The sequence below is a fragment of the Aythya ferina genome (assembly GCF_964211825.1).
Source record: "Aythya ferina genome assembly, chromosome: 1".
In the NCBI taxonomy this organism is placed as follows: Eukaryota; Metazoa; Chordata; class Aves; order Anseriformes; family Anatidae; genus Aythya; species Aythya ferina.
Window position 1 is genome coordinate 78,967,691 of NC_140296.1, and position 576,716 is coordinate 79,544,406.

The window sequence follows — 576,716 nt, forward strand, 5'->3', positions numbered from 1 at the left end:
AAGAGGGATAAGCCGATAAAGCCTTTCTGATAATGTTGTGTGATGTACATCACAGACTGTGAACTGGTTGTCTAACGGCCATCTTGAAGGTCTGTAAAGCAAATAGCATATACAGATCAGTCAGATATGGGACTTTGGAGTATTACAATGTCCATGTCTATGCAGTTAAATAGAAGTAGTTGAAAGGGTGACCCTGAGCACTGGATCTCTATCTGACTGTTACCTTGCTCTGTTTTGGAGCACTCCAACTGACTGAGAAATTCTGTACGTGTTGGCAGCATGGCTATGAGCTAGCCACTGCCACTTAGTGTTGTTGTCAGGGATTGCTCCTCAACTTTTTTGTTTGGCAGTAGGAACATGGCCAGCGGGGCTTAATTGCAACCCAGGCTTACTGACTCTTTCTTAGATATATCATGTTCTAGCTGCACTGTCATAGCAGTGTCAGTAAGGGGCTTGTCTCAGCAGCAAGGACTTTGTGAATAAAGAACTTTTGGGCTAGGCGTATAGACTGTTTAAGGAGACCAGCTCAGTCACTACTGGGAACTCTCTGACCTTTCTGGTTTCTTTTACTTAAAGTTTGTTTTCCTCAGTGAGTTCACTGAAATAATATACATTAGTGAAATTCATGTTACAAGCTGTCTGTAATGACTCAAGTCATCTTCTTTAGGCAAACAATCAATCATGCCTCAAATGACTGATGTGCAGGAGAAATCCAATCTCTTTTTGCTGTGATATATGCTAGTAATTTTTCCATCATTTATTTTTACATGTGTAAAGTAGCATCTCTTGTCTGGCTATCCGCTTTAGGCCTTATATGTGGCTTTATGGGTCCCTAGTGGTTTTACACATTTTGTCAAGTCTTTTCCATTCAGTTCAGCTGCAAAAATCCCAAGCAAACTTCTAATAAAAACAATAGTTTTTATTAGAACATCTTCAGAAGCATGTTCAGTCACTGGTTTGAATACAAATCCTTCACACTCTTTTGTGAAGACACTACAGCCAGGATTAGATGGGTCATGTGATCATTGTTTCAATGGACATGAAAGAACTTTCCCGTTTCACAGTTTTTACACCAATAGTGACAAACAGTAGCCTACTGAAGCCTCCTTATTATTAATGTAAGGTCTATGAACTTATGTGCTTGACAGCAATGTCAGATACAAAATAGGCTGGGCAGGTGTTCTGCTCTTCATTTGTTGAAATGTGAGATCCAGTTAGGTTACTTTCACAACAGTCTTCTGGGAAATCAGTGCATCTTAAAACCAGATAGTTAATATCATTTGTCAGATACCTTGAGTTTCTGCCTAAATAAATGCAACTGCCCCCCCCCCCCCCAAAACAAACAAACAAACAAATAAACAAATACCAAACACAACAAACCAAGCCAACAACAAACAAATAAGGGAACAAAAAACCCTGCACAAAACAGAGCCTAGCATGCAGAACACATAGGCTGCGGTTTCTACAGTAAAACAGATAGTTATATAGTAATGGATGCTATGGTTATCATGCCAGTGCAACAGTATGGGTTAACTCCTGGTGTAATTACTGAAGGTGTTTGGTAACCAAAGGCTGTTTCCTATCTGAAGTACTAGCAAGGAAATTGTCTCACTCTTTGCATGACTGAAGAACTCACATGGAAATTGGATAAAAAAACAACTACAATTAGTTGCAAAAGAAAAGGAACAATTAGCTTAAAATGGCCTGAAAGAGAATGCTGGTAATCTACTTAGTAATACAATGAAACATATGAATGGTACAATAACTGAAAACCAAGAAAAGTCTCTTCTACAATTGCTGTTCTAATGCTGGCAAACACATCCAGGAAGCCTTCTTCATTTCTTGTGAAGTACAAAAGATGCTATATTTATCCTTAGGAAAGAAGAGTGTAGGTAGTTTGAAATTTTTGACTTCATCATGACATTTTCCTGTTTACCATCAGCCTGACAATGAGTTAACTCAAGAAAGTAGCGTTAGTATCAAAGAGTATTTCATTTCACATTTAATGTTCACACTAAGTTCCTTCTGGGACTTCAAGGCTTAAAAAAATAGCCCCGTATGAAAGTATTTTAAGAGTTCAGGACCTATTTATTAACACAATAAAATGTCTTTATTGCTACTTCAGAAACTGAATACTACCATACAGTTCACTCTGTGGCCGTATATTGTTATTTTGCTGTGATTTAAATAGCAACTCCTCTTAGGACTTCATAGGGGTGTTAAACATGTAGAAAAATACAAATCATCTTGAATTAAGTGCCATGTAGTCATCTCATTTGCATAAGAAGACTTTGAACATTCCTTTCTCATTGCTTAATAGCTGCTTGGTGCCCTGTATATGAAAGCAAGAAATGTGCAGTGTACAACATGTAAAATGAACGTTGTGGAGGCCAAAGCTGGAAACAACATAGATGGGCATGGAACAGGATAAAAATAAAGAACAGATCTTGCATTGAGTTCACTTCTTACCTTCTGAACAATGAGAAGTGCAGTGTGCATAGGCATCAGGTCCTCAAGAACTACACAAGTCATTTCAGACTGCAGAGGTCCTTGGCCTTACCCCAACAAGCTGCATTGGTCATTATTAACTCACAGGAAGGGTGGTTTTAGGGTCCTTTTACCTCCCAGTTATCTTTCCAGGAAGTGGTGTGGGTTGACTAGAAATGAGGTTTATAACTGATTTCTAAATAATAAACTAATTCTCTTTATTCAAACATTGATACCAGCCAACTGCTAAATTATGAGAAGAATGTTGACAAAAGCACTTGAACATTATTTGTTCTTCATATTTACATAGAACAGAACAACAGGAAAAGAGATTAATAAAATCATAAGGAAACTATTTCAGCTTAGATTATGATCAAAGAGGTTATAAACTTCTTGTTAATTCTCTTATGGCTGTGTGATGCTTGAGACGAACTTGTGCCAGTGGCCAGGTAACATGCCAGTGTCAAGCCATTCCATTAATCTATTCTGGGAGTTGCTAACATTTACACTACCTTTCTAGCACCTTTATGAACTTTATTCCTCTGTTATCTGGCAGCATTAGCATTCACTGCATTAAAAAAAATAATCATTTTGCCTTTATGTAAACAACAATAGACATAAATGTAACTTTCATTACTGCCAGCTGAAAATCTGCAAAAGCCCTAAAGCCACTTACACCACTTTTGACTTTCAACGTTCTATTCAAGTACTGTGTTTTCTTTTTTATTCTCACCCTAAAGAAAACAATACTCCATCAAATGGTGGTTTTCAAAAACCAAAAATTACATTTCTATACATTTTAATTTCTACATTTTTAGTCTAGGGGGTTGACGTTGGCTTTTGGCAGAAGCCGAGTTCTCATTTAGGCAACTACACTTTGAATCAGTCTTTTTCCTGGGACAAGGTTTGTGCTATTGTGTTTTGTGTCATTGTTTCAGGTTCAGCTAGTTCTGGAATCTCCATTTTATGGTAACCCAGAAATTTCTTAACAAGCTCTGTCTATTATTCTCTGAGAGGGTAGTTGTTCATGACCAAATTGTAAACAAGGTTGTTAAAGCATTCAAAATGCCTACTCTGAAACCTAGCTCAGTTAGGTTAGTATTACTGATCTTTTTGACTATTACAACACAAGATGAATTTCCTGAAAAAATGAGGTCAAAACTAAGACAGTTTTTCCAGGCAGCATTTAGCAGCTCATAGGCTGGTTTTGCTACTGTACACTCAGAATTTTTACTTAATAAATAACGGTAATCTCCAGCTTTTAATTAACTGCATAAATTGACCATAATTTTTATTTGACTTATGAAGATGGAACAGGTGGTACCCAAAATTCTCAAGTGGATCATCTAAGCCAAGTCTTCTATGTGATTTGTTTTTTATTTTACCAGATATACATGTACATTATGTCATTTTTGTGTTGTCTTTAAAGGTATGTTGACTTTTTTTTTTTTTTTCCTAAACATGATGCCGACTCCATCTGGACAGAAGTTAATTACATTTTTGATAAACAGATCTAGCAAAATACACATTCAGACAAGCATGGAATTAACATTCTGAACATGTTTCACATGCCTTTATAGTCAGGAAAGTCCTTGCTGGCTTAGCTGCAGATGGGATCTAACACCATGAATAAATGACCAGAGTGATGTCTTTGGGCGTTTGTTGGGACTGTGTCAGTCATGGTACCTACTTTTGAGTCTCTTCTAACTTTGCATGGGAAAATGTGAAGTTTTAACAAGAACTGTTTAGAAATGCCAGTCACTGAAATTCACCAGTGGAGGTAGATAGGTACTGACACGAGTTCCATTTTTTGCAACTTGAATGGCATGTCAGTGTCAGACATAAGTCTCTCTCATGTTCCTAGACTGTACATGAGATTGCATAGATAAGTAAAGGAACAATAATTTCACAGTTTATGACATCAGTTGCAGAAGGCAGCACTTTTCTAGGCTCTTCAAAATCCTGATTTTTTTTTTTTTTGTTTGATGCATGCTGCCAACAATAAGTGAATACTCTTTTCAGTTTTTCTTTCAGCAATTGCCTCTTGTGCCTCTTCAGAATTTGTACATGGAGGAATACACTTTTTAAGTCATGCAGTCAATAGACAAGTGAGCATGTCCATCCTTTTTAATTCTCCATGGTCACCTAGAAGAGGGCAAGCTTTAGAAACCAATCTTCTGTGTTTTATTGTCAGCCAGTCATGCTGCTATAAAAAAAATGTATATACACTGTTTTTCAGACCAACAAGTTGGGAGTTAACGCAGTTTAAAGTATTGATTATAACGACATCTTCATTAACTAACCCTATACTTGGCCAAGTTAGGTCTTGATTTGTGCTTTGGTTTCTGCCTCCCTTTATTTTCTTGGCTTTATTTAAGCAGGATGAAGGTCAAGTGTATTAGGTCATAATGATTAATACAGATTTTATGTTTTTAATAGTTAAAACTATGCAAGAAACAGTCTTACTTGAGGCTTTTGGTAATCCCAGTGGGTTCTGTCTATGAACATTTTTATGTATGCTCAGAGGCATGGATTTAGAGGGAGACCTTCTAGCATTATGTACATGAGGGCCTAGACCTGTTTTCCTATGCTAATACTTGGCAGGCCCATGAGATAACAGGATAGCTATAACGTGCAGTTCTTGTGAATGGCAAGTCTTAAGGTAGGTGTCATTTTCTGACCACTGCACATCTCTGCTGGCCTCTCTGACATTGGGAAGGAATTTGGTTATGCAGATGCACTTGCACATGTAGAACAGAGGTGTCTGATGCTGGGTTTGCGTGGGAAAATGACAGTGCAGGCAGAGGTGCATCTCTAACAAAGGATGAAACTTGCTGGAGGTAGTTTTAGGAACCAGGAGTGTTCCTAGTATTTCTCTGGAGGGGGTGGGATTACTTCCAGCTCATCTGTGACTACAGCTAAGGAGGTTATGGAGGCTACCTGTATCTCTCCTTTCTGAGGAGTTAGTCCTGATAATTTGGTTGGATGTTTACACTGCTACTGTTTCAACGTTACTTTGTATCTGGGGAAAGTTTCCATAAGCACTCTGGGTCTAACACATGAAGTGCAGGACCTCTCCAGATGGCAACATGCTCTGGGGACAGGGAAAGTAGCTCAGTGCCTCTATTTATGCTGATAAATAAAGCAGACAGGGACCAATCCCTGATCCCAACACCATGTGGCATGAATTGCCTTACATTCTTGTAGCTTAGTTTGTCCCTCGTAGAACAAAGTGGCTGTAAATGTGCCTATCTTGGGATTCCTTTGGGACACATGGAGTGCCTCTGAGATATAATTAATCCTTTGTGTTTGGGGAAGTGGGTTTCAGTTGAAAATGTCTGAAATAGTCCGAAGTCTGTGTAGCAGTCTGCTAGAATGGTTGGTTTTCAGCATGAAACCGAAGGTGGCATGATTTGAGGTATGCCATCAGCTGGGGTGAGGGTATTTGAAGGTGTAGATTATGTTGAAAAAGTATTTGAGGAGTTTGGAGGAACCCACACACAGAAGGACTGGAAAAATGCTCAGGAACAGCAGAGATAAATGACCCCTATTGTCCTCCTGCCCTCCTGCTGATTTCCCAGACCATACCACCCTCCTTGTTATGTCCCTTCTCATTCTCACTGCTAGAGATTTTTCTCAGTCCTTCCCAGTACACATTCACAAGTATTATTAAATATCTTCTTTAGAAGAATTTGAGCTCCTTCTGAACTTTCAGCTATGCTCTGCTTTTTTTTTTTTTTTTGCCTTTTTTTTTTTTTTTTCCATACAGCTTAAAACCTTTTCCCCAAAGCCCTTGCTAGAGAAGATTGCATCAAAACATTTGTCTTCCTTCCTTCAGCTTTCAAAGGCTGGGTGTGAATTGATGATAGCAGGATAAGAGGCAGTTGCATTGAATGCTGATCTGACTCACATACTAACCAGCTCTTATTAAAGGCCTCAAAGTCAAAAGTTTGAATGACCTTTCATCTTCTCAGTGTGCTTATAAAGTGTGATCACTTCCATTAGTGAGCACTGATGAAAATTGTGCTTTCTCTTTTCCCTCTGGGCGTGCACCCACTACCTTGCTGACATAAATGCCAAAAAGTCGGAATAGCTTTGGAGATAATGTGAGTCATGAGTTAATTTCAGGTTCAAGCAAAATAAATGGGTGAATTTTTCCAATTTTAAGAAAAGCTTTTTGGTTTTCCTTGACTTTTTGTTATGAGTTTTTGTACTCCAGAATGCTGTTTGTCAAGTTTGACGTGTTCAGATACTCACAAATCTGAAATGCCGATCTTAATCACATGTCCTTGTAAATTTTAAAGCACTTACATGAGATGATGAGGACGAGCGAGTGTACTTTTAATTCCAGCACAAGTGGCATTAAGCTGTAATATTAAGCAGAAAAGAGAATTATTGGAGACATACCTTTCTTTTACTACAACCATACTAATTGCTTCTCAGTCTGGGACAGCTCTAAACACTATTTTAGCAGCATTTCTTATCAAAATCATGACAACATTTTAATTAAGCAGCATTTGTTTAATCTCTGGGTCTTTTAAACTGATAAAACCCTCCTTAACATTTTTTTTTTTTTTTTTGTGTGTATGTGTTCTGTTGTTGCTGTTTTATTTTGTTTTCTGGCTCAGAAGATCCTTGCTGGATTGTTTCAAGGAGGCAGACATGACCAGCACTAAGATAGGAGGCTTGGTCTCCCAGCACCTGTGGAGCTGCAGCACCTTCCAGCAGAGGCAGGCCCTGACCCTGCTGCAGGGAGCTGCCCTTCACAGCCATGCCTGCTGCTTCTGCCTTCCTCTCTGCTAAGGTAAATGATCTCCATATATTTATGTGTTCAGCGTTCCCTCACCTTGAATTTCTGGCCAGTGTAAACAAAGCCCAGGGAATTTGCTAGCACCTGTGGCAGCATTAAAACTCAGACTTAACGTTGTGGCAAAGCACCTGGTTTTATACTGTTCAGAGAGGTATCTGGTGACTCTAAGAACTAATTTCTAAACAGAAGAAATACTGCCTTGCTATTCCTTCAGCGTACAGCCACAAGTAAAAGAAATGGTCCAGTTTATAACCAGTTAAGCCAGCTACTTTTCCAGTAATGTAAAACAGTGGTGGTGTTGGAATATGTATTCCAGGTTGCATTCTGTTCTCTTTACTTTTCTCATTTACCTGGAAACAAACAAACAAACAAATACATTTGTTTATAATATGTCAATACACTTTGCTTGAAATATCTTGGTTAGTGATCAGTCATCCTACTGAAGAAGGGCTGCACGCATTACATTCCTCTAGGGACCTTGCTACCCTCTACACATGATTAAGGGCTGCGATGCCAGGCCTTTGGGAGGAAAGTCTGGAGACAAGAGAGGAATATATTTGATAAATAAGACAAGCTATCAGAAATTGTTTTTTCATCCTGAATAGTACATGAGATTTGTTCTAGCATGGGCAGTGAAGGACACCATCTCATAGCCTCCCTAGTATTTTTCCTGTGTGTTGCTTTATATTACATTGTAATAGATTGCATTACTTCACATTCCTTTAGGAAATGACACGTTGGATTTCATTTGGCATGGTCCACTGAAAACTGTATCTGATGGGTGGCAGATCTCACATTCACAAATGGCCTCTAGGTTTTAGAAGATGACTTGTTATATTCAGGTTCAGAAGACTGATTACTCTTAGTATAATTCTGAAGACTTCAGGGTGAGTCACTTGTTTCCCTTAAAATCCTTGTTTATACTGTACCTTCCTGCTGTCATGCTGATGTTTATACTTCTGCCACATTTTGGAGGGGCATTCAGGAGGTACATTACCATGTTGAACAGCCTAAGACCTCAGCTATCTGGCTTTATCCTTCAAAAGCTGATTTCTGGACATCATATAACTGGGTTATTGAAACATAGTTTCTGCAGCTGCCTGTGTATTTCTTCACAACTAAATCTATGTTGTTGCATAGAAAAAGGATTTTTTTTTGGCTTTCCTTATGTTTTCCCAGAAAACTTTATACAGAATCAGATGTAGATGCTATTAAGTTCTGAAGGAGGAGAAACACCACAGAACTAGCTAACACTCAAACATTTATTGTCAATGCAACAAAATGCACTACAGAAAGCATGGGAATGCTTTCTAAGTCACTTTATATACAAAGAAACATAATAGAGACACTATTTTGAGAATCCTTACCACAAAGATAGTTTGGATGTATTGTGTGGAACAAACATCACCTGTGACATCACCTGTATTCCTAGTGTGGTTTTCAGAGGAGTATTTCAGTTCTTTTGTTTCCCCTCTGATTTCTGTGGTGATCATTCCATAGGCTGTGATGTGACCTAATGGATAATGTAAATCCCATGATTCTTCAAAAGTTGGAATGTGATTCCTTGCAGCCTGTAACAAATTTTGCTATATAAATATTCAAAACACCATATCTGTCTGCACACAGTAGAGTGACTCCTGTTAACCAGATGATCTGAATCTGCCTGCTCTTCAGGGCTCAACTCTTGGTTATGATATGAACAGCATGAATATGGTCTCCTTCTCCATCCATTCCCTCTTGTTTTTTTTTGTGTTGCATATGTAAAATACTTTTTCAAGTATCTAAACAGATGCTTGTTATTGGCTCTTAATTTTACTGATCTTCATAGCTTTTTTATTTTTTCAGATGAGGTTGAAGGGAATTCTTTGTTACCCTCTGCGAATTGCCTTCTTCTAAGATGTCGACCACTTCTTCTGCTCAGAAGAAGCAGAAGCTCTCCTCATTTAACAAACAAGAAGGAAGGTGACATTTTTGAAAATGGTAGCTATCCATGTAGTTCTGGAAATGTCCGCATTATTTTTTGATCTCCATCAAAAAACATACTTTGTGCTATAAGGGATAATGGGCAAAAACATATGCAGCCATACAGCCAAGTGACCTCAGAAAGCTTGGTGCCCTTAGAGAAGGGCAAAAAACCAAGGTGGTTGGAGTCTGCCTTGCTGCTTATGCTCGGGACCAATAAAGTCTGTAGCAACCAGGATAGAAATACTTGGGAAATAATTCCTCCGTGAAAATCAAATGAATTTGTGGATTGTTATAATTAAATCCTACTTCTGTTACATTAAAAAGATGAAAGCCTTGAGAGAGTGTAAAAAAAAATTACTAAAAGAAGACTGAGAAAACCTGCTCTACACCCAAACAGAAGGGAAGTGACTTTTCTTCTAGTATTTTTTTTTTATTTTCTCTCTCTGATTTGATTAGTGATTTTTTATTTTTTATTTTTATTTTTTTCTTAGATTGAATAATGACGAAAGCAGCCATCTATCCTAGGGACAGACAGCTGACAGTAGCACTCCCAATGTTCATGCAAAACCAGAACAAATTAGGCAACTCTATTGAATTCTGTGCCTTTGAGTTAACTTTGCTTGGACTTTAATTCTACTCCCACTTAGCATATTCAGATATGGCTCCCTCTCCCTCAGTCTCCCATTTCTAAAATGGGAGAACATCTGCCCCTGGATGCAGGCAATCCCACTGGCTTCAATAAGAACTGCCTGTGTACAATTCTGGGAAGCATTTGGCCCCTAATGAGAATGCAGGAACATAGTAAAACAGATTGTTCTCGTTCTCCTCTCTGACTCAGTGGCCAAAATGAACAGAGTCTTCCAATTTGCTAAATACCTTCCCAAGCCGTTTTCTGAGAATATGAACCAAAATCTCTCAAAAATAATCTTGTCTGTTTCTGTGAGTTGTTGCAATGAATGAATGAAAGTATTTCAGTTATCTTGAGTGGAAAAGCACTTCCCATTATTTCCAGATTTGATTAGATGGAAAATCCAGACAGCAAATTGACATACATTTTATTTTAACATATGAGTTTATCAGTGAAGAAGCAGTCTGTATGTGTTGGAAGAATGCAAAAGACCATTTGCCATGTCTGACTATTCGTATAATCACAGCCAGTTTAACTACTGTCTATGCTCAAGCAGTACCATCTGTCAGAGCACTGATGAGGCATGTGTTTATATCACAATAAAGATCTGATGATAGCTTCTCTTTTGTCTTAAACAAAATTGGGAGATAAAACAGTGCTTTGGCTTATCATTTATGTCTACCTATCATTTGGCCTGTCATTTATCATTTATGTTGCTTCACAGGTGCCAGACCTCGGTTTGGAGACTGTGTTCTGGGGCATCACCATTTCTATCTATTCCCACAGAAATTAGGGAAACCAAAGAATCCTTTACCTCCCAGGACAAGTAGGCATTCCATACAGTCTCCATTTTAAGTAACAGCTTCTGAGCTCTCCTTTCATTTGTGTGGTGAGAGCTAGGATCTGATGGGGGCAATGGGACCAGCCTTCCAGGTAGTTTCTGCCACTGCTTGGGATGTGGTGGGTGATCAACCTCATATATATATCACTGAGCTTTCAAAGCCATAACTGAATTATGTCCTGCATCTTCTGCACCCCTGATTTTCAGACCTGAGATTATTTGTCCACGTGAATTCCATAGTTTGAGTTTAATTTAATTTGTAACCAAATATGTATTTACTAAAGCTGTCAAGATATTTTCCTTTTCTTCCCCCTTTGCCTCCTGGAGAAAGACCATTTATGTCATAAGAAGCTGAAAAATTTTCTTCCTAGGGGTTTTTCCTAGCAGAGGAAGAGTTCTAAATTAGAGCTGGACTAAAACAATTTGCTAAAATCATCACTAGGATCACACTCTGTAAATAAAGAACAGAACTTTATGCTGAAATAACTCATGCCTGCTGAAACATCTTGTTAGTGCCATAAGCTTATACAAGCCTTTTATTCCTTAGGTTTCAGGGCCCCTTCCTTGTCTGCTTTAGAACTGCAAAGGGTGGGTTGCTGCAAAGAACAAAGGCATAGCTGCATCTACTCATACAGAGAGAAATGGCTCCAGGGTGGCTGGAAGGATAGGGCATGCATCAGGGCATTACCACATGAAATAGGTAAGATCCTACACAGATTTCTGTATTTAGGATTGTGAGGTTTTCTGATCCTCAGTTTGATGTATTTGTGACTGAGGTAAGAACACTTCCATGCCTTATCAGTCAGTAAAATATTACAAGGTATTTTGGAGAATAGTGAAGCACAAATGTTTTCTGCAAGGATATGATCTTAAATAAATCATCAAATCTTTTAGTAAATACTCTTGCCTACATTGACAGTGTTCATTTAAAATGTCTTTCGGTTTAAAATGTATGACATGCAAAGATAGTTTGGGGCATGCAAGACAACCACATGGTGTTCCAGGCAGACCATCCTCTTTTCCCTTGCCATTTGCTCCCTTCTGGTCTTTGCCTTGGGGCAGTCCTCTGGCTGGTATAGATGCAGATAGCATGCCCTTCTCCCTGAAAGCCATGATATCCCACCTCTCACCTCCCCATAGTAACACTGTGCAACAAGCCTTCAGTGCTCCCAGGAGAGTCATCAGTAACTTCCATGCTGGTGCTTACTCTCTCTCACGGGACTGTGAAATGGCACCAGTCAGCAGCCTTTTCCATGATAATGTTGAACACAGAGGCTAATTGCCCCCTCAAGACTCCCTGTTTCTACAGCTGCATCTGTTTCCCAGTAAGTAACATGGTATCTGCATACTTTAGGAGACAACTTCCTTCTCAAGACATTTGAAAACGTTCTATGTTTCAGCTGAAATGCTTTTTACAAAGCTTTTTGGAACAAGCTAACCTTTAACAGAAGTTTGTTGACCTGTGTTAAGTTCTTTAATAATTAAATCTGGCACACTCCAGCTACAGATTCAGAGTCACCTCTTAACGTTATAGTAAGGAGCTACTGAGACCTACAGCCCTTTAAAATTGCAAAAACATTTTGCAAGACCATTTTCTGTGTTGATTGAGTTGTAGCTACCTTGGGAAAAATCTCTGAAACCTTGAAAAGAAACAATTTCTTGTCAGCTCAACGTGACACTATAAAAAGACTGAGTATTAGGAAATGATTTCATTAAAAAGGAAAAGAAGTCTCACTGAAACTTTGAGATGTACCAAATCCCTATTGACAAGACCTTTCACTTCGCGCAAATGAGATAAATGAAAACATCAATGTCATATTAGGTAAGCAACTAAACTGAGAGTGAGTTTGAAGAGTCAAAGGACCCACTGGGAAAAGCAGAGCATCTCTTCAATGGGCTGGAGAAATGGAGACCGTTCTTCAAATGGCTGTTTTATCAGAATGTTAAAAGGCCAAGCCTTTATGCTGCTATAATTTATGGATATCTCCTGTTTGTAGGACAAAATGAAACAGAAAAACTTAATCATATTTCTGCTGGAGGAAGAAAAGATTCAGCCTCTCTTATGTGCAAAAACTCAAATTAATTTTACCTTGATTGCCTGCTGTAATGTTACCAAATATGAATAAGTAGAGACAGTTGCACAGTGTAACTTTGGAACCATGCTTGCCAAAGACAATAGCAGCAGGAGCTCAAAAAGCACTTCTAAAATTAGGGCATGGCACTGTATTTCTTAGCTTCCTGTAAAGTGGAAAGCATAAAGCCCAAATTCTCAAGCTCTTCCCTCCTGTGAGGAGTCTGGAGTAATTGCAATCTGGTCTCTTCAGCTTTTTTTTTTTTTTTTTTTTTTTTTTTACTCCTTTTTGGCTATCATATGTGTAGTATCATCATGATTAATGAAGACATCATCATGCACTAAAAATGTTACATTTGACAAGTGATTCAATTAATGCATCAAATGCTGTGCTCAGTTCAAATTCCCTGAACCTATGAAGTTCACTTGAAAGCAATGCTTCCAACTTTCATAGGACTTTTGTGGTTTCTTTAATGGTGTGGAGAAATAATCACCCCACAGCTGATATTTCTGGGGCTTTATCATTAAACCACTTTTAGAATCAAAAAAAAAAAAAAACATATTTGGGATTTATTTCTGTGCAATAGTGATGACTTTTGGTGGATGCCTAATCTAGACTCATTTCCCTGACTGATAACCCAAAGAATGAATGACTACTGAACTGTCTACAGACCACATTAAAAATTACCTTGGAGAACCAAGTTGCTGTTGGGATGCAGTATGAGTTCAGGCTTTTTTCCTCTTGGTACTGAGTTTTAAATTATGACTTTATGTGGTGGTAATAGAAACTGTGACCAATTACTACTGCAAAGCAGTGATGGAAAATTTAAACCACATAATCTTGTTATTACCATTTAATACCTTTTAAAATATGTAGAAGAATGAACGATGAAAAGGTGGCAATGTTAGTGCTTAGCTAGTATTTTTACAATATTATTATTATTTTTTCTTCTGTATTATATTATAAACATGTGGTGGGTTTGTCATTGTCTTGCTGCCAGTCATCCACACGGCCGCTCTCTCACTATCGCCCTCAACAGGACATAGGGAGAAAATAATATGAAAAAGCTTGGGGGCCAAGATAAGGACAGGGAGATTGCTTACCAATTACCACCTCAGGCAAAAGAGACTTGACTTGGGGAAGATTAATTTAGTCTGCTGCCAGTCAAAAAACAGAGTGGAATGGTGAGAAACAAAGACAAAATTAAAAATACCTTCCCCTTACCTGCTTTCAAAGATCAACTTCACTTCTGAACTCCCTGCTCTTCTACCTCTCCTTTGTTGAGTGTCTCAGGGGGATGGGGAATGGTGGCTGTGGTCAGCTCATAACATTTTGTCTCTGATGTTCCTGCTTCACACTTTCCCTGCTCCAGTAGAGTTGCTCCAGTGACCTACAGTTCTTCATGAGCAGCTCTGATATGGGTCCTTTGCATGGGCTGCAGTTCTTCTAGAGTGAATCCTCTCCACAGAGCACAGTTCTTCAGAAGCACACTGCTCCAGCATGGGTACCCCACGGGATGCATGCAGTTCCTGCCAGAAATCCTTCTCTGCTGTGGGTTTTCCACAGGCTGCAGCCTCCTCCAGGCCATATCCACCTGCTCCACGGGGGGCTCCTCCACCCATGGGGGAGCTGCAGCGTGGAGATCTGCTCTGTGTGGGACCCATGGGCTGCAGGGGGACAGCCTGCTCCACCTGGGGCCTCTCCCTGCACAGGCTGCAGGGGAACTGCTGCTGCCTGCCTGGAGCACCTCCTGCCCTCCTGCTGCACTCACCTTGGGGACTGCAGGGCTGATTCTCTCACATTTTTTCTCACTCTTTTCTCTCCTTCCCATCTACTGCACAACACTTTTTACCCTTTATTAGCAGTTTTCCCAGTGGTACCACCAGCACTGCCGATGGGCTCAGTTGCGTCCTGTTGTGGGTCCCTTTGGAGCCAGCTGGAACTGGCTCTGTCCAACATGAGGGCAAACCCTGGCCTCATCTCATAGAGGCCACCCCTGCAGCCTTCCCCTCACTGTTACCACAATCTTGCCAATATGCTATGTCAAATGCAATACAAGGTCTGTAAATCTTAGTGGATATTTAAGATATGCTGTACTCAAAAGGTGATGCTGTCAATACAAGCTTCTCCTTAATGTTAGTAGGACACATTGCTCATTTTCTCTTTGCTTATTTGACATCCTTTATTTATGTAGCATTTTGTTGTTCAGAACCATATTATCATTTGTGTACTCATAGTGCATGAAGTCACTTGTGGTTTGGAAGGGAGCTAAATCCACGCTCCGTTATGTTCACATAAGAGCTAACAGTGGGGAGCTGGTATATACCTCCTACTGAAGGATACCTACAGATACTGGTGATAAGTATAAGCAAAGTAGATGGTGATTTATGGCCTTTTTTTTTTTTTTTTTTTTTTTTTTTTCCTGCAGATGCTGCCAATTAGATGGACTTTGCTCAGTTGTATCTGGCTGTAGCTCAGAGAAATGTATTTTGGTTCTGATGGGCATTGAAAGTATTTAATTCTGGGGGGTTCATAAATGTTGTGGAACTCTTCAAGTCTGTGCTGGCTATCAGCTGCCAAAAGGGATTTCTTTTGACAGCATGACTGTCAGCATTCCCAGCTCCAAATAGGCCTTTGTAAAGGAGTGTGAAATGTGTGCCCCAATTTTCTAGGCTTTCTCAGTGTTTGCTGAATGAAAAACCCTCTGTGAATTTGCCTATTCAACTTCTGTTCAACTCACTGCTCAGAATAATGGGGGACCTTTTTGCTTGTCACCTCATTCAGAGTTGGCTTTTTCAATAGATGACACTTAGGGATAAAAGAAATCTGTTTGCTTTACTCCATCAAAGAGAAAATAAGGTTTTACATTTTTGAAAACAAAGTACAGGACAATGAAATGAATTATTGACAGTGCCCTTGTATTTTGACCCATAATCTTTCCACTCCAGTCAGGTTTCCTTTTAGAGACATAATTTTTCAGCTGGACCTTGGGAAAACTTCCTTTCATCCTTTCCATCTGTGCAAGCCTTTGAAAATCATTTGCTTTAGTCTTTGACCTTTATTTATTTCCCTCATTCCTTCCTTGGGTTCTCTCACCTGTCCCTACTCCCTCATCTCCATTTTTAATCAATAGGAATACATTTTATTGTTGTTGTTGTTGTTTTTGTTTGTTTTATAAAAAGAAACTGGGAGGTGGGGAATACATTTCTTGCTACTCTCAGCTGCCCTGCCTGTCTCATTCTGAACATATATGTTAAACCAGGTGACTTTTCACATGAGTTTCACAGATCTAGTTTTCCCATTGTCATTTCAAGCTAATGCATTTGCCCATTCCACCTACCAGCCACAATATAAGCTAGTGCAACAGGTTTTCATTCACCCAGTATGTCAAACTCACTTCTGTTCAGTGCAGATAGCATGCTAAGACATGTGCTAATGCAGTAAAGCTTCCCTTTGTCTAGCTGCACTAATATTATGCTCTACAATCCTTTATGAATAGTATAAATAAGAAACAAACAACTATACAGAGACATCCACACACTAAGCCTGAGAGTTCTCCCCCTACCCCCATATTTTCACTTATCATATAACACAACACAGGATAATTTGTCAAAGAGGTTGATTTCAATGTTTTCTTTTTCTGTTCTAGAAATAACAGGATAGTGTTTGTTCCTCATATGCTCAAAGTCCAGCATTTTCTTGATCTTAATTTACATCCACTGTGCAGAACATATCTGGCTAGCACTAACAGTTATTTATATTCCAGTTACGATCAAAGAGGCACAGCAGAGTTTCTTTCCTTACTGCTTCTAACATAGCTGTATAGATTGTCACTAGAAACAACACTTCAGCAGCTATCAGACAAGCTGCTTCATATTCTTATGAGTTTCCTGTTACAAGTAAAAATCCTGTGGAAAAAGAACTGCATATGCAAAGGACAGCACTAGACACAACGATTTTAGTATTTACTGCTCTGTCTGAAGGGAAACTGGATTCAGGTCTATATTTTGGGTATTTTCAGCAGCTGTGAATTAGTGACCAAGGGTGGAGGTCAAGATGTTGCTATTGTTTCTGATACAGGCCTCGGATGTCCTGCTTATGTCTATAGTAGCATGTATAATTGGCCTGGCCTTTCTCTGACCCTGGGACCAACGGGAGGTCTTGTGCTCATGTGAGAAACTCTCCTCTCCTCTGAAATGCAGTGGTCTCATACATGTGGTGTGCTGGCTATGATGTGGGTATGAGCTCTGCTGGGTCCTTGCTCTCCTCTGAAGGATGCTCGGGGTGCTTGCTCTGGGTGGCAGCTAAGAGCAATGAATGCGTTACCATAGTCCTCCCTTGAATACAGACTGAAGATTATTGAAAAGGTTTCCTTCCACCCTAGTTCACTTTGAATATTCTCTTACTGGAGAGAACAGTATGAAATACAAAGCCTGCAGGAAACCTCAACAGCTCGTGCGTATCTTGGTGAAGCCAGGACATGGCAGTGTGGCCCCCCCATGGTGCAAAGGGTGGTGAATGAGCTGGCCACAAGAAGACAGGTTACACTTGACCACTTAATCAGCCTTTCTCCTTCCTGCTGCCCTGAGTGGCAGTGGGCTGATCCTGGTTTGTTTGCCATTGGGAGATAGCTCATTTAATGCAGAGAGATCTGCAGAGCCTTTTCTCTAGCAGGGTTGTGTAAGTAAATGTTTAATTTTCTTTGTTTGGAAATATGAATTTGTATTCCCAGCCACCTTGGTGGTTAGCTTCCTCTATAATTAACAAGTGTTTATGCTTTCCCCATGGGGTACAAGTACAAGTCAATCTTGACTGCCTTTCCAGTACATGCAGTATATTTTTGCCAAGGCTCAAATGCTTTCTAATGTAGCACACTCCATCTCTTTCCTAAAATCAATGTTTCAAAACACAATTAGCAGTGCTGTAATAGATCACAAAATATCTTGAAAGAGCTGTGAGCTAGAGGGCTCCAAGATACCACTAATAGCCTAGATAAGAATATGTCAGCTCTACTGTTGAAGAAAGAAGCTGAATTTTGAGCTTTCCCTCGTTCAGTCAGATTCATTCATTCAGGGTTTCAAATATTATATGTTATATAAATCATTTACATAATTACTACTGCCATTAACCTAAACTGATTTTCCGCATTGTTGAAAGAAAATATGTTGACCTCAAAGACATAAAATAGCTTTTCTTTACCTTCTAAAAGGAGTATTTGTCAGTTTTACTTGAATGCAACTAACTTGTTTCAGAATTTTTAACTCTATCTTCTAAACTTTTATGACCTTTAGAAAGTAATAAGACATTCAAAAATAGGTACTGCTGATTGCAGAAAAGGTTTCTGTCACCTGTCAAAAAGATGTGCTAGTACATTTAATCTGATGACATTATAGGCTATTTGCTTTCCAGTCTCTTCCATAAGCCCTACATCACAGGTCTGGCAGTAAGTCTAATAAAAATGCTAGTATGATAGAGATGGCAAGCGAACTGCAAACCTCCTTCTAGGCCATGTGGAAACACCTATCATCTGCCACTTCTTTCTTTCAGAAAGGGATGTAGGGCATCTTAGGAGTTGCATAGTGAAGGATCTGTCCACGTTTACTCATGGGGTGCTGAAAGAGGGACTGGAACTGTACAGTTCTAGATAGAAGAAGTATGTGTACTTTGCTAATGCAACCAGTCTTCCTTTTTCTGCTGCTCTTTGTTAGCTCCTAAATCCATATGTAGGCATTCTTGGTACCAGTATGCCTTGACTTAAAATAATAAAGAACCCCAACATTTTGTACCTCCCTTTTTGTTTTGCAGAAGCTGCAGGTTAGGCAGACCTCTCATTAGCAAAGTAATGCATCAGAATATAATTATAACAGCACAGAACTGGCATCTGTTTGAAAAAAAAACAAATTGTAGTGAGAAAGCTCTGTGCATATTTTGCTAGATTTGCTAAGCACTCCTGCCAATGTAATAAGCCTCCAAAATAATCCTGACAATTCACTGAAGAGGCCAAGAGTCTAAGTCATTACTGATTTCCTCCTTTAAATAACATTCATAATATTTCAAATTTGCTGTGAGCAATGAAATGCAATCACCATGTTGCAAAAGCAGAAAGCTCCCACTGTTTTAGCTAGCATATTTCTAAAAGCAAAACAATTGCAACAATCCATTGATTTTGCTGGAGCTTAGAAAAACTTGTGATCGTAGTTAGGTAAATTAATGCCAGGCAGTTCATAAATTTTCTCAACTTCATGGCATCAACATTTCAAACATAAGCCTCTAGCACAGTTCTGAAAAAAAACAGGAAGTCGACTAATTCAGGAACTTGTGCATGCGAATATTTGCAAGTGCAATTTAGAAACACTGATTTGTACATATGGGAAGGAAAGACTGCATTTATTAGTAGCTTGCTGTTCTAAAGCTGATCATTCATTAATTTATCTATGGAACTAAATATATAGCTTTTTCATTGTGTAAGGAATGTTTCAGCAATTCGTGTCAATAGAGGGCTTGAAGGGTAAACCTTGAGTCTCTGATATCTGGGGATAAGAGAACAAAGGGGTTCAGAATAACTGCTAACTATTGTGACTATTGCATGGGACACTACGCAAGTCTCTGATATCCACCCAAGAGATTAAGGAGAAGAAGAAAGCTGAAGGATGATTAAAAGACAAAGCTTGCATGGGATGCTGCGCAAGTCTCTGATATCTGGCCAAGATGGACAAAGGAGAAGGACAAGGATTAAGCCTGGGAGGAAGACTACAAGCCTTCAGCACAAGAGACCCCTAGAGGGACCACTGGAGACTGATACACATGTGCTAGTGGGAGGGTTCAGATTCTGGGAACTAGTTATAATAACCCTGCCTTTTCTAGAAGTAGTAATGAGTATGTATTAGCCTAGGAGCATAAAAAACAGCTGCCTGATGTAACTTGTGTGTGTGTTGGAGGAGCCCAGTCTCCCCGCGCACCCAGTGCTCTTTACTTGCCTTTTATTGACCCCATAAATAAATCTTATAAAGCTAAATTGACTCAGAATTTATAACAATTGTGTCTGTGTTTGAAAAGGTTCTATCTTTTAGTTATGTTGGTTATGTATGATAAGTAGCTCTTCTGACCCTGCTAAGGAACCTCCATGTGCCCCTGCAATTCAAATGGATCACTGTATCTTGGTATGCATCTTGCTTGCATCAGTGCTAGATGAAAACTTTTGCTTTGAATTTCAGTCAGCCATAAGAAAAACCAGTGAGTAGTTCACATGTCACATCAAGTAGTGATGCGAATAACGTATATTCACTTTCAACAAATGTCCCTGTAAGGTCCCCCAGATACTGCTGTAGACTTCTAAAATATGTGTATCATTTTGAACCTTAGGCCTTTTTTTTTTTTTTTTCTTTTCTTTCTCCTGAGTGTTTTAAACTGTTGTAGAGTTTCTCAAGTCCCTGAACCTTTGCAGTGCTCAGGTGCTTCCCTCTGCGACTCTACAGCCCTTCTCCTGTAATATTGCTGTCTGCCTTTCACTTGTAGCTGTGCGAGACGTCACATGGGCAAGCTGAAACTACTGTGGCAGTTCTTTTCTAGCTCTGCTCTTTGCTCATGTCCATCATCTTGGACCTGCAGATTCTGAGGTGTTGTTACTGATTGTCACTGGGATGAGAATTTTTCTGTTCTTCCCTGAAAACAACTTCAACCGCTGGAGTCTATGCACACCATCAACTATGGACCTTGCAAATAAATCTTTATGCACTTAAGTTTCTCTCAACATTTTTTTAAGAAAAACAAACTAAATCAAAGTAGATATTGTTCTTTCACAAGTCATAACTAACTGGTAGAGTTTTTGGATAAACTATTGTTTAGATCAAGTTTTGAAGGTCTGTATAGAAGACATATAAAATAATGCTGTCAATTAGGTACCCACTTTTGAAACAAGATTAACATAAAATCATAGTTGTCAATGTAGGTTTAGGCAGGGCTTTCCTCTGTGATTTTTTTCTTTCTTTTTCTATTACTACTCATTTTGAAGTTTCTCTGAATGCTTTGTTCTTGGCTAGTACAAGAGACATAACACCAAAACATTCATTTTGTATGGAGTGTTGCTATAGAAAACAATGACGAAACTGAATTGCAAAGTTCAGAATGGGATTCAAACTTACAGAGCATGGGTGTTTACGTGGACTTCACTAAACAGCAATTGCAGGAGTGAATGTTCTAATAAGCAGATGAAATTGGCATGGTCTCTTGGGTCCAGAGAGCCTTGAATTACACTTTGAAGGAGGGTTAACATTGCCAGATTGTACTGGGTTTACGTGCCAAGATTTTGGTAGTGGGGGGCTGCAAGGGTGGCCTCTGTGAGAAGAATCCAGAAGCTGCCCCATGTTAGAAAAGGGCCAGTTGCAGCCGCCTCCAAAAGGACCTACTGCTGCCCAGAGCCGAGCCAAAACACGATGTTGTTTGTGCCTCTGTGAGTGCAGATTTAAGAAAGGGGAAAAAAAAAAAAGCTGGGAAATGGCAGCTGGGAGAGCGAGGAGTGAGAAACAACCCTGCAGACACAAAGGTGAATGCAGCAGTAGGGCAGGAGGTGCTCCAGGCAGGCAGCAGCAGTTCCCCTGCAGCCTGTGGAGAGGCCCCTGGTGGAGCAGGCTGTCCCCCTGCAGCCCATGGGTCCCACACAGAGCAGATCTCCATGCTGCAGCTCCCCCATGGGTGGAGGAGCCCCCCGTGGAGCAGGTGGATGTGGCCTGGAGGAGGCTGCGGCCCATGGAGAGCCCCCGCAGGAGCAGGCCCCAGGCTGGAGCTGCAGCCCGTGGAGAGGAGCCCACGCAGGAGCAGGGGGTCTGGGGGGAGCTGCCGCCCACCCGTGGGGGACCCATGCTGGAGCAGTTTGCTCCTGGGGGATGGACCCCGTGGTACGGAGCCGTGTGGGAGCAATGCTTGAAGAGCTGCTGCCTGTGGGTAGCCCCCACAGGCTCATTTCGGGAAGGATGGCATCCCATGGGAGGGACCCCACGGGGAGTAGGGGCAGGGAGTGACCATGAAGGAGTGGCGGAGACAAAGCATCATGGACTGACTGCAGTCCTCATTACCTGTTCCCCTGTGCTGCTTGGGGGGAGGAGGTGGACGATGGTGAATGGGGAGAAGGTGTCTTTAGTTCTTTTTGTTGTTGTTGTTTCTCACTGCTCTAGCTTGTTAGTAATAGGTAATAAATTTCTCTAATCTCCCTACACTGAGTCTGTTTTGCCCATGATGATAATTTCTGAGTGATCTCCCTGTCCTTATCTTAGCCCTTGAGCCCTTTCCATTGTATATTCTCCTACTTTTCCTTTGAGAAGGGGGAGCAAGAGAGCAGTTATGGTGGAGCTTAGCTGTCCAGCTGTGTAACACCACCACACATGTCAAGAGAGACCCACTTCACAACAGCAATTAAAAGCATACCTTTGTAAGTAATGTAAGACCGTTCTTAAAATCTTTGTTCTAACGTACAGGAGGGCTTTCAACCTAGATATCACACTACCAGTAGAAATGTTGATAACATGAGGAGAATTATAAAGCTATAGTTAGATATTAAAGCAGTGGGGAAGGAGAGATACATCCCATTGCTTCTCACCTGTTTTTTTTTTTTTTTTTTTTTTTTTTTTTTTTTTTTTTTCTGGACTGGGTCCTACAATGCTGAAACTTCTAGTTATAGATTCCTGCTGCAAAGTAGCTCAGCTTACTTATGACATGGGCGCCGATCTCCTTTTTCAAGTGATTAAGTCTTCCATGTGAATGTGGTCCTGAAATCTTCCTGAGAAGTACAGAGTGCTTTCAATTACCCGTAACTTCAGCAGGGTTTGGTGATACCGAATGCCTCACAGGAGCTGTTTCTACTACTGCATCAGTTCTCAGAGTTACAGAGCACAGGAAGCTGTGACAGAGTGCTGTGAAGTTCCTACAGCTCGGTCAATTATATACTAACATTTGAGTGTGCAAGAGATGAGGCCTATTTGTTTTTACTAAATAACAAGAAAGAAATGGATGAAAAGCACTGCCTCTACAAAGTGACCCATTTATGTTACAAGGGAGAATTGCTTAGCTTTGGGGTTATATATATTTATGTACAGTTTTGCATATCAACAAAAATAAAATAGTTGTTAGAGTGATGTTCTGTAAAGCCTGTGGGAATGCAGGAGAGGAGGTATTAACAAACAACAATCTATTACTTGTTGAAATATAAAAGCTAATAGATGAGCAAAATGCAAACCAAGATTGAATCATTTTAACTTCTCTTTAAGTTAGAATTTTACAAATTACTAGAGTGAAGATAGCATAGCCAATTATTTCTGAAGAAGCTAGATCTTTAGTGGTTATAATAGTAATAAAAGGTAATTTGGCACCATCACATTATGAAGCTTTAACAGTAATGTGGGCTTTCCAGTAATAAAGCACAGATGATAATAAGCATTGGTGTTACAGCTGCTGTCTTCCATTTCTATCCAATTCATCTGCCTCAGTGCCTGAAGCTGTTCAGCAAGACCAAGAGAAACAACATTAGCCTCTTTATTATTTATAACTTTTTTTTTTTCACCCCCAATAACACTGCAATACCATAAACACTGTTTCCATGGAAACTCAAACAAGAGACAATTACCATGGATTTTTGTGGTTTATACCTCTAGGAATACAGGTATCTAAAATTTCAGCCTGTCCCTGCATAACAAGAAAACACAGAAGTGACTGTTATTTTAAATTTCTGGATAACACTGCATAAGTTGGGGAATTTCTTGAATTGTGTAGTGTGCCACAATCATGCTATGCAATCACATGTCATGATTTTCACTAAATTTATTTACTCTGAAATCTGTTCTTTTACAAATACAATTAAAAGGAGTTCCTTGTTTCTATAGACTTTGGTGATGCTAAATTTTGCATTACATTTATGTGTTAAAGAGTAATAGACTTTAAGGACTGAAAAACCAAAAATGTCTGAGGATTTTGTAATGCAGATGGATAAACCTGAGGCTATGTGAGAAATACAACAAATTAAGTCGTGTGAACTGTGAAGGTCATCCACAGGTTACCTAAGGCATAAATGAAAAGGAAAATATTTCCTTTGAGTTAATAGCTGGATGGGATGGTGAAGAACTTCGTAGTAAAGTCAATAACCCTTTACCTGCTGTTGAATTACTTGATAAAACCATAGGTTCTATAATTTTATATTAGAATATAGAAATATAAAAAAGAGCCAAAAGAACAGTTTTAGCAATACCATAATGTAGCAGGTAAGTAAGTACTTATGCTTTTATTTCACGCAGAATATCACACAACTCCAGCATTACCCTTCTCCAGTCATGCAAAAATAATTTCTGTAGAACTGGATGATCCACTCAGATCACTCATATGATAGAAAGGGGTGCTTTTTACTTTTTTTTCTATTAAAAATGACCTTGGTGCAGGTTAATAGGTAAAACAAACAAGCTGTTCTTCAAAAAGCAGAACACAAAGAACAGGAATGTGTCAATGCCTGTTGCACTCAACCTTTAACTATTTATGCAAGGTAGAAGATTATTAGAAAGGCAGGCTCAGAGCAAGTTCCCTCTCCTGTCAGTATCAAGCCTGGTGTTCTGAGCCCTGCTCAGTGAAATGAAGTCAAAAGTACTCCTGGAGAGGGGAACCAAAGGAAAGATCCTTGGTAAAGAGGTGAATCAAAACTGATGCATTTTGGAGAAAGGTCCGAGACAAAGATAAGAAAGATTGAGACAGCAGCAGCTTTGTGAATTTAGTCCTTTCTTTCCTTAATTTATTAACAAGTGATTAAAACCAAAGCATTTTATTTTGGAGTTTAATAGAACATGTCATTAGATGTGAGAGAATTTTTTACACTGTCTGCTTTGGCAAGAATCTGAATTAGTTTGTTTTCACCTGAACTAAACCTGTCTTGTAATCATTTGCTTCACTTGCAGATCATTTATTGACAAATCCTAACTGCAGAGTAATATAATAAATATCTTAGCTTCTCAGCCAGAATGGCCACTGCTTCCTGCTCAAGGAAACTGGAATAGCTCTTCCCTCCTTGGGACAGCAAAACCTTTAAAGGAAGGTACTTCTTAAGTTTAAAAGTTTATTTTGTGGGACAGCACAGGAGAACTTTGCTAGGTTAGTATGTTGGCTAATAAAACATTTTTCTGTCTAGAATAAGAAGACTCAATAAAGGTATTGCTCTGTTCTAATGGGATGTTATGGTATCACAACATCAATATTTTTTTTCTACCATCAAAGAACTGAGATATATTCTTTGTTCTTCATAGCTGTAGAGCCAAAGAGAGGTATATCCATCTGAGTAGTTCTTCATACAGTTTCATTTTAGATTACCTTATGTTTTACACAACATGTTTCCCATTCTGCTCTGTCTTTTGGAACCAAATTTCTCTAAGTAAGATGGGGATCCAGTTGCTTAAACAGGGCAGTCTAGCATCATTTCGGTTACTCTAGGATATCTGAGGTATCCTCATAAAGTTGGCAGATGTACTGCAGGGCTTATAGGTGGCCTGTGCCCTTCTTAAATAGGAACTGAGTCTGTAATGCTTGCATGATGCTAGTCTGAAGTGTGATGTGTGCCAGCTTTTCTGAGCCTCTCACTAAACAAGAGGCACAGGGTGTTTACTCAGAGAAGAAAAGAGGCAATGTATCTATGGTCTGTGACATCCTGTGAGAAGCTACAGAAAAATATCTGTATTGTAGATAAAGACTGCAGTACCACTTATAAGTTTTGGGAATGACTCATATTAATATCTGTATAATACCCACACTGGAATTGCTCTATTATTACTAAACAAATGTGCCTAGGACTCTCCTCTGGCCCTTAGGCCAGATGGGGTGTGAAAACTCCTGTTCAAGCTACTGAAGCCTTTCATCTGCTACCAAAAGGTGCAACAGTTTGCAAAATATGCAAACTGTTCACTGACAGTGTGTGCAGGTATGTGCTATCTCCCCAGATGTGCCTATGAATGATTTGGCAGACTGCTGGCTGGAACAGTCCAAAACTATTCCAAGGACTGTTCTAATAACTGACATGACTTAAGCTCTCCAGAAATATTCCTTGCAATTGTATTGCTTAATAGTGTAGATGTAGCCTTGAACTTCACCAGCCCATTTCTATGTTCAAGGTAATTAGAAAGTAATTCAGAAGGAAAGGGATCTCTGAAGTCCACATGGTCCAACGCCCCCTGCTCAGAGTCACGTCCAACATTGGAGCAGTGTGCTTTGGACATTCTTCATCCAACTTCTGAAAATCTCTGAGGGTGGAGATTTCACAGTCTGTCTGGGTAACCTGTTCCAGGAACTGACAGCTCACCAAGAACATTTTTGTTCTTGCATCCAAATAGATATGTGCCACTTCTGACTGTTATTCATTGTACTGATCCTTTGGGATATCCCTCTTTAGGCAACTTATTCTTGCAAATTATTGATGGATTTTGCAGTGTGCAGGCACAGGTATGATTTACTGCAGATTCATGTTATCCTTCATTAAATTATACAGATGATACAGAGGAATGGGCTGTGTGTTCATTCTCAGCCCTGCTCAGCAACAAGGCGAGACCCAACAGGCATAGCCACCACTGATGGGGAATAGCACAGTAATGAAGCAAAGCAAAGAGCTGGGGACTCCCCCAAACCCTTCTGCTTCCTTCCTGTGTTATAAAGCGCGTGTGTGTATATATATATATATATATAATTTATCTTATAACACTTTGCATTACATACCTTTGGCGTTTTTTCATGGCTTCTCAGGCACAAGGAAAGACATTTGCTAAGGTCTGGGAGAAAGCAGTCATTCTGAAACAAATAACCTGACAAAGTAATGAAGCAGAGTGGATGTGGGTCCCCTTTCTTCATGCTACAGCAGTGCCAAGGAGAACAGCCTCTGTACCTATCATTTTGTGTTCAGCTGACGAGTTGTGGCAGGTTATTCCAGCAAGCCTTGAATTCTGTTTTTTTTTTTTTTTTTTTTTTTTTTTTTCCTTTCTTTTCTTCCTATTCTCACTTTTAATTGTGTGTGCTTTAATGTCATCTAGCTACCAAATCAGGAGCCGAATACCTCACAGAGGGTGTCTTCCATTACTCTTGGTGAAAACATGTTATTTCTAGTTGTTATTTTCTTATCAAATGTTAGCGTGGCTTCAGTTATTATTTCCTTTAGAGGAAGTAGTTTCATAAACATCAGGCTGTGTAATAAACTGGATTGCATTGTTCTGAGCAAGCATGGACAGAGGATTTTAATCACTTATCCCTTTAATTATGTTGGAAAATAGACTAACAAAGGAAATCTCAGCCCAGCCTCGTCACTTCAGCTCCTCTTATTCCTTCCACTTCATACTTGCCTTCCATCCCTGAGTTAGCAGCCCCACCAAGGCTCCATGAGCGGCAGGGGTAGGCCATGTTGAGGTGGATCCAGGTGTTGGGTAAAGGGTCATGTCTGCTGGATGTTGGCAGGGCCCAGGCTTGGGCTGGTGCTGATTTTATGGCTCCTGGTGGTGGCAGAGGGACCCTGAGGTGTGGTTTGGAGTACTGCTTGCTGTCTGTCTGCTGTGTTCTTTGATGTTCTCCATCCTCTGCCCTAGATCACCTCACAAGCACACATAGCGCTGAGTCTCTTCCAAAGAAACAGCTGCATCCAGGAAAACAAAAAGAAATCAAAAGAAAAATTCCTACACACAAAAAAAAACGTGTTTGTGAAGTGCCCGCTTTCCTTGGCTGTCTTCATGATACATCACGTTTTCATTCCCTAAGTTTATCAGTTTATCTTATAACATAAGCAGGTTTTTTTAATATTTTTTTTTTTTTTTGTTAGTATGATTTAAAATATCTCTGTGGAAATTATTTAAGTGATTTTTTATCTATAGAGAAGGTTGAAGACTAGCTTTGTTTTCACTATGCAGCAAAGCTTTATGTTACAAGATTAAATCATAGCGGAGATTATGATACCTCATTGCATTAGCCTTCATTATTCAGATTAAATAAAATATGTGACTAGGGATTGCTTTGTTTTCCACAAATTGATTTTCATTTATGTTGTGTACCCTCCAAATTGTCATATTTCAATACTTTGCTATTTAGATACAGTGAATAGTGTGATACTTCCTATGGGAGAATGAAGATGGAGGTGGGAAAGTAAAAGTCATTTCAGAATATTTTGAGTTATTCAATGAAGTTATAATCACAGAGAAAACAAAATGTAAGTTCTTTCCCATAATATTGCTTAATCCTCAAAATTTTATGAAATTCTGGGACAATCATGACAAATTAAGATATGAATATTATAATTTTCTTATTGCCGTCATGGTACCATATCACAGACAAAGCAAAACATGGTTTTCAATGAAGAGGCACCTGATCAGTTTAATATATGTGTTTTAAAACCTGTCAAAATGTCATAATTTCTTTTAAGTCACTAACCATTTTTTTCATAGCTTTCAGAATCATTATTGTAACTATAAATGTTCCTGAATAGATAGCATAGCAATTCCAAAAAGATATAATACAACTGGAAAAGATTTAGAGAAGAGACATAGATCTGTTCAAAATAAAGGAATGTCTTCCACCTAAAGAATGCCTTAGAAAACAAGGTCTTCCCAGCAAGCAAAATAGAAAACTGTTATATGATTTTCAGTGCCAAACATAGGAGCCCTCAAAACAAGGTAGGAGGAGCATTGTTCAAAATAAATCAGATGAGGTGTCTCTTTAGGCAACAGATAGTCATCTTGGAGAACAACTTGTCAAGGGATACTACCATTTTGAACAGTTTGCATGGGTCCAAAGGAAAATGATGATTAATAAATGAATAGCTATCATACACAACTGAGGAAATGCCTGGTCTGAATGAAGTTGGAGGCTGGTGGATTAGGAGAAATTATGATATGTTCTTGACCTGTTCCTACTCTCCTACAGGCACTTGTTACAACTACTGTAGAAGACGTTATATATGGTTAGGTAAGTCTTGGGTCTGTTCATTACAGGCATTCTTCCCAGTTCTGCCTCTTGTGAATTGTTCATCCTCTATCTTCTCAGATGTCATTGTATGGCAGTATGAATCAACGGGGCTACTTTGGACATAGTATCTCAAGATTATTGAATACATGGTTCCATTGTTTTCTGAGCATGATTGAAAATGACTGACTTTATTTTACCCCTGACTAAATTTTGTCTCACATGACTATTGCCTCTGCTACTGATACATTTCTGAGACCTGAAATGAACTTTTGGGATGCTTTCTCCATGACAATGAAAGGAGCTTTATATTTAGGGCAGCATTATGGTCAGAGGAAAGCTGTCCTGACATTATTTTTCCATAATTTCCTCTCCTTGTTGTTTTTAAAAATATTTTTCTCCCAGCTCTCCCCTTATTTAGGCTCCTTGAGGTGGCTAAAGGTCTTTTAAATTATGTGTGAGAAGTCACCCCTCTTTATCCCATTCCACCCTGGTGTGTATTCCTTGACTTTATGAGGCTCTTCCCAGCTGCTTTGCAATACATTGCATACACTGTCACTGTACACCTATGTGTTTGGTGTGAGATGAGTCAAAGATGCTGGGCAGTGCTGCCACTAACTATTGTATAGGCTTTAGATGGTATGAGTGATAAATGGTAAGCCTTTTTTCAGTGACCCCTAACACACCCAGGAGAGCAACAGGTCTAATATGAGCTCTGTAAATGGCGGTGATTTTTCCACCTGTGGTCTGTGTATCCCTAGAGGTGAATGAAAAATTGCAGAAGAAGGTGTAAATTCACAGCATGGGAAATAATGTCACTTTTAGGAAAAAAAAAAAAAAAAAAAAAAGTATAGGGCTACACAGCTTCCAGACAGGTTGAAAATCTTTGAAATGGTCTGTCTGGAAGAGAGTTCCTTCAGCCCTGCCAAGCAGGCGTTCTTCTAGGATTCTTTCACAGCAGTCCATCACCCTGTCATAACTTCTGAGCACTGCTTTGGGAGGAAATGTGAAAAGGACCAGAAAATACTGAAGGAAATGAGTGTAAAGAATTAGTGGAAGTGGAGATCTTTGTTAAAAATGGAAATGTACATCTTGTTGATCTATGCTCCTTCAGGATATCTTTAACGATGTCTGGTTATTCAAAATTCAGTTGAGTAGAATTTGGAATAAAATGTGTTTTATATTCATTATCATGACATCTCTCCTCCCCTCTCTGCTTCCCCTTTGAGGCTGTATGCACTTTGTTTAATAATAGAAATTCTGATAGGTTTTCTAGGAGAACAAAGCCACAGAGAGCACAGTTCATTCATAGCTATAACTGCTCTCTACGTGCAGTGCTTTTTATTAATTCTTTGAAGCAGCAATCAATTATTGAGTCCTCAGATGTCTTTCCTCCTTGTTGAAGGGCCACTGGAAGGAAGTATATTAAGCATCCCCTCTAACAATAAAGATATCTCAGCCACTCTGTCAGAAGGGTTCTGTATCCAATTACTTGCAACCTTCTTGAAGATATGATTCTGTGGAGTAAACGGAAAACATACTTCAGTCTTTCTCTGCACTGATAGTAATTTAATAAAAATAAAAAGCTATTGATTTTTTTTTTTTTTTGTTAACTGTAATCTTGGCTTCACTCTGCAGTTGGCAGAACATTCACCAAAATGTAGATTTTTTACTTTTCCCAGGGCACCATTTATTAAATGCTGTCTTAATGTGTACAGATGATTAGTTCAGCTGAAGTGAGGGAAGATTTATAATACCTTCTTTTTATTTAACTTCTCTTGGTCAATTCAGATATTAGCAGCATTTGCAGAGATTCATCTCCTGTACTTTACAATTTTGTTTCTTCCATTTCTTAAGCCAAATACTTCCCTGAGCTTCCTGAGCCAAGACTTTGTGGGCATTACTACTTTTGACAGATTTAGCAAACAGGATGCTATTTTCTATCTGTTACTGCAGTAACCACTCTGTGATGGTAACACCTGTTCTATGAATGGATCCTAAGAATGTCACTTAGGCTACATTTTAAAACTCAACTTTCATAAGGGGTTAAATCAGTAAAGGTGGATGCATGTTACCTGCTTTTATCTGTCTGAAAGTGTGGATCTACTACAAACTACCTGTTTAGAGATATGCCTGCTTGAATATCATTTGTATCATCCATTCCCTTTGGACATTCCTATTTGTCTACATGAGTCTGAACAATTCTTTAAATTAATGACGAATTTCAGTTTATGAAAAACAGGTTATAGGCATTCATTCAGTTTTAGGTACAGTTTCCTCTATTTTGTTCTGATGGTGAATCATCAGAATTTGAAATCCATTTGTAGAGTATAATTAATGCTGATACAGTCCAAGGATCTAACTACTAACTTATATGCAGAGGCATATCTTCTCATATAATTCCTTCAAAGATTTGGTATTGTTAGTCAGGATCAGAGAGTCCGTCTCTATTTCCGTCCAAGGCATATTTTTTAAAGCTAAAATTAGAGAGGAAGTCAGCCTGCAGATTAAGATATCTAACCTTAAATGTTCACACATGGGTGATCTGGGTGTTTAGACTCCCATTATAGTCAACGAAAGTTTAGCTGCTACCATCAATGAAGAACAAACCAATAACTGTTTATGTCAGAGTGGGTTAAATTCTTCTCCAGACTCCACTGACCAGATCTGCATGACTATAATGGGAACCTAGACACCTAACTGTCTTGTAAATATATACAGTGTGATTCAGTTCTGTATGTAGCAACATTTTACACATCTGTCACATCCACATGGAGCTGGCAGATAACACAGGACGTGTATCATTTTGTAAATGCAGTAGGAGAACAGATGGATGTCCCAGGGTACCATAAATAGCAACAGCTATGTATGGTTAGGCTGATGAGTTATACCTACATTGCAACTCTTTAAATTTAACATTTTGCAGGCTGAGGTTGAATCCAACCCCTGCTTACATTGGAGGAGAAGAAGTTTTCAATGGGTATATGATTAAGTTGCATAAATACATCTGTGCACTGGTATGTGAGATTGATGTCTTATCCAAAGGACATCCTTCTTGGTTTTCACCTGTAGAAGGTGCAGGTGTGCCAGCTCCACGAAAGTGTCTTGTGTGACTTCAAACTTCTTAAATGTCATGACAGTGCTCATGCTCAATTGAATTAACTCCTGGATTGAGACTAATTTCAGTGGGGAAAAAAAAAATCATGTCAGAAAAAGACCTTGCTTGTGTACTTTGAGAATCACTAATCTTTACATTTTTCCTGGCAATGATCTAAGGTTTTCTGAACCATCACTGTAGCACTAAGAACATTTGTTACCAAAGCAACACAGTAATAATCTGTTACAGTTTGCCGGTCCTTGGCAGATGGATTTTGGCTGTGCAGCTCTGGTGGCAGAGGTGGAGACATTTGGAGTAAACCCTTGGCCTCCAAATTCCCATCAATTTCAGTAGGGCCAGAATTTCACCTTCTTCTCCAGAAGCAGATGACTTTTTGGTGTTTGTGTCTCAGTGAGATCCTGTCTGGGGGTGTGGTAAAGTAATACAGGTATGATAAAGCTACAAGAGCAATAGTAATGCTAGACCCCACCTCATGATTAAGAGGATAACAGCCCTACTGTAAATGAAGAAGAAAGAAAGATGCCGAGAGTATGTAGCTGTATTTCTCAATACATAATGTTAAAACTGGGAGTAGTGACAAGTCTTAGCATTGCTCTGCACAACTCCTGCAGAGACAGGCTACGTAGTCCCTTTTACTGTTCAGAAAGTGAAGAAATAGGTCTAGTTATAATAGCTGATTCACAGTTGACATTTCTATCTGTCTTCTTGCACATGTGTAAGGAAGTGTATATACTTGTTGGGGAACTGCATTGTTCACTGAGGCAGAAAGAAGTCTCTCAACTGTAACTAAAAATGTGCCAGTAAATCCTACATAGTAGCTATAAAATTATTTTGTGTTGATACTGAAGCCAGCAGCAAATGGCAAAAGTCACCTATACAGTGTTGTGTGAGAGGTCTGAAGCCAGACCTTCCAAACTGGGAGTACCTCAGTGCAGCCAGTGCCCTCACAGGGCTGTCTGACACATCCCACCTTTCAACTGTCCAGGGAGTTTCAAGCAAAGGGGGAGGTACATTAGCAAGATTGATGCAAGGTACTCAGTTCATCTGAAGGGCAATACTCTCCTGAGAAGCATCACTCATAGTTTGTGTACATCTAAATACACATACATCAGAGAAATCACTTGATTACATCAGCCTTGTGTTCAGACCAACTGCATATTGATGATATTTTTTTTTTTTATAAATCCTGGCCAGTTGATGATAGGACCATACAGTCCTCCAAATGCGAATGACTTGCAGTAGGCTAATAATGTATGAGTACAGATGATGACCTTCCTGACCATACACTAGGAAGTGGTACAGGTGCTTAAGGAGTGGGACATGCAGTCATCCTATTGTAGTCAGGAAGCAGCTACATGGAAGCTGCTCCACTATCTTGCTGTCCAGCTCTAGCATAGCAGTTTTGGTACAAAAAGCTTGTTGTGACAATCACTTTGATGAGTTATGCAGACTTCTGTATGTGTGGTCAGTCTTGAACTGGCACCACCAATGAAGCCCTTCATATATACTTCAGTCTAGAAGTGGGGTATGCCCAATAACATATAGGCATTAAAAATCCCATTCGGTATTCTCTGAAAGAAGCCAAGATTATTGTAATCATAAAGAGTACCTTCCTGTCTGTGTTTGGGACATCAGTGATCCTGCTATGCAATTTATACATGCAGACACAGGACACATTTACCACATATATTATGTCTGTGCATTTCAGAAGCTGGGCATTTTCCTTCAGAAACTTATGAGCACCCTTTTTTAGCCATGTTATTCATGTCAGTGGAGCAAAGGCATGTATTTCTATCAGGATGTACATATCCTATGCTGACTGCATCCCCAGTGAAAAAAAAAAATCAGGTACAGCCCAGTTCCAGGCAGTTATCCATTAATAAACCTCACAACTTCACTTTTCTTATACCAGTGGAACTACTGGTATGACACACTGAAGGCAGTCCAAGGGCTAATTGCTGTGGCTGTTGCTAGAGAGGAACCAGTAAGATCAGATAAATATAGTCAAAAAAAGTCCAAAGAGATGAGTATCGTTTGATCTGAAAGTAAAATGATATGAGTGTAAAGAGCTCTCCTGTATTCATCCCCAAAAGAACATTATAAAGTAGTGGTTAGAAACTTTCCTACAACATTTTAAATAGAAAGTGAAACTTTCTTTTAATTCACCTGTGTCTGCTGGCTATTTACTTCATCGAGGCAGGGAATAATTTTTATTAATGGTGGCATATAAACCAGTTTTCTAGGAATACTTTGGATTCACCATATAACATCAGTGTCCCTAGATAACTAATACAAAGCAATGGTATGAGATATTTTTTTTTTCTTCTTACTGTGGGAGAAGCTGTTAGACCCATCACATCGATATTGTGACATTCTTTCCATCAGCCTCTAACTGTGAAAATAGGACCTTTCCAATTACTGTTCAAATTCACTGCCTTCCTCTACTTTAACCTAATTTTCTTACTACTCTGATTTTTTTTTTTTTTTTTTTTTTTGTAATGCAATGTATTTTTATAGCACATTCTCAGCTAAGAGAGAGTACTTGTGGCTTACCCTGGCCTTCTTTCTTGTTCAGTGTTTTTCTCCATGATTTGACTTTGAATGTAGCCAATAATAAGCCAGCAGCACCTTGCTTCAGTCCATTCTAGTGATTTCATTGTGTACACCTATTATGTAGCCAAAGGACTTTAAAATAATAATAATAAAAGTTATGATGTTGTTCAGACTTCTTTCAAGTTCTAAATAGTAGCTTGAGCTGCATCTAGGATAGATTGCTACTGCAGCACTTCTGACTCAAAAGTAAATGCTGTAGCTTGATAACCAGTCACCAAAAGCAAGTTGTAATGCTTTAGAGAACAAAATAAAAATGTTTGCTTTGTCTAGAGGATATCTTTTTTTATTTATATATATATATATTCTCTGGTGAACATTGTTTTTCCACTGTTAATGAAACAATTTTTACTACTTTTACACCTTTCTACTCATTCTGAGTAGGCAGTAGTATTAGACACTTCTGATGAGATTCAGCTCACCTGAATTTAGACCTCAAAAATATAGTTAACTAAATCAAAGGTAGCCCTCCACAGCTCCCATCAAAGTCTGTGGTGAGAAATAGGCATTTCTGGGGCATGACTCACCTGACTTATTTTAGACTTTTCCTTTGGGATGAGGTGAATCACACTGAAGTGGCTCTTTCTCTGTGTTGATTACAAAAGACGCTTAAGGTGACTGACTCAGTCAAATCTCATCTTCCCTGTCCACATTGAGCTTCATGGCTGATTGGCATGGTTGCAATTCAGCATTAACTTGACAACTGAACTTGGCATTTGACTGCCAGTGTCCGAAATTGAAGATTGGAGGAAAGTTTTGATTTTGTTTTTGTTCCTAAATTCACTGAGAAGACAATTAGCTCCAATGTGGGTAATTATATTTTTAAACATAAATTATATGCTCTTGTAGATGCATTGGGCTGCTATATGTCCCTCAGGAATCACCGGGAAGTACAAATGTTCATTACCTTTGATGATCAAGTCAACATTTGTAGGTATAAATGTTAGAATTGTAAATGTACTAAATACTGTCCCTTGAAAAGGATAGGAGAAGCTTGCAATGAAACAAATCAACAAACTGTTTTGAGGCTGCTTGATAGGGATGATAGGAAAAAGTATATTTCCTTTCAGGAACAGTTCCAAAGTATGCTGGTTTGCATGTAGGAAGACATTAGTGGAAAGTTTTTGATAGTCAAAGTTCTGATATATTTTTTTCCCCAGTGAAATTTAGTGGTTGTTTGAGCTTCAAGAAAGTATGTGGACAGAAAATGCCTGTAGTTTAGTACTGCTGCTTATAAGTAGCAAAATATGCAAGAGTGAATTATATTTTCTTTAGTATGGGCAACTTTAGCAACCTTTTACCTGCCTGAGCTGAAAGAAAACATATAATATGCATTTCTGTGGAGTTAAATGTGTGTATGCAATTATGGAGTCTGTCTTTCTTTCTCCCCCCCCCCCCCTTTTTTTAAGGATGAATCATAAATGGAGGGAGCATCTCCCAAATCATATGTAATTACCATTAGTTCAGAGATTATTGTGATATTGTGATAGTCTCCTTGAAAGACAAAGAACATAACCCCGAACTTTACAGTCCAGAGGATATATCGGTGCTCAGTATATTCCATAAATATTTCTCAAAATGCATGAAGAATCTTTGAGCAGAGCAGTAACAAATCTGAAGGGTTTATTATGCAATCCTCCAGCCTCAGGCACTGACATACTGGCCAATTTACTTAGAAAAGCATTTCTACACAAAGACAGGTTATAGATGTGACAAATTCATTTGGAAAAGGATTTGCGTTGGTTAAAGTACCTGCAGTTGTCCCATACAGACATAAATCTTTTCTGTTGTTGCCATATTCAGTCTTTATGCCATTCTATGAAACAGCGACACTTCATATGAACCTAAGTCTGCCTTCAACTGGTCAAGTACGCTTCTTGTGGATATTTCCACTGTGTAAATTGAGATACCAAAGACTCAGCTCTTCAAGACTATTGCTCTCCTGCCTCCACATTGTTTCTCCTGCCTCCACCCAGGTTTTCACAGATTTCTATGAAGAGAAGACAGACAAAACCATTACAGATACTCATAGCTTTGATTTCTCTCTCTTCCTATTACTCCTCCTTCTTTCCTTCTGTCACAAATATGAACTTCTCATTTGGGTTTCTTCATTCAGCTTCCAAGTTATCTTCCAGTACCTTTGGTTGCCTTTCTTGCACTCTGTTTGTTTAGTGTATTTCCCCATTTTCCACACTTAAAAAGCCCACCCATGATACTTCTACCTTTCTAACTCCTGCCCAGGCCTTCCTTTCTTTCCATTCCTAAACTCATTGGTATTCTAAACTCTCCTCTAACTTCATCACATCTCTAATCCATCCTCCATCCCCGACATATCTCTAAAACTTCTCTCACTAAAGCTCTGATGACTGCAGCTGAATCTCAGATCCAGATCAGTAGGCTTATCTTTTTTAAATTATCAGGCACCTGCAGTACATTTAACCAAGTTTTTATTACTGAATTCTTGCCCTTCATCAGGAACTTTGTTCTCTGTGGCTTTCTCTCCTGGCTCTAATATATTGTTTTTTCTTTTTTTCTTTTTTTCTTTTTCTTTTTTTTTTTTTTTTAATTTTTTTTTATTTTCAGATTTTTGAGGGGACGAGAGAATTCCTTTAACTTCATCTAGGTTTTGGGTAGATGTTTTATGTCTCTATCTTTATGCATTGTCTTTGAGTAATTTTGTCAGAAAACAAACTCAGCCCCAGTCTCTAAGAAGACATAAACAGAGAAGCAGATCTTTCTGTTCTCCAAATTAAAATCTTGCTTTCTCTCTTTGGTGCTCCTTTCCAAATGCTTAATGATCCACTCTACTTGTCTGTGACTAAAGGCAAATTCATTTTCTCTGGGCCACTTGGCAGTTTTGTATCCTGTTTGCTCAGTCCTTGGTGACTGGGGTCATGGCCCATGACTAGAGGGTTGAAGCAGTGTGGCAATTCAAGTAGCAAATAACCACAGAGTTGAACTAGATGGAAATGAGACAGCATTGGAATGAATGTCATGTTATCAGAGAGAACATTTACATGAAGAATATTTATTGGCATTAAAAACCAAATGTTTTGACTAAGTTGTTTGGCACTTCCCTGCTGCAAAGTCTAAATTCAGTGCTGTGTAAGAGCCTCTGTTTTTTGGTATAGAAGAGGGTCTTGGTTCTGTTCCTTGCTACCCTGGTACACCTCTAATGCCTAGAGCTGGCTGTTCATCTAGCTGAGTCAACATTTTTAACACTTAAAAAGAACAACAACAAACACACACACACACACAAACAAACAAACAACAACAAAAAACAAGCTTAAAGAAAATAGATCTAGGTGATATGTTATGAAGATAAATTATACAAATATAGACCAAAAAACAGGAAAACATGCATACTAGGTGTTAAAGATAATTTGGAAACAAATCCATTGATTTTTTTTGTTTTGTTTTGTTTGTTTTTTTGTTTGCTAATCTCCTGGAGGATGATATAGTCTCTAGTTGTAAAATAGAGATACATTCTAGAGATTTTGAATCAAGATGATGCAAGATAGAACTGATGATTTTTTGATAATCACAGTAATTAATTGATATTGAAGTGGCAATTACTCCCTTCCTAGTTCAATGTTATCAATGAATTTGAAAATGGCATACTAATAAATAGTGAGGGCTTGTAAAGGAGGTTTGTTGGTCAAACTGTGCCTCTATTGATTTGTTTTTCACTACAAGATCAGTAAATTCAAAACATTTGCATGTGATCAAGTAAGTAATTGTGAGGCAATAAAACAACATATGTGCTTGCAATGATCATGCTAGGTAAAACCAGGTGTTATCAGTCTCAATTGTTCCTTTTTTTCCCAATAACTTGATAGTCTAGGAAAACTTTTACAGTGGAGCCACCATGTTTTCTTCACAAGTTAGAAATGAGATTGGCATATTTATGTCCATACTCACCCATGCAGGAAAGTACAGGAAGAAGAATAGCATTATTTCATTGTACTCTTCTGAGTCTCTATTATTCACCATCTAAGAAGAGCTTCTCTGTAATGTCTCCTCTGTAGAAAAATGACATATTCATCTTCATTGCCAACCTTTGATTTCCAATGTATGTTGAAAATACTTGATGGGTGAAGGAATGCTGGCTGGTTTTATGTCAAGAAAAAAAGCCTCTATTCTTTCACATTTAGTGAAGTACTTTTTTTTTTTTTTTTTTGTAAGTGGTCTGTTGGTTTCTTAAGTCTTGTTATGTAACATAGGGGAACACTTTGTTGCTGAAATTTGCATAACTGCTTAGCTTTTGTGTTCAAAGGGATAGATTCCCTTACATCTGGGGCATTTTTAACTGGATAACGTAACTCAGCATAGTAACTAATAAAGACAAACTTACATGTTGGTGGTTTAAAATTAAAATGTTTATTCATTAGAAATGCAATAAGCTTATTTGGTATTCAGTCCTTCATCTGAAAATTAAATACTGAGTAGAAAAGAAACTAGCACTTATGCTTAATTGCATGTTTAAAACCAATTTTAATAATATAAACTACTTTTAATATCACTCAACAGTGCATACTTTTCTTATCCTTAAAGCCACTGGATGTTCTTGTTTCTCTGATTCAAAAAAATGTGAAAAAAAACCCCACAACTTTATCTCCAAGAACACAATGACTAAGTTTCTTTATTTTTTTTTTATTTGTATACAGTGATGCATTAATAAATTATATCACCTTTAATTAACTTAATGTCAGAATTCACTGATGAATTAAAAAAAAATAACAACAACAAAAAAAACCAACAAACAAAACAAAACAGCAACACACTCAGGTCTTTATATAAAGATTGCTGAGGCGATGCTTTCATGGCTGAAGTTTCAAATAGAGTAAGTTGTGTTGCTTGAAGAAATTATTGCAGATACTTACTTTTGAGGGTCTAGCTTTTGGCTTCCTTCTTACAAAGTCATTGCTTTCTGTGGGCTTCCTGACAGTAACTTTAATCAAGAGCTGGTGAGGAATGAAAGTACTTGGCTGATCTTATGTCTGTGCTTATATGGCTTTCTGCAGTACAGTTTCATATCTGTAGTAAATATAATCTGTAGCCTAATGTTATCAAAAAATTAGTTTAATACATATTGATATAAAGATGCAAAATCATGTCAACTCCTACATATTTTTTGCCCAGAGAAGCTGTGGATGCCCCATTCCTGGAAATGTTCAAGGCCAGGCTGGATGGGGCTTTGGGCAGCCTGGTTTGGTGGGAGGTGTCCCTGCCCATGGAAGGGGGGTTGGAACTGGGTGGGCTTTAAGGTCCTTTCTGACCCAAATCATTCTGTAATTCTGTGACCTGTGGCAAAACATTTAGGTAATGTAGTTCACATTGTCCCCACTAATGTTAACCAAATGTATGCCATCTGAAGATTTGGATGCTAATATTACACATGTAAAAATTAATTTGCTACAAATAACAATTTTGAGCATCATGTTTCTCTGAAGTTGCTTTACTTTTCAGTGTTTTTATGTTCCCCCCAGTTTGTTTGTGAGATTAATGTAACAATATGAAGCTGCAAAGCACAGAGGACATATTCTTTCAGCAGTCTGCTGTTGACTTACACCACCCTTTATCTCTCAGGGTCCTAAATCTAGAACTATTTTCTTGTGACATCAGGCAAAATCATGGTATGATCATCAGACCTCGAATGCTTTTTTTTTTTTTTTCTTTTTCTTTTTTTTTTAAATCTGGTAGTGATATTTTGAAGAGCTGGTAGCCATAGCAACCAAGTAGGTTTTAAAGGCTGCAAACAGTTCAACCGTCTGTTGAACTGACAAAATGGCACGCTGCAGACAGCGGCAAAATGAATTGTATGCCTTTTGGGACTGCTACAGGAAAGGATAGACTAGTTTGAGCTACTTTTGAGATTGAATACAGAAATATTTTTCCTTCCAGATGTGGGTATAATATGAAGTGTCTTTAAACAGTAAATAAAAATGAAAATACATGACTGCTGCTGTGAATGGCATTGTAGTCAGTATTGTGAGTCCTGGTTGTATATTGCTGCAATCTTTGCCACGGATATGTTTGAGCAGGCAGGGTGCTGTGGGGTGGTTGGGGGCCACCCAGAGGACAGCTTGTTCTCCCACTCTGCAGTAGCACTATAAGCAGGGTGTGAGGGGTTGTGCTGATGAGCTGTCCACGCCATCACACCCTGAGCCCCAGCACAGTCTTGCTAGGATGAGGCAGCTCAGTGGCTGCCACAGGGCCAGGGCAGCGTGGCAGCCTCCAGGCCCTGGGGGACTGGGCATCCAAAATGGTGCTGCTGCCGTGGCTCCTGAAAGGCTCAGTTACGGACATCCAACGCTTCTTGTATTCTTTATCCGGTACCGGAGGAGCTGAGTACAATTTTTGTTTTTCTTCCACTTTCCCTGTAGTATATTCAGATGTGTTATGAGTGCAGGTGGTCATTTAAAAACAAGCTTTTTGGGTGACCATGGTCCTAGGATTCTCTGGTCTGCAAATCTCTGTGATTGCTTTTTTTTTTTTTTTTTTTTTTTACTTGAATGTGAGTATTTCAGATAGGGTCGTAAGTCTAACTATTTTTTTATTAATTTTATTATTTTCTAATTCTTTTTCATGCCTAATATACATACATTTCTTCACATCTGGTAACTAAAATCCAGTATTTCCACCATTTTTCTCCCTTACCTTATGTAGGATTAACTCCTTTCTAATCCTAGTTCATCAGTGAAGGCTGTCCTGGGAGCACAGAGGAGGGTTTAATTGCTGGGCTGCTGAGCCTGCTTAGTTTCCAGAGAAGTAGCCTGTGGTAAATGCAGTGATGCAATCAGAAGATTTTTAATAAAAAAATAAATAAATAAAAAAATCTGTTGGGTTGATTGCTTTCATCCCCATAGGGAATTTCATTCTCTTTCTTTTACTTTATATCTCATGCTAAAGATCAGATCCTCTTCTTGCCTGCAGAAACAGAAATGGAAGTAGAGGTGCAAGGAAATTAATATTATACCTACATTGCCAGTTAATCCCCTTGAGCCTTTTCTCAAGTCCACTCTTGCCCTGTACACATTTTTCCTTGGAGGTAACTTGTTCTCAAGGGTGGTAGGCTGAGTGTCCCACCAGATCTGTGTTCATACGTGATGGGTAGATGAGACCTGGATGAGCTGAACGTGCAACAGTCTAGGTTCCCAGCAGATGTTTGGAGGTCAGCCCTTCTCCAGCCTGTTAGGGATGCAACGGACCCGAGGTCAGGTTGGACTAAACCCAACATCCCGGCTAGAAAGTGCCCAGGCAATGGAAACAGCATGCTTACCTGTACTTCTAAAGCTGTTTGCTTTTCATGATACATATATCTAAGATTTTCTAATAGATGTTTTCTATAGTTGGGAAATAACTGAGACAAGATAAAAGCCTTTAACATTTTGGAATAAAGAGAAGTCCTGCACTAGAATAACCAGAACAGAGACATCTAAGCAAAGAACTGACCAATAAATGGTACTTTTCTATCATTTACTTTCTTGAAAGCAAGAAGGAAAAGCTGGAGAAGAGAAGTAAGGGTGAATGTCTTTCAAACATCACTAAGAAATGCTGACCTAAGGTGGTAAGCTAGAGAAGGTGTCTGTAAGTACTTAAAGTGGAGGAATATGGAGTTCTGTTCCAATTATTTCCTCTTGAGTTCTTAGATTCAACAGTTTATTTAAATAGGAGATTGACATAATCTGTATGTTTATCTTTCCGTGTACACAGCAGTATATTTGGAGGTGCTCAGATAGAAAATGGTGGATAGGTAACTCAGTCTTCTCTTAGAGGAAGAAAGTATTTAAAACACCCCTATAGTATTACAGAAATAGCTGCTATTCAAAAAATAGAATTTTCTTTTGTCCCCAGGCCTACCATATATTCATTTAAATGTCTGTATACGTATATATACAAATATATAGTTGCAGGTACATTTGTCTAAATTTAGAATCAAGGTCTTACAGACAAGTGACTCTGTCTGTAAAGTCTCAAAAAATTAATTATAGCACGCACCAGGACCCTTCCTTGTCTCCTCTGTTATGCTTCTGCCTGTGCCTCCCCAGGGATGCAGCTCCATTTCACCCTCTGGACGTGAGTGTACATTCACAGACTTGGTGCTCAACTGAAAAAGTTATGCTGGAGCATAAACTTGAGACCCACGCTAACATAACACAAGAGGAACAGCAAGTACAATCTATGCAAATACATTCCTGTTGTATTCTCAGCAGTGCTATTCCTTCATTCTTGTCTGCTCATTTTGCTTCAGCCGTGTCTGCAATTGCTGTATACCAGCTATTTCCCATGCAGCTCGCTCCTTGCAAAATACCCTAGTGTCCTGATTGTACTGATGAAATTAAGGCCATTCTCAGAAGACAGATCAATTACCTGTCACCTATTCATAATTAGTTCTTGAGACCACAACAACTGCCTGCATGCACACTGAGAGTGCTAGCTGGCATAAACAAGTGATGGGTTGTAACAGCCACAGACAGAGCAATACATTTCTCTGGTCTGGTGTCAGCAGATGGATCATTCATTACAACCTGAAGAAAGTCTTGCAAAAATCTGTAGTGTGAGCTGAGGGTACAGCAAAGTGAATGGATGAGGCAGTACCAGAGGGACGTATGTATTTCTCAGAATACCCTTCTTTTTATATAACAAAATAGATGGTTATGCTTATCTTGTCTTTAGTGCATTTCAAATACTTTGCTTCCAAACTGTTCTGACTTCCCTGTCAGTGCCAACTGGGAGTACAAATCACCTCACTTGACTTTAAAGCCATAACAGCTAGGTATGAAGTTTAAGCTGGCTGAAGATCAGGCTTGGCTCCTATGGATACTTTAAATGCATCTATAGAGGAAGCTTAATTTTGCCTTTCCCAGGTAACTGTCTTAAAAAGGGATGGATTACTATCCTGAATCACTCCTCTCTCTCTTTGCTGAATCTATAGGGAGCCTAAATATTGATTTAAGAAAGTATATCTAATTTTTAGATGGCTGATTTTAGAGAAGAATTTCTGTCTTAAAGAGGCACATGAAACCTTCCATTCAGTACTGTTCTCATAAATAGCTTGTAGTTAACAAAGGCAGAGCTTAACTGTCCTGGGTCTCTGGGATGTAGGTATCTTATGTATTTTGGGGAACATAGCAATTTAACATCTCTGTCTTGTACTCCAGGTGGATCTGTTATGTGTTGGGAGGTGATGGTTCTTTATGATCCCAGTATGAAAGGTACTCAAACTCTGTAAGGTGTCACGTAAAATGTTATTTATTAGAACTAACGCTTCAGAGTGAGAGTAATATAGAAAACCTAATGTAACTTTAAACTCTGGGAACACCAAGTTGTGTAGCACTGAAGAGGCCTCTAATCCGTGTACAACATACTGTGCAGACCCTGTCCATAGAAGAAGTTCTGTTTTGATCATTTGATCTGCTACAGGATTTTCTTACAAGAAAACAACTCAATTCACCAGCTCAACTGTCAAGCTTGGGAACTTTTTGCTGTACTTTTAGTTAAAAGCAAGGTAACACAGGTGGCACAATCCCAGGTACCAAATTGAAACTGCCTTCAGGCTCTTCTGGTACAACGAGAAGGCTGAGTTTATCCTATGTCTAAGGGATTTGTGCAGAGCAACACAGACTGAAGGCTGGGCTGGATGTGCAGCATAGTTCAGCACAGCACAGGCAAGTGCTTGCACAAGGTAACTGTTGTGTGGATCACTAACTTCTCAATGTATCTTCAAAGCATTTTCTGAAGAGGTAGCTCCATCTGCTTTTTGTGGAAGCCTTGTAAGGTTAATTAGGTATACACACACTGTATTTAAGGACATTTCAGCTAAAATTCCTTGTTCCTCTGTTGTTATGTCCTAGGCTCTTTACTGAACAGCTGCCTTTCTGCAATGTTAGTGCACACTACTCTTCTGAAGCATTACACAAACCTCACACATGGCACCTTTGTGAAGGAAACTTAAACCACTACAGTATCAAATCAACAGGTGAGACATGCATAGAGCAGAGGTCCAGGCTGGCATAAGAGCCTGGCATTTTCACACATAACCTTTGTCAGGACATGAGTACTGCGCTAAGCAACATATGCTCTGTTTTTCTGGGATTCTTATTGTGACTTATTGAGCCAAACTGACATCTTTCTGGGAGGCAGGATCCATTTAGGGTGTTTTTGTGGCTTACACACTCTAAATTACAGACACGCACACTTAAAGGTTGTGGATGAATGGCTCTGGGACTTTTGAAATGCTTCTTTCCTGCCTAACGACTTCAACAAGTAAATAGTTTTGCTTCCAGTGAAAGATCAGATTGTATTATTGTACATGATAGTATTTGTACCTTGGAGACAATCATTGTGGCAGATAGTCTTCTCTGAAGAGTACTGCTACGTCATTTAGCTAGAAAAAAGAAATTTTACTGAACAGACAAGCCTCTTCTCTTACAGAGGCAATTTGAAGATGTGCTTTTTTGGAAGAGCAACTTGAAGGAAAGCATCCTAAAGGCCTCAGGATATTTCTAACTGTAGACAGAGCTGTGGGGATTTGTTTCTGCTCATCACAGTGCAAACAAGGTCACATCTGTGCCTCTGAAGGGGTCTCATGACACTGATGATGGGGCAAGGCTAGGAGGTGCTGCAGCTAGGGGCCTTCACTTGTTGCCCAGCCTCTTAGGAGAAGAGGAAAAGAGTTCCTACCTGTGTCTTCAAGAAGAGGTGGTGTCCCGCAGCAAAGTGCAGACCAAAGTTGGTCTTAGGGCCAACCTGTCCCTAAGTAAAAGTGAAGAAAAAATCATCTGGGTATAAATATTGCCTTGAGGACTTGCAATTCCCTTATTGCATCTGTTTGCAGAGGGACTGGTCTTTTTGTTGTTGGCTTCTAAACTTAGGAAGAGGATTCAGTGTGGATCAAATGATTAAATTGGAGATGAAAGGTCTCAGCAGCAGTGGGAAGGGCCTGGACGGTGTCATCTTATGAACTCAGAAGGCACGGGGTACTGCATGGTCATGCAAACATGTGCAGAGGACTGTAAACCTTTTTTTTTTTTTTTTTTTTTAAAGCTTGGAAGAGAATCTTGGTGCACACCACAGCAAAATACACCTGAATTAAAGGATGTTCATTCTTATTATTGGCTTAAGGTTGTTCTCTTCTCTGAGGATCTCCCCTGCTAAGGCTTGTGAGTTATTGGAGGGCTGAGGTGAACACAGGTGTAGCTTGCCTATGCTCCTTAGGTGCTGGAGTGCAGGAGCCCATGCAAGGCAGTAGCATGTGTAGCTACTGTTTAATAGTTCTGTAGCTGAAGACTATGGCCTTTGTCTCAAAGCCCTGGGCATCTCCTGCCTTTATAACTTGTTTCTGGTTTCTCATCTGGTATTTTTGCCCTTGGCTTTAGATTCTTGATTGCACCTTGGTAATCGGTTTTGGCTTGAAACATTATACTGGCTTATGTGTACTTTGATCTCTAGGCTAACAAGAAAGAAAGCATGATTTTAGGGTTTCTCAGAGAGAGCTTCACAGTGATTTTGCAGGGAAACATTAGAACCCTAATTTTTATTTTCAGTTATGATTCTTTTCTCTGTATCTTCAGACACCCCTTTCTTGACTTTTCATGGCATAATTAACCTCATCTCCCCAGAGTCACCTATTCATTTATAATTGTATTGTTTGGCTGAATCTCAGCTCTATTCACTCCTTTCTATGCTTTATCCTCAGGCTTGATCATTTCCTCCTCCTTTTCTCTGAGTATTTATTAAATTGCAGTCTCTTCTATGTAGTACTCCTTTTTCCTAGCCTTAGTGTCCAGAGAGTACTACCTCCTCCTCATACTGAGTTGATGAGCTTTCTTTGCCACGTTGATTCTATCTGATCAGGCATTCAAGATTTTTTTTTTTTTTTGTCTGTTCTGGAAATTCTAACTTTTTCCCAAGTCTGCTTTTCAAGTGTTTTCTTTCTCTCAAGCTTTCTTTCACAAGGTCCTGCAGTTTTGTTTCTGGCCATTTTCCATGGAAGTTGCCTTAACAGATGGGCTTGCTTAAGTAAAGCAGTCTTTGTTATTCTATGGAGAACGCCTTTCAGAATTGAGGGAGGGTCTGTGAAAAGGAAACATGTAAAATTTGGGGTTTCTTTAGCTATAGGATAGTGAGAACAACTTACCAATTATAGTTTGCATGTAAGTAATGTGAAACAAGATGAATTTTGTTTTTGAATCTCAAGTTTCCAAAACCTCAAAAAAGTGATATAGATTTTATACAGATTAATTATAGTGATTACAGATGACATGCCTTTTTAGCCATATAAATAAGCAGGAAAAAAAAAAAAAAAAAAAAAAGCTGTTTTGTATTTGGAATATTTCAAATGGAATGAGGAAAAATGTTTTATATAACCAAGAATGAATTTACTATTACAAGCATTAACATTTATTATAGAAAATCCTTAGACCTCATGAATCATACAAATTTACTAGGGTACTTACAAATACGTACACTCAGGTACGAGACAGAAGAATAATATTTGCAAACTAATGAAGATCAACGTAGATCAGACACTGAAAATTAGGAAAAGCTATTTAATAAAACTTAAGTAAAAAACTTAATAAAATAAAAATAAAAACAAAACACTATTATAATCCATGTTAGGATTCTAATAAAATCAACATAGGATTTTATAACAAATCTTTAGCTTGGATACTAAAAATATCTTTGGACAAGGTAGAGCAGAGATTATCTGATAGATTTTGTGACACAGTCAAAATGTGCTATGAAAAATGTGCATGAGGATCTTCCTCATGTATGACCAGGTGCATTGAAGTCCAAGCTGCACCTCATTTCAGCTGTATTGATAAGCTTGTGAATGGCAATTTCTGGGACAGCTTTTCATTATTGGAAACCATTCATTAATGATATAAAGTGCCCTCACAAGAATTTGTTATCATTTTCAAATACCTGCATATTGAGCAAACTTAATTATGTAAATATTTCAGATTTTCTTTAGTTCTTAGAAAGAATTTGTTAGGAAAATTCTGGAGTTAGCTAAAATGACATTCCAATGCCATAGTGTGGTTTTCTCCATTCACATTTCTTCCACATGTCTTAGATACTCACAAACTTCTGGAAATTACATGGTTTTTTTTTTTGTTTGTTTGTTTTAAAGATATTTGGGAAAAGACAGCTACCACATCATTTCTCCAGCTAGCTCAAGTTGCATAGAATACCTACCTGTCTTTCAAACATTGTCTATGCCTCTGCTGAAAATACTTTCATATCTTCAAGAGTAACTTTCCATTGGGTACAGTAATACCATTGTTTTCATATTGCTTTACCTCAGTCTATGCAAATCTGATCACTGCATTGGGTCCTTCCTTGTGTAGGTTTGATTTCATACATCTGTATCTAGCTGTATTAATATTAAACAAAACATTTTGCTTAGAGAGTAATAAATAACTTTATGTCAGTGTGGTGAAGGAACAGAAATTTTCCTCCACTCCTTCCCTTCCTTACTGCTGTGGTTGATGTGGAAACCCCAAACTAACAGAGATCTTATTTAAAATGTTTCCAACCTTTTCTAGAATACTTGTTAATTTATGTTATTTCTTTTTTGTCCACATTCTATTTATTATAAAAGGCTGACCTCAGCATGAACCTTAAAAGATTGCCATTCAGGGACATTAAAGAGATTTAAATCCCTTAATGTTCAATGCTTTAAAAACTATTTTATGACATAGCAATTAAAGGTGACATGCTGCAAATTTTTAATCCTGAGTGGCTACCTAGAGTAACACTATCCCACTGAGTACATTACACGTATGGCTCAGCAGAAAATGGGCAGTATGTTCTAATTCTCCCCTTGTGTACCCCTCATCCAACAATAAATGTAACTTTCAAAAGGTAAAGGGTGCGATACAGATTGCTACTGGGTTGAAGGATGCTATTTTATTACAGGAGGGAAAGTTACAAGTTATTAGAAAACAAAGGTCATTCAAAGTGGGCAATTCCTGGTACAGGAAATTTAATTCCTGGGATTGGTGTGTGTGTAGTTCTTATATACAGACATTTTCCAGAGAAAAGAATTGGAAATCACAAACTCAGGCAGGAGTTGTAGAACTGCCATGATTAGTTCCAAAAGTTTGGGTGTCCTTTCTGGCCTGTTTTTATAGTCTGCTTGAAATGTTTGAAGCCATGGTCATGGCATATTTAGTCTGGGAGAGAGGATGGCAACTGCAGCATTTGGAGGACAAGAGAAAATGAAAACAGCTTCTGCATACTTGCTACCTTGTGCTCGACCCCTTTGAAAATTGCTTGATGCTTCTTCTATACTATTCAGCCTACAACTCTGATTAAATGGAATGAAATTATGAAGGAAAATGTAGAAGCTGATGTACTCTGCGCAAACCTGCATAACAAATCTACCTCTAGTGGAAAGAGATGCAATTTCTCAGAAGTCAGGAGAGCTGTACACTATTACAGGCATACTTGATGAGCTTGCATTCCCCTTCTGTTTAATCAAATGGGTGGATTAAGAGGAGACTTTATATGTAGGGAAAGGAAGAAGACAGAACTGGTTCCTGTTACTGCTCACCTGGGAAATCCGAGTTCCTCTAAGGGCACCATTCAGCCAAGGCCCTTCTTGGCCAAAAAAAGCACAAAAAAATTCCACTGCAGAACTGAATATTCTCCATATGTTAATTCATATCCGTTGTCTGAACTAAAATATAGCAATTGTCTTTAAGACCACCTCATCTATATACACTTAAGAAGTGAGCAGCTGACTGCTGTTAACAGACTGAAGGAGATACAAATGAATCTTCCTATTTTGAAATATGCTGCTTGCATTACCTCTAATTTATCACTATAAATTCCTTCTCTCTTTAATCATCATCAGGGAATACTATAGCTATTGCAAACTGGCCTCCTTAACCCTAAACTAACAGCTCTTTCAGAGATGCTCTTTGTAGGCAGATCGTATTTTTTCCATGGCTGTTTTTTGTTTGTTTGTTTGTTTTAAACTGAACTGCATATTATGCTTTCATTTTATATATCTCTTATTTTTGCTTTGCTTCATGCTGGAAGGCTTTTTAACAAAACAGTATAAAAAACCCTCTATATCTGTATATAGTATGAACTTGCACCTCACTGTGAATTGTGGTGTATATATGTATCTTTGATTCATCTCTTGTGTGGCATAACACGACAGTATGGCTTTGCTATTTTCAAACACAGTATATCCTTTCAGAAAGCTCTTCATTGACAAGCAAAGTTTTTCCTATTTTCTGAAATATAAGGGAGCTAAAAAAATGTTACCTGGAAGAAACAGCTGTGCTGATTACAGCTCCTCTGTTGTCTGGGGGAACTGATAATCAGCATGCCCATCTTGCACCTTATCTGTGGCTCCAGTGGAATGTGTAGTAAGGCAAAAGCAAAAGTCTTGAATTTTGCAGTTGGGAAAAAACAAGACAATAACTCACAGACTGAGATAAAAGTGGCAGATGTGAATAATACAAAAGTCCACATAATATTGAACTTTTTTCCTCAAGCCAGAGATTCCCTGTCAGACATGCTGCTTCAGACACTGATCTCATAGCATCTCACAACTGAAACAAAGACTGCATTTGGAGACTGCTTAAAGGGAGACCTTTGGGGTAAATACCCACACAGGTATAGAAGCAGTGTCAGCAGGTGTCACTTTTCTTCACGAATTGGAACTCTTCTTCTGAATCTGTAGAGAGAAAATAAAATTCAGCTCCGAATAGCCCCAGATCTGAGAAAGGGCCATCTACCCCAGGCAGATTTCACTGAGGTGCCACTCAGCATAGAGTTGTCTCATGGTCACCAGTGAGAAAATATCAACAGGAGCAAAGCTGTGAAGCTTCACGGTCAGGGACTTTCCCTGGAAAGAAGATAAATGTGACTCCAATTCTTAGTCTAAAATTTTTTTCATCATTTTTTTTTTTTCATTGATTATTTATAGTAAAAGTAACTACACAGGCATACAACCTGTACAGTCTCCAGGAAAGCTCTAAAAAATGGTGTCAGTTTTTTATATGCACATATTCTTTTTCTTGATCTTTGAATGTGTACTTCATTTGTTCACATAAAAAAAAAAAAAAGAAAGCTGTAGTAATAAGGGGTGAATGGAGTACTTGTATGTACTTGTACATCCCTTTCCTGCCTTTCTCAAAGACCTTTGCTTAGCGTGCTCTACAGAAAAGTAGGTGACTTGTATGTAAACACTCTAAGGCTGCTGGGGAAGCACAACCAAGTCCCTACTCCCCGGGCAATTACTCCATCGGTAGATTTCGCAGTAAGAATAACAAATAATAAACATTGTCTTTAGGGGTAATATTTCAAACATCTCTTGATATTGCCATGGCTTTTGGTTGTAGCTGAAATCAGGGGAAAAAAATATTATTGGTAGAACATAAATGCAATGAATTGAATGAAATCAAATGAAAGAGTTTTCTGCTAGGGAACTGAACACTAAAAATCTTCTTGCAGAGGACTGCTTCAAATATCTTGAGCTGGCAGTATTCTCATATCTGCTTAGTTTTATAGTAATTAATTTTTCTAAGTTCCCAAATATCATTAGATTCTGACCAAGGATGCTACTAAAATTCAGTGTAGGTGACAGCTGTACATTGCAGTAGGACCTACTTGAAAATAAATCTAGATTTTTCTCTTAAAAGAATAGAAGAGACAAATGCATTTAATAGAAAATAATTCAGAAAATTTTAAACTGTATATATAATGAATGTGAAGCCAGAGTGCACTTTAACATCCAATTCTCCAAATTTTACTGTTTACACAATTAGTCCCTAGGCTAACGTTACTAGAATGCTAACCATACTAATTACAGTTCTGTACTACAGGTGAGGCAACTAGGTGTATTGATTCATCTACCAGAAGGTTCTCTTATACCAGAGGTTGGCTACGTTCTACCTTTAAGAAAAGAAGAGATATTAAGTTTGCTATTTTAATCAGCCTAACAGAGGTTAAAAAGATGTTTTTAAGATTTCCTTGAACATATCTGTGATTGGGATATATATTTATACCATTTTTTTTTTTTTTTCGTTGAGAATAGAAGTGATCCACCTGTTACCACTAAAATGGAATGTCTATTTTCTCTTGTTGTCATGTTGGGACAAACTAAAACTAAACTTCAACATTTCACTGCAAACTGTAATGTCAGAACCTTGAGAAATACGTAAGGACTCAACAAATCAATCAACAGAATTATGTTCTCCTTTTAACATAGCTCTCCCTCCTCCTTGATGATAGCACAGAAGGGACAGTTTAGATTAGTGTTTAATCAGCAGATTTTTGGACTTGGTCTTGAAATGTCACTTCTTAATCTTCCTTACCATGAAAAATGAAGATATTGGAATTTTATATAATAGTTTTGTCTGAGAGGTATAGTCTTTCTGTCAATATTCACAGAGAGGCTTACTCATAACCCATAGTGAACTGCATTTCCATTGTCCTGGCAGCACACTCCATTTCTTGGGACTCAATGGTGAATTCAAAAGTTTTGTCTGTGTATCTTCTTCAGCTTTAAACACATTAATTTTCAGTCATTTAATTTAAACCTGGATTTAAAGAAAAGGTTAGCAATAAAAGCCTAGTTGGACAGGGGGTATATTTAGTAACAGTGCATGAAGAAATTATTCATATGTCTCTTCTGAAAGTTATTAAATCATAAATGTGAATTAAAACCCATATTTTTAATTTTCTATTAATAATATCCAAGCAGTTTCCTCCCTGCCCCAGTATATCTTAACTTAGAGGTGGCAATTAAGCACTTGATTTCGTGGAGAAGGAGGTCACTTAAGAACTAAAGATCTTTCAATTTCTAATGACTTTTCTGTAAGCTTTTCTGTAAGCTTTGTGGTGAAAGCGGTAAAGCCAGATAAAAAGTGAGTAGGTTGGCATATTAAGTGATTATTTTTCACATCAAGTAGCAGTTTCATGCATTTTGAATCCAAATATTAGTGCCTCTGGCTGTTTAATAGCTTGGTCATATCACAATAATTCCTAAACTAATTTCTTAAAGGCTCTTCTGTAGTCTCAGCTGATTGTCCTGTCACAGTGAATCTTTCTGTTTGGAAAATGGCAGCAAATATAGATCACTGGGTTTTGGTTTCACTCCTTGGATCAGTGCTGGTGTTGCTGCAACTGCCTTTCTAAGGAGGTCTTTACAACTAACCCTGTTTTCCGTGAGTTCAAGCTAGAGTAAACCTTTGCCCCCTAGCTGTACTAAATGTAATTATCTGAAAGGTTTTTAAGTGTATCAGTAGTTAAAAGAGTGAGTGCTCTATTCAAAGTCAAGTCACAGAAGGCAAGGAAAGATTCATAGATTACATCCAGAGTGCAAGACAGGTGGCTTTATGGGCATGTAGCATCCCTCAGGCATCCATGCTGGTGGACTGCCAAAGTTCCCTGCGGCTCCCTTCCATCCTCTCCGCTTTGCTTTCCTTCTCAGAGCATCAGAGTTAGGGATGAAAGGTGGAGACTAGATGCAAGGTATTTTGTTTGCTTAGATCTTCTGGGTGGGAAATACCTTCATATCTCTTAGCATGAATCTGTCCCTAATGATTTCAGTAGATTTTGTATGTGTCTGTAGACCAGCACTGAAGGCTAAGTTTGAACATGCAACATAAGGTTAGTATAGGTAACACAACTGAGATTATTTTCATAACAATCCTCACATACTGGCTTCAACACCTAAAAATGTAGTTAATCTGGAAATCATTAAGGCTAAATAAAAATATGAAATAGTTAAAAAGCACATCCCTACTTTCTTTATGTTCCTGCATTTACCCCAGGTAACAGAAGCAACCTTATTTTCTGCAGAACAATTCTATACTCAATTTCTTCAAAACAACCAACTTTTTTTAAATTATTTTTTTTTCTTTCAATTTCTGTTAAGAACCAAGCAAGCTTTGTGTATCAATGAGATAGTAGTGATAGGAGAACATGTGGACTCAGCAATGTGCCCTAATGTTGCCAGCAGAGCCCAAGGTGATTTCAAAAGTAGCACAGAGGACAACTCCTGGAGAATGGAGCATAGGGCACAGTGGAAACAACTGATCCTGCCAAAGGGCCAGGAGCATGAGCTGTCCTAAACCATAGGTAACAGGTAAAGGAGTTTATGCTAGACAATGGGAGTTTATTTGAGCATGAACTCAGTAAGAGTTATGCGGAATACCTCATCATGGCAACCTAGCTTCACCTCATCTCTCTTCCTAGCATTGTATGCACTTGCTGTTTGCTGGTGGGACTCAACAGCAAACAGCTGTTTGTCAGGAACTGGAGGGGATGGACCATATCCTCTCAGCCCACCTGGAGGGCATGATCTGGGAGTGTCTGGGGGTGATGCAAGTGAAAAAAATAAGGACTAATTTTTTTGTCCTGGAATTTCAATTAGTGTGCAGGTGTGGCTTTTGAACTCCCAGGAGTAGATTAGATGGTGTTCAGGAAAAGCAGCATTACCTTTAGAGTGAGTCTTGAACCACTGATGTAATGTGGTTCTGAAGAATGGACTAACTTCTAAAATTAAGCTCCAAATTGAAGAAATGTAGCCACTCATAACACAAGCAAGCAAAACACACACACATATCAATTAATTGCTTAATTGCTTACTACATGACAACCTTGAAAAATAAAGCTCTCTTGAAGTTAGTTTCTATTAGGGGGAGAAATTGTGTGATTAGTAATGATTTGATGTTGGAACATCCATTATTTTTTTTCTTGGCAAGGTATGAAAAGAGGAATTTTAGACATTTTCAGTTGGAATTATAGAATCATTGAGGTTGGAAGGGCAACCTAGAAGGTTATTGACCTTCTGTGCTGTGAAAACACATTGCTGACTTGTTGTGAACTTTTTGTCTTCTAGAACCCGTAGATTTTTTTTTCTGCAGTGCTGCTTCCCAACTTGCTGTCACCAGCATGTACAGGTGCCTGGGGTTATTTCCTGTCAGATGCAGGACTTTATATTTCTCCTTGCTGAATTTCACAAAATTGCTTTCAGCCCAGTTCCCCAGCCAGTCCAGGTTCCTTTGAATGGCAGCACCCCCAGCTGGTGTATCAGCCACTCATCCCAGTTTAGTGTCATCTGAAAATGTGCTGAAAGTGCACTCTGTCCAAGCATCCAGGTCATTAATGAAGATAGACAATATTAGCCCTAGTATTGATGCCTGGCATATTCTATCTAAATAAGTATGTAAAAGGCACTAAGTGCACTGAGTAGGACCATACACCATACATTTCACCATACATTTTCCTCAAGTCTGTAATAATTATACAATTCTATGATTCTAATATAGTGCAGCGCATACTGAAATAAAACTCAATCATAACTTTCCTAAAATCAGAAGTCTGTTGCTACAATGCTGTAATGTCACAGTGCCCAAGGATGTTCATTATATATTTCCCATAAATTTGTATCTAATCTAATGATCTAGTGTTACTGAATCCTAACTGATTTTTTCTATATATATATATATATATATTTTCTTTTTCTTTCTTTAAAAATGGTTGAGTGAGAAAATGGGAAATTAATTGTACCCTTGTAATTTTTTTTTTCTGGACTGATGGAAAAAAATATAGAGAAGACAGACAAGGTCCTTGCAGATCTGAAATGGAAGTAGTGGGGTAGAATAGTTAGTATTGACCTTCAAAGGTAAATACAAACTAAGAACAATTGCTCTGACTGTAACTGCACAAAGTTAGACAGTTAGGAAAAGTTAGATGTGATGTAGAGGAGCAAGTGGGAAAGAAATGAAGTGTTTAGCATTCAGATCTCATATACTGAGCCAATAATTTCCGTACATCACGTGTAAGATGCTTCTGCCAAGTGAGAAAGTACCATTGATTTTACCCACACAGACTAATGGCAGAAGTGAGAGGAAGCACCATAAATCTCTGCCAGACACTGTAAGTGAGGTCTGTTCATCTACTTTTTCTCCATGACAAGTGGGGCAAGAGTCAAAAACGAAAAAAGTGGGGCAAAAGTACTAAAAGAAACAATGCGAGGAAATAGCGAAAAGAAGTTGTGTAGTGTGCCTACTAGAGTGGATATGATGATGCCCTGTGTAACTGGAAACAAGTTGCAGGTGTTAACACAAGTAAATGGTGGACTTCATGTTGGATGCTGGCAGCAATGTTTTCTTTGTGTCACACTCCCTGCTCCAAGGTACCTTGGTGTAAGGGGGACTCAGAAAGGCCACCTGGTGGCCTGCTCAGTGGGAATCACATTGGTCATCTATATCAATGGAGAAAAAGTTGGGCAATATTTGCTGAGGGCTGATAGCCAGTTTGGGCATGTAGTTTTGTGGACAAAGAGTGATGGGACTGATGAGACAACTAGTCTTTGGTTAACCTGGCCTAGTTGTTCCTGAAAAGGAGCTTCCCCTATAGCAAGTCCATCACTCAAATATCTGTGATAAAACACTCTGGAAATGTAGAATCTTGCATATTTGCTTTTCCGACTTTCATTGACCTTATGCTGGTCAGAGCTCCGGGGAATATTTATTCATCACGTACTCCCCTCCTCCTCCTTCTCCTCCTTCTTCTCTTCCTCCCCCCTCCCCAAACATGCTCTGATGTGATCTTGTTGTATTATAAAATTAAGCTTCTGCTTCCTGTTTTGATTCCTTAGAACTGTAGCTGGACACTCATTGAAATGTCACTGCAATTTATATTACACATATCTACTCAACGCTTAAAGATCAAAGGCAGCCCTTTCATGCAGTCAAGTGGTCTCATGGGGGGAAGAGGTAACAACATCATGCAGGGGAGGGAGGAGGAGTACAAGGACAGAAATAATTTCAGTGCCTAGGACAGGAACCCTAGAGTTAGACATCTCAAAGGTGGGGCAGATGTCCTTATGAAGATTGGAAGAAAATGGACAGAAGGAGAAAATACTGACAGGTACACAGAATGGGTATAGTAACAGTAGCAGTGGCTGTCAGGAGGCAAAGGAGAGAAAAAGAGAGACAAACACCTGAGAAAATACGGCATAGAGAACTCTAAAAAAGTTGAGAGATTATTATTATTATTTTTTTTTTTTCTTGTCAGTATGTTTCTGGCAGGATGTACTGCTTCAGTGGTCACTTATATCTTTTAATGTCAATCTCAGGAAAGCAGCAGCAGAACACCAAGCTATGCTGACATTGAAGCTCCTGTGAGAAGGAGAGTCATCCTGCTATATTTTCACAGCAGTTCTTCATAAGGGAGGCCTAGAGCAGGTGGGAAAGTGGTGCTATGTAGGGTGTACAATAGCAAAAAAATTCACTGGCAATGTGAGGACATTGGATGAGGTCTCAATGCTTGTGCTAGAGAGAAGACCCAAAATTGCATATCCTGTCAGAGGTTAGCTGCATGTGGTGCAAGCTCTGAAGCACCAACAGAGGCTCTCAAGGACAGATATGGAATTCCCTGAGCACCTTTCACACTCAAACCATGTGCAACTGGCCTGAGCAATGTCTCTGTATAGATGCCAGGGCACCACTCTTTCAAACACAAGACCAAGAACATCCTGACATACAGAAGGATATCAAAGGCACTCACCAAGACTCTGGCAGGCAGGTGGTGATGACTGCACCCCAGGAGACCCTTCCTGGTGGCTCTGGACATTCTTGGTAGGGACCACCTCACTCAGCTCAGCAGCTCTTCTGCTACTCTCAGACAGAACATTAAAAGTGTGGGCAAATGATAATACAGCACATCAGCTGATGTTAGTACTGCTGCTAAAACTGATAGAGCTAAATGACTGGATGAAAGAAAAAGATGAGGGATTAGAGGGCCTAGAGTAAATACTCCTAAAATATTTGCTAACAAGGGGTTTTAATTACATAAGTGTTCCTATGTATTAAAATGAGATTATTCACATGAATACATCTTTGAAGCAGATGCATCTTAAATAAAGTCTTTTTTTTTCTTTTTTTTTTCCGTTTATAAGATTTAAGGTGATTATTGTCTTTTCTTAAAAAGATAGAAGATTTTTACTGTAGTATTCATTACTTTTACATCTTTCTAGTTGTTTTACATATACTGCTTCGCACATATATTTTTTGATAACTTGTTTGCCTCTATTACTCCATCATTGTCAATTTCTGTATTTGTTCAAATTAAAGATTCAACAAAAACATTAATACATTGTATTGATTATATTGGAATGAGTCACAAATGTGTTTCATGCTCAATTTCCTCTTGCATCAGTAAGTTTTTATTCCTTTTGGTCACTCTGTATGATAGATTTCTCAGTGCTGGTGTAATTTCTTTAAAGTTTTTGTCTTTTTCTATTGTAGATATTGCTGACCTTCACACAACCCTGCATCGATACTCTGTTCTCATAAACATTAATACAACCACAAGTTTTAAGCTTCTTCTCAGCTTTACCCTTTCTCACCTCTCACGGATGAGCTCTATTTAGGCTATAGCCAACAGCATCTCCTTCCAGATTCATTCACTGGAGATAATAGTGGGTCTTTCTGTGCCTAAGGTAAGTGAGATACAAGTGAAGGAAGAAGCTGAAAGAAAAAGTGCAATAAGAGAACCTGGCAAACTTTTTTTTTTTTTTTTTTTTCTCCCCACAGGTCAATGATTTATCCATTTGCTCTCTTCTATTTATGAATGATCTGACAATGAGCTTTGCCACAGTGTTTGCTAAGACTTTCAGTTGCTTTGGAATTAATTTCTGTGACTATCAGCCTTACTATTAATGTGTACTGTGTATAGTGTAATAATCCAAATTACCTGCATTGCATCTATTTATTGGTTTAAGGACTCTTTAAATCCACAAAGGGCTTTCAAGATAAATGTGAATACATGCTTATATCATAGAATCATAATATAGAAAAATAGAATGGCTGGGGTTGGAAAGGACCTTAAGTATCCTCTAGTTCCAACCCCCCCCCCCCGCAATAGGTAGGGATGCCACCCACTAGATGAGGTTGCCCAATGCCCCATCCAGCCTTGTCTTGAACACCTTCAGGGATGGGGCATCCACAGCTTCTCTGGGCAACCTGTGCCAGGGCCTCACCACCCTCTGAAGAGTTTCCTCCAAACTTTTAATCTAAATTTCCCCTCTTTTAGTTTAAAACAATTTCCCCTTGTCCTGTTATTATCTGATTGAGCAAAAAGTTGCTCTTTATCCTTTTCATAAGCCCCCTTTAAGTACTGAAAAGCTGCAATGAGGTCATCCCAGAACCTTCTTTCCTTCAGGCTGAATATCCCCAGCTGTCTCAGCCTTTCTTCACCGGTGAGGTGCTCCAGCCTTCTGATCAGCTTTGTAGCCCTCCTCTGGACCTGTTTTCACACATTTTTCTTGTACTGGGTGCCCCAGACCTGGACACAGTACTCTAAGTAGGGCAACACAAGGGCAGAGCATGTGGGGACAATCACCTCCCTTGACCTCCTGGCCACTCCTCTGGTGATGCAGACCAGGATGCAGTTGGCCTTTGGAGCTGCAAGCACACACTGCTGGCTCATGTCGAGCTTTTGATCCACCAGGACCCCCAAGTCCTTCTTCACAGAGCTGCTGTCTGTGAGTTCTCTGAGTCTGTACTCATGTCTGGGATTGCCCCAAACCAGGTGCAGCACCTTACACTTAGAACTATTGAACCTTATTGGGTTCACATGGGCCCACTTCTCCAACTTTTCCAGGTCCCTTTGGATGGCATCCCTTCCTTCTGTTGTATCAACTGCATTACTCAGCTTGGTGTCATCTGCAAACTTGCTAAGGGTGCACTAGATCCAGTTGTCCGTGTTGCTAATAAAAATATTAAACAGCACTGGTCCCAAGACAGACCCTGGAGGAACACCTCTTGTCACCGGCCTCCTCTTGGACACAGAGCCATTGACCACCACTCTCTGTGTGTGACCTTCAAGCCAACTCCTTATCCACTAAATGGTTCACCCATCAAATCTATATTTCTCCAATTTGGAGATCAGGATGTCATGTGGGAATGTGTCAAAGGTCTTACAGAAATCCAGATAGATTACATCACTCTGTCTTTCCTTGTCAACTGATGCAGTCACTTCATCTCAGAAGACCACCAGATTGGTCAGGCATGATTTACCCTTTTTGAAGCTGTGCTGGCTGTCTCAGATCACCTCTTGTCTTGCATGTACCTTGATATTGCCTACAGGAGGATCTGTTACATGATCTTGCTAGGCAGAGAGGTGAGGCTCACTGGTCTGTAATTCTCCATGTCCTTCTTCCTACCTTTTTTTAAAATGGATGTGATGTTTCCCTTTCTCCAGTCACCAGGGACTTCACCTGGCTGCCAGGTCTTTTCAGATATGATAGAGAGAAGCTTGGCAACTACATCAGCCAAATGTAGCTCATATAATTCTCTCTTTGCAAACACATGTTCAGAGAATGTACATAGCCCTATCTTCAAATTATTTTATTTATTTATTGTTTTCTCACTACCTGCCATGGAATGCACTTTCAAATTTATATGAAAACAAAGTGAACAATTTATTGAATCACCATTTACAGATATACAGATATTGTTCTGCAATATTTGCCCATGTTTAAGGTGTTTATAGAAGTATCATATGTGGGAAGAAGGAATCAGAAACACATGAACAGAATTTTATGTACAAATAATGTAAACATTGCCTAACAAAGACTCCAGACAGCACAGCATAATATGATTAATGTATCTGACTCAGCTGAATCACGGTGTTTAAGTCATTATGACTAAGTAATGGATGGGTTTTGGGAAATGAATTGAGAGTCTCAGACTTGCTCCTGCTGGACAGCTATCACCATCATACAAATGAAATTATTATCCTATTGTTTTATAAGCTCAGGAGAGAGATAATGAACAGAATAGATAAAGTAGCTGAACTATGCCTTGTCCTTAAAACAAGGTGGCAACTAATTAACAAGATGCTATGGTGGAAACTTTTATTCCCATTGCCCTTGCATGACTTCTTCAGCCTGATAAATAAAACTCCTAAGGTCTCTACAAGTTCATTTTGCATCTGAGATATCAGTGATATCTCAGATGCAAAAGCTCCACACAGGTACCTGTAATTCCTACATGAAGTTGCTGGTTTTACTAAATGTCAGAATTTTATACAGAATATTTTCTAAGGACTTGACTAATTGATTGGGGAATGAGTCCTCACTTAAAAATAACCTGTCCCTTGAAAAATAAAAGATGGCTAAAGAAAAACAAAATAATGATTTGTAACAATGCAGCATTAATTAAATAACTTCTCAGGGGGAAAGATTTCATAAGATACTTTTCATCAGCTCACAGATGTTTAAGAAAAGTTCATTCTGCTAAAAAGAGCTCCAATACATTCAGTACCTAAAAATGAAGATGTACATCATACAGCTGAAAGGCCAGGAGATGCCTGAAGACATCATTTACTCCATCAGTGCCTAGCAAGACAGGATCAACCATAGATATATCTTTCTTGACTATAATCCTTTTACTTTTTTTTTTTTCTTTTTTTTTTTTTTTTTCTTCCAGGGCAAGAGATCAACTTTCTGCTTTCTCCTCTTTAAAGTATAAACTATTTGTGAAGATTCTTATTAAATCACAATGATTATTTTTTATATCCTTAGTCCTTATTTTTATGGCAATCTTCAAGGAACTGAGAAAATGAGAACATGGCATATGAAAAGGAGTTTAAACTGCCTTCAAAGAGCTATCAATAAACCAGTCGACTCAAGTGTACAGTGTAAATCAACCTGTAAGAATTCCTAAAGATTGATCTTTCTCTCCTGCTCTTGTCTTAGAAGAGATGGTGGTTGTACCAAGAGACACAAAGGACTCTGAGCACCTGTGTCAAGCATAGGGGAAACAAAACTCACTCCCAGATGGGCCCTATGAATTCTGCAAGGCAAAAAACTATTGCTATCCCAAAGGCCCTTTGTTGGGCACACCATCGATGACACATCAAATGTTCAGTGTGGAAACATGCAAACAGATATTGATAAGGCATGCCAAGTAATAGAATAACAAAGTAATTTTTTCTTATTCATAATAACCTATTAATTACCTCTTAATACAAGACAGGAATCATCCAAGCATCCTAATCATCTGAGTTTTATATAGTAGTTTCCCCTCTAAAGATTTTCTTCCTAATGGGTCTGTCCTCATGGGTTGTTATAAAACTACATCTACTGCCTTTCATAGCCCTTCAGCTTCCACTCGTTTTTATAGCCTTGTCCCCAGATGTCTCTTCTGAGAATGTAAGTAGACAAAATGAAGCTACAATAAAGCCAACAAGACTTTTTGCTTCCTATGAAAAACAAAGAATAACAACAGATGTAGAGGATCCCTCTTGGTTCTCTGCAGAATAAAACTAACAGACATGAAGTTGGATGAGGGACTGCTCTCCTCAGTTCCTCTTAAGAAAATGAAATACACAGGACATTAGTAGTAGAGTCTTGCTTTGCCATTTAGTGCATTCTCAAAAACATGCTATTGTTGCTAAGAATTGTATAGAATAAAAGATGGATGGCAATAAGCAAGCCCTTATGGGTTTTGGCACGACTTCATCCTTTAGAAGACTCCTCCAGGAGGGTCCCAAGCAGACATTCTTGCAAAGAATAGGAGTGCTTGAGATGGACTATCACATGCACTGCAGAGTTTACACACTGCGTAGCTCTACAGGCTAAGAGGCACAAAGAAGGAGATATGCAGAACAGAAGTGGAAACTTCATGTAGGATTTTTTTCCCCCAACAGGATAGGGGAATTCAGATGTCATTTTGGGCCTCCCTGTGGATGCATATTGTCTGGCAATCATGTATTCCTGCAGAGCAAAAATGTCAGGCTCTTATATTTGCCTATGCATGTAAAAGCCTGTCTTGATACAGAAACAAGGATCTTGCTGCAGAGGTGATATAAGGCCACTGTAATCCTCATCTTCCCTTCCACCAGACCACCCTAGATTAATTCTGATGTCTTTTGCTGACAGGTTTACAAATTACCTCATTAGTTCCTGTGAGCCCACATTCCTCCACTCAGTGTGTGAGAACAAATAAGCAAAGACAAAAGCAAAGACAAAAATCACAGCAGGCTGGAATTCGCACACTAAGTACTTGTCAGGCAGCACAACAGCATGATATAAGGAATTCATGCAACAAAACCAAACTAAAACAAAAAAAAGCCTTGGTCAAAACAATTATGTTTTATTCTGTGCCAGGCACAGAAAGGAGTATCTGGTTCAACAGGTTATTGGAATAATATATTGACAAGTCTTATCTCATTTTCCTGGAGTTCATTCACTCACTTTACCTACAGGCATTGTATGCATACTGTGCTACTGCTAGTTACCATTAATATATATATATATACATATATATTTGTAATTTTCTTACAGCATTATGTTTGTACTAACAAAGTCCAGTCTTATATAAATACTGTCATAAGTAACATATATTCCAGAAATGTATATCATAATGCAAAACAATAGCTACAACTATGCATATGTTTTCAAAATGATAAAATGGAACTTTTTCCTTTATTGGAATGTTTAAATACTATCTATTTATTGTCTACCTACTAATCTTCTCACTTCTAGATGAGCAAAACTATTTTGGGAAGGTGATGTTTCACATCTCTATTTTAAATCTGGAAACTACATAATGCTTCATAAAGTCTTACAACCCAGACTTATGGTATCTAGTTTTGAGTCCTATGGTTTATAAAGCCCATCTCCTTATACTCTGTGGGATGCCAAGTTTACAGCTTAGCTTCAAGAGTGGGACACTGCAATGTGCACAAAAACTCCATTTGTTCATTATTTTTATTTTTTTTTGATAATTTTCTTTGTTCTGCCAAATATCAGAATTTATTTTCAATAGAACAATCAGCTGCTCACATGGATGTCAATGAGCTATTTTGACATTTGTGAAATACACAGACTACATTTTAGAGCTTATTTGTTATTATTATTTTATTTATTTTTATTTTTATTTTTTTACTTTAAGGTTACAGACTGGAAGTCTAAAAGCTAAAATGAGTGGAGTAGGATTCCTGGATTAGAAAAGATTCTGTAGGCATGTTAGAAAGTAGGTGGAAGGCAGATTTTCAGAAGAACGCTACTAACAGTAGCATACAAAAGACTGAGTAAATATTTCTACTGGAAAAGAGCCTGAATAAATTACAGAAAGTATCAGATATTATAACTGAATTAAGATTCCTATGAGTGGAAATTCCACACTTATAGAGGTAGAGCAGAGCATGGAGGAGACTTATAACCCCTGTATCTAAGCGTAGAGCCAGTGCCCATGAAATGCTACCTATGTATGCTAACCCAGATGGAAAGGGGTATCAGGGAGTCCCACACAGGCCAGCCCAGATTGCTCAGGGCAACCTGCTCCATTTCAGTCTTTAAAACTGCAAATGCTGTCATTTGCAGATGGCAATGCCTGTCAGGGCAACACTGTCCACCATTCCAAGATAAATGAGTGGCCTTGCAATGACCTTTTAATTGCAGTGACCTTGCAGCTACTCCCTTAGCTGGGTGTATCCCATCAAGTCCCATGGACTCATGTAAGTCCAGTTTGTTCAAAGGCACCCTAACCTGATCAACCTCTACTAAGGGTAAGTCTGCTTCAGACCTCCCCCCTGGTCTCAGGGGCCTGGGACTCCTAAAAACAAGTCTTACCAGAAAACAGTGAGGGGAAGAATGCACTGAGTACCTTGGTCTTTTATGTTTTCATTGACAGCATCCCTGTGCCATTCAGCAGTGGGCTCATATTTTCTCTAGTTTTCCATTTAATGCTTGGTACCTGTAGAAATGCTTATTGTTGTCTTTCATATTCCTCACCAGATTTACCTCCAGATGGGTTTTGGCTTTCCTAATCCCATCCTTGCACACTTGGACAGTGACTTCATGTTTCTTCTGGGTTACCTGCCACTGTCTCCACTTCCTGTTTATGCTTGCATTCAGTCAGGAGCTCCTTATTTATCCATTCAGGGTGTCTTCACTTGACTACTTGATCACCTGTGTTGGGATGTTATCATCAATGCACTCCAGAAATCTGTGCCATACTATATTGTCCCTTCAGCAGATATCGGGGTCTGTAAACATGAGATTTCTTCCAGTTATCTGGAGGACTCTAGTTGTATGAGCTATCCCGTCACATCTTGATGAGGTTGTAGACATGTAACTGCATGCAGATCTTCATTTCCTTCTTTTGTTCCCATGCTGTAAGCATTAGTGTTCACTTCAGAGAGTCATCCGGGCGTGCTGCTTTCCCAGAAAGGCTGTGAGAGCTTTCTCTATATGCTAAGGAATCCTTGTCTGTAGACTGGGGCAAAGAAGGAAACAGATGAATAATATCAGATGCTGTAGCTTCCCCAGTCCATTTAAGATTCAGAGGAGTTACATTACTATGATACAGTGGTTATATATTCAAACACTATTGCCTCCAATCCTTAGAGCACATAGGCAGGCAGAAAAACAGCTCATTATTTAGTTTTGACCAACGTATAGACTGGTTCGAGACATAATTATCAGCCATCTATAGCAGTGTAGTCAGATTCAATATCCTAGTAAGAGAAAAAAAAAAAAAAAAAAGCAAAAAATGGCATGATAGCAAAGCTACCCTAAGTGAGAAAACTAACTAGAAACAGTTGCTAAAAGCATAAAAACATTGGAGACAGCATGGAGGCTGTTGATGGCTCAGACTAATTTTTTCTGTGTCAGAGTTAATATGCACTGCAAATCAATGTTTTAGGTTCAAAGTAAGTGTATCATAAATCAGAAAGGACTTGAAGTGGATCTTCAAAAAGAAAAAAGACTATGTTGAAAGAACAGAAAGGAGGGTCTTGAAAGTGAGAATGCATCTTTAAAATTCTGCTTAAAAGAGGAAAGTGGAATTAGACATGAACTCTGGGAAGTTAAAAGTTAATTCATAGCAAGGAAAGCCAAAAAGATTTTGATGAGAAAATTGCTAAAAGCATATAAACTAGTCATAAAAATAGATTTGAAGAACACATCAGAAGCAGAAAACCTGCCAGAAAGCCCATGGTGCTGATACCTGGCTGAAGCTTTGAAAGATAACTCAAGGACAGTAAGGCCAGGGGAAGAAATAAATAAATAAATAAATAAATAAATAAATAAAGTAATGAATACTCAGCATAAGTGTTTGTTATAGGAAAAATCAGCTGACAAATCTAAGCTATTTATATTCTTTATTGGGAAAGGAGTTTAAAGAACTAATATCAGTAGCATATGCCTTAGCAAAAAAAATAAAAAGTATTAAGATGTTTCTTGGACAACAGGATATTTACTCAGGGTTTTGAAAGGATTTCAAAGATAGAATGGCTGGATTTCAATGGATAGCAGTATTATTTCTTGTCAAAACAGCATCTGTATCAGACAAATAGGAGGGAACAAAAATAGTACTAATATGCTTAAAAAGCGTCTAAGGATGTTCTAGAGAACTATTTATTAGAAAGGATTTAAATCTGTCAGTTTTATAAAAATAACAGGAAAAGAATGAAATGAATAAGCACACAGAAAAATATTAATGCAATGGCAAGGATTTTGTTAGAATATTGTAGAAGAAAGTAATACATTTCAAAATTTATACAGTTTAGAAACACTCAAAATGTGCAACAAAAAAGATCTACTGTAGGTGAATTTTGAAAAAGCTTTGGCAAGGTCTGTCTGTAAAATCTCCTAAAGAAATGGAACAGAAAATGAACAAGGAAGGTGCTCTCATGAATTAATAACTGCTTAAAAGTCAGAAAACAATGAAAAGAAATAAATGGATAGCTTTCAGAGCAGAAAGAAAGGTGAAGCATGAGGTCCCACTCTGATCTGTGCCACTTAACAATTTTATAAATGAAAAGGCCATGAATGAAGAGGTGACAAAATCTGATGACAGTATAAAACTTTTCAACATAATGAAAATTATTGCTGCTGAAGGATCTTGCAATACTGAGATTTGCAAAAGCACAATGGCAGATGTTTTGACGGTGTGAAGAGGCTGATATGAATGGCAGTCCTATTAGTGGTTTCTTTATGCTACTTTTTCACCTAGTTAATTTAACTTGATCTAAAACGAAAGATGAATCAAACTGAAGACATATAGGGTCCTTTGGGACTAAAAGCCTGGCAGAATATTGAAAATCTTTTCTGAGTTCCCTTCCTGTCTTGTGATAGCACTTTTACTCAGTGTAGCTGTGTGGAAACCAACCAAGAAAAGTATATTTTCCTGCTTTCCAGTATTTGCAATTAAAAGTCCAATCAATTTGTTCTAATCTTAAAAAATGCTCTTGGGAGATCAGTTCCCGAAGTTGGTGAAGGAGCTCTGCATTTTATTGTTACCTGAGCTGGGCTTTGCTGTCTTATTATTATTATTTTTATTTTATTTTATTTTACTTTATTTTACTTTATTTTATTTTATTTTATTTTATTTTATTTTATTTTATTTTATTTTATTTTATTTTATTTTATTTATTTTATTTTATTTTATTTTATTTTATTTTATTTTATTTTATTTTATTTTATTTTATTTTATTTTATTTTTCCCTGAAAGCATTAGTTTGCAAACTCTTCAATAGCTCTTCTGTGTGATTTTTCCCTGTTTGTAGCAAGCTGAGAAGAATTTCCTTTCCTTTCTCAAAACTCAGTGGCCTTGCAGTGTAATACTTGTAGGCTGGAGTATCAGCTGATGCATACTACTTTAATGAGCATAAATTCTAACATCTTTGATTAAACAAGAAGGCATCTGCCTGGAGGCACTGACTAATACAAATAGGACAACATTTCACTCTTACAAAACCTTTGGCATTTTTGATATCCTGAAAATGTCTTTGATTTCCAGATGAAAGAAACGTATCAGCAAAATGTAGACTTGATTTTAATGGAAAATTAATAGAAAAAAAAATCAGGTACAGGTCTTTTTCATAATGCCCAGGGAAATGTGTGTCATTTGCTCTAAAAACAACAAAATTAGTTTAGCATATCCACATCAACAGTGAGTTTGACTGGCTAAGTTTAATAATGTTTAATTATGTTATGGCATCAACCAGACATAAACTGTATTTAGTGAAGCAGAACCCTTCAATCAAAATAAAAGGTAAATCTATTTTTTGTAAGTGTAATAACCAGTAACATGGTTAATGATTACTCTTCCTATATGAAGGGAGACATATCTGTGAAGTGGGTGGTTATCTTCAGATCATAGAATCATAGAATCATAGAATATCCTGAGTTGGAAGGGACCCTTAAGGATCATCAAGTCCAGCTCTTGACACCGCACAGGTCTACCCAAAAGTTCAGACCATGTGCCTAAGTTCACAGTCCAATCTCTTCTTAAATTCAGACAGGCTCGGTGCAGTGACCACTTCCCTGGGGAGCCTGTTCCAGTGTGCAACCACCCTCTCTGTGAAGAACCCCCTCCTGACGTCCAGCCTAAATTTCCCCTGCCTCAGCTTAACCCCGTTCCCGCGGGTCCTGTCACTAGTGTTAATGGAGAAAAGGTCTCCTGCCTCTTGACAACCCCTTACGAGGAAGTTGTAGACTGTGATGAGGTCTCCCCTCAGCCTCCTCTTCTCCAGGCTGAACAGGCCCAGTGACCTCAGCCGTTCCTTGTACGTCTTCCCCTCAAGGCCTTTCACCATCTTCGTAGCCCTCCTCTGGACACTTTCCAACAGTTTCATGTCCTTTTTATACTGTGGTGCCCAGAACTGCACACAGTACTCGAGGTGAGGCCGCACCAGCGCAGAGTAGAGCGGGACAATCACCTCCCTTGACCTACTAGCGATGCCGTGCTTGATGCACCCCAGGATACGATTGGCCCTCCTGGCTGCCAGGTCACATTGCTGGCTCATATTCAACTTGCTGTCTACCACGACCCCCAGATCCCTCTCTTCTAGGCTGCTCTCCAGCGTCTCATCGCCCAGTCTGTACATGCAGCCAGGGTTTCCCCGTCCCAGGTGCATGACCCGGCACTTGCTCTTATTGAACTTCATGCGGTTGGTGATCGTCCAGCTCTCCAACCTGTCCAGATCCCTCTGCAAGGCCTTTACGCCCTCATTTGAGTCCACAACTCCTCCAAGTTTGGTGTCATCAGCAAACTTGCTCAAAATACCCTCTATTCCTACATCCAGATCGTTTATAAAAATATTGAAAAGTACCGGCCCTAAAATGGAGCCTTGAGGGACCCCACTGGTGACCGCCCGCCAGCCTGACACAGCCCCATTTACCATAACCCTTTGGGCCCTGCCCGTTAGCCAATTGCTCACCCATCGTATGATGTTTTTATTTAGCTGTATGGTGGACATTTTGTCCAGTAGGATCCTATGGGAAACCATGTCAAAAGCCTTGCTGAAGTCCAAAAAAATCACATCAGCTGGTTTCCCTTGGTCCACCATATGGGTGATCTTATCATAAAAGGAAATCAGGTTAGTTAGTAGATGCTTTTAAGCAGTTAGTGACATAGGGATATTGTGGCATTCAACTACTAGTATTTTGGTACAAAAAAAACATGGCCGTTCAAAGTTCCTTTAGAATGAATCTATACCTGTGCTGCAAAGTAGAGTACTGGAGTTCTCAAAACAACTATACGCTTTTAATTTGACAAGGCTGTTCCACAGCAGTTGATAAAGTTGAAGGTTCATACTATTCTTTTGCCTCTGTCTGAATTGTACTTGCCATGTTTATATCCAAAACATTTCTGAGTCTTATAGACATAGTTTATCTTATGCAGAGTATGAGGATTTTGGGGAGCCAGATTTACAGTGTGTTGGCCTCACAGATGGAAACAATTATGCCTATTTATTTAATCAGTGGACATAATTCATTGCATATCTATCACAGGAAACCAAACTGTGGGTGATACTAAGCTTTCAGTTGCACTGAAATTGCATTTCAACCAATGTTGGTGTTACCAGTTGTGTAGACTCCTCATTTATTGTCTCTTTTGACATAGGATCTATGAGGCTTCAGACTGGTGCCAAGATAAAAACAAATGGAAAGAGTAAGGCTATACTGGTATGAATTCTGAGAATGCAACTTGATTTTTTCAGGTCAGTAAGCTAGAATGATATCTTCAGAAAGGTGAAAATTAATTTGTTTGTCTGGATTTGTCCTTTTAAAACTGTAACTAAATCAGTTCAGTTACTTTATCCAACATTCAAGCAGATCTGTGTCAACCTTGGCCAAACAGAGACCACAGGATTGTGAATTTTTACTTGATTTTGCCTTATAAGGTAGATACATTTATCCATTTGCTTCAGTAAGAAGAATGTATAAACATTTATCTCCACAGTGTATCTGGGAATTTGAGGCATGTAATAGTGTGCAAATCAGCTTTTCTAACAAAAGTCATATCAAGAAACTCGTGTCTTCAGCGAATATGTGCAAATGTTGTTAATGTTTAAATTAGTCACTTTGGAAAACTAGATTGGTGCTTTCATCACAAGGAAACTCTTCAACCTTCTTTCACAATCACTGTTTCTATTATATATTCTTCTGATCAGATATTCCTCTGATTCATGTGGCCCAGTAAGAAACATATACAGAGAGAAGGAAAAACCCTTTTATTTAGATCTGTGGGCTATTGTCTCATATATTCAGATGTTAAAGTGGGTATTTTAGACTTTGGACATATGTGGAGGTTTAGTTTCTGTTTTGTGTTTTTTCAAAAGTATGACAGTAACAGAGGAATTAATGATGCCTCATTTGTAGAAATCTGTGAGCACTCAACAACTCTGTAAATAACTACACAACACACTTAAATTTTATTATTATTATTATTATTATTATTATTATTTAGATCTCCATAACACTGTGCTTGCAGCTTAAGCAGTGTTAGAATCATGTAGTTTTCTTGTTGGGCTGATGTTGCAGAAGCCTTTCCATCTGTCTGAAGGTCAGGAACAATCACAAACCTCTGCACTTATGTATTAGCCCTGGCAATATCATAAAAGATCATTTTGCAACTTTCATTATTAACTCTGCTTACAAACAGCCATGGAGACACTGACTGTCTATGGAACTAGTGCAAAAACATGGTCTTCATGCCCCAGAAAAGCATGGTGTGAGGACCCTGACTGTCAGAAAGGGTTCCTTTCTGCTGAACCATGAAATGTCTTTGAAAAACAGGCTATTACTCCAGAAAGTTAGATAAAAATAAAACAAAAAACAAAACGCAATATTTTAAGTAATGTAGTTTTAAATGTCAATAACATTTTTATTTGGTGCTCTGTGAAGCTGACTGAAAAACTGGCTAACTTATACTATCTTGACTTGTGGTAAGGTGTCAGTTCTGGTATGTGATGGCAGGAGCTGAACTGTGTTCAGCAGTAGTTTCTGGGCTAGTATTATTAGCAACTTTGGAACATCCTAAATTGTTACCTGACAGATCTTATATTTAAAATAATCTCTTGTGAAGTGAGAAGTTCTTTGAAGGTGCAGGTTCATACTACAGATAGCCTATATTTTGTGGTCATTTGGTGCTGAGCAATTTGAGCTTCAGTAAGTGGTGTGCCTTTGCATTTCCATTACTGGAAGGGGGTCAGTCTTTATCCCTAGGCTGTCCTAGACTTTGAACTGTCTCTGCTTGATTTGTGTATACAGGATTCAGTCCATGTATGAGTGCTTTGTAACAGGCAAAACAATTAAAAGTAACAGAAAAGTGCTAATTTCCACTCTTTATCATACAGAATACATATAATCTGAAGATTCAATGGCTTTTATAAGTGTTGTCTGCTGAGTGTTTCTTGAGCACTGGTCTGAGATCTTTGCTTTACTTGTAACATTTTCCCTACTTCTTATATCTCAATATTGTGATTTGGGGGACATAGGAATGTTATTTAGTCATGCAACACCAGTCTAAACTCACTTCATCACCAAGTGACCCTATCCAGATCCATGGAGAGGCATCTAAATTTGTCGTTTAATAACAGATACCTAACCATGGTAGGAGTAGTAAGGGTATCTTTGACAATCTGTGCAATTTGGGCAGGATTTCCTCACACAGAGTGACCTCTCTTCCTCCTATCTTGTTGTATTTTCTCAGGGAATGAGCTCTGCATGCACCTACATAGAGTCAGTTTAGTTCCAAGGGGGAATTAGATTTTTTTGGCATTTTGTACAGTCTAATCCTAGATATTTGGAAGAATACAGGAAGAATTTGTAAGTATCCCACACATCTGTGAAGAAAAAGAGGCAATCCAGATTTATAGGCTGTTAGAATGTCAGAAAATAAAGGAGAGACTCAACACCTACATTTTCCTACCTCTGACTCTAATCTATTGAAAAATGTAATGATATAACCTGAAGCATCATCTTCAAAAAAAGTCCTAGCTGGAGATTACAAGTGGGATATTATTATGATGAAACAGAGTAACAGCAAGAAATCTAAAAATAAACTCTTGTAGAAAACAATTTTAAAGATTAGTTGGTAAAAAGATAGTATCATTTCCGAAGCTCCCACCAAGAAAACACACACACACACAGCACCTCCAGAAGATGCTAAAATAGAATTATATGAGTTTTGAGATTAATATTTCCAGCTGAGGGAATACCTGAGGAGAAAAATATGAAAGTTGTTGCCTGAAATGTTTGCAGTTATTTGTGCAGATAAGGAATTGAAAGGAAATTTGAAAGGAATTGAAAGGAAATTTGAAAGGAATTGAAATTCTCTGTGAGGCCACAGGCTGCTCTGACCAGAGAGCTTGTTTGTAATGAAACTTCTGAATGCTCTGTTTGCAGTGCTGTGGAAACTATCCTCTGTATGAAAACAGGATATTCAGGACATAGCAGGATATTTTTCAGAGCTAGTGAATAAGACTAGGAAGCTGGTTGGGAGGAAGGCATACCTTAATTTTAAAGTCCATTTTTCTCCAGACTTAGAACTAGTCAGAGCTTGAAAAAAATTTCTTTTTCTGTAAATGAGATTTAAAAATGGTGTGTCAGAGGTTATTGTTTCACTCACAAAGTCAAACTGGACATGCAGGAGTTGAAATGATCTTTTGAATAGTACTATGTCTTACTACAAATTTCAAGGAGGTATACCAATAATTTTGCATGTGTCAAGTATTATGATAGGTTACAATCAAGACCTTGTGTTCACACACTGGTACTTCTGAATTTCTATATCACGTGTCTAGGTGTCCAGTGTGATCACAATTGTCATGTGAAAAAGAAAGTATTAAGCAGGATTTACATTTATGCTGAATTTATTCTTCCACGCCCATTCACACTGTGGTATACTTTGCTAGGCATGTGTTTTAGTGAAGTCCCCGTCACTTGTAAGAAACATCAAATCTCTGTTTTTAGCTGACTTGAATGAAGAGCTCGTGGGACATGGTGTAATTTAGTAGGAGTAAGTGTGGAAGAATCTGTCCCTCAAATGTTTAAGGACACCATGTCTTCCTTCCCTTCCCTTCCCTTCCCTTCCCTTCCCTTCCCTTCCCTTCCCTTCCCTTCCCTTCCCTTCCCTTCCCTTCCCTTCCCTTCCCTTCCCTTCCCTTCCCTTCCCTTCCCTTCCCTTCCCTTCCCTTCCCTTCCCTTCCCTTCCCTTCCCTTCCCTTCCCTTCCCTTCCCTTCCCTTCCCTTCCCTTCCCTTCCCTTCCCTTCCCTTCCCTTCCCTTTCCCACAGTAGAATAACATGGGAAATTAATGAATCTGATAACAATTAGCCTAGTGAGTGATTAAGACATCATCTTGCTAATTAGAACTCCTTACACTTGTTTGTGTTTTGTTCCTGTGCTCACAGTTCTGTGAAGTTTTTGATATATGCTATAGAATGGAAGAATGAAATGGCACATAGTGACTATGATTACCATTATGGGTAATTGAATAACACTCTGAGACCTCTAGCAGTAATTATCTCTTCAAAAGTCATCTTTTCCTGATAATTAAAGGCCCATTGGAGTCAGTGTCATTACTCCTAGTGATTTATGTAGGAACAGAGCAGGCCCTTTGTTTTCTTCTTTATTAACTGCAGGTTCCCTTTCCCACCCTGTCCTAGCTGTACCCAGAAGCAGCAAAGTGTAGAGAGCAGTGAAGGGAAAAAATAAGGCTTAGAAACTGTTCTTGCATCTCTGATTCAGAAATGACAATTAACCTGGCAAAGTGGCCTACAGACAGCCCTGTTTATAACAACGGGAAAGTAATCTTGTGAAATTTACATCATGAGTAGCAGAAGCAAAACTAAGTTCCCCTTTCTTTCATCCATGTACTGCCTACAGGATTTCCAGGGCTTTTCACTGGTGGAAAGAGATAAAACACCATCTTACAGGTTCCTGCTGATGCAGTATTTTTTTGTGCAGAAACCTGCATTAAAGTTCCCTGGCTGCTCTGAGCCCTCATCGCATCAAATATATGTACAAGATGTAGAGAAACATCAGCAGATTTATAAATCCAGAAAATGAAGACTTTTACTACAACCTTTTTTTTCAAGGCTTAATCTTATTCTTTGTTTGTTAACATGTGGATATTTGATAGATTTTTAAAATACTAATTTTAATGGACAGTGGTAAGAGTGTCCAGATATTACCCTAGTTATGAACAGTTATGAGTGGTGGTGAGTACTTCATGTTACTCTAACAAATCCAGGATTTTTCTCCTCCATTCTTGTGCTTTTGCTTAGTGCTGCTTTAGTTTCTTCCATTTGAACTTCTCAGAGTGGTCAGCAGATAGTTGCTTAAATAGAAATCCTTGAGGTCTGATGCACTGAGCCATCACCAACAGCTAGCATCAAAACATGATTTTTCTTTGTGGTGGACACCTCAAGCTTGATCTTTTGTCAGTTCCCCAGCCTCTCTGACTCCATGCCTCCCTCCAATGCAGCAGTCTTTCTCTTCTAGCAAGGAACTTCACCTCGTACTGCTGTATTGCTTCCTAAACTTGCTACCTTTCTGGTCTCATGCACTTTGCACCCTCCTTCCTCTTCAGCTCTTGGTTGCCTCTGCTGCTTCTGCAGCTTGCTCTGAGGTGTTGTCATGTGGAAAGAAAGAAAGAAAGAGGTCTTTCTGCTGTGTCTCCCACTTGCCCCTGGTTGGCACAGTGTTGTTACATGGGGTATCTGTGGCTGTTGAGATGGTTGCCCTGGGACGTGTGGGCATTCTGTGCCATGTCAGAAGGCATGGCATGAAGTGTCTGACTCTAGCTCCCAGCTGCCAACATCTCAAATATCCAGGGCTCTCCAGCAGCAGAAAAGTGACATCAAAGCTTCCTCTTCCTTTACTGTGATCATAAGCTATTGTTACCCATGCCCAGGGTTTCCAAACCGATCTCCTGCACTTGTGAGACTGCAAGGTGGGGTATAGCAGGGAACCACAGCAAAATCCCTGTCTGTATACCTGCTGTAATGGGAATATATCTGTTATAGCTGCATGAGATAAAAAAGGAACAAACCCAAAACTCTTACTGTGCCAGAAATAACTCTTACTGTGCACAAAGATCACTTTCTTTACTGCTTTAAGACCATACTATCCCTGTAGTTCAGTTCCAGCATAACACAAACACCCCTCTGGGCCTGTGAATCAACCTTGCCCTTATTTTAAAATAGGCGTTTGTATTTATATATGTGAGTGGAATAACTTGTCCTCGAATGTGGTGGCTAAAGGAGCTGTGATCTTTGTTAAATACATTTTTGTGTGGAACACTTGCTGCTATTTTAATGCATTTATTTGTCTGCAAATTTCTTTTTAACATTGTGCTGAATTCAAATTGATATGAGGGAAAGCCCTAGGCAGGAGACATTAATTTTATGATTATATGTTAGACTTACGACACACGAGTAAAATTTATTACTGCTAGTGACATATACTGCTTCAAATGAACAAAAATACCTTAGATGTGTATTGTGAGGTCTTATTGATATGACTGTATTGCATCTTAACCCCTACAAGCCAAAAGATAATCACTGGGAGGAAGTATGAGAAAGGGATATTGTTAAGTAAGCTCTACAAGGTTATAGGAAGTCCTCACTCAGAAAACAGACCATACCTTTGCCAAAGAAACTGTTTTTTTTGTTTTGTTTTGTTTTGTTTTGTTTTGTTTATTCCCTATGTTAAACAGCTCTTAATAAAATAAACAAAATAAGCCTGAAGACAAACAGCAAGAAGAGTATTCTTTCCCAGTGGAGATAGTTCAGCTTTTGATTATCACCTTTCAAATACTATTACTGTGGCCATGGCCAAATGACAGAACACTACACTGCATACATTAGTGAAAAAGCTGTGGGAAAGGTAGAGTCTGGTAATCAAGAGTAGTAATTAATGTAGCTGCCTGAAGAACTGGTGCCGTGTCTGCTCCCAGATATGTCAGCTATTTTTATCTCGTGGACACTGTTGGCTTATGAAGGGTAATAGGTGTGGGGGTTTCTCCTCCAGATACTTGCTAGAACCATAGAATTATTTAGGATAAATGGGAAATCTGGAGGTCTTCTAATGCTCTGTTTAAAGCAGTGCCTATGTTGAAGTCAGGTACAGGTTAGATGATATTGCTCAAGGTCTTCACCAGTCAAGTTCTGAATATCTTCAAGAACAGAGGTCTCACAGCCTTTATAGAAGAACCTGTTGTATAGTTTGACTAAATTTTCAGTTAAAAGAAGATTTTTTTTCTACCTCCAATTAGAATTCTCTGTGTTGCAGCTGGTGTCTTTTATCCCTCATCTTTTTCACTATGCGTCTTCAGGAAGTCTGACTCCCTTTTCCCTTTATCCTCCCACTAGCTGGCTGAAGATAAGATCCATAACCTGCCCCTTCCACTCCTTAGTCTTCCATCTCAAGAGTGAACAAACACAGTTCTGTCAACCTCTCCTACATGTTTCTACAGAAAAATGGCATTAAAAAAAAAAAAAAAAAAGTTGCGTGTGTTTGGAAAGATGGTGGAAGGGAGAAAGGTCATAGATAGTCTGTCCAATATTAGATAGAATATATATTTCAGAAATATTTGCTCAGGAACTAAAATTGACAATATCGGTAGAGTAGAGGTTAAATTTTTCATTTATCAAAAGTCTGTGAAAAATAGAAGTGTTCTTCAACCACACCTAGCTCTGTAGCCCTAACTGGACTGCAAATTTTCATGTCTCCTAGTGTGTGTTCATGTCTTCCAGTTATAAAGATAAGGCAAGGTTAATAAGCACATTAATAGTGTTAATTATCAACAACTTTCCACCTAACTGAACCATCAAATCACCTCCTTTCTCTTCTCAAAAATACTTTATAGACATCTTTCTTTTGCAGAAGTGCATAGATAAGTATGCAGTGTAGTATCTGATGTTTGTCATCTTGATATACAGAACATTTTAACTCCTTGATGTGTGATGAGACTATCACTCCCCACAATCACAGTGTTTTATATAGCAATGTTGCACTGCAAACAGATATCTATTTTGATCTTCAGGCACAAGTTAGAATATTTTTAACCCTACGTATTTTAAACTATTCCATACAAGTGAATATTTATGTTTTGAATTACTTCCCCCACAGACATCAATCTACATATTTACAAGGTGACCTCATTTTTCCATTTCTCATCTGTCTAGATTCCATCTCCCTCCATTTCATTAGACATTGCAGTGTTTTCTATTCTAAATACAACTTTTAGCATGTTATTGATTCTTTCATCTAGTTATAGAAGATGTCAAACAATTGAACAGCATTTCTGGTACCCTCTGCCTTATGCTGATCTATAATGACACCCTGACAATATTGCTATTCTCTGTGTATAATCCATTACTGAGTTCATTGTTGCTCTAACCTGCCATTCCATGCAAAATAAAAAATAACATTCACTCTTCAGAACAATTATTAACTTGTATTCTTAGAGATAGAAGCATTTTAAATTGCATGACTACAGTAACTAATATAGATTAAGAATTGTGTATCAGTAGAAATGAGCTCATAAATGTATAAGGAAATATTACCAGGTAATTAGAAATTAGTGTTAAAGCATTAAATTTCCTATTCAGATTAATGCAGCTATATCACACTTGAAATGTCACTGCAGCAGCTGTAGACATCTTCAAAGAACTTGCTAATATTTACACATATAATTATGTTAATGAGTTCAGCTATTTGCCCCTTTACCCTGCATACTTTTGAGAATGTATGTGTGATTTTCAATACTATGATGAATACATTGAAAGTCTGTGATGAAAGTAGCTTCACTAGAGAAGGGCCATCAAATGATATTTAGACAAAATGGTGAATGATTGAATTTCTTTGTGACTGGTTACTTCTTTTCTCTTATTTCAAGCTTCCTTGCTGTTTGTTTAAAAATCCCAGTAGAAGAGTTTTTCTGGTAAACAGACAGAAACAGCCATATGGGATTAGTCAGAAGATGCCTTAGGGCTAAGTCTTTACTATCTTTTGAGGTAAGCTTTAAAGCTGCCTTACAGTTGGTGTGCTGCTCCACACAGAGTCATTCATCCTCAGCCACAGGCACCTTGCACATCAGTCTTTCTGAGACATGCAGGCAAACTACTAGCATGCCACTGGGTCCTGCACTACTCACTCATTTAGAACAGGCTGTGGGATCCAAAGATGTGTATAGTAGTTGGTATCCTATCTCTTACACAGCTGGGTATCAGATGCTTCAAAAGAAGGTTCATGACTAGTAATGGTGAACAGTTTAGAAATCAGTTGGAATCACATAATTGAATAGTTTAGGTTGAAAGAGACCTCTGCACGCCATCTGATACAATCCATTGCTCATACGAGGTCTAATTATACCAGTTTGCTCATAGATGTGGATGGAGATCCCCAAACTGTTCTTGACAAGTTACAGTATTTGACCACTCTCTTGATAAAAATTTTTCCTTATATCTAGTTGGAACTTCCCCTGTTCCAAATTGTGCCTACTGCATTCATTTATTTATATATTTATTTTTTTTTCCTATTGTTGTGCACATCTGAGAAAAGTCTGGCTCAGCTTGGCTCCATCTTTGTATCTTCCGATCAGGTAGCTGGAGACAGCACTATAGGTCTCCCCTGAATGTCCTCTACTCCAGTCTGAACAAAATCAACTCTCTCAACTACTTCTCCTGTGTCATGTGGTCCAGCCTCTGTAGAGCTTGGTGGGCTTTGGTTGGATCTGCTCCAGTATGCTCGTGTCTTTCTTGCACTGGCAGCCCAGAACTGGGCCCAGCACCACAGATGTGCCTCCCCAGTGCTCAAAAGAGGGGAATAACAACCTCCCTTGAGCTGCTGGCCATACTGTTGGATAATACAGTCAAGGACATAGTTGGTCTTCTTTGCTGCTAGGACATACAGCTGTCTCTTGTCCAGCCTGTTTCCTACCAGGACTCCCAGATCATTTTTCTGCAGAGCTGCCTTCTAGTTTGTATTGTTGCATGGGGTAATTCCATCCCAGCTTTTGCATAAGTTTTTGTTGAACTTCATGATGTTCTTGTTTGCCCATTTCTCTACCCTGTCCAAGTCTCTCTGAATTGCTGTTTTGCCCTCTACCAAACTTGCTGTTCCTCCCAATTAAGTGTTGTCTACAGACTTGCTGAGAATGCATACTCTTGCCGTTGAGGTTAGTAATGAAGACATTAAGCAATATGGGCTTCACTGTCATCCCCTTAGGGATGCTGCTGGTTACTGGCTGCCAGTTGGACTGCACCACTAGTCACAACATTTTGCTCTACTACTTCCCAGGGACCAAGATGAGGCTGACCAGCCTTTACTGACCTGGATTCTTCTGCCTTCACTTCTTGAAGATGGCTAAAGACTTTCTACAAAGATTATTGCTCTGTACCACCTGGTGGTTAATTTTATACCATATACATAAGAACTTACAAACTTCATAGATAGCATACACAGACTTCCATTAAATAAAAAAATCCTGCAGATTTATTGGCTCCAAAACCAAATCAGGTCAGCAAATTAACGGGGTAAACATACATATACAATAAAGCTGCTCCTTTCATTTGTTCCTGAATATCAGCCAGTACTGATTTTTAAACATCATGATTCTCACTAACACATCTTTATTAGATCCCTACAGAACACTTTGCAATCTTCTCTAGTCTTGCCAAATGAAATAATTTTCAGCCATCTGCAACTTTGCCTGCCTCACCATTCTCATTTTTTCTCAATTATACTAAATATATGGGGTTCTATCAGACATCGGTTCTATCATGTTCCTTGAGGTGTTTTAAAAGACTTCTTTTAAAAGACAATTTTAAATTAATTTTTGACAAGATTGATATTGAAATAAAACAGTGCGATCTGTAATTCTCCAGATCCCTACCATGGATTTTTTTAGAGCTGGAACAGTTGCTACCCTGCAAGCCTGCAGTATAGTTGCTGATTTTAAACCAGAGGTTTCATACTTTGTTAGCAGTTAAATCCCTTCTGTCTTCAGCACCTGCAGAGCTCTCAGATGGGTGCCAACCAGTGCTAGTGTTCAATTTACCAGTTTGTTCCAGCTTCTTTTCCTGTACTTCTTGTCTTGAGTCCCTGATCATGGCCTATCTTCAGTACTTAAAATTTCTGATTTCCTGCATTAGTAGGTGTATAATTTTGTTCCAAATGGCAAAAAAGGATTATCCAAAGAGCTCTTTCAGTATATATATATATTTCTTTTTCTTTTTTACTTTCTGGTCATCTGTTTTTGAGATTTACTAGTTAATTCGTGACATCTTGTTTCTAAACTAGCTGGAAAATTTCATTGGGTTTGCATTGGGTTTCATTTTACAGTTATTCTCCTTTGTTCTTCTAGCTTCTTTCCTGCACTCTGCCATTGATGTTTTTTCTACTTTCCTATTCACTTTTCTGGGGTCAGATTTCTTCCTTCTGAATGAAGCCAAGTACACTTTAGTAGATTTTTCATTTTTACTTACCCAGCTAATTTTCTCAGCTATCAGCTTATTTTTTATATTCATCATATATTGCAATTTTGTATTCATTTTATCACTTCATCCATGAGGTTAAACTTCTAAGATACTTCCATTACAAGAAGAATCTAGCTTAAATAATGTTCTGGGGAAATCCCAACTAATTATGAAGTCTTCAGATATCAAGAAACCATGTTGCTCAGTCCAATAAAGGTCCTTCTGTTAATTAAGGATCAACATTCACTTCATCAATGGAAACTGAAGTGAAAATATCAGGAGATGAGGAAATGAGAGATTTTCCAGCATGAAATGTTTAAAGCAGTAACCCTGAAGTCAGCTTTAACATCTCCTAGAGACAGCAAAAAATTCAAAGCACTTGACAATGGCCTTTAAGGTGACGGATGAATACCAAAGGAGAAAAAACAAACACAAAAACGCAAACCACAAGTACACGTAAAAACAGGTTTTGGATTTATAGATTGTTATGGGGTAGTGAAGGTACTTATTTTCTTCAATTTCTATAAATCTTTCTGTGTGAACTTGTTCATCTAGATGGAGAATCAGTAATGTTACTGATACAGCAGCTCTACAGTGTACAGTTGTAGATAATTTTCCTAAATATTACTGATGACTTTTTGTTATAATTACTGAGATATCCACATATATTCATGATTTTTATAGTAAAGAAACTTTTTTACCTAGAAAACAGTACTTTCTCAACCTCAACCCTAGCCTAGCAGATTTATTTCTCTAGCATTGTTTTTCCTGTTAACAACTGAAACCCACAAGGACTTAGTTCTTCAAAAACCTACAAGTTTCTCTACCCTACAGCAATTCTGAGTACTTAACAAGGTAGTTTTTAAACCAAACCTAGGAAGGAGATATATTTACAATAAAATGAAATTGCCAATGGAATTCTGAAAACTAAACAAGCTATTACTTTCATTCTCTCCCCATTTCCATCACAATATGATGAATCATAAATTAAGTTACATTTCATTCTCTTGCAAAAGCTTTTGTAGCTACAAATTCAACTGGTTATAACATGAGGACAGCTCATTCTTCCTACCAATCTTTAATTGAATTCACACCTATGCGACAGGATCTGAGCTAAAAAATAAAGCTTCGTGTAGAAAACCATTGGATTTTTGAACATTTCTAAATTAGCAACAAAAAGTTATCTTTCTAAATGAATAAACATCAGTGAAAGAGATTTTGTTGATTTACTTTCTCTTCAGTGAGGCAGAATTCTGAAATGCTGAAGCTTTACACCACTTAGCTTCACTCATTAACTGCTTTGAACATTTCCTGAATCAGTCTGGGCCTTGGGGGTTTCCCAAACTGTATTCTGGGGCTCTGTTTCCCCAGCATACCTGCCCTATGCTGTGGCTGGTAAGTGCTGGACTGTATGAGGCCTGTGAGGCTTTGCCCTGCAAAAATGAGCAGTGCAAAAGTTAAATCCTTTCACAGGCAGTCAGTGAGGGGCTTGCTGTTCAGGAAGGATGAATGCTCCAATATTCATCATGTTGCATCCTGAGCCCTCATCACTTCCATGTAAGACAATGTTGTGGTTTAGCCCTGGCAGGCCATTCAGCTCCACCCAGCCACTTACTCTCCCCAGAAGGGATGAGGGAGTGAATTGGAGAGGTAAAAGTGCAAAAACTCAAGGGCTGGGATGAGGACAGTTTAATAGCTGAAGCAAAACCCATATATGTAAGCAAAGAAAAACAAAGAATTCATTCACTACTTCCCATGGGCTGGCAGGTGTTCAGCCACTCCCAGAAAAGCAGGGCTTATCATGCGTGATGGTTTATTGGGAAGACAAACACCATCACTCCAAATGTCCTTCCATTCCTACTCATTTAAATAAGGTTTAATTGCTGAGCATGATGCCACATGGTATGGGACATCTCTCTGGCCAGCCTCGGCCAGCTGTCCTGGCTGTGACCCCTCCCAGCTCCTAGTGCACCCCCAGCCTCCTGGATGGCAGGGCAGCATGAGAAGCTGAAAAGTCCATGGCTCTGTGTAAGCACTGCTCTGAAAAAAGTAAAAATATTGGTGTGTTATCACCATTACTTTCATCAAAAATTGAAAATACAACATCGAGTGAATCCCACACAATGTAAAGAAAATTAACTCTATCCCATCCCAAACCATTAGAGATACCATCTGGGCTCGTGAGAAAATGGAGAAATGGAGTCTGCTTTTGCAGCCAACTAATATACACAACTGCTTTGCACCCTGGCTCCCTTCGATATATCCCTTCCCTCTGGAAAGTAATATTTACTAAAGATTTTGTTGTTGTTGAATCTAGGGCAGGTAGAAATGGAGGTACTGTCAGGAAGAGAATTCATGTAGTGTTTTCCAAATGAAATTGGAAAAATTACTGCAAAAATGTTTTCAGTGATTTTCTTGGTTCATATTTCATAAATGATACTGTTCACAAGAGTGAGTTGGTTCTGATAAGTCTTTGAAAAAAACATTGAAAAAAATGTTTCAAGAAATTCATGTATGAAGTAGCAGTCTTCTTGCTTTTACATTCTGAAATAAAAAATTACCTTATTTTTTTGCATTTTTTTGCATTGTTTGTTTGCACAAACATTGAAATGTACAAACTGAATGAGAATCTTTTTTTTTCCCCAAATTATTGCCTTTTGTAAGATACATATTTTAAGCATTGATTGTCATTCCAATAAAGAGCTGACTCTTTTCTTTCCAGGTCTCCTGTTTCAAGGTATCCTATATTCTGTGATTTCCAGGTATCCTATATTCTATGATTCTTATCCTTTATTGGTAGAATCACACAGAACTCATTTCCCAGCCTGTGCAGTCTGATATGTGCATGAGAGGACAAGCAGAACATTTTCTGTGCTTCAGGTAAAATGACTGGGATGGCTGAAATGACTGATGGCTACTAGGATTTTCATTGCAAAGTCAAGCGAGCGGAAAATACTACGGCAGCAAGAATCCTTCAAGCTAACATAAGTGTTGGAACCATAGCTTTTAAAGTTCTCTATTTTATTTTTTAATTGTGTGGCCACTGCATTAATATACCTTTTGTGGATTTAATGGTCTAAGTGGGTGAAATGCTAAAAGGTACCTATGCACAATCTTTCAGCATGACTTAAATGTCTAATTCAGAACCATGTTTCTGCACAACAGCATGATGTTTTCATGCAGTGTTAGTTCACTGGAGACCTGATGTAACTGCTGTGTAGTGGGAGAACAGTCAGCTGTGATTTTTGTGGAAAGAGGAAGAGGTGGAGAAGTGAACCTGCTAGAACACATGCAGATGTCACATCTTTCTGAAAGTGTCAATTGAACAAGCATATGAAGCATTTGACGCATTTCAGGCTTTGAATTTTCATCACCAGACATATATTGTTTATTTGTTTAGTCATTTAATTATTGTTTTTTATATTTCAATAAAGTATTTCAAATCAACTTTACTTTGTGTATATGACTTGGTAAGGGCTATATAGATGCCAGTTTCAAGTATAAAATAAATGCTCTCATGCCATTCTTAATGTTCTCAAAAAAGAAAAGGCAAAAATTTAATATATTCTTAATGTTGCTCAGATTTAGTTTTGACAAAGAACTTCTCAATTGTCCTATTAAAAAGAATTATTATTATTATTTTTTAATTTGGAAATTTTGTAATTGGAGATGAGCAAGGTCAAGATCCCTCCTCTCCAAACATATTGTCTCCATGGCATTTAATTACAGTCATTTCCACTATAAACATGTTCTAATGACTTATCTTCTGAGTGACCAAAATTAGCAGTTCACACCACCATCCATCTTTTATGATGTTATGTCCATGCCTCCTAAGAAAAAGGGTATCCATTCTCAGCTTGTACAGTCCATTGGGAGGAATTCCCCAGACTCTCATATGCTTCTTGTAAATTGATTATTTTATCGATTGATTATTCCTTGAATGTAAAACATTTCCTGGAAAGGGTAAAAAGTAGAGTATACTAACGCCTCTTGGAAACTAGAGGGATTTTCCCTGTTGTATAATGTTTAGTCATTCATCCCAAATAATTCATAAACCTCAAATTATAACTTTTACAAAAGTGATGATTGAGAGTTTCTCTGATGATCTGTATCATACACAGAGTTAGAGTGCACAACATGAGCTAGAAATGTGCTGTGGTTTAACCCGGCAGTCAGCTATGCACCATGCAGCCGTTTGCTAACTCCCATCACCACAAGTGAGACAGGGGAGAGAACTGAAAGGAAAACAAAAGTAAAAACTTGTGGATTGACATAAAGAGGGTTTGATAGGATAGAAATATTATGAAGATTAATACCAATGATAATAATAATTATCTATTTGTATATATAAAAGAAGTGATGTACTATGCAATCGCTCACCATCCACCAACTGATGCCCAGCCAGTCCTCAAGCAGCATTCTACCCCTCTTGCTTTTCATTGTCCCACATGATGTCCCATGGTATAGGACATTCCTCTGGCCTGTGTGGGCCAGCTGTCCTAGCAGTGTCCTCCCAGCAGCTCCTGGTGCATATCCAGCCTCCTTGCTGGCAGGGCAGTGTGAGAAGCTGAAAAGTCCTTGGCTCTGTGTAAGCACTGCTCTGCAACAACTAAAGCATCACTGTGTTATCAGCAGTATTTTTCTTCTAATTCCAAAACATGGCACATACCAGCCACTATGAAGAAAATTAACTCTATCCTTGATTAAACAAGAACAAAACGTTTCTATTTTTTTTTTTTTTTTTTTTTTTTAATTTTTTATCTCTTTCCATCTTTTTAGTCCAGATATTTTGAATTTAGAAGCTGCAGTAGTTTTACAGGAAGTTTACTGAGGGCACAATTTGAAGATGTGGTTTACTTGAACTTCCACAGTTTTTGCATCCTGGTGAGGTAGGGCATGAGAGACTACAAGTCAGAATGGGACAACGCAATAATATCTCTACAAACTTGTCCTAGAGAAAAATCAGGCCCTTAACTTCATGCTTTTGAAACATATTTGGCTCATACTTGAGTTACATTGAATTCTGACTAACAGCAAGAAAACTTAAAAAAGCAAAAGAAAAACAAGTCTTAAGAAAAACAGAAGCCCACTGTGGGCTGGACTGGCATGGCTTGCTGAAACACTTTTTCAGAGAAACTGATGCTAGCCAGAAGGAAGCTGACATAGTTGCTAGTTGTTTTTTCAACACAATGGATCAACCTGGACATACAGAAATGAAGCCAAAACACTAATAAATCCACAGTGAGTCATTCTACCCATTCAAATTCTGAGTGTCTTGCCATTTAGTAGAAATCATCAGAGCGAAGATTCTATTAAAAATCAAGCCAAAATTAATGCTGATAAATGTGTGATCAGAGAACGGCAGAGTCACCAGATAAAAAATTAATAATGACTGAATGGTCCTAACATATTTCCTTTGATTCATGGGAGCATGGTTATAGCACAGGGAAATGCCATTGCTTTCAGATGGAACAAATGACTCTGTATTGACTATTGAAAGCAACAGATGTTCTGCAAAGCTATACTTCCACAAAGGGACAGTCTTGGAACTATTTTGTAAACAACCTAGCTTAAATTTTAATACATGCACTTTGAGGATGGCTGTGTGACAGAAGCTTGTGCAGATGGGTCTGGGAAGCTATGCAATACAAAGGGCATCTAACTGAATTTGGAAAGCCTCAAGCAGCCTCGCTTCTTTGAAAAAGAAAATCTGAGTGCACTTGGCTATGCTTGCATATTTGTGTGTGTGTCTCACTCTCTCTCTGTATATACATATGAAAAAAATACATTTTTTTCTTCAAAATACTTGAAAATAGTTATTATTGATCTTATTGATCAGTATATATACATATTTTATTTATTTATTTATTTATTTATTTATTTATTATTTTTCCCCTCACTTGACTGTTTACTTACATTATGTGATGATGGATATTGAAAGGAAACATGGTGGAAAAGCAGCTGGAAATTTCCAGTGATACTGTGAAGTTGTGATATCTGTGACCTCAGGGTCTGTTGCTCTCCTAATGAGAACTAGCAAAAGAGAGGTTCCATTTCAGAGGAAACTGCTTTGAAGGACGGGTGTCCAGTACATAGCAGACACACGTACATCTTAGGCATCTATTTCTTGTCAAATCTGCCTCCTTGCTGTCAGGGTGTAGAGAGGACTGGCTGATCCCCAAGGAGCAGGGATCCAAGGGGCAACCCATGCTGTCTCTTAGGGGGACAGCCCTGCAGGGGCTGCATAAAGTTGGGCAGAGCTGGGTTCTGGTAACAGGGGCTTTGACAACCCCAGACACCACAAGCAATGAGACAGAGCCAGGAACCAGCCATGGGCAAAAGGAGGTAGGGTTAGAGAGGAGATGGAGACTGACATTGCTGTGGCATTGTGGGAGCAGGGATGGATGGCCCCAGGCTGGGGTTACATGGGACTTCTGAACATGTGGTAAGAGTGGGGAGGTGTTGGGGAGTGGTGCCCTGGCCCTATTGATGCCCTCACAGCCCTGAGGCTGTATCACCATTTACTTTTGGAAATCAGAGAGCTCTAGCAGAATGATGTTTGACTGATAGAAAGCAATATCACTGGGTGTATTTCTAATATGTTGTCTCATAATTCACCCCTTTTTAAACTATGAGCAGAGCAGCACATACTTTTTTTCATGAAGTTTCTACATTTTTTCCTTCTTCCCCTCTGTTACCTGTGCAGAAGGCAGAAGCCCCAACCTATGCTGCAGCAAGACCACATTACCTTTTACAGTCCCACAGGTGGCTGGGTTGATAAGGTACACTGATATGGTCCCAGGAGATCATAAGGATCGTTGTGACTACCCATCATCACAGAAGGACTGATTGTTATGCAGCTTTGCAAAGCCTATTTTACCTTTTGTGAAACAGAATAAATTATTGAAGTTATAGATTTCTGAAGACAGTGATCTTTGGATTTGCTCATTGTAACAATTGGCATCATGGAGAGCCACGTTTCCAGGCAGCATTCTGCTCTTCTGTTACAAACATGATGCAGGTTAAGATTTACCAGGGATCTTAGGCATGTGCTTTAAACAGGAAAATAAGTCTGTTAATTTAGACTACATATAAGAACATACAGTTATCTGGCCTTGAATTTGGAGTTAATGATTTCTTTACTGAAATGAACATAAACCACACTTTCAGTCTCACTGAATAAGCAAGCTTTAAGAATATACCTATGTGCCTTTCAGGTTCTTCCCAGAGTCTGAACTTTTAAGAATTAATATTGCTGGCTTAGGACTGTTATAAATGGCTCAGGATTCAAATCAGGATTAAATAAAAAAATAGGATTTATTGAAAGAATATAAAGGAATAGAGATAAGCAAACAGCGCTGGGTGCACCGGGAGTCTCCGCTCCACCAGGACGCACACCAGTTACATCAAGCAGCTGATTTTTATGCTCCTAGACTGATACATATTCATTACTACTTCTAAAAGAAATAGATTATTATAAGTAGTTTCCGGGGTCCAGTCCCTCCTACTGGAGCATGCGCAGTCTCCTCTACTGGCAGAGTAGAGGGGGAGGATCACCTCCCTTGACCTGCTGGCCACACTCCTTTTAATGCACACCAGGATCCCATTGGCCCTCTTGGCCACAAGGGCACACTGCTGGCTCATGGTCACCAGGAACCCCACGTCCTTCTCCTCAGAGTTCCTCTCAAGCAGGTCATCCATTTAAAAGAGAAAAGGAGAGAGAGAAAATTAGATTAACCCTAAAATCTACATTAAAATACACACTTTCTATTTCCAGAGAAATGTTTTTTTGAAGCAAATTTGGGATCAAGAAAGGTATTGCTCAGACCCTTAGGTAACACATGCAGTAGTGGCACATTACCTCCAGGGACAGCTCTAACAATTTCCGTGCTACAGACCTTCAAAGATAGTAATTTGCATTGGATTCAGATAAGGTTGCATACTGAATGCAAATATGATCATAATTAATACAAGGAAGGGATAGGTATAATAGTGCATAAGTATGGTCGTACTGTAAAATCCATTAAGTTTAGAGGAAGCTCCTGACATAAATAGCTTGCCTTCTTAAATACCTCTAACAAAACAAAACAGAACAAAAATGATAAGGGAGACAAAAAGTCATTGATAAACTGCCGTCACCCCAATGTCCTTGCAAGATATTAGCTCAAAATAGCACACTGATGATGTATAAATCTGAGGAGTTACAATGGGGAAACATGAGAGGTACAAAAGCATGAATATCCAAGGGCATTTCCATTATGCAATAACACTGTTGTGAGTCAATAAACTTAATGCATGCCACTGACTGATAATTAAAAGGGAAGGGTTACTGAGGATTTTTGACCTTATTGATCTATCAAGGAGTCAATGAAAATATTAACATATTAAAAGTTCTGAGACATGGAATTATCCTTCTTACATTAACCAGAGCAAAGTCTGGCCTGGTCTGCTTTAGTTATTTCTGCCATGTGCATAGGCCTGAGGTGCTGGAATAAGCATAAAAGATCTAGATTTGGCTGTGGTTGCAGCTAACCCTGTGAACTAAGTGAAGAATGAACAGATTGTGGAGGCATTGCTATCAGCTGAATGGCAGGCCCTGGTGCCAGACTGACGTGGGGTTTTGGCATGAGCCACCAGAGAGATATGCATGACTATGAAATTAACTGCTGTCCCTAACAGATGCCATGTACTTTATTAATAACAGTTAAAATTAGTAACAGTAAATATGACAGCTCTAGTTTTGAATATTTTTTAAATTCTAAAGTAAAATGAAACGAAATTTAAAATAAAATCCTACAGAAACCGATTAGACTTCATTCTACTAATTCAAAACATTTTGTAAGAACAAGGGCTCACAACTGCAGACTCAAGAACACACTTGATTTAATGTTTTCTAACTATTATTTGCTTTCCCTCTGTAGTGGCTCTGTAACTCAGTCTGATTTACTTTGAACTTACACCATTAAATAATATTTGATTAGTTTTTAGATGACATATAAATAATTCTGATCAAGAATATACTGCATGGGATGAGTTGCACTAGAAGATGATGCTGGGGGTGACTGTCATTTCTGCATCTGTTTCTTTTTTTTTTTTTTTTCTTTTGTTTTCTTTTTTAATTTTTGTAACAGAAGGCTCATCCCAGCACATCTTGATAGTCTGGGCCATGTCCCAGGGGAATTTCACTACACTAGTGGCATAACTGAAGTGGATACTGTTTGGTTCAGTCAGATCTATGTGTGCATTCAACATGCGGTGTAAAGATTCACATTTCAGTATGTGCATGAACTTAAAAATTCTGGGAACTGAGACATTGAACTCCTCAGACTATTTTTATTTTTATTTTTATTTTTATTTTTATTTTTATTTTTATTTTTATTTTTATTTTTATTTTTTTATTTTATTTTTATTTTTTATTTTTATTTTATTTTATTTTATTTTATTTTATTTTATTTTATTTTATTTTATTTTATTTTTTCCAGCAGCTTGTGCTCACATCTCTGTAAGCCCTGAATATAGGAACATCTCTGAACAGCACTGCATAATCATCATTTTCTGTCCTAGCCCTTCCCTTTGGACAGGCTTTCTCAGTATTTTCTTCTTTAAATTGCCCTTGTGTGCTGCAAGACATTCCAGACACTTTGGTAAAAAGACAGGTGAGTGCCTGTCAAAAGGAATAAAAGAACCTAGCTATTCCATGACACACACAAGAGTCAGCTTTCTGAGTGCTTTATTAGTGATGCTCACAAATGAATGAAGAGCAATGAAGCCAGACTGACAATCTAAAACTTACCAAATGGCATATCATTGCAATGCAGACTTGAGCTATGCCATGTATCCCTCCACCTCTCTCAACACTCTTGCCTTTCTCAGGCTCCATGAGATTACTCCTCTTCTTCTGCCTTTCACTTCAGGCCCAAAACTTCTTCACAGTGTGACCAGAAGTCATTCAGGGCTGTAAGACAGCACTGTCAAGATTGTCCACACTGCTATACATTACAAAAGGAGGTCTCAATCTGCTTTTCTCATTCTTGTCCCTGTGAGAGTTTGAGAACTTCTGGTTCAATGCACTTCTGACCTCTTTAATATGTGGGATGCAAGGAGAAAAACCAGGAGAGGCAGATCTTCCCAGTTTCAGAACTGTAAGGTATGACATACATGTATTATTTCAGTGTATCTCCAGGGAGGAGGACTTCTGCTGTTTTACAAAAGCTTGTCCCAGGCTTCCTCACATGGGGAGCTGAGGGGCAGGCACTGAGCTCTGCTCTCTGGGGACAGTGACAGGACGCGAGGGAATGGTATAGAGATGGGACAGGGGAGGCTAAGGCTGGGGGTTAGGGAAAGGTTCTACACCCAGAGGGTGGTGGGGCACTGGGACAGGCTCCCCAGGGTAGTGGTCACAGCAGTGAGAAAGCTGGAGTTTAAGGAGCATTTGGACAATGCTCTCAGACATTACATTTAATTTTTGTGTGGTCCAGTGTGGAGCCAGGAGCTGGACTCAATGGTCCTTGTGGGTCCCTTCCAAGTCAAGATGTTCTATGATTCTATTTATTGATTATGTTGCATCCAACATTATTCTATGTTGCTTCTCGATTTCATGGTGGGCTAATCACTTTTTGGCAGAAACTGCTATTGTAATTATTAAGTACATTAATAATGTAATTATTAATAATGTAATTATTAATTACATTAATAATGTATTTATTACATTAACAATTACAATATAATAATAGTAATAATATGTGATGTAATTATTAATGTATTGCCTTCTGATAAACAGTCATCATGAAAAGCATTTGCATGTGATATTTCTGAATGAGGGATCGAGTGCGTGGCCCTAAATTAAATGGGCATAGTAATCTGTGGATGTCTGTGACAAGGCAGAAGAGGAGACCTGGAAGCAGAAAATTGACTTCAATAAGTGGGTTTGGAGGAAGACTGAAAGGGAGAAGTAAGTTGTTACAAACCTCCACCTGGAGATCAATGTGAGTCTTGCCATTCACTGGAGCAGATGGAGAGTCAAGGCATGGTAGGAGGGAAACTACTGAGGGAAGGGAGGCACCCAGAGAAGACACCTCTGTCATGGTGTTGTTACCAGGACAACTTTCATCGGGTCCAGTCATTGTTCTGTAACCTGGATTACAAGAACATAGAATCAGCATCATCTATTGTGTAAGAATACCGTGGAATATAAAGAACTTGGGTATGGTTATCACCATACCAAGGGGAATTGGGCCAAGATGACAAAAGAAGGGGAACAGTAAAGTCCAAAGGTAAACTTTGCTCACTGTAATGTTATTATAATGTTAAAAAACACACCCCTGCCCAGGTGAAGACCTTTCCCCTGAGCATGCATAGATTTTCTGGATAAGACTGATCAACTATATGTACATCACTATCGAGTTAAAATTTTGTGGATGTACTAATACGACAATGACTATGTAGAATTGTATAAAAAATCAAGGAAAGTCTAGGCTCAGGCCAGCTTTATGGAAAACCACCTGGGACCCAGATTTGTGCAACTCTGAAATGGACAATATCTCAAGTTAGTGTGTGTATTTGGCTTATTGCACACTGACTTGGTAATGAATGCAAAAGTTTTATTGGACAGCAATGACACAAGGCTAAAGAGAAGCAAGAACAACGAGCTCTCCTAAAGAGCCAGGCTTCTAAATGTTAACCTTGATCCATGAGGGATTAGATACATCTGGTTTCCTTCGGCAAATGAAAAGGGAACCTGGAAAGGTGGGGGAAAATAGGGCCTGTTGATTTCTTTTAGACCAGAGGAGCTGAAGAATCAGTTTGCAGAGGAGCAGTGTAAGAGCTCAGGAGGGCTAAGGCCTCTAGCCCTCAGGGCATGGTATCCCTGCTATAGTTATGCACAGATGCTCTCCTTGTCACTCGGGCTGGAAAAGTCAGACAGCAGGCCTGGCATATGTACAAACGCCTGTGCTCTGTTTATTTAAATATATACTTAGAGGGTTTTGTGTACTGAAAGATGCAAACCTGCTCTGTGCTACCACCATTTTTGGAGTGGAAGTAGAATCATCTTGTTGAGATCCCAGTGTTCTTGCAGTCTGGCGCTGCCCCAGGGAGTTCTGCAGATGGCCCTTCTCATCTGTGAGGGGACAAACCAGCTCCCAAGCACAGACGTGATGCTGGCTCTGTCTGTTTCCCATGATGTTGGGTCCTTGACGGGGGCAGGTTCAGTTTGGTTCAGTTGCCATGAGATGTTGCAGCTCATTTAAACCAACAGACTGCATGTACAGGGGACTGGAAGTTGTTTTTCTCTTTTTTTTTTTTTTTTAGCTCTCCAATCAGTCTGAAATAGAGGGACATTTATACTTTACATTCCTGTGCATACAAGCATGCTTGTAAATGCATTCACATAGTTAGTGAACAAAATACAATATATCAGTCATTCTTCTTTCTGATCTTCATTTAATGCATTGAGTGAGGGGAAAAATATGGGTTAATGGCACAGTGTGTGGAAAAAAAGTAGGGTGCTATGACTAAAATGCTACTTTCTCAAAGAAGAAGCGCTGTAGTTACTGAATGAAATATATCATAGTCCAGAGGAACCTCACAGATCTCAGTTTATCCTTCATCTCTCAAAATATTGTACGTGTAAATCATCTGCTTGAGTTATGTGTGATTCAGCTTGTGGTTGAACTTGTTCCTTACCTTGTCATTTGCAATATGGACAGCTTCCAGAGAAAGAAATATATTCCAAAGTAGATATTCCACAAATAATTCAAACTCTGATGTGGTGAAATTTGACACAGGAGATAATTTCTACTAAAAATACAATATTTAAGAATAAGCACAAAGAGAACAGGTTCTACATATCCAGTCAGATGTTGTTTCCTGAATGACTGTCTTCTTTGATGTATCTCACAAACAAGTTTCATTTTGTATATGAAATATTTTGTTGCGCAACCTGGACTAATAGGCAGACCGACTGTTTCTTTTGCAAAAATCTGATTTCAGTCATCACACTTAGAATTAAAATTTCAAAACAAGACTTCATGAAAAGTGTTCCTCAATTGACTTTTAGAGAGCAGCACTGAATGTGCTCTGTTGACAACACATGAAACTTCTACTTGGTCAGAAAGCTGGTAACTGTATTGAGAATGTAGTAGCGAATGCATGACTTAGTGGGCATCTGCCATATTTTATTGTAAATGCTTATAAACCAAGTATTTTGGATCATTATGGGGGAAAAAAAAAAAAAAAAAAAAAAGGACTTCTTTTGTCCCCCCAAAATATTGCACAACTAGCTTTTTTCACAGTTGCGATGGTGAGTCTTGGCTGCTTGCCATATCTAGTGACAAAATGGCAAATTATGAATCACATTAGAAATGGAGAAACAGAGATGCTGTGAAGTAGAAATTTTTTTCAGGCCCCTCACAGGATGATGGAAAATCTGAGAACAGCACCTGTTAGAAGCTACATAAAACAGCTATGTGCCAAAATGTAGTCTCTATTACAAGTTCAAAATCAGTAGGATTTTATTTTGTTCTACAGAAGCTGGATATATTTTTCAACTATCTGAGACCTTTTTCTCAGAAAATATAGAGTTATTATATGATATAAGTGTAAAAAAAAATAAATCTTGAGATGCTGAATTTATCTATAGATCATCTTCTCTCTGTTATTTAGAATAATGCAGGCTTGAGAAATGCCTGATTACAAAATCTGTGTGGTGGTAGTGGGTACAGGTCTTTCCTGACCAAACATCCCCTTGGATGTAAGCATGATTCTTTGCATAAGCTATTTATAGGAATACGATCTGTGGAGAACATCAGCTCCAAACACTACACTGTGTACGTAGCAAATAATTGGAGAAAACCCATTGGTATTGTAGGATTCTGGGGGTATAACTAAGTAAGAAGTGTGCATTCCTGTGTGAGAGAAAAGCATGCATTGATCTCTGCTTGCTTGTCTGAAATATGCAAAAGGTTTACAGAGACCATGAAAGAGAACAAAGGTTATCTTTCATTTGTGCAAATTGATTTCAATTAATCCAATTAATTTCTATATCCTGTTGTTTCTGGCAATAGTGACCACAGAATTGTGCCAAACATATACTATGAATCTGATACAAAAAGATTTGGCAGCTTCACATTCAATAATTCACAGCAACATGCTGAACCCTAAGAAAGGCTCCTTCTGTGATGCTGTGGTGCAAATTACAAAGATAAATTGGAACTTGACTGAGCTGGAAAAATGAGCCCATTACCGAGGGTTTAGTTCACTGGTATTCTGATGTGACAGTTAGACAAAAGATCTGTATTTTACCTGATATTAGGGATAGGTCATATTTCTAGAACTTTACAAGCAGATATGCCTTTTAACTGAATAATTTACTCATTCTCATTGTTTTAGTAAGTCTGGACAATATTTTTCAGATTGTTACCAGCAGAAAGACAAACAAACAAGATGCCAATGCTGTAGTAGAAGTCCATCATAAAGTCATGAATAGCAATAAGTGCTCCAGTTTCTGTGCTTGCACTATTGTCTTTCTTGATTTTCTTTCTTTATCTGCCTGGGAGGGTTATTTGGGCAGAATTCACCATATTAACTAGATGATCTTCAGGGTCCCTTCCAACCCAAATCACATGTGACATTCAACAAATCATATAAAGATGGTTTTGAAAAATGGGTGTCCCTGTGCCATCTTCACCATGACATATATCACGGATGTCTGGAAAATTCTTATTTCCTTCATTTTCTGCATGTCAGCAACTGCTAAGTGGGTGGTCTATGACTAATCATGCTTTATGGGAATCCCCTATGACAACTTTGTATGTTATCTGGGATGAAAATAAATGAATTTCTTCTCTGGAGGCAGCTGAAGTTCTGAGTCATGTGGTTTTTTTGTGTGTTTTGTTTTGTTTTGCTTGGTTTCGTCCCCCTCCCCCCCCCCATCCCCAATGAAAAAGAGGCCACTGAATTCTCCAACTCCTAAGACAGTTTCTAGAAACCAAAAGGAAAAGCTACCCTAAAGCTGACTGAGGTAGTGTTGGCTGATTTATATATATCAGATATTCAACTTCCAAGGCAGCTCTCAATATACCCACACACTGTCTCTCGGTATATGGATACACAGACTCAAAGCCATTACATTGATGGGTGAACGAGTAGTTCTTACAGGACCAGAAAATTGCATTGCAGATCAGGAAAACCTCTGCCAGAACAAGTTCTTTGAATGGAAGCAATTACCAACAACTGCAGCCATATAACATGTGGGGTTCCTCCCAGTGTTCACTATAAAATTTCTGAGTACTTATCACAGTAGAGATCCTCAGAGATCCTCATCTTTCATTTAGCTTTATATAATCTGTCATTAGTCTTGGATGGTCCAGTTGCTTTTGGTGTTTTTTTTTTTTTTTTTTTTTTTTTTTTTTTTTTTTTTTTGTAATCACTGGTATTGAAAATCTTCCAAAGGAGAATTACAATTTTAACTATTTATCCTTCACACGTCTCATCGGTTCTCCTTTTGAATGTTTTCCAGAATGTTAATTATATATTTTTACCCTGAACCATCTTTCTAAAACCCAAAATGTAGCCAGGACAGTACTTGAGCTGCAGGCACTGTGACTGACCCTTTAACCCATGCATTATTCTACAGCTACAGCAGAGTTCAAGAGCATACTTGAAATTCACCTCCAATGTGCTCTCATGACTCCCTATAAACAAATCAATCACCTGCTTGCCTTTTCCTTGAAATTACAGCTGCTACTGAAAGAAAAGGAATGTGCATAGATTAGATGTTTTTTGAAGCTTGGCTTTATTACCCTGACAAGAACATACTGTTTCAGGCTGTCACTTCTTGCACATTCAGCTGTACATGGTTTTCCTAAAGGTCAAGCTATCTCATCCCAAGCAATATCAGTATGGATTGAAGAACGTATAAAAGTGTAGCTACTGTAGTTCTCCACTGAGACAGCAAGGCTGACTGAAGCAGAATTCAGAGGTCATTATCTTCTGGTTTCAAAAATACATCAAATCAGAAACCTGCAAAGAAATGACATGGTGCAAGTCACTAATCCTTCTAGAACATTATGCACTGGAATTGGATGCTGGATAAGTTGACAAATTCAGAGAGAAACACAATGATCAGCATTCAGCAGAAACTGCGGATGGTTCCTTGTCTCATTTTGGTGCATATTTATAACAACGAAGTATACCTGTCAAAAAAAATAGTTACTCTGCAACAACCATGGTTCTTCAAAGCTCTGTAGTCGCTGAGCCTCTGTTTATTCCTGCTTTTTGCAGAACTGCAATGAAACAGGGTTTTTCTGCTCATCTATCAATACCCTTACACAAAAGGATAGTGAAGCTGAAAGGACACATTCAGCCACCACTGACAAAAAAGACAGTTTTTGTAAACCTTCAGAGATCTTCTGTGGTCCCTACAGAATAAGCATCCTAGTGGAACTAGAAGGTGGAGCAGGTTGTTCTATAAAGGTGATTGAAGTATGGACTTTCTCTCACTGACTCCACACAAAAAAAAAGATAAGTAAAATCTCTGTACAACACTACTACCTCTGAGATATGAAAACACTCTTTGAGACAGCAAGATATATTGATCTAAAAATCATTTAGAGCCAGACTCTCATAGATCAGCTCTATTCTTTATGCCTAAGCTCTAGATCAGAAGCTTTGCCTACTGGAAAACTTTGCTTAATCTCTACAGATACTTCTAATTGTGTGATTCCAAGCAATGGAAACAACTAGCTGCTGAGAAGGGTCTTTGTGAAATTCACAAGTAGGAAAAAACAGCAACAATAAAGAAAAAAAGTATGTAAATAAACATTTATACAAGCATTTGATCCACCTTACTACATTTTTGTTCTATCAATATAAAAGAGATTTATCACTGGTAATACAGTCATATGGCTCTCTATCATTCTTAGTATTGTCTCTGGCCTGAGAGTTTATCAGGTAATGAATGGACTGGAGGAAGATGTTACTGGGCTTTGGACTCTTCTGACTGCTGTTACCTGTGAAGAAACCCATAGGAACATGGCAGGCAGTCTAATGGGTGAAATTCACAAATGTCAGTGACGTGGCCATGTTAGGGATGCCCTAATGCTCAGGAAACATATTTTCCCACTTTCCTCCAAGGCTCAGGTGCAGCAAAGAGTTCTGTGTCTTGCATGGGAAACCTTTGAGATCTCTGTGTTGACAATCCTACATACAACAGGATATAAGATAGATACAAAGCTCTGAGAGTCCCAGAAGAATCTGACATATAAAAAGAACATGGGACCTGCCTGTTTATTCTTGGAAACATATCCCCCAGTAATGATTTATTGAAGATTATTTTAGGTATTAAATCCATGTAGCAATGACTGCATACTTCCTCTCAGATAATTGACCACCAACAAGTAATTTGCCATTAAGATGTCCAGTTGTGAATCTATTTTGTTTATATTGGCTTATTCCACAATAATTCTATCAAATTCTGTATAAAACTATAAATATAAAATTTCTCTATATAGTGTTCTATAATGCAATTTTTACCCCTTAGACTTATATTTTTTTCTTGTTGTTTTGTTCATGCAACAATCAAAAGCTGTGGAATAAACAGGAAAGTCTTGCTTACTTTCTTCTTCCAGAAGTGGAGTAATGATTCCGTGTTGGATTAGAAGACCAAAAGAAGGAAGATTATGTCCTCTGAGCAAGGGATAACAAGTCGTTAGTGTATGTCGTACAACAACAATTGTGCTAGAAAGCAAAATCCAAGAGTGTTATCAAAGCAGGAAAGGCTGCATACAAAGGAAAATACTTCCTTTTTCAAAGTGCTTTGAAATTACATATTAGAACATTTATATTTTAAGAAAAGAGCAAAACCAAATTATTTAGTTATTATCGTGTTATTGTAAGAAAGCTGTAAGAAGTTGGGATCACACAAAACACACAATCCCATTTTATCAAAGGTCATATAGAAATCTTGTCTGGAGGAAAACATCTCTGAGTAGTAGCCGGTGTTCAGACTCTCTCTACTCTCCCTTACTTTCCCATTGAATGTTGTAACCTTATTGATATAATTCCTCCTAAGCCTGATTTATTTAGGAGAGATGAAAAGGGAATGTTAGTAAGTTTAGCTTCTTACGTATGACTATGGCCCAGAGGTCAGTAGGCCTGAAGCTAAGCATGTGTTAATGTACATAAATATATATAAATATATATATTTTCTGAACTAAGACTGATAAAGCCACAGAGTATGGCTAGTTTCCAACTTCTATCACTCTCTACTGCATTTTTAAACCTAAAATACAGTTTGTAACAACTTCACGTAAATGCCAGATAGCTGCCAGGCTCAATCATGTTATGCAACTTTCTATTTGCAAACAAGCACAGAATATGGTTTTATTTGTGTACCATTTGGGGAATAGCTGGTTTCATACAGATTTAATGTGAAGCTGCATATTTGTCCCTAGATAAGAAATTTGCTATTTGTTGCTCATCATTCTTTAGCTTAAAACACAGAAATAAGAACAATACCTTATGAATCAGGTTATCTGTCAGATGTCAGGAGTAGTCAATCAATCATGTCAGAACACCCATTTAAAAAGACCGAGTCCTAAACCGTGAAATCTAGTTTGAATAAGCAAATCTTTAGCACCAACAAGATTATTCTACTCCATGAGTGTAAAGCTCTTGTAAAGTTCATGTAGAGCTCAAAAGATCTTAATCTCTGTGCACCAAGCATTGCTGAACAAGCTCATAGAGAACCAAATCATTTGCAGTATGTTGAGAAAAAACTGCCCCAGTACTTCAGGGTGATCCAACAGGGTACTTACTCTATGGGACTGATTATACAAACGGCTAATGAGTATTTCAATACCTATAAAGGTGTATGGGTCTCAGTTTCCTTTATCCTAGCACTTCTGGGTTTGAATGGATATTTGAAGTGAGAACAGACTACTTTCATACTTTCTTTAAAGCATTTTGTAAGGAAAATTAGACCCTAAGAGAAGTTGGGAGTATTTAGCACCCTTCATTGTCAGATTACTCACTATTTTCTTCTTCCTGTTTCTGATTGACACTTCATCCTGAGGACAACAAATCCATGCAGTTCCATGTGCACATATTTTAATAGATTTAGAAATCCATAAAGAAAACTGCAGAGGGCCCGGAAGCTTCAGAGATCAGTAAAATCATAGCAGTGCTCCTGTATAACCTGTGGTGCAGCACAGCAGGGGGTGCAGTCACACGCAATCCAACTTCTTTGGAAAGATGATGGCAGACAGGTTTTATCACACGCATACTTCTCAAATGCAAATACGGATCTCCATAATTCATAGCTTAGCAATCTTTTAATTTTTTATTTTTTTTACACTCTCTCTCTGTACAATTGTGCAGACATGCTGTCTGAATAATTGCAACAGTGGAGCTTGCATTTGGAAGAGAGTTCTACATTGTGCTGTGAGGTTTTTAATAAGTGTCGCACACTGTGAGCATTTCAACTATTTCCATTTCCAGTCACCACATGCAGAACTTTCATAAACAACCTATTTCCCAAACTCAGACACCTTAGATAGGAGTTGTCTGTTTTCACTCACACCAAGGATGGACAAATCTATTCAGACAAAAGTAAGATCTAGAAGAAGTGCTTATCAGAATATCTCAGTCAGCCCTGCATATAGCCATTTGAGAGGCAGAAAGTGTCACCCAGTCCTTCCACTAAAACACATTAATTGCTTAAGAACACATTGTAAATGAAAGGCAGAAGATCAGAGTCATGTGATCCCTGAGTGGATCCATCACATTTTAGCTATGGGTTGGGACTAGGAATCTGAAGGACATGCAGGAGGGTAAGTGCTCTCAGAAAAATACAGGTGCTCTCAAAAAATGCAGTCATTAGGAAAATCACAGAAAACCTCTTCTTGTGACACTGTCCGTGGGATTTCTTAGAACAAAACCTTTTGAAAGCACATAAAATAGAAGAATTATATAATTATATATATAAATGAGTGTGAGGGATTTCTCTTATGACAAACTGAGGACTGCTTTCTTGCCTTTCTTACTAGCCTGGAACAAATCAGCTGGAGTATCATTTTCTTTCAGTTGAGCTGCTGTTTTCTTACAGCCACAATAATCTATCTTCCTGTCTATAAGTAATGTGAGGAGGTTTAATTTGCATCTCTTGAGTGATAAATAAATCCACTTTCTCTGTAAGATCATGTATGCTCCCTCCTGATATGTCTTTTCTTTGGAAAGGAGGATGTTAATAGTGGAAGAAATACCTCTCAGAAATAACAATGTGGAATAGAAGCTGACCTTGAAAACAGCAAGGACATTTACGGTTTTGCAGTGATGAGGCAACACTTAGTAGATGAAGAAGATGCCTGGAAAAATGATAAGATGGTATGGGATGGCTCCTACATTCCCTAGTGGGGAGAGAATTCATCTACCCATTTCATCTACCTTGAAGTACAGCTTCAGCATGCCTGGGATGGCAACCACAGCACATTTGTCTGTACAAGAAAACCTTGGTACACTACAGAGGCAGACAGTGCCCCTGCTAAGGGCCCTGTGCCCCATTCTCCTCTACCTTGTTGTCTTAGCCCTTGAAGTACAAGGTGAATGCAAAACAACCGGCATCCCTCTGGACAGGGAGTACATACATGTATTCAAGACACACAATGATTTACAATGAAGTGGAGGAGCAGTACCTCCTTACCTTTTTTAAAGGCTTAAGTTGTCTATGATTGTATGTCTCTTCTAGATTTCTTCTTTCAGTTTGAGGGGGGTTGATGACTTTGCCCATGTCCTTGTCAGGCACACCCCTGATGGGCTCCAAGCTGATCTGTGAGGAACATGCACCGTGAGCTCAGCTGTCATTTGACTCCACGTCTTATTACCATTTCCAGCATTATCTGCTATCTGCCATCCCAGTGCTTCATGTATTAAAGAAGCTAACTTGGCACAGCTGGAATAAATATAGCACACAGCTCTCCTGTCAAGGTGCTTACTTCATTAGCCAAAGGAAAAAATGTTTCCTATAGTTTTTCTTGTAATTTTCATGATTTTTTTTTTTTTTTTTTTTCCTGCTGGAGACCCTGTCTATGTAGTTAACCATAGCATATATTGTCTAAAACGATTTTTGAGCTCTCTGTAAGTAACTCTTTCAACAGAATTTCTTATTTCAAAGGAAGAAAGGAATAATTACAGGAGGATTGATAGTTGAATGGTTCATGGTACACAACGTTTAGCTGGGAGGACATTCACATAGAATTTTGAGACATTAGTAATATTCTCCATTCAGAAACAAGTTATTTGTAAATGTACAATTATGTTGCCAGAGAAAATCTACAGAAGTTGCTGAAAGAGGAGAGGTGAATCTTTCTTGTGATATCTGTGTCCTGCTCTACATTTATTGTATGCCTGGATCATAGGCCACAAAACTACTATGGTGTCATGTCTTCAGGGAGGCTCTCTACACTTGGGCCCCTTTCCTTTCCATTTCTACCCCAGTGGAGTATGAAAAGAAGACTGTTTTAAGAGCTTGGGTGCTGTTAAACCAGCTGTTGCAGCTGGTGGGTGTAAAACAGGAAGAAAAACTTTGCAAATGCAGTTTATTTCAAATTTTATCAGGTTTTCAGGGATTGCTTTGTCTGAATTGTATAGTTTCATTTCTACTTTAAATTTAGATAAAGTAAGGCTGAGATATTTAGCTCTTTCCTTCCTTCCTTCCTTCCTTCCTTCCTTCCTTCCTTCCTTCCTTCCTTCCTTCCTTCCTTCCTTCCTTCCTTCCTTCCTTCCCTCTTTTCCTCTTTTCCTCTCCTTTCTTTTTCTTTTTCTTTTTTTTCTCTTTTTCTTTTTCTTTTTCTTTTTTTCTTTTTCTTTTTCTTTTTCTTTTTCTTTTTCTTTTTCTTTTTCTTTTTCTTTTTCTTTTTCTTTTTCTTTTTCTTTTTCTTTTTCTTTTTCTTTTTCTTTTTCTTTTTCTTTTTCTTTTTCTTTTTCTTTTTCTTCTTCTTCTTCTTCTTCTTCTTCTTTTTCTTTTTCTTTTTCTTTTTCTCTTCCTCTTCTATAGGTACCTCGCTCTCTATAGGTACCTCGCTCTCTATAGGTACCTCAAGGGAGGCTGTAGCGAGGTGGGGGTTGGTCTGTTCTCCCACGTGCCTGGTGACAGGATGAGGGGGAATGGGCTTAAGTTGAGCCAGGGGAGTTTTAGGTTAGATGTTAGGAAGAACTTCTTTACTGAAAGGGTTGTGAGGCATTGGAACAGGCTGCCCAGGGAAGTGGTGGAGTCACCATCCCTGGAAGTCTTCAAAAGACGTTTAGATGTAGAGCTTAGGGATATGGTTTAGTGGGGGCTGCTAGCATTAGGTCAGAGGTTGGACTCGATGATCTTGAGGTCTCTTCCAACCTAGAAATTCTCTGATTCCTCTTCCTCTTCCTCTTCTACTATTGTGTTTAATACAGCACATGAAGTCATTCATGTTTTTTTCTGCAACAGATATCATTGTATATGTAAAGTGACCTATATTTAACTTTTTTTTTTTTTTTTTTCAGAGAATCACCTTATACCAAAGTATTAACTAAGAAATAGGCTGCTCAAAAACTGAGTAGTATGATTTTTCATGCCAGAAGTGGGATAAATCGTAATTTGTGATCATTGGCCTACATATCATGCTTAAATAGCTGCATTCTCTGTTATAAATAATAAGTATTAGGGTCACCTTTCTTCCTCCTATTCTGAAAGGGTCTGTCTCTGTTTGGATGGCTTATTCCCGAACCAAAACAAGGGAATTTTCTTGATGCTAATGCAAGAGGGCAGAAGATAGTATGTGAATCAAATTTTGAGGATAATGAGTCTGCTCTCCACTTCTCAGAGCTGGCAGGCTGTTTTCAAATAGAGCTGTAACTGCACATTTTTCTCATCCTCTGTCCTTTACAGGGGTCATTTGACCTGGTATACACTCTGCCAAATGATACAGATTTCAAGAGAGTTGGGACACATCCAGGGTGTTGGAGGAGGTGTCAGGTGGATTTTTCTCTCACAGCAGATGATATTACCAGAGGAATTGTTTGGGACTCCAAAGAAAGAAAGCATACAACCATAAGAAGAGTCAGAGCAGCAGGCTTGATGTGAAATGGTGATGAATATAGGTGCTATCAGAGAAGCAGTAGGAAGAAGGTGGAGACATATTTTTCAGGTTCAAATATTTATTCCTTTTCTCACTCTCAATTAAGCTTTGATATCAGGATTTTACAGAGATCATTCTCTGCCAAAACTAAAAGAAAGTGATATCCTCTGCGTAGGTGGGTATCTGCAATCTGCATCCCAACAGCCTTTGCTTCACCCCATGGTCTTCTTAGTGTGTTTTAGAAGTCAGAATAAATGGTGTGAGGGTGGAGATAGCACTGATATGAGCCATAATTTCACCTCATGTGAATACATGGGTCTGGAGTTAGATGCAACTAAATTCCAGACAGAAGAGAAAAAAAGAAAAAAAAATGTGTACCTTGGGTTTTATTCCTCATTGAGTGTCCCAGAGACATTTAATGGGATGTTTAGCATGGACGTTTTTGAGCTAAACTCTGCATTCATATTTCGTTTGCTGCCGCTTCACATTCTGTCACCATTCTGTCCCCTATGTGGAAATTGTGGTCTGTTTTTATGCAGTTTCTAGTAACTCTTTCAGAGACTAGTCTAGCAAACTCCTAGGTATCCATGGATGTAACTACTGTACTGGAATAAGGTCTCATGCAAAAAAACTAGATGTTCACATTGCATACTGCTGACACACAACTGACTTCATACATTGCCTACCCTAAGATGTCCCAGCACTTGCTGTGCTAAATAATTAGCTATGCCTTTTATTCAGCTATACCTAACTGAGGTGTGATAATGTGCAGCAGGGACTGCTGGTAAAAGGAAAACATGTAGATTAAGGAGATGCTGAGACTTGGAAACATTTATAAACAGTGATGGTTAAAAAAAAGATTGTTCAGAAGCCCTGAGTTAGGCAGACAACTTCTCTGAAAATTCAGGAAACACTGACATCTCCCTCCTGGAGTTACAGCTTAAATAAAAACACTGACAGACAGGCAAAAATGAGGTAACAAACCAAGCTTGCTTTTGTGAGGACAACCTTTGCTAATCAGGATAGTTTCCATGTCAGTGGTTATGACTGCGAAAGGATGGAAACTCATGTATCTGACCATCTCTGTGCTTCACAGGGGGTGGTGTCTGAATTCAAGGGAGCTGTGGTCTGTGATCTAGGAGGAGCTTGCTAGCATTGTACTGAAGGATAAAGGAGACATCTTGTGTCTCCTCTCCTCATGGGGTCATGCAAAGCACTCTGGAAACTTTTGCTAAGGTCAGTTCTCAGATAACTATGTCTGGTGAGTGAACATCTTGGGGAGAGCCGTAGACGTCTGCTCTTCAGTGCAGGCCTGGAAATGATGTGGAGCTGAGAAACACCTGTGGTTCCTGCAGAGTGTGATGCTGAGATCCATTTTCTCTTTGGTTGGCAAGCATTTTCTGACATGGAGGAACTCAGAAGAAGAAGTTTAAAGCTGAGTCATCCTTGCATAAAATGTTCTTCCACTTCTGTTTGAATCACTTCAACATCCCAGTGGAGAAGACACAGAACAGGGTTAAATCAGATGCCCCAAGCAAATCCTCTCCACTAGGTATACAGGAAATTATCTTCTGCCTCAGGCACTGAAACTGGGTGTTTGAAGTTGGGTGAAGGAGGAATTTATTCCTGGCTGCATGTACTTCTCTGGTAATGGATGGCAGTAAACATAACACCTGGGATGATGTGAACTCATAACTCAGGTAAGCATGGGAAGACATCACAAACTACCAAGCCATAGTTTAATATCACTACTAAGGATGTGTGCAACATGCTTCATAGTTGGCAAGAACAGGTTCCCTTATCCAGTGAGTTAAACTTTCAAAATTAGATGTGATGTCAAGGTCGGCATCAGAAAAGGGAAGGCTGGGGACTGTGAGGTTGAGGATCCTTACAACATGCATGCAAGGCTTCTTCTAAGTGCTTCTGAGCTTGGCCTGTGGTATAGCCAGCAATGGTAGTAGCAAAACAGTTGGAATGAATTAGTTAGGAATTTCAGCAAGAAGTAGCAATTCAGAAATGGAAAATTCAAGAGAGAGCAGCTGGAATAAGGGTTTACATTGTCTAACAAATAGTCCACCTCCTCTCATGCTGCATAGATGTTCAGCTTGAAGAAGAGAAGGCTCCAGGGTGACCTCATTGCAGCTTTTCAATACACTGGCACAGGTTGCCCAGAGAAGCTGTGGATGCCCCATTCCTGGAGGTGTTCAGGGCCAGGTTGGATGGGGCTTTGGGCAGCCTGGTCTGGTGGGAGGTGTCCCTGCCCATGGTGGGGTGTTGGAACCAGGTGATCTTTCATGTCCCTCCCAACACGGGCCATTCCATGATTCTATGAGAAGGGCTCTGAAGGTAGTGGAAATTTTTCTCCTTTGCCTAACAATTACTTATATTAACATTGAGATCATATTGCAGTCATGTTTCTGAATCTCCCATCCAAATCCTTGTTTAATATCACAGGCAGGGTTTCTGCCAGTGTTTCCTCAAGAGAGCAGATCTATTTCATGAAACAATTAAATTTAAATTTGTTTGGTGGCCTGAAAATCCTAAACTGCATTTCAGGCTTATAAGCACAGTGGGAAGAAAATGATTCCTGAGAAATGAGAATGGAGTCAAGTTGGGGATAAATACCCTAAATTGTATTCTCAGCCACAAATCCTGTTTCAGGAGCAGAGAGCAGCCGGGTGAGGTTGTGATCCAGACTGACAAGGAATGAAACTGGCAGTGCTGGTTTACAGAGCCTAGCACAAGCATGTAAATCAAGTCAGTGAAAGAGAAAATGAGTTGCTGGACTGAAGTGAGAAAATTAGACACCAATTTCTGATTTGCTAAAAAAAAATAAAAAAATCCATAAGAGACAAAGTGCCATCTTAGGGAGCAAGGTCACTAAGGTGCAGAGTCCTGTGTTCATTTACACTGTAGCAAAAAAATGTGTAACAGAAAGAGATAAAATCAATAGCAAATAAGAATTAACAAAAAGACTATTTGACAGCAGTAAGTCCTTTCATTCTGATGGATTTGAATTCGAGAAACTGTGGGGACTGCATAAGGCTTTGAATGTTAGTTGCATTACAACTTTCTTTCAGTTTTAAGACAGGGATCACTTCTATACTCATTGCCTTGTTTTCCCATTACATTCCCATCAATGTATATAAAGAGTTGTGCAAGATGAAAGTCATGCCTGACTATATGAGGTAAACTGTGTGGAAGCTCTGTTAGATTTTAATAAGTGGATAACAAAGATAGTAATGTGCGTGAGATGTGGTTATGAGTGGTTACCTCAACAGAAGGACTTATTCTGGAAAGAGAAAGCAGTCAGCACCCAGCTACACAAAATGGAAACCACTGTCAGAGAAGACCAGACTGAGAAAGATGCCTTAGCAAGACTGTACATTTGGGCTTGCTCTACTGATGACAGACTTCCCAGTTCTTCATCCTCTTTACTGTTTTAAGCTATTTCTCAACATTACGACACAAGCCAACTATATTTGCAGCTGAACTATTTTGGGTTATCAGATTTTAGAAGGGTCTTAACCAATGTCTTGCTAGTTTGTATTTGTCTTGTGCAATGTTTTTTGAACAAAAAGTTTAACAGCATATTTTGATGAGGTGAGACTATGTATAGCTCTGGTCTTTTCTGGCACTGTGTCTGATGCTTAGCTTTCCTTTGCTGGTGATATCTTATTCCAATCCCTGATACATTCCATACCAAGCTTCCTCCCTGACCTGATCTGAAGAACTGTGTTTTATGTTGTATGTGGCCGGAAGCTTGGCTTCCAGCAACAATATGAGAGCATGTATTTATATATATAGGTATATATTTATGTGTGTGTGTGTTTGTCTTACTTTGGCTGATGGAAAGGACAGAAGATTGAGATAAATTTGCTCTCAATGCAGCTCCACTGCCACACTTCCACTGCTCTTGAATTGTGTCAGTGGAGAGATGCTGCCACAGTGAGACAAGATGAGAAGGGCTCTTCCCAGTGCAGTTGCTATTTCCTGAATACATGACCCATGAAAATGGAAAAAAAAAAATAATGAGAGGGACCAGATCTGACTGTGAAATCTTCTATTTATCTGTTTTTTAACTACTTAAGCTTTTCTTTTTAGATATGAATGTTCTTACTAAAACCCCTGTCAGAAAACAATTGCCAGGTCTAGGTAATACCTGGCTGAGAGGAGAAAAGGGAAAACCTGACCTCAGCTAGAGAAAACAAAAAGCCTGGGACAGGGAGGAGGGAGAGCATCCACCAAAGATTTCCCAGCTGGATCTAGCAGGGACAGGCTGCATGTGCTTCTGCTTCTGCGCTTGCTTTGCTGGATGGGAGGCAGAGCACACCTCTCCCCAGGCATCCCTCGGTGCCTTCTGACGTGTCCGGTGCGTCACCACTGAAGGGCAGCAGTCCCCACAGATGGGCAGAGCTGTTCTTCTGTGCTTTCCCGGGGTGTTTGAGCAGATTGCATTCTTCAGGGTGGTTAGCTTTTCTCCTGAATTACAAAGAACAGCTTTATGAGGTTACTCAAACAGTGGTCTATCCAGAGGAAATCATGTGTAACTTGTGACCTGATGGCGTTGTGGCTGACTCAAATGGGTTTTGAACGTTCACATATGGTGTTACTAAGTCTGGCTTTTGTTGTCCAATAAGTTTCATTTCAGTATGCAGTGTTGAAAATGTTTCTTCAGTATGCTCCACCTTAACACAGGAAATCAAGAACCTTTTATCTCCTCCCTCCAAATTCATGACATTTGTGTAAATATCACAGGAAACTTGAGAAGATTTTTTTTTTTTTTTAAATTGTTTTGCTCTATTTAAAAGCCCTTAAATTTATGACTATGGTGGTTTAATTCCAGCTGACAGCTAAGCGCTTACTCTGTTGCTCACTGTTTCCCTGCAGTAATTGGGAGAGAAAATTGGGAGGGCAAAAATGAGAAAAAAAAATTGGTTCAATAGAAAGACAGTTTTATGAGTAGAAGTAAATCTGTGCATGGAAGAAAGCAAAATAAGGAATTTATTTTTTATGTCCCCTTAGTAGGTAGATGTATAGCAGCTTTCTTGCAAAGTGAGAACTCAGTATGTGTAACAGTGACTTGGGGACAACCACCATAATCCTTTCCTCTTTCTTTCCCTGAAGTTTTATTGCTGAGCATGTTGTCATACTATATGGAATATCTCTTTGATCAGATGGGATCAGCTGTCCCAGCTGTGTCCCCTCCTGTTGCAGTTTAACCCAGCAGCCAGATAAACACCACACTGCCATTAACCCACTCCTCCACAAGAAATAGTAAAAGTGTCCAGGTTTTTTTTGTTTGCTTGTTTGTTTTTGTTTATGTTTTTTTGTTTGTTTGTTTGTTTTTGTTAAGAGATAAGGACAGTTTAGTAGGAAAGAAAGAGGAGAAAAAAAAATAAAATGCAGAAAGCATGTGATGCACAGCACAACTGCTCACCACCAGCTGACTGATGCTCAGCCAGTCTCTGAACAACAGCTGCATACTGCCTCACCAGCTTCCCCCAGCATTTATTGTTCTGCATGGTGTTGTATGGTATGGGGTATCCCTTTGGCCAGTTTGGGGCAGCTGTCCTGGTTCTGTCCCCTCCCAACTTCTTGTGCACCTCCAGCCTCCTCACTGGCATGAGAAATCAAAAGTCTCCAACTTGGTGTAAACACTGCTCAGCAGCATCTAAAACACCTGTGTGCCTTTGATATTATTTTCATCCACACCAACTACTAGGAAGAAAATTGATCCCAACCAAAAGTAGGACACCTCCCACCCCTTTTCCTGCCCTCATAGGAGTGTGTATGTACATTCTACAAAAAATGTAGTGATAAACTCTGTCTTGACAGGCTGCTGTTTGAATGTATTCTTGATTAATATTACTTGCGTTCATAGTGGTACTTGACATGAGAAAACAAATTTCAAAATGCTAAGTTAAATGCTTCCATAATTTACTATTGCAGGAAGGATACAGTGCAAATGAGACCTAGAAAACTAGTCCTACAGCAAACACAATCCTTCACTTTTCTAACATGGTTCATTGTGGGATACAGTGAGAACTGTATGTTACAATTATCACTAGAACACATATCTTATATAAAAATTTATATAAAAAGATACTACCCTGTTTTGTGAATTCTAGGCTATCATTTTTTATATTTTATTTACAACTGATTATAATTCGTAAATGTATTAATTGTCTCTTTATCAGCTTCATCTACAGTCCAGCACAAGCTGTCCCATCAGCAAATAGCAATTCTGAGAAAAACAAGGTTCTTGGAGTATATTTTAGAACATATTTTAACGCAGTTTTCCTTGTACTTCAAATATTACTATAAACAATTCATGTTTATTCAATTCAATTTGTTCCTGTTTCTAGAGATTAATTTATAGTATGAGAGAACCTTCAGCTGCACTTTCTGTATCTTGTAATTTTTATTCTGTAATTCAAACTGCTGTTATTTGGCTTTTTTCCTCCTGGAAGTTTCATCACTGTATCTGGTCTCAACTGACACCATAATTTGGGAGGTACTGCACTTTTGGCTTAAAGGAAAACAGGTACATGTAGGGTGTTCCTATATTCTGAGAACACTTGGGTGCAAGATGCAGTTGCAGTTCCTTGGCACAATTGCAACTGGGTGTGATTTGGAAAGAGCTGTGCTGAGACATCTCCAGACAGTGTTAGAAATTCAGTTCACAAAGGGCTTAGAAATAGAGGATGTGTATTAACATTGACTTATTTTATTGTGTTGCTGTCTCCTGGCCAAGACCAAAGTATGAATCAGTTGGTGAGAGGGGAAAAAAACAAACAAAAAAACCTGAAGATGATCCTGCAGACAAAGATTATCTTGTTACTCCTGGGGTTTTTCTCTTGCAAATCATGGAGTAATATTCAGGTGCTTATTTGTGTGTGTCTCATACTATCTGAGACGCTTTGGGGCTCCCGAAACATTCGTAAGGCTGTAGACAAGACATGGATCCTACAGTAGGTCTGTACCCTTTTGGAGAGAAAGTTGTAGGCCAAATGGGAAGCTAGGGAGACTTAATTGGCTTGAGTTTATTTGAGAGATTCCTGTCTGTGTTGCTTCTCAGGTGAGTGCCCAGTGGCTGAAAGGAGAGGACAGAGAGGTGAGAAGGGAAGTTCACATATTTGTAGACTGTATTTTGTAGGTTGGAAAAGTTGGCTCTTATCTCCACCATAGCTGCTAAGAAAACTCATTATGTTTTATATGGCATTTTATGAGTGTGCCTTTCAACATATGAAATGTTCTTACCATGTTTGTTCTGAAAACTTGCTTCTTGTCCTACATGACTGCTGACCAGAAGCCTGAACACATCAAGGCTTGGATACTTGAGTGAGCACTCATGTAGGTGTATGTTGGCCTTAGGAACTGAAACATGTTCTTTTCCCATGTTGAAAAGGATTGCTCAAAGTGGAGATTGCTCATGTTCTCTGAAAGCAAGTAAACTCTGTTACAAAAATTGATGAAATGATTTCATCTCCTTTATTCATAAAAATACATTTAAATACATTTAAATACATTTTTCTCCGCTCTTCCTTCTAATTCTCAACACTGATACAGAGTCAGTGGGAGACTGGTTATGTTGAGGTTTGCTATCTGACTGAACAACTGTCGTGGTTTCGCTCGAGTGGGCAGCCGAGCTCCACCACAGCCGCTCTCTCACTCCCCCTCCTCAAAGAGGAAAGGGGAGAAAATACAACACAGAGAACTTGAGGTTTGAGATGAGAAAGGTTTAATTAAAGGGAAAGGGAAAGGGAATGGGGAGAAAAAAAAAGAAACAAAAGAAACAATAAGTCCGCACGGAAGCACAGAGAGAGGAAAAAAAAAATATTATCTACTTCCCATCAACGAGCAATGTTCAGCCATGTCCTGGGAAGCAGGGCCTCAAAAAGCGTAGTGGTTGTTCAGGAGGAACAGCCCCCTCCCCCACGAGAGCCCCCCTTTTTATTGCTGAGTGTGACATCAGGTGTTATGGAATATCCCTTTGGTTGGTTTAGGTCAGCTGCCCTGGCAATGTCCCCTCCCCATCACTTGCCCACCCTCAGCCTGCTGGCTCCTGGGGGCTTGAAAGGAGTCCTGATGCTGTGCCAGCACTACGCAGCAGTAGACACAACACTTGAGTGATATCAGTGCTGTTCCAGCTACGAGTGCAGAACACAGCACTGTTTTGCTTCTTGTAGCTGTACTGTATTCTCATGTCAAGTATGAGAACATTCACTTGTGTTCATTTCATTTCTCCTCTTTGGGGAACAGAAAAATATTGTTATAATTTTTTTTGTTTGGATATATGCTAATCCCTTCCCAATCTAGCATAAGGTGGTTTGGAAATGGCTTTAATAGACTGTTCCGGGAACAGTTCCCAGCTAATGAACATTATTAAGTAGCCAGATCTAGTTCTAGGATGACGTCTTTGGTAATTTTGTGAAGAGAAACTTTCTTCTTTTGCTTTACAGCTCAGTTAGTCTGTGGATGAGGCACACCTGCTTTTATTCTAAATGTAAACTATATGCTCAGTTTATGAAAACCAAACATCTGCTATAGAGATGTTAAAATATGCACCTTAAGATATCTGCTTTTGACACACTGCTAAGTACCTTAAGGTAAGATAGCAAACAATGCAAATTGATATTTTAACACTGAATTTATGGTTGTTTAACTCATACGTCTTCACAAGAATGATACTTCAGACACGCATAGCTCACTTGCTCTAAAAATGCCTTTTGTATTTCTGAGTCGTCTTTCATATATTAACCAGAAGACTTGCTTTGCTCCCATAATGAGTAAATCTTATACATTCCTCTGCTTAATCATACTGGCATTGATTCATCTTGACCATTGCTTAGTGATGTTTACCTTAGAAAGATTTAAGACCTGTTTATGACCTGACAGTTGTTAGCAGAAGAAGAGACACTGATTGATGGAATGACCATTTAAATCTCACCACATAGGCTGAAACTGGCTAAATATACTTTTTGAATTTTTTAAATGGTGATACCTTCTAATAATGAGAAACACTGTTATCCTATGCCTTTCCTAACAGTGTTTTAGGTTTGGTTGAAGTTTTAACTTTATATCTCATACTTATTGTGACCAAAACACACAATTAATACATTTTATAATTAAAATGACTAGTTCATCGAAAACTCAGCTGTACTACTTCAGCTTGTGCTAAAATTAGCTACCCACTGGAGGAACTTGGCATTGTATTTTCATCATTCTGTTGTAAAATGGCAAGCTTGGAAGACAAACTAAAACATGTATGGTGGCTTTTTGTTATCGAACACCCTTTAGCCAATAACTAAATGCTTACACAGTGCATGAATTAGCAAGAGGGGAAAGCTTGTTCCTTTGAGACCCTGAAAGCGAGGGGCCAGGTTTGCACTCTTCTGTAAGAGCTGCACTTAGAGACATAGCTGTTAAAAAAATAAGTGATTTCTTCTGAGAGTCAGAGATGTATTTCATGGGAGGAACTACTTTTAAAATCATCTGTTACCTGAGTGGAGGTTGGACAGATGGGTAGGTTAATAGTCTTAAGTTTCTGTCTGTGCACTCACATTTATTTATTTTTCTATGTTCTGAAGGAAGAAGCAGAAGGATAAGAGTAGATGTCTTCACATAAGGCTTTGAAAAATAACCATCAAATTACTGCTATGAAGTATCCATCTTGTCAATTGAACAGCACTGAGGAACTGTCTTCTATCAGAAAATGCAGATTCTTAAATTCAGAGTATTTCATGGGGATTACATTAAGAAAGTTTGAAAAATAAAGTTGTTTTCAACTTCATTATTCCATGAAAGAGTACAGTTTCGTATGATGTATGTTAATCATAAACTTGAAACTAACAAATGTGTATGTATAATAATATAGAGTTGTGCAAGTGATTCAACTTTGTAAAAAGAAATACAATATTTTGTGCTGAAGTCATTCTGAGTCTTCATTCTGTAGAAAATTTTGACTCATTTCATTACAGTTTTAGTTGTAAGGTTTCTTTCAAAAGAGAAACAATGAATAGTTTTACATGTAAAGTTCTGTAGCAGATGGGGATGCTACCTAGAAAAAGAAATATTCTACAACATTAGAAATCTACCCTATTTGTAGTCTCATATTTGGCAGCCTTAAAGAAAGGCATAAGCTAGTACACTTAAACTCCAGAAGACAGTGTTTCTTTCTAATACAAAGTTTTAATACTAAAAAAGAGAGGGAGAGAGAAAAAAAAAAATTAAGACAAATCAAAACTAAGTTCATTTTTCCTCTCCTAGTGCCTCTTTTGAGTGTATAAATTAAAACATGGTTTTATTTTGTCTTAGCCATTTGTCAAGGAAAAATAAAAATTTAAATTTGTGGCCCTATTCTTGAAAAAACAACAAGCAACTTGTACATGATGGAATAACCTTTTAATCTAAACAGCTTTTCAGTGCTTGTGTATGTTTGCAGAAAATAACACTTTCTTTCCTAGCATCTGTCTGTAATGCCATCTGCTACTATGCTTCAGGCAGCTTTGATTGTGTAAACTTAGCTTTACAAACAGTTTGCCAAATGTAGTGCTTTTGAAAATGGATCCTCATTCATCCACTACTAAAACATTTGATGGTGTTCAGCAGACCCGATGCAGAATGTACCAACCTCAACTATAGTAAAATCTTTTCTTGTTTCCTCGGTTCTTCTTGTGACTTCACACGTCACAGACAACAGGATGAGCCTGTAGGGACAGATAACAGTATTCTGCCCGTCTCTACAAATTTATATTAAATACACACCCATAATCTCTCTTAATTTCATTATTGGGTTTAACAACTGGTTCCTCTGTTTAAAATCTTTTCTTTATTACTTCAGTTTGTCATTGCTACTGAAAGACAAATTAGTCTCATAATGAGTGCCACAATTACCATCAACCACACACCTTTCTAAGTTATATAGACCTGAAACAAAATATAAAGTCTTGTTCTTTTTTGAACTTCTTTGGTAACTCTTTGGCTGTACTTGTGTAGTTGTATGTCTGTTCCTCTGTTTACCAACCTTAAATTTTATGTCATATAAGCTGTCTCCCGCCCGTCCCCATTGCTACTTGCAATATATATGGAGACAGCCTATCTGTACCCATGCTGTGCAGAATCAGTGCATTTGACATGTATCCCTAGTGAGTGATACACACAGCTGAGTCTTTTTGAGAATTTTCATGTGCTCTGCTGTGGAGCAAATTCTTTAAAGCTTAAAAAACAGCTCCCAGTTTAGAGCATCCATTTTAAAATCTTTTTTTTTTTTTTTTTTTTTTTTTTTTTTTTTAGGCCATTTCATTGTTTGTTAATGTGCACCATATTTTAATATGCTTGTATCATTAAGGAGGTCCTCTGAGACTGAACCAGACCAGTCATGTAAACCAGGTCAGCCATGTAAATATCACATTACTGAAAGACTTTCAGGGCTTTATGAGGCAAAGTTAGCAGAAACAGGTAGTATTTTTTATTTTTATGCTGATAGAATTTGCAAAAACACCCAGGCTTTCAAACACATCAGCCCTTCTTGAGCTCTGAAGGAGGAACAGCATCATTCTTCAAGCTTAGAGCAAACTGAGAACAATTGAATTTAAGTTAATTATGTTAATCCAGTATAAAATTTGAGTCGAAAGGATGATTGGCACCTTTGGAGCAGAGAGGGATGTTAGCAAGGGAAGAAAAGTTAAGATTTTTAGTCATTATGACATGGAAAGAAAAGTAGGTAATTATCACCAGTGGAAGAGAGAGGTTACCAGAGGTGAGAATACAAGTAAATAATAGCATGCCAAAATAATCTTTTTGTGTCTGCCTTTTTTAGTATCCACTGAAACTCCAAACTGAGTTGCCGTTTTCATCCTTTGGGGTTTAATTGTCAGTTGCCCTTGAGACTCAGAATTGAAAAATGAGAGGTGGGCCAGTTTTGAGAAACCTCCTCCCATTAAGAGATAGGTGATTCTGCCCTTCTAACTGCATGAGTTCACCCTCATGAGCATAACACCTGCTACCAGGACTGAGAAAAATGTCTTTTACCACAGAGACTGAGTGAAGTATCCCATTTGGCTTTCATGAAATGTCTCATGTTGTGATCAATACCGATCTCCATTTCAGCCCCACTGTTTCTGGCTCTAGAGGGTTGCAGACGCTGGGAGAGATAGACCCTATTTTGTCCTGTGTATCAACTTCTCTCAGAGGGACTGGATGCCTCTGAAGAACCTATGCAAGCAGCTTGCCTCACCCTTCTGGGACCAGATTATGTGAATGAAATAGGCTGAGACTGTGCCCATATAAAAATGGCTCTGACTCATCAAAGGCTAGGCATGTGGGTACTGAAGACTGCCTGTACCTGCACCCTGAAGATCACAGTTCCATGGAGGATGCAAGACAAGTGGCAGCTGAAGTGCCTACATACCTGAAAGTCAAACATATCTAGCAGGCCCAGGTGTCATCAGTCCTGGCAAATGAGCACAGAGTTTTTAACCTGGGTGGGAAAGCAGGAAGACTTTGAATGTGAGCTTTTTTGCAATCTAGGTTTGTTACTAATGTGAAAACTAGCAAGATATCTTTCTGACCTGTACCTTCATAGTCAGAGTGAAACATGAAAATGTCTTTCCTTAAGTTGCAGCAGCTGTCAGGTCTGTGGCTATGCTGGGGTAGGAATTGTGCAAATACATAAATAGTATTTGCACTACAAGTTCTTCAGAATGGTGTAAATCATAAGACATATTTTGGCAAACATAGCGTATTAGGTACTTTCTTCTGATTCATCACATTTCATTTAAAAAAAAAAAAAAAAGGATTTAATATATTCCCATTTCAGAGAGAGCCTGATTTATACATTTTTAATTCATATTATGAAAAATGGGGGAGAAAATATGAAAGTGAGCAAAGATGTAGGAGTTGATGGAATTAACACATAGATCAGAGTGTAGAAAAGCTCATTAAACAATGATGAGCAAACATGATTTTAAATGTAGATGTTTTGTATCTTTTTAAAGTACCAAATTTAAATTTTTGAGAAAGAAGAAAAATAAATACACGAATATTAATACAAGATAGATCCTCTATTAGAAGTCTGTAATGCATTCTATGGAACAAGTCAGTTATCAAAAATTTGCTGTTTGAAAGTGATAGATGAAGGGTAAAAATAAACATCACTAGATTATGTATGTATTTATTTATTTATTTTTAAGCAAGAACTATGGGAGATGAGTCTAATGTTTCCTTGGACCAGTTGTTCTTGAAAACTATAGTAGTGGATGTCTTGGAACATTGCTAACAGAGGAAAAGTACAGAGGAAAAATCACAAGAAGTTCTGATCAGATGAAGCTGAATATGTTCTTCAGAGGTGACTGTACAGCCTGAGACAGCTGAGTGAAAAGAATGGTAATATCGTGCAGCCAAACAATTAAATTCCTTTTGAACCTGATGACAGTGCTATTACTCTGAACAGTGATAGGTGGAATTACTTGCTGCTTTTCATCCTGGAAGATCCTAATCCTGCCCTGTACTGAGAATGTAAATGGAGTAGCATGGGATAACTAAGCATTAATGTTCTGTTTCAGGAAGTCCATCCAATAAGCTGTTAAATGACTACATTTTGTAGAGTCTTTACAACAGCATGAAGAAGCAATTTAGAATTTGTCTGTCCCTCCAATGTTCTGTGGAGAAAGAAGCTGTTACCATACATATATTGGAATCTTTCACGGAGTACAATAAACACAGAGGGCACTACCCACATCCATATACATATATGAATAGCATGCCAGAGGATGCAGTGCACATCAAGGCAGACAAGTTATCAATAATTTATTTTCTGGAACAAAATGTCTGAGTACTAAGTAGAGAACACAAGTACACACTTGGATGTACAATAATAATAGCTGGTAATAGAAGGCATGTAAAATAACCAGAGGTACAATGAGCCTTGAGATAAAGACTGGTACCATAATGTAAAAGGGACAGACTTTATATTGGCTTAATGAAATGAATAATATTCTTGCCTCAAAGGGATTAAGCAGCATTTGCATACAGAAGAAATTAAGTCATCTGGCTGTGAACTTAGTGATTGTTCTTTTCTGAAAATAGTCATAAGGAGCAGAAGGCGGAATACCTTGGGACTATGGATATCTGAGATTAAAGACACTGTTCACTCACAATCACTGGAATAATCCACCTTCTGCTTGATCTTGCCAGACTGCCACAAAACATCATGAATTATATTGGAGGTGGAAGGAGCAGATGGTCCCATGTATGGAGCTGGCAGTTGGATCTCTGGTCCTCCTCTGATGGATGTAAGCTGGACTTTGCTTCTCATTCACAAAGGCATTTGCCATCTAAGTTGCAAACAATTTTTATTTTTTTTTTTAAATGGAAGAATCATAACATTTTCTTTTCAAAGTTACTGGCTTCTTTCTTTTCCAATCAGACTGTTCCTATTCTTATATTTTTTATTAGTCTGTCAATGTGGTAAAGAATAACATATCTTCCTCATAATGACAAATTTTAGAAGATAAACGAGGAGTATGAAGGCTTTCATATTAATGCAGGCTGGTAGGGGTGTTGTATCAATAAGGACATTAGGGCAGCAGATGTTCTGTGATCCCTTTTGTCCTTAATGGTTGTTGACACTTGCAGAAAACTGTCCTTGTTGTTGATGATCACATCAGCCTTTCCAGTTCTGAATTCCTATGAGTGTCACTGGGAAGCAGCTAATGACACCAGAGCAAATAACTTGTGTAAACAAATATTTTAATGCCTATTATCAGGAATCCTCTATACATTTTTTTTTTTCCTCTACATAGCTGAATTGCTGTTTGAAATTTACAGAAACATATCATTTTTGGTCAGTTTTATTAGAGTTGATAACATCCTAAGCTAGCATCACATTTACTATGTTAATTAAGCATGCTTAAGAATATGCAGTCTCTTTTAGTCCAACATGGAACAGTTTAAAAGTTTTCCCTTGATATCAAACCCAGATTACTCAGATGTGAGAACAAAAAAGGGACTTTCTGGCTAACTACAAGCAGCTATGTCCTGCTGTTCAGCATTTACCAGGAACATTAAAGATATGTCAAGTGAGTGAGTTCTACCTCACTGCCTAATTTAGTCTAGGTGAAAGTGGCAATTGACACAAATCACTGCATTAAAGGAAACTAGCTGGATACCTCTGTGGTCAGCATGGTCTATATCATATTTAAAAAGATATCTGCAGTATAAAAGAGTCTAAAACACTTGCTGGATTTAAAGGTCATCTCCTGATTGGAGATATGCATGTGCTTGGCAGAATTTGACAAGAAGGAAGGAGGTAAAATCCTCTTCTAACCATGGTTCACTGAGGCTGCTGGTTTGGCCTACAGTACAAATGAGAGAATATTGAGAATTGTATCATTTATATTGGCCAAGGATGGCCTCAGCAATTAGTTTGGCTTTGATATAAGATGCCTTTTCATTTTTCTTCTCAAGTTAATGTTCAGATTCATGCAGAGTGGTGTTGTTTATGGCTTAAATACAAACTAATCAAATGGGCAGAAAAGTAGACTTTAAATACAGGATAATTCTAGTGTGTATCATTAAGCTCTGCAACTTCTATAGCAGCTGCATTTTATGTAAAACATTTGGTAAAAAATCAAGAATGATGGAATAAAATCAAATCAAAGAAAATAGATGCATGCAACATTCTGCTCCTTATTCCTCTGGCTTTTGACCATTCCCTGCTCAAGAAGTCTCTGTACCTAATGTGGTTTCTGTTTTAGTTACACTCATTGGATCTCTTCCAGTACTTGTTCAGACCCACACCCTTAAATCCCTATGGAGTTTCAGACCTCACAGTTTCTGTGGTGAGATGTTCCCCAGCTCTGCTTCTCTTTTAATTCACCCTCTCCATGCCATGATTTTGTATATTCCCCTCAGCCATCCCTTTACCATGCTGAAGAGATCTAACTTACAAAGTCATTCTTCATGTGGAAGCTAGTGCATGTTTTTGATCACCCTTCTCAAAAGGTTTCCCTTTGGAGAGATGGATGTGGCACCAGGACTGTGTACCAAGGAAACCATGTATATATTTAAGTGTATACTAATGTTCTCTTTTTGATATTGTTCGCTCATTCCTTCCCTCCTTCCCTCCTTCCTTCCTTCTCTGCTTCCCTCCCTGTCCCTGTCCCTGTCCCTGTCCCTGTCCCTGTCCCTGTCCCTGTCCCTGTCCCTGTCCCTGTCCCTGTCCCTGTCCCTGTCCTTCTCCCTCTCTCTCTCCCTCTTCCTCTCCTTCTCTCTTTTACTAATAAATCATAGCATTGACTTGTTTTAGTAGGCACTGAATTGAAGTTTTCATGGAACTATCTATGATAAACCCACACATTTTCACTTACATTGTATCAGACATCCCAAAGTCCATCATTTTAAGTAGAGTTAGAATAAGTTTCTTTTTTTTTTCTCTGTTCTGCTCTGATCTGCTCTACTCTGCTCTGCTCTGCCCTGCCCTGCCCTTCCTTTTTTTTTTTTTTTTTTTTCCTACTTGAATCTCACAAATATAGAGTTCAATACACATTTTTTTTTTCTCCCATTTTATTTGCTGTCACTTGATTTTATAAAGTTCATCTGCCAATATTGACATTTAATGATACTGGAAAGTCATTGTAAAAAAAATTTGTTGCAGCTGCTTAGTGTGTGTGCACATTTAGGGTCAGAAGATGACAGCTGTGTAGCAGGGTGCCCTGTAGAAAGGTATTTCATGGTGGAGGAAAGTGTATGGCAGAGCAGTGCTGAACTTCTGTCCATGCTTGGCTGGGTGTGGTTGCTTGTTGTATAATAGTCTGTCAGTTCGTCTGCCTGTGATGTCAAAAGTTGGGATGGAGCTGAGAGGTCTGGTGAACTTCTGTTGTCACACTGTGATCAGAAGATCCTGGCTATAGTAGGGAAAGTGTCTCTGCATCCTTACAGGTATCTGGACCACCTTCTGTTTACTTGTTTTCATCCTCAGGGCTAGGCTCAGGAATGGTATAAATCTTTTGTAGGTTCTTTGAGTGAACTAAAAGACCATTGGTTTCAATTCATCTAGGAATCAATAGGTCCTCAAACCGTAAGTGATTTCTTTTAATTTGTATAGAAACAGATTTTAATATCCATTCCCATAGCTATCACAGAGAAAATAAGACAGGAACACAACCTTCCAAATCAACATGCTCACATGTTTCAGCCTTAAATATTCATGAATAATATCCCCCTTGCTTCTTTGAAGAGTTTTGACATTTACTTAAGTAATTACTGTCATCTCTAAATGGCTGCCCGTATTTTGTCCTTTTGTAAATCCTTCTCTCATTTTATTTATGCCTTTGTTTCATCTTAGCTCTTTGAGCCAAACTTTATTGTGTCTGCCAGGTGTACTGTGCATACACATTCTGAATTAATCTCCCTGGTCTGTCAGGGTGTAAGGAAGTTTATTTATTCAAAGGAGATGGGAAGAATGAAGGGAATTCAGCCTGTACTACTCTGGTCTTGGTTATCTTTGTAAGTTCCTTACACTGGGTTGTTGTTTTCTGTGTGAATAGTTTCAGTACAAGCAAAGACAATGTCAAACATAAGTAGCCTCAAGTCAAATCATTTGCCATCAACATTCCTCAAAACAAGATGATGGATTCTTCAAAATCTTTTATTCCAAGAGCTTTGCTGCATCACACACATTGCCATCATGCAAAATCTCATGGTAATGTTCTATCCCATCACAAGTCAGCCCTATTTCTGCAGCTAGGCACTTTGGTCTGCAACTCATCTAATATGTGCATAAATAAATATTTCCTGAAAGAAATTTAATATTAGGTTTCTACACCTGGGCAAGCAGATTTATAGGTACAAAATGATGTGAAGAACAACACAGTTGCATGAGCTTTCTCCTTTGTGGGGATGGGTGCTCTGATTATGTTATGGAACTCTGACTGTCTGGAAAAGTTTGGGGGTGTCACATGGAAGCTGAAGATATTGCTGATTAACTGGTAACTCAGCTGTGACACATTGGTGTTAATCAGATGGTAGTCACATTTAAACAATCAAGAGTGAAGAATAAAGTTGGCAAAGACTTGAAAGAAAACTAGAAGCTCTTCTCCTACAAGGCAGACTCATCCAGATTCAGTATGACTCCTTCAGGTGATTTGGAAAAGACTAGCTCTTAAATTAGAACAAAGAATATCACTGAGTGACTGTTTTCCACCTGGAAATGAGAAGCAAAAAAGAATCAGGAGAGAGCTAATTATGAGTGTATGCTGAATAAACCAAAGTTTCTGTTTAAGTTTCAAAACTGTCGAAGAAATGCATGAACCAAAGCTTCTCACACAAATTGGTGAAGACAGTCCTGAATAGATTTTGCCAGTGCATAGTGGAGGCTGTGTAAGAGCCCTTAGATCCCGCTGAGAAGGCAGGTCTGTGGAAATGCTTTGAAGGCAGTTAATGAATACAGTCAGAAATAAGTATCTGGGAGATACTAGGAAAACACTAGGAAATGCTGGTAAGAATCACACTCGATAACCATTATCACAGGCTCCATTTTTGGACAAAGTACTGGGAGAGAAGGAAATCCAAGTAAAGAAGAAAACTCAAAAAATAAGAAAGTTAATTCTTATCCTATATGACGACAAAATTTAAGTTAGCTATTACAAAGTTTATCATTTCTGTCTTCAGCTGATTTAAGTGACTACTACATAATAGACATCATAGAATCATAGAATATCCCAAGTTGGAAGGGACTCACAAAGATGACTGAGCCCAACTCCTGGCTCCACACAGAACCACACAAAAATCAAACCCTATACCTGAGAGCTTTGTCCAAAGGCTCCTTGAACTCCGTCAGGCTCGGTGACGTGACCACTGCCTTGAGGAGCCTGTCCCAGTGCCCGACCACCCTCTGGGTGCAGAACCTTTCCCTAACCCCCATCCTGACCCTCCTCTGTCCCAGTTCCATACTGTTCCCTCGGGTCCTGTTGCTGTCCCCAGAGAGCAGAGCTCAGCGCCTGCCCCTCAGCTCCCCTTGTGAGGGAGCTGCAGGCCACCATGAGGCCTCCCCTCAGCCTGCTCTGCTCGGGACTGAACAAACCAAGGGACCTCAGCTGCGCCTCACACATCTTGCTCTCCAGATCCTTCACCATCTTTGTAGCCCTCCTTTGGACATTCTCTAGCAGTTGTATGTCCTTTTTATACTGTAGTACAAACTGCACACAGAACTTGAGGTGTGGGCACACCAGCGCAGAGCAGAGCAAGACAATCCCTTCCCTTGAGCAGCTAGGTACACCCCAGGATACAGTTGGCCCTTTTGTCTGCCAAGGCACACTGTTAACTCATATTCAACTTGCCATCGACCAGAACCCTCAGATCCCTTTCTGCTCTCTAGCTTGTTATCCCTCAGTCTGCACATACAGTCAGGGTTGCCCCTTCCCAGGGGCAGAACTTGGCACTTGCTCTTGTTAAACTTTAGTGACTGGCCATCAGCTTAATTTACTATAACCCTCTGAGCTTAACCCATCAGCCAATTGCACACACATCATATTAGGTGTATATCTAGATGTATGAGAGAGATTTTGTATAGAAGGATGCTGTGAGAAATAGTATTGAAAGATTTACTGAAATCCAAAAATATACCATCAGCCGGCTTCCCTTGGTCAGCCAGATGGGTGACCTTGTCATGAAAAGAAATTAAGTTGTCCCTAGAGGTGTAGTGGTTATTAGTGATAATTCTTTTTGCTTGATTGCAGTGTGTAATTTCAAGCCCCATGTTTTGGGGCAATTTCAACTGGAGAAACAAACAAAAATATTGAATTTTAGCTTCTAAGGCACATAGGAAAGGCAACATGTGCCAGACACTCTTATCAGGTTCTCAGTTGAGAAAATGAACAGTGACCATGGAGAGAGAAATAAATGAGCAAATTTGTGACGTCAGAGCTCCTGTTCTTGAAAATATGCAAATGGATCACGTTATTCTTTAAAATCATACAGAATGGTCTGTAAAATGATGTATCTAACCTTTTAATGCCTACCTGTAGCTTTGTAATATTTGTTTACCAGTGAGAAGCTTTGTCATTTCTTGCACTCTGAAATACCTGTGTAGCCTACTGGCTGGACAAAGCTGCCTCAGTGAGGTTTATTCCCTGTTTGTTCTTTGAGCTTTGTCTTTCAGCTTGTGTGTCCACAGACCTCAGCGAGGCTCTAGCCTAGCCTCTTGAAGATCCTGAGCTACCCAAGTGCTTGAGGAAAGGGTATGAGATTGTGAGGTTTTGGTGTGCTGGTTCTAGTGTGCTGCCTTGTGCAAGAGAAAAGCATCCTGGCTTCAGATGTCTGCTAGGAGGGAGAGAGAAGGAGAGAATATAAATATGGTTACAAGAGAAAACCTTGTGTGTCTTCTCGGTGTTGAAGTGATGGTAAAAATATCTGCAGGTCTGTGTACCAAGAGGGAAGATTTATTTCTCTTTACACATGCTATACAGAGGAAACCAGTTACATGAGGAGCAAACATCAGAATACAGTCTGGATGAGAGATTGTAGGCCAGTTTTGTTTTTCCTCTGCAAATTGTGACAAAGAAAATATTCTAAAAATGTTTCTGGTGTTCTAGTATTATCAGTGGTGAATCTTTTCATCTCATTTTCCATGTTCTCCTTGTTCCTATTGTCTCTTGATCTTTGTTTGTTATTGTGAATATTGTACTTGCATCTAAAGAATACAGAAAGAGAATAATAGTTTGATTTCTTCTGTGTTCTGATGGCTGAAAGGGATGCGTAGGTATATGCAAAACAATTTTATTTATTTATTTATTTTTTAATATTTGCTTACTCTGTGTCTTCAAGTAGCTCTTGGGTAACTACTAAAAATATATAATTTCTAATAGTATTTACTGAGAGAGCTTTTTGTTCTTAACCTGTTATTTCAGAGAAAACTTCTCATAACATTTTTGTTTTGTTTTGTTTTCCCTTTCTGTAGATACATGTGATTAATTTTTTCTGTCATAAACATTTATGGAAAATGAAGTTAAAACTTAGTTGTTCCAACATTCACTTAAAGCAAATTTAAATTCTTTACCCATAAGCAATTTTCTCATCAGATAATCATCAAGCTTGGCACCTCTGTTCGCTGAAACCTTATGATCTGTTGACTCATAAACTTGCCACTGTAGCTCAGTCATGATCTGAGCTCTGTGTTTATTTACCAAACAGACCGAACACAGATTTCCTTCTCTCTGCTGCAGAGTTTATATCAGATCCTGTGTAGCAGGTTAACAGATTTTGCATGCAAAGAGAAGGTTATTTTTATTATTATTTTGCTGGTCTATGTTGAGGACATGCAACTGCTGCCATCTTCAAAAGATCAAGACAATTTGTGAGTTAATAGACCGAACAGGATTGCACTAGACCAATTTCAAACTGAGTTTATGGAAGTAAGCTGTAGTGGCAGGTTTATGAATCAACAGATCATAAGGTTGCAGTGAACTGAGGTTGTGAGCTTGATGTATCTGATATATCTGTGCTGAGAAAATTGCCCAGCTTCCAGGGGAACAGACAGATATTATAGCACACACATTACTTTTATAATATATGTCCTTTTTGTTGATGTAGGTCCCAAGTGCCTTTAAAACTCTGCTGTGTCAGTTCTGGACTGGGCCAGGACTGAGAGAGGGAAAAAAAATAAAAAAAAAAAATGCCTTGTATCACTCCCTCTCCTCAATTCTGTGTGTAATGCATAGGAGTAGAAGAGCCTTCAAAGAGATCAGTCTCACTGTTGGCTCTTTTGCTCTGTGCTTAAGGAACCATCAGAAACTTACAGGTACAACTCATGGGCTTGCCATAATAACTAAGTTGTACTCCTAGGCCACCAGCTGGGGCTGTGTACTTTCTTCATGATGCTTTTCTACAACATAGGGCAAGAAATGTGACCTTTTGTAAGTAAATAAAATAAAGGAACAACATTCTTTGCTATAACATGAGAAATGTAACTTACCAGGGCTGGTTCCTGTGTTCTTTCTGTATCTTCATGTCATTCCAGTGATGGCAACATCTGCAGACCTGTTCAGTTAAGCATGGCTAACTGCTCTGTGCTCCTGTAGGACATCTGGAAATCCACTGGAGCTTTCTAGTGACTGTAGCACATTGTTGTGAGGGAAGTGCATGCTCAAAGCCTAATTTACCCTTAGCTTGTAATGTCAGTTTGTTTCTGGTGAGGGTGGTGACTTCAGCCCTTTGACTAAATCTGTTTGTTCTCCTTAATGTACATGTGCTCCTGGCCACTTCCAAAGAGTAAATGTGAGTAGGGGATGGAGAGAAAACAACTGAGTGTGAGTGCTGGAAAAGTTCATGTTTTTGTGGTTACAATGATGCTGCTTAAAGTCTTATTATAATGCATTGCTACAATACAACTTATAGCTGCAATAACTATAGCTCTGTTCTCTGCATGACTACTATTAAATAATGCCTTTAGTTATTTAGAGTCACATCTTTTCCATTGCTGGTGTAGAAAAGATGCACTTAGAATGCTAGTTGGCTACTGTGGTCATTTACTCTTGTGCTACACATATTGCTTCTGTTATTGTTGATACACACGTCAAGCTGTTAAAATAATACAGATTTAAAAGTGCTGACATTTTTTTTTTCAAGCAAAATTTTCAGACTTTGTCCAGAAAAAAAGAAATCATAATAAGAAACTCTAACTCCTCAAATCAAAGTAATTCCATGATATCTCATGGAGGCTGCATTTTGGTAACATTAAATTTCCTTTCCTCTGTAGATGACTTTTCTGGTCAAACTATATATATGTGAGAAGCAAGAGTCATCTCTCTGAGAAAGAAGGAATTTGTTCATTATAGATGTTGATGGCTCTAAGATTACATTGAGCCAGTAAAGGAGGTCAGTGAGAACTAGGGCAGAAGTACAAGTGAAGTACAACTTCTGTGAATGAGAAGACTTGGATTTGTAAATCAATTTGCTTAGCATTGATATTGTTTCTCTATTAAGTGGAAAACACATATTGTTAAAACCCAGTTGCTTACTGAGAAGAGATTGAGCAGAAATTTTCAACCCCTCACTTGTGCAGATAGATACACTCATCACATTTTATTTTTTAAATTTGCATTTGCAATATAGCTTCCTACTCTTTTCTTCTGACCGGTCACTCCATCTCCTTAAATTTTAAAAAGTCTCTCATCATTATAATGTACTATTAATGGGATTCTCTTCTCAGGAATATTATGGGATTGTATTGGACACACATATGTACTCTGGAAGACATGAATTTACATTCATGAATTTATCTGTCAGGTGTAGCTTTTCATTTTTATCATTTTCAGACTGCTCAGAACAGGTTTCTAAAGTAAACTGGGTGTAATCAAATGAGTATGAGATTCTTGAAAAAGTGTGTTTGAAATTCAGGTACTACTACTCATTATTTTCATAACTCTGAGATGTATATGAATCCAGAATAGTTCAATGATTATTATTTTCAGTTTTAAAGCTGTCAAAATGTTTAATATAAAATAACCTGTATTAAATGCAGACATTAGAAATTGGTTATTATTTCCCATTTTTAAACTTCTAAGTGTTTCCAAATTTGCTGCCAAGATAAACAGAGCTTACACTAGTAACTAAATATCACTCTTGGCCATCTGACTTGCTAACAGAAATGTTGTTAAATTTTCAGTGAGTGTCAGCCACTCAGTGAAGAACCACCCACAGCTTAAACATGGTCCAGATTGTCTCAAACTGGGCTCAGGCACACCAACAGTATCTTTATAGGTAACACACTGAAAATGTTGTGGCAAATATATCAGTGACATAATTTAAGAAACACTACTCAGCTCCAATTTGGGAAAAGTCCACTGGGAGGTGGGTGGGCTACTGGTTAGTGTCTGAGAAAAAATAAACAAGAAAAGTAAACCAGTTGCAGTGGCTTTATGAATTACTCCATCAGCCCAGCTGAGGTATCCTGACTATGAGGGTGTAAGATGAGCTGTGAGGTTTCCCAGCTCTGAAGTCAAATGGCTGAGCTTAAACTTGGTTCACAGCTTTTCGTCCTTATTACTGTACTTTGTACTTTGCATTACTTTTACATTGTATTTTGTATGTTTAACTTCACAGCTGAGGTCAACAGGAGGCCAGCCCCAAATTTAAGACATCTACAACAACTACATTTGGTCATCTAAATTTAGGTGCTTGAATCTGGAGCTGAGCTATACTGCTGCTGGTGTGAAAGTCTGTAAAATTAAAGCTTAGCACCAAATACAAGATATTAGCTTATGATGCATTTTGTCATAAGCCAGTAGTGATGTGAGGAATTTAAGGCTGAAAAAGAGATGTGTAGATGTATCATAGTTACATTGGAGACAGATCCACTTAGAGTAATGAGACAAAATTTTACACTTTGGATCTTGACCATTTTTTTCTGATCATTTTCTGAAGGTCATTACAAGATGTGATTGTTTAAAGTAGAAGGGGAGTGGCTTCATTCATCCAGAAGAGATTTTCCATCCTCAGTTCTGTTGATTAAGGCCCAGAATCTGAGAGATGGTTTCCTCCATGAAGGAGTGATTTACTTAATTGTCCATGACAGACAGTTTTTATAATGCTCTCTGAAACATTTGGTACTCACTGCTCTTGGAAACAGGATATTGAAATTGATGGATCCCAGCTCTGGTAAAGTTGGCCAACCCTACACGTTGTGTTCCACCAGCCATCTCTACCACACAGTCTTGATTATCCTCTGACTTTTAAGTAACATAAAGAAGCTAAAGAAAACATCTTATTTCAAAAATGCTGGTGCATGAGGCTCAAGTTGGTGTTAGGGCTTTGGGAATTCTTTCTTACTCATGATCTTTTCCTATGTTACACTTCGTCTATGTTACAAATCTTCTCCTTGAGGGTAGTGAGGCACTGCAACAGGTTGCCCAGCAAGCTGTGGATGTCTGATACCTGGAAGTGTTCAAGGCCAGGCTGGATGGGGCTTTGGGCAACCTGGTCTAGTGGGAGGTAGCCTTTGACCAGGGCAGGGGGACTGGAATTCAGGGCTCTCTAATGCCCCTTCTAATACAAATAAATCTATGATTCTATGACTCTATGATATTTATCTTGCATTTCAGCAGAATATGATTTAAGGTGTTATTTATTGTTTCTACTTGTGGAACTCACAGAACTACAGAATCATAGCATGGTTGAGATGGGAAGGGACCTCTGGAGGTCATCTGGTCTAACCCCTTGCTCAAGCATGACCACCTAAGCAGGTTGCCAAGGTCCTTATCCAGACAGCTTTTGAACATTTCCAAGATCAGACAGTCTCACTTGCTCTCACTCATATTCACAGTTCTTTTTATCTTAATTCAGTTCACATATTCAGAAGAAACTATATATGCAGCAGTACATGGAAGTGAAAGTGTGTTCATCTGTGCGCTTCCCCATCCTTTTCAGCACTGTATGGGGGATCATACAAGAAAAAAAAAACTGTAACTCCTTCAAAACCCTAGACCCTTTAACTTAAAGCAGGACTCAATTCTATTTGATCTACATTTTAAATCTGCAATGTTCTTATACAAAGCTGTTTGGTTTCCCTTGATTATAGTGACACGTGGATGAAGCTGTGAACTCTTTATGACACATTAAATTCAGCAGACTTGTTAGTGTATCATTATTACTTTTATTAATTGTCAATAAAGCATGAGAGTATTTTACAGACAAATAAAAAGGAACTTTCAACAGCAAATCATACTTAGAAAAAGAACCTGGTCTTTGAGCTGGTTAGTAATCCCTCCTTCCCCCTCACTCCCCCCCCCCCCCCTTTTTTTTAAGGAAAATGTTTTCTTTATTTTTTTCCACTTTTTTTTTTTTTTTTTTTTTTTTTTTTGTAGAAATAAATTGAAGCAAAGAAACCCTGACATTTCACTGAAAGAGCTGTTGCAATTCTGAACCTAGATACCATGTGGAGATATCATCCTTAGATTTTTTTTTTTTAATCCTTTTACTATTGTTTTATGCAGAATTGTTTGCATTCAAATAATATGAATTAGCTGAGATGGGTGGGATTTAGGAATTACATGCATTGAACCAACCAGGGCAGTAAAGAGTTAGCAGTGTATTTCTGATTCCTTCAGTCTTAGTTCTGGTAGTATTCAGCACTGGGTTATCTCCATCAGAAGCAGTAAAATCATGCCAGCCTCTCCTCAACGTGGTGACAGAGTTTCTAAAAGGAATCAGAGACCTTAAGAGTTCCTGCAGGCATATCACTACAATTTTATTTATCTTGACAATATTTAAACTTTTGATTTGTATGGATTTATGATTTCGAAAGATGCCAAAGGGAGTTAATGTCACATTGAAGCAAAACATTAAAACATACAGCTGCAAGTTTGAGATGTAATGCCTTGACTTAGATACAGGTTGCACTTACAGAACTTCTGAAGCCTCTTTAAATGTCATTTGTTATATGTGATATCCTTTACAGTCTGTGACTGCCTGCCTTAAATGATTTCATTTTATTATGCTGTGAAGCATTTGCTGACAAAAGAGCCTTCAGGATTACCTTTGGCAGTAGCCTGCATGAAAAATTATTGATTCTACATTTCATTGGAAAGTTTTATTCTTAATCTGGGTTTGCATTAGTCATTGGTGAGTTGTAAAAGCACCTGTAGTAACTATACTATAGTTAAAAAAGGGGGAAAGGACAGCCAAAAGAATAGTTTATGAGGGGCTATGAAAACTGTAGAGTTATAAACAAAGAAAGTATCATGGAAAATATTATTATTTTTTTTCCTGCTACTTCTTATATGCAGAATTCAGCACTTAATACAATAAGTACCTACAGACAGACCTGTGAGGATTCCTTACTTCCTTTGAAGGGTATATCTGCAGCACAACCGTTACAGGAAATACAGATTTCCTGAACATTAAATGTGAAGAGATGCCTGCAATGTTTGGAATTAATTCAATGAGTTAGGGATTTAAAAGAAAATTTGAAGTAGCTCTTAATACTACTTGGCAAAGTTAACTAAGTTAGTTATTTGGCCAAATGTTAGATATGCAATATTTTTCCATAAAACGTGAAAAAAATGTACCAAAAAAAACCAAAACAAAACAAAACAAAACAAAAAACAACCAACCAAACAAAAACCTATAGGTAGGCCAAATAACTTGGTCACTCAGTGACAAGTGGTATCCCTCAGGGGTCCATCTTGGGACTAAAGCTATTTAATATCTTTATTAATTACATAGACAGTGGGATCAAGTGCACCCTCAACAGAGGGATGCCATCCAAAAGGACCTGGACAAACTGGAGAAGTGGGCCCATATGAATCTAATGAGGTTCGATAAGTCCAAGTCCAAGGTGCTGCACCTGGGTCGGGGCAATCCCAGATATGAGCACAGACTGGGAGAAGAACTCATGGGGAGAATACCTGCAGAGACGACTTAGGGGTTCTGCTGGATGAAAAGCTTGGCATGAGCCAGTAGTGGGCACTTGCAGCCCAGAAGACCAACTGTATCCTGGGCCATATCAGCAGAGGGGTGGCCAGAAAATGTAGAGCAGAAAAGGTGGGTAGATAGTGATAGAAAAAGGGGGAATGGTTTTAAACTAAAAGAGAAGAGACTTAGATCAGATGCTAACAGAAAATTATTCCCTCAGAGGGTGGTGAGGCACTGGAACAGGTTGCCCAGAGAAGCTGTGGATGCCCCATCCCTGGAAGTGTTCAAGGCCAGGCTGGATGAGGCTTTGGGCAAACTGAATTAGGGGGTGGCATCCCTGCCCATGGCAAGGGGGTTAGAGCTAAATGGTCTTTAATATCTGTTCCAACCCAAGCTATACTGTGATTCTTTGATTCAAATGCTTTCATACACTTTACATTTGCATTGAAATTTTGTGGTCTTTCAAACTCAGTGAAATATAGAAAGTGAGACAAAGTTATCCCCTTCCATATACCTAAGAATAAATAACTCCACTTAAAAAGAAAATCTGTTTTTTGTGTGTTAGAAGATCTTCCAAAATGAAGAGAAGGAATTTAAAAGGAGGCATATATTAAATCATTTTAAGCAGCAAGTTTTGGATCTGTTCCCTATTTCAGCAGGCTTGTCCTTTCAATTGTTATGCAATAAAGACAATCTGATGACAACATGAAAGACATAGTTTTGCTGTGTGCCTTTTGCAGGCTTGTTTGTGACTTTGGAAACACAGTCTCCTGGGGGACCAGCTGGTGTGAAGCAGGTGCTTGTAAGGCTGCAGAAGTATAGGGCAGGCTGATGAGGAGGAGGAGCACTGGACCTGCCTTCATTGTGCCAGGCAGTTGGCAGACTACTGGATCACTTTCAGACACAGGCATTCTGTATTCATGTATTTATCTTACACAGACCTAAATGTCTCATGGTAAGAGGTCTGTCTCTTCCTTATGGTCCTCTTCTTTTCTGCTGTTTCATGTATAGACAGTAAATCTGGAAAGAAATGTGATCACCCTGTCTAGGACCAGAGAGAAGAGAAAGTACTACAGTCAGACTTACTAGATCTAGAAAATGCACAAATGTCTTTTTTTTTTTTTTTTTTTTTTTTTTTTTTTTTTTTTTTTTTTCCTGCAGTTAATATCTTTTAAAATTATTCACATTTCAGTTTCCACAGCTTAGAACATATAACATATCCTTTTTAGTATGGCCTTTCAGACACATTCTGTCCTCTAAATAATTCCAATAGATGCAAGATGGTATTATACATATTTTACACATATGTGCTTTAGGGTACACACTCCTCTGAGCATATTACAGAAGTGCATGGTCATGACAGTTGAAGGGGGGGGGCTTGTTGATTTTGATCAAATAAATTATGTTTGGCTTTGAAAACTACTCTAAACTCTGAATTTATTTCTAGTTTAATAGGTATTTCTATACTTTTGTCTGCTAGGCTTCATTTTCATCATTTGTTTTCCCATTAAGAAAAGTGGCAGATAAAATGGTCCACTGGAAATAAACTTGCTTGAGTCTTGGCAGTGTTCATTAGAATAAATGCTGCACTTTCACTTGAGAGATAAAAGTATATATTAATCTTGACTGCATCATGGTAAGAAAGATGGGTTCCAGTGCAGGTTCAAGAACATAGGAACTACCCAGCAACATCTGTCTTTTGCCTTCATTATTGCCTGGGGAGCTGAGGAAGAGGCAATGATTTGAAAAGTACAAGGTCTGATTAGAATCATGTTTACAGTACAAATACTTAAGAATGATTCAGTGTGGAAGAAAATGTATTCTTGGAGAAGATTATTTTCTCAGTCCTTTTAAACAACAACAATACTACAACAATAACAAAGAAAAATGGCAGAATTTGATCTTCCTGTGGCACACTAGTGTAGAGAAACTAAAGAGACATTGGAAAGGCATAAGTTATCCATATGAAGCTCTCAAGCATGGCATTTCACATTAACAGTGGCCCAATAAGAAGAAGAGCACTTTGAAGACTGAAATGTCAACATACAGCAGCTGGGTTAAATCTATATAATTTTCATATACCTGCAAATAACTCTGTGCCATGTAAAATTTGAATTTTTGTTTGTTTTTAAGTAGGCCTGCATGTCTTTTTAGTGGTGATGGAAAGCTGGTTGCCTTGGTGAACAAGAAATACTTTGTAGCAGAGGGAAAAAAGAGATTAGATATTTGCTCTACAGTCCTGGTGCAATTGGAGGACCACCAGACTGACCAGACTGTTACGTGAATAACTCTGAGAAGCCGAAAGACTACTGTAGTTTTGAGTTGCCTGTCTCCAGAAGTAATGACTTTATCTGTTAGGTAAGAGGTAAACTGTAACTGTGTGAATAAAACTTTTTTTTTTTTTTTTTCTTTTCCCTAGTGCATATAGCAGAGAGTGTAGGAGGTCATTCAGATCCATGGATCTTCATCTGCACAGATAAATGTGCATCGTGGAAAGATATGTATCTTAGAGAGACATAGAGTAGCCATCTCCAGAGGTGAGGAGATGGATTTTAGATTTAGAGTTATCACTGGCAGATCACAGTCATTTAAAACCTCCTCAGCAAATTCTGTGTGGAATAAAAGGCCTTATCAAGCAGTTATCTGAAAGCAATGGCTAGCAAGCTAGCAGCTTCTGCTCTTTCATATTAAGAGGTATCTCTCCAACTACTCTAAATAGTGAATGGATCTTAAAACTTATTTTTCCTCTGTTTCACCACACAAGCATGTGTTTTTCTATCAACAAGTTTGATACTTTTCTTATTGTCTTTGCATGCTCAGCCCTTGCATGATCAGCTTGGGTACTAACAAAGATAAAAAATGTAGAACAAAACATCACAAAGTTAAAAGAGGTGTATGAGACACTTATCTGGAGTGGAGATTCTTCTGGGGGAACTATCATGGCACAAGCACTCTTCCACTACCTGACCTCTAAGTGTGGTCTTCTTTTTAGTGCCTATTTTTTCCCAAATAATGTCATTCTTCCTCCCCTCTGTAGCGTGGGAGCTTGTTCCCAAATCCTGAAAAGGTCACTAAATATTCACTATTAGGAATTTCCCTTGAAACACTGTTCACCTTGTTCTTTCATGTCTCAAGACATTTAGAAGTACTCTATAAGCTTAAACTATTAAGTAAGGTTGGACAATGTGAAATTGCTTCTGCTCCGAAGGTCCATGCCTTAACTGCAGTACGAGTAAAATGTGAATTGCAATAAAGGCACAGATATTTAAATCTAACCTAAAGGGACTCCAGCATTGCACCTAAGCTAAGGCAAAATGGAAATGTGCTGTAGGACAGAGAGGAGATCTGTGGTCATTTAGCTCTGAATGAGCTCTAACACATTTTACAAGCAAAAATCCCTTTCTGACTGCTGTACAGAGAGTTCTTGCTGTAACCAAAGCTGGCACATGATAAAATGAAACATTCAGTTTCCAGCACCCACTTGGGAAAAACATCTTCAATTGGACTTTCACAAAACGTCTGAGATAACAGAAGGCAACTTTTTGAAGTATGATGCCAACGGTGTTCAAACAACATGAGAACCTGAAAGCTCAGCCCAAGGTTGGGAGCTGATAAAGCAGAACAAGGGGTTAGCATCACAGCAGGTTGCAGGGAAGGTGAAACAAGTGGGAGTGCTGTGGGTCAGATAGAAGCATGTCTGGATACTTATCAGAATAAATTTTTCATAGAAGCTTGCTGTTTAAGTCTTTATTGCAGATAAAGGCTAACACTGTCCTTAAATTATCTTTGGTTGTGTTGCAGGATGATGCGTTTTGCAAGCAGAAAGGTTTTTTTTTTTTTTTTTTTTTTTTTTTTCCTACTGATAATAATGTTCTTTTATCTATATCACATTTAATGGTAACTCCTAGAATATGCAAAATCAAGGAGCCTTGAGGCTGTATCAAACTCTGGTCAGCCAAACTTGTATAACATATTTACCATGGTGCAGGTTGAAGATTCTCTTAGTTAAGTTGATTAAAGTGAATATTTCTATATGAAAGAGTGTTTGTATCTGGTAGCATATAATGGAAAAGTTAAGCATGTTATAGTGTAGCATCAAAATATTATGAAAGATCCTGGTATTGTCATTCTGTAGTACAATGCAATGAAATCTGCTAAAGAATCCTGCATAAAAGCCTGTTTTTAGTGTAATAAAAATTGGGGTGGGCTGTGGTGTTATTTGCAGCTTCTTGAAATTTTAATGTGACACTGTAAGTACAGGTAGAATGTACATATTTGTAAATTCATAGTGGTAAGAAGCTTAACAGTTGTGGGAGTAGCACTTAAATGAATCAAGGGACTTTAGAACAATTTTAATTCAAAATCCTTCCCAATCCATCCAGAGCAGGGTTGGGCTCTTTTGTACTTCTTGCATTTGTGGGGTATGTGTGCTCTGGCTTCTGCATAAGACAAAAGGAAGACAGACACACAGTGAGATGTCAATTTAAGAATGGAAAGTAGGAGCTGGTAACAGTAAGGCATTTGCAGTAAGTAGTTATTTAGATGAGAACCATTGCTGTGCTCAGTTGGCTGAATCGGGGAAACTGGAGGTCTGTTGGGGAACACGGAAGTTCTAAGAAATGTACACTGATTATGAAAAACACTGATTTTTATTGCTTATCTTTGTTCCCCATCAGAGTGCCAGCATTTGCATAATGTGCCGTCATCTAGAAGTGAACGATAGGTGCAGGCAGATAACTTACTAACTCAGCCAGATGGAAGTGAGTGTGCCTTTTGTAAGTCAGATGGCAATGGTATACTGTAAGCCAATTTCACAAAAGACAGTAAACTCCCACTCATAGGAACATTCCCTTTCTCTGGCACAAGCTGAGACCCATTACAGAAATGTATTCCTCCAAATGTCCTGTTGGTCGAGAAGTTAATCAGCTCATGGCTGGCCACATCTGGGAGATGATCTGAGCAATATATGAAACTGTTACTGAGGAAATTCAGTCCAAATACTTTATGGTGGTGCAGAAGGCTTAAGCTAGATTTTAATTAACAGGGAATAAAGAGGAAACTACTTCTCAAAATTATGTGTTTTAATAAGACAGACACAGGTATGAACGCATGGTTGTAGGGATGCAGTATTTCTCAAAACAGTTGGGGTCCAATGTTTGAGGAGCGCATCAAGCATATGAAATAAAATTGATAGATTATTATCTCAATCCTGGATTATGATAGAGGGAACTTTACATAGCATTAAGGCATTTAAGGAAGAGTGGAATGAATACTTGGAATGTGGGACGGTTACTTTTTTAGTATTATTATTATTATTTTTATTCTTATACTAAACATGACAAATATATGAGAACATTTCCTCAGAAATAACTGAGAGGGAAGAAAGTGTGGAATATGCCCTGTCAGTGCAATTCTCAGTGTCTGACAGAGGAATGTGAGCAGAATGAGATTCACCCAGGAAAGCAGCACTGTTGTCTGCTAAGGAACAATCCTGTGAGGTCTGAATAACTCTCAACATGGGTAATTTGATTGGCATAAACTAGGTTTAATAAACCATAGGAAAATGAACAGGAAGAATGCGTTCTGAAAAACAAGTAAGGAAATAAATTATTTATTTTTTTTTTAGATTAAAATTCCACATGGGGGATCTAAATATTGTTTTATCCATGTAGACATTACTAATACCTTCTGTGTTCAGCATAGCAAATTCCGGATATGGTATGAGTATACTTAGTAACTGGTAATGAAGATGACAAAAGAGGCATAGCATTGTTTTAAAAGACAGATATTAATATATAGGACATACCTGCATAGTAATTCAAGTCTAGGAACTCAATCCTTATCTGCTGTTATTTAAAGTATCAATGTTGGAAACAAATTTAGTATGCTTGTCTTCACCACTGTCATATCTAGTTTGTTCATATGTGGCAAAGCCAAGTATTAGTATTACTAACAGTTCAGATAATTTGACATAAAGTGTAACCCATGGTAGCTCAAGCATTCATTATCACATTTTTATTCTAAGAAACCTGCTTTTAATAATTGATGCAAAGTATGTGTTGCTGCCACAGTTCATTGTTTAATTACTTTTCTGATCAAACACATTAATGAAGGAAGACCTAATAAATCATGCAAGTTCACAATGAAGTACTTAGTTAATATGTGTTGCATCGATTAAAAGTAATATAAAACTACAGCAATCTTGAAACATTGGTTACATGTGAACATGTACAATTACAAGGTCACCTTCAAACAAATTTCTTGGGGAAAAAGAAAAAAAAAAAGAGTGACATGACATTCTCTTAAAAATGAGTGCCTGAGACATTTTCTGACTTGCTCTGTGTTCCAGGCCTGGAACTGTGATAAATTAAAGGTATTTTAAAGTCCCAGTGAAAGCTGGATCTGCGTGGTTTGGTAGAGGTGCTGCAGAATGCTCCATTGTGGTTGGTGTGGGGTTGTGGGATGGGAACTCCACAGGGCATGATGCAGTAATATCCCTCAGTAGTCACGAGCTTTGTGGTGAGAGTTGTCCATTTTGATGATGGCAGATAATATACTTCTTTCTTCTCCCAGAGAACATATTGTGGAACGCCATTTTACAACCTTCTAGTAGGAAGGCAAAGGGTAGAATGAAGGTGAGCAAGAATGGAATAATAGCAATATGGGGGAATGAAAGGGAAAAAAAAAAAAAAGTCAAGTGGTAAAAAATGAAGCTATCAACACTTAGGTATGCTCTGTTCAGTTTTAGAAGGTATGTGGCTGCACTTGTGGGTGACATGTGAAGTAAGATACCAAGACCTCTTGAGTGTAGAAAGGCATATTGAGATTTCCATTTTAATTTAGCTTCAGTTTTTAACTTATAGGCTACTCAAAACTTACATTTCTTCTGGTGCTGTGCCCTCCCCTTACTCTCTGCAGTGACTGACAGTACTTCACAAAATCCTCTCAACCCTTCCCTTCATGCCAAAAGGTACGAAGCTTATGGCAATGGGTTCAGAAGTGGTCCCTGGTGGAGAGGGTTGCCTTGCTGCTGAGGTTTTCCCAGTTAACTTGTCTCTACATTGAAGGAAGGTTTCTGGGACCAGTTCTTTCCCAATTAGCTCTGGGCATTTCAGGGTACATAATGCTCAGATGATCAGCCCAGTTTGCAAGCAGTGAAACATCAGAAGAACCAGATAGGGATTTCCAGCAAGTGGATATGAAGCTCCAATGCTTTTCAAAATCCCACTGCTCTCTGATTGCATCTTTATGTGCTGAAATATTCTGAAAAATTTTGCCCTGCCCAGCTTTCTCCATGTCCCACTTATGGCATGTGTTACAGCAAGGTCTTTCTCAGCCCACCCTCACCAGCAAGACAAGTGTTTGCCTTGACTTGTCTTTGCAGTTTGTCCCTAAGGGCTTACCTCCTGAAGCAGGTGCTTGCTTTTCTTTTCCTTGTACAGCCTCAGAGGAGAATCCCCCACAAACTGCTATGATTAATGCATATACAACCAGCTTCTTCTCAGAAAATGGTTTCTTTTGATTTCCAGGCGAACCACAGCAAAAGGATGGAACAAGTTGTTCACCTGCCAGAGGAACTGAGGGAGCTGACCTGGTTTCCCTCAGACTCAGCTGTAACTGTGAAGGAGAGAGAGGCACCGAGAGTATGAGTTCGGTTGGCTGAGCCTTCACAAGCACTTAATTCATGTGATGCAAACTTCACTACCTTCCTGCTAAGAGAAAAGTAAGGTTACTGTTTTCTTTCTGCAGAACACCTTCCTACATGTCCTAGAGGAATTTCTCTGCAGTACCTCCTTTTAAGCTGATTTCCCGTGAGAAGAAACTGATTGTTTACAAGAGTCTTGGAAGAGGCAAGAAATCCAAATTAGGTTTAGGATCCTGTTGCTCGACTATCTCCAAAAGGGGAAGCTCATTGTCATTATCAAATATAAGATAATTTGAGATGTTTAAAAATAGTTATGGGTGAAAGAGGAAATTGAGGAAAATAGTGAGGAAAACAGAATGGATGTAATTGATTGGGTATATACTAATGAGGCAGGACACAAGAGCTCTGATGATCTTTTGATTGACAAGGATGACAAACTTTCTCCTTTGAAAAGTGAAAAAGAAAACGTGCAGCCAAGGGGCAAAAAAACAGGGCATGCTGGAAAGGAAATTGAAGCAATCCATAAGCAGACCATTTTTAGAATCATGTTGAAATTTATATTTATTAATTTTGGTAGAATTTTCTTTTAGAAAATATCTTGTAATTAAATAGGAATTGGCTTGGAAATAGTGGCAGACTGGTCTTCTGACTGCCAGGTGAGTCAGCTTCTCTGTGCTCTCATCTTCTTATAACTACTAGGGACCTCTCCATTGCAAATGTTATTGAGAATGGGTTTGGGAAATCATTTTCTAGCTTTGTGTTGTCATTGCAGGTTGAGTCATTGTTTAGATTTAATGGGGTAACAGACGTCATATTCCTCAGAAGGGAACAGAGATACAAATAAGAGCAATAATGATATGCAGAAATAGGATGAAGGAGTTTTTGCTGTAGGTTATTTTAGCAATGACTTTGGGTTAAGTAACAAAAATTGAACCAAGTAAAACTGCATCAGTTAAAGTCTGCATTGTGTAATCCCAGACTACGTAGAATGGGAACGACAAATATCTGTATATGTTCATACACAGCATTCTGAAGGTAATCTCTCTTCTTACCATGTTAAGTTAAAGAGTCCTGAGATACTTTGTGCCTGTCATCCTCTGTTCCTGAAGCTGAAGGCTGAAAAACAAGTCCAGGAGAGGGCTTCTCTGGATCTCTTTGAGGGATGAGTTTCAAATGAACCTTGTTCATTCTTCTGTTTATGGTAACTTCTGTACCTCAGTAGAATTCCCATCTATGATTACCTTTTAGACATTTGGCCCTCCAAATCTCAGATGATGATGATGATAATGATTTTCAGAAATGGTGAAATAATTTTAAATATGTTTCCTTTAAATAAGGAGAGTAATAACTGCAACTCAAGAAGAATGATTGATTCTGATTGATTAAGATTGATTCTGATTGATTATTCTGATCAATCAATAATTGATTGATTATTCTGAATGAATGATTCTGATTGATTTTGGTCACATCCAAAAATAGAAATAGATTTTGGAAAACAGTTTGGTTCAATCAAGAACAGAAGTTCTGCTTGGTTGTTTTTTTTTTGTTTGTTTTTTTTTTTTCTACAACAAATCTTCTAATCTGAGAAGAAAGCTTTGAACCTCCACCTTTTTCTTCACAGCCACAAAAATGAATGTATGGAAATGTTTCATGAAAAATGGTACAAAGAGACAGTTGTCCATGGAAAAAGTTTTCTACTGCTTTCACTAATTCTATTAATCATTTCCCCAGCTTCATTAACCCAAAGGTTGTTTCCTGCTTGTTTCTGGTGCAAAGGTGAGAGAAGACACTCTTTCAAGGGTCTTTTTCCATTTCAATCACAAAAAAAAAACAGATGTCAACTTGCTCCCTGATCAAGATATCACTTCATATATCCTGTGAGAAGAAAGCAAAGATAGAAATGTGTGCACAGAGAGTTGGTTCAATGTGAAGTTTAATGGAACCTGAAAAATCATAGGCTGTGTTAAACACAAGCAAACAAAGGAACTTACTAGAAGTATAAGTTTTGCACAAAAGATAAATATGGCCAGTGAGAATGGGATCCATGTCACTTGTCTTCCAGTCCCTGCATGCCATGCCTGAAGAGGGGAAGGCTTTTATAAGAGATATAAGTGCTCACCTACCTAAGGTGAAGGAAACAGCCTCCTGTGATATATCTCCCACAGGTCTCGAGGTCAGGTCTGTGAGAAATGGATGGAAAGGATGTTACTTTCTGAACAGGAGACAGTTACTCTCTTTGTATAATGGAAGGTGACTATCCAAACACCCTGCCTTTCTTACACACCATGCAAATAAGAGTCCAAAGGACTGCATGAACAGTCTTCCTAAAGACAGTGATCCCAGAACAGGTCTTCTTGTGTACAGGGGCCTCAGATCAATTAGAAAAAATGATGTATCATGGAATATGAGATCTATCACTGCTGCCAGATACCTGAGTTTTGATTTGTCTATTATTATTATTATTTTTTAATTCTTCACCTATTTTAATAAACTTGGGAGTTACCGGTATAAAAGACTTGTGCCATGTGACAGGTTACTAGAATATAAATACTGACATCTGATGTACATTGCTTGGGTAAGAGACAATAGAGAACTCCTACAAGTTGCAATTATTTGTTCCTGTCTAACTGGAACAATAAAGAGCTGATGCACTGCAGGCTTTTGAAATAATCTTTGAAAGTACAAATAATGCTGCAAGATGTGTGTTGCTTTAAGGCACCTCAAGACCAATGTATATAAAACACCATGCGATCATTATAAGCAGCGATTGGACAAATTAATTTAGTATGCTATAAGGCTAATACATGTGAGCCAGATGCCCATAGGGTGAGAGAAACTGGAGGAGGTTGAACTTCCTTTTCAGTGACACTCCCTCCAATTCCTGCCCAAAGCTTCAAAGACTACTATATCTTAGGCTTGTTCAAGCCCATGCTCAGTGGTCTGAAAGCTGAATGACATGTAGCTGTTCACAGAAGAAATCAGGCAGGGTTTTATGGTCACACTGACAGCTAGGGGTGGGTGTGGGTGCATGGGGGGACCTAAGGGCAGTGTAAATAGAGCTGCCTACTATGATGAGAAAAATGCAGTTGCAGTGTTGCTGTCTTAAACTCAAGTGAAATCCCTGACAAATTAATAGCACGATACTCCTTGCATTACCATGTTTCAAGCAAGGCAAGCCTGTGCTTTGCATAAAGTGATACTGTTGTGAATAGCAAAAGGGGTAAACCAGAGACCAGCCACACATGAAGGCAAAGTTGATTATTTTGAGGCAACCTTTAGAATTTTAAATTCAGCAAGCTGTGAGGATTCCTTCTGAGTGAGATTCTTTAATCAATAAATACAGATCATCTCATGTTCAGTTGTTATGACCTGAATCATGTAAATGGGTTTATCAAGGCATAGACTTAAAGATCAAGTATTGTGTTTGTTAGGATGTTGTGCTCTTACCTGGAATGATAATACTGAACACCAATTCACCATCTTTTTCCTAACACAAAAATCATGTTAGTAAAATGAGTTTAGTGAAAAACCTTTACAAGTTATTAGTGTTCCATCATAGTATAAACAAACCCATATGAAATATACAATATAAATTAAAAACTAATGTATAGTACCACAGCACTGATGAATACACATCACATAAGCAAGTATTCCTCTCCCCAGCACAGCCAGTTACGAATGAACATTATACAGACACCTGTGATTAATATTTATGGGATTAAATGTGCTGGCTGAATTTTACTTTGGATAGAAAAAGCAACATTAGAAAAATTTTACCAAAGAGAAATAATTATACCCTGTTATTGCCTAATGAAAAGCCTTGGATGAATTTTCCACACAAGCAGGCACACACACATACACACTCACAGGGCACATACACATATACATAGTGCTGACATTATAGTATCACCAGAATGCTATGTATGGTATAGCATCATTAAAAAACATTGGGAAAAATCAGAATAATAGAATACCCTGAGTTGGAAGGAACCCACAAGGATCATTGAGTCCAGCTCAGGACGACACAAAAATCAGTCCCTGTGTCTGAGAGCAATGTCCAAATGCTCCTTGAACTCTGGCAAGCTTGGTGCCATGACCACTGCCCTGGGGAGCCTGTTCCAGTGCCTGATTCCCAGTCTTGTTGAACAACCTTTTCCTGATACCCAGTCAGAACTCCTGTTGCAGTTTCATTCCCTTGGGTCCTAATGTTTACCTTTACCTTCTGTTCCATCAAGACTGAAATCTTGTGTTTCAATGACATCAGAAGGTTAGTATCTGACCAGTGTGGTGCATTTAGTGGTCTACATATTAGGGCTGTGGTGGTACCCTCACTGTCCAAGGAGAGACTGATCTGAGCTCTCCGAGGACCTCTCCATTGCTGCTTGACAAGAAAAGATTGCTACAGATCCTGGACCATCCTCACCAGTACTTTCCCCAGGAATCTGCTGTCTTAGTTTAGCATTCAGCATGTTGAACACTGGGGACCATGATCTATACCGTTAAAAGAAGTTATCAGAACAAATTGCTTCATTTGTATTAGAAAACATTTAGGATTGTGTATTAGAAAACTTTTATGACTATTTTGCTGGTTATATTGTCGTATCAGGTCTTTCTTCTATTTCAAGATTTATTTTGCAGTTCCAACAAGCTTTCTCTTGGAAATGGACTTTCATCAGAAATCAGACTTCTTACAGCAGTGTGGGGGTTTAGATCATTTTTTCTAGAGAAAAGGTTACTGCAACACAGAATGTTTACTTGAACTGTCATTAAGCTGACCTCCCGTGGTGCACACTGCCCTTATTTCTCTCTGTTCTCCACCCCATTTGTATACATAGGCAACATTAACGCAACACTCCTCCAAAGAAGTCTTTAAAATCAGCAAATAGATTAAATTCCACTGAAGATAGCAGTGTCTATTTGTATAAACAGAGATTCTGCCCTATGAGAGTTACTGTCTGAACTAACTTGTCTCAAATTTTATATAAAATTCTGAAATTAAAAATGAAAATAATGTTCTGGTTCTGTAACCATTATGTTGGATGAAATCCATCTTGTTCACATTATAAAATACAAAATTGAATACTTTATTAATAAATCTGGTAATTTTTGTCAAGATTATGTTTATGACAGTATAAATAGTCATAAGTTAAAAAAAAAAAAAAAAAAAAAAAAAAGCCTGCAGATTTAAATAGGTGCAAGTACTTAACTGTAGACTGACATTTTTAATAAGGGTCATGGCTGGAAGTTTCTTGAATAATGCTTCGAATTATACTGCCAAGAGCAAATTTAAATGTTGTTTGCATATGGCACATTAACATTTGTTTGCTCTTTGTTCCATTCTTGAATCACACTGCAGATACCATGGCAAGCTGTCATGCCATAGGAATTAAAATAAATGTCATGGACAACCAACTTATGCCATGTCGTACTAAGATATCTTTAGGACAATTTGCAATAAAGCTTAAAATCATTTAAAAGCTTACTCTGAATGCCTTTCTTTGTGCTTTGGTATATGACAGCACACAGAGGCATGACAAGGTTTTCAATGGCATTTCTTTTTCTGGCAGATCATTGTAGATAAATCTTTTACCATTTAATGCTGAAATTCTTAAACTAATACCCTCCTGCTTTCACCATATTTGTCAAATAGCATCAGCTTTTACTCTGTTAGTTGATGACCAGGCAGTTATCCAGGTAATCTGAAAAGATGAAAGGATGAATCGTTTGGTCTGTTTGCCTGTTCTTGCTTAGTCTTGGGGAAGAGACAAGGTGGTCCCTGCTGTCACATGTAGCCATTTAGGGTGTAGAGCAGAGCCAATGGGCAGTACAGCATGAAAATAGCTCAGCCCATGTAGAAAAATGCATGTTCAAACACCACTTCCCCAGTCTAATAGCCCAGGGAAGGTTGCTTTTACTGGGCACTAATTTATGCAAAACGTGGTGTGTCATTTCCAGACCCAAGCCAGAAATATGGATGGATCCACATTATAGGCTTCACAGACCAGGTTATTGAACTCTCTTTCTCAGGAGCCCCTCTGCAGTGTGCTTTGCCATCACTTTCAAGCTGAAGCCTAACAGCTGGATGCTGCCTCTGGGCCCAAAAGTTGCTCTGCCAATGAGAGATTTGGAGGATCTCACCAAAAAAAGAGTGTGGTTTAAATTCAGAGAAATCATTGGGAAAATGTTGCAATGGTTCCTCAGCATCTAGAGATTTTCCAGGCAATATGAGACTCCAGAAAATTAGTTTTGTCTAGTATCTGGATGTTCTGCACTACCTGGTGTGTAATACTGAAAAACCAAGAGGATAGGAATTGACCAAGCGTCAACCTTAGGCTTATCAGTAGAAGAACTCCATTAATTAGGAAACCAGTGTGGCTCTGGAGCAGTATACAGTAGATGTGAAATTCTAGACCACTGACGAGAAAGGGTTAAAATTGACTTCTGCATCTAAGGGTTTATCCTAAGATTTTGTAATCTTAAAGGTTTTTTTCCCTGCATGGATAGTTTCAATAGTTTCCTAGCTTTGCTCTCCTGCTCAGGCCGGCTAACCTGTATTTCAGGCTTGACGTTCTTAAGCACCTCCTTTCTTCCTGTGAGTAATTTTTCTTGTCCTGAGAAAAGGAAGTTTGCTGTTCCTTCGCTATGTGCAGAGATGGGCAAGTTTTAAACAAAGCAACTAGAAAGAGGAAATACATTTCTAGAAGTAACTGGGAAGGTGACTTGTTTCACTGTAGGAAGATTCACAAAATTTCAGTATGCTTTATATTTATATAACTTTTATATTTATATAACCTTTTGTACAGCATATTGTGCCCTCAATGATGACTTGCTGGTTTGAGGTGTGATTATTGCAATCTTCTCTTGTTCTTTGGGTGCACTATATAGAAATATGTTTTATTTGGATGCACTGTATAGAAATGTGTTTTATGAAGTGTGTCACTTCTTCATATGGTTTACAGACTACATTTCAGCCCTACAAAGAGAAAAGATTAATGTTCTGCTTTGTATGAAGTCTGTGGCACTTTTTAAGTCCCTTAAAAAGTCTCCTTTTACTAGACTTTACTCCTGTTCTTCACAGGGCACAGCTGAAGGAAGATGATTTTCTTCCACTCTGCCTCATAAACTACCACATTTGTGCAGGGATATCACCACAGAAAAAAAAAAAAAAAAAAAAAAAAAAAAAAAAAAAAAAGAGGCAGAACATCTCATTCCACCGTAACTGCACTCTCACTCCCCCCTCCTCAAATGTTAAGGGGGAGAAAATACAATGAAAAAAGTTCATGGGTTGAGATAAGGACAGGGAGATTACTCAACAATTATCGTCATGGTCAAAACAGACTTGGCATAGGGACATTAATAAAATTTATTACCTATTACTAACAAGCTGAAGCAGTGAGAAACAACAATAACAGAAAACCCTAAAAAGGCCTTCTCCCCATCCACACTTTTCCACGTCCTCACCCCAAGCAGTGCAGGAGAACAGGGAATGGGGGCTGCGGTCAGTCCCTAACCCTTCATCTCCCATGGGATGCTGTCCTTCCCCAACTGAGCCTGTGGGGACTGCCCACAGGCAGCAGCTCTCCAAGCACTGCTCCCACACGGCTCCGTACCACGGGGTCCATCCATCCCCCAGGAGCAAACTGCTCCAGCACGGGTCCCCCACGGGTGGGCGACAGCTCCCCCCAGACCCCTGCTCCTGCGGGGGCTCCTCTCCACAGGCTGCAGCTCCAGCCCGGGGCCTGCTCCTGCGGGGGCTCTCCATGGGCCGCAGCCTCCTCCAGGCCACATCCACCTGCTCCACCGGGGGCTCCTCCACGGGCTGCAGCGTGGAGATCTGCTCCACATGGGACCAATGGGCTGCAGGGAGACAGCCTGCTCCACCAGGGGCCTCTCCACAGGCCACAGGGGAACTGCTGCTGCCTGTCTGGAGCACCTTCTGCCCTACTGCTGCTCTGACCTGGGGGGCTGCAGGGCTGGCTGTCATGTCTGTCTCCCAGTCACTGTGGCACAGCATTTTTTTCTCCTTTCTTAAATCTGCTGTCACAGAGACTCAAACAAAATCACTTATTGGCCTGGCTCTGGGCAGCAGTGGGTCCCTTTGGAGCCGTCTGAAATTGGCCCTTATCTAACATGGGGCAGTTTATGGATTTGTCTCACAGAGGTCACCCCTGCTACCAAAATTTTGCCACATAAACCCAATACACTCATGAAGACCCCTCTGGGTTCACCAACAACATAAGGGGAGGTAGCACTAAGGTGGTGTTTTGGGGGGTTGGTCCATATAGACATCTTGAGGTTTGAACTGGCTGATGGTGAATGTGAAACTCCTGAAGCTGCCATCGGGTGCTACTGTGGTATGACAGAGATGTCTGGAGTCAGATGTTGCTGCAGGACAAATTTCACCAGTATTCAAATTTAGATCAGGAAAACTAGTGAAATTATTTGTAAAGAAGAATTTTTGCAGTACTAAGTTAATAGCTGAAAGGGGAAAAACATGAAGAGAGAGTATCAAAGAGAGAGTACAAAGGTCAGGATACAGTATAGTTTGTGTTAATGGATCCTTCTTTCTTCTTATTGAATAAACCCTAAGAGCTGAGCTTCCCTAGTCCACCTTGTTTCTGACTGCTGCTGCTGCTTGCATCTACAGCCCTTACATAATGTATTATTAGTAACAGTTGAAAGTGATTTGTTGAAACCTTTCACAGATATTTTTCCAAGTTAGTTCATGAATTTTGAATTTTATTTTTTATATTTATATTATATATATATTTATTTTATTTTGCATTAAATTGCAATGCTTGTTCTAGTGTATATATGATATTTTGCTGTGAATGAGTGCATATATTGTCCATGCGTTCTCCTTAATTCAGGCACGCACAACTTGAAGACCTACCTGTTTATTATTTTATTATTATTATTATTATTATTATCATCATTATTATTATTACTACTACTACTACTACTACTACTATTATTATTATTATTACTGTTGTTGTTGTTGTTACTATTACTATTATTATTATTATTATTGCTGTTATTATTATTATTTATTTATTTGTTTGTTTTTCTGTTGTTGTTAATTGTGAGTAAATGACTTCCCTGCAGGATGGGATCAACTTAGAGTATTTGGACAAGATAAGTCAATCTGAATGATTTCTGCTTTGATTTCCATGATAGAGATATTTTTAGTAGTAGAGATATTCACTTTTAGAAGAAAAAAAAAAAAAAGTGAAAAGAGAAAAGAAAGAAAAAAAAGATTAGCACAGCCTCTTACAACCCTGAAAACATTAGAAATGTGGTTTGAAAATAGGAATATAATTAAAGCATGTGAAATTTCATCAGTTTCTTGGTTAGCCAGAGCAAAGGCTAACTGCCAAGCCGTTTGCCAGACCATCTGTCTTTTTATAGTTTAAGAAAATCTCAGTACTTGTCATACTCGATACTTAGATGTGACTGCTGCTTTTCAGTTCTCTAAAAATGTGTTAACTATTTTTATTTAAAAAACTGGTCATCTGAGTTCATCTAATAGTGGTAAAATAGGACAGAAAATGCAGTAACTCACAGGATTTCGATGCCTAAAGGTGCTGGACAGAACTGTGCACCTCCAGTGCAGAACAGTGCTAGTGTAGCTGCAGCTAGTCACCCTGTGAGGTTCAGGCAAGCTATACACCTGTGTGATCCTGTGTGATTCTGCTCACATTTGACTGTGTTATGTTGAAGCCTTTGAACACCTTTTTGCACCACCAGCCTGTCTGCTGCTGGGCACTCACATGGCTAGATTCAAGTTACAGTGACTTTTACTATTTTCTAAACATTTCCACCAAGAGCAGGATCACTTTGTGACAAGTACTGTGCCTGTGAAAGAGGCAACAAACTTAAAATCTAAAAAAAAAATAAATTAAAAATAATGTGTGTGACAATCCAAAGCATGTTAGAGGGAAATACATTGAGGGAATAAAAGCTTTCTGTCCCCGAGCTAAATACACTAGAGCAGGTCATCAGGCCTGCTTGCTATGGGGTCTCATGTCATCAGAGAGGCTGAGTGTTGTCTGCTTTTCCTGTCTCTCCTTCATCCCAGGGTACCCATTGCCTTCTTCCCCTGGTGTGCCAGCAACACACCTCCCAGGGACAGGACATTCCTCTTCCCTCACTATGGCAGGCTTTTGGTCTTCTTAATAAAGGCAATAAACCCTGCAATCCAGTGTGGTGGAACATCACTTAAGGTAGAGCACATCTCAGATCATTTCAAACAATCAGTTGTTGCCTCTGTGTGTGTGTGTGTGTGTGTGTGTGTGCATGTGTGTCTGATGCAATTTTACAGCCCATCTTAGGAACAAGTATTTAAAAGCACATGTGGCATGTTGGGCAGAAAATGAGGGCCAAATATCAGTGATTGATGAAGAGAGTGGTTCTGGAATAATTTAATGAATGTAAGAGCAGTAGATGAAGGTTTGGCACTGTATGGGAGGGAAGGGGGAAGCAGTTCCCACAAGGGGAATTCAGAGGCTGCGAGAGGTTAGGCATTAGACAGCAGGCAACTGCTCATTGTGTAGAATTTCACTCTCACGTTAGGGAGCGGGCTCTGTTAACAGTGCTGAGTCCAAAAATCCAGTCCAAAGGCAGAGCAGTTCCACATCTCTGTACAAAAGCCATCCCAAATGCTTCCAAGAGTCTCAGTGAAACAGCAGAGCAGGGATGTTGAAAACAAAGGAATAATCTCCCCTGTTGTATGTGCACTGTAGTGGAAACAGATGGTGGTGTACCAGTTTATGAGGATTATAAAGTAGCAATTAAACTTTTCTCAGACATGGATCGATGCCTCCTTCATCCAGTGTGTCACGGAGGGCAGGGGCTCACCGAGCTCTGTAGCAGCTTACCAGAAGGTGGTGCTGGCCGGTCACCCTGCCTTACCATCAGTTATTAAGAAGATTACTCCAGTGTAACTTGTTGCCTTGGGATGCAGGAGTGTAGCAGTGAATTTTTTTATTTTTATTTTTTTCCAAATCACTGTAGAACAGATGTTGCATGGTATTGTTTGGATGGCATTCTGGTGGCTGGAGAGACAGAGCAGTACTTGAAACTTGGAAACCATATTAAGCTGATTGTCCACCTTTGTTTTAAGATTGAGAAAAACAAACAAGATACAAGTGTTTGCAGGCAATTGTAAAATAGTTCAGGGGAAGAGTTGATGCTGTTGGAATTCAGCTGCTTAAATTAGAAATACAAATGATAGATCTAGCACAAGTTGGGAACTCTCTTGACATTGCTATAATGCTAGGGACAAGTCATTTCATGCTTCCTTGCTCTTGCAAATCGTGTGAGCAAATTGTTACTGACAGGTAAGATATTGGGGTAGTCATGTGAATGCCAAAAGGCATTTATTTGTAGCTAATTTATAGCAAAACATTTATTTTCTTACCTCTCTTTATTCTTTTCTCTTTTAATATGAACCCAGATGAAAGGTCTTGATAATGAAAAGCTGAGTTTGTTTTTGGTGGTAGTTAATCTGTACAAGGGGTCTTGGATTTTATTTTTTCCTCAGTAGAAATCTCAAATTCACTGATAGGATGTTGTATAGACTGTGCTTAAACTGGGCATCCTTCCCACAAGAACAAAAAACTACTCCTTAGAGAGGAATAGAAAGTAGAAGAGATTGATTCTGAGGGTAAGTGGAGAAAACCCATGAGACAACAAAGGACAGTGGTCTGTAAATTGACTTTTTTTTTTTTTTTTTTTTTTTTTTTCTGGGAGTGTAACATGTCTATATAGAGCTCACACTAATAAATTTCACCTGCAGAACTGAAACTCTTTCTGGTAGTGGCACAAAGAGATGTTTTCATTATTAATTAGCAAAATCATGACATGATTTGGACAACAAGCAATAGATCATTCAGTAAGACCTCAGAAATAATAAGAAATTACCACAAAAAATAAAACTTATAAATCCATTGAAATGCATGTATGTATTTATTTATTTATTTATTCATGAAATGGCTAACATGCCATCTGTAATTGTACTCTCTTAAGTACAATTTCCTTCTAATAATTTTTTTCCTCTATGTGTGAAACTTTCATAATTAAAAAACTAAGGAGGCCTGTGGTGCTTATAATCTTTTCTAGCTTGTTGTTCAATTTTCATTATTGTGTATTTGATTTTATAAATTAACAAACTTAAATGTTTATTTACTACAAACAAGCAATCAAACAACAATAACCAAAAAAACTCCACATACCTCAGTCTTCCTTGATCTCACGTATTGAAAATATCATTTGAATTCTGAAACCATATTACTAGAAATATTATTTTTCCATTTTCTGATTTGTATGAACTTTCTAGGAGCAGATGACTAAAAAACAGATATCGACTGCTTATGAAAAACACATAAAGATCTAATGAGATATAAACAAACAAATAAAAAAATAAAACTGAAAAGGAATCAAGAAAAATCTGTTTTCCTGTGTATATATATATATATATGTAATAATATACATATATTACTACTAAGTAAACTGCAGGTAAGAAATGTGCAGGTAAGAAACATGCAGGGAGAAAACATGTAGGACTTTGTTAGTTTTCATCCACCCTATCAAGGCTGACCTTTGTATCTACCCTATCAAAATTTTCCGCTGGAACTGAAAATTTGGAAAAAGAAGACTACTTCTACTTTGGACTTTTTCTTCCTCTACATATGTTCTTCATTGTATCCTGTATTTTCTTTCTGGGTTCCTACTTGTAAGGACCCTCTGGCAGCAGCCACTTTGGGGGCGTGGTTTTGGTGTTCTTTCTTACTTCCAGAAGGCTTTGAAAAAACAAGAGCTGTGAGCTACTCCCTCCATGCAACCACAATGTTTCTTTTGCACAGAGCCTACTTTCCTTGAGTTTGGAAAAGTTTGACTGGTAGCTGTTTAAAGAAAGATTATGATCACCAAACACAAAACAACAACAACAAAGAGAAAGCAATTATACAGAAATATCTTCAATTAAGTTAGTTTTATTCAGCCAGGCCCCACACAACATTATTCTTGTTATCCATGCTTAGTGCTACACCGAATAATTTTGTCCTGTTTCAGAAGTTTGTTGTACTTGTTTTCAGACAACTTAGAGAATGTCATTATTCTGTGCATTTCTTTCTGAAATACACCTCCAGTTTTGCAGAGAAACATCTCTCCTTGAGTCACATCCTTCAAAAACATGAACAAACATTGTTTCATCTCCCTGGCTCACAAGTACTGCACAGCGAGCAGATACTACCACAGCCACATTAAAAGTAATTGCAAGCAGTGATGCAGACAATTATTTCTGACTGACCAAGTTGTTGATCTTTTCAGTTCAAGAAAACAATGTGAAGATCTTCTGCCCTTTTTCCCTATCTTGTCCTGTTTAATTGACAGGCCAGCATTACTTACAATTTACTGCAGATTACAGTCTCCTGTCAGAAGATGTTTTGAATTCAGAACATGGTCTTGCATTGCTTTGCTGCTAAGGTTAATTAACACTTCTTTTTTACTGATACCAGGAACAGAAATGTGAAGGAAACAAAAAAATGGCATAAGTGGAAATCTGCCAATTATAGTCTGCAAACATGAGTTCAGATATTGTTTGGTGACAGTAATAAGACAAACAAGTTTATCATTTCTGTTTTATAGAAAACATTTTTCCACATTTCATGTCAGTATGCACCTGTAAAGCATAAATTTTATCATTTTGGAAAGCAGTGTTATTTACCTTTGGAAGTATCCTCAATATTTAATTATTTTCCCATTTATCTGTTAACTCTTCCCCAAAATGTTTCCAGTGCATTCCTCTTCCATTTTCCATTATTTGGCCTCTGTGGAACTCCTCATCTTTCCCTAATGATTCCTCAGCCATTTTATGGCAATTACTTCTTTGTCCTTTCTATAGTTCTACTTTCTACAGTTTCACTAAGTTTTGAGACAGAAAAAGAAAATTCACCCTCAAATAACTCCAGAAGATCCACATATATATCAATTAAAAAGATGGTTTCTGTGGAAAACATTCACAGACTCCCATCCACAGAAGGATGAATTCCTTGCTGCAGCTACATCTGCAGTACAGATGTTTTTCTGTCTTGACCTCTTCACTGTGAAATGGTTGTATAAATTTAAATGCTTTTCCTTCCAAACCGAATTGCTCTAGTTTTCTAATGTTATGCTTATCCAATGCAGTAGTCATTACAAAATCCTTCCTCCTCTCTTTACCTACATAAGGTCTAATATGGCTGTACAACCAGGTTTCTAAGTGAAAAGTCAAGATAGCTTCATGTCAGTGAGATGTTCAAGAAACACTTGTTTAGGTGCAGCCCTAGAATGTGGGAGCACTATCAAAGTGCACCATCACAGTAACCACATTACTCATGATTTGCTGAGGACTTCTGGCAGATTGTGAGAACATCATGATACTGTAAGTTCAGTTAAAATGTACATGCAGTTCAAAACAAAAACAAAATCAAAAACACCACAAACAAACAAACAAACAAACAAAAACAAAAACAAAAAAAAACACAGGGAAATATATTACTAGAAAAGAGGAAAATGACAAGAAATGGAAGTCAAGTGTCCATGGGAGGAACAGGGACTGAAAATCAAGATGGTATTTGTAGAAGCTATAGAAAATCAACACATTTCCTTCAATATGAACCTTAGACTAATATAATTAAGGATGCTGGTAAGACTTCTCTGTTTAATTATTTAATTGTCATCCCAGAGAGACCTTCACTTATTTTTTCCAGAATATCCCAGATATAACTTGTACAATCCAGACTGTAGGAGAAAAATTGTGATTTCATTTAGGGCTTAATGCTCTCTTTGGCACAGGACGTGGGGAACTATATGCTTCTTTAATGCATAGAGTGAACACTTTTTTTTTTTTTTTTTTTAACTAGACATAACTACTGAGTCAAAATGGGATCTACTATAACAGGGTATGATAGGTTAATTGGACCATTATTGTAGGATGATACAATGCAATTATCACTTCTGATTTTGATATAATGTGGAAGTGTAGGTTCACTGTATATTACAACCTATTGTAAAATCTCATGACTGGTATGAAATTAACCATGTTCAACATCGTAATTAGGAAAAAAATTCTTAGTAGCACTAGTGTTGGCACATCTTCAGTTCCTTAAAATTACCAAGACTGTTCTTCATAAATTCAGTATTCTACAAATTAAAAATAAGTTCATTCAAATTGATTCTGTCTCTTTTGGACTAAGTCATAATTCTGCAAAAGGTACAATATTAATGGTAGACTACTTTGAAGACCTACTCAAATACACATCAAATTAGGAAACTAAATATTCAAGAATAACTAAGCATGTTATTATTTTTATAAGGCAAAGGGAGCAATATCAGTTTAAACAAATCTATATGCATTAAGAATATCATCAAAGACACAAAGGACAGGAAATATGATCCCTCTCCCATAGACCAAGGAGAAAGTTTTCACCTTTATCATTCTCACCTGACATTTATCTTACCTACACCCAAATCTAAGCCATTATGCTTCTTTAGGTGAGATGAAAAGCTTCAGTTTCTAGCCCAAGTAATCTTTAACACACAAAGATGTTATCCATCTAGAAATAATTCTCATACACTTCATGCTCTCATTACAAAGTTGAAAATCCCCATAGCTGAACACTTACTTTCCACAGTATTCCTATTATTTACATTGCATAGATTTTACAAAGGAACTGGAAGACTAAGGAAATCATGCATGGCAGCTCTGCATATTATTGTGCTCTTGAATTACAAACTACAATTTAATTAAACTTATAGATCGGTGAAATTATTAGTCACAGTTTTTTCATTTTGGGTGGAAAGTTATGCAGCTAAAACAAAACCTGTGTTATCTCTATTGGCTGTACTCACATTTAACACTTTGAACAGGGGAAACTCAGAGAGTGTTCCTGGAGTGCTTTTTGTCTGCTGTTTGCAGGTCTGAGCACTGTTTGAAACTCGGCAACATAGATCTCTCCTCAGCCATTCCTATTAATCAAGCAAACTATCTGGAAACTAGGAATTCCCCAGAATGTCAGCTGTTCTGTAAAAGAAATTGCTTATAAATATTTACTGGGAATGAGGCTGCATGAGACAGAGGAGGAGAGATTAAATGCATCTATAAACTTGTTACTAGAAAGCTGTAATGCTTCTGGGAAAAACAATTCACTGGTCACTGAAGGTGCTCCCTGGGATTGTGATCTTAAAACCTTCTGGTTTAAAGATGCAAACATTGCAAGATTTATTCAGAAAAACAATTACCCACAACTCCACTGATTTCAAACACTGGTTCTACAGGTTGTGTGATTCATACTAGCCTCTTGATAGGTCTCTGTTAAATTTTTTACTTGCGTGTGGAGTAGTCTCCATTGCTGTTTCTCCAGACACACAAATCTGAAAATGCACTTACATAGCCATGTGTAAGGATCGTGAAAGGCGTCTGTCCTTTCAGCGTGAGGGGCAGTAAGTTTTGATCTATTAGGAATTCAGGATGAAAACAGGAGGAGGTATTATATTGATTATAGAAAAGAAAATACAGAGCATGACATATGCTTCCCTCTTTAAGAAATAGCAAATTATTAGTGTCCTAAGACACCTGAGGAATGCCAGCAAATCTGTTCCGGCATACAAATATACATACTATTAGGAAGTTTTTCTTGAAGTTGAATCTTCTTTGATGTAATTTAAGCCCATTATATTTTTCCCTACCCTAGGCTGGATAAAAAAGAGTTTATTAGTATTTCTTTTTTCAACTACCTTTTCTCTAGTTGAAGACAGCTGCATATCTCCTTGGGCTCCTTTTCCCTAGACTAAGGAACATACATTTCTTCAGTCTGCAGGACATCTAGACCTTTGATCATTCTTCACAGAATCACAGTATCACAGAATTATTGAATGATTTGGGTTGATCCAAACAGACTGACCCAAAGATCATCTAGTTCAAACCCCCTGCCATAGGCAGGAAGATCTTTCACTAGCCCAGGTTGCCCAAAGACACATCCAATCTGGCCTTGAAAACCTCCAGAGATGAGGCATCCACAGCTTCTCTGGGCAACTTGTGCCAGTGCCTCACCACTCTCTGAGTGAAGAATTTCTTCCTTATATTTAAATCTACCCTCTTTTAGTTTAAAACCATTACCCCTTGTCCTGTCACTACACTCCCTGACAGAGAGTCCCTCCCTAGCTTTCCTGCAGGCCCCCCTTAGGTACTGGAAGGCCACTGTAGGGTCTCTCTAGAGCCTTCTCTTCTCCAGGCTGAACAATCCCAACCCCCTCAGCTTGTCTTCATAGGAAATGATAATGCTTATGGCCCTCCTCTGGGCTCACTCCAACAGATTCATGTCCCTTTTATGCTTGGGTCCCCAGAGCTGAACACAGTGCTCCAGGTGGGGTCTCACAAAGGCAGAGGAGAAGGGGAGAATTACCTCCCTCAACCTGCTTGTCATCCTTCTTTTGGTTCAGCCCAGGATACAATTGGCTTTCTGGGCTACAAGTGCACATTGCTGGCTCATGTCCAATTTTTCATCCACCAATATCCCCAAGCCCTTCTTCATGTGGCTGCTCTCCACCTATTCATTCCCCACTCTGTACTGATATGGGGGGATTGCCCTGGTTATTTCCTTTGAACCTTCCTGTAATAGTCAGAAGCCCTCAGGGAAACAAAGTCCCAACCTGGACCCAGCCTCTCAGCTGAGCCCATTCCAGTGCTGAGCAGAATGGAAGATCATTTCAGCTTTTTTAGCAATGATGCTCCTCTTTGTAGCTCACAATATAATTTTACCATTTTAAAAACAGCATAATATCAGTGGCTCAACTTCAGCTGTAAGCCTTCTAAAGTGTTATCCTCATTCTGAAAGTTCTCAAACATGTTTTGATTAGCACGCTGCTATTATTATGTCTTTTGGTGAGATATGGCTCTCAGCAGCAGCAAACAGAAATTATAGGAGGCCATTGGCTGGAACTCTGTGGTACTCGGAAGGGTTGTATTTCAAAGAAAAATGTGAACATGTACTTTCATATATGCCTCCCTGTCCTAGCAAAATATATGAGCTTGTCTGAAGGGGAAGCAATAGACTTACAGCCAAATAATAATATCTTAGCATGTATTTTCAGTTAATTGTTGCAAATGCTGAACGTTGTTTTGTCATCTGTTATCAGAAAGAACAGCAGGCTATATTAAACTTCCTACTAGGTGCAAGGGATTCAAAGGAAAATGCACGGTTCCTGTACCTGGTTGGATTTCCTTATTAGCTACAGCACTTTTTTTATGTTGTAATTTTTATTCTGTGTTCTCTGGAACCAAATACAATTGTTAACAGCCATATTCTAAGGGACATCTGGAAATAATGAGGAAAGCTTGAAATGTTTTCTCTACTAAGAACACTCTATCACTTAAATGAATGCTTCTAGGAATGCCTCAAGAATAGTATACACAGGATGGATCACTTCAGATTAGTTAAAATAATGATGCCTCATAGAAACCTTTTTAGCTCTTTCTACCTCAAACTGTGTTAAAAACAGTAAAATATTGGCTTTCAAATCCATTAGCAGCCATTGGATGGTTTCCTTTTTGAGTAAAACTGAAACCAGGGGGAATTGTGAGGCCAGCCTGCAAGAAATCTATGTCAGAATCAGGCATATCTAATGAATTCTGGTCTGAAAGGTGCAGAGCTACTGTTTGATTAAGGAACTGAAGGACAGAAAATGGTCATAAAGCTAAGTGAAACATTCAATGCAAAATTATGTTTAGGTACTTGCTGTTACTAAGGTGCACAAATGAAAGAAGTTGCAGGAAGGAGAATGGGAAAGCCATCAAATGGCCTGGGTGCAGATATGGTGTATATTCTACTGAACACAAGGCAAAATCAAAGACTCCATCTTATGATGATCTGTAGAGTCATTGATTACTGCCAACTCTCACAACTCTTCATGGACCACTGGGCATTCTTGATCTCAAACTTTTAACTGTAAACACTTTTTTTTTTTTTTTTTTTCTTTTTCACCATTTCACAGACACCAGTGAGTTGTGGATTATAGTTGTGGAGTCGTTCATACAAACAGATTTAGATTACAAAACTTGTGCTGTCTTCTGAGGGTATAAAAGGCAAAATAAAATCTTAGTCTGAATAAATGTGTCACAATGTTGACACATCCCAATACCTATACTAACAAACTAGATAAGACAACTTCCAGTACTTAACACCAAATAAGAAAACTGGTGTTATAGCTTTAGTTTGATTTAGGTTATTGAAGTTTATTTTCTTTGTACACAGAAATAACTCCAGATCATTTCAAGCTGTTTGACCCCAAATCTGTTGTACACATTTTTTTCTTTTTTTTTCTTTTTGCCTCTTGTTTGTTGGCTGTCTCATTCTTTCATACAGTCAGATGTAAAAAAATAAAAATAAAATAAAATAAAAAAATGTGATATATCTAATTTTGAAAAGTGAACAGTGTTATTTGGGAAACAAAAAGCTTTAACACAAACTCTGCCATATACTTTTTTATTTTTTTATTTTTTTATCCATTGGATTAAAATTTTCCGTTGTGCTGAGCATGGAAATTCCATTAATATCTTCCATCACATACAGTAGGCGGCTACAGAACTGACCAATTTGTCATTCTTATGTGAAGTCAGATAGTTCATTTTTTCCCCCATTGCCTCTATATTTCCTTTTACATCCCAATGCAAAGCAGGTATGAGAGACCTGAGGTTTACTTCACTGTTCTACAGATAATGTGAGGAGCCAAAAAAATTAATTTGATGGACGGAACAGTTCTTGACAAGTTGTATTATTGGTGATTATACAGCCTTCCCCTTTCTTAAAGAACTGGAAGTGTCACTGAGATGTCTAGCTGGAAGTAGGCAGACTACACATGAAATTTCAGCAGTTTTCTTGCTGCTTTGTTTCACATTAATGAGGGTTAATCTTTAAGAATGGAAATGAGGTGTTATCAGTTAGGAAAAATAATGTTCTCCTTAATAATTGGCCATCTAAAACCTCTTTAATTAGCTCCAATGGTTCACGAGGAATCTTGCTACCTCCTGTTCTGAAGGTGGTGTTAAATTCCCCCTCTCCAGTTCTCAGAGACATTTTATTAAATGATGTGGAACTGAACAAGGTAGAACTGGCAAATACCTCCAAAATATTTGCAATAAATGTCAGGTTGTGTAAAAAACAGTATGAATAAAATTTTGATTAAGCTTTGAAATATCATTTTATTTTTATAACTCTACAGAAGATTCAACGAATCTGGAATCCACTTGTTGTTATATATCATTTTTCATCTCGTTTGTATCATTTCCATGGAAACTTAGACTTGCATTTTATTGTTAGTCAGGGTGACTGAGTCAGGTAGTTGACTGTCAACTACCAGTCAGGTGACCATAGTTCATGATCAACAAGAAGGGCAGAAAATAAGACCCAGGAAGGCTTAGATTAGTCTAACCTGTCCCTAAAAACACTATGGAGAAGATTATGCTAGGTGCTGTTGAAAGGCATTTAATGAATGGGGCTTTTATCAGGCATAGTTAGCATTAGTTTATGAAAGGAAACTCCTGACTTTGCAATTTGGTGTCCTTCATAGTCATCCATAAGATGTGGATGACTTAGTGGATGAAGAAGGAAGGGGGGAACATTTGGAGTGGTGGCATTTGTCTTCCCAAGAAACTATTATGCAGAACAAGCCCTGCTGTCCTGGAAGTGCCTGAACTGATGCCCCCTGATGGAAAGCAGTGAATTAATCCCTTGTTTTTCTTTGCTTGCATGCACAGTTTTTGCTTTACCTAGTAAACTGTCCTTATCTCAACCGATGAGTTTTTGCACTTTTACCTCTCTGATTCTCTCCCCCACCCCACCTGTGGAGAGTGAGTGAGTGGATGTGTGGGGTTGAGCTGCCTGCTGGGACTAAACCACAACAGCATTAGCAATGCAGTCAGCAAAGACATCGAGGCTGTCACACTGTGGTGTGACACTGTGCTGCTTCTGGTGAAAATGGCTACAATATTATATAAATTTCAGGTGACATACGAAAACTTTATGTGATACAAATATATGATGTAAATGCCTTTATTCTTATTGTTTTTGAATATCTGGAATGATAGAAAAAGTATTATTCTTTTTATGCTTGGTTTTGTTTCCCATATATGTGATATCAGACTGTATTTAACTTTGCAAAGAAAAGAGATTCTCAAAATGCTGATCAATAGTGAAAATCCATAATAATTATGGGAGTCAGTCATGTTCTCCGTCCAGTATTGATGACTTTAATATACTGAGTGATATCTGAGAACCTTCTGAACCTGACCATTTAAGGATGCCATCCCAGCTCCTTCTCTTCTTCATGTTGAAGAACAATGCTGATGGATGTGTTACTTGCCAGCTGCTCAGCTGCACTGCTGTAATAAGTATTCTCAGTGATATCCTCTACCACCTTATGTATTAAGGATTCCAAAGGTCTGAAGATAGGAGTACGTGAAAGAGGAGAAGAAATAACAGCTATTTCCCTTTCAGACCAGATTTCTTTTCTTGTAGCTGAAAAGAAACGTGATATGAAAATGGAAATACTGCTCATTTCATAAGGGTTTCATTTTTTCTTTGGGAAGAAACAGTCAGTTGGGAAGTGGCTTTTTGTTGGTTTGTTTTTGTTTGTTAGTTTGTTTTTTAAATTTAGCTGAACTTTCAAAGCTCAGAGTCAGTGCTGTGGTGTCACAGTGACCTCATTGAATCTCAGGCAGCAGAGACACAGCAGGTTTGGATTTCTCAGTATTCCCAGGCAACTGTCCTGAAACAAGTTTTCTGCTGGAGATGAATAACCCAGAAGCACTGCTCCTCAGTCAATTTTTGTGCATCAGACTTAGCAACGACATTACCTGAATAATACTAACAGATCTTTACTGGTCAGACTCAATTCTAATTTAAGTGCCTATGTGAACATCTACATTTGCTTTTACATTTCTGCACAGCTTTAAGAATATTTTCCAATTTACCCATGTCCACATGGCATTCTGCATAAAAATAAAGCTATGATACTATCCAAATGGGAATGCTCCTTTCTAGCCTGAACAACATCTTCATTTTATGCTATTTTTTTCTTGTAGGATAAGTCTAGGCTTGTCTTTATGGGTAATCATCTAAAAAGCATTTTGTAGTTCTGCACTGGGAAAATGAGAATCTCATTACAGGTATCTGCCATTTGTTGAGATGACTCAGCAACTCAGTATTTCACTAATGAGATACTTTTCTTTTTAATCCATTAATACATTCTTTTTAGTGGGCCAGGAAGCTCTAGAATCATAGAATACCTGAGTTGGAGGGGACCCAAAAAGATCATCAACTCCAGCTCCTGGTTGCCCAAAGGACCACCCCAAAAAATCAGACCATGTGTCTGAGAGTGTTGGCCAAATGTTTCTTGAACTCCGGCAGGCTTGGTGCCATGATCGCTGCCCTGGAGAAGATGAAGTTCATGATCATGCAAGACCTTAGACTCTTCCTGGCCAAAGAATTGGGTTATCTTTCCGATTAAGAAAACTGCAGATTATTGTAGAGAGCAATGCTTTTTGTGGGGCTGAACTAGTGTTTAGAGTGTGACAAAGTGGGAATATACTTTGAGGATATATGTTAAAAAAATGAAAGTGAATAAATAATGTGAAAAAGACTAGGCTGCACTGTGAATTTGTTGTGAAGGATTGGTGACATTGTGAATAATGTTCCGTCACAAGAGAGGAAATTAAATGAAGGAAGGCTGTGCTCTAACGAAAATGCAAGACAAAAAGATCGATCTCTGCTAAGTGGAAAAGACTAGAATTTATATTCAGAGAAATATCACTGTTTCATTTCTAAAAAGTTACTTCAGAAAAAAAAAATAATAAAAAGAAGCAAATGTCTGAACACTTCCTTTTATTTCTCTGCATATTTATTCACCTTTTCCCAATGAACATGAATTCTAATTGAAGTCAGAAAACAGACTTGTTTTGATTGCAGTAGGAGGTAAATCAAATAGTCACAATTCCTGTTGATATCAGTATGAGTTCTATATGAAGATTCATAGAAATCAATGATGCAGATCAGGGAAAATAATTTAAATTAAAAAAAAAAAAAAAAAGTAAATAGAAAATTTAAAATATATTCATTATATATATATATATATTTTTTTTTTTCTAAAAAATAAATGTATACATGTCTGATTGCATCACTAACAGTCAGTAGCTATGCTCTGGGTGCTGGTTACTCTTGGATCTCTATTTGTTTAAATAGACTTGCAGGCTGTCCTTCTGTATTAATGTCAGTCTTTTGCCTAATATCAGGGTTAATTCCACAACACCACAACATCAACTAGTGGGTAGTTAACATCCTTCTTAAAAACAGTACTGTTCTTGTCATTTTTAATATACATAGCAACAGCTGCAAGACAGTCTTGTTAATTTTTTAAGATTCTGTTGTCAGGAAGGGTTTGATTTTTATTTATTAATTTATTTATTCTGGTGTGTGTGTTCAGTTTTATAACAATTGTTGAAGTGAACACGCTAAGATTGTCAAAATATATATATTTTTTAAAATATGTTGTTTCTGGGATGTTGTTAGGATACACCATCACCTAGATGATTTTAGAAGAGTCAGTAATTACCTAACTATAAAATATGACTGTGGAGATGACTGAGGCCTTGGCATAAGCAGGCTTTATGGAATGTACTTGAAAAACACTTTGGTGGTGGTGGTGGTGGTTTTGTTTGTTTTTGTTTACAAACCTGGTTAATAAGCCGAATATTTAAAATGTCTGAAAGCTTCAATGAATCTCCAATTGACTTTAAGGTGGCTCATACTTTGGCAGGAAAGGATAAAAGCCTGGGAGAATGACCTTTGCTTGTTCCCTAGAGTGTAAACAATTGAAAGATAGATATGAACTGATCCAAATTCTCTGTAGGAGCATTTCTCCTCTCAGTATGTACCATGTAATGAATGTATACCTCACATTGGTGTCAATAATAATTACGCATATTCAACGAGAGGGAACAGAAATTTTAAACCCGTAACTCTTCATAAAATCTTATTACCACTGCTCCATAGCCTATGGATCAATAAAGTGAGTTAATAAGCATTAGTCAAAATCCTGTTGCAGCAGTGGCAATAATATAGATAAAATGTTTAATATACATTTATTGCTTAGTTACTTTCCAAAGAGAAAAGAGTTTATAAAAGATGTGTTTTGTGATAGATTTTCCTTTTACTGTCTCTCTATCACTCAGCACTGGTTTTTACCAGTGAATAGCATCAGGTGTGAGCAGAGTAGTTTATATTTTAATAATTTAAACACTGAATTAATAAAAATTTTCATACAAAAACTAAGGTGGGAGTATACAATCCCACATGGTTAAGCATTCCAGTCAGGAAATGTATGGGCAATCTTCATTTTACTCTCTGATGAATAATGCATTGTGTTACATCCTTTAATTATATGATTGTATACCACTTGAATAATATTTTTTTCCCCAACAAGTTTAAATTACTAGTTTACGTGATTTTCTAGTACTATGTATTATTAGTTGTATGCTAGGAAGAATTCAAGAAAGTCTTTTATATAAAATCACGTAGTATGCTGATGTTACTCAAGAAATTTATAAATAAATCACAGTTTCTGGAACACTGTTCATCTGCAGATCTCAAACAGCCATACAGATGGATTGGTCTTAATCAAATGTGACTGAGGCAGAACTCAGCAGCATTTTGATTCCTATAGGTCAAGGCACCTGACCCTACAACAGGATATATTTCTGTCATAAGGAAAGAGATGCTTTAAAATTAAGAAACAATCATAGCTCTAATATTGCTAATGACTTAGAAGGTACCTTGCAGATTGCCTTTACTCATAAAGAAAACTATTTATGAATGCGCATACCAATAACATGTAGCCTGTGTCTGTTGTCAACGCATCTTCTAGGGTCTTTCCTCTGCTTTTGAAGTTACACAGGCTGCTTGTAGCAGGAATACTTGCATTCTGTCTGCTACCAGGAGGCTGCAGAGCTAAGAGTCATTGGGATGCAGAAAATGAGCCCCCTTCCTCTCTACATTGTCCTGGTTTGAAACTGAAGAGGTAGTAAGAGGAGGTAGAAGAACCACTTTCCTTCCCAGTAACTAGAACTATGGAGAAGATAGGGGAAAGATATTTATGCACTCACACATTCATACATTTGCTCTTGATACTTCTCTTTAGTAAAAGCTAGAGAAAAATTTGAAGTAAGAGCCACTTTTGTAGTGTGGAAAATGACAAAATGGACTTCTCAGAGCATATAGCATTATCTCTTTTGTGATGTTGCTACCCTATTGCATACATCATGCTTTAGTCACAGCACTTTTCGTCACTTAAGAACATTGTATTGAAAATGCCATAGGTAGGTGTCCAAATATCACCTGTGACAAATATCACCTGTTACTTTTTTATTTTATTTCTTACATTCTTTAATAGTACTGAAAATAACCATGTGTCTGCATTTTGGATTTGCTAGGGGATGGGTAATCCTGGTAAGATAGATCCAGCACATGCAGGACATAATTACCTAAATCATTCATATTTTGTACTGTGATTGATGTAATCATTCCTTTCAGCAGGCATATAAAATTAAAAGATCATGTTAAAGAAACTTTTGTAATCCATTTATAAATAAATTAAGCTTTACAGCTTTCTTCATTCTGCATATATGATTACAATGCTCTGGATCTTAGCATCCTTATGCCTAGATCAGATGCCATATTGTAAAGTCTATTTTAAAATGTTATTTTGAATAATCTTGATAAGCATTAAATGGGGTAAAAAATTGTTTTGTTGCAAGCCAGGAAGAATGCATACTTGATTAAATATCAAAGATCAAAATTTACAAAATAATACCATCAGAACAGAGGCAAATTCAGCTTACAAGCATTAAGGGAAGACATGATTAAATTGATTATGATGTACAGCATTAGTCATCGTTACTATACAATTGTGCTGCATCTTGAAATCTCTATTCTACAGTAAAAGTAAGATATTTTTTCATCAGATTAATATATAACATCTGGAACAAAATAATTACTGCAAATGAATTCAAGAACTGTGACAGAATTTTCATGTATATATATATTTGATGCACTTGCTTCACTAGATAAATTATCTTAATAGCATGATATAACAGAACTCTTTGTTAGTCATCTTACCAGGCATCCGTGAGACAAGTCTTTTGTATAGTACTTTCTTGTCACTGTTTCTGTCAGGACTTAAAAAAAAAATGAAATAGTAGAGATGGATGAATATTCATCAGCTTGGCCACCAAATTCTAAAGAAATGAATGGTTCTACAAAAACTTGTCTCTCATAGTTGCAGTTAGGTCAGATAAATCACAGAAACACAGAATGGCTGATATTGGGAGGGATCTCCAGAGATCCCCCCTGCTCAAGCAGGATCACCCAGACCATGTTACACAGGATGGCATCCAGGCAGGTCTTGAATATCTCAAAAAAAGGTGACTCCACAGCCCCTCTGGGCAGCCTGTCCAGTGCTCTGTCACCCTCTATTTCTATTTTCTATTTCTATTTCTCTTTCTAAGTTGGAAGAGACCTCAAGATCACCAAGTCCAACCTCTGACCTAATGCTAACAGTCCCCACTAAACCATATCCCTGAGCTCTACATCTAAACGTCTTTTAAAGACTTCCAGGGATGGTGACTCCACCACTTCCCTGGGCAGCCTGTTCCAATGCCTCACAACCTTTTCGGTAAAGAAGTTCTTCATAACATCCAACCTAAAACTCCCCTGGCTCAACTTAAGCCCATTCCCCCTCGTCCTGTCACCAGGCACGTGGGAGAATAGACCAACCCCCACCTCGCTACAGCCTCCTTTAAGGTACCTGTAGAGGGCGATAAGGTCACCCCTGAGCCTCCTCTTCTCCAGGCTGAACAAGCCCAGCTCCCTCAGCCACTCCTCATAGGACTTGTTCTCCAGGCCCCTCACCAGCTTCATCGCCCTTCTCTGCACCCGCTCAATCACCTCGATGTCCTTCTTGTAGCGAGGGGCCCAAAACTGAACACAGTACTCGAGGTGCGGCCTCACCAGAGCTGAGTACAGGGGGACGATCACCTCCCTAGCCCTGCTGGCCACACTGTTTCTTATACAAGCCAGGATGCTGTTGGCCTTCTTGGCAACCTGAGCACACTGCTGGCTCATATTCAGCCAACTATCAATCAATACTCCCAGGTCCTTCTCCGCCAGGCAGCTTTCCAACCACTCATCTCCCAGCCTGTATCTCTGCTTGGGGTTGTTGTGCCCCAGGTGCAGACACTTGGCCTTGTTGAACTTCATACAGTTGGCCTCAGCCGATCGGTCCAGCCTATCCAGTTCACAGTAAATTCTAAGTAAAGTCTATACAGATCACAGTAAAGAAGTTCTTCCTCATATGGCAATGAAAGCTCCTGTGTTTCAATTTATATCCATGACCCCTTGTCCTATTGCTGGCCACCACTGAGAAGAGTTTGGCCCCATCCACTTCACATTGTTCCCTCAGGTATTTGTAGAGGTTGATCTGATCCCCTCTCAATCTCCTTTCTAGACTAAACAGGCACAGCTTGTTCAGTCTTTCCTCGTAGCACAGATGCTCCAATCCCTTAATCATCTTCATGGCTCTGTGCTGGACCTTCTCTAGAAGTTCTATGTCCCTCTTGTACTAATGAAGTAGACAAAGGAAGTGGACAGGAGAATGTATTTACAATAAACTTATCAAGTATGGGTTCATACACAGCAAATGTAAAAATAATTTAATTCACACCATTGATCATTCATTTTAGTGGCCTCACATAGCAACCTCAGTTTGCATGTGACTTATTTTGTAGAAATTTTAATTAAGGATGTTTACGTTCCATTGAGATTAAAACAAGAATACATGGGAAGAATTGTAAAATGTTTTCACGTAGCAATAGTGTCTTAGGGAAGGTAATGCAAAGCCCAGACACACAGAGAGGAACGAAAAATTACTTCACAAACACACTTAACAATACTTTGAATGTAAGTATGCAGAAGTAAACAATGTAATTTGCTGTTTATACTTTTCTTGGACTGTATAAAAACAACAACAACAACAACAACAACAACGAAACAGGCAATGGATAGCACCCTGTTAATTCGTGCCACTTTCTCTGCCTTCTGGCTGTCACAAACTAAAGCATAAACTAAAGCAGCACAGTGCAGAGAGGGAGAAATTCACTGCTGGAACAGGTCTCAAACTGCTTCTGGCTACTGGAGTCCCTTCCAATAACCCAGCAAGTATTTCCAAGTAAGGAATTTCTGGATTCACAAGAAAGATTTTTAAAAACAATTTTAAAATCAGTTTAAGAGTGATTTTTGGTCATTAGTAGAGGCTGCCTTTGGTGGAAGTGTTCTCTTTGAATACTTTCTTGAAGCCTGTGATATGTAATGCATCCATAATTTAAGTTATAAATGACACCTAAGAGCTATCAGTGATTCAGAGTCATATCTATAGTTCCAGGAGGCAATATGAAATGCAGGATAAGATCAATATTGTGATGTTTCTGAGTAGATTTTTTTTTCCTATTGGATATCTGCCTGTGCCTTCCAGTATGAACCACAAAAGAAGGTCAAGGACTGAATTAGTACCTCTTGTTAACCTTCCCTCCTCCTACTGCTCCCCAAGATAAGGAGATTTGAACTGGTTCATGTGTATATAACTATATTCATATTTGTCCTTATTTTCTATGTTATCCTACTCTAAATACCAGATGTTTTCATTTTATTGGTATGAAATGCTCATGTATACTGTAATGGCTTCACTGGTACCACACCAGAAGCAAAGTGTTATCAGTCACTTAAACAGGCCTTGTAGCATAGAAAGCTCTTGGAAAAAGCACTAATTTGATGGCAATGTGTCGTGGTTCCGCTCGAGTGGGCAGCCGAGCTCCACCACAGCCGCTCTCTCACTCCCCCTCCTCAAAGAGGAATGGGGAGAAAATATGTGAAAAGTGCTCAAGGATTGAGATAAGGATGAGAAAATCACGCAATAATTATTGTAACGGGCAAAACAGACTCGGCATAAGGAGATAGTAAGATTTATTGCCTACAACTAACAAGCGAGAGAAGTGAGAAAACAAAGGAAAAAAAACAAAAGCACCTTCCCCCCCCCATCCACCCTCTTCCACCTCCTCCCCCCGAGCGGCGCAGGGGAACGGGGAATGGGGGTTATGGTCAGTCTACAGCACTTCTTCTCTGCCGCTCCTTCTCGGTCACTCTCGTCCCCTGTGCTGTGGGGTCCCACCCACGGGATACAGTCCTTGATGAACTGATCCGGCGTGGGCTTCCCACAGGCAGCAGCTCTTCCAGAACTGCTCCAGATATGGGTCCGTACCACGGGGTCCATCCCTCGGGAGAAAACTGCTCCAACCTGGCTCCCCTACGGGCAGCAGCTCCTGCCAGGTCACCTGCTCCTGCGTGGGCTCCTCTCCACGGGCTACAGGTCTGGCCCAGAATCTGCTCCGGCAGGGGTCTTCCACAGGCGGCAGCCTCCGTCGGTGCAGGGCCACCTGCTCCACCGTGGTCTCCTCCACGGGCTGCAGCGTGGAACCCTGCTCCACCGTGGTACTCCATGGGCTGCAGGGGGACATCCTGCTTCACCATGGTCCTCACCACAGGCCGCAGGGGACTTCTGCTCCGGCGCCTGGAGCACCTCTCCCCCTCCTTCTACACTGACCTTGGTGCAAGGCTGTTCTCCCACTCCCTTGACTCTCCCGGCTGCTGTGTGGCGCAGCGTTTTTTCCCTGTCTTAAATATGCTCTCACAGAGGCGCAAAACAACATCGCTTATTGGCTCGGATCTGGAAAACAATGGGGCCCTTCCCAAACATGGGGCAGCTTCTAGATCTTTCTCACAGAAACCACCCCTATGGCTCCCTGCTACCAAAACCTTGCCACGTAAACCCACTACACAATGCCAGAAAAACAAGGGTTGAACCCACTTGATCTGACTGTTAAAACTGAACTAAATCCCTAATGACACTGTGAAACTGTCACACCTTGAATAGAGAACACATTTTCGAATGAGATTTGGGGCGTTCTATTTTTTCTATCTTTATTGTGTTTAAAAAAAAATAAAAATCACACTAGGAACTGGTATTGTAAAGACAGGATGGGATGGGATGGGATGGGATGGGATGGGATGGGATGGGATGGGATGGGATAGGATAGGATAGGATAGGATAGGATAGGATAGGATAGGATAGGATAGGATAGGATAGGATAGGATAGGATAGGATAGGATAGGATAGGGCAGAATGGTTCCAGACAGAAGATACCTACAAAGATCAACTGTCAGACTGCTTTGGGCCTGGCTCAAAGTTTAAATATATTCAAATACCTCTTGAATGGGTATGGGGCATCAGGCACCTCACTGGGAAGCCTGTTCCAGTGTCTAACTACGCTCTCAGTAAAGAGGCTTTTCCTAATGTCGAATCTGAACCTCCCTTGACGCAGCTTTGAGCCATTCCCACATATTCTGTTCCAAGAAAAGATGAGCACCTCCTTCACCACTTCCGCTCCTCAAGATGCTGCAGAGAGCAGTGAGGTTGCCTCTTGGCAAAACTCCAAAACTATAGGCACATCCAAGCGTCTTCAGCCTCTCCTCACAGGACATGTCTTCCAGCCCTTTTAGCGGCTTTTTGACCCCCTATGGATTCTTTCAAGTATCTTAAAATCATTTTAAAATTGTAGAGCCCAGCACTGCTCATAATATTCAAGGTGACACTGCACCAGAGCTAAATATGTTCTTGTTGAATTTCAAGCTACTGCTAATGGCCCAAAAGTCCAATATATCTGGATTCTTCTGCAGGACCTCTTGTCCCTTCAGACAGTCAATAGCACCTCCCAACACAGAATTGTCAGTAAATTTACAAAGGATGCATTCAACTCCTGTATCCATATCACTGATAAAAATGTTTAACAGAACTGGCCCAGAGTGAACCTGGGGGGACACTGCTGGCAACCGGTCATTAGCCAGATGTAGCCCCCTTCAGTACAACTGCTTGAGCTCTGCCATTCAGCCAGTTCTTCTCCTAGTGACGCATGAATGTGTTCATCCCAAAGTTGGCCACTTTTTCCAGGACTCTTGCTAAAATCCAGAAAAATTACATCCTCCACCTTTCCTTCTTCCACTAAGTGGCTGATCTTATCATGGAAGAGTATCAAATTAGTAGATAAATATGTCTATATATTCTGTATTCTGTATATTCTCAAACTTTCAGAAGGCACAATTCACATACAGGAATTGAAGTCAGTACAAATAATATATTTATTATATTTAATTGTATTTAAAATAAAAATTACTATAACCTCTTTCCATCTATGCTTATTATTTAAAGGGAAAAATATGTAATAGAGAACAATAAGAACTTTCTATCTTTTAAAAAGTTTAATAAGACTCAGGCAATTAATAAAAAAAAAAAAAAAAGAGAAAGAAGGATGTAAAAATATTTTGAATATATGCAAAATGGAGCTGTATTGACAAATGGTGTGTTAGAGCTGTTAATGTCAGATTTTAAAAAAATGCTTGAAATACATAATTTTACTTTATATTGAACAGCTGAACAAACAGCTATTACATTGTCCTAATATAAACAAGGGTATTATTATCATTGTTCGCTAGAGACTTTTTACTAATACAATTCTTAAAGAGAAACAGGATTTGCTTACCTTTTTTGGTCTTTTACATAATTTGTTACAGTAAAGTTTGAAAAACAGGGCAGTTGTTTTCTTCTCCCTAGTTTGTCATTTGTCAGACATGTTAGATTACCTTCATTTTTTTATTTTTATTTTTATTTATTTTTATTTTTTTCCCTCCACTATAATTGCACCTTTTACATAGGATGTACTCTTTATTAACTTATGTTTGGCAGTATATTGAAATACACTAGGTCTTGTTAACAAACATCCAGCAATTATGATAATCTGACATGCCATTTTGAAAGTTATATTGAATTTTCTCTTCTTATGGACACTAATTGCATATTTGAAGTGATGGATTTTGTTCCTTCAGAAGCATGCTCCTGGATAACTTATTTATCATAATTTGAGAAAGTGGTATGACCTTATTTCTTCTGTTTCTTAAGTTTCCAAAAATGCACACACAATACAAACAAATATAAATCATGTGCCATCAATTAACTGTTATAAAACCATTTACATGGAAAAAGGGTGATTCTGTTCTATTTTCTGCTCAGCAGTTAGTGCTTAAGAAACTCAGGTAGAATAGAGAGGTGATTGAATTAGTTCATACTCAACATAATATATCATATTTAGTACCCTTATTAATCTTTAGTATATTCCTGGGGAACTGTAAGGATGCATTATTTAGCATCTTCACTGGATTTAGCACTTTCCTCTCATCTTTCTTCACATTCCCGTGCCATGTTACTACACACTCACCCTCCCTGGCTCCCCCATCCTGCATGGGAGTCCTTGACTCCCATTCATTTGCCACACTTCTGCTGTCAAAAATGTGTTGTGAGAGATAACAGATGAGTGACACTGGAAAGAATCACATCTGTGCAACAGGACATACACAGCTCATATAGAAACTGCTGCATTTTGATGGCTCTGGCTCTTGAGGAGGAAGGGGACCTGGGAAGGTGCTGCGGACATCTAGGCAGTTATTTCCCCGAACCTGTACAGCTGTAGCTTATTCCTCACAATTGGCTGTGCATTATATAGATACTACTTAATTGTGGATGAATGGCAACTCATAGACTTTAGAAATGCTTTAGAGACTCGTTAGAGTCAGAATCAGGACAAGGCTGACCTCTGGAGTTCACCTGCTCCAAGCCCTGCCCAAGCAGGGACACCCAGAACAGGCTGCCCAGGCCCATCTCCAGGTGGCTTTTGGACATCTTCAAGGAGGAGACCCCACAGCCTCCTACACAGCTGTACCAGTGCTCCATCACCTGCACAGCACAGAAGTGCTACCTGGTGCTCAGAGGGAGCCTCCTGTGCTCCAGTTTGTGCCCAGTGCCTCTTGTCCTGGCACTGGGCACCACTGAGAAGAGCCTGGCTCTGTCTTCACTGCACCCTCCCTTTTGTTTTTATAGACATTGATGAGATTCTTCTGAGCCTCCTCCTTTCCAGGCTGAACAGGTTGTTCCTTAAGTTAGTAAATCCCCGTTTTCAAGCATGTATTAAATTTTGTTTGGTACTTCCATGCAACTACCATGTTGATTAACATGTCACTGAAGCCTCTAGGCACTGGGAGGTGTCAGGAATGATGGAGCAGGTACCCCAGATTCTGATTACTACATCTCTCATCATGTTTTTACAACCCCCACCCCAATTAAGGGCAGGTTATTTTGAAGCACTTCCTGATATATATATATATATATTTAGCTTCGGGATACAGTTATTTAGCATTTCAAATAACTGTGAAGAGTAGAAAATAGTTGCTAGCAGCTAAATCTTGGAAAGCAGACTTTCAAGTAGGTTTTCTCCAGTTAAAAAAAACTTTTAAAATGTCTAGCTACTTTTTCCAATAACAAAAAAAAAAGGTAATGGACATTTATAGGTCTTTAAAAGCATGTCGTATCACAAGATCCATGCGAACAGCACCATCTGAAAGATACCTGCTGTATTCAGTGATTCCTACAATGGGAACTCTGCATGCATTCCTGAGATTCCCCATACTTTTAAGCAGGTGGCAGTGTCGGTTAAAGAGACATAGTTTTTTCCTGCAGCCGATAGAGATTGTTGCTTTCCAATTTCTCGATTTATCTTAACCAAAGGTAACAATATATAGCACCATTACTGGGTTCCTACCCAGATAAGGAGAGGAAAAAATTTTGAAAAGAATGTCTTTGTTGACTCAAAAATATTTTATTGTTTCCAGATGTAGCTTTGTGAGCTTCATTCCTCAGGATGAGACACTGCAGTAAGAGAAATAACTCTTCTTTAATACCACGTTAGCATGAAGACCTATCTTCTGACGAGGTTAGAGGACGTCGTAGTGCAGTGATTCAGCATCAACTCAGTATCTACCATTAAATGTTGATAGTTATAATAAACGAAACTTTGTGGTCTTTTTTTTTTTTATTTTCCTTCTGTTGGACCTTCATTATGGTACTAACACAGACTTGGCAGGCAAGGCAATAAGGATTACACTTAGATTTGCATGTTTGGACTGCTTTTTCTGTTTAATTATTTATTTTTTTGCATAATATGTTATGTTATCTACCATTTGAACCTATGAATACCTAGCAAGGTATGTATTTTTTTCAGACATGTCCTACAGTATTAAACTAAAATAAACAAAATGCAATAACCGAGTTTCATTTAATGAACGGTAAGTGGCTTTGATCTCTTGCTAATGCGTGAACACAGCAAGTACTGTTCAGAAGACATTTTTGACTATGACTCCAAGCATGGTAAAAGTTATCTGTCATGAAGTGGTAGTTTGTTTTTTTTTTTTGCCTGGAGATATGAGAAATGTGTGTGTGTGTGTGTGTGTGTGAATTTTGTGGAAACAAAACAGTGTTCAAGCGGACAGGTTTTCTGGTGGGAGAAAAACAGCTGGACCTCCAACTGGAGAATGAAGAGTAATTTATTTTTGTCATGCTGGCTAGGGGGAAAAGACCGCTTGTAATTATTTTCCATGAATTGCTTTTCAGGTCGTTTAAGCAGATTTGATGCCGATTCAGGGAAAGTTTAGGATTTTCCTGCAGGAACCACCTGAGCTGACGCGGGGGCACGCAGCTCCCCCTCAGGGCGGTGCACAGGACACGGTGAGCGGGCTGCAGGCAGGGATAACCACGCGGGCAGCTGAGGCAAGGCAGCATTTCACGCTCCCCCACCGCCTCCCCAGCGCCCAGTCCCCCTTCACACCCTCAGGGACCCTCCCGGACCCCACGGGGGCCGCTCTGCCCCCTGCCCACCCTCAGCCCCTGAGGCGCGGTGCCGCGACATGGCGGCCCCCTCACTCCCCCCCAAAAAGGCGCTCACCCCTCTTCGCCCCCTCCCCACCCGAAAGGCCGCCAGGCGCATGCGCGGCGGCGGGCGCGGAGCTGTCCGAGTGCTGAATCCCCAGCGCCTCATTCCGGCACAGGCGCCGGGGTGCCCCGGAGCCCCCCGCCCTCCTCCTCCTCCTCCTCCTCCTCCTCCTTCATCCACCCACCCAGCCCTCCGTCCCTCCATCCCTCCTTCCACCCGTCCCACCCTCCCTGCCGACAGAGGGGAGAAGCAGACCGAGCCGCTAGCCCCGCCACCGTTCCTAAATACTACTTTCCAAAGCAAAAAGGGGGAATAAAACACACCGGCAACAGACCGCTCGCAGCGCTGCTCCCCTGTGCGTGATGCTCTGTGGGTAGTGGGGTTTCCTCTTTCCTCTCCTTTTCATTTTTTTTTTCTTCCTCTCTTTTTTTTTTTTTTTTTCCCCTTTCTCCCTCACCCACTAAAATCAAGGCGAGGGAGCGACCAGGTCTGATGCTTTGTCTCCTTTGTGTTGGCTGCTGGAGATGAGCCTAGGCTTGACCTGACCATGATTCCAAGGACTGGCACTTCTTTTTTACCCCCAGTTTGTAGAGATCCAGACCTTCTCTTCCCGACTTCCAAGAAAAATAAACTATTGCTGAATTGGGGAATCTAGGCAGCACCAGCATACTTTTTCCCTGCATCTCTCTGGAATCGTTTCTGGGATATTTTCCAAAATCACCACTGAAAGCAGGAGGAATGAACCGGCAGCTAGTGAAAATTTTGACAACCTTGTTTGCATTTTTCTTAGAGACAAACCACTTCAGGTAGGTGATATGGTTCTATGTGATGATATTTTTCAGAGGTTATGGAAATCATAACTATAAAGAAACTACGTGACATTAACCTAGTTTGTTTTGCTGTATTGAGAGTATTTCATGTTCATTCTATATAGGCTATCCCTTTTACACTCAGACTCGTTGCTTGGTAACAAACACCAAAAAATCAAGTTTGGGTGATCTATTTTCCATTTCTCTGATTGAAAAATGTACATTGTTACTGATTATCAGTATAGCAAAAAGCAGTTCCTTCAGTTTTTCTTCTGAATTTAATCTCTGCTCCCACCAGAGGTTATGTAGGAAGTTGCTTCGGTTCCCTCCTCTTCATGCTCTGGAAATGACTGAATCAGTTTTGTCAGGGACATGGTTATTTGAAATTAGAGAGCCAGCCCTCTGATTTTGGGAAAACCCTGGGTTAGACCAGTACTATGCTAACTTAAAGTATCAGTACATATGACTGTTGCTTTTTTTTTTTTTTTTTTTTTTTTTTTTTTTTAATGTTTTATAAGCTTTTGCTTTAGCTATTGACTTTTTGCGGTACAAGGCAAACAGGTCAGTTTTATTAGCCAAAACACCATTTCAGCTGAGATTCATTATTATAATATACACAGCTGTGTATCTATATGTACATGTATAAAGTGTATTTATATGCATAATGATGTATATATACAGTGACAGAATGAAATAATGATTATATTCATGAGTTCGCATACACGAGATCACAACACAACTTATAACTAGTGGATTCAGAATGAAAACAGAAGTAATTTGTATAGGATCATCCCAGATAAGTGCACTAGATTAATCTTCCAGTTTTTATTATCTTAACTGAATATTTCTGTGATTTAAGATGGAAATATTATCTATTTTGTATTAAAAAATTAAAGTTGTTGTAACTGTACCATGTCACTGACAAAAGCAAAAAGAAGCAACTGCCCTCTGTATATGGAACCTGAAAAAAGCAGGGAATCACACCTCAAGAATTTACTATCATTGCTTTTTAACAGTTTTGATTTCTTTATAAAGAGGTAAAAGATTTAATATTTGCTTTTAATTTCAGATGTTCACTTGTATATCTATTTTGTTTAGAGTAGTTCCCTTTGGGTAGATATTTAAATAGTGAATGGTTCAGATGGAGATAGAATTACTTTTTGTATAGCTGAAAGGCTGTATTGAAACATAGATACTATTGAAACATAGATACTATGACATTTAGGAATCAAGATAATACTATTTATGATAAAATCTGTGCCCCTGCACACCAAATATTACTATTTCATTATAGTTTCTTTTCCCCTTTGAATGACCTGGGGAAACTCGTGAATTCTCTTGTTTTGAAATACCCGAGGTGCTTGCAACATGTAATATGTTATGTGCAGAAAGTTTCACATGCATGATATGGTACCAGAAGTTTGCTCTTAAAACCTGAAAACAGAAATGTGTTCTAAGAGCTTGCATATAAATACCAGCTGGTGATAATATTGATCATTTTTATAATTTGATGTTCATTGGTAAACAAAACAAAACAAAAGTAAAGTAAACTAAAGAAAAACCCTGCTAATATCAGATATGACTGACTGAAACCTTTTTGCCCTTTTGGGGAAGAATCCAGATATTCATTAGCATGATTTCAGTCTTCTTTGGGTGACATTTGTAAAGAACATTTAAAAAATAATAATAAATCTATACCATTTCCAGTAAAAGCAAACAAACAAACAAACAAACATATTTTTCAGTGTTGCTTGGTGAGTGTTGCCAGCTATTGTTTGGAATTTTAAGACTACCTTAAATCAGTGTTAACATATATGCATTTTAACTGCATACATACAATTAAAACAATGATATGAAATAGATACCAAAGTCCCTGTGTGATTGTTCTATACATTAAGACAAATAGTAAACTCTATCTTCTAAACTCTTAAAGCTCTAATAAATTTCCTAAAGCTGAGGTTTTTGTTTGTTTATTTGTTTGTTTTTTTTGTGTGTGTGAAGAGCAAGTTGTGTCCATGCATACTACCTGAAGCTCATTTTTATTTCTAGACTAAAGTTTTCTGATGAAAAATAGTCTATATTGCTCTATAAAAATATTAATCATTACATTCACTGGATTGATACAATTTTATTTAGTGCTAGAATTTCTTCATGACTTGAATGAAACACTAGCTAAATAGTAGCTAATGGTGGCTAATAATTTATTTAGGACGACTTTCTGTAAAGAACATGATTCAAGATCTGGAAAATCCCCCTCACAGACCCTGTCTCCTTCAGATTTTTTGGACAAGTTGATGGGAAGGACATCGGGGTATGATGCTAGAATCAGACCAAATTTTAAAGGTAAGTTTTTTAAAACTGCTGATAAATTAATTGTTTACCTTTTGGTCAAAATGTAGTTGTAAGGGTGTTACGTCTGGGTTTTTATTCTCTTTTCAATAACTTCAGCTTTCTAGTGTGATATTGTCATGGAGATCAGTCATTCCAATGGAATACTGGAGGAACAGTGTGGGTGATAAGGGTACAGAGCTTGAAAACCCTCTTTTCAAATTTACCTGTACATGACAATAATACTTAGGTGCCGGAGGTTGTTTTTTGAAGATCTTACTAATTCCACATAGAAATAAGATTCCAGGTCCCTCTCTAAAAACAATTGAGATGCCTGAAAATTTTAAGCCATGAAGAGCCTATCTTCAATATTTCCATGATGAATTGTGGTCTTCTTTATAGCAGGCTTCTTCTTCTTCTTTCTGAAAAAAAAATGGTCTATGCTTGTGTTCAACTTGAAGAAAGTAAAATCTTCTTCCCCAAAACAGGGAGGTAGAATTCAGGGTATGCACACAACATTTATCTGGGTAACATTTTTAAGAATCAGTTTTTCAGGATCCATACAAACTTGCAAAAACATATTCTGTTTGGGGAATTTCCATGACTTCCCCCTCTTCCCCCTTTTCTTCCAAAATTTTGACTGAGTTGAGGAGAATCACAACCACTATTCCAGAAGGCTGTGGACTGGAGGCCTCATTTGCAATCATTGCTATCAGAGCACGTTTTCCTTGCTGTAAACCTTTAAATCCTGGTGGAAATGAACAAAGAATGTCTTTTGGCTTCAAATGAAGAGAGTCTGGAGACAAGTTTTCATTGTAAATATTTAACGTTTTTGGAGAGCTCTCTAATACCACCCAAACAGGCTCTTCTAAGCCAATTCTAAGCTTGGAATGTAGTTCTACTTTGAAAATTAATAAAACTATTATTTCCTCTACAAATCTGGTGCCAAAGTACATTTGCACTCGTATCTATTGGCTTTGTTGACCAAAATGCACGTTTTTCTATACTGATCTTTGTTAGCGGTGCTGTGAACACTGATAACAAGTGAAATAATCATTTCTTAGCCAGCAAATGAACCGTTAGGAAAAAAGGAGCTCACATGTCAATGAGGAAAGTGTTTAATTAAATTTAGATCAAAGATCATTTTCTCTCTCTTTCACATGTGCCAAGTACAAGACTTGTAATGAAATGTCTTTTTTGACTGCTTACCAGTGAGGAGGACTCTAGTTTGACTTTCAGATAGAAAGGTTTTAAATTAATAAAACTTTAGTCAGACGAGTTTTAATTTCAGAATAGTTTTCAAAATGTTTATTGAGTCCCTGAATTGGGGTCCACATTGGCTTGTAGTAATATTACATTAGCTTTTTACATTCATGTAATGTGTTTGCATGAATATTAGAGAAGTTTCATAATGCAGATAAAGGCAGAAAATTGAGATTGTTAAGAACTTCTTCCTACCCTTTTTGTGGGATGCACAGTAAAGGAAGACTTCTGCTTCATCTCTTGTAGCTCAGGTAAAATCAGTGAGACTGGCAGTCATGTGCATAGGGCAATAAAAATATAGCTCTTTATTTCTCCCAACACATCTAAAAACATTTTGTGAAAAAGGCAGGAGAAAACAGATCCACAGCTTTGTTCCCCTGATGCTCAAGTGGGTAGAGTAGGTATGGTGTGCACAACGTAAGGTACATGCTGATCTGTTTGACAAATGCTTTTCTCCTCCAAGTCCCATAGTTCATGTTCTCAAGGTGAAGCTGCTGCCTGATGACACCTATGAGTGTTTAATATCAAAGAGTCTGGCATTTCATACATGTATACTTTCATGATGTCACTTTCTAGTGCGGTGTGGTACTTTGCAGCAGTTTGAACTGACAAACAGATCTGCATTTTTTCATAACCTCACATCTCTGAGCTCTCAGTGGTGAGGGGTATAAAAGGTTTTCTTGTGAACTAGAGAGCTAAGTCATCTGGGTTTGAACTTCACAGCACAAGTGATAACCTTTTCAGCTGATAACTATTTTTATTAGTCATTATGATGCATACCTATGTTATAGTTGCCCAGGTCTTGTAGTTTTTTTAAATAATAAAAAATACTTAATGTTCTATATAACATTTTTTCCTTTTAAAGAATAAGAGCACAGCTGCAAAGAGGTCATAATAAATTTATCTTGCTTATAGTTAAGTATTATAAAGATTTATTTATTTATTTTGTACCTAATCTTTATTGTGACCCTAATACAAATTATTTCAGTTTCTAACATTTATTAGCCTGTGTGAGATTTTGTATTTTTTATTTTTTCTTTGGTGATATGCTCTGTTGTACAATCAATACTGATATTTTAAGTAACATAACTCTATTGATGTATGAGATATTAAAAGATTACCCAAGCTATAATTTTTTTTATTTTTTTTGGATTTTAAGGCAAGAAGTTTTAAGCATAAAAGATATTTGTGGGAAGAATAGCTTAAACTAGGGGTAAAATATCTGACTCTGCATATAGTCTGGGGTTAATATCCATTTTCTGTGACTTGCAAGAGACATTCTGCATGAAGATAATGTGTTCACTACTCATGCATTTGTCTGACTTTTTCTGCTTTAGACCAGTTATATATCTTTCTCCTAGTTCACCAGGCATTTTAAAATGTCAGAAAAGTCTGATATTCTTGGAAAGGCAACTGAGTAGAACCCATTTATCTTATACCACTGATTATAGAATAATTAAATGTATTTTTATGACTAGTCTGAATTACTGGAAAACAGAAAAAAACAGGACCTATTTGATTATTCTGTGAAATAAAGTCTACACATTCTAAAAAGAGAGGAAAATGTTGCTTACTGGAACAAGGTGTTTTATCCAGATAAAGCATTTCATTACTAGTTACTGCTTTTGCCTAACTGCCTCTTGTGAGTTAGAACATTCAGGAAGATACTGGGAGAGCAACAGATGAATATATAAAGGTTTAGACATCAATAACACATATCACTGCTTAGTTCTTTCTATTTTTAGTGTTATATCTTTTTCTTCCCAGCAGTGCTGTATAGTAAAGATCCTTTCTTTTCCTATCTTTCTCTCTTATACAACCATTGGAGAACACAAAGAATGATTTCTGGTTCTTGTTGACACAGCCTGTGGTCAGATACAGAGCAACCAGGGACTTAGAGAAACTGTCGCCCCAACGATCAGCCAGAGATGATGCTCTCAGAGATGAAGTGCCAGAATGATGCTCTCAAAATTGCCTTTCTTTAATCAGTTTGTCAGATACTTAATGCATGCTTTTCCATCTCACACTTATCTCTTATTGAATTTGAATAGCCTAATAATTTCTGTAAGGATACAGAAGGGAATACTTTTAAATGTAAATATGAAGACTACAAGCTAATACTAACTGAAGTTCCTGAGAGTCCTTCTGTTGACAGCAAAAATACACTTGGGGTCCTATGACTTGATTTGCTTTCTTTTTCAATTATAACATCAATTAAGTGTGGTTTACATAAAATAATAAAAAGTGAACCTGCATGATGTTCTTTTTGTGTGATTAATATCAACGATATATACATTTAATGGTAAAAAGCAACAACAACAAAAATCAGAGTGAAGTCTTGTACTTTCTCCATTGTTCACTTCGTTTTCCTCAACAAAACCTGAAGTAGTGCAGGGCACTTGTGTTATAGCACTAGCCAAGAATGTAGTTTTGTGATGGTAGAAAGTAGAGATGGCAAAGTGATATCATAGATTCATATATATTCACCTCAAGCTTCCTCAAGAATACTATATGCAATACCATGGTACACAGGATCAACCTACCACTTAATCACAATATGAGATGCAAAGATGATGGAAAGTCAGCTTGAATTTAAGATTCCTTGGCAAGTATTGACTTCCAGAAGATAATAAATTATGTGTTTTAATACCTTCATCTTCTAAAATCACTTAAAATCTAAAATAAGGTATAACTGATCAGACAGAGAAAACTAATTACCCATAGGCATTACTAAGTCCTTTATGCCTAATACTATAAGAATTAAATGGCTGTCATGCACTGGAGAGAGATGGGGAATTTGTCCCCAAGATCTCCAGAAAATCTTAATAATGAGGATGAGAGTAATTTTATTTTGTATTGAGTTTAATTCTATGTTTCCAGTGCATTCTTTCCTATTAAGTCGTCCCCCCCCCGGCTTTTTTTTTTTTTTTTCTTTCTGAAGAATATTCTGATTTTTATGGAATTAAGTGGAGATGTGTAGCAAGCGTGCCCATCAACATTATCTTCATCACTGGATGGTGCAATGCAGTGTGAACCGACTTGCTCAAAAGCTGCTGCTTTTGAACTCAGAAGTCTTATTGGAGGGATGCTGTTTGGGCATGTAGTGACTGTAGCTGTAAAAGATTAGTCTGTGATTACAGTGGTGTAATGCCATTCTCGTGCCGAGTCAGTGGGTTTACATCTGAATAATAAACGCACGGACTAAGTCATTTACTGAAAATTAGCCTGACAACTGTTACAGAAAATGGCTTATGCACTTTAATACTATAACTCCTTGGCACCAAGGGTCAGTTTTTCCCATGCATTCAAGCCTGTTGCTTGTTTGGCCCCTAAGTTGACCAACAATAAAATATTTAAAAAAGCATGAATAGAAACCACTGAATGACATTTAAGGGTGAAATGAATGACATCAGGAGTAATACATAAAAGCAGCTTCTATGTACATGCTAAGATGAGGCACTGTCTGATGATATTTACCTTAATCTAAACATTTGCTTCACAATAAATACCTGTTGGAAAAATAACCTATAAATATATTAATAGGCTGAAACATATGCATGACATAGACACGGAGCTGGCATGGTTTTTTTCTCCAGTGGTTAACAACCTTCCCAATGCCAGACTTTAATTGGTAACAACCACTGCCCATAGCATCAGATGCAGTGAGTATTCTACATTGGGCTACTTTCTATAGAGTTGAGGCTCAAAAGGCCACATCCAGTAGAAGCTCAAATCAGAATCAGGCATGACATCAGAGAGGAAGGAAGTGCACCCTACTGATGCACATGATAGGGCATATGCAGAAGTTTTATTATAGGCAGAGGGAAGACACGTGGCCAGTTTCTGGAAGCAGCCAGGCTGTTACACTCCTTAAACACAGGTTTCTTGAGATGTGTGCATATCCGTTATTAGGGAGGTATGCTTATGATTTACTTTCATCTTTGCAACAGGCCTCTCACTGTAAAGGTGTAAAGGTAGATGCTATGTGAGATGCTATATGGGGATATCCTATCCACAGAATATCGGTGTGTTGTGGTTTTTTTGTTTGTTTGTTTGTTTGTTTTTGTTTTGTTTTGTTTGTTTTTGGGGGGTTGTTTTGTTTTTGTTTTTAGTTGGTTGATTGGTTGATTATTTCTGTTTGTTTTATTTCTTCAACTGTAGAAATGTAGCTAAGAAATTGATGTTCTGTCACTGCTCTATATATGCATGTTTTCATGCAGAAACCTTTCCACTGCAATTATGTGAGAAACCTTTCAATTGTGTTTCTTTTATAAATCCTTGGAAAGAGGGCTATGGAAGTTGTCCTTCTCCCCATCTTTTTTAGTTTCATGTTCTTTCCCAGAACATCAGCAGGCTATGGGAATTTTATAGCTAGTTAGGTTATGTCAAGCCTACTAGACAACTGGGGCCAGACAGCAAGCTCAGGTAGACTCCCTGACTACCTACACAGCTTATGTGTTTGCTCATTCCCTGAATCTCTTTCTGAGCTTCCTCCAAATAGCTTCCTTCCCTCCAAAGCAAGTCAGAAAGGCTGTGAGGTTGCAGCAGTGTAAACACAATGTTGCTTGACCTCCAGGCTAAGGATCTGTTCCTGGTATCTTACATTTGAAAGGTTAGCCATGGTCATTTATGTTGTGTTGGTGTGTTGCTTTTTTTCAGTACCAGTGATTTAATTAAGAGGTATCAATGGATTTGGCAGTAGTCATGGAATATTGGTCTGCTGCTGCATAAACTGCCAAGTGGATTTATGATAAACAAATGTTAAAGCAGATCCAAAGTCTTTTGATATCTAAACAGGAGACACTATTGTTCTCACCATGTTCTAATTTAATTGTGTTATTTTCATTATTTCCAGTGTCGGGCTTAGATTTAAATATCTTATGTAGTTGAAGCCAATGCCTTGGGGTCAGTAATTAAGTGTCTTGTTATGTTTCATCTGTCTTAAATAGCATTCAGTTTATATATAGAATATATAAAACATATACACTTGATTTACTATAAATATAACATTTGTAAACTGCAAAATCTATTCCATACAGTGATACAGTAACTAGAAATATGTACACATAAAGCAGAAATATGCAGATTTATTAGGCAGATTCATTATTTTAATCTTCCCCACCCTCCAATATGAATATAAAACTCTGATTAAGTCATCAGAAAATGCATGTTTGATACTTCAGTTTCCAAATATGCATTTCACAGTCTTTCACAGAAATGAGTGATTTTAATGGTCTGCAAAGAAGAGCCCTCTAAATGATGCAGACAAGGTGGTACCGGGTCTGACCCAGCTTTCAAATGAAGAGTATGCAATGTCTGGCATAAATAGCTATCTGCCGATCTCATTTAGACAAAATCCATGGTTAAAATGAAAGCATAGAGAAATATAAAGGTTACAATTCTAGAAAGCACGAGAGATCACCAAGCACTCAGTTAGTCCAGGGAGAAAATGTGAGGGGAACATGGCTTTTTAACCTTGTAGCTGGTTGTCTAAGAGTCTTGACCATTTTGATACAGTGCACAGACGTGACTGTTGTAACCATCTCATGCTGTGGTCTGTTGAAGTACCTGTTACAGAAAAAGTTGTAAGGACAGGAATTGGAAACCAACACTTCTCTCACTCTTCCCAATAATTACTCTGACAGCTAAGATACAAATTTTTATGAATTCAGTTTCTCTCTTTCTCCAAATATTTAATCCTAAGTGCTTTGCTGCACAATAAAGTGAGTTCAGAACACCATCTGCACCTATTAGCTATTGTAAAAAGTGACCATAGCTACACTTTGGGATTAATCCCATCCATTATCAATATGAGGTGACAATGAGAGATTTCCCTCTGCAGTCCCAAGAAACTCATAGACTTGTAGCTTAGGAGGTGCAAGTTTTCATCCCTTCAATCTGAGGTATGCACAGAAGATCCTAGAAATAACTCCTTCTGCATGGTATTTCCCAATGTCTTGTTATTAGCTGCAAAGCTGACTGGATTTTAAAACAGGACTGAAAGTCCTTTCACTCCTTTAAAAAAGGACTGAAATTTGTGTTTGCTCTTTCAAAGCTTTTACATGCTGCAGAGTAATGATTTGAACTGTGGATACTGAATGAAATACCTAAACCTTACTGAGGAGGACTCAGAAATACCACCAATGCAGCAGAATTGCATCTAGTTCTACCTGTTTCAGGACTAAGATTTTGTTGGTTACAGCTAACAGTGGCCTGTCCAGGGAAGAATAGCAGTGTTATGATGCTCTTCTCTGAAAGCTAATATCCCTACATTTGTGTTTCTATCTCTCCAAAGTTCAGGAATACATGGAAGAAACTGGGTGAATCCAAGACTAGATGAGTTGTGGGCACTTTCTCTTGAAGAATAGTGACAGATATTCAATTGATAAAGTTATTCTGTCACAAGAACCTGTCTATGTTATCTCCTTTGTTTTTGTACTTAAGGAAATACAGCAGAGAAGAGGCCAAATGCTTTCCTTAAACCAACATAATTAGGACCTAAGATTAAACCTAAGATTAAAATTTACCAGATCAACATTTGTTATATTAGGCTGTCTATAATGACTACATTCCCGATGTGTGCTGTCTTCATGTCTCATCTTAGGTTATAAAACTGTTTTATCACGACTGCTGCTTCTTCTTGTGCTGTTTAGTTTGTTTAATAAAGAATAAGTCCTAAATAATAAATAAAATAATAACAACACTTTGGCAGGAGTGCTGCTATAACCTCTCACACTGAAATGTAAAGCAATATCTCACTCTGTTGAAGAGATGCATGCAAATTACATGAATTAGACCAAACCAACAAAGGATGTGAAAACTGCTTTCGGTCAGGATGTGAATATAGCCTGTTGCCTATTCATAAATTCATGAACAAACTAAAATGCACATGTGGCCACTCCACATAAGAACTTCAGACTGCAACAATTGTCCTTTGCAGACTGTGATGTCCTATCAGATGGAGAAGTCTGTGGTATTAAAAACCTTTGGTCAGTCTGGTTATAGGAGCCATCCTAAAAATAATAATCCGGGAGAATTTTGCAGCCATTTGGCTCCATAATACTGAGAATGACTTTGCAGTTCTTTGTCTCCTTATCCCTGAAAATGTTATTTTATTTTATTTTATTTTATTTTATTTTATTTTATTTTATTTTATTTTATTTTATTTTATTTTATTTTATTTTATTTTATTTTATTTTTTTATTTTATTTTATTTATTTATTTTATTTTATTTTATTTTATTTTATTTTATTTTATTTTATTTTATTTTATTTTATTTTATTTTATTTTATTTTATTTTACTTTATTTTACTTTATTTTATTTTACTTTATTTTACTTTATTTTTTATTTATTTTTTTTTTTTCACACTTCTGAAGTGGGTTTTGCATGGGGTAAAGCCTGAACAATCTGTTAAAAACAGTTCTTAAGTTCACACACACACACACATATTTAATTTATTTATTTTTTCCTGTATAAGAAAAACTTCGTAGACTCATCAAAATTGGAAACAGTTAGGGACAGACTCCATATAGGCCAATACAATAAACTCCTCGGTGTGAATATGGTCTCATGTGGACAACTTTATAATAGACTCCTACTTAACATGGATATTGGTTGTAGAAACTGTAAAAAGATTGTACTTTGACCCTACAATGAACTTTATGTTAGCAGAGCTTTGAGCTTCTTAAACCATGTCATGGTCCTCTCAGTGATGCAGTGAACATCCTGCATAGTAGAGCTTATCATTTCCTTACTACAGATGATTTGGCATTAATAAAAAAAAAAATAAGCCAGCCAGTTTATAAGATGCTTGTTTTCTAGGCCGGCGAAGAGTTCTCATTTCCACTTCTATTCTTCCAGCCATTTTATATACAGAGTTCCTTGATGACTGAAAAATTGCTGGTTAAAGACATCCAAGAAGTGCCTTAATCATAGAATTATAGAAGAGCTTGGGTTGGAAGGGACCTTAAAGACCACTTAGTTCCAATACCCTTGCCATAGGCAGTGACATTACCCACTAGATCAAGTTGGCCAAGGCCCCACCCAATCTGGCCTTGAACACCTCCAGAGATGAGGCAGCCACAACTTCTTTTGGCAACCTGTTCCTGTGCCTCACCACCCTCTGTGTGAAGAATTTCTTCATAAAGTCTAATCTAAATCTATCCTCTTTTAGTTTAAGAACATTCGCCCTTGTCCTGTCATTATCTACCCAAGTGAAGAGTCCCTCTCTGTCTTTTTTATAACAAAACTTTAGGTATTGAAAGGCCACAGTGGAGTTTCCCTGGAGTCTTCCCTTCTCCAGGCGGAACAGCCCCAGCTCCCTCAGCCTTTCCTCATAGGAGAGGTGCTCAACACTGATCATTTTGTGGCCCTCCTCTGGACTCCTAACATGACTACATCTTTCTTGTGCTGAGAGCCCCAAACCTGCATGTAGTACTCCAGGTAAGGCCTCACAAGGGCAGAATAGAGGGGGCTTAAAGGAGGTCTTGCAGTTCCTTTTTTGGTATTCAGGATGTGGGAGACAACATAGCAGGTTCTCAGAGGGATACAGGATTTGTAAAGAGAGTGTACAGGAGACTGAGCTAAAGGTACAACAGAAAAGCTGATGGGTCAGGAGGGAGGAATTAAGTTCAGAGTAATATTCTGTATAGATTGTATGGAAATGAGTGGAACTATAAGGAGGTCAAAAAATGGGAGTTCCCAACAGCTGAAATGTTTAAAAACAGAAAGAAAAATGTTAGTTCTAGGTGTGGTGAATATATGTGGTTTTGTCTGTGACCAGTTGCAGATTGCCATCTATATCAGCTCCTGACCTTTTCTGTTGTCATTTGTCCCTATGCCTGAGCCATCCCATTTGTCTAAATCCCGTTGTTCATCTGTATCCCATACATCATTTGGTGCATAATTCCCTAGCGACAATAAATCAATGTCTGGTCAGTAATGTTAGTCAACCAAACTGCTCTTTTTCTTGAACTCCTGCATATGCCTTCTGACAGTAAAGCAAGGAGCATTAGGGAGATGTTAAAATAAAAGCTGGCAGAATTATGAAATAAGGTAAGTGTCCAAGGCTCAGAAGAATAAAAAGGGAGTTAAAATATATTCTGAGACCTCTCTGAATACAGACAGTGATATTGACCAAGTTCTATATTTGAGACCGTACCTATTGACACGTATAACTAAGCTTCCATCAATTTCTGTGGTACAAGATCAGAATCACAGAGAAGGAACAAAGGAAGAAATATTTAGAGAAAAAGGAATAAAGCACCATTTATTATTATTAATAAATGTTTTGAGGTGAGTAGCAGAACATAAAGCAGTTAATTCTGACTGAAAATAAAAGCCTAGACTGGGTTAACAGAATTTCTGTATTATTATTATTACTTTTTTTTTTTTTTTTTTTTTTTTTCATTAAGCAGAACTTTCCTCCTGCCTTCTCCTCTCAGTGCATATTTTTTATCTTGTGTTTCTGTGTGGTCTCTTAGATGAGTTGGCTACAGTGAATTTGTAAAATATTATTAAAAATAAGATTACCCAAGAGTAGTTTGACTGACCCTATGCAGGAATGCAGATTTCATGACTAGAGATGTAATACCATATTTTATTTAACCACATTAAGGTGTGTCTCAGGCCTCTGAACACATTAGGCAGTTCACATGCTGATCAGCAGCAAAGAGCTCTGTCTTCATTAATGCAAAGCAAGCAAGCAGTTTCTCAGAACCAGGTGCAAGGAGCATCTCTGCTACCTGCTCCCAGTGAGGGTGAGAGCCTCTGCTTTCCATTTTCTCATGTCAGTGAAAATTACTTGGTGATAAAAAACAAAACAAAACAAAACAAAACAAAACAAAACAAAACAAAACAAGTAGGTGCCTGGATGTTTTCATCCCATAAGAAAAGCTAACAATTCAATTTAACCAGAAAGTACCCATTTCTCCCTTGCACTGGAGGAACAAAGACTTCAGATGTAAATGCCTTGTAGTAAGGTGCTGGTCACTCTTCAGAATGAAAAGATGTGAGAGAAGAGAGGGGAGTTCAGAGAAAAAAAATAAAAAAAAAAGAACATATGAAGAATTAAAGCATTTATTTGAATATTTTCAAAGTTGGCATACGTACTAAAGTACCTTTGCAGTGCAGGTTTCTAGTTCCATTAGGAAATTTTTGGATCAAAGATTTCTTATTCACTTTTTTTTTTTTTCTTTAAATTTGTTTCCACAGACTCATTTGCACATGCAAGATTTTAGCTTTGGGACTGGCTGCACTCAGTCACCAGTGTGACAGGCTTGTGTAGAAATATCTCAGTTAGCTTTCAAGTAATTTGCTCAGAGGTGCTTTGTGCCACATAGAGATGATACAGAGCTCAGCAGGAGCTATAATGCCTGAGGTTACTGGCCTCCAGTGAATTCCAACCTGCCATGACTGCACTGGTAGCAGCCCTCAAACTGCCTATGTGAAAGTCAGCTCCAATGCCTTTATGTGATCCATTGTGTCTGTTATTGCTACATACTCTTTCTAGACTAGCTCAGGTTAGCTGGGTAAATCAGGAGCATGTCAACTGTTTAAAAGGCTTTTCACTTCTGAGCTCCTGGTTTGGGGAGTGAAATGAAATAGTGCCTGAAAATTGTTCGTGTGGTGTCTGTTAGATAACCTGCATGGAAATACCCCACTGCACCCCAAAGCTGACAGTAATACATGTTTCTGTTATCAGCCTTAGCAGAAAGAGGCAGAGAAGAATGAACACGTCATATGGACTATCCTGTAATGCCAAATGCAGAGCTGAAGAGGTTTTGTAGCGTGAGACTCACCTTCCTCTTCCAGCACTGGGTCTGAGGACAGAGGCATTCCTTCAGTGTAAGGAACCAATCCAACATGCCAATCCAACAATTTTCACAGGCACTTTAAGGCACAAAAAGTGCATCTTAGCAGGGATTTTCCTCCTGTGATGTGCTGATGGGATTTTAGCAGCATGACTTCTGTTACATTCAGCAATAGTCCCACAGCCGAAAACTCACATTCCACTTCAAAAATTGATTGCTTACTGTTTGACCTCAGACTATGTCAATGCATATATGGATGGCTTTAGCTCTACTTACCTCAGAGACCTTTTATTTCTGTGACTCATTCTGTAATCACCTGAATCTGACAATCACTGTAGTATTTGTCTTGTAAGTCTCCAGTGGTATTTTACTGAAGAAAAGCTTTCAATTTTGGAATGTGACGTGCCCTTTTTATATCTAGGTAATGTTGTAAGGCTGCATTTTTGCTCAAATGTTTTCTGAAGTTAAACAAATGAAGGAAGCAGCTTAAATTTTGATGTAGAAGAGTTGTCTTGATGCCATTTTGTATATTTATATGAGTGTGTGTGCACCTATATGGGTACTTCTGGAAATAGGCAGAGACACGAAAACTAGGGAAAAAAAGTACTTAAGGCATTCCTTTAACTGTAATGTTTTTGTGCTGGTTCTGTGTTACCTACTTGGGGCAGAGCATTCTGTATGTCCTTCACTCTACATATACCATTGCAGTAAGTGGCATTGTTCAAATATATTCTTTAACTACTTGGTAGTATTTGGGCTCAATAATATCCATGGGCATGAGATTCCTAGAGGCTTTAGGCACCTAAATTTGTCTGCAGATTTGGCTCTGGATCTGTCAGTGTCTTTGTAGCTCTTGGCCTTATCCTGTTGTTCATAAATGTATATGTATATTGACTTCACAGAATACAATTCTGTATTCAGATGCAAGAGTAAGCACACAAAACTGTTGCTACATTCCCACCAGGAGACATGGCATTCTCAGCAAGCTAAGTTATTATATATGACAGATGAACTTACCGAGTATGTTGGTTTTAACTTGATGAAGCAGAAAAATAATTTTGTTTTTATTTTATTATTATTTTTTTTTTCCCACAGTAAATTGCATCAGGGCAAAGTACCATACAATTGCTATATTGCAGAGGTTCCTGAGAGGTTCCTCGTGAGGTTCCTTTTTTATTTTATTCATTTGTTTTATAGATACAATTGCCATCAATGAATAATAAAATTGATGTAAGCATAATAATTTCTGTGTAATGTTGGATTGTGGTGAGCACATCTAAAGAAAAAGGACTAATTTGTTTTCTTGGCATGATTATACGTAGGGAGTTAGGGTGATGTGCCCCACAGAAATCCTATAGAAAAATAACGTCCTTAGTGAAAAAGCATCACTTCCCAACAATAAACATCACCTCGATTTTCAAGCCTTAGGGTGATTATGTTGTCCTGGTGTTATTAGTTTTGCTTCTTATGACTGATATATTTCCTTTGCTGTTAAGACACAAATGAGATGATGGAGGAAAGGTGGGGGAAAATGCTGGTTTTGCCTAAAGGCAAAAGAAAAGGGAAAGGGAGAAGGAGGCTCACCTAGGTACTTGAAATAAAGACCACTTGTGTTGTGGTTCCTGCTTTCTTAACAGAAACCTAAGTAAACTTCTTAAATCATGAGCTTTTTCTCACCAGGTGTTGAAGTTTGTATTTAGGCAAAACATTGAAAACAAGTGTACAAACTGATCTGCTTCTGGAGATCAGGGGAATTTTCTCAGGGGAATTTTTCCAGTGCGTCAAAGCCCCCTTTCTTTCCTTGGGCATGTATCCATGGTCCCTGGCCAGAGGACTGGCTGAGACACATTTGATAACACTTTTCCAGTCCTTACTTTGCCTGCTTCACTCTGAGGAGGGAGGAAGCTTGAAGGATAAATAACTTGCTCCTGCCTTATGACCATGGCAAGCTGTGGTGTCCCAGCAGTAGTTCAGTGTTGCTGCCTGACGTACAAGGATGTGCCTGCAGGGCCATGAAGAGATGCGTTGTGAAGCTCTTGAAGTGGTAATTCAGATACATGTAGTACTGCAGCTGCAGAAGCAGAGCCCTCCATGGGAGTTGGCTGTTTTTGGTCTCATGAGGACTGTGCTGGATGTTGGAGGCAGTTTAGTTTGGTGGAGGAGAAATGGTTGGTAAAACCCCACCTGCTTCCGGAACTGGCAACTTAAAAAACTACATTCAGAAATCTTGCTGCTCTACCCTACTGTTATGGTATCTGTGTTAGCCGTGCTCAGGTCAGCATGTATGTCCTCAATCACATTTCACTCTCCTCCCTCATTTAAGCTTCGATGTGAAATCCCCACGCCACTGATGAGGGGACACCCAGTCCCTAGTGCGATCACTGTCCCCTCACTTTGCCTTATGGTCCTGGTTCTGGATCCCTGCTTTATCCTTACATTCGGAAGGGATTGATTTTAATATTTTCAAACAGTCCTCATCCTTATCCTGCTCTCTATGGTATGAGGAGAAAGGCAGTTCAGTTCAGCTTTCTCACTGATATACAGAATTAAATAGATTATCCAGGATAATGGCAAAGCACTTGTTCCATTGGCACATGTGCCAAAGTCAGAAGGTTGACCAAAAAATACTGTTTAAACAAAAAGGTGGAAGATTTGGCTTTAAGATTCTTAATAGATTCCCGAAATTTTCACTTTAATTCCATGAGAGAGTTCTGGCTCATCGTCTCTAATTTTGCTTCCATGCCTCTCTGCTTTGCCCAGAGTTCTTTGTATGTGTACCCATATGTCTCTGTGTACGTGAACTATATTTTAGTTTGCCTTACAAAACTGACAATTGTGCAGGCATTGTTTTAAATCTTTTATATAGGTTAGATTAGACTAGAATAGAATAGTTCTGTTGTAAGGGACCACCAAAGACCACCAGTCCAGCTGCCTGAAGCTGACCAGCACATTACCAAAGGCATTGTCCAAACGCGCCTTGAGCACTGACGGGCATGGGGCAGCACCCAGCTCCCCAGGAAGCCTGTTGCAGTGTGTGAGCACCCTCACACAGCAAAGAAACATTTCCTGATGCCCAGCCTGAACTCCTCGGCGCAGCTCTGTGCCATGCCCATGCCCGGCCATCAGGCCCCAGGAGCGGAGGCCGGCGTCTCCCCCTGCGTTTCCCCTCCTCAGGAGGCTGCGGAAAGCAACGAGGTTGCCTCTGGGCCTCCTCTCCTCCAGGCTGGGCAGCCCAAGTGTCCTCAGCCTCCTCCCACAGCACATGTCTTCCAGCCCTGCCGCCAGCTGTGCTGTCCTCCTCTGGATGCTTTCAAGGACCTCAGCAGCCTTTCTGTGTTGTGGAGCCCAGAACTTTTTGTTTTGCGGAACACACAATATTCAAGCTGAGGCTGAACCAACACTAAATATAGTGGGAAAATCACCTCTTTTGACTGGCTGGCTGTGCTGTGTTTAATGCATTTGCCAAATGCAGTATGATTATAATTTTCCTAACATAGACATTTTAGCAATAAGGCTGAAATTAATTTGAAGAGCAAAAGGCTGCCAGGTGCAGCCTAGAAAAAATGTATCAAATACACAGAGTCGAAGTGGACGTGATAATACAGATATGGTTAGTTGTGGTTAGAATGATGTCCAGTGAAAGAGTACAAGTAAGTCTTTCATGAACCTGCCAAATGAAGAAAGCTTTGGGGTCGTGTGTTAACCAAATTTGAGAATATTAATCAAAAGCTGCAGTTAGCAGTTGGACTGGTCTCAGCTTACAGCTTTCAGCACTCACCAGTCAACAGTAGTACTCCCTCAGACTGTGAGATGGATTTGCCCACTCTGGCAGATGACAAGGAAAGGATTCACTCTCCAGCCAGATGGTGGCAAGGTCACAGTAGTGCACCTTTGGTACAGGAGGTGTGAAACTGTATACCAAAGCAAATATAGGTGGATATTCAATGTACTCAGGCTTTCTTGCAGATGAGTATTAAGGACTTTCTGTGACCATTAAGTGCCCTGAAGTCACAGGAGGGGTATGACATATTACAATGTCAGGCATTATTAAGAAGACAGTCTATTGGAGAGTCACATCATCTGGCAACAGCAACACACCGTACAGGAAAGCAGGGGAAGGGAGTTGCAGGGAACAATAATGATATCTTGTTTGCTTGTCAGAATACCAGACACCTTCTTTCTGGTGTATTTGTACATTAGCTACCTGGGGGTTATTTTTTGGCCTGAGTACTTTCATGAAACAGGCATTTTTCTCATGACTTAAAAATGACTTTGACAATCTCAAATGTACCTGAAAGGCACCTAGACTGCTTGCTTGTTCATTCTAGGTGACGAAAATAGGCAGTGAAAAAGATTTGATTATAAAGTATATTTGGCTTAAATTTGTAGAGGTTATATCAACTCTTTTGAGATTTTAGGCAATAAAATCAAAATAAATGTGTTCTTTACCTTTGAAAAATTTTAGATTATGTTCACAAATCTTGGCTTTACTTCATAGAATTTTACTGCTTTCATTTTAAATGAGCTATTAGATAAGAAAAGTCTGATAGAGTTAGGAGTGAGTGTGAGAAAAGTTTCATGGGAAAACGTGATGTGGTGTGCCCTCTTTAAACAACACTTCTTCCTTAAGACATACAACACCTGTACAACCTCTTCCCATTGGAATAATCACATCAACTTCCATAGGAAAAAAAAAATCAATAGACAAAATAGTAAAAACATTGCAAACTTCAGTGTTTAGATATATTTTTTTCCTTTTTTTTTTTTTTTACTTCATTTGGTCCATGTTTCTTATGCACATTTACTAAACCCACAACTAACAGAGTGACTTTAAGAGAAAATTGGGCTCTTTGCTCAGAATCTGTAAATTATATGGTAAGATGTCATTTTATAAGATCATTTACTAAGTGCCTTCTGTTCTCATATGATTATAAATCCACCAATCCACCATTACACCTCTGACATTTAAAAACAAATAGAAATGACCAGGAAAAAAAAAAAAAAAAAAAAAAAAAAAAGTGATAACTCACCAATAACCCTCTTTCAAGATAATTTTGAGAATGAAGGAAATGTGACCGATTTTGTTGGCAGTACTTACGTTTACTGAGTTCTCATACAGCTCTACATCTAGCAGCAGAGAAGGTAACAGATGTCATGTAGCTGAATAATGAAATGAAAAGAAATATTTGCTTTGTTATAAGATGTGGTACTGTAGCATGTAACCATTCAGTATACAAATGTCCTGCATTCTGTAGTATAGTAACATATCCCTTAACACATGTAATTGTGTTTATTTAAGCTTACAGGGTTTCCATTGTCACTTAGGAACTGAAACCTGGGGTTCTCACATGTGATAGTTTTTGCCAGACAATGTCATAAGATTAAAGAGAAGGTTACACAAGGCATGGAAAATACTGAGGTACTCAATGCCTTCTTCATCTTGGTCTTTACTGATAAGGCTGCTGATCACTAATCCCAGATTCCTAAAAACTGTGGGCAAGTCTGGAGCAAGAGCTGTACTCAAAGAGTTGTGATCAGCAGCACAAAGTCCATCTGGGGGCCAGGCAATGCTGGTGCACTCCAGGGGTTGATACTGGACCTACACTATTTAACTTAATTAATTACCTAGCTGATGGGACAAAATGCACCCTCAACAAACTTGCAGGAGATATAAAACACAGAGGAGAGTTTATTACACCAGTGGGTTATGCCACCATTTAAAAGGAATTTGAGAGGTTGTAGAGACAGACCAACAGGAAATTCATGAAGTTTGACAAGGGGAATGTAAACTCATGCTCCTGGGGAAGAACAAGGCCATGCACCTGTAGGTTCACCAGCATAGTTCATTGGAATTTAACAGCCTTAAAATATATTACTATTGTGTTATTTCTTCACAAAGACAGGAAATTTGTTTCCTGGAAGGTGGGTAGTCTAGCACTCAGAAAGATGATACTGTAGCATTCTGCACTACTGTGCATCACTAAGCACATCACTTTGTCTTTCCATTCTTCAAAAAATAAATAAATAATAATAATTACATCAATTGTAAACAATTTCTCATGTAAAGGTGGACCTGAATGTAGGTAATTATGTTTTGTGCACTGTTTTTTATTTTTTATTTTTTTTTTAATATAGGGAAAGTTGTGTTGTTAAAATAGTAATGAGGAAAAAAAAAAAAGAGATAAAAGTATTTGATACTAAATGTTTATATCAACTTTTGTGTCACTAAAATTCAGACATTTTAATTCAGTTGTGAAACCCCTGTTTATTTCATCAAGCCTAAAAATCTAAGGGGCTAATAGAAAACTAATTAAATATTAAGTCCCCATTCATTCTACTACACATCAGTGCCTGCTAAATAGCAGGAAAGGAGGTGGAAGGGAAGAGATTACAAACAGCTGTCTAATGACAGCTGTGTCAAGCCAAAACAGATATTGTTAAAACATTTTGTTATAGGAAGGCAGACAACTCCATATCAGGTGCATGAAGACCTGCTCTTCTAAGTCCTTTTCCAGTAGACTGGAGTCAATATGAAAAGTGGTCCTTGCTGGGAATTTCTGTGCCAAGATGTTAGACACAGAGTGGGATAAGTATGGAGAGATAATCTTACAACTGTAAGTCTGAGAGAAAGGGAATGAGGAGCGTTTGCAATGCTGTAGTGTATCTTGCACTGGAGCTGTGGATTAAGAGCTGTTACACTCATGTTTTCACCCAAAACTTTTCCTACATCCTTAAATGGAAGGACGCAGTCCTGCATATTTATATAACAACATCCAGTGGAGCCAGGTTAATTAATTTTGTTTTGATAATGTTTTTCTTTTGATATACGTTTATGTGATCTGATTGGGAAAACTCACTTTCTGCTTGTTTTCAGCCACGTCTGTATCAGATTGTGCGGAGGCTGAGGGATCTGCACTTTTGTTTCAATGTATATTGCAACATTTTTATTGCATTCCACAGGTCCTCCAGTAAACGTTACTTGCAATATTTTTATCAACAGTTTTGGATCAGTCACAGAAACCACAATGGTAAGTGCTATGATGCCATTGGCAAGAGAACAACAATACATAATATATGTCATGAACACAACCTGTCAATTTTTCTATTTATTGTTCAACTTGCAGGTCCTCCTGTAAATGTTACCTGCAACATATTTATCAACAGCTTTGGTTCAATAGCAGAAACTACAATGGTGAGTGGGACTGGTCATTGAAGCCATCTTGTGAAGGAGTGGGATGTGATATAGAATAGAGATGCTCTAGATGTGAGGACATTTGCTAAGTTCTCAAGGTACTACCAGTTAATTAAAATATAAAAAATATAAAACAATTTTATTTAGAGATATATAAATAATTAAAATCAACTATCAAGTCTAAATGTATATCTATAGTGGCTGTGCCACAGTCTGTAGTGACTGTGATGGCAGCAAATAAAGGGATGCCCAAGGCAGATTTCCCAGCTCTTGTTAGCACCAGAAAAGCAGAAGATGGAATAGTTGGAGCTCAGCTGTGGGGTTTCCTGCCAAGAACCTGATATTTTGAGTGAGTCTTACACCCCAAGCTGAATTATCTGCTGCTGCAGACTGTGCTGACAAAGGTACCAGAAACGTCTTCTTCAACTTAGCTAAAGTATGAGCTGCAGATACATTAGTTATCTCTTTGAACTGCAATCACATCAGTGACTGAATGAACTTTAGTCAAATGACTGAAACATATAACTATAAGAAAACTTGGGTGTTTTCAGGGCCAATCTCATATTTGAAAGTGCCATGAATCCAGGTAACTGAAATGCATATTTTGAATAATTCAAAGAACACTATCAGCCATACAAACAGGGCCAAAACAAAAACAACAAAAAAAACCCTAATTTTAATAATTTAAAAATTAGATAGTTCAAATTTTCATTTCAAGATGAGATTTTTCTTTTAAAAGTTGATGAATTTTAAGAGTAAAGAAACCAAAGACAAAAAAAAAAATAAAAAAGAAAAGAAAAGAAAATTGTAGTCAATCATTTATTTATTTATTTTTTCTTAGTCTGGAATTAAATTTTCATTTTCTTTAATATTTCCTAAGAAAAAAAAAATATATATGTATATATATTTTCTGAGTACATCTGAAAAGATGTTGAGTTATTTAATCTAATTTTTCAAACACTGAATGAAGAAGATCTGTTAACTTATCCAAGCATATATACAACTGGTTACTAGGTTAATACTGAGATAGATTTTTTGATGAAAATATAATAATATAATAGTGTAATAAATCTATGATAATTACCAGATGATTCTGTATGTGGGTTAAAACTGTTCTAGGAAAGGTATTGTGACGAATCCCAGCTTTATTTCAGATTCTTTAATACTCCTCTCCCACAAAATAAACTTAAAAGGGTGCTCTCACCTTCACTGAAATTTTGGAAGAGCTATGTGCATAACATAGCTGTCCATTACCTTAGGATGTAACAGACATCTATGGATGTTTTTGAAGTGATTGCAGTATAGTTTCAATACTTTGTTTTCTGATAATTCCTATAGAGTGCCCAGGTCTTACTCTGTTTGCTGAAACTGGAGACAATAAAGATACTTTGCATCCTGTAGGACTGAGTTCTTGATAAATAAAAAATGAACTTGTTACTTAGAAAAGTACTTAAGTTATACAAAAGAGTTTTTTAAAAAATTTATATATATTTATTATTGTTATTATTATTATTATTTAATGGGATAAAAGATGCCTTGAAATCTTTGCATTCTTAAGGAACAGCAGATATTTTGCCTAACTTAAATATCATATTTAATATTAAAATAGTTAATTTAAATGTAATTGCAATTATACCATCATTTGGGAAAGAGGTAAATAAGGAATGTTGAGTCACAAGTCCTATGCTCCTAAATATTTTTACTTATACAAAAATAAATAAATAAATAAATCAACAATGGCTATTTAACATTTTCACAGAGATAAAGGGCGAGTAGTTACTAGGGCAGGTTGCTTTCTTAAATTGTATAGGAGAGTCATTTATAAATGACACAACTATAACATACACAGATAAAAAATAAGTAGATATGTTAATGCTTTAGAATACGTATCTGTAAACTTAAAAAAAAAAAAAAGTTTAAAATGACATGAAAAACATAATCTTGATGTAACATAATGATCAACAGACAAATTTTATTATTTTTTGAAAACTTTGTTATCCTGTGTTTGAGAGATTCTGAAAATATAGTTATGAATGTAGCCTTTTTTATCCAGCTTTGTCTGTTGATCTTAAGATGTAGAGACATCAGCATAGCTTTAAGTAGCAAAAAATCCTGCATGTCACTGGCTTTACAAGATGGCATTCAATGAAAATATTTGCACGACCTAATGCTGATTGCATTAATTAGACTCCTTCATTGCTTTGATTAAATCCCCTCATTGCATTTTACCGTCTATCAAATATGTTAATGTGCACCTTTTCAATGTTCATTAACACATTCTGCTGAAAACAGCTAAACATTCAAGTAGATGAATACAAAGACTGTTGGCTTTCTTATTTTGCTTTGTTCATAATATCTGCTGAAAGTGTGGAAAGTGTTCCCTTAGATGCTGTTCAATGGTTTAATATTGATTTTCTTAATGCTGTCACTTATTTAATGACTAGTATGACTAGTTTTAGGATGTTTTAAATTTGCTGTGAGAGGCAGACATCAATTACAGTTTCATCTACTTTGACTTTCTGAAATAGATGCAATCAAGGTAAAAATGTTGGCGTCCCTTTTGGTAAATAATGAGTTTTGTTTGATTCCTAGTATTCATTTATTCATAAAATACTCTTGATAGTTTTGACATAAAACTAAACGATTCTTTTAAGACCCTGGATTGTAAGTCAAAAAGAAACGTTCTTTTCTCAGAGGACAGGGATGGTAAGTGAAACCACGTATAGATACTGAAGTGACATTATCAAGATATAACTTGGAAGAGCTGCATTGGAAACCTTGGGAGATGAAAACTTGTTAGAGAGGGTTTCGGTAGGAGAAATGAACATGGCAAACAGGATTACAGTCCCAGGCCTACTTAATTCAATAAATTCTCAATAACGTTAGCAGTAGTAGCTTCTTTGTTCCAATTAGAGTAAACACCAGAATGAAATTTATCCCTATGTGAAGGCCAGCACAACTCTGTGTTGTGCCTATGTGCTATGCCCAATGTGTTCTAAAAGCTAAAATCCTTAATTGAGAAATAAAACAGAGGTCTGTGCTGGCTGTCTCCAAGAGGATGAATTCCACAGAGTTTTCATGTATTTTGTTCCCAAAATTCAAATATGTTAATCTCTCTGCTCTATTATGCACATGTGGGACAGTATAAAGATTGATTTTTCTTTGTTCCAAAAGAAACAGTTTCTTCCACATTAAAATGATGTATATTATACCAAAATAAAATAGTAAAAAATGCTAGATCAGAGTCAAGATAGAATTGATAGAATTGTTGGGGGAAAAAAAAAAAAAGAAAGAAAAAAAAATGAAAGAAAGAAAGAGCCAAGATTTTCCTGAGTAAGTTCACAGAATAAAGCAATTATGCCAGTAAGCTTTGTATCTATTTTTGGAAGCATTCACACATGCAGCATTCAGCAGAAAATCCACTGTACAGCATGACTCCAGTTGAGTATCACAGATGAGTAATCTACATCAGGCTGGGCAGAGTCCCAAGGAATTCAGATGTTCAGTGTCACAAATGACCAGGATTTTTTAGTTATCAGCTGTAGGAGAAGCTAAGAGCAGTTTGTGCATTGATGAACTAATTGTTAATTACAGAAATGACTAACAGTGAGAATGTTATTATTGTCGTTATGCCCTATATTTAATGACTGATACTATGCATCAGGTTCTCTGTTGGGATAAATGCATCAAATTCCAATTGTGTTTTGAGTACTTACGTTAGCAGAAAAAACAGCCATTCTTTAAAAACTTTAGTGGGGATAGAAGTTGGCTGTGGCTGGATAGATGATATTCCGACAAGAAAACACATACTACAAATAAGCTTGTTAGATCTCAGTTGAGCAATTTACATGTCTAGTTTTCACTGCATAAAGGACTCCCAATGAAGCCATTGAGGACACCTTACATGCTTAGATGCATAGTTAACCAAGCACTTTCCTGTTCCATGGCTTTGAAATCAATGATTAAGCCACTATTTTCCACTTAGCACTCATGTTCATGACTTCGAGAGAGAGTAGTCTCTCTGGTTAGCCCTTCCTATGTATGCAAGACCATCTAAGTCTGATGTTTGCATCAGACAACTGACTCAACACCTGGGTGATCAATGGGATCGGAGGGAAAGATGGGAGGAAGGCTGAGATCAAAGATGAGAGTAAGCTCAGAGTTAGTAAATAGGACTGAAGAGGGAGTGGGGATCTCCAGCACTCCCTGACACAGCAGTGCTTGAGGCCGAAGGAACACAAAACTTTGCAGAAGTTCTGGGGAGTGAGCCTGCTGGCTACGGAATTGCCATCCCTGACCTTGCCCAGCATGAAGTGAATGGAAAAATCTTTTCTCTCTAGATTCCTGTAACAGAAACTTAGTATATATGTGGATTGAGTCCCTAAATCTTCATGTAAATCTAATAAAACTGATCAGATGAATATTCCTTTAGTGTGTTAGCATTACCATGATCTTATGTCTTGAGAACAGAGGAAAACTCTTTATCTGAGTTGCCTTGAGCTATTGCTGGCATCAATATTGCCAGAGAGATTTAAACTTCAGGTCCACACTTCTCATTCAAAACAGTGGTACTGTCAGAAAGAATTTGTGGAGCAGGTGTACTTGTGGTAGTGTAGGAGTGGATTACAGTCCACCCACACCTACCCTCAGGAGCTCACAGAATACACACTATAGTCTGTCTGAGCTCCATGTTGTGGTATCATTCTCAGGAGAATTTATCTTTATAAGATAGCTACAACATTAGCACAGAAAAAGTAAATTCAAAATTCTGCACGATTGCATCTGACTGTATAAATGCACATCCCTCTTTGCTGCTTATACTGCAAGCATATGAGAAAACAAGTAACTGGTATTTTGATATGCAAGTTATATTTCCATTTTTATTTCTTATTTAAATATCTCTCTATATACATAAATACATAGATATAGATATTTATAGATAGATAGGAAACCAGTCAGACATAAAGAAAGGTTTCAGTGCTGTTTTGCTTCTAACAACACAGTCTACAAAGAAAAACCACTACCACCACCACCAACAAAAGCTTTTTAAAGAGTATCAGTGTGATGGCTCTAACATATTTATGAATTATGAAGATATATTTTCAACCTACGTATGTGTTGGAAAAGATAGTATAACTCTATTGGTATTTATGATTTTGGTATAATATATATCATTATATGGAGGTTCTCCTATGAATAAGGATTTTTCAGACTAGCTTTTGCTAGCTAGATCATCAACTACTGAAATTCATGAAGGCACATTTATTTATTGTTAGATATTTCTAAACAGTTTGCTGATTTGACTGATTTATGATTTCTGTGTCATGGGGGAAAAATCCCTCTGCTTTCTGTGGACTTCATTACATATCTTATTTTAATAAAAATTAAAAACAGTTGCTAAACTAGCAATAGCAATTGTATATTATTATATAGTTATATGTCAGTCACTGATGGCAGTTCCTGCCTTTGATGTAGAATGAAGGTCATGTAGACAGGAAGGTCAAGAGCCTTCCTGTCTTTTTTATTGATACTGTCCCATGTAAACATATAAGAAATTTTTTAAGACCAGGAGACAAGACAAAGTATGCTTAGGTTTGTTGTATCCTCACAAGATGTGATAATATTTTTTTTTAAATCAAAACTGCAAGTTAATACTTGATCTTAAACTGCATGAAACAACTCCATCATAAAAGTGCGGTGGCTTGTGAAAAGCAGATAGATGTTTTTCTAAGTACCTTTAATAAACGTGCTATTCTTAGACCTCTATCTGGTGTGTCTTGCTCTGATTAGAAGATGTTCATATTTTGACTCACATCTACACAACAGCTAGTATGGAAATGATAATGAAAATGAGAAAATACACGTTCCTAGTAAGACTGTGAAATTTCATTCCATAGTCTCAAAAATTACATCTGTTTGGATGTTAGAAATATTCTTCCTGAGCAGCAGCACATTTCATCATGAACTTATTGATAGAATGGTGGGAAACGCTGAAGCTTGGTGGGGCTCATTCCATGGAGTTCGTATATTTGGCAAGCTGCTTACTGCAGGTCTAATCAGAGTGAAAAAAATTATTTACATTTTAAGAATGATGATTTTTTTAGACTATAAGGTTCAGTGGCCTAACTAAACCCATGTCAACTCATACATTTTCCAAGTCAAAAGCACAGCGCTGCCATTTTAATGTACTGCTGCTACTACAAAACAAATCTTAAATGTAAGGCTTTTGTTCCTTTGACAGAATTATTTGCTAATGTATTCCTTCAGATAACGTAACCTATATAAATATTATTAAATATTTTCCCTTTAGAGGAAGAGTAGATATATTTCCAAGAAAGTATTCACAGACTAGCTAAGTGCTGCAATTTCAGGTAAATATGCTATAAGAGAAGGGAAAGATGGGGGAGATGATGCTTTTATTTGCTGACTTTGTAAATTCAGGATAAGGAGAATAGACATTAGAAGCTTTCCATTCTCTCTGTTGGGTTTTGGATTAGACACTGAAAGCTCTTTTCATACTCTTTTTTAATAGCTAGTTCTCGACACGGTATTAATGCTGGTTCTAAATGAACCTCTATATAATTGCTGTCTTCCCAGTTGTGACTAACAGACCACTCAGCAAAAGAATGCAATTAGAACAGTTTTAAAGGGATGCAGGGAGGGAGGAGTGAATGAAATAACATACAGAGAAAAGCATATGGTAGATAGAATAAGGATGCAAACAGTAAATAAGAAGTGCTGATTTAATTTCTCCTCTACAAATCTGGATTCACTGAAATTAGCAACTATTCATGAGTACATTAGAAATAATTGATTTACACATCGGAAGCAATTTATTTAAATTAGTCGTTTTATAGCATCTTTGTTGAAATTGTATATAGCTAGCCACAATGCTTTCTGACTTTCTAAGTACCACTGAGATAATCTATAGCATTTGAAAGAAGGTTGTATTTAACATTGGAGGTTGCAGTTAATATTTTCTTCATCAATGAAGTAATTTTGATTTGGAAAATGTACCAGTTGTGTTTGTTTGGTTCAGTATGGCATTTATACTGCTTAATTTTCAAATGACATCTCTCATATTCAAAAGATAACATAAATATTTGCTGTAACACTGGTACTGTAATAAGTGTAATAGCATAATGAAAGCTAAAGTGGGCTTCCAATTTTGCTAAGTGGCTCAGTAACCTTTTTACATGGCATTTCTGTAGGACTACAGAGTGAACATTTTTTTGAGACAGCAGTGGAACGACTCACGCCTGGCTTACAGTGAATATCCTGATGATTCCCTGGATTTGGATCCCTCTATGCTGGACTCTATTTGGAAACCAGATTTATTCTTTGCCAATGAGAAGGGAGCAAACTTCCATGACGTCACAACAGACAACAAGCTGCTAAGGATTTCTAAGACTGGAAAAGTGCTGTACAGTATCAGGTAAACCAGTTAACTTTATTTTTTGGCTCTTCATCCTATTCTTTCCTCTCAATCCCTGCTTTTCTGAATGCAGCTAGGCTTGCAGAATATACTTTACATATTTATTTTTTTCTTGTCCCTTGTGTACAACTGAATTGAGACTTAATCACAGCAGGGTAGAAAGAAAATATGCCTACATTCCTTTGCTAAGCTTTTACTTCTCACAAGATGGTCTGAAAGTGGCACAGCAGTACTACTTAACCTTGTTGGAAACTTAAGGATGTCTACTTATTTATAGGTATTCCTCAGTATTCCCATCAACATTAGCTCAAGCCTTCTTAGAAAGAGAAGAAATCAGCTCTTCAGTGGATGGTGGGTTGTAATTCAAAATTAAAGGGGAATATTATTTAAATGACTTCTGAAAACCTTAGGTAAAAATGGGCTTGAAACACAGTAAATGACACGTGAGTGGCCATGTAATCGGATGTATCTTTTCACAGTTAAAAATAACTGGAATTATGGAAAGCTTTTGTTTTAATACTAAGTGCATTGAAGTGTGTATCATGTGACTGGATTTAGGCTGAATGAATAAACACTTTGACAAAATATGATTGGATATGATCTGATGAAACAGGACATGTGCAGAGAATCAACTGCATTTCACAGGCATAAACTACAGCAAATCTGCAGTATTTGTTTGACATTCAGCTTATTGTGCATCATTATCTTAGTATAAGTAGTCAAAGGTGCAAAACCACTGCTCTTAGGGTGATTTAAAAAAATGTATTGTTCTGTGTGTTCCTGGGAATGCTTTTTACTTTTTCCCATTTTTGAATTGTGGAAAGTAAATATGGTAGTATCTATTTAATAGATTGCTTAGTGAATTTACTTGTTGGTAAGGAAAATCAATTCAGAAGACAGTTGTTTCTGACAAGGCATTCTGTTTGTGACCTGGATTTTCACTAAGGAATTTTTATTGATCCAGGTGTCCTGGCTAAGGAGAGTGGTGTTCTGTAGGATGCTAGATTAATAAATAATAACATGGCACTTTCTCCATTTCACAGAATTGCAGAATCACAGAATTGTAGGGGATTGGAAGGGACCTCAGGAGATCATTGGATCCAACCCCTCTGCCAAAGCAGGTTCTCTAGAGCAGGTTGCCCAGGTAGGTGTCCAGATGGGCCATGAATATCTCCAGATAAGGAGACTCCACAACCTCCCTGGGCAGCCTGTTCCAGTGCTCTGTCACCAAGTACGGGATTTTACATGATTCCAGTGGAAATTACTCAATAAGACCTCATTTGTGTTTGGATAGATTAACCAGTGTGGGACTTATACATTTATTGAGCAAGGTTTCAAATTGACATACCTGAAGAGTTTGAGAAAAATAGTAGGATAGGAGGATGAAGCTAGCACTAGCGGAGTGATAAATATGCTGCCACTTACAAATATTTCTTGTTTCATCCTGGGAAAGAAATGAATGCATCTGCTTGTTTGAATGACATCAGACACTGTCTTATTGGAGGCAACAGTGCAGCTGGGTGCTGTTCTGAATACAGATAGATAATTTCTCTGACATTTGTCCATGCGGGAAAAGTAATATTTCAAGCTGTCATACCACATTTGTAAAATTCCCACACCTAAATGCAAATTCATACAAAGTAGAGTAAGCAGTATTCCAACCAAGGACTAAACAAAACTCATCGTTTCTCATTTGTAACACACAACAGCAACAAAGGCTTACCTTGTACTTCTCACATGGCATAGAATTTTGAATAACACTGTACAGTGAAGAAATCTTTCCTGAGTACTGGACTTTGAAGTCAGAATTAATTAGAAAAACTTGTCTTTATTCTCTAGATGCTGGTTGCCTGTTGCTTTTAGTTGTGCTGTGTTGAAATAAACAAGAATATTTTAGTGATTCGTTTCAGTACACCGAGAAAGGTATAATGTTGCCATTTTCACTACTACACCAAAAGGACTTAACCTCACACAGTGGTATTTAACATTTAGCAATTAGTGTGCTCTAAATGTTTAAAGCACTTCACAAATATGTCTGAAATGTAGTAGTGTAGGCTGTTTTGTCATATTTCCAAATTTAATAAAATCAAGGACAAATTAATCTTGTATAAATATGCACTGTTTCTATTAAATGAACTTAAAACATCTCACGGTAATTAATGGGTAAGAAACAAGTTGTGTGTATTATACAACAACAGTGTTCATCTTCCCTATACATGTACACTGCACTTAAACAGTGAAATATGCTATACCAGAGGCACAGCTTGTTTGTGCTGTTAAATGCTGTGAGAGGTAAATCCTGCCCTTTCTGAAAAGAATTCGGAAAGCCATAGGTCAATATTTTACTTAAAAGAAACAGCTGGTGTAGGAGATGTGTGCTCAGGTAAGTTATTTCAAGGTCACTGAGGGAACAACCCCTGTGTTACTCCCAACACAGTGCTCAACTCTGGGAATTGTTTTATCCTGTGGTAAGCATGGGGCTGTGTGTCTTTCTTTCAGTGAGGGATAAGCCATCTTGCATTCACTGGTGATGGTAGAGATGGCGTAGATTTCAGTCATTGTTTACCTTATAGTAATTAATTATCATGCTCATGCTTGCAAACTGCTAGATCTATATTTAATTCACTGGGAGTTGTTATAGAAAATAAAGCCGGAGTGGTTGATATACTCACCTATGAATCATGTAAGTTTAGGAGTCTAAACCTATCTTTAGATGTTTTCTGCATGCTCAGATGGCTACCTTGGTATCTGTTTTAATCTCAGATATTGATATCATGGTATATATGCTATATAAAGCCTGAGGAAAGACCAATATGGAGAAAGCTTCTGAGCCTACAATATTTGTAAGAGATTTGGTGATGGGTATGGGAAACATGAAGGATTATGGAGCTATAATAGTTTAGTTTCATACTTGCAAAAGATTCTGTATCATTTTAAAGGACAGACAAACTTGAAGTTTTAAGGTGGAGGATGATATTTTTGCTCCAGCCCTGGAAGCAAACTAGCACACAGACTAGGTCCTTGGATAAAACTGATTTAAACCCTTGGGTACTGCAGAGAGAACAAGAACACTGGGAAGGGAAACCAGATTTATTCAATACCACAAATATACACTTTTGTCACTAGTGACATGGCCACAGCTCTTAGAGGTGCATGTATTTTAAAAGGCAGCAGTTACAGTAAAGTTAAATTCAGCAAACAATTGTATTTTATTCGGGATCAGTCTCAGTGGCACTCTTTGAGCTACAGAAAACTGTTAAATAACAATAGTTTTTGTTTTAAAGCACTCTGCAGAGAGCACTCAATGAGAGGGGTTCATTATAGCAGCATTCAATATAATTGGGTTATGTTGTGTATATTTTGTATGCCGAAAAACAATGAGAATTAGAATCTCATCCCACACAATGTAACCCCCCAGATGCCTGTGACTCATCCCTCTGAGCTCCCGACCCTTGAATGATCTCTGCATGGACTGGATTTTGTAGAGGGACTACACACTTGCAAATAATGGCAGTGCTATGCGATGGTACTGAGAGGCCTGTTCCTGGCACTCAAATCCCATATGACACCTGGGTTTTCTATTGTGTACACTGCTCAATGGATTTTATGTTCCAGGGGCAAGGATCATATCTTCTCTGTCCCACTGTGGACACCTGGGACACCAGTAAAATGCTAAAGAACCACACAGGAGACTTTGCTTTCTCTCTGAGCTGCAAATTTGTGCTACCTGATTCCCAAAAATTCATTCCAGGCTGCCAGCCAGTTCAGAATATTAGCATTTGCCAAAAAGGTTATTTTAGCAAAGTGTCTTCCTTCCTTCCTTCCTTCCTTCCTTCCTTCCTTCCTTCCTTCCTTCCTTCCTTCCTTCCTTCCTTCCTTCCTTCCTTCCTTCCTTCCTTCCTTCCTTCCTTCCTTCCTTCCTTCCTTCCTTCCTTCCTCCCTCCCTCCCTCCCTCCCTCCCTTCTTTCCTTCCTTCCTTCTTCCTTCCTTCCTTCCTTCCTTCCTTCCTTCCTTCCTTCCTTCCTTCCTTCCTTCCTTCCTTCCTTCCTTCCTTCCTTCCTTCCTTCCTTCCTTCCTTCCTTCCTTCCTTCCTTCCTTCCTTCCTTCCTCCCTTCCTCCCTTCCTCTCTTCCTCCCTCCCTTCCTTTCTATGAATTAATTACCCCCCTCTCCTTTTAATATTTTAATTGCATCTCAGTCATATGAGCTTGATGCACAAGCTGATATAACTCAACAGTAGCATAGATCCATTGAACCTGGAATATATTGGCCAGGAAGGTAAAGAGGCTGGAACTTCTCCTTCTTCTACTACTTTATTTTATTATTTTTTTTTCACTTCCAATAGCCACAGAGGCTGTGAAGCTGTATTTTGAAATGTCATTCCATTACATTTAGTCAGGCAAAGTTACAAAGCAGATTACTTCATATTTTTAAAATATGCAAAGAATTTAGAAGGTGTTGCATAATTTGACAAGAGACTTATATGGAATTCTAGGGAGGAGATTTGAGCATATCACAAATTATTTTTCTGTCCTATTTTTGTTACTTCTATTACAAGAGCAATGAAATACCTAGGAAGAAATCCCTCAAGTCTTTCAAAATAGTATTTTTTATCTTTGGAGTTATTTAGACAATTGCTTCTGCATGGTTTCAACTCTTAACCTAGATTTAATTGTTAAATATTATTACAGAGGAAGGTGGTGTCTACTAGAGAGCAATACTGTGCAGCTAGGGCATCATGAATCTGGAAACACAAGATATTTGTCTGGTCTGTATTTGTGCAGCTCTTCTGGGGGTGATTTATAGACACTTCATTTGGAAAAAGTATCTAACAGGATGAGCTGGCATATCCAAAAGCTCTCTCCTACTTATTTAACCAAGGAGAGGTATCTGTGAAAACCGCACATTTATTTACAAAACCATCCTCTGTGCCACTCGTGTTACTCACAAGTTTCCAAAACTGACTCTTCATTGAGAGACCACTGAGTCTAACCCTGATGTGGGGTTAGACTCAGGGCACCATTTTGGGTTACATTACAATCTATGGTTACAATATCACTCATGTAAATCATCAGAATTAATCTATAACACTTCTATAATTCAGTTTTTCTGAGTGAAAGTCCTGTGCTGTGTAAGTCTCCTTTGTATCTGTGTTCTTTGTCCTATGGGAAGAAAATGCAAAGCAGATTTAGGAGATACATAAGTTACACTGGTTTTCCATTCACAATAGACTGTATTTGGGAAATGATGTCCATTACCCTCCTGAAAAATGTTTCTTATAAATAAGAGTATATCTTAGATCTGTACTGTTACTACAAGATCTGTTGCCATATTACAGTAAATTCAGGCATGGATCTTTAACAATAATCTTAGGGTACAAACCTTATCAGCTACCCAGCAATGTAACTCCATTTACACCTGATGACATTGTTGTGTGTGATCATCACAGCACGACAAAGTCTAGCCTAACAGAGTGGTAGAAAATGTTGTGTTCCACAGTTCTGCACATATCCTGTGCTTAAGTTCAGTGACTTCAATCTTATTTTACAATCTAGTGTTGGGATTTAAGAGGATTTGGACTTTACTAACAGCATTGTCTTTTCATGTGACAGATTAGAAGAGGGGGAGGAGACAGAATGTTACCACGATTGAAGTGGTTGTTTGCTACGTAGGAACCCTTATCTCCTACCTCACACTCATATTTATTACCCCAACTTCTACCAGAATAATATTGATATTGCCAAGGTAGGGATTGTCCCTTGGAAGTGAATCTCAATCAGCACATGAACATTTTCTTATAAGTGTTTATTCTTCCACTGGCAAAACTCCAGTTCCATGTTCATTACCATGATTATCCAAAAGAAAAAAAAAAAAAAAAAAAAAATCTTCACATGTCTGGAAGTAACTTTCTTACATTAAATACATATATATATATATAAAGACTTTTAAGGAGAAATGCAGAACTTCTACTTGAAATAAAAAACATATAAAGTTTTGAGTTAGCTATTCTATACTATAGGTAGAGGCTTTACAGACATATAAATAGTGCTAGAACCACTAGACTTTATTAAACTATACATTGTTTGTTACTGGTATATGGTGACTTCTGAAATTGTAACTGCATGCTATGTGAATCCAACAAGTTTGACAAATTTGTCTTCCCATGGGCATAATTACAATAATAATGCTTTCAAAGGCTAAAAAGTTGTGTCCCTTTTTACGACAAGTAGCCATTCTAATTATTACTGAACTCAATGTCTTTGGATTATGATTAGCTCCCCACATTTTACCTTTTTCTTTTTTTTTTTTTCTTTCCTTCTTGCCCTTCCTCCTACTTCTTCCACCATCATGTCCCTTCCTTTTGGGGTCTTTTAATTAAATGGTCTCAGATGCTTCTCATCCTTTTGCATGGTTCCCTAACATCTTAACTGTGCCCTCCCATCATCCACTTTTGTCTCTCTCATTTCCTCCTAATCTACATACAAATCCTGGCTGAGTCTCTAGCAATGAATTTCCAATACCCTTGTTTTTCTGTTGTGCCTAATGTACTTGTTTTGCATAAAAATAATAAACCCTCCTAAATAAATAATAAAGCTTAATGCAGGTACTTTGTTATGCAACTAGCACAGCTATTGTCAAAACCCCATTGATCATCTTGCTTAAGGAAAGAATAATTTACATTTTAATGACACAAAATTAGTTGCTTTTTCACTTCATCAGGCATTTAAAGCAAAGTGGGGATATGGACATTATACTTGAACATGTACTGCCTCACTAATTCCTCTAATGCTTTGCACGTCTCCAGCTGACATACAAAAACATTGGATGTGAGGTAAATCCAAACACAACAGAAGAGCTACATAAACTGAAGGGCAATGCTGCCAAGAGAACAAAAGGCTCTGAGCCAGTCATGAGAAAGCTTAAACTGGAAGTTATAACCTTTCCAGCCATCTACACTTCAAATTCCTAAAACAATATTCCAACAGAAATAATGAAAGGCATAGGAAGGAACTCAATATCAGTAAATGAACCATGATCATTTTTGAAAGGGCTTAGATGATGTGACTATATGTGATAGGAGATGACCATATTTAATTGTCCAAGATGTCAAGATGTCACTTCTATAGCCCTATATTTTTGTGTCTCAAATAAAAAGGAAGGCTTTTTTTTTTTTTTTTTTTTTTTTTTGAGTTAAAAAACTGTGAAATGCTGTTGGAGATCAATTTGTACACATGCAGTTGTCTTGGCTGACAGGATCAAAAAATATTGGCAGCTGGTTACTTCTGGATAGTTAAGCCAATAGGATTGTAAAGCCAAGCCACACATCTGCATGCTTGCTCTCCTGGTTAACAGTGATGTCTGCCCTTGACTGCTTGTGACTGATCACTGCATTTAACCATTGAGCTTACTTTAGAGCAGTCAAAGGTTAGATGGAAAAAGTTGTAGCTACAGGAGCCTTTTCTAAGTAAATGGCATAAAAAAAGCATGTTTTCCTGGAACTTGCTCTCGGGGATGGAGGTCTTTTGCCAAATGCATTGCAATGTATGGCTTAGTACAGAGATGTCATCGTTCCAGGAGGAAAGCAGCAGCATCAACATACTGCAGGAAAATTAAGATAGAAAATAACAGAGGAGAATGGAGAGATGAAATAATATTCTTCCTGGAAAGGAAGCAGGTGGTTACAGAATTTAACTGTTACATGAAATCATACTTGAATGTCATTCCACAGATTTGGTTGAGCAATAATGGGGAAATCATTTGCTGGCAACTCATGTGCTGGCATTGCGTATTTACAGACAATACTGGCATTACAATGAGAAGTGGGATGCCCATAATGAGAAATCCACCACCCTGTTCATTCTGTGCCAGCTCCCATTTTAAGCAGTCCATGAAGCAAAGCAAAGCACTGGAGGGAGAGACAGCACGCTCATAAACAGCAGTACGTGAAACTCCAGGCTGCATTTCACTTTTTGCCATAGCAGAGAAGGCTCCATGTCTCCTCTGAGCTCAACTTCAACCCGTTCCCATCTGACAGAAATGAAACAAATATTAGAGAGGAATTCCAGGGCTCCTCAAAAATAAGGGGAAAAGCAAACAGTTTGATTGTTCCATTTAACAGGACAAAGCCTGTAGACTGTGAAAATTACCAGAAATGACATTCAAAATGATGAGTCAGGTCTCTGAAAAATAATGAGATGGTCTACACAATGAAAAACCTTTTAAAAAATGAATGTAACCATTTCTTCTTTCCTTCTTCTTTTTTATTTTTTTTTTATTTTTTCCTGTTGTTGTTATTTTGGTCTTCTAATATATGAACAATGTGTGTGCCCTAATTTCAGGCACAGATCACTCATGAGGTGGGGCTGGGAAAAATGTAAGGAGATTTTACATTTTCCTGCCTGTTTCAGTGCCACTAGTCTAAATGGCATTTGCTCCCATGTCATGCGATGCTGTCACGGTTGCTGTGCAACTCTATCTCCCCTGCCAGTTAATGGGGAACTTTGCCTGTTTGTGCTTAGGCAATATTTTTATGTTCTTTCAGCAGCTGAAAGGATCAGAAATCCAATCTTCCAACAGGAAAAAAAAAAAAAAAAAAAAAAAAAAAAAAAAAAAAAAGAGAGAGAGAGAAAAGAAAAGCTAAGATATTTACCTTTATTGTCAGCTCAGAGCTTTAAGACAAACATCAGAAATCGTGGAATTTATGATAGCATCTTTAGAATTGGCAATGATGAAAAATATCCCAGTTCCTCTAACAGACCCAGGACTGTGGGTTTTGCACAGGTATAGGAATTTTCATTTAAATGGCAAGTAGCCAATGTTGACATGACCGTGCACGCACTACTTGTGTTCTGGTGTTTGCAGTGTAAATTCCCAGATTGTAATGTTGCCTGTCCCACCAGCTAAACTGCAGATGGGTGTAGCTTGAAAGAATGAAGTGATAAGAATAGAAGCAAAAAGTTATTTTTGATACCATGCCCACTCATGGCAAGGCGTTTGTTGCTCTTCTTACTTTCTGGAAGCTAATCATGCTTTCTTTGGAGATAGATATGACTTGTACCCTTGTCACCAGCACTATTTAAATTTCCAACAGTATTTCTGTAATTAAGTCTGATTCTAGTTATTTCTCCTTATAAAAATGGTATGAGGCAGCTGGTGTTCTGTATCCCACTCACAAACTGCCACATTTACAGGTTTGTTAATGAAACAGCTATTCCCCTTGTTGTCAGACACCTGGTGTGGAAGATCCACAGGGCCTTTCTCTTGTGGGTTCAATGCCTTCCTTCTGAGTGGGAGCTATCGCTTACATCAAGTGAGGTTTGGGGCAGTCAAAACATATCAGGCTGTATTAGCTGCTTATAAACATGAAGTGGGGTAGAATGCAGTTTAATTTTTGCTTCCAGATCCTGGCTCCAAAGAGAGGTGGGGGTGGTATGTGGCAGGAGCTGAGGTAAAAGACAGGGCAACAGGAAAGGAAGGGGGGAAAGGTACAATGCTAAACAAGAATGAAGAGGAAAGAGGCTTTTTGAAATGTGGGGTGCAAGAGCAAGCACAGGAGGAGGTGGTAAAGTATGTCCAGGGATCAGAGAAAGAATAGGACAGGAGTGAAGGATGAAGAGGAATGAGGTGAGCACAGAGCACCAGTGAGATTTCATTGCAGTGCACATGAATACCTCTGAGCTCCCTTGGCTGCACATATATGTCACCCTCCCTCCACAGGCTTTTCCTTGGATGTTGATGACTGGCTACAGCTGCTATTTTTAGGGCATATGTAGTGAGCTGAGCTCCGCTGCTGGCCCATCTGAGGGCCAGCCTATTTCCATCTGGAGGAAACACTGACATTGTAAAAACAAAGTGTTCAGGTGTTAAAGATCACCAGCTTGAGTGTTTCTGATTAAAAACGTGCTGTCAGGCTATTTATTTTCCCAGAATTTTTTATTTATTTATTATTATTTTTTTTGATTTTATCGTTTCTGTAATGAGGGAAGCTGCAGCCTACAGGACTTCTGCCTCTCTGCTTGCAGAAGTGGGAAATGAATAAATGACCTCTGGATAAAGCTGATAAGGGGACTTTCTGGGGTTACCAGAAATGAAAAAAGAAATGAAAGATGTTGAGCTGGATGAGAAAGAGAGATAGGCCAACAGTCCAAGTCTGACTGATATCTTATGACATTCTGCTGAAACCAGGGTAAAAAAGACTGGATCTTGAATGAAATGTTAGGTGAAGAAATCTGAGCAGTGTCCATTAATTCTGAAGACATTTAAGAAGCATCAGCAAATGCTGCTCAGAAGGATTTACCTAGTGTATGAAGGAGACCTTATGAAGAGGATCTCTAGAGTATTTCGATTACAGCCCTGCCTCTGCCATGACATCACTCAGTAATATTAGTGATTTATTTTTTATTACTATTTTTTCACAGTGCTGGCCAATTGTTCATTCTCTGCCTCTGCATTTTGTTCTGTTCATACTCTATTTGCAATATTCCAGGGTTTATTTCTTCCTTGAGCGTGGGATGAGCAAAGGAAAGAAGAGAGTAACTTGGCTTCCCCTCCAGAGTCCTGTCATCCCTGGCATTGTGCCTGACATGCTGGAGTGTTGAAGATCCAGCTCTGTTTTGATCCCTGCCTGTTCAGCTGCAAAATCTAAAGTCCTCATCCCCAGAGCACCCTCCCTGAGCTACCTGTGTGACCTGAGCCTACCTTCTAGGAGGTGGTTACAAAATCTGTTGTTTATGAATCTTAAATGCCTTGGGAGTGGTGTGCCTGGAAAAAAAAAAATAAATAAATAAAAGAAAAAAGTTCTTTAACAGTTTCTTCTGTCTTATTAATGAATAAAGTACTCATCAATCTAATTGCCAGTTAAACTTGCACTTTGTACCAAGTCTCTGGGAGCGTCTCTTGAATTTGCCAACTAAATTTGAGACACTTTTTTTTTTTTTTTTGAAACTTTTTCTGTCAATGTTATTGTTATGGGCAATGTGGGTAGCTACATCAGCCTACGCACTTCTGATCCTGTTTCACTATTAATGTAAATGTAGAAGTAGTGACATGGCACCTAAGTGTGGAAACACATACAGGATCATATTTATTTATTTATTTATTTATTTATTTTTAATGAAAAAGTGTCAAGTGCTATAAAGTGACTCACCACTGTAGACTTCACTTGAGCTACTTCAGACTTTGGGAGCAGAACATTTAGCTTGTTGTAATTTTGTTGAAAATCAGTGGGTCTACAGATGACACTAGGCAACAAGTGTTGGGTTCAATGCTTGCATTACTTCTGGTAAAAAGGGTTACAGAGGCAAAGATGTTAACTATGAATGGCTACTCTGCTAAGAAGAACAACAAGTAGTGATAAATCTGTAATGGCATGGTATCTTGAGCTAACCTCATCAATCAGTGAATAGAAGTTATTTTCCATTTGTCAGGGTAAGCAGAAAATAATTTAGCCTTTCTGAAAGACACTGTTGGTTAGGGAGGGAAAGAAGAGATGTCAACCTTTGTGTGAACCAGCATAATAATCATTTTTTCAGCTCTCCTGCAGAAGAGAAATGGACATATCCATCTAGCCATCTGTGGAGATAGACCAATTTAATCCCTGGGAGACTTGAAATCTGTAGATGGATGCATTTGACTAATGATTAGTTTCATACTAAACTAATGGAATAGACACCTCTTCCCATGTATGTAGTCAAGCCCCCAGACTCCTTGAGGGTTTGGGGGAGGAGAAAGGGATGAAGGGGAGAAGAAGCAGTCATCCTACAATCCATGCTTGACAGTCAGTAAAATCTAAATGGTAGATAGGCCATATCTTCTTCAATGAGTACAAGAAGAAGACATTTTGCAGCCTTTTAGAAAATCATTTGCATAAAGATACTCTTGAAATGAACTTTACAAATGTAACCCATATTTAGAAGATGACTGAAAAGAAGGAAGAGAAATTGATATATCAACATTTCAGGAAAAAATGCAGAAGCGGTCTTTTGTCAATACTTGAAATCAGCAATTTGAACAGCTCAAACCTTAATCCAGGAGATTACCTAGTAAAATGAGACTAGTTAGCATTTTCAGAACACTTCAAATATTTAAAGGAGTAAGGGTCATATTTTCAATGGCATTTATATGTCTACAAAATGTATGTTTTTTCTCTTCTAATGGCTTATATTTCTAATGCATATGCTATTTGCTCCCAAAGGTTAAATAAGAGTTTATTTCCTATGGTAATGTACAGAGGACTACTAGGTGCTTTTCTTTTCTTCATCTCAATGCAGTTCACTACCACTGACAACCAATCTCTGATTTCCTGATATTGTCATCTTGTACACTGAAGCCTGTGTCAAGAGGACAAGAATGGTAAATTCTCTGTGTAGCCCATGAGTAGGCAAAAGCACAGAAATGGTGAATGGGCTTTTTGATCAGAACATTTTGATTACAGTTTTCTAAATATCATCTTCTTGTCATAGTGATGTAATTGCAGGACAGTAGGACTAAGTGATTCAGTCAAACCATCCCCAAAAAAGTCACATGATGAAGAAGCAAGCTGAAAGAGATTGAGTAAGATGTATTTGCTGAGAAACAAATATATCTTGAGGATCCACAGGACACAAATAGTGAAATATTTTTTCATAAAGATCACATTTGCCTGTAGGACAACCTACTTTCTAGGTTAGCAGCTGGCCTGTTGGTTCACTGACATAATTTAAAAAAAATAATAATTTCTAATTGTACCATGTTAATGTTTCAATGTGCCTTCAAATGAAACAATTTAGTTCTCATCCTTGATGGCAAAAGGAACACAGAAAGTTTTGTTTATTATTTTGTGTGTGTGTATGTGTGTCAGTGTTCTTTTTTTTTTTTTTTGGGGGGGGGGGGGGGCTGAAGGTAATCTGAAATAAATGTGTTCTTTTTATATAACTTTGTTTTGTTTTCCAAAACAGATAGTCATTTGTAATTATGTCATCCCAGCATCTTGGCTTGTTAAAAACAGTTTATTCTCCCCACAGTTACAAGAAAATTATAACAGAGGAGAAGCCTTGAAACAGATTTCAAATCAACTGTAAACTACCTGCCCCCCCCCCTAAAAACAAACAAACAAACAAACAAACAAACAAAACATTAAGTATATTCCTATCCAAGTAAAAGTATGCCTTATCTGGGACAAAAACAGCTAAAAATTTAAAAGATAAATTTAGTTTGTATGATAATGTTCCTTTAGGCTTAGTTTCTTGTTTCTGCCGTCTTTATCTTTTAATGCTATGTGATTCTTGTTTTTACTTTTTTTTTTTTTTCTTTTAATGTATAAGCAGTAAGGACGAATGGTTGAAAATGGGTCTCATACGCAACAAAAGCACACTCTATTGAAAAAAAACTCAATTGTTATGTTTTCTTCCTTTGCTATTCCAAAACAGAGCTTTAAAATGTATGTTGCATGATCAGTCACTTCAGGTTTTGCATTATTTGGGTTCACTGCTCTACGTAAAACATTCACTGGTACATTAGTGGAGAGCATTTCTTGCTGTCTTACTGTTCTTGTCTCTGCCTCTTTTCTGTCCAGTCAATGCAGCCTGCTTTGCTTACATGTTTAGTCCTCACACACTCTCATGTCCTTAAAAGCTAAGAGGGGACAGAGAGTCTGGTCTCTGAGTGTCTAAGATTTGTCCTTGATTTTTCAAACTATAAGTATGGAGCTTTGGATAAAATCTGTAGATTTCTAACAACAGCTTTTCTTCTTCTTCTTCTTCTTTTTTTTTTTTTCTCTCATTCAATTTTAGGCTTACTTTAACCTTATCCTGTCCCATGGACTTGAAGAATTTTCCTATGGATGTACAGACATGTACAATGCAGCTAGAGAGCTGTGAGTGTCCAATTGCTTTACCTAGTGAACAACAGGACTTTAACTTTTGGTGGTTAGATAGTATGTGCATTTTTGTATTTGTGTTTTCAGACTCAACATTCCTATTTTGTAATGAAGAGTCATGGAGGAGGAGTGCTTTAACTACCCATCACCAACATTGGTAGTGCCTACTCACTGTGCTCTTCCAGCTCCCTTTCCTTTCTTTCTCCACCTTTCCCGTCAGGGCTGCACCACTTCCAGCAGTACTGTACATGAGAAAATAAACCTCAGGAAAGTAAGAACAGCTAGTATGCACCCAGGGATGAGCTATGTCTGATCAAGACAAGCTAAGTTTTTTTGAGAAATGCAAGCAACATACTAAATGAAGCAGAGGTCTTATTGGCTATCACAGACTCACAGCATAGCTGAGGCTGGCAGGAAACTCAGGGCTCACTTGCTCCAAACCCTGCTGAAGCAGGGACACCTAGAGCAGGCTGCCCAGGAGGCTGTTCAGGAGGCTTTTGAAGATCTCCAAGGAGAAGACCCCACAGCTTCTCTGGGCAATCTTTGCCAGGGCTCCATCACCCATACAGCACAGAAATGCTGCCTGGTGCTCAGAGGGAGCCTCCTGTGCTCCAGTTTGTGCCCAGTTCCTCTTGTTCTGTCCCTTAACAGTAATAAACCAAATCTGATTTAGGTTCTAGCACATGCTCATCCATAGGATGTAGCTTTTAACAGGATCCTTGACACCATTTTGACCAGTACCAAGCAACAGTCAGAAAAAAAAATGGAAGTGTTTCAGATAACAGCACAAGCCAGCAATCATTCCTGATAGCCAGCATGTGCCAGGCCACCTTGTGTTTCTTTTTTTTTACTTTTTTTTTTTTTTTTTTTTTTTTTTTTTTTTTTTTTTTTACGTGGGCATCTGGGAGAGAAACAGGTTTACCTATACAAGTATAAGCTGCAGGTTACCACTTTGTGTGTGGCTGAAGAACAAGCTAGTCAGGTCTTGTTTAGTCTGCTTGTAAATGTGTAGCCACTGCAGTCAAAGAGACTTTGGAGAGTTCAAGATTCTCTCTTACAACTACACACCTCCCACTGGTAAGGTTTACAAAAGCTGCAGGTTTATTTTTAGGTAAGGACCCAGCATCATGCAGTCCATAAATCCTTGTTTGCTGGTGCCCAACAACTAAATAATGAAAGAATAATGTAAACAAAGCAAAATGCCAGCTGATACATAGACACACAGACACACAAAAATGTCATTTCAATGGTAAACAGTATCATTGATAGGCCAGCAAAATTATTTTAGGGGCAAACCAAGACAGTATTTCAGAAAATAATGATGTTACACATTTGTTGCTCTTAGTATAGGAGTAGTGAAGTATTGGGAAATTAGCAACTAATAGCAATTCTGCTATTGTTAATCAGTTGAAAAATATAGCTTACATTTACTGGAATAAATGGCATTTCTAAGGCATGATAATACTTGCTTTTGATGTTTTCAGTCAGTTACCATCTAATGAACTCTGATTTCTTTATTATAGTTGGCTACACTATGAATGATCTGATATTTGAGTGGCTAAGTGATGGACCTGTGCAGGTTGCAGAAGGCTTAACCTTGCCACAGTTTATTTTGAAAGAAGATAAAGAACTTGGTTATTGCACAAAACATTACAACACTGGTGAGCATTATTCTACTTTTTTTTTTTTTCTTCTTAACAGTATCTATTGTCAATGTGAAATGGGAAAAGATGAGTGAAATGCAAATATATATATATATATATTGAAATTAAAATTTGATTCAGCCACTCATTTTTTAAATCTGAAAAAAATCTCCATTTTATATTGTTTGCTTTAAAGATATATATATATTTATATTTTTTTTCCCCCAAGTTTCCTTTAGCTTCATTAAGGATACTCTAACTTGCATATTCTTATATTCTAACATCTCTAAAATCATTAAAGATTTTAAAAACTTTAAAAACTGGAAAAATCTACTAATTTTCATTTCCTCAAAATGAAACATTTATAGAAAACTATTTTTTTTTAAACTATATTGATACATCGGGTTTAAAGTATTGAGTCTTACAGATTTGATTTATTTCTCCAGTATATCAAAATACTGAGGAAAAATATCAAACTTTCAGCAGCTTTTTATATGTGGTCTGATTTATGAGATGTAGTATTTGAAGTGACAATGCTTTCATTGCTGATCTGACAAGTGTACAGACATGAAATGAATGGAATTTGTTTGCTAAATAATGTAATTTTCTCCCTGCTTTTGCTTTTTAAAAGTTTCAAATGCACTTTCTATCTTAAGCTTCACAGAGCAGAGAAAAGAGAGAGGTCTGTTCAAATTTTGGATTTATCTGCTTGGAGTCTGTTTAATAAGGCCAGAATTCAGAGAATGGTTTGCTGGATGTTTCCCGGGATTAGATATAATCCCTGTCATCTAAAATAGTTTTTTTCATCATTTCAGCATAAAAGTCAATCTGTTTGCATCAGAGATATTTGTTTCACTCTGTGAAATAACACAACATGAGATGTTCTGCCCCCATCAAAAATAAAGTCACATTCTTTTATTATGAAAATAAAATTATTATCTTTAATTATTAGAAATGCAGATTCTCATTTTGGGGTGCAAATTGCCAAGGAAGGACTTGTTGTGATACCACAGTCCAAGATCTGTGGAAAGGGGGACTAATATTACTGCTCATCATAAAAGAGAGCATCAGAAATAAATATGAATCAACAGAATTTATGCACTTGTAATTTGACTGTTGCAAAGTTCAGCTATTTCCCACCACATGACTCAAGCTCTGAGTAGGTGAGTTCATGTGCTTTTCTAACTGCTGACTCTCAGTTAACCACCTTACAGGGTGGAACACCAAAAGTAAAAGAGGAGGGAGAGCATGGGCAAGAGCTGCATTGTATAACCATGGAGATTCCCCACAAATGATAAAAATGCTTTTTAGTAGCTCCCACTACATGCGGTTAAACAAAATGACTGTATAATTAGTTCAAAGTGTGTAGCCTGGGAAGGGGAAATGAGAAGCAGTATTCAAGCCAAAGAAAACTTTGCCTACATACATCCACAGTAATGCACTACTGTCTTCTCTGAGGCATGGTCTTTCAAGTTTGGGGTGAAATCAAAATATGGATGAAAGCTGTATTCAGCCTTCTCCTACCCACACTGCAAGGTGTTCCACACAGATTGTGCCACAGGAATCTGGAGAGCATTTGGCAGATTGGTCTACTCCAGTGCCATCACTGCCACAGGTAGCCTCTTTTGAAAAACCAGATTCCTTCTGTATGGACAGACCGGTCAGGATGTGTGTTTACACAGGTACACAGGTCTCAGAATCACTCATTTCACAGCTTCTGTCCTACCAGATTACTCATTTTTTCTCCCCTCCTAACTTTGACAAATTGCATCTGCATTGTCCCTAGTACCAACTCCTACCTGTCTGAACCTGCCGTTTTGCATTGTAGATTAGCTGAAAGTATCTATTTATCACAAAATGGAGCAAAAGTCTCATTTCACCTGCAAAGGATTTATGAGGAACAATGCCTCTTAGTGTACTTGACTGACTGACAAAAAAAAGGTTCTTGGAAACAATTAGCATGTTTTGTATCCATTGCTGTGCTTTGGATAGTCTACCTTGAGTGAGAGCATTCACAATATCTAAACCCCAGCCAGAACACTAGTATGGAGAGCAACACAAAGTGAATGGCTTCATAGCTGGGGAGCTCTTGTAACTCTGGACATTATATCCCCACTGCATGGCTATCTCCACTGTCAGGCAAACCTAAACTTACGTCCTCCTTTACCCCTGCAAAATAGGTATTTATTGTCTGGAGAATCACCTCACATGAGAGGTAATCCATTATTTTGGATTTCCAGGAGTTAGCCTTTTGGTGAAACTCAAAGTAAACTTTGAGTTGATTCTGCCATTAGAAGTAGAACCCACAGACAAAAGCAAATGATGTGGCCAGAATGAAATCTACCATAGGACTTTGATTGTTTATAATTTGCCTAATTACAAGTTTACTTAATCTCATTAAATTAGTAGAGCAAAATACTGATACCCTTTAATACTAAACATTATACTTCAAAACAAAATATTTTTAAAATTTTGAGAAAAAGATATTATATTTTCTGGAGGTGAAACAACTGTTCTAATACTTGTTTTCTCAGTTAATGGGAAGAATTGGAAACAGTCTCCTTCACGGCCTCCATGTGTCGCCCAGGCTAGAGTGCAACAAGTGGCTGACTTGTACTGCTAGGTTACAGAACAGGCCTCACCTCTAGTATATGTTTAGAAAGTAAGATAAAACTGTGCAAAAAACATTTATGAAAATAATTTCATGTTCTAGGAAAGTTTACATGCATTGAAGTCAAGTTTCATTTGGAGCGTCAGATGGGATACTATCTAATCCAGATGTACATTCCTAGCCTGCTGATTGTCATTTTGTCCTGGGTTTCTTTCTGGATCAACATGGACGCTGCTCCGGCTAGAGTCGCTCTGGGTATCACTACAGTTTTGACAATGACCACCCAAAGTTCAGGATCAAGAGCTTCCCTCCCAAAAGTAAGGAAATAATTTTGTACCATTGATTTGTTATTACCAAGAAATAATGGTAGTACTTCTGAAGTTTCTTAAAGATCTGTGTATGTATGCATTTGATAAGAATACCTGAGAAAGAAGCATCCAGGTATTTAGCATTTGTATTATGGTTCTCTTAATTTTCTCTTGGTTTGTGGGATTAAAACTGCTAGTTTTGACACTTAAGACATCAACATATAGAAGACAGATTTTCTGAAGTATGTAGGTACTTGACTGTATTTCTGAAAGCAATTTCTGAAAACTAGATTGGGAACTTAATAAACTCTGTCTGGTCTCTTCTGGACTGTTTCCCAAATGTAGTCTCCCAAATAACTTAACATGGCTAGATATGGCACTTAATCTGATGGATATATAAATATATTTGTGTGTGTATAAAATACATCTATATAACGTATATACACCTGAAATGTGTTTCTGGAGAATCTTTTCGGTGAGGAAGTGTCAATGTCTCTCTCTGTTTTATGGCAGATTTAGTTTATGCTCTCATTCAAGTGTTGTCTGCAGTTCTCCATCCGGTCTACACACAAAAATATCCTCTCACTTGATTACTTATTTATTTATTTATTTTAAATTGGGGCAGCTGCTGTAGATGAGATTATAGATTACAGATTGTGTTCTTTGATTAGTCAAAATGACAGCTCTTTTCATCATGGGCACAGACTTAATGATTTTGTTGTTAGCATTCCCAGCAGAATTTATTGTGTGTGCTCAGGTTTTGTACAATTTTCTGGATGAGAACTCAGAGGTAGATCAGTTTACAATCATCTGTGGAGTCATGAGATAAATTCCCTAAAGAATTCTCTCTTAGAGCTGTCCAGAATCACATGGACTAGGATCATAAAACCATGCTAGCAATAATGAAAGCACATTTTTGGAGTGTTTGTATAGCATATGATCCACTCCAAAAGGCATGTTGTATTTTGTTCTGCTTTACCCTCAGTATCATATTTAGTCTCATTCCAAGTACTGTAATTTGTTTAAATGGAGCATATATAGGGCAACTTTAAAAACTGCACAGATTGTGTTACTATTCTGTTGGTAATAAGAAAGTATCACTTAAAATTTGGTGACTACAACAGTTGGTTCAGCTTCACTTGTTCACTTTGAGCTACGAATTATTTTCCATGCAAACTAAAAATCTTTCATGTATTAACTCAGAATTTCAAACATATAATTTCTTAACATTTGTTCAGACAATTCAGTCAATATTACCTAATGAACACTCCAAGAAGAAAGTCAACAAAGAGACTATCTTGGCAAGAACCATGCAGGCTCTGTAGATAGCAAGCCTGGAGTTACTGAAGATGGTGTCTAGATGGTACAACATGATTCCATGCTGATATATTCCAACCTTCTTCCGAATTAATTGCCTTGAGTACTGGAAGTGATGCAATCACTGTAGTGGAGATTTCCACTAACATTTCCAACAGAGCATACACACTCTGCCAAAAAGCTCCGCAGTGCTTCTATGTCCATAAAGCTAATGCTTTAGAAAGACTTTTCATCATGTGCCTTAGATCCAGCTGAAATTTTTGTCCTTTTTGTGTTCTGCCTTGTTTGCAAGGAAAAACATTAGTTGGATACATTTCTGGGCTTCTGCTGAGTGGAAGAAAAGGGAAGATCCGGAATATATTGACTGTGGCAATTTGATTACTGGAGAGGTTCTTCTTCAGCTTCAAGATTAAATAGATTTATCTCAATAGTTGTCAGAGGTGATGCTCTGGCCCCATTCCATCCTCTCCTAGTATTTTTTATTGTTCCTTTGCCACAAGACAGACACTAAGAACATGTACCTCACCAAAAAGTCCAGTACACTTACTTCAGTCATACACCACCTGGTTGTTGCATTTCTGCTGTGTGAATGCAGCTGAGCTATGCCATAAGAAACATGGGACTGATGTGAAATAAATTCCTTCAGAATAGGCTCTGTGTGCAAAAGCAAGCAGTACACTCATGTTTGTGTACAGGTCCATATCAGCAGTATTTGATTCCCTACACAAGGAAGAATGGCTCTGTGTCCAGGTGGAGGCTGGTGACGAGCTATGTCTCTCAGGGGTGTGTCCTGGGACAGTGTTGTTTAATATCTTTATCAATGACATAGACATCTAGACTGAGTGCATGCTCAGCAAGTTTGCAGCTGACCCCAAGCTGAGTGGTGCAGTTGATACAACAGAAGGAAGGGATGCCATCCAAATGGACCTGGAAAAGATTGAGAAGTGGGTCCATGTGAACCTAATGAGGTTAAACAAGTCCAGGTGCTGCACCTGGGTTGAGCCAGTCCCAGACATGGGTAGAGGACAGATTGGGAGAACTCCTTGAAGGTAGCCCTGCAAAGAAGTACTTGGGAGTTCTGGTGGAAGAAAAGCTTGACATGAGCCAGCGGTGTGCACTTGCAGCCCAGAAGGCCAACTGCATCCTGGGCTGAATCACCAGAGGAGTGGCCAGCAGAGTGAGGGAAATGATTGTCTCCTGTTCTGTGTTTGTGAGGCCCCACTTGGAGTGCTGCATCCAGGTCTGGAGCCCCCAGCACAAGAAGGATGTTGGGCTGTTAGAGCAGGTCCAGAGGAAGGCCATGAGGATACTCAGAGGGCTGGAGCACTTCTCCTATTAAGAAAGGCTGAGACAGCTGGGGCTGTCCTGCTGGAAGAAGAGAAGGCTGCAAGGTGACCTCATTGCACCTTTTCAGTACTTAAGGGGGGCTTATAAAAAAGGTGGAAGACAACTTTTTGTTCGGGCAGGCAATGACAGGACAAGGGTGGGGTAGGGGTGTGTGGGGGGGTGGTTTTAAACTAAAAGAGGGGAAATTTAGATTAGATGTTAGGAGGAAATTCTTCACTCAGAGTGGTGAGGCACTGGCACAGGTTGCCCAGAGAAGCTGTGGATGCCCCATCCCTGGAGGTGTTCAAGTTTAATTTGGACAAGCCCCTGGGCAGCCTGATCTAGTGGGTGGTATCCCTGCCCATGGCAAGGGGGTTGGAGCTAGATGATCTTGAGGTCTTTTCCAACATTAATGATTCTATGATTCTACATGTATGATCTTTAAGATCACTTCAAACTAGGCCATTCTCTGTATTCTATGATTCTATTACAAGAAGCAAGCTTTTCTTGCTGTTGTTGTTGCATGAGCCCAGCTTTTTTAAAACCCCATCTGTAAGTTAACACTAAAATTGTATTTCTTAATAAAATCTGTCCAGCTGAAATGCATTTAAAAATAAAAATATAAAAATAATTGAATCAAATCAGCTTTAAATCTGAACTTGCAAAATGGCTCTTTAAAAGCAATGTTTTTCTGAGTCCTGTCTACATATTGCCAAGACACAGGAAGTTAGGCTGTCAATAAAACACCCATTCCAAAATTGCTCCAAGCATGAATATCTAAGATAATAAGACTTGAGAGGAGGGTTATTTTGGTAAGAGCACTAAAAAAAAAAAAAAGATGAAACTTTGGTTTGTGAAAGCAACCTAAATTTGAATACAAGAGTTGTATATTGTTCCCCATCTTTCTTTGTGTCGTATTGTTAACACACATTTGTAGAATTTACCTTTAACTTACCCACTGGCTCCTTCCAAGAATTTCTCCTTATTCTGCATTATTTTATTTTATTATTTTATTTATTATATTATATTATTATATTATTTATTTATTATTTTATTATATTATTTTATTATTTTATAGCTCTAACAAAACAAACAAACAAATAACAAACAAGCAGAGACAAAATCAAGCAAGCAAACAAACAAAACCCACCTAAGCATCAACATTCACAAACTTTAAGGCAATAATTCCTTTACCTAAAGAAAGGCAAAGACTAATTGCACCAAGATGATTCCTAGTTACTTTTTTGGTTAGTTTTCAAGTTACTATCTAAATGATGTAAGTTGTATGGTTTAGAAGTAATTATCTACATATTGTTTTCAACTCTGGTACAATATTACATGACAGAGTTCTGTTTGCTTGAAATTGCTCTTTTCCGTATTAATAACTAGTATTCATTTTGATACACAGCTTTTCACAATGGCAGGTCATGGTGACAGACATTCGGCATTTGGTTACTGAAAATTAAACATGAGCTTGAGACTGTTGGGAAGGGAAGGGATTAATTCCAGCTGGTGTTTGTGTTTGCTGCACTTAAGTATCTAGAAAGCTTCTTTCAAATGAAATATATTTCTTTGGTAAATTTTCATAGTCCTTCTGTGGAATTATCATCTTCATAGTATTTGAAATTTTGCCTAAGAATATAAGGTCAAATTCTGATAGCAAAAACACACTAATAAAGAAATCAATATGCTTTTTTCTTTCTTTCTTTCTTTCTTTCTTTCTTTCTTTCTTTCTTTCTTTCTTTCTTTCTTTCTTTCTTTCTTTCTTTCTTTCTTTCTTTCTTTCTTTCTTTCTTTTTCTTTCTTTTTTTCTTTCTTTCTTTCTTTCTTTCTTTCTTTCTTTCTTTCTTTCTTTCTTTCTTTCTTTCTTTCTTTCTTTCTTTCTTTCTTTCTTTCTTTCTTTCTTTCTTTCTTTTTCTTCAAAACAAAGTTGATTTATTTGTTACAAAATATAGGAAGAAACTGTGAAAGAGATTAGAGCCCAACAAAGCTATTGATCTCAGAAGCACGAGATGCAGTGCCTGTTTCAGAGAGCAGAAATGTTCTCGTCCTCTACACTTTAGCATAAAATGAACAATACCAAGTTCTGCTTCCTTCATGGAGATGAAATAGTGATTTCTTGTTTATGAATACAAGAATAGCTTGCATTCAGTAATACAAGCTGCTGTATTAATAATAATAACTAGTAACTGCAGAGAAATATTCGCCATGATCTCAACCTCTTTTATAATGATGAAGTTATTCTGCATAAGCCTTATCCACATCTGATGTGTCTATGTCTGATGTGTCTATGTCTGGATTCCTCTGGTCATGTCATCGTTTTCCACATAGAAACTTTGGCTAGATTAATGTCTGTGCAGTAGCTTTCACTGATCAGCCAGCTGAGCAGAAATCCTGGATGTGAGCAAGGTGATCAGCCCTGCCATGCATCCAAAATGAGGCCCTCAGGAAACTCTGAACTTTATATGCAAGTCCTGTACATGAGCCCAGGAGCTGTCTTGCATCTAGAGCTTGCTGGACTTCATAGCTGCAAAGAAGATCTATGGCACACAGATCAGGACTTTGAAGTAAACTGCCATACACCCATGCAATATTACGCACATACATGTAGCTTGATAGTATGCCTTCTGGAAGTACCTGACCCACTGCACAAACATGGTAGCTAGTATTTATCAAAACACGGTCTGAGGAACTTCTGAACATCACAAAGGACAAAGAAATATAGAATACGCTGTTTTATGTTCTATGGTCCCAGCAGTGTATAAACTGAGTGAGTAAAGGGGAGGGCACAAAGGTACAATAAGTGCGTAATAGGTGAGAAATGTTACAGAAAACATTTCTTTTTTTTTTTTTTTTTTTTTTTTCTCCAGAACATTGGATAACTATTCTCTGCCCATTCTATTTATTTTTAAACAGCTTACCTTTTGTTGACTAAACAGAATCAAAAGTTTTAAAGCATTTTAGAAAGAGGCATTTGAAAGAATAATTAGTTCTCTGCTGTGCTAGTAATTGGCATTTTTCAGATTGCTTTCTTCTTAGAACACACATATAAACCAAACCTTAACAATAACAGTCCAAAAAAGTGAATTACTTTTCATGCCATAAAGAAAAACATTTGAGGATACTTTAAGTCAAGTAAACGATAGCAGCTTTATTTTACACAGTTGTATAGCATTCATATTGTGTTACTTTAGTGTGTAGTACTTAATGAATGCATGTTCCTTCCCTAGGGAGCAATCTCCGCAGAAAAAAAAAAAAATCTTATTCAAAACTCACTGAAACCCCTGGGAAGACTTTCATTCACTTCATTTTGTTTTGCATCACTAAATGCATTGCCAATTGTAATAAAAGCACTATATTCTAATAGGAGCTACCTGCAAAGCCAAAGTCCATGAAGTCCATTCCATTTGGTGGTAAATTACTGCTTTTACATGTCATCCACTATCCTCAGCATTTTTGGAGACTTTTCAAGATTCTTTGGCTTCTGGCAGACCAATCTGAGAAAGTAACCTCTCCTTTCTTTAATGCCAAAAGTTATCAAGTAAAGAAGCTCTGAGAGTACATCACATTTTTTATTTTGAATTAAGGTTAATATAATGTCTTAATAAATAAAAAGAAAAAAAAATGAAGAAAATGAAGAAAGGAGGAAAAACATTAGAGAAAAAGGAGAAAAAACATTAGAGAAAAAGGAATAGATGTTGGTTTTAGAGATTATGCTATTCTATGTTCATTTGTTTTCATAGGAAGCAGAGTGTCTAAGGTGATAGCTTGCTCTTTCGTGTAACAAAACAGATGATGCATTTTGGTGCAGCAATATGGTAAAAAAAAATAATAAAGACATAAAGTAACTTTGAATGGAAGATGTTTTTGACAGATTACTTCTACTCTAGTTTCAGGACCTGAGGAGGAAGCACAAGAGTAACAACTAAATCTTGTATTCACACAGTATATTCAATACCCTTTTTTATACTCCATACAGTATTTGAATTTGGATACAGGGATTTATTCTATACTACTTAACAAAGGAACTCACTGAAGCTTCTTTTTTTCAACAAAAACTGTTCCAAAGTAAAGCAAGGGTCAAAAATTAGTATGTATATGTAATTTCCTTACTCTTTCTTCTTTCCACGTTACTTACATTTTCTTATCAATAGTTTCTAGTCAAGATATATGTATTTGTGCTAGAGGGCAAGAGAAAGTTTGACAGTAGTGGAAAAGGTGGTATGTGGTGATGTACCAGAGAGAACTTTGCTGCCACTTTGAGTATTAATAGCACTTTGGCCTTGTTAATACCATGTTAATAGCTTGATAATAAATGCTTGGACCTGATGAAAATTCTCTGTTTCTCTGACCCACATCAGCTTGTAAAACACACTTTTCCTTCCTTCAAACTTGCTCCTTCAAAATCTAGGTAGATACTTCCAGGGCTAGCCTATGCAGTTACAACTTCAGTGGGAGCAGTATCTCATCTGAAGCTTTGGCATGGTTATATATGTGTGATCATGAATCTATTATGGGGAATCATTTTTTTCTTCCATTCCACAACCACTTCCAGTTCTGTGAAACCAAAGATTTGGCTCTGCTGCAAGGCCAAGAAAATGAAAACAAAAAAAATCAAAACAACAACACCAAAACCTAGCAGGATCTATGCTTCTTGTGAGGAGAGTAGGGGAAAGAAGGATGTAGTTGTTACACAGAGCACCTAAATATGTGGCTAGAAATGACCACGTTATTCTCTTTAGCTTGGCCAATCTTTGGATCTTAAAGTGTTTGTATATGTTTTTTAGTGAATTTCATGCTGCCCTTAATTCTGCGCAAAGCTGACCAAGGAGATACTGACTGGATAAATATTAATACATTAGGTTTTATAACATATTTTACTCTATGAAAGTAAAAAATAAAAGATTAAATCAGTCACTTTTTTCCTTGTACTAATCTAAGCTTTATAGTTTACTTTCCTGTATAGTGGAGACAGGGGTATTTACTGTACTACAAAAACAGTAGTTGCTGCCATGCATGACAGCAAAAAATATGCATTAAGATGTGTTTGAATACCTCTGGGATGTAGTTTGAGTACTCCTGGCACTTCTTGGCTTTTATAATGCAGTCATCTGGGAGGTCTGGCATTTGGCATAGCCTATTTCAAGCATCAGAGAAGAGCTGGAGTTACTGTGCACGCCACTCTGCTGGTTGTTTCATAACCCTGGCACAGTACTGGGGCTCTCCAGCTTCATTCCTGCACCCTACAGGACCTTCTAGCAGCTTTTAGCAGCTCTCTGAAGAGCACATAGTGCTGCTCTTTTGCACATATAAGCACTGCAGGCCCACTCTGAGGCAATGACATATGCTGTTGTGGCTCATTCACTTCAAATAATCTCAAGTCTTGACTCTATTAGATCATCTAAGAATATTACTTATGAATATCTCCTGTTAATGTTTCATTTGAAATAATGCTGACGGGACCCCCTAGAGCCTGTGAAAAATGCTTTCATTTGTGGTGCACCTTAAGACTACTGCAATCAGTCTGAACATTAATGAAAACTGCTTGCTGCTTTAAGGCAGCTGGGCCACTGATGCCTTACTTTCCCAAAGTTTTACTTGAGTTGCAGTGCAACTGCAAGAACTTGACTAAAAGGTATTTATTTATTTATTTATTTTTCATTTGGTAAATGTTTCTATTTGAAAAAATAAAAAGTTTGTTTATTGGTATTGATGACTAGAAGTATTCCCCACACACATGTTTAAACTGAGAGGGGTTATTTACTTTTCTTCATGGATGCATCAGACTTCTACAGGAGTAACTAAATGATTTGGTGTGTTCTTTTTTTCTTTTTATGCCTGTGATATGATATGACGATAACTTTAATTTACAAGTACTGGGGAACACTATTTTTGTTATAGCAATATCAACTTTTGAAATGAAGCAATTATAAACTAGTAATTGACAAGAAAACAATAAAATTTGTTTTTAAGACATGGAACTCTAGAATATGTCATTATTCACAAATCCTTAGTAGTAAAGTTAAAAACCTTGATGAAGTATTCTCTTTTTATTTCTTCCTCCTAGAAGCCTAGAGGGGTTAATTGGGGTATCTTGCCTTAAAGAGGAGAGAGTGTGAGAGCAGTACTTTGATCCTCAGTAGCTTGTATCCTGTGTTAGACATACCTGTGTGTGAGAAGTAGACAGTGCATTGTCTTTCCCTTCTTCTTCCAAAGTTTAAGCCTTTAGATAATTGAGACTGAACTCTTCATATTTCTGGAGAGAAACTTAAGTGACTAAATCACAAGTCAACATAAGTTATGAAAAACAGACAACATAATGAATGTTCCTCAGTACGTGTTTTCAAAGGAATGATAGTGCAGGCTATATTATAAATAATTATCCATTATGACACTATTATGATGAGAGCATATCAATATCTGTCACTGATAGGAGAAACAACTTCTATTAAAAATGGTCTGCTGGGACACTAAAAAGTAATTTAAAGTATTTCATTGATATAAATGATTGCATTTTTCATAGATTTTTTTTTTTTTTTTTTTTTTTTTTTTACCAGAAGGGCATATTTCTTTGTGTGCTTAATGTCAATCAAAACACTTTATTGATAGATTTGTTCTGAAATATGATGAACAGTAGTACTTCTAAAATTTATCTGCAGTCAGGAGGCACTGATACAATCCCATTTGTAGGGCACGATCAATTTAAAAACACTTTTTAATTTTCCAGGGAACCATGTAGATGGTCACAGACAGTAATGAGAGTAATTCTGACCATTCCTGGTCAGAATCTGTCTATGATTAAATATGCTCTTTTCATCAAAAACTGACTAAAAGTAGTATAAAATTGTGTGGAAAAAAAAAAAAAAAAAAAAAAAAAAAAAAGGAACTGAAGAAACCCAAATGTCAGGATTATGATAAAAACTCTTACAGTTGGACAGTGTGTCCTGTTGCTTTCTCCAACAATCAAATTTCTTGTTTGATTTTTTTAAGGAAGCCATAATTGTCTGACAGGATCTATTTCATGATATGTTGACTGTATTTTGCTTTCCTCTGAACCTCCTAACAGAAACAGAATCTTCTCAGAATGAAAACAAAATCCAGTCATTGAGAATGACTTAAATTAGAGCATTCATATGCTCAGATATTACCATTGCTGTTATTTCTTACCAGGACTCCCCAAAGTCAAGGAAGACAGTGTTATGCCACAAAGAAAACAGTACAGAACAAATTAGTTATGCATATAACTATCCCTGGATATGAAAACAAAGATAACCTTGCTTTTCTGTCTCACAAAATGGCTGCTTCAGGAAGCATCATGGTCTTTCTTACATCTTGTTTTCTCTTTCTGTCCTAACATCTTGTTTTCTCTTTCTGTCCTATCTAGTGAGTGGGAAGAATAATGCATAATTATTCTCTTAAATGGTTAATTATTCTCTGTAAAGTTGGTATATTTGTCATTCTTTAGTAATAATGTAGTGTTGATTGTACAAGTGAATAACAGTCTTTTTGATAAATGAGAAATTTATTTACTTTTTACCATATTCCAATGCCTGTTAGAAAGGAGATAAACACTACTTTGCTCAAACTAAAGAAACAACAACAACAAAAAAAAATGCACTAAAACTGAAATTGTTATGTGCCAACCATACCACTGCATTTAGAGGTTCTCTCTTATCTTTTTCTATATTGACTGGAACAGGAGACAGATGTTTTGCAACCAGTCAAAAAGGTGTGTGCTACATATGCTTTCAGGCAAGACTGTAGCTTGGCAAAAGATTTCATGAAGAATTGTTTAAAGGTAAAACACTCTCAGTGAATGCAGCTATAAGCGTTGATTAGCTTCTTACATTAATGAGGTTTCAGTAAAAGCTTTTCCCATGTTGAAAGGCATATGTAATTAAAAGACTGTGGATTGCCTGAATGTGGGTAATGCACTTCATGGCAAGCCATTTGGCCAGTTTCATTCATGATTTCCACGATAATGCTGGCTTCCTCCAGATGTGCTTCCCTCCTAGTCAAGGCAAGGCAGTCTAAACAGCAGCTGTTGACTGCAGCAGAGTTCAAAAGCCTCTTACCCAGCTCCTCTGTCTACCATCTGTGAAAAAGACTTAAAATATATGCTTACCACTGCTAGCTGTTGTCTGCATGATATTTTGTAATTCATATTTTTTTGAGATGTCCTTCTGATAAACAACTGAAAGTCACCCTGAAGAGAGAATGAAAATAAGTTTTCAGCTACAGAATTTTCAGAAAAAAAAAAAAACTTTTTTTTTTTTTTTTAGTTAAAACTAAAAATAAATCTTCCTTGCTCCTCTTTTTCTGTGTTGTACACATTGTATTACACTCTGCTTGAGCTGTAATATAGATTTTAGATAGCATCAGATATTTTTGGTGAGGATCTCCTATTTGTAAAAAATAATAATAATAATAATAATAAAATCCTCCATGGAAGTTATGCAAAGGGTACTTTACAGTAATGTTCTCATTTATTGGAAAAATTTCCTAAGTGATCATTGTTGACTTCTGGAAGTCAAAAAAACAGCGTTCCAGTGTTGGATTTCTCCAAGACATCCTTTTTTTTCTTTTTTTTTTTTTTTTTTTTTTTCATTTTGAAACTGCTTTTTTTCTTGGAAATCTAAAGTTAATCAATCTAAAAATATCTGAAAAGTTTGACATGAAAATGGAAATGATGAAAGTGGTTCATTTGATATGATATTAAAAAATAATATTTGTAATTTGTGACTTTTTATGTTTTTCCTTTTTGTTCTAATTCAGAAGGCATTTCTGAAATGTCAAAAATCCCTAGGGAAGGGAAAAACCACATCCCACTCAGATCTAACATTTACTGAGATACTGGTAGGCACTTTTCAGCTTTAAGTAATATTAGAAGTTTAGAGGAAAACTGCTCTAATTAAAACTTTCCTTCAGCCACAGGAGCAGGCTCAGGCACTGAAATGTTCTAGGAAAAGAACAAGACCACACTGCCTAATAGTGAGTTCCAGCCATGCTCACTGTAGCAAGTATAGGAAGCTAAAAATCATCAGCTGTTTCTATTTTGGTATACTTCATGGACTTCTAGAAACTACAGGTTGTTTATTTTATTTTATTTTATTTTATTTTATTTTATTTTATTTTATTTTATTTTATTTTTTCCAAGTCAAGAAGGGACAAAGTCACCAAAGTCACCATCTAGGATAACACAGTTTATTGGATCTAATTGCTGTCACAGCTGGATTCTATATTTTACTCAAATGTGTCTTAAAGAAGAGTATCATCTTGTTTTGAAAATGAAGTCTGGATGTTCATTTCAGTTGATACATTATAAACAATAAATTATAAATACTGTTAATATATTATTACAATATATAATATAATTACTATAATATTGCATATCTATTTATATATTATATATAATAGTATTATTATGATATATTAGTGTGATATTATATAATATTATTGTTAATAATAAAAATAAATGTTGTTAGAGACGGGGGATGCTCCAGCTTTACATTCCAGACAGTGTTCCTTGTTGTGCATTTATCTTCTGGACTACTTAGGCTTCCTAGACACAATGTCTTTTCTTATTCAATAAATCCTTTGATGGAAGTGAGCAACCTTGTGATCTTCTTTTTGGTAAACTAAACAGATTGAGGTTCTTACGTCTCTCACTTCTAAGACATTTTGTTCAGCCTTCAACTTTGTTTCTTTTTCATTGTGCCAATATATATATATATATAAATATAGCGATCATAACTACACTACTGTGCATATTCTTAATATAGCTTTCTTCTTTCACCTCCTCCTCCTCCTCTTCCTCCTCCTGTATGTTCTGTTTATAGACTCAACAGCCATATTAACCTTTTACCCACAGTTTCACATAACTGATGCTCTGTTGTCAGTCCCCTTTTCAGAACCACTTTTGGAGCAAGTCACAGCTGCTCTTCTTGCAGTTGTGGCTTTCTCTGTGATTTCACAGCATGACCTGATACTGTTTTGTTGTTTTTTTTTTGTTTTTTTTTTCAAAAGCATTTGGCTTGGAAGTGACCAGTAATTATAATTATACTGTTCCTGCCATTGCTGATAATTCTACCACTGTTTCTTTCATCTGGCATTTTTCTGGACCTCTTATTCCTATTGTTTGATTCTCATATTCCTCTAGTTTTACTTGTCTTGTAAGTATTTTCTTTTTAGCTTTTTTCAATTGTAATGGCTATTTCTGCTCCTCCTCTGATGCCATAAAGGATATTAACATTAATAATAATAATAATGAATTTATCCTGTTTGATTGTTATGTTTGCATTTATTAAAGGCTTTAATTATTGCATGGTGGTAGTATAGTTAGTGCTAGTAAATAATAAAAAAACCCAAACATTTATTATAGCTTGTGCTCATTCCATATACATTAGGCCAAGTCACTGCTTTCTGGAAGCCCAACTGATTCTAAATTGCTAATACTCAGTGGGAGAAAACTTACAGAAAACTTACAAAGTACCAGAGTGCAAATACAGACAAGAAGGAAGACTGAAAGTTTCCATGACTTTTGATTGCCATTTGTGGGATAAGGGGGTACGCTGAGAACTAAATTGAAATCAAAATGGAAAAGCTAGATTAAACTGGGTAGTAACTTGCAAGTAGTGTAAAACTGTTTAGTGAAAAATGTCTATTTATGTCCATTTGGCCAATTAAATAGTGATGGAGTCTAGGGTCGCTGGGAGAAACCTGATTACGCAAGAGTCTGGTCCCCAGCCAGGCAAACAGCTGATAATTTAGGTGCAATAAGTGAAATGAACAAAGAATTCATAAGAAGTCAAGTCTTCGTATCACCAAATATGAAAGATTTGGATTAAGGTGGAACACATAAAAGAGAAGAGAAGGTTTTGTTAATTGTGAGACCACAGACCACTAATGGCAACATTAGTCTGAGTGATTTGCTTGTGGAATTGAAGAACAGTAATAATATAAGGAGTTACTTTTCCACCCATGTAAGGCAAAAAAAAAGTGCAGGAAATTAAAAAAAAAAAAAAAAAAGTTAACATATGGGGGCTGGGGAAAGAGAGAGGAGGAAATAGATCACAAGACCCTAATAGCTATTGTTTAAAATCAACTAGTGATATACATATATTGAAATTATCCATATGTATCTGTGTGCAAAGAACATGAATAAAGGATTATTTTCAATTTTGGTTTATAATAGCAGCTTACAACAACCCATGGAAAGAAATTGTGTCCTTGTTGCATTTGCATTTCTAAAGTTTTCCAGAGAAAACCAGAGCAATTTTTTTTCACTTATGCTAATGATGACTACTTTATTATACACATCTGTATTTCACAAGCAATTTTAAATCAGAACAAAAATATTGAACTTGCAAACCTGTGGAGAGATTAATCTGTCAAAACTTAGCTGGCTGAAAGTTGTTTTAGGCTTTCTTTTTAGTCAACAGAGACAAAGAGATACCTCCACAGTGAGTTTCTTCTACCTCCCAGACAGGTACACAGGGTAGGTCAGATGAATGCATTTCAAATGCCTCTTTCTGCAAGTCAATAAGGGAGATAAGGTTACGTTCAAGTCTGATGTCTAAAGATAGATGAGGGAAATCCCAAACACACAGTGTGAAAAATAGCAAAATGCATATCATCATCATTTTGAAATATTCAAAACATGAAGGTTCTGGTGGTGGTGGTGGTGCTTTTTCCCCAGAGAAGTGGCTATATAAAAATCTTCTTACCTACCATTACTTACTTATGTACTATTTGAGTATGATTAAGGTCAAACCTGTTGCATTTAGGAAAGCAAATACATTTTTATCTCCTCATTCTTTTTCACATGCAATGCCAACAGGGATTAGGGTGAATGAACTGTGGATGTAGAGTTTACCAAACACTTAATTCATTGCAGTCTGTTAAATATCTGTTAATCATTAAGACAAGTAGTTTACAGGAGATGACTCTAAGGCCCTGCATAGTGCTAGCAGGGCTGCCCACAGAGCATAATTCAGTCTGCAATAATATTTTTACAGGCAAAGATCTGCACGATCACAAAGATTCAGTATGACTCTCAGAGTTGTAAAATAGGAAAGAAAATTGAATACATACCAAGCAAAAGTAATTGAAACAGTAGATGTATAACTTCACAGTGGATTAAAGAAATCAATTCTCAGCATAAACTGGCATATGGCTTTGTGCATTCTAGGAGGAAATCAGAGAAAGGTTCTTATATTAGCTAGCCATTTCTTCAGTGGCAGGATTTATAGATAAAAATGATTAAGCATTTCAAGAATGTGTTGTCATCATCTAATCCTATCAAATCCTTCTGTACATAAGTTGGTCTCATTACATACTGACTGGAGCCAATATTGATTTCTTACACCATTTTGAGTGACATACCAGTTCCATCTATGCATAGGTCTGCCAGGTGTGGACCATTTATATAATGTTCCTTACTCTCTGAGCATTCTGGGTAACATTTATTCACATTTTGGATGTTTAGACCTTTGCGGATGTCATTGTTCTTTTGAAAGAAGGAGAGGAAAATTCAGGGCACATGCAAGTCTCTGGCTCAGAAGGTATATCTCCCTCTGTGCAGAAGACTGGTGCTGAAATCTAGTCTATACATGTACTGTCAGAGCTACTTACTCACTGGGGTCACAGCTTGTTTGCTTGCTTTTTTTTTTTTTTTTTTGTGTGTGTGTGTGTGTGTGTGTAAATGCATTTAGAGCTCGGTTCATGAACAAGGTTAAAAATGCATCACAGAATCTAATATAAAGCATTTAATTGAGTCCTCTGCTTTAGTATGCCCAACAGGCTACGTGGAGAGATTTTAAACTCTTAAAGAAAACAAAAAGCTGAACTTTCCTGGATAAATTCTCTAGCATTACCAGACTCATGGATCTCTCATATGCATGGAGCTAGCACAAACCACGCAGATAAGAACTGTTTTTTATATAGGAGGCTAAACCTTCTGTTTCTCTAAACTGATACAAATTCTCTGGCTAACTTAGCAGCTGGAGACCTGGTTTGAGGACATTTATTTTTTGATTGAAGAATACATATATAAATATATATATACATACATATATATATATTTAATTACATCGACAATCTGCAGATAAATATATTCTTTTAATGGAAAATGTAACATTTTTTATTCAGAAGATTTGAAATCGGATTACCCAAGTAAAGCATGAAGTGTTTCCATTTGGATACACTATTGCAATTGCTTCATGAACATTGGGAATTGTTTGCATTTTATGTGCCCTTCTCTGACATTTCAGATGCTTTTTTGTGTCATATAATGCACTACCTCCTCATTCCAAGGGACTGCATCCCATGAAATATAGTCTGAGCTGAGAGAAAGACCAATGGAGAGCCCAGGAGAAAATAGAACTAAACCACACCCTAGAACATATATGGTAGCACTTCCTTGCTGACTGTTTTTTTTTGTTCCAGATTTGAAAGCTGGCGCAAGTATGTTTTTCTGTGTTGTTACCAGGTTCAGTGGTATGTGATCACTTAAAGGGAAGTTGTTGCAGCTTTTCAACATTATTCACATGAACGCTTATGTGATTTATAATGTCTCTTTGTTGTTCTGTCTTGGTTACATCTAGAATTTGAAGATACTGGGATCTTAAATCAACAGGAAGGTTTGCTGATAAAGAAAAACAATGCTGTGAAACCACAACCAGTTTCAAATATACCCATCTTGTGAAAACTTTAGCTTTTCTTTTATTCTCTTGGATATGCTTCAGTGCAACATTTTAGTTTTAAAACTAGCAGTGACCTACCATTGCACCATATATTTATATGCAATTATTTAATTTTTGAATGTTATTTTTATATGAATTTGGTGTTAAATCAGAATGTTTTGTATTTAGTCTCTCAAAATGAATTACAATTCAAGAATTCTGTGATGAGATTAAACAAGAAGTAAAATTACATTTTACAGATAAGCACATGTTTTGCCAGTTGCAGGGAGCATTCCCCTCCCCTGAGAATTTTATCAGGGATATTGTACACTTTCAACATTTCTGCCTACTGGTACATCACGAAAAGCCTTTAGAAGGCCTAAAATATCTCACCATTGCTACTAATGGTCTGTAATAACTGATAGATATGAGAGGTAGATATGAGCAGTGCAACTGGGATTTGAGTGTTAAAATGGAATTTGAGGAAAGTAATTATCTTGCACCCTTTTTGCCTTTAACTGTCATTTCTGATGCTATAAACTTAGCCTAGAATCTGTAAATTGGTGGATTCACACAAAACCAAAGCCAAGCTGGAAAAACATACAAAGAAATCCATCCTTGTACGGTTCATGGCACTCGTAGAAAAGAACTTGAAGTGAACATATTTATACAAATCTTTTCAGTCACCATCCTGCCTCTCTGCCCTTATGTATAGACACACTTAATCTGGACTTGCCAGGATATTGTGAGAAAGGTTGCTCTTGCAGGGCTAACAGCTGTGACCAGATATGGGAGTGTGATTTCTTTGGAGAAGGCTTCTCTTCACATGGTTTTCATGGCACTTTGACAGGTATGGCAGATATGCATAGTTTAAACACGAGAGGGAAAGTATGGGAGGCTTTCTGGGAGAGGCACATGAATACACTGAAGCATGTGCTTCTTGAGATCTATCTTCTTCTGCTGTGTTTTTCATATTTGCCTCTGTTAACTGTTGCTAAGCTTATCTAACATTTATGGCTTTTGGAGAAGCAGCAAGAAGGTGCTGAAATTGGCCACTCTTTACTCTTCAGAAATGCATGGAGGTCCAAGTGATGCTCTGGACTCACAAGCGTAGCCAAGTGCCCGAATTGTCTGTTGAAGAATTGGGATTTTTGACTTATGGGGAACTTTTTAGCACAGTCTTAATTTTTGCTTGAAAATACCAATTCATCAAATTCAGGAAAGTTTCCTAGGGTCAAGATGACATTTTATGATCACAGAGTAACAAGCAGACTGAACTAAAATAAAACTGGCAAATTGAGATTTCTGGGTCTGATTAAAACCAGGTCTGATTTTAACTCTAAAGCTTAACTCCACTGAATAATATAAATGTCTCAAACAGATGAACTGAATTACACCCCAGAGATTTCTGATCCTCTCCACTTATTTCATAAATAGCAGGTCAGATGTAGAGCTGTAAAAATGCTGCAACAATGACCCCCCTGTCATCACATATATCTGTAGCTTCTGCACTAAGTACAATTTTGCTGGCTATTTTAGTTTATAATCTTCTGTCTCTGCAGAGTGTTATGAAAAATGTAGATATGTCACCATTTCTTTTTAAGTAGTAGAACAACATCACCAACAACACACCACCCTTGTTCTTGTTATGTCTTCATGACCTTGGTCAGGGATGAGGAACCCTGGAAAATGGCTGATGGGCTCTGGACGTACCTTAGAGTTGTCTTAGGCTGTGCATCAGAAGCGTAACTTGAGAGCTCCAAATCCATACAGGTGAAATAACATGGTCATATGCTGACCATGCTAGCAGAGAGACAGTTCTGCTCTCTGTTCTGCTCTGGCCAGCCTGCTGTTGCATGACCATCACTAAAAAAAAAATCTATTAATATGTTGTGATGTTGTTCTAGTTGGGCAAAACCTAGAGTAAAGTTACAGGGACACCTGGCTGTCACGGAACATCTGGTGGTATTCTCAGTTTGCAAAGTTATCTGTGGTACTTATTGGTGAAGTATGGGTTAATCCTGCCCTGTGAGGTGCAGATTCCTTCAGATCATGCTTGGAGAGTCCCTGACAGACAGCTATCAGCACTCTCTGTGTCTGTGTATAGGTTTGAAGCACTCCCCTGCCTCCTGTGTGCTAGGACACGATCCTGCCTGAAGGACACAAAGCTGTGATGAAGTCCCATGCTCCCTTGGAGTCCACATTCATTTCACAGCCAACCAAATGGGGCCCAGTTAAAGAAGTTCTCTGGTAGATCAAGTGACAGGGTTGACTGGAGGCATTAATTCTTGTCACTGTGCTGCTTGTGTGAGTGTACGGGTGTGCTCTGCAGTTGGCAGCCATGATATCTGTATATTCACAGCCGTGGTTTAATTAATCCTCTTATGGACAGAACCTACCATGGCATTAAGAGAGCAAATATTTTTAGCCTGCATAAAGAATCAGTAATGCCCACTCATCTGAAATACCTTAGGAGACAACTTATCTACTGCAGGTAGCTAGGATAACAAAAGAAACTGAGGTTTAGATTATAGTAATTAAAATTTACTGAGCAAATGAGTCTCCGTGTGAAGGGACAAGAATAATTGGTGACATCACCTGTTAGATGAAAAGACCTGCTATTTCATTACATGCCAGTCCTCCTCCCTGCCCACATGGCAGAGGTCCTTCTGCTTTTCATTGTAGCTTTTACAAATCTGTGGAAATAAGCCACTTTAGTTGCTGCTTTTCCAAGTCTGAGACATGATGGAAGCTAATTGCAAGGACTGAGGAAGAAAACACCATAAGAGAGGCAGGATTTTATGTAAGCATTAGGAGCAGCATCACTCACATCTTTCTGCTTGTCAGACAGATTTGTGCCTTCTCAGACCCATTAGGACAATAGCATATATGATTTTTTTATAAGTGCACAAGTCCTAATGAAAACTGAAAAGTAAAAGTTACCCTTTGCTCCCTCTCAAAAAAATGACAAAACTAAAACTGAATGTCTGTTGCTGACTTGTTTCTATATTCATGACTTAAGGATATAAAAGACCTATAATAACATCTGAATATTACTTCCTGACAACAAATAAGGATTTTAGCAGCACTTCATGCCCTTTCTTACGCACTTAGAATCAAAATAAATATTTATCCTGAAGTTTACATTTGGTTACCTAGAACCCAGCCAAATTCCACATTCTGGAAGAAAAGTGCTCAAAGGTTTCATGTGTCTAAGTCCTGTAGGAGTGCTTAGTGGGGTACACAGTGGGAGTGGCAAACTTTCAAATTGCTAGGGGAGTACTGAGACATAGCACAACCACAGAATCACTGAGGTCGGAAAGGACCCTTAAGATCATGAAGTCCAACCATCACCTAATGCTACCAACTCTATCACTAAAATATGACTTTCTCTGAAGCCTTCTATGACCATTTCCTTATTCAGATCAAATACATTTATTTATTTTTTTTTTTTTGGTGAGAATATTAGTTTCTGAATGTGCATTATTTCCTTGAGCTATAAATTCAAGCAAACCATTATTATTATTATTATTATTATTATTATTATTATTATTATTATTATTATTATTATTATAGAAGCTGGTTCTTTTATGAGAAAAGGGCATCAGTAATGAATTTAACCCACCTCGGTATATTGAGGAAGTAGCTTATAATGTGTTGGTATGCGTTGAACAGTATTTACCTTTTTTTTTTTTTTAATAAACAGAGAAAAAATAATCTTATGCACACCTGGTCAGAATAAGGTCAATTTTGACTAAAATTCATGTGTTGTGGAATATCAGGCTATGTACATCAAAGGAGGATAAAAAATGATTTCTAGTATAAGGGCAGACAAGAAGAGGCAAAGAAAACTATTTTTCTTTGAAACTGATTATACAATTGTAGTTGAAAGTAAAAGGCAGCTTATCCTGTCTCACATGTGTAGACATATACCAGTCTGACAGGTACACAACAGCCATTCTAAAGAGTCTTTTGAAGCCCTCCTTGATTTGTCTTTACCATGCCACCCTCTATTCAGCCACAAAACTTTTCCCCCTCTCCTCATCCTTATTCCAGTCAGGATGGGAATCAGGAGAAGAGAAAGAGCCAGAGACAATATGTGACTACATCTAGAGATTTCACAGAGAGTATCTTTCTAGTTTCCTTCTTGATAACTTGCTGTTTCTTCTTATAAGTTTTTCTGAATCACCCTAGCCCCTGACTCTTGTCACCCTGCAGCCATCCCTTTACAGCAGCCTCTCATGAAGGTTACAGTGGGGAGGATTTAGGACCAGTTGCTATCAGAAGGTTGGACCAGCACTCCTATAGACAAAGACTGGGGAAAACCACTGGCTCCTGTACCTCACTACACCTTTCATCTTCTGTTACATGTCCTTGGGACCTCCTTCCCACCTTCACCTTTATGAGGACAGAGAATTCACTGAGTTAATTTGGTGAGACAGCCTCTAAGACAGGAACCAGAGCCCCTTATGGGCTGGACCTACAGGATGGAGTGAGACAAAGTAGATAACCACCTCAGAGAATGAAAAAAGGGGTCAGCAGGCTCTTTATTGAACTGTTGCTTGTTCTCTGTGTTGTGATTTCTGTGTGTTGTGTTTTCTGTCAGGGTTATACTTACAAATAGTGCCTGATCCCCCAACTCAATTTGCTTTTCTCAGGAATGTTACATGCTCTAAAAAGACAGAACTCACCTCCTCAAATCTTCTTGCTCTTGAGTTTGTAGCCCACCATGTCTGCAACAATTCCTCTGTTATTTATTTGCATTCTGCTGAACTGCAGTGGATTTCAAGGCTCAGCTGCTGAAACAGTGCTAGGAAACACAGTCATATGGCTATGTCTGTCCTCAGCAGTGATTGGACTCCTGCTGGATGGTACTGGAATAATATCTTGGAGTGGCTGGCTTTGACCAAACCTCTGCCATGATTGTCTTTTGCAGGTTTTGTATTAAAGAGCTGTGTAGCCAAGGCAACCTTTCAGTAGGCTGCATTGTCAGTCTAATCACTCTTTCTCAGAAAGAGAAATTCATATTTCAGTACACATTAGACTTTTTGAACTACCCCCGTGAAATGGAGATTTTAATTGTTCTGTGTTGAATATCAGCGGAGTATTAAAATACATAAAAAATACTTTGAAAGTGTAAGAGATCCACTAATGGAAATTAAAACAATATACATCTGTAGTTAGTAGTGAGTGAAACATCAAACATCTGCTGCAGGTTATTATGGAACGAGAAGCCAAATGAGAATGGCCAGTGTGTTCTCTGAGCTGCAGGGGCTGGAAGGAGACAGTGTGTAAATGCCATTTGGAGGAATCCCTGCTCACTCTGCATTGCTCCCTGGAAAGCCAGAATCTTTTGTGCTGGACTGTTCGGGTCCTGAACAGGGCCTGTGCACAGCAGGAAATCAGCAAATGGGCTGGAGAGACTGGGGAAAGGGCCTGGCTGTGAGCAGCAGAGAAAAAGGCAGCAGAGAAAGTTATGTGAGCAGGGATCAGACTGTGGGAGACTAGATGGATCACAGGTTGGTTCAATTTGCTCCCTATTGTGGGAATTAATTAGCTGAATAGGGGAAAAGAAAGGCTCAGCAGAGGTGCTTCAGCACAGATCAGGCTGTGGGGAACAGATGCCTCCTAAGGAATGGCTCTAAACCTAACAATCTATAAGCTGGAGCTTGAAGAGTATACAGTATATGCCTATCACAATTCACTTCTTTTTCTGGTGGTTGTTGTTTGGGACTTGAGGTAACATGTTTTTACCACTAATTAAGGACATCTGTCCTGTGTGAGGTATGGAAACATAATAGGTAGCAGAATTCTTTGGACCAAATGTTTCAGATTCAGGGTCTATTCCCAGTTTCTCTGAGGTCATAAGGCATTGCTCAGGTCCAGAACCAGCCAGATTACAAGGGCATCTATAGGTAACAGAGACAATGTCAGACCTACTAAGCATGTCACACACAGCTGGGTGAGGGCACCTCATTACATTGAGTTCACTGCACCTGCCATATAAAATCTGGCATCTCTCTGCTGAAAAGCCATCTGTATGGCTGCGATCAGCTCTGTGTCCTGTAAGCTGGATGATTCTGCTCAAATAACTGGGCTCTGTACCTTCCAGTTTCCCAAGCTTCAAATTAGGGACAAGGAAATTTCATCAGGACTGTCATAAAACACAGGTACTTTGTTTTTAAAGGGAGGCTGTAGCAAGGTGGGGATTGGTTTATTCTCCCGCATGCCTGGTGACAGGATGAGGGCGAATGGGCTAAAGTTGCGCCAAGAGAGGTTTAGGTGGGATATTAGAAAGAACTTCTTTACTGAAAGAGTTAGGCATTGGAATGGGCTGCCGAGGGAAGTGGTTGAGTCACCACCCCTGGAGGTCTTTAAGAGACGTTTAGATGTAGAGCTCAGTGATATGGTTTAGTGGAGGACTTGTTAGTGTTAGGTCAGAGGTTGGATTCGGTGATCTTGGAGGTCTCTTCCAATCTAGATGATTCTGCAATTCTGTGGTGTTTACCTCATGACAAGACAGACCTTTAGTCTGAGCACCCAAAGATGCATGTGTGTAGAGATAGCTGTGGCTGTCCCAGCTCAGCTTTCAGCCTTTCCCATTCAGGCAGTGCCGAACCAGTCAGGCAAACCAGAGAGCAATGGTGTCAGCTGGGAATGGACAAAGCCACTGCTCTGTGCCACACGTCTGACCCAGAGGGCTTTAGTTCAAGGGACCCTTCTTTGCCACCTGAAATGCTTTAGAAACAAATCCATACTTTTTAGTGGGCTTGTTATGGAAGTCTGGAAAATTCCTTCCATTTTACTCCTTTGTGGTGCAGAACAAACGTGCACATCAGTGATATCTGCCACTTTGTTTTCTAGAGGAAAGTGTAGCAGACAGTTCCTCATTTAAATTTTCTCTGTCACTATCATTAAACTCATATTTGGAAGGATTCTTCCAAAGAAGCAAGTTTCATGTTATTATAAAAACAATGAAATGAGAAGTGTCCTTACAGTAATGTTCAATTCATTTTATTTTGGCTGTCTGAATAACTCCTTATGTGGCTTTGAATGATTAGCTAGAAGCATGACTGTATATTTACTACTTTATATATGTTAATGTAGATATTAAGAGGCTTAGTTTTTTTGTTTGTTTTGGGGTGGGGTGGGGTGTTGTTTGCTTTGAGGATATCTCCTGTAAGAAAATATGGTTCACTAGTACTCTGGTATCTGCAGTATAAAATGGTCTTCCTAGCTCTCTCCCATGTCTGCTGTGTTAGACTCACTTAGGAAGGGTTGTCCTATCCAGTCCAGATATATATATTTGCTGGCTGGCTGAGCAGTACACATTTTTGTTGGCTATCCAGGAAGGCGAGGACTTGCTGTGCTTCCTGTACAACTGTTTTTCAGAGGGCAAACAAATGCAGGTTTTTGTTGTTGCTTGCTTGTTTGTTTTTCAATAGCCTTGGGTATTTTAATTTTTCTCTTGGTGTCAAATTGCTCAATTTCTTCAAGGTTCTTTGAGAACTGGCAGTGAGATATATGCATAGAACAGCAGGAGGGATATATACAGCAATACAGTGTTTTTTTCCTCAGAAATCAGGCTAAAAAAAAAAATTAAAATTGAAATATAGGGAAACGTGTTACAGGTATTTTTGTTCAAGAAACTGTGACTTAAAAAAAATTGCAGTGTATACTCTGCATTTTGCCTTTGTTCCCATTCAGACATGTTGCACTTTTTCACCGCATAATCAATAGTGTGCTGATTAGGCTGGCATCAAATGAATGTGTTAGACAGTCTGAAGGCTTAGAGCATGCACAATAGAAACGGGAGAAAGATTTTGGAGGTGTTGCCTTGATTAAACATCAATTTTCTTTTGAACACGGAAGTCAAAAATCAAATTAGCTAACACGATTCTGTGCATGACTGACTCTTCTGAGGAGCTTAACTTCCAGTATCATGTCAGCTAATTATGATTAAATGACTGACAAGAGCTATCTCACTGTCAGCTAAAGTTGAATGTTGCTGGCTAGTCAGTGGTGTCAGTTTAGTCATGTCATCAAATTGTGGTAAACTAGTTCTCATTTTCAGGAAGTATGTGAAGTAAGCCTGGATGCCACCAAATGATGGAGCTGGCAGTCTATCTTCTGCCAAGGCAGTGTTCGTGAGAGAGAACTTGCTTGTTATCGTTATGTTTTATGGAAGTGGGTAAAAGATGCCCTACATAATTCTGTGACCAGTTTTGGTCTTCTGAAATTTGACTAACGTATTGAGATGTTTGTGTATACACCTTTCTAGAATCTGCCTGTCTGCAAGGTACTCAGATATACCAGAAAAAGGCAATGAGCAAACGTGATGACCAGAAAAATTACAGCAGATTATTATGTGCATGTGTTTATGTTGTTTTATTTTAAATTCAGTATCAGGGTAAAAATGTCATGATTTAAACAAGGATTCCAGCTAGACACGTTTCAGAGAGTAAAAAGCAATGAATCAGACACGTAAAGAGTAAATAAGCTGTTCTTCTTGCCCTTCTCAAGATATGAGTAACTAGTATTGGCCTGTTACTCTTATTTCTGTATGGGGATTATGGAGCTTACATACTCATTCTCTTCCCACAGCTCACCCACATTGAAAACATGGGTCATGCAAAAATACTTACACCAAATGTAATAAACATCTCACAAAGCCATATGCAAATTATGCATTAATGCCATCACCATTGATCTTATATTCCAGCATGTGTTCCTGTAAAAAAAAAAAAAAAAAAAAAAATAAAGGAATAGAAGGCCTGCTGTGAATCTTAATGTGATTACCCTTTTGTTAAACTGAAAGAATGCTTCTATTTTTCCCGTGAACCTTGGTATTTCAGAGGTACTTCAACGTGAATGCTGTAAATTTACAAGACTCTTTTTTAACACTACAGCAAGGGCACTTCTCATTCTATTGTTCTCATAATAACATGAAGCTTGCTTCTTCAGGAGAATCCTTCCAAATGTGAGTTTAATGATAGTGACAGAGAAAATCTAAATGAGGAACTGTCTGCTACACTTTCCTCTAGAAAACAAAGTGGCAGATATCACTGATGTGCACGTTTGTTCTGCACCACAAAGGAGTAAAACGGAAGGAATTTTCCAGACTTCCATCATGAGCCCACTAAAAAGTATGGGTTTGTTTCTAAAGCATTTCAGGTGGCAAAGAAGGGTCCCTTGAACTAAAGCCCTCTGGGTCAGACGTGTGGCACAGAGCAGTGGCTTTGTCCATTCCCAGCTGACACCATTGCTCTCTGGTTTGCCTGACTGGTTCGGCACTGCCTGAATGGGAAAGGCTGAAAGCTGAGCTGGGACAGCCACAGCTATCTCTACACACATGTATCTTTGGGTGCTCAGACTAAAGGTTTGTCTTGTCATGAGAGTAAGCACCATAGAGCTGTGTTTGGCTTGACATGTTGTTGTACATCATGCTGATGCAGATGGCAGGTGATTTCCTAGTATTTCCAAAGCGCTCCCCCCATCACTTCCAGCTATCCCCCCAGCAAACTGTTGGCATATTTCCCTGATGTGAAAATGAGGATAAACACAAAAGAAATACATTTCAAGTATTTTAAAATCACTGTCCCCAAGGGACAATGCAGGTTCCTGAAGCTTGCTAGTGTGAAACTGTGACATGGTGTAGGTGCTTGTGCTCGCTACACCAGGCAGACCTGGGCTAGAATGGGATTTTACAGGCAGTTTGACACAGTGTCTTTGCCTGCTACACCTCCAGGGGCTGAAGAGTCCAGAGGATCACAACTTAAAAAACAATTTAATTTACTGCCATTTTCCTGGGCTATGCGTCACAGAGAAAAGAGTCAACAGTGTGTTCATAGTCAGTAGCTACTTGTGAGAAGGAAATGTCGCTTGCATGTAAATGGAGGAGACTGGGTATGTAACAGCTCAGACGTTGCTCCCTCACTACCCTTTCTACCTAGACAGATCAAACCTATGTGACAGTAACCTAGTCTGAGGTGCTGACCTGTGCATCAGAGCAAATCATTGGATTTCATTTTTGAAGTGAGCAGAAGGCCTTTGAAGATGGGCACAGAGATTCTGCTTTACTTGGTTGAGCAAGTTTGGGAATGACCAAACACACATCAAGGTAATTTCCCCAAGACCAGGTGTTCTCTGTGACCCCATCCACCTGGGTCTCAGTGCAAGCAGTATAAGGAGGAACAAAGCTTTCATATAGCCCGGGAGATTGTAATCCATACATGCAGTGTATAATGACTTTGAATGGGACCTGTGGTCCTGGTAAAACACAAGATGTGATTAAGGGGCTTATCATGTACTGATACTCCATAAATATAAATTAAGAAGGATTCAGACTGTTCATAATTCATTTTGGCAGAATAATTATGTATTTTAAAAGGAAAATATAATGGTTTGAAGTTACATACATACACTTGTGAAATAAAATTCTCAGAATGGCATTTCTTATTTAAAAAAAAATAAAATAAAATGTGGGGAAAACTGTAGTTATGGCCACTTTTTAGAAGTTACCATGCTGGCTCTGTTAGAAATCTCTCCTGTCAGGTGCTAAGTATTCCTCCTTTGTCCTGATTTAACCACACTTTGTTCTGGAGCTTGTGAACTGTGGAGCTGAAGTCCTGCATTACAACTGGGCACTGACTCAAGATTTCAGTGAATGTTTAAGTGGAGACTGCGTGTTGCTGGAGACTTTAGTTGGTTCCCATCAGCTGCAGATAAGGAGGCTTCCTAGGAATGCTTATGTGGCAGGTTACTATAGCACCAGACGTTCTCAGATACCAGGGTAGCAGGACCAAAGAATTGATGCACGTATTACGTTGCATTTGTTCATGCAAGCTCTTGTTGTCTGGTATGAAACATTCACTACACATAGGTACTGTGCAATTACCTAAGATTAGAAACAGAGAGAGGAGATTCTGACATTATTCATGAATGAAGATAAGCCTAAGAATGGCAGTTAAATTGATCAAAAGTGAACTTCAGTGAACTATTCACCAGAAGATGTAAGGGCAGTAAAGAAACCACGGTAGATTCTTAAAAATTTCAGTTAAGGTATCTTTTCACACGTGTTTTTGTCAGGTTCACAAAACCAAAGGAAAAAGTCTCTGATGTGTAGGAGCTCATTAAAAAAGTAAAACAAAGAGTTCCTACATGGCAGTAGAAGTTTCTGTCACCATAAGGTCACTGGAAAACAGAAATAAGGATTGAAAATAGCCTTCTTTTGGGACTACTACTATTCTACCCTAGATTTGTGACGGACAAGTATTTTTAGAAAGGTGTTCATATTCCTAACATGCTACCAATGTTCCAATTTTATGTTATTGCTGAACAGACCAATAAAAGCAAAGACTAAAAATGATGTAAATGTTCACCACTACTCCTTGTATGTTTCATTTTAGGGGAATTCAAAATCATGTCATCCTATCATTCTTTTTTTTTCCTTCTCTTGATTTTCATGCTGATTTCAATATAGTTCATCTCAAAGACCACCAAAAACAATTAATTATACCACGTAAAGTTTTGGTTAACCTTGTTTTGAACAACATAATACATGAATCTATGACCAGTGGTTCATAATTTGAAGATAGCAATCACTAAAGTGGCATGGAAGGCTAGGATAAAATTCCCCAAACTGTAAAGCTATTTTCAACTTTAATGTTTCAAGTGTTTGTTCTGGATCATAGAGTGGCTGGGGTTGGAAGGGACTTTAAATCATCTAGTTCCACCCCCCTTGCCATAGGCAGGGATACCACCCACTAGACCAGTTTGCCCATGGCCTCATCCAACATGCTCCTGAACACCTCCAGGGATGGGGCATCCACAGCTTTTCTGGGTAGCCTGTTGTCGCGTTAAGGGGTGTAGCTGATTAACCGTTATGGGCCCGGTCAGATTCAGGATACTGAACCAGTCGGACATTCACCAAAAACACATTAACTGTCTGGGGGTCCAGTCAGACATTCACCAAAAATGCATTAACGGCCTGGGGGTCCGTTCAGACATTCACCAAAAACTCATTAACCATCTGGGGGTCCGTTCGGACATTCACCAAAAATGCATTAACTGCCTGGGGGTCTGGTTAGATTCAGAACACTGAACTATCACGGATAACCACCCTCACCCTCGTTGCACTCAATGAGAGTTATCACAATGCAATCAAGTATGGTTTATTACAGCAACAGATAATCAGGTTCTTTTGGATTGCCGGCGATAGTGACTGTCTGCAAAAGCAAGTCAGTATGCATAAAATACACAGGTGTTATAGGTGTTGTAGGTGTTACAGATGTTACAGGTGTTATAGATGTTTATAGATGTTACAGGTGTTATAGATGTTACAGGTGTTATAGATGTTACAGGTGCGCAGCCTAGAAATAAACGCGTTAAAAGGATCAAAGACTCTATAGAGCTTTATAAGCAAGTATTTAGATCTCACCCAAAGGCGTCCCAATGGGGGGGGGAAGAGAGGCTCAGCCCGTCGACTGATCCCAGGAGTCAGGAGGTCCTAAGGATGTTGTCCTCAGGATGGTATCTCCCCTGACGGTGGTATCTTCTCTAACATCCCCTTTCTCTTGGGCCAATTTATATTATTTTCTATCTTTTAGGTGGAGCTTGAGTGGCTCTAGTCAAGCATATCTTAGTTATGATTGGTGTAAAGTTTTCCCGTCTCCGTTTAAAGCAATAGGCTCTGAGAAATTCAGAGCGCATGCTCAGTGAGGGGTGGTCGCACCTTGGAGGCGGGTAGCTTTTGGGATGGAGGTGTGTTTTGGTATTATAATGATATTATAATGAGCAAAAAGTACACTAGGGTACAGCATTTGTCAAAACGTGACAGGTCTTTGGCTTAGGGTGGCAAAAAGTGCAGCTTTGTGCACAAGAACAATCGAGGCCCCATCTGATTACAGAGCCTAGCCGTGGTGTCTCCACTCCACTCTACGCTCCGTGCTGTTCCTTAGAGCTAGCACACCAAGTTTCCCCAGCGCGATAGCATCAAAGGTTGGGAGCCTAGGGAACGCTCAGATAATGCAGTTATGCCCTACCCTGAAAGCCTCTTCAATGCTGTACTTTTTCCTTAAAAATGTGAATGTTAGTTTTATTTTCCTAGTTACTTCAGGCATTTACACCACACCTGTGCAAGAGCATCATCACCCTCTGAGTGAAGAATTTTCTCCTAACATCCAATCTGAACCTTCCTTCTTTTAATTTAAAACCATTCCCCCTTGTCATGTCATTGTCTGCCTGAGCAAAAACTTGCCCTCCACCTTTTATATAACCCCTGTTTAAGTACTGAAAAACTGCAATAAGGTCACCTCTGAGCCTTCTCTTCTTCAGGCTGAACATCTCCAGCTTTCTCAGCCTTTCCTCATAGGAGAGGTGCTCCAGCCCTCTGAACATTTTTGTGGCCCTCCTCTGGATCTCCTCTAACAGCCCCACATCCTTCTTGTGCTGAGGGTCATAGAGCTGGATCCAGCACTCCAGGTGGGGCCTCACAAGGGCAGAACAGAAGGAGACAATCACTTCCCTCGCCCTGCTGGCCATTCCTCTGGATGCAGTAGACCTTCTGGGCTGCAAATGTACAATGCTGGCTCATGTGAAGAATCACTGAAAAAACGTGTTCCAAAAAAACAACAACAACTAAAAACTAAAAATTAAATTTAAAATTAAAAGCGAAAAAGACTGTTCTTCCAGTAAGTGAGGAATCATTCACTCATTGTTTGCAACTGTAAAAAGGAAGGGCATGTATGTGTAGAGTAATAGAACCAGCTGTGGAAGGGAAAATCAGAAAATTTCCCAAAGAAACTTTCTGCCTTCTCTCATTCATACCAGTGAAGAAAGGCCAGAGAGGCCTCAAGAAAAACTAATCCATTACCAGAAGGCTTAGCAGCGCAAAGGTTTGGGTGCACCACCTGAGCTGTTTCTGTTGTAGAGCATTTGCTGTCATTTAGGTCCTGTGAAGCCTGGTGTTTCTTGGTAGATCTAGAGTGGGAAGAATGTATTGAAGCTTCGTAATGTTGCATCATGAACTTTTAGCCACCCAGTCTTGAATTATTATGCATTTACTACCTTTGTGTATTTCCTGATTGGGTTTGATAAGTTAAAGCAAGATCATGCATAAATTAACATCTTAAATGAAGTTTTCAGTGGACTTGAGATTCCCCAGGATAACTATTTGAAAGCTCTGTAGCTTCCATACTGCTGCTGGCAAAATACTCTTATACGCTTCAGAGTCCAAACACATACCAGTAGGAAAGACCCTCAAAAAATGAAGTAAATCTTAAATGACTGTGATAGTAGTAATAGTAGCCCAAAGATATCTGCTAGGGAGTGGCATAAGTTCGGCTGCTCCACTGTGAAGAACAAGCCAAGGGGGCAAGGACTATTGCAGCACAGACTGGGCCAGGGTCTCTCCAAAAAGACACTGTACCCCAGGACCTCAGCAATGGTGGGGTGATGATGGCCAGGGCTACCAAGATTTGGTTCCCCTACCGAACTGCTGGTGTCCCTATTTAATAAGAAGTTTTGCACTGGAAAAATGAGTCAACTTTCAGATACAACTGAAGTTTAGAATGCAGTACGTTATCTGAACTCTTCTGCACTAAACATTATTTCTGCAATAATCAGGGCTAAGTAACAAGGGTGTACAAATAGCAATGTAAGCCTTTGCCTCCTTAATGTCACTGAGAAAGGCTTGTCACAATTTGATGCTATGGGCTCTCTAGCTGATTAAATAAAGCCTTTCTGGTGTGAGCTCTGCTACTTAAAAAAATAATAATAAATAAATAAAATCTAAGATAATTCACTGAAAGGATAATGGATACAATGCTAGAATTACACCAAGAAGAATTATCATTCAAATGAGAAATATGAGGTATGTATGACTGTGGAGGCATACTGTGCATATCATGGCCCAAGAAACTGAATAATATTTGACGTTTGTCTGCCCATATCTTTATCTCTTCTCCTTTTCATGTGATTTTGGTTGGATTTATTGTAAGTCAGGTCTTTCTTTCAATGTCCAGAATGAATCATTAGAGCAGAAAAATACTGATGTAGTTTTGCTTTCTATAGCAATTACTCCATATCTAGGAATAAACTGCATTGCAATGAGTGCAACATCTGAGGAAGTATTGTATTTCAAAATGTTACATTTGAGTGTATGCGTGGGAGGTGGCTTTGAAATTCAGACTGCTCCAGTAGAACAAAAAAGTCTGAGTAATGCTACTTGCATTCATGCTATTTCATTTTATTTTGTCTTTCTTTTTTATCTCTGTTTTTACTTTGCAGGGAAATTTATATGAAGGGACAGAATTCCATCTTGGTGTGCAAATGTGATTAGGTTCTATCTGTGGAACCATTTAAATTAGTTGTAGAGGGCGGACTGAAATACAACACTATTAAAACAGAAGGAAATTGTGCAGGTCTCAATTCCAAAGTTAATAACAAGTCCTGTCAAACTAATGCATATCTGAGCCTTGCTAATAGTTTTTAGCCTAGACAAATATTCCAGCTTTCAATTTCAGAAAACATTTGCCATTTGAACAACATTATTTTGGTTGTTAGGATTTATTTAAGTGAAAATTAGAGGCTAGCAAGGTTCCTTTCAAAAGGGAAAATCAATGGAATAAATGACACTAACATGCAACTGCAATCTGGTGAAAAAAAAAATGTATTAAACACTTTTGCAATGAAAAGTCATAGGCCTGGAACAGCTCAGCTTTCTAAGCTGATAACATTTTAGTGAGAAAATAACTTTAATAATCCCCCCAAACATCCTATGCATGCACAAATTATTAGATTAGGCTGTCCTAGTTATTTGGTTATTATGAAGCTTCTACAGGAATCACACCCAAACTACAGGAAAACATTGATTAAAAAATCCCAAAGCCTAAACATAGCATAATTACCACAGAGAAATAGGTGATTAAACAATAATGTTTAAAATAAATGACAGTGTTGAACATTTTTTTCTAAACTGTATTTTAATCATGTTAATGATTAAAATCTCTGTCAAGCCTTGAAGTTAAATAGACATACCAGTTTAAAACAAGGGAATGGCTCTTCCAATTAGGAGACTGCATCGAGAAAGAGGATGGAATGTCAGGGAACCCTATGACTTCGCAGTTTTTAAATTAAACTCCAAATTAATTTCATTAGATTCTTCTATACTATATTTCTAGCTTCCTACCTCACCCCAGAATGCTGAATGTGGCTTTTCAGATAGATTTGGCTAGTGGGTATTCTTTATCTTAGTTCCCTCTTCAGTGGATGGAAATTGATACCTCCAGAGAGAAAGTTCATTCCTATGGCCAGTAAACAGCTAAAGTAGATGGGATGAAGTTTACGAAGGAGCTGCCTATCTGTTCTGATGGTAAGCTGAATCCTGCTCCTATCATTCATATAGCTGAGGATGTTTCCTCTGACAGTAACAGTACCATAATTTCAAATTGGATAGAGAGAATAGCTTATGAACCACATAAGGCACTTCTTTATAGACAGTGAATGACAACATACCAGAGGCATCTAACTGATAGCTCCTTTTCTCCTCTTCATTGCTACTAAATCCATGAATCTTGCTTTCCTTTCTATGCAGCAGAATAGCTCTTATTTGAGCTTTAAAACCCTTTCTCCTCCCAGTCCAGCCCATGGCCTGATACAGATGTCATAGGAAGTAGAGGAGATGCATTGGTATTTTCTCAGGCTTGGGAAGGCAGTGAGGATGTACATGTATTTCTTTCTTCCTTGGTGAGGGCTGGTACCACAAAGCTTCCTATGGAACAACTGCCATGACTTTATTTTAACCCTTCCACAGCTACCAAGGTCTTTAAAAAAAAATAAAAATAAATAAAAGAAATTCTTTTTGAGATTCTGAGTGGTGTTAGGTGGTCTCTGAACAAGCACCCTGTGCACTGTTCCAGGATGTTCTCGCTGCAGCTCCTGAATCACATTTGGACTAGGGCTGGAGCTAGATATCTCCCTGCATATACCAGGAGCTATTCTGGGCATGAGCAGAACTCAACTGCCCAGAAGACTTTGAAGTCAAATTAAGAAGGACCTACTCAATTTTGGTTATCTCCAGAGTTAAGCAGCAGCTGAATGAAGGCAAAGTATTTGCACTTATTATTGGACTTAAGCGCCCATATAATTTACCATATTAAGGGATCAATGGGATACTGGACTGAGAGGAAAGATGAATTAAACATTCGCCATTAGCTAATTGTTATTCCTTTTTACAGCCATTGGGTGGAAAAGAGTAAAAACTTTGGAGAACTGATGGTGATGGTGTTGGTTTTTTTTTTGTTTGTTTGTTTATTTTGGTTGCTTGTTTTGTTTTCCTTGAGAAAGGCCAAGAAGGGAACATTGCTTGAGTTAAAAGAAAGAATATAGTATGAAAGAGCAAATTCACAGAAAATCAGACCTCATACAGTTTCAAAAACACACTTGCCCTGTGTGAAGGGGATGTTTTTCTTAGGAATGAGATTGTGAGCATTTATTGTAACAGTGGAAAATCCATGTCACTGCACCTTACAAGTGCCAACAGGAACACTTCCTGTAGATATGTACTCTAAAAATAACAGCCCTCAGATAAGAATCATGGAATCACAGAATGGTTTGGAAGTGACCTTAAAGATCACCTAGTTCCAGCCCCCCTGCCATGGGCAGGGACACCTCCCACCAGACCAGGCTGCCCAAAGCGCATCCAGCCTGGCCTTGAACACCTCCAGGGATGGGGCATCCACAGCTTCTCTGGGCAACCCCGTCCAGTGCCCCACCAACTTCTGAGTAAAGGGTTTCTTACTTATTTCTAATCTAAATCTACCTTTTTTTTACTTTAAAACCATTACCCCTTGTCCTATCACTACACTCCCTGACAAAGAGTCCCTTCCCAGCTTTTCTATAGGCCCCCACTTTCCTGTAGGCTAAGAATGCAAAGGGCTCTTCAAGAGCTCAGCAGATCCTCTTTGGAGACCACCCTGAGCAGAAGAAGCTGCTAAAATACATGCTGGGGAGCTCTAAAGGTATTCACTAAAGACAAAAAGCCTTTGGTTAAGGTCGCTGTGTGCATCTCTCCCTGTGGTAAAGGCATATTAGCATCAGTCGGATGGCAATGATGGTGTTTGGTGGGATGTGCATAAAAGGGATATTGTGAGCATGTTTGTTGGAGAACCAGGTCTTGCTTGTGGCTTTTTCTGTGATCTTCTGCAGTCACTTGGCAGCTATGGGTGTTAAACAGATGTGGCTTTGTTAGAAACAGGAGGCTTTGGGAGGCTCTTTTCCTTTGCTTGCCTCCCACATTAACACCACTTAATTTAATGCTTGTGCCTATGACATATGGGAGTATGGCTGAAAGGCTGTGCCCCCCTTCATCCCTGCTGCCCCCACATTTCAGACTGGGGTTGGGGCTGCCCTGGCAACAAAAAGCATGTTAAAGAAGCAGCCTTTAAATTTTAATTTCCATACTTTAAAGTGATTTTGTGTAGGAGTTTTCTGTACTTAAGCTTCCTGATGTGCAATCAATCAAAGTCATGGCTGCTGGAATAACATGAGATTCAAAGTACCTTTAGGCAGCATAAGTATTGCAAACTTGACAAACATGTTTACAAAATAAGCATTGTATTAGAAACTTAAGCAAAATCTCTCTTGCAGCTGCATATGCTGGAAAAAACAAACAAACAAACAAACAAACAAACAAACTTAACCATGAGGATAACCTATACTGAAAAAAAAAAGAACAAAACAAAACAAACAAACAAACAAAAAACTAAAACCTCAAATATTTTTCAATTTCTCTTCATTGTTTCTTATTATGTCAAAAACATAGTCATCAAAAGGGAAGGAGTAGGTATTATTAATCCACATTTTCTTCCTGTCACTTTCCCATTCTCTTCCTGATATACCTGACAATGATATAAATAGCCATCTTTTGCAAAATTCCATGGTGAATGATGGTGATGCCCAGTCATCCCCAGAAAGTTCCTGTGGATTTAGGCATATCTGTGGAATTGCCAGGCGTGTGGACCCTCTCACAGCCAGGTGGGAAGGATGATCTGGACTCCTAGTGTAGCCCTGGGAAGTGGGGTTGCTGTGTGCACACCTTAATTTCCCTGTTTATAAAAGGGATCTGGTAATATTTCCTTCCATTGTACATACTCTTTGGGAAACAGGTGGATGAGCTTCTTTGAGAGTCTTCATTAAGATCTTTCAGGGGAAAAAACAGAGAAATACTGCAAGTTATTTTGCAGTCTTTGAGTCTTATTATGTACAATCTATTCTCTACTAAAATGTACTGCTCCATGCAGAATATTTCTCTGATTTTCCTGTTTGTTTGTTTTCTTTTTCATCTCAAACCTAATGACAAGTGAGAAAATGTCAGTTCATATGAGAAACATTTACCAGGGTTCACCAGTCAGGCAAGTACTTCTCCACAGCTCTAATTAATAATGATAGAGCAAGTGTTACTGAAATTTCTGACATCTATTAATAACTTATCAGACATAAAGATAGCTCTTAAATATAATATGAAGTGTGTCTCTTTGTATTTCTAGCCATGTGTCACTCTTCACAGCAACTTGCTAGCAGGGTCAGAGAGAAGGACTTTTCAAAAGCTACAAGTATTAAAGTTGAATGAAAATGCTGTGTAACAGGGCAGAACAATCTGGGCTTCTATACAGGACTTATTTTGACCTAATAGGAGCCAAAACTGGATATTAAATGTTAATTTTGCTGAGCCATAATGGAATTGGAGCTTGTAATAACGATGTGGGTATAAAGGATGTAGGTGTGTGCTCCTGGTGTAGTCATTTATGCTAGCAGCAGAAAAAGACTCATGTTGCAAGAATCTGTAGCATTGGAAAGAAAGCTGAAGGTGGATATTACTATATTAGACTTATCAGTAAGGCAAATGCCTACAAAACAATTTAAAGAAGATAGCTGTTCATTTCTAATTATGCAAATAGAATCACTTACCTAGGCTGCTGCCGGTTTATTAAAATTTCCTGAAAGAGTTATAATTTGACCCTGATCTTCATGATTTAAAATTATGGCCAATGTGTTTTCTGAGGTTCCTTATGGCGGTCAGAGAGAAAGAAAGAGAAAGAGAGAGAGAGAGAGAGGGAAATAACACAACTTGCTTCAAAGCTTTGTTCATCTCTACCCAGTTATGGAACTGACAGGGGTAAAGTTATATAGGTTGTTATTTCTATATAAGTTGTTGTCTTTTCTTAAATAAGCTGGTTCAATTTTGCAGCTTCTTTTAAATTATAGCATGGCAATTGACTTATCTGAGTTTAGAATTGCCCCTAGATCAGAAAATCTGTTTCTTTTCTCTCCTGCCTTTGACATGTGCTCTGTGTGACCTGTAAAACTTTGGCTTGTGCAGTGCTCATATCAGATGTCCCTGTTGTCAGAAGAAAAGCAGAAAACATGCTTTGTGGCATCCAGGGCTGTGACTTCTGCAAGACCAAAAATCCCTGGAAGCGCCCCTTGAGCTGCTTGGCAATTTCTTTATGGGAGCATTGTGGGGCAGCAGCAAATTATGCTCTTGGTGAACAATCTGGATTTTGCTTCTTGCTCTGAAGCCCTTGGAGTGCAGAGAGGAGTATCAAAAGAAACGCCCTCTAACTCAGTGCCTGACACATGAAAGGCTGGGCAGTCTGCTGAAAGGCACTGAGTGTCCTTGTTTCCTGAAATGGTGCCTGTGTTAAGACCTTGAATCAGCCAGAGCTTTGAGGTGGATGTGCCTGTATCTTCTCCTCATAATTAGATGCCTCAAGAGATTAAAAGTTTTTCTGAACTTTAGAATTCCCCATGTTTCATTAACTATGTTCCATGAATATATCAGGAGAAGATAACTTTTTATTATTTTTATTTTTTTAAGCAAAGAAAGCTCAAAGCAACTAGGTAAGACTGAGCCGAAATTTATAGGTCCATAAACAACTCTCCTCCTGCCTCCCACATCCTCTATTCCAGCCATCTCAATGACTGAGTAGCAGAAAACTCAGTTTGGTCCCCTCTGGGTGTAAGGAAATTATGCTGTCCATCACCTCTGAGGCGTGTCTGGCTTTTCCACAGTGCAGTTGTTCCAGACCCCATATCATTAGGTCTTTCAAAGCTTCTCTGTTTGAACAGGATCCCTGAGGATGCAGCAGCCTCCTCTCCTTGCAGGTGGCTCTACCTGTCCTATTCACTATTTTACAGACATAACATGTGATACAAATCAGAAACACACAAAACCAACGAATAAAGTGACCAGTATCACCTATTATAGTGCCATGCTTTCAGGAAGGGTATAATTCCATACACCTTATGCAGAAGCTTAACACATAGCAAATAGAAATAAAAGAACCAGAAATGATATTTTCCCTACTTTCTGCAAAGATGAATGTTCTTCACCGTGAATATTCACTGCGCAGTGGTGATATGCTCGGTGGATATGGAATTGCTAGCTCCCTCCAGGATTTCTCCAACCTGTTTGTAAGTGTCCTGGTTTCAGTTAGAACAGAATTAATTTTCTTCCTGGTAGCTGGTGGAATGCTGTGTTTTGGCTTGGGATGAGAAGAGTGCTGATAACACCCCGATGTTTTAATTGTTGCAGAGCAGTGCTTATACCAAGCCAAGGACATCTCAGCCTTTCGCTCTGTCCTGCCAACAGGCAGGCTGGGGGTGCAGTAAGAGCTGGGAGGGGACAGACCCAGGACAGGTGACCCAAACTAGCCAAAGGGGTATTCCATACCATCTGACGTCATGCTAAACAATATATAGGGGTGGCTAGCCGGGGGGAGGGGGCTGGACTGCTCGGGGTTAGGCTGGGCATCGGTCAGCGGGTGGTGAGCAATTGCATTGTGCATCACTTGTTTGTACATATTATTATTAGTAGTAGTATTATCACCATTGTATTATTATTATTATTATTATTATTATTATTATTATTTTATTTTATTATTATTGTTATTGTTATGTTCCTGTCTTATTAAACTGTCTTTATCTCAACTCACGGGCTTCACTTTCCATTTCTCTCCCCCGTCCCTGAGAGGGAGGGGGAGGGTGAGCAAACGGCTGCGTGGTGTTTAGCTGCCGGCCGGGTTAAACCACGACAGTAAGGTAAGCATTTGTCTGCCAGTATGATGAAGTCAGCCTGCAAGCAGCCAGCAAGCTTTATCTTGCTATGGGGCAACAGACTTCAACAGCTCTTGAGAGAGTGGCATCAGAGTGACATGAAAACCATTTCCCTCGCTTGTGCTGCAGTGCTTTGAACCTCCAGGGCTGACGGCAGCCTTTCTGAGAGGTGTCTGAATGATCCTGCATATAGCTCTCCTTCTGTACTCTAGGCTGCTTCAGTCACTACTACTGAGGGTGTTGTGGGCACTTCCAGTGCTCAGCTTTGTGGACCTCTGATTCTCTATTCCTCAGAGAGTGTCTGAATGCTTTAACTGTAGCTGCAGATAGTCCAGAACAAATGAACCTACTCTGGCATTAGAAAATGGATGAGGAGCAAAGAGGTTTTTATAGGAGCAAACATTGGATTTTAGGATAAACTATCAAATAACCTTTAGGAAAAAAAAATAAAAATCTGTTATGAAATTCCAGTACTTTGGCTCCAAACTAAGCTGCGAAGAGAAAATGGATGTGCCCTAAACACAAGAATGCCTGGCTAGAAGGCTTTTGCACAAATATTTTTCAGTGAGAAGTAATGATGTTCTTAGCTGTTGCCATATATATATATTATATATAATTATATATATATATATATAATTGCACTAGATTTCTAACTGTGATACATATTGTGGCTGAAAATGACTTCACTCAGCCTCACTGCATGATGGCAAAGTTCTGAACAAAGCTCTTAATATTACAGTTCTGGAGACAATCTAACATTACAGTATGATTCAGAAAGTACTTGGATTTATAGCTCAGGTGAAAATGAAATTCTATGAAAAACACAATAACTGCAAACGAAACACAACTCTTGCTTGGAAGCAAAGTCTCAGAATTTGGAGGGCCGAGTGTTACTATAAATCAACAGATTATTTTGTCTCTTGAATTGCTAAGGAGACAACTGCATTCTGAGTTGCAATGTTATCAACAGATCTTCAGTAAGCTATTACAAATAATCAGGATCTGCAGCAGAAAGTGAGCATAAAAGGTGACTTGGTCTCTTCTGAGGCTTGACAGGCTGCAGAGGTGGGTTGACAAGAACCTCATGAAGTCCAACAAGAAGAACAGCAAAGTCTTGCACCTGGGCAGTAGCAACCCCAGGCACCAGCGCATGCTGGAGGGCACCCAGCTGGAAAGCAGCTCTGCAGAAAATGACCTGTAGGTCCTGGTGGACATCAAGTTGAACATGAGCCAACAACATAACCCTGCTGCTAAGAAGGCTAACAGTATTCTTGTCTGTATTAGGCAAAGTACATGTATTTCCAGCAGATCAAGAGAGGTGATCCTTTATCTTTACTCATCACTGATGAGACCACATTTGTAGGACTGCATCCAGTTTTGGGCCCCTCAGTACAAGAGGAGATGTGGACATACTGGAAAAAGTCCAAGTGGTCCAAATAGGGTCACTGAAATGACCAAGGGACTGGAGCACCTTTCCTATGAGGAGAGGCTGCGAGAGCTGGGACTGCTCAGCCTGGAGAAGAGGAGGCTCCGAGGGGTCTCATCCATGTCAATAAATACCCAAAGGGGGGTTGCAAAGAAGACAAAGCCAGGCTCTTTTCAGTGGAGCCCAGTGACAGGACAAGAGGCAATGGGCACAACGAGGTTCTGATCATCAGGAAGCACTTTTGTGGTGAGACACAAGTGTTCCCAGTGGTTCTAGAGCGACACTAAAGGGAACATACAAGGATGGTTCCTGTGTTGTTTCTTCTTGCTCCTTCATTCCATGTGTGGTCTACACAACTGGATCAAAAATGTGATTCAGTTAACTGGAGGTAATTGGTCAGACACCTCAGACTAAAAAGGACAAGTAGATCTTCATTAGTAAAGTGAACTAAAGGACTACTAAATTCCGAAGAACATGAACAGGAAAAAAAGGAAATTAAATACTTGTCAGGAGGTATTTCAAACCTGCTGTGTGGGCTGCTTCTACCACAAAACCTAGTGCAATATAAACCCTCAGTCCCAGCCTTTTTCTTCTGAAGATGTGGTGCAGGTTGCCTGGAACACCCCTGTCAGTCTGGAACTGGTTGGTCAGACCTACATTGTGAGTCAGATGGGTCATCCCTTGGAGGAGTCCATGAGACATGATCCGGTTAATATTTAGAAAAAATAAAAAAATTAAAAAAAAAATTATTGTATGAAACTTGCTAAATGTTGCTCTTCAAGCCCAGTTATTTGAATTCCTTATTCTCTTCCTTAACTTGCCTTCTTTATCCCATTTTGTTTCTCTCTATTTATTAACATTCAGACCATCAATTTCTTTCTGCATACATTTTCACCTTTGCCATATTCTATTATTCCCATTGTGCATCTTCTTTCAATTCTGCATTTCCTAAAGTGCTTTACTGTACATGAAATATGACTCACTACCACTTACAATTGGAATTGGGTTGTTATCCCTCCTGAGCCTATGTTTTCTTCAATGTCACCTTTGGAATCTTTTTTAAGGAGACTTATTTTAATTTAGAATTCTTCTTTCTTTAAAAAAAAAAAAAAAAAAGTAAAAAAAAAAGTGAATTCTTTGATGGACTGCATATACAGATTGTTTTGTTGCACCATTATTATTAGTTACATCTTGCTTCAACTATCCACACACACACACAAATGATTTTTTTCTCCCTCCCAGTTAAATCAGATGAAAGTAGCAATGCAGAATACTGAGACAGAAGAATCATTAAGAATGATATGTGGCTCAGGAGCAGTAACTAATCAAGTGATACTCAAGAAAGAAGCATATGTAGATACTGAGTAATGTGATGTAATGAACCGTCCTATTCTCAGTTGTTTTACTCAGATGTATTTAGAGTTAGTAAGGCAATTTTCTCTAACGAAAGGTTTTGTTTAATTTACCCATCTCTAATCTAGAGAGACTGATGGTCACAAAAATCAACCCTATTCACAAAAATAAACAAATGCCTTTTTCCACCAGATTAAACTGCTCAAAGTCCTAAGAAATACAGACTTTAGGAGTAGAATCTTAGGGAAGAATTAGAAAAATCAACTCTCTTCAGCAAAGACCAAGAGTTAAAGCAAAAAGGCATATTGCCCTAGGCATCCTTTTCCTAATTTTAGGTATTTGTTGTTTTATTCAATGAATTGGATAACTTTTAATGATTTACTTAGTTGTGACTATAATAGGAAATACAACATGGAGACAATTTGTAGAATGTTCTGCAGTCACCTAAGCATCAGCCCAGTTTTACTGATATAAAATTAAAAAAATATATATATACCTAAAAATATATGTATAGGTGCAAATGTTCTTGGTATTGATCACAGCAGCTACACTGCTGCCCACCAGTTTTGTGGTTCTTACCTGGTTGATGTGAAAGGAAGGGATTTGTTCCTATTGCTACAAAAATAATATTGTGAGTATTATTTGATACCAGTCAGGCACTGAGTCAGTTAACTCTTCAAAGGTCAAAGAATAATGAAATTTAGTGCAATTCTACCTAACTGGGTGGCAGGTGTAATGACTACATCCAGAATGGATGTGGCTGAGCTGAATGATGATTACTTTTCACTCAGGGTGACTTAGACAGCTTGGGATCTACAGAGCAAACAGAAAGGGTTTTCTGAACCTAAGTTAATGCTCTGTTAGAAAAAATAAAAAAAATAAATCAGAAAACTGTAATCACAGCAGAGAGTCTGGCATTCAAAAAGTAGGCATTTTGGCTGTATTCAGGTACATACCACATTGGCTTCTTATTTCAACTGAATCAGAAATATAAATTCTCCTTTGGTAAGTATCAGTATTTTACTCTGTTAATGAATTTAATGACATTGTTTCAAAATCCTGCCAGCAGCTCTTGCCAGCAATCATGCAATCATGGTTTTGTGGCTCCACTTTAATCTTCCTCATTTTTTTTCCTTGGTGATTGTTTTTATCCATGATTTTATGCACTGAGGAATTTACCACTTAGAGTCCAAGTAGACAAGTGAGCATTTAATGACATTAGAGAAATATTATCTATATTACACTAGGAATGAAGGCTCAGAAACTTTTATTGTAAATGATACCTGAGACATTGTCATGTATCTGCAAAGGCTGCTCTTATGCATATTTGCCCATGTCTTAAAGCAGCCACACATAATTCTCAATTTGCACTGATCCAGCTGGGTATGGGGGTGTTTCTGAGTGATAAATGTCTTTCAATTACTTAGAAATGAGAAGCTGCTTCTTTGTAGCAGGGACATCAATCCTTATTTGTCACCTTCATAAACTGATCACCACTGCTCTGCTGATCTGTTGATTAGTTTCTTTAATCCATACACAAGAAATGTCACAAACATTGGTATTTTATTTCTTCCAAAATGAGATTGCTTTTATGACTTTCTTTATTCACAAACCAAATCTGAAGGATTAATTGATGGGGAACTGAAATGTTGTAGCAACCTGTGGGTAGTTCACGGTTGCAGAGTCCTAGTTTTTTGGTGAGGGCAGGAGGATTGTTTTTCCTTTTGACAGTAGAAAGCTTTATTTGAAATCTGGTTGCTTTTGAAGGAAAAAGAAGACAGTCAAATGGCTGTGAGTTCTTATTCAATACTGATTTCTTGAAGACCGAAGAAGACAAAATGAGATCAAGAGAAAGAACAGAGATGTGTGGAATATATATGGAGAGAGCTTATGCTTGGTGTTGGAGGTCTGATTCTGAGGGTACGATTTCAATGTGTGTCACTTCATTCCCAGTAGGAGTGACCAGCTAGTCCCTGCATTATCACTGCATAATAAAACCACTGGGTTTGCTCCTACCTCTGTAAGAGCAGATTTAAGAAAAGGGAAAAAAAATGCTGGGCAACAGCAGCTGGGAGAGCAAGGAGTGAGAAGCAGCCCTGCAGCCCCCCAGGTCAGTGCAGCAGGAGGGCAGGAGGTGCTCCAGGCAGGCAGCAGCAGTTCTCCTGTGACCTGTGGAGAGGCCCCTGGTGGAGCACGCTGTCCCCCTGCAGCCCATGGGTCCCACATGGAGCAGATCTCCATGCTGCAGCCCATGGAGGAGCCCCCGGTGGAGCAGGTGGATGTGGCCTGGAGGAGGCTGCAGCCCATGGAGAGCTCCTGCAGGAGCAGGCCCCAGGCCGGAGCTGCAGCCCGTGGAGAGGAGCCCACGCAGGAGCAGGGGGCCTGGGGGGAGCTGCCACCCACTCGTGGGGGACCCGTGCTGGAGCAGTTTACTCCTGGGGGATGGATGGACCCCGTGGTACGGAGCCATGTGGGAGCAGTGCTTGAAGAGCTGCCGCCTGTGAGCAGCCCCCCAGGCTCAGTTGGGGAAGGACGGCATCCCGTGGGAGGGACCCCACGGGGAGCAGGGGCAGGGAGTGACCGTGAAGGAGTGGTGGAAAGGAAGTCTCAGGGACTGACCGCAACCCCCATTCCCCATTCCCTCGCAATGTTCAAGGGGGAGGTAGAAGAGGTTGTATGGGGGTAAGATGTTTATAGTTTGCTTTCGGTTATCACTGCTCTAGTCTGTTATCAGTAGGCAATAAATTACATTAATCTCCCTATGCAGAGTGTGTTTTGCCCATGATGATAATTGTTGAGCGATCTCCCTGTCCTTATCTCAACCCTTGAGCCCATTTAATCATATTTTATCCCCTTTTCCTTTGAGAATGGGGAGTGAGAGAGCAGTTGTGGCAGAGCTCAGGTGCCCCGCTGAGTAAACCCACCACAGAAATACAAGGCAACTACACCATATGATCACAGAAAATGACACATGATGAATATGCCAATACTTCAAACGCCCTTAGGAAGGAAAAACAAACAGTCTTCTGGCTTCACCAGCCTGATAACTGATTCAGTATTTATGGGATTACATTTTTTAGAGGTGTAAATATGCTGTTTGAGAAGAAAGATCATAAAATATGTACAGACACAGCTCATGCTTAAAAGATACATATATATATTTGCTTCTATAGAACAGCTTTCCTTTACATGGTACACCTGTTTATTTTTTTGTAATATATCATACAGAATAGAGTTACATACTTTAAAGAAATAGTGTTTTTCAGTGTGAAGTAACTTTTCTGTGCTCACTTTATCACTTGCTGCTGATACAGTGCACTATAACACAGTCCTGTGTCATCAGAATCAGGTCTCAACCATGTGTTGCAGAGGTTCACAAAGTGTTGGAGAGGTTCACAAAGTGTTGGTTACTTGTGATTTCTCAGCAGCCAGTTTCACTCTGACTAAATGTGGGGAGTATCTTGTTCTCCCTCTTCCAGGGGAGTAGGATTGAACTAGTACAGTGGTGTCAGTCAGCACTTCCAAATACTTACTGCAGCATTTTGGGATGGTTAGCGACAATAAAATCACTATTAGCCATATTACTGAATTTTGTTACATACCTCCTCTGTCTCCTGCCCAGCATCCTTGTAAACACCGTAACTCCCTTACAATCTTCAAAGAATATAAAAAGATACTCTTCATCTTTGAAGGAAAAAAAACAACACATAAGTGTTTTCCATACTTTTTCTAGCTTGAATACAGTCAGCATTTAGTTCTGCATCAGTGGTGGGTGCGAGGCCTCGCATCTCATGACTTGGCAGAACCCACGATACAAATAGAGCAAAAAATATATATATATAAAATTGGATGAATAGTTTATTCACTAAAAAGAGGCATTTCTGGGTGACTGGAACAACTTGTGAATCCCTGATGATTTGGTGGATAGTTTCAAATGGAATCCAAATAATGGAGGGAGGTTAGGATATTTTTTTCAGCATTTTTAAATTAAATATTTCTTCCTTGTTTATTATTTTGTTTTGAAAATGTTCTACATTGCATTAGAAAATGGAAGACAAAACAGATGTTTCTGGGGAAAGAAATAAACAACATATTTTAGGCAAATTAAAGTAAAGATGTTTTATTAAAACAAGTGGGAAAAATGTGTTTTACATTCACCAGTTATTACTGTTTTTCCATTCGTCCAACAAGCCAACCAAACCAGTTATGTGAGCATAAAATAAACATTTTACTTTGAAGATAGTAGCTGGGCTCTGCAGTGGAACATCTGGGATTTGATTTTAACCCCATTTAACCTGAAAAGGAAAGAAGGTCACCATCCAGGCTACCTGAAAAGGAAAGAAGGTCACCATCCAGGCTAGTGTCTTCCCAACCTGCCTAGCAATTAAGTAAGTGAGTTGGTGAAGGACAGTGCTGATGTGTAGCCATGGTAGGCAGCTAAGCTCCGTGCAGCTGCTCACTCACTCCCCTGCCCCAGTGGGATGAGGGGCAGAAATGGAAGGACAAAAATTAGAAAACTTGTGAGTTGAAGTAAAGACAGTTTAATAAGTAACATTTAAATAATAATAATAATAAATAAAAAAAAAGAAACAAAGAAAAGCAAAATCAGTGTTGTTTTTTTTTTTTTTTTTTTTTTTTATATATAAAAACATAAAAAAAAAAAGCAAACAAACAAAAACAAGAAATGCAAAACCCAGTTGCTCATGACCATCTGACAGACACCAAGCCAGTCCCCAAGCAATGGCTGCCTTGAAAACTTCTTTCCCAGCTTTTATCGCTGAGCATAACCTCATATAGTATGGGACATCCCTTTGGTCACTAGGGGTTAGCTGTCCTTAGCAGGGGTCAGCTGTCCTGGCTGTGTCCCATCCCAGCTGCTGGTGGACTCCCAGCCTCTTAGCTGGCCTGGAGCACAAGAAGCTGAAAAGTCCTTGACTCAGTATAAGCACTGCTCTGCAATGACTAAAACATTGGTGCATTATCAACACTGTTTTCATCACAAATCCAAGACATAGCACCATATGAGCTACTATGAAGACAATTAACTCTATCCCAGGCAAAATCAGCACAGGCACATACAGCTTCCACAGGACTCATTCACCAATGAACCATCTCCTGTTAAAATCAGGCCCATAGTACAAGTGTTTATTTTCCAGTAACAGAATAGTAGTTCTGATAGCTTATACTTTTCCATTACAAATCCTTAAGTGAAAGAATGTGAACAATGAAGTCTTGAAGATGCAAACAAACATTTGTCACAGTCTCAGTCTGGGAGATGACAGCTTCTGTTATCATTCCCTCCTTTTCCATCCTTTACACTGAACTTCTGGAGCCTGACAATATTCCTTTCTGCAGTAAACCTTGTCATTACTTTGGTTATTGATTACTGTGTTGTAGTGGGTGCACTATAAACATCACAAAAATGGCCTCATCCTTTCCCTGTCTGTTCTCACCTTCTTCCAGACTTATTTATTTATTTATTTATTTACTTATTTATTTATTATGACAGAGAATGGGCCAAGCATCTTCTGCAGCTTGGTTACTCACTCCCATGCCCAAGCAAAGCCCCAGCTCCTAACCCAAGGTATTTGCTGGGCTGGGTCCAAGGACTGAGCAACTCAAGGCAAGAAAAGCTGACCTAGTTTCTCCTTTTCTCCAACCAAATGGTTGTTGCACAGAGAAAATAAAACATATTAGACCCGATTATTTTGGCCTGGAGGACTTTTTCTAGATTTCCAGGGATGCTTGTGTGAAAGAGTGAGATCCCAGCGGTTAGAACTGATAATGATCTGCCCTCTTACTATCCTGCAAAAACATTGCCCTTCACGAACAAGTCCCAGAGCCATCTGTGATGGGCAGTTGTTTTACTTGTCTTACTTGAATGCTTCATGAAGGTTTTCTCACCAGTAGGTCAATCCCATTGATTTTAAAGTTGATGCTGTCAGACTTTCTCTCTCTCTTTTTTTTTTTTTTTTATTTTTTATTTTTTTTTTTCATTGCAACAACAGAATAATATAAAATGCCTGAAAGTTTAGGACTGGAAAAGTAATTTGCATTTTCTTATATGAATTTATGGCAGTGAAACACTTGGGTGAAAAGAGAGATCCAGAATAATGGTGAAACAAAAAGAAGTCACAGACAACATGTTCATCATTCAGAAAATTTTCTGTCTAGAAAATTCAGTGAAACTAGAGTGGGTGCTTCCAGATTCAAATATGTAAAGCTGATATGAATGAAAGAGCTATCACTTTCTTTATGAATTTAGATTTTATGATAACAAAAATCCATGTAAGTGCTTTGATTTAAAAACTAAAATGAAATTTAATGCAACAATTCCGAGTACTGGAAGGCAGTTTTACTTAACTTTGATTTCAGTTTTGATTTAAAATATTACTTTCTTCTATTTCTATATTTCCAATCTAAAAACTTCTTTGACTTTTTGTTCCCCAAGGGATTTTTGACTGCATAAGAGACATTTATTTCCAAATTGTACATTTCCCAGTAGCTGAAAATTTGCTTCTTCAAAAATTCTTGCCTAGAATGTAGCATTGTACAAAACAGAGGGTGGAGAGTTTGAGCTTAATGTCTCATTTCAAAGTGTTTATTTTTTTTTTAAATTTTTTTTGAGATCAGCCAAAATAAGTGAATATATGGATTGTATCACATTCTGAGATCTTTACACTGCTTATTGAAATCATTTTCACACTGGGAGAGAATTGAAGTGTCTTTATTCCCATTTTACACCTGTTAGACTGGATCAGAGAGTTAAAGCAGTTGTCTCAAGAGGCTTGTACTGTAACAGAAATAGAGCTGGCCTTAAAACATTTAAAGAGTGTCTGAATAATTGATATAATTTATGGTTTTATTAGTGGGAACCATTAAATACCACCACCACCATCACCATAAAAAAAAAAAAAAAGCTGTTCAACACACAGTAAAAACCAGAACAGCTATTTAAAGAAAGAAAAGGGCAACAAAAAAAAATCTGAATGTGCTTTCTGAACATGATAATGCAGAATGACAAAGAGTTTCCAAACAAATACTTCTAAAAGTACTGCAAAGTAAATGGAGCCAGTGTACTATCAGAGTTACGGGCTTTTCAGAGAATGCTTGACAAGATCTAGCTTTAGAAAAACAACAACCAGTACTACTTTTACATTTTGTGCTTGGCAGCTTGATAATGTAAACTCTGAATTGGTAGTGTTACTGTAGGCCTTGTATTCTGTCCTGTAAGAGAAACTATGAGAAAGTTGGTAGACACTAAGGTAACAGTACATAGTACATAGGCTAGTGTGGGGTAACAAGACGCCAGCTAACAACGACTCACTCACAAGCTTTATCTTACCATCACAGGCCTATATCAAGCAGATATCTATACCTGAAATAGCCATCCAAAACTCCAGACTTGCTCAAAAATAAGAGATTGACATTTTTAGGGTCCAGTTCTTTTGACTATGGTGTTGATGTCTATGCTTCACTTAGATGCATTTTGCCCCCCCTTTATAATTTCTTACCATTAGCATAAAAACAAACAAAAATCCCATGTACATAACTTTTTAAACTTTTTTTTTAGTTAGGGGCAAGGAACCTTCTCCAAGAACACGTACACATTAGTGACTATGTTTCAAAGAGCTTGGATGCAGTAGTTAAGGAAGGTGGAGATAAAGTATTGTTTGATGAGGTCGTTACTGAAGCAAGTGCTGTTAGCCTTTTGGTTGGGCAGACACATCAGTTTTCATGCTAGACTGCAATCTGGGGAAAAAAAAAAAAAAAAAAAAAAAAAAAAAAAAAAGCTGCTAACAGTGTGCTAACTCTTTTTGGGCTTGTTGGAAGAATCTGCCAAAGCAAGGAGTGTGCTTATGTTATCACAAAGGACTCAGTTTTGCAGACCCCAGCTCCTAAGAGTGCCTCATTCAGAAGTATTTTTATCTGAAAATTAGATGTGAAAAGTTCCCTGTATAGTGCAAAGGAGAAATAAGCATCTAGGAATGAGATACATCATAGAGCCTGCTGAGTGGAGAGTTTCCTGTGGAGATAAGTGGGAAATGCTGAGGAGCTTCTAGAAAAGGGCATTTCATTGACATGTGAGATACCACAGTGAGAAGCTGAAGCATCTGGTAGGCAAGTGGTTATAGCATTCACCTGGAATGTGTAGATCAAATTCACAACCTTTCTGCGTTCATGTCCCTGAGGAAATTGTTCATCCACCTTGAAAGACTCTGTGATATGGCCCTCTCAATCACTGCATGTGTTTAGGACACAGACGGGATGAATTCATTCCACAGGTTATCATTTACATCTGGAAAGAGGAGACTGGTCCCGGTCCCCAAGCCAATGTATTTTTATGTGTTTTCATACAAAGTGGCACAGCTTCAGCAGGGATGGTTGGGAGGGGCTCACTTCAGAGCAGTCTGTGAACTGGTAGCTATGGCCCTTTTCCAATTGAAGGAAGATACAGACAAAAAGTCAGTTAAAGCAGAGGGAGACCCTGAAGTCCATAGATTTTTTACTTTGTGTATGCTTTGCAGCATGTATCAATTGCTGACCTAAAAGCTGGGCACCCACCTTAAACCTTCCCTGGAAACGTGTACCAGATGAGGACCTCCCAGTCTTGGTGTAAAAGACTCATGTAATTTTCCAGGCATAGGGATGGCTAGAAAAAAGTCTGGCTTCATAAAATTGCATAGGCTTTTAGATTTTTAGCAGCAGAATTTTGTACATACCAGGGATAGATATGCAGAAAAAAATGATATAAAGTGGTTTGAAATGAGGGGGTCAGATTTCACTTATTGTAGCACTTTTCCATATATTTATTTTGAGTGTGTTTTGGAAGCAATTGCTTTCTGTTTGTGCATTTAAATCTGTGCCATGGTGTGGCAATGACTAAACAATAAAACAAGCTGAGTACCTGCCAAGTATATTGTGATCCTCTGATCCCAGCACAGCATCCTGGATCTAAAATAATCCAGCTGGCTCAGCAAGTGTGTGGATGCCATTTATGGCAGCATTGTGTCAGTGGCAGGAAGGTGAACTCAGAGTTTTCTTTATTATTTTGCCCTCACTGCTTTAAGCCCACCAGGACAGGATTTGCACAGTCAGAAACGTTGATTCTTGTGACTTCAGCTCCCTGCATTGTGCTGTCTCTGGCAGCACAGTCCAGCTGTTTATGCATGTCTAATATGTCTCCTAAGGGCATTTGTAAAGCAAAACAAGCTGCCCCTTCGAGGAAGGTAACAAACAACCTAAACCCAACTGCATTTTACAGAAATTACAGTGACTTGATTCCTACTGCGCTCCAGCCTGTGGTACAGAGTGTCTGGAACGTTGAAGAGTTTTCACTGGGTTTCACAGCTGCTCAATGAAGATTTCACTTACAAGATTTTTCTGTCTGTGAGAGAGAAATGCATATCTGTGGTATATCTAACCAAAAGGCACAGATTCGCACTATCACTTTTGCCTGCTGAATGGTCCTCTTCCATCCCAGCCTGGTCATGCTGTACTGTGAACACTGAAGCGGGCACTGCAGTGTGGGGCTGAACTCAGCTGCAGAAATTTTTGTTCTCCTCATGCAGGTTGGATAACAATACTTGGCTCTTCCAAAAAGATCTTCTCAGTGTTCAGGATCTGCAAAATGGAGCTCTGTATCTTTTCTGCCATGCTTTAAATGCTAGTTCCTCCTCTTGTATTGCTTGTTGGAACATATAGTGCAGTATATTCTCTTTTATGTTATCAAAAAATGTTCTACTGGCTTTGAAAAATAATGTCATTTAAGCACATGGTGAACAGGAGCAAAATCGACAGAGATAGGCATGCTTCCCTTTGTCTTGAAATGGTAGCCATGAGTGTAAGAGCCAGGACAATTTAAATAGCATGTGCAAAGTGTCTCAGGGTAAGAAGGAAGTCTCCTGAGGTTGAGATTAGGTCTACTAAACATTAGATTAGATTAGATGCACAATACATTCTTTTCTGCTTTTTTTTTTTTTTTTTTTTTTTTTTTTTCGGTCTACTGCATGTCTTGACTGCATTGAATTGCTTAACCTGCAGGGTACTACTCTGACATTAAATGCCTGTTGATTATAATTTTTCAGAGTTTGGATACAATCCACTTTTCTTAGCTTAATTCAGTTGAGTGTTGGTTCCTTTGGGTTTCTGAGACATCTCCAGAGGACCTGATACTGGAGATCTGTGCTGTCCTCGATTAGCAAATGGAGGCTAAATACCTAAGATGATAGTATGCAATGCTTTTATTTAGACAACTGCATAAAGTCCCATGCATCTATGGTAAGATCATGTAGTTCTAAGCTACTATACACAGACACAAAGACAAAAAAACACTGCTAGGGTGTTATTCATCTCATCCTAAAGCAGACATTTAAAACAGCTCAGATGTATTGCATCCTAGAAACACCTATTCTTCGTTCCTTGATTCGTTTATATCAAAGGAGTTTAGGCAACTAGCTCACATATATATTGCAGACATTAAAAGTCAGATGATTATAATTCCACCCTGGTGTAATATCTGATAAACAGTAGAGACATCCTGCTGTTGCTTAATCATAAGATCTTTACTTAAAAACTCTAAGACTACAAAGAAAGGCAGAGACCAAATACAGCGATGGAGGACAATGTACCTTTGATATGGATAGTGTGTAGCTCATTAATTGGCTACTATTTGGCCTGCTGTGTGGGTAATATGATAAAAATCTTGTGACATTACTGTGCTTAGTACATCTGATCATATTGTGGACCTGTCAACTCAAATCAGAATAGGCTTTTCCTAGAAAAAAGGCATCTGGTATTTGTATATTTCTAATGGATAATGTCTGTGAAGATTTATTTTTACTTATAAACTTGTTGGATAAAGGTCAAGGCACTGTGTTCTAATATTTAATATCACATGTATTAGTGAAGTCATACCAACCATTACGATACAGTACCCTGAGTTTACTTTTGGGTTATAGGCATCAAACATAGGCATTTAATCAATATGCTAATTGGTTGATAATAGAGAAAAAAAGGTAAAAAAATATAACCTTTCTAGGATTTTTTTTCAACAGGTGTTGTATTCATATTCATTCTGATAAACTGGGATTGTGAGTTTTAAACGCAATTGTGTTTTGTTATACTTATCCTGATTCTTTTGCTCAAGGCTGTAGCTCATAATTTGTGTGTTCTTTGTGAAGACACTCGTCCATGAATAGATGGATTATTTTGTTATAAGCCAACAAGGCAACAAACTCAACCCAACCAAACCAAATAAATAAATAAATAAATAAACAAAAACGAACTAACACCTAATTGAGCAACTGGAATTCACATTGTGCAGAAATGTGTTCACTTTTTCATGTCAATACCTTCAGCTTATGAAGAAGTTTGAAACATAATATGCTATGTTCTTTTTCTTTCTAGGTCTCCTACGTAAAAGCTATTGACATCTGGATGGCCGTGTGCCTTCTCTTTGTCTTTGCTGCATTGCTAGAATATGCAGCAGTCAACTTTGTTTCACGGCAGCACAAGGAGTTTCTGAGGCTTCGAAGAAGGCAAAGGAGACAAAACAAGGTACAACTTGCTCTTTACTCAGGACAATTGACTTTGCCCTGACAGCATTCTTGACATACAGGTTGATTTCTCACTTCAGTTGTTGCCCTTGCAGGAGAGTCTTATTCTAAAATTTCTTCTTGAGTGCTTTACGTGTTGAGAAAGAGATGAAAATTGGCCGGTGTGGTTATTTGCAGTTCATGAAGATATCAATAAATGTCAATAGACTGGTCACTGGTTCCAAGAATGTTATTCTCTTCTTGAAATTGCTGAAGCAGCTTCACCTTTATACATAAATTTATTAGCTATTCCAGTCTGGACTGGCATTATATTTTCTTCTAATCCCCAAATATTTTGCTGATATGTGGCACTAACTAGCAGATAAGGAACAGTCGGAAGCAGTGACACAGATAGTGTACCAATATTATTTCTTTGATATCACCCAGATGTGCTGACATCAGCATGTGCTTGAGACCTGTCTTTCCTGTTGATTTTTATGCTAAAATGGGAAATTATTTAGCATAGCCCACTGCAGGTGTGGGCACCAATGTTCAAAACCTGTAAAGTTGACCACCCAGAAAAAGGGAAGGATTAGGACAATTTCCTTTCTATATTCTATCATTTCAAAGTTTGTTACTGATATTAATTTCACTTTTTTTTTTTTTTTTAAACAAATAAATGCTTTTTGAGTATTATGATTATATCGTTTAATACCAGCAACTGAAATGCAGAAGGGAGGCTTGTTCTTAACTTAGATGTCAGTCTAAAAATATTTTTAGGAAGTCTGTCAACTTTTTTTTTTTTTTTTTTTTTTTTCTCTTTGGTAAATGAAAAGGCAAGAATATATATTAAACTGAATTTTAGTCCAGTAGTAATCATTCCCATCGCTATAGCATCTTATCCTTCCTGTATCTGTGCCACTGTTATCTTAGTATCAGTAGAAATTCTTAGGTTTGCTGTTTCACATGAACATTTGCTAGGCAAAGTAAATATTCACTTAAGCTGTGCAAGTGTTTCAAGCTACAGATAATGGTTCCCTTATAAGAGGGATGACAACAATGGCATAGGGCATTTGTGTTTTGACAGGTCTGTCTAATAATTGTTCATTAGCTAATGTAATATTTGATGGACGCTCTGGGAAGCAATCCAGTGCTGTCCTCTGGTTTAATGCTATTGTCAGATGATTTGAGATTCCCGTTAATATTAGATTACGGGACAGAACAGAAATGCTTGCTCATTTGCAGGCACGCAAGCCAGAGGTACCACCACTGGAAACCTCTGTTTCCAAAAACTGCATAGCAGCAGCAGAAGCTGCTGAATTGGGTCTGTAATTTCAGTTTGGGGTATGATGTCTTCATTAGGGGTAAACTAGTTGGCAAGCAGCCACTACTGGTAACACTATGACAGTGACATCACTTGAAAATTATGAAGTTTTGGTCCAGGGCAGTCATCATTCATCTGCTATGGGAAGGATTATTTTAGTGATTATTAAGAGAAAGATACTTAAGACCTAATCACCAGAAGATACCACCTAATTCTATGCAAAATGGGCAATGCCATAATTAAATACTGTGAAATATTCTGTTGGAGTAAGAGACACATCCATTTGCACAGGCTTGCTATCACTTTTCCTATGAATGTTTGCACAAATTTCAAAATAGAGAATAGTGATGCTGAGGCCATCTCTTTATGAGGCATCTTCTGTATCTCTTTACCTGAGCTTGTCTCTCACAATGTTCTCAGTTTATTTTGCTTTGAAAGTGGTTCATGTTGTTTTGCATGATGGTCTTCTCTAACAGAACCATTCTTCTCTTTGCGTGTTGTGTACGTATGTCGTTGTGTTGCCACTGTGCTGTTCTCATTCTTGCTGACAATCTGGGGACAGGCACAGACTATGACTGTTGGGAATGAAAGCGTCGAGTCCGTGAGGCGCGTGAATGGCTTGCGGAGCAAAGAGTCATCAGCATATGGGACAGTGAATCAGATCGGCAATTCAAGTTTGAGGGTAAAACCGTAGTGAGAAAGAGAAAGCAAGAGAGAGGTTTCGTATGCGCAGTGATGTCATAAATCAGCGGAATGGATGATTTTCATGGCATCACTAGTAACCTCTGGTATTCTCTTTGCTAAATGTCCCCACAAGATATTCAGTACTGTCCCCAGCATGAACAGCAGTTTCATGTTGCACGTTCTTGTGGCCCTTCCTTATGCTTGCTTTTCTTCCATGGTTGGGTTGTGCAATTCCCTTTCCAAACCTAAGCAAAGTGCATGTATATTCTGAAGGCTAACCCTGTTTAACCTGGGGGGAAGAGGAGCTGTGGGGTGGGGATGGCTGGGGGAGGGAGAGAGACCATAAAGCAGGAGCATAAGGAATGCCTTGAGACAGAAAACCCCACACTGTGTCATCTTTCAGATGAATGCAGTCCAACCAACTTAGGTATGTATAATGAAATACATTTTTACTGGTGTGGTATTTATTCCTAGCCTGTATGCCTTCACTGTTCCTTCTCATCTTGTCCTAAACCTTGTTTAGTGGAGTATGAATAGCTGTGAACCAAAAAATGTATTTCATTGGTTTCTTTTTACTTGTTTGGAGAAGAGCCATGGGGCTGAAATCTTTTATACAGTGTGATGTGTAGCAGATCTGAAGCAATACAATACCAGCTGATAGATCCAGATTACGGGTGAGTTGTGGAAGTAATAAAATCAGTGATGGAGAGAGAAATGAGTTTAGCGTGCAGCTCACTGCTTGCTACCGGTTCATTCGCTTAAATAAAATGTGTCTAGAATTTAAATCTTTCAGGACCTGGTTTTCCGAAACAACAACAATAACAAAAAATCATTGCCTGAAGAGCTTTTAAGCTGTAATGGGCCTTACTTTGATCAAGGTCCGTAAAGTCATTTGATTATAAGATGCATATGATTTCAGTGGATTTTGTACACTGTAAAGGGAATTGCTGGCCTTCCAAATCAAAATGAAAAACATTGCTCCTGTTACACAGCAAAATTAGGATAGAGGGCTTGCAAAGTAATAAATTGTTCTCTTAAAGAGCTACAGTATCAAACAATAGGAGAAAGCCTTCATTTCTGCATTTTTTCTACTGTAGAAATAGTCATACTTACACACATACAGGAATGAATACAAAAATAATTTTTTTAGTGTCTCCTAGAAGATATAATCATTATTCAGTATTACTGTGCTGTCAGTTGAAAGCTGGTGTCATACATCTACAAAAACAGTCCAAGTAAGTAGTCAGTGCTGTATATTTTATCAGTCACTTAGTACAAGTAGCCCAGCTAAGGTTCACGTAAGACACAGATACTCTCTGCCTAAGGGAAGCTTGCAGAAATCTCTCTCTCTCTCTTTTATTTATATATATATATACATGTATATATATATTTTTAATATTGGTGTTATATTTACATCCAGGACTGTACAAATAGGGACTATATATCTCTATTTTATTTTATTATTTTATTTATTTATTTATTTATTTTTGCTGTAAATCCCTAAGAGCTGGAGCTGTACTGGAGTTGATTTCCCCTAGAGAACTCCCAACACAGAGGTGTTTTGCTCTAACAGGGTGAACACAGGAAATACATCAAGATGGAGGTTTCAGGAGCAGTGCTGCCATAGGTGCAGCTCTGTACTTTTCTGCTCAAGAAAAGGACACTTATGTGCATAGGGGAACATAGCCTGTGGTGCCACAAGAAGCCTCACAAGCAGGGAGTTTGGCTTGCTGAGTTATTGCTCGCTGAACTAAGGGCTTATGGCGAATGCGAACATAAAACTCACAGGCAAGTGACTGTGACATAGTCAAGAAGAGAGAGTGGAAAAGAAGGGTGATTGAATATTTATACTGTATCATTCAGTGTTAATTTGAAAAAATAAGGACCAAGCCATGCCTGAGCAAGATTCCTAAGTTAAGCAGCTAGATCTGCAAAACAAGACTGTTCACAGTTTTGTAAGCCTACACCTCTATCACTGCTTTTGTTATTGCTACTTCTGTGTCTTGTTCCTCTTAGTGCTGCAACCCTCAGAGCACTGCACAAAAGCACAACAAACCTGAGCCTGTCAAATCTCTGAAACCAGAAGTCAGGCTGGTTAATGTTTCTCTAGGAAAGCTTAAGCTGCATTGTTGGTGTACAAGAAATTGTATTTACAGCTGAACCACTGTTCTGTCACTGCATTAGAAAAGATTGCACTATCAGGACCAGTTGCCACCTTCCATACAGAATAAAACCCTATGTCCTCAGCTACTCAGACCTGCAACTTGTCTGTGCCCCCCGTGCAGTTTCTGTTGGAGAAAATATTCAATGTTTATCCTAAAGATTTGTGTAGTCTTCCTGCTCGCAGTGAAATACATCCAAGAGTAATTATATTTCATTGATGAGAGAAATGGCTTTTATTTAATGTATATGATACCACTTTTTGTATATATAGTGTAGAGGCTACAGAAGCCATGAGTCTGATGGCACTGAAGATCTAGTACAGTTTCATTACATTAGAATCTAAATTTTATTAGTGCCAGATCAACTGAAAGAAAAAAACTTATTTTTAAAATATGATTTGTAATAATCGAACAAGACTTGCTTATATTCCAAAATGATGTGTTTCCAGGAAAGCAGAATTCTGTTTACATGGACTCAATCATCCCTTTTTGAAAACTGTAATAATTATGTTATACGTTCAGTAGTAAAAATGAGTCACAGCACACTAGTATTCATACCAGCATCTCAAAGATGACTTCCTAAATTATTCCGTGGCCAAGAGTAGGGGTTAAGTCTGGGACAGTTAGTGTTAAAATCAATACTTTGTAGCTTGAGCAAAAAACTGTGCAGCTGGAGGCTGTGACAGACTTTAATCCCATGTGCAGGGAACACAGAGCAATACAAATAACAGTGCTGCAGCCAGCAGGGCTCAGATGCATGCAGATTAGCAGAGGGAGGCACAAATGGTGTTTTCGAATGACAGAGCTGGGACTGAGACTCGGTGGTTACAGCAGCAAAGGATAACTCCGCTAAGCAGAGGTGGCAGCAGCTGGCCAAGTGGTCCAGAGAACGACTGATCTCTGGATGGAGCTGCCAGTGGGCAGGCAGGTACCCTGAACAAAACCATTGCAACTGTCAAGGTGATCAAATGTTTCCATCTTCAAAAAGGAGAAGTACGCACTGAGCAGTAAAGACCATCTCTGCCATTTTAATCCTATCAAAATCCCTCCACCAGACCCCCAGTAAATTTTCTGAGCTTTCCTAGACTTGCCAGTCAAAAAAATCACTGCCTTTATCCTGAATTTGCCTTTAAAGCACTTGTTACTACTGTCCCCAATGGAAATTTTTGTCCACTAGCATCTGTGCATACAGCACTCAGTGGGATAACGTGCAGGGTTTGCGTTATGTAAGATGCCGCATCATGTGAATAATGGAAGTGCTCAAGGAAAGCCCTCTTTGGTGTGCTATTTTTGGTACTCACAGAGCAATCTGTAGCACATGAGCTTCATTGTGAAAAATAGGAATCAGAGTCTGAATGGCTTTTTCTCTCTCTGACATCTTGCTTACTTAGCGGATTAAAGAGTGGGTAGCTCCTGCTGTAGATAAACACGCTCAAGATATTGTGGTTATTTTCCTTCTCCAGGGCAATTGCATTAGCACTTTAATGTAATTGTGCAGAAAAATTCTAGCAGAAGATAAATACACCAAAATGATCATTATCTTGAAGTAGCAGTCCCATATACAACCACACAGAACCAGTTAAGCAATAGGTACAATACATTCCAACACGTTGCTCTCTCCCTTGCAACTTCATCTGAATGTCCTTGTTTATCTTTGTGAGCATGAATAGACTAGCATTGGCCCTAGTTAACATCAAAGTATCTTTATTATTTATTAAATGGGCTTACTGTAGTGAGTTTAAACATTTAAACAAAAGTATTCTTTCAAACTAGAAAAATATCTTTACAGAAATTCTTAGTCTAGCTCTAGACAGAAGCCTGAAGAGTGACAAGAGTCCTAAAAGACGGAGTAACCTGTAGAAAACAAAGATGTTCAGCCAAGAGGGGGTGGTATACAAGCAATGGATCAAAAAAATTTAGTAACACCAATGTGTTCAGAAGATTTTCCAGTGAAAAGTAAACATAGAAAAAGAGACAGTGGAAGAGGGATCATTATTATTGTTATTTTTAATAAGGGACTGTTTACAAGTGTTGTGAAAAATGATATTAAAGTTTTTGTTGCAATATTGTAAGAGAGAAGCTAGGAAAACAAAATAAGTGAATATCTGTGATTAATGTGTGTTATAGCTTCAAACACTATGCAATGATGGATTTTTTTATATATTTCATTTGAAACTAAGAAACAGAAGAGAAAAAGGACAGTTATATTTCCAAAGAGAGAACTCTGAAACCCAAATAATAATAAAAAAGGACACATTAACCATTCTGTAACTAAAGACAGACTAATTTATGGAATACATAATACGAGTTTCTGAGAAACACCTCCAGGTATCAAGTCACAAATATCTAAGCATTTAGAAAAGATGGTAGAGTTCATATATACAAGCTGAACTATTGTGACCAAGTATCAGAGTAGAGACAGAGCCAAGTGGACAAAATCAGGAGAACAAAATCCATAGTTTTATGAAAAATATAAGGGAAAAGAAGGAGTGGAAAAAAAAATGCCTAGCATAGAGGTATAAAATCCAGAAAAGTAGAGAACTGATAGGAAGCTGATAAGACTGCAAAATGGCAAATATTAATATTCACTGAAATTAGCAGAAAGGTGCAACATGGAGCACGCTGTGGGAGAAGGGGCTGTAGGGACCAGGCTCTGCTCCAAAACACCAGCCAGGACACAATGCAGAATAATGAATCACGTTGGCTAGCTTGCAAGTATGCTAGCACATTAATCCTTAGCATTAAGTAAGATATGAACAGGATGTAAGTGTCACAGAACATAGAAGCATAAAGGGGCTGTGGAACAATAAAACCCACAATATTTCAGATCTAGAGCTATGAAACAGCAGTATGCTGTGCCACCTGGGAAAGGTAGGACTGGAAAAGCCTGAAGGTGTACCTGATAGAGTTTTTTTTGTTTGCTCGGTAGTGTTACTCTTGCTTTAGAAGCTCTGAGTCCTCTCTTGTACCTACCCAGCATGCAGTGGCTGAAAAGATCAACTCTGAACCGACAAGCCTTGAGGACTGAAGTTTGCACTTCACTTGAGTGAGTTTGTCTTGGTAGTTACTCATGAACAGCAGGAAATACACCAGAAATGAACTCTGCAGTTTTCCAGCTCATAAAAGGTACTCTCCAGCTGGGTGCAAATGTCTCATTTTTTATTATACCTAGGGGAGAGTGCAAACTGAAAATAGGGCAGAGAAAGCTAAAAAGAGCCAGGAAACAGTGTTCTTATTTTTAATGCTTTAAAGCACACAAAAAAAAATAGCTTTTCAAGAACCACCTGACACAGGCATAAACTTGTGTTTTCCAGATTATTTTAGAAAAGGTGGTTCTTTCATTGGCTGCATTCTGACCTATCTTATTTAATAAAAAATCCAGTGGAAAAAAAAATGTTGAATACACACTTCATGATCAAAAATGAAGAAGGAAGGCTTCAGGAGAAGTACACTTAACCTAAATTGTCCCTGCCCAAGCGTCCAAGAAAAGAATGAAAATACATTGCAGTCTCAAGACTTTGGTTTAGGCTGCACAAGGTGTCAAGGAAAAAAAAACTTTGTCCCATGTTAGCTCCTTTGTTTATCCCATTGTAGATACCTTATCTTTACTCTTTTCCTGCCCAGAATCAGGATCCAACAAGGCCCTGATCTCAGGGTTTCTCACTGCAGGTGGGAAATGGAAGGTGAAGACACCTGGGAGGAGGACAGTTTCTGATCCTTTGTCAATCACAACACTTCTTATCAGTTCTGAGTTCTGTCCTAAGCTTCATAGCCAACTGACGAGTATTTCAGCATGAATAAGAACAAACTAGTGTTTCTGCAAGAGAATGAAAGTGTGACACTGTTATAGCCAAGCATAATACAGGCTAAGAATATCAGCATTGCTATATCAGTGTATTTCTACCCAGATTTGCAACTGTGCTTGCTCTACCCATCTCCAGAGGATAGCACACCAGTTGTATCAAATTACATGGTAAATTGGTGAGATGGGCAAGTGTTCAGTAAGATCCATGAAATGCACATTTACATCTGACCCAATTAATCCCGTTCTCCACAGGGGATGGAAGCTGTTATTTGAATGTAATTAATTGTGAAGCATTCTGTAATGATGTTGTCCAAATGACATTGTGCAAAACCAAATTGTATTAACTAGACTTTTGAAACCTCATGGTATCTCAAGGTCTGAAAAACTTCATGGGTTCCAGTAAAATCCAGTTTTTATAGGACTCTTAAAAAAGTGGTGTTACAGTAATTTCTTTCTTTCTCTCATTCATTTTTTCCCCCCAAAGGGAAAACAGCACTGTTTTGTATTTCTTTTTCACATTACTAATCATTGCTTATAGCAAACTGATTGGTCAGAGACTGATTCTTGACACCTTTAGTTTGATTTAATGATCAGAGATGTCTATTTCACTTGATCCACTGCTAGGGAAAGATGTTAGTGTAAATATGGGTTCCTTTTTTAATATTTTATTTATTATTATTATTGGTAATAGCAAACGGGCAATTGGCCAACTGGGAGTAGGTTGTAGGGAATGAGATTTTTTTTTGCTACAACAGGAGGAAGGGGCTAGGACGAGTTACACTGGGAGGAATAAATACCTTGAAGATCCACACATTCTGAGTGCTTGCTACTGAGTCTTCCCAGAGTCCTCAGCCATTTCAAATTGGAAGCATCTGAAAACTTTCCAAGGCCAGCCACAGGTCACTTACCCACTTCCATTCTCTGTGACTGGGCTCTTCTCATGGCATCTCAGAGCTGGCACAGCCCTGGGTCTGCTCACCCAACACTTCTGTACTCCAACAGGATCAATGCCAAGAAGGACTGGTGGTGTTACTATTGGTAAGCTCAGTTTCTGGTGGTTGATTGGGTGTTACTGGCAGAATAAGTATGCCAGAGTGTTTTTAGCTCTTGGATAAACAGATTGGAAAGGTCAGAAAACGCTGCTGTGGTTTCCTAAACATGTGGACTAAAAGAAACCAAGAATCATGCCTGTAAATTTCTGCATCAAGCTTGTAACTTCTGCTTGAGGTGTTGTATAGCTCTTTGAATCATTAAACTTCTAACCCGTGTGTATAATTTCTCACACAGACACTGTGTGTGCATTTGTACACACACACATATAATCCACTTGCATAAGTGTAGGTTATTCTAGTGAGGTGCCAAAGTTTTGATTTCTCCATATTATGACAAGACTCTGAGGTGACAGGAAATCTTTATTTTGATGCCTCAGCTCACTTTCTTCAACTGGTTCTACACAAAGCTGTCTGAGGTCATTTTTTCTGCCAGTCATGTGGAAGTGCTCTGCTTAGGACCAACTCATTCATTTTTCTGTTAAGCCTTCCCAAACCTGCTGGTGGTGGAGACTTGCCTTCATGTGCTTTGCAATCTTCATCTGCCAAAAGAATAGCTAATTAAGAGTGGGGATCATAAACCCTGTTCGTTAAGGATTATCTGAGTTACACAAATACAAGCTCTTATATTCCATTATAGGAAAGCAAGTCTTACATTGCCTCTTCAGGATGCAGCTTCACGTTGGTACCTGCATGGATCAGCCCTGATACTCTCCAGCACAAACTCTCCAAGAAGTGTATCTATCTGTTGTCTGTTAACCTACATCAGCTTCCTTTTTCACTTCCATGGAGGTCTCACTCTAATATGTTTTGTCTTGGTTGTCAAATTGATAGGCAAGGTCAGTGCAACAGATATTTCTGCAAAAACCAAGGTTCTAGCACATTCACAGTCTGGATGCTTTGCAAAACATTGTGTAAAATCAAATACTAAGTCTCCTTGTTTGTTTCATCTGCAGAATTATAGTGTTTTTTTTTTGTTTTTTTTTTCCTGTGCTGAGCATGGAAGGCAAAAGAAATTATAGAAAGTCTAATTGAGTGTGATGCCATTACAGGCTGATGAAATGAAGACAACTTGTCCTTCACAAGGTGCTCTTTTACAGCCGTTGGTACCTTCTGTCCAGAAGACATACTGCTAGGTCTTAACACTATTTTATTTTTTTTTTTTTGCTGTAAGGTACCTAGTTAGATTAGTTAGGATGTATTTGGGTGTTGCCATGTGTTTCATTGCATGTTCAGCATAGGTGCTAATACTACACAAATAGTTTGTCCAATCTATGACAGGTTGATGACCTTGCCACCATCATAGGAATTCTCATGTGAAACTCAGGGGGACATTCTTGTGTTCACAGATATTTACACCAGTGAGTGGGTACTCAAGTCTTCAGAAAATTACTTTGTGCTCTTGCTCATTAATCCTTCAGTCCTATCAATAGGCTACGTAGTTATTTCCTATAAACTTCCAGTGGCTCTCAGAAAAGACAATTAAATTTCTTGTAAGTTTTACAAGCTCTTGTCCCATCCTTTATAGAATGGCAGTGGCAAATTAGGCAGCTATTTAACTGCAGTTTGCTTATTAGACCATAAAGTCAGCCAATATTCTAGCAGACAGGTCATTCTGCGGGCATTTGTGTGTGTAAGTGTTCATGTCTAAGGTGAAAAAGCAGAGGAGGCATAACATATTTTAGACATTATTCTCCCTACATTACCTTTTCATTGTGATTCCCAGAGAGGTCACCAGATCTCATTTGTGCTTGTCTGCCTAGTCATTGTCAGTTTCCCCCAGGCCCTCACATACTGGCATGTCCTGCCATGCCTGGGCTTCAGGTTTTCTGAATTTATTAATTGTTGTTCTCTTTCTGAGCCTTTTATGTTTGGATATCATGCTTCTCACTCCAGGTGGCCTCACCAATATTTCTATGATTTGCCTAGCAAAACTAACGGGGATTAGTCATTTCTTGATTTTCATGCTGTCTTCAGAATTATCACTCTATATAGCTGCATTTTTTATTATTTTTTTTTTTAGTTACTTCACATTCTTGCCTACCAAGAGTTAGCTTAGTTGCTCTTCCTACCCAGTTTGCAAATAGGCTTTATGCCTTTTCAGCATATTCAACGTATTCTTCATTGTAGCATTTGTTTTCAGCTTAAACTTTCTACCTGGCAATAGTCAAGTCTCTCATCAGGGACACCATAGAAGTGGATTTCCTCTCAGTTTTTTGAATGAGATTCATAGATTATTGAAACACTTTTTGTGAACTTGCTCTTAGATGTTCATACCATCCCCTCAGCATTTGTGCAACTAGGAGTGCACGTGCCCTTTGGAGCAGCCAGAATTGTGTGGAGTGAATAGGGTCTTGGCAGTGAAGAAGGATCTTGTACAAGGTTATTGAGGGAATAGAAATAACCAAAGCCATGTGTTAGATGAAAGCAAACAGGATGACTAATGACTTTGCAAATTGTAATGCATATTCACAGGGTACATTTGGCATTCGTCATGAAAAAAGTAAGGCTGAGTTCAGTGACTGTGTCTCCAAGGAGAACGGGGCTGAAAGAAAAAGGAGGAGAGCTAGTTTTGTGAGGCATTTTTGGTATTTGTATTTTCTTTCCTCATCTGATGTGTTTATGTTTGTACAATGATATGAATAAAAGCAGGAACATTTTAACACACTTAAGGAGTTCAACATAAGCTAGCTTCATCCTGCTATCCCACATTTCTCAGATGGTGGTTGTGGGGCTATTTGTCATCCTTGACCCATCCAAGGGAGTAAACAAAAACAATGGAGAAAAACAAGATTATTTGCTTCCATAATTAAAACATATATATATATATAATAATAATCATATAACACTAAGACAGTTCTGCTGTGCTATATCTTCACCTTTTATGTTGGCTTCAGATCCTACAGAAAAGCAATTGTTTAGCTAGCGGTTACAGTTCTTTTTTAAAATGTTTTTGAGTACTGTCATTTTGTTCCTTATTTTGGAGATTTGTCCTAGATTTGTCTGTCATGAACTGCAGTGGAGTCAGTTCTGTATTTGCTGCTAATGGGTTAGTCTTTTATTATTCTGCCCTTACTGTTACCTGTGCTGTGTGCTCATGTGGAGGTTGTATAAACTGTACTTTTTCATACAGAACCACACAGGAGTGTGAAAGAGAATAATAAATAGTCAAAAAAAAGGTAGTTTTTTGCAGGCACAGAAAATGTTGTCTTGCTCCCTAGCTGTAAATAAAGACTTTTTTTTACGTTTCCACGAAGGATGTTTTTGTTTGTTTGTTTGTTTGTTTTTTCCCCCAAGTACACAACAGCTCTTTTAAGATGCTCTGGTGCTGAATGCTCTTATTCTTTTATTACTTCTAGATACTGGTGATGCCTGCTTGTGCTGTCTGTTTCTTATTTGCTCTTTGATCTTTGTTCACTTTCCCTTGTGGCTTATGTTGTATTATTTTGTTGTAAAAGCATTTTATTTATTTATTTATTTTTTACTGACATATGCAGACTGATGATTTCATCACGTTTTCTTCAGTTATTGCTTTTCCCCTTTTTCTGATGAGTTATATTGTGGGCATTTATAGCTAGGGTTGAATATCAGACTTGTATCATGACATGATTGTTTTTATCTTAAACTGGTTTTGAGTCGAAAAGCTGTTATTTCCTGAATATTTTCCCAACCCCATATGATGCTAATAGATGGTTTTATTGCATGTGGAATCTCAGCCAGTGCTCCCAGTCTCCCTTTTTTCCTGTCACTGCCTATGCAGTATGTTTCTTGCTGCCCATCCCAACTCTCATGAGTCTGTCAAATACCTACTTCGTTCAGCTCAGAAACAAGAACCAAGCTCTCCTGTGGTATTGTCTAGCAGAGGAGAGATAGAAAAGCATTTTGGGGGGCATACCATTCCTTACCTCTTCTGCAAGCTGCAGGCTGCCTTAGCCCGAGGCAGATACCTGTAATCCCAAGGTGGGTTACCTCAGGGTGATTGGCAGGCTGTGGTGCAATGTGAATTTCTACTTTTCTTTCCCCCAAGTCCTCCTCTCTTGTCTTCTGTATCAAAGTGAAAATGTCTTAGGAACTGGTACCAGATTGATATGAAACCAGGGATCATTTTTACTAGCAGCTTTCGAAGCAAAGAGGCTTAGGCTTTAGCCTCTTTGCATGTTTTAAATATGCAAACAGCATTACAATGTTGAGGAAGCTGCCTGTCCTGGCCAGTTATTGATTCCTTTTCCATTCCTCATATTATAAACACAGAATCAGAGGCTCACAGAAGACAGGACCAGAAGGGTCCTTGAGAGCCAGCTGGCACTGCCAGCACCAGGCAGCACACTGGGAGATTTACAGTGGCTGATAATATTAATCAGTGCTCTTAAACAGTTCCTTCTGTAACGTGCCCAATATATCAGGAGGGAGTTTAAGAGAGATTTGTGAGGGATTGCTCCTCTGGGAGACTGTGAGCTGAATTATGTCTCTTCGTGGATGTGCTGACCTGTAGCTGAGTATTTCTGATTTACACCCTGTAATTCTCCTTGACTCACAAGCACTCCTAGAACAAAGGTCAGTAAAAAGGACTCTGAACAATTATTTACCCTTCTGGACAGGAATAGCAATAGGCTCTTTCTGTCCCAAGGCTCCGCAGTTCCCCATCCTCGGCAGCAGCCCAGGTTACACAGCTGCTGATACTCTGCTAAAATACAGCTACATGAGTTCATATTCTGTAACTTGTGCTGATCTCCTGCTAAGCTGTCTGCTTTCTGAGTCTCTGCTCTCATCCTTTCTTAGCCCTGAGAACGGCCCTTCATACTCCAGCCCCTTTTAGAGGTCATTCCTAATTTTAACTTCTGCCTGGACGGAGGAAACAATTTTTCAAAATACATGCGAAGAGACAAGATTAATCTAATACTTATTTTGATAGTGATATAAAACTAATAAATGCATGATGCAGTATAAAAGCAACTTGCCTGTGCAATTAGCTTAGTAATCAGACATTGAAAAACTATGGGAGAAGAGCAGGGCTATGGATTAAGGTACATAGCAATTTTCTTTATTTAACAGAAAAGCATACAGAATTTTAATTAAGATCAGGAGATTTTACATTTACTGCAAGTACTCGTGGATTGCTAACGTGACAACTGGGTTTTGACAAGGAAGGACCATACAAGCCAAGACTTGAAAGCTGGCAGGTAGGAATACAATGACTATTTCATTTTGGGCCTGGCAAGAGAAGATGCATCGGAAATGAATATATGACAAGTGAGGAGTATTGGATTTCTGTATGAGGAGTTGACAAGTCAGAGAAACAGCAGCCATATATTATCTGTGATGGCAAAAAGATCACATCATTTATGACCTTTGAAGCAACAGGAAAACTGAATGCAACATCATCTTGTAATGATCTAAGAGAAAGCTGTCTTTCTTTTTTTCTTCCTGGTTATATATAGCTGTTAGAGAGGGCCCTGCTGAGCAGAAAATGGAACATATGATCAAGGGCAGTCCAGTGAGTCAATTTACTGACTAATACTGTAGATTATCATGTCAAATATATAGCAACAGCATTATGAACAATAACAAAGCCTAGATTATTTCTTTCCCTGTAAATTGAAATGAAGATGTGATTGGAATTGTCACACCTCGGATATATGAGCCAGATTCTCTTAATCATCCAAAACAAATTGCCTTATTCTTTATATTGATGTTTATTTTAGGAGCCATTCCAAGACTGGCAAGCTGAAACCATCTATTTAAATGTGGCAAACACATTTAAAAAATATCCTCTAGACAATTGTCCCCTTAGGTGGTAGTTCAGTGGTCTTGCACTTTGAAATGCCTGCTTCCCTCGTACCCATGGAGGGATAACTCAGTCTTTCATCTGATGGGGAAAAATCACTCGGCACAATGTCATGCAGAGATGCTGCAAATGGGCTAGCTATGGAATCTTCAGTAAATCATGCTACCACAACGCTAGTGGGGCAAGAGTCCTGTAGAAACCCCAGATGTTTGTCATATGGATTTTTTTTTAGCCCTGCCTTCTGTCTTCCCACGCTTCAGATTTTCAGTGACCAAGCTTGAGGAGTGGGATATTGCCAATACTGTGCAGACTCCATGGCCTTGTTCTATTATTTTTGTTTCTTTCCACAGTACAGGGAGAACATACCCACATGTTTTATAGGTTTGTTTATGGTGTTGATCAATAAGGTGGCATTTTCTGTAGCATCAAATTGAATGCCACCTGAAGAGAAAATACAGTTAACAATGAGCTTTCCTGCACAGTAGAATTTCCACAAGGTATAGGAGAGGTTCATTTAATTATATAATTTAAAATACAGATAAAATACAGGGTTCTTCTATTGTCAGGGTGTCCAGACTCTGGGTGGAAGTCTGACCACCTTTCAGTCTGTCATACATTCTCAAAATTCTACCCAGATCTGAATGAACAACAATTTAGGGAAATAACACTTGAATTGTGAGTCATTGTCACACCTTCAGGAACAAAAAAGGACAATCAATGTTAGTGATCTCTAGCCTTCTTTCTCTAAAATGAGAGCTCAGAGTAATTGGAGAGGCATTTACTAACTGTTTGCTAAAGACAAACAACAAAGCCCAAATATTGCTTATCTGTTGAATATAATTTCCTGTAGGTGGTGTGTAAACTAATATAGAAATTAACACAGCACTATAAATTTAGCACGTATAAGGAAAAGCAGATGGTACTGCTGCGATTGGACACGTCATTGGAGTATTCTAGAGCATGCCAAGTCTTTAATCTGTTACTATATGCACACATTACTCCACTACTGAGCTCTCAGTAGACTGGAACATGTAAAATGCACAAATGACAACTCTCTTTGCTGGGTTTTAAACTGGGAATAAAAGAAAAATCCCACTTTAAGGTTTTGCTTTTTGCACTTATTGTGTTCATTTTCCAAAGTCTCAAAGTGGATTTGGTTGCAAGCTCTGGGCAGTCAGAACAAAGGCACAGGAGGCTCCATGGGCCAACAACGCACTTGGCAATCTCCAGCTTTCTGCACCGGTAGCAGGGCATGCGATATATCATGAACAGTAGTACAAATGCATGGTGATACTTTTCAAAATGCTCTGTCATACTGGAAACTCTCTGAGCAATTAGGAGCTCTATGGTTATGCAGAAGTGGAAGTAGGCTTTTCACTAAAAAATTAAACAATTCCTGATTATTCTTAAAAGGTCAAATAACACCTCTCAGATCAGAAGTGGTCTTGGCAAGGTGTAGCTCTACTTTAATGATTTGACTTCTCTTTGGAGGAAGAGAATTTAGCTGCAGGGACCAGAAAGGGGCAAGAACAGGCAGGGGTTGAGGAAGTAACTGAATTTGACAAGCAGAATGTGGAGGTCGTGTGTTTGGAAATGAGCAAGGGCAAAAGCATCAAAGAGGATGTACGCAAGAGCAGAACTGAGAATTAATGAGGCAAAATGTATAGTAGAAAAAAATAAAAAGGCAATCACAAAGAAAAGAGACAGCTGTAGAAGGAAGGAGACAGCCTGAGAGTGGCTATTGAATACCATTTCCTAATTGATTTGCTTGTATTTCTCATTAGTGATTTCAAGACACCATTCATGTTTTCAGCTCAGAGGACAAGCAAATCAGGTTAAAGTCTACTCGTTGTGAATGCACAGTGTGTGGTATGCTACTATGCACTCCCAAAATAGGTTGATCCCCCAAAAAGGTTGCTCCCAAAGTCATCATGTTGCTTGATCTTGGCATAACATTTCTGCCTGTTGCTCATGAGGCTGTTGGAGGTCCAGTGAAGTAGAAATCCATGCTGCTGGGTCTCCCTTGGTCCAGGAGGGCTCCTACACTACTTTGTGCTCTGAGTTAGGGGCACATTTGCTGAACAAAATCCTTCTCCAGATCTTAGTCCCTCCCAGAATAACACCTCAAGATCAGGTGGTCTTAGGCCCTCAAAGTGAATCCTGATCTCCTCGGTACTCCCAAAGACAGGCTTTTCTCCAGCTTTGGGAACACTGATTTAGGACTTACTGTTCCAGAACACGTGAAAGATGAAACATGCAATATACACATTTGGGGAAGGCTACTGGAATAACAACTTTTTGGCATAGGGTGTTCTCATGCTGTCTCCTCTAGATAAATTAATTGGATATTTCTTCTCCCGTTCTTCTTAATCATCTTGAACAAGCCTTGAGATCAGATGAGCATCTGATTTCCTCTATCAAGAATGCCTCTTCCACTGCTATAGTCATTCTTCCACATTTGGTCTGCCTGTGCCTTTTATATACTATTAAATCTACTGTTTCACTTTATCTTTTAATCAGTTTTGCCAAGTAATAAAAGTCCACCACAAGGTGATCTATTGCTTAGCTACTGGTCTGGGTAGATGGTCCTTTTGGAGAGGTGCCAGCACCCCAGCAAAGAGCCTGTTCATAGGCAGAGAGGATTGAGAATGTTTAATGACTCTTGCTTGTGCATCCTGTATTCCTGCTCCTCAGAACTGCAGTCCCATCTGAAGGGGAAAAACAAGCAGAAAAGCTAGCAAAATGGATGTTGTAGCTTCAGAAATGCTCCAGAGAGAGCTCCAAACATTACACTGGAATACAGCAAATCTATCTCTGCATTTCTCACTAATATGTGACTTGACCGAATACAAAAGGCATTAGATTACTAAATTAAGTAGATGAACATATGCATATATGTGTACATATATCTACACGTGTGGGTGTATACAGACTATGTAAGTGTGTATATATATCTTTGTGTTTAATACAGTAGAAGAAAAACTATCAAACTCATTTTAAATGAAATCTTATTTCATTTTTGTTGTATTCATATTTCCAATGACCTTGTAGGATTTGTGGATTTATTACTTACCAGATAAAGAAAAAAAAAAAATCTGTGTAAAGATTAGACTATGAAGTTGCTATAGCATTGAGTGCCATTGATTTTAACCCCATGATTAATGTTTATTTTGCCGTGAATAAATAATATCAGACCTTTATGGAACAACCCTCTTAAAAACAAATCAAGATGAAAATAAGGAAGTGGACTTGTGTAGTAAATTTCTAATATATTCAAACTGTCGAGATGTTTCTAAGAAGCCACAATTTAATTTCAGAAACCAAGTCTGAAGTGCAGATAGCTGTAAAACAGTTTGTTTAACCAAATCATGCTTCAGAGCAAAGTAAAAACAGCTAGAGAAACGCAGATTGAGATCTTGGCTAACAAGAACTAAATGATATGCAAAGCCAGAAAGGATAATTTGTGTAATAGAAGATAAGAAAAGAAAACCAACCCCAAAACATTATTTATTGGGAGTCCATATTAATAACTGATAGCTGGGAAAGGAAGGCATTGATTTATCAGTTGGCTTGTCTCCTCAGGAAAAAAAAACAAACAAACAAACAAAAAAAAAAAAAAACAAAAAAAAAACACACAAAACTTATAAAATTTGCATGTGAATACTTCAAGATGTTGCAGATATTCCTGACTATTTTTAGCTGCACAATTTAAATTATTAATATAATTTGCAATATTTAATTTGTTTTGTGCAGTATTTGCATAAATTAAATGCATGAAGTCTGTCTGAGAAAGCTCTGGCAATCCGTTTCTGTGTTTACTGGGTTTTGTGCTGGATGCTGTTGTAGCAAAGGACTTGAAGGAAAGAATCCTTCCACAGAAAGAGAAAAAAAGCCTGGTCTTCCCCTTCCCCTTCCCCTTCCCCTTCCCCTTCCCCTTCCCCTTTCCCTTCCCCTTCCCCTTCCCCTTCCCCTTCCCCTTCCCCTTCCCCTTCCCCTTCCCCTTCCCCTTCCCCTTCCCCTTCCCCTTCCCCTTCCCCTTCCCCTTCCCCTTCCCCTTCCCCTTCCCCTTCCCTTTATCCCCCATGCAGGGCTGCAGAGGTGCAGGGGAAGCCTCTCTCCTCCCTTCTCCCCCCAGCTTCCCACAGATGCTCGCCACTCTCAGCATGCACTGAGTAGGATGCTACTGGTCCTCAGTGGTGGGCATTGATATCACAGGTCACAACTCTGCATCACTAGCACCTGGCTCAGGCAGGGAGGATGATGTACGCTGTCCCTGGGCTGTCACAGTATGGGCTACAGGGCTGGCCCCAGTTGCCTGGCCCCAAAAACTGGGGAGCTGGGGGAACTGAAACCCAAGTCTGAAAAACTGGCTAGCAATGTATTGTTCTGGAGGATAATCTGCATAAATCAAATGTCGAGTGTCATTTCCGGGCTTTGTACACAGATATACATTTTTTTTTTTTAATTTTGGCTGTTTGACAAATGAGATACTCTGTGATGCTGAGGTCAGGGCACTGGGGTACTCTAAAAAAGCAATCTAAAATGATTACAGCTGAGGCAGGGAGCAGCGGAAAATTTCCCAGAGGCACAATAAAAACTATCATCTTCCCCAAAATATTTAAATCTTCTTTGATAAAAGCACCAGAGAACCTTTTGGGAAAACTCCCGAGGGGGCAGGCACTCAGGAACCCCCTCCTGCAGCTGGGGGCCGCAAGCTCATGTCTCCTGCATGCTGTGGTAGAAAAGGCAGTGGCTGTTTCCCCTCCAACAGTCACACAGGGGGCTTGTTTCACAGGATATGTCCTGGGACAGGACTTTCTGGGTGGGCAGCGGGTGTCAGGGCAAGGAGGAGCTGCAGTCTGAGGATGGGGCTTAGGTACTGCCAGCTGCAAGTGGGGGAGAGTCTGCTTGTGGTGCAGCATGTCTATCCTGAGACAGCCGTTTTGCAGAGAGCAAGAGGAAGCAGCAAAGGTGGGATTTAGGTAAGTTTCCATTGGTGTTCCATTGGTAAAATGTCAGAATAGCCCCATGTTTAAACACTAGCTTTGCAATTTATTCAGCTTCACATGCAGACAGGATGAAGAGAAACTAGTCACCCCATATCCACCAGACTTCTGCAGATTATCCTTCAAATCTGGGTCATTAATGTGGATCTCTCTGATGTATAACAGACTGATGTGCCATTGCCACTGATAAACTGGCAAAATGAGTCTGTATGGCACTCGTAGATTACTGAGCCTGGGCACTGTCATTTAAAACAAATGGAAACTGAGGCATAGTTCTTCTGTGCCAGAAATAGATCTGTTCTTCTTTAGCATCTATAACTGTCTATCAGAACACCTATGGTGCTTTGCAAAACAGCATTTCATCTCTTTTTCCCTCCCTCCCCCCAAAAAAATTAAAATATTAATCATATTATATATAAAACATGAAATTGAATAATAAATTTATATTAAGTGCATTTAAGAATTTGAGAGAAACAAGTCTTGCTTTACTAAAGAAGAATTTTTTTCTTGCTTTCTTTTTTTTTTTTTTTTTTTTTTTTGTAATAAACCAATCACCCTTACTAACTGTATAATCTCTATTATTAAAGATTTTCTTGAAAAATTTAGGTACCACTTAAAGATATTTCAAGGCAGGAAAATATTTTTGCTTCCCAACATGTTTAAATTATGTTACTCTTTCAGTTGGATAATGCTCAATTCCTACTCAACGAGGGCAAAACCACATTAACTACCATTTCATTATTGTATTAACAACAGTTCACTTGCTGTTCTTACAGAAAGAGTAAGTAAATCAGTCATGCTTCAAAGATTCTTCTGCTGTTTATTGGAGATAGGAGGTATTATTAAACACAGCTTTCTAAAACAAGCTTAGATTTGTCCATTGGAAACCCTTACTGAAGACAGCAATGACTGATTTTTCTTCCATTAATTAAAATGTTGATGCTGTGTATAATACAAGGTCTGTTTCACTTAGATTTTATAAGGCATGGGTGTCCAAATGAGAGAAAAACAAACCTCACTGAGCAGAAAAGTTTGTGTTAAGAGAGGTAGAAAAGGAACAAAACCACTGTTACACACAGAATGATGCATCCTGACAGAGCAATATCACTCAGGACGATCAGTGAAAGATTTCTTATGTTTTTGATGAAACACCTAGGTGAATATTTAGGAAAAAACAATACTTAGGGCAAGTTAGGGGCCCATCTTGATCAATACTTTGGGACAGATTGCAGTGAGAAAGTAACAATTTTACATTATTTTCTGCTCCTGAACCTTGATTGAGGAGAGGAAATGGCATCTGGTGTAGGTGAACTAAGACCCACATCAGGAAGGAACAAACTAGAGATCAGGTTCCTGAGATCAGGTTCAAGAAGGAAAAAAAAAAACAGAGAAGTCTGTTAATGACCAAATAGGTTTGCTATGTGAGAGTCATCACTTTCTGCCTCAGCTGTGTGAAGAGGAGAAAAAAAAAAAAAAAAAAAAAAAAAAAGACTCTCAAAATACTGAAAATCAGTGGAAATGCAGAGCATTACAATACTAGCTCCAGCTCCCAGCATATTACCAAGAGATGGGAGATCTTAATTCTCATAAGACATGCCATAGTGAGTGAAAAGTGACTGGGCATGGATGTTGAGAAAAAATTGTATTTAAAACCTCCAGGTTCCTCCAGAAGGACTTTTCTGTATTCTGAAAACAAGGAGCTAAGGGTGTACTTTTTCATGAACTAAGGTTGCACATTCAATAGCCACACATAGGTGTATATTTCCTGAATCCGTGCCATTGTGCTATTTTCATCCTCTAAATTGTTCTAACACAATGATTTACACAGGTAAATGAAAGATAATTTCCTCCTAAAAATAAATTTTCCTTTTCTTCCTCCTTGTGTCATTGTGTTTTATCTTATTTCCTGCATTGGAAAAAAAAAAATAATACTATAACCTATTCATTTTCCCTCCATTAATTAATTTTCACTGTGATTTTATGATATCTGTAATATTCCCCTGTCCTTCAAACACAGCTTTTCTAAGCTGAAGAGATCTCATCTACTTTGGATCCCTACATACATAAAAAGTCTTTTATAATTGTTGTTGTTTCTCTTTGTACTTTATATTATTCTGCTATGTCTTTCCTGACTTTGTATGACTAGAAATGTTCCTCAGGTTCAAAAACTGTTCACGCTTTAAGTGGACAAAGTGGCAGAAGGACATTTTCTGATTTGTTTGCCTGACTTCCATTTAGTAGTGAACTGATGTTTTCAGTCATCTACATGGTAATTCCCACAGTTCTCACCCAAGAAAGAATGCATTTGAGCCAATTACTGTCTATGTCTAATCAGGGTTACCTTTTGCAATGTGCTTTAGCTTGCCTTTCACCTACTGCTATTTCATTACTCAGTCACTCAATATTTAGAGATCCTTCTGCTTGGTTGAAAGTTGTCCATTCTGAATAGCCTGTTTCTCCTGCATACCTTCACTTGGGGAAAAGACCTTTTCCTCAGATCTTTTATAAATCTCTTCCTTGCTGCTGGTTCTAGTGATGATGCTTGGAGGATCCTCTCCAGCAAATCCCTCAGTTATAAAACGGATCTTTTATTCCTAAAATCCATTACTGTCTTTTAAACAGTTAGCCTATGAAGTCTATGAAAGGACCTTTTCTCTGACAGTTCACCTGACAATTTAACTTTCTGAGGGCCTTCTGTGGGGAAGCAATAAGGTTTTGAAAATCCAACCATGCTTCTTGGCTGAACTACCTCCATCACTTATTCACTGACTCCTGAGAACAGAAATCATGTGAGCATGAGTGTCTTTGCAAAACCACACTGTGAATTATGTAAGGTACTGAGAGATGGGAGTTGTTTCAAAATCATAATGATTTAGGAATGAAGTCTCTGAAGTTATTTTGCTGTCTAATTCATATCGATTCCATTTTGCATTCAAGTCTAAATTTATTGTGGTTTTCTAACTTTGTGCTTATGAATGCCAAAAGGAAAATTTCCCTGATGTTCTCTACCCTATAGCTAAAATTAATTTCCTATGTCCTTGAAATTTAATTAAACTAGATAGTCTTTTAAATCGTTTGCCCACCATATGTTGGAAAAAAGAGTAGCAAAATTAAATGAATAAATCACATCAGAGAGTAAATTAAATACACCGTTTGAAGCCAGCCTCTCTCTCATTTTCCTCATTGTTAAAACTGAGTCAGTTCTGACAATAAGCATTTAAAAGTGTTCTGGACAAAGAAATTCAGAATGCATTGTATAGAAAGCTGTGCAAGCAAGGCAGAGAATGGACTGATTTTCTAAAGTGTTTTTCCTGTTCATGGTTGCTTTGGCATGAAGTTGATGGTATGAGTTTCATTCCAAACCTGACATAGTAGAAAATAAAGCTTTTCAAAGATGGAATATGAAGAAAGAAAATCATGTCAAAAATATGATCCTTCTGATTTAGATGTTGTCTATTGTAAAGCAAGGACAAGAGAATCTAATGCCATTATTTTGTAAAGCAAATAAAATTATTGTATTCATAAAAGGAATTAAAATTTTTGAGAAAAAAAAATAAACACATCTTTCTTGATGAAAATTGGTTAAAGTCAACATCTAAATAAGTTTGGTATGACACCATACGATAATACACAAAAACCTATTTAGAAAATTATGTGGTGTTGAAAATGCATCTGCAGAAACCATTTGCCCAACTCTCAGGAAATGTATTTAGTTTTCAGTGGATAGTTCCTGTAAAATACTCAGGAGTGTGAACATCTGAGAGAAAAACAGCAAAAGAACACTTTCATCTTGCTATTTATTTCTTTTCTGTTTTTAATGCTAGCTTGTGTCTTTATCAAGGGCAGATTGAGTTATGGGGTGTGTAGTATGCAACACTAACTTTACATCCCTTTAGAAGGACAAAGTCTTTCACTTCAATGTCAGTGGATTTTGCCACTCCAGTTGATGTCCAGTGGCTTCTACCCACTCTTCGATTTTAGCTTCAAAACCTGTGAAAACAAAAAAGTGGGGATCCTATCCGGTTTAAAACAAATGCAAGTTTTATGTGTAATCTGATGAAAACAAAGATCGAAATGTTTGCAAAGTGGTTTGCACTATTCTACCAGTGACTAAGCTGGTGAAAAGCACTAATTGAGGACTGTCTTTGGATGAGTCTGCACTGTAGGTTATGTGAGATTGTACAAACTGAATATGATGTCAGGAGTGAGGAGGAATTCTGCAGCCATGTCAGAGGGTACCCTAGGTAGTTTGCCCAGTAGTTCTTCAAGCCTCCAGGTGAAAGGAAAATGTGGACTATGTTAAGAGAAGGTACTTGAGGTGAATTCATCTCAAATACTGAAATGTGAAAAAAGGGTTCTCTTTGTCAAAGGATCTACATTTGGTATTTTGTCTCCATGACTCTTCCCCAAAGTCCTTTATGTATAATAGAATGTTGGAAGATACTCTGAAACATCAAATTATGTCTTTTCAGTAACACTACGGTGTTTTAAAGAAAATCTCTTTAACCATGTCTGTATTGATAAAATTAAGAACATTGGGGATTTTATTGTTCCTAAGGCCATGAGGTGTCACCACATGGCTTATGACCACAGAGTGTAGTGCTAGGCTCCAGTGGACCAAATGTATCTTGAAGAAAGCTTGTCCATATGGTCCACACCGGAGTAAGACAAGCTGCATGGACCCTGAAGTTCCAGTTCTAGAGTTTACCCTCTGGGTTCTTTTTGTTCAACAGAAGAAAGAAAGCCTTACATTCCCTCCTGTGTCATTTTGGGTGGAGCAGGTTCAAGGGCTCAGGGCACCAACAGGACACACACCTGACTGCATTCTCACTGGAAACCCATAGACATGTGGTTCTTGATCTCCACAGGGTTTTGTTTTCAGCTTTCAACCTTATTGACCTGTTTCATGAAAGACAGCAGAGACCTCACCACCCTGAGGTCTTTCAAGTGATGTCTGGTCAGGTGGGAGAGCTCTGATGGTGTCAGAGCTTGCCAGTGAGACTTTAGGTGCAGGCAGTGTTTAGAGGGCTGGTGGGTGCCAGACTGCAAAGCCACTTCAACTCTTGCTGGATTTTACCACTGGAAACAGTATGGTGGAGATGGAGCTGAAAGCTATCTGTGGGTTGAAAGGACTGTGGCTTTGCTTGCTTGCAGAGGCACTTTGATCAGAGAATCACAGCATAGTCAAGGTTGGAAGGGACCTCTGGAGGTCATCTGGTCCAGCCCCCTGCCAAGCAGAGCCTTAGATGATCACAACAACTGCAATCCTTAGGTGTCAGTAATACTGAGTTTTTGTAAGAGTGGAATATCAAACATGGAAAAGAATAGCGTGGAGACACAGCGCCATTCTCTTCATTAGTTATTAGGCTTTGAAAAGAGTTTTTCTGGTAAACTTAAGAAAAGGAAAGCTACATAAATTCTCACTTTTTGCAAACAGCAAAGAGCTCCATGTTGGAAGAGCAGGCAACAAGCCAACAAGCTGATACAAACTTTGATCAGGGAGAAGGAGATTCAAATCTACTCAAGAAGAGAAGGCAACCAAGTTCGTACTCATATCCCAGAAGAATGCTGTACCTCTTGTATTCAGTGTAAACTGAATTTAGGATTGAAGTCCTAAATAATAAAAAAGAAAAAAGATAGCATGGGAACTGGGCACACTTTCCTCTGGGTTTTGTAAAAATGAAGTGGTGCAGCCAACTGTCTGTAGGGCAAAATACAGGGCTCTGAATACTTTTGGGAAATGGGTGGTTCCTTACAGATAAGGGCTGGGTGCTGAAGGCCTGGAAGAATGCAGGTTAAAGGTCCATGTCCCTAATCTTAGGTGGCTTCCCACTGGAATTACAACAGTGTAAGTTCAGAAAAAATGTTATAACATTGAAGATGAGTTGCTCAGCCCCACACAACAAAGCTGTGGCACAGCAGGGCATGGAAGTCTGGGCTTTCCAAGTCCTACACTGACATTTTATTCCACTCCCTTTCCCCCACTTCTCCCCCCAGGTCCCTCACAAGTAACCAAAATTAAACTTAAAAAAAAGAATGAAGCACATATGGTAACACAGCTGTTGAAAATCTATTACCCTTTTTAATCACCTTTTATGTCCTGAGCAGACATTTTATCCTTCAAACTCAGTAAAAGGGAAAGTGCTGCAAGGAAAGCAGAATCCTGTATTATTGGAGGACTGTGTGATGTTACTGAGTTATGCAAGAGAAGTCTTGCATAGGACTGCCCACAACTTAGTTCTCAATGGATTTATCTTTAAATCGTCTACATATTTATAATCACTAGGACAAGGAGAACTTTGTATTTTTCACGGAGGAACTGCAAACTCTAAATAAATAAAATTGAAAAAAGAAAGGACCAAGCTTCTTTGCCTTAGTGATGATGAGCTTCAGAGATGGAAGGGATATGAAACATGGAGAGGTGCTCAAACAGTCTTACAATAAAGCAATTATCCACCTATTAATGTGTACACTGTAGAATAGTCCTCAGCCTGAAGTGACAGGAGCTCAAAAGCACTGTTTATTGCCTATCCTCCTTCCATAACCACTTGCATCACCTCAGAGTGACTATTTCTCATTTGGTAGCCTTGGATTCCACTATTGGTTTTTCATATTTGCATGTCAACTCCAAGGTAAGGAGAGCAAGCCTGGTGATATATACAATTCCAATGCTGAAGACAAGGAGAGAGCAATGTAATTATGAAAAGATTTGCTTCTGCGAAGGAGCAGTGATTTGCATCCCGACTTGGTGTAAATTGTCCTCTGTCCCCATCCCAAGTTCAGCAAACTTCAGTATTCAGTATCTTGCTACTCTGATGTTTTTTTTTGTGGTCTCTGATTCTCCGTTAAGATCAGAAGGCTGTGGGTTAGCAAGAGATAAGAGGGAGTATTCCCTGTGAGTGAGTGGGCTGCTTGTGGACCCAGGAAGAGGTCATTTAAAGTCAACAATGAAGTATCTGTTGGTTAAAGAGAATGTCTTTAACTAGGGCAAGCTGCTGGAACTACATTTCATCACTGCTGGAATGAAAAAGAGTAGAATTACTTATTTGCTGGTTTTGTATCCTTTGTGGAGGGCTGCCAGTAACTGTTAACTCATATATTACTGTGCTATCAGACAGGAGAAGTGAGAATTTACCAGCACAAACAGACACAAACCTTTCATCACATGGTCATGATGATAAAGTTAAGTTACTCACCTTTCCAAAAACAAATATTACCCACTCAGACAAGAGAAAAAAAATGGATTTTTGCAAGATGGTGCTATGTTAGCTTGCAATATTGTACCTGTTACCACCACTAAGTCCAAATGCTCAGTGTGTTTTGAAGTATTGATTCTAGGAGTATTCCTACAAGCACAGGGGTGGGGGAGGATGTGATCAACCCTTGTTTTGCAAATCAAGGATGGGGTTGCAAGGCTGCAGCTAGACTGAGCCAAGTGTATTCTTTACCATGATCTTGGGCCCCTGGATCCCATGGTTTTTTAAATCAATATGGCCAGAGCAAACTCTCTGCTGCCAACATGACCAGGGTTCCTCCTCGCAGTAAGCCCAAGGAGAACAATAAGAGTCTTTGAAGTCATATCTCTTCCTATGGGGTAGGAAGAGATGGGCTGTATCCCTTCCTCTTCTGTGGGGATTGGGGCACTGCTGTTTCCTCTGTTGGTTTAGCCAGAGAGAAAGTAAGGCAGTCACCGAATTTCCATGTCTTTTCTTGTGAGTTTTAATTGCTCACTTGTCTTTTAAATCTGGATTTTGTATCGTAGTTAAACAGCTAATTCACTTAGGTGGTTTGGAGGGGTGCACATCAAATATTCAGGTATATGGCATGCTTGATAGACAGGAGATTGTGTCCTATTGTCTTCTTTGACTTATTTGTCTTATTTATCTCTCAGGAAGATGAAGTTGCTCGTGACAGTCGATTCAATTTCAGTGGCTATGGCATGGGTCACTGTCTCCAAGTGAAAGATGGCACAGCAGTCAAAGCTGCTCCACCTAACCCACCGCCAGCACCACCAAAGGATTCAGATTCCATCAAAAAGAAGTTTGTTGACCGTGCAAAAAGGATTGATACAATATCTCGTGCTGCATTCCCACTCGCCTTCCTCATTTTCAACATCTTTTACTGGATTACATACAAAATTATACGGCATGAGGACATTCACAAGAAATAGGCAACTCTGGTTTGCCAGGACTACTCAGCCAAAGTGATCCACATGTAAATAAACAGTGAAATGTCTTTCTGTCATTTGGATTAAAGGTTTCTTTTTCCCCTCAGGACTCTGAAGAGAAAATGAAAGAGAAAAAAAATTATAGAAGAAAAGTTGATTGCATGAAACAATATGCCTGAGAACAGTCAATAAGGGGTCCCTTTATGTACTCTCAGTGTTCTTCTTCCAGAATCAGCATTAATCAGACATCTGTAAATGGGGCCAAATTTTACCCAACTTTATCACCAAGATATTATTGTTTGAAACATAAGAGAATCAGAAAACAAACAATCCTCCTAAAGCATCTACCAAGAGACTGTGGTGGCTACAGTACAGTGAGTTATAAGAGGACCAAACTTTTTCAGGATAATGTTGCCTTTCTATTTGAAACAAGTCTACTGAGCTACATTCCATGACCATGTCTGTAGTTAGTGGTTTCACCAAGGAGTCCTTCTTTTGTGGGTTGTAAATTATTTCTACTGACAGGGGAGAGAAGAAAAACAAAAGAAAAGAAAAACAAAGCAAAACAAACGAACACACAAACAAACAAAAATGATTTATACTTTACTATCCTCGTGGGTGTGCATTTTAATATTATCTTGCTTTACTAGAATTGTAATTTTGGGGTTGAACTTGTGTGTCGTGTGATTTATTTGATAGCTGACACTCCAAAACCAGTGAAACTGCCCAGTTTATTTTTGTTGGAATACAGTGCACTTACTTCATTTTATTTCTGCTGATTTTACATGCAACTTGAGGTGCCAAACTGTATTTTACCTATTGTGCTACCCTGTACCACACTACTTAGTAAGAACTTGTTTCCTCAAAGGTGTAGCTCAGTTTAGCATTGAGTTTCTATTATTGCTCTCATTGTAGCTGTGATCAATAGCTCTATAGGTAAACACAACTTGTTTACAGACCTCTAATTTATATCAAAGTGGCTATCATTTTAAATATCATCAATTAACCTAAGAATTTTAAAACTGTACTGTGATTTTCAGAACCTGTTACCTTTTGGTGCCGGATCTGCGTTATTCAAATCCTTGCTACATGTTTTAAAGTAGAAAATAAAATAAAATAATAATAAAAGATGGTATTTTTGCTTACACAGAAGACAACCTGTAACATAAAATGAATCAAACATTAAAATTTTACACTTGATGTAAAAGGGTTTATTAAAAAAAAAAAAAAAAAAAGGTTATTTGTTCAATTTCAATAAAGCTAAATGTGCTATTAACATTTCCTTCACTCTTTTTTTTTCCTATACAGCTGGGCTGTTCACATCAAGACCCAGGTCTACCACTATGCCACTGCTCAGTCAAAAGAAAGAGGGTGAAAAGCAAACTTCTTTTGATCTGGTACACTGGTCTAACATGCCATTTTTTTTCTACCTATTCTACGGTAAAAGTAATGTTGCCATCCCTGGGAGTATGTCAAGCAGTATGTCAGGAATGCAGCTAGGGATTGACATATTCCAAAAGTACTGTAGAGCTGAGCCCAAGCTGAGCGGCTTCCACCAGCTGCACCGCCCTGGTGCACCATCCTTTCCCATGACCAGGGAGAGAATCTAGAGATCTTGACAAGGCCAATTCCCAATCAGTTATGTAAGTCAATGGCAGAAAGCTATCTGTATGTGTTATCTCCCCATACCCTCCTCAGATCTGTAAACTCTCCTACTCCCCTGGGACTGAATTGGCAATAGTCTGCTTCATCTCTTTGAGGCTGTGGATCCAGGTGTGATTGACAGTGCCAGAGGCAGCAACCAGAAGTTAAAGGGAGAACTCAAGACAACTGCTCAAACTATTAGGCTTTTCAAAATGAGCTTTTGACTCAAATGTAGTTATAGAAATATCTAATTTTCTTAATGTAAGATTTGGTTTTATTCATATTTACAACAGAATGGTATTTGATTAGTGGATAATGAAGTTGAGAAAATCCCAGTGCAATTGTAGTTCCATGAGCTCTGGTGAGGTGAAGATTCCTATCTGTCAGCTGGATTTGTATGGAAAGTTAGGAGCCTTCACTGGTGCATAACCATTCAGTGCTCACTTTTACCCATCCATCATTCCAGAAATTCTGCTTTACATTGAGGTGTAATGCCAGGATTAATGTTTATTCTCAGTGTCCAGATGTGTTGCTAATGTGCCGCCCACTGCAGCCCACTCCCCCATTTTAGCCTATTGCGGTACAGTTGCAAAACTGTTCTCAGTTGATGGATGGTTGCAGGTCTCTGTTCAAGGTGAAGCCAGCATGCCTCTAGCACCCACACTGCAAAGTCACCTGCACACTTTAAAGTGCTTGGCTTTAAACATTGACTAAACAGCTTGCTAAAAAAAATATTCTGCTGATCAAGTGTGAGGTATGTTGACAGCATGCATGGAAAGATTACTCTGCTCTTGACTTTTTAAAAAACTTAGGTCCAATCATGGGAGTAATCTGAACACAAAATCCTTACAGGTCTCTCATTTCTGAAGACAGATTGAATTTATAGCTAAACAACAATTAGTTATGAATCTTGAAAATATCTGACTAAATGTTGCACATAAATAATGCATGTAAATGGGCAAAGCCCACCAAGCATGGCAACTGGGAATGGCCACATAACATGGAAGACTTCTAGACATACCAGTCAATGGCCCTGTGCAGTGTCTCACCCAGAGAGGTTTTGATACCAGGCAGGTATCAGAGAACCTTTCCTCAAAGAACATGATGGGCACCAGGAAGATGTATACTTGCTGAGAAACTGCCTGCAGATAAAAAGTCAAATAACAAGGGTAGCAGACCTTACAGGAAGACATAACTTTCCTAAATGAATGCTCAGTAGGGCTACCAGAGAAACAAGACTCGAAACCCAGTCACTTCACACTCAGAGAAGTAGTAGAATAAAATAGTGAAGCAGTTTCATTTCAAGACACTAATTTAAGGAGAAAAAGAATGGCTTAGAAAATAAGTCCCAGACAAATAGCCTTTGTGAAGTAGGAGACACAGTGGGATAGAAGGAAAGAGACCCAGGATTAATTCTAAAGAGCATCCAGACATATTGGAAAAACTGCAGGTTACAATTCTAGCTAGTAAGACAAAATGAAGCCCTAGGACATTTAAACTACTTGCATTTAGCTATAAAGCAATTATACTGACTTCTAATTTATCAAGAAAGCTTTAAAAGCTTTAAGCAGGTCTTTAAAGGATATAGCATCAGGTCAGTCTTTGGCATCCTGTTGTGACTAGCTGGACCTGAGTGGTTCAGTACTCAAAGAGAAAGGTTTAGTCATCTCTCACTAGATAGATGCTGTCATGCACTATGATGAAGCCAAATCAATAAAAAGGATCTTTTAGAAAAAACTTGTTGCAATAGGAGGAAAATGAGAAAAATGTGCAATATGAGATTAAGGATCTCCTTTTGTTTCTCTTATCCTGCTTCTTTTTCTCCATACTTTTTTGCAGGCTACAGAGCCATCACTTATGATACTCTAAATCAAAGCTGATATGTGTTATTACAATAGAGGCTTTTGGAGTCTCACATGAGTTACTGACAACTCATAATTGGGGGGCAGGGGGGGGGACAGTCATAAATAAGAGATGTTACGAAAAACATGAAAAACATTCTGGAGGAATCTGAAACTAAGCTTTGAAATTACTGACATGATCATTTCCTGCAGGGGGCTCTCACTAGGTTGTACTGGTGTCTTCATCTGAGCAAGAGGATCCTGCATCATCTGGAAGTCACATTTCATGAATGCAATCAAGAGATCTGACACAGTATGATGTTGACATTTCTATGTTTAGAAATATATTTCTAAATAGAGAAATAAATAATTTTAACATGTGGACATAAAGAGCATATGCACAGCTTTATAATCTTTACTCCTTTAAAATTAGAACATGGCAAGGAACAAAAAAACAAAAGCAATAGGATGGCATCTGCATTACACAAAGTAGTATGAAATTATTTTAATGAATCTATTCCTTTTTGTTATCAATAATACAGTATCTTGAAAAATAACAGCTTCTTCCAGACATTCAAGGTAATTTATTTTAATAGTATGGGGCATAGAAGTTCATGTCTTATACTGTTTTGGAACACTAGAAAACAAAAAACAAGGCTTTCTAGAGGAACTCCTACCTAGGAGAATAATCTGAGCAAAGCCGTGCTTTCTCCATAAATGTCCCTTACAGATTTTACTTTAAAAATTAATCTTCTCTGACTTGACAGGAAAAGAAAAAGAAGATATTTTTGCTATTTGAAGATACTTTTCCTACTTTTGCATGGAAAATATGAAATGTCATCACATTTAGGGCTAAGCTGCAGAACAAGAGCAGTTTCACCATTTCCAGACAAACTCGTCCAACCAATTTGCTTCCAATTCCAATGCAGTGCTCACTGAAATCAGAAGAAAAAAAAAAAAAAAAAAAAAAAAAAAAAAAAAAAAAAAGTGCTTCATTGACTTCAATAGCTTCCAGTTCAGTCCCTAATGAAAGATAAGTTTCCAATGCTAAGCAGCAGAAATAATCTGGGAGGGAAAATATTCATAGTGGATTAGCTCTCTTCAGTATCCCCTAAGGGGGAATAGAAACTTCAGTCAAAATAAGCATCTCAGATAATAATTAGGAAAACTGACTTTGTGAAATGCATACACTCAATTCTGTAAGATCCTACTGAAACAAACATGCTCAATTAATATTCTTGCTATGGAGAAAACTTGTGAGGCAGTATTAATGAAAAGGAAATGAATTCTGGGTATCCTGACAGCATTTTACTTGTAATAAACACTATGTTTTTACTGGGACAAATTATATAAAATGCTCTCTAGTCATTTGAACAGCTATATAACTGATTCAATAAACAGCTTTTTCAGCTCACTATCTGAATCTGATTTTTAGCAAAAGTGGCTTCCTGATGCGGGGAACAGCAGGCAGTGTGTGCCATGCTTGGAAGATGGCACCTGGAGGCATTGTTCCTTTCCACCGTCTTTGAAAAACTGCAAGAAGCCTGAGGGTCCCCAGGGGGAATACATTCCTCAGAAGCACTTAGTGACAATGCATTGACACAAATAGATTGAAGGTTTCACAAATTTCTGCTTTACCTTAGCTTTGGCACTAATATGTTTTCCCTAAGGTGACTCAGATTGCTAACCCTGACATCACTGCAACAGGATAAGTCCCATCTTTACCCCTTGGGTCCTGGAGAATTCCCTTCTGAGCTGCAAGTCCTCTTTGTCTGCCTGCATGATCTTTGGGACAAAGCAGTCTGGATATGTCCTTGAAAAACAACTTTGATGGTCATTATACTGCACACCATGGCTCCAGAGCAGGGAGGTGAGAGACGAGAAGTGAGGATGCACCACCAGTGGTTGCTGTAGGACAAGGACCACATGTGCAAGGGTGACTCTCCTGACACCCTGGAGAGCCCAAACCTGGGATATGTTGCCCAGAAGGTCTTCTGAGGCCTGAAGCATGTCCTGAGGCTAAACATGTTGTGGGGGAGTGTTCAGAGATCACTTTACCAGCACATTTGTCCTATCCCACCACCAGATATTCAACAGGGATGCAACTGTGGCCATGGAAATAGTTTGAAAGATACTGCAGCACTCAAAAAAAACATCGTCCTTATTTTTATTTTACTCCAAAAAGAGAGAGATCAATGCAAGCATCACAAGCTAAATCCAGTGGTATTGGTATTCTCAGCAGCCTTCGTGTGAGGACATGAGTCAGCTGCTGCGGGTTTGTTTCTCTTCGGCTGACCCAGAATGCATCAAACCCTAAGATGCATCTTTTCAGCTCATCGGCCCACAGGAGCAGTGAAGGCTTTTCCTGACTCAGGTGACAGGAGAGTACAGCCAGGGTTTTGAGGAGCACCAGGATGGTGCAAGAGGAACAGAGGGAGCTCAAGGATGTTGCCAGTGGGGAGATGGGGGAATGAGCCAGCCAATTCACATATCATCTTGATACAGGGTTTATGAGCAAGGCCAATCAAGGGGAATGGGAAAAATGGGACCCCCAGGGATGGGAAGTGACCAAGAAATGGCCATAATAGTAGGTTGTGGTAGGGCCAGGAGCAGAACCCACTCCAGATTAGACTAATAGGAAGGGGAAAAATTCATCAAAGAAGGGCCAAGCATAAAATATGTATTTTCAGAACACTTTCACTCTTGTCTACTGGGTACAATCCTACTAATAAAAATGAAAGTCCTACTGCAATATGCCTGATAGGATACATGCTCCAAATAAGAATCACAGAATCACAGAATCATAGAATATTCCAAGTTGGAAGGGACCCATAAGGATCATCAAGTCCAACTCCTGGCACCGCACAGGTCTGCCCAAAAGTTTAGACCATGTGACTAAGTGCACAGTCCAAACACTTCTTAAATTCAGACAGGCTTGGTGCAGTGACTAGTTCCCTGGGGAGCCTGGTCCAGTGTGTGACCACCCTCTTGGTGAAGAACCTCTTCCTTATGTCCAGCCTAAACTTCCCTTGCCACAGCTTAACACCGTTCCTCTGGGTCCTGTCACCGGTGTTTACAGAGAATAGGTCACCTGCCTCCCCACACCCCCTCACGAGGAAGTTGTAGACCGTGATGAGGTCCCCCCTCAGCCTCCTCTTCCCCAGGCTGAACAGGCCCAGTGCCCTCAGCTGCTCCTCATACGTCTTCCCCTCTAGGCCTTTCACCATCTTTGTCGCCCTCCTCTGGACACTCTCCAACATTTTCACGTCCTTTTTGTACTGTGGTACCCAGAACTGCACACAGTACTCGATTTGAGGCCGCACCAGCACAGAATAGTGTGGGACAATTACTTCCCTCAACTGACTAGCGATGCCGTGCTTGATGCATCCCAGGATATGGTTGGCCCTCCTGGCAAGAAGAAATAGTACCTTTGCATGTGGATCTGGAAAGAGTCTTTAGAAGGAATTCCACTGAGAAAATGAAAGCTCCAGTAATATATTTCACACTGGAGACACTACATCCTCCTCTGTCTGCATTGTCAGGCAGAAATGTCAGGAAGAGTCTTGAGAGTCTGGAAGAAGACCGATGCTGTGTGGGTAAAGATGTTCTCTAAGCCATTTCTTGGAGCATGAAGGAGAGATGTATATTGCTGCTTTTGGAGGACACCAACAAAAACAGCATGGACAAATATATGTAATGAGCTAATTAACCTTTAGAAAATGAGAGTGAGTGTATTTTTCATGCAATAAGCTAGTGAGGTTCATCCTCTGGGAGAAATGTGGGACATTGTCAGTGTACCTCCTAACAGGGTTTGCCAAAGATGCTCTTCAGAGGAGGGGTGAGAAGAAGGCCTACCACCAAGCCACTAGCTTAGAAAAGGAAGATCTGAAAGAGCTGCCAGCTGCAGAAAAATTGGGTTCTCCTTTCATGTGTATGACATTCATTGTCATGGGGCCCTGAAAGCATGGTCTCTGCTTGGAAGAGTATCAGAATCTTCCAAGAAAGGAGCAAAGCAAAAGAAAAGAGCAAAACAAAATGAAACAAAACAAACACCACCAACAAAATGGTATCTCTTGATTTTTTCTTAGAGTAGCTTGAGAGAAAAAAAAAAAAGAAAAAAAAAGGGAACTTTTACTCACCTCAGATGTAATACTAGCCATTACAAGTTGATAGTGAAAAATCCTTTGGAAAGCTTCATTGTAGGCAAGATAACCTGCATCTCAGACATCCACTGTTATAGCCCAGTTGCTTTTTGCTTTGGAGTCCGGTGACTTCGGTTCCTTGAATTACTGTAATGAGACTTTTCACCACTTGCCCTCTGGTGTTGAGGAATCAGTGTGTAGAGTAGTGCTTCAGAGCCCTTTTCCAAGGGGCGTTGGTAGAGGCTAAAGAGCTTTTTAATGTTTCCTTTGATTTATTAACATTAGCTCGATTTTTAATTTGCAGAAAAGTGTCCCACTAATACCCACAGTCACATTTTATGTTAGAGGTCCTGAACGTGACCTATTCCATTTTCAGAGGAACTAATCCCCCTGTGTTTGCTGACTATATTCCAAGCATTACTGAGCCTCAAAACCAAAGGGTTTTCCTTGTTTTTGAACAGCTGTGTTGTTATTCTAGCTGTAGCTTTCTGTATTAATATCAGTGGGCAGGACTGATTTTATAACACTAAGGAAATAGAGGAGGATATTTTAGCATAAAGCAAATTTGCATATTCCCTGCTATAACAGCAGAGAAAATTTCAGTGGAAATTAATGGTTTCTGCAAATTGAAAAGCTCATATCACATTTGTGCGCATACATGCAGATACACACACACCATTCACTTTGCTTTCCTTAATCTTATTACAATATCTCTTTGGCTTGATGTCCCTGAAAATTTCACCTGCTACCCAGTGCTTGCTTGTGTTGTGGCACATGACAATCTACCTTATTTATCTCTGACCTAGTTGTGGAAAAGGTCCAAAACTTACCTTCAGCCTGATTAATCTAAGCCTGATCTGCTAATGTACTGCCACGGATTAAATATATATGTCATCTGAAATAGCTGAGGCACTGTTCAGACATCCTGCAAATGGCAGCCCTCAGATAATGTCTGCGGTGAGTTTTGCTAAGCAGGCACTCTGCCCGGTGCACTCTGATAAGGTTTCTGGGTCACATCTGAAGAGCCCAGCAGAAAATGTGATTGTGGGTACTACCGAGGTACATTTTTTCTGTAAATTAAAATCTGAGCTGATATTAATAAAACAGAAGGGAAACATGAATTAAGAGGCCTGGACAGAGCTCTTCAACCTCTTCCTGCACCTCATGCTGGCAGAGGATGCACACTGACATGGACGGGCTCCAAAAGCCCCAGCTGTGGCTAAGGAGGGTCCTCGTGTCACCTGGGAAAGCCACCAACTTCCCAGGCATGGGGCACTGGGGGTCTTGCCTTGTAGTGATGCACATGTCCAGAAGCATCTAGATTAAGCTACAAGCAACATTGGTCCTTGGAGTAGTTCAAGATGAAGCTACGTTGCAAATGTTTGAATCTTCTCGTGATAGCTTGGACAAATTGTCTTTTAGAGGTTGCTAGATCCCTTTTGTTCATGCTGGTGCTTTCAAACTGTGGTTAAATGACCACATGGCTATGCACCAGTAGCTTTTGTGACCACCTCATTTAAATCTCATCTCAGGCCGCTGCAACCTGATGGGTTCACTAGCTGCCCCCCAGCTGAAGGAAGGTGATTCTTCCTTCAGGCTGCACGGAAGAAGTGAGATAGATCTTTAAAATAAGATAGATAGAGGAAAATCCACCCACCAGCATGGAGCTGCACACAGCACTGTTCCCCAGCTCAGCCACACAGGCTCTGGAGGCTTCCTACAAACTAACACAAGGGTGAGAGGGTGAATTTGTTTGCACTGCTGTGTGTGCAGACATAGTATAAGTGGGAAACAAAGGGAAGCAGACTTTGGAGAGAAGTCCAAAAGAGCAGAGACATCAGAAAAGTGCTAATAACAAAAGGGAAACTGAAAACAGGGCATGGAGAATGGAACTCCTCTTGCTCATCCCGGTCGTGTTCTGAAGAAGAGAAGCAGAACTCCACCAATGGTGTTGTACTGGGCTTCTGTCACCAATTGCTCTTTTTAATGGAAATCACCTGGCAGATCCCCAGTATCAGATACTCATTCATGGGGGTATTTCTATTATTAGGACAGTTAGCTGGGAGAATGGCCAAGGCTTATATTAGCTTCATTACCAGCTAGCTTTAATGGGTACTGGAGAGCATCTCTGAATTTGAAAGTATAACTGCTTCTCTTGGACACTCCTCCAATGTTGCTCTCTTCTAAGAGGTCAGCCTCCTCCTTCCCTCACTAACAAACGAAAAACAAAAAAAGGAAAGATGTCTGGGCTGAAATAGTGGAAATTCAAAGTGGGGATGACTTCAAGAGATCATGTAGCATACCATAACCCCAAAAAGGCTAGGCTGGAGAGGGAACACTGGATGTATATCAGTGACTGGGGTGGTTGGAAGGGGTCGGTGAAGGAATTTTGGAGAACTATGGGAGGTTTTATCTGTTTATTTTTGTCCCTGTCATTCCATGGATCCCATGTCTCCTGGATACTGCTCATGGTGGGCGCTCAGGTTGTGCAGACATGGGAACTTCCCCCACTGTCCCCCACGTCCTCTTGTTTCTGCTCCATTTTGTTCTTCAGCCAAGAGGCATTCCCTGACATCTTGCTCCAGGACAACTGTCTGGTGATAGAAAAGCAGCCAAGATGTGGAGAGAAATAAAGAGAAATCAATAGACAACCTGATTGAAAACTTTCTGTCATGCACAGTATTTTCTGATTTATACATCCTACCACTTGTGAGAAAAGTTTGGTTTCTCCCCACAGATTTTGCAACTTCATTAGTAACCTTTTGAGTAAACCCTCTCATGGGGTTTTACAAAAGCAGGTATTCAATTTTAAATCAGTAAGGTAGTTCAGCACAGAAACAGTTTGTTACAGAGAGCACCCTTCAACCTTTTAGTGTTGAATGTATAGTTGTTTATCCAAGCTATAGAGCATCCTTATTTGAAGATTTCCTGAGAACCCATTGCTCCTGTTAATTCTCAGAATGGTTATTTTCTAAACTACTGTGCTCCTGTTCTAAGGTGGTGGCTTATTGGGAGATTTTTTTTTTTTCTTTTTTAATTATACCTTTGCAACTCTGCTCACTGGGCTTCAAGGACACGGGATTTTTTTATTATTATTTTCATGCATCATTGGAGCACCTAAGCAGTCTCCTACAGATTCAGAAAATCAGGCTGCCCGTAGTGAATAAATCCTTCAAAAAACAGTGATATTATTAGCTCTTCTGTGTCACTGAACAGATGAGCTAAATGCTAAAACCAGAAATTTCATTAAAGATTAAAGAAATATCATTTCACGTTTCACCTGCTCCATTAATATCAAATAGGAATTCCATTTTTCATGACACAACTGAAGTGCAGTGTAAGATTTCAGATATACTGTTATTTAATCTCTCTTTCAGAGAAGGAAAAAAAATGTTCAAAATCCTTGAAGAGCTGTGTCTCGGCATGACAATATGTTTTGTCTGACCATTTAAAGTCACTAAAGAACATCTTGGCCTTGTGATTTTCAATAGCTCTCTTTCTTCATGCACCACTTGAAATATGTTAACGGAGACATAATTTTCAGGAAATGCCAAGCACTTATTCTCCAAACATAAGGCCTCAAAGATTTCTCCGGTGGAATACCCAAGAAGTGAGGCACTCATAATTATTAAGTGCTTTTGGAAATCTCAGCTTTAAATATTATAGCCAGAGCAACTCTTTTGCCTGAAGTTGTACCCGTTCATTGATTAATAACTCCCTTCGTTTCTTCCAAGGAGTAGTTTCTGAGCACACCACTGGCCTTTTAACCAGGGCATGAGGCTTTTGGGAACACAATAGGTTGTCCCTTGTGTCTGTAATGGGAAACTTTTAAAGGACCTTATAAGTCACCTGAACAGGAAGAAAAATAAAAAGAAACAACAACAACAACAACAACATGTAAAAGAAAAAATGTAAAAGAAAAATGGTGGTTGGACATTTTTCTAGAGAAGTGTTGTAAAGAAAGAGCAAACCCAGCAGTTTCCATCATGATAATGTTAGTTACATATCTCAGAGCTAAAAGATTAAAAGAGGATGCTAAGATCTTCCCATACAACACAGCTCTTCATCTTTGATCCTGTATCATTTTCAACAGAGGCTTTCATAAGACCATCAATATCCAAACAAGTAACTGCCACACACTGGGATGTAGATCTTGGTTATGGCTTACGTTAGCAGCTATGCATGTCCAGAAGCTTTTATTGCATCATTTCCAGCATCCTCTACCAGGGACCATGAGGCATTGTGCCATGATTCTCTGCATTCCCCTTATGGGTGTAATGGCAACATTTTGCTCCAAACTTCCCTGGGCCCAGCCAGGGCTGAGCTCACAGGACCTGCTTTTTCCATACATTTTGGCTTTCCTTTGCAAGGTGGGTGCAGGGACCCTTTGGCCACTGCTGTTCCCTGCTGCTCCCCCTCCCCAAGCCCAGGCAGCCCCCCGGGGCAGGAGCAAGCTGTCCCTATGTGCTCCCAGCTGCCCTGACCATGCAGCTCACAGATGCTGGGGCAGTTCAGGCAGTGCTGCCAAACCCACACTGACAGGTCATTGGGTTCCGATGAGCATTAACATAGTGTGTACTGCTCGCCCTGGCATGCCACATGGGCTGCAAGCTGTTTCTTTTTGGCTGAAAGCTCGGAGGGAGATGACCCATACTTCCTGGCCAGCTGGGACATCTTCCCCAGCCTTGGACCAAGCAGGGCAGTAGCATGGGTTTCCTTTCATTTGCAGAGAAGTCTCCACAGAGATCACATCAGCTTTATCTCAGCTCCTCACAGGGATCTATTTCCTGCAAATGCAATGTCACAGTTTTCAGAGGAAAAAGATCTCAAACATGCAATCATAGGCCTTGAAAAAAAACACAGATCCCAGCCTCCTGACTTTGCAAGGAGCACTGAGTTTGTCAGACAGTACCGAATCAATACAAACCTTACCCTAGCAGCGAATAATCCCCATGCCCTGACATTTGCCCCCAGTCTTATTCTCCTGGCCAGCCTTCAAATCCTTGCCCAAAGACTCATGATCTCCTCACTACCCTGCCAAAAAAATTGCTGAGCTTGGCAAAGGTCAGGAAAGCTGAGCACAGAGAGGAGCACAAGTGCAGCTGGGTTCCTTGCCTGCCTTGAGTTACTTTTGACCCCACAAATTACTCAGCTGTGCAAACCAGTGGAAAGCAACCTCTATCTGAGGGAAAACTTCCAACACACCTAAACTATTTGGGAAAGGATGCCATTAAGAGACCCCCATTTTCCTGACAGAAAGAAATCTGAATATTTGTAATGAAAGGAAAGAGTCCCACCGTGATTGCCGCACTAAGACTGTAGTAATTCAAAAACATGAATTAGAGGTTATCCTAAAGCTGTTTTACAATCCCACACATAATCTTTCAAATCCTCCTACAAATCTAATGCTATTGTTTGGGAATGTATCAGCAAAAGACTTTTATTTGATCAGTATTGAAATCTTCTGGAAGTAATAAATTTAACCTTCAGGAATACTACAATGTTCATTAAAGAAAAATGAATTAGCATTTTAGTAGTGCAAGAAGTACAATAGAAACTTTTAGTTTAAAATTTTTAACATGATGGTCTGACAATATCACCTCATAGGAAACTCTATTGATGGGAGCAGCTTTGTCAAAGCACACTCTTCAAAGATCTGGTTGATTCCTGGACATGTACCTGGGAAACTACAGCTGTTCTCAGGTGTATCCTCCTTCTTGGACAAAAGTAAGACTCATTCAATCACAATTTAAACAGTGATCCTCGTTTTCTGGTGTCAGTGTCAGAGACTCTGTCCTTCTCTGCTTCACAGGTTTGAGGCTGGTGGAGATGCTTCCAGGAGTGACCCTCCCTTGAGAGCCTCCTTAGAAGACTCTTGTCCTTTTGCTGGTGTTCATATTGGGCTGTAGAGGGAAAAACAGGCCCTGGAGTGAGAAGAGTGCAGTCAGAAAGGTACAAAATTCATTTATAAGACACATACTTGTGTAGACACACGTTTCAGCTCGAGGCCTAATCTGACCTCTTTTTCACTCAAAGAACATCACTCTGTTTCATATTTCAATGAGATACCATGCTGGAAAGGTCCCAGCAAATAACTGACATTCTCTATTCTCTGGGGGATGGCTAGTAGGATAATCAGACACTCTCAGTCACTGCTGGACTTTGGAACCACAATCAAAGAATGCATTTCCTTCATCGATCTAGGAGACCAAGTTCCTTCTTTTACCATCTGAACCCATATAATCCTCAGTGCACCTGGCCAAATTCAACTTTGGTAATTACATTTTCCAGAAGCAGGGTAGACTTAAATCAATACTTAAACAAAATTAGTTAACACTTTTTATTTGAATTGTATTTTTGAACATAGACTTACTGAAAGCCAACATAATTTATAGACATCTCCTTCAAGCATGTTCAGTCTAAACTATAATTTAAATGAACAGGAAAAAAAATACTTCTATAAGTCGAATCAATATGTCATGAATTGACATACTGCATTAAGCAGGGCAAATAAAATTGGATAGAGCAATTATACATCCTAGACTACAAGGTGACTGCTGAGTTCTCTGAACCTCAACATCTGCAGCTTAATGAGTGCTGAAGAGCTGAAAGGGTCTTGGTAACTCAGTGGTATTCCTATACTTTCTGAAATGAAAAAGCATCCTTATTTTGTATCCCTGCTGTCTAGGTCTGGGATGCTCTGATTAATTTTATATTAAAAAATACAACACAGTTTCTCTCCAGAGAAGTATTGAGTTTTCATGGGATAGGACATTTTCCCTGTTTTCAGAGGAATATTATTAACTTATTTTTGTTTTAATTCAGAGAAAGTTACTTCATACTTATTAACCCTAATGAACTTCACAAAATAATAACATAGACTTCTCAAATTTTTCACATAGTTGTATTTTAATGAGATCTGTCACTTAGCTGTACCTGAGCAAATTAAATCTCAGCTTGTGTAATTGATTAGCAGTGTTCAAATTTGATTTGTAATAGTCATAATCAGGGGCAGGCAAACAGGTATACTGTATTCTTAAATCATGCTGTTGCTTACATCTGTGGTAAAATGCAAGGAATGCACTGTAGTGCACACATGAGCCAACTTTACTTCAGTTGACAGGTATGATAATAACAATGCATCTGATGTCTTCCAGCTGTCCAAGTCTCCCAGCCCCTGGCTGCCCAAGAAGCTTCATGGAGATGAAGGTTGTGTTGTTGTGTTGTTGTATTGTCACCACTGTTGTTTCTGTGATTGAGCCTGTACTGTTATTGAATGGCTTGAGTTTACTATTGTTATTGAATTAGTGGGGCTAAGCCTGTTCATATATGACCGTATGTGCAGCAATTACATCTCTGACTGCTGTGTAGACATTACATTTGTGGGTTCAGCAGTAATAATCTGCAAGGAATTTTCCTCTGACTGATGTGCACATGGCCACTTTCTTAGTCTTAAAGTGGATCCCTTTCTACACTTGCCAAGCTGGACAAGCCCTGCATGCTCTGCACAACATGGACTGTCCACTCCTCATTTCTATCTGGACAGCAACAAAATTTCTCAGAAGCCTAGAGGTAAATAATGACTGTGAAGTCCACCTGCCACAGAGGGTGCCATCATGCATCAAGGTGGAGGGAAAGTTCCTGATGAAGGTCTATTAAAAAAGAAATTTGCAGGCAGGAACCAATTTCTGTTGGGGTTGTTGGGATCAGAGCAGCCCTGTCCTGCTGGAAAAGAGCAATGTTATTTTAGAGTGCAGCAGCAAAGGGTGAGGGAAGAGGTGGCAGGAAGTATCTGAGTGTTAACAGGGGTGTGAACTCAGGGGCGCGAGCAAGTTCTCACTAACCGTGTATATCCTATGAGCTAGGATAGCTGCAAGGAAGATTTAAACTCCACACCTAGCCTCCAGGTTCTGCTCTTGTGTCTAGATTTCATTTTCTGAGAGGGATTTTAAAATATATTTAGAAGAAAGCAATCAGAGACTGCTGTGTAATACGCACTTTGGATCATAGATAAAACCTAAATGCTGGTATTTTCTAACTTTCTTGTGATTGAATTATCACCCTTATAACATCCTCTTGATATGGTTAGTGAATGTAATTAGATTGCAGAGGCTGGCTTAAAACATCATCACAACTGCATCACAAGTAGCGATGCTCAGCTTAATGGCCCCTAATTACATCTCTCTATATATTTCAGCCAGGCGTGCTTTAATTCAGGATCTCTTTATACTACCCACTGTTGACCCAATCAGTTTTCTGAGAGGTAGCTTAGATATTCTTCTACTGACAGCAAAAATGGTAATGTTAATACATTATTTTGTCAGCAATAGGAAAATATCAGAAGAAAAAGTGGAAGGCACAAGACAAAATGCAATTGGGTTAAGAAGAAAAAGTAGAACCCTCTTGCTGACCCTCATTGCATCCTCGCTTTCTTTCTTAGGGAAGTTTGATCAAATACGTACATAAGCAGATAGGACAGAAAAATAAATAAATAAATAGATAATAAAGTCTGGAGTCTAAACATGTACAAGACTGAAATAGAAAAAGGACCACCAGTGAGAGCTATCTTCTTCCACCAAGACACATTTGAACTTCATGTGCATAAAACACTCCAGTCTAAGTCGTGTCAGTTCACCATGATTCATCAGCTCCATCACAATCTTGTACCTGATAAGACTGAAGTGCAAAGTATTTGCATTTTTTACGTTACTTGCAAGGTATGAAGAAGTCACTTGTTGTAAGAGTCTGGATGCATTGCATGTAGGACACAGAGGAACCATCTAGTTATCTTCCATACCTATACAGAATAGTAACTCCTTTATACTCCTACAAGCAAGTAGATGAGTGATTTTGAATTAATCTGAGTCACAGTAGGAAAAAATTTCCCTAGCTCACCTACCAGATATTTTTTAGGTTGTTGTCCTAAGAAAATGGTGCTTGTGAATCACCACCTTTGAGCTCACTGGCTAATTGAAAACAGATGTGATGGTAAGGTACACGTTCAAAATACCCTGCAGGATATATAAAAGCCAGGATTTCAGTAGAAGTTAAAAAAAAACAACCAACCAACCAACAACAACAACACACAAATTAATCCCTTCATCAATCCCTTCATCTCCCTGACAGATAGGCAGATTTCATGTGTTACACTTATTTTATTTTTATTTTTTTAAGAACTGCTGGCTGGCAGATCAGTGCATTTGCCAGCTGGTATGTAACTTGCCCTCAGAGAGAAGTGTCACAGGGACTATACAAGGCAATGGAATTACTGTAACTTGGGGGGATGTAACAATATAAGGCTTTATTCCTCCTACTGCTAGTGGAATAATTGATATTTCCTCTCACAAAATGAAGGCTCCTATCAATTGCACCACTTTGAGAAAAAAATAAAAATAAATAAATAAAAGTCCATCCTAATTCCTGTTTAACAAAGAGGTAATCACTTTAAGTAAGCCTGTGTTGTTCTCCCTGTGCTTTGACCACCTGAGATGCCAGCTAATGTGTCAGGCAGTGCTGACTGCCTTTTGGATTCAAGATGTGCACAGAAAACTATAAAAAAATCACAGAAAGATATTTCAACAGGATGCTAGTGCAAGTAGCAGCCCTAGTGCTGAGGTGGGAATTAAAGGTGGTATGGATCTATTTTTCCCTAGTACTAGCCAGAGAGCTGCATTTGAATGGGCTTAAACCCAACGCTGTAGCCATTCATAACTCTTCCCAGGTGAACTATACAATTATGGGGAAAAGATGAAAATGTGAAGAAGGGTAACTTAACTTACATTACTGAGATGCTGCATGAGCTTCAAATGATGCATTGTCTACCCAAGGTGTTTGTAGTTAAGGTTGCATTTCAAAGGAAGCCAAATGCTTTTAGGAATGAAAATATACAGCTGGAGCTTGTAAATAGCCTTAAGTCTACCCTGCAGTGACACCTTGAGGGGAAAACATTAAAAATAAATAACCAGAACATGCATTTCAAATCAGTGCTAAAGAAACGGGAACTACAAGACTACCTGGATAGACAGCTGCCTGGCTTCCTGGAGCAAACCAAGACAGTGCAGGGTTTTATAATATCATTCCTGCCAAAGAGCTTTTTGCTAAGCCTTGTCACCTCTACACTTCTCCTGAACACATCCCAAGCATCTAGAGACTCATTTTCCTTCCCTTTTTCTTTTCCTTTGAAGGAGATACAGGAAGTATCTTATGATTTTCAAATAAAGTTTTGGATCAACACCAATTTTTGTTCTTATTATTTCTGCATTTGAAAATGGCCTTCCAACAAAAATCTGCACTTTTTCTGGAAGAGACAACCTCTCATTCCTTGTGTCATTAGAAATAATTGCTGAGCTTTCTGGAGACCAAGGAAAAGCCCCCAGGTGATGTGGACCAACCAAAGGTTGGTCCTATATACAAGCTCTTACAAAAGATTTCTTCAGTTGTGACACAGGAATGGCAGCTGAGATGTGTTCTTGGAAGCAGCCAACATTTAGGGCTGCATAGCCTCATCCCTGCTGAGAGCAAAGCAAATTTATGGACATGCCCTCTGTGGAGCTCTTCTAACAAATTAAGGTGAACCAGAGTCTCTGGTGTAAAAGTGACAGTCACTATGAGATAGAGCAGCTGCAAGTGACCACTGCTCCTTCACAAGGACATGCATACTGGAAAATACCACTTGCATAAAGCTTCCACAGGTTTGGAGTTTATTGGAAAACCTTCCGTGCTGTGCAGCTAAATAGCAGGTTGGCATACACCATTCTTCTCAGAAAGAGCAGTCAGGCATTGGGACAGGTTGCCCAGGGAGGTGGTGGAGTCATCGTCCCTGGGAGTGTTTAAGGAAAGGCTGGAGGTAGTGCTTAGGGATATGGTTCAGTGGGCGACATTGGCAGTAGGGGAATGGCTGGACAAAGTGATCTTGGAGAGCTTTTCCAACCTTAATAATTCTGTGATTTTATGATTCTTTATAATCCCTCCAGCGGGGCATTGGTTCAATGTTTAAGAAGCCAGGTGTTGCAGTTTAGCCCTAGCAGGCAGCTCAGCCCCACACAAATGCCCAATCACTCCCCCAAGGTGGGTTGGTGGAGAAAATCAGAAAGGTAAAAGTGCAAGAACTCATGGACTGAGATAAGGACAGTTTACTAGGTAAAGCAAAAGCTGCACATGCAAGCAAAGCAAAATAAGGAATTCATTCACTGCTTCCCATCAGCAGGCAGGTGTTCAAACACTCCCAGGACAGCAGGGCTCATCATGCGCGATGGTCTCTTGGGAAGACAAATGCCATCACTCTAAACATTCCCCCCGACCATGACCTCATATGGTATGGGACATCCCTCTGGCCAGTTTGGGTCAGCTGTCCTGCCTGTGTCCCCTCATAGCTCCTGCTGCACCCCCATCCTCCTCGATAGCAGGGCAATGTGAGGAGCAAAAAACTCCTTGGCTGTATGCAAATACTGCTCTGCAACAACTGAAAACTCCACTGTGTTTTCACACTGTTTTCAAAAAAAAAAAAAAAAATCAAAAACATATCATCTTATGAGCCTCTACAAAGAAAATTAATTCTATCCCAGTCAAAACCATGACACCAGGTAATGCAGAAATGTTTGTGCAGCTCACAGCCCTCATTTTTTTTTTGAGTAAATGTGATCATTTTAGGTTCGCATAAGGAGAAGGAGAAGATGGAGGCCTTTCATAATGTTACTGCCACGTACGAAGAGATAACACTGTGTACTTCTGCTAAGGAGATAAAGGACAAAAAAAAAGATTTTATATATTGGATGTTATGTGCTCTGGCATACTAATATGGATTAATTTTAATTTCTAATCAGTGTATTTAATTTGTAAAGCCTTAGAAAATGCAATTGATGTAATTTGGGAAGAGCACATACTAAAAAATGAATCTGAGGTTTAAGTTCAAAATTAATTGTAACCCTGCCCATGAAGCTCCTAAACTTTATAATTGAGCCATCTGAAATGTCCAAAGATATCTAAAACATAACTAAAAGGAAAGCTTCTGACCTCTGTCAAATACTGTATTCAGCATATTGTTTACTGCTGCATGTATGAAACACACATTAAGCTTAATTCAAGACAGATGGTGTCACTGCAGCAGTCATGTGTGTCCCATATGTGCTGGCAGCAGGGGAACAGGAAATATTTTTTCTATTCACTGCAACATTAGTCTCAATTACCTTGAAATGAATCTAAAATAAATAAATAAATGCATATTTTCTTGGTTTCCACTTTCCAAACACAAGAAAAAAATCTGTAAGGGATTAATCAATATTTACAGGCCATTACGGGATTCAGCAAGCCAACAGGTTGCTGATAGCCCCCCAAGGAAATCCCACAGGCTTATCAGCCCACTCTAAAAATTTACAGAAGGACACTTTATTTCATCCCAAATTAACCATCCCTTGGCATTGGTGATAGAAAGGACTGCCTCCATCACAGGCAACTCACACAGAGCCAGGTTCATTAGGTATGAACACGACTATGCCATTTCCAAGGTTGCCTGGGAAACAATTACAGAATTACACTGCTTCAGCTTGGTGTGTAGCCCAGACCCAACCTGCCAACCACAAGCTTACCCCACACAATATCTATGGCTGGCTAAAGCATCACAGGGACAGCCCATCCCAATCCGGCTTGCCTGGTAGGCAGCTTAAGTTATTTCTCCTGGCCAGGTGTGTGTTTGGGTGGAACAGTGAGACAAAACTCAGTGTAAGCTATTATGGAAGGAGGAGGTAATGTTTCTTTATTAACAGCTCCAAGAAATTCCATTCTACCTGTTAACAACCATTCTTTCATATATTTTTTTCACCAACTCTTACATCACTTACTCACGAGCACCAAGATACCTGCACTCAAGTCTGGCATAGATCACTTGTATATGACCAAGAACAAAGGACACCAGCTGTCATGTCAAGTCCTTCATTTTTCGCTGGGGTTCATCCTGAAAACAACCCCCCTAGAAAACAAACAACCAGCAAAACCTTTTTGGACAAATCTCTCATACTCTCTGAGAACCATCAGCTCTTCAGGACTGTTCCCTAGCTAACCTAAGTATCAAGCTGACTTCAGGTTATTTTGATGGAGCCCAATTACAATTATTAGGTCAGGTTGCCACCCATTACCCATTTTTTCTTATTTGGAAGATATTGGAGTTGAATTCAACGATTCTTGTGAATCCCTTCCTACTCAGGATATTCTATGTCTGTCTTCCTCATGGTCTGATAAGGAAAGGCATGCTACGGGATATGTTGCCAGGTTGGTGCCATCCTCCTGTTGCAAAGTGTGCTGGAGTCGGCTGGGTTGGGGTTTTCTAATTGTGCAGGTTGTCTTGGCTTGGTGTAACAATCCGCTTTACTGCTGGGTGAGGTGGGTAAGGTTTCTTGATAACCAAGAAATTCCCTCACTGCCTCCTTCCCAGGGGGAGAAGCTGGCCCTGGAAGCCACACAGCTGCCCTCGTTCTTGCAAACCTATGCACCTAGATGCTCGCCAGCTCTCTCTGCACATGGCCAGGGTGGTCGTTTTTTGGTTATTTTTATGTCTTGCATGGAGTAAGCGCACAGTAATCCATCTTGGGCTAAGTGCTGATGTTCACTGTGAGGGAACTGGCTGAATAAAGTCTGGAGCATGTTTTGGTGTGGCCTGGTTTGGAGAGAGAAAAGATGTGACCCTTCAACACCATTTGTTTCTATCCAAATGGCTTTTATGCATGTGCATGCTACCCTCTAACTCCACAAAGCTGTAACATCTATGGTACCCACAGCACTGCTACACAGCACAAGAGAACTGATGGTTTTCACTGCACAGCTCAACTGTATGTTATTGGGTAGATGGAGCTCCAGCCCAGAGTAGCTATCATTTACAATTCTCCTTTGAGTAAAGACTACTGGGTAGGCCTTTTTCAAAGGGGTGAAAAACAGCCTTGAATTGTACAAATTGGAAGAAATAGCGGCTAGCAGTATGTGTGCCAGTTTGTGCCACAGGGAAGACGGATATTATAAATGCTCTGGGATTCCATTTCATCCTCTTACTGTAGCTCTTTCTCCACAACTGCATCCTCTCTAGTAATGGTGTTAAATAATGCATATGTAATTTTGTTGTTTTATGCTGTGTTTTGCTTCTAACACTGGCCTGGGACCATGTTTCCCTCCCTTTCCTGAAATACACCATGGAGGATATGGAAATTCTACCACTTGTTTCTGCTGGTTTTGAAGAATTAGAAATTATTGTCTGGAGCTCACATCCCTTTTTCATTAGTATCTCCTGACTTGATCAGATGGTCAGACACAACATGCCATCTGTAGTAAGCCCTGCAGCTTGACATGCCATGCCAAGAGATTTTGGTTGACAGCCTTTATTCATCAGATGATTTTGGAGGCAGCTCATTACCAAGTGATGAACCTTCCTGTGTCTGGTTAATTATCAATTTTCAAAGTCTATTGGGTGAGATCAGCTCCCATATGAATGGCTATTGGTTCATTTTTTTTTTTATTTTTTTTTTCCCTTGGGATTTTTACTGAATTGTTTAAGAATACACCAACATTTCAGAAACTTTAATCACGACAGTCTTTTGGTCTTCTATACAGATATCCTCAAAAAAAATGGCAAAGAAAAGATAAATATATTCATAATATACTGGTTAGCTTTGACAAATTCTGCTCCAATGCATTCACACTCTTAACATGAAAGCATAAAAGTTTTCCTCCTGCAACTCCACTGATACCAGAAAAAAAAATGCACAGAGAATTTAGTGATAATAATCTAAAGTACATTTTTTTTTCTATGTGAATATAATTATATAAATATAAAAATGACTTTGAAAAATTAATGTATTTCTCTGTTGAAAGCTGTGCTGTTTACCTGAGGATTTTATATCTTTCAGATCAGGCACTGTTTTATTCTGCAGCTGGAGACAACCTGTTGCATTCTGGGTACCAGTTTATTTTCAGAAGCTATTAGTTTTGTTTACAATCTTACCATTCAGAGCTGAATTTTATACAAAGGTGGATGAACAATTCCCTTTCTCAACATCTTTCTGGGGGTCAGTGCAAGAGAAATGAGTGCAGAGCAATAGGAAATTATATCAGGAACTGTGTTGCACTGAGAGAGACCAAGCAAGCGAAGATTCAGGAGCCACCAGCTACAGTTCATAAAAATAAATCTCATGCAAAACCAGGATTAAGGATGGTATTTTACGCCTGGAGAGGCACTGGATTTGCTTGTGTCGCATCAGTTGCACCAAGCACATGAAATTTGTATTCCAGGTTGGGTCAGGGCAAGCATCAGGTCATGACCAGTAAAGCATTATAGAAAGCTATGTAACAGAGGAACCATTACATTATCTGTCTCATCAACATTGCATACTGACAGGTGCCATTCCCAAGGGGAGGCTCAGCACCCTGCAGGCAGTCTGGCCAGCTCCCACGCTGCTCGTTGTGCTGCTGAAGATCCCTACCAAGGGCCATGGGGCTGAGCTCTGCAGGACATGCTCCTAGCCTGGCATATGAGTAGCATCAAGCAGGGGAAAAACAACAAAAACAACTGTGAAAATGCAAGGCTTAAGGGTGAGGTAGCCTGCATGTAGAGAGCTGCTGGAATGAAATCATACCAGGGAAAGCAATGCAATTCATCTCCATAAAACAGTTTCTGCTTTTACATTCCCTCTGCACACAGAATGAACAATACTGGAAAAAAATGTATTTTTAAAACACAAAAATAGCCAAGAAGTATACCAAAAGAAATGTTATGATCTTGCACAAAAATGTCTATGTGGATTTTCAGGAGTGGTAAATGTGACTTATGAAGGAGGTAGAACAGATGCACCATGCTATCCAGCTGGCCCCATATCCTGTCTATGGCCATGCATCAATTGAGAGGTATCCTGAGAAACACTCACTACATATATATTATGCATATAAACCATAGCTAAAACTGAATGGGAAATATTGTCTTTGGGAAAATGCATCTCATTACAATTAACTGATGCTTTGCAACTGTATAGTGCTCTAATTAGGAGATTAAAAATTTATTTACTCATAGTTCACATAGATAAAATTTTTATAACAGGCGTCTCTAATCACAATGATAAATTTGCTATCTTTAAGAACTATTCTGGCTGCGAGTTTCTCACATGATCTCCACCAGCATTAAGTGTTTAAGTGCAATTCCTGATTTAATCACTAGGTGGCATTTGGCCCTGGTGGAAGAGTTCAATTTTGGACGTCAAATGAAATGTAGCATTGCGTCTTATCCAGAGCAATGAGATACAAGCAACAGTCCAGTAATAGAAATGAGGATACGGATGAGTGCTTGCTATATGTTCATAAAATTTCTATAATAAATATACAAAATATGTCATCAAAATACTTTAAAATTTCTGTTTGGTGCATAATGAGGCAAAGCCTTAAGGCTAAACTCTGGTTAAGCTTATTATTGACAGTCATGGCTATGTCACCAAATCCAGCAAGATCAAATCAAACAGGTCCCAGTCATCCAGGTAGAAAGTTCTTCTCCTCTCTTGTGAACAAATCTATGCAAAAAAATATTTTTGAAAGAAAAACTATGTTTTATCTGCCCTTTGGAAAGAAGAAATACTGATGATAAACTCTCAACTGTGCTGTTGGGTTTCCAGGGTCTTATACTATAGTCAGGGACTAATAATCCCTACAGTGGTTTCCATATGCATGAATTACTTCTAGATATTTATTACCTGGATATGTACAGTGGGTTGGAAAGTTTTTTTGTTTTAATGCAAGGAGGTTGGAAAGTTTTTTGTTTTAATGTGCTTAGTTGTCAACATGAATAAAACAAACATGCTTTGTAATGATATTGTGAAACAGTAGAGAAAAAGAACCAGGAAAATAAAATGCTATGAGGGAAATAAGCATTTCATGCATACAAATGAGATGAACCCATCCCTCATCTCCAATATGGAAGCCTCTTGACTTTTTGCTAAGCAGCAAAGTACTAGCAAAGACATAAAAGTGCAGAGCTCATACCAGTTATTTCCCCATACAGTCACCTGTTGACATACATCTGTTGATGTTCCCTTGATGTTCTCTTTATTTGGGGAAAAAAATAATAATAATAATAAAAAGCAAATAGACAAATTCGTGGGTGTAAGAAAAATAAGTCACTATGTGTTTATTTGTTTATTCACCTGAACAAGTACTAGACTTTATTAGTGTGCTTTAAGTGAGCAGCCTCTCAGTTGGTTTCCATCAGAAACGCTATCTGCATAACGTGCATAGTATAAAGGAGTACATTTTATACCCGATGAGGAGGCAGCTTCTTGGCAGAAGTCCAGATTACAAATTTGTATTGAGGAATTTTTTTCCTCTGCCCCCTTTAACATTGCACCCCATGAAGGCTCACAAACACCATTAGGACCGTGAACATTAATTGTTAATGTAACAAAGTCGCAGAATAAAAGTAATTTGCCACATTCTGCTTAATCTCCTTCATGCTGGCTTCTTTTAGAGAGATCACTGGCAGAAAGCAAGAACTGAAACATGAGGACCCTCTAAAGGTGAGACAGCTGCTCGAGTCTAATGCATTAACCTATTCACCACAAATAATTCCTCACCTGCATCCTCATTGTCACACACATACAGCCAAGTTCCAGTTACACAGTGACAAATTGTCCCTTCCCCATGTGTTTGCTCTTCAGCCAGCCATCTGCCTCCAGCCACCAACAGTGGAGCATTTTTGGGAACATCTCTGTCAGTTTGTGCTAGGGGTAGAGTCAGACTGTGGCATCTTGTGTTAAAACCGGGTATGGAGATGTTTGTTTTGCAGCATCACAAAGTGACATCTAACTGCCTGCCTCATAAAAAATTATTTTGCTTCAGCTTTGAACCATGAACTCTCCTAGCAGGATCATCCCTAGCTTGACAGCAGCTAGAAAGTGAGACCATGGCAGGGGACCTGGCCTTGTGTCCCCCAGCCCTCAGCGTGCACACATGAATACAGCTTTCACTCCGGGTCACCAGTAAAGTGCTACCAAACTGGGATCTGCCCGTTAACTCAGCAAACTTCTTTGATAGTTGTCCCTGCAAGCAAGCAAGTAACTGAGATGGATAGAGGAAAACAAGGGTTTTTATGAATTAGATTGCCTGGAGGAGGGGAAAGAAACAGCTCACTGTGTAAACCTGATGTTTTGTTACCAGCCCCCCAGAGCTTTTAGACACATAGATAAACCAAGAACATCATGTGCTGCCACCCTCATTTTAGTACTGCATGGAGCCATTTACATAGGCATTCCCTGCAGTCTGGGGACACGGAGGCACCTGAGGCCAGCTCAACCTCCGGCCACTGCTGGGAGAAGGCAGGGCCTGCTGATAAACTGAGTCATAAAAGCCCATTTTAGAGATCCTCCACACAGCCTTCAGTGAGGCATCCATCACAGGTGGCCTCACAGCATCACCCACTGCTTCATGTGGCAACCAAGGGCAGCTGCAGCCAGATGCACCTTTAGCACGCAACATTTCTGTCTTCCATGGATTAGTAATCAGTAGATATGCTGTATGCTAACCACTAGTAAATGTCACCCATATGTTTAAACATGACTTTATTTCTTCCAAGACTATTTGAAAGGACACATTTAGCTGACCTTAAATTAAATACCAAAGTCACTTTTTGGTTTTGGAGAAAAACTTATTTTTCAGGTATCAAGCGAAGTTCTCTATTCTTCCTTCAGCGATACTATCTTGCTTTTCAAGATAATAGAGGAGTAAATTCAAGCCTGATTTTTCTTTCCTCCAGTGGCAAATATAAATGTGTAAATGGCTTTGTAATTGCAGTATGTTGCAAGCAGAGAAGCTCAGCAACCTTATCTTACGAGACAAGATTTGCTCTGATTCAGAATAGATTGATAAGGGATTCCAGCACAAAGGTGAGGTAAATCAATGCACATCACCTGCAATAAGGATAACACTTGTAAACTGACAGGGGAAAAGATAAAACCTGTTATGAGAAACAGCTGAGGAATTTATTCACTTTTTTATGTTTTGTTTTGGTTTGTTTTGTTTTTCAGGAAGTGATATATGGTAACAGTGTTGTTTACACCTATGGATGCCTTTGAAGCAATGTATCAGCACTGGTTATCTTGTAGAAGCTTCTAAGGTAAATAAAATATTTTGTGCTAATATCGCTATCTGCACAAGATTACAGACGTATACCAAATAACATCTCAAAATAAGCAAGCCACTTCCCAAATTGTAGTTTCACAAGTCACCAAAATCACCTCAGAGAACCCCACATCCTCAAAGCCTCCTGCAACCATCTTACAGGAGGGCTCCTCCTGCTGCTCTTCTTCTTTTTGAACTCATAAGAGAAAGAACCCAACTGCATTAGTTGTTTGAATATCACTCTTCCATTTAACAGCTCCGGTCACAGGGAGATTGAGCAGTTCCTGAGTGGGAGGGTGATAGCTGTAGAGCTTCTTATGGTTTGAGGGGCACACTGAAAACAATTTCGTAATTCCTTCTGGAGTTCCCCTGGAATGGAGTTCCCCTGTCCTGAAATGTAATTTTAATGATTTCTCACAGCTTATGACTGAAGACTGGTTTTCTTTTCCAGCCCACCCATGGTATTCAAAACACATGTTCATTCAGCAATTTAAGCAATTTGAGATGAAGATTTATATCTCAAAATATCATTAGCAATTACTAAAACAAGATGTACTATTACATTGTTGAATATGGGCATATTGGTCAGCTTTATTACAAACAATTTCAAATGAAATTGAAGCATCACATCTGTTGTCAGAGTAAATAAAAGAGTAAGAACAGAGACTCAGAAGCAAACAATAATTAACTGCTAAACAAATTCAGGTCTGAATTTATTGCTGGGTATATTATTTGTTATTCTCTGCTTTTAACTTGGGACTTTCAGCCAAGTAGTGCTTACTCAAAAATTACACTAACAGCCAATGAAAGCTTGGGCAAAGGAGCAGAATGTTTTTGGATCTGGGCCTGTGGAATCCCCCCCACACTCCAGCACTGAACTTTGAGCTGAGATCAAAAGCAGGTTCCAAATCACCATATGGATGTCCAGACCGTGGAAGCTCTCAGAAACATTTGCTGTCATCTTGGAAGAGGCCAGGATTTAACCCAAAGGTTTCACCAGGCCTAAAAAGGAGATCAGGATAGGGAAAGGGGAAGCAGAGGAGGAAAGGAAAGATTACAATGGATCCCAAAAGGATTTTAAATCAAGATGCAGAGTGGAAGATTGGTTATAGTTGTGTACAGACAAATAGCCATTTCTCAGGCCTATGAAAAAAAAATACTGACATGTCAAAATTTTTTATGAATTTAAAAACAGAAGTTATTAATTTTAAGCATACAGCAAAAAAATAAATTCCACAGCTGAAGACAGTATATTGAAGTTAAGCTGTCAGAAGACAATATATTGAAGTTTTAGGAAAATACAGTAAACAGGGATCATTACTTATCTGCTTTGAGTATTTCTGCCACTTCTATTTCTTTGTTCAACCGTAACAAAGAAAAGTTTTTAAATTAGCTATTTCTTTCAGAGGTAAAACATCCCAGTAATAAAGTATCTTATTTTTTCCAGCCTCTGAAATATATCAGTCATTCATAGGAAAACATATATACAGTCAGAGCACGCTTTTCAATGAAATTCATTTCTTTTAAAGGGTGAAACTAATATTATTTCCATAAAATTATTAAATGCTGATCTCTATTTTAAAAATACCATTTTTTATCAAGAAAGTGCTGTGTACTAGTGAGGCACTTTGCACTGGAATAGTTCGCTTAGTTTTGCAGTGAGATGGAAACACTAAGAAATTACCCCAGGAATATAATGGCTCATTCCTGTGTTTATGCGGGCACTTCTCTGAACAAGCAGTGGGTAAATTATTCCACAACATGCATGACTTGAGACCACGTGGAATGAACAAATTTTAGATTTTTTGAGTGTTTTAGTTAATTAACCATAACTGAAATACAGTGTACAGAGTTTGACTAAATAAATATGAATCATGTGCTTTGAGAAAGTTAGGGACATAACTAGGAAAAAACAAAACAAAACAAAACAAACAAACAAACAAAAAACACATAATAATCTGATAATAATCACCAGCATTAGGAGGTTGATGATTGTCTCCCACTAGAAAATGTAACTTTGGGTTTCTCCAACTCACCTGCTGAGGTTAATCATTATTCATAGGATGGCTTTTGTATTCATCATCCTGTCATGGACAGCTTTTAGAGGGAATGGTGAAAGGCAACACTCTTGGCAACAACATGGCCATTACACTGACTGGCCAGCATGGGGAAGGGCTCACTCACAATCTACTGAAGGTTAGCAAAACTCAGGCTGATGCTTGGACTTGATCATTTTGAAAGTCTCTGCCAACCTAGGTGATTCTATGGAATATGAACTGATTCTTATATGTGCTGAACAGATCTTCAAATCCAACAGATGCTCTCAGTGATTAGGTGGTGTTTTTCAAACAAAACAGCTGACAAAGAGTGAAGAGTATTGAACTGGTTTGTCTGTCTCTTGTTGCTTCTTCTCATTGCACTGGATAAGTATGCATTCCTACAATTTTACAACTTCCTCAGATTTCTCTGATGTAACTTCACCTTTCTCAACTGATTTGGGATCATTAAAGAAGCTATTATGTTATCAACATTTGGACACACCTGGCTGATGTGATCATTACGTTTCATACTTGGAAAAATAAAGGCAAAAAAATCTGTCAACCCCTCTCAAATTCACTCCCTTCTTTGATTTTCTACAAATCTTATCTATTAATCTACATTTAGGTTATTATTATTATTTTTTAATTGTAGTAGTGTAACAATACATTTCGTGACTGCTTAAATGAGGTTAAGAGGCAAATTCAAAGCAAAGTTTTTGAATTATTATGAGTAGCAATAAAATCCACTGCCAGTAAGTACAGTTGAATTAAGAGGAAGACTTAATTGCAGAAAGCTTAAAAAACAAAACAAAACAAAACAAAAAATTCAGCGCCTTATCCTCATAATTAGTCATCAAGTACTCAGCTAGAGGTGGTGGTAGTGGTAAGGGTTGTGGAGAGGAAATGCTTTATCTATGTTACAGAATTACTTGTTTGAATCTTTCAGACACCTGAAAGCTTTATCAAGGTGTGCTTTGCATCAGGGATGTGACTTTTATCCACAGATTATCTGACTTAGCAGAGATATATATGTTGGAAAAGAAAATATAGCTGTTCCCAATATGACAGAGGTAAAGTTAATTTTAAAAGTGACTGCCTTTCTGGTCCTCAGCATTTGATCACTGGGGTGAGAGGGGGAGGAAAGCATGAAGGCTCTCAAAGCACAGTGTTGATAGAGCCTATAGGGAGGGGACAGTACAGGCCGTGCAGAAACAGCAGAGTCCCATCATCCAGGTATTTGGGAAGATTTTGCAGCCTCTGTTTTTCCCCTTGTGCTTGAGAACATTTCAAAGGCAGTATCATAAAAGACATCACATGTTCAGTTCAAAATTGTAACTAGGGCTCTGAGAAGAGGGAAGGGGGCAGGTATGGAGACAGCAGACGTGGTTTTGAAGAACTCATTACAAAGCACTTTTCTTTATACCTCTCTGCAGAGGTAAGGATAGCAGCTGGGCAGATGATTCACCACCTCTCCACTTAAACAATGAGGAGGAGGATTAGTTAACCTGAGACTGCTTTATGAACCCATGGAACTGACCTAAATACCACAGTTAAGGAACAGGTTTTTGTGAGTGTGGGATTTCTAGCAGGAACTGGACAAATGCAGACCTGACACCCCAGCAGTCTTTGCTCTAAACATGCAACTGCCATCCTGCACCTATGAATTATGAATTTCTCAATGCATTAAAGGAGTAAGGTTGCCACATACCAGAAACCTGAGGTCACAAAAGACCAAAGTAGTATCACCTTCTTGAAGCAATAATTAATAAGACTAAAGAGCAGTATGAAACCTCCTACTCCTTTGCCTTTCCCCTGGGAGCATTTGATAGAGCCTTTCTCTTGGCTAGAAACTCGTACTGAATCAAGATGTTCACTTTGTTCCTACCCAGCGGCATGCCTAGAATACAGAGCAGACAACATCTGGGGAAAAAAAATCAAAACAAATAAATAAATAAATAACAAGATCCAAACCTAAAACAAACAAACTAAAAAAAAAAAAAACCACCTGCACTTGTGACTTTAGATCTATTCAAGATTTTAAATCCTTACATCGACTCTTACTTACCTCTGTCAAACTTCAGCTCTTCCAGGAAAGTAGGGAAGAGAGGAAAAAAAACCTTACCATTATCTGGATATTCCTTTTGCTGACCCTGTCATCTTTGTTAATAGTATTTAATGAGTAACTCAGTCACGGATAAACATGTTAGCATTATTATTTTGTCATCTTAGCACAGTCAGCATGATTCAAAACAGTCACAAGACTGTCACAGTTCCCAAATTATCAAAAGCTATGGGAAAACAATTAATTAGTAGCTGAGAGAGAAGGCTTAGCTGTTACTACCATGAATAATCCAGCAGCCTTTTGGTTGATCTGAAATGTATAAATACATACGTACACGTACTTGAAAAAGAAATATGGCCATCCAACAGAGAATGCTTTAATGCAGACAGGTTTCCCCTGTCTGAGAGGCCTGAAAACAACAGAGAAAATCACTAAAACAACTAATTTTATTTATTATACCATCTTGGCTGGAAAAACAGTCCTTTGAAACAATGCCTCATCTTACAGTCTTAAATCATGCAGACTTTAAAAGTGTTAAGACAGATGTAAGAGTGCATTTAGGCATGACAACTCATACTTCTTTTACCAGGCTTCTCTCTTACAGCCAAGTTTTTTCAAACAGCTGGTAGTAGAGCCATTGGAAGGTACGTATCTACATGTTACTGGCCAGAAAACTATAGCTGTCTGCCAGAAGTCACTGATGTTTGCTGGTTTTCAGAAATTAAAAACTACATTTTATTGACTCTTTGGGGTCAAGACAAGTTGGCTCTATCATTTGACTACCACCCACTCTTGTATCAACTTGCATAACTTGGACCATGTACAAGCAGGTAGCAGTTGCTATATGGAGGCAAAAACATTGCAGGGTTATATGTATGCACCTGATAAAGCAAAGGACCCTTACAAGGAATTCTCTGAACTACTGGCCTGGAAGTCAGAGCTCTGAGGGGTTGGGATCGGCCTCCCAGGATTTGCTCCTACTGAGTAATTACAAATAAGTGAATGTGTTGTGTGAAGTTACCTACTATTGGCAAGAGTTTTATTAACAAAAAGTGTTCTGTTGGTTGTGATCTGCATCTTCCCCAACCTGATCCACTGTTAGGGAAAAGCAAATTTACAGAATCGGGCATCCAAATATTTCATCAGGTATTTCTTGGCAATACCAATCCCCACCTAACAAGGACGGCTGCTACCATCAACCAATTTCCTTTCTCAAAAGACTTGCTTAAAGAAAACCACCTCTGTTCAGAGCAGCTCCATTTTCTGCATGATTCCTGGCCCAGAAAATATACCAGCAGAAACCTTCGAAGCATTTTGCCACATCAAAGAATCTCCCACATGTATACAGTGCATCTACCAATTGCATCACTTACTACCAACAAAAATTGTGCAATATCCTCATGCATTACCAGTCACTTGGGAACCTACTCTCAGGAGCGTCAGAAGTCTTAGGAAAGCTTATAATGACCTCACCTGAGGACCTGCAAACTAAGCATTCATGCCTCCGGAAGAGCTCTGTAGTAGAAACATGTTATATGAGCTCTTCTACTCTAAGGGAGAGCCACATAATTATGTGATTTCACTGCTGCTTTTCGGTATATAAGATAGGTAAGTTACCTAAAGTTACCTAAATAATAGGTAACAATTTCATGGAGTTGAAACTGGCAACTTCTGTCTTTTAGAAGCTTCTCTTTATTTGGTCAACTGTACTAGTTCAGCAAAGGGATTGATAAGAATACAGATGGAGGTTTCATTTTAGATCCAGAGACACACATGCTAAGATTAGTTACTGCATGACACCACGCTGCTACAACAAAAAGCAATTACTGGACTATTTCCACTGCTTTGCATAACCTCCTTCAAGTACCTTGTGACGAATAATAACTTTGTTGCTCTGAAAGTTCCTGCTCAGCTGGTTTACCTAGGCATCTTCTTTAACTGTAAACCACAAGGTTGCTTTTTTTTTTTTTTTTTTTTTTTTTTTTAAGTGCTTATAATTAGATATTTTCTTCTGGGAATTCCAGTGACAACAGATAGCCAAGCCCTGACAATGAGCTCTTAGCTTTGACTGTGGGCTGAACAGAATTGTGGCTTAACAACAAGGGCTTTTTCTCTCTGTGGGTGGTTTTAGTATTTCCTTCTCATCCAGTAATACAGAGTATCTGTTCTTAAGGCATTCTTGACAACTTCATGAAAATTTTCTTTGTCTGTATCCTAAAATAAAGACATTCATTACTTGTCACAGTGTCACAGAGGGGAAACTACCTCACTAAACAAAATTGAACCTTGGAAACACAAAAGTGTTTTCTTATTTACTGGTTTTCTATCCAGTGTTTTGCACATCTTTAGATGTGCACTACTTGAACTCTGGTTGCCAGTATGAGATGACATTTTGCACTGAAAAACATCACCATTTGAAAACAAATTCTTGGCATCTCTAATGCTTCTAGAGAACATACACAGAACTTTCTAATGTAAAAATGATACAGTATTCTTCTGAAATGTTCTTTTAGGTTAATAAATCTTTCGTTCTTCTCACCTAACTCTTACTGTCAGAGTGCATGCTGAAGTTCTTAACTATTAAAACTTTGTTTACAGGAGAACTGAAAAGCAAAGTCTTGACAACTTTAGAAAAATGGTGACAAACACAAGTTTTGCTTTGTTTTGCTTGCATAAGGCACAGAAAAAGGAAGCAAAAATTATCATTTATGATTTTCAAAGCTTTTTGCCACTTACAAAACTACAAAAAAAAAAAAAAATTGATAAAAACTGTCACAGCAAGTATTACCTGCAAGATCACAGGCAGCTCTCTTCTGGGATGCACAGATGCTATAGATTGCACCTCAAGTACTGTGTTCAGCTTTGGGTCCCTCACTACAAGGAGGGCATTGAGGCCCTAGAGCATGTCCAGAGCAAGGCTACGAAGCTGGTGAAGGGCCTGGAGGACAAGTCCTGTGAGGAACGGCTGAGGGAACTGGGGTTGTTTGGTCTGGAGAAGAGGAGGCTCAGGGAGACCTCGTTGCTCCCTACAACTACTTGAAAGGAAGGTGTGGGGAACTGGGGGTCAGCCTCTTCTCACAGGTAACTAGTGGTAGGACTAGAGGGAATGGCCTCAAGTTGTGCCAGGGGAGGTTTAGGTTGGAAATCAGGAGACATTTCTTCTCAGAAAGAAAAGCCAGGCATTAGAACAGGTTACCCAAGGAAGTAGTGGCATCACAGTCTCTGGGGGTGTTTAAGGAAAGGTTGGACGTGGTGCTTAGGGACATGGTTTAGTGGATGACATTGGTGGTAGGGGAATGGTTGGATCTTGGAGGTCTTTTCCAACCTTAATGATTCTATGATCTTCAAACAAGAAGCAACTCCATTGGCAAGGAGTTGTTTATTACTTAAAATGTTCAAGATAAGACAAAACCACTAAGCAGCTAGTATCAGCAGATAATCATTTACAACTGAGGGAATGAGCAAACAAATCTTATGTCTTTGAACCTGACTAAGGTCCAAGGAAGGACAGTTTCATCTACGATTTACCAACCAAATTAGTGCTATGACAGACTTATGGATGGGGATGGACCTCTCAAATCTAAAAGCATTTTATTACAGGGTGAATGTTCAGGAATACTTGGAATGTTGTAGTCTGCCTGATCTAGTTTCTCCAGCTCAAATAAGTTCTCCAAACTGTCTCAGATCTAATGGCGGCCTCTTGAAAAATTGGTCTGCAAGGTATGGTCAAGAGCTTTCTTCTTTAAGAGCTATCACTACATCTAAGTTATTTAAGATACTGGATCTATCATTAAAAATAGGCTGTTGCTGTTTTGAATTTGTCAAACCCCATACTTAAATTATGAATTAAAATTTTTTGCTTAACTTAGATCTAACTTTAGATTAGTCTTAAGATTTCTAAAAAGTTTAGCTTTGTCTGTGTAAGCAGTCATCTTATAAATTTAATAGGGTTATTTTGAACATTTGAACAGTACTTGCTTGCTATTTTTTTCTAATGTATTTCAAGATCGAGAATTACAACTTTGAAATAGCATTTATTAGAAAATATCTTAATGTATTTTAGAAATCTGTAACAAAATGACTCTTGAATACTCTTTTTTGCTGAAGTAGAAGTCACCAACCAAATTAGTTATTCTATAGTTATTTCTAGAGATTAAAAAAATATGAATAAGTATCTATGAAAATATAAATATTTAATTCTATATTTTTAATTAAAATTTTGTTCAAAATAAATAGTTTCTAGGACTTGTTCAGTCTCCACACAATCATATCAGAACTGAGCTGAGCTTCTGCTAGTTTCAAAGCCATTTCCTGGTAAAGGGCACCATTCATTGTTTGATTCATATTTAGCACACTCTCTTCCCGTTCATTCTGAAGCTTCATTCTGAATTGCTGAACTTTGTCCTCACTGTCCAGTAAAGAAGCCACAGGAGCATCACTGATTTTTTTGCCAGGCTCATTCTGCCTTGTCAAACTGTTTTCAGCTTTACTTTCTTTTGAGGAGAGAGAAGTCCGTGAGGTGAGCATTTCTTTTTCCAAAGCCAGCGCTAACTGCTCAGTAAGTACATCTTTGCTTCCAGATTTCAGGAGTTTTACATCACAACTTGGTGGGAGAACTTTAGTGAGGCTATGAAGGCACTGGAACAAGACTGTCAGACTTCTGTAAAATAAGAGTATTGTAATTAATCTACCTTGTATGTTCAAAATTCAGTAGTGGCAACTACAGTAACGCTACTTTAAATCAACCAGGGAAAAAACTTAAGATGATTATGGTTTTAAGTACTGTGTATACAGCATACACAACCATAAGCAAGGACTGTCTAATGGAGTGCACTTAGCCAATGTACACAAAAAAAAGTTTGTTCAGCAATATAAATAATCTACATTAAAATACATGCAGTTACATGAGCATCTCTTCTTTCTTTGAGAAGTATTTCATTGTATGTAAGGGCCACATGCGATAACACAAAGAAATATGCTTCCTGGTCTGCATGCAAAGGCAAAAAAAAATAAAAAGTCAATTATATTCATAGGTTGTTACTATCAGTAGATATGTACTGCACAGCTATTTGGTGGCTCACTACTTGTCTTTTTGGAATGGTCACTGGTAAGAAAGTGTTACACTTCAATTCAGATATTCAAAATTAGTAAGGATCCCGGATAAAATAGTGTTGGTGTACATCAGGGAACTGACTCCCTTAGACACCAGTATAGTGTATACGATGCAGTGACAGACTGACACACATTCTAAGAGGAATGCAGAGTTTTTCAAAATATTCTTATTTCCTGTATTTGGCCAGATGAGCTCTGCAGATGTCTTTTGATAAAAAAAAAAAAATTAAAAAAAAAATTGTTTCAGAACAAAAGACAAACAAAAAGCATCCACAAGCATCCGCAAATAGCTAGGTTTCCCACACTGATCAGAAAGGCATTTTTATTTGTAGTTCAAATTCAATTGTTTTTTAAAATTCTCTTAAAAATTTTCTTTAAAAAAACAAAAAAAAACAAAACACAAATATTATCAGCATATGTTCATATTACTCTAATAAGAATAATGAATATAAAATTATGATTGGCTGAAAAGAACAAAATAGTACCAAGCACATATTAAAGGAGACTAGAATATTTGGAATCCAATGTACTGCCAAAGACAAAATTAAATGTTACAACACATGCTCTGACATAGTTCTGATATGAAAATAGTTCTATGCAGCTGTAGGAAACAATATAAAGATGATCTAAAGCGTATATGTTAGATAAATATATTCCACACTTTTTGACCAATTTTACCTGCAAAATAGCGTTAGAACTCCTTCAAATGGACTTTTCAGGGTCCAGTTAAAAACTGTACTGTATACATTTCCTGCTTTATGACAGAACATATAGTCATGGCATTCTTTAAATGGTGTGCACTCCATTTCTCCAAGTAACCATGAATTTACTGAAGTTAGTGTGAAGTCAGAAGACTGAATCTGAAAGGAAAATCTCATAGATGCTGCAAGGACAGCGAGTATGTCTTCCATGGAACCTGCAAGAAAATACAGTAAAAAGATATTTGACCTAAATATTTTGATCAGGTTGCACGCAGTAAATGTGAATAGATTTTTGCTTCACACTCCTAGTGTTACTTGGAGAATCTGCACCTGCATTCAAGTGTTCTCTGGAAATTTTCTTCTCACCTAAATTCTTATACGTACTTCTGTCAAACAAAATGGTTACCTGATTAACAGTATCATCTGTATAAAAAAAAAAAGAGCTCTAAAGAGAAGCATCTCCTTGCCAAACGAATACTATTAATAGCCTCCTATTGGAGGCTAACACACTGGTGTTAGCTGATGGTATAGCATTAAAGGAAGAAATTGAAATTCTTTGAAAATGATCAGAAAGACATTTCACTACATTAGTAAAAGCCCAGTTCAAAACCAGTTGAATTAGGAACTTTGAAATAAAAAAAAAAAAAAAAAAGAAAAAAAAGATGTGAAGATGAGGAAAAGCTTCAATTACTTTGGTATTATTTGGAAAATAGTAATACTAAGTCAGAAAAGTGTGTCTAATCAATACTAAATATCTTAGATGAAAAAAAGCAGGATGCAGCTTTCCATGTTCAGACTTATCTTTAAAGTTAACCTTTCCAGATGCGCTTCAGCACCAATGCTATCACAAAACCTTACAGCAATGCTTTTTTCCATTTTGAAAAGTTTCTTCTGCCTTGTATTTCACCCATCTCTAAATTGAAAAAATCTCTGCAGTTTGCATTCAAAGAGAGAGACATAATTACACCCTGAAAACTTAGCCTCATCTAGAATAAACAGAAGAATCAACCACGTATTTATGAATCCAAATCACATCAAGCCATTTACCTGTACAGTAACTATTATCCCTTAGCATCTTTACTGAGTATTTTCCATCTGAGATATCTTCCAGACTTAATAAAACTTTCCCACAGAGTAAAGTGATCTTTTTGCTCTTCTGTAAACCATCATTCTGATGTTTTTGTTTCTTTGCATGTAGTAGAACTACGCAACATACACAATGAAATGCCAATAAGGGTGAAAGGCTGGTAACAGCAGTGACTGTCTTCGCTCCTTCCAGATTAATCTTTGAACATTTCTTATGAACCTGTTTTTTCAGATCATTCTTACTATGCAAGTCCAATTTCATCTTTTTCGGTGGAGGCTCAATTTGACACGAGGAAACAGATAATGCTGAGAAGGCTTTGTTCAGCTTAATGATTTTATTCCGACACTCAATAATTGGAGAAATTGAAGAGAAGTCTTGATCCACCACTAAAGATAAACTGACATCACTCAGTGACCTGTAAAAATCCATGTAAGATGACTGCACGCACAGAATGCATTTCGCCTCTGAGAAATAACCAAAACTTTTCAGACATATACAGACTTGTAAGACTACGAAACTCCAATATCATTCCAAATTAATTCAGAGAACACACAAAGAGTATATTTTGAATGACTGTTTCATCTAAGCTTGGTATTAAGAGCTTCTAGGAGTTCAATGAGTCTAACTCAAGTAATTTGGGCATTTCATTCCCCCAGAATATGTTGAAAATTCTACATAACTATTGCAGATACTCTACAGCTTTTGTAATCTATTTTTAAAATCCAAATCTTTTAATGATAAATTCAGAAAATATCAACTCTACTGTCTTTGAGGTTTAACTAAAAGCTATTCTAGTATTTTATATTGCTTTTTAGGTATTCAAACAAAAGTGTGTGTAGAGAGTAAAATAAAAGATTTAAAATACCATTTCCTTAAACATTCAGTAATTTCCTGAAATGTATGAAGTGCTTTGTTCATTCAACACAGGGTTCTTCCATGAAATCCTAATAGTACTGTTTCTGATCTTCTCTTAATGAAGATTATTTTTTTCTGTCAATCAACTCAGTCTCAAGATGTCACTGACACCTGAAAGTCTTATAAATGTCTAATTTTCTTCACAGAGAAGTATCACCACCTTACAGTGCAATCTAAAATATCACTATAATCTTGCATTAGTAGGAAGCCCAAAAAATAATCAGTAAAGACTTGCAGCTTTGGGGTAGAAAGAAGGAAAGCCCTTTTACCTGGAACCACAGGTTGTTGTATAGAGTATTGAACTGGAGACCAGAAGACCTAGATTCTGCTGCTAGCCTACCAGGTAACCTTTGACAAATGATCTCAGAAGATCTTCACAGATCTTTTCTCAGCTGTAAAAATGGGGGATAGGGCAATATTGCTGCTGATTTTTAAAGAACAGTTACAAATCTTGAAGGCTTCTGAAGCTATACAGGAATTAGGTATTTCAATTTCAAAACCAAATTGTCATCAAAGCTAAAAGAATAAGCACTGGAAAGGCAAAAGCAATCTCTTGCCTCAGTGGCTCTTAATAGGCCGTCAAGAAGACAAGGTCACCTTTCCTGTAAAGTTATAGCAACCTGGCAGTTGAGCAATAATATACCCACAGCTCCAACAGAGCAGCCAAAGGGCCTAATAGGTCAGCTCCCTCACAGCCACTGGAATTATTTTCAGTGGCATCAACACTCTTTAAGCTTACCCTAGCACAGTCTCAGCTACACAGCATGTGGGAATATAGGTCAAAAGGCAAGTTCTGTCTCCACCAGCATAAGTTTGTTTAATGTAATCCTGCTTTTTTAAAAAGTATGCTCCAAATTATCTCCCTCCATCTAAGAGGGAAATGACATCAGTAGTAATTACTACCAGAACTAAGCAATCATAATGTACAAAATAAACAAATCATTATAACAACAATAAGAATAAACAAACAGTTTTGAAACTTTAAGTATTGAATGCGTCTTTGTTCCATGTAATTTACATAATAAATTGGCTTAGCAAATACTTTATTTGATTGGATATTGACTTTAGCATCGCTGAACACTATTAAGTTGATCAGAGAATTTAAGATGTTTTCTTCTGCACTTCTTTTTAAGCAAATCGCATTCTAGGAATGGCAAGATATTAACACTAAGGCTGCAGGCATGTTATAGCTAGGACAGAACTAAATTTACACTACTTGCTGACATCAGTATACCTTATGCTAATAGGAACTATAGAGAACCATAATTGTTGTCAAAGAAATCTGTTATAAAAAGTCTCCAGTAACGACGTAGTTATATTGATGCAGCTAATTTTTGGCTATATAACGCATTTTTTGCACAGTGCTAGAGAGAGACAAGCTGCAGCAACAACACTGGCAAGACACACACATGAAACAATTTATACACACAATGAGAAAAGTCAAATCTCAAAAATCCACTCTTGCTACTGCAGGGCTTAACTTGTAGTCTCAATTTCTATAAAACTACAGAACAAAATTATTAGATTCGTATACTTACAAGGAAAACGATTCAGTTAGTTTTACTCCAACTACCAAGCTTTCACCCACAACACGCTGCCACAATTTCTCTACGAAGTGGTCTGGAACTTTAGATGTCGATGATGCCTCTTTACTAAGAGAATGAGGAGGATTTTCTACATCATCCCAGAGAGAGACAAGACCTTCCTTACAGAAAAATGTTTGTTTAGATAAATTAAGTGCATATACTTGTTCTTTTGATATTGCATTATTTAGTGTTTTGCCAGAAGTGATCCCTGGAAGTGCTTTTAAGATACATAGAATGAAATCTATATAAACTAGTTTGTTCTCTAGAATAGATTTAAAATATATAATCGCCTTTTCTTAAAACACAAGCTGTCATGACAAAAACAACTCATTCTCTCCCAAGCAGCATGAGTATACATCTTGTACTGTAATATAACTAATTATCCTGAGAAGACTTAAGGTATTAGAAGTTATATTATATTATTGCATTAATTGCTTAAAATTTGCCATCTAAACCTGGCTGAAGGGGACCTGAAGGGGACAACAACATTAACTGAAATATCAAGTGTATTTCAGGTAAGTTAAGATGTTTATTTAAAGAAACATACTAAAATAACATTTGAATAAACCTGATCACCTTTTTAGCTTCAATTCACTCTGCCCCTGTTACAAAATCAATTTTGCTTACACAAATCTATCACAGCTAATTTTTCATATCAAATAACTGTCCATGATCTAACATGTTATCTAGGCAACTGTGCCAATTAGGACTGTACGCTCCCCCTGCTGTTTGTCACTAACTCTTTGTTAGAGTTTACACCTCCATCCAACCTAGTCAGGAGGTACTGTGTGAATCAATTTCAAGGAAAATCAATTAAATTTACTCTTATCTACATACACTGACATGTTAAGAGAATGAACCAGACTTTACTTAGAGCAAATTAGTGAGTTTTGATAGTGGCAATCCCTACTGATAAAAGTAACAAGTGGTTGAGGGAAGCACCCTGTACTCAGCAGAACTCAGAAGTGGTCTGTGCTCTCCTCTGCTTTTTACCTTTTTTGCAGTTGGTAGAATATGGCTTCTTTCTTCAACAAGGTCTATTAATGCTCTGCATGATTCAATAAGAACCCTCTTTTTGAGGCCTAAATGCTGCTGGAGCTCTCGAACAGAAGAAAGACCAACCTGTAAAAGATAAAAATGATTATCAGACTTTGGCTTTAGTCTACAGCAAGTAAGAACTGTTATTGAAGTTACCAAGATATCCTTTAGCTTTCCATTTTAAGCAAGCATCATGACCTTTTGTTCCTCAAAAAGAGCTTCTAAAAGTTGTCCGGGTCAGGTTACTCTGCTGCCAAAATATGAATCTAAGAGTCCTGGCCTCTTAAAATTAAAGCTTGATCTGAACTTAAACTTCTAAAGTAAATATTCTCAAATCAGGTAGGTAATCTCCTTCATTATTGCTCCTACTTTTGTAACGACATCAATTTTGATTTTTTATTAGGACTTGTAGTGATTATTATTCAAGTAAATATATTGAGGAGTCGACAGTTTTACAGACAAATATGTAGGCTAATTCTCAGCTTAAAAAAAAAAAAAAAGCATGCCAGCTCCAGATTTTAAGTTTAAGAAAACTCCTCAAAACTGTCCTCTGGAAGACAAGATCCCAAGAAGTCTGCAAAAGACGTGAGAACAAAGCTTATCATTAGAACTGAAAAACAGCCTCTAAACTAATAAAGAAGTAGAAAGACATCCAGATAAGTCATCACCAACTGGCAAGACTGAATAAAAAGCACTTCAAGTAACAGAAATGATGCCATTTGCTCAAGCTGCAACAGCAAAGAGCATTTAGAGCAAGTAGTACCCATCATAAAACAAAATGATTCACCACCTATCAAACCATGTGTCCAAAGTACCAGATTCCACAAAATACTCCAATGCCAGATTTAGGGTGGGGAAAGAAAAGGAAAAGTTAAGAAGAAAGATGTTTCTACAATCTCTTCCTAATTGCAGTTATCAGAATACCAAAACATTACTCAGTCCCACTGGTGAATAACTCCTGAGTGAGCAACTGAGGTACAGAAAACAAACAGGAAAGCACAGACTAAAAGTCATAATGGCCAAAGATTCACTCATCTATGCTTGCTGACCCATCTAACTTTTGCAAGTGCTTCTTCCCCTCACAACGCAACAGGAATGAGAACTGAAATTTATCACATGGCAAAACTAGACTAACATGTGGCTACTGTTGTCTCTGCAAGAAGGGAAATGCACATTCTTTGTCTCATATCCCAAGATGTGCTGACCAACAAGTGTCGGCAGAAGTCACAACTTTTGCGCTGTGGAACTGAGAAAATAAGAGTGCATCACTTTAAAACAGAAGATAAATACCAACATAAAACCATTGCAGTACAGAGTTGAATACAACAGAGCTAAGAGAAAATCCAGCATAAACAGCAGAACAGATGAATCACTGTGTGAAACAAAACAAATTAAGGCAGAGACTTAGTGTCAAGTAAAACAGCCAGTGCTTTGACACGCTGCAATTAAAGTTACAATATTCATAATTAAATAAATAAATAAATCTAAAACTACCAAGAACTGTGGCCTTTTTGTAAAGGGCAGAGAATGAAAAGGAAGATTCATTATAAGACTTAAAATACTGTGAAAAGTAAAGGTGAAACAGAAAAAGTCGACAAAGCCAAAGGGAAACCTAATTCAGAGGCCTAGAATCTGAAGCTGCTGCTATAGTAAGTAACAGGCTCTGTGGTTTTCTAGTGACTAAAATCCATTATGAAAAAACAAACTGAAAAAAGGGTCGATTTACAGCAAAGATAGAAGAATAACTACTGAAAGTTCAGACTAAACACAGTAATAAAACACAGTAATAAAAATTAGTTGTACATAACATTTCTTGAATACTTCCCACCCACTACTGAATCAACATTACTAGGACGGGAACAGAAACAATTAGACATTGTAGCAATCCAATAAATCAGAAGGATGTGAGAAAAACAAAAACAAACAACAACAACAACAACAACAACAAACACCAACCCTGCCCTGAAACAGGCAAGCCGAGTTGAAGGAAGCAATTTTATCACAGTCAAAAGAACATGGCATTATAATCCTTACAAAATTGTTCAGTAGCTGGATATAGAACAGGCCAGCACTCCTGCCAGAACAGCCAACTAAAATCATCAGAAACCCTGTAACTGTGGCTGTTGTAGCGTAGCTGCACTACTCTGCCAAAGGAAGTTTTCTTCAGAAGATACTGTAATGAATGTTAAGGAAGAACGAAGGAAGAATGAATGCATGAGAAACTTAGAACAGTTCCAAAAATACACTTCCAGATTTTTCAGTTTTACCATCTGCAAAATGCAGCTTACACGCATTACTGTGCATAACTTAAATGCAGCCTATTCCTATGGAGTGGAGCTCAACTTAGTCCTGCCAAAGTTTTCACGTGGCTAGAAAACAGCTATGCGAGTGTAGAATATTTAGGGGTAAAAACAGAGGTATGAGAAAGGGCTGCATTTGCTATTTCACTTTGTCCTAACATAGGAGATAGCACAGAGACTGTCAAAGCATGATTAGATTGCAAAATTCTACAGGACCCAAATTTTGATGATGAGTATTAGAGCCCCCACTCCAAGGCTAAATAACTTTTGCACATTTCCAAGCTAAGCAGGATCCATGCACTATTGTATCAAACAACCATCCTTGAAATTCAGTAATAAATCAGATTGCAACAAAGCAGCAACAGCACTTTACTATTCAGGGAAACACACAAAACAGCGGAGATCTCAACAGGGAAGCAACACCAAGGCACCTACGTCCAAATTCATCACCATGGCAATGGCAAAGATTTACAGCATTAAAACATAAGAGGATTTTTGATTTGCTTGTAGTGCTTGTGCTAGCATGTGGTTTTGGAAATTAGAGATCTACTACTTAAAAATATATATATTTATGATGGATTCTGTGTCTCTGTCAGAAGGACTGTATCAGCAGGTGATACATGAGAACTTCAGCCAGTGGCTTGCTTCTACCAGAGCCAATAGAATGTTCAAAACAGAGTATTCATTTGATCCTAGCACAGATCCACCAAGATGTAAAACAGAAAACCAGCTGGTATTTAAAAAGAACAATGTCAAAAGACAAGTTACATAAAACATTTCGCAGTCAGTGGCAGGGCAGACATCTTCATGACCAAACTGGAAGGATCAACAAACAAGAGGGAAAACTAATGTCTGTCTGGCAGAGGGAGAAAGTAGCTTACTAAATAAGGACAGACTATAGGAACAAATAATTCAATTTTAAAATTTGACTACCAAAAGAATCTAAAAAGAGAAAGTAGTGTATTGTGAAGGAAATATGCACTTTATGTGAAAGCCAATAAGCCTCTAATGCACAAAGCAAATAGCTGTGAAAATCTAGGGTTGGAACGGACCTCCTGAGGTCTTTGGAATTAATCAAAATACTTTCTTCTGCCTTCCAGGAAAGACAAATCCATTTTTCAGTGTTTTCCAAGAAACAGTTATTATCTTTTGAATGACACAACTTCAAACATCTCTTCTGTCATTAAAAAATAGAAAAATCTCCTTTTTCAGTCTTTCCGTAATGGATCAGATTCCTTCTTTTATTTGAGTCCTAAATTTTTCCCAGTCAACTTGCAAATTTTTTTTTTTGCAGTCAACTCAACAAATTTTTAAGGGCTGGAGATCTGCCACAACACTGGTTTTCACTAGTTCTCAAATGAACAGAATAATTACCTTCTATGTCATACTTAAAGCATTCTCAGCAAACTAACAACATTCTTACATCATTGTCTCACTTTGAGATTTATACTATCTCCTTAAGTTTCTGGGTTTTGCTGTTGTTTTTAATTTTCCTATTTGGTCAATTGCTAGCCATCTACCTTAGACCAAGGTAACTACACACAGTACTGAAAAAGAACATATTGGAGAGCACGCTGGAGGTTTACTAGCAGGATGAAAGTTAGAAAGTTGCATTTTCATGTTTCACTAGCAGCCAACAATATATTCCCATCATTACTTATACTCTAGCAAGTTTCCCCCAGCTTGTTTTATAAATGAAGCTAGTTAAAAGGATGCATTTTAACTTCAATCATTCTACTTTGCAATATTAGCCTAAGCTAATAACTATAAGCCGCTAATAACTGGAAGAAAATCATCAGCAGGTGATGAAATAACCATGGTCACTAAGTAGGGCAGAAATCAAAATTGACTTGACTGAAGTCCAAAGGAAAAGTTGATTCTTTCAGGATTAGCTGCTGCTCATTGGCACTCTTTTGGGAACCTGTCACTACGCTGGCTCAAAGCACATAATGCCGAGCAAAATAAGTAGCCACTCTGATTTTATAAAACTGGTTGTTCAATATCTAACAGTAAAATGACTGTTACAAAGCCTTTAAAAAATGGCTTCAGCATTATCTCAAAATTTTAAATAAAATTAGACCCTTCTGATTACCCATATGCGTTTATAACTGAGAGAACTAAAGCAGACTACCACCATTTCAGGAATGGACACTAAATAACATTGTTTTCTCCATTAATCACTTCTCCAATAAAAACAGTAACAGTATTGTTAACCTTACCCTTTGGGTAATGTAATGATAAAGTAACGTGGAGAGAATACAGAAAATACAGAGAACACAGAAAATACAGAGTACTATGTACAGAGTACTAAATACAGAAAATACAGAGTACTATGGAGTACAAACCTGTAATCTTTTTTCAAGAGCTTGGATGGTAAGCAAACCATTCTCTTGCAATCCTTCTGCAGCAGGAACATCATCTTTGTAATTAATACCACTCTAAAAAAAATAAGTTAAAAAAGTAAAAAGCTGAAAGAAAGGTACAGGCTATTACATCCTACTAAAATAAAGGGGGGGGGGTGACAGGGAACACCATAAGAGTAACCATATGCATTCTAAAAGAAAAGTCTTATCTTCTGAAAGCAATTAGCATTTGGTAGTACATAACAAAAAGGCCCAATTACGAGAAGATAATTGATAATTTACCTTAATTTTCTTAGCTAAAAGCTAAGCATTGTAGCAAACTTGTTGCACATCTGAAACATTTTCAACCACATTATTTTAAATTCCTGACAGAATACTGATGCTGTCCAGAAAGCAAAACAATCTCCTCAGATAACTTACATTGCAATTCAGAGTCAGAGAGTGTTGTATTCAAAATTCGGGGCATTTTGCAACAGACATCCAATTTCACTTTGTACCAGTATCTTAATAATTTCTTGAGGTTTCTTGATTTAGTAAGCACAGACTGTGCAGCTGAGAAAAGGCAAACTGAACTTACTTCATAGTTGACTTTTCCCAAATCCGTTATTTTGAATGTACTTAACAAGTCTGTACTGGAGTCATCCTTAAAAAGCAGCAACAGTTGGTCAGTTCCACAGCCAACAAAATCATCTACCAGAACAGACTTCACCTTCTGCCACTTGGAAGCAACCTACAGTAGAAGTTTCAAAATACATATATTGGAATAAATCTTGTACGTGAGATGTTGTTTTGATGAAGTTTGCTTTTTAGAATGAGGCACCCTAACTGAGTGTCTGGAATACAGTGATTTCATAAATTTCAAGATCTTAATCCATTGTTTGGAGCCTCTGTAACACTGGGAAAGCCTAGCCGCTCCTCTTTGAAGACCACTTTCCAGAACACAGGTGGCAAAGACTACACTTTTTCAGTGTAGTCAAACAGATGAATAGCTGAAAGCTGTGCAAGTTATTCAGAATGCATAATAATTTCAGATCACTTACAGATATTCTACCTTTAACATTCAGAAAAATGTGTAGCTATACATAACAAAGGTAACTGAGATGTAAAGCCAAAATTGTACAGTAACAATATCTATAAAATGCTGAGGACCAGACACTTTCATTTCCTGAGTTATGTGACTTCTTGACAGAGTATTACAAAACTCTAGCAGTTTTGTAACTACTGACTTCAGGAAAGAAAAGCAAGGTTGGAGTTACATGATCTTTGTGGTCCCTTCTAACACAAGCTATTCTATGATGTCTTAGAAACAGTGTGGGTTTTTTTTGTGACTGGGAAGTAAGACTCAAAAGCTTCTCAATTTCAAGAAGGTTATGCTTTAAAATGATACAAATTTACTATCATTTTAACCTAAAATACGTAAACCCATTCGTAACTATCTTATAACTTTAAATCCTCATTCTATGGAAGTTTTTAATTATCAGCAGAAGCTTTGGCCTAGGCTTATAAAAATGCATTATTAAATACTAGAATGCAGGATTTATTTTCGAGTCTGTAAGAAATAAACGAAAGTTTTTCATTACTCATACTTAAAACAGGTTATTTTAACACAATCAATAACAACAAAAAGGTGTTATAGGACCTGAACATGTAGGCTTTTCACTTGCAGAAGCTTCAGATAAGACAATATGTACAAAAATAAAGATAGGATAGTAAAAGGAAGCTACTGAAGGCCACAAATACCTGTAAGTTCTCACTCCGTACAACACACACATTCCCAGAGGCAAAAGACACAATAAATAGCAAATGATTGCCACTGGTTACAGCTGTTTTTATTGACCACGGCTTCTCATAAGGAAGCTCGCAAACACCTTTAGGGTGACCGTCTTGGAACCAGATGAGTTGATTCTTGTGGGTGATGGCAACCACCGATGTCCTGAGCTGCTTTTTCAGCATCTCGCTCTTACAGACGTGGGCAGAGGACACCACTCTGCTGTACGCGTGGGGCATGAAGCACGTGCTGGCCAGCATTTTCTGCGCTTCGATGGCGTAGCCGAAGAACTCGGTGCCCCAGATGGCTCTGTCCGAAGCCGAGAGCCCATCCTCAGCTTCGCCCTCTTGCAGGCGAGCGGTTCTCACCCCTAGGACTACAGTGCCTTCCCCTTCGATTTCCCCTGCCCACACCACAGAAGAAAGTTGAACGGGCGGGCTCAGCACCGTGCTGGTGCCGGGGGAGATGTAGAAGAGCCTGTCGGCGTGCCTCCACAGCACCGCGGGGCCGCCGAGCAGCCTGACGTCCTCCTTCAGCTCGTAGTCCAACTCGAACCGACAGCAGAGCTCGAAGCGGTTGGAGCCGTGCACGGCGAGGAGCAGGTACTCGACGGCCTCGCTCCCCTTCCTCCTCCTTAGCAGCACGAAGGGCAGCACCACCCCCGTGGCGGCGTGCGCGGCGCAGCCGCAGCAGACGATGGCGGCGTCGCGGCGCCGGCCCCGCAGCCCGAACGCCCCGCTCGAGCCGCCGCCGAAGCGCCCGCCGCCCAGCGCCGTCCTCCTCAGGCGCAGCTCCGCCTCCGCCAGCCACAGCACCAGCACCTGCCCGCCGTAGGGCAGGGCGTGCGCCCCGCCGCCACCGCCCGGGGACCCCGCGGCCATTCCTGAGGCAGCAGCGGGGCCGTTGGAGCCCCAACGGAATTAACGGAAAGCGGGGGGGGGGGAGGGGAGGGAGGGGAGAAGAGGAGGCGGCGCGCACCCGTCCGAACCTCCCGCCGCCGCCGCCGCGCGCGGGGCACGACGGGAGGAGGGCGGGAGGGGGCGTGACCTCCTATCACAAGCCCCGCCCCTTTCCCCTCGTCGCCCCGCCCCTCCCGCGGGGTCACGCGGCGCGCGGCCCCGCCCCTCCCCATTCCTTCCTGCCCCCCGGAGCATGGCTGACGTGAGTGGGCTCGCACCGCTACCCCCCCCCCCCCCATATCCCCCCCTCCCTTCCCCCGTGGTGGGCGGTTGGCGACCGTTGGGGGCGGTTGGGGGGCGCCGCGGGCCCTCCTCACGCCCCCCGTCTTTGTCTCTCTTTCTCTTTCTCTCTCTTTTCTCCCCCTTTTTGTCGTTCGCCCTCAGCAGCGCCGGGACAAGGCGGCGCTGGTCAGCGAGACGAGGCGGCGCTTCGAGGCCGAGTACCTGCCAGGTGAGCCCCGGCCGCGCTGTGCCCCGAGCCTCAGGGGGGTTTCTCCTCCGCGGTGGCTTCGCCCTTGCTGCTGGTGGTGCTGGGCTCGGCGCTTGGCGGCCCTAGGGGAGAAATGCCCTGCCCTCCGCCGGCCTGCGTGGGGAAGGAGCTGGTTTCCCGGAGCATCTCGAGCCTTCGCTTCGTGCTGGTCCGGATTAAAGCTGCGCTGCCAGCTTCGGAAGCGTGTGGGCTGCGGAATGAAGGGCAGGAGGAGCCCCCGGGGAGAGGGGAGCCAGGGAAGGCTGCGGGGCTTTTCGCTCGATCCCAAGCTGATTTGCATTGCTTAGGGTTGGAGGCTGTACAGCAGGTCGGGCAGTCTGCTGACAGCCGCAGGAAGCACGACGTTTTGCTGTGACTGTGTGAAGGCTCTCCCTTCCAAACATTCTCCTCCCCAATTTTGAATGCAAATACAGCAAGAGCCCAGTAGCGTAGGAGTTGCATTCATCTCCTGTAAGTCCAAATCCTGCAAACACACGCTTTGCATTGATGTACCTGATCAGGACTATTAAAGTTTCTTACCACTTCTTCATAAGGCTTCCGCACCTCTGTAACTTCTTTATGATCAGCACTTAAAGCACTTATCTTTATAAATTCTGGGGGATCTTGAATCTGGTATGACTTTGTTTCACATGTTTGCCCTTCTAGTAGTCATAAAGAAATTACTTTGGTCCATGTTTAGCCATGGCATGTATTTCTAGCATAACAATACAATTATTAGAATAATGTCTTGAAGGGAAGAGGAGGGTTTATCTTACATTTTGATTTGTTAATGAAGTTCTTCAGCAGCCTTGAAACTCAGGAGAGCGAAGAATCTTCAACTATAAATTCTTTTGGCTGCTAATGTTTTCAATTAATGTGTTGTTTTCCTATGATAGATGTATCTATTATCCTAGAGCTACACTTGCTGTTCAAAAACGACCCCCCCCAAAAAAAAAAAAAAAAACTGCTTAGCTTTAAAGTGCTTTGAGACCAGTTGCTGCTCAAAGAGAGTATTACCTTTTCACTTGAACTATCCATTAGAATCCTGTAACTCTGCAAACTACTTTAGTTGTAATGAAGCTGCCGTTGGGCTGGTTGTCATAGTCTCTAAAATAATTCAACACTGTTGCAAGGTGAGCTCTAATCCTGCCTGCAGTATTTGGAACACACACTTTCTCAATAAGCTCCCTTTTCTGGCTGTGGTTTAGGGCTCTCAGCCCTTTCGAGAAAATCGGATTAGGGATTTTTTTGAGTTTACGTTCTTAAGTCCCTCCCTTAAATTTAGAAATGCCACAAGCAAATTAATGTTGTCCCATCCAGTTTGAGTGTGAAAAACACAAAAGTTTTTGTGTGACTGTGGTCCTTCTGCCTTTACTGTATATATTCTAAAATGTATTCTTCTATCCTTTCTTATTTGAAAAGGGATGCAAAGGGGCACAGATACAGACACCCCCAAACCTGTGACTTCTTAAGTTGTAAAGGTACAGATGATTGCTTCATATTCAGCAAGTTTAGTCTGCTTGAAAAAGTAAGGTCACTGTCAAGGTACATTGGGAAACTGATGCTTTCATAGAAAGTTCGGTGTGGTTGTAGAATTGTCAGCCACCACAGAATGATCCTAATTCCACTTACAAGTGAGATGTAAGTGGTAGTAGTTGAATAAAACTTACAGGCAGATTTTATTTCTGGGGAGTTGCAGCTGCTGCTGTTTTATTTTCCGTCTGAAGAAAACAGTGGTAGTGATTATTCTAGACAGTAAGGGTTTGTGTTAAAATGTCAGAGTCACTTTGTGGAACTCACAGTTACTGGATTTCCTCCCCCCATGCAGGATGATTTGCTAATGGCCACATACGCTGTGTGGTCCTGCAGTAGTGTTTAATTTTGTTGTGAAATGAAAACATAAAGGTTCTTTGGAAATCTTTATTTTGGTTGAAATTTATTGGCAGAATACAATGTTTTAGATTAAAGCAGAATATGTTAAAATATCTTAAATCATATCTGACTGAGAAAAGTCTCATGTTAAACTTCCACATTTAATACTGCGTGTCGGAATGTCTCAGGTAGAAGTTAAAATCAAATTATATGCTACAGTCTTGACAATTTTCAAGGTAAAATGGGGACAGTCATCTTCATATAAAAGCACTAGAAATCTGTTTCTGAATTAAATGGCTGTTTCTTTTATGTGACTAAGTCAAAGAATGGCTTTAATAGTTAGATACAGTTTGGGAAGTAGTGTTGGAGAACTCTACTGGTTCATTTCCCTGAAGTTTGCATGAGAATTTTCGTGCAGAAGTTGTTGAACTCACGTGGCCCTGGCGGGGCTTTAGAGGGAAAACTTAGCTATTGTGAAATCTTATCATAAAGCACTGTTTCACAGATAACTGTTATCTTGTGTGTTTTTTTCCCCTTCACAGTAAATTTTCAAGCTGTATTTGGAAGACAAAACTTCAGTGCTTGCGAAGAATGTATATCCCTAGTAATTAAAACTCTTCCTTTTCAGTAGTGGAAGTATGCCTTTGAGAAGTATCCTCTTAGTTCTGTCTGATGTGGTAGGTGGACAGCACATTGTCCCGGCAGTTTGGTGCCTGATTTCTGTTTGCCTGTTTGGATTCTTTGTGAGGGTTGGTGATGTAAGTGGTCTGTGTGGTGACAGGAACAACGAAAACAAAAGATTATTTTCCAGTACTGACCGGTACTAGCAATGTTTTCTAGCAATCAGTCTTTTCTCATCCATTGGTGGATTTCGCTCATTAGAATATTTCTGAAACTATGTTTTATTCCTGGACTGTTAACATGAAAATTAACATTTTCATGTTGCAAAAGAATTCATTTATAGTTCTTGGTGGATTTTAGATTTTAGAAATCTTAGTAGGTTTTCCGATTCAAGAAGTCTGTTTTCCATGCTTTCTTTTGCACGTTTACCTTTCTTGTCTGTACTCCTTGTTCTTCCTCATTTGCATCCTCTTGCATTTTCCTTCAGGGAAAGCTTAATTTTCACACAAAAAAACACTTTGCAAGAGAGGTTTCCCACAGCAATTTACAGATTAAATTTCATCATGACTTCAAGCCAGTGGCAAAATGTGATTTATTAACTATATGGGACAATTGCAAATATGGTTTTAGACATCTGGGACATCCCCAAGAAAGTATAGTGATATGACTATCATAGGAAACTCTTAAGGTAATGTTTTGAATAGCTGCTTTTCTGTGCTTATGCTCTGAAAAATCTGTTTTTTTTTTTTTTTTTTTTTTCAGATTCATGGCTTTAAGGCTGAGAAGCTTTGTGAGGATAAGATAGTAAACATGTATGGATAGGATAGCAAACATACTTTTACAGAAAGCTGTGTGATACTAATGCTTGCCCTTTCCATTCAAAGTAGCTTTTATCATCACCAATAGTATGTTTTTGCTGAAAGCTTAAATTTATTACCTCTTGTTGGAGGCAGATATTTTATTTGTATCTTGCAGTTCTATTTCTATTGAAACAACTCCTTACTGGATGGAAATGGTTTTGTTTTCTTCCTCCCAGTCTATGTATGGCTACTGACATTCCTAAATTGCTTTCAGCCCTGTCAATTTCCTTGCTTAACAATTGAAGGCACTTATCTAAGTGGTTATAAGTGGCCATCTTGACATGTTAGAAGTCAACAGTCAATTACAGTGGGTTTCCTCTTTCTATGGCTGGAGGAGTAATTATAACTGTTTCAGACTCAAGACTTCTTGACTGACATATCTTTTAGAAAAACATTAGTTAAACTGAAAGGTCTTGTTTAATGGGAAGTTTTACATGATCTGATAAGTTGCTTGTTCCGATTCTTTTGTACAATAAAGTACTTTTTAAGCTATTCTTACTATTTGGAGGCATGTTGGTTACTATTCCTACTTCTTACACACACACACAGAAAGGACATCTCCATTTGTGCATCAGAGAATTTCATGAATTCTTCCAGAACAAGTGTTGCAGTGAAACTCACATTTGTTTAGTTTTGCATGAGTGTAGAGTTTGTTTTAGAGTTGTTCTTTTTTTAGTATAGAATCTACTGTCTTGAAAGATGGTAGCTGAGCCATGGTTTTCACCTAAAGTATCTTAGCTTAAAGACAACTACTACTAATGGGGCAGAATGTGTCCATAACAAATAACTCCTCACTCAGACAAGAAGAAAGGAAGCTGAGTAATAGGAAGAAATGGTTCCTGAACTTTTTTTGTCTTCTAGTCTTTTCTCCCTTTATCCCACATGTCCAATGAGAAGATGGAAGTCACTTGGAAGTAGTTATCTTCTTGTTCTTTCAAATTTTCCTTCAAATTTTTCAAGGTTTATTATCTGTGAGGAGGAAGAGAGTTAGTTTTGGACTCTTCTCCTTGCTGTTGTGACTGTTATTCCCTCAGATGTAATGTAGAAATTTTTTTTAATAATATCTGGCTAATTTGCATAACTAAGCACTGTATGCTCTTTCTTTTTTGGATCTGAGTCTTGATTAGTTTCTACACAGCCTGTCAGTTCAACAGAAGAGTCTTGCATCATCCCAGCTGTGTGTCTTTTACTGGTAGTGGCACTCCTCTGGATGAACAATAGGGCATGAATATCTTGAGCTGAAGGATGAACCAGGCTTCCAAGCTTTTGGGCAGTTATCTTACCTATGCAATGTGTCACAAAAACCTAGTACTACAGTTCCATTTGCAGCTTTTGCTTACTCTTTCTGAACAGGAGTCGCTGTGAATGCTGTTTCTGGTATTTTAATCTCAGAGCAGATGGGGAGTGTTCTGAGTACCTTAGAAAGTGTTGGTTATGAACTAAATGATAGAGATGCCCGTCTCCCTCAGCAAATGATGACTGAACTCAGTGTCTTAGCATCATCAACTATTGTGCAGGCTGTTTAAAATATATGTTGAGAACTAGAAAGGTCTATTTTTCTTTTAACTAATTCTGTTAGAAAACTCTAGAAATTCCTAATAATCCAGTAGGTTCAGTTAAATGTTGCAAGAGTAACTTCAAATGAGAAGCTTTCTGATTCTTTTACAGCATTGTTTGAAAATAAGTTTCCAAATGTCTGTAGAGTTATTGGCAGTGCATGGATTTGAAGAGGAATTCCTCCTTTAAATTGACATGCTTTCAGTAACTTCGGTATTGGAAGGACTGCAGCAATCTCTTCTCAGTATTTTATGTGTGTAAGATACAATTGTATTTTGGGGTTACAGTCTCATTATAAATTTTATTTATTTTGTAGCAAGAGTTGGATAAATCAGGTAAGGTTAAAATAGTAATCAGCACTCATGTTGTTGTATCAGTTTTACTGAGCTTACCTGATTGAAATTCTTCAAGTGCATGTGGAAGCAGAATTTGACTAGTTTGACATGTTTGAGTGCTGCATATACATAAATTTAGATTGTCACTTTGTAGAGAACTCAGTTGCTGAAGGAGGGGTGGGAATGCATTTTTCTGCTTTCCTTACCTCTCAACCCAGCTTGCTTTACATAGTGATGTAGAAAGTCAGTTTTAAATGTTTTCTCCATTTCTTTTTCATTTTTGTAAAACATTAACTTAAAATTCTATTTTTCAATATTATCGAAGCTCACAGTTTGAGGAAAAAATTGTCAATGGGCCAGAAATATGTATTGAGATATGTTTCACATAACACATGGACACTTTCAAAACTACCCAGATCATAAATCACTGTAGGAATAATCAAATTTGAAATGAGCAATTGAGACTTTATGGAACTTAATGCTCAAAATCTTTGCACAGTGTTCCAGAGAAGGAACTGGAAGAGCAAGAGAGTTTTTAGTGGGTGAGAGGGTAGTGGGCAAGAGGAACAAGAAGGGATATGTTAGAATCATAGAATATCCCGAGTTGGAAGGGACCCATAAGGATCATCAAGTCCAAGTGCTGGCACCGCACAGGTCTGCCCAGAAGTTTAGACCACGTGACTAAGTGCACAGTCCAATCGCTTCTTAAATTCAGACAGGCTTGGTGCAGTGACCACTTCCCTGGGGAGCCTGTTCCAGCGTGTGACCACCCTCTCGGTGAAGAACCTCTTCCTTATGTCCAGCCTAAACTTCCCTTGCCACAGCTTAACACCGTTCCTGCGGGTCCTATCACTGGTGTTTACAGAGAATAGGTCACCTGCCTCCCCACCCCCCCTCCTGAGGAAGTTGTAGACTCTGATGAGGTCCCCCCCCAGCCTCCTCTTCTCCAGGCTGAACAGGCCCAGTGCCCTCAGCTGCTCCTCAGACATCTTCCCCTCTAGGCCCTTCACCATCTTTGTCGCCCTCCTCCGGACACTTTCCAACTGTTTAATGTTTTCCTTGTACTGTGGTGCCCAGAATTGCACACAGTACTTGAGGTGAGGCTGCACCAGCACAGAGTAGAGTGGTTCTTGCATTTAAATCGAATTTGTGTTGTACAAAACAGTATAAACTAAAATATCAGTAAAATAGGTCAAGTCTTTACATGTAAACTAGTAAAACTAAAAATATTACAATTTAATGGTGTGTTGTTTTTTTTTTTTTTAACATTTTGTGCGGTGTTAGGGTCTAAGTGAAATAGGCATCACTAAACCATCCACTAACAGTTATAAATACTTAATTTTCATTATGATGGCCCTCCCTGAAAGCATTTACATTGAATTTCTTGCTGCTGAGAGAGAAGTGGTTGTTCCAGTATGTGAAAATTAACAGTATTTTAAGAAAGGTCTTAAATTTTCTCAATCAAACCATGAAGGGGTCAAGACACTAACCAGTTTAAGTGAATAATTAAAAAAAAAAAAAAAAAAAAAAAAAAAAAAAAAGGTTATTTTTTTGGTGGTTGGCAGAGGTACACATCAGTGTCTGTTGCTTTCAGAAGCCTGTTTCTTGATTTACATTCCAGTGATGCAGATTGTTCAGAGAAAGGGGAACACTGATCTATAAACTGAGCTGTCCTTTAAGCATGTTTACAATAAAATTGGGTTCACTTAGGCTTTTGTATTTTACAAACCTCCCTGTTTAAAGAAACAAACACCTGACAAAACAACAACAACAAAAAAAGCTATTTATTAAAAATAAAGCAAAAAGTAGCAATAACTCCTGTTTCATCATAAGTACTTCCTAAAGTGTATTAACCTGTTGTCTTCTTAACATGATGTATGAGGCTTGGGGGATTTGTACTATTCCAGAGTAGCACATATTTTGTGTTCAGTAAGGTAACAATCTATAACAAGTATAGATTTTTAAATGAAAATCTATAATTTCCTTTTTAAATGAAATAATTGTTGAATGCAATGATAATGTAATGATATTTAAAGCACAATTAAAACTAGTATGCACACTTTGTGTGCTAGTAATTTTTATACCACACTTTGTGGTCTGTCATGCTGATGCCTAGAGAGCTCAAGCTTGAGTTACTAATTCTTAATACATATGCATCTGTTAGTACACATATTCTTAGACTACACACCTTTTTGTGTTAACTACAAAAAACTGTTTTTGTCTATAGAAAATTATACCTACCCACCCCTCAACACACACACTTTGATTTCTAATGTTTTTTTTTTTTGATATTACTCTTTCTAGTGAGAGTAATACAGTAGTGTTTGTATCTTCACAGTAGATAGTTGTCATGGGTTAGAAAATTAATTGAAAATTTTTGTCTCCTTAAGTATGAGACTGCAAAAGAAATCCTATACATTTAGTAAGTGCCTGTTGAAACTTGACAAATCTTTTTCTATTTTAATTGCAAATGCTATGTGCTTACAATAATACATTTATTTGCTAGATAAATCAGATAAATATGATTCCAGAGATGTGGAAAGACTTCAGCAAGATGACAAATGGGTTGAAAATTACCTGATTTGGCGTCAAGATGTTGTGGATGATACATTAAAGATGATTGATCAAAGCTTTCAGTGGAGGAAAGAATATACTGTTAATGGTAAGCTATGTTATGTAATTCTTGTGGTGGTGAATGTTGCTTTCCTGTTGAACTACATCTAACCTCCATGCTTAATTTCATTACATTTCTCGCTCTCAAAGGTTGTGAAAACACCACAGAGTACTTAGCAAGAACTTTTCTACTCAATTAAAAAAAATAAAATAAAAAATTGCTTCTTATATAAACCAGTACTGTAACATTGTACTTCTAATTACAAGGTTGTTTAAGGGAAAGAACGGAAAATAGCTATCTCTTGTTTTGTGTTTGTGTGCTAAAATGGGGTCCTAATAAATAAATGAAAATCGTATCTCTGATGTTGTGATACAAGTTTATCACACTAGCATTGGCCTGCCAGGTAGAATAGATTTTTTTTTTTCTGAGTGTTTTGAAGATGAACTTCATCTACAAGACTTCATAATCTGAATTAAGAAAGGATAGAGCAAGAAGGGCTGTAGATCAGAACAAAAAACACTTGCAGCATATTTTTCTTCCCTCAGAATTTTATTTTTTTGTCTTCCTAAACAGATCCAATCATACAGCCTGAGAAGAAGATAATAAAATTCTCAAATGAGCTCAATTTTTGCATTAATTTCCAAAATGATTTGGGAGGTGGTCTATGAAAACATTTTTATATTTTGTTGTTATTCTTCTGTGTTCTTAGTGACTTTTGTTAAGTTGAAATGTGATTATTAATGTGATGGCTGAAAAATTTTTTCCTTTGGCTTTGCAGACTTGACCGAATCTGTCCTTCCAAAAGCATTACTTGAAAATGGCGCACTCTTTCTGCATGGATATGATAAAGAAGGCTATAAATTATGTAAGTTATGCAAAACATAATATTCAGTCATCCGTCATTACTTTTTGTTTCCAGCATTTCAGTAGCATCTGTTTTGAAAAATAAATGTTTTAAAAATAAAAATATGTATGTATTAGCAACTGCCTGTATTCTGAGAAGTTGGTAATGTCTATTATCTCTTTGGATCGCAGAAATTTATAATTAATTTCATCATCAATTTTAAAAAATCATAAACCTTTAAGTGTAATTGTCAGTGGGTTTTCTATCTTCCCTGTTGAAGTGCATTATTTCTTTATCTACTATGTTGAATATATACATAGAAGAAATGCTGATTATTGCAGTGCATTGACACTGCTTTTCTAGCAGCCCACATTCTTACATACTTGCAGGGGTTCACTGGTTTTTGTTTTGTTTTCTTATGACATTGGCATGTTCAGTAATAGTGTGAGCAGCTGAAAATTGGTGGAGAATGAACTCCCAAACCATGTGATTAACTTAGCAATAAGGAGTAAGACTTGTAGAGAAGCAGTAAATATTTCCTGAAGTACTCTTGGGTTTGAGTGGGTAGTAGATGAGCAGTATTATTTTCTATAAATTCATTTGGTGTAACATTTGACAAAAATAACCTTAAAACCTATAAAACCAAAGAGTCTTTTAAAACAAATCACCCGATAGTCTATCCAGGCAATAATCTTGAATGATGGGGAGTGGGGAAAGGGGAAAACCTTCTGCAAAAAAAAACAAAGTCTGCAATTGTACTTTCCTTCTTTTACCAAGGCCAGATTGTACCTCCAGAAATGCATTAACAATCCAGTCTCTTACAGAAATGACTGTTTTAAACACTAATATGCTAGTTTTCCAATAAAATCATGACCAGAAAAATACAGCTTATACTCCCTGGCTGTATTTTGTCAAATTGTCCCTTTTCTTACTATTGTAAGATATAAGTGCTTTATGAAAAGTTGATGCATTTTTATGCTTCATGATTTTCCTATCACCTGCAAGGTAAGTAATCAAGGCTAAGTGGTGATTATATATTTTTATAGCATAAAAATATATCATTTTTACAGATATGTTTAGCTTTATAAATAAAATATATGATTATGCTGTGGTTCAATTTGATGAGATTGAAGAGGGTGGGGAAGTGAAGTAGGAAGACATGATACTTTTTTGCATTGGTAGTCAGAATACTTCAGTTGCGTTATAGGAATGTGCAAGTCAGGTGGCCGAATAAATATTTCTGATTTTATTGTCACTGAATGATAACCAATATCTCAATTTCCTATCCCTAAAGTGTTTCTTCTGTGAATATTACTGGGTTAGAATATCTCAGTATGCAAATGAGATTGTGTTGTAGTTAAGAGTTACTGGTTAGTGAGCTTTTGAGAAATATTTCTTGGGCCACACACTCCATTTTAACTACTATGTGAAATAGACCTTTTAAGCTATAAAGAATTGTTTGCTTTCAAAAGAGTCCTGTGTTCAAGTAGGATATCTTTCTGAAATTCTGCATTTACAGAATCCAGTTAATATGCTGCAGTTAAAAATAAATAGATAAATAAAAAGCCTGTCTCTACACAAGCTATAAAGCTTGGAAAACTTCCATTGAATTCACAGAATGAGCTTGTGATAAGGAAGTAAAAGATGGGGGGAAAAAATCATGATTTTAAGTAAAACTTCCTGACATTTCAAGGAGAAAAATATTAGCACATCTACTGCTATTTTCGTGTCTTGTCTATTTTTTCCTAGTGTAGATGTACCACAAATGAAGGCAGCTCTTGATGTTGGGCCCCTGAATAATTCTTTTATCACTTAATTGTATAGTCAGTCATTTGGTTGCAGGCATTTTTATGAAGTCTTACTTTGAAATCCACTACTTACATGAGAAACTTGTCTCTGTGTGACTCATTTCTTATTCCAGAAGGATATATATCAGGCTTTCATATAAGTAATGTTGTTCATCTTCTGAACTTCTTAGTTTTATTTTAGGAAGGTCTGTTGCTTTTTATATAATTCATAATAACTTGTGTATAAATAGTTTTTTTCAGGACATGACAACTACAAGACCATAGAAAATTTAAGCAGATAAAAGTGTAAATGTCAAAACGACAACAGTCTTCAGAACACAATATCTGAGGACTGCATGCATTTAATTTGAAATTATTGAATAAGTAGTAGGAGTCTTTAAATACATTAAAAGTATTTTTCTTCTCTACGGTCCCTTATCTGTAACATTTTCAATTTAAAAAAAAAATGTGCAAAAAAGAGCAAAAGAAAAGGAAAAAAGTATCCAATTGTTCTGACTGTTCAGTGTGACCATAAAATCAATAAAGACGTAGAATACAAACAAAGAGGGATTGGTAAATTTCACAGTGCATCCTGTATGGTTATGAAAATGTTTCCTGTTAATTCACATCTGTTGTTTCAACTTCTGTGTGTTTTTCTTCCTTTATTCTCCCAAGTTTGGTTTAGAGTGAAACTTCATGTAAGAGATCAAAAACAGCAACTTGAGAAAAAGAAATTGGTAGCTTTTTGGCTAGAACATTATGCCAAGAGAGATCATGGAAAGCCCTTAACAGTGGTATTTGACATGGCTGAAACTGGAATCAGTCACATAGTAAGTATATTTATTTTTTCTGATTGCTTTCTGAATTATTTAATCTAAGTCCTCATCTCCCCAGAAGAGGATTCTTGTGCAATCATTTAAACTAAAATAACAGTTAACAGCAGTGTTATGTAGGGGTTGTTCCCAAGACATAAACAGTTTCAGAAATCCATTGTTACATATTAAACAGTTTTTCAGTCTTGTAGAACACACTGAAAACTTCCTTTTAATGTGTTAAGTGATGGAGCCAAATGGATGGAGCCAACTATATAGTAGTTGCTCACAAGCTTAGTTTGTCAGTTGTTACAGATGATGATAGTGGAACTTACTGCCTTTTGGGTACTTAAAAATTAAGTTGAGGCCTCTTATTGTTAATATAGTTGCTTCCTCTTCCTCAACAGTTCAAAATTCACTGTTGTCTTTTCTTTCAACAAATCAAAGTTTGTCAAGAGCAAAGGATGGAAAAATGGGGTAATGGTGAAGTATTGAGACCTAAGCTGAGATCTATGAGAATGATGATGTGTTTTGAAAAGTCAGCATGTTCAGTTGACAATTCTGATCCTGTTCCTGTCGCTCCATCCTGCATGCCGTGTATGTTCTCCCATATGTTTAAATGGCGTGTTTCTGAAGATCCTGCATGCATCTTCACTTACTGAATTTTCTTGTGAAGTTAGCTTGATGCGTAAGAGCAATTTATCAAGTAGGCATTGCTATTTTACTCATCTTCACAAATGCAGCCCAAGTCTGTTTTTTTTGTGATCCATGTTAGATACGAGTCTGCTTCTGTGCAGCTTTATTAGCAGTTGTGAATGCAAGCTGAATGAGACGCCACTGCAATTAGTGGAACTGATTAGTAATGGTATAGAATGAAGCGATGGGTCTGTTCGAACTTAGAAATGATAACATTTAGGAAACAAAAATGCGTTTTTCAATTTATATAGATTTAGGAGGGAATGTATGTTGTACCTCTTACTTCAGGTCTGTTTTTTATTTGTTTGTTCTAACCTGTTAGTATCTTTATATGGAAAGCATAAATACATATCCATAGTTTGTTGCGGGCATCTTATTTAAGAATTTATTTGCAGAAACTTGTTTAGAGGAATAGAACATTGTCACTGCCTACATCTTTACCAATCCTTAAGTTATCCCTGAAATCGGGATATTTGGGGGGGCAAGGGGATGTAGGAGAGGAAGGGATGTTAGATGAGTAAGTATCTGCAGAGTTCTGTGGATCATTCTCTTCAGCTGAATTGAGCAGAGAAATCCATTTTTAGAATCCGCTTTCAGGAGCAGGATCTAAACTGTTTAAGACCGTAAGGCACAGCTCTTGCCTATCATTAGACTGACTCTATAGATACCCAATAATTAGAAATCACAGTGACTAGGTAAAATCATTGGATTTTTTATTTACATAATGCCATGCTATCATTTTATAAGAATGGCTAGAACATGTCATCTTACATTTTTGTTTATATGGTGGAAATGCCTTTTAAAAATGAGCGAACCCCAGTGTTGCATTGGGACCTTGCAGCCATGCAATACAGGGCTGTAAGCTTTTGAGAAGACATTTTTACAAATAAGTGTGGGCCAATCCTAACTTACAAAACTGAATTGGGGTTCTTAACTTTTAGTTGAGAGCTGTCTATCTATTATCTTAAGCTAATACTGAAGCAATGGTTTTTATATAATAAAAATGAAAGACTAGAATATAATTGCCTTTATGGTTGAAAACAAACAAACAAAAAAACACGCTAGATTTCTTTTTTTTTAATTTGTGGAATATATCCTGAAGCAACTTGTTTCCATTTTGTTTGAGGCTCCCAGAGACATTCTCTGCAAGTGCTGTTCATAAGTCTTACATTGCACAGTCTCATTTTGCTAGAAGTATTTTTATTTTTTTTTATGGCTGTTTGTAGCCATGTAGAGTAACTGATAAAAGTTATCCTAAAAGAACTTGGGGTTTTGAGTTCTTTTCCAGAGCATGTTTCGTTTGTTCCATTGTTAATATTGTCTCATCTGCTATGTCAGCTTCTCTCATTGGTTTGCAGTCAGATAATTCTGATAGTTCATGCCTTGTTGAGGCATTTCAGGTAACTAGAATTAATGCAGTCATTGAATGGTCTGCTCAAATCTAAGCTCTTATTTGACTTTCATCAAAATAATGGATTCAGCCTCCTTATATCTGATAGTGTTGCTTTTGGCTAGACAGAAGAAATAAGATCAGTGTGCTTGCTAATGCACAGGAGATGCTAATCATTACTTGAAAATCTATCACTGTTTATACTGTTAAGTAGGAGATACTGTTTTGGTACAAGCAACTGCAAGTTGAGATAAATTCTTCTGCAAAATGCTATCGCTTTCCTCTAAAGATATCCAAGCTTTCAGTTAGTTGATAATTACTGAAGCTCCTAACGAAGCTTTCAGGTCTTGGGTAATCCTGTTCATACAGCTTTTCTTTATCAGTTTATTAGCAATGTAGTAATAGTGTGTTTACATCACTTTAGGAGCCAGTTCCCCATAGCATCGTACTGTTCTTATGTGACAGGCATTGGGGGATCCTCTATCAGTAATATGTTTTGGCCTGCCTCTGAAAGCCTCCTTGTTAGGTAATCTTCTGTTAGAAGGGCTAAGGAAAATGAGTGCTTGTGGCAGGCTTCCCACCTAATCAAAGTAATTTATTGTGGTAAGGTAACTCTTCCTGTATTTTCTATATCAGTTTCATAAAATGCCTTTTTTGTTTTTTATTGTGTAGTCCCATTACAGCAGGATTTTGCAGTGGAGACTCAGTTGTACTGTATTTGTCCTGCTGGTCATTGGATAGGAGCACCCCTACAGTGGGTGGTATCCAGGCAGTTTTGTTGGGTGCTGCCTCTGCCTATAATTTGTCAACATAGCACTAACTAAAGCCAACAACAAAAATTCTCTTAAATTTTCTTTTTCCTTCTGGTAGATTCTGAATGAAGTTATCTTGCATGCCTTTTGGTAGATGAGTTATTCAATTGAAATTTCAGTGTGTTTAAAACCTTGTAAGTCAGCTAACAGTAATCTGTCATGTTCCCTAGAGTTAAAGCTTTATTTTTCTTTGTGTTTCCTGTACACCTTAAATTCTGTTGATATCAGTAGTTACTTTATTACCTAATTTATTGTGTTGATAATAAGTCTGTTAACTTCTGTTATATCATAAAGCTAAGCCTGTGTGACCACAATTCTGCAGCGATTTAATGAAATGAAAGGCATTATACAAATTTGGATAATGTTTGTAATGTCTTAAGATAAGAAATACAGATGCTTACAAGATACTTACCTTGTACTACTCAATAAGTGTTTTATCTTAACTGAGCTTATATTTTAATGTTTTGATTTACATTTTATTTACTTTGTTTTTATTTTAGGACTTGGATTTTGTTCGGTTTATTGTCAACTGTTTTACAGATTATTATCCAAACTTTCTCAGTAAGTATTGCATATGAAGTACAGTAGACTTGTTTAACAGAAGCATTTAATAATATTGCAGATGATGGGGGAGACTTTTTTGAAGTCTTTTTGCATGCTCTTTATGTGGTTTTTAGAAATAAGTGGAAGGCTTGTCTTTGGAATTTAGTGTTCTGATTATAAGATTTGATTTTTAGATAAAGCGTAAGTGCATAGAACGCTTTGACATTGTAGATTCAGGATATTTTTTGCACTCTTAAGAATCAGCACAATTGTGAATATAAAGTTTATTTATAATATATCCAAAATGAGCTGACTTTTCAAGACATATGAGTAATTTGCTTTGTATTTACCAGTTTTCAATCTGCATGTTTTTGTGGATTGAAAATCAATATATATATTTAATAGAATTAAATTAGCCTGTTTATCTTTCACTCTTTTATCTGGGGTGAAGCTTTGGAAACTTATATGACAATTGGTATCCTTTAAGAGACTTTAAGGAACAAAAGAATACTGGCTATAGAAAGTCTTCAGTAGCCATAGTCTGATTCCTCAGAACAGGATTAAGGCATGTTGGTATGTGCATAGTTAATTGCCTGTTAATTTTCTATGAATAGATGAAAATTGAATCACTTCTGCCAGCTTATTGTACATGAGTGAAAGTGTCTGAATTTTGGAGCTCTGTATCAGCAATTACTTGAACTCTGAAATGAGATTTCAGTTTACTGACAAGTTTTGAACTTTGATCAAAGATTGAACTTAAATAGAAGTGCAGCAATGTTTTTGTTTTAATTTTGACATTTGAGAAAAATGTTTAGGGACATTTGAGTAAAGGCACTAACTTTTCAGGCTTCTTTCCTAAAACAAAACAAGAACAACAAAAAAATTAGAACAAGTGTAGATTTACAAAGACTATCTGCTTGGGAAAAAGAGGTGCTGAATATACCTGTTAGTCTTCTTTCTTTTCCATTAAGCAGGTACTTTTCTAGATCAGGATAAATCCTTACCTTTCTCTGCCTTACTGGGGTAATTAGTTACTAGTAATATGTCAGAAAAGCAGTAAGCCAGAGAGATTTTGTAAACAGTTTCCACATAAATACTTATTGCCTTAGTATAGTAATAGAAATAGGCTTATACATGCTATAAACTAGATTCTTCTACAAGGAAGTAAGCATGGCAGTTTCAAAAAATGAAGTATTCCCTTTTTACATTACCATTATTGTTGTACTCCCTGTTAAACAGAAATACCTAACATTGTTTCCTTTTCTTTTCAGCAAAGATAGTGATCTTTGAAATGCCTTGGATAATGAATGGCAAGTAACTTTTTGGTTTGCTTTCTTAAGATCATGATGACTTTTTAAAGTTAGAGTGAACAAGAAGCATCTTTTATCTCTTTCTCTAGATACAGTTAAATGGTGGATTTGTTAAATGGTCATCTTTAAATCTGTTGATGTGTAGGCTGCCCATTGATGTTTTTCTCTCTAGTGTTGTATTTTGGGTTACCCTTTTAAATGGAGTAACATTGTCCTGTTACCTTTAAAACTTGGGAGACTTTGGTAAATAGTCTATTTCATGAATGTTTCCAACTGTAATTTTAAAAATTTGGATGAGTTCATGATTCAAGAATACTGTCATCAACATTGAACACTAACAACCAGCCAAAAACTATGTTGTACAATTTAAGGCAGATGCCTGCCTGACTCTGGACATGGCAATTGTTACATACGTGTATTCTGATGTATACTTTGTTATTTATCCTTAATTATAATGTATATGATAAGCAGGTTATTCCAGTATCTATGCCACTTAAAATACATACCTTTATGGTAGCTATATATTCTTCCTGTATAATTGTTTAACCACCAATAAAACAACTATGGTGTTTGAAAGCTCTAAACCAGAGTAATTTAAAGCAGCAAAATGTTCAAAATGTATATATATAACTTTCTCAACCTCCCTCATACAGATTTGGAAATACAGTTGCTTTACAGCTCTCCCCTGTACCACTGCAATCCCCCACTTCCTCCAGAACTTGCTAGTCTGTGATAGGTTTGCATTCTGCTATAGAAAAACATAGTCCGTAAAATGTTTTCTTTGTAAATAATATTTTTTTTCCTTTGCATCATGTTCCCACTTCATAACAGATTTTCAGAACAGGCCCATATTTTTGGGGCGTAGCTCACTTGCTTCATAAGGTCTACTGATACACTATGGAAAAAAAAACCTTCTTGACATCTTACGTATGCTTTTTTTTGTTTTGTTTCCATTATAAAGCTGCTTTTAAAATTGTGAAGGGCTGGCTTGGCCCGGATGCAATAAGCATGCTGAAGTTCACAAACAAGAGTGATGTACAGGAATACATCAGTGGAGAATATCTGCCACCTCACATGGGTGGAACTGTAAGTATATTATCACTTCATAATCCTTTTGTGATAGGTTGAGCCATGCTTATTTAAGTAACATACGTGATGTTGCAACTTGGCACTTCTTGGATGTGAAATTTCTTGAGATTGTTCCATTAAAATGATATTTTCTAAATCACATTAGTATAAAATGGATTATTTTTTATAAGAATTTGGTATCTTGCAGTCTTAAATGTAGAAATCAGTTTTGTGAATGATTTTAATCATTCATTTTCAAGTCCTAAGAAATTTAGTTTTCAGACCTTCAACAGCAAAAAATATCTATCCGTTTTAAATGCCTTTTTCCACTTTCCTTTTCCCTTACCTGATGAATTAAAGAAGGATTGTGTTGGTTTATGATACAGGTTCTGCAAACAGAAAATAGATTTCATGGCCCTCTGAAAATTCATCCTGCTCCAAAGCTATGGTTTAGGAAAGAAAGTATTGCAATTATTTTTCCTTTGTTGTCCCTAGGGCTGCATTTTCTAAGACACTATAGAAGACTTTTTAAGAGGATGTTAGAGAGCATACTCCAAAGTATTTTTCAATCCAGTATTGCTTTGACAGAAGCTGGATCCTATTCTATTATGACCTAAATGGCAAAACAAAACAATGCTCTTGCACAACAAGCTTCATTTTTTGTAAAGCTGGTAAATAATTTTGCATAATTTTTGTAACAGAATCTGCAGAAAGGATATTTCTTTTCTTTAAAACTTTTGCAAACAGTTTATCTTAATGGAATAAACCCACTGTAGTAATCTTTACCTTTTTTTTTTTTTTTTTTTCTTTTTTTCATTTTTACTTTTTCTCCTGAATGTTTTTGATGTTAAACAGTAACAATATGGAGAAAATGAAGATTCTGCTTCAGCCAAAGTAGGAGAAGCTTGTTCCTTAGTATTTAAGCTCAAAGCAGAGTGTTGGTAGCCAGAACATCATGCAAAAACATTTTGAGAATGTACATAGTGTTACTCTGTTTCTATTTAACTGAAAATAGCACGCTGTAAAAAGCACTTTTAAAATGACGCTCCTATCACAAAAACCTGAAAAGATCGTATCCTTCTCCATAGAAAATTGCTGCCTTAACTCCACAGTCTTGTGTAAGAACTTGCTTGTGTTAGAGAAAGTTGAAATCTCTGAACTTGCATAGTGGACGCTGAGGGAAGGACTGATGTTGTCTTAACTGGCTTCAGTAAGGATTTGAACAACAATGGCTCTTCTGAGCCTAACTTCCAAGTTGTTGTTTTACTGTTGCAATAGCAGGGAAAGCTCTTCTTTTCACTCTTAGACCTCAGTATCTCCTGTCTGCTTTATACTGTTGTATCTGACAGCTAATTCCCTTTTCAAGAAGCTTGCTGCTTTGCTAAATATCATTTTGCATCCTTTATCCCCCTATATTGAGCACACAGAGTTAGTTTTCCTTCATCTCACCTTGGTCCTGAAAGCTCTCAGTGCTAGCTATAGTGACCAAGCTGGCCCCATGTTGGCCAACCTGCTTAGCTGTGGTGCTAAGTTGTAGTGACAGTAATAAATTAGTAGTGCAGGAGTACATCTGTTTAACACGGACTCTTAAGTGTGTTTATTTCAGAAAAAAAAAAAACATATCACTGCTTATTAAGTCCTATATTTTGAACCAGCAGATGTTTTGTCTAACTACTGAGTCTCTTTAGTATTTAAACACTTAATAGGTGTTCTGAACTTTTTACATCAGAACTGTCACCATCTGCAAGTGTTGTTAGCAAGTATTCAGTTAGTCTCCAGCGCTTTTTCTGAAAGTGTGTTTTCTCTTGATGTGATCGAGCTTGCCTTCTTCTGAGACAGCTAGAGTCTGAAGAGGAAGTACATCTACTAGTGCTAGTGTTGACAGGCCTGTGGGGGTTTTTGTTCATTATTTTTAAGGTACCTGATATGTAAAAAATATCTTCACTTTCTACTGAAGCATTTTTCCCCGTATCCGTTTCCTCTTTTAATGATTTCCAGTCACTTAAGAACATGGTCAGCTTTGCAACCAGCATAGTGCAGGTGAAAGAACACGGCGTATCTGTGCTTTGTTTTTGCTCAGTACTCTAGCCATAAGTATACTCTCCTTTCTCTCCTAGTTCCCTACTGGGATCCATCCTGTGGAGTCAGGTTTTCACAGAATCACAGAATTCTAGGGGTTGGAAGGGACCTCAAGAGATCATCGGGTCCAACCCACCTGCCAAAGCAAGTTCCTTAGAGCAGGCTTCCCAGGTAGGCATCCAGATGGGCCTTGAATATCTCCAGAGAAGGAGACTCCACAACCTCCCTAGGCAGCCTGTCCCACTGCTCCATCACCCTCACAGTGAAGAAGTTCTTTCCTGTGTTGGTGTGGAACTTCCTGTGCTCCATTTTGCAGCCTTTGTTCCTTGTCCTGTCCCCACAAACCACTGAAAAGAGGTTGGCCAAATCCCTCTGTCTCCCACACTTCAGATATTTGTAAACATTGATAAGATCCCCTCTCAGTTTTCTTTTCTCAAGGCTGAACAGACCCAGGTCTCTCAGCCTTTCCCCATAGGCTGAGAGATTCATTTTATTTCATGAGAGTCTTTTCATTTCATAAGTTTCATCTTCCTTATTTTGCCAGATGTAAACAGCTAGTGGAGCAGGTCACTTGGTCACTTTGGGAAAAGTGTGTGCTATGGAATCCAGGTGTCCAAAAAGAATGTTATTTAGAGACAAGTTCTGGAATTAAATAAAAAAGTAGTCTGTTTTAGTAATACAGCTTGAATTGTTCACCTTGGAGTCACCAATTGCTCTGCTTAATCAAGGGAACTGTTCTGTGTCTCCATCTGTCAGGATGTCTTCAAATATGTTTTGTTTTTGCTGTGACATGGGTCACTCACATGATAAATTTGAGGCTTTCCTTAGCATGAAAATCCTTCAATCAGCTGTCACCCAGCTGAGAAAGGAGGAAAATGACCTAACTGGTTTTGGACAACTGGTGGATAAAGGTGTCTTCAGGGTATCCAAAGCATTAATACTAATTATGGAAAACGGAAATGTGTTTTTTGCAGGAATTTGCACATATACTTAGCAAGTTATATCCATCAATATCTGTTGGCTGTCACTATTTCCGTGCTGCTAATCAAAGAGGGCCTATGTACCATGTACTTGGTTTTGAGAGTTTCTTGTCTGTGCTGCGTAGATCTCCCTATCTTTTATTAAGGGGTGCGTGTGTCTTGAAGAACTTGTTGAAATTGCCCAAAACAGATTTAGGAACAAGTTGATGATAAGCAGTTTGTGAAAATTGGGTCAGATGCACAAAAAACACTCCCTAATACTTTGCATATAATAGTAAATGTATTCAAAACTTGTTTTCCTAGATTCACAATCCTTAGTAGTCCACATTCTACAAGAACGGTTCCAGCTCTTGAAGATAATGATAGAACAGTTTGTTAGACACATGTTTTTGTCTGGCCAGGGAAATTTGTTGCTGCTTCAATAACATTTTGTACAGGATCCAGTATGTGCACGTTCCATAGGATTATTAAGCTTGTTTATTTGCCCAGTTTTCCTTTGTCAGAGGTAAGCAGTTCACCCCTGTTGAATTCAAGGTTCCCTCCACTGGTGCCAGCATTGCTGCACTATTCATATGTATGAATTGACAGCCTATAGCTTAGGTTTTCTTGGAAGAACCTTTAATAGATCTGTGGCCTGAAGTTTAAGATATTAGTCGGCCTTTTGCATGCGATTTCATGGCCATTGTGTACATGCAGTCTTAGAAAATAACGGCTACCATGATTAAAACCTCTACCATTACTGACAAACATAGCTGTGTAAAGTCTGTGTTCACCTTAAAAGAAAACTGTCATTCTGTGGAATGGATGTATCGAGCATTGGATAAATCTGTCTTGTTTACCTGTCTGAGGCTTCAGCCTTGTTAATAGGTAAGCCCGTGTCACTGAAATTGATGGATTGTGATTGACAACTGAAAGTCCCACACTTCCCACAGTGATGAGATTCACGTCAGCTGATGACATTACCCAGCATCATGGTGAAGTGAAATGTGCAGCAAACATAGCATCTCTCCTTTTTTTTTTTTTTTTTTTTTCCTGCCTAACGTCAGATCTGTTTTGAGAAGACAAAACTTTTTTTGTTTCAACTCTGCTGGTGGCAGAGTTTGGAAACAGTGGGCATGGCTCAAGTCTGCCTCAAAGAAGTCAGTGCTTTGGTATTTTCCTTTTCCACTGGAAAAGCTAACAAACTAACTCAGTTTACTTGGGGTTTAAAACTGAAATTGCAGTAGAAATAGTGCCCTATTTAGAAGTTGTTTCTAACACTTTTTTAATCACTTAGAACATTCTTTAGAGACATACAGTCATCAAGGATGGAAAAGATGTTCAAGATTACTGAGTCCGAAACCATCAACCTAACCATACAGAACTCTACCATTGAACTATGTCCCTTAGTGCTGTGTCCACATGTCTCCTGAATACTTCCAGGGATAGGGATTTTGCCATTGCCCTGGGCAGCCTATTCCAATGCTTGACCACTGTCTCCATGAAGAAATTCTTCCTAATGTCCTATCTAATTCTCCCCAGTACACCTTGAGGCTGTTTCTTCACATCCTAAGCTGTCATAGTTGTAGGAAACATGGTCTAAAACCTAACAAAAACAAAACAAACAAACAAAAAAAAAGCACTATGACTTTGAATACTGATCCTTGATAGACCTAATACTACAGTTCTATGTGGCTCTGTAACAGTTATTATAATTTAGTGGCTTTAGGGGTCTGTTTATTAATGATGATAAAATCAAATCTATTTGTAATATCAGCTTTCTGCACAGGGACCTAATATAAAATAGGTAAATGAAACTTGCAAGTCATATGAAACAAAATAATAGTGTTTCCATTTAAAAAAAAAAAAAAAAAAAACCTACAGAAGGCACTTCTCATCATGCTAAATGGTCTTTTATAAATCTCCTTATGTTTTAGGATTCTTTCAAGTACAGTTATCCTCCACTTGTTGATGATGACTTCCAAACACCTTTATGTGAAAATGGGCCCATTACTAGTGAAGATGAGCATGAAAGTAAAGAAGAGATTGATGCAGATGCCAAAGAAACTGGGGATCTGAATGAAGAACAAAATCTTAATCAGAAAAAGGTATCTGACTGAAGGCTGAGGCAGAACTAATTATATGTTTACAAAGTAAGATAGGGGTCATGTAACTTTTTTTTGTGCTCAGGCTTTTTTTTTTTTTTTTCTTTTTAGTTTGAAATAAGTACACAGTAAAACTGAAAAATATAACTGCAGGTTCAGCCTTGCTTCTTAGTTTGAACAGATTTGACTGTTAAGACCAGCTTTGTGCTTCTGAATGAGTAAAGTCTGTACTAAGTACTTAGTATGCTTAGTATGTCTGGAATTTAGTGAATTGCACAGTAATATTTAAAAAGTCTGCGTACTGTTTTCAAACCTTGTCTTTCTACCTAGTAGATTTTTAAGCTTGGGTTATTTTGTGGCAGATATTTTAAAATACATCTATTGTTCTCAGATGCTTAAATCAGTACGCACGTGAGAAAATAATTTTTTATGCCTTACTGAAAGCTAACTTTTTTAAAAATTGTTTGTAAAATTTAAACATATGAAAGTAATCACTTAATCTCAGGACAAATTTTATTGCTAATCTATCAATTCTATGCTGACAATACAATCTTCCTGCAGTGTTGTTTATCCACAAATATAAGGCATTATTTTATATAAGTGCATGAAGTTATACTTCAGAATATGCAGTTATAGTCAGTGGGGATATTGTTTTTAAAAATGGCAGGAAAAAAACAGAGAAATCTGAAATTCATTCACCAGTGCCATAATTAATATTGGAATATGAATTGTAAAACTTCTATTTAATTGAGTGGAGCACTTAAATATTTTATTAGTATTAATTTTGGTTTCATTTACTGTGTTAAATTTTTGTCAGAATCACTTGAGGCACACAGCTAACTTTACACTTATTTTTTTTTTGCAACTTGGTATTCTATTCAAAATAAATTCAGTGAAATAATCTTTTTAAAGTCAAAAAGAAGCAATATGTAACTATTGTGGCTTCATGACCACTGGGCTCTAGCTTGTTTTGGTTATAGCACGTCTCTTAAGATCTGATTCTCAGATACAGACATATTAGGAATCCCTGCTTAGTGTGAGAGTTGGCTTTGGTGCTTAATAGCCTCAATATTTCTATTTAGTTACTATCTGATTTGCTTGGTTGACTTCAGCTTTATACTTATGGTATTTCTGTCTATTACAGTGTTAAAACTAATGGTTTGGTTTATGGTATCTTCTTTTTTTTGTACTGTATAATTAAGGTGCTACTTGTTTTTTGTTTTTTGTTGTGTTTTTTTTTTTGTTTTTTTTTTTGAGTTAAGCAGACTGATATTTTTACTCTTATCAATTAACTCTGAGGCATGTTTAAGGCGTCACCCTTAACATACTTTAAAAATTTTGGGTTATAGATCTCACTGTTCCTGTTCCAAAAAATACAAAAAGTGAATTGTTTTTCTTAAATTTGCTGTTCTGTTCACATATTTAAGGATAATACTTCCTATTTCTTACACAGCAATACTTACTATTTCTTACACAGAAACATGTCGCTTCAATATTGCATCCTGTTCCAAAATGTTTTTCAGAAACAGTCCCTTATTTTGTGAGTTGTTGGTATTTCTTAGTCTTAAGTTATTTTGTGTCTATTTTAAACATAAATAATTAACTATTTTTGAATAAGGCCAGCTTCCAAACTGACAGGTTTCAAGTGATCTTTGAGAATTTTTCTTCATTATTATTTACTGTGGTACTAATGTTTATCTGCAGTATTTTGTCATCATCAAGAATTCATCTGATTTGTTTTCTGTATGTATGCCTCCTGTCATCCTATAGAAATGCTTAGCTCTTTCACAGAGTAGAGGGAGCCATGAGTGATAAACTTAATTGTAAGTGCCTTTCATATCAACACCAATATTTGGAAACAGATTCCACATCTAAAGTACACTACAGTAATATTTTTTTTTTCTGGTAATTTAAATCAGAGGTATTTAGAATAAATTCAAACATATGACAGGTGCAGTATATTTACACAATAACCTTCTAATATAACCACAATTATTAAAAAAAAAAAAAAAAAACAAAAACACCTGTGCGTTTTTTATGTTTATCTTCTATAAAACAATTTCTTTAATTCCCATGCTTCAAATTTACATTATCTGGATTCTCTTCTGTCAGTATTTCAAGTGGAATAAACACAAGGCTAAGCAAACTGCCTAGCTAGCTAGCTGATCTTCATCATACCACTAATGTTTCTGATTCTCTGTTTTTTCCCTGTTACGCACTTTGTTGAAAATAAAGAACTCTAAAATTATGATGTGGACATCCAAGCCTGTTGACATGCATATAGTTTCTTAATATATTGAGGAAAAACTTTGGAACCTACAGTATCTCTGCAGTTTCCTATGTACCAGTTCCATCAGTGTTACTTCTTTTAAGTCCAGTACTTCAGAGTTCCATTTAAAAATAATGAAGATTTGTTTAGCATCTCCTAAATGCAGTGTGTGGAACTGTTGCTGTGCTTGCTCTTCAGTGTTGCAGTGATTGTTTTGAGGGGTCTGCTTTGAAAGTTTTTTTTCAGTGGAAGAGTAACATCAGTGCTTGGTAAACTGATATTTGGAGTACTGCAACTTATATGTCTGGCATTTTCAAAAATAATCAACTTAAGCATCAGGAAAATACTCAAGGGTGGGAAAAAAGGCAAAAAAGCTTCATCATTCATGTTTAATATATAACGTAACCTCTAATACACATTTTTTAATGCAGTGGACATTCATCGTCCTTAAAGAATGAATGCACATTAAGCTTCGTCTGTAATGTATAAATTGAAATAAGCCTCATGTTCCTTGAAATACGTGCATGAATCTGTAGTGTGTGTAACCCAGTGTTCTAGTTAATCATTATAACTATGATTTTTACTCAGATGAATTCTATAGAACAAAATTCCAAATCAGAGGAAAGTGACAAAACAGAGTTCAAACCAAAAAATGCAAAGAAAGCACTAACCACTTTTAAAGGACCTTTATTACATATCAGGTAATATTAATTTTCTTTAATTTTTTCAACAATGTGCCTTGGACACTTGAACAGTGAATTTTTAAAATTGTTTTTAGACTATTAAACAACACAGTAGTTGCAAACAAAACAAATTCTTACAATTTTTCTGGTTTTATGTGAATCTTCAGTGAATCTTTTGGTGTAACCATTGGCATGCCTTTTGTGCTAATTAATAGGTGTATATTTCATTTCTGTCGGGAAACTCTCATTGGCTTTAAATTTGTGAATATCTGTAAGAAGAACAGTTAATGATTTGACACTAATTTCTTAAGCCAATGAAATTGTAGCATTTCATAGAGAAAACAGCATACACTGTTAAATCTTGCTTTGTTTTAACTTAAGATGTATAAGTATATACACTAGTAGTTAGAACCAATTTAAATGAATGGGTGCAAAACTCTTCCTGTGGGAAGTGCCTTGTATAAATGGCATATCTGCTTAGAAGATTTTGTCATCCAAGATTTTTATGTCTTACAGTTAACGTGCTTCTTATCAGGAAAGTTTAAGAAAAAATAATCAGGAAATCTTTTTTTTTTCTTTTCACCAACTTTCAGGTTGAGATGCTTGTTTAGAAAATGATTTAGACGTTAACTTTTATTTTTCATTTCCAGTTTGCTATTAGATGAATGCAGAAAATAAGATACAGGTATTCCTTAGCTAATTTCATAAATGCTTCACTGAATTAAATTTGAAGTGAATTTGAAAAATGACATTTTTATTAGCATGTGAACATCTTGTGTATGTCAAGTTTTCCTTGTGTTTGAAATGAAAATTAGTTATTTGCAAAAAATCTATTTATAGTCCTAGTTTCTTGTATAGCTGTACAAAGGCATAGACTGCAGAGTCATTATCTTAAAAGAATTTCAGAAATCCATGGACATCTACTTAGGTTTTGTGTGAAGAGAATTCAGATGAAATATTTTCCTTTCTCTCCATGTGACAAAAGAAGCTGCGTCCTTCCATCCATTTAAAAATATTAAAAATAAAAAAAAAAAAGTGCCTTTTTTCTCTTAATCTTTGAAGTTCTGCTGTTGGAGTAGAGGTGTTGGAGATAATGTAAATTTCAAGAAGAATAAACTTAGTCAATTACAGTGGTGCTAATACTTGCTGTCATGGAAAAATAAAATACTGGTTTCTTTATTGTTTTTGCTGTTTGTTCCTTGAGTAAACTCTTGAAGGAGTATGCACAGTCCTTGTTCTTTATTGATGCTGTCACTCTGTAGAAGCTAGACCTGCTTTTGATTTCCCTGGAGTCTTTCTCAGGGCATTGACTTGACATTATATATTTTACTTTATAACCAAATAACCAGCAGATTTTCACTCACAAGCATCTATATCACAGATGAGGCATGAATGGAACCTCTGCTGGTAAAGTTAGGTTATGTTTGCTGATACCAGCATTACCCTGTCCAGGGAGCCCCAAAGAGACTGAGGAGGGAGCTGAGGCACAGCGGTGCTGGTAGTGTGAAGTCACTAACAACCGGTAGCATTTTTGTGCCCAAGTGCTTCTGCAAAGTACCCCCTGCACAGATACTTCTTAACCGATGTCTACTTACTACTATGTGGCTTTGGCGTATGGCCAAAGCTGAGTAACCAAGCAGAACTGGCAAACTTGGGCTCTTCTTTTTGTTCATGCATAGTTGTGGCCACAAGTGATTCATCTCTTCCTGGTTTAGATCATTATTGCATTTGCCTTGCATTCCTTCCAAGGGAAGGTAGATCTCTCTTGGCCCTCCTGATGAATAAATGAATACATTTGGTAAGGCAAAACAAAACAAACAAACAAAAAAACCTGCAATGGTTCAATTGCACTGTCTGGCAGAAGACAGCTCATGTTGTAGTATGTTTGGAGACTGGAATTTGTAGTATGATCTGAACTGCTATATTCCCACACATCAGATAGTAAAGACAGTAGTATGAAATGGAAAAAAAGCTCTGGTGTTAATTTAAAATACCACCCCCATCCCATACTGTGCAACTGTTTGACTTGACAGACAACAAACGTTCAGTGTTGCCCTGAAGTGTGTTTTATTTTTTTTGTCAGTTGCCACAGTTTGTTGTAGGGAAAAAAAATCAGGCTATGGCACAATATTCTATCCTCCAGCTAGTTTCTTTGCTTATTTTGACACTAGTTAATGCTTTCCAATACCATTTATGATTCATCTTGCAATTCTGTAATGCTCATGGCTGCAGTAACGTGGTAGTAAGACAACTGAAATATCTCCGTTCCTTTTCCTTACTGCTGTTGGTTATTTAGGCTGATAATTTGGGAACAGGAATAAAAGAGCTGAGAGGAGGAGATAGTTACCCTATTAGTCATTTTTTACACATCACTTTCTCGTTTTCTGCCTTCCTTAGCACAGTTCCTTCCTCACCACCAAGAATGTGAACTGCCTAATATATTGCAAAACATAGGCACCTTCCTCCCACACACAATCACCTTTGGACTCCTGTTCTAGCATAGCAGTTCAGGCTCGCCATCCAGCACCAAGGATTTATTCTTTTTAGCTAATACAGTTGTATGTTTAAATGAGAGAGAAGAAAGAATTGGCATTATGAAAGGAGATCATTGGAGGAAGAGGTCAAATGTGAAACTGACGTTCTAAAAAGGGGGGAGCAGAAGTAAAGTAATGTTCATTTTTGCAAAAGGCTTTCTGTCAAAGAATACCCATTTCTGTAGTACTGCATACTTTGGGAGTTCTTTGCAAAGTCCTATTGTGGCATATTTAAAGAAAACAAGTTTTTAATTTGTTTCTAGTTTCCTCTCAGTATACGAGCATGCCCTGCTTTTTTGGTCTATGTGTTCATTTGAATGCTTAATCCAGAATAAATTGTGGTAGTTTAACATGGTTTTAAAAGACTGTGTGACTCGTAATTTCACAAGAATATTAAAAATAAGCAAAGCCTTTAGATATTTTTTTTTTTGTGCATGCACCTTCAGAGGTATGTGAAGACTGACTAATAAGTACAAGTCAACTTAGCAGTAGTGGCTGAGATGTATGCTGCTCACAGATACCTGCCTACTCCTCGTATGCATGCATGATGGCCATTAACGAGGGCAGACGTACAAGGTGGAAATTGCTAGTAGGCTGTAACAGTTTACAGCCCTTCATATTAACATTAATTGAAACTAATTACCTTTTCCCTTAGCATACCATTATAAAATGCAGAGAGTAAAGTGACTATATGTATGTCTGCCAAGCCTGCTGTTGCAGATGGTCATGCTCTTCCAGATGGAAGCAGTCAAGGGCTGTAGACAACTCAACTGATGCAACTAAGTCCATCCACATGTAGACACTGAGTCAGCCCTAAGCTTCACTACAAAATTTTTGCATTTTTTCACAACTTTTTAAATGTAAAACTGTTTATAGTGACGGTAGCTGAAAGGTTGAAAGTGTTTTATTTTCTTGTATGTGTAGCCCGTTTGTTTCAATGATATATGATAAAGATGATTTGAATAAAACTATTCTTTCAATATTTCTCACTAGCCCTGCAGAAGAACTATATTTTGGATCCAAAGAAACTGGAGAAAAAAAGTGTTTGATAGTTCTGACAAACGTCACTAAAAACGTAGTAGCTTTTAAGGTAAATATCTTAAGCGTGACCTGGTTTACATTATGAAATGTATTACTTTTTGCATAGTTTTGGGTAAGGAGGTGGAAATACTATTAAGCCACTTTTCCAGTCCAAATTTTTATTCTGTTGGGGTATTTAAAGCAGATCAAAGAAATCTTTTGGCTGAATTTGTGCATATGGTGTACCACACCAAAAGGGATAATCAGCAATACAAATCTTTGGAGCATCGACAAAAAACAGCTATTGTGATTGTTAGTTTTTTAGTGGTAGTCTAATACTTCACTTTTAAAAAAATATGCTTAGAACTTTGAAAAGGGATCTTTTTATAACTTTTTGCCATTTTAAATCTTGGCCGGAAACAAGTTCATAACGCTCAATAATGATGCAGCTCTGTCTGCAGACGTTGCCATCAAAGGAATGAATGCAGTTATGTTTGCTTCAGAAATTCTGAGTTGACTCGCATCTTGATTTGGTTTTCTACCACATCTTTTGTGTTTTCTTCACATACAGATAACTGTAGTTTCCGTAATCCTGTTAAGGGTTTGGACAGATAGTCCATTTGATATTCTTGGCTTTATTTATGCATATAAGAGAGGCAGTAATAGGATATACCAGACAGGAAAGAATAAAAGTGGTTGAGAGGAAAAAAATAATGTGATTATTCCTACAGAGTACGATAATTTAAAGACCGTGTGCATCACTGTGTCTTAAACAATGTTTTACAGTTTTGGTATTTTTAGTCAAGGCAGAATTAGGTCATTAAAAGGTCATAGTTTGTATGTGTATTTACTATATGCTTGCTTGTTACTTTTTGTATTTAGGTGAGAACAACTGCTCCTGAAAAATACAGAGTTAAACCCAGTAACAGTAGCTGTGAACCTGGCACGTCGTTAGACATAATAGTCTCTCTTCATGGTGGTAAGTAAAATCTTATTGTAGAATTTTTACAAAGCCTGGAGGAGTAACAGGCTAACTACTTTGGATGCAAACCTTTGTTTGGTAGTAAGGCTGACTAAAACTCCCATCTACCTGACTGAAGTATGGCATTGTTACTATTTGTTACTGTCAGACAGTATTTGAGTGGCCCATACTGGTTTACTACACCTAGCCATAAGCAGATGTTGACTGCAACTGATTCAGTTTCTTGTCTTAAAAAACAACAACAACAACAAAAAGTTAGTGGCAGCTGGCTCACTCTCTTATAGTGAAAGTTTATCTGTAGAAAATCAAGTTTTCTAAATTGTTGCAAGGGCAGGTGAATTTTCTGGAGAATGTTTTCATTACAAAATTGTGGGTTGCCATTGAATCACTCACATGAAACTCTGTTAAAAAGCAACTGCCTAATTTAGGAACAAATGTAGAGAAAATTGGTGAGCATAAGAGAATTATTTCACCATTTTTATTTCTAGTAAGTCAGTGTTCAATGTCCTGCCCTAAACAAGCTCTTATTTCAATAGGTTTTTGTTCAAAAATGCTCCATGTGTTTTGTCATACTGTTATTTTATCCAAGCACCCGTTTTGCTTATTTTTATTTTTACTTTTTTCCTTTGAGGGCAGGTTTTGCAGCTTCTCTGCAGGATCGTTTCCTTATAATGGCAGCAGAAATGGACCAGTCTTCTGGATCAGGTGTACAAGATCTGTCTCAGTTTTGGAAAGAAGTTCCTAGGACCAAAGTGATGGAACATAGGTGAGCATAGCGTTTTCTGTTGACAGGTTTTTTTAGCCATCATTTATCTGATTAATAGCATTTGCATTATCATAATCAGTGAAGGATTCTACAAACCCCAGTTGTGTGCTTGCTGACTGAAGTATATCACTGTGACTTCCTCTCTGTTTTAAGTTATTAGAGGAGTTTTTTAACATGTAAAGCATCATGGTGTTCTGTACATGCTTTTTTTTTTATATTCTTGCTTTTTTGCGCTGCTTTAAAAATAAGTGGAAATGAATGTCATTGGACAGGAAAATACATGTGTACAGTAGATACATATTTTTAATAGGAATATGCCCCTTTAGTTTTCTAAAAAGAAGCATGCAAGGGGAGAATTAACAATGCAAAATATTTTCTAGGAAATATTAGAAAATACTCCCTAAATGCTTAGGAAAAATAATTGTAGAGAAGATCTCTGTAAAAGCCATCACCTGTTAAGATGTATGTTTTCCTTGTATAACGGTGGAAAAATACCACTAGGAAAATAAGTATCCCAATATACTGTTTTAAATATGCCTGTTACTCCTTTCTTACATCTGTTCACATCTAGCGATGTCACTGCACATGTTAAGGAGAAGCATGTTATCAGGGAGCTTCTGCTGTGTTTATAAATCGTGTAGGATTCCACTGCCTTTCGTAGTGGCATGAAATTCTATTCCTACATATTCAACTGCAGGAGAGGTGGAGTATGTGCAAAATATTGTGATGAAAAAAAAAGATGAAAACAGAAGGAAAACCTTTAGTTTTTGTTTACTGTTTAATAACTTGTTACATCTCTGGTAGCAAGTTTTTGACCACTAAATAAACAAATGGATTCTGTATTACAAATTTTAAAATAAAGAAGGTATATTTTACCTGAGCTTACAGGTCATTATGGTCTGTCTTTATATATGAAAAACTGTCTAAATGTAATTGGTGAACTAAAGAATGAAGAAGCCTTTTCAGACTGTTGTTACAATGGTTATTTATAAAATTCATCAAGCAGAACAGATTATAAAGTACATATAACTAACAGTTGTTTGGACTGTTTACTTTCCCTATTAATTTTTCAATGTTACATTAAACTTACAGTGTTTCACGTATCCTTTTTTTTAACCCTTTAAACAGGCTCAGGTGTCACGTCATAGAAAGTAGTAAGCCTTCTACTCTTACATTAAAAGAGAATGTATTTAATATTCCAGCAAAAACCAATGAAGATTTACATATGCAGGTAATAGTATATTCCTTTGTGCTGAATAAACTTAAAATATGATAGAGATAAAAATAACTTATTGTACTTAACTTCTTTGGTACTTTGTAGGTTAGACTGTTTGAAAAACTTTAGTACTTGAGAGTAACTAAACCAGTAATAGTTTTGTTTTGTTTTGTTTACTTTGAGTGTTAATGATTTAATAAAATACATTTTCAATGCATTTTATTCATTTCTTTTTTTTTGTATGATCTCAGTTGTGAATGATACTCAGCATTATGTACTGCTTAGTAGCATAAAGATGTCACCTGCTTGATATAGGCAATAATTTGTAACTCTTAGAAGTGCTAAGCTTATTTAGGAATTTCCTGAAGTATGTTCTGATAGATGTATCACTAAGAGATGTCATTTTTATATTTTTACTGTGCTTAAGTTATCATGGCTAAATAGCTCTAAATCATCAAATACTTTCATTTGTAGTAATTTTAAATTAATGAAACTATTTCTCATTTCAGCTAACTCATTTACTGCAAATTAATAAAAGACTTCAAGAACAGATTGATCGCTGCCTCTGGTTTCAGCAGTTGTCAGCCGTTTTATCATTATTATCAATTACTGTTGTTGCCTTTTGCTTCTACCTGGTGTATACCCAGAGAGGCTGAAAAGAACTGCTTTACTCTGAAGGTGCTGCTTATCATGTTGGACTTGAGTGGAAAAGGTTTCAGTACTGCTCTTAGATAATGGAACTGCCAAAATGAGGCTTGTGAGCCCACAGCAATGAGTGATGATAAAATTTTCTGAAAAAAGGAATGAATGACTGGCAAAGGAAATTACTGAAACTTGACACTTCAAACAGTTCACGAAGATTTTAGAGCTTGGAGTTATTTTCACTGTACAACTTAATACTACTGAACTGGAGGGAGGAAACCAAATACAACAATATAATTTAAAACTTTTTTTCCTCTATTCAAGTACTTTAAATGCAGTATTTAATTTCTTTTCATCATATTCTTACATTCAGAATTACTCTAATAGAAATTGTAAGCAGTCTGCTTAGTGTATTCTAAAGGTTTACTTGTTCATTCAGGAAAATTTACAGAAATTAGGTAGAATAGGCAGATTTTTTTGTATAATCTATGTAAATTCACGTATAAAGGAAGGTATTTGTTCATAGTAATTATTTTGGTACTTCAGGGTCATTGCTTTCATTAGTTAAATTCCTTATTTTTGTGCTTTTCCTGAATGCAAATGTACTGTAAATATTTCCTAAACAAATAACAGTCACACAGCCATATTGACCAGGAAAATAACCCTTGTTCAATCCCAAAGATCCTAGTCAAATTGCAGGAGGAGTGTAACAGTTGACTTTTGATGACCTAGTTATGGTTCTTAAAAAGGCTAATAAATAGTGTAAGGACTTAACTCTGAGATGTGCAATATGCTTAAATCACAGATGAATTCGTGAAAAAAGACAGTCGAGTCAGGAAGATTAAATGTTATTAAAGGCAACATAAAAGTGTTGTATCTACCATTTCTCCAAAACTGTTGTAGAAATGGTGTATGAAGCTAGTGTGAATTTATTCTAACACGGATTCTTTGTATTCATGGCTGTAAATATGTACATTAAAATGCTAAACACCTTAAAGGAGACTAATGGTATCTTTCATACATTTATTTTTTTCACTCTAGATGAAGTCTAAAATTTTAAAATAATTTCTTTACTAGAATTAGTTTTTGCTACAAATTTACTTCATAATAGATTATTTAGTTTTGACTGGTTGATTTCAATAGACAAGAAGAGATTATTGGGGAAAAATAAAGGTAATACTCTGCCACTGTCTTTTTGCTGACAGTATCTCTCCAATGTGTTGTAGATGTAGTTCCATTTCTAGGAAATAGAAAAAGGCAGTTTAGAAAATGTGCTAGTAAACTGATTAACTAATAAAGCAGCAATGATTTAATATGATTACTAAAAAAAACTACTATGTAAAAGGCAAGTCTTCGGAATTGTTTGGTGCGTGGTCTTCTGTCCTTTCTTACTTTATACAGTTTTACTTAATCTACATTTTCTTAATTTTTCACTAATCTCATTTCTGTACATTTTGCTTACCAACATTTGGTTTTCTTAATGAATTGGCAACTTATATTGTTCACTGCTTACTATGAAACTTTTGTGTAAATTATTTTCACGCACACAACATTCAAATGCTTGCTTTGAGCAAAATGGATTGTTGTCTTGTTGAGAAAGGTAACTAACTTGTAACTTTCAGATAATACTTGCTAACCATGCTATTAAAATGATTCCTTAATTTGAGTGGATTGAATAGCACTTTACTGTAAAATTGCAAGAAATATATTCTTAGAGTCTTTGCCAATATGAATATTTGAATGTTTTGGTGCTTTCATAAATATTTTCAGTATTCTATTACTATGTTGGTATTTTCTTTGTATGATGGATCAGATTAACATTTTTTTTCTATTTTAATATGTTTCAGAAAAATGCAGTTACAAAATAAAATTGAGGAAATACATAGTCTTGAATGTTCAGTGTTTTTAAAGTAGCTCCGTCCTTGGGTTTGGTTCTCATTAGTCTAGATACTTAGCATGAAGTAGGGGTCAATATGGTAATGACCCATAGTCTGTTGCATAATGGAAGTTTTGATCATATTTACCAGACAAAAGTAAAATAGATCACCTTAAATTCTTAGGCAGAGTAAGATAAACAGATATCAGATGATAATACCATGGCAGAAGTAATGCAAATCCATACAAAACAAATATGCGTATCTTGGTAAACATAACTGTGGTTTAAATATTAATAATAGAACACATTTAAATTTGTCCATACATCACTGTTCAACAAAATGCATTCCAGGTAAGACTCACTGCTTTACATCCTGCAGTAGTTTCACAAGATACTGTGCCTGAGCCATGAAGTCTGTATTTCCAGTATATGCATTAGTTTTGGAAAAAGTAATTAGTTCTAATTAGCCAAGAGGAACATGTTGTGGGCTCTTCTGTGAGGCTAAAAAATCATCTTAAATGAGTTTCTGGAGTGTGTGGCTCATTGTTCCCTGGAAGGTGGGTCACTGAGGAGTAACTGACTCAGTGTTGTGTCAGTTGCTGCATTGCCATGATAGGTGGAACAAAGGCAAGCGATTGTAAGTTAGTGTTTCAAGCTAACTTATTTCAGTATAACCTTTGGAATTCTCATGCCTATTTCTCAGACACTTTCCAGCACTGACAGCTTCTGGGTTTGTGTTTCCTGCAGCTAGTGAGAAGCATAGCTTCCCATTTTCAGTTTTCTAAATCGTTTCAGTCTTGCTTTTCAGTTCAAATTTCACAAATCTTGGTTTTGCCACTTTTATGGTAAATGCCTACAGCATTAGACATAGAGACTACTTAGAAAATGAAGTGAGGAAAATCTACCTCCCAAGAAGCATGGCTCTAGTGAGGTTTTTCTTCTTCGCAGAGCAGGTGAGTGCAGTTCCACGTGCTGGCCTTGGCTGAGACTGATTCAGATGACTGATTCAGATTGATTCCTGGTCAAGCTTTGCAATTACTACTTTGCTACTTCTGAGAAGTACTGAAGTACCTGAGTTGCATGAGCAAAGAGTGAGCAGCTTACCAGATTTATATCAGTAGCTATCTCAACTCCCAATTTACTTCATTTGCCAGACTGGTGCATCAAACTACCTACTTGACATGCTCTAAGTCACTCCTGTTTTCCTAAACATTGAAAGAAATGCTGGGCTAACAGCTGGAGAACATTCAATTATTGCTGCGTGATTGCAGCTAATAGCACTTGTGTTTTTTTTGGTTGGTTGTTTTTTAAATTGCAGTAGGCAATTCATTCTCATGGAATAGCAGAAGTTAATAGTGAAGTCCAAACAAAAAGCCCTTTTTGTGGGGGCACAACACAAAATCCTCTCAGTTGCCAGTCATTGTAGTCTTCAGCACAGTACAAAGTATAATGGTAGCCCACTCAAAGGGCAGTTATGTTCTTCATTATGCCAACGGGTCTCTTGATTTGTTAGTAATATTTCCTCTGTCCAATTTTAATTCTCATATCTGTTGCATTAGGACTGTACTGGAGCTGGTTGAAATTTAGAAAAGCTTGAATAAGAAAAAAAAAAAAAAAAAGGCTATAACTTTTGTTTATTCATCTTTTATTTTCCACAGTAGAATGTATTTATTATTTTACTGTCACTTGGGTTTGTTTGTTTGTTTGTTTCAAAATATTTTTGGAGGTTTTGCCCCATGCTGAAAATACTTTCTTAGAAGAATGGTAAATTATGCATTTTGCTCATCTTGATGAGCCCGTGGGATATGCCAGGACGTGATTCAGACAGCAAGAAACAGTGAGTGCCTTGAAATATTCTTCAAAAACATGAAGTTGCTGTGCCTGTTTCCTTTAGTCTCAAGGTCTGAACAAGACCTTGCCCCTGAAATAAATGTGCCTGTACAAACTTTTTTTAGGAAGGGGCAAAAACACAGCCTGTTAGAACTTACCAGAAGGAACAGATAGTGTAATACGTATTTTCTGTTGCAAAGCCCAGTATAAATAATGATTAATATCTACTCATGTTGTTCCAGTATATATATATATTCCAGTACATTCCAGTACAGTAGCCAAAACAACAAACTAGCATTGCTGCTTGAAGAGAAAGAAAATGGTAGAGATTCAAGCCATGTATCAATTTCATCTAGAAAGCCAAGAGTGCAAGACAGATCAATGCTGCACAACGTGTTCTTACAGCCAGCTATGTAAGTGATCTCCCTAGAGCAAGTGTTCCCCTAGGCAGGGGCCCAGGAGAAGAAATAAAAGCAATTTTGATAGTTCTGGTTCCAATCCAACATGGTTTCCTGAGATTTTGCAAAGAAATGCTTCAGACACTAGAACTCAAATCCGAATTCCAGTATCAGTCCCACGAGGATCACCGCCCCATTTTGTGTTTATGATGAAATCTGAATTAAAATGTCCTTTGGGTAATGATGATGCAGTCTAACAAACCCTGTGTGGTGGTTAATTTTTCAGAATTACAACTTTCTTGCATTTCCTTAGCCCGGCGTCTGTTAACCATTGCCAGTTTCATTTTTGACAGCTTGGAGCTATATTTGAACACCTGTTCTTCAAGCTCCAGGGAAAGTGTCAGAAATGAGGAGCATCATTTAAATAAATATAGATGACAATGGTAGTGTGAAAAAGAAGCATAAACAGAATTTGTTAAGCTTTTATTGTCTAGAGTGCTACAATTGATAAATTGCTGAAAGGAAAGCAAATCTGGGCAACCACCACAGATGCTTCATTAATCTGGTACAACTAACGCTTACAGATTGATGCTTAACCTACTGACATGAGTGAACGACTATAATCCCCATACCGTGAAGTGCATTTTCATGTACACAAGTAGCATTTACCGTATTTTCCTTTTTCTTTCCCTAAATTTAAGCATGCAGCTGATGTTGGTGACTCAAGATTCTGTAGCGCCTTTTAAAGGAAAATGGTATTTTCTTCTGGAGTTTGCAGCTAGACAGGCTTTGTTCTACAAAAAGGTTGTACAAACGTGGGTTCTTAGTCTAGTCTGGAAATAGGTGGGAAACCTTAGAAAAGCAATGTTCATTTATGCCAGTCCATTGCATTATACCCTAAGAGAATGATTTTTAAATACTATCTTGAACAAATTATGTTGGTATGTATGTAATCCCAGATATTGCTTTATTAGCAGACACTGTGACTGATGTGATGCTTCTTCCTGTCCCTCACACTGGATGCCTGCGGGGGTTTTGAGCAAGTGTTAAGAAATTTATTTGCAGCCTGTGCAGAGAGTCCGTCCCGGTATTCCTGTGCTGGCTGTCCTGTACTGCTACGTGGATGGGGATTATGGGGAGCATGTGCAGTTACGCTGTTCTGGGAGCCTTCAGAGAGAGCATCTATTTACCAGGTTCCCAGTTTGAGGAGAAACTGAAAAAAAAAAAAAAAACAAAAAAAAAACCACCTTGAGGACAGGTATCCAATTCTTTCCCGTGTTTTGTGTTGATACAACTGCTAGAAACCTTGGGAAGTATTACCCAAGAAAGAAAAGATGAGGTAGTCAAGAAAGGAGCAGTATCTTGGTTTTGTCCACTCCGAGTTTCTCTTTGAAAAAACATGGTGGGCAGGTAGGTTTGTGCTCCTTTCTTTTCCAGTGAGATTTACCTTCCATTTAAATCTAGAAATAAATCTGAAAAATATATCTGAAGTTTCTTAGTCACATGGATGTCATCTTGTAGCAGTCTGTAACTGAAAAATTAAATATTGTTTTTGTTAATCCTTGGAAGGCTCAAGAATGTGGAAAATCTACCCTGTGTTTGCAGGAGATTCACAGAGGAGAAGAAACTTGTTTGTTCTGTAATGTTTCCTCAGCTCTGTCCCTGTTTGTCTTCACTGCTGTCCTTGTGCTGTTTGAGCACTTCATTTTCTTTTCATATTTTACAGGCTTTTTGTTACTATAAATTTAAGTTGGTTCTATTGCCATTACAGACAGAAAACTAAGGTCCAAAATGATCAAATTTACCACTCTAATGACTGTGATCCATTAAAAAAAAAAAAAAATTACACATCAAAATTTGCCAACTTTTGGACCATGCAGATTTACTTATTTTAACATATGGATCAAAGTAGAGCTGGGATGAATTGGTAGAAAAGCAAGAAGCTTTGCTCTTTATGACAAAACAAGGCCGTTTGTAACTCAGAAGCAGTTTCTTCTCCTTGAATGTCACTAAGTCAGAGAGGATAATGAGCCAGTGCTGGGGAACATGTGAATGTGGTGTCTTTTTCTCTGCTTCAAAGTGAGTTGCAGTTGCATAGAGCTGAGAAACTACAGTACACAGCAAGGCACAAGCTGTATTTCAGGTGACATATGTGAGTTTTAGTATAGGTTGCCATGTTTGACTTATGCAATAAGTACTATTTTACTTATATATTATATAATATTTCTGGTGTGTTTTAAGAAATGGAGTTCAGGTCTTTGGGATCACTCTAAAAGGTTAAGTTCTGAATCAGTGTTGCAAAGGAATGTTCACTTCTTACAAATTTTTGAAAGGAAATACATAATTCTGGCTAACATTCCCATATGGATGACTGATACAGAGGGCTAATACAATCAGTTAAGGCATTAGGATTTTGAGAAAGGTCTTTGACATAGACAAAGCAGTGATTCCAGCTACAAGGGCCCTGTAAGAGGCAGAATTCGTAGGACTTCATCAGATCTTCTCTGAGAGACAGGCAAGGCAGAGAGGATTTTTCCAAGGTCTGCTGTTTTAAACTTGTGTGTGAATATGAAACAATTAGCATAATCTTCTCGTGCTCTCATTGCTTTGACTTAGCAGCATGCCAGTGGCTCAGATAGCATGCAAGATCTTAAGGAATATTGCCTTACAATTTACAGAAGGGAGGACCTTGCAACATCTTTTTTTTTTTTTTTTTTTTTTTTTTTTCTGGGCTGTACATAGTTTGGCAGTGGGCAGTGGAAATGTGGAATTTGAAAGCCATATAATCAAAACTCAAGGTGGCTCAGGAAAAGATAGCAGTGAGTCAGCTGGGATTAAGAACAAGAAAAAATAGTTTTCATCTGTTCAGGCTTGATCAACACTTTATAATTTCACTAGTAGAATTTCTAAACCTCAGCATCCATGTATCCATCAGTACACTGAAACATCAGCGAAGAGGAGAAAAACCCACAAGATTTGTAGCAGGGTTGTCTTGTTAGCAATGTGATGTGTGATCTTCTGGTTTGTCAGACCTGCAAGTTTCTCAAGATAATCTGGTTGAAGTGGAGCTGTCTAGTTTGGATGTTGCTAGCTGATTGTGCACCATTCCTTAGCAAATCTGTTCTCAGTCCTCAGTCCTTTGTCACTCTAGGAAACGTTCAACACCATGTTGAATTTTGCAAGCAGTTACAGATCAAGCTGAAGATAATTTAACAATTTAAGAATATCAACCCGAGCCATCTTACATGTGATTCAGTATTTGTGTCTTCATGTCTGCTGTTTTGGATGGTGGCCAGCTTTCTTTTTTTTTTTTTTTTTTTTTTCTTTCCACACAGGGTAGTGCCCAATGTTGTGGTTCAGGTCCTCTTCTCTTTTTAAATGCATCTGAACTTGCAAAGAACAAAGGAAGAATGCAGTCATCTTCTGGTTGGATTAGTTGCTATCTCTTGGATGCAAACCTTGTGGCTAGTTACTATCTACTAGAAAATAGTCAATTTCTATATGTTTTTTTTTTCTTTTTGTTTTTCTCCCTCCCCCCCCCCCCCCCCCCCTTTTTTTGTTTTGAAGTGTTCCCACCACTGAAATGTAGGGAGTCACACATCTGTTTACCAAAGAATCTGTTTCTTTGGTAGAGTTTTCCAGATCTGAGTCATGATTTAGCAAAACAGGTTTGCAGAGTTCTAATGAAGCATTCTGGTCTCTTACAAAGGTTACTGCTTATGAATCATCAGGAATGGGAGAGATGCAAAGATTAGCCTATGAAGAAAACAAAATGCTTACTCATTTCACAACACCATGTTATTTAGGTGTTTGAAATCTGCCTGCAGTGCTTGCTCTTTGCTGAAGACAACATGCAGCTTGCTGCTTGGAGGAATGAAGCCTTACTGTCCTTGCATTGCTCAATGTTTTTTTGAAAAGATGCAGGAGGGGAATATCAGGACACTCAGATCTTAATATCTTCCACGTGACAGTACTGTAAATTCTTTTTCCTATGAGGAAACACTGATATTAAATGAATGTATGTCATTATCTCAAATGAAACATGATTGCATTTCCTTTTTGTTACTACCTCCAGCAGCACAGAGGCCATTCTAGACATTTGCAATTGTATTTTTTTCTGATGATTTTCTTGTAAGTCTTTCAATCTCTTCAGCTGTGATCTGTGCTTTTTTTTTTTTTTTTTTTTTTTTTCTGTTGCTGCAGCTATTCCTCACCCTAGGGTAGTAGATGCTTTCTGCACACCATTTTTTTCCTCTGGCCCACAATACAGAGACAACTGAGATCTAGGCACCAAGAAACCAAACACATCTGTGATTTGTGCTTTTGTGGCAGGTTCCAGAGGCAGTCTGGCAGCACAAAATATTTTTCACTAAACCAATGCTGCATTGGTCATCTTGTATTTATACAATTATTGTAAGTCCATCAATCCTGCTTCTTATCATACCAACACTGCTACAACTGGCTTTTACTGTTGTGGGCTTTGTGCTTTGACAGTGGATCTGCAGCTTGGGACTGAAGTGTGAAACAAAATTTAAACAGTGAAATGAAAAACAAATGTTTCTCCTATAATCACAATGATTGATGAACATGTGTTAAGCCAAAGAGTCGTTCCTTCTACTACTAAAAATAATAATAATAAAATATTCAAACAGATGTCTTTCAGACCTTAGGAAAAAAGAGACCCTAAATATAGTCAATGGCTTTGCCTAAATCTGTAGCCAACATGGAGTAAGAAATTCCACATTTTAAAGAGTTTAAAATGAACTAGCTTTCACTGTGACCTTGAAATGAAGCACCCTTCTTAAGGAGAACAGTCTGGTATCACTTGCGCGTAAACTGAACAAACTAACCAGGAAGGGAAAGGTTGGCTCAGCTTCCATCATGCCCAAGCCACCATCTCCTGCATGACCTGCGGAGGTGTGACAGCTGGGAAACCCAAAGTGTGCTTAGGAGCCCTCCCTGACCTCCTGGCTTAGGCTTCAGGACTGCAAAATGGGGCAGTGTGAAAGGTGAGTAGTAGGATGCGGAGACTGGAGACTCCTTATCTTTCCTCTCTAGACCCTTTACTATCTTCATAGCCCTCCTTTGGGCAGTTTTAAGCCTTTCTCACTGCACACAGTAGTCAAGGTGAGGCTGTCCCAGCACACAGCAGAGTGGGACAATCACTTCCCTTGACTGACTGCTGTGCTGTGCCTGATGCATCCAGAATCACACAAGTGGAGCACACGAGTGACAGACACCTTATATTTGCTACGTGCAAGTGTAAAGGGGCTTTGCTATCTTCCTGGAGCACATTAAACACCATCTAGGAAGCAGTAGTCGCAAAAACATTGACTATTGCTTTGGTAGGTAATTTGGAAATTGCTTTGAACCACACTGTGAAAATGTTCTAAGTAGCAAAGTCACCCCTAAGTCATCTGTAGGTAAAGAAATGCAAATATATACGTGAACTTCCTTCCAGGTAAATTTGGAGACTGGCTAGCCAAAATAGATTTGAGGGTTTTTTAGCCACATTTGTAAATGCAAAGCTCCTTCCAGACAATCTGTTTGGGCCACTGAGCTGGACACTGGTTTATGCTGCTCTGAAAAAGCAGCCTGCTTTACCCAGAGGCATCGCTGCTCTCCTGATTTCTCACAAAACATTTTCAGTGTGGAAGTGTAATGATGCTTCAAATACAGATCTGTCATGGAAACAAAAAAGTCCTTGATACATTTATAAAATTGGTCAATTTCTAGGCTAAAATGTGAATTTATCCTCAAGAGATTTAAAAGAAATAGGGGAATATTTAGCAATTAAATTGCTAGTTTTGTCAACATTTCCCTGAAATCAACAGAGACCAACTAGACACAAAACCTGTCTGTAAAAGGCTATAACTTTGGGTGCAATATATCAACTAAAGAAAAAGAATTTATACAGAAACTGAAAATACTGAAAGTTGGATTGAAGTAGGACTTTTTTACCTCTCTTAGTTAAACAGAAAATAGTAGAAACTACCAGATGTCTTTATGCCTAAACTGATACGATTTTTGTCCAGCTACTGATATGAAGGGGAATTTTCATTTTAAAAATAAATGTAAATGAAATTTAAAACAAAATAAAACCTTATATGTTGAAAAGGGATATATAACTGAAATTCATGCTCTTCTTTACTTATTTGGTGCCAAAAAAAAGTTATCTCAACCATCTTTAAAGCGATGACCAGAACTATAAGCACATTATATTTTAATTTGTTTTATTATATGCTAAGATATTAAGATAAATCAATTTTTAGTTAAAATATGTTAGGTAAAATTTTTAAGTGGATGTATTTCTCCCCCAGGAAATGTATGGAGTTCTGCAACATGACAATGGCTTGAAAACTCTCTGTCTAAAAACATACCTCTGTGCCACACACCTTCTTTGAGGGTAGGGGTATATCATGCTGTCACTTATGGCATGGTTTACATGCAGAACTTATTCAAAATTTCACAGCAATCTCTGCCAGAAACTGTGGGAGAAACTGGTAGACAAATCCCAGTATAATTTGTGATACAGTGCTGAAGGATAATGAAGACAAAATATTATTGACTTAGAAAAAAATACTTGATTGCTTTAACTTGGTATTTGGCTAGGATTTAGACCTGAGGGAAGCTGGGTAAAAGTGGTATCACAGGAGTGTTGGAGGGTGGAAAACAATTTTTTAATAAATCTGTTTATTGAACATAAAAGTATTACACTGTTTAAAAAAAAAAAAAAAAAAAAAAAGAGAAGAAAAAAAAAAAAAGAGAGAATAATAAGCACCTCTCTCACATGACTCTCAGTCAGGGAACACTTAAGTGATGTTAAAGACATGTAAGGGACGTGTGACCTGAGAAGAGTACAGGGGTGCTGTTGAATGTGCAAGGATAGGATCAGGAGGGCCAAGGCACTGATGGAACTGAGCTTGGCAAGGGATGCAAATATCAAGGGATTTTATTGATACATTGGCCAGAAAAGAAAAGCCAAGGAGAATGTGCCCTCTCTGATGGATGAGAAGGGTAAACTGGTAACAACAGACATGGAGCAACAGCTTTGCCTCAGGCTTCACTGTCAATCAGGCTGCCCATGTCTCTCATTTCCCTGAATTTATGGGTGAGGGCTTGTTTGATGTCAGACCAATCTCACCTACCTGGACTTTTATAAAGCCTTTGATGCTGTCCCACATGACATCCTGATATCCAAATTGGAGAGAGATGGATTTGATGGGTAAACCATTCAGTGGATAAGGAGTTGGCTTGAAGGTCACACCCAGAGAGTGGTGGTCAATGGCTCTATGTCCAGGTGGAGGCTAGTGATGACTGGTGTCCCTCAGGGGCCTGTTTTGGGACTGGTGCTGTTTAATATCTTCATCAGTAACATAGACAGTGGGATTGAGTGCACCCTCAGCAAGTTTAGAGATGACACCAAGCTGAGTGGTGCAATTGATACAACAGAAGGAAGGGATGCCATCTAAACAGACCTGGACGACCTTTTAGGTCCCTTCCCACCCAAGCCATTCTATGATTACATGAAAGAGAAGGTGCTGTCAGGGCTGGCATGCACACTGCAGGCTGCCAAGGAGGGAAAGGGCAAACAACATCAGGTGCAACTTTGCTGGCCACCTCCACAGCTTGAGAGGCACAAGGCAGTGTGGAGCAAGGAGCCCAGCAGAGATCTGACATGTTTTTGCCTGTGATCTTTGTTCTAATAGCTTTGCTTCACACTTAGGTAAATTTTACTGTAATTGCTGGTGATGACAGTCTTCAAATGCTGAAGGTGATCAAACATACCAGCTGAAATTACAAAACTGACAGTACAAGGAAGTGATTTAACCTGCCTTGATAGGCTGGTGCTTGTTGGAAGAAGGGAGAGGTTCATTGCATCTGGCATCTAACATTGCAGCTGTAGCAAAAAGCAACATTTTTTCTAAATCCATGCTGAAATGAATATGAACTGTCCTAGCAGGTCTGCTTTGCAACCTGATTGTACAGGGGAAAAAATAAAAAGGCATTAAGCCTCAATAAATAAAATGGAAATGATACCATTGAACTATACTTGTAGCTTACCTAGAAACTGTATACGTACATATTGCATTTAATAGACATTTTATTATCACAAAAGAGAAAAGACTTTTTGGGGTGATGAAGATTTCAAGTAGTGAGGTAAGGCCTCCCAGTGTTAGAGTTACTCATTTTCCCTTCCCACCAGCCTGTTAAACAACCAGCTCTGCTCCTTCACGGGCACTCATAATATCCTGATGCCTAGTGGCCTGTCAGAACAAATCAGAAATTTCCTGGCTGTGAAAAAGCACTATTAATAATTAACAATGATTGTGATGCTGCTGAGGACAGACTTATTCTTCAGTGTGAGACCGAAAACCCTGGTGTGACATAGGGTCTCCTGTTGTTTGGTGCTCTGACCGCTGCCTCTGACACATTTGAGGAGCAGGGAAAACCTCCTGAAGGCATAACAGCCAGCAATACTCTTTAACTTGATTGATCTAAAGTAGACAGATGGGATTGGCACAGATGGGGTACCCTGCATCATTGGCAAAAGTGACTGAGTTGGAAATGTTTTAAAACTCAAACTGAGTAGTACTCTTGCAACATTCACCATGAGACTCCTTGTGCCAAATGAGAAAGTTTCACCAATGTTTTAAATATTGCTCGCTGCTGAACCAACAAAGTCTGCGTGAAGGCATTATATTTCAGAGAAATTTGTAATTTATACAGTAAAAATGACAAGCTGGGAAACAGGGTGCTCCATTGCAACATTTGTTGGCTGTCAAAGAAAAGAGCTGTTGGGAAGTTTAGAAACTAGGAAAACCAGTGCTCGGATTTCTGATGGTGAGTGAGTTTGCTGAAGGCTGCAAGCTGCTTGAAGATGAAGAGGGGATAAGCAATCTGTCTTTCCTGGCAGATATTTGTTTTTGTCTTTGTGAGATCAGTCTGAGTCTCCAGGGGAAAGACTGCCTTGTGTCGTGTACTTTCTTCTCTCAAAAAATAATGTTTTGCATAGAGATACAAACCAGTCTCTTTTTTTTTTTTTTTTTCCGGCAAGTAACAAGGGGATGTAAACTCCTCACTCCTGTGCCATGAGGATGTGCAGAGCACAAGTCCCAGGTGGCAGGAGGGTGCAATCGCCTCCCGTCCACCCCAAAGGGCAGCTCATGAAGCACAGAAGCAGTAGAGATGCTGCTCCACTGCCTTGCACTGCACAGTGTGCAGCCACGCACATCCCCTCCAACACTGAGCCTGCTTGGGGGAAAGCACCTTCTGGGTGTTTTGCCCATGCCCACTTTTGTGCTATCTCAGCTTTTGGTAACACAGCATACTCTTACCCACATGCTCCTCTTTGCCTCCTGGGAGAAGACTTTTTGGATTTTTTAAGTAACTGCTTAGTTTCTTGTTCTCTCCCTTCATAGTGTACGCAGTCATACTGGTTTTGTACCTGACTTAGACATCTACAAAAACAAACCCTTGCAAGCAATACTATTGGTATCTGAAAATATCTATCCTCCTTAAGGATAAGCTTAGAAGAAGGTACTCATTCACTGTTTAAGTTAAATATTTGAGACTATGGACCTGATTTAAGGAGATAGTAGAGAACACAGACCCTTAAGATTTAAAGAGGAGAAGCTGAAGGTTAATGTAGCCTGTGCAAGATAGCTTTGCACAGTCAGTTAATTTCCACATTTTAACTGGGTAGAAATAGCATAATTTATTTTCTTTACCAGATTTACTTGCAGCACTCCTGGTGATAATATTGTTTCCCTGCACGGTGTTAGAAGTCCCCTGATAATATGTGTTTTGCTGCTGGAGGATTTTAGTTGCCTCAAGTGAGTGAAGTTGTGTATCATCAAGAAACTTCAGCTGATAAAGAAATAATAACAACTGGCTGAGGTTGATTAGAGACTAAAATTGGATTACTGTAAACAAGCACCTGTTTTTCTTTGTCATGAAGAGACTTTATTTGTATAGGCAGGCATGGCTGGATGCACCATGACGTGGGGGTATGGATGGTAGTATCAGTGTGGTGCCGTGCTGCATGACTGGTGTTTTGCCACGGCTTTGCATACCAGTGCAGGCACGTGTCTCAGCAGTCTCAGTGGTTTTGCACCTCGCTGGCATTCAGTGTGTCTCCTGAGAGTTCTTCTACACCCAGAGATGTAGTGGGGCTGAGGGGTTCATGCTGCTGAAGGAGTTCACCTTCTGCTTCAAGAGGCAGCAAGGACCACAAATAGTATGGCTTTGACAAAGAGACAGGTTCAAAGGCACTAGGGGTTGAAGTGAAGATGAAAACACATCAGAGTCTGAGATGGTGAGCAGGGTGAGGAGAGGGAATGACAGCACTGCCATAAAGGGGCAGCAGCGAGGAGTCCAGCTGTGGGAGCAGAGGATGGTGAAACCATTTTGGATACAGGATGCAGACTGAGTCCAGCAATTTGCAGGAGGACAAAAGAGACACCTGGAAAAAAAATGTCCTAGTAGGAAAATGTCCCAGGAAAATAACAGAGCAGGGCTGGATGGGATTTGGTTGCAATGACTGACCTTCCTTTGAGAGACACAGTAGTTATTGTGGGTGTTGCTGGGAAACCCAATGCAGAAAAACATACGTTTGTTAAATGTTATTGAATTAATTTGTGGCTGCTTTTCAGGTAGTGATTTTGCTTGAACTTCACCTTCCAGTTACTTGCACTGGCTAAATGATGGCTGCAAATGTGCTGAAGCCTAGCTCTCCTGTCTCAGGATGAGCCCTGCATTGGCACCGGGGTCCTTGCTCCTTGTTGTCAGCTGCCCTGTCTTTTCTGCACACGATCATGCAGCCTTGACTGCCAGTGCTCTCCTCTGAGAACTAATCTGAACAGGGAAAAAATAAGCCTGTGTCTCACATGGGAGATTTTAGGGGTGTTTCCCCCTATTTTATAACTCTTCTGCCAAAAAATGGCGTCCCACATAACCAAACCCATTGTAACTTACACTGCCTTGCCTGAGATACAGCACAGAAACTCCCAGCCACAGGTATCTCAAAGCCTGTTGCATTCCACACGTCATTCGTGTACCAATACAATTTCCAAAATGTGTCTATCGCAGTGGGCATCAGCCAGCATTTTAAATGAGAAAGCAAAGGTGGTGTGCAGCCTCACAGCAGCCCTGTTACATTGTGGAGCCAATGTGAAAAGGAGTAGACCACGGCTTCTTTCACAATATGGACATTATTTTGAATGCTGCATACTGAGAAATAATTCCAGTATTTTGTACTATGTGCTGGTCTTGTAGTCTTTTGCAAGGCTGGTTTGAAAGGACTGCTCTGTGTTCCTTTCATGAAATAGATTTTACTTTGGACATGAATATAGCCAGGATAGTGCCAGTTTGTGTATGCAGAATCCATCTTCCTTAAACAAGGCAGCCACATACTGCAGTCTCTTTTCTACCCTACCCACAGCAAAACAAGGGAGGGCAAATTCAGTGCACTTCCTAATTACTGTGGAAGGGGAACTGTAAACTGCCAGGTGTGAGAAAACATCTGACAAAAGCATGAGTAGTACTGTGACAAACAGAAGGTTTTTCAGGAAAGACATTAAAAAGTAGATAGAAAACAATTCCACTTTAATTCTTCAGAGGGAAAGACATTTCATAGTCATTTGGAGGGTAATAACATTGTAATATTGAAGCAAATCTGCAATAAAAAAATGCTTAGAATAAGCAACTGTAACAAGTCCCCTGAGCTCTGCTGGGGCAATTGCAGCTCAGAGGTTTCCTCTTGAGCTCACCAGGGTTGGAGAGCTCTCTCCCTCTCTCCTTCCTCAGCAGGGGTATGGACACAAGAGGCCCCCTGGGTCTGACTGCAGAGATTGTGCTTTCCACAACACTCTGAGACAGATTTTGTCTCAGATCTGTTCAGCTTTCTCCAAAATTTTGGCTATTCTTGTCTCCCATATCTCAAGCTGTAACACAGATTGTCACATGTCTGCAGGCTCTCTTAAAAAATAAATCTCACTACATAAGGTAAAGATATAAAAAATATTTGCCAGTGGCTTCATGAAAGAAGAAGGAATGTGTCCACCTGCCATACAAGGCATTAGCTCAATTTAAAAATAGAAAGTCAAGCCTTGTCAGATTTTTGGCTTTTTTTCCCCCCCTCAGATAATGGTATCTTACTCATTTTACAAAGAGAAGAACATAGAAGCAGGATTACAAATGGACAGACTGCCAGTCTGACATAAAGCAAAAGCCCATCTGTCTGTCCGTCCATCTGTCCATCCACCCATCTTTCTCAAAGCGTTTCTTCACCCTCCTCCTCCCCAGAAATGGCCACCACTCTCCCTCTCGATACTATACACAGCTGCCTGTCAATGCACTACTGAGGAGAGAGAGCAGCCTGGCAGAGCTTTGCCCATTTGTCAGGACAGGTCCCTGACACCTTCCCGTGTCATGAAGACCACAGCGACTCATTGCATGAGAAGTCCTCAGTTTCTGGGGAGGAGATGCAGCTGTCACCATGTCACCATGACCTAGGGAACAAGTGGTCTGATCAGGTCCAAGCAGGGAGAGCAGCTGGCCAGGAAGGCTGTGCTTTGGGATGTGACCATGGCTCTAGTCTTGCAGCTCCTTCCCTTTCTTCCTATCAGAGAAACCAGGAGTGATATCTGTAAGAAGTCTGCCCTGGCTACACAGAGGGTGGCAGTGGCAATCCAGCCAGACATATGGGTCCTTGCTTAATCAGACTGATGAAGAGACCAGTGATGGGGCAGTCACCTCAGAAGTATGGAAGGCTGCAAAATTGCCCCATTTCCACAGTTAGTGATGGGGTACATCAAGCACAACACAAAGCTTGTACACAGCTAATCCAATGAAATGAGGACTGCACTGAAACCCCCTGCCTGTCTCCCTCATCACCTCCCTCTGCTCTGTGTATATACATAACAAAATCAGGGAGGTTCTTCACATTCCTGCAGGCTTTTCTGCCTTGTCATGGACAGTCCATTGCTCTCTGCAGAGCAGGCAGCAGCGAACTCCCACAGGGAAGGCAGAAGGCTGTGAGATGGGAACAAAGAGTTAGTGAGCATTGGGAAAGAGCCTGGTACATTCTCTTTTTGAGCTGGAAAGCTAGTTAATCAAGCACTCTGGTACTTGGGGATAATAGCGTGGGTGGGGTTTTCTTTCCACTGAAGGACCTGAAAACAATTACATGCAATCCAAGGAGAAAGCATCAAGTTCAAACATTGTATGAAGAAGGGATTGAGTTGTAGAGAGTCTCTTCACATTAGTATGTATTACAACTACTACTGAATATCTCTTGATAATTTTGTCTCATTTGAGAGGGGACTCGAATTCCCTTATTTCAATACCTCAAACATGACACTTATATGAGATGATTTCTTTCCAGCTGCATGGATTCATTTATAATTTAGGCTTTCATCAGACTGAAATATCATCCAAGCTCATACGAATTTAATAACAGCATGGAGGCAAAATAAAAATCAAAACACTGAGAAAGGACAATACTATGGATACTATGGTGCTAGGGGTTATGATCCCTTCTCTGACAGCTTGACATCATTATTTACAGAGCGGTGCACATCCTATTATCTGAATGTTTTTGGATACCTAGGTTTTTTGACAGTTCTAATCACACATAGGTAGCTCCAAGAGGTAACTGCAAACATACACAAAAACAGTCAGCTAAGCAAAGAAAAACAGACTATTTTTCCCATAATCTATAACACATGAATAATGAGGCCACCATATGATTATTAAATATATACAGTATATAGTATATATATGAAATATATATTTATATATACACTTCATTCTGCCTTTCTGCCTTTTTGCTCTCTTATTCTGGCTTGTCTTAGTGCTACCTTTATATATTCAGGTTGTCTTAGTACTATCTTATTATTATATTTTATTATTATATCTTATTTGGCTTTATTAGAGTCAAAATGAGAAGGTCAGAAAGAAAGTAGCTTTGCTTCCTAGGAAGACTACTGCCCTTTCCATACAGTTTTGCAGAACACAGCAGACAAACAGCAGACTGCCAGGAGGTCTCACAGGTAGGTCACCACAAAAGCAGTTTCTGAAGGTAGTTACTCAGTTTGTGTCTTCTAGAAATAACCAGAAACTCAGGTCAAAAACAGTGTCTGCTATTATGTTCTCTCCTGAAGTTAAGGTTTGAGCAAGCTAAGTGATTCAGAGTGAAATAATAAATTTGAAAGATAAAAGGAAAGTCCAGGCAGAGCTTAACAGAACCAGCATTGCCTGCCAAAATGCAAAACAGTGAATTTATTTTTTTAGACCATGAATCTAAATACAGACACACATTGCCTGCCAAAATGTCAAACAGTGAATATGTTATCTTATTTTAGTATTTGAATCCAAATAGAAATGTAGAAAGGCATTTAAAGGCAGTGCCAGTTCTGCAGTACTGATCATGGCCAATGATCATTAAAAACGTGAGAGGAGCTGAAAATATCTACGAAAGCTGCCAGAAGTCAGGATGGGCACAGGATTCAGGGAGCCCTGGGCTACTGCAGAGGATCTCATAACACTGAATTGCTTTTCCCAAGGTCTTAATGCCTGAGAGGGATTGGGTCATCCTCCATGAATAAATCCATGAGCATCCCCTGGGAGGACTCTGAATAGTCAGCAGTGTGAGCTAGCAGCATTTGATCATGGTACTGCACCCACCCTTGCCTCTGAGCGAGACACTGATGTGACCAATGGCTTTCCCTGCATGGGTTCATAGAATAAGGAAAAGGATGTTCTACAGCCTCCCTTTCCGTTTTCTCTGCAGCATCAGGTATACTCAGACAATTTCTCTGATGAAGTTTTAAGTTCTTAGATCATATTCTTTAGTTTATATCTTTCAGAAAGCAGTCATTATTCCATGAAAATATTCTTGCCTGTTAAGAATTCAGCACAGTACATCTGAAAAGAATCAGCAGAGGAAATAGTAAAAATATTGTTCAAGCTTAAGCATTCAAGACTTACAGGATGTTATATTAAGTAGGTAAAAGTATGTCTCTGGTAGTGGTAATGCTACTAAAGAACATGAAAGCTCTTCAATAACATGACTTCAGTAGTGCCTTATGCGTAGACTTGAAGAACGCTTCAATCTCAGAGTCCTAGCAAGCTTTTGAGATTAGAGAAAGTTGGTCTTCATAATGCTGCTTGCTACAACACAAGCAGCTTTGTAGTAAGAATTAACTCACTCTCACTTTGTACCATTAAATCAAAACAAGAGGCCTTCCCTGAATGTTGTGGAGCACTGAGACACATATAGCCTTCCAAAGCCTTCAAAGATGAGCAGAGACAACACTGACAAGAGCATGAAAAATGCTCTGCTTTCCTCCTCTGACAGAGTGAGTGATGAACTCCTCAAGGGTCAGGATTTTTTTTTTTCTTTCTTCCTCCTTCTCCTCCCCTCTTCCTTGCCAGTGCAGAAGTAAGAAGACTCGGCACGTTGGGGATGTACTAGGAGGATGTGGATGGCCTCTTCCAAATCTCTCTGTGAGGATTTTAGTGTAGAATGCCAACATCAGATATCACAACTGGCCACTCTCACTGAGCAGAAAGGCTTCACCCTTGGTTACATTCCTATTACACCACATCTCCCTCTTCCTGGATTAAAATCTTAGCACTGCAGCCAGCAGAAATTACTGAGGGAATAAGAATGGAACAGATCTGTGCAGAAACAGATATGTGAGCTTTTCTCCATTACATCAGAAGAGGAAGAAAGCTCAAGACATCTTTGGGAAAGGTTTCAAGTGCTGCCTCCCAGACCCACAGCTGTCAAGGCAGGATGGATGACATGTGATGTCTCCTTAGCAAAGGGATGACCTTCATTTGACAAGAGTCTGTGACAATCTAACAGCCAGAAACTCCATACTTATAAAAGTCACTCTGATATCTATAGAAAATGTGCAGTAGCAGCTCTCACTTTAAAATGAAGTAGGAACTCATACCATAATATACCATCCCATTATTATTCTGCTAATTGAAAAGGAGATTTTTTGTTAAATATTCTGTGGTTCCATGTGCTTGGGAGATATCATGTATGCTGCATTTTATTTGCACTTTGATGATGGTTTTTGCAATATAAAATCCATGACATTTGCAATATAAATTCCTGGAACTCGATCACCAGTTTGCTTTGGGCTCTAGCACTTATACTGGTCAGGAGGCTTTGCTCACGTATGTCTTTCTACATCAGGAAGCCATATTTTGATCAAATCTCATTTAGGAAAATGTGGCATGATTGACTCTATCTTGCTTCTGAAGCTTAATCAGGCTCACAACTTTTCTCGTGCTCATTGTCCTGTGAAGTTTTGCCTGTGTATGGCAAGTATGATGCTTTAAGAAGAATATCATACAGACAAACCAAATACAAGTTATGATTTCCTCTACCTTTCTGTGCATTTTGCATTCCTTGAGGGTGTGTTCAAGACTGCTTTTTAAGCAGAAGAGTTTGTAACAGCATAATGACACTGTCTGAGCCTGGCACAAGATGGGAAAATTACAGGGGTGTCCTTTATGCTGATATCTGGAAATTGTTTGACTTTGTTGTTTTAGTGGATTCTTTCTCACTTGGAAATTCAGAACCATAAGGTTCATTTTCTTTAGGAATTGCTCCTACAGTCCTTGTCAGCTCTTTGCTGCTACCTGGCAATGTTTAATCTTTGCTACACAGGCTTTTTCTTTTGAGCTAAGGTTCAGAAAATCTTGCTCCTGATGAGGAACATTCAACTCCTTCTTGTTGGTATAAAAATCTTTGTGTCTCTTCTTCTGTGAGTTTATTTTTTTCCTCTCTTCATTTGCTGTAATAATAAAAGTTTTGATTCAAAGCACTTTTTGATGAGATTAGTGACTACTTGGTATACCTTTTTTTTTTTTTTTTTTTTTTTTCTTTTTGGCTTTTGTTTACAATCCCATTGCTCTGGAGAAGGCAGTTACATGATTTTCACAGTAGTCATACATTTTGCTCCTTAAAGTAGGGATTTACAGGGAAACTCAGAGCACTAAATATTTGAGCTGAACACACACAAAAAATGATAATTGAAGAGCTGTTTTCTGTATGGTACAGGACCACAGCCGTTCCTCATCACAACTGTATCTACTGTCAGACTGAGGTACAGAGCTTGACTGCTTGGGGAGGACATTTCACTGCAGATGGATGCTGTGGGAAGCTATCTGAGACAAGGAAAGAGTTACAAGTAATGTGCTACACCATCTGGGATTTAACAAGTTTAACTGGGAAATATTTTTATTATTGATGTGAAAGAGAAGCAATATAACAACTAAGGCAGCTGAAGCTGCAGAAAGGCAATCGAGATGGCTAGAGAGTGCCTCCATCACCCAACATGTGGAGAGGGAGATGGACACCTCACAGAGCATCTGTCAATAAATTGGTTCCCTGTGGGTCCGGATACTGCATTCACCATTGTTTCCACAATGCCCTGTCTGCATTTAACACCCATTTTTAATAGTGAAAATGAATTAGGGGGTGTTAAATGGCTTCCAATTTAGCTATTATAATAGAAGTGTCAGACTTCAAAGGAGCCATTAAAAGCACTGCTATAAGCAGCATCTGGGCACAGAGTTGATGGGGAAAGAAGAAAGGAAAAGAAATATAAAAGGTGTGTACTTGGGGAAGCACTGCTTCCCCAAAGCAGTGTCAAATTGTGTCAAATGCAATGGGTACAAGGACAGTCCCTCTCTTGCTGGTATTCATAATATTGGCAGAATTTACTGTTGATGAGTGAAAGCAAATGTTATTTAATTTTCTATTCAGGCATATTTGTCACTGACACATGAATTAAATTCATAAAGAAGACAGGGAAAATATCTATTGGATAACAAGAATACATTAAACAAACTTTAAGATAAAGGCATCGTTGTGGTGCTTACCTGAGCTTATTTGTAATGAACCTTTTAATGATCCTTCAATATTTGTATTGACCGGCTGACAGCCTGTGATTTGTATTTACACAACTGACTAAATCTGGTATTGTATTACATTTCTTCAGTGTCCTGCTTAGGTAGAAATCAAAAATATCAGGAGCTATTAACAAGCTAGTAGCTAAAGGAATTAAGGATATCCTAAAATAGTAAAAGTAAAGCGATGTAAATCATACAATATACTTACAATTTCTTTGTGGTTTTGGATAAAATGTCATATCTTTATGCATGCAGCTAATAGGTCAGGCATCTCAAAGCCTTTTAAAAGTACTGGTTTTCAAATTAGTTATTAAGTAATAAATACAAAATCAGAGAAGAATAATATGAGAAAAAAAAGGATACCAACAGGGGAAAGGTGGTTATGGAATAGACTTGTTGTCACATGGACATGTGTAAAATCCTCCCTAGTCATGAAAAGTGGGGAAAAAAGGTAGTGAAGGTAGCCTATAGAATATGTGTGGAAATATGATTAAGTGACAAAATGTTTCATGCGTGTATAATTATGTGCACAATTAGACAAAGATTAGGAAAGAAATGGTTTACAAGGCTCACGTTTGCCACTGCCAATAAAAATACATTGTTGACACCACTAGCCCAGACTCCATTATAGGGTGGGGTGGCACTAGTCAAACAAGAAGTTAGGATAGTTTTACACACCATTTAAAAAAATGTCAGGAAAACTGAGGAAAAAACTCAGTATGGAATAACATTTCTCCTGTAAAAAGGAATAGGCACTTGGTATCAGTAATGTTTCATCTTGTGTTCCTGCTAGAATAAGTTTATATTCACTGTTAAATGTTAAATACCAGCCAGTCATTGCCTTTTGTGATTTATCCAGATAGCTCTTTGGTTCAGTGTCTTCTACAATGATAATGAAAACGGTAGACTCATAATCTAATAATACAGGCAAATACCCAGCATCATCCTTTTCATTTCAGATAATGGCATACAAATGCAAGTGTCAAAGTTCAAATTTTACCTTCTGTTTGTTTGCTATGTTGTGAAAAATGCCATCATTTCTTCTTTGTATCTTTTTACCCTTTGTGACTATTTTTTGGAGATATCTGCTGTTCTATATCTGGATGAATCACTGTTTACCAATGACACAGTAAATCTTTGACAGTACTGTAAATCAAGTCATTACTTTTATTATTATCAGAGGATATTAATTTTTATAGTATTGAGAGGTGAAAAAGGAGCAGGCTAAGCTGTGCTTCTATGGAGTTATCCAGCTCACAAGTCGTAACAGCATGACAACTGGAAGGGAAAACCCTCTGGAGCAGAAGCAATGTATGAGGTACAGATCACAACTTACAACCTATGCTAGTTAAAACCATGCAATCTCCTTGGAGAAGAGAATGTATTTCCTAATGGAAATTGTTTCATAATGGATTATTTTTTTTTACAGAGTAAGATCTCATAATGCAGGTGGTGAGGTGCGTGCACAAATCTTGAGTGAGGCAATTGGTCTGGTTAATCACAAAGGCTGGGAGGCATGCTGGCTAGTTTGGAGAGTATCATTACTCCTCCTTGACAACTGAAAATAAATAAATCGATATAATGCCATTATTTTATTACGTAACTTGTAATAAGAGCACCAAATAACCCATGGTAATACAAACAAAAACTTTGCAACATCCCACATTTCAGCTGTCATGCAGTTTTAACTCTTATCTTTGAAAATCTGTTTATTGCTTAAAGGAAAAACAGTATTTGACACGAGCAAAAAAAAAAAATAAAAAAATCTGTATTTCCCAATATTATCTACTTGAGATGCCTGACATTAAAATTGTCAATAATTGTCCTTAGGTATAATATCAAGATAAGTTAATTTGCCATCTCAACTTTATATATTTATTTATTTTTAAATGTATTTTTTTAATCTCCTCCCCCCTGAGTCTTTTTTCTTATATGGAAGTGTGTGGCTTATAGCCATCCTTGACATTGATTGTCAGCTTGATTTATATTAGCAGGATCAGAGGAAGAGTTTTCCTAGGCAGTTCCCTGTGGGATATGTCACTGACTTTTGTAACAACAACTGCTATCATTTTTAGGAGCTGTTTTCACCAGGCCTACAGCAAAGATGGTAAATAACAATGACTGCATGCTGTAATGTCAGTTTTTCTTGACTGCGGGTCTTTGTCATCAGAAAACTATGTCTGCAAAAACCTTTAATGACTTGGGTGAAAACACCTTCAAGTAACTTTGTCCAGTGTTGAGGATAAAGAAAAGGAGATGGAGAGAGAGAAAACTTTGCAAAACTGTGGGCTAGATTAATCAGTTTGTAATGGTTCACTCATATGTAATAACAAAGAAATGATGTTCATTTTATTTATAATGTCAAATATTGGAAATTGCATACACAGCTCATCACATCACTGTTCATCTAAATGCTAAGTATAATTAATTGTTTAAGTACTGATCGCTTTAAAAAAAATCCAGGCAGTCTTTACATGAACTTATTTTGACAATGGAAAGAGAAATACCTCACCCATTCCTCGTTCCTTAATATTGCTGAGAGGTAGATTAGGTTTTACACAGAGAAGTATTATAATTCCTTTGATCCTGAGGGATCTGACAGATCATAGTTCACTGGTAGCATGCAGTATGTATTCTGTGTCTAGCAGAAGTGTTGTCTGATATGTACAGTCAGGGGCATGAAAATTATGTTAATATTGGGTATTTACATCAACAATGTGCAGATGGCTACCTCACACACAAGCAGCTAGGCTGTGATCTGCAATCACAGCAGCATCTGCTGCTCACAGTTGCGGTGTCACCTGCCCGGGGACACCAGACTGTGGGTGAAATTCCACTGCCTAAATGGGATGGATGACTGGTGCTGTTGGAGGCAATGCAGGGTATCCAGGACTGCATGTCATGAAACTAGGAGATGTGGCATAGTGCCTGTGAGACACAGGTCCTCATGAGGAAGAGCTGAGGGCTAGGCAGAGCCCTTCATGCCTGTGCTTTGGCAACTGGATTGCACCCTGTGCATCAGGACACAGATTTCTAGCACTGCTAGTCAGTTCAGGGGATTTGGACAAGTAGCTGAAGACGTGTACCAGAAATTAAGTCCTGTTACAGTCCAGCTGACTCACTGCACCTCCATCTGCATAGAATTGTGGGAGAAGGAGAAGCAGACTTATCAAAACACAAAGAAATGAAACTCACTAAGAGTCTTTTAAAACAGTAATAGCATGCTCATCCTTGCATAATGAGAGCTTTCTGTGGCACACATCCATTGTCACCCTGTAATAACTAGATACAATAAGATACCATAGCGATTAAGTGGAAATACCAGGACTGAGTCCCACTGCTCGTCTGGTAAGGCTTTGTTCATTTATAGGCTTCTGTGTTCTCTAATACTCCCTATAGCAGAAGATGTTTCAATATTGTTAGCCCCTTTAGCAAGAGAAGCAGCATAGCCATGGGAGCAACAAATAAATGTTATCAACCAACACAAGCCTTTCCACCAGTCTGTGCAGACCAGGATGTTCCTGGAGGAGTGCAGGGGGACAAGAAGGAATTTTTCTGAGCTCTCACATGCAGCTGTACATATTGGCATGCACTGGCATCTTTGTTTTCCTCCTCCTTTTTTCTTTCCCCTTAGCTGTTTTGGACAACTGGCAGAATGAGCTCACATTTACTCTGCACATGTTACAGAGATGCACCCTTTCTCATCAACTCCTCTCATCTTCAGGCATTAGTGTAAGTACACGTAAACTTCATCCAAAGGTCACCTAAAGTAACATACCTGAGTGAAAGGTTCTAGAGGTGTGCTTAAATATTCATGCCTTCACCTATGTATCCATGTAATGGTAAGTCCAAAAAAGCTAAGGGGTACATAAAACCTGTTCATGCACAAGAAATGTACACATTTCTGAATGCATCTCTATTATAAAATGGTTAAAAACTCCAGTCAGTTCTCTTAGTAGTGAAAAAGCTCATTAACATATTTAATCATCTTGAAAGAACTATATTGGATGGAGTCCTCAATGGCAATGTCATTTGTGAAGTTTTGAAGAATTTCATCTAAAGAATTTTGATGCAGTATTTAGCCTCCACATAGTGGGATTGGTACATTGAAGTGGAAAATGTCTAAATCAGACTGCAGACAGTTTGTGACTTGATGACTAAATGACAGTAGTTAATATGGTAATAGGCTGCCTTCTGGTAATTCTTTACAATAAGTAGCAAAACATTCTTAATTTCTCTTCTGTAGTGTAACAGTTGCATTAGTCACAATTAATTACATGGTTGCTCCCATGAGTGTCAGACTTACATTAATTGTATAATGATTTATTTAGCTTCCCACCATGCAGAAGCTGAGGTGGTGTGCAACAGCTTAAAACCACCAGTAGAAAAAGGAACTATGATTTATCTCTAAAGTGCTTTTGTTTTAGACATCAGAGAGATTTTAATCCATGCAGGATGCTCAGCTTGTGCCTCCTGGCTTCCCTGGGGAAGTCCTCTGTGGAGACAACAAACACACACTGTACCATGATGGGGGAGAAGGAAACCCTGTCCTCCAGAGAGACTTCCTCTGGCTTCCTTTCAGCAAGCAATATTAACTTCCATTTCAATGGTGAAGAACAAAATACAGCTTTTGTTTCAAAGGCAGAAAATTAGCAAACAAAAAAGAAAATGCAAAGCATCTCTGGGGAAGGAAAGATATCCACATGGAACACTTCTGCATATGAACTGGAGTGTGAAGTTGTATCTGTCTTGTATAACATTTTCAACCTGCAGTGAGAGTTGTCATTTGAAAGATGCAGTACACTGCAAAGCAGTCTCCTTTTGGTACCACGCATATTATTTTGGTATCCCAAGGGCACTGTACATTCCAGCCATTGACATCCACATGGCCTCCAATCCAGAGGGGCTCCCATTTAGGCATTTTAAAGTTGTGTTTCAGTCCAGAGTGAGAGTACTTAAGCAGCTTTTTCTTGAGTATTCTCTACATTATCTGTGCAGCAGTTAATTGTCCCAAATGATAAGAAAGATGAAAATTGGAATCTAGTTTTAGAATTATAGAATGGTTTGGGTTGGAAGGGACTTTAAAGATTATCTGATTCCACCTTGCCCATGGCAGGGACACCTCCCACCAAACTAGGTTGCCCAAAGACTCAACCATCCTGGCCTTGAATAATTCCAGGGTTGGGGCATCCACAGCTTCTCTGGGCAGACTGTTCCAGCACCTTAACATCTTTATAGTGAATAACTTCTTCCAAATATCTAATCTAGACTGACCCTGTTTTAGTTTAAATACATTACCTCTTGTCCTATCACTATACACCCTAATAAAGAGTCCTTTCCCATCTTTCCTGTAGGCCCCCTCTAGGTACTGTAAGGCTGCATTGAGGTCTCCCTGGAGCCTTCTCTTCTCCAGACTGAACAACCCCAACTCCCTCAGCCCGTCCTCGTAGGAGAGGTGCTCCAGACTCTCGATCATCGTGGTGACCCTCCTCTGGACTCATTCTAGTAAGTCCATGTCCTTTTTGTGCTGGGGGCCCCAGAGCTGAACACAGTGCTCCAGGAAGGTCTCATGAGAGCAGAGCAGAGGGGGAGAATCACCTCCCTCACCCTGCTGGCCACTCTGCTTTTAATGCAGCACAGGATATGGTAGGCTTTCTGGGCTGCAAGTCTCTTAGACACATGGCTGGCTCATGTCAAACTTCTCATCAAATCGACACCTCCAAGTCCTTCTCCTCAGGGCTGCTCTCAGTCCATTCTCCACCTAGCCTGTATTTGTGCTTAGGATTGCCCCTAACCAGATATAGGACCTTGCATATGGCCTTGTTGAAACTCGAGGTTTGCATAGACCCACATCTCAAGCCTGTCCAGGTCCCTCTGGATGGCATCCCTTCCCTCCAGTGTGTCAACTGCACCACACATCTTGGTGTTATTGGCAAACTTGCTAAAGGTGCACTCAGTTTCACTGCACATTTCACCAACAAAGACGTTAAACAGTGCTGGTTACCGACACCTGAGGAACACCAATCATTACTGATCTCCACTTGGATGTTGAGCTGTTGACTACAACTCTTTGAGTGTGACCATCCAACCAATTCCTTACAAACTGAGTGGTCCATCCATCACATCCATGTTTCTCCAATGTAGAGACAAGGATACCCTGCAGGAATGTATGGTTTTACTAAAACATATGTTTACTGATTTATGATATTTGTGAAATATTCACCATTGCAGTACTCTCTGCAGGGCATTTTTCCTTGTGCAGCCTGGGAGTTGGAAGCAACTTCCACATGGTTTAGGAAGCTGCCTTAATATCATTTGCCTCTTTCACTCTCTCTTCACATGGGGGTTGCAGGAACCAGCTCTGTTTTATAAGAGATATTTGGAGCCCTACACCTTTTCCCCACCTGTCATTAGGCCAGTTGAACAATGATTCAACTTCTTACTCACATAGTACACAGGCATCTTGTCTAGGTAACTGCATCAACACAAACCTATCATAACCTTAGTTACATCCTTAAACTGGTTCCCCTTCAGTTGAGAACCAGAGGGCTTTCTAAGGCAGTAACTACTAGGATGCTTACAGCAGGATCAAATCCATTCCTGCTTTTGTCCTAAGAGACTGGCTAGAGGCAGATCTTTGCAATGTAAATTGTGTGTTGGGGAAGGAGTATGGAAATGAAAGTTTTGACCTTGGTTATATGTGCAGAACAAGGAAGTAAGGATTTTCAGTGTAGTATAATGCAAAGAAGCCAAAAGATCTTTGAGTGGGGTTCAAGACTCATCTGTTACCAAAACGGGACAGTCAAAAAGTTTTCATGTATTCTCTCTGGGAAGTCGGTTTCTTTTATGAAACCTAATCAAGGCTTTGCACCAATCCTCTTCTGAAATCTTCTCATGGTTTAGCAATATTAACATGGTTTAGCAATATTCTGTCTTCATCCTCTGCACTTCCTGAATATGAATGAACCCATATATACAGCAAGGACTATGCTGTTAATTGCAGCTCTTACTCTTGGATGGGTTACTACATTTAAGCAAGACGTTCAGCAAGTTTTATGTAGCTTCTCTTTCAAAGCTTGTCTTCCCTTTCCATCATGGAAGAAATAATACTGTTTCCAGGATAATGTGATGTGTCTTGCTCCAGTCATTATGCTGTGGAAATGCTCACTGGCATCATCTCACATTTTTGGATACAAGAACACAGAATTGAACTCAAGCCTCGAGAGGTCAATGCACCAATGGGATTCGAAGGGCTTCTGCTTCTCCCCATCCTACATTTCACTGCACTACCTGGGGCTAATTCAGCATGCTGGGACTTTTGCATGCTATGTCATATTTGCATCCATTTGGCTACCGAGGCATCCCTCACTGACTGGTCTCTGTGTCTGACCCAACATTCAATCCTTTTTAATAAGGCAGAAGGAAAGCATTAGAAGAGTTTCCAAGAGAATTAGGCACTGAAAAAGCTCTGAAGCTTAAATGGGGGCCAGGACTTCTCCTGATTTATAATTTGTAAAAAAAGATGGAAGGCTGTGAGGTTATTTTTGAACTTGTTTTTGTTACAGATCTGGACATCCTGAACCCCTGTTCATTTACATTCTGAGATTGGCAACAGTCTGGTTTTGGCTGTCTATCCCATGTCACAACAGATGGGGAAGGAGAGAAAGGAGAAACTATGAGTGCATGTCAAAATCTAGCTTTGGTATTAAATCTTGACATGTCCAGAACAGCACACATAGATCTATTGTATATATGAGATGGATTTAGGATTAGGGTTGACATTACATGTTGAGATTAACAATACCAGATAACCAATGGGTTCAGGAAGTCCTATAAAACCAGTGTAGTTTGGTGCTGGAGAGGAGGAATGGCTGAAGGACACCTCTGCACCAGATGGCGATCTGTAAGAATCTGTGACTGAACCAACCTTCCCTGGGAGAAGGACTAAGTTTAGGACAGGTTGGTATAAGAGCTAGACTGATTTATTTGCAAGAGAAGAGGGAATAAGCTTTAAGGCAAGAGGAACTTGAAGAGTGAGCTTTATTGCTTTAATAGTCCACTGCTGCAGTTCCACTGGACAGTAGTTAATGTTAGGGTTAGAGGTTGTGTTCAAGATCTTCAAGATCATCAGGGCACTATGTGACACAATGCTACCGAGAGTTACTAGCATATCTCAAACCTAAGCCCCAAATAAAACACTAACTGCAAAACCGCAGATTTCAGTCAGTGTTAGGCTACCAAAGCATTGTTCATCCTTGCCATCACTAGCCCTTCATCTTAGCCTAGGGGACTGGATAATGCCACAAAAATATATTGTTGCATCCTGTGTAAACAAAGCCAAGTATAAATGTGAATTCGAAAATCAGCCTTATCCTAAAAGAGTGCTTCTATTATGAAACATAGGAAATTAACCTCCTGGCCTGCCCTACTGGTCTGGAGAGCCCTGAAGAATCAGAATTCCTCTTCTATATATACTTCCTCAAAATAAGTCCTTAATGATAGCCTTATGGTATAGAATAAGGACCCAAATGTAGCTTTGTACTGTGTTATTTAACCCTGTTCCCCCAGTTTCATATCTTGCAAATTACTGTTTGCTTTTACCCAACAACTTCAAGACTAGCACTATTCTACTAGTTATATTGCCAAAATTTATGAGGAGTCACCAAGGAAATAGTTCTTTGAGTCCTTTTATACTCAATACTGACCAAAATCCCACAAAAATCAAGACATATTTCCCATGCTTGGTGACAGCAGTACTAGTTTCAAATGATCCCATAAAATAGCAGTGCTATAATCTCCATGGAATGAAATGGGAAAGGTACCCATAAATCACTAAAGGCTTAATGCCCAGTATCTTTGAAACACTATTGAAAAAAAATAAGCTATCATCATAGCTCAACCAGCCTTCAGAATTCAGCCAAAAAATGTAACAAAAGAAAGCAAAACTTGTCTAACATGTGTTCAAAATCTTCAATACTTTAAGACTTGCAGTAGACCTGTGAACACCCTGGGGAAAGAGTGAGTCTTTGAGTCTTCACGCTGCAGTCAGGGTCAGGTTAGGAGGTGGGAAGGGTTGTATACTTTAGTTAACAGGGTCTCAGAATTAGACTGAAGGGAGGTGTTATTTGGGATGATAGCCTGTGTATGGTCTGAGGTACTCTGAACACACTAAAATACACTGCTTTTCAACCTCACTTGTCATGAGTCAATTGCTAACCCCAATGAATGCTCAAGGGACCCCAATCAACAATAAAATTGAATTATAACCTTTTTTCCAAATGCTAAAGCTAACATTAAAACTGTAGTCGAGGGATTTCTATAGCTGCCAAATTATTCCTACACTTGTCAATCCTACTAAAATTAGTCTTCATGTCATCCCAATGACCTTCATATGATGATCCAGTGACCTCACTCCGACTGGTTGTTTATTTGTCTCACTGTGGTCAACTTATAGCACCCAGTTTTGCCCCATAATGTTTGTCACATTGTGGGTGGAAACCTTATTCTTCATCCTCTTTCTGTTAACCCTGAATCTAACTGTATTTCTGACTATGAGCTAGCTCTAAGCTTATCCATAGTATGGACAACGACAATAAGAAACTCACAAGGAACCATAAGCCTTTTTGCTGTGCCTAGCCCTACACGACCAGGCAATGAATCTGTCTCTTCAGACAATTTGATCCCAGAACAGAATCCCAACTAACATCATAAATGCATGATCCTTAATAACCAGAAAATTAACCATAAACCTCTATTGCTAAACTTTCTTTCTCCTAACCTTGTAATGTGTTAGATTCAGCAATGAAATTCATCAAAAAAAATCTTAGCCTAACCAACTCTAACCATCTGACACAGTGAAAATAAAAAACACATATCATTCTTCATTTTGCCAGCACGTTTTGCTAGTCCAAGGGGCAATCCAGGGTCTTCACATCCTACTTTCCCACACCTGAATGTGTGAAAGTAACATTATATCATAAATTATTACAAACATTCTGTTGGACAATGTAGAGTCCAAAAATGACTCTGCATCTTCTGCTTTTGCCATTAAAAATTCTCCCTCTAGTCCCAACTTTAAATGTTGAGATATAAGCCTGACCTTTAATTAAACTAACCTAACAGAAACCTCCTTACAGCTTCATCTGTCACTAGAAGACCCTGTGACTAATCTAGCTCCTCAGCTGTTATCACTACACTTGCTCGTATATGTATTCTCTGACCTTGAACACTCCAGTGAATCCTATTAACACCATTTAATTTGCCCACAGCAGGTCTCATCCTAGCTTTGCTAACCTTGCATTAACCACGCTAATCCAGCAGTAAGCCTAGCTTTTAAGCTTCTGTAGCCCAGAGTCTAATCTAGCCCCAAATCAAAATCTACCTTTAGTATTAGAGACCAGTGATAGCCAGATCCAAAAATGTAAGTCACTCAGTCACATTGGCATAACCTGCTGCCAGACTTCTCTTTTCAGATTTTTGCTGCCCAGAAGATCAGTGCTAACCTTGATGTAGCCCCAGCTCCAGTTTAGCCATAGTGCATCTTGGAATAAAAAAAAAAACGTCATTTGTAAATGACATCTGCCTTATATACTATCTGCCTTAGCCTAGCAGGCCTTGCAAAATCTACCATGAGGTTTTCTGGTCCTATCTCCCCTAATATTAAACTAATCTAAATTGTAATTCAAACTCCATCTCACTCCAGCATTACCCCTATAACAAGCATGACTTCTTCACCAGATATCTAAACATAAGTCATTTCTTGCTCCTGGAAATAATCCCTTGCAACCATACTGAGATTTTGAGGATCAGTCAATAAACTGATGTTCATGGTAGCTTAAACCCTAACTCTGACACTTGTCAGTGTCTTACCTCCAGTCCCTTCCTGAGGTTGAACTAACCATTCATACTGACAGCAGCAGTACTTGTAGCAGTCTTGTAGATTATACAGGGTCCAGCATCAAGACTACATTTTTGTCTTTCACTGTCTATCACCTTCATCCTATGTCCTGCATTCACTTTGGGCATGACAGTGGTGCAGAACTAGCCCTGGCCACAGGCCACAAGCCTTTTACCATTTCCAAAATTATGTTTCTCAAGCACTAAAAATTGCCTGGACTTCTCCAGCTCTGATGTCCAAACCATAACCAATGCTAGTACTATGGGTCTTTGGATGCTCCTAGTTCTCTGGGAATGTAGAGACAAGAATAGAGATTGTCCTTTCCAAAAGCAAATTTAGGTATCTTTGGTCACAGATTTTTTTTTGGCAGCAGTGAGTTGTGCAATGCCTAGAATTTCAGATCTAGCGTAATGTGGGTGAACCAGATACCTGCCATCAGTTTGGAGAAGTGGTATCTTTCTTGGATGACACCAAAGCCCTTCATGCCAATAGGTAGGTAGGCATGGATGCCCAGGTCACCACCTCCGATAGCCAGGTCCACAGCATCTAGGGTGGGGAATAAGGAGAGTAAGTGACTACCTTAGAAATTTGTGTTAACAACAATTTTTGCACGTACACTGATAACTGCAGGATTTACCCAAGCATGCAATATTATGACTAAGGTCATCCTTAACCAGAGCTGACTCAGATCCCACACACACAAGTTCAGTCTCCAGGCTTTGGACTGCTGGGACAGCAGACACTCTTCATGGACAGCCATCAGACAGAAAGGGCTGCAAGGAGGCCAGAAGACTGATAGGCAGAAGGCTCTGTGTGTGTCTGTGTGTGTCATATGCTCTGTCTCATGACAGAAACACAATCATTAAATGAATGCATTTGGGACAGTTTAGAAAGCTGCCTGGGGCACAGATGCCTAAATTCTGCCAAAAGCTCACTGCAGGGGGGAATTACAATAATCAAGATCCTACCTACTGAGTCTGAAGAGATGTGTCTTACCCACACTAGATAAACAGTTTTATTTCCTTTTTGTCAGTGTTGTAATGTCAATGTTGCAACTTCTGCCAACAGTCTTGATGTACCTTTGCCATAGCTGACACCCGTGTTTTCACCTTTTCTTCCTTGGGACTGCAGAGGCTTTGTTACCATATGCCAGGTGTCAACACACATCACCCCCATCCTGAGGAGGATATGTATTTGAGCTGGCAGTGTATAGGATTGACACTGGGCACAAGTAATTTGTGTGTCATGGATTTGGCATGTCACCTGTCAGACAATGTACCTTAATGAAGCACATCTCTTCTTGCCAGATGGGACACTGAGGCAGACATCAGCCTCTTCTGTGGATGTAATTTGATGTTCAAGCCCAGTGATCATCCAGGAGAAGGGGGATTTTTAATATCCAAGAATGAAGGAAACAGCTAAACCCAGCTCTTGCTGATGCCCGTGGCAGTCAGCAATGACCCTGGAGTCTGGACTGGAACAAGTGTTATTACCTTTAAAAGAAAAAAGAAAAAAAAAAAAAGTCATTCAATCACTTTTAGAAAACTCCAAAACTCTTGAAAACAAAATAGTGCTGTGGAAATAAGGGATTTCGGTCTTGATGACAGCAGGTAGCTTCTGTTGAATGATGGAGATATTTGCCAGGGTGAAGTGGGTTATTTTTATCATAACTCTCTTTCCATTAGTACATTCCCTGCTGGCTTGGAGGATTATATCTATTTTGGCTTGGAGGATTATACCAATTTGTTTTGCTACAAAATCAATAAAAATAAAAGCTAAAATGACAATTAAATCCAAGAAAGCCCAGCTGGAAAGCAAGCAAAATTCCTCTTTCCTAATTAAAGTCTGTGCAAACCACAGCTTTGCAGAGGCATTAGGGAGGGAGGGAATAAAAGGGGCATGTTCCCACTAACACATTTACTCTAGCTGTCTTTTAGGCCAACCAAATTACTGCAGAGTGTTAACCTGAAACTGTAAAAAACAACAAAGCCTGCCAGGTTTCCCTCCTCATTTTGGGAAGGGGACGAGAAAGGTGAGGCTGAGTATGGAGGCGGCATGTGTATGCCACCTCTTACTCTTGAGTTTGAAAATCTTGTCATGTGCCTAAAAGCCTGGTGAAGTTAGTAGGAGCTTACTTCAATGAGCTTTGGATGATGTCTATAACATGATTAGGAAGGTGCAGTATATGCCAATTAACGTCTCCCTTTTTAGTCTGTGCAGCAGCAGCTGGTTGCTAGAACTGCAGTTTTGGGGCCAACATGCAGTGGAGTGGGTGTCTGAATAGAAAAAAAGACAAAGGTTTTCAGTGAACACACTGTGGCAGGCTGCTGCTCTCATCTCCTCACATTGTTTCCCCTGAAGCCATGGAATAAAGCTACTAGCACTCTTAACAGGATGAGCAAATAAAGAAAACCTCCAACAACCACAACAAAAACAAAGGAATCTCACAGCATAAGACAGTAGATTACAGGTAGGCACAGAAGTGAAACAAGGACAGGACAGGAAATGTGATGTGTGGAAAAAAGACCAGTGAGCTACACAGACAAAAATTCCAGCTACTACAATTGAAACACAAAAGCAGAAAGATGCAAGGAGGATATAGGATACATATCCCTATGGAACTTAATGCAATACTGAATGTATTGACAAAGCACACCACAGCCCATCCTGCCTTATCCTTCTGCTAGATAGTGATACGGCATTGAGCAACGTCAGATTGCTTTTCCTCACCTTAAACCCAACGTTAACTCTTGTTTCAGCATCATAGCATGTCTTGACCATTGTCTGTCACCAGTCTTATGTGACAATAAGATATTATTAGTCTCAAACACTTTACTAAAGTGACAGTTCCCCTTCAATAGACAGGCAGAAGGAGATGCAGTTTCCATATGGCTGATGCTCTTTGTATATGCTATCAAATGCCAGACAGGATCTCTAAGTAATGAGATTAATGTAGAAGGGCTGTCTATGATGCTTCTGCCCTTTTAATAGTCAATATATTTTATCAGTGAAATGAATGGCTCCACCTGAAATTTAGCTCTACAGATTGCAAAGATTTTCACCCCAGTCATGGAGGTATTTTGCACCAGTAATTGTTCAATAGAAACGTTCCAACTGAACATCCAAAGTGAAGCCTGAACTGGAGGAATGAGGTCTTGAATTGTGTGGGCTTGTTTTTGAGGCACGTCCTTACCACCAGAGAAGCAGCTCTGCTGGGTAGCACAGCCTCAGCAGCTACAGGAGAGAAATCCCAACAATGGCATCTCGGCAAAGCTGTATCTCAGAACAAAGTTATTCCAGCTGACAGAATACTCTTCTGGCAGTATAATTAGATATACACCGGGGGGCTTGCTGGCTTGGCTGTCATGGTGGGGAGAAGGAAGATGGTTTCTTCACTGTTTTCAACAATATTGAGCTGTTGGCAAATTTCACACTGAAGACTACATTTAGTATAGCAAGATTATATTTTGTCTGAGAGAATCTCAAAAAGGAATGCCTCAGGCATAATATTGGGATTGATGCTGATTAGCTGGTCGAGACAAAAATTGTAATGAACCCTGTGTGCTCTAATAGAGTACATTTGCTGCTCATCCTTCTCTAATAATGTTTTGGCAGAAACCACGTCTCCCCAATCCAATATGCTGCTCTATGCATAACTCCAGTAGTTAACCTTGACGGTCTGAAGAACATGGCTTTAAATTTGATATCGTGTTCATGTCTATCCTTTGCTGTCGAAAAATATTAAATCTTCCCTCAGCTACTTACTTTGCATGGTGAAAGACAGATGGTTGTGCTGGATCGCTCCACAGCAGAGCAGATGTTGTAATCGAGGACCCAAGAATTCTGCCAAATTAATTAGACTTTTCCACTGATCTAGATAAAAAGAGCAGTGCACGGGCATTTCAAAGGGGTCCTGGTTCTAATTTATACTACACTGTCAGGTTTTCTCTTGTAAAATGTGAATATAATCAGGTGTTCTTCTAAAGCATTGTATCAAATGACATTTAAATAGGGTAGAAAGGTGGTAGGCGGACAGCAACTCTTTAATACACTATCCTAAAATCTATACAGAAAAATAATCTTGAACTACTAAGGTAAAAAACCACATGACATGCGTGCTTTCATATCCCTTCTCCTTTCCCTCCCTCCCCTCCCCCTCCCTTTTTTGGGGTGATTGTATCTATTATTTGAGCTTAATTCTTTATCAACTAAAACTTCAACATACACGTCTATCCAATAGAAAATGTGTGGCATTTCACAATCTCAATCATAAAGCCCATAAATAATGCTCAGGGTTTGTAAGCATTTTTTCTTTTATTGGAGCACTGTTTCTGAGCTTAACCTCATTATTCTGGGCATAGGGGGAATGCAAGTGTGTGAAACAATTTTCAAAGAAGAAAATTTTGGATAGAGCCAATGAAGTATGGACAAGTATCATGGTATTGCTGAGTTACACACTATGATGTAGTGCTCCTCTGTGCACCATATTTCTCTTTGGTGCAACACCAAAGCAAATTACCTCTGCAAAGCCAGTATCCTCAAAAAGGTACCACAGAGCTTGGGAAAAAAAAAAAAAAAAAAAGTTTGAAAATATCTCTTCAATAAGAAGCTCACAGAGAAAGAGTCCCTATCATTTCTTTCATTTGCTCCTTGAACTGTTAGGAAAGATCTCTGCATATAGTTTAAAAATGTACCCATTATGGTAAATAGAAGGACTTCATTGTAGTATTGGACTTGCTCTTCTTCTTTAATCTGCTTTTCTTCCTTAAGATTTAGACACCTATTTCGATTACTGAAGAAAATAAATAAATAAATAAATAAATAAATAAATAAATAAATAAATAAATAACATTGTTCAGTACTGTCATAATATTTAAAACTAGTGTTCAGAAATAATGCTGGCTATTCCATAAATCTTTTTTTTTCTTTTTTTTTTCTTGATTGTATTCTCTGAAAATACTAAAAATCAATAAGTGAAAAGCCTATGGCTGACAGTTTTTGTATCACGTCATTGCTCCATGCTCCGTTTAGAAACTGAAATTAATGAGGTACATCTTCAGCTGGTGCAAAGCTGTGCAGCTCCATTAATTTTAATAGAGAGATGTCGATTTATACAAAATAAAATCTGACACCACAACTCTTTTTCAAGCTGCACAAAGGTCTAAGTATGCCTGTAATCATGGCAGCCAGTGCTCTGGTGGTTTTAGAAGCTGTGAAGTCAAATGCAAGTCTAGGAAGCACAAAGGTCGGTACTGTAAGTGTTGCCAACATTCACAAACTTTACTAATTTTCATGATGTTGTAGCTTTTATAATTTTTTGGTTACTCAGTATGTGGGTCCTGGGTCATGCTCTTGTGAAGGTAATAGCAGTCTAGTATTTATTTGAGGAAGTGTGTTAGTTAGAAAATCTGTCCTTTCCCTTGAGTATGACAGAACACTGCAGGGTTTCTTTGCTCTTTAGGTCTGAGCCAGCCTTTGCAGTCAGTGCCTGGAAGAGCTCTGTCATCCCATCCCCTTTGGGATCCCCTCCCCAGTACTTCACCCACCATTTCTTGGCAGCTTCTGTGCCCCTCCCTCTCCCCCCCCACTTCCCTGCACACAGCTTCATCCACTCAGCTCCCAAACCCAGATTTGCAGTTGGTGTTTAAGGAATTTCTTTTCTTTCTTCCCAAGGCTCTTAGTGCTCAGACCTCCATGGCTGCAGTGGTGTCCTTCAGTTCCGACTCCATAAGGGAAAATAACTTAATTTCTTCTTAATTCACCGAAAGGGAAGCTTCCATCAGCTTCTGTCTAGGGTTTGTTGTAGACCAGGGTTGGAGGCACACTAATTGTCTATGGTAAAGCCTTCAGGATTGTAGTGCTGGTTTATTTGAGCAACCACATTTCCAGTGGCAGGGTCCATTTTCCTGCCTATGCTTCAGCAACCTCTATAGATGTACTGTGCAGCTCTTTATTCAGTAATGAAGGGACCCCAGCTGGCTGTGTGTGTGGACTTTGCCTCCAACCATAAGTGCTGCTTAAATTGGACTTCGAATCTACAGCTGCTTCGTATTCTCCCAGCATACCAGAGATCAGTTATGATTTGGAGTCCTGGAGCTCGCAAAGACTGAGGATGTAGGGTAAGCTGCTAAATGGGGCTAGTGATGAAATTATTCTCCTTTCCTCCCTCTGGTGAAGAAGCTGTGTGCCAGTCATTGGCCAGGCAGCTGCTGCACAAACGCAAGCAGTCCTAGCAGCTTTTGTGTTAATTCCTCCTAGTGAAAGGGTACTTGCCATTTCCACAACCTCAGGGAACGCATGCATTCAAAATCACCTCCAGCTTGAAGGAAGAGGGCCAGACTTGAGTCTTGCAGAGGGATATTTTTATCTCTTTGAGAAAGTAGGTCTGAGCCTAGTTCCCTGTGCTCCTCCTCAGGTTATTCCTCAGCAGAGTGAGATCAGCATGTAGTACGATACAGGTTATTTCTGGATGAGATAACAATTTCCCAGCTACTCATCGTGTGTCTTAGTCAGCCATTAACGCAACCCTCTGGGCAGCTGAGCAGTCTCCTTGATGATTTTTCTGTGCTAACTCTTCGGGGGGAAGCCTCCTAGGAAAACAGTTCAGCAAAGTTAGTTGCAATGTCTTGCTCACCTTTTCACTATATAACCACTGGTGGGTTTTAGCATTTTCTGCAAACAAACCCATAAAATTTAGCTGCTGAAGGCTGCCTAGAGACTAAAGACTCTGAAACTAAAAGCCCCTAATACAATAAGTGAACAACACAGCAGGAAGGCTTGTTGGACTGACCAAGAAGCCTGTGGCACCCTGAGATGTTACTGCTGCAGCCTGTGTTTCATTACCACCTACTGGGAACAACAGACTCCTTTCCCTGGAGTTCCCTACACTGTGAGTGTGGTTTTATTCAAGGACATTGAGTTCAAAATCAATACAATTGATTATGGTGAGCTGATCATATGGAAATCAATGGATTTTTTATGTATATGGATAAGCAATGGTTCTATATCTTTACTCCTTACTTTGCTGTAAAATATGAACAATGAGAGCTGAGGGCAATGACATGTTTCTTCCCTGACTTGTCTTTGGTGTATGAATATTATTTCTTCCGGGAAACTGGCAGCTTCTCGAGACTTACTAAAAAAGGAAATTTGCTTTAAACCTACATCAGAAAATATTAGCATGGTGCGTGGGGCTTTCTCCCTTCTGCACTTTTGCTTGCAACTATCACATTCTGGTAGTGTATCTTGGAGTAATATATCACACCTTCATTTTCATAAAGGAAAATCTGCACTTAAGCACTGGTGTCTTGCAGTACTAATCCATTATCAGAATGCCACGGGTCTGATAATGCCCTGATGTTGCTGCATAATCAATCACTGGAAAACGTGTGCTGTCAAAGTGTTTCTACAATGTCTTTGAATAAGCAGAGGGGATTTCTGCCTTCCATAAGCAAAACAATTTTACATTTTACAAGAAAACCTCCTTTTTTTCTTTTTTTCTTTTTTTCTTTTCTTTTCTAAAATTATATATAAAAATGCAAAAAAACAAAACAAACAAACAAAAAAAAACAACAAAAACACCACCAAAACAAACAAACAAACAAAAAAAAACAAACAGTGAGATGCAGCATTTAAATTATAAAACTATTTATTTTATGGGGTAATTTCAAGCTCATTTGAAAATTAGCTGTTACAAAATCCAGATCTGGCATTAAAGGTAAGTATAAATATTTGAAAAACAGATAATTAAAAAGGTAGCAGAAAAATGTCAGAGCTTCTTATTGTGGTAGATGTGAAAAGCTGTGTTTGCTCTCTGTTTCTCTTATTTCGTGTATTATCATCTTCATCTGAATGCCTGAGAACACAGATACTTCCAGCTCTGCCACAGTCTTGTGCAGTGGGGTTTATTAGTCCTATTTTAATCCTTTTTTTTTTTTTTTTTTTTTTTACTTTCTAGGTCAGAATAAACTCTGGCAGATGATTCAAAACACATCCTAAAGACTGGAATGCACTTCACCTTATCGCTTGCTCTGTATTCATACATAAAAAAGGAAAACATTAATAACCAAGCCCCGAACCCCAGCTTGGAGAGAAGCTCCCCCCGCATCATGCTTTGGTGCTGTGGCACGTCTGTGGCAGTGGCTGTGCTGGGATGCCCCAAATTGCTCTGAGACAGGGCGCCGAGCAGCAGAAGAGCCCAGCCAGCCTAGCATGGGGCTCCCTTCTGGCCAATTTATTCTGCGAGGGTGAGCTGCTCCTGCCAGCCAAGCCCGCCCGTGTTTCTCTGTGTTGTACTTACTCCCTTATTAGTTTTTACACCTGACACGTCCTCCTGCTCTCTCGGCTGGTGAGTCAGGCTGTTTTGCATTCTGCACTCGATTTTGCTTATGCTGGTTTTACACAGATGCAATTCAGTTGACTTCGGTGGCATTACTCCTGAGGTTAACAAGGGGACGGAGATAAAAGCATCTTTACTTCAAGATGAATGCTGATATGGATCCACAGCCTCCTAATAAGGCTTCTGTGGAAATGTCATAAATTAGGCTGACTATATTCTCAAACCATGTTTATAAAAAATGCTGAGGTATCCATAAACAGTGTGTGGTTCCTCAACTTCCTAAGAAGAAAGATGTACCACAGAGGTGCTCTACTTCTCTGTATAACTTCAATTAAATGGCATATCCAGATGCTCCACATTCCTACCAGTGACAGGAGGCTTTGAAGATGGCTCCTCTGTGGCTACTAGTGAGCTTCTAGCCAGTAGTTCATCATTTAATCTCCATAGCAAAACCATGCCTTTCGTGAAGAAGAGCTCCAATAAGGACCAATAGACTCAGTGAGCTCCAAACCAACCTGAGTTAACCAACCCTATCAATCACATAAAAAACAGAATATTTTGTGTGAACTTCACATCTCAGGAAAATTCAACTATCATTGGGCAAACACACGTGAAACTCTGGGGTGATTCTGTGACCTAACTGAGGCCAGGGGAAGGACCTGTGTACACCTCCCCAGAGCCTGCATCTTGTGCCTGGATAATTTAACATTAAGGCTGAACTCTTCCCTGTTAATGCAAACACCTAATTTTGGTAGCTTACATATATGAGCTTCCAAAGCAGCAAAAAATAAGCTTTCCACTACTCACCTCTTTCTCACAAACAAAAGTTGTTTACTTATTTTATTTTATCTTACTTCTCCTAAAAATACTTTTTCAGCTGGACTATGCATAGATTAAATTTAATTTAATCTAACTGAATTTCTTCTTTGGATCCATCCGTCTTGTATGCTGCCATTCAGCGTACAGATAACTAGACTAGTTATGTGTCAGCTACGTCCAGTACAGCAGTTTGCCCACTAGACCTAACACTGCAGCACAAATTTACCCTAATGAAAGGCTGAGTGAGCAAGTTCATGTTGCACTGAAGTTTACTTCAGACATACTTTTTTTCTTGTCATCTGTCTTTCACAGTTCATTTTGATTCTGCTTTGTCAGATCTCATTAGCTGTTAGTATAGAAATCACCTTAATTTATGCTGAAATTTAGACTCTTGTAGAGCCAGAACTTCCCAGCATTGAGCACATTATACCACCAGCAATACTATGAAATTTGCCTGCAGCATAACTCAAAACAACATTTTTCTATCTGTAAAACTAGATTCAGATAGATCAAATAAATCAGACTCAGAGGTTTTAGAAACATGTTAACATTGGGTAAATCCTCTTGTGTGACAACACAGTACATAAACCAGTCAATTTATTTTCCCTGCAAAAAGGTCTTCTGAACCTACATGACTTAAGTTAGAGAGTGTTTGTAATGAATGTTCTTAATTTGAAGTTGAAATGTCTTTGATCACACAATAAAATGAGATCCTCAAAGATGAAAGAGCTCTCTGCTGCTAGATAACCGTCAGAGCCTACAAAAGTAATGGTCACTTGCACCCAGCCACAGAAAAGAGACTGGGTTTGTAGTGAATGAGTAATGATATTACCCACGAAGTTCACGCAGATGGCTCTAATGACTTCTGTAATTTCCATCATGAAGTGTCTTTTGAGAAGATGGAGAAAAGATGGCAGAAAGGGTGAGTGGAAAGGACCCACTGCAAACACTTGACTTGGTGAGCATTTCAGAGTCAATGGGAGGCAGGCTGAGGAGGGACCAGAAAACCCAGGTGGCCACCCACAGGGGATTTAGGACAATATGCTTACAGAATTCTTCTTATTCACTGACAGCTTGGAAGTGTTTGGGCTGTGATAATACTAAAGTAGTTAGGCCTTCAACTTGCAGATCTTGCAGCTCTGAGGCTGTCAGCTACCAGGGGCAGACACAGCCCAGGCTGAGCAGTTGTGTCTGCTCTTGGAAACTGCGCTGCAAATGCAAAACTACTTAAAATGAAGACATCTTCATACTTGTAATGAAACAATCATGGTTTTCCTCTCCTTCCCTGTTACTTCAGAAGAAAGACCTCTCCAGACCTGGGACAACTGAACACCATGCAGGTGGCTGTGTCTGCTGCAGGCTTTCATCAAACTCTTATAGGAAACTTTTTGCTCAAGGATTCATCCATTCCTCTTGTTTTTTTCCTCCTCTGTCATCATATTCCTTTATTTATAATATTTTTGTTTTCCTCTGAGATGCCCAGCACACAACTTGCTGTTCATGAATACGAGCAAAAAGAGAAAGCTTGAGTTAGATTTTTGACCTACCCTTTGAAGACCATAGCCTTTCTCTTGACATTATGGCATTATTTTGGTAGTTCCCAGGGTCTTGTGAGCTGTTGTGCTTTTCCTCTAACTTGCTGGAGGCTCCAACCCCAACATGTCAGGGAGACCCTGTGTAGATTGCTTTGCTGGTATCTTTTGTAGTCACTGCACTGGAAGACTTTACCCTGGGATAAATCAGAGGATTTTACAACACTTTGACTGTCTCCAGCCCCATTACTGTCAGATCAAATATAGTGTGAACCTAATGCTAGCAACCCAGAAAAGTAATGGAAAAGTGCAGCAGACCTGTAACAGCAAAGGCCTTCTTGTCCTGAAAACACTCTTGCTCTATCTGTAACAAAGAAAGAGAAACTGAAAGCTGCAGAGAAGCTGAAAGGGTAGGTAATTTCTGGTTTCCTGTTACTTCTCCCTGAAAGGACAGAAGCACTGCATCAGCTATTTGTCTGACAGAGAGGACTGATTTCTAGTGTTCCTCTTGCATTCCCTGCATAGCCTGTCTCTGCCGTGGACATATGTGAATATACCAATATATACACACATATACATTTGTACCATAAGGTGTGCAATATGGCATTCTGAGAAATCCCCAAATTGGATATACCTGAGGAGTGGCACAAGGGGTTTCATCCCAGGAGCTGGGCCCTGGTTCTGCTGAAAGCTCTGACATCCCAAAAAGGGTCAGAGCAGGGACTGCCCACAGGCTCTGGCTTCCTGAAGGATTAAAGGCCTAGCACCATCAATACAAGATGGTTTTGATATTGACTTCCTTCTCACCCAACAATACTTTATTTAGTAGTGGCAGTCCTCCTTAAATTAATATAAGCAATCCCAACAAATGAATCACAAGTCTCTACATGAATATATTTATCATTCCTGGTCTTGAATAGTTAATAATAGATGGGCGTATTTTGTATTCCACAAGCATGAAGCAGGTAAATGATGACTGAATGCATATGGGAATTCATCTCACCTAGTTCAGGCAAGATGCATTATTCATGTGTAGTCAATGAGAAGGATGACTAGTCAAGCTTGAGAGACATTAAAAAAACAAATGCAGATCCATGCAGGCTAAATTGGTTGGAGCTACTCTGCGGTTTCCCAGACTGTGGCAACAATGACTGGCTCTGGCTGAAGTCAAAACTTGTGATCCTGCTGAGCAGCCCTTGGGACTGGGAGGCTGGTGGCAATGGGAGACGGAGAGTCCTTGCACATAACAAAAACTGTAGAGAGAGTAAGGCATGACTGCCCATGGTTGCCTGAAGCCATTAAATTTAAATGAAGTGCAAATAAAGTTAAACCTAGAGGATTAAAGAAAGTCAAGAACTGTCAATTCAATACTGGCAACAGGGCAGATGTGTTCAGGCAACGTCAGGTTTTGAAGCCGTCTGTGAGTATCAGGAGCCACAGAAAATCCACACTAGCAGCAGTGACTGTTTTTCTTCTCTCTGGCTTTTAGCTGAGATTCATTCTGCACAAGCCTGACCTTACTTGGCGTCTCTGACAAATGTCTATCGGCCCAGAGTCACAGGAAGTAATGCACTCTTCCAGGCCTTGGTGCAAGAGGCAGTGGTTTCTTTCCTCCTGGAAGGGGTTGTAGGTGTTTGGTAAGATGCTGGAACAGGCCTGACATCTCCCAGTAATGGTCAGTGGAAACAGAGCGTGAGGTTCCCCTTGCCTGCCTTCAGCTGCCTAAATATCACACACCCAGAGCTCTGTTTGGTCATACCTGAGCATGTGTCAGGTGCCTGTGTGTATCGCTGTGGATACTCGCTCCTGTGTGACACCTACCTGTAGACATCCACATGTAAGTGCTTCTGTCCCTGAGTTGTGTGACACCCCAGACAAGACTCCTCTGCATGCATGATGGTGTCTAATGGCAGCTGAGATGCTGCAGGATCTCCTGTCTGGCCTCTGGCTGCTGCTGGCAGAGATTACCTGTACCCTGTAGGTCTGTGCTGTATCTGCTGGCCTAACAAAGATGTCTCAGATACTATAGAGCATCTGAACTAGATGCCTGGGTGTAGGTAGCTGGCCCATTCCCCTCTGTCTATGCTAGTCACTCTAGGCTCCTTCCTCTGTGCTTTGCAGCAACTTGCAGGACATGGTTTAAACAGTCTGAAGACAGGATAGGCTGAGTGGCATCTGTGAGGTGAGTACCATGTACAGAGACTGGGCTGATCCAGAAAAGATCACCTCTCCAGCTGAAAGATAATTATCACCCAAGCTTACTCTTTGGTTACAGAACTGGGGCACATCTGCTGGGAATTGCAGGGAAGCACAGCAAGCCTCCCAAAATGGCCAAAAATGCCGTACCAGGAAGGTTTTAAGTTTTTCTACACCATGGTCAGAGCTGGATCTCACTATGAGCTAATATCTGAGTTTACTTTTTGAGGAGGGAGTTTATTTTGAGCATAGGTCTGGCAGATGGATGCATATTGTCATCAATCTGCTTTAATGCTTATGTTCAGCTTAGCATAGGAATTAAAAAAATAAAAAAAAAATCCCTTTCTGGTTTGTTCAAAGTCCTGAAATATGTTCATAATGTCATGGCTCTCTGTAAGTTCTTCTATCAGCTGTTAATAGTTTTCCCTCTCCTCCCTTCTTCAAAAAACTACAAATCCTAAATAGATGTCTGGACCAGGAGTCACTCTGTGTCATGACAGCTGGACTGTATCAGAAACATAATTGGATTCATTTTACACTCCCCTGAGGAGGTAAAAAATTCAGAATATAATTAAACTGAATTAATCTGTTTGGTATTAACAGCACCAGATTTAGCTTTAGCTGAAATAGGATGTTTTGTCTCATCGCATAGACTCTAGGCTGTCTCAGATCAGCCACCTGTTGTTCTCAGTAAATGATAAACTCTGTGAAATCCGCAGTAGGCTGGATGCTGTGATTAGAATGCCATTTGAGGATGAGGGATGCACTTTTCACAGTGCATCAGTAGTGGCAGCAGAGTGGACGTAAACACTGTGCCACATGCCATCTTGTCACTGCAGAACTTTGATCCTTCTAGCCACAAAGTCGACCCAATGCCATAGCTACTGCCCAAGTTTGCTTTATTCAGGAAGACGGACAAAGAAAAAATCATCAACATAACTATAGTGTTGGACACAAATAACAAAGAGGGCTTCCCAGTCCAGCAACAGGAACCCAAGGTGCCCTCCCCAGAGTGTCTTTCCTTGCAACATCTGAGCATCAGCAACCTGGATGGAGTCCAGCAGCAGGCTGGCCAGGGACTGGAGCATGTCATGCATGTGAGAAGAGGCTGAGGGAAATGGGTTTGTGTAGCCTGAGAAAAGGTGGGCTGAGGGAGAATCTGATTGCAGTATTTTACCTCTTGAAGGGGAAAGATGGCTGTGTGCAGTTAAAAAGAAACAGTCTTAGGTTACAACAAGAGAAAGCCCTGTTTGGATATGATGAAAACAATGATTTACGATTGCTTAGCTTACCAAAAGTGTTGCGCCATCTCTGTCCCTGGAGATTTGCAAACTTCCCTTGGACAAGGCCTTGAGCAACTTGATCTAACTTTGAAGTTGTCCCAGCAGGCAGTTGGACTTGTTCACCTTGAGAGTTCCTTCCAAAATTAATCTTTCTGCAACTTAATGATTTATTTATTCACACCCACACATATTTAGTGAAATGGTTACATATATTCTAAATGATTTCACTGAGCATTTGATGATTTAATGCATAGTGAAGTCTTAAATACCCACTCACCTTTATAACCACCCATATCCTCATCATGTGTTTGCCATTCCCAGTGCTATACCAGCTTGAAAATGATCTCTGATTTTTCTGATAAGTTGCAAAATATATATGTCCATCTGCAGAGCTGACTTGACTCAGCTTCTTGTTTGTTGCAGCTTGTCAGCATCAGCAGTATCCAGCATTGCTCCATATTAATCAACTCAGTTAAGCAGTGGCAGCAGACAGCCTCCCTGTTACTCATCACATACTAACTTGGTGATCAGCATGCACAGATGCAAAGCACAGACATGTAGCTGAAATGGGCTCAGTCAGTTGTTCTGTGAGGGATCGGAAGGGAACAGGCATCCTGAGACTTGTCATTTACCTTCAGCAATGCCATTTGGTGACTGCAGTGCTCAAGTGGTAAAATAGAAGACTCACCCTTTGACATTGTTTACTATCTGAGATAGAGTTTGGCATTTCCTTGCCTGTGAACAGTTATCTATAAAATATTTATTTACCTGGTGTTTTAAGAAGTATGCAGAGCAGGATGGCTTGAAAATTTCACATATGCTTTGTATGCTAATAATGAAATTTCAAGGAGATTGTCTGCTAGCAGATGCTAAGAATTAGAAATCTGGAGTCAGATCTGATCAAGAAATATGAAAGAAATGTTTCAGAGAAAATGCCTGTGGATAATTCTGAGGCATCTGCTTGGATCCAGGTAAAAAACTTGCTCAATAGGAACAACAACACTGCCCAAATGTCTGGTCATCCACTTGAGAACATGAAACAAAGTACTCTCAAGGGTCATATAGTGATTTTCCAAAAGATTTTTTTTTTTTTTTCTGGATAAAGCTCTTAAGTATAAAATGCCTAGGTGAACCTTTTAAATTCCTAAAAAGAAAGAGAAAAGTAGTGGCCATAGCTTTAGCTTTCTAATTTCTAAAGTGGATATTCAGAAACTCAGGAGAGTTTTCTTTATTTTCCTTTCATATATCCTTTCATATAAAGTAAAAATACTAACTGAAAGGAAAGTAAGTCCACAACACTGTATCTATTGAGGCTGAGGATACTAAAAGACACTTTTCATTTTGAAGCAAAGTCTAATTAACAAGGTATAATCTGCCTTTCTTCTGTTTAGCAGCATCCTATTGATCAAACGCAAGGTGTTTGGTCCTCTCTGATTGCTCACTGGATTTAGAAGAATAATAGATGAGGATCAGATGAGGAAGTGTTGAGACAGGAACTGGCAACACTTGAGTATAAGACCTCATTTTCATCAGAAAAAAAAAAAAAAAAAAAAAAAAAAAGCTTAAATGCACATGTTCCTATGCTTAGAAAGAAAGTATAGTCAATACAGAAAATTAATTCCAGCAAGATAATTTACTTTCAGGGAATAATGGAATTATTGAATTTCTAGTGCAGAAACATTATTAAATTTTCAAGAACTCTTCCTAGATATATATAATATTTTGTGGCTGACTTGTAGTCTGATTGCTACCCCTTATCTCTAATCTTACTTGCCCAACAACTAACACTTCCAGTGCTTGTCTCTCTGATCTGTCTCCTGGAAGTTCAATTACGAGCTCTTGCTCATCATGGCTCAAATCACCCTCTGTCTTCCTCAACACTTTTTCTCAGGTACCATACAGACAGCTAACAGTTACTTGCTAACTTTTCCAAGCCAGTTTCTCACTCCAGGCTCTCACTCCCAGTTTTATTTCAACATCATGGGCTCTGCTTGCACAACATCTCTGAATCTGGCTCCTGCTTTTTCTCAGCACCTGAAATAATGTTCCTCCTGCTCTTGCACCCTCAGCCTTCTCTGTCTCTATGCACACAGAATTGCTGTTGGAAAAATCATTTTTCTAACGTTTTGAAGTTGCTGCCCACCATTAATATTTGCCAGGCTGCAGAGGTCCAAGATGGGGCTGGGGCACCAGCTGGGGCCAGCCAGACTCAGGCAGGACCTGGAGCTGAAATGCAGCTCCTCCACAGGGGACTGTGTCCCAGTTTTTTCTCTAACATAGAGAATTTTTTTGTTGTTGTTGTTGGTTTTTTTTTGTTGTTGTTGTTTTTTTCTTACAATTTCAAGGTCCCTTTCAACCTACCTCACTCATGTGTTATCTCTTACTGAGAATTCAGAAACTGATTTCCATATCTGAGCTTCTTTAATTCAATTATTAGCATTATACTTTCAAATAATACATTTTACTTTTACCTACACAACCCTCCGTACTTAAGATGCTTTCTCTGCACCAAGGCAAACTGTTTTCTCCTAGAAATTCCTCCTTAATTCTCTCATGTCCTGATGTATAGAGAAGTGTTTGATGGATTTGAAGCTACCAGTGCGCCAGCATCACTGCCTGATATTGACTTATTTTATCTTAGTATTCTCTAGACTATCTACATTTCTATATTATCACTTGTCCCACGTTACAAAGTCCTTGGACTAGATCTCAGCTTTTTCCTATCTTTGTTTGTGTAGTATTTATCACTGTAGAGGCCTCCTCCGTGATTAGTGTTCCTAAACACCTGGGCTATATAAACAATAAAGCTTCATCACAAATTCTAGCAAAGCAGTTCTTCAAATGAAATCCAGACATGAAATAAAGGCAAATCACCCGTAGTGATCCAGCTCTGACTGTCAGCTTTCCCATTTCAAACAGGTAATGCTCAGGCGTGGGTTGTATGCCTGTGATTCTTCAAAGCGACGTGACTGTGGAGATTTATACACCTCTTAGTCCTACTTCTTTTCCAGTCTGATGATCACGGAACAGTAGCTGAGAACATTGATAACACCTGGGAAGCACAGCTGAGTTTGGGTCAGGTGTCAAATAGATACACTGACTGAAATTCTGATGTATGCAAGTCACTGAAAAAATTGTAATTGAGTACAATGAAGCTGAGATTTCACATACGGAGATTCAGTCCAACAACATCATGAAAAATTACAGATGAGAAGGAATTAATTAAACAAAAGTGTGACTGAAAAGAGGATTACATCAGCTGCCCTTTTGGAAAATTCATTTCCAAATGTCTTTTGCCAAGGAGCGTTTTGGAGCCATATGAAGGCTAGAGGCTGGAGTGGAATAATGAGGAAAAAAATATAAAATTATCTGTTCAACCAAACTCTCATTTTCCAGTTTCTCAGGACCTTGGATATCTACCTTTGATAGACATCTTGAGGAGTCTGGAGTGTGGGCACATTTGGAAAATCTCGTTAGGTGCCTGCTTAAATACTCAACTCTTCAATCTTCATTGAAAATCACTCTTACAGCATTTTGGCAAAGTTCTCCCTATGTTGCTTTGTTGTAAAAAAGAGACAGAAAAAAAAACAATACAGAGGATCGCCATCAGGTTTATTTTATTCAGCTATTCAGAGATCAGTGCCACTGGTCACAGAAAGATATATCTGAGAACTGCCAAAAGGGTGATCCAAGCACCAGGACCATGACTGTATGTTTGTTGGGTGGGGAAGGTTCCCTTGGAAGGCAGATAGTAGTGTTCTTGCATGTTGGAGGCACTCAGGTCCATTACTTTCTGTGTTAACACACTGTATTACTTTGATGATAATTCTGTCTGGATGCTAATACAAGTCGGTTCACTTTACTGTTCCATGTGGCATAAAACCTAGATGCATGATGTAGCAGAGCAGTGCAGTAATGAGAGGTCTTTAAAGGTAATTTCGTACTCTACCATGTAAGGGAATTACTGTCTTGGGGTTTCCTGCTCATTTTATAGTCTTTAAATCTAGTATTTATTATAGAACCTGGTTTAAAATAAGAAACTAATAGGTTACATGTTTGATTAAGGAGGTGACACAGGTTTTAGGGGAAAAACAGATTTGAAGTTCTGGAGGATGCGTTAACATTTAAGGTCTTCAGATACTCTGTTGCTGGCTATGTGGAATTCACTTAAGAAAATGTCAGTAAAACACATCGCCTCACTGTTATTCGTTTGCTTAATAGGTATTCAACCCCAATAAAGGCTAGCTAGAAATTGAGAAAGCCTGAAACTATCCTCCTCAGTTTAGATGAAGACCCTGCAGACAAATCTCCAAAAGAAGACAAATGGTGAAAACTTTCCTAAAATTTAAAGTGGAAGTGGCCTAGCTCCCAGGCATTCAATATCCTCAACAGTGGCTACGCTGGGCTTCCATGCCTGCCCAGCTCTTTGGTGAGCTCCAGTGCTGCTGAGGCAGAGAGGACAGCCTGAGAGAAATGGGCTGCTGCCAGGCACAGGTGGGCATCTGGGAGGGTGAAGGCTTGTCATGAAGCCTGCTCTGAACATCACTTGAAGGCTTTTTGCACTGTGTTAACTTGCTTGGTTATTAGTATGCAAAGGCTCTTAAAGCTATCACTATTAAAATAGTTGTTTCTTACTACTGAACATCAAATAACTGCTGCAGGTTCCTTCTCCCAGCTGCATTAGGAGGCAAACCCTCCTTTGCCAGCTGTATAAGCCCACGGACATTATTATTAAGTATTGCCACCCTGAGAGCCATATCTGTCTCCACATTAAATGCAGCAGCTGCCGGTGGTGAAGAAGAAAAGGGAGATGACAGCATTTCCCCTGCCTGGGCTTTCTGAGGTGAGCAGGAGCTGGTTTAACTGGCTGCTGTGCCAACCCCTCATTTTCCTTCTCCAGCAGCCTCAGACTCCAGGCAGAGCTGAGGCACAGCGCAGCCATCATCTGTGTCCACAGGCACAAACATAAGCCCACCCTGAGCACCAGGAAATCATTACTGGATCTCTGACTGCCTCAGTTCCTTGCCCTTGCTGTGCCTGGGGAAGAAAACATGGCAGAAAATGTGACAAGTGTGTGTATGGGCTTTGAACAGGAAAGGCAAAAGTATCCCTGCCTTTGCTGGTGCTCTCATTTATCATCTTCTCCCCATGCAGCAGCAAACACATTTCTAAACATTCACAGCTGGGCTACAGATACACCTGGTAAGGGAGGCTTACATTTATTTAGACAAACCCCTACCTCCTCTTCACTACAAGACATGTGCAGCTAAGCTGTAACCACTCGGGAAGACTTGGGCCTGAAGCATTGACCAGGCAGATAACCCAGCTGGAATTGGACCATGTCCAATGGCAGCTGGATATTTCTCTTTATTTATATCTCCTTTTCATCTGGTTTGTTGTTTGGTTTTGGCTCAGCTGAATTATTTCCACTTTCCATCCTCTGGAGAAACATCCATTGACTGCAGTGACATCTTGCTCAAAGGAGGGTGGTGCTGAGAAATTACAGCTGCTGTAGGGAATGGTATGTTGCTCTGCCCAGCTGCTGACTGCAGCCAAAGAGCTATTTCAGAGCAAGTTGCTGTTTTTAGACCGGAGAGAAGCCATGATTATCAGAGAATGTGATAGTGCTCAGTTTGTTCAGTGTTAACAAGAGAAGGGTAAGGGGTGCATGAAGGTCTTTGTGCTTTCCTCAGACATTTAATGGGAGATTATAGGGAAGATGGAGTCAGGCTCTGCTTGCTGGCATTTGTGGTGGCAGGACAAGGGGCAACGAGCACAAGTTGCAACAAGGGAAATTAGATACTGAGAAGTATTTTGCACCACAAGGGTTTCCAGAAACTGCAAGAGGTTGCCCAGGTTATTGACAGGATCTCCACAGATGGAGACTGTTAAAACTGAAGTGGACAAACCTCTCAACAACCTGATCCAAGTTTGTTCATTATAAGCAGAGGGTTGAATGGCACAGCCTTCAGAGTTTATCCCAATAGAAATGACTGTGAATCTCTCATTACAGTTTTCCATGTGTCTATTCAGACAGCAATTATCAGCCACACTTTTCAAGACGAGATCTCCTTCCACTAAAGCTCTGCTGGCCCAGATGCACCTTGGGTGAGTGTCTGTCAAAACAGTACTGAGGGAATTTTTATAGGTGAATCCTTTTTGACTTGTTAGATTTTGATTTGTTTCTCAAGAAGCTCCCTCAGTGACATATTTGTCCCAATCACCTCTGATCTGCAAGAAAATTTTGAATGCCCCATCCCTGAAAGTGTTTAAGACCAGGTTGGATGGGACGTTGAGCAACCTGATTTACTGGGAGATGTCCTTGCTCAGGGCAGGAGGGTTGGAACCAGATCTTCATTAAGGTCTCTTCCAACCCAAACCATTCTGTGATTCCATGATTCTGTGATTTTATGAATTTAGCCACTGCTAGGAGCTGTGAGAACTTCACCTGGGATTCACTATTGCCAGGAAAAAAAATCTGTATATTTTCAAATTCCAGACCCGAAGTTACTGTGCATGCATCTGTATGTGACCCCGTACACATTCTTAGCACAGGGCAAACATGCAGCAACTGGAGGCAAAACATTTCACCGGAGGCTAAATTAGATCAAGTAACCTTGCTTTGGCTTCGGACATGGAACACGAACAAGAGTTACCACAGCTGAAGTTGTTTATGTGGCAAATGTGTAATTTGTGAGTCTTAAATCCAATATTCATACCTTCTTAGATCCTTCTGAGCTGGTGTCTGTGCAAAGCTTCTGTGGAAAGATTATTTCAAAGCAAAATTCTTCTATATTTGGTGTTTATTTTTTATAATTTGGTAAGAATTTTAGATTCTCTAGACATTTTAGGTGATTTTGCTTTTTTAGACAATCTCCATACCACTACAGGTTGGATGTTTGTAGACATGACAGGTCAGGTTTCTTTAAAAGCCATTCCTGCTATACAGTGCTGAGCAGTTGACTGTAGACAGCATACACCTTACAGAACAACAAACTTCATTCTGTTCTATAAAATAGATTTAGATCTTTTACTGGATATGTGTTAAACAATATGAAATAAAGGAAGTACTGAATATTTGCATACTTAATTCTAAGGTTCATGGCAGCAATTTCCATTTATTTCTTTCCAGTTGCATTTATTTATTTGTTGTCAGGAAGTCCAAAGATCAAGCTTGATGTATGTTGCTGTGATCTGTTATCCCATAGAAATCCCTGATCAAAGAACTGCTAGGACAAATTAACTAGAAATTATAACTTTTAATCTCTTCAGGCTAAGGACAAAAACAAACTGACCTTTTAAGAAATTTATTTAATCATTCCTATAGCATGTGTTTAAAGACAAATTCCTCCGCAGAATAGATGTTTAATCTCTGTTTAAATTTAGGCTTCCTCTTTGCCAGGTCAATTAACTCACCCTCTGGAGCTGTCTGTTTCTTTCCATTGGCTACAAAGAAGGTTGGAGGTGATCACCTTTTTAGCTGAGGTGCCAAAACTTAAGGCAAATGGATCTTGATGTTGGTCCTTCATCTGACAACTTTGCCTCCATATCCTGCACCACCTAGGGATACATAAAGACTGTAGGGAAAGCTGGAAGTGCCCCAGATGCTCCCCTGAGAGGGCAGGGAAGCTCAGTGGGGTTTCCCCACAGAAAGGGTGCAAGGTTAAGGGAACAGCATGAAGAGTGGTCCCCAGAAAGCAAAGCAGAGAATGGGCACATCTGAAAATGGTGGAGTTGAGTGAAGTGTCATTGGATGCCACGTGTCACACTGAAGCTCCATTTGTGCACAGTGGACATAGCTAAATTTGCATATTTATGTTAACATTGTCCAGTCCTGCACCAGCAAATGGGGGAGTGAGTGGGGGTGGATGGAGAGCATTCAAGCAGAAGGGCTTTCTTACCAACCATTTTGTTGTGCTTTCTATGTTGTAGATTTTATTTTCCTCTATTGTGTTTAATAGAGTAGGAAAACAAATGACTAATATAAGGTGCCTTAGGAACTTGGCAAGTTAATGAATTCAGAGAATAGGGCTTTATATGTTTGTGTGGTTTTAATTTTAAGTTGAGAGCTTCTAGGTTCACCCAAACATAATTAGGAAATCTTTGGCTTCAGGATTTTACGTTTTACTTTGAAAAGATCATGAAATGTAATCTTGAGATGGAGCAGTAACCTTGCATTGTGGTAATGGGCTTAAGGTGAGACTGAGCAAGAAGGTGAAAGATTTATGTAACATAAGCTGCAGAGCTCATATGGTCTAAGCCTCTAAAGGTTTATCAGTAGCAGAAATAACTTTGCAAACCCAGGAGGGGTGTCTGCAAATGAATACATCAATACTGTGTACCAGATAGTGCACTGGGTAATTTGAAAGTCACAACTGCTTTCTGAAATTCTGCGCATTCACAAGCTTCACCTCATTAATATTTATACTGAAGTCTGATAAGACCTGCAAATATTTAAGGTTTAATTAGGAGACATTCTAATTAAGGAAATGTGTTTTTAAGTGCTATTTTGAGTTCAGATGGCATAGACTGGACAAAGGTTGATGTTTCTAATTATTCAGGCTGAAAAAGCACACTGATTCATGGAAGATTTCAGATGAATAGTGCAGTATAAGCTCAGGTGGTTGCTCATAGACACTACAGTAGATGAATGTCACTCACAAATGTCATCTGAAATCTTTCATGCTTAGAATTTGCATTTAATCATGCTATCAGTGTCCCAATATATGTCACTGAGAAACAGGAACCTGAAATTGTCTTTTTCATGGCACCAGCTAAACAAGTTTTGAAGGTCCATATTGGTGTTTTGCAAAGTAAAGTCTACCCAAAGTGTTGCTTCTAAGACAAGCCTCAAATTCAGAAGCACTGCTAGATTTGTTAAGAGAAATAGGTACAACAGCTAACAGGGTAATAAACATTGCCCACATTTCTGCTGTGTGGCAGCCCTCATAATACCATAAATTACTGGCACAGCCCTTCGCGTGGTCGCATGGTAACAAATAACAGCACCTGCAGGAACTGGGCTTGTGAGAGGTGACTGAGAAACAGAATGGCTTTGGCCTGTGATGTTGGAGAAATCTGAGAGGAAGACATTTGATTGTAATAGGGTCTTACATCTCTAATGCCGGGACAGTGTTGGACATGGATTTCCCCTTTGCCTCTACACTCAAAATATTCAAGTCTGTAAGCCAGATCCATAAAAATACAAAGATAGTGGATTCTTATATCATTCTTGGATCCCTCATTAAAGCAATGGAAATGAGAGCATAAGTATCTTTTGAGGATCTTGTCTGAATCTTCTCAGATATATTGTATGTGTTAGAAAGCACATTAGAAAAGAAGAATGTACTTATTCCTTCTAGTTAATTCCCTTGGTAACTATGTACCCAAAATTACATTTACTAGGTTCTATGAGAAAAATTATCTTACCCCTTTTCATCATTTTAAGTCATAATAGAGAGCTCATAAAGGCTGGTAATACCTGCAATTTTCCAGAGGCTAAAACAGAAACAATTAGGGACCTTGCAAGATACCTACTAACTGCAAACCAGCATATTATTGTTGTATTATGTCCTACAGCTCCTATTTGAAATGTACTAGAACATCTAGTGAGCTGAATAAGTTGAGCATAAGAATAAAAATCTTAAAGACTTCTGTCTAGTACAAACTTTCCTGTTGAGAAATGAAAGTTAGATGCATGCTGTGAAATACAATATTGCCACAGGTAGGAGTAACTCTTTCAATGAAGCCCATCACACAGTAAGAACTGGTGAAGATCACTATGGATTCTTTTTTCAGGTAAAGGCAGCATTAGAGGGTGTTTGAATTGACATTAAGGATTAAGCAAATGTCATTTAATATAATGCCTTTATGGCAGGAGTGGTGTGTTGGCAACTCATAAGTTGTGCCATGCTGCTGTCATTTATCTTGTTGCAATGAAACTGTAAGCAGCCTGAATCACTTCCCAGGCCAGGCACCACCTTCCTGTTACAGACATAAGTAGAGAGGATGCTCATTCTTTCTCCAGAAAAACATGAGACAAGATATTTTCTCCCTTTCAAAAAAGTGGCAGGGAATCCCAACCCCACTGAGACATGAGGTGGCAGGTTTTATTTGCAAATCCTCTTTCAGCTGTGCAGCAAGTTACCCACAGCCCTGTTGTGGTGTAGCAGAGGAGTTGTTACTGCTCATCAGTGAGGAATGACCTAACAAATCAAATCCTATCATAAACTTTGACACTATGCTGTGTATGTAGTCAGAAGCAGATAGCCATGAGTGATTATCTGAGCTCTGTGTCTCCCACTGGCAAGCTACCTTTGGGGAAAGCTGTCCTAGCAGAGATCTGTATGAAAGATAGGGTACTATAAAGAAGACATACAGTTACTTTTTTTTTTTTTCCCTGTGAATTACTGCAATAAAATGTAGTGATTGGCATATGTGCCTTACATGTGCTTGCTACAAAATGTTTGGTTTTCTGTGTTCTGCAGCTTTACATATCCTGGGTCTGAAGCCATGAGAGAGAGACCTCATTTCATCATTTGGCTCAGCTAAATCATTAGCATGTATAGGGAACAAGCATTACTCTTTCATGGACACTAGACTCTTACCTTTGAAGTTTCGTTGCTTTTCCTTCATCAGCTATAAGTTACATAGGCATAGGAGGATGCTTTTTTGAGTGTGAAAAACTATATTGGCAAGAATGAGAATTCTTACTGGAGAATGAGTGTGTTTTGCTTGCATGTTGGCAACGATAAAGCTGTGGAGGGAACATGTGACAGAAAGAAGCAACTCAGAATTAGTATAAGGTAATCCTTTGAAAGACTAAGGCTGTTTAGAGGTCATGAACATATATTCACCTTCAGTGAGGCACAAGACTGTTTGTTAACCACTCTATTACAGACACTGCAGTAGTGATAAATTCCATTAATGCTCACTCTCTTCACAGATTTATGTGACTTAAACTTTTATTCCTCCACCTGAGACTCACAGGTGCCTCAAAAGTACTGTATATATTCAGCAGCCCTATTTAGAGCTTGCATGTTTAATGTATGAAATTGCCCATGTCCTGTCTCTCCTGTTTTATTATCAAGACATAAAGTAATGATAGTCAGAGTGCCTGTCTGGGAAAGGTAAGATCTGGGGTCTAGTCCTGCGTAAGATAAATATTTAATATGAAAGAGTCATATTTAATATTAATATCTTAATCGTATAATCTTTAAAGAAGAGAGGGACTGTAAACCACGTCTCCCATGTGAATCTTTGAGCAGCCAGGCTTCAGGGTCTGCACGCTCCTTCTCTCTGACCCATATAACTGTTAACCATTTCCACAGCACTGGTTCATCCTTAAGGTGGAAAGTTTTGGACTAGCCCACCCCAGATGGGCTAGTCAACTTGGAAAAAAGCCCACTTGGACTGTAGCAACACCAACAAAATAAACAGGGACAGGGAGTGGGCTAAAAGATCAGCATGCTCCTGGCATGGTTCTGGCCAGGGTCAGCCAGCACAGTTCCAGGTGGCACCTGGACACAATCTGAGTGTTAGCAAGCTCCAAGAACCTCTTCCATGGGCAGGTTGGATGTAGCATCCCTGTCTTTGGAAAAGTTGGAGAACATAGCTGTTACCTCAGGAGATGTGTCATGCCATGTTGGGCCCGTTTTTTTCATTCGCTAAGTCACAGCCACAGCACTCTGGTCTTGCTTATGGATGAGAATGAGGTTCTGATCCTGTTGGTTATCTTCTGGACATCCTGCTGGATCCCTCACGTCTTGGGCTATTCTGGTAACATATTGTCTTTCATCTGCGTTTTTTGAATGAGAGCTGCATAATGTCCAGATTTCTGTTGGGTTGCAAAGACATGAGTCTCTGAAGCTGGACTCCAAGCCCTGAGAAACCACATCCTTCCCTGCAACACCTCCTGTTTCAGACATTAGCTGCTACTATCTAGGACTGATCCTAATCATACAATACCAGATACATCCATGCTTTACCTGTGAAGTCTGGACACCCAGGCAGGGCTGAGGTAATGAGATAAGCAGTGTCAGGCAGGGCAATGCTGAGCACTGCCATGAGGATGTGCTCTGTTAGACAAAGCATAAGGTTTGGTTGTTAAGAAACATCAGCACAGAAGCATGAAACATGGAAAGCCGTAATGGAGCTTTTTCTCGGTGTCCTTGTTAAGAACCACGTGGATATGTGGCAAGGAAAATTCCAATCTGCACTTGGGGTGCAATGCTAACATACAATTTCTTTCTACTTCACCTCTTTCATAATTAGTACAGGTTGCTATTAATCATTCTGCACAATGTAATGATAATTCAGGACCTTCTTATTTTGGTAGGCCACCTCCTTGCAGGAAAGGAATCTCTACAGTTCAAGCAAAACAGTTCTGGCCTATTAGCTAGGCAACTGAGAAAACACAGAAAACAGGTGTAAGAAAAAACTCTTAACTTATTTAAAATAGCCAAAGAATTAGTCTTACAGATTTACATTGAAAGCTTGGCTGGTGCTAAAAGCTGGGAGTTCACTTGTACAATGCTGAGCTGGCTGGCTAGACTCTCTGACATCTCATTATCTCAACATAATGCTGCATTACTCTGGTGCCCATTCTGTTGTTAGGATAACTCTTCATGATGCAAGATGGTTTTTTTTATTATTTTATTATTATTTTTTTTTGGTTCTGGTTTTGTTTTTCTTTTTTTTTTTGGGGGGGGGGCTTGCTTTTGTTTTTAACAATGCAGAAGTTACTGGCATATTAAAACACCACAGGGCCGCAAAACCTCCCATAGGAACAAACATAACCTAAACATATAACAAACACTCTCAAAATTAGTACAAAATGATCTGACCATAGCTGGTGTCATTACATTTGTGTCATAAAGAGGAAAAGTTGACTTCCATTAACACTGCAGAAGAAAAAAAAATGCCAGAGGCATCTTTTTTAAAGGGAACTGGAAGCATTCCGGTGAATACTTGAAGCTGTGCAAACACTGTCTTAAAAATCTTGCAATGAAATAGTTTCCTATTTATAATGGGAAATTAGAATTTATATTTAATTATGATTTATGATCCATAATGTCAAATAGTAAACAAATTAGAATGTTTCTGAACTCTTAATCTTTTCAGCCATTATATTTGGGATTTTTTCTAACGCATAATATTGATTGATGTTGTTTGTCTATTTGATGATTAACTACTGAAATCAATTTGGAGCTAACTTACTGCAAATTGGTTTTGAAAGTAGATCAAAGAAGGATTTCAGAATGACTTTCTTCTATTTTCTGTCATGCTTGTCTAGTAATCTGAATAAAGAGGATTTTGGAAGATGAGGGTGGTTTAAAGTGGATCATTGGTAAGATACTATACTGTGTACACATCTGATAGATAAGAAATAATTTGATGCTGCATCTCATTTAAGCTCTGAGGAAAAGATCTGTTTTCATTATAGATTCTACAAGACTGAGACTGGGTCTCATGTTAAGAAAGCACTGCTTTTAATTTGTGGGATTTTTTTCTGATTCTGAAGAGTGTGCATTAAAATAATAGTGATAATTGTGATTTAAGATGAAATAGCTACTACTTATGGTGCTGCACAATCTGAGAGGAATAGTGGCTTTCCAGACAAAAGTACATTTAGAACAATGCACTAGCTGCAATTATATGGATACTTCTCCTAATGCAGTGCTCCCACTATCGTAACTTCATTATGCGCCGATCTGCTTAATGAATGTTGCTATTGCACACACAAGCCATCACTTTGATGCTGAGCCCTGTGGAATTGGCTTGAAAACCTGCCTCTTTTTGGCTTGAATAATCTTGAAAGGAAGTGGGGGTGCATGCCCTGGTGTGCTTAGGAGGAGGCCAGCTGTCAATCCAAACTTTGAGGCATGGGCTGGAGCAAGCCAGGAGTGCAGTGGAGGGTGATAAACTTGTGTTTGCATTTCAGATGACACTTTTATATAAAAGGAACACCCATCAATAGTTTATGGAGGGTTAATTAATGTTACCAGCATGTTACAGACATAAATAGGTAGATACAAGCACCCCGACAGAAGGCAGTAGGTGGGGATGAGCTATTGTTTTAGACAGCCTGTTCACCTGGTGGACTTACTCCAGCTGGCTACAGCAATTTATTAAAATGTCTATTAATAATGTAGATAGATGTAAGCTGAATTTATGTACTCCAGATGACTACAGCATTACCTGCAGGGGTTTGGGTATATGTTTGAATCACCTCAGCATGGGTTGGGAGTAGAAGTCAAGTCCCCTGACAGAGATGCCAGGGCTGCTACTGTAAAGCAGAGGGTGAGCACAGGTGTCTAATTGGAAGAACGGGGTTTAAGAGCTCAGCTACATGAACACAAATGTCTTTTGGGGCCCTTCTCTGCAGTGAAGAAGCTGAAGAGGAACACTGGTTTCTGGTCTATGGACTAGTGACATGTTTTCACCAAAAAAAACAACTCACAGGCAATTCATGGAGTTATGACTGGAGAGACTTCTGTTATCCCTTCACCATGAATGTACAGACCTGTTCTTCCTCTCTGTGACCAAGGTGATCTGCAGGGTGTACCTCTCACCTGGTATAACAGGAGAGAGGGAGTGCGTACTCACCCCAAAATAATCTCTAGCTTCCTCCTCCTTTGCAGATTGGAGATAAGGATGTGAACTGCCTGAGGGTGGATACAAAACTGAAACCAGTTTTCCTAGTGTATGCAAGGACACTTTACCTTGCAGGGAATTTTTAAAAGGCAAGCACTGTTCCCATAAAATAAAATAAAATAAAATAAAATAAAATAAAATAAAATAAAATAAAATAAAATAAAATAAAATAAAATAAAATAAAATAAAATCTTACTCAGTTTTCATTTGATTTTGAAGACATTTTCATTCGGGCCTCACTGTCTTCATCTGGGTATCTCAGCAGGAGAAGACTGCTATTCTATGGTGTTTTTAGCCATACCTTAATGACAAGCACCATCAGCCCTCTGCCCACTGGACTGCCTGGACTGCTCTGGATCTCCATCCTGTGGTGCCTATCACACAGTCACAGAATGGTTGAGGTTGGAAGAGACATCTGGAGGTCACCTGCTCCAACCCCCGCCTACAATATCAGGTCAGCAGTAGTGCTGCTTGATGTGAAATCTCCTTTATAGATTAAATCCAGTTCCCTTGGTTTAAAGGTGTATTTAGTTCCTACATGTTACAGGGTAGATTGGCTGGTTGTAAGGCAGGTAGAGATGGACATGTATGTGTGTGGAGTAGAAAGGGAAGGTGAATGCAGAGAGAGAAAAACAGCCTGTGTTAGCACAGATCACCATTATATCTCCCAGAGCACAGCAAGACCTGATTCTCTGACTTTTCAGCAAAGCTTAGGCATGCATTTTTAGAAACCTTTTTTTCTAACTGATCAGAGAGTAACTGGAAAAGTATACTTTTAAATGAATATGACAATTTTAGTCTTTCACAGCAGTATTTTTCTGAGTAATGTTAAAAGTGGTCCTGTGATGTCTACCTACATAATTAACCTCTTGCCCACTTACAGCTTTCCTTTTGTAAGCCTGCATCTGCTGCTGATACACATGGGTAAGATTAATCCCATTAAAAATGTTATGCTAATTAGAATTTGCCATTGACCTTTAATTTTCATGTAGACCGTGGCTTGCAGGAATCTTTTTCACTTATTTCATAATAATTCTGCTTAGTGATACTGCACTGTTTCTTTCAGTAAACCAGCAGAGAAGTCATCTCTTTTTTTGTGGGACACTCTTTGGTTTCCTGCTCTAATGGGGACTCAGATCAGTTTTCTTCTCATTCTCTTCTGAGGATTTCAGAGGGGTTGGAAACCAGATTTTCCTGGATCTGTTTTCTACATGCTACTCTGTTAGAGACAAATGCAAAGGGAACAAATCCAAATCACAAATACAGCTGTCATTACCCCACTCCCTAACCTGTCTTGCATATGACACCCTCCCTTCTCTTGTTACTGGGGGCATCTCTAAGGCTTCTGTGAATGGACTTCTTCCCAGCAAAACTTAAAGCTCCATCTACAGTACATGGTTGGATTTACAATGGAAATTTACAGTAGGATTTGTAGAAAAAGGTCCACTCGCAGAGGAAAAATTCACAGGCTGGGGGAATAAAAGAGGTTTTGTTATTGTTATTATTTCTTTGCTTCAAGAATGAAAAGGGGGTGCTATTATTTCAAAATGGGGATCATCAGGCAATTTAACATTCAGCACACTGTAAAGAAAACACAGGGTGTCAAAGAACAACAAATGAAAAGGCAGGCACTATTCAGAGAAGCATGTAAGTTACTGTAGATTATCTCTGTAAAGTATAAATGTAGTCCATAAAGCAAGAGTGACTGCTCCTTATAAAAAGCAGCAGGAATTTTTATCTTTCTTATACTACACACTGCTTCACCAGGTGCTATACTAGTTTGTTTTTATTACACATTTTGTGTGGGAGTTTATACATGTGGAGAGCTTGTAGCATTAGCCCAGACGTGACTGAGTGATGAAAGATATCTTGCCTAGTAGAAATGAAAATAGGAATTGTAACAGGGAAGATCTGGTTTGGGGAGAAGCAGGGAAGAGAAGGAGTGAATTATATTTTCAGGAAAGCAAACCAAACAACTAGAATTCAAGATACAATGACCAGGAACCAGATTTTTATCCCATCACCAACAATGTGAATTAGGACTAACAATAGGGATTTAAATAATAAATCCTGATGATGCTGAAGAATTACTGCAGATTTTTTGTGCTACCACTACTAAGATCACAAATTGACCACTCATGCTAAAATCTGTCTTTAGAAACAGGGGAGGTCTTGCTTCTCCACAATCACAGTAAGTGTCCTGCCCAGCCAAACTGTGTTAATTATGGAAGAGAGTCCTTGTGATAAAAAATTTCAAACAAATTTTGTCGGGTTGATCATAGACAACACAGAGCTTGTTCTGTAGCAAAAGAATGACTATTTAATTTTGCTAGCATATGTAATCAGTCTGTAAGTACAGCTACTGCCTTGTCATCGGTGAGCAATAAACAACTTACACCCATTTGATCATTAGGCAAAACATGGCAAACTAATTTCTTTCTGATTGTCTGGAAACATATTATCCTCAAAAGAGACCTTAATGTTTTCTTTGGGCAGACTAGCTTCTCAGCAGCAGGAGCCAATATAGAGTCAGGTAGTATAGTCAGGTATTATGATATAGGAAAACCTATATTATAGATGAAATAATAAAATAATTCACTCTGTAGCTGAAATTTTGCTAAGAACTCTGTTGCAAGTAGTGAGCCATTCTGTACATGTTCATTGCTATTCTAATTCTTGCTTTTCTTTCATTTTTCTTTTAATGGCTAAGAAAATAATTTGGCCATCTTCTCTGTATTACTGATGTGAGCCTCAAGGATTTGCAGAATTATTCCAGCTCACATTAGCTTAAATATATAGAACCCAACAGTTATCATTTGAAAATTTGTGCCAACTAATTCAGGTGACGTCAACCGCTATTACTCGATGGAACTGATTCAGGAATGTGTGCACATACTATTTCCATAAATGTTTTGATTGTCAGACTTTACATTTCCTTATTTGCTAGTATTAATATTTTGTATCAAATAAAGTTATTAATTAATTGACCTTTTGTTATACCTAAATCTCAGTACATATTATAGCAGTACTATAACACTGCACAAGCATGAGTTTCGTACTCAGTAGCTGAAGTGTTTTAAGGTGTCTCCTGTTTGGATTACAATAAGTTGAATTAGAGGCTCTGAATAAAATTTTCAAAGGTGTCTAGCATGGCTCAGGAATTTACACCTCATTCTGCTGATAGACCTATGTGGTATTTGAGGTCTAGTGAAAAAGGCGTAGAACAGAATTGAAAATTGTGTCAAAGACACCAAAGAGTCAAACAAAGACAAAAGTCAGATTTGCACAATCTCTCCTAACAGGATTGACATTTCCTAGCCAGTTGATACGGGGAGGCTGGAGTATTCAGAAAGTAGAAAATCAAAAAAGAAAGCTTTTAATAGGTGAGATTTTCTTTTACAAAATGGTCTGTGTGGTGAAATAGCAGGAGATGCACTGTATAGCTCGGTAGCACCACCTTGTGTATGAGAGCTTGCTTTGCTCTCTGAATTACCTGTGTCTGTGCAGCTTTTAATATACTTAGCACAGTAGCAGTGTATTATATCATGCATATAGAAAATGAAGGATATATCCGTTCTAGAGGAAATGAGGTATTTCTCACAGCTAGTAACCTCCACATGCACACAGTATTGATATGATGGTATTTTTCAGATCGTCTCCAGGACTGTATTAGTTATAGGCTGCTTTTAAGAAGAAGCTTTTCTCTGGAGTAGAATAAGCAACTCTGAAGGATTCTGTGAAACATTTACAATAAAATTAATTTTTTTTGAGAGTCTGTTACCACAATATAAATTTAATCTATACATAATTCACAAACCACTGTATGAAACTTGTTCCAGATTCCAGTAAGGCTGGAGCAATTTTCCCCACAAGGACAAAACTGAGTGCCCATGAAGGTTAGAAGCTGTTTCTAGATCAAGATAAAACTTTATCTAAATACTGTGTTCCTTTTCTTTTTCCATTTTCAGTACTTGTTTAGCCCAGCTTGCACTCTGAACCTTAGAGTTGGACTAAAGCTGTCAATTGCACACATACCTTATAGCCCTGTGAAAAGGTGGATTTCAGTGCTAAGCAATCTGAAAATAGAAGGGCCAAAAGGGTCCAAGGCTAGGAACAAAAAGTATGATGAGAACTCGCACATCTTCAAACTGAGAGAAACCTTGCTCCTATTTCTGAAACAGGAAATATCTTTGGTTGAAATGTGCTCAATGGGGCAACCTTGAGTCTGCCAAAAGGTAACAGACATACTCGTGAGCTTGACACTGTCATTGTCTGCATCTAGGTAAATTCTGAGCAGTATCTGGCCTGTAAGTTTTGTAACTTACTCTGCAAAAATCTCCACTTGCATTTTAGGATTGTAAGGTAACAAAGATTCTTATGTAAGTTGTCTAAAGTATTTTACCAAATATAAACCTATACTTTGTAAATAATACAAAATTTCATTTTGGCACCCAGATTTAGTAGTCTTCAATGTGCCCTGCATACCTGCCTTTGTTGCTTGGGGTAGAGGTAACTCTGGAAAAAAAAAAAAAAAAAAGAAAAAAAAACAGCTTAAACTGTGTTCAGAATCATGGAAATATAAAAGGCATGAAAATAAGCCCTGCAGTTTAGTTATTCTCTGAAGCAAGACTGTTTTCAGTGATGTAACTACAAGAAAACATATTTAAAAGATTCTTTCTTAAAAGATGCACACAAACAGTTAGTGGCTGATTTTCTTATATAATGTAGTTCTCTAACAATTATGGCAACATACTACTGGTGCCACCACACTCAGTAATTCTCATTTTTCTACTAAATTTTCAATAGTACACAGCACTAACTACCGCAAAATCAGTATTTGTTATTGGATAATACATTTTCTTCACATTTATACCAGAAAGAAATGATTCTTTGCATGATGGTTTCATTCCGATACCCTACCTAAGCAGAACTCTGTGTGTTTCAACACCCAGACCAGAAGGCAGGTTGCATGATTTCATTGCCAACATACCCTGGCAGTAATTGTTGTGTGGCTTCTGTGTTAAAAAAGTTCATTTTGTTTCCAGTCAAAGGTCTCTTCTGCTCTACCAGACTTTTACAACCTGTATTCCAGGGCTTTATGGAATGCTGCTAAGCACATGCTGACTGTGAGGCTAGCAAATGGATATGTCCAACTGTGCTCTTACCCCTGCTGTGACCGTACCTCAGGTGAGCACATCTGAGTTAGCTTAATCTAAATGCCTGCAGTGGTGGTAGCCAGGGAGCTGCAAAAGCTGTGACTTGGTAAATACTGAGTACATCTTAACCAAATGCTTGGAGAGTTGGACCATGCTGAGGCCTAGGCAGCCATGTAGCTGGCTTCAGCTGGCCTTAGCTAGGTAATAATTAGTTCTCATAAGGTTGTGTCAGTTGTATTCACTGAGCTGACTGCTGAACAGACATACCTGAGCTGACTTACGTTCAACATCTACCAGTGAAAGTGGCATTTTCCTACCAGTTCTTTTGTCAGCTAACTCAAGCCAATTAGACCTAGAAATTCTTCCAAGACAGTCCATTTTTTCCTTCCTGTAATTGAATAAACTCATTAGTGCTATCACTGCAAGGACAATAAAACCACTTGCTTCTAAGGAAAGTGATGAAATTAAAACTACATTAGTCACTAGAGAGGTGGTACTTGTGTCTAAAATCAAATACTAGCCAATTCTTTGAGAGACAGGTGGTTACCATGATTTACAAAAGCTGTCTCCTTTCATGTCAATATAGCTTGCATTTCTTCTTCTTTCCTGAGTTACACTGTTGGCTAGAGCTGAAAATGGGCAGCTGTCAGTGACAGATTTAAATTACTATTCTTTCTGTATTGACACTAAAGACTTTTGACATGATAGATTAGATCATCAGTGCTGTTTCTCTGATCAAAAATAAACTCAATAGCAAGAAAGTCTGTGCACCCTTATTGCTGCAGTATCACTCAAGGCCCAGCTCACACACACTGTTTACTCATGCCCATTTAAACATTGAAAATCACACCCTCTTAAACTGAAGGCATGTCAGCCTGCCTACAGTCTGCACCACACTTTATACGAGGAAACCAAGCATCCACTATAATTAAAAGTTATTCAGAGTCAGCTACAGAAGATAAAAGAGCACTCTGGAGGCTGTGGGAGGCAGGTATGCTTTGACTATTGCCGTGCATATCAAGAAGCCTGCCTAGCAAGTGCTGCTGCATTTCTTGTATTAGCTTGTTGTGTTGCCTGGGCTTTCGGAGCACTAACATCTACCTTGTCTCTTGAGTTGGCCTTGACAAGTTTTCAGGCTAAATATGCTCTGGCTTCTAGTATTTTCCATTGTACACAAGGATATTCGGAAGCACCCACACCTGCAAGGTTTTCTAGCTAGTTTTCAGGGTCCACTTGATGGATTTGCAACAGAAAATACAAAATGTTGTCAAGAGTGTTGAATGAGGACTGGCTTTCCTGAGTCAAGGACTCCATGAATGGCGTGTTCTGAAACTCTATAGCAGTTGTAGTGCACCTGGCAAAAATGTTTTTGTAACCCTATTTCTTTGATCCTGCTCTGTCAGCAGCATTGCTAGACACAGAAGAATTTCATTCTGCAAGAGTAGGTACATTTTAAAACTACTTCCAAAAGTATGAAGGTCAGGAAGGTGACTGGGAGTAGTTAGTATGGATTTATGAAGGCAAAATCACACCTGACCAACCTGATAGTCTTCTATGACAAAAAAAAAAAAAAAAAAAAAAAAAAAAAACTAGCTTCATGGATGAGAGGAGAGCAGTGGATGTTGTTTATATTGATTTAGCAAGGCTTTCAACACTGTTTCCCATAACATCTTCATAGGAAAAACAGTGAAGTGCAACTAGACAAATGTGCAGTGAGATAGACCGAAAACTGGCTGAACTACTGGGCTCTGAGGTTTGTGAACAGAAGCACAAAGTCCAGCCACAGAGTAGCCATTGCTGGTGCCTCCCAGGGGTTGAAACTCCATCCAGTACTGTCTAATATCTGCATTACTCACCTAGATATGCAGAGACGGTCCTGCAGCAGATGTGGGACACAGTGGACCCTTAGGAAATTTGCAGGCAGATACAAAATCGTGATGAGTGGTCAATGCACTGGATGGGGGTGCTGTCATTCAAAAAGACCCAGGCAGGCTGGTACATCTCACAATGTTCGGCAAAGGAAAATGGCAAGTCCTGCACCTAGGGAGAAATATCACAGGCATATGCTGGAGGCTTATCAGCTGCAATGCATCTTTGCAGAAAAAAGGCTTTGTGGGTCTTATGTAGACCAGGGTGACCATGAGCAAGCAATACACTACCAAAGCAGGAGTTTCGCCACAGAGGGAGTGAAACTCTTTATTGCTAATATGTCTTCTTTGTATTAACTTTGTGTGTACTTTTGTACATAAGGGAAGTACATAAGTGTGCATAAGGGAAGAACCTGAATTCCTTCCACAGCATCTGTTTTTATGAGACAGTGAAAGATATATCTAGGACATATGTATATATATATATATATATATTTTTTTTTTTTTCTCTCTATTCTCTAATTTTCTGTGTATTCTCTTAAACACATTTTTCTATGACAAATTAGAGACCAGCATCTGACTCTCCCAGTGACCTTGATAGGTGGCTCTGGGTCCTGGTAATATAGATGGGCATAAACAGCTATACTTCCACTTCACGTTTGCACAAAGGCAGTCCCGAGTTGAGTAAATGCTAACAGTGAGGGAGCATAGACCTGGAAGCCTAGCTGTGAGCTGCTTTGTTTCTGCAGATGTCACAGGAAAGTGGTGTTCTTCACAGAGAGAGGCTGTTGGAGGAAGGGTAGACCAGGAACATATACATAAGCTTCCACCAGGATGCTTTGTCTAGCCACAGACTTTTGTTCTCCTGTATTAAGACCAAGAATTAAAAACATTGTAGTAAGCTCTAAATTGGTAGTCCTGGTAGCCTGAACCCCACAGTGTCACAGACTCAGTGTTCCTGTGTTACAGCAAGCTAAAAGGCCAGACTGAAGAGAATGTCCATAGATGATCTGTGCTCTCTGTGTAACTCAGACTCCATTGGTCAAAGAGCAGGGACTGGTACTAAGAGATAGTGACAAAGAAACCTGGGAAACAGTGGGTAGGATTTGGCTTGGACTTTAAGAAACTAAATGTATGCATCTATATGTCATGAGTTTTGTGCCTAAGCTCCCATTTTAATTAACTGGGTGTAGTTTAAATATAGTTATGTAGAGCCTATTGGTCAGTAGGCCATTTCTGCCTGAGATTCTGCCGCCTTTCCAGAAGGAGATGAGTCTGCCTTACTATAATACTTGCATGTTATAGCCTCTCTGGTGTCATTGGATATCTATGTTTGGACAGCTGGATTGCTTGCTGGGTATAGACCATGATAGGAGTAGAGACAGACATTCAATCAAGCCAGAGCTGGTGTCTACATAAGGATAGACTGGCAGGACTAGAGAGGCAAGCCAGCTACTCCCAAGAAAGATCTGGTATAAACTGAGATGTCCTCAGGTGTCTCAGACACTTGCACAGGCTGGAAAATTTGTCACTGGACCTATGGAAAAATCTATGCTTTCCTAGAAGGACAGCTGTAGTTGGTCTGGGTATCAAAGGCATCTCAAACAGTATGATGTGAGGACAACTGGATTGTATTCCCAGTATTGCTCTGAGAGAGGTAGTGTTATTGGCAAGCATACAGTTGCTATACAATGGAAATTATCTTACCTTTTCTCTACTGTAATAATTTTTCTGCTAGTGGTGTCTCTACAGGTAATATTTGCATGAACAAGTGTCATCCTTCAGGGCATTTGCAAAATCTTTACTTTGTCTCTTCTCTTATGATGCTTTGTTACAGAACTTTTTTTTTTTTTTTTCTATTCTCCAACAGCTGGCTGGAGACCTTCTGGTATGGAGAATAGGGAACAGGAAGTAAAGCAAAGTTGTGCATTGATGATATAAACTGCCAGATGAAAAAACATGCCTTCTGAAACTGTACAAAGCCCTAGTGTTTGCTCATAAATGCCTCATGGCTGAACACATGAATAATGAGTGCAGTGGTGCTGCTAGTCACTCAAATGGAAACTGGGTATTACAGAAGAAAGAAAAATAAATAAAAAATAAAATAAAAAAAAAAAAAAAGGAAAAAGAGTTCTCCCCACATAAGCACTATGGGGGGAGTGTGGATGCAGAGTGTTGCTCTGAGGGACAGAGCATTCCCCTGAAGCCTCCCCTGCTACATGACACCACGCCACAGTAGTTAAGTCATGCTCTTCAGTATGTTGGAGACTTGTATTTGTTCATTGCTTTTTGTCAGTCACAGCTATTTGGAGGAGACACTTGCCAATGAAGTGCTGCTCAGGAGAAGGCAGAAAATTCAGTAAATGAACATCTAAGAGCTCAAGGTGTGAAAGTAGATATCAGTGGCCTCATGTCTGATTTTTTCCTTTCTAGTGATTTCCATTTTATCTGCAACGTATGATTTGCTAGCTCTTATTTTCACTTTTATGCTTTCTTGTCCTAACCTAACAAAATCAGAACAGGTACCTTTCAGTCTGCTGAATACCTAGTGATATCTAAAATATCTATATTGCTTTTTAAAGAAAAAGACCCTAAATTTGGGTCAAAACTGCCATACTGATGATATTTTAATCTAGGAAATTGCCATCTGATGTAATTTACTCTGCATTTTGACACTACTTTAGCCATGAAACTGTTTTCATCACAAAATACAAAACATCATTAAATACTTAGCCTTTTCTTGGATTCTTTTTAAACTAAATCTTGCATTTAATTTAGATTCATTTTACATTGACATTTCAGATTGGAAGATGCTTGGAGACTGGTTTTAGTACTACAGCTATAATTTACTCTGGATGCTACTATAGCCTTTCCATGCCAGCTACTTTGTTTCCAGAAAATACTTTAGGGCTTTATGTCTGCTGTGCAGATGGATGGCAGACTTCATGCCTGTGTAAGAGTTACCTGCACTTGTGAGACTCCGCACACTGCAGGGGATGTGCACTTGCTGCTTGGGAGACCACTTACAACCACAAGTCCTGCCGTTTGGCATGAGAAGAGTAAGATTTTGCTCATTTCTTTGTTTTTATAATTCACTTCATGGTTTCTGTTGTTTCAAACCTTCACATAAACTGTACCCAAATCCTGAGGAGAAAAACAACAACAACAAAAACTCATTTACAGCTCACATAAAAGGATTTTTCTCTGAGGACTTGTCGCGTTAAGGGGTGTAGCTGATTAACCGTTACGGGCCCGGTCAGATTCAGGGTACTGAACCAGTCAGACATTCACCAAAAACACATTAACCGTCTGGGGGTCCAGTCAGACATTCACCATCAACGCATTAACGGCCTGGGGGTCCGTTCAGACATTCACCAAAAACGCATTAACCATCTGGGGGTCCGTTCGGACATTCACCAAAAATGCATTAACCGCCTGGGGGTCTGGTTAGATTCAGAACACTGAACTATCACGGATAACCACCCTCACCCTCGTTGCACTCAATGAGAGTTATCACAATGCAATCAAGTATGGTTTATTACAGCAACAGATAATCAGGTTCTTTTGGATTGCCGGTGATAGTGACTGTCTGCAAAATCAAGCTAGTATGCATAAAATACACAGGTGTTATAGGTGTTATAGATGTTATAGATGTTACAGGTGTTTATAGGTGTTACAGATGTTACAGGTGTTACAGGTGCGCAGCCTAGAAATAAACGCGTTAAAAAGGATCAGAGACTCTATAGAGATTTATAAGCAAGTATTTAGATCTCACCCAAAGGCGTCCCAATGGGGGGGGAAGAGAGGCTCAGCCCGTCGACTGATCCCAGGAGTCAGGAGGTCCTAAGGATGTTGTCCTCGGGATGGTATCTCCCCTGACGGTGGTATCTTCCCTAACATCCCCTTTCTCTTGGGCCAATTTATATTATTTTCTATCTTTTAGGTGGAGCTTGAGTGGCTCTAGTCAAGCATATCTTAGTTATGATTGGTGTAAAGTTTTCCCGTCTCCGTTTAAAGTAATAGGCTCCGAGAAATTCAGAGCGCATGCTCAGTGAGGGGTGGTCGCACCTTGGAGGCGGGTAGCTTTTGGGATGGAGGTGTGTTTTGGTATTATAATGATATTATAATGAGCAAAAAGTACACTAGGGTACAGCATTTGTCAAAACATGACAAGTCTTTGGCTTAGGGTGGCAAAAAGTGCAGCTTTGTGCACAAGAACAATCGAGGTCCCATCTGATTACAGAGCCTAGCCGTGGTGTCTCCACTCCACTCTATGCTCCGTGCTGTTCCTTAGAGCTAGCACACCAAGTTTCCCCAGCGCGATAGCATCTAAGGCTGGGAGCCTAGGGAACGCTCAGATAAAGCAGTTATGCCCTACCCTGAAAGCCTCTTCAATGCTGTACCTTTTCCTTAAAAATGTGAATGTTAGTTTTATTTTCCTAGTTACTTCAGGCATTTACACCACAGGACTGTGCTCAAGTTATGGCAGAACTGAGGAAAAAAGTATTCATATTTAACCTCTGGAGCCAGCCAGTCTTATTGCTGACCTTCTTGCAAATTTGTGCTGTGCAAAAACCTACTGGCTACTTTTGTTCTTTGTTGGCATAAAAAAAAATGCTACTAAGGTGTTTTACTTCCCTGTCATTTGTCATCTCCCCCCTCCTTTCCAGCCCCTGAAATTCATTCTTTCCCTACCTGTCCAAACCAGTAAAATGCCTATTCATCTCCTTTCTCAAGGGCGCTAGAGTTTCAAGTCAGCCTTTTCCTTTCTTTCCCTAGACCTGGACAAAAAAAGGAAAAACTTAATTTAGTGAAAAACAATGAAATTTCAACATTCGTTTCATTCTACATTTGAATGAATAAAAAGTGTGCAAGGGAAAAACACATGTTAGGGTAGGCAGTAGCCCTGCTAACAGCTTATGCACCTTCACCAGAAAAGTCTGTACCTGATTGATGGCATTAGATACTCATGCCATAATAACAGACTTGTTGTCTTGCTGGAAATTGGTGGGACCGAGTTTGGGTATTTGTTTTTGACAACACTTATTTCTTTGTTACCTACTGTGTTAATATTCAAACTAAACAGAAGAAGCCTAAGGAGATTTGTCTTTGTGCCTTAAATTAAATTGGTTTACTGTAGGCCACCCATTAGATTAGATAAATAGTTTGGGAGAGGCCAGTCTGTTGTGTTTAAGCACTATTTAACAACTTTCTAGGTCTCATGCAAGTCTGAAGGGAGATTTGTAAGTGCAGTGCATAAATGATAAACAGGAATACATACAACCTTTGACATAAATATACAACATTTAGGTTTTGAGGTGACACCCTTTTGGGGTACATATAGCACAGTATCTAAGAAGCAATGTTTATCTGTTTTACTAAAATGGAAGAAGACCTTCCTAACCTTTCCTTACATGCTTTTCTATCCATACCCATATTCATATGATACTCCTCACACATGTCTAAATCACTCGACTCTGAAAATGTTTCTGTTATATATTATGTGAAGCATTTACATAAACAATATACTTTTCCTTTTAAATTTGATTTCTCAAAACAGACATCTTATACTGGATGTTCAAACTTGCTTTTAGAACATTGATCTGTACAAGTACTTCTGCTAACAGAAGGTGAGACGGTGTTTTAGATTTATCTTCACATTCACCAGGAATGTTTTGTAAAGTTATTTCTTCAGGACTTCTTTACAAATGCAGCTGTTTTGCCAAAGAAAAAGTTTATCAAATACTTGGATGTACATAGAAATGTTTTTGAATGGAGCTGAAACCGCAACATAAACCCTGACTGTAGGTGAATAATTGCAAAATAACATGAAAAGTGCCCTATCCAATACAGCTTGCCAGCAAGTGCTTAGTCAAGGGATATATATATATATATATATATATATATATATATATATATATATATATATAATTCTGGTACTGAAATCAGTGGTTCCATCACTCAAGAGTAGTGTACACATCTTATTCTTACACAAAGTTTGATTTAAAATGCTATAATGAGGTTGTTGGAAAGAGTTCTGTTGACTTCAGTGGACTTTGGGTCAAGTCCTTTGGTCCCAGACCAACAAAGAATCTCAAGGAGACCTTTCATACGTTCAGATACACATTGTACTTGAAGGGATTTATTGGATGCAGACTTCCAAAAGTTATTCTGTAACTCATACTTATTTATGTTTTGCTACTTCCTCAGAGTTCTTGTAAAGATACAGGTTTTGACAGATCAAGAGACTCCATGTATTCAGAACAAAAAGTTCTCACCAAATTGAAAACAAAGGCCAAAAGCATATCACACTAAATAACCCTACTGAATGACTGAATTTTTCACCCTATGTCTTTTTCTTTCCCAAGCATCCAAAGGGTTCTCTTCCACTATGTGTGTAAAGAAGGGATACCATGGATTTGAGAACAGAAGGCAGTGTCCACAGTCCTGTGGTAATTCTTCGAAGTAACCATCTAATACAGATTAAACTCATTGAAATGGATGTCTCTCCAGGTTGAAAAAGTGATGGATTTATTCAAAATATAGCCAAAGGAAATTTTAAATTTATATTGGAAAGGGAGATAATACACAAAAAGTAGTAAAACAGGTCATGAAAAAATCTTTAAAGTGTAATCAATTACAGTTACTAGTTATATGAGCTTGGTTTCATATTTTTTTTCCAGTGGTGCAGTGCCATCATACAACATAGGAGATGGAGATGAAGCACTAACATATCTCTGCACTTGGCAAGAAGTAAAGTCACTGAGGATACAGAGACCTGCTTTACTTCTCTTTTCAGTGGTTAAGCTCAAAACTGAGAATCTCAGCTTTGTATTCAGCTGTGACCTGGGACACTGAAATCACACCAAGTCCACAGCATGTAAACATTTGTGAGGTGAGATATACTGCTCAATGCATTCATGGGTATATCACATATGACATGATAGCACATGCTTATATAACTCCCACTGTTACCATCTTGACTATAAGACCATAACTTCCCAAACTGTCTGACTTTGCAAATCCAGAAGTGAGACTTTTATCAACCCATCCCATTCAGCATTACCCCAGTCTCTTCTGGGAAACTTCAAGTACTTTATATTAAATTCTTAGTAGATCAGAGAATGTAAACTGCCTTTACATCTCTTTTCATTTTCAAGTGTCGTCTACACTAATCCCTCACAGGAAACTAATGCACTTTTTTGAAGGAACAGGTCACAGAACATCCTCTAACAGAAAGCCAAAATACAAGAAGATAAAAAGCTTGACTGCAACAAAGTGTGTGCCACTGAGAGATATCACACAGGATGTACAATTGTGTACACTAACAGCCTGTTCTTGGCCCAACAAAGTAAAATGCTGTAACTTTGGTTGGAAGAATTGACGTAAGTCATGATTAGACCATAACATATCCTAATGACCATGACATATCCTAATACATAGATACTAGGTTGTGAGACATGAGTTTAAATCCCCTCTAGCAGAAGAGGAATTCTACTCATGTTTCTCAGACACACCAGATATACTATCTACTGCATTATGAAACAAAGACTGGGAGGAAATTGACTGCATTACTCTGTGGATGAGATTCTTTTTCCTCAATATTAGTCTTTGGTGCTATATCAAACACCTAGGATTATTCCACATAAATCCCAGGTAGCACAGCAGAAAGGTCCAGGTCTCTCAGAGATCCTTTACCAAATTTACTCCCATGTGGATGCCTCAGATAGCACTGGATATATCAGATAGCACTGGTGCCTGTGCTGAGACAACTGAAGAATATCCTCTTGGTTTTCTGAGCTGGAGCTGCTGTAGTTTTCTAATTTCTACAGGAGAATTTCCAAGCTATAAACATGAATTGAGGTAAGCTCTTTGTCAAGATGAGGAAAGAAACAGCCTTATCCCAGACCTTGGCATCATCTTTGCTGAGTTCCACTTACAAGTATTTAACTTGGAGCTGGACGTTTCATCAGGTGACAGATTATGCAGACTGAAGGGTAGGCAAGCAATCTTCTGATGTGTAATTAAAGCAAGATTGAACCAGACTTAAAACAATCCCCAGGAGTGGCAGGTAAAAATAATTGTTCCTATTGATGACTATTAATTTTAGCCTGTTGCATTTATTTAAAGACAAATGATGTCTGCTTATACACACATCACATACCTAGGCAAGCACAGCAGGATGCACAATCAGGGAGCTGTTACTGATGTGAAGGTTAAACTTAAGGTACAGTCATTCCTTTCAAATTTTTCTTTTATTATTTTTTTTCCAGTACACAACTCTTTTTACTTTCTTATGTAAATTTTTAAGGACAGCAGGCCTAATTCTGAGCACATTTAAGCAGGTATACATAAGAAATAATTTAATTGGGCCTAATTTTTTCACATACATATCTTCTGAAGGTCTTGCTGTCATTTTAATATTCGATTGAACACATATAGCATTTGAAATACAGAGGAGCTGAAAAAGGCTTTTAAGCAAAATCAAAAATTAGTGAAAGGGTCATTAGCCCATATCTGCATTCAGAATTTTCTTTTTCTATGGAGACAAATTCTAAATTGCTCAAATTAATACAAGATTTTCACAGGCTTCTCTAGTCACAACATAATGAATCATATACCAGTAACTCACTTGGTGTGTCTTAGTTAACTGCCCTTCATCACCATGGCACTGCTATTACATATCATTGTAACCAGACATCCAGATTGGCACCAGTGTTTTCTGCAGATAAGAATTTCAGCTGATCAGTTAGATATGCTTAAAAGAGCATAATCGCTGCCCTTGGGTTACTTTAATCTCCACATCTTTGTGTGTATGTGAAATATGCCATAACTGTCTTCTCAGTTCTACTGTGTGAAAATTTTAAGTCATTTTAGCTTTAGAGTATACTTTATATGTATAAGGCACTTGATTTATATGCTTCTGAAACTTCCTAACATTAAATGGAAACATGTTCTCATCTGTTGGTTAGTCCTTGAGCTGGTGAGTCCTTGAGCTTAATCTTCTTCACCATTATTTGCAGTTATGTTCAGCCTTTGAGAACTGGATGGGGAGAGGTATGGGCAGAGGCCCACTACCTCCTGATTTCATTCATGTTCCCCAGTGAAGGGAATGAAACTGCAGCTGTGTCCGGTTGATAGCATTTAAGTGATAATCAGATGGAGAGGGGATATAAAAGCAGCCTGGATATGGCAACTCCCCTTGGGGAAGAGAAACCCTGAAAAGAGTGAAAGAAGGAAAAGGAGAACACTATTATAGTCCCAAGCTGGGAACCTACTGATGACGTTAATCAGACTGAAAAAGGCCTGGTTCAAACTTTTCCAGCAGAAAACCTATATGTGGTTGCTGCAGGGATGAGGGATATGTTAACTGTTTGATTTTGCCCCAGTGTCAAATACCCTGCCTGAGAGTTGTTTGGGGAACAGCTGGACCTCTGAGATGGACAGCCATGGCCAAGCTCTGCTCCTCTTTTCTCCTGCCCCATTGTCTTTTGTGTCACCTGCAGAGGAAAAGGGAGAGAGAAGACAGCAAAGCTCCAGCCCTTTCTTTCCTAGGACTGCTATGGTGCTCATGCAGCCTCTTTCCCTGTGCTGGGAGCAGCAAGGTGTGAGAGTGAGCAGCTGGGTGCACAGAACAGGGCTGCACTGCCTGTTAGTGCTGCTGAGGCACTGGCTTCATCCCAGCACACCGAGTGCTTCACAGGGGATGGTATTGGGTTCTGCTTTGCTGGTACAGGGAGTGGGCACTGACTGGACATAGAGGCATGCTGAGTTCCACGAGACTCAGAAGCACCTCTTGTTCTCACTTATTTATCTTTCCTACTGCTTAAAATTAACAAAGCTTTTTACCACAGCTAGGTCTGGGTGTAAGCGTGGTTGGAAGAAATAAAACTCCCAGTGAAGGAAGGGTAACATTTGGGAGAAGAAAAGCTACATGGGTGTTCAAATCACTGTGAACAGAAATACTGAGACCAGGAAAGAGAGGTTGAAAACTGAAGTCCTCTTTAATATGAAGTCTACTGAAAGAAGAAATAGCGTTTGAAAAATGTGAGATATAATGGTTTTATTGGAAATGAGACAAAGAAAAGAGAAACCAGAAGAAAGTTTTTACAAGTGTTTATACAGGATTTGTGATAAATCTCTGACTGTGGGTTGCAGCTTACTTGGTGCTAACAATGCACTCAGTTAAACATCAAAATACAATTGTCTCACTGAGATGTGTTAGTGTGGTATATGCTAAACACACTAGTCTTCCTGTCTTGCACAATGGAGACATAAGAAGCATACACCACTTTTAAGACTGGTATTTTTTTGACACTCTTGCCTTACAGAAAGGTCTAAACTTAATTGGAAAGAGAAATTTACTTTCCCTGTGTGTAATGGGTCACTATGGTAACTTGTTACTTGACTTACTGCAGTAGTCCTCTGTTGTAGGAATGCTAACAAGCTTATATTCATTTCTAGTCATGAATATAAAAAGTATACTTGAGACTGGCCCTGCTGTGCAAATTCATAGGTTTTCACCAATGCAAAACCTATTTGTATGTGCATCTCCAGTTCTGCGAGTAGATGGAAATGCAGAAAATATGTTTTTTTATACAGGTTTAGCTGGTGTTTTCATTCATGACTGTGCATCAATGTGCTACACTTGACTGCATGTAGCAACTTTGTGCTGCTGCACAGTATGAATATGGATTTCAGGAAGAAAAAAAAAAAAAGTAAAAAGAAAAAAACTAGTTGCAGTGACCTATTTGAATAACCTTTCCTTGGACAGCTAGCAAGATGAATATACAGAAATTTAGAAAACTCTAGCAATGGAACCAATTTTGTACCAAGTATCAGACTAATAACTCAAGTGTGGGACTTAGCTCTGCTGGACTCTTTCTCTGTATCTGGAGAGTTTAATGCAAGATCCATGTATATATGTTAATAACTTAGATTTTCAAGCAGTTTTCTGCCATGAGGCACTTTGGTTGGGGGCATAATCTGAATATGGCACCATATGACAGAGAAGAGACAAACATATTTTCATTAAGCTGATTTTGATTGCCTTTTTTCTTTTTCCATATATCTAAAATGAAAGTAATTTGACTGGGAAGTGTAGAACTGTTAATTACTTCTCAATATGTCATCTGTTTTTCTCAGAGCAAAACAAATATGGTTATTTTAAGTGAGAAAAGTGAATGTATGCCCAAAATATCAGGCAGGACATGAGTTTGGAGAGAGTCCTGGGTCTCTTGAGAACATCCTAAATGTCAGGCAGTGGTTAACCCGTATTGGGTCTGAGAAGACAAAATTACCTCTAAAAAAATAGAACAGGTATGGCAGAGAAATTGAGACAACTTGAAAGCCTTTGAATCCTGAACTTTCAAACTTCCATTTAACCTCCCTGCCATGGGATGAGGCAAAATCCTGAACATACAGTACAGAACCACATCCAGGTTAGTTTAAGTGGGCACACCTGCACAGCACAACACTATACACAGGTGCTAGCTCAGCTCCCAGACACAGTGCAGCAAGGTGATTGCTGTGGCCCCTCCCCAGTGGGCTCATACGTCTTCTAGTCACAGATCTGAATGATTTAATGTTACCTTGAAGATCCATCCTGGTGATCTCAGTGTGTGCAATGTGTCCTGAGGGATGAAAACCCAGATTCTGGAACCTTCCTATTGGAAGCCAAGCACAAACTCCTACCATACAGGGGGAAAAAAAAAAAAAAAAAAAAAAAAAAAGTTTAAATCAACAAATCTTCCAGGAAAAACAAAATAAATCAAAACAAAAGCCACAAAACCTACCAAAAAGACAAAGCAACCAACTCCACAAAAACACTAAAACAAATAAGCAAACAAAAACTGTGCTTTGTCAGCTAGCTCAGTATCTGTTCTAATTAGTACAGTTAGTTGTTCAAGCTGAGGTTTAATTCTCTTTCCATACACATTTTTATCTGTTTGTTGCCCGGTTATCCGTCATGGGTCCATGATGCAGGTTCACCAAACAGCTGTCTTAGGGTTTTAACATGTATTCTGCATAAGTGACTCCAGAACATTTGCTTCCAACAGACATTGGTGGAGTCCATTCTCTACTAAATTACACAGCAAAAACATTGGGAAAAAAAAATATTATTTTGACTGATCCTTAAATGCAGAGAATGCTTTTGCTTTATAGGAGATGAAAAGTGAATTGTCTGAAATAAATGACTTTCAGTTCTTATCTTGATGGATATCTGTCCGTTGTCATCTTACACATGATGTGCTTTTAGAAAGCAGAAGATATTAAGCCCCAAGTTACAAGCTTTGAGCTTGTAATTCACACACACACACACACAAAAAAAAACCAACAACAACAACAACAAAAAAAAAACTCAGTTGAAAAAAAAATTTTCCAATGGCAGAAAAACATTAAAGCAAAACCTGTGAATTAATTACAGCAAGAAAAGACTGCTATCAGCACAAAGCCTTCTCTCCTACCAGTGCACTAGAGAATACACTAATGGAAGACTGTTTAGACACATCTAGAGAAGAGGTTGCTTTTTTATTCTGTTTGTGTATAACTGGCACTGTGTATACCAGCTTGCGTATAACTGTTTTGATTCACGGTATATTCTCCTAGTCCTCTGATTTTCCAAGTCTAGTGGAGCTCATTTTAACATTCTTCTGGTCTGTCTGCCAGGACCTCTTTTTCTTGGATATCTATGTGCAAGGAGGTGAGGTGTGGAGAAGACGGTGGGTGGACACATATGATGGCATTTGGATAAGTCCTGGACATGTTCTGGCATCATGGGCTAATCCCAGTACACATAACTGGTACTACAATGGAGACATCAACTGAATGTGGAGTTAGAAAAGTGTGAGTTTCCAGGGCCATGTCTTGACTGGGAATTAAATAATGAATATTTCTTTTATATATACATTTATATATATATATATATATATATAAAAGCTACTGTGGAATTTCAGGAAATTCCAGTCCATGAGAGAAGATGTAAGGTTAGGCTTGCACTTCGGCAGTGCTTGTAAATTGTACGCAGGGATTGGACAGTGGTGGGACACAGACATTGCTACAGAAAAGGAAGACAAGTAAACCCCGTCTGCCAGACATGGGATCTGGAGACAACAGCAGCCCTGGAGACTGAAGCATGTTGGCAGGTGTCATATACTTTCTCAGAAAGATTTTGGCGAGCCATGGCTTGGAAGAATTTTCTGTTGCATAGGTACAAAACTGTACTTAACAGAGTAACTCTCTGTTGTACAACATCAAATAAAGGGCATTATCAAGCATGTTTCCACAGTGGTCTGTCTTGGCCTGTCTTGAATCTGGTACTATCTATTATTTTCACTGATGATCCAGATGATGAAACACAACATAACTTACTAAATCTAAAAATGGCACCAACCTGGTAGGGAAGTGCAAGGTAGGGCAGGACAGACAATTATTTATTATGTAGTTCAGGATTCACCAGACGAACAATCCCTTCATTGTGCAGAACTCTTATCATACATATGTGGAGAGTCTGAGGCAGGTTTCATCCACTCACCAGCAGTAACAGAGGGAGTGGGTACTCCAGTTGGCTGAATGCTAACAGTCATGGCTGTCATAGCCCCTTTCAGCTTGGAAAATCATGGGGATTTGTGAGGCAGGGGGCTTAGAGGCAGCATATGCACTTATGGTCATCCTGCAAAGGCTCAGTCATCTGAAAGAGATTTAACAATGTACGATGTAAAAGTAAATCACAAACCGTGGTGTGCACACAAAGGCTACAAGCTCAGATATGACCTACAAGGACTTCCACAGCACTTCAGCACTTCTGCATTTGTTTTATTAACTCACTAAACTGTGCTCTAATTCACTTCTAGAATGATGGGAAAAGGACTACCTGGGTGAGTTGTTTCTTACTTTTATGTCTTCTGGAAATGTCTAGAAAGCAATGAAATTGATGCTCTAATATAGTGTGGAAATTTATGAAAACAACAGGATTTCATTTCCTAATATAATTGCTGAATTGATTTGCGTATGCAGCAAACTGCTCTGATTTTCTTAGTGCCAATAATAAAGTAGTGTCTGCAGTAATTTACCAGGTGTTCACAGCAATTTCAAGTGGATGTAAAAGGTTACCACTTTGATTTAAAAGGTTCATTCAAACTCTTCTTTCACTTTGCAGAAATCTAATGGAAGATGAAAGGTTCAAGGTAATGAGAACAAAGCACATCTGAATCCAGGACATATTTTCTTTCCAGAGTCTGAGGTGCTTTTAATGTCTTTAGGAAATTTTGATAAGGACTTTCTTTTCCTTCCTTCCTTCCTTCCTTCCTTCCTTCCTTCCTTCCTTCCTTCCTTCCTTCCTTCCTTCCTTCCTTCCTTCCTTCCTTCCTTCCTTCCTCTCTTTCCCTTTCTTTCTTTCTTTCCTTCTTTCCTTCTTTCTTTCTTTCTTTCTTTCTTTCTTTCTTTCTTTCTTTCTTTCTTTCTTTTCTTTCTTTCTCTCTTTCTCTCTTTCTCTCTCTTCTCTCTTTCTCTCTTTCTCTTTTCTCTCTTTCTCTCTTTCTCTCTTTCTCTCTTTCTCTCTTTCTCTCTTTCTCTCTTTCTCTCTTTCTCTCTTTCTCTCTTTCTCTCTTTCTCTCTTTCTTTCTTTCTTTCTTTCTTTCTTTCTTTCTCTCTTTCTCTCTTTCTCTCTTTCTCTCTTTCTCTCTTTCTCTCTTTCTCTCTTTCTCTCTTTCTCTCTTTCTCTTTCTCTCTTTCTCTCTTTCTCTCTTTCTCTCTTTCTCTCTTTCTTTCTCTCTTTCTCTCTTTCTCTCTTTCTCTCTCTCTTTCTTTCTCTCTTTCTCTCTTTCTTTCTCTCTTTCTCTCTTTCTCTCTTTCTTTCTTTCTCTCTCTCTCCCTCTCTCTTTCTCTCTCTCTCTTTCTCTCTCTCTTTTTTCCTTTTTTTCTTCTTTGTTTTAAATTTTATTTTTCATATATAAATTTGCTTAACTTAAAAATGAAGTTTATTTATATGACTACGTGATTTCTTGACTGTATTATTAATCATACTTTTGATCAAGAGAGGTGAATTGTATTAACTTCAGCGTGGAACAGTTATATCCCATTCTTCCTTTGCCATTTTTAACTAATTCTGATGGCAGGGCTATTTCAAATTAGGAAATATAGGTGACTAAAGCTGTTAAATTCCACATTTCTTGCTAGATTAAGACATGCTTTTCCTGCATGCTTTATAACCTGATGCTGAGGGCATAATTTATGATAATACAGTGAGTCATACTGAAAGCAAACGAAAGAGAAGCTAGATATAGACACCTCTGCACAGACTTGTCTGGGGTTTCTCTCTAATGAACAGTTAAAAACCTTGTGGTGAGAGCTGTATAAAATGTTTCTGGCAAGCCTCACCTTTCAGTTAAAGATTCTGTGACTTTTAAAAATTTAGCCCCCTGTTATTAAAGCTGAGCAAAGACTCCTCACACAGGTGACAGCCTGGAAATCTCCTTCCAACAACCTTCTCCCTCCTCATAGCAGAAGCATAGGCTATTTTATCTCCATTTCCAAGGACAGATTTTGGTTAAAAACTCAGACAGATCTTAAGATTCACAAAACTGGTTCCTGGGTCTGCTGAAGGCTTTCGTATGACACTGGAAGAGACTCTCGGGTCTAAACTGTATTTATTTTCCTAATTTCTCATTCATTATGAGGACATAAATTTCAAAGAATCCTTTGTAAGAGGCATTTATTTTTTATGCTTCATTTTTTCCATTTCTGTAAAACTGGGAGCAGAAAATCCTGCCCGCTTTCACAAGAATGTTGTGCAGTTAATGGCTCGTATTTCTGTGAAGTGCTTGGATATGACAAGGAGAGTTATTACAGGTAGCAAAAGAGAGAGAACACTGGAGTCACTTCAGTCCATCAACTGCTAAATATGTCTCAGAGATCTTATTGTTGTGTACATTAAAGCTTTAGAAATAAAATCTCCCTTTGTTTGCTGAGCACAGTATACGTGACAGAGATGTGAGTCTATGAATTTCACTCTTCAAACACACAATTTGCTCTACTGAGTCTCTAACAATTTGCCTTCTGCAATCTGCTGGGCATTTCTCATTTTAAGAGCTAATTGATTCACTCAAGTTAAAAGCAATAAGGTAATTCTCCTACAAATGGTGTTATTACTCCTCCATTTTCTTTCTGTGAGCTAAGACTGTGGACTGCAGTCCTGTTTTGGTGTTTCAAAAGGAAATCAAACCTTGCTGTGCCTTCTGTTCTGCCAGCCTTTCAAACTTAAAAGTGGAGAAAGGGGCATACTGGGGGGATACCACTGAGAGAAACAGGAGAACGGACTAAGGGAGTACTGTGTGTGTAGTCTGAAAAGGTCAGAGATGAGATTTGGCACAACAAGGCAATAACCAGTAATATCGTGGAGTAAGATGCTGGGATTCTTCATATGGCCAAAGACTGGGTACAAAAACTCAGTCGTTACATCAGAAATGAGGTTTAAAGGGGAAATCTCTTTCTGCTGACGGGTTAAATGACTCCTACCAACAATAGTAGGATCTAGGCAAAGGTTTAATTCACGACATACTGGAGTCCAGATACAAGTAAGAGCAGAGAAGTTGTACATATTCAGTTATTAAAGACCTTTTTTTTTTTTTTTTTCTAACAGAAAAAATTATGAAATACTATTTGCTCTGCAACTTATCTAGATGAATTTCAGAAGAACAGTGCAAACCTGAAGAGACTCTTTCAAAGCTCTAAGGTTTCATTTTTTGGGGAGGACCTGGAGTTCTTTCAATTCATTTGCACTCTTGTCAGTTCATGTGGGAATTAACAGATTTGTGATTCCTCACATAGCACTACTATTGGCCTCTGTGCAGTAAAAGGTTTCTTCACACATCATTCTGGGAAGGAAAGAGACTTATCAAATTAGTGGGGTTGCTTACCGCTTTTTTTCCCAGGCCTCTTTGCTTTCAAAAAGGATCTTAGATATAAATACAGCTGTGAAACCATCTTGCCAGTTTTAGCTTTTAGCCAAGTGCATAGGTTGCAGAGTCATAGGATGATTCTCCTTAAGTCTTTATCTGAGTGGTGGTTATGGTCTCTGTTTCTCATCTTTAGGCCATATATACAGTTATGCTGAACCATTTAAGGTGGTGTATTTTTTTTTAGATATTTTGAGACTAACACTTTATTTGCACTTTACTAAATCCTGTGATATTGCTGAGCCAGGGTATGTGTTTATTCACAAAAATGGTATCTCTGCAATGAGAAATTGAACATGGTCCCAGTGATCATCCCCAAATTATGGAAGTCTTCTTTAAGTAAGGTGTTTTATTTGTCTGGGAGCTTTATTTTTTTATTATTATTATTATTTTTCCTCCACCATAATCTATTTCATTCTACCAGGCAGCTTTCTGTTGCATTACTTATTGTTTCAGAAACATAAGTTTTACCTATAACAAAACAGTTTTGTTATAGAGAGGATGTATTGCTACTCCGAAATATAGGGCATAGAGTAAATGATTTTTCTTCTGATATGTCTCCTTATATAACCAGTGTTGTCATGACAACTGCAGAGTAGACTTGCCTCTTCAGTAGCAGACGCATGACTAAGGGCCTTTGTCTTTCTGACGAACATGTCTGTAATTTTCAGCCTCTCAGCCACAGAAAACATGACTACCACCCCACTCAATTTATTCCTACTCACAGAGCTTGCTGTGTAAACAGTACATTACTTATAAACAGGGCAAACTTTTGACTCTGCAACCACTTCGCACTTGGCAGTGAATGGAGCTTTGCAGACTACATGTGGGTACAGAAGCTGCAATGAAGGGAGGAGCAGAGGAGCTGCCCACCACCTTGTCCCTTGTCTGATACAACAGACACCCCACTGCAAAGCACTTATGGGGTCAGGGACTATTGTCCCTTTATATTCTCAATGAGTCTACTCCAGTTTTTAGGTGATACCCTGCATTTAAATAATGTGAGTAAAACAATAGATGTACAAGTTTCAGAAACAAAAGTCTAGAGATTTAGGTTCTCTCTTTATCTCAAAGAGTGAGCTTATACCATATGCTCATTTACCTTGTGTATCAGTTGTGTCACTTTAAGGCTCAGGACAATATACCTTCCTCACTCTCACAGTTACTATGATCAATATTTTATTGATGTCTGCAAGATGTTCCTCCTGCAAAAAGAAGCAGAGTGGAATAAACATTAGCTAGTGACAGAGAAGGAGCAGGGAATGAGCTTTCCCACATTTAGCTGAGCTAGTGCGACATCCTGCTTTAAGAGAAAGGGGTTAAAGGTAGAGTGCTTTGACAGTGTTGTTAGAAATTAGGTGTTTATAACCTCATGAGGTACTTATACTTCCGGATTTCTGGTGGATTCACACTAGCAGCTTTTAATTTGAATGAACATGACAGGGTCTCACAAATTCCCCTGGACATCCCAGCCTACATCAGGAAAAGTAGTGTATACATTGTCTACAACTTAAACAGTAATGTAACACCTAGGTGAGAGGGAAAACAAGGACTAGCTGAACATTACTACATACTTCCACTAAAGTAATAACAGTAGATACCTCAAAACAAGACAAGTAGTCTTTGGGAGCTTTGTCTAACCTACCTCTGACCGTGTTAAATAAATAAATAAATAAATAAATAAAAATCAAAGCATGGATAACACAGCTAAATATCTATGTTTTCCTGTTATTTCTCAATTGTCTAGTGTTGCAGTGCAATATTCAGCTCTGTCCTTGCCACTAAGAAACTGAGCTTAAAATAAAATAATGCTTTTCCATAATATCCTCTGTCCAACGAACAGAGCGTAAACAGCCCAACTACATTAAGGCTGTCTCTGAATACAGGGTTTCTTGACTTTGGGTTTCCATGGATTATTAATAGTCTCTGGAGCATCACCTGTTATAGTAGGATCCAATGCCCTGCATTGCTCTGGGTACTTGTGTAATAAATGCAAAAATGCATGCTCAGAAATGGGTTCCAAGCCACTATCCCACAAAGCCATTTTCTGTCTCACTGTTTCCTGATAGTATGTTCAGTATTGCAAAATGACACTGATGATTTCTATTGTATAATCTTTTGAACAGCAGCCTAGAAACTTTTAAAGCATGCAGTCACTGTTGACCTTCAACTGTCTTTGCATGTGACTTCCCTGTAATTGCATAGTTGATACATTTTACTGTTTCATACTGCCCCACTCTCTGTTTGCAGGCAGTTTGCTGTGACTGTGTGGTCTATGCTAACTAGTGAACTTCTGCCTTGTATTTCACAGCATGAGTATTGACTAACCTAGCTTTTGATATTAGCAAGCATAGATGTCTGCCTCTAAGGCTCTCATATTAGGCTGCATTCACAGTCAACAGAGAGAAATAGGGACTCCTTGCTTTCCATTGAATGTACAGGGAGTCAAGGGTGCCTAGCTGTGCATATTGGCACCACATACATAAGATGAACTCCACCCATGGTGTCACACTACCACAAAGAAAAGGATCTGGGAAAGAGCTGCTGGGGTAGAAGAAGCAAAGAGCTATATCACTCTAAATCTTTATTTGTTCAGCATTTGGTAAAAAAAGAACTGATTGAATTTCCACCACCAACCCCACTCCCCAGTAAATAAATAAAATAAAATAAAATAAAATAAAATAAAATAAAATAAAATAAAATAAAATAAAATAAAATAAAATAAATCTCTGCCAAAGTAGGTACTTTATTCTGTATCATTTGGAATAGGTTTCTCATTTTTCTAATGCTTCCTCCACTGTTTTTTGGCTGGAAAGCATTAGCCTAAGTAATTACATGAAGTGCATAGCTGAGGTAAGCATGCCAAGGACTGGAAGCTTTCTTGGCTTGTCTGGCCACAAGGCCAGGATTACAGCTGAAGCACCAAAACAAGGAGCAGAGGTGCTTCTATTCTAAGTAGAGTTATAGTTTCACTCAGTTTACATGAATTTAATGAATTTTGAACCTTGTGTGGACTCTGCAGGGAAAAGTGTCAACGACACCTTTGAGGATCTCATGGCACCCAAGAATATTACTTCTGGCAGGATAGAATAGCTTTGATATAATTTATATTGTCATGTTGATTTATTTACCTGTCATAAAAAGTGAAAGAAAATATTTCTAAGTTTATATCTTAAAACAACAACAACTAAAAACACCTCCAGAATCCCTCTTAGAAGCATAAGTAGATAAAAATGCATATTTTTATCCAATGCTTTATGGATATGCTATTTGATCATGCTGCAAAGAAAGAAAACATTGTTTGTCCACTTCAGAAAACTACTGGGAAACTTTTTGGTGTTTGAAAAGCTCGATATTGTGAGTACTCATGTTAGATGTGTGGTCTTCTACACAAAAAGACTAGCTGGCTCTTTCCATCTTTCCTGGCTAGCCTGACAAGGTCTCCGAGGAGAGGTGAAATACAGAATGCTCTTTGAAGACTCATGGGCTTAGCTTTTTACTCAGACAACGTTTTTCTTAAATGGTCCTTTGGATTTTGGCCTTTACTTTGAGTGGTCACCATTTACTGATCAACTGCAGCTCTCCTTGATACTTTCCCAGGTGTGCCACCTGGAAACTGCAAGCTGCACAGTAAGGCTAGGCTCTCCCCAGAACCCTGCAAGGCAATCACCAAATTTTTTTTTATTTTTATTTTTTATTTTTATTTTTTTCACCAGCAACTAGAATTTGATGGAAAAAAGCTGCCAAGGGCAGGTAAGGTACTACTTTCTACTCCAGCATGTTGCAGTGGCCTGCCCAGTCCCGGTAGAAATAGCCACCATGCCAAGGTATGAAGGTTCTGTTTCTGCTTTCTTCCTCCTTGGAGAGCCTGAAACAAAATACAGCTGCCTGAGGGTCTCTTTCTCAATAAAATGGTACCCTCTGAGGTTAAAAAGAGACACATTGAAGCAGCTGTCATTGACTTTTTATTTAACGTGGCCTAATTATGGTGATTATATGCAGGCAGATATGAGTGAATGTTGAGAAAGGCAGTGGGGGGATGGTGCCTGGTAGCTACTCAGATGCAGGCAGATGACACTCTGATGGTGAGAGAAATTGCCAGTGTGTCTCCAGTGAAACAGCAATGTATAAATGTGCTCTGTGAGGCTTACCACCATATCATTTACTGCCATATCTATGTGTCCAGATGATCTAAGGAACAGGAACTAGAGGTATTAATTCCCTCCCCCCAGTCTTTCCCTCCAACCTCTGGTTTAGAAAATACATTTCCACTTACGTGCATTATTTTCACTGAACTCATCAGAAGATATAGGATATCTTGCTGAGGGACACTGCCCAGCCAAAAGTACAGAAGTGGCCTTGTCAGATGCAGGGCCTCCTCTTCCTCCTTGTTTCTGAGAGCAGGGTGGCTCTGGCTGCCTCTTTTTACACACCTCAGCTTCACGTTGCTGCTTCCTTTGCACTGTTTGGTGGTCGACTGAGTTGTTTCAGTATGCAAAGCTGAGAGAGAAAAGTTTCTGCCAAAGAAGCAGCTATAATTAGAGATTTTCTCAGTCTGTGTAGCTCCTTTATGGCAAATATCTAAAGTTATGAGCATGTGATTTCATGTGTCATTGGGATTGTAGGTATGGTGAGTGCAGGGTGATCACACAGAAAAAGCTGTTTCAGTGTGCCAACTATGCCAATATGCAATTAACAGAACAAGTTAAATATGCAGGTTTGAAAGTGCTAAAATGCAGTCAGGCTAAAATCTGCTCTTGCACACCATATTATCTCCTTCCCCTCCCAACCATCTCTTTCCTCCTCCATTTTAATAAGAAACCTACTGGCATGGGAGACCAGTGATGAGAACAGAACTTGGAACAAGACTGGAATTTCTCATGGGATTTTAAGGAGATCGGTGGGCCCGTATAAAAGAAAAGTTCAAGAAACACCCACTTCTGCAGTCTTTTATCCGCCCGAATTGGCTGTGTTTTCTTTGTAAACTTATGAACAAGAAATCTAAATAGTCTGGCACCTACTGATAAGTGATACTGCTACTTCTCATCGGATGAGCCTTAGGAGGTCAGCTACATGTTGGGAGTCGTGGTTACAGAGTGTTTCCTGGCTTAATGGAAAACAGCTGCAGAGACAAACCTGCCAACGCTGAGAATGGTAACAGCAAATCTGCACTATAATTGTAGGTAGGGTAATTATTCACTTCTGGGGGAAGCTAACAAACAGAAAGCCCCATCCTTAAATGCCCGCAGGGTCTCAAAGAAAATGATTTAAACTTGAAAGCAGATGACCAGAGTTCCCAAACCCATCTCCTCTAGCACAAGCCCACTAGAAACAAGATAAAATAGTTTTTCAGATGTGAGGCTGTGGGCTGTGTGGGAATGTTTATCTACACTGCAGCAATACACTCCAGGTGTAAACTCTCCCACTGAGCTGCACACTGAGTGAAGCAGCTCTGTTACTGAGGCATTAATCTCAAGCAGAGGAACAGCAGGAAGTACACAGGGAGGTGATGTGATCGAAACTTAATCATCTACAGCTATCAGCGATCATCTGCCTGCTGCCTGCAAGTATGTCAGTGCCAGCTGCATTTGCTCAGGAGCCTGGTAATAGGAGTCACTCCAGTGAGTTTGGCTAGTGTGCCTGGGTGAAAGTTGCTGATTGACAGTGGAGAAGACCAGCTGGAATAGTATGCTGTGCCTGTGAGCAACTCAGAGACACTGCAGGAGGGAACACTAGGATAAAAGTAGATAAAAGTCTCTCCCCTTAATTTATTAGTGGGCATACAACTTTCACTGGGTGACACAGTCTTAGTAGCTATCCCTCAGTTAATGAGGCATGAGGATTTTGTTCTCTCATTCTCTCAAAAGTAATATTTTGACTCAATGAACATGGTCACACCATGTCTTGTGCCCATGTATTCCTGGGCAGTGAGTGGCAGCTCTCCCCATGCTCCCTTGCCTGGTGCGAGTGCTTCACAGTGGGGTGGGCTTCAGGGAGACTGAGCCTCATAGCATGCCCTGCAGCAGATGTGGAACTCATTTTGTTCTCTGCATTGTATGTCAGGGCAGTTTTTTAAAAATAAAATAAAATAAAATAATATTAATTTAAAGGACTTTTCTTACTCTGTTCTTCAGAATACATGGAGTAGCTGTGTGACTGGAGAACCTGTTAATGTGAAACTTCTTGCTGTCTGCCAAGAGAAGTGTCTGTGGGAGCCAATTATCTTCTTCACAAGAATTGTTAATGCTGTCCACCCAAACTGCACAAGCAGCAATACACTGTAAGCATTTAAAATCTATTCTGGTGTTGAAAAAAATCATGATGTTCCCATAACAAAAAAGTTAGTTGTTTGTAGTGCCTACCACTGTGGAGTGCAAGGTATCAAAATGGAAAATCAGTGCCAAAAGTCAGCACAGGCCCTGGATGGAAACAAATTGTAATTGTAAGGGCTAAACCTAAAATATTATTTTGCAGTAATTCCTTAGCATATGTCATGAAGTATAATCAAGAGAATACACTTGTGGGTCTACTCTTGGCTCTGATTAACAACAAAAAGATCATGTATTAGAAACATCAATACAGAAACAGAATAAGATTTGTACCAGTGAACTGATCTATGATAAACTTTTGCAACTACATCCATAAACCCCAGAGTCTGAAATATGGAAATTCAGATACATCAATACTTGCAATCTCTTGCTCTGTTTGCCTAAACACTACTTCCAAGTTGTTAGTAGTTTCCCTTGTCTTGTAACAATATTTCATAATCTGTGTAATCTACTTTAGCCTACAGGCTCCTTAGTACAACAGAGTAACCTTTAGCAAGATCCTGAGTCTGGAAGCATGCATACTGCTATCTTTACTGTACATTTCTTACTTTATCTTGTAGCTGTTGTGGCAAATTCAGAAGATGTTATCTCAAAGAGAACTCAGTTTGCCTATTGTGATGCAAATATCTTCAGACGTGTTGCCATAGAGTTCTATCCTCTCTAATTAAATTTGAAATAGTAGCATTCTCTGTCACTGGCAGACATTCATAGAAAAGGATTATTTTTTTATGATTGTTTTGTAAAGAAGTTTTTGAAAAGAGTTTAGATTCAGGTAGTAGACAGTCTTGTACTAATTTTCAACAAAGGAATAAATATTTTAGCTTTTTTGGATGGATTGATCATATCACCTTGATAACTATGTCCCATTTTCCCACTTTTCTATTAGTTTTTAATGTGCAGTTTCAGATATTAATGCCAGCTAATTTGATGTCCTAGAGGAGGAAAAGTAAGCAATGTTACCAAGTATATCTGATGTGTAAGTTTGTTTTATTTGCTCACATACTCCTTCCTGGAATAAAGATGGCTCAACACATGTTTCCAGAATGCAGCTCTGTCTCAAAAGTCATTTTGGGACAGAGACCAAGCGGTAATCCTGTTCATTATCCTGGAACAGTCACAGCCTATATTCAGGACACTGCACACAAAAATCAAGAACCAAAGCCAGCAAAAGTTTCTACCATATCCTTCTATTTCTCCCTGGACCAAGAAATTTGTAAAACCATGACTTGACCAGTACTATCTGGCATTACAGACTATAACCAAGTGTGTAATACTGTTTTTCTAGTATGCTGCTGTGACAGTTTTCAATCAAAGTGCAACCAAATGGCAAGTTTGTCAGATTGACATTTGCGCAAAGAAATCTCTGTACTTTCCCTTTAGCAAATGATTCTGAGCTGAATTAGTTTTGCAGAGGTGATGGACTTCGTTATCCCCTTTTTTATTTCTCTGCAATTCAATGGTGATTACAGAAGTTTGTCAATACAAGCTAACAGGTTTGTTTAGGTTGAGGGTAAGTGGTAAGTAGCACAAGTACAAATGCCTTTTCCAAGTGTTTCAGAAATGAGACAACAATCTGTTCTATATGTTTTGGGTGACATAACTCAGCCTTCAGGTGTGGTCCAGCAGATCCTGAGTGTGCAGGAACACGTGCAGGCACCCCGCTCTGCAGACTGACTGATCTCCTACTTGAAGCTACTTCACATCTATTCTGCCAAACTGCCAGGGAAGTGAGTGAGAAAAGATTGGGGTACAGAGCTGAAGTGAGCTTTCACTTAGCCTTCATGTTCCCTTTGCACTTTCAAGTGATATCCAAAAAGAGAAAAAAGACATATAAAGCTTCTCTGAGTAGCACTAACTGGCTGATGCATGGTGGTATATAATTTCCTGCTGACTTTGCAGCCCGGAGGAGGCTCCACTGCCCAGGGGAGCTCTGGGTTTTCCTCTGAAATACTAAAGCTGGGGGATGGACTCTGTCAGCCTCCCTAACTACTTCTTTTCCTTGAGAATTCAGGTAAGGGAGGAAAATTTAACCTTGGTTCTGTAGAAGCAAGCAGTCCTATCTTTCTATCATCTTTCTCTTTGTATGAAATGTTTATTTCAAACAAGATGTAAAGGACCATCCCTTCATATTTATGACAAGTGAGGTATCATGGAAAATCTTTTTATATACACTTTCTTTAATAATTACTATATAACGCCAGGACACGAAGATACCAAGTCCCAAAACTTATGTACCATTCTTTGCGTTTCTGCTGGTTCCCATTGTTACTGCAGATAAAAAGAGAGACCGGAATTTCATAAGGTTAATATCTACAAAGCAGAAGAAAATCCAATTTTTCAGGAAATTTTACTTTTGTAAAAGCTCAACCAAACTTGTTATTGTTGATTTGGTGAAAGTAACACAACCCTAAACTTTAATTTATATTTACAGTTTATTTCCCAGCACAGATTAAGTTAGCAAGTACGCCTGTCAGAGCCCCAGTGGCATCATGGGCCCATGTGGTCTCTCACCCCTCAGCCCTACATGGGATGAGGCTGCCCCTGACAACACCCATTCTTGTTTTAAATGTACAAGAACTTTAAAGGGTAGTTGCTTCATGGTCTCAAACCCAACATCTCCAGTATTATCAGGAGTCTCTCACAAGCACCCATCAATTCTCCCAAAGTAAGGGGATAATCTCAATTGGAGAAATCTTCAGTTTCCTTGGAGATAATCTCATAGATTGAATTTTCTTGATAAAACCATGCAACTAATCAACTATAGTGCATTGCACCCAGAAATTTTAAGATTTGATATTTCACTTGGTTCCTGCTTGTAATCCAACTACCCATGGCCTCTTCAGACCCAAGGCCCAAATCATCATAAGGAAATTCAATAGGTTGTGTTAGGATACTAGGGATAACTATTCCAATTAGAATATCAATGGGCACTTCCTTGCTGTCCCTTGAAAAACCAAGAAAGCCAAGCATGGGTGGTAAATTGTATGCAGATAGGTTGGAGAACAAAGTGGGTGTTATGGTCTGGTCTTTACTTAGGATACAGTCTGAGCCACAGTCTAGCAGTTGTCTGCGAGACTGTGGAACAATTCCTGACTGCAACCACTTAATAAAATATTGATGCAGTTAATGGGACTTTGCAAATATAAGAATGAAATACTGAATAATGTATGGAAAAATTAGCATTTTAATGGAGCTGATGAAATGATCCTGTTGAAGAAATATTTTTACCTGGTAACCACACAATGGCATTGTTGAAGTGAAATGACAAAACCAACGTATGCATTTAGCTTTGTAAAAAATTGATGTATTTACAAGACTTGATGTATTTCCCTGACATGTCTCTGTTCCAACAAAATAGTTCCTTCCAATGAAAACAAAGAGAGCTAAGATTTTCCCATCACTTCTCATTTCATGCTTCTCCTATACTTTTTTGTAAAATTCACTTGTACTGTTCTGTTGCAGAAATATCTTCTGTGCTCCAGAAGATAAAAAGGAAGAATTGTCTCTTTTCATGAAAAAAAAAAGAAAAAAAGTTTAAAATCCATTGAGGTTTAATTTAAGAAGGAACTCATGACTTGTCTCCATCATTATGCAGGTTGTGGATGTACTGTGTAAATTAGAAACATGACACATGAATAATGTCACCTAAGAAAAATGCAAGCTAATGACAAGATTCCCATTTATTATTTAAATCTTGAATTGTTGAAAGGTTCCCAGTTTATGTTGAACCAATACTAAATGTTCATGTTAGACTTGAGAGAGGCTTGAATAATCCCATTTACAAGTTACAGACTGTGAGTAGAGTGAGTCCCAAGTTTAATGGAGAACCTAATGTTTACCTGCTACTCCTCCCCCAACTTAGATGTTATTTTGTATGGTTCAGTGAATCACATTATTGACTCTGATTCTGTCTTAATTAGTTTGTACTTGTAAAGAAGAGCCGTGTTTCAGGGAAACAATGTACACTCTGTCTTTCTCTTGAAGCCTTCTATAATGGCTAAAAGCAATGCCTTTGGCAGGATGTCAGTGGAAGGGAACTTTACGATGGGGAAGAACTACCACAATGACTTCATGACAGGTGTACTTTGAGAGCTCTTCTCACTGTTTCTAAAGCACAGGAAAAGTCATACCATTTAGCATTCAAGCTCTATTGCAGCTTCTATTCTGGTGGAGGGTGGAAAATAACCTAATTTACCAAAAGGTAACACTGAGATCATGACCAAAAAGTAACAAGAAGTGGTCTTTGAAAGTTTGAAGTGTGGCTAAAATCAACAGCTAAGGTTGGTGCAGACAAGAATGATATCGTGGAGTTTGATGGACTGACTTTGTAGTCTGATATAGTTATTTTTTATAGCTGCTTTTTGGTTTGAAGTGGTCTACTTAAAATGGTTAAACAACAAGCATGAAGGGTCACAAACTCCATTAGCAGTCATCTAATTCTTAATTCTTGCAAGTAAGTTGTGGTTACTTCTGTGTGCAGTCATCTGCCCAGCTTTTAATCACAAAAACAAACTGTGACTTGTCCTCATAGCCATTTTCCTTTGTGAAATAGCAGAAGCTTCTTTTTGCTAATAAGCTAATAAAGTTACCTGTAAATGCTTACAGTGCACTTGAATTTTCTTGAAAGTCACCGTGTAAATTAAGGATATTTTAAAAAATATAAACATCAGACTTTGACATTATTGTGTTTATTCCTGTACTTGTACTTACTACATTGTTAATTTTCTCCCTTTTCTTCAATGCAGAAATAGTTTTGAATTTCCTATTTCATTGCCAGCAGCTCAGTACTCATGAACTGCAAAAATAACAGAATGATCTGTTCATACAGAAGATAGAAAAATGTCTATCCTAGAATAAATTCTAGTTTTAAGCTTTCTGAGAGACAAGGAAGAAAATACACATTAGGCCATATTCTCCTCTGCTTAGTGAGGTAGCTGGACACCAAGTAATCCATCAGTTCTGGAATTCTTTTCATTCAGTTATGCCATCTGGTTACTTTGCAAAGACGTAGTTATATCTGAATATAAATGCAAACAAGAATCTTTGAATACATGACCCTTGATTCAAGTGTTGTTGAATACTTCTGTATTAGTACTTGAAACATTTTAGATGTGAGAGAGATCTTTGAAAAGGAAGTGCTGGCTCCTGGTTCTGTAAATGTCATTTTTAAAACTGGAGTTGCTGCCAACAATATAAATGACTCTTGATAGGGATGACAACTCATCAACTCAATAGTTTTCCTGCATTCCCTTTTTTTGTTGTTTTCCCTGTGAACTTTGGACAAATTTAAGTGAATGAGACCTTCAAATGTGCTTAAAAATATTTTTGACATTTTAGAAGGACTCTTAAGATTAATTTAAATCAGGATACATACTATTATTCTAAGTTTCAGGTAAGAAGTTAAAATACGCTTTTTAAAAGAAGCTCAAGTGAATACAAGCCTTCAGTACTCTACAGTGCATGCAGGACTTTAAACCAGTTTATAAAAGAAGCAGTAAATATTCAGAGCCATGTCAGGAATTGTCGGATGTCTGAAAGCCATGGAGAGACTGTGCCTGGATATCGTTCAAGCTTCAGAAATGTCACCTAATTTTAAGGAAAGAAATAGCACCTCATTTAATTGCCTCAGTGAGCATGACAGCCAGACCCCATTCAGAAGTGGTATAACTTGATTCTCTTCTACATGTGCCTCAAGTCAACATCTTTATAAGTGATCTCAAGGCAAGAGTAAGGGAGCAGAGAATATAAGCAGCCTCCTGCCACACAGCAGGGAAACTTAACTGCTATGGAAACAAGAGCAGCTTAGAGAAAGTAGAATTTAGTGGCTTCTACAATCTGCTTGACATTTTACAGATGTAAGGGGAAAAGAAGTTAAAAAACATCAAAGAAAGTGTTACCATGTCTTCCTTTGCATTTATCAGTTGACAGGCAAGTTAGGAATGTGTTTGCATACAATAAAATGACCTTGGCAGTGGGTTCTTGGTCCCTCATTTTGTGCCCAAATTCTGTAGCAGCATTATTGTGCCAGTCATTGCATTGTCCGGGCATTGGATCTCAGACCTTGTTATCTTTTGCCTGATATTTATTCAGAAGAAAAAAAAAAAGAAAAAAAAAAGTGTATTGTTTGAAAATAAAAATTATTTAGCTTTACTACTGTATTTAACTTTTGGTTGTGCTTTGGCTTCATCCACAAATCTGAAGATAGAAATAATGCTGCCTTTTCTCCACAGATAAAATTGAGAAGCACCAGCCGTCTGGAAAGAAACTTCATTGTCATGATTTCCAGAGCGGGGCTGCAGAAGTGCTTGGATAACCTTCAGAGAAAAAGAGATTTTCCTACATGCTGTTATGAAGCGCATTTCCAAACTCTGAGGTTTGTCACCAGCATTTGGCAGGCTGGATTATTTGTGAACTAGTTATTACATTATTCACCTCTCCGCACCACATCTGCCTCCATCCCTGTACAATGATTTAAAGCTAAAATATGCTGTCGTGTTTGTCATAATATAAATAGATTTGCAGAGAAAATAATGCCAGCTGTCTGGACAGTCCTAAATACTTGTGATCGTGGTCATTATGAGTGATCAGATTTGGTTTCCTGCTCTTATTTTTATACACAATCCTGAAAGAGTTCTGCACAATAATATCCTAAGTGTTAAACTGAAAAGTTACAGTAGACATGTTTCCTATGTAGTATTACATATTCTACGTCACAGAATCACAGAATTTCTAGGTTGGAAGAGACCTCAAGATCATCGAGTCCAACCTCTGACCTAATACTTCTATTAATATTTATTAAAATCAGAACAAAATAACTTCCAGAAAGTTAATGAAAATAAGAAATAAGAACTATTTATGAAATCAAGATGAAGTATCAACAAGTTTCTCTTCCATTGGCAATATAAGTAGATAGGTAGTTCATATTGTGAGCAGAGGAATGTGATTCAAGCTGCATACAGTGTGAGAGAAAATGGGTAATCCAATATAACAGATGAAACTTCTGGTAAGTGGGATGTGTTGGACACTTAAAACAGCTAGGGCCCAATTCAGGTGCATAAACACGGGTAGCTAATACTGTCTGTGTTACACTACGGTATCCCAGATATGCCAAGTGTGGTTTTTTTTTCACCATCTAGAGTTATATAAGATGATTTCTATGCTCATAAACCCCAAGAAGCTAAGAACATGTGAAATTCCAATAAAGTCATATGCTTGTATATCTGTGGTAGCTCATAGGAAGAGGGGAACGCTTGTACCAAAAATCACTAAATCTCATGCTTTCCCAAGAAAGATGAAATTCTCAAATAATTTGATGTGGGAGATTATCTTCACTAATTTTGCACATTTCTGTCTAGACATAACTACTGAAATAATTCTGAGTGCCCTCAAAACCTGCGTAGAGAGGATGGATGTTCCAACTCTTTGCTCTAACTAAACTACTTCTATCCCCCTGCTTCTAAAAAATGAGGTATATATTTGGTTCAGAACTTCTGTAATTTTCTACTCCATGATCATCCAAACACTGAGAAATCAGACTCCACCAGTCTTTGAAGAGGAGCTGTAACCTTATCTCCTTTTTACAGACAGTTAAAAACAGAGGCATAATAGAGAATAATAACCTGTCAAGTGTAATCTTCAAACTCACGTCATATCTGCTGTGAACACTCATAAAGCTGCCCCTTTTCCTCTATAGGTTGCTGCTCTGGAGCCCAGGAACTTTCTGGCAAGAATAAAGCTGCTGCCCAATGGATTCTTCTGGCCATTTTGCAGATGAGCATTGTCTCATTTCCTTGAGCATCTGATCTGCCTGTTAGTCCGACCTTGCCCAGTGGTAGCACTATGAGCTTCCTGAGGCAGAATCTGTTGTTTTTGTTCTGTGATCCTCCAGCAAGCAGCACAATGTATTTCATGGCTGAGGGCCTTGGAGGCAAAGTCCTACAAGTAAATATGAATTGCATGTTCAGAACAATCAAATAATTATGAGCACATTGCAGACATCTTTGCCAAGGCCTGGACTTGACCTCATAGCTTTATATTTTTCTTAATGACATGTTTACTGGATTATGTAGGTTGGTTTTAATACAGATCTTCTGGGATGTTATTGATGCCATATTTAGTTCACTGGTCATTATTTTCTATGCTGTCCTTAACCAAGCCTTGGAGATTTTCACCTAAATATGATTAACATTATTCCCTAAAAAGTAACCATGCTAACTCAAAGGGGTTTTGTTTATCTAGAGCTAGGCATTATCTGACATGAACTCAAGGGAATTTAACTGTCAAATATGATTCACAATGCAGACATGGGTTCAGAAACAGGTCCTGCTGCATGGGTAAATTTGTTTCTTGTCAAGGTGCATTTGCTCAGTATTATTTGATTTAGATCCTTATTAAGTACATATATATATATATATAAATGTATATTTAAATGAGTTACCCAACAGTACTGACTTTGTGATGGACTTAGACCAAGTTGCAGTACAACCTTGAAGGATCAGGTGAAAGAGTGTGACATAGCCCTTTGAGGTTAATGTGTACAATGGCTTCCTACCATCACCTCTGGGTCTAATCCAGATGCCAGGGACAATGCTGCAGGAGGTCACACATGACTTGTCTCTCTCTGGGCTGCTTGCACACCATATCAGACACTGAGTTGCTTAAGATGACTCTCACACAGTGTCAAAGACAAGACCGCTTAGATACACAGGCAAACTGAAGAAGGAGAGGTGCTTTCCTGTATCAATGTAAAAATGTCTAGGCCAGACTCATTTCCCAAATGTCACTGTAGTTACTAGGGACAGGTGATCGTGACTATAACTACATGGTAATATGAGGGAATAAGAGTTATCAGAGAGGTGTCCTCTCTGATAGACCAGGCAGGAACCAATGTAGGAAGGTCTTCTCTGTTGCCTAGATATAAGGTACCTCCTAACATATAGTCAAGACTGAAAGGAGAGTTGGATGTTAGAATACCTTTGGATCTGACTCAGTGACCCCTGCAATCAACTTCTTGAAACTATGTCATTGAAACTACGAAACCATGATAAAGAAGCTGCTTTGACAAATCCCTGCAATACAGACATGGACCAGAAAGGACCAGACTATCTCAGAGGAAGGTGTGCCCTCAGGATATATTTACATGGTACATGAGTGGTAGGCATGAGCCAGCTTTGCCTGGGCTGAAACCTGACCAAAATCTGTATTGCTTTGATTGTTGTGGTGCTAGGCCCAGGTCTGTGAGGCTTGCTGAGAAGCATAAGACATTACCATAGACCCAACCCTAAAAAAGCATCTGGGCACAGCACTTCTCTTGGAATGTGGACAGAGCTCGCTCACATTTGCTTGTGGCTCACATGTGCCAAGCAGACACTCGCAGATGGACTGCCTCTTGAGACAATGTGACAAACTGATGTGTGCAGGTTCATTTCTTGTGCATCCCAAATATTTGCTTTGTGTGGCAAATGACTCCTTTTGTCTTCAGTGCTCTACTCTGCATTGTAATGCCCATGTTGAGCAGAAGGGCTGTAACTGTCCAGACTGAACAAAGAATTTTACCTCCTATTTCCACAGTCAAAATTCATTAGAAAAAAAAAGGCATACAAGTTACATGAGGGAAATTTAAAAATTTCATAGTAAATGTGGCACTTACATCGAGAAGCAAGCAGTCTCAGGACCCAGCCCTACCTTCTTGTTCACTCAGAAATACTTGAAGTAAAATGGGAGCACTGCCTTAGGTGAGGATGGTGCTTAAAACTCTGAGAGCTATACACAGAAGTAGTCCCCCAAGCTCTCTTTGCAGCTGATATAGGGAGAATGACTCACCAGGCTAAGTGGGGGTTGAAAGTACCTACAGTTAGATTTATTCTCTTGTTCTCAGGTACCATCACCAAGAGCCTATTGAGGGAATTTAGGGAAATTAGACCTTCTGGCTAAAGTCAGCCTGTATGAATGATCTCCTGTGCCTGCTTAGTCACTGTCATGAGGCAAGAAAGTCATGTACTCTTCATTTAGATCTTGATTCTGCTACTTGGTGGGTAGACAGTGACAGGTTTAGTAGTGTGGTTTTGAGTTTCTGTAACTCCTCTTCCTGCTCATCACCTTTTCTTGATTTACTCCTCTAAGAGCAACACTGTGTACACAAACTTCATGGGCCCTGGTCCCAGGAGCAACTGGGCTTGGACTATTGCTTAAGTGTTTAAGTCTGAGCCAAGTTTCTAGACTATGAATGCAACTGAGAAGCTACTATTTAGCAACTTTATGAGACATCATGACATTAAATATTAAGGACATGAAGACAAAAATAACCCCATAATTTGCAGTTGTCAACAGACCCTGGAGAAACTTGAAAATACTGCTTTTGTCCTGTTAATGAACTGTTCTGTACTCTCATCATTGCAAAGTAAAGAATAAATATCTGAGGGCATTGGATAATTCTTTCCAGAATTTTCCTGCTATGAATTTCAAATTAATACTTCTACAGAAAGAATAAGCAAAGGGAAGCCATTCTTAGCTGTGCAGCAGTGGACCTTCTTTATGTAAACCATGAGCCTGGTTAATTAGCTTGTTATCCATCATACTCCCACATCAGCACTACTGGGGCAAGGATTAACACAACTTCTCTGTGCAGACTGTGACCTTCACATATTCTCTCAAGCAAGAACAAGGAAACAAGCAACCCAGAACAAGAAAGTCTGGGGAGATTACAGGTCCTTGTGATGCTTATATCTCTTATATATCAGCACACACACTATAGCAGAGAATGACGTGGCATGACGTTCTCTAACACTGCTTTTTTTTTTCTTCCAAGTATCTCTAGGGGTCTCTGTTCATCTCTGTGCATAAAAATAGTTATTATGTGGAAAAGATCACATTCTTTAGTGAAAATCTCATTTCCTTACCATTCTTTGTGTTGGAACCAAGTTACCATGATTTTGTTTTTAGCTAGATTTTCTTCTGTAAATGTATATGCTTTTTACATAATTGGACATTTTTAGTGTTCACTTTCTGTGTCAAAGTCTGAAGAATTATTGCTGTGTCTTCTTGACAGAAATCCAGGTTTATATCCTGCTAATATTGAAGTAATGATGTAAATAAGTAATATTACATGCATATAAAAATTTTGCAGAATCAAGATCATAATTCTAATTTGTCTTCTTTATATGTTTTATATTTAAAACCTAACAGAGTTCTGAATATAAAAGTACAGCATGAGATTTTTCAAAATATGTGGCATGGGATGAAAGGATTCAGAGGTGTCAGATTTACTATGCTGAAGTGCAGTTTAGCCACAAATCTCACGCAAAATGTGTTCAAGAACCAGTTAATTTAATTGGTAACTGTTGAAAAATCAAGTCTGCTCAATAAAATTGCAGATCAAGTTGATTACAAAGTTGCAGAGGTAATGACTATATGCTGTGATGGTCACAGCAGCTGTAGACAAAGTCAGTGTGTCACTTGTGTGCCTGAAGTGACATGGGTTCAACAAAGGTACACGCATTTCAGGCAGAATGAGTCTCAAATACATTAAGACATGACAGCTGCTAGAGTTAATATGACTTTTTATCTTTTGAACATTTGTGAATGGTGCTGTGATGTGCTGAAAGCATCTATGTTAACATGAAAACTTGGTGTTTGTTTCTGGAGTGGTTAAATATGTTAAGTGTTAGGAGCTGGTTCTGAGTCAGTCAACTCAGCAGGATGGAAACAGGACTGCAGGTATTGCAGGAATGGAAAATAAACTCATTTGTCCCTGCTCCCTGACCCAAAACCCAGAAATTTCTAAAACAGGAAATTCAGATTTCCATCTCCTCCTCAAGCAGCCCCTGCACCACTGAAAGCTAGAAATAACATGCCTGTTTTCATTTTTTTATTTTTGACCTCATGGAAAGAAGTTTAGAAGTAAAGCCAGTGGAGAAAACAAATACCACTGTTCCCTTCTTTACTGGAAGACAAGTGCCATTGCAAAATTAATGTACACAGCTCCCATTTAGCACCTGTGGCTGAAGCATCTGGGAGGTGTATGGGTGGGGAATTTGTGACCTGAACAGTAATGTTTCAAAGCAAATGCCATGGGGCTATTTGTCAGAGAGGCTGTGAACATCCAGGTTCTGTAACAGCAGCGCAGACAGAGCTCCAGGGAGAGATTGGCCTTGACTGGGCAGCCACTGGGGATGGTGGCTTCATCACCCATCACTGCCGGGGAATACATTGCAGCAGGTATATTGGCAATAACTTTTACAAGTGGATAGAAGCTGCCATCAGTTTCAATGTGAATCAAAAAAAAAAAAAAAAAAAAAAAAGGAAACTAGCAGCACAGGAAACATAAAAAATAGACCATTTATTCAGACCTTTGCAAGTGCATTAAGATTCATATAGGCAGAAGCTCAGCTTACATGGAAAACATTATGTTAGGGTCTGAAATTCAGAAGAAATGTGTGAATGTTCCTACACTTTATATCTATGCTAATGATCAAGCAATGTACTTGTTGCTGTAAAAAAGAAAAACAAAACAAAGGAGGCAGTTCTTTTTCCAGCCATCGCATTCAGCTTTAGAGCACAGCAGCCCAAACAAAATAGTGTGAGGGAAGCAATGGATTTGTCTCACAGCATCTGGTTCTCTGCATTCACTGGCTGTGAATAGAGCTAAATCCAAAATAACCTACCTTGTTTCAGTGAGCATTTAACTTATCTTTACAGCAATGGAAGATAACTGACTGGCTTCCACAGGCTAGTTACCACAGACTAGCTAAAGTGCTTTGGCACTTAGAACTCTATAATGCAGGGTGTTCAGCAAAATTTAATGGGTGGAAAAATAGAGTTCTTTCAGCAATATGAACAGATCTGTATTTGTTGCATATAAACAAGCCTGAATTCAATTGTTGGAGGCCTCCTGTCCTTTTGCCTAATAAGGTGTTTTTTCATAGCAATATGAATGTCACTAGCAACAGCATTTTTGATGAAAAAAAAAAAAAAAAGAAATTAGCTTGCTGAAAGGTTATAAGCACATCTGGTTATGAAACTACCTCCTGTGAATAGAAGAGTTAACCTTTCTGTTTATTAAAAACTACTTTCAGTGCTGGCAATTTCATCCATGTAAAAATTATTTTAGAAACCCAATACTATTTTTTTTTAATATACTTATTATAAGAAAACCCTACAAACCAGACTGCCTGAAGAATATATGGGCTCTAGTACCCTGCTTCTCTTTAGCATTCATCAGTTTTATAAGAACCCTCAGTTGCATGCAAGATATAATTTAAGGCTACAGTTTCTTTACACAACCAGAGATGCATACTGGAGATGCAAATAAAACAAATGGAAAACAGGTTCCTCTGCCACTGCCAATTTAAATTAACTCATTACTTTTGGTGTGACTAGAGCAGAATAGGCAACACAGGGCAATACAAAATAGAAAGCTGATGCATGTTTTAAAAATCACTAATGATTTTACTACATATCATAGACTCTGTGTTACTACAAGGCAAGGTCCTGATCCAGACATAAATTTATTTATTTATTTATTTTATTATTTTTTTTGTCAGAATCCTCAGAAGAGACTTGTCCGTTATAAATATAATATAATAGTATATGCAATTTAATAATACTATAACAATTATAGCAATGCTTTTCTCCTTGTGGTTCAATGTAAGTTTCCATTTCATTGTTTTCCGTGTGTCAGTATTTGACAAAGTGGCCTAAGAACAGGCTTATGCAATGGGTTAGGAATTTGACAGTGGAGAGTGACGGCAGCAACAGAATTCAGGTATATTCTTTGAATAAACAGACAGATTTAAAAATTACCTTAGAATAGCTCAGCTCACCTCAGAGGTGCACCTTCTTGTATTAAAATTTAATTCTGTCCCCATCAAAAGCAAAGGCATCTAGCAGCTCGTTTAAGTGGCAGAGGCATTAGGGCCTGCCTGTGTAACCTTTAACTGTGAAATAAGAAGTTATCTGAGCTAAGCTAAATGTGGTTAAAGTTGCGTAGTGTAACAGTTGCCTTTCATTCAAGATCAGTGTAAAGAGGACATTCAGCCGCTCTGTGCAACCAGATAGCAAAAATTACTGAAAAAACTGTCACAAGCACTGGCTTGCACACTGCAAAGGCTGAGAAGAGCTGAATCATTTGGATGTGGAAGACGGGATAAATGCAGGCCTGTAAGAGCTGATTGCTAAAGCTGTGATTGCCTATGATCTCTGACTGAAAGAGGGAAGACCCTGGCACCAAAGAAAATGGTAGCAAAAAGCACAAGATGCATTAACAGAAGTCTTAGCAGTGGGGTTTGAGGATGAGTGAAGGGATAATTTCTGTGGGAAGTTGGGAACAGAGAATTTATCGTCTGATTGCTGCTGTGTCCTAAGAAAACAGGGCCCAGCACAGCTGAAGAACCTTGATCCCATTGACAATGCCTACACCCACCATCAGCCTTTCTTTCTCATAGGAAGAACTCCCCACTGAACTTCAGCCTATTAACTAATGTCAGAAAGGACACTTAACAGTTAATAACACTTATTTGGGAACTGCACTGTGGCAGGAACCAAAGTAACAGCTCTGATACCTAACAATTTTGAGATAACTCTCTTTAATTTATCAACCTATTCCTTACCCTATTATCTTTCTATGCAGTCTATTAGTGAGTTTTCCTGGAGGATTTGGTTTAGTGTGTTTGCATACAAAACAATGAGCTTGTTCCATCTCTGTCTGGAACAGTTACAGCATGGTCTGTTTTGTTTTGTTGCAGAATGAAAGCCTCATGGGTTCACGTCTGACAAAAAACAATCATTCTCTTAGAGCTACCTACTGCTTTTGCCTCTCTGGAGGCTTCTGGCTTCCTCCACTCCCATTCTCATCTGTTCCTATCTGACATGCCATGCACTGACGAGCATCTCATTTGGCAATGTGCTCTCACCGGAGATTCATTTAATCCATATCTCTATTTTTAAATTGTATTTAAATTGGTACTGGAATGGTACCATTCAGTGGCAAAAGAGAATGTATTTCTGAAGTAATCTAACCATCCCTGCAAAGGCGGAGTGCTCTATCAGGAAAAGAGAACTATAAATACAATAAGATAATGAGATATTCTGACTTCACTATGCATCAGATTAATTGTATGAGCTTCACTTCAGGAACACAAGCCAAAAGCAAAAGAGTCCAAAAGAAAAGCAATATATATAAGAGAAAAGCAATATATATGAGTATGGCTAAAATGGTCTTAAAACCTACTTTGGCAAACGAAGCAAAGATATTTTCGGAGCTGAGCTGAGAGGAATGTGAAGAAGGTAAGTGAGTGATCTGAGAATGAATGAAGGAATGCAGGTGAACAATGCAAGACTAATCCATTAATTCTTATCCTATATTTCTGGTTAGAGTCATCCTCTGCAGTGAAAGCCATAAATTCAGGATTATAATTGACTTAAAAGGGCACTGCTTTTAAATATAAGATACTCATCAAGATTATTGAATTCATAAAGTCTCCCCACATGTAAAGATCAAGTTGCCAGGTGCTGAGTTCTAGCACAAATGTCTTCTTCCTGCCTTAAACAATATAAGGATTGATGCATTTGGCCTTTCCTTTGTACAGATCACTGAAAAGAACAATCATTAAAAATGTAAATCCCATGCTCTCAGAATATGGTCTTTGCTTTCTTTTATTACCCAGTGAAACCCATACTGTGTCTTGAAACACTAACAAAGCCTGTATTTCACCGTCACATTGTAGCAGTGATAAACTAAATTACTTCTAAATCCAAACCTTGCTGCAAGCCCAGCAAGTTCCATCTTTCTCCAGGAGACCAAATGAAGAAGTTTCAGCTCCTCCCTGTCTCAGGTGGAGTGTGCAGTAGACACTTTTGTGTTCCAGCTAACTCTTCTCCACAACGGTGGCTAAGGATAGTACGTTTAAGGCTATGGTACCAACCTTCTCTACTCCTGCTAAAAAGACCTATCTGTGCACAAGTGCTGTCTTTCAGTGGGACAGTTTGCAGTGATGTCTTAATAGAAGTATGACAGAACAGTGTTAAATTCTTTTTACTGTGCCTTTTAAGGTGTGGCCTAGCAAGAGAGTATGAATTTCTATTCACATGATAGAAATAATTCAACCTTACAATTGCACAGGATGGATAGAGGGTTTAACAATTTATGGTGTTTGCATCAGGAAACACAAAGATCCTGGCTATGTCCCTGTCAGTTCCAGAGCTGGTAAGATGATGGGACATGGTAGGGAGGTGCCTATCCAATGAGGAATCATAGATATGAAGTCAGTACTGTCTGCTAAACTCACCTAAGTATCTGTGTCTGGGAGATGAAACGAAACAGAAGGAGATGTATCAGAGAAAGATGGTTGTATTTATCATTGATTATCTCCTTTAAAGAAATCCAAAGAAAAATATCAGCCCTTGCTCTTCAGCAAATTTCACGTATCTATTTGATCTGCTAACACTGAATGGCATTTTACTTAATTACCAAAGGAGAGGGAAAGAATTGGAAAAAGTTGTCTTTAATCTCAATGAAAGGTGTCATACGTGCCTAACTAACAGGTGATCAATGCTAATGAACATTTAGGGGATACAGCTATCATTAAGCTTATAGCAGCCTGTGAAAAGGGCATGCATGTGACTGGAATTCATATTGTGCTGCTCTACAAAGCTTTTCTGATACCAGGGAACTCTTTATTTTTTCACCAACTCTAATCAATACTTCAAATTCTGACAATAAAAGCAGTCCCTTGACTGAGTAGCATACTGAATGAGAGAAGCTGCAGTGTGCTAGGACAAGAGGAAAATAGCAACATAGAAAACCTGCCCTCCCTAATACCAAGCCAACCTTTTTTTTTTTTTTTTTTTTTTTTTTTTCTTGTATTATTGCTATAAATTACCTGGGGAAAAAAATAATAATAAAAAAAATGACTGCAACTGATATCAAATCCAATGTCTCCTCTCAGGATATGTTCTGTCTACTGTTAAAATAGCACCCATGTAATTCTTCCTGCAACTCTGTCCTGCAGCTTCCTGTGGTATAAAAGCAATCAAGGGAGTGGAGTCAATGTGGCCAAATCCAAATACTCTGCTTAGTAGCAGAGCCTGCCACACTGTCATCCTGAGTGCAAAGAGAAGCATGTTGTCCTGAAAACAAACACACATAACAATCTGTCCCAGCTGAGCTACACTGCTGTTCAGAAACCTAATCAAGAGCTGGATGCTCCCACTGCTGTCCTTGTCCTCCTGCCCTCTGTTCAATGTCATGGTGTCCCAGACACTCTCTCTGCTTCTGACAGAAAGGTCTGGGAATTTATATACATTCTGAATGTAAGCCCTGCTGATTGTGTCAGTGTGCTTTTTTTTTTTTTTTTTTTTTTTTTTTCCCAGCAGAAGTAGACATTCTTATTAACCCTACCGATGTGTTCCTTTAGGAGCAACAGCATTTATTGATTTGTGAGAGTCCTTGAGGAGTCCTTGCCTTGGACACCGTCCCCATACTCCCCCATGGAAAGCCATCATCCTGGCAGGGCCTCACACGCTGAGCCTGGAAGGGATGTGGGGAAACCAGCACCTCTGGAGGAGGAGGTTCAAACACCAGGGAGCTTCAAAGAGGTGGCGACTGCATTGCAAAGCAAAGGGAAAAACAGAGTGCTGAGAGGCAACTGCACAGGGAGAGTGGAGGAGAAAATGGATCGTGCCTAGTTCTCTGTCTGCAATCAGCAGGGCCAAAGGTGGGATTTCCTCCAGAGAACCAAGGTGGCCAAGCTTAGGCACTTGGCTGTTAACATCACGTGAATAGCAACCTTGTCTCATTTGGTCTCTCACAGATTTTCTGCAAGCGTACAGGAGTGAATGGGGTGTTGGTGAGGGGCAGAGAAGCTCAGGTGAGCAGTGGCCAAGGAGAACACCAAATAATAATCCCTAGGGAGTTTTGCCCTGTGGAAATAACAGGTATTTTTCACTTCCTATGTGTGATAGGTTTGGGACACTGGAGATTTTATAATTAGATGTTAGATATTTTGTCTCCTTTATCTCCTTTGGGGTTATAAGGGCTGCTGGGCAGGATCAAATCAGTGCAAGAAGACTTACTTCAATTCTGAGTTGTAATCTTGTGTGCTTCCATTGTACAAATACAATACATCAGTAAGAGATTACTGGTAATTGTCATCCAAGGTACCTGGGTATACTCAAGCCACCTTTCATTTTACTAAAGAGTACATTTGTCACACTACTGTTAGCAGCTCTATGTCCCTGAGTTGTCCTCTTTGCTTCTTCTCTTCAAGAGGTGATGCGAATGTTATTAAAAATGAACAGGTATCATGTAGACTCTCTACAGTTCTTCTGGAGAAGTGCCAGTCTTGGTGATCCAAATGAGAAATTGGTCTGGGAAGTGTTACAGTATGGGTTTTACAAGATGTCTGCAGCTGCTTTAATGAGGCTGATATTTTAAATAACCATTTTGGATAAGAAGAAAAAAAAAAAAGAAAGAAACAGTGGATGCTATCATCATCTTTATATAGCTCTTGCTCATCGTAAAATTTCTGAAATTAAAACAGTCTTGTCAGAAAGCTGTTATGAGGTCTTTAATGCTCTTGACTCTGTATCAGCGCTTCTTCCATTAAAAGAGGGGAGAAGGATGAACTTGTCATGGATTCTTCAGGGAATATTTAATGAGACCTTATAAAATGTTCTGGTTCTTGGGAGGCTCCCAGGTTCCCATTTACTGTGCAGTTAATTTTTGTTTAATTGTGATATTTTGTTTTATTTTAATCCTAATATAGTATTATATTCTATTTGTTCAAAATGTAGGAGAATATATCACAGCACAAGACATGTAAGAGCTACATTTCCTTCCTGCTTTGCCTACATTTACATTATAAAGACATACTTAATGGAGTACCTGCTTAGCACGGTGTAGTTTACTGTCTCTCCTCTATGACTTTGAAATTACAAATTTAAGAGTTTAGAGCTGTTTAACAAGCAGTCTACTGCTTTTGTGTGAGCATACCCTACAGGGACTGCAGAGAGCCTCCAGACAGAGCTGAAGCCCACAGAATAGAAAGATGCTGCCCTAAAATCCCACCAGACAGATGAGCACATACATAGTAGCTGCTCATACTCATGCTCTTAACTTTTCCAGCTCTGATTTAGAATACACTGTTAAAATTTCTCCCTGAACCACATTTGCTTGCTCAGCTGACAGGGAGGGATTCAGCTCCAGGTTTGGACACAAATGGAGGTGCCTGCTCACAGCCACAGGTGAAGCTGGTGCTTTGGGGAGATGCAGTGGGTAAGATAAGTGCCCTTAGCTGCACATCTTGAGCATCAGCAGGATCTCCCTCCCCTACAGCTCCCCCTTTGGAAGGGCACACAGCCTTGCCCCACCTGCCAGCCTATGGGGATACCCCATGGCATCCCATGGAGGGTGAGCTGAAGGGCTCGGCAGTCCCCAACTCTGAACCTTTGCTGGTAAATGGGCACTTAAATTTAGACATCAGAATGAATCCAGCCTAAGGTGGTCTTAGGTACCCCACAGCTGGTGTCTGGGTAGTAACCCTAAGCTCTTCCTTCCCATTTACAACTCTGATGGCCTTTCCTTGAAGGAAAGTCACAGAAGCTGCTAGTGGGGTTATATTCAAAGGTGACAGGCAGAAAAGGGTATAAAAGGATGCATCTGGGATGGCAGGTGGTTTGATGGAGTTTTGTATTTCAGCAAAATAGATTTCTATTAATTCAGCTCTGCATTTAACCGAAGTTATCCTTTCCTGCTTGTATATCTGCCAATGAGGTGTGACTATCTCTACTCTCTTACCAGTGTGAGTGATGGGCAGCTCTAGGGAAAACAGTGAAGCCGTGTTGGTAGAAATTAGTACGAGAGGTTTTTTGCTTGTTTGTTTATTTAAAAAAAAAAAAGGATCTGCAGTATGTATTCTTTTATGCTCTTTAAACAGTATTTTTCGGTATAACTGGAAAAGTAAGGGGAAGCTGTTTAAAAGACTTGCAGCAATTCAAAGTGCTATTCCTAAAGATTTGATTTAGGTTTGTTTAAACTGAGTGTTCTGTAATTAGGGTGAATTACTGAGGTTTAAGCTAAGGGACAATCGAATATAAACAAAATAAGAAAACAACAACAACACCAAATCATAACTTTTGAATTGCAACCACTGTTGAAACTGCTGTTTTTTAAAGTGTTCATAGATTGATCCAGATCTCTCAGTTCGACAAACTCTTGAGGAAATGAGTACCTTCCTCTCTGACATGCAGTGGAATTCATATAAAGGACTAGATCCCTAAAGCAGGTACAGATCAGCATAAAGCCTCTGAATATCACTACCTCCAGATCTAACTCGTAGCATCATATCTCTAAATGCTGTTGTGAAGTGGCTTTTATATAACCTGAGCCCTTGCATACCTTTACAGTTTATGCTTATTAATGCCTTATGTTGACACCAATTAAGATAAGACTTTACGGAAATCCCTTTTTTTTTCTTTTTTTTTTTTTTTCTGGAAGAAGTTCATGTTATCCGGCATGAATAAGACACCCTTTACCCACTGTTGGAACTAGCTGTAGAAAAACCATACAGTCGCTGTACAGCTCACCTTTGGGTACTGAGGTGAGGAATGATGCCCTCTTCAACTATACATATGTGAGCATGGGAGGCCTAGGTGGACAGGCCATGAATTACCCTACCTGCAATTAACCATGGCACAGTCTAATAGCCCCCCTCTGCTGCAAAACGTGATAGGAGTTAAAGTGACGACAAGTCTCCAGAAGCTGTTTTGTGAAAAATGAGTCCAACAACAAGGCTGATCTATGGGTCTGGGTTCTCCCAGGCTCACCATTTTTCTTCCCAGCGTAATGGTGAGGCAAATCAGACGTACTCTGTTACAGATTGCGCTTCTGACATCATCTGTAATGCATGTGAGATCTTTCATAAGGAAACTAGGACACACAAGCAACCAAATGGTCTTGTTTTCAATCAAAGCGTAACTGAACTTTTGAACTGAGAACACATTTTTGTGGTCGAGTACTTTCTTCGTAGGGCTTAATGAAAAATTTGTCAAAAGCACAGCCTATAAAAGTACAATCCCTTTTCATTTAAATATGTGATTTGCAGAAGTTTCAATTATAAGACTAGAGATAACTAAATACAAAAATGGATTTTTTTTAGTATACCAGCTCTTCCTTTACTAATTTCTTTTGCTTTATAGCCATTTTCAATTAAAAAAGAATTCAAATTTTCTTTCCACTTGATTATAAAAAATGATTTCATATAATACAATGAGGTATATAAAAAGAGCTTGCCTCTATATTTCTGTGGGCATCTTTAAAGCATACTGAATATTTAAAAGATCTTATAAATAGAAGCGGGATCCATATGGCAAGATAATAAATATTCATAAAGGTATGGATAGTCTAATTCTCTGACTCATTTTTATGATTGCAGCGCTGTAGGAAACAAATATACTGATCTTCCATTCCAGTGCTGGGTAACACATTGATCTGCCTGCCAGTTCAATATAGGCACCTTGTGTAAGATTTTTTTTTTCTCATTGCATCTCATAAACAACAAATTCTTTGAGCCTTTTACTTTTAGAGTATTACGCTATAAAAATTTGTAGATTCTTTGGTTGGACGTGACTGTAGGTGTAATGTGTGCCTTGGGAAGGGTATTCTTAGTGAATTTCTTGAAGAATGTACTACATTAAAATGTATCAATTTTCTGCAGCTGACAGAAAGAAGAATAAATAAATAAATAAATAAGATCTGTAGTGAGTGTCAGGTGGTCTATGTGAACTTAATAATTTCTCAGACAGTTTATTTCCCAGTGGAGATGTCGACTACACACAAACTCCAGCATGGCATTAATTACCACACTTGTTTAAAATCTCAGTTCCACAAACACGTCCTTTCTTTAAATGCATGCTCAGGTTCCCATTAAGGCAGCTTGTGAACTGGGCACAGGAGACTCCTGTGGGGTTCTTGGCTGCCTTGGCAGAAGGAGGCTTGTCATCAAACCCTTGCCATAAGACCAGCAGACTCCTTCAGACCAAAGGGACCAGCAGGTGCCCAGTGAGCACCGTTGTGCGGAGCACATTTCTTAAGCACAGACTGAGGCTTCTGATTGCTGGGCTGCAGCACAGTGCTCTGCTGCTGGCTCATATCTCAGATTAAAGAGGAGTAATTAGGTATTTGGTATTTTTGTTAGATTTGTTTCTGAAAGGTTCATCTGCAATTAAGACTGAAGCCTACTGGTTTAGCTCAGCAGAAACTGAGTTATGGGAGAAGGTTCCCTACTCATCTCAAACAATGTTTGTGAGATGCAGCAAAGGAGCAAAGCAAATCATAACTACTGACACTCAATAAACAGGGCCTGGGAACAATCCTCTCCATTCTTTAAGCATGCCTTTATCTCATATTTTATGTACTTCACTTATTTTCCAAGTATTTCCCAACTTATGTTTGCCAAATTCATTAGGCTGTCTACTTACTGACTGTTCACACCATTCATTTACATCTACATCAAACCCATATTCTTTCTGAGTGTTTTACCTTCATGCTTGTGTTATTACAATCTAATGCTGTTCTTGTTTATTAGAGAGAAAACAGGAGTTCTAATTTAATAGATTTTTGTGCCTTTGCTTTTCTAATGGATAATCACAGTATAACTGCTTCCGAATAAACAGCTTGTTATTACATACATTTCATGCTCGTAATTCTTTTGCTGATACTAGGAAATATTTTCAGCCTAACTTCTCCCTCCATACATTTTGGCAACAGTTCTGAACCCTGAGGATCCGCAGTCCTCTATTATTAACCTTTAATGGCCAGGGAATAATTATGTTTTTCTTTTGCTGTAATTCAATTGTTTAGTGGATGGTTGTTACCAACGTCTCAGCCAGCTGAAGATAAAGTAATACAGATTTCCACCATTTTATGTAATCTAAATAGGCACGAGAAATGAATTAGGATATGTTGTAATAAAGTAGTTTTTTTAACATGACATAGTTAAACTACTTAGCTGAAATGATGTTTTGAAGATGAATAAGCACTCTGTTTGAACAGGAATGACATTCCAGTTACAGCTCTTCATTGCTCCCTTTCGGGAAATTTTGTCACTAGCATCAGCTAATTTTCTAACTTTCTTCTCACTGCCATGGGGTAAGGGACTAAAATTAGTTGGAATATATCATTTGTATGCACTAACTCAAACCTAGCTCCCTTCCCTTTTAAACTGAAGGAAAGCCTTATACTTTGATCAAATCACTGAAAGACAATGCTCATCTTCTCTCTTCCCTTTCTTTTCCCACTGCTTTTGACATGGGAGGTATAACATCATGAAAATCAAACCTTCCAGTCATCCCCTAATTACTTTCCAAATCCTAGAGATTTGGAAATAAATAAATAAAGAGGATCTTTTTTAAATCTAGTTTTGAAAGTAAAGTAGAAAAGGGAGATATGAAGATACATATACTAAAATTTCTACCCTTATGAGCAAAATTTCTACAGAATACCCATCGTTTTCTTTTATGCATATTAAGGTCACTACTCCACTTATGTGTGGATAAATAGCACCTTATTTTGCACCAGTCCATTAAACTGAGTTTAAAGACTTTGGCAGGTATCCAGAACAGACCCTTGTCCTTTTCTCTTCAGCTTCCCTGCAGGGGAATGGCTTTCAAAAGCAGTCAAAAGCTACTGATGGATGGCTGGAAAAGGGCAGAAATGTTTTAATGTCTTTTATTTTTTTTTCCTACTTTTCACCAGAAGACTGCAACTAGATTACCAACTGCATACACACCAATACCAAAAGGACAAGGGTTTAGGTTAGAATACAAACAAAGAAGTTTAGGAAGGACTTAGTATAGCTGCTGTTTTTTGTTTGTTTGTTTGTTTGTTTTCTGCCCAGCTACCATGAAAATCATTGTAGGATATTTAAAGAATGGGCTGAAATAGTTTCAGAACTATCAGAGATTGTCTTTGAAAACACCCGCTGAGGACAGGTGACATTTCAGAAGACTGAAGATGAGTGATTATGGCCCCGTCTTCAAACAGGACACACAAATTGCTGGGGAGTTAGAAGATGATCTTTTCAGCTTCAGAGCCAGGAAAACTATAAGAAATCCTCAACAACAACTGCAGGTGCTGGGAAAACAGCAAAAGGTCAAGAAAGAGACAAGATGAATTTTTAAATAACAGATTCTATCAAGGTACAAATTTCCTTCCTTGATGGTGTAACAAGGTCTAAGGCAAAGGAAAGAACAGTGATGTGATGATAGATGCCAGTAAGGTTATGCATGCTGTTTTGCCTGACTTTCTTGTAAGCTAAGAAACATAGTCTAGATGAACTTAATATAAGAGGGTTCACAGCTGTTTGATTAAACATACTTAGGGAATAGAAGTCAACAGGTCACCATGACAATAAACAGTGTATGAGACAGGATTCTACAAAGGTTGTTTTTGAAATATTTAGTGTTTCATTAACAATATAGAAGGGGAAAACATTCATAATGAAAGAGAAAATATTGTTCTTAAAATTTAAGAGGACCTGCAGACCTTATGTTGGAGGACAAGATTAGAATTTAAAATAATGTTGGTCAGTTGGAGCTATGGTCCCAAAATACTGTGTGAAATCCAATTCTGGCTTAGGCAGGAACAATCAGCTGTGCAAACAGGGACTGTATAAAGGTGCCGTACAGAAAAGGAGCCACAGCTTCTAGTAAATTGGAAGCTGAACATGAGCTGGCAGTCCTGCCTATGTACCTCCTAAAAAGGAAAACTTTCTCAGGTAGCATATATCTGCACAGTGTGCAGAGTACACAGAAGTAATGCTGCAACTCTGGTTAGTACAGGGTACCATCAGCCAAAACACTTTGACCACTCAGGCTTCAGCAGAAAGACAATCCAGAGAAAACCAACAAATATTAGCTTGGTTCTACAGCTTAGTTTGTGCAAGTATGGATAGAAGAAATGGAAGTTGTAAGTGAAAAGTAGACTGAAGAGAGACACTAAGCAAGACTTTCTTAATGAAAAGAAAAAAGAAGAAAAAAAAAAAGAAAAGAAAAAAAAAAAGGCTGCTGCAGAGAGGAATGCAATGAGTTGGTTTACATGTCCTACATGGATAGAACAAAAAGTCACAGGCTTAAAGCATAGGATGAGAGATTTTCCTTAAGCAACAAGAAAAGATAATTTACAAGAAGGAGAATCAAAGAGGGCCTGGATTATGTTTCCTGGAAAGGCATGAAAGTTTTGTAATTGAAAGTTTCTGAGACAACACTACTTATACCTTTGTCAAGAGTGACATTCACTTTCAGACCATTTCTTTCTAATAGACATTTTTTTCTAAATGACACTGGAACATCCATTATCCAAAAAAAGAGATACATGGCAATGGCCAGAATTTATGCTAAGGCTCTCATTGCTCACCTCCATTTCACTAAGACTCACACTTTGCTTTCACCTGCTAATTTGCTAAGATGTGATAATAACTAAAAAATTAATTTATCATTTACCTGAATATAATTTCATACAGGCATAAGAGAAATAGAAATTGATATGTTTATTGAGAATTCTTGAAACAGGATATGTTAATGAGACAGATAGGTATGGGGATCCATAATCTATATAATTATCTCTATTCATGTAATTTTAATATATTTTAAAAATGATCAATGTTATATGCTCACTGAGTTTTATGAGGGTCTGGTAGATGTGATAGTTCTTCCTCTGAGTGGGCAGAGACATTTACTACTCTTTTTTTCTAGCATTTTCTCTAACTAGTATCCATGTGTAATCAGGTGCAGAAAGCAGACTCATTTTTTTATTTTTTTTTACTTATTAATTATTAGACTTCCCAGACGTATTTATTATTAGGGGTCAAGGCATAGTATGGTTAGGAAGAGTTAACTCGAAAGGAAATCAAATACCCAGTTAGGATGCTCATTCGAGAGATTATTAGGGCTATTGCAAAGCAAGAAAGACAAGGGCATGATGATCTTAGTAACACAAAGATAAATTGTTTTTATCTCAAAACTGCTCAGTTGCATGATATGAAAGCAAGCTCTGAGTGAGAGGTGAGCCCACCCCACTGTTAGACATGGCAAATCCCCAGACTAGCTTTGCATTGGTAGGTTCTGAGACTCCCTGTTTCTCTTCAATGACTGTAGTGGGACCAGTAATAAGCACTATACACGATACAGCTATACTGCTTTCCTAAATCTGAGCAATACCATTTGATACTGAAGTGGTTAGGAGCTACAGCTCTCCTGGAAGATGCAGCATGAATCTTGTATCCCTCTCTGCTGTTCTCCATTCCTTTCCCATGCCCTCTGTGCAGCAAAGACATGGATGCCTGCATCCTTGCTCCAGCTGTTCTCTCCCTTCAGCTGTGCAAAGGGAAGGAAACCAGATGGGCTACACCTCTAGATAGCTGCTGGCTCTCCAGATCATAGAATCATAGAATCACAGAATGGTTTGAGTTGGAAGTGCCCTTAAAGATCATCCATCTGGTTCTAAGGCCCCTGCCATGGGCAGGGACATCACCCACTATATCAGGTTGCTGAAAGCGCCATCCAGCCAGGCTTTGAATGACGAGATCACTGAGATGAGCTCAGTGTCTCTGAGCATCCTAATGCTAAGGTGTCCACCACAGAAGGAAGCACCACAACAAAACTTTCTGCCATCTTGTCCCAGTCAGGGAAGCTGAGGACTACTGAAGCAGTGGGAAAAGGGAGACCTACAGTCCCATGAAACCCTACCAAGCCTCGGGCCAAAATCTCAATAAGGTTCTGGTTGGTATTGTGATACATTTTTGAGTTAGTAATGTGATAGAAAATTTAGACTAAATTTAGACTTTTAAAATCACCTAAAAACACAGTGGACTTCCTTATAGTCTGTTTTTCACCCATCACTAGGTAATATGCATATAGATAAAATCATATTGTTTAAACAAGTATCTGGATACATAAGAGTTGATTCTAGTATTGGTGCTACAGAAAGCAACCACAAATTAATTCCTGAGGAAATAACATACACTATGGTGGTGTTTATCAAGTTTTCAGACTATAGTCACCTAGAAAGTCAGGTGCAGTGCTGATGGACTATGGCCCTTTCTAAACTAGATCAAACAGCCGTGAAGCTGGCCAAGTCAGCTGTTTAAAAGCACACATCCATATCACTATGAGCAGACTGATGTGACTCCTCTGATTACAGCTCTTTATAAGCTGCTTTGTAGCTCTTCAACACATCATCTATGAAAGACCTGAATAAGAAAGTCAGGCTAGGCCATTAATGCAGACGCACTGCAATTTCCCACCAAAGAAATGGGGAAGAAGACCCTCCTATAACACGGGATTACTGTGTGGCTAGAAGTCACTTAGGGATCCTGACAGGCCCAAACAGCTTTGTGTCAAGGCCATAACTTAGAACATAGCTAGATGTAGTCACCCCCACATAAATAGTTTCAAAAGGCTTTTGAAATCGAGTTTATAAGAAAAAAGATGCAAACAAAATTGGAAGAGCTCTTTCCCTTTGCCAGTGGCTTGTTCTTGTCCATACTTTTTTTTTCCTCTTTTTTTTTTTTTTTTTTTTTTTTTCTCCAGTGTTCCTGCTTCAATTATGCAGTATCATGCATTATATAATGCTCAACACACGAGGTCAGGCTGTAATGGAGAGCATTAATTTGGCGTGTCAGATAATGGGCACTTCCTCCTGTGGAGTGGTAGCTTCAGAAATGGTCTCATCAGAAGTTTCATCAGACGTGAGAAGCATCTGTTATGGGACAGTAATGATGGTGTCTCCATTTGCTGTCTATTCTGTTGGAATACATGTAAAAGGTATCACTTTTCAGGGGAAGGCTTTATTGTACTTGGCAGCTTCTATTAAATTTTAAAAATTGAGCTACCACAGCCAACTCCAAAAAGTAAATATCTGAATGCAAGCAGAATATATCAAATAACAAATAAGTACAACTCATACAGCCTACCGTACCAGAATATTTATTTACAGTCTATTTCCATAATAAAGGAAAAATTTACTTGTGTATGTGTATTTTCAGTGGCAGTGTGGATTAGGACAGAATATAAAATATGTTTTTGTGCAAGGGAAATATCAATGCTTTTGAGTAAAATGAAAACATCAGCATTACTTTGATCTTTTCTCGTGATCAATGATGTTTTCTGCTAAGGTAAGCAGCTAGGTAAAAAATTGAAAGCTTGGCATAAACCAAGAAAACTATCTTGGAAATCAATTATGTAGAATTATTTATTTATTTATTTATTTATTTATTTATCTATTTGTTTATTTGTGGTGATACATGAGTATCTTTGGTGTTTCAGCATCTTACCTAACAGAGAGCAATGTCACGTCATTATACACTATGTCTGTTGGTAAATCTTAAATCAATAATCCCACTTGAAAAAAACACCTTGAAAGATAGAAATTTTACATCTGTAAAAAAAAGACTAGGTCTGTGACAAAAACACAAGATGTGTTATTGGTATGAAAAATCTCATCTTCTGCATGTATGGTTTTGCTTTCACTCAAGTCCTCTCACACAACACTGGTATGCATACATAATCCTGAAATTTATTGTCTGGGGCATGTGCCGTACTTGTGCATAGACTAATTTGTCTTAACGGGTTGAGAGTTGACTAGAGTATGAAAAAGAACTGACAAAGCCATGTAAAATAATAGGCTAGAATTACTCTTGGTTCCTCCATTTAATTTGATAACAAACATGCATTATACACTACTACTGCAGAAAAATAAGATATTTTGTTCTGTAATGGATTATTGAATAGATTTACAATGATAGTAAAGTAATAATTTAAAAAGTAGATCAGCCATTTTCCAGATAAATTTATGTGTTCTACTCACCAGCTTTGTAAATAAAGGGAAGAATTTGAGACTGCCTCATAGGATGTCTTTCACAGAATTTAGTCCAGAGCAACTTGTTGATCTCTTTGGTCACAGCTGTGACCCAAGCACAGTTCACTGGCTGTATACAGTTAGAATTAGAATTATTAAAATTATTAGTATAGTTCAGTTGGAAGGGACCTTCAGAGATCATCTAATCTGTCTGCCCGAGCACTTCAGGGTTGAACAGCAGCTAGGGCACATTACTTAGGGCATTGCCCAAATGCCTCTTGAGCACTAATGGGCACAGGGCAGCACCCACCTCCCCAGAAAGCCTGTTGCAGTGCGTGACCACCCTCAAGGAAAAGAAATGTTTCCTGATGCCCAGCCTGAACTCCCATGGAACTGAGCACTGTAGAACACAACTAGTTGACTGCCAGACAGATGAAGCCCCATTCATTTTGGATCTCTGAGCTCTACTACCAAGCCAGTTCTTCACCCAGTGTAGTGTGAACTTTTTCATCTCACAGCTGGACAATTTCTCCAGAAAGATGTTGTGAGATATGTTATCAAAGGCCTTACTAAAATGCGTGACGATAATGCATATGGGACCGGCAGGCCTCCTGATAATTCTTCATATGGAAACTGTTAGTCAAATTCATTCCACACATACGTTCATGAACCCAGTGAGCTTAACACTATGGGTAATTTTCCCCCAGGGAATTAAAGAAAAAGTGACCATTTTTCAGAGAAAGCTGTCACAACTGCACCACAGAGGGGAGGGGAGAAAAGCTCTTTGCTCTCACAGACATGCTGCTGTCCAGAGGATGGAAATAAATGAAGTGTAAATGCAAATTTTGGCCCTTCTACCTGATACTGAGTCTCTCTTTCAAAAGCATCAGTCACTCTGACAGACATTTCCACTCTTCCAACCTAGAAAATTCTGTGATTCTGTGATTCTGTGATTAACCTTGTAAACAGAAAGGATTTTTTCCTCATTGGCGTTTAAGTAGGGTCATCATCTGTATATGTTCTGTATCTGTGACTTGACTGTCATATAAGCCATTGAAAGTTTGAAATCCCCATCATATCCCAAATTATCTCTATTTATATTTTCCTTTGTGCTGGAGAAAGCCCCCACAGTCCGTACCAGCACCTCTGTGGCTCCTGATGCAGGCGCAAATAAACAGGCTGCTGCTGGCCAGAATCCAGCTGCTGGCAGCCTGCAGGCCAGCTCTGAACCCGTGATAAAAGCACCCACCTTGCAAGCGAATGATTTAGAGGAGGTCATGGGAGAGTAGTAACACTTAGTGCAAAAACAAGCTATCTGCTGGGCAAAAAATATTAACTTCCATATGGTAAACATTTGGGATTTTGATTTTGGTCGGCAAATGGTTTCAATAATTCTAATTGAAAGAAGGATTGCTTTCTTTTTGCTGCTTAGGAAGATTTATTCTCAACATAGTTTAAGATAGTTTTTTGTTTGTTTGTTTGTTTGTTTGTTTTTGAGCTATTTTAACTGCAGGACTTTTCTTAACTAATACTTGCTAGAAGTGAAACTCATTTTAGACAGGAAAATTATTATTATTTTTTTAATACTGAAATAGGGTGTTTTAGTATCTGCGATTCTTAATTAAGAATTGGTTTTGTTTGCAGGGGAGTAAGGCTCACTTAATTGAAACAACTTATTGAAACATTTTGAACAATGCCAGACTGTATAATTCCATAAAAGTCAAAAAAGTTTTGTTTAAAACCTATTGCCCTTCCGTACTGCTGAAAAGGAGTTGGAGATGCTGAAGAAGGTACGCCAAAGTGTGAGGTGTAAGAAAAACAACTGAGAGACTTGTCTGGAATTTCTTCTGATAACAACTGACACTTGACATCACTTCATGACTGGAAGGGGTACCACATGAAAGCAAGATAAGCAAAGAAATTATAGAATCATAGAATGGTTTGGGCTGGAAGGGACCTTAAAGATATTGAATTTCAACCCCTTCCCACTAGACCAGGGTGCTCAAAGCCCCATCCAGCATGGCCTTAAACACTTCCAGGGATGGGGCATCCACAGCTTCTCTGTGCAAAATCACCTCCCTCGCCCTGCTGGCCATAATTATTTTGATACTGTCAATGATACGGTTGGCTTTCTGGGCTGCAAATGTAAATTGCCAGTTCATGTGGAACTTCTCATCAAATTGACATCCCCCAGTCCCTCTCCTCAGGGCTGCTCTCAGTACATTGTCCACACACCCTGTATTTATGCTTCAGATTCCCCCTACCCAGATGCAGGACCTTGGACACGGGCTTGCCGAACCTCATAAGGTTTGCACAAACACACATCTCAAGACTGTCAAAGTCCCACTGGATAGCATTCCTTCTCTCCAGCATGTTGACCACACCACAAAGCTTGGTATCATTGGCAAACTTGCTGAGGGTGCACTCAATCCCACTGTCCATGTCACCAACAAAGATGTTGAACAGCACCAGATGCAATACTGACCTGCAAAGACTACCACTCATTACTGACCTCCACTTGGACATTGAGCCATTGACCACAACTCTTTGTGTGCAACCATCCAGCCAATTTCTTACCCTCCATATAAGATCTCCAATTTGGAGACAAGGATATCATGGGGGAGAGAATCCAGGTATCTGCACATGTCCATGTATCTGCACATGTCCAGGTAGCTGCTCTTCTTTGATCCAGCAGTATTGTAAACCGATCATAGAAGGCCACCAGATTTGTCAGGCACAATTTGCCCTTAGTGAAGCCATGTTGGCTGTCACCAATCATCTCCTTATTTTCCATGTAACTAACATCACTTCCAGGAGGATCTGCTCCATGATCTTGCACAGAGGTGAGGTTGACTTGCCTGCAGTTCCCCAGGTCTTCCTGTTTTCCCTTTTACAAAATGGCTGTTAGGTTTCCCCTCTTCCAGTCACTAAGAAGTTTATGAGACTGCCACAACTTCTCAAGTATGAAGATCAACCAAATACAAGTATGTAATGACCTCAGTTTTTCCTACTTTAATCCTATGCTATAGTTTAAAAAGAGATTGAAGTAATTTATGTTCTGTATAATACACATAATGGAATTCCCCAAAAGAAAATAACTTTTGGAAGGATCTTGAAAGAACTAAAAATTTTAGATTTATAACCAGATTCCCCTTCCAAATATTATTACAATACATTTATTAGGCTATAGCCTACATCCAGATAATTGTTCCAAAGTTTAACAATGACCTTGAATGCTGTACTGGAACTGAAGAGATTTCATCATCCCAGTCTCTGAGTACCATAAGGAAAAAGCCTATCAGCAGAATAACCGGAGAAGAAAAGCCAGACCTGTGTCCTCCCTTCCTTTTCTCCCCAGCCACAGGTAATGCAGGGTCATCCAGAGATGGCTCAAAATGTTCACTACTTTCTCAAATTTGTATTACAGGAAGCTTAGCTCTGGTAAGTGATGAACCTTTAGTAATTACCTGATGATAATGGCTGAAAAGTTCCTGTCTCTCTCTCAATCCCTCTCTCTTTTTATTTTTTTTTTCCTTAACTGCTTCAAACCTAATTGCCGCATTCTCCAGAATCTGAAAAAGTGATCTTAGAAGAACTACTGAGAGAATCAGAAAATGCATTTTTGAATCACTTATCTGTTCCCAAAATGTGGGTATATTAGAATTCATATCTGTGTAATAAAGAATTGCTGCAGTGGGATTTTGCCATCTGGCAAGGTACTATTCAGTGAGAATTAAAGTTGCCAAGACATTTAGATGTTGAGCTTAGTGATATGGTTTAGTGAAGGACTTGTTAGTGTTAGGTGAGAGGTTGGACTAGGTGATCTTGGAGGTCTCTTCCAACCTAGGTGATTCTGTGATTTTGTGATTCTGTAAACCAGACCTGGAGCTGAAGTGAACACCTATTCCTCTCTTTCAGGTGGGAGACATCAAACAGGAAACCTCAGCCCTCGCACACTGTTCCTACCTACTGTGGGGCTTTGGCAGCACCAAAAGGACTGCTGGTAGATCACCCTTGCAAGGAGTCCCAGCTGGGTGTCCATGGCAGAAAGATCGAGCACCTCAGTGTACCCCGCTAGTGTATCTTCTCCCTCCTCATCCAAAGAGGGGGAAGGCTGGACAGTGAATGGTTTCTATTCTCATTAAATGTGTGTTTTCTGGCCTCTGGGAGAAAGAGACAGGTCATAGAGTGCTGCATGCTGACACCTAGCCAGACAGGAGGTAACCTCAAGCCTAGAAGTAGCCTTCTTGATGTCATGTCCTTCTGGGGTTAACTTACCAGTTTTCAGATCACAGAGCCACTGCAATTATCACATGGGTGTCCTTCACCTGCTTGCCAAACTAGCTCCTGCAAAGCTCAGTCAGCTATTTCTGTGTGGTACAAGACAGTGTTCCATCAACATGGTCTTTAATACTAGCAAGTGTTTATCCTTTCTAGCTAGTATCTGTCAATCAATTGTTATCCCAATCCTTCTCGCTAACCTGCAAAAAAAGTCACGTCTCCAGCTATTATGTCACATCTCTCTCAATAGTATGTCATCTAGTTTGTTTCTTAAAGTTCAGTTCCTAAACAAGGCATGAGCACTAGGGGAAGATGTGATTTCATTTGAAAACAGCAAGGTTTTTCTCTCTTAGGAGAAAATTTTCAAAAAATCACCCAAGAGAAACTTCAAGGCTCAAAAAACTTAGAAAAAGCTCACCTGATTCTGTAGGTTTCAAATACAAAATACAAATTGGTACTTCTTGACTAAAAAATACAATTCACTTGGTCACTTTTTAGCCTCTTATCTGTCACAGCAAAGGCAGACCCCACTGAGTGGTGTAAGTACACACCTTCATCAGTTACAAAATGCATGCTGATTTGATGTGCTGAAAGAGAAAAAACTGATCAGAAGAAAGTGACTTATTGCAGTTCTGCACACACAAGAGCTGTACTTATTGTAATTAAGTTTTAAAATCATCCTTCAAATTAGACTGGAAAGTGTATTGATTTATATTCTGGAGATAACCAGTGTTTCCAGGCAATTCCAATACACCAGCCAGACTTTGGCCTGCTGATGTGATGAGCTGGTCCATCTCCCCAGCTCACAGTTTCCTGTCACCCCAGGAACCTTTAAGGACCTTTTCCCCACAAACTGCTTCTTCACTTGAGTCCGAAACAACACCAAATTTATAATCCACACAGGCTGCAGAGACACAAAGTTTATCCTCTCTGATGCAGCACCCCTACTTCCTCCCTACTTTCAGGGGGATAAACTCTCATTTTCACAACCATTCCCAAAAGTCCATCAGGCAAAATAAGAAGGCTGAACTGTTCTTTCCTGCATTTTCTAAAATCTTTTACTTTTTCTGAACTGAATAGTTTTAGCAACCCTATATTGCAGCTGTCCTAAGCATATGAAGCAGCTTTCTAGTGTCTTTCTAGTCTTCTGGTGCACACATCTTAGAGTAAATCTTGAAGCTTCTGCTCAGATTACATTCCTGTGAAGAGAATGGCAATCTGATTATAAGATTATCCTGTTCACAATTAAATCAATAAAGCATTTGCCTGACTTTTTCTTAGTTTTGCATCTTGCTATCTTTATAATAGGACTTTATATATACTATATATATATATAGGACTGTATATATACTATCTTTATATAGGACTCTTATACAGTCCTATTTCTTTCACAGTGGTAACAAGAAAAAAGGAAAATTGGACCAAATATAAAAATCTCAGATTACTTGCACTGCAATTTATGTGCTGGATTGAAAGCCCTTTGAAATCTGAGGAATTTTAAAAATCCAAATAATGCCAAATCAGTTGTTTAACAAGAAATTGCACACATCTTATTGCTCTCAATTATATTTCACATTTTTTGTAAACCAGAGCAGGCTATGTGCTTAGAAAAGACATAGGGAATATAAAATGTTTTCCAAACATCCAGTCACATAAACTGAGAATCTAAACAACTTCCCCCAAATGCCTATCTTTGGTCTTTTTTGTTGTAAGAAAATGACACGCTGAGCTCTTCAGGCAGAGGACTCTGCATGTCCGCATGCCAGGGTGCAGCCACCTCTGGCAACTCCTGTGGCCTGAAGCTCCAGAACAAGGAGGAAATCACAGCAGGGCCTAGACACAGCAAATACTGAGACTGTTCACTGTATTGTACTAATAATGTAATTTGTGAAAGACCTCACAGAAAGTATATGGAAGAGACAAAAGAGTAGCCTCCAATCAGTTGTTCATATCTTGTTCTAATTAGTAGATGCTACCGCCTATGTGGTATGTGATCTCAGCTGATTGATTCATTTATTAGTGTTTGCACCTAGTTTCTTTTGTCTTCTGCTTTCTCACTGCAAGGTTCACTTCAGATGGAAACTTTTGACTTAGAGTTGGTGCGGTGTTGGTGTTGGTGTTAGAGTTGGTGTACAACTGATGCTTCCTCACACATTGCATTAAAGAAAAAAGCCAGGTTTGCGACAAACAGGAGTGAAAGAAAATATGTAGGTAGTTATTGGCTCTATACAGAGCTGTACTGTAAAATAAATATTGAAATCTATGTATACCCTTATATATCTCACAGTCTGAGGCAAAGGAAAGTCTCTGCCTCTTTCTGCCTACCTCTGCATAAAATTCTTGCTGAAGAAGAAACTTCATGATGGACGAGCAGGGAAAATGTAAACAAAGGAATGTATGTGTGTGTGTATTTCTATGTGCTTAGTCTTACACTCTTGGAGCCTGGTCGGTGACACTGTAAATCTGAGCTTGCCTGTTTGTGTAGATACAGCAGGAATGCCACAGCAGCTGCTGCATGCACCCAGCTCATGCAATGCTGGAGAATTTTTATCTCATCCATTCTTCTGTGATGTGTTGCTCCCACTGTCACCTCATCCATGCCAAAGGAAAGGGATACAAGAGGCTCTTGGCTTCTGCTTTATCTCTGAAAAGTTTGGCAGGAGTTTAGTTCCGCAAGCTCAAAAGCTGCAGAAAGGACACAGTCTGATAGCATGCACACGAGCAGCAAGAACGTTAAACTACATCAGTACCAGACACATGGGGAAGAGACGAAGGAATACTTGTTAGTTGACCATGATGGGGTTGCTGATGGCAGCTATAGACAAGATTCTCTAAACATTCAGCTTTTAAACTTGTTTTCAGACATTCAGATTCACTGCCTTTGTTGAAGGCTGAGAAGTGAATGTAGGTGTTGTCAGTGGAGGTGTAGGAAAGGACTGGCCAACCTGGAGACATTTGACTCATCTACAAACACTATTCACTGGGCCTAATCATAATATGCAGAAAAAGGGATAATGGGGCTATCTAATATTCAACAAGCTGACAGTGAGGGGAAAACTTGGATCCACTCCTGGAAGAGCTGTGAAATACCCATCCAGGGCTACAGACTGAGCCTGAGCCTGCGCCCAGTGCTGGAAAATGCAGATTTGTTTGGAAAAGGATGCCTGAAGACAAGATCAGTTATTAAACCAGAGCTGGGATGAAAGAGGATGAAATAACAGGGTGCAGGACCTGTTTCCAAAGCCACATAGTGTGAGAAAGAAGGTTCTCTGAGAGGTTACCTGTGGGCTGCCATCTGAGGTGACACAGGTGGGAGCTGTTTGAAGCTCTATTCACTGCAGATCTCATGTTACAAATGCTTTCTCATGAATGCTTTCATTGTGGCCATAATAATCTCTTTAAAATCAAGCACATAATGATCACATAATAGTATTTCACTGTTTATATGAAATAAGAATACCACTGGCTGCACTGTAAAATTCTGAAAAATCTCATACCTGGAGATAAGTTCATCTTCTTGGAGAAATCACAGAATAATGAAATGGCTCATGTTGGAAGGGACCTTCAAGATCTCCCAGTCCCAACACCTCTTTTAGTTTAAAACCATTCTTCCTTGTCCTGTCAGTATCTGACTGAACAAAAATTTGCTCTCCATCATGGAGAATTATCAGCATGGGGTTACAGGCTCTTGTAATTAAATATAGCCTCAGTACTTAGTTTTACTAGAAGTGAATAAGAGCTCTCTTGAATCTTAATGCTTTGACCTAGGCAGCCCAGTTAATCAGTCACATCCTTTTCAGTGAAATGGATGCACCACACCACTCCTCAGAGTTGATTTTTAAGAAAACAATAAAAAATGAAAAGCCTAATCAGGCTCAAGACTGGTTAAACCAAACCTACACAATGAGACACCTGTGTCATCACCAGCTCTTCCCTGTCCAGACAGAGCATGGTACAGGTGTGTTCTATTCACTTGCTGCAAGCTTAGCAGAAATTCATCATTGTTATTATTGGTGGTTTATAAGTTTAAGCTAAACACCATATGTCAGAGAGACATCTCAAAGGTCTCGGATGAAAGCTAGGTAAATGCCAAGCTTGCCCAACAGATGTGAAATTGTGCTATGGCTTTCAAATTATTTTATCTCCAAGTAGTTCTAATATTTTTGAAATGCAAGTATTTGCAAAGAAGTGTTTTTTTTGTTGTTTTTTGTTTGTTTGTTTGATTGTTTTTTGTCATAGAGTAGAACCTGGAGTTTAACTGTAAAATGATGGAAAAGGTCCAAAGAAGTTTTCCTCTTCTTCCCATGTTCTACTTCTTGTTACACCTTTTATTGAGAATGAACGGGAATCTCCTAAAAATGTCTTGATTAGTCATGCAGAAAACTACTTTTGCTTTGTTTCTTTCTATGCAGTTGTCCCTTAATTGTGACACAGCTAGTAAATGGCCTAATATATATGGAGCAGGTGTGCACATGACCCCTAGGCAAGAAGGGAGGAAGACAAAAGATTTGAGATACTTTCTTTTCCTGCAGTAGCAGGAAGATATGCTGTATTTTGGAAGCATTCATCCCCTTGCTGACTCCTAACTACTTACTGTCTGGCAGTAGAACTGTGATAAGGTATGTTGGTGGAAGAGGCACGATGATGGCTTTTATGGTATGGAAAGCACACCAAATGCTGCCCCAAATGGTACTTAAGGAGAGTTATAAATGTTCCCCTAAACAGAGACAATTTTACCTGTATTGAACACATGTGGGTGCTGGGCCCTCTATTCTGAAGGAAGAAAAAAAGATTAGCTTAAAATTCTCTGAAAATGGGTTAAACAATTGCAATTTTTCAGCAATCGAGGTGGGTTAAAAGTAAGCCTAGGAGACATAACTATAGCTCTGCTGATGGATGGTAACCATTAAAATGTGTTGCGCATAAAATGCAAGTGGTGATCATATGTCAATAAGCTTATTACATCTGTTAGATAAGTTATCCCATTCCTTGTCAATATTCCATTCCATGGTTAATCCATGTTTTTTTCCACTACAACTATTTACAGTACTATCTGCAAAGGACGCTGTTACCAAGACAGGGACTGACCTGTTCAAACTGTCTGAGCTGTTGTATAGCAAGAACATTTCCATTGTGCTCCATGGGCAATGTTGCTTACCAACAGCTTTCTGAGCAGGGTTTACAGAGTAATATTTGACCTGAAACATCCTGATTATTTGGAGCATCCAGCTGTCAGGTACCTGAGCCCAGGTAACTGGACTTTGAGAAGTGGGAGTGCTCTCAGCTTTCAAGCATATATTCTCTGTCTATCTGTAGCACCACCACAGAAAGAGATATCAGAACTGCTGATACCAATACAGAAGCTGGAAGAAATGGGAAAAGTTTTCCCAAAGCATTCAAGGCATTTTTTTAGTTGTCTATTTCCTTGTGTTATTTTTTGTCACTGATGCTTTGATTTGTTTTTCTTTGAGAAAACAAAAGTTAGCGAAGCAGGTGGGAAAGAGGAGGTAGGGAGGAGTGGGTACACTAGGATATACAGCTTGTGAAGTGGGAGTAGATAACTGTTGTATTTTCTGTGCTAAACCATGGTTCTTATTTTGCTTGGATGTTTTCTATTTCTAGTTTTCATTACATGTTACTCAGTTGGTCCAATATTTTTATGTACTTGTTTACAAATAGATGTTAACTGTGAACTATATGTTCTATCTTGTATAATATGTATGTATCTAATGTAGCTGAAGCCATTTGGGCTTACAATGGAAATTTTAAGAGGCATCTTTTCCATATAAATTTGATAGGCTTTTAGGAAGTGACCTTTAAATGTAAAGCTTCTGTCCTTAAAATCTTACTCTCCATGCAGTGATAAAAGCTCTGAGTTAAATGCAGCTTTGAATTTGGTGGACTTTTTCAAATGCAGGCTTTTAAAATTGTTTAGATAATGGATGAGCAGTTTTAGGAAGACTTTCCATAGGCAGACCTTGATTTGCAAAAGAATTGGTTGCAGTGATTTTGAAAAGAAACTTGAAAAGGACTAGGTGATTGTATGGAAATAGGCTTCATTTAGCTGTAATGCATGCAATATTCAAGAAGTGCAGGTAGGAATTTTTATTAGTGTGTCTTCATTTCTGGCTCCTTGCTGCTGTGAAAGAGCCCAGCTGTGTGAGCTAGTGGAGAAAGGGTATGTTAATCTTCCCAGCTTTCATTATCAAGTGACCTGTGGCTGACACAGCATTGGCTAAACACTCTGAAAAAGGGGATATCAAAGGTAGTTCATGTCATTTCAAGGGATTATTAATCATGCTTAAATTAGGGCTTGAGAGATCAACAATATTTCTATAAGCTTCTGTTTAGATGACTAAATGTGTTTAAGGGTATAAAACCTTTGCATTTTCAAGATCACAGCGTCAAGTTGTTCAGCTGAAAACAGTAATGTCCTGCCAGGGAGCTGAATGAGATGCTGAGGAATGTTGATAGCCATTTCATTTCATAGAAAGCTCTTGCCATGCAAGTTAAAATAACTAAGTTGGGAAATCAAATTTTTATGCCAGCTGTTTTCCTTTGTCTAAGCATTGTCTATTTCTTCAAATAAACCCCCAAGCTTGAAAACCTTATAAACATCTCACCGGTGGGTCAGTCATATTTGAGAAACATAACTAGACACCAGCTGAAGTCCAGCACTGTTCCAGAAAGGGAAAGGACCGTCTTAAGTCTCAGTCTTAGACTGAACGTCTCCCAAGAGATGTCTCAAGTCTACTGTTACAGTCAGATTCATCTTCCACCCAAACTGGTGAAGCACATGGAGGCTGCACTGGGCTGTGCAGACTTCCATACACCTAAGCACACAAGCTCTCTAGAGTGGGCTTACTTTGGATGCTGCCCATCCCAACAGAACTGGTCAGCCCACCCCTGCTGAGGCTGGAAAGGATGAGAAAGTTTGAGAAATAGAAGCTATGGATGCCCCATCCCTGGAGGTGTTTAAGGCCAGGATGGATGGGGCTTTGAGCAACGTGGTCTGGTGGGAGGTGTCCCTGCCCATGGCAGAGGGGGTGGAACCAGGTCATCTTTAAGGTCCCATCCAGCCCAAACCATTCTCTGATTCTATGATTCTGTGAGAAAGGAGCTAATGAGAGTTGAAGGGCTGTGCTTGTGTGAGTCTGCTTCTCCAATTCAAGATCTTTGTATCCAAACAAACCCCCACAATACTGGGAAATCAATGCTGTGATAAATGGCCTGAGGCCCACAGAAAGATCTCAGAGGGAAACAAAGACATCCAGCAGCCCTTTAGGGAAAGGTGTAACTTTTCACCTCCTCTTGCCTTTTTACCGGTACACATTTCAACACAGTCTCCAGCCCCTTGAGTCCTTCCTACCTGGATGCTCTTCAGGCAAACTGTGGATTTCAAACTTGGTTTAAATCTCTTGCATTTTTATTTAAAACCTTTTCTCCTCACAATGATCACATGTTATTTCAGAAACAACAGCAAAATATTAAAGCCAAGTGAGATTTAATATCAGTTTTCTATTAATATCTGACATTTTTATTTTCTAAGAGGCATGACCAATCTTATAAGACCCGAGAGTTGCAAACATAATTGATGTAGGGATAATAGCAAACTACTCCAAAACTTGCCTTGTGGTTTTAAAGACTCTGAGATAATTAGAGGGATATTCTTGTTAGTGGTGACTCACTGAAAGATCCTTTATGCCTCTGAAATATTAATTTTAGTAGAAATGAACTAGGGGACTCAAATTATTAATTGACACAGGTTTAATAGTTGTTCATTTGTTTGTTTTTATTAGATGCTTTATTAACAGAAATAATACCTAAGCTGTAGTCACTTCCACTAAACTTTACAGAGTTTGACAACAGAGAATTGGATTCCCTGATTCCATTACTACTTCCATCATATTGCAATTCCCAGGATGCATTCATTTGTGCTCAAAATGCAATAATTACCTTTTAAAGGACATTTTTTGCAGCCTGAGATTAGTAGAGCAAGGTGCTTTGTAAGAAATATTGGGCAGTGAATCTGGAAAGGAGATAAGAAAACCAGTGGGCACAGCAGAGATACACCATTAATCACATTTTATATAAGGCATGTGTGGTTTATGGACACAGAAAGAGAAGCTGAGAAGCCTGGGTCTGTACAGCCCTAGCAAGAAAAGGTTCAGGGGAGATCTCAGAGCTCCCTGCTGGCAGGGTGTGAAGACAGTCAGACTTTCTTTAGAGGTGAACAGTAATGGGATGAGAGATGATGGATGCAAGTTAGAAAGAGCAAAAATCCTGGAATAGGAGCCTAGAGGTGTTAAGGGATTTCCATCCTTGGAGATACTGAAAACTCAGCTGGCCATATCACTGAGCAGCCTGCTTTAGCTGGACCCTCTTTGAGTGGGAGTTGGACCAGGTGGTCTACTGGGGTCCCTTTGACCTGTGATAACCTGTGATGTCGTGATTTAGATTGCAGAGGTGGTAGTGATGGTGCAGGGAGAAAAGCCCAGCAAGTTTCTCTAGTGCTTCCATGTCATAACAGTAAATGAAGAAACATTATATTTAACTCCCAAAGAGCAGATATATGCTCCTTTTCAATGGCAAACAAGAGAGGTCCCAGCCACAAAGATCTAGTATCTACCTTCTCGTGGACTGCACATTACACTGTGTTTTGCCATGACTTTTCACACAGAATCACAGAATTTCTAGGTTGGAAGGGACCTCAAGATCATCGAGTCCAACCTCTGAAAGTGGTAGTGACAACATTGAAGAGAGAAGCCTGAAGGCTATCAAACGAGACTTTAGGGGGCTGGGACGGTCACTGGATGGAGCGGGAGTGCAGGTGGTGTTTGCATCCATCCTACAGTGGCAGGGAGGGGTACAGAGAGGACACCTAAAGCCCACCTGTTAAACACGTGGCTCCGGGGCTGGTGCCAACGCAGAAATCTTGGTTTTTTCGACCATGGGGTACTTTACTCAGCACCCGGCCTGATGGCCACAGACGGGTCCCTATCTTTTAGGGGAAAAAGGATCCTGGGCCAGGAGCTGGCAGGGCTCATTGAGAGGGCTTTAAACTAGGTAGGAAGGGGGATGGGGCTGAAGCAAGGATTGTTGGAGCTGTGCCAGGGGGAACAATAGCAAGGCCGGGGGATAAGGCAATGGCCCAGCTGAAGTGCATCTACACCAATGCACGCAGCATGGGTAACAAACAGGAGGAGCTGGAAGCCATCGTGCAGCAAGCAGGCTACGACTTGATTGCCATCACGGAGACATGGTGGGACTGGTCTCATGACTGGAGTGCTGCAATGCCTGGCTATAAGCTCTTCAGAAGGGACAGGCAGTACAGAAGGGGTGGTGGTGTGGCTCTCTATATTAGAGAGTCTTTTGATGTTGTAGAACTTGAGGCTGGGAATGACAAGGTCAAGTCCCTTTGGGTCAGGATCAGCAGGGACAACAAGGCTAGTGTCCTGGTCGAGGTCTGCTATAGACCGCCAAACCAGGATGAGGAGGCAGATGAGGAACTCTACAGGCAGCTGACAGAAGTTGCGAAATCTTCAGCGCTTGTTCTCGTGGGGGACTTCAACTTCCCTGACATATCCTGGAAGCACAACACAGCCCTGAGAAAGCAGTCTAGGAGGTTTCTGGAGAACATGGAAGATAGCTTCCTGACGCAGCTGGTTAGTGAGCCTACCAGGGGTGGCGCCCCGCTAGACCTTCTCTTCACAGAGAAGGACTGGTGGAGGATGTGATTGTCGGGAGCTGTCTAGGGCAGAGTGACCACGAAATGGTGGAGTTCTCTATTCTTGGCGAGGCCAGGAAGGGGACCAGTAAAACCGCTGTATTGGACTTTCGGAGGGCTGACTTTGTGACGCTGAGGACACTGGTTGGTGGAGTCCCTTCGGAGGCGGTTCTGAAGGGCAGAGGGGTCCAGGAAGGCTGGGTGCTCTTCAAGAGGGAAATCTTAATGGCGCAGGAACGGTCTGTCCCCACATGCCCAAAGACAAGCTGGCGGGGAAGAAGACCAGCCTGGCTGAACAGAGAATTGTGGCTTGAGCTTAGGAGAAAAAAGAGGGTTTATAATCTTTGGAAGAGTGGGCAGGCCACTAGGGAGGACTATAAGGATGTTGCAAGGCTGTGCAGGGACAAAATTAGGAAGGCCAAAGCTCATCTGGAGCTCAATCTGGCTACTGCCATTAAAGATAATAAAAAATGTTTTTATAAGTACATCAACACAAAAAGGAGGACTAAGGAGAATCTCTATCCTTTACTGGATGCGGGGGGAAACCTAGTTACAAGAGATGAGGAAAAGGCGGAGGTGCTTAATGCCTTCTTCGCCTCAGTCTTTAGCGGCAATACCGGTTGTTCTCTGGATACCCAGTACCCTGAGCTGGTGGAAGGGGATGGGGAGCAGGATGTGGCCCTCACCATCCACGAAGAACTGGTTGGTGACCTGGTACGGCACTTGGATGTGCACAAGTCGATGGGGCCAGATGGGATCCACCCAAGGGTACTGAGAGAACTGGCAGAGGAGCTGGCCAAGCCGCTTACCATCATTTATCAACAGTCCCGGCTATCGGGGGAGGTCCCAGTTGACTGGCGGCTAGCAAACGTGATGCCCATCTACAAGAAGGGCCGGAGGGCAGACCCAGGAAGCTACAGGCCTGTCAGTTTGACCTCAGTACCAGGGAAGCTCATGGAGCAGATCCTCCTGAGAGTCATCACGCAGCACTTGCAGGGCAAGCAGGCAATCACACCAAGCCTGGTGGAGACTGTTATCACCTAGCAAATGGCTGTTGTTAAGGTGTTCGTATGAGCGGGGGGAGCTCTCTGCCCTGCCTGCGCTAACTGCTGCGCCACGCCCTTATGACCCACCATACCCTGTTTGCCCATCCTGGTTGCTCGCAGTCCCAAAAGGCCGCTTTTGAACGGTATGGGAGAGGCACCCCAACCACTCTGCGCCCCGTATCCATCCCAGTCTGTTTCTGCTTACCACAAGGCATACTCTGCATTCACATTAAGGTTCCTTTTTCACACAGCCCGTTTTTCGATCTTCCAAATACTTAAGAACTTTCTTAAAAGTCAGGCTTCCCTGTGTGCACCTGGGTTTCGGAGGCCTTTTTTTTTTCCCCCCCTAGTGCTTGGAATGGAGCTTAGAATCCACCTAAGTAATTTCACGGAAAACAGACTAGGTTAAGGAAGTACTCAAACTCCTCAACAGTAACAACCACAGAACCCAGGAACACTTACCTGTAGTCTTCTGAACTCGAATCACTTCCAAAGCGCTTCGCTGTGAAATAGTGCCACCAGGGTTTTACTGAAGAAGACACCACCAATGTAACTAGCTCATAGAGTCTCTAAAACTATTTCACAGAGAGGGCAGAAAACATGAAGGAAAAGCAGCCTACTGGGGAATGCTGAGCCCAATTCACCACAAGAGAAAAACACCCTAGGCAACCCAAGCCTCAGTCTCTCTTGGGGAGGCAATTCCCCCAGAAGTCCTCAGGCTTCCTATATAGCAAAGGTAAAATGACCCACACCTGGCCGGTTTCACTTAACAAGGCTGGAGCCAAGAGACCTTGTGGAATAAGCTAGTCTACCTGGCTTCAAAGTTTTAAGGTCAATAGCTCCTTATCACTAGTAGAAATAACCTGACAAGGGTCTTAGTGGTTAGAGTTGACCTAATGAATTAACTACAAAAGGTGCACAAGGGTCATATTTCTGTTAGTCATTCTGTGACAAAAATTAGTACAGAGCCTGTTAAAAAAATAAATACAAATAAATAAAAGATATGAATAAAAAAGAAAATGACCTTAAAGGCAAACTTGCCATCATAGATTTTCATCTGTCTAGTCATGACAGAAAAAGAATTTAGCCATCAGAATTCCTTTTCTTGATATTAATGTTATTTACATGTTCTTTTCTGAGATCCCTTCTTTATGCAGGACTTTTCTAAATCTAGCCCCATGACCTCTGACTACACTATTTATAGAATCATACAATATCCCGAGTTGGAAGGGACCCATAAGGATCATCAAGTCTGACTCCTGGCACCGCACAGGTCTACCCAAAAGTTCAGACCACGTGACTAAGTGCACAGTCCAATCGCTTCTTAAATTCAGACAGGCTTGGTGCAGTGACTAGTTCCCTGGGGAGCCTGTTCCAGCGTGCAACCACCCTCCTCTCAGTGAAGAACCTCTTCCTGACGTCCAACCTAAACCTTCCCTGCCTCAGCTTAACACCATTCCCGTGGGTCCTATCACTGGTGATTACAGAGAATAGGTCAGCACCTGCCTCTGCACTCCCCCTCGCGAGGAAGTTGTACGCTGCAATGAGGTCCCCCCTCAGCCTCCCCTTCTCCAGGCTGAACAGGCCCAGTGACCTCAGCCGCTCCTCATACGGCTTCCCCTCTAGGCCCTTCACCATCTTCGTCGCCCTCCTCTGGACACTCTCCAGCAGTTTACTGTCCTTTTTGTACTGTGGTGCCCAGAACTGCACGCAGTACTCGAAGTGAGGCCACACCAGCGCAGAGTAGAGCGGGACAATTACTTCCCCTGATCGACTAGCAATGCTGTGCTTGATGCGCCCCAGGATATGGTTGGCCCTCCTGGCTGCCAGGGCACACTGCTGGCTCATGTTCAACTTGCTGTCAACCACCACCCCCGGATCCCTCTCTGCGGGGCTGCTCTCCAGCATCTTGTCACCCAGTCTGTACGTATAGCCAGGGTGGCCCTGTCCCAGGTGCAGGACCCGGCACTTGCTCTTGTTAATCTTCATGAGGTTGGTGATCGCCCAGCTCTCCAATCTGTCCAGATCTCTCTGCAAGGCCTTTCCACCCTCAGCCCCTCATCTGAGTCTACAACTCCTCCAAGTTTGGTGCCATCAGCAAATTTGCTCAAAACACATTCTAGTCCTACATCTAAATCGTTTATAAAAACATTGAAGAGGACTGGTCCTAAAATGGAGCCTTGAGGGTCCCCACTAGTGACCATGTGCCAGCCTGATGTGGCCCCATTTACCACAAGCCCTTGAGCCCTGCCTGTCAGCCAATTGCTCACCCATCGCATGATGTTTTTGTTAGGTTGTATGCTGGACATTTTGTCCAGTAGGATCCCACGGGAAACCGTGTCAAAAGCTTTGCTCAGGTCCAAAAAGATCATGTCAGCTGGTTTCCCTTGATCAACCACATGGGTGATCTTATCATAAAAGGAATTCAGATTTGTTAGGCAGGACCTACCCCTCATGAACCCATGTTGGCTGGGACCAATGACTGCATTGTCCCCCAGGTGCGCTTCAAGAACTTCAAGGATCATCTTCTCCATAATTTTACCAGGTGCTGATGTGAGACTAACAGGCCTGTAGTTGCCACGGTCTATTTTCTTGCCCTTCTTGAAAATTGGTACAACATTTGCCAGCTTCCAGTCCACCGGGACCTCTCCAGATTCACAAGACCATTGAAAAATAATTGAGAGAGGTCCCGCGATGGCGTCAGCCAGCTCCTTAAGCACCCTGGGATGAATCCCATCCGGACCCACGGACTTGTATAGATCCAGGTGGAGCAGCAAATCCCTCACATGTTCAGGGTCGGTTGGGAGTTTATCGTTACCACCGTCGTGGTCCTCCAGCTCAGGGCACCCGGGGTGTATTTATTTCGGCTGCGTAGAACCTATCGCGCATAAATGCCAGGATCCGGATCCTCACTCACTATTCAGGTCAAGGACTGGGCTGCAAGTTTTGGCTTTAATTTGGTTACCTGCCTACATTGCTGTTTCCTGGCAGGTCATGGGAAGAAGATTAGCTGGCTTTCGGCAGCTTACATACACGTGGCTTTTAGGCCACAGTCAAAGCATTCCTCTAGATCTGGAAGTTTGAAGATGGTTGGAAAAGCCATCTGAGTGGTTAGAAAGCTGCCTGGCAGAGAAGGACCTGGGAGTACTGGTGGCTAGTCGACTCAATATGAGCCAGCAGTGTGCTCAGGTGGCCAAGAAGGCCAACAGCATCCTGACTCGTATAAGAAACAGCGTGGCCAGCTGGACTAAGGAAGCAATTGTCCCCCTGTACTTGGCTCTGGTGAGGCCGCAGTGTTCAGTTCTGGGCCCCTCGCTACAAGAAGGATATTGAGGGGCTCCAGTGAGTCCAGGGAAGGGCAACAAAGCTGGTGAGGGATCTGGAGAACAAGTCTTACGAGGAGCGGCTGAGGGAGCTGGGATTGTTCGGTCTGGAGAAGAGGAGGCTCAGGGGCGACCTTATTGCACTCTACAGATACCTTAAAGGAGGCTGTAGCGAGGTGGGGGTTGGTCTATTCTCATATGTGCCTGGTGATAGGACAAGGGGGAATGGGCTAAAGCTGCACCAGGGGAGGTTTAGGTTGGGTGTCAGGAAGAACTTCTTCACCAAAAGGGTTGTTAGGCACTGGAACGGGCTGCCCAGGGGAGTGGTTGAGTCACCATCCCTGGAGGTCTTTAAAAGATGTTTAGGTGTAGAGCTTAGGGCTATGGCTTAGTGGAGGACTTGTTAGTGTTACGCCAGAGGTTGGACTATGTGATCTTGGAGGTCTCTTCCAACCTAGGTGATTCTGTGTTGTGGTCTCCAGGCTGGGATACAACCACCTGTTAGTTCGGTATAACTGAATTTTGCGTTCCTTGCACTAGCTGTTCCTTCGCCTCCTCTTCAGAGACAAGGACACGCATCTCTTTCCCTCTCCTTCATTAGTAAACAAACCAGGATAGATAAAACCCCTTTCTTCACGTCAGTAAGATACCTGCCTTTGGTTTCAGTGAAAATTCAGGCCCTAGCACCTGAAGTTTCTTCTGGATGGTGTTTCTTTTGTATAGGGGTAATTTCATTTCCCTGTTGAATACTTACAAGGATGTAGTAACAAAAGCAAAGGCATAAAACAGTCCAGGAGGCATAGGCTGCTTTTGAGCCTGCAGCAGACTATAGGTATGATATTATCATTTCAGACAAATACAGTTTACGTAACGTGAATGGTTCCAGCATGCTTGCAATCTGTCAAAAGCCAGAAAATGGGACCTTCATTTTATGACCAGATGGAAAAGAAAATCAACAACGACAAAAATTAAGAGAAGGAACTTTTCCTTCACCTAAATTTTATTATTTTGCAACTCCTTCAGGTGTCCACAAGGAATTATCAACACCCTCCTCTCCCCTCCCCAACCCTCCCCCCAAAATAAATAAATAAATAAATAAATAAATAAATAAAGGGACATTGTGGCAGAGAGGTATAATTTCAGTTCACACCAGAAGACATTCTTCTCACTGAAGTACAGCTAAGCCCCACAAAGCGTCAAAGCAAAACAAAAAAAAAGAATGCCAACAAGGGATGTATCTACAAGTTAGTTTTACGTGCCGGCATTATTTCCTTGTCTGGTGTCGCATTCAGGGCAAGATCTATCTGGGGGGGAACGTGTAATGCCGTGCAAGGTTTTTTGGTGGTATGACTGACAACATGACTTTAAAATTTTGAGCTGTTTGTATAGAAGCAAAGTACAGAAGAGTACACTATCCCCGAGGGCAACGTAGAAACTACCTGTTGCTTCTCAGGTTTAAAAGTTAAAAGGTGTAAGCAGCTGTTTGAGTACAATACTGATGTATACATGAACATCTTCCTCTCCAATGTCCAAGTTGGTGTGCAACATTTTTCATCATGCTCTCAGATCAGGATTCTGATTCTAACAATGGTTCCTAGTGCAAACTTCCAGAGAAGAGGGAAGCAAACCAGTCCTGACTGCTTTGAATGAGATGGAGAGAGCAAGCAAACGTAAATGAAGAAGATAAACCTGTAGGAATGTTTTCAGATAATTGCCACTGTCCAAAAGCTTTAAAGTGGTTGAATCCTTGAAAGTTCATTACTGAAAACTCTGGCTGCATCACTGAATTTGAAGGAGTAAGATAGACTTGCACCATCACAGAGCCTCAGTCACAGTTTAAATGGGCACTGCCTCTAACTTCACAAGAATGAAAGAGAAAAGGTCATCTTTCTACCTTGTCAGCTACTGGCAGACCTAGAGAAAGAAAAAACAAGAGTTGTTAACATTAAGATGTAATGGTGTTTTTTTTTAGGACTTCTCACCAAAGGTGTAATATTGAGTAGTAACCTGACAACAAATGAAAGGGAAGATGAAAGAGTAGAAGGTACTTGCATGGCCTTAATTTACGTGGCAATTGACAACAACCACAATCCGCAATGATTTCTAAGTGCCTTACACCATTGACCCTTGAGGCACAAAAACGGGATTCCCATATTAGGTAAGGGCAGTACAATCCCTCTCAAAACACGGGAGTCTGGGGTACATGACTGAGTACTGAAAATCTTAAGACTAGGATGTTCACATACCAGAAAGGAAACTCACATTTTAGCACTAAACAACAATCTTTAGAGACAGGCTGGGAACCGGTTCTTTTTAACCCAGGGTCCATTTCAGCATCTTCAAAGCTAAAGAAATGGTTGACTGCTCTGTTGAGTTGTGTTCCAGGCAGAAAGACTCACGTTCTTTAAAATGAATTTTTTTTTCTTTTAAAATGAATTACATGCTCAGTCAAAGATATGTGTTTGTTAACCTCTTACAGTCCCTGCCTTGTCTTTGCTGGTGTTTAAACATCTGATTCTTAAACTTGCAGACAATGGGCTGACAACTGTGTCAGCCTAATGGCAAATCCTGGAAAACCAAAGCAGAATTCAGTGAACTTTTCTTTACTTAAAACTCAGAAATTCAGGAACAATGACACCATTTCAGTCTCTGTGGCCTTGGAAAAAAATGGCAAAGTCTCAGAAAACAGTCTTGTAATGCAGTATTGAATGTGATGTGTGCAGCAATGAGGTTTGATTGTATAGCAAACATATTACTGGTGGCTTATCTCTCTTGTACTACTGAATCAGAAAAATCAATCCATGTAAGCCAGGGATTCTGCATCTGTTCTCAAGAATCTTCTTATGTTCAGCTTTCTTCTGAAATGTACATTAAAACAGAGGTTTATTAACAGAAAAACAAAACAAAACCACCACCCAACCAAACAAACAAAACATATAGTTTGATAGTGTTATACCACTCAGCCAGTTTTCGCTTATGTTACCACCATCTTCTGAGATGGGACCACAGCGGACATTGCATATGGCTCTGTTGAAGGCAGGCAGAGGCAAAGTAGAGGTCCAAATTCTATCTTTAATGAATGACTTTATTAAGTTCAGAGGCTAAAGAGATAATACGTTAACTGTTTTATGACACTTAACAGAATACCAGATGGAAAGACAGAAACCCGCCCCAAAGGAAAAGCTTGTATCCCAGGGGACTATTTTCCCTCCTTTTGAAAGCCTGTGGTCTAATGAAGTAACAGACACAAATTGTTTCATTCAAAATGAACCCAGGATCTGAAATTGGCAACAGAGAACTAATGTAAATTTCCAAATTGACACAAATGTTTTTTGTTTGTTTGTTTGTTTTTGTTTTTTGTTTGTTTCATTTACTTCTTTTTTCCCTTTTTTATTTGTTTTTATACATATATAACTATTTTTCTGTAGTGCTTGCATTTTCGGGACTGCAGCTGGGAAGCCTTTCTCAGATGAGGTGAGCTAGATGCCTTAGAGGGTTGTGGCAAGGGGAGGAAGTAAACCCTGAGTGATGAGTTTGGATGGGGACCTTCCAGCTGGCTCTGCAAGCTTTCTGCACTTTGGTACATGCTGTTGCTTGAGACCTGGAGGAAAATACCTGGCAGTGGGATATAACAAGGCCTCCCACACAGCCCCTTCTGAGCCTTGTCACTAGCCTGCCCTCAGCTACTGGGACAGGCCCTCAGCATGGCAAGACTTGGGTTTTCGACAGATTTTGCAGCGCTTAACCAAAAAATTGGAGGGTGTAGAGCTACAGACGTGTGCACCTCTGCTGCTGGCACCACCACAGGGCAGCTACAAGCATAGTCCCCAGGATGTGCCAGTGAGGATACTCAGGGATGGTAAACCTCTGTTACTGCTCCCTCTTTTCTGTCTTATCCATTGCCAGAGGTGCTTTTTCGCTTGTTCCCCAAATCCTGTGTTTACTTATGGGTAGGATCTCAGCTCTTCACTCTGTTCTTCACCTTCAGAGAGCCCCTTATCTCCTGCTGTGACAGCCCTACCTGAATGCACCCCCTGTAATGGCGTGATAACAAAACCAACATGGGGATTAGCTAGTTGAATTCCACTAATCCCTGGGTAATGGAGCACACGGGAATCAGACAACATATACTCTTAACTTGCGTTTATCACTCTTGGTGTGCCTTGTGTGGCAGTCCGAGTATTATGTTTTGCTTTTATCTCCAAGAATATTTTTGCAACAGCCAACATTGGGCATTGGACTGAAACTAGCAGCTGAGGAAATTATTTGCCAATAAAGAAAAAAAGCTATTTATACACCACTAGTTAGCAAAGGAATTGATTCAGTCAGTCTGGGAAAAGTTTTCATAGACTTGCGTCAGGAGGTAAAGCTTAAGTCTCTTCTGGTATTTTTCCACTAAGACTTCTGAACTGGGAGAATTCCATTTGCTGATCATTTTACCAGAAAATTATCACTTCTGAAGGAAAGTTATTTACTCTGACTGCTGTATTAGCAGTGGCAGCAGGGACCAGGTGCGCACAAGAGCTATGAAAGAGTGCCATCTCCTGGGCTCAGGGCTGTGTGGGGAAATCTTTGCACGTCTTGGCATGCACTCACCGAAGGCAGCTGTGCAAAAGCCATTGTGCAATTAGTGGATGATGCTGATTCCAGGAGTGGAAGGAGAGTAATTTGTTAATGTCATAATTTAGTAGCATGTTAGCTGGGCAGATAAGCTCTAAGACTGTTTAATTTTGAAAATAAGAAACACTGTGTTAATACTGCATAAGCCTGAATAATCACAGCAATTATAATGCTCATACAGCGGCAGTGTTAGGGAGATATGTGGAACTGCAGGTGTGTGGGGTGGTTTGCACATAAACTGGCAGCCCACAAACACTATGAAATGCCTGCAGCATCACCACCAACCAAGCTGCAGGGAAAACAGGTGCCTGCAGCGTCCTTTGGGCCTTCTTTTTTTAAGCTTTCTCTTTTCTTTTCTTCTTTTTTGTTTTCTTTTTTATTTTTTTTTGAAAATGTTCACTTCTATTAGTCAGCGACTCCCTTCTTCTTCACGTGTTTCAGATGCCCTCTTTCTGTAAGTAAAGCAGTAAAAAGACACAGTGATCTGCTTAACCTCCTGCTAAGACTCCCCAGGTGACTTAGGCTGGGGAGAGGAAAGTCCCGAGGAAATTTGTGTTTTCGAGATTTGCAAGAAAAAGTTGGGATCTGCCACCCTGTGCCCTAATCCACACTGCCATACTGGTGTAAAACAGCTGACATTTTAACTACAGCCTTAAGGGTGTGTGTGTGTGCATGTGTGGAGATGGAGAGGCTATTTACTAAGTCCCAATCAGTGACTAATTTCCAGAGTAGTTAAGCTGTGCTTTGTTCTACCTATAGCTTACCCACTTTAGTTGGATAAGGGTGAGCTGTTTTCTGCCACAATGATTACTAACTGAGGGTGGTCTTCCTTTCATTGGAATTAGTTGAGTAATTATGACAAAATACGGTCACCTGCATAAATTGTATCAGGTGTCCAGTGTGCACAGTTACCTATGTTTTCTACCTCAAAATCCATTTCCATCACAGTTCATAGAATCACAGAATGGTTTCGGTTGGAAGGGACCTTAAAGATCATCCAGTTCTAATGCACCGACCTGGGCAGGGACACCTCCCACCAGGCCAGGCTGCCCAAAGCCCCATACAGCCTGGCCTTGAACATCTCCAGGAATGTGGCATCCACAGCTTCTCTGGGGAACCTGTGCCAGTGCCTCACCACCCTCTGAGTGAAGAATTTCCTCCTAACATCTAATCTAAATCTCCCCTCTTTAAATTTAAAACCATTCTCCCTTGCCCTATCATTATCTGACTAAACAAAAAGTTGTTCTCTATCTTTTTTCATAAGCCCTCTTTAAGTATCAAAAGAATGCAATAAGGTCACCCCAGAGCCTGTGGGCCCTCTTTGGGTACCAGAAGGTTGCTATCAGGTCTCCCTGGAGCCTTCTTTTCTCCAGGCTGAAAAACCCCAACTTCCTCAACCTGTCTTTGTAGGAGAGATGCTCCAGCCCTCTGAGCATACTTGAGGCTCCCCTCTGGACCCGCTCCAACAACCCCACGCCCTTCTTATGCTGGGAGCCCCAGACCTGGATAAAGCACTCCAAGTGGGGCCTCACAAGGGCAGAGCAGAGGGGGACAATTACCTCCCTTGCCCTGCTGGCCACTCCTATGTTGATGCAGCCCAGGATGCAGTTGGCCTTCTGGGCTGCAAGCACGCACTGCTGGCTCATGTCGAGCTTTTGATCCACTGGAACCTCCAAGTCTTTCTTTGCAAAGCTGCTCTCAAAGTGTTCTTCTCCCAGTCTGTCCTCATGTCTGAGATTGCCCTGATCCAGGTGCAGCCCCTTGCACTTGAACTTGTTGAACCTCATTATGTTCACATGGTCCCACTTCTCAAGCTTGTCCAGGTCCCTTTGAATGACACCCCTTCCTCCTGTTGTGTCAGCTGCACCACTCGGCTTACGGTCAGCTGCAAACTTGCAGATGGATGTACTGGAATGACTGAATATGTCATTGATGAAGATACCAAAGAGTACCAGTCCCAGGACAGGCCCCTGAGGGACACTATTCATCACTGGCCTCCACTTGGAGATACAGCTGTTGACCGCTGCTCTCTGGGTGCAACCTTCAAACCAACTCCTTATGCACTGAATCAAATCCATATCTTTCAATTACATATCATCAAATTCAATTACATACCATCAAATACATATCTTTCCAATTTGGAGATCAGGATATCATGTGAGACCATGTCAAAGGCCCTACAGAAGTCCAAGTAGATGACATTGGTCTGTCTTCCCTTGTCAACTGATGCAGTCGCTTCATCATAGAAGGCCACCAGTTTGTCCAGGCACAATTTACCCTTGGTAAAGCCATGCTGTCTGGGTCAGATGATCTCTTGTCTTGCATGTCTTTTGACATTGCTTCTAGGTGGATATTTTCCATGATCTTCCCAGACACAGAGGTGAAGCTCACTAGTCTGTAGATCTGTGGTTCCCTGGGTCCTCCTTTCTACTTTTTTTTTTTTTCTTTTTTAATGGGAGTAATGTTTAGTGATTTTTTCCAGGCACTAGGGCCTTCACCTGATTGCCAGGACTTTTCAAATATGATGGAGAGAGTTCTGGCAACTCCATCAGCCAATTTCTTCAGGACCCTGGGATGCATGTCATCAGGCCCCATGGACTTGTATTTGTTTAGTTTCATCAGGTGGTCTCAAACTTTCTCTTCACTTATAGTGGGAGGGACTTTGATCCCCCAGCCCTCGTCTATGGGTTCAAGGAAATGAGAGACATGTGCAGCCTGACTGACAGTGAAGACTGAAGCAAAGAAGTTATTGAGTACTTCAGCCTTCTCCAAGTCTGTTGTTATTAGTTCACCTTTCCATTCATCAGAGGGGCACACTCTTCTTGGCCTTTCTTTTCTGGCCAATGTACCTATAAAATCCCTTCTTGTCATTCTTTGCATCACTTGCCAAGTTCAGTTCCATCGGTGTCTTGGCTTTCCTGATCCCATCAGCTGAGACACTTTTTTTTTTATTTCATTGGATTATTTTTTTTCCTCTTTCATCTTCTTTATCTGCCTTTGCAATAGAGAAACAATTGCAAGAGATTTCAGTTTTGTCTTCTTCTGTCTTTGAATTTTCCAAGACATGCCCAAGATTTTCAGTGACGAAAAATCTTAATTTATTTCTTCTTTTATTTTCCTCTTTTGTTTGTTCTTTTTCTCAGGCTTTTCTTACACTTTTAACGTGTGTGAAGTAGAAAATAATGATAGAGCTATGTTTGATGGGTTTGATAGCAATCTGTGAACACTCTTCCATGTTTTCATGTTTTTAAAGTTATTCTGTCTCTTCATTAGAAAAATCAATTACAGTTTTTTTGTTTGCTTGTTTGTTTGTTTTGTTTGTTTGTGTGTTTTTTGTTTGTTTTTCTTTCATTATGATTAGCATTCAGGTCACATACCTAATGCTGGTGATTCTTTAAATTCTGTGCTTTCACACTTGGTGCTTTACCCTGCAGGTTCCAGAGATGCCACTGAAACAAATCATGGAGTGTTTTATTCTTAAAAGGTATAAAACTGGTAGTAGTAAACTATTATTAAAGTACTGTCCTTTGAATACATGGTAATGTCTATATGTGCATCTAGTCATCAGTATATATTGAATATACATTTTGAGTATAGTCTGATTGAAATTTGCCAGGACAGATGTAAAATATCTTTGCATTTTCAATACTGATAGTAGTTTCAAAATGACCCAATAGTTAGAGGTACATCCTGTTCCTGTCAAAACAACCGGCAGGATCATTAATTTCAATGGGACAATACTATAGTTCATTCCTGAACTGTACCAAGAAGTGAACAGCATTTCCAGCCCAATACCTCAAAGACAATATTTTGTTCCTAGTAAAATCTATTTGGGCTTCTCAGTCTAAGACCTCTCAAACATTGCCCACTCTTGCAATACTGTGTTACATGCACTTGCTCTCACCTTTTTATTTTTCTGAGATTGATGTAGATATCTGGATGAAATAATACAGAAAGTAAGACAACTAAATTTGATAAAATGAATCAGAGATAGGTTCCAAAAAAACTCTATAGACTTGGCCTATGGTGTTTTATAATATGTTCTCTCTCCCTTAATTTACCTCTAAAATACATTGGTCTGTAGAGATATTAGTCAGCTTTATTAGTGACTTTTTAGATGTTTCTAACAATACTAATAATAAAACATTAAGATCGGTGTGAATGCAGTATGAGTGAAAAGCTTTGTTTAAGCAGTGGAAGAAGCAGTGGAATAAGGATTTATAAAAAGACTTGTAATGATAACAAAGGACACCATGCTTGGCACACTGCTCCCTGGACACCCTTTCTGGCAGTAAAATGGAGGTACGTGTTGTTACTCCAAGCCCCAAAGACCTGCATTATGAAAAAAGAAAACAAGTCCAGCTGATTCTCCAAAAAACTCTGCATCCTATAAACAGAAGGATGATGACAACATGGCAACATATTGCATACGGCATATCATATACACCTTTTGTCAGCCTACCAGGAAGATAAACATTTTCCAAACAAGGAAAAAGAGACACTGGGCAGAAACCTGTCCTAAGAATTACAGACCTGTAATCAGAATGATACTCAGGCTAGGGACTGTGTGCAGACCACTTGGGCACATATATCTTGGTGCTCATGGGTAAGAGGATATGGAGAGTGAGTGAATGAATGTGTGACTACAGAGTCAAACAATTTAGGGATCTCCTCATATATCATCATTCCATCCATACCATCTCACATTGATTTTTTTTTTAACACAACTATCCCTGTAGCTTGTAACATCTTTCATGCTGATGTTAATGGTTACCAAGCATGCCAGATGGTGTAGAGTCAGCCTGACACTGAAGGTAGTAATTAGAACATCTGAAGAAATAGACCAATAGACCTTTCCTTTTTTTTTTTTTTTTTTTTTTTTTTTGAGTGCTGTGATCTCAGGAAGGTGTCTGTACAGATTCATCTGGATACAGGAGCCTTTCACAGCATGGCTTGAAGTTGCTGCATAGCTGTAGAGCAGTAGGTGTTATTATGCCTTCAGGGGTTGTCGTGGTGGAGAATCCTGTAATAGTACAGGGAGAACAAAGAGGGAATGACAATATGACCCAAGAGAATGGCATGAAGCTGCGATGGGGTTAGTTCAGGCTGGATGTTAGGAAAACGTTCTTTACTGAGAGGGTGGTTGGGCACTGGAACAGGTTCCCTAGTGCAGTGGTCATGGCAGTGAGCCTGACGGAGTTTAAGAAGTGTTTGGACAATTCTCTCAGACATAGGTTTGATTTTTGGTCAGGCATGTGTGGTGCCAGGGGTTGGACTCGATGATCCTTGTGGGTCCCTTCCAACTCAGGTTATTCTATGACTCTATGCAAAGAGAGAAGAGGAAGTCTGTGGTAAATGTAAATGTGTGGTAGAGGACACAAAGTAGTAGGTAAAGGAGGTGGGGAATAGTAAGATACAAGCAAATATATAACTTGAAGAAGATAAAACATGAAAAGCCTATCAGAGGAAAGAGAAAAAAAAAAAAAATCTAGCATAGTCTGGGATACCAAATCAGTGCAACTGAGAAGAAAGAATGAGACCACATGAAAACATAAACAGCATATGACTAATATTTGTAATTCATCCACAATTTATGAAGCTTATCCATTTCACAAGAGACTAAGCAAAAGAAAATAGAGAATAACATCTCACATCATATGGATGTCTCTTTATAATGTCTCACCTCTCCTTAGAGGGTACCAGAGGTTTTATGTATTCACTGCCATTGAATTATGAGTCTGAGCTGATCATTTTTGAAGAGAAAGAAGTAGATCAAAATCAAAAGTCTGATTGACTTGCTCTTTAAAATATGTCACAACTCTGTGAGGGAGGGGAAGAATTTTGATCTCTGGAGGGTCTGGCTTGACAAATCTATGTTTTTTCCTTCACTGGTATAGTCAACTAGAGCAATATTAACCCTTTATCCAAACAAGGCAAATGGCTGAGACAGGGAGAAGGTCCCACAGCTCTCAATTAGCTAGCTTCAAGCTACAGGTGAACAGACATTAACAAGGAGAAGGACCAGAAGACTCCTCTCAACACATCAGACCCATACTGTTATATTTCACAACACTGGGACAGGCAGAAAGCAAAGTTAGTGCAGGCACCAAACAGCACCTCCTGCACCTGGAAAAGCTCAGAAAGAGGCACCATGGCACACAGCATCAGCCTTCTCCTGTTCTGTGGGAGCCAAAGCTGGTGGCTCCCCAGAACTTCACAGTTACACAGACGTATTATAAAAGATACCATAAGACTGGGAGGTGGATATGTGTCTGTCTTACTGCCAGCTGCCCTGCAGGATTTTCTCAAGTGGCTTAGCTTTTGTATGGTCAGTCCTCAGGATCCCAGGTTGTGTCCTGTTTACCTGGAGAGATATCTGTCAAGAGACAGGATTTAGGTTCCCATGCACCAACAGATGGTCTGAGATCACTGGGGTCCCAAGGTCATCAGGCTTCTCCTTTCCTGACCATGTAGGCACCTGGGATCTTCAGCTTTGTTCCCCTTGGATCAAGTAGGTTTCAAAAGTGAATGCTTCTCTCTCTTCTTCTTCTTCTTCTTCTTCGTCTTCTTCTTCTTCTTCTTCTTTTTTTCTTCAGCAATAATGTCTAAATTCTTCTAGAATGTCTTCATTTTAACTAGCTCCACCTAGACATGTAGACATGTCAAGCAGTCTAACCATGTTCACATGGTTGCACTGCCTGACTGAATGGTTTTATTATAGCCATGTTGCAATCATATTTAAGTAAAGTGGGAACAAAGGGTTAGTTCTCATTAAAGTTTCATCAAGGTAAGTTACTTTCTATGGCAGTACTTTCTTGTACTCCATCCCCACAGAGTTGTTCTATTAATTCCTTTCTCTGATTCATTCACATTCTGTATGAAGATCAATATGATGGCAACATTGGCTACTTTGTCTAAAAGTTGTGTCCTTTGAACACAAAATTCATAGTTGTTTTTTTTTTTTTCATTTGGGGCTCAAGGAACACTTGGGAAAGCTGATCCAAATTAGCAGTGAGTGTAAAATTAAATCGGAATTTAAGTTGGCGAAGTGTAATCAGCCATTCTCATACTGGGGTGATGCCCTCATTCCCCACTATGGAAATGAAGCAATTACTGCAAGGAAGCAAATCTTCAGAGCTTCAGGACTGCAAAGCTAAACTTCATTAAACACCAGTTGAGACTCTCTTTCAAAACGAAGGGGGTAGGTACATCTCTGTCTACCCAAAGTAATGGAACACATTGCGCCTCAGCTAGGCTCATGAACCAGAAGCTATATTGCTGCACTCCTACAGCTTTTTGCCTGTACTAACGTATGCTGTTCCTCAGTGAAGTTAATCATCTAGGGCAGAGCACCATACTGATATGATTACACATCTTCCAGCACCCAAGTTAGCTTGGATACCCTGCTGCACCACCGCATTGCCTACGGTGATAACAGATCTGAAGTAGGATTAATTTAGTTTAGTATAATACATTTTGAAAGTGACTTAAATAAGTCCATTGGGATCACATTCATTTAAAAAAAAAAAAAAAAAAAAAGAACATTTGCATAGGGATTTACTGAAACTGAACTGAATAACTGAATTTGCATGAACATTTTGAATTTGCATGAACATTTGAAAGAAAAACTTCCATAGGTGATCTCTTCTAAAGAAAAATAAAACACCTCCTTTTCTTTAGATTGGAGAAAGGTGGAAAGTTATGTTAGAGTGGTGTTAAAATGTACAGATGAAAACGAGTCTGGGGCAATGAAGGGATAAAATGTTCAGGGCTTTTAGGTTTTGCAGTTCACGCCTTTGACAAGAATATACCTTCTGCTATTCAGCTTGCACATAGTATATTGCTTTCTTTATTTTTTTTTTTTTTGTGGGAACAAAGGATACAGATGATGTTGAGGTCTGAGGAAGGCAGAAGGCAGGGACTTACAGGCACGTCCAATAGGGCAGTTATTGATCCCCACAGGGTGCTGGATGTGTTCCTTCCGGTTCTCCTCCTCCGTTTCAGTAACTGTCCTAGGCTATGCACCAAAAAGATTTAAAACAAATTCAAAGGTCTAAGTATTAGGGAAGGAGGAAAAGAAGCCACTCAGGGTTCAGACAGCTGGATGGAAGGCTGTAATGATTTATAAACCCTCACTCACAACTCTCACACCTAGGAAACATGGAATAAATTGTGGATGAGAGAAATTGAAGCATGAGAAATTGAAGCAATTGAGGCAAGAATCTCAAACTTGCACAAAAGCAGTTTCATATGCAGTACTTTCTCCCAAAGTTTGCCCTTCAATTTTGGCAAATAAACCCTGGCTTTTTCTCTCCTGTTAAGTCTTCCTGTGATGTTGACAGGAGGGTGAGAGAGGAGGCAAGAAAGATCAGCATGAAACTAATAAAGGTGGAATGTTTTGTCTCCCTGTGGGCAGTGGATAAAAATAAAGATGCTCCCCTGGTAGGATCTGGAGGCCATTTTCTGCCAGCCTACAAAGGACTGGGGTGGAGGGTTAGTGGTGCTGAGTATTGACCCATGGGAAAAAAAGAAGAGTTCCCTCCAGCTACCACAAACTAGCTCTTCTGCAAGGAGCAGATAACACAAAAAAAATGCAGTGCCCCAATAACCCCTGTAATGATACGATTTATAATCCTTTTTGCCCTTTTAATGTAGTCAAAGAAACAAATTGTTTGGAATTGTGGTGATAAAAACGTTCAGACTAGACTGAGTTCTCCATAAAAGTTTACAATACAATTTACAACTAACTTCACCTGCAAAATGCAAACACACAGCTCTTTCCTTTTACATCATTTTTTTCCTCTGTGCATGTCTTTAGGATATACTGGTAGATGTCTAGAAGGAATTTGTCTAGGTACATATACATGCACCTAGAATACTTTCAAGCTCAAATAAGTCCGTTGTCTGACAAGGGTGTGGGCAGAGATCCAAATAGTACAACAATAACCAGTGATTTATGGAGGAGTGATGTAAAATTCAGTAAAGATGCAGAATCAGGTGACATAATTGGTGTGGAAATTGAATGAAGGAAGGGGATTAAAAAGGTTGATTCACTGACAGATGAAGCTAGGAGTTGGAAGTAAGTATATCTGAATCTTCTCCAGTTTGAGAAATCCTGTTACTGTGCAACATAGAGCAGCAAGAGGATTGCTTTTGTTAAAAATGTTTGTTTCCAAAAATAGGTTATGTTTCAAACTTAAAGTGTGCAGTATGCAAACCTGCTGAAGCATTTTGACAGTTTAAGAGATCATTGAAACACTTGCTCCTATTTTGGGTTATGTTAGTTGAAGTAGAAACCTGTTCCATGCAGATTCAAAGGTTTCCATCCTTCTTTTTAAAGCTCAGGGTTTGGTCCTCTTTTTACTGCAGCAAGACTTCTCTTGGCTACTTCCAGGCTACTGCATATTCTATTCGTTTCCTTTTAAAAACTGACCATAATCTGTATACTTATTGAATAGCACCATCAAGAGTGATATGCAGGGCATGACAATCCCTTCCTATATAAACATGCGTCATTCACCCATCACTGATTTCTATCTCCTGAATCATTCATGCAAAGGTTGTGATATAAATGAGCTCCCTCATCCATGAAAAACTCTGCCTGTGTGTATTGTGTTGTGTCATGCACCATAATCATATCTCCCACCGACAACCAACATTTTCATAACCTGATAAAAGCATTTTGCATTTGCTCTGACAGTGTGCCCCAATCAAAACACTGTGTTTCCAGCTTCGGCAGCATCCCTGCCCAGACCAAACAAGTATGAGGTCAGGAGTCTGGAAATACTCTTTATGTTTTCTACACCAGAGGGGATGCAGTTAGTGGTGCAGCATGGACATAGAAGCTGGAATAACCTGTCATGTAACAAATGTTTGTCTTTTAGGTGCAAGATCTCTCCTGTTCAAGCATATGAGACAGTTGCTGATTTCTGAATCTGTTTCTACATACACAGCAGAACTCTCAGGTATGGGTAAATTTTCCCTTTGCTGGTGTCTCCTGACCAACCAAGTATGCCAACAAAAATGACCTTTAGAGGTGGAAGGGTCATGGGGACAGCAATGGTTAGTCCCCACTCTGCACTTTTGCTGCCTCCCCAGCCTCTCTCTGGCCCTGAAAACCATGGTGAAACATCTTATATGTTTATTACATATATATTTGTTCTCCAGGCCAGAGTCTATAGCCAGTGAGCATTGTGTTGCTGAGAAAGAGGAGACTTAGTCTGAAGTCTTTATGGTGAATCCCTTAATTCACAGCTGCTGATTCATTCTCTGCAAACTCAGGGGAAACAGATGTAGCCTTTCTCCTTTAATAGACCAAGAGATAATATTTAACATGAGGTAATGAAGGAAATGACACATGATAACTACCACTCAATAAATAACATTAGGAGTACTTAATAGTTTTTCTTTACCTACTAAAGGAAGGCATCAAACGAGCTATACTTACACTAGAGGTGATTACAAGATGAATATATTATGGAGATGTGACACGATGATGAATCAGGGTTATTTATGGGCAATAAATTACAAGAAATATTCTGAATGCCAAATAGTCAACAGAAATGATTATTACCTTTTCAGATGAAGACAAAATGCCTTGATCATATCCCTTTACCTTATAAAAGTTGTTCTTCCTGTTAGCTGAAATAATAAGAGAGGACCAGAACCAAACTTCGAACATGTCTTCATGCAGAGATTCTTATCTGCAGATACCAATGTCCATCTGAAACTTAGCCAAACTTAAATAAGAGGCATGTTTCTGCTTTAATAAATATTTTCTTCTTTTGCATTTCTCCAAAATAGTGTATATCCTTGATTTTATATATCTACATTTTTCCTTTTAGAATTGCTTTCATTTCCATTCTTCAGACACATCATTATTTTCAAATATTTTCTGCATATCATTGTAGCACCCAAATTTGTCAAATCATACTATTCTTGCATTATTCTTCATTTACCCTTTGAATTGCATGATCAGATTGAAAAAATATTTTTTGCATGACATGAAGGTTAGTATCTTGGGAGTGAGCCAATTCCTCAGTATTTGGGGGTTAGCACAAAACTAATACAATTCAAAAATCTTAAAATTTTGTGTGTGAAAAAATAATTTCCTTTCTAGCACCGGTTGCAATTTCTGGTCATCAAATCTCCATATTTTCCATACAAACATAAAAGTGTTTAAAATCCAAGAAACATACCAATAATATGGAGAAAAAATCTGTATTTTTCACAGAATGACAGAATCACAGAATTGTCTAGGTTGGAAGAGACCTCAAGATCATTGAGTCCAACCTCGGACCTAACACTAACAAGTCCTCCACTAAACCATATCCCTAAGCTCTACATCTAAATGTCTTTTAAAGACTTCCAGGGATGGTGACTCCACCACTTCCATGGGCAGCCCTTTCCAATGCCTAACAACCCTCTCAGTAAAGAAGTTCTTCCTAACATCTAACCTAAAACACCCCTGGCAAAACTTTAGCCCATTCCCCCTCATCCTGTCACCAAGCACGTGGGAGAACAGACCAACCCCCACCTCACTACAGCCTCCTTTAAGGTACCTGTAGAGAGCAATAAGGTCACCCCTGAGCCTCCTTTTCTCCAGGCTGAACAAACCCAGCTCCCTCAGCTGCTCCTCGTAAGATTTGTTCTCCGGGCCCCTCACCAGCTTCGTCGCCCTTCTCTGCACCCGCTCAAGCACCTCGATGTCTTTCTTGTAGTGAGAGGCCCAAAACTGAACACAGTACTCGAGGTGCGGCCTCACCAGAGCTGAAGATACTGTTGGCCTTCTTGGCCACCTGAGCACACTGCTGGCTAATATTCAGCCAACTATCCACCATCACTCCCAGGTCCTTCTCTGCCTGGCAGCTTTCCAACCACTCATCTCCCAGCCTGTAGCTCTGCTTGGGGTTGTTGCGCCCCAGGTGCAGGACCCGGCACTTGGCCTTGCTGAACTTCATACAGTTGACCCCAGCCCATCGGTGCAGCCTATCCAGATCCTCCTGCAGAGCCTTCCTACCCTTGAGCAGATCGACACATGAACCTAACTTGGTGTCATCTGTGAACTTACTGATGGTGCACTCGATCCTCTCATCCAGATCATCGATAAAGATATTAAAGAGGACTGGCCCCAGTACGGAGCCCTGGGGAATGTCACTAGTGACTGGGGAGTGGGCCAGGGATGCCTGTGGGACTTTAACCCCCGCCAGGGCAGGGGCATGAAAGCCATCAGAAGCAACCGAAGGAACTGCTGGGCTATAGCCATCCCACAAACTCATGATTTCCATGTAATCATGAGTTAGAAAGATATTTTATGTGTGTTCTTTCAAGTGGGGTTTGCAGAGCTGTTTTAGTTATGAACACATTTATTTATACGTTTCAATACCTTCCAAAGAACCTTAACCAATATTTGGAACAATTATATTGTTATTACACAAAGTTTATTTCATATCTAAAATGAGAAAACTAAAGAGTCTAAAAAAAAAAAAAAAAAAAAAAAAGTCTTTTCTCAGGCTATACTTTCCATTTTGGCATGTGAGCACTAAAACTGATCAGAGCTGAATTAAAACAAATATAAACCAGAGAAGTGAATAAAAAATTAGAACAGAAATCTCTAAACTAATTTTTAAAACTCCATTAGGAGAGCAGTCCAGGTAAAGCCAGAGGGGCCTCATGATAGTTGCCAATGATAAGAGGAATGGAGTATATTGAGAACAAGATAGATTATATAGTTGAAGTCAGAGAGGCAGCTTGAGGGGTAGGAAACTCATTTATTTGCTAACAACAGCGTGCAATGATTATAAAATATAAGCACAATTATTTTTCCAATAAGCTGTGTTATCAGCAGTATAACACTTCATGTGAATCTCGGGTCATTAAAATATCACACCCCTTTATTGCACAATAGCTCAAACCTTTTCCACTTTCTACTAGTACTGTTGTAAGTCAACTTTCATGACAACTGCAAAATAAGCTTTAGCTCAGATGAGAAGAGCATGCCACTGATGCATGCAAGCACATGTACTCATGCACACAGGTATGCACTTATCACTTTGGCAAGTATTTATAATAGCCATGGCTTTTAATTAAGAATGAAGAATGCTTGAGAGATTGGGTCACAATCTGCCTGTCACATCAATTTCTTGACCTGATTGTCAATACACTAGATATTAGCCAGTAGCACTAAGAAAGCAGAACCTCACTTCTTGCACTGTCTGTGATGAATTTTCAATGGGAAACAAAATAACAACATAAGAACCATTGTCAGGGGTTCCCAGGGTGAAACTACATGACAGAAAAATCACCAAGAGCTAGGTCCTATAGACCCACCAGTGAGTCAACACCCTTGAAAATGTCCAGCACAGAATGGACTTGCCTGCTTCTGGTCAACCGGCTACCACTGGAAGTGTCAATAGATTCATTCACCGAAAAGGATGAAAGTTAAAGGAGTGCCTGAAGAAACTAATTCTCAAGAGGGACATGTACATTCTTCAAACTTTTTCTAAAATCTCAGCATGGAATTGTCACGATAAGTGTATTTTAAAAATGTTTTTGCATCTTTGAATTTGAGTTGTTTAAGGTTTAAAGGTATACTGGACAATCACTATGAAAATCAGGAATGGAAATTGAAAAATTCTCATCATTATTCAGGCCTTTTTTTTCAGGTTAAATTAATATTTTAAAGAGGAAAAAGCAAAAGCTTAATTTCTACAGATTTGGGGCATCAGCTCTCCTCTTTTTGCCTCTTGCACAAGTGTGCATTCTGCAACATGGCTGAAGCCAATCCAGATACACTAGAACAACAATGTTCGGAGTAAAGATCGTCACAAAGGAGACAGCATGCTTCTGGCACAGGACATGTCCTTGTCCAGTCCTGCTAAGGAGTCGTCAAGAATACTCTTTGAATTTTACAATGAAGCTCCTAGAAATGGAAAAAGCCCCAAAGGTCATTTCCATATGTGGTGTTTTTAACTTGCAAGGCAGCTGAAATCTGGAGGGAGTCCTGATGTGGTGCCTGCACTTCACAGCAGAAGCCCCAGCAATGTTGTGATACCGGTGCTGTCCTAGCTCCAAGTGCAGAGCACAGCACTGTGTGGGCTGCTGTAGGGAAAGTTAATATCCCAGCCAGACCCAGCACGCCCAGACTGGGCAGAGACCCCGGATCCTCAGGCACTGCACTGAGCCCCTGCAGCTGGGCAGCAGCACTCCTGAGCAGCAGCGGCTGCAAGAGGCAGCCGTGCTCTTTGAACCTCTTTTACCTAACAGCAGGCTGCAGAAATCCTCAAATGACTTCTCAGAAATGTAACCACTGCTAACATACAACCAAGCCCAAAGATCATCTCTTTATTAGACAGAAGAGATGGAACCAAAGGCTAGCATCCCCCAGCAAAGTTTTTCCTAGACACTCAGGAGAAGTTACTCAGGGACAGTGTTTGTTCAAACAGTCTGATTTATTGGCATTTTGCTTAAACTAATGGTCCTAGAGCATTAACTACAAATCTATTTCTATTGACGTGACTAATCTATGTGGAAAACATCTCCTAACTAACAACCTTAACTATTTTGCCTTAACTATTTTGACTATTCCTATTAATCTATGCGTCTAATCTTCGTATGTATTCTTCGGTGGAAGCTTGAAGATACGAGGAGAACCATGAACTTTGGCATTGGAGCAAGCGAGGGATGAAACAGGCAGGTTGTTCTCAAACATTGTCATGAACAACCCCACCTCTGCCTGCAGCTCTCTCATGAAAATGGTTCTCTGGATGGAGTTCGCTGATGCAGAGTTCTCCCCTGCCACCTCTTCCATAATGCTCTGCATCATAAACAGCTTTGGCAGCAGAGACTTCCTGAGCAGGCTCACGAGCAGTTCTGGATCATGTTGGTCATTAAAGTTCGTTTCTTCCTGTTCCTCCTCTTCCTCCCTCAATTCCTCAAATTCTTGTTCCTCTTCTCCTCCATCGCCATCTTCACTGCTTGAGCTCCATGGCTCAGAATGACCATTGGCGTCATCTTCGATCTTCTTGGGCAGCCAGTACATGCCAAAAAGAGCCAGAAATGCTTCAGCAAGTGCCCAGAACTGCCAGTGGTGGCACATGGCGAGGAACATGAACACTGTGCTGTTCCCACTCTGCGGCTTGCTTCCCTCCTCGATCTCCTGCAGCAGCACCGACATCTCCTGCTGCAGCATGAGTTCTCTTCTCTCCATAAGGTCTTGGGTGACCTTGTCAGGCTGGTCCCCAGCCTTGAGTGTGAGCTGCAGGAGGCCCAGCACTGACAGGAGGCGAATTATAACAGCCATGGTTTGGAGGAGATGGGAGAGAAGGGGCTCAGCAGGGCTGGGTGCGAGGGAGCTGGTGGCTGGGGGAGAAGGGACAGGAGCCAGAGAGACGCGAGGGTAGGTAGGAGAGGGGGCAGTGGAGCTCGGAGGCAGCAAGGGCAGGGTTTGGGAGCACTGCACGTCCAGGGCTGCAAGCTCCCCCAGGAAGGTGTTTGTGCTCTCACCCAGGCCCCAGCCCCTGTGGGGCAGCAGCGTCCAGCAGCGCTGCACGTCCAGGGCTGCAGGCCCCCCCAGGAAGGTGTTTGTGTGCAGCTCTCAGGTGTCCAACAGGGCTGCGAGCCCTGGCCAGAGGTGGCGTGGGGACCGTCCTGCCAAGCTCTGCCCATGAGCAGCCCTGGGCTGGGCTTTGCCCCGCGCAGGGGTGCTGACAAGGCAGGGGGCACCACAGGAGGCTCTCCCAGGCCCCAGCCCCTGTGGGGCAGCAGCGTCTCCTGGAGCCACGGGTGCCTGGCACATCCCCAAAGCCTCTGGGCACTTGCCCTGGCTGGGGCACCTCTGTGTCCAGCCCAAGGCCCTCCCCAGAGGGGCTGCGCCCTCATCCCAGCCTTAGAAACCACCCCGGGGGCTGCCGTTTGTGCCCCTGACCCTGCCCTCGGCCAGCCTTCCCCCCGCCTGCCGCACTCACCGATGGCCTGCAGCGCACTGCATCACAGAGCCCCGCAGACAGTCCCCATGCTGACTCATCCCAGGTCCATTGTGGGCACCAGAGCACCATGGTGACCACCGCAGCTCTGGGAGGCCCCAGCCCATGGCCCCAGTCTCGGCTCAGCATCACACAGCTGCCCCGTGCACCCCAAAACCCAGCACTGGCCACCGCAAGGTGCAAAGCACAAACCCAACAAGCCGGTCACCTTAGGGGCCTGTCTCTGCCTTAGTGTGTCCTGTGCATCTCGGGGATACGTGCTCAGCTTTGCTACTGCTTGAACCTGCAAGGGGAAAGCTGCAGCCCCATTCCCCAGTGGGGTGGTTTTACCTTTCTAGGCAGCTGAACTCCACCACAACCACTTTCTCACTCCCCCTCCACAGAAGAGGAGGGGAAAGGAAGAAGAGAAGGAAAGAAACAACTCATGGGTTGAGATAAGGATAATTTAATTAAAGGAAAAAAATTATTCTTAAGGAAAATTATTATTAAACAATGTAACTAATTGGAAAAAAGGGTGAGGGGGACAGGGAAAACAAAACAAAAGAAACAAACATAAAACAATCCAACAAGCAAAGGCTCTGTGGAAGTGCAAAGGAAAGAAATTACTCTCTACTTCCCACCAACAAGTGATGCTTGGCCACGTCCTTGAAGTTCTCTTCTGGCTCCAAGTGCAGATCACAGCACTGTAAGGGCTGCTGCATGGACAGTTAACATCCCAGCGAGACCCATTACATCTGTTTGGAATGGCAAAGGACACACGTTTTGGAAAAGAAAAAAAAAAGAAAGACAAAAAAAAAAAAAAAGAGGATCCCAGAGACTCGTTTGATTTTGAAGACATTCACCATTATTTTGGCCACCCTTTGGAAGGGAGAATGTGACCTGTAGCTAATAAAAACAAGGAATAGGGGTTGAAAAAGCCACACATTAATATTCTGAATTCTGAAGAATGTAAAGTACCCTGCCATGTCTTCTCATGAAAGTATGATGTAATTTCTTGTTAGGGAAAAGTCCTGATACAACTCCCAAGGGAAAGAGCAATTAATGGAAACAGAAACTAAAGAACTGGCCTCACAGTCATGCCAGGAAGGTCAATGTCTTCTGAAGTAGCATGCAAAGCACTGCATTCACAGACAGCCCTACCGTGTTCAAAGGGTTTGTTCGAAGTGCTGCAAGTTAATTACAGGAAAGTTGAAGGACTGTCAGATAACACTAAGCTTCATTAAATAGTGGCTATGTGGACAGACCTAGGAGAGAGACATGATACATTTGTTTTAATTGCCCCATGCTTTTAGCACATCTTGGCCACCTTAAATATCAACTGCATGTGGAGATATACATAACCAGACATAAGGCAGAGGCCAGTAGTGGAGCCTCACTCTCTTGGCAGGGGTTACACTAAGCCAGAAGTCATTAGTAAATGCATTTTTTGTTTCCATCAGACAGACAGACAATGTGACAATGAAGTATCCTGAGTGCCCATTAGGTCTTTCAGGGAGTCAGGAAATGAGACATATGAAATTGGATAAGCAGGTTTAACAGAATGTAAAAAAAAAAAAATAATAAAAAAAAAAAATCTGATTTTTCTGACTTGAATAAAATGAACTGATCTTTTGTAGACTCATCTGAACGTGCTTTTTTTTTTTTTTTTTTTTTTTCCCCCCAGTGGGATATCTTGCAATGTTTTCAAAAAGAGAATAATTTTTAAATTAACAAAATAACTTCCATGGTCATTTATCCATTTATCTTATCAAGCCATATTGAGAGTTTGTTCAATAATTCCTGCAAGAAAAATCTTGGCTAGGTTTCACTACATTGTTCATTCCAGAGATTTGAAATCCAAGGAAAAATAACTCCAATATCAGGGAATCTGTCACATCTCTAGCTGAATTGCCACAATACCTCAGTGATGATTAATTGCACTTCAGTTTCAAGTTGAATTTTCCTAGCTTCTGCTTTCAGAAGAATCTGTTTCCCTAAGGCAACTGGCCCTTTCTAGAAGCTGCCCATTACTTGTTTTAGTAACCAACGCAAAACAGTTATTTAAGATGCTGGGACTGAAAGGGGTGAGGAGCAATCAGCAGTGTGTGCTTGGAAGGAAAGTGATCTCTGACCTCAGGGATGGCACACCATACTGCAGCCTCAGCTCCACGGCCTTCCCTGGCCATACCGTAGCAATGCTGTGAGTTGCAGATCTGAGTTTTTCCCGATTTGCTGCTCTGCTCAGCCTTGCCTTTACAGATGTGCATCACTATGGATTGTGTGCAAGTCCTGTCATTCAGACAGAAGAGGAAAAGTCTGCCAGACACTCAGGTGCAGGAAGACAAGGAAAAGTGAATCCTTTTTCTGATGATTTCAGTGGTGTTTGTCTTAAGCAAGCAGCACTTACAAAAAAGCACTTGTGCTTTTGATATCAGCAATTCATTTTGTAATTCATCGCCAATTCAGTGGCTAGCATCCAGCCACAGGACAGTGTTTTACCAGGTTTCTGTTACTCCATGGAAATTGGAGGCAGGGAAAAAGGATTATTATTATTTTTTTTTTCCCCCAAGGAAATCCTCTTCTTATTCCTAGTCCCAGCACCAATGGCTCCTTGCGTCCAGATCAGTACATGGAGAAACACGGACACAGGCACACGTGTGTTCCTGACAGGCAGGGAGCCACCCTCTCCCTGGGTGCACAGTGGCTGCGATGGCTCTGCACATGGACATCTTCCACACTGTTAACAGTGCGGGTGGTTTGAGCTCAGCCCTTCACAACAGGGCAGGACCACCAGACACAGGGCATGCTCTGGATCAGACCATCCACAGGAAGCTGCTCATGTCAGTGCTGAAAAGCAGAAGTGCACTCTGCAGGGCCAACCCAATCTGTTCTGCTGCACAGCTTCCAGCAGGGACCTATGTTTTTAAAGTGCATCAGGGGCTTACTTGCAGTCAAACTAAGAAAGTTCCCCTGCCTGCTCTTGATCTGGATACATGATTTTTCACTCTGAACCACTGCGAGTTCATGCTTGCCTCATTACACTGTCATCATTATCAATGACAATCTGCCCTTCAGTAATCCTCAGTGAAAGAGCACGGAGAACTGCTTGCTTTATTAAGTGGGTGAATCCATGTGTGAATTAATTCAGCTGCATGTTAAGCAGAAAATCTTGGCAGAGAATGCCACACTTGGAGTTGTCTGAGTCTCTTTATTTCTTTTTTTGGCTAGCTTTGTGACGCCCTTCTCTCCTCAAAAGCACATTACGTGGAACCTGACACGTGTTGAGCAATGGTTGATCACAGAACAAAGAGTGGCTTTCCAGCTCCCCAGGTGACACAAGCCATTCCACTCCAGGCAAAACAGGCTCCATCCCCTCCTTGCACATGCCATGCTGCTGGGTAGACCCATGAACCCCAGTTCCAGTTCAGGGGAGCCATCCTGAACTGGGCACTGGTGCCGTATTGGTGCTGGCATGGTGCTGTCAGCACTCAGCAGAGCTCATAAGGTTTTGCAAGGGTTTTATCCAGGGTAAGAGCTGCCCTATGTTCAGTATGAGAAGTTACTCCCGGGCTATTTGTTCAAAAGGATCAGATGTCTCTGGGCAGAGAGCAGGTAACTTTACCTGGGGGAAATTCAGCAGATGCCAGCACTTAGGGCCCTCCCATACCATCTGTTTCATAGCTGGACATGGTGGTTCCTTTGGCTATGAATATGCAAAGCCATCGAAAGTCTTCAGATATACCTGGCAATATACACTGAATTAAAAACTCTTTCCTATTCTTGTTAAGTCATCTTAAAGATGAAATTCTGATTATTTTATTTTGCTTTATTTTATTTTGTTTCATTTGGAGTCACCATACAAAGGATAACCTTTCTGGAATTTTCCTTTTTTTTTTTTTTTTCTTTTTTTTTCCCTAATTTTGTTTAGACTTAGAAAAGGTGGTGTGTTTTTGTTTTCTAAAAATCTTTTCCTCATCTATTTAAACAATCACATTAGGCTAAGGTATTGTAAGCCTGTTTTCATTAGAGATTATGTTTTATTAGATAAACTTCAATCACGTTGTACCTAAGGTCATGGGTAAATGCAGCTTATGTCTCCATCTCAGCTCCCATCTTGTGAAAATGCCAAAAATGAAGACAATGAGAAAATGAGGGTGCTACAGGGCAGCAAGCTCTAGTACCTGACTTTTTAGATGCCAGAATGGCATCTACTACTTCACAGAGCAGAGAAGTGGAGAAATGAGGAGTCTCAGTGTGGGTGTAGGTACCTTGGCCACAAGTCCCTGGCAAAAGCATATCGAACCCACCTCTCCTCTCATTCCTTCTCCCCAAACAGATGCTTAGCCAAGATTTGTCATAAAAACTCGCTTGGGATTATCAAGGCTTGCTCTTTTCTCCAAGGCAATAAAAATGACAGATTTCAGAGGCTTTGTTTGTTTGTTTATTTGTTTGTTTTATCAGAGTGTCCTAATGACCAAGCTATGGGTTATATTGCAATGTGAGACATGCTTTGGACGTGAGGGGAGAAATGCCCATTGAAATTCTATGTTCAGCAAGCCTGAGCTGGTGTACCACCTGTGGTTTGGAAGGCTGTTTTTGGAGGGGAAGGGCTGCGCTGAGCCACATGAACACAGGTCCTGCATGCAGGCTCTGCCATCCAGAGTGACTGTTTGACCATCGCTGCACCATGCTGTGACCATCCTGAGTTGACATGGGTATGGTTCTCCGGAGAATGGTGCTTTCCACCAGCACAGACAGAAAGATACCTATGAGACAGGGTTTAAAGGATCACAACTTCAGACTCAAGCAAGATTTAAGTACTAAAAGTCTTTTGTGGCTCTATTTCCATGTCATTTGGAGTACTTAGCTGCCTACTGTACGGGGAAAACGGGAGAGCAGGAGGGAAAATACATAGAAAGTCAGCATGGTTTCTATTAACCATTCTCATTATGGCTTGTAGAAGTAAGAAAAGCAAAGCACCATCTTTTTTTTTTTAATTTATTTATTTTTTATTTGAATCTGAATGCTAATCTTGTCTACAGTCTCTTGGTCTCTACTGCACTGGTCCCAGAGTTTTTCTGGGAACAAGTGCTAGGGGAATTCCACTCAATTTCAATTAGAGATGTTTATTGCCAAGTGTTTGCACTCTATCAATTGTACAATATAGATGTATAAGATATCATTTAACCTAGATACATGGAGCTTCATACACAAGTCATCTGTACAAGGACATCAATACTGAACAGAAGAAATACACTAAGTGCGAATGGCAAAACAAACTGACCAGGATATTTGATCACTTTTATGGTGTACTGGGTTGGGGAGGTGGCCAGTGCTGGGTTTTGGGGTGCACGGGGCAGCTGTGTGATGCTGAGCCGAGACTGGGGCCATGGGCTGGGGCCTCCCAGGGCTGCGGTGGTCACCATGGTGCTCTGGTGCCCACAATGGAACTGGGATGAGTCGGCATGGGGACTGTCAGCGGGGCTCTGTGATGCAGTGCGCTGCAGGCCATCGGTGAGTGCAGCAGGCGGGGGGAAGGCTGGCCGAGGGCAGGGTCAGGGGCACAAAGGACAGCCCCCGGGGCGGTTTCTAAGGCTGGGATGAGGGCGCAGCCCCTCTGGGGAGGGCCATGGGCTGGACACAGAGGTGCCCCAGCCAGGGCAAGTGCCCAGAGGCTTTGGGGATGTGCCAGGCACCCGTGGCTCCAGGAGACGCTGCTGCCCCACAGGGGCTGGGGCCTGGGAGAGCCTCCTGTGGTGCCCCCTGCCTTGTCAGCACCCCTGCGCGGGGCAAAGCCCAGCCCAGGGCTGCTCATGGGCAGAGCTTGGCAGGACGGTCCCCACACCACCTCTGGCCAGGGCTCACAGCCCTGTTGGACACCTGAGAGTTGCACACAAACACCTTCCTGGGGGAGCTTGCAGCCCTGGACGTGCAGTGCTCCCAAACCCTGCCCTTGCTGCCTCCGAGCTCCACTGCCCCCTCTCCTACCTACCCTCGCGTCTCTCTGGCTCCTGTCCCTTCTCCCCCAGCCACCAGCTCCCTCGCACCCAGCCCTGCTGAGCCCCTTCTCTCCCATCTCCTCCAAACCATGGCTGTTATAATTCGCCTCCTGTCAGTGCTGGGCCTCCTGCAGCTCACACTCAAGGCTGGGGACCAGCCTGACAAGGTCACCCAAGACCTTATGGAGAGAAGAGAACTCATGCTGCAGCAGGAGATGTCGGTGCTGCTGCAGGAGATCGAGGAGGGAAGCAAGCCGCAGAGTGGGAACAGCACAGTGTTCATGTTCCTCGCCATGTGCCACCACTGGCAGTTCTGGGCACTTGCTGAAGCATTTCTGGCTCTTTTTGGCATGTACTGGCTGCCCAAGAAGATCGAAGATGACGCCAATGGTCATTCTGAGCCATGGAGCTCAAGCAGTGAAGATGGCGATGGAGGAGAAGAGGAACAAGAATTTGAGGAATTGAGGGAGGAAGAGGAGGAACAGGAAGAAACGAACTTTAATGACCAACATGATCCAGAACTGCTCGTGAGCCTGCTCAGGAAGTCTCTGCTGCCAAAGCTGTTTATGATGCAGAGCATTATGGAAGAGGTGGCAGGGGAGAACTCTGCATCAGCGAACTCCATCCAGAGAACCATTTTCATGAGAGAGCTGCAGGCAGAGGTGGGGTTGTTCATGACAATGTTTGAGAACAACCTGCCTGTTTCATCCCTCGCTTGCTCCAATGCCAAAGTTCATGGTTCTCCTCGTATCTTCAAGCTTCCACCGAAGAATACATACGAAGATTAGACGCATAGATTAATAGGAATAGTCAAAATAGTTAAGGCAAAATAGTTAAGGTTGTTAGTTAGGAGATGTTTTCCACATAGATTAGTCACGTCAATAGAAATAGATTTGTAGTTAATGCTCTAGGACCATTAGTTTAAGCAAAATGCCAATAAATCAGACTGTTTGAACAAACACTGTCCCTGAGTAACTTCTCCTGAGTGTCTAGGAAAAACTTTGCTGGGGGATGCTAGCCTTTGGTTCCATCTCTTCTGTCTAATAAAGAGATGATCTTTGGGCTTGGTTGTATGTTAGCAGTGGTTACATTTCTGAGAAGTCATTTGAGGATTTCTGCAGCCTGCTGTTAGGTAAAAGAGGTTCAAAGAGCACGGCTGCCTCTTGCAGCCGCTGCTGCTCAGGAGTGCTGCTGCCCAGCTGCAGGGGCTCAGTGCAGTGCCTGAGGATCCGGGGTCTCTGCCCAGTCTGGGCGTGCTGGGTCTGGCTGGGATATTAACTTTCCCTACAGCAGCCCACACAGTGCTGTGCTCTGCACTTGGAGCTAGGACAGCACCGGTATCACAACATTGCTGGGGCTTCTGCTGAGCAGTGCTGGCACTGCATCTGGACTTCCTCCAACTCCCAAAGGGCTAGCAGTCTGGGGGCTAGTAAAAAGTACAGAAGGGAAAAATTGGAAGAGGGGAGAGGTGGGCTCTCACTGTGAAAACATCTGTCTTCCTGAACATCTACGAGAGTTGAGGCCCTGCTTCAAGGACGTTGTCAAGCATCACTCATTGGTAGGAAGTAGAGAGCATTTTCTTTTCTGTGCACTTCCACATAGCCTTTGCTTGTTGTTTTTGTTTAGTTGGTTGTGTTTGTTGTTGTTGTTTTTGTTGTTGTTGTTGTTTTCTCTTTTCCCCTTTCCTTTTCCCTTTATTTAAATTGTTTAATTGATAATAATTTCTCCATATGAAGTTTAACAAGGCCAAGTGCCGGGTCCTGCACCTGGGGCGCAATAACCCCAAGCAGAGCTACAGGCTGGGAGAGGAATGGTTGGAAAGCTGCCAGGCAGAGAAGGACCTGGGAGTGATGGTGGATAGTTGGCTGAATATGAGCCAGCAGTGTGCTCAGGTGGCCAAGAAGGCCAACGGCATCCTGGCTTGTATCAGGAACAGCGTGACCAGCAGGGCTAGGGAGGTGATCGTCCCCCTGTACTCAGCTCTGGTGAGGCCGCACCTCGAGTACTGTGTTCAGTTTTGGGCCCCTCGCTACAAGAAGGACATCGAGGTGCTTGAGCGGGTGCAGAGAAGGGCGACAAAGCTGGTGAGGGGCCTGGAGAACAAGTCCTATGAGGAGCGGCTGAGGGAGCTGGGCTTGTTCAGCCTGGAGAAGAGGAGGCTCAGGGGTGACCTTATCGCTCTTTTTAGGTACCTCAAGGGAGGCTGTAGCGAGGTGGGGGTTGGCCTGTTCTCCCACGTTCCTGGTGACAGGACGAGGGGGAATGGGCTTAAGTTGAGCCAGGGGAGTTTTAGGTTAGATGTTAGGAAGAACTTCTTCACTGAAAGGGTTGTGAGGCATTGGAACAGGCTGCCCAGGGAAGTGGTGGAGTCACCATCCCTGGAAGTCTTCAAAAGACGCTTAGATGTAGAGCTTAGGGATATGGTTTAGTGGAGGGCTGTTAGTGTTAGGTTGGAGGTTGGACTCGATGACATTGAGGTCTCTTCCAACCTAGAAATTCTGTGATTCTGTGATTCTGTGATTTTTTCCTTTAATTTAATTACCGTTATTTCAACCCAAGAGTTGTTTCTTTCCTTTTCTTCTTCCCCTGCTCTTCTGAGGAAGGGGAGTGAGAGAGTTGTTGAGATGGAGTTCAGCTGCCTAGAAAGGTAAAACCACCACAACAGAGCTGAATGACAAAGCCTTGGATAATACTTTGAGTGATGCCTGACAAAAGAACATTAATTCCAACTATAAGAGGCACTTTCACTTATTGACCAAAATGCTAAATGCCATCTGTTAAAATCCTGCTTTGTTTCTCCCAGGTTTAACATTTCGTACCTGTGACAATTAGTAGTTATGAAGCAAGCCATGTTCTGTTTCCTGCATTCACTCCTCATTTTCTCTCTTGGACTAGTTGATACACCCAAAGAGATAGAGCTGAAGGATTTATACCCCTTGAGATGGGAGAGTGTGCCTAGGTCACCCTTATCCTCAGAGACGGCTTTAAAGGAATGTTGTGCTGGATTAAAAGGAAGATCCTTTATCCCTTCCTCACCATAACCTGTATGTAAAAAGCCTTCCCATCAACAAAAGGATTGTTTTGATGAGGAGATGCAGATGCAGAGTGCACTGATTTTCACTAGCTGAAGGCTATGCTCATTCTTACCAATTAGTTATTTTTCAAGTTCAAAAATATTATGTACACACTTGAGAAATTATGGGTGTCCAAGAAGCTAAATACTCTACCAGCTAGTGCTACTTGCTGTAATAGGCAGAAGAGGATGACTCTAAGACTTCTGTTTGGTCGATGACTTGTTAGCTATCAGTTATCAGCTATGATTTGCTACAATAACTTAGAAATAACTTAGAAAACACCCTTAAATCTAGCTGTAAAATGACAGAAAAGGAGACATAGTGATAGTTCTTGCATAGTTGCCTGAAATCATATTTGACAACACAATTACCATAGCAACAATATATAAGTGCTTTGTCAGTCCATGACCCATTAGTGTACAGTATAGCCCTGTTGTTTGTGCATTTGCACTGTAGAAACCCTTCACAAACATTTGCAGACTCTTTCTGCGGTTTTTCCTGTCTCTTGTTAGGACATTAGTTAATAACCCAAATTTATACAGCTTTATACAGCTTCAGGTTGGATGGGATCACTGGGCATCCTCTGCTCCAACCCCTGCCCAAGCAGGGACACCCAGAGCAGGCTGCCCAGGGCCATCTCCAGGTGGATTTTGAAGATCTCCAAGAAGGAGACCCAGCAACTACTGCTTAAATTAGCACCTCTGCTACATATTTCAAGGTAATACTGTTTTCCACTGTTTGGAAAGTGCAAAGAAGTGTTTGGCCTCAGATAGTGTTCCACAGATTTTGAAGAATTAGCTCTCAGATGAGAAATGGGGTTATGGAGACTAAAAAATCAAATGAGTTGTCATGAAACAGGATCTCAAGAAACTGTTGTGGAGAACAGAAGATGCTTGCTATCCTACAGATGTGCTCAGGCAGAGTAACTAATAACTTGTCATCTATGCCCAATTGCATTCTGTATAGTAAACTAATAACATAATGGAAATTGTTAGCTTACCTGAAGATATTCATAACCAATAGCCTGTGTGACATTCAGTGTGAGTGCACCAGCAGACCATACAAATAGAGCAATTCATAGTCAAGAAGAAGCAGCCAGACAAGACTGAAGAGGGTGACATAACATCCTGTAGCCACCTCTAGCAAGAGTTTTCACATTAGCTTCATCCTTCATATCCCCCCTGTTCTTCTATGGATGAATGCTGGGGTGACAAAACCTTTGAGAGAAGAACCCAAAATTCAAGTTCTCCCATGGAGTCATCAAATAAATTTGCATTCATATTCCCAATCTGAATGATAGAATAGAGAGGAAGGAACTTGCTGAGGTGGCTGCCTGGTGGGAAACCCTAAAATAAGAACTGTCTATTCTAAAGGGGGAATCTTGTCGCTAGTACTAAACCTCTAGGTTATTGTGTGGTTTTTTTTTGGCTGGGGTACATCCTGTGACTCTGAAGTAAAAGCAAATGATCACTGAGAAGAACATGCTGCTAAGAAACAATCCTGACTGTATGTATTTGTTTAACCCAAAATCTTTTTTTTTCCCACTTTGTAATGAGAAGCTTGACCTTAAAGTTTCAGTGAATAAACTCTTGCAGTACTTTAGCGTTACTCCTGTTTATTACCTATTGCCTCAGTGGCAAAGTAAATTATAGACTAACTGAGAAATGTATAATGGTCTGTTTTCCAAAAAGTAGAAAATAAAAAAGGAAAAAAAAAATCTGTGTGTGCAGGCAGTCCAGAGAAGTCTATACCACAAGGCACACAGTGTTTTGAGTGTCTTCTGAAAAATTGCAAAGGAGTTTTAGGGTGATTGCTATCAGGAAGTGCCCAGTTTTGGAGAAAAATCCCCTTCTGCCCTTGCCTAGTTATTGCACGCCCCTCAAGGAAGAGAACAAACAGAAAAAATAATAATAAGAAGAAGAAGAATTTCCCCATTTGGAACAATCCCCATTCATCATATTTGCTTAAAAAATAAAAACAATAACAAACAGCACACACATAAAACCACCACTAACAACAACAACAACAAAACAGATTGTATCTCCAAAGCTTCTTATATCACATGACTCATGATCTGTCCTTGGGGATGTTTGTTTTTTTTTTCCAAAAATCTCTTGTATGAATGGACTTCATACAGAGTTACCATCATTTTCTTGCAAAGAATATCTTTCAGGAAGACAATACTCGGCAAGGCCTTCACCCCACAGAATGGTTCAGATATCAAACTGCTTACAGAGTCTGAACTTCCAATGGTAATGATTTCACCTTATTGTTAGGGACAAAAAGGAACTATAGCATAAAAAATGGACACAGGGCTACTAGGACAACCAATACATTTTTATGTTCCACATCCTTAACCACTAAAGAATTCCCCCATGCCATTTTAGGTAACACCAAGGACAATAATTTGGAGGAAGATAGACATTAATTCTGTTGTTGGCTAGATTGTACTTCTCTGCCTTTTGAAGACAGAAGCAGTTTCACCAATTTCCCAGCTAAATGACTTGAACTTGATAAAGTCCTTGATAAAAATGTTGCAACTTATTACGGTAAGTCTTTCAGACTGCTAAGGTAGAGGTAATCTACTCCCTTGGCATGAGGACATTAATCTCTCAAAACACTAAGGCCAAAGAAGATATGGCAATTTTGATTTCTCTACATATGTACTGTTAGCTATCTAATCTTAGCTTCATTTTTCTTTCTTGGTATCCAAGAAGAAGAATAAAAGGAAAGCTATGACTTTTTTTTTTTTTTTACAGGGTTCAGCATTAAACTGTTCCAAAGCCTATCTGCTTGGGAAATGCTAACATGCAACAGCCTTAAAGGGTTTATAGACCACCTCTTGCTCCTTCTTGACAGCTCAGCAAGGTGACCAAATGATACAAAAACCCAAGTAAGGTTTTGGCAGATTTAGAAAATGAGTTAGTCCTTGCATCAATCATCAAAAAATCTTTTGCTGTGAATGACAAAAATGTTAACTGTCAGATGAAATAACTAACGGGAGCTAAAACGGACTGAATTTGAATCAGGAAGGCTGTGTCTCATAGATATGTAATACAGATGATCTTTTAGGATATGTAGGACAACTATGGGAACTGCATTGCTGGAGGACTTGACAGAACTACCACAGACTGGTTTAGAGTTGACTGAAGTCACAGAAGTCATAAGAGTTTTAAGATCATCCACTCTCTGTGCACTGCTTGTGTATCAAATGTCATGCTACCAGATTTCTAGATTTTTAATCTAGAAATTGTTACACTCAATTTTGCTTACATACTAAGAAGCAACACACCTTATACATAAAGCCAACAGGGTTTTTGTTTGTTTGTTTGTTTGTTTGCTTGCTTGTTTTATTAGAATAATTGAAGTCTTAGTGTAATCATAACTAGTCCAGATTTAATTATTATAGGTAAGGAAAGAATACTGTCAGAACTGATAAACAAACACTCATTTTCTACTCTTTTTGAGGTGTTAGGCAGACCAGTTTCCTGTTCCTCTGGTTCCTATTGTAGGTGGTTTCATTCTGATGATGATAGGAGCTTTAAGCACAAGTCATCAACACTTTGAGTTTTTTTCTGTAAATAATATGATGTTCATATTAATAGTTTATTCTTCCTCACCCTAGAATCCACCTGGGGTCATTTTTATATTTGCTAACATGCTTTCATACATTTACTTATTAGCTACAGACACTTAGACAACTAAAAAAAAAAAAAAAAAAAAAAAAAAAAAAAAAAAAAAAGGCTTTACAACAAAGGCTTTACAACTAAACCAAACCAAACAATACTGGAGACAGATTGTGAAATACTTATGCAAAGGAAACCTGGAAATACTTATACAAAGGAAACCTGCTTCAGTCCTGAGCCCTTGCAAAGTCAGTACAAAGACTGTATCCTATGACTAGTCATGGCAGTATCATTCTATATAACTACTTGGTTAAAAAATGATAAAGGTACATATTTTTCAAATAAAATACTCAATGAAGAACAGTTTACCTCTGTTGATGATAGTTGGGCTCTTTCTGTCACTAGAAATATATCTTTCATAGCTAGGAAATTTCCTCAAAAACTATTGCCATGTACACCACATCTGCAGTTCCCTGTCCTACAAAATATAATTCTGTACTATTTGTAAAGCTAGAAAAAAACGAATAGGGAGAATAGGGAGTAGCCAAATGGTGTTATTTGCTCTGGGAAGAGCCTACCAAATCAATAAATAAAAAATCAGCAGCATTCCCTTCAATTTCTGTGAAACGGTATTTCAGGGACAGAAAGAAAGGTCAGGCTTCCACTCATAAATCCGCTTCCCAGTAGTGTCAGTGCAAAATTAAAGTGACTTGAAGGTAATCGAATGATGTCGTAAATGTATGGAGAAATATAAGCAAATTGTGGACTGTGGACAAAACTCTTCCCCCTCTGGAAGCTACTTAAACTAGCAGAATAAATCACAAATTCGCAGAACACTTGAGGCAGGAAGGCACCTCTGGAGATCATCTTGTCCAGCTTCATGCTCAGAGCAGAGTCAGCTACAGCACATTTCTCAGAACTACATCTACCAGGTTTTGGGTACCTCCAGGGATATAAATTCCACAGCTGCTTTGGGCCACCTGCTCTAGCACTCACTCAGTCACCTGATTCTTCTTACGTTCAAGTGGAAGGTCTTGTGTTTCAGTTTGTGCCCATCACTTTCTGCCCTCTCTTGGGCACCAATGTGAAGAGGCTGGATCTCTTTTCTTTACTCCCTCTGTTCAGGTGTTTATGGACATGGTTAAGAACCCCCAGATCCATCTCTTCTCCCAGCTGATCAGTCCTGATATCTCATCTTCTCCTTGTATGAGAGATAGTCCAGTTCCTTAACCACCTTAGTGGTCCTGAACTGGACCTTCTCGGGGAGCCCAGAACTGGACCCAGCACTCCAGATGTGCCCTCACCACAGCTGAATAGAGGGGAAGGATCACCTCCCTTGACCTATTAACAAGGCTCCTCCTAAAGCAGCTCAAGAGGCAGTTGATCTTTTTTGTTGCAAGGACACATAGCTGGCTTATGTTTAACTTGGTGTCCACCAGGATCCCCAAGCCTTTTCTGCAGGAGTTTTTTATCACTTGCATACTCACTGGAGGTGCACTTCACCCTGTTGTCCAGGTCACTGGCTCTAATATGAGTCTGTGGAACACACCATCAGTGAACGGCCTCTAGTTTGCCTTTATGCTGCTGATTGCAACACTCTGAGCCTGGCACTTCAGCCAGTTTCCACGTCTCACTGCCCATTTATCTAGGCCACACTTCAATAGCTTGTCTATGAGGTTGCTACAGGAGACAGTGTCAAAAGCCTTGCTAAAGTTGATATAAACAATACATACTGCTCTCCTCTCATCCAGCAAACCAGTAATCTTGCTATAAAGGGCTGTCAGGTTGGTCAAGCAAGATTTCCCCTTCATAAATCTATGCTGACTACTCCCAGTCATCGTCTTGTCCAGGACATGGAAATAGCTTTTGTGCTGCTCTCTTTTCCAAAGCAGAGATCTTACCTTAGATGTTTCCCGATAGCTATGGCTATTTTGGTCAGGTGAGGAGGAGAAAAAAAAAGGATAGACCATTTCAAAAGCTTTCTTTTGGTTTATGCATGTTAAAGAAACTATAGCTAGGCAGAGTAGAGAAACTATGACTACATCTATACCAGTATGTTATAAAGGGAAATTTGCAGAAATACAGGCTCATAATCTCCTCCCATACTGATGAGCTGTTAGAAAAGCAGTGCTCTCCAAAGGGATAGGTTTGAGAGCTAGGACTGACTAGGAGGGGCTGGTCCTAAACACACAGAGAAGCAGGCTACTGCCCAACTGTTGACAGACAGCAGAGGATCCACCTCAGAGGTACTAGCACATGTTTTCTAGGTGGGTGACTAGAAACTCCAGCTGGGGTCCCTGTCCTGCGAGACCCTTGTGTTAAAGACTGCTGTGGTATGGAACCTAAAAATGAGAGATCCTATACTCAAGATTCATATAATATTCCCCCTTAAAGATGTAGTTCACCAAAAGTGTGGAAGAACAGCCATAAATCACCCTCCTTTTATTGAATTACTGTGGTTTACTCACAAAAAAAAAAAAAAAAAAAAGTGTGCTTGTGCAACAATACCTCCAGGTGTCAGCTCTGAAGTACCTGCTTCACAGCATTCTTGGTGGCCAAAAACAACTGGTGCTAGTAGGAACAGTCACACCAGGCACACTTTGCAGCTGGGGCCTCAGCTCTGAAGTGTTCAAACACCAAAGTCAGAGCCCTGAACTGCAGCTGGAGATCAGGTAAAGGCAATCCTGTCTCAAAAGAAATGCCATTATGTTTTGGCAGTGTCCAATTCTTGCTGAACATTTGGGGAACTGAATCTTGCAGCAGCTGTAGGTTGAGCATTCTCCAAACACACTGGGCTGTATTACACAGTGCATTAATTCAACCCTCTGTCTTGAAGTCAGTGATATCTTGAGTAAAAGTATGTGTTTGGGAGAAATAGCTAAAGCTATTGTGAAAAGCACAAATGACCAGCCAAGCCTCCAGAGGTTCCTTTTAGAAACACGGAGGATGGGTGGGAGGTTGTGTTACATCATGCTTATAATCTCGTTGACATTTTCCTTCTCAACAGAGATGCAGGATTTTTGTGTGAGTATGTGGGGGGGGGGGGGGGCTGGGGGGGCGGGGTCTTTTTTTCTTTACCATTTCTCCTCCATAATATTTTGTAAAGTTTTCACATCTTTTCTCTGGGAGAAGCAAAAAACCTAGTACTTCTACACTGCAACTCTTCATGAAACAAACCAGCCAAATTGTTTTGATTCCTTTAAAGACAAATTGTCACCCTTTCCTTTTTCACTCACCTATCAGATAAGTAAGCCGAGAAAAACTCTGGACTCTTTAGATAGGTAAAGACTGCTAACGACTATCCTACGGATCTCAGCTGTTCTGAGAACAACCTCTATAATCTGTCAGGCTGCTCTATTTCAGGCCTAGATACACATGAAACTTCACTCTGCCTCTGTGATAGGTGAGATTTAGGTAAACTCTCTCTCTGCTTTGCACCCTCCTTCCTCCTCACGGGGAAGACATCCAGCCACAGTGGTCTGAATGAAGCATCAGTTTGGTTCCTGATGTTGACAATAGGTGGAGCAGAAATCAGGGTGTTCCAGGTAAAAAAATGTGTACCATAGCATCTAAGTAGTTTTGAGGAGCTAAATGTCAAGTGAAGTTGTGTGACTATGTTGTTTAGAGCATAATAATTACCAAATTTTGTCTATTTTGTTGTTGTTGTTTTAACCTTGATTGAGTTTGGATGTAAAAGTGGTTTTGATGTAATATTGATGTAATAACATAATATTCTAATCTGATTGTTATTATTATTTTATTAATATTCTTTTTTATTAAATCTTCCTTTCGGATTCTCAAAAATGCTTTCCAAATCGCTCAACAGTGTTCACATTCATGCTTCATACCTGCTGCACTTTAGTAATACTAATGATAATGGTCACCTTTTGTGAGTTTAAGGGATCAAAAATGTCTCTTAAGTAACTATAAAATGCTGCAAACAAAGTTTTCCCCGAAATGAATGTTTCCTCCAAGGAAACCAGTCCAACCACTGATATTTTACTGAACTTGTTCTGCCTGTGGGCAATCTTAATAGCTCTCAGAAAAGTAATCCACACCAAAGGTTTGAGTTATAAGGCAGAAAGCTGGAGGAAATTAGGTTTATTTTGCTGCTAAAAGAAAGAGGCAAGTTCCTATAGTAAATTATCTGTTTTTCATTTTTAAATGATTGAAAGATATTAATAAAACTTAAGACACAGAATGATCTTGCTTTTGCTATAAACATGAAAGGGCACTGTATAATAATGGCAGATTTCTGGGACAACCATAAAACAGAATTTAATGAAATTGCTTCAGAGAAATGCAGCAATAAATACATGTAATGAACCAGCAAAAGGAGACAGAAGGCAAGGTGCTTCCATACATATGAGTCAATAAGTGCATTAGTGAAAGGAAGAATAGGGTCTTGGAGAGAAAATTGTTTAAAGTGATCAGAAAAGAGAAATCATTTTCACAAAATCCCACCAAGAAATCTTTTTCTTTCTGCTTATAGTAGAATATCTGCACTTATTAGAAATCTGAGGAGGCCAAAAATTGTAGTTAAAATACTATATGCTCTTACTGTCAGATGAAAAAGCTGTGAGTGTTGACATGTGCTATGAAATGAGGTTGTTCATCTGCCTGTATTGCTTTATGCACCAGCATACAAAACTCAGTGCTGCCGAGGGACAAGCAGCCTCAGGATGACCATAGCTGGAGCTTAATGTTAAAAGATGCATCACTTCTGATGGAACCCACGCTAAGTGAACCAGAAACTCTTTGGCGCTTACATCTGTGTGGTGCATGGTTTCCACACAGCTGGTTACAACATTCCTCTTCTTTTGAGCTCAGGCTGCAAGGGTGATTTGTAATATACCAAGCCCAGAAGCACACAGTCAACAGCAGAAGAGAGCTCCTGTCTCCTTACTTTTATGGCTTGTGTGGAGTACAGAAGAAACTGGTGAAGAAACTGTGCATCTTACGTATACACCAGTCAGCTGCAAGGTGCTGCACTGGAGTTGCACAAACACACCATGTTGGAGATACCATTCCTACCCCTTACATTTTTTCTCATTGATTTTTGCAAGTTTCTAGGCAGCTCCTACATAAGGTTCAGAGAAATGAGCACACTTTCAAAGTAAATGCCTTCATTTGCACAAGGCAAATGCATATCTTCAGGCAGTCACTTGTGTGTCCTACTAAACTGCCTTACCCAGAAGGATGCCTGAAGACCTGCCATAATAATTCAGAGCATATATTATATTTAAAAGGCCTAGCCTACATGTAGTCAGTATGTGAAGGCATTTGTTTCTAAGATATGAAGCTGAATGTCCTGGATTCAGCTAGAATAGAGTTGATTTCCCTCCTAGATGCTGGTATGGTGTTGTGTTTGGGATTTAGGATGATGTTTTAATTGTTGCAGAGCAGTGCTTACATTAAGCCAAGGACATCTCAGCTTCTCGCTCTGTCCTGCCAGCAGGCAGGCTAGGGGTGCAGCAGGAGCTGGGAGGGGACAGACCCAAGACAGCTGACCCAAACTGGCCGAAGGGTTATTCCATACTATCTGACGTCATGCTAAACAATATATAGGGGTGGCTAGCTGGGATGGGGGGGCCGTCTGCTCAGGGATAGGCTGGGCATCAGTCAGCGGGTGGTGAGCAATTGCATTGTGCATCACTTGTTTGTACACATTGTTAGTAGTAGTACTATTATTATTATTATTATTATTATTATTATTATTATTATTATTATTATTATTATTAACATCATCATCATTATAATCATCCTTTCTTTTCTGTCTTAATAAACTGTCTTTATCTCAACCCACAGCCTTTCATGTCTTTCTAATTCTCTCCCCATCCCAGAGAGGGAGCTGGGAGGGTGAGCGAACAGCTGTGTGGTGCTGAGCTGCCAGACAGGTTAAACCAGAACACTGAATTCAGTTGTCATCTGTAATGCATACACCTGCTGGGCTGTAAACTGTCGAAAGCACTGCAAATAAAACACTGTAGAGAGAACATGGGAAAAAGACATTCCCATGAAATCAGTCACTGAGCAGCACAGGGAACAAACCTGGTGAATCCTGCCTGTGACATCAAATGGCCATGTACTGGATGTGTTTTAGGAGTAGGCTCTAAGGTGCACTCTTGTCCAAAATAAATTACAGGAAGAGCTCTTGCCTAGAGGTGCTGTCTAGAAAGTAGTAAAAGGCAGTCTGTGCAATTGGGAAGATGGCATTTAGAATTATTTCCTTGGAGCAGAGAAGGGGCTCTGAAGGGTATTGCACTTCTTCTTTAAGTGCTCATCCTGAGCACCAAGGCAGATTCAAGTGTCTAACTGGTTAATTATATGTAATTTCAGTAGGAAGGGGTGCTCCATTTTAGACTTCTCTAGCTCTTACATTTTTCTGTCAAGTGTTAACGGATGTTGGGGGAAAAACATCTTTAGCAAAATTCTAATTTAAAAACAAAATAATTGAGCAGACCTTTCTAGGACTGGGAACATTGAGGGCTACCTTGAATTGCCAAGTCTTTGACAAACCAAGCGAGAGTGTCCATCTGCATTTCTGCCAGAGCTCCTTGGTTCTTTCCTCACATCTATACGATTGGTAGAGTGTTAGCCTTCATCACAGAATAAATATAAAGCACAGTTGACCCATCAGCCTGGGAGTTGTATGCATGCTGCTGAATCCCACTTCTGGAAAATCAGTGCAGAAAAGCTGGGAAATGAGAGTATAGTAAAAAAATAAATAATTATAACAACAGTGACGACAACGACGATTTTATTATTATTATAATCATCATCATCACCACAATAATTAATATAATAATAATAATAATAATAATAATAATAATAATAATAATAATAATAATAATAATAATAATAATAATAATAAAGGTCGAAAATTGCACAGCTTGGAATTGGCAATGTCGGGCGATGCCCTGGTCCTTCTGATCTCGTGTTGTCTACTCGGCTCTCCTCCCTGGGCTTTCCCGGCTGTTTTTGGGGCGAAACCTTTCCGCGGCGCCGTGTGCCGGCAGTGCCATCTACCGCCGGCACCTGGAGCCGGCTGCTTTTCCATGGCCGGGGGGTGGCTGCGGGGAGCCTCACGCTCAGAAGAAATAAATTTCTGGCTGCCTGTTCCTCTGCTCAGCTGCCTGGGCACGACGAAGAGCAGACACGGAGTCGCGGCTGTGCTTAAGGGCCAGGCACAATCCGTTTTTTCATGTCTCAGGGAAAGGTCTCAGCGCTGCTTCCCTGTTTGGAGCCTTGCATGTACTGCTACATGACTGCTCACCCTTAAATCCAGGGAAAATGCGCACGGTCATTTTTATGGTCTGGGGTAACTGAAAAGAGAGAGCATGTGCAAAAGCCCTTCAGAAACTGAGCGGAGGCAATTTTCACTAGGTATTTCTTTTGGATTAAGCTGTCTGGCTATACAAGCCAGGAACAGGCAGTACTTGAGAAACACTACAAGGCATTCAAGGAAAGCAGCCAGAGGGCATTAGGTAGCACTGGCCATTTTCTGGGAGAATGTAGGAGTAATACTTAATTTATTAGTACAACCTCAATATTTTGGTCAGTCCTGTCCAAGAACTGGCTAAAGAGGCTGGGAGTCTCTGGCCTGGGGAAAAATAAATAAATAAATAAATAAATAAATAAATAATAAAAAAAGAAAACGGAAATCTAGAAGGGATGACATAGAACCATCAAGGGGGTACCAAGGAGAGAATCAGGGACAATTGCTTGTTTTCTCCTACAGTTAAGGAGTTAGTGAGTATTGGATAAAATTAGTTGGAAACCCCTTCAGAACAAATGAGAGCAACTAGCTATATCCCAAATACGTTGCAGAGCTACGGTTCTCTTAACAAAGTCCAATGGATGCTGAAGCTCTGCAGGGCTACCAAGTTGTCTGGGCACTGAGGGCACCCCCTCAGCCCTCCCTTGTCACCCCCTGCCCCAGTGAGGGCCTCATCTGAACACCCAGTCTTATGTTCTTACAAACCAAGACATTATCAGTGAGAAACTTTTAGTGAAATCAAGACAATCTTGCTGGATAAGTGGAGCGAGATGCTCAAAAATGAGAAAGATTGAATCACAGAATCACACAGAATCACAGAATTACACAGAATCACAGAATTTCTAGGTTGGAAGAGACCTCAAGATCATCGAGTCCAACCTCTGACCTAACGCTAGCAGTCCCCACTAAACCATATCCCTAAGCTCTACATCTAAACGTCTTTTAAAGACTTCCAGGCATGGTGACTCCACCACTTCCCTGGGCAGCCTGTTCCAATGTCTAACAACCCTTTTGGTAAAGTTCTTCCTAAGATCCAACCTAAAACTCCCCTGGCTCAACTTAAGCCCATTCCCCCTCGTCCTGTCACCAGGCACGTGGGAGAATAGACCAACCCCCACCTCTCTACAGCCTCCTTTAAGGTATCTGTAAAGAGCAATAAGGTCACCCCTGAGCCTCTTTTTCTCCAGGCTGAACAAACCCAGCTCCCTCAGCTACTCCTCGTAAGACTTGTTCTCCAGGCCCCTCACCAGCTTCGTCGCCCTTCTCTGGACAGAGAACATTGAACTTCAGAGAAACAGGGAGGCTGAAGATAGAGACTGAATATGTTAGATCCTGTGAGGGGATTTGAATTTGCTTCTATCACCTCTAAAGAATTTAGGTCCCAATAGCCAAGAATAGCCATGTTTCAATATATTCCTCAGAATGTGTCCCAAGAATAGCCCAACTGATGGATATTTTTCACATTTTGTTTTGTTTTTGCAAGAAAAAAGAAAAAAGAAAAAAGAAAAAAGAAAAAAGAAAAAAGAAAAAAGAAAAAAGAAAAAAAAAAAAGAAAAAAGGAAAAAATAAAAAAAGAAAAAAAGAAAAAGAAAGAAATTAAAAAGCAATTTGCTTCATGTGCATAGAACTATTTGGGGTTGTTTCCATTTACTTTCTGTTTTCATAAATAGTACATTTATTTATAGCTTGGAAAACAGAAAAAAAAACTATTTTTTAACCTTTGATTTCTGAGAAAGAGGTTTAGGGTCCAGTGGCTGGCTGGCTAAGATATGTGGGAGCACAGAAGCTGCCTCCTGCTGTCCCTCCAGCGGTCAGTGAGCAAAGAGCACAAGATGCTCCCAGGGCCTGAGAGGTGTTTTGCCTTTCCTATGGGATGAGTTAATAAACTTAACTCCAGGGAAGCTGTGATATGCTCATGCCTTGCACTCACTAAGCCTAATTAGTTCAGGAGCAGAAGTACATTTGTTGCCTATGCTGAACCCACGAGTATAGAAATAGTTATTACTGAAGAGGAAGCCTGTCGCTTTCCTTGGAGAGACTCAGGAAGGCAGAGGTGCCACCTACCAGCTTATAGGAAGAATTATACATGGCTGGAAGGAATAAAGGGTTTGCCAGCCCCAGTCCTGGCACTCATGGGAGCAGCACAGCAGGGGTTGTGTACAGGGGTGGCTCATCGCCTGGAGCTCTGGGGCAGCGAACTAGATGCTGCAGGCTTCTCTCTGAGGACAAGCTCACAGCACAGACAGTTCTTGTTTTGGGATGACTGTAATGACAAAGACAAAACAACACAAAAAAAAAAAAAAAACTTGAAATGAATGGAGAAAATCCCATATTTATCATATTTATAGAATTTTACAGGGCCTGCCTGGACTTTCAGGGTTGAGAGCCAGTGCGCTTTCATGAGACAAAGAGCTCTGACTGTTATTGCTGTGTTTTTCAGGCTTTAGAAAGGAATTATCTAGGGATTTCAAAAGCCCCAGACCCAGCAGAGATTCCACAGTGTAATTTGTGAAGCGAGACAGCTGACCAAATACAAACTCAATTTTACTTCACAGACATGAAAGCCAGGAATCTAGGCTTGTTTCTCTCAAATTGGTGATGAGTAAAGAGTTTCAAGCCCATAGCCCATTAAAAACACAAAGGGTGATAGAGCAGAAAGTAAAGGCTTCATCTGGCATAGAAAAGGAACGAATCCTTGTTACAAGATGACACAGCCCAGGTGTGGTCGTTGTGCTATCCAAGCACTCACTCAGAGCAAGGGTTACTGTGTTTAGTGGGGACACAAGAATGTGAAACAACTGTCTTCACAGAAATAGTTCATTGCTATCATTTTAAAGAAAATTGGACTCCCCAAGGTATCCTAGTGAGCACTTTTGCATCAAATGTGTGCATGAAAGTGCTCCATCCCTTGAAGCAGTGAGCTGAGAAATGTATCAAAGAATGACAAATAATCACTCAATATGCAGAGAAATAACTCCCAGAAACATTTATTCAAAGCCATCAAAGTTTGAGCTGGGACCATAGAGCAAGGCAGTCTCTATTTTGGCATATATATTGCATGCGTATCAGGAAAAATTTCCTTTAGCTGCATCAGACCCTGGACCTGGGGCACTCAGGAACACGAGTGCTGAAGGGAATTCAGTATATGCCATGTTTAGGGATGCAAGCTTTCTCTGTTGTTTCTTCTAGCACCACTAATCTGCTACTTTGTAGCTGGTCAGTCCCATTGTGCTAAACTAGTAAAGTAAAATGTATTTACTTAGTCATCTTTATAAGACTTAACTTCAGTAGATACACAAAAGGACAGAATCACAATGTGGCTGAGGTTGGCAGGGCCCTCTGGGCTCACCTGCTCCAAGCCCTGCCCAAGCAAGGATACCCAGAGCAGGCTGCCCAGGCCCAAGCCCAGGTGCCTTTTGGACATCTCCAAGCAGGGACCCCACAGCCTCTCTGGGCAGCCTGTGCCAGGGCTCCTCACCCACACAGCACAGAAGTGCTGCCTGGTGCTCAGGGGGAGCCTCCTGTGCTCCAGTTTGTGCCCAGTGCCCCTTGTCCTGGCACTGGGCACCACTGAAAAGAGCCTGGCTCTGTCTTCACTGCACCCTCCTTTCAGGTATTTATAGACATGGATGAGATCCCCCCTGAGACTCCTCTTCTCCAGGCTGAGCAGTCCCAGCTCTCTCCACCTCTTCTCATAGGAGAGGCGCTCCAGTCCCTTCATCATCTTGGTGGCTCTCTATCAGACTCTTTCCAGCACGCCCATGTTTCTCTTCTACTGGGAAGCCTGGAACTAGACACAGAACTTCAGATACAGCCTCACCAGAGCTGAGTAGTTGGGAAGGATTACCTGTCTTGGCCTACTGGTGACATTTTGCCTAATGCAGCCAAGAATACTGCTAGCCTTCTTAGTGGTAAGGGCACGTTGCTGTGTCACATTCAACTTGGTGTCCTCCTGGGTCTTTTTCTGCAGAGCTGCTTTCAGGCTGGGTGCCCCCCAGCATGCACTGGTGGTTGGGGTTGTTCCTCAGCAGGGGCAGGACTTTGCACTTCTTGTTGCTGAACTACATGAGATTTTTTTCAGCCCACTTCTCCAGTCTGTCAGGGTCCTCCTGGATTGCTGCACAGCCCTCTGCTGTATCAGCCACTCCCCCGAGATTCATGTCATCTGCTCATTTACTAAATTACCAAATATTGCACAAAATCAGTGCTATCATTAAAAAGAAAAAAAAAAAAAAAAAAAAAAAAAAAAAAAAAAAAAGATGAAAAGGGAAACAGATTATAAACCATTTATTTTTGAGCTAATATCCTATACAATTGTGCATTGGTAGCCACTACACTGCCAGCAAAATAACAGCAAAGAATCTGATAAAATATATTCATAACAATCTTTCAAATCCTGCAATTACATTTGGTTTCAAATACAGAAAAAAGTCTAAATCTCACCTATATTTAGCTTATTTCATTTGCATCTTCTACAACTTTTGCAGTTTACAAATGGACATGCGTTGATGCATAAAGATATACTTTACCAGTGTTAATCACAATTTTTATTAAAATAAATAAGCAAATATATTGAGATGATACAAATGAAGCACAGAGAATTCATCCTAATTTTACATGATCTGAGGGATTCAAGTAAGCAGAGTCAAGGCATGAAATTTCCAAATGAAAAGCAATCTAGAAACAATGCTCTTACCACATCTTCTGAACAATATTCTCCTTGTATTACTCTGGTAAACCCATTGAGTGATGCTACAAAATAAGATGCTTAAAGGTAAATAATGAAAATAGCAGGTAAAAAAAAAAAAAAAAAAAAAGAAAATTTTCATCTAAAATAAAATAAGCTGGATTTTCAACTTTCAGATGTGTCACCAAAACAGGAATTCTTCACACTTAACTTTCATCTTAAAAAGTTAAGCATGATTCAGCTTATGCAAGATAGTGATTTTAAAAGGATCTACCTATACAAGACACCTTTCAACCACCATATGAAGACAAATGTCTATTTTTTCCCTTCAGCAGGAAAGAAAGAGTATAGGTGGCCATCTTAAACCAGACAGCAATTTTTTATATGGCTCAGATGACATGTGATGAATTGGGTCAGATCACTGAAGATGTCTAGATGTCCATATCCCATAAAAAGGAATCCTAATGACCTGACTGTACTTCTGATTTTGTCCCATTAGGGTACAATTTAGTGTCCCATAAACCAAAGGAACTGCTCCTGTTGTGTTTGGTCAGCACAACAATTAAACTCTTATACTGGACACCTGCAGCCAGTAGTTGTGTTCTCCAGCTGCATATCTGAACTGTTCTATACATCAAATACAAGTACCCAGGTGTAGCCTTTGGTCACTTCTCTTGTACTTCTCATAAGCAAAAGGAAGGCTGGCTCTGCAATCACACACACACCAGCAAACACCAGAACTGTGTGCATATTTGAAGACCGCTGCTCTCTCCACTAACACAAGATGAGGACCATCTGTATCTCATTGCTGATGTTGATGACTTCACCACAGTTTTTGCACACCAAGCTCATTCTTGCAGGAGTCTTCATAGCTAAGTGAAGAAGAAAAGGATCTCCAAAATCACCCAAGTGCTTGGCCTGCCCTTCTGGCACACGAGCAATGTGGCACTAACCCTGCAGGTGCACAGTGGTCCAGATATGGAGGTAAGATGAGGTTGATGGTGTAAGAACTAGACCTTCATCATCCTCAGTCTCATATCTGTTGGGTAGCCAGTATTCCCAGGGGAGCATCCAGGAGAGCACAGAGTGATTGTAACTGCACTTTGGTTTGTGGCAGCAGGACAGCTTCCTGGGAGGAAAAGAAAAACAGCCACTATTGAAATTTAGCTGGAGGAAATATTCATTTTTATGACCTCAGTGGAATAAGAACTGCATACATAATGTGCATTTGAGAGTCTTATACACTGCACCTGCAGATCAGCAATGGAGAGAGGGGCATAAATTATCTATTGTACGTTTAATTTGGGATGGACTGTAATTTCACTATTTATATTGTTAATTTTATAACCACCCATTAGAGGTCCCGTTATTATTACTCCCATTCAAAATGCTATGAATGAGGTAGAAACTTTTCAAGAAAACAAATTATCTTATTCTCAAGGTGTTCTTTTTTCTTGGGTGGGAAGGGAGACAGAAGCTCTTGTTTTTCAGATGCATGCTGAGGAATACTTAGGAAATGTCACTGAATACTCAGGGCAGAAAGGAGGAGTGCTTAATGCCTGCAAGTGATAGCCTGTTAGCCCGTGTCCTTGAAAAATAATATGCTACAAGGAAAATATGTGTAATATTGAGGTGGGGCTCCCTTATGTCTCAGAGCAACAGGAATAAGTGATATAAATGGGTGATTAAAAGCATTTCCTCCGTTATTACCGCACTGTGGGGAGCTGCCAGCAGCAATGACTTACTTGCTGTCATGGCAGAAATGTGTGTTTCAGATCCTGGCCTAAATGCAGATGATTGGTGGTTGGTGCTCATCTATCTGCAGCATGATATACATAGTAAATAAATAACACCTGCCAGGGGGCCTTGCTTGCTTTGAAAGTAGGTTCAGCTGGGTTCCCTTTTCTTATCCTTACAGTGGTGTGGATGCAGCCCTCACATCCATAAGCCTTGCTTACAGAAGAAGTGCAGATATCCTTAGAGTTTAATGCACACAAAATGCTATTCCTGCTGGGCTGGGATATGAATTTTCTTTGTAAGGTGTTGTTAGCCATAAGCTCCTTTTCAAGTTACTGGTTTGCTGGGGGTGGTGGCAGGGAGGACTCAGCAAGTTGGTTGTTCCCATCCTTCCTGGACTGAGGGCTCTACTAGAGACTAACAGCTATCGTAAATTATCACTGCAGGTATTGGCAACACTACTGATGGGAAATCTTTCCTCAACAAACCTTGATGTGTTATTAAGGCACCATGTTGAACTTGAAAGGCTTAAACATGGAGAAGAAAACGTTTCAGCTCATCTGGGAGGAGAAGATCAGTTATTTTCTGGTGCTGCTTGTGTCCAAAGCACCTCCTGATGGACAGGCGGCACAAATGCATCAAGGACAGTGGCCCTGGAGAGAGAGCCAGGAGAGAGGTTACACACGTGGCTTAATCACACCAAGATCCTCCATCAATGCTCAGCCCCCCCAACACACTTGGCAGTGAAAGCCAGACTGATGTCTACCAAAGAACATCAGCCTGCCTGTGAGTCAGTTCAAGCCTCATTACTCTCTGTCATTATGCAGACATAATTAGTATCAACAGCATCATTCCCTTCTAAATTGCAGAAGTGTGAAGCAGCTTGTGCTACGAAGAGATGATTGATGCTTCCTTCCAAGTCCTTCCACCCATACCCTCACTGAGATCCAAGTTTGCAGTCCACTGCTTTCTTGAGACTTATTTCATAACAGTGGCAAACACATAGCAAACAAAAAATTATACAATCCTTAATTTAAACCTTCCAATTAACCAGTCCCATGATGATAAATACAATACCTGCTGAAGAATCTGTGGTGCCTTTTTTTTTTTTTTAATGCATATATAATGTAATTAAAGGCTTGTTTGGGAGGTGTATCCTTTCTATGAAAGGTAGATCCTGTGCAGTGCTTTTAACTGCAGCTCCTGCTACCATCCAGCCCCCCAGCCTGTCATTTGCACGGCCATATGGCACACACAGGGTGACCAGCACCAAGGGCAGTGAGGGAACATTCAGGGGGCAGATAAGAAGGGGAGATACAGGCAGGTGGTGAGCACAGACAAGGGAGTCTCAGACAGGAGTGGGAAGGAGATAAGTGGAGATGGTGCAGAAAACAAGAGGGAGCTGGGAGAGAACAGTGTAGGTGCTATCAGCCATGCCCACCTGCATGGTGGACAAGGTGGTAGTGAGCAGAGGAGCTGAAGTGTCAGCACTGGTGGAGGAGTGAAGTGCGGTACAGAGGGAACGGGTATGGCAACAGAAATAGCAAGTACAAGTGAACTCTTCAAAACTACGGTGCATATTTGTGTTGTTAGCTTTGCATGTAAGACCCTCGCTGCGATGCCAGCAGGTTATGTGGTGGTGTGCAAGTGGAGGACATGCACAAGCTGTGTATGCCAGTGCTATGGGGCTGTGAGCCTCGCTTGCAGGGTGACTCTGAACCCACAGCACATTTGCAAACCTCCACGTGAGACCAGAGGGTGCAACGTGTGCAGCCCTCTCACATGTCACAGCCATTCATCCAACCAAAGGAATCAGACATCAGCTGCTGATCGGGCATGACCCTACTCAGGAAAAGGAATGTTGGAGAACAGCAGAAAACACCAGTCAGCTGCAAAATGCCCTTCAGGCATTCATCGCTTCTAATTTCAGTTACTGACTTACACTTAGAAAAGATCCTTACTGCCCAAGCTGCCAGCTCAGCTGCATAAGAGTTTCTCATGCCAGCTCCACAGGGTGTGCCTGAAATATTTTATTTTATTTTTTTTATCTCAAATAAACAGGATGCATGTGGTACCATGGGAGTCATGAGTCTAATGCAGCAGGGACTTGAGCTTGAAAAGATCACCACTCTGTGCATCATAGATTAGGCTGAGAAACCAAATATCTGCTGCACATAACATAATATGCACAGCCCCGTTGCTTTCACGCTTTTATTTTCATATTACTGTTCCATGCAGGGCCTGATTCATCGCTTTATTGCCAGTTTTACCTTGGTGTAAATCTGTTTATGATAACAATCACATAAATACTAAGTGGCATAATAGAATTGTGGAGCAATGTGTAACTTGTTTAAAACAATGAAAATCTAGACTATTTAGCAATGTGTATAGCTTACTAACTGAATGAGAACAGCTAAAGTAGAACATAAGCAGATACTAGAGAATTTATTCTAGTTTTCCTCAAGTATAGTTAAGTAAAATTTCTCTCCATAATTCATTGAAGTATTCATAACCAATAAAATAAAAGGGTCTGGAAACTATTTCATTTACAGCTGCAAAATAATCACTTCCTAAGGGTCAAGCCTACGGCTTGATACTACTGGATTATTCAGCATATCGTTTTGGCCTTTAAAAGCAGAGAAACAAAATAAACAAAACCTAATATATATATATATAATATATATATATATATATATATATATATATATATTCATTATATCAATCTTGTGTAGTTTTCCTTAATCCCCATAAAACAACAGCTAACACATATTTTTGCATCCACACAAGGTTTTGGCCCAAAAATGTAAGTAAAGGCCAATAAACCAGAAGGTCGGTGTTGCAATATAATTTCCCCCACCCCCATCACATGCAATGAACAAAGCAAGCATTAAAGCACTAAAGGGCACCTTCTTTCTGCAGGAACAGTCGACCCAAGGGGCTTCCAGGTGGAACCAGCTCCATCGGCCTCTTGCTTTTGGCATTCTTTGCCCAAATGTCTGCTCCAAAGTCAATCAGCAGCGTCACCAACTCTGCACTGCAACTCCTGGCGGCCGCATGCAGTGGGGACTCAAGGCCCTTGCCGCTGTTCACATTTGCTCCTGAATATGAAGAGACAACAAGGAATAATGACTATAGCACAGTCTCTTTCCATTTCCTGCACTAACTGCTGTTTCTCTGAATAATCTGTAAAGACTGGAGTGTCCACCTAGAGGTGGACTTCTGTGCTTTAGGGCTTGGTCCCACAATTTGCACATACACAACTTGTGCTGTGTGGGAAGCAGTCGGGTGTTACCAAGAAAATTATCCCAGAAAAACAGGGCATGAGGAAGTCTTTCATCCACAGCCCAGCCCACAGACCCTCTTGTCACAGGACAAAGATGTAGGTCCACCTATGGCCCACCTTGCTCCCCACCTGAGCAATCCATTCACTTAAAATACATGCAGTGTTTCAATTTGCTCTATACCAGAGGCTTAAACTGATGGGATTTCCAAGTTCTGAGTTACCCAATGTGCTGGAGGAAAAAACATGAGGATGGAAAATTCTAGAGGCCCTAGATAGAGGAGGGTGTAAGTACGCTGTGATTTCAAAGTGCTTCCAATCTGTTATCCTGGGCTAATGGTTCATAAAACTCAAGGGTGAGCTGCAGAACTAATTCAAAACTATTTATAACATTTTTAAAGTACACATGCCTGTACATAGAAGACAGAAAAGGAAAAAAAAAAAAAAAGAAAACAATAGACAAAATTATATTTATATTGTGTTTGATTTCTTAAAACAAAAATCAACATGATATATAAAACATAAGGTCATTTAAGTGTGGGTTTTTTTGTTTGTTTTTCAAAGGGGCTTTGTTGTTCCTTCTTTTTTGTATGAGCTGTGTGGTTATATGTCTCCTTTGGTTAGGAGAGATGAATTACCGGAGATAACAAAAAATGGCCTTGAACCTAAGAGCTTGGATTTGCAGCTGGGTTTGTTTTAGGCAAAGAATACAATACTGAATGCTTTTGCACTGTGTTGGAAATGTTGCAAACTTTTTATGAACTTAGTGAGAATTAAAGTGTTTGCAAAAATGGTATGTAAAAGTCACTGAATCATATCTTTTGGATAAAGAGAAAGGAACAAAAAAGGAAGTTTCTTCCTACCCTCTTCAAATACTACAGCAGCACATACACAGACATCAGGAAGGATGTTGTCCTAGGCACCACTGGCAGTGTGAAATCCAAGATCACCCATCATTTTGCTGGGAGCTGTAAACCTCAGTTCCTGTATCATGAATGCCCTGTCTTACACTGCTGCCCTGTTTAACCAGGGCTGCCACTGAGAGCAAAATATCTCCAGATCCAAGAGCAGGTGCTCATGTAACTCTTTGATGCAAAGAGAATCCAATGATGGATGCTATAGGAAAGGAAAGAACACTGTCCTTTATTTTCCCTTTTACCTGACTCAAGCAGCTTCCTGGCACAGTCGACTTGCTGGTTCTCACAAGCTACATAAAGTGGAGTACCCAGATGCTTGATGTTATGATCTATGTTCACCCCATGGCATGCGAGGATCTCGACACATTGCACATGACCTTAAACGGGATAAAGGCAGAGTCAACTCACAGCGATCAGCAGTTTTGCAGCAGTCCAAATTCTCTGTTGCAGCAGTGTAATTTGGCAAAGATTCACCCTTTTGTCAAGAGGTGATAGCGTAATACTTTCATCCACTCCCCTAATCCAGTGTTTTTAACCATGAAACAAGAACTGCAAATCCACAGTTAGAAAACAGGCTAAAGCCCCCACATTTTATCTGACTAATTTCAGATATCTACTGAAGATGAGATGAATCATGTCGTATTTCTCTCCACTGCTCTTGAAGATGGCCAGATGACTCTCGCAGATGTCTACATCTAAAACAGCTGATTTGGGCAATGCATCCCCTGCCAGGTGTCACCACATGAACTCAGAGGCCCCAAGAGCTGGGCTGAGCAGCTCTTGATAAGCACCACGACTGGGAGGAACTGCACCATGACGAGAGCAAGTAGGGAGGAATAACTCATGGCCTAAATCACAAAAAGAATCTTCTTTATCTCTTTTCCACTTCAGCTAGCTGCTAGCAACACATAAAGCAGCGCTGGCACCCATGGGGTTACCTCTCTTAGTGGCTTCGTGTATGGGGGATGCTAAGTCACAGGGCGGGTGCAGGCTGGCTCCGTGTTGCAGCAGTAAATTCAAGCAAGCCACACTGCCACTGACACAGGCACTGAACAAAGGAGTGTGCCAGTCAACAGTCACTCCATTCACCTGGGGAAAGAAAAGACAAAACAAGGCACATGTAAGCTTTTTGTTTGTTTCATAATAGATGAGATTTGGCCTCAACAGAAAACAGGGTTTTCAATAACTTTTATTTTATTCTTTGTAAAAACTGCCTACTGCTCCTGAGGATTAAAACTTTATATTTAAAAGAACATTGAACAAATCTGCAAAAATCTTGCTCCCAAGTGTGCTACAAGATCTCTTGGGAGTTATTGAGACATGTGTGCTCATTTCTCAGTTACCTCGGCTGACATGCACTTGCCTATTGCCCTGTCCTAAACCATCCATTTTTAGCTGAAAGTGTGCAGCCCTTTTTTAATTTTTTAATTTTTTTTTTTTTTTAACTGAAAGGTAATATATGTACAAGTTAAATTTTCTTATTCACTATAAATTTCAATATTAGCTTGAAAAGTAGAGACCATGAGACACACTCATTTCATCACGTTACTTTGCATATTATCTCAATTTTCCTCACATCATATTTATATATTTTTATATAAAGATCATTTGATCTTTACAGTCTTACATCTCTACCTGATACTCTGCATATTGACACCAATGGGATTACTGTATGCAGAATACAGAACATGCACTTAATTTTTACAAGATTATAAGCCATTTGCAAGAGGAACTTCCCACTTATTCTTTCAGTAAATGATGAAAACATTGTACCTTGATCTAAAGAATAAAAATAGTTACTTCTTATAGCTGCACTTTTTGGATTTCTTTGTTAAGAATTACATTTTATAACATGGGTACTTTAGGATGAAGTACAGAATGTAAGTAGTGATACTGTACATCTTCTAGAAAGGGGTGGAAAGAGGGCCAAAATGATCAGAGGGTTGGAGCACCCTCTCCAGTGAAGAAAGACTGAGAAGGTTGGGGTTGTTAAGCCTGGGAAAAATCAGGCTCCAGGGATATGTCATTGTGGTCTTTCAATACTTGGAAGGGGCTTATAAGAAAGATGGAGAGAGACTGTTTACCACCGCCTGTAGTGATAGGACAAGGGGTAGTCATTTTAAAATAAAAGAGGAGAGATTTAGATTAGATATTAGGAAGAAATTATTTATTATGAGGGTGGTGAGGTTTCACAGGTTGCCCAGAGAAGTTGTGGGTGCCCCATCCCTGGAGGTGTTCAAGGCCAGGCTGGATGGGGCTTTGGGCAACCTGGTCTGGTGG

At 39.1% G+C, this 576,716-nt stretch overlaps 4 protein-coding genes and 3 long non-coding RNA genes across 11 annotated transcripts in view; 3 read left to right on the forward strand and 4 right to left on the reverse strand.

The window, feature by feature from the left end:
* The first annotated feature begins 7,094 nt into the window (after positions 1–7,094).
* Positions 7,095–10,548, forward strand: LOC311440074. Its single transcript, XR_014695197.1, has 3 exons — positions 7,095–7,291; positions 8,024–8,184; positions 9,143–10,548. It is a non-coding gene; the product is annotated as an uncharacterized lncRNA (long non-coding RNA).
* A 163,123-nt stretch (positions 10,549–173,671) lies between these two features.
* Positions 173,672–303,705, forward strand: GLRA2 (glycine receptor alpha 2). 4 transcript variants are annotated; one of them, XM_084518853.1, is made up of 10 exons: positions 173,672–173,785; positions 173,902–174,236; positions 176,449–176,582; positions 195,603–195,670; positions 203,046–203,269; positions 217,038–217,120; positions 218,647–218,784; positions 221,480–221,694; positions 274,315–274,464; positions 302,149–303,705. In XM_084518853.1, exons 2-10 carry the CDS (start codon positions 174,169–174,171, stop codon positions 302,425–302,427), a joined length of 1,359 nt encoding a protein of 452 aa, XP_084374979.1. In that variant the 5' UTR covers positions 173,672–173,785; positions 173,902–174,168; the 3' UTR covers positions 302,428–303,705. The 4 variants fall into 4 exon arrangements, with proteins under 4 accessions (XP_084374979.1, XP_084374977.1, XP_084374978.1 ...); XM_084518851.1 differs by lacking the exon at positions 173,672–173,785 and having other exon boundaries at positions 173,886–174,236; XM_084518852.1 differs by lacking the exons at positions 173,672–173,785; positions 195,603–195,670 and adding an exon at positions 195,767–195,834 and having other exon boundaries at positions 173,886–174,236.
* On the reverse strand, positions 248,367–456,841 carry LOC311436587. Of its 2 annotated transcripts, none has more exons than XR_014692954.1 (2): positions 456,521–456,841; positions 248,367–248,907 (listed from the first exon to the last, which is right to left on the reverse strand). It is a non-coding gene; the product is annotated as an uncharacterized lncRNA (long non-coding RNA). The 2 variants fall into 2 exon arrangements; XR_014692955.1 differs by lacking the exon at positions 456,521–456,841 and adding an exon at positions 250,450–250,679.
* On the reverse strand, positions 337,301–351,078 carry FANCB (FA complementation group B). The gene is made up of 8 exons (XM_084506736.1): positions 350,129–351,078; positions 348,966–349,118; positions 348,371–348,463; positions 343,681–343,809; positions 342,640–342,806; positions 340,147–340,601; positions 339,077–339,314; positions 337,301–337,946 (listed from the first exon to the last, which is right to left on the reverse strand). Exons 1-8 carry the CDS (start codon positions 351,035–351,037, stop codon positions 337,526–337,528), a joined length of 2,565 nt encoding a protein of 854 aa, XP_084362862.1. The 5' UTR covers positions 351,038–351,078; the 3' UTR covers positions 337,301–337,525.
* On the forward strand, positions 351,257–385,843 carry MOSPD2 (motile sperm domain containing 2). The gene is made up of 15 exons (XM_084506737.1): positions 351,257–351,317; positions 351,503–351,566; positions 359,336–359,491; positions 360,222–360,308; positions 362,750–362,904; positions 366,285–366,345; positions 367,599–367,637; positions 368,599–368,723; positions 373,681–373,851; positions 376,706–376,818; positions 380,328–380,424; positions 381,237–381,333; positions 381,973–382,102; positions 383,231–383,333; positions 383,828–385,843. Exons 1-15 carry the CDS (start codon positions 351,309–351,311, stop codon positions 383,972–383,974), a joined length of 1,554 nt encoding a protein of 517 aa, XP_084362863.1. The 5' UTR covers positions 351,257–351,308; the 3' UTR covers positions 383,975–385,843.
* A 16,494-nt stretch (positions 456,842–473,335) lies between the features above and the next one.
* On the reverse strand, positions 473,336–474,761 carry LOC311420521. The gene is made up of 3 exons (XR_014684349.1): positions 474,639–474,761; positions 473,977–474,217; positions 473,336–473,568 (listed from the first exon to the last, which is right to left on the reverse strand). It is a non-coding gene; the product is annotated as an uncharacterized lncRNA (long non-coding RNA).
* Positions 474,762–568,085: 93,324 nt separating this feature from the next.
* The window catches only part of ASB9 (ankyrin repeat and SOCS box containing 9), a 19,138-nt gene continuing 10,507 nt past the window's right edge, over positions 568,086–576,716 (reverse strand). Inside the window, exons 4-8 of the mRNA XM_084521159.1 lie at positions 575,375–575,525; positions 574,679–574,813; positions 573,146–573,337; positions 570,728–570,892; positions 568,086–569,631 (exon numbers count right to left, since the gene is read on the reverse strand). Coding sequence (XP_084377285.1) covers positions 570,768–570,892; positions 573,146–573,337; positions 574,679–574,813; positions 575,375–575,525 — 603 coding nt within the window. The 3' untranslated portion in view covers positions 568,086–569,631; positions 570,728–570,767. The remainder of the gene's footprint in view (positions 569,632–570,727; positions 570,893–573,145; positions 573,338–574,678; positions 574,814–575,374; positions 575,526–576,716) is intronic.

Excerpts from the sequence above, each read along its gene's own strand:
- FANCB (XM_084506736.1), bottom strand. The coding sequence starts at position 351,037 with ATGGCCGCGGGGTCCCCGGGCGGTGGCGGCGGGGCGCACGCCCTGCCC. Across the intron at positions 349,119-350,128 it reads TACGGAGTGAGAACTTACAG|GTTGCTTCCAAGTGGCAGAA; the intron begins GTATTTGTGGCC and ends CTTCTACTGTAG. Across the intron at positions 343,810-348,370 it reads CTCTTGAAAAAAGATTACAG|GTTGGTCTTTCTTCTGTTCG; the intron begins GTTTGTACTCCA and ends TATCTTTTACAG.
- MOSPD2 (XM_084506737.1), top strand. Across the intron at positions 362,905-366,284 it reads AAACTGGAATCAGTCACATA|GACTTGGATTTTGTTCGGTT; the intron begins GTAAGTATATTT and ends TTTTTATTTTAG. Across the intron at positions 367,638-368,598 it reads AATGCCTTGGATAATGAATG|CTGCTTTTAAAATTGTGAAG; the intron begins GCAAGTAACTTT and ends TCCATTATAAAG.
- GLRA2 (XM_084518853.1), top strand. The coding sequence starts at position 174,169 with ATGAACCGGCAGCTAGTGAAAATTTTGACAACCTTGTTTGCATTTTTC. Across the intron at positions 195,671-203,045 it reads CAGTCACAGAAACCACAATG|GACTACAGAGTGAACATTTT; the intron begins GTAAGTGCTATG and ends GCATTTCTGTAG. Across the intron at positions 218,785-221,479 it reads CACAAAACATTACAACACTG|GAAAGTTTACATGCATTGAA; the intron begins GTGAGCATTATT and ends TTCATGTTCTAG.